Source organism: Orcinus orca, chromosome 8, assembly GCF_937001465.1.
Source record: "Orcinus orca chromosome 8, mOrcOrc1.1, whole genome shotgun sequence".
NCBI classification, from domain to species: Eukaryota; Metazoa; Chordata; class Mammalia; order Artiodactyla; family Delphinidae; genus Orcinus; species Orcinus orca.
Window position 1 is genome coordinate 63579757 of NC_064566.1, and position 576716 is coordinate 64156472.

Consider the following 576716-nt stretch of genomic DNA (forward strand, 5'->3'; position numbering starts at 1 on the left):
GCCTAGGGCGTTTCATCCTCAGAGAGCCAAGAACCCCCTCCCTGGTCCACCCACCCACGGGTGAAGACCTGTGCTTCTGTGGTGAAGTGTGAAACTTGATGTGAATGTGAGGGTTTCACCCCCAGGTGTCTTGTGGGGCTGGCAGTGCAGCTCTAGAGGGGGACCTGGGAACATCTACCAGGGCAGGAGCTGAGATTTAATGGTTTCCAGGGCTCCTCCTAATTTCTGAAATAAGCCTTAAGGCAGACAGAACATACACAGCGTGGCCTCGGGACCTAGGACAGACATCTAACTGGCCCCGGAATGAATGTTTGACAGAGGATGGGACACTTAAATCTGGATCTTACAGAATGAGTAGAGTTCTGCCTGCAGAGGAACTCCAGAACAAAGAACAGGGTGACTATGGACAGGCTCTATCTGCAAATCAAAACCAGTACCTTCTGGATCCAACCACTTCCCCTTCCACATATCACTCAATTTCTCAGCTTCATATTTTCAATGTTCCAAAAGAGCAAATTTCATGCTCTGTCCTCGCATCTGCATTTCCTAGTCACCCTTCACCCCACCCGGTCTCAGCGACTAACCAATGTCGCCATGACACCTCAACCAAATGACCCTTTTTACTGCTGCTGTTGTGGTCATCTTATTTCCCTCCGAGCTGCACGTGGCACAGTAGTGCACCCTCTCCTTCCTGAAGCACTCTCTTGGCTTCTGTGAGACCCACACTCCTAGTTATGCTCCAAGTTCACAGTCTGCTCCTTTCCCAGCCTCCCTTCTCAGCTCCTATTCCATCCAACGTGAAATGTCACTATTTCTTTGTGCTCAGTCCTGGACCTTCTATTCTTTTTTCTATCTAGGGGATCTCATTTATGCCCATGGGTTTTATTTATTTATTTATTTTTGGCTGTGTTGGGTCTTCGATTCTGTGTGTGGGCTTTCTCTAGTTGTGGCGAACGGGGGCCACTCTTCAGCACAGTGCACGGGCCTCTCACTGTCGCGGCCTCTCTTGTTGCGGAGCACAGGCTCCAGACGCGCAGGCTCAGTAGTTGTGGCTTACGGGCCTAGTTGCTCCGCGGCATGTGGGATCTTCCCAGACCAGGGCTTGAACCCGTGTCCCTTGCATTGGCAGGCAGATTCTCAACTGCGCCACCAGGGAAGCCCTATTCCCATGGTTTTAAGCATCATGTATCAGCTCTTAGATTTGTAAACCCAAACCTGAGCTCTGAAATCTAGACTTCTCAGCTCAGCTTAAAGGCTACCTGAGGGTCAAGTGGCCTCCCTTGGCATTTTTCTTATGTCTGCCTCCCACCCTCCCTGCCATATATGCAGATCCAGCACCTAGTGGGTACTCAGAAAGTATTTGCTAAGTGAATAAAATATAAGTAAACAAAATCGTTTCAAATAACAGAATAAACTTGTGGTTTTGATTTTTTTTCTTCCTAATCCTGTAGTCAATCCAGTTCAAGTTCAGCCAGGTGAGTCTCACAGGGTGTCATATGTTCTGTGTTTCAGGATGTGATCTAATTTTGAATTGTTTCTTAATGCAAAGTATCACCTTTTTCTAGGAACTAATTTCCCGTCAACACATACACACTGTCTATTCTCCTCTAGGGGGAGATGTCCCCATGAAATCACACTGATGATCTTGAGCAGAACATTTCATTCTCCTTGATTATTCCAGGTTCATAAACTTATTCGTCTGTGGCCCTTATGGCAGTGGATACTCTTTCAGGAAATACGGGAGCTGCAGCAGCCCATGTTCCAGCTTGGTGGGTATTCACGTTCTGGGTACTTTTTACTAGCTCATACAATTCCTGTGTGAGCAGGAGTTGAAAACAGCCTTCAAACAGCGGGAACTTTGGTCACCAGGGATGGAAAGTTGTTATTAAAATAAACGTCCAGTCACTTTATTCAGGAAACTTTAGGAACATTTCTAAATAATCCAAAATAGTAATGGCCAAGGAACATTCATCTTGCCCTCTTCTCCGTGGGTGACACTGACCAAGTTAAACATGCCTCCTTTCTGAGAATGAGTCACAGCTCTGCCTCTGATAAGCTGTGTGACTCTTGGACAAATTACTCAGCTTCTCTGAGCCTTTACTTCCTCTTCTTTAAAATGGGCAAAATAATATCCCCACACAGTCACTCAGAGGAGTAAATCAGACAATACCTGTTGAGTACAGAGCACAATGCCTAGGACATAATAGCAACTCGGTACAAAAACGTTGCTATCCCTGATACCCAAGTAGAGGAAATTGCCCTCGAGATACAGATATGGTCCCTGGAGAATTTTCTTCTCAACTTGTTCAACCAAACATACACATGCATAATCCAGCAGCCTAGTTGGGGAAGGGCTCCCAGCCTTGGGTTATGGTTTGTGGTTTCCAAGGCTGTCCACCTGGTCCTCTCCTGCGTTTGTTTACCCTCATATCCCTGCATCAGTAGAGTGCCTGGAACATAACAGGCGCGTGAAATGTTTGCTGACATATTGGACTAGATATGTGCTGTGCTGTCCAATATGGTAGCCAGTAACCACTTGAGCACTTGAAGTGTGGCTAGTCCATTTCACAGTGCTCTAAGTGTAAAACAGACACCAGATTGTGAAGATTTAGTACAACAAATATGAAATCATTTGTTTATAACTTTTATGTTGACTACATGAAAAATATATTGGGTTAAATAAAATACGTTACTAATTTCACCTGTTTCCTTCTACTTTAAAACAATATTTTTTAAATTGAACTATAGTTGATTTACAATGTTGTGTCAATTCCTTCTACTTTTTTTTTGGCCACGCCTCACGGCATGCAGGATCTTAGTTCCCTGACCAGGGAATGAACCCGTGCCCCATGCAGTGGAAGCGCAGAGTCTTAACCACTGGACCACCAGGGAAGTCTCAATTCCTTCTACTTTTTAAATGTGATTACTAAAACTTTTAAAATTACATGTATGGCTTATACATTGTATTTCTACTAGACAGAGCTGAACTAGACTATAGACCACTGACTGACTGAGGGATGATGAATACAGTTCTGACTTCTCCCTTCCAGCTCCCTCACGTGTAAAAGATACACAAGCTCTATCAGGTGCTTTCCAGCTCCAGAAGTCTATGCCTTTACGAACTTTAGGCTACAGTTTCTTCTTAAGTAAGAATACTTATTATATTTCCACTAGGCGCCAAACCGTTTTACATTGATGTTTAATCTGTATACTAAATGTAAGAGAAAAGAATGGTTCTCCTCATTTGATAAGTGAAGAAGAGAAACCCTGCATAAGTAAAGAGATTTGGCTAAGGACATAAGTGGCAGAGCTAAGCTAGAATCTTCGCCCGTCTTCTCTGGTTCTTTGTAATAATTTTCAAGAAATTTCAAGAAAATGTGATTCAAGAGTTGATGTGGGGCTTCCCTGGTGGCACAGTGGTTGAGAGTCCGCCTGCCGGTGCAGGGGACACGGGTTCGTGCCCCGGTCCGGGAAGATTCCACATGCCGCGGAGTGGCTGGGCCCGTGAGCCATGGCCGCTGAGCCTGTGCGTCCGGAGCCTGTGCTCCGCAATGGGAGAGGCCACAACAGTGAGAGGCCCGCGTACCAAAAAAAAAAAAAAAAAAAGATTTGACGTGTGTGCTTTGTATTTACTTGTTTGGAAGAATCGTATATCATCAGAATCATTATAAAAATGTATGCAAGGGGTTCCTCGGAGACTGGAGAGTTTTGGTAGATCATTGACACCGAGTAGTAAAGTGTTCGGAGGCTTCTCAGGAGGAAGATCAAGGGCTGTTGGAGGTTAATCGTTCACCAGCTTCAGAAGACACGGCTGGGGGGGTGTGTAGCAGGGAATGAAACATTGACCAGCTCTGATTTAAATGCAGGAATGTGTTAGGGAGGCACGGAAAGGTCAGGGGGAGCATTTGGCACCTGAGACAGCTCCCACGGGCAAAATTCCTCTCTCAGAGACGGAACAGGAAAAGGGAATGTGCTCCGAAGGGGAGAAGAGGGTCTCTGGCCTCAAAGTACACTTATTTTGCCAGCTCCTACAGCCATTCCCAGGGCCTGCTGGAGGGGGAAAAAAAAAAAAGGCGAGGTCCTGTTTGACTTTTCAACCTCCCAAAGTCGACTAAATTTTGGAGAGCTGGGACCGAGCGGGGAGGGGTAGGGAAAACAAAGATGCATAATTAAGATATTGTCCTTGCCTTGGAGCCAAACTGGAAAATCCAACGCGTGGTGCTGAAGGCTCTTGGACTTCAAGTGTTGGCTCCACGTAGCCTGTGATCCTAGGCAATTTAGTTACTTTCAGAGTCTCAGTTTACTCAACTGGAAAAGAAAAGTAATAAAGTCTACCTCCAAGTATTGTTACAGTAATTACATGATAATGAGAAATCTCCTGACTCCCAGTTCAATAGTGCTGAGTTGAAGAGTGGGCAAGACAGTATCATTGTTTAAATTGGTCCAAGGGCTCCCACAGCCGCCAGGGGAAGGTTCAAACTCCCTTTTGTGAACTGGCCGCACCTCATCTCCCTGCTTCCCTCTCACCCTCACCTCCCCACTCCACCCTTAGGAGTTTCTGATCTGCGACACTTTTAGAAGCAACATCCTGAAGGTTGAGGTTCTTGCTTTTTCTCTCCTTAGAGGTTTCTGCAGCCTTTAAGTTACCCAGGGGTGTTGACCCCTCAAAGGTCCTCCCTTAGCCCAACCCACCAAGCTACCCCGCTCCTTCGCCAGGGCTACACCTTAGCCCAGTGGGGCCGTGCTTGATCACCATAGACATCATTTGACAAAGAGCACGTTGCATTTCTCTTAATACGTCTTAAAACACAAAACAAAAGTTAGCTGGCTGGCTGCCCGGTTTCTGTTATGTAGACCCAGATTAAATTTATCTTGGACTGATTTGCAGAGCCCCTGGATGCTGGACTGAAAAGTGATTTACATTTTCTCTTGGCAGGGGACTACCCAAGTGGGAATTGCCTTGAAAAATAGCTGTTCGAAGCTTGTGCATGTGTGTGTACACACATATATACATATGCCCTGGTCTGGTCAGGTTGATAAGTTCTTCTCATTGGTTGATAAACTTCAGAAGTAGAAAATCAAGAGCTAGGGAAAAGGTTATCATATCACAACCTTAATGGTAACAGGGCTGCCATAACTAAGTTGTAAATTTGTTTCTGGACTCTAGGTTAAAAGGGAAGCATAATCAGGCAGGTAGCTCTTATCAGAAAGAAGGGTCCTCCTGACTCTTCTTGGGAGTACTGAGAATATTGCAATAATACATATCTACCATTCACTGAGCACTCATTGTGTGCAGGGGCACATTTAGTGCTTATAGCAACCGCGCAAATTAGGTTTGTCTTCTAGGGTTGAGAAAATTCAGACTCAGAGAGGTGATGACTTTTGTAAGCCTCCCAGATAATAGGTGTTGGAGCTTGAATTGCTACCCAAGTATGTCTGGCTCCAGCTACTACCCTACACTGTCTCCCCAGCCTGTGACAGACATGACTTCAACAACGTTTCACAGCAAATATACAACTTTGGGGGGCTCTTTGACCTTCAAGTAGAAATTTGAAGACTTTGGGGTTCATTTGGTGTCATGTTCAAACTGGAAACGAGTTGACTGACAGGCTCAGAGCTTTGCCCCATCCCCTCCCCCATCAAAAAATATATATATATTGAGTCCACCATGTTAGATGCCCTATAGTCATTTCTTTATTTAAACCTCACAACAATTGTGTGACTTAGAGCCTTATTAAAGGGTGTTGGGCACCAGTAACAGGACCCACATGAAAGAATTTGAATAAAGGGGGACACATCATTATAAAGAACATCATGCGTCTGAGAGAACTTAAGACCAAGAAGTGTGACTGGGCTTCAGAAGAGATGAGAAGCAGAAGCTGGGCAGTCAGAGCCCAGACAGTCGAGGCTGCCTCTCCAATGAGCAACTTCTCTCAGCCCTGCACCTCCATGTTAGGGTGACCCACCGTGTGCCTAAGCACAAGGGCCCCCATTAGGGTTAGACTCCAGGCTTTGATTGATGAATTTGGGGAAAGGATCAGGAATTCATCGATCAGCCCTTTCCCCTCCCCTTTTTTTCTTTGGATGCCCTCAGAAAGCTCCCAACCTCCCTTCCTGCATCTACATGGGGTGGTCTCTGACCGCTCAGGGCTGCCTACAAGGTCTATCTCACTATGGGGTTCCGCACTGCCACACTGAGCCAAGTTCATCTACAAAAGGCAGATGTGTAACACTTCCTCTGCCATAACCTGGCCCATCCCTTACCTGGCTCTGAAGTGGGGCAAAGGAAAGGGAGGCCACTGCCTGGGCCCCCTCAAATTCCTACATACAGTCAAAGAGGGCCACCCTTTGGACTTCCCTGGTGGGGCAGTGGTTAAGAATTCACCTGCCAGTGCAGGCGACATGGGTTCGAGCCCTGGTCTGGGAAGATCCCACATGCCACAGAGCAACTAAGCCCGTGTGCCACAACTGCTGAGCCCTCATGCCGCATCTACTGAAGTCCATGCTCTGTCACAAGAGAAGCCACTGCAATGAGAAGCCTGCGCACCGCAACGAAGAGTAGCCCCTGCTCTCCGCAACTAGAGAAAGCCTGCATGCAGCAACGAAAACCCAACACAGGCCAAAAATAAATAAATAAATTTATATTAAAAAAAAAAAAAGGGCTTCCCTGGCGGCCCAGTGGTTGAGAGTCTGCCTGCCGATGCAGGGGACACGGGTTCGTGCCCCGGTCTGGGAAGATCCCACATGCCGCGGAGCGGCTGGGCCCGTGAACCATGGCCGCTGAGCCTGCGCGTCCGGAGCCTGTGCTCCGCAGCGGGAGAGGCCACAACAGTGAAAGGCCCGCATACCACACACACAAAAAAAGAGGGCCGCCCCGTCATGGCCTCACCCCCCTTCCCAGAGCAAGAATTAACAGAGCCTCTGGCCTCTATGCCCAAATTCTCTTGAGATTCTGAAGGACCTAACTTGGGCCAGTCCACCCTGGGTCCAATCAGCTCTGCCAGGGCCCTGGAGGAGTCACAGGGTACCGACAGGGAGGAAAGTTGTTGGAGGAAGAGGACTGGGGACGAGCAGAAGCCTCAAGGTTTCTGTTGTCATCGCCTCTTCACCAGCAGAAAGTTGCACCTTAGGAGAAGCTGCTCTCAGAGCTGAGATTCATGCCCAGGTCTGATAGACCCTCACCACCATGCTCTTACCCAAACACAGAGTGATGAGAGCCCAGAAGCTGGCCCTGAGCTGGGTATTCTCCAGTTGGCATTAAGTGGTACACTTGGCATCATGTAAATGATTTCAACGGTAATACTGAGAGTAAGGCAGAACTAAGATTTTACCTTCTGCCCTGTAGTGTCCTCTCCTTTTCCTTTCTCCTTCTGGACCACCCTAGAAATGTGGGGCTGCACAGGCTGATAGAAATCATAGTGTACTTGACGCCAGAAAATCTCCACTTATGAGCTGTGTGTCCTAAATCACTTTATCTTAAGCTCTTTGATTATCATTCCGTTTTTCATCCATTTAAGCATTATATATATCTGTGTATAATACATATGCTAAATATATATTAATAAATAAGGCATGTAGAGTTGGCATACAATACATCGTATATGTATTAATATATAATACATATGTTTTTTATTGTATCAATAGCCTTATTGGATATCTACCACATGCCCGTCACTGTGCTATGTCATTAAAAGCACAACAAATCCTACCAGATGCTTAGTTTTTCAAGTAAGAAATGTAAACTAAAAGGAACTATGCCAAGATAATATTTTTCTATTCTCAGATTGCCAAATCTCCAAATGTTCTGCAACACATATGAGGTCAAGGGGAAACAAGTTTTCTGATACACTGTGGGTGGGAGTATAAAGTGGTACAACCTCATGGAAGGCAATTTGCCAAAATTTGTTCAAATACAAACTCGTATGCCCTTTGTACCGGCAATCTGTTCCTAAGAAATTATCCTTTGGCTATTCTCACTTTCACAAAAAGTAACATATGTATATGATTGTTATCACTGCAGCATTGTTGGTAATAGCAAAAGATTAAATATAACTGAAATGGCCACCAGTATAGGCCTAGATCAGCCATAGAGGGAAACACTGGGCATAAGTGACAAAGACTGAGGAAGCTTTCTAAGTTCTGACGAGGAAAATTGCCAAGACATATTGCTAAGTGGAAAAAGCAAAGTGCAGGATGGTACATAGAGTGTATTAATGGAATACTAATGATAGTATAGTTGTACAAATAGTGTTAGTTACAAACTAATATAATAAAATTATATAATAATATTAGTAAGAGTAATACTAATAATTAGTATAGTGTATATGTATGTAAAATTTTGTAGAGGCATTTTTTTAAATTTCTGGAAAGGATTTTAAAACCAATGTAAGGGGTTATTATTATTTTTTTTTAAGGTAGGTGGGAAATCAGGCAAAAGGGAACACGGGTAGGAATAAAACCTTTCACCTAATATCTCTTGAGAATTTTTGAGCCACATGAATGTATAACCTATTCAGAAATTGAAATAAATACGTATAATTTAAAAATAACAACACTACAATGAACGTTAAGAAGGTGAAGGCCAGGGTGTTACAGAAGCAGGTAACGTGTGACCTGACCTAGCCTGCTGAGGAAGTCCCTGAGGAAGTAAGTCGTAAGTTGAAACTTGAAGGATAAATAGGCAGAGGGGCCCATGGATGAACAAGGGCCATCCAGGAAAAGGGACCCCACGTACAAACCCCTGGGGACAGCAAGAGCTTCACAGGCGAGGAGTGGAAACATATTCAGCAGACTGGAATGCAGATACAACAGGGCAGGGATACTGGGGAAGCAGTAGCTGATGCAAAGTTAGGGGCCAAGTTATGCAGGCTCTGTTTAAAAATTTGGACTCTATCCGAAGGGCAGTGGAAAGCCATTGAAACGGTTTCAGCAGGAAAGTGCTGGGATCAAGGTTATGTTTTGAATAGATTGCTCTGGAGTCTATGAGGACAAATGACCAGAGGAAGCCGAGTGGATGTTGACAACTCATATATCTGACAAACCGCTTTGGAGAACTATTTGGTGCTTTTTTAATAAAGTTAAACATACATCTACCCTATGACCTGGCAATTTCATTCTTAGGTATTTATCCAAGTTAAATGAAAACATATGTTCGCAAAAGTATCTGTACAAGAATTTTTATAGCAGCCGTTATTTATAAAAGCAAAAATTGTGCCCCTCAAACTCCACAAATTTCTGTCAAAAGATGATTTCGTAAGCAAAGTGTGATACATTTATACAATGGAATACTACTTGGCAATACAAAGAAAGGAACTCCTGATACACGCTACATGGATCATTTTTAAATCCATGCAAAAAAGCAGACACAGAAATGCATATACTGTATGATTCCACTGACATGAAATGAAATCCATGTTCAAAAAAAGTATAGTGATAGAAATCAGAAAGTAGTTGCTGCGGGGAGAGGGAAATTGACTGGAAAGAAAAATGAGGAAATGTTCTGGGGCGCTGGAAATGTTTTATATCTTTTAGTACTTGGCAGTTACACAGTGTAAAACTGTCAAAACTTGTCAAAGTGAACAACTGAGACTTGTGCTTTTTATAATATGTTAAGTATACCTCAATTTAAAAGTAAAAGGAGTGGACCTTGAGAAAGTGAAGAGGTGTTTACAATAATCAAGGAGAAAGGTGATGCTTGCCCAGTGGCCTAGCATAGGGATCAAATAAAATAATGTGTTTAAGAGGGCAAACCACCAAGTTCCACGCAAGCCATAAAGCTCTATATAAACTGTGAAGCCCTGTTCAAAAGTAAGGATTCAGTCTAAAACCACACCAAATTTCGGAGGTGATTGTTGACCATCTGAATTGCCCAAGGTAGTCCCGTTTATTTGCAGTGAAGGGCTGGGGGAGTGATTCATCATTATTTTCTTGTGGGTCTGTCACCTTTTGGTAGGAGATGGATCCAATGGCTACTGAGATTCATCAGAATACTTGTTCTTGGGGCAAAAAAAAAAAAGGTGGGGGGAGGAACTGCTTTTGCTGGGGGCAGTTTTCTACTGAAAACTGGGCTTTCCCAAACAAAAAATGCATTCCGCTGCTGGGCTTGAGCCTTTAATTTTTTGAATAATTAGGGTTTGAACGCTACAGAAAGAAGGAAGCAGTCAGTTCCTGAGGCAGGGACCATAACAATCAGTGACACGGCCACCCAGCACTCCGGAGAGCTTGTTGAAAGCTGAGAGTGTGTGGGAAACACACGTGCCTGCTTGAAGCATCTGCCTCTGCATGTAGACAGGTTTGGAGAAACAGCTGTGCAGAAATCAGTCAAAAGCCATCTGAATAGCTGGTCTCTCACCATGTAACTGAATTCAACTTTTTTATATGTGCTTTTTATTCGATGTTAATAAATCCCTAATTATTCATTGTCATTTAATTTTTTTTTTTTTTTCAAAACCACTTTGAATGACCAGACACAGCTGGGCCCTCCCTATTCACACCAATGGATGCTAAACAACCCAGTGCTCTACTTGGGCCCTTTGTCCCTGCACGAGGCGGGGCCTTAGATTCCATGACCTCTGGAAGATGACTGAAGATCCTTTTCCGAGCTGCAGTGGACATGTGTCGTATTTTTATTATCTAGTATCTGTCAGCCAGTCCCTCTCTCTTTCTAAGGATTAATCTTTGTTGTGGTTTCTCTTGGTGGGAGATAGGACCCATCTCCCACATCAAAAGTAGGCAGGGGGGCTTCCCTGGTGGCGCAGTGGTTGGGAGTCCGCCTGCCGATGCAGGAGACACGGGTTCGTGCCCCGGTCCAGGAAGGTCCCACATGCCGCGGAGCGGCTGGGCCCGTGAGCCATGGCCGCTGAACCTGCGCATCCGGAGCCTGTGCTCCGCAACGGGAGAGGCCACAACCGTGAGAGGCCCGCGTACCACAAAAAAAAAAAAAAAGTAGGCAGGATCTCACACACACACACACACACACACACACACACACACACTGGCCCTGGCAAAATCTAAGGATGGGCAACTGACTTGGGCTCAGCCCCACTGGTGGTCTTCCCTTGAACTGGGAGTCTCAGGGAAGCAATACAAGAACGTGGATGTGGTTGGTTGCTGTCCGTGGAGACAGCTGGAAGTCATTGTTCGGGAAGTAGCAGAACCGTCATGCTGACCAAACCACTCCTGCCAGGGCACCACTGCTGTGATACCTTTGGCCTCACCCTCTGACTCTCCACTTCTGGATGGGAAAACTGAGGCCTAGGATGTGAAATGACGTGTCCATGTTCACACAACAAATTATCAACCAAGCCAAAACTCATATTTAGACCTTTTCACTCTCCCCAACTACTTTCTTCACAGCACAAGACTCTCCCCTAATTTCCACCAGTTTCTAAGCCTAATTCTCTCCATCCTCCAATAACCCCCCAATAAATTCCCTTCCAAATAAGTTATCTAGAATCTGTTTTCATTGCTGACACCGAAGACAGATACACAATCATAAAATAGTGGTTTCATTTCCTGCCTGAAGCCTTCGCAGAGATGCTGTCTAGCAGTATCTCAGATACTCAGATCCAAGACTTTACTTTGGGGACCATGGAAATACACCTGAGTAAGTGGGAGTGGGGATGAGGTAAGAGGACTGAAAAAGAGAAAGGGAGAAGGAAAAGTACCACGTATTTCCCATCTAGTCTGTGCTAGAACTGACGGTACAGTGATGGTCGATACAGGCAGAGGCACTGACAGATGCCAGGAGCTGTGCTAAGAGTTGTCCTTGTGCTGACAACACTGGGAGGGAGGTGTTTCCGCATCAGAAGTGGAAAGAGTGAAGTTGGATGAGACTGAGAAATTTGTGGGTGGCCACACAGCGCTTGAGTGGCAGAACTTGCATCAGATCTCACTCCTCACAAGATGTGCCCATTCCACTGTAATAAATGTGTTGAAAGCTGATGGGTAAGCCATGTGTCTTTTTTCTCTTTTTATTACGATTTCAGAATTGTACCCATGATTTGGAATGAGTTCACCTGAGCATAATGATGCAACGAGCTCATTGGATCATGTATTTATTTTTTAAGAAGCACGGGGTAGAAAACTTTCTCAAGCCCATGAAGAGCAGAGCTGGGGGCGCGTCCAAGCCTGTTTTGATTTACGTGGAATGGATCCAGCTTGAGTGTAAATTCAGGACCGTGTTTGCTTGTGTCACACTCTACTTTTTCAAATTACTTTCGTATGTCTCACTTCATCTGTTTCCCCCACTTCTGGATGAGAAAACTGAGGTCCAGGACTTGAAATGACGTGTCCCTGTTCACACAACAAATTATCATCCGAGCCAGAACTCAAACCCAGATCTTTCCGCAGTATCCCACTGCTTCCTCCCCAGCCCAAAAATTATCATGACACCAAGTGAGCTTAACAGGGTGACTTGGATTGATTCATCCTGATGGCTTGATTTAACCTCCTGGGATTATTCCGGTAAATATTAGTCCCACATCTCTTTCCAAATATGTTCAGTCTCTCCCTCTGTCTTTATTTCTTCATCTTTTTCCTGGCATCCCGCGTCTCCACCCTCCCCTCCCACCTCCTTCTTTTCTCTTTTAACCTTTCCTTCTCTTCTTTCCTCCCTTCCTCTCCTCCTGTCACACACACATTTGTTTTTCTTACATAGGGGTGGTATCATGTTGACAGGGTGGGTGAAATGAGGAGTATCCTTCAAGTCCCTGGAAGGAGAATATTTTCTTATGGATTTTTTTATTGTTTAGATTGTTTTGCCAGGCTAATGAAAGATGACTCTGAGGTCCCCTTATCTCAGGCCAACCGGAGGATGCCTTCAAGTTTTTGTTTTTGTTTTTTCCAAGCTGGTTCCTTACAAATGCACCCAGAAGGTCACTCTCGGGTCCCCAAGATAGTGGTGGGTAATCAATCACATCCAGGACATCGCATCACAGAAGATAATCTCATGAATGGGAGGATCTGGGGAAGGAGAGAGGGGAACCTGAGCTGTCCCGGGATTGTGAGCACAGTAAAGGTGATCTGATGGATTGCTTTCTCCAGAAGTTCTCTGGGATAGACACAAGGATATTCCAGCTCCAGTGGTTGGTCTTCCCCTCTGATTTTTGACTCCAAATAAATAAATGTACACTTACACAAAAGCCTCAAACATTTCCCAGGTAATCCGATCATTGCAACTCAGCAAGCAATAAAGACAGTGTCTAGTAGCTCAGAAGCCTGGGTCCACATGGGGCCCCCAGGCAATCCTTTCAAAACAAACAGAAGGGATTCCAGTTCTGGCTTTGCCGAGGACAAGCTTTGTGAGCCTGAGTAGCTTACTTAACTTCTCTGGGCCTCAGCTTCTCAACCATAAAATAAAATAACGAACTAGTTTATCCTTTCGACAAATATTTATTAAACATCTACTTTGTGACAGGCCTAGTGAAAAGTTTTTTTTAAAGGGTAGACACAGTCCCTGGTCTCGGGGTGGGGGTGGGGGTCTCAAAGTTTAATGGGGAAAATATGTATAATAAAGGAAAATAATAATAACATCATATTTTTAAGTGCCCTAATGACATTATGTACAAAGTGCTATGGAGGGACAAAGGTCAAAACAACTCAACCTAGGAGCTCATCTTTAGGATTCTTCCCACCTCTAAGAGTCTGTGTGTGTGGCTTTATTTGTTTGATTTGTTTTGATCTCCTTTTCACATTAATGTATTTTATTCTTCCTTAACTAGTTAACTTCAAATCATTGTCATCATTATCAACCATTGCCAATCACTATATCACACATACTGTTTAATGGCCTCAACAATTATAAAAGTCAGATATTATGGTCACCATTTTAGATATAAGAACACTGAAGCTCAGAGAGGTTAAGTGACCTACTCATACTCACACAGCTGGGAAATTACAGAACTGGGATTTGAACCCCAACTGCCAACTCCAAAGCTCATGCCCTTTCCACTGCATGCTGCTCCTTCAAGTAGGTACAGCCATTCAGGACCAGCAACATAATTTGCAGGACCAAGTGAAAAGTAAAAGTACAGAGGTTTTTGTTCAAAAATTATTAAGAACTTCAAGACAGCAACAGTAGAGCATTCAACAAAGCATGGGGCCCTGAAAGACTGCCCAGGTCACACACCCACGAAGCCTGCCCCGCCAGCCACAGTTCACTTTACAGATGGCATCTCCCATCCAGGAGCAAAAGCATCATAGCAATTTGCAGGCCCAGACCACAGTGGCAGAATGTTTTATAATCATGCGTCACGTGCAGGTTACCTGACGTTACCCAGAGGATTCAGCGTGGACCATGTGGGCAGAATTTGTGGGCGCTGTGTGATAGCTTTCCCAGAGCAGGAAAGGTACATAATCTTGGGCTGACAAGGGTTCTGACTACACCCTCACCTACCTTTAGAACCTAAGGAGGGGGGACATTAATACAACACAAAATGAAACACGGCCAAAAGCCCCTTAGCCTCTCTTTTTAAATTGCAGACCAGGTGCCCTAATGAAGGTCAGTGGACAAAAAGCAACAGGACTGCTGGTTTATAAGCCTTTCTCCTGAAGCACGCAAGGAGGTATCAACTCCTACTGAGCCAACAGAGATTATGAACATCCTTTTGGTGAACAATTCTTAATCAGTGACGTTTAATCTTTTGTGATCATAGACCCATCTACGAAATTTGGACCATTTCCCTCCCAAAAGACATGTGTACATAAAACAGTTTGCATGCAATTATAGACTTCCTTCATTGACCCCAGATTTTTTAAAAACCCAGGCATTTTAGATCACAGATCCCTCAGTTATAGAAACCTACAATGTTGGGCCCAGACAGAAACTTAGAGATCATTTTTGTGAAACCATCATATTTCTCAGGGGGTGAAGGTTGAGGTCATTTGGGATAATAAATGATTCTGTACATTTTCAAAGACCTACTCCGCTGATTACCAGCTCTACCCTTGAACTAGCTGCACGCCCCAGCCCCCCAATTTGCTCCTATCAAAACACTGCAGCCCAGTGGGACAGTCTAACCCCACAGACGGCTGATGTGAGGACATCAGTGAACGTTTGCAGAGTGCCTGGACAAGCCAGGGACGTGGGCACCAGGACAGCTCTTGTCCTTGAGAAGATCACAGACGTCTAGGGGAGAGACACATACAGACAAAAAATGTAAGATAACACAGGCAACTATAGGTGTTTGAGAGGTGACATACCGGGTGCACTGTGTCTGCCAGGTTGGATCATTCGAGGCTCCCAGGAGAGAAAACACTTACACAGGGTCTTGAGGAGTGAGCCCAGAGCCATGGAGGGACAGAATCTCCTGGCTGAGGGGACCCACATATGCAAAGGCAGAAAAGACTCAGACAGCGTGAGATACACAGGGGGTTGGAATTGGCTAGAACATACGTTGTTGTGTCTGAAGAAGAGGCAGGAAGTGAGACTGGAGGAGAGGGGAAGGGGTCCAATTCTGGAGGCCTTGGATATCACGCTAAGGGGTTGGACCTACGGAAGAATGTCAGCCTGGGTGATGGATGAAGGAGTCTCTTCCTGGGGATGGTGCAAGAAGGCAGATATCCATCTGTCCCGGACGGCCTTCTGCCGGATGGGGTGGAGGTCAAGATGCGGGGTGAAAAGCTTTTCTCAGATCCCAGTCACCTCTGTCTCTAAAAATCAGCCGCTGCCCAACACTGGAGAACAAAGGAATGGCCCTATACAGCCTTCATAAAAGACGGGGACAGTTAGCCTGAAACACATCGCTAAGGTGTCAGTGAGATTCACTCACCAGAAAAGTACCCTTCTTCTCCACAAAAAGATGACCAAATCGGCCTTCTTACAAATGCAGAGAAATTGCTCTCATTAAAAAAAAAAAAAAAAAATTAAAGGGAACCTGACTCCAGCTTGATATATTGATGTGTTTCTCTCTGCAAAGTCTCACATTTTTCATTTATTTGTAAATTAAACCAGTTTAGTCCTAGGTGGTGGGCTGGCTCTGAAGAAATATTAATCAAGAGAAGAGGGTCCTGGCGGTCCAGTGGTTAAGACTCCGAGCTTCCACAGCAGGGGGCACGGGTTCGATCCCTGGTGGGGGAACTAGATCCCGCATGCTGCAACTAAGACCCGGCACAGCCAAATCAATAAATATTAAAAAAAAAAAAAAAGAAGTCCTTGGAACAGGTGTGTTTTCTCCCAAACTAATGCATAGACAAAAAACCCTGATCACTGAGACACTCTATGAAGTTAATCTCTGCTCTGAAGCTGTCCTTCCCTTATTTACCACTAGATGTCACGAGAACTCTGTTTTTGAAAAGACAGATCTTCAAAATTGCTGACCTAAAGAAAACCATTCCCCCTAGTGTTAAGATATTTGAGTAAAAAAGAAAAAAATATTCTTAACAACAGCAAAAATTGCAAATGTTCAGAATTTATCTCTTGAGTAGCTACATAATGGTTGTAATTCCTCAGACTACCTGCAAATAAGATAGTCCCTACAGGATCACAACAAATAGATTTTTGTTGAAATATCCACGGTAAACGTTCATCGTACAGGAAATTCCATTGCATTTACACTATTTATTTAATAAAAATAATCTCTGCGATTATTTGCATTTATTTCTGAAGGAGGATGTTTTTCCTTCCTCAGAATAAGTTCAGGAAATGGGTGAAGTGTTCAGGAAGTTAGCTAAATGCTGATGTAAATCCAAAAGGAAGGTCTGTTGTTTAAAAAAAAAAAAAAGGAACAAAAAAAAAAAAGCTAGGAAGTGGTTCTCTCTTTCACTTATGGAAAATGTTATACAGAATTTCTGATTTAAAAGGAAGAGGACTAGGGAAAATGTGTGTGCTCGTGGTATCTTTTGCCGTGGGTCTGGTTGGGCAGTCCAGACTTTTACTGATCACAGTCACCCACAGAGAAAACTGTGTCAAGAAATAAAATCTAGGGGCTTCCCTGGTGGCGCAGTGGTTGAGAGTCCGCCTGCCGAAAGAAAAGAAATAAAATCTATTAGATGGGAGACGTGAGTGGGATTAAGTTTGTACGAAATGAAGCGCTTACTATGGAATTTGTATCAGCTATTCTAGGAGGTATGTCTTGATAGGAAACTCTGGTCCAAAAGAGGTGGTGGGACCCCTTAGCACTACACAAACAACTAAGCACTATGCTCTCCTCCCCAGGACCCTGTCCCTTCCAGCCACCAACAAATGGTGTCATGCTGACATGCAGACTTCGAGGGAGACAGTCTCATCCGGGAAACCCAGCTCCCCGGGGTGCAATCTGCCACAGCCCTTCAGTGAGGAGGTCGTTATTTATCTGGAACTTGCAACGCAGGGAGTGTGCTATAGCAGGTGTGCAGAGCAAACAGAAAGCTCCAGGCCTCTGAAACACAGAGCGTTTAGAAAGCACAGATTCGGCTCATTGAACTGTGCGAAGGAGGACGCAGCTTGTTGTGGTTTCTCTGAAAATCGCCCCCTCCTTTCCAGCAGCTCTCTGCTACCCCCTTCATTCAGGCCTTCATGGTCTCTGAAACTGGTCTGCCTGCCCTCCCCAGCCACGCCTTGTCTCCAGCCCAGGCCCCTGCAGCAGCCAGGGCGAGCTTTGTAAAACACCAAAGTGCGTGTGAGCCTCCCTTGCCCTCAAACTTCTGCCACCTCCCCTGTGCCCAGCGCAGGAGACAGGACAAGCTCCAAGGCCTTTCGTAACTCGGCCTCAGCCCACCCACACTCCCACTCCAAGAATCTCAGGCTCCAGTTACACTGAACAACGCACCACCTGCACTGCCCCACAGGGATCTCTCAGCCAGGTTTTTTTTTTTTTTTTTTGGCTGTGTTGGGTCTTCGTTGCTCCAGCAGTTGTGGCACATAGGCTCAGTAGTTGTGGCGCACGGGCTCAGTTGCTCTGCGGCATGTGGGATCTTCCCGGACCAGGGCTCGAACCCGTGTCCCCTGCATTGGCAGATGGATTCTTAACCACTGCGCCACCAGGGAAGTCCCTCTCAGCCAAGTTTATTCACACATTTCTTCCTTCCACTCTGGGCAAATGAGGAGATGAGGGTGGACTGTGCACTTCTCTTGATTTCTATAGAGTAGTCTATTTGGATTTATAGAATTATGACATGAGAGAAGCAAGAGAGCAGGTCTCAGAGGACACAGGGCAGACACGCCTACACACACCACCTACTGGATGCAAGTATCATAAACCACGTGCGCCAGCAAAGGTAGTCAGATGGAGGCAGCCGATCTTATGACTAAATGCCTCCAATGGCACCCCACGAGTAAGTTGTAATTTTTATTATTTTATTTTGGCCATGGGGCACAGCATGCATGATCTTAGCTCCCCCACCAGGGATCGAACCAGCACCCCCTGCAGTGGAAGCACAGAGTCCTAACCACTGGACCACCAGGGAAGTCCCTAATTTTTATTTTTGACATTTTGAACAGAGGGTGGTTTTGAGTAGCAGACAAAGTTTTAGAAAAGTCATGCTTGCTGGGATCTGCCCCTTCCTTTTTCCTATTCTTGTGCCCTCCCTACACATTTACTTGTTGAGGCAGACGTGTCCTTCCGGGGATCAAATGGGATGAGAATGGTTTAGAAAATGTTTTCCCATTGCACTCAGTACTCAGAAGCTGTTCTACCCAAATTAAACCAACAAGGCCCTGGGACTCAGACTAGGAAGAAATTACCTAATAAGTGTGATAGGAACAGTAGCACTGATCTCTTAGTAGGTACAGATCCTTTACCAGGTACTGAGGCATGTAGTTTGTTGCCATGAACTTCTGGAGGGAAAAGGTTGTGCCTTATTTATCTTGGTGTACCCTCCCAGGCTGACACATGCTGGACCCTCATTCAGCTATTCCACAAATATTTACTAAGCAATAGAGGATTTGTTTTTCCAGGTTTGGAGATTTAAGCTTGTTAATAACAGATGAATTCTTTCTCTGTTTCATCATCTGCACTTTCCGACTCTGAGTTGGACCTTGTCTTTGTGCTTTTCTACAATCACTCCCTCTCTCCCTTCCACAGCCCACTCCAGTATTCTACATATAGTAGGTGGTCAGCAAATATTTGTTGGGGAGAGAGGAGAAAAAAGGGGGAAGAGAGACAGCTTAACAATAAGCAACACGGTGGGTAGGTAGGTGAGCAGTCTCAAAACCATCTTGAGACTACAGTATTTTCTGCGGCTACTGCCCAAGCATCTTTCCAGAAAGTCCTGCCCAGGCGAGGCCTCTTGTTGGACCTTTGGTTTCTTTCCTATGCTGGCCACATTTGTCACCAAAGCTCCACAGTTTCCCCGCCTAACAAGCTAAAACCCTCCTGTCCTTCTAACCTCCCTTACTTATTCTCTCCATAGATATTTCAGAAACTCATGCCAGGCCTTGAGGACCCACAGATGGGCACCTTTGGGTGCTCAGAGTCATTGTCAGGGTGCTCGGTCTAGTAGGGATACAGACACGTGAATAGTCTATTACCAACAGCTCAATGAAGGCTCCCAGAATTGATAGCACAGAGGCTAAAGTTTACCTATGGTAAGAAGAAAAGAGAGGCAGGAAGTGGCAAGTAGGAGGGTCAGGGGCATCTTCCCAGGAGACATGACCTAAGATTTCAACGTTAAAGAACAGAAACAGCCTAGTTGAAGAAAGACGGAAGGAGCATTGCAGGCAAAGGGAAACACATGCGGAAAGGCAAGGGAGAGTAAGGAAAATGATGGAACTAGGACAGATTTCTCTCTGTGACTTATCAATCCCATCTCAGTGCTTTATACTCTACATTCACCTCATATCAAGTGAAATGATGCAATCCTTCAGCATCTTGGAAAATTTAGACAGCCAATCATTCAATCTCTTAAAGAGAAAGGCACTGATAATGTGGGCTATCTATGAGATTAAGCACGTTCTTGGGTGAACACCGGATCAGGTACTTATAGGAAATCATGTGGGAGGCTGATGAAAATCAGGCGGTTGATGTGAAATGTAATAAATCTTACTTTTTATTCTCTCTCCCTGGGGGTTTGAGAAGTTGGAATCCTTTGCTGTGAGAACAGATGAATCCGTGGTTTCTCTGCCTAAGGAAAAGGACAGGGTGATTCTGGGAATTTCAGGTGGGACCAAGGTCCATTCTGAAAACTTTCTGGACTAAACCTTTGCAGGTCCAACATTTTCAAAACATTTAGCGAGATGTTCCCAGTCCTACACCCCAGCTGCATGGTGAAGGAAAACTGAGCAGAGGACAACGCCCTTCTCCGAGTGTGGTTTATTTCTGTTCACAGAAACTCTGAAGACAGGAGGCCAAGGCTGACCTCTTTAGTCAAGAGTCTGCTCAACTTTAAAATTATGATTGCATGTGAAAGCTAAAATGGGAAAGAGAAAAAATCAGTTCTCAGGACAGAAATGCTAAAAAACCCTTAGGCCACATTCCAGTCAAGGTCCCAGCCCTGTGTATGGAGCTCCTGGATGGGAGAGCAGCTAAGACCATTGCAGATCAGCTGAGTGTCCAGGGTCCTGGGGTTTATTCTAGAGGTGTCCAGCTTACAGATAAAGAAACTTACAAGAGTGATTATGCTACATAATCCTTAAACAACAGAAGCTCATGGCCAGGTCTCGTTATTGAGTCGCCTGCCAAAACATTTACCCACTCTCAGTGAACTATTTGCAGTAAAAAAAAAAATCACAGGGATAGAGCGTGTTAGTTTCCTAGGGCTACTGAAACAAACTGGGTGGCTTAAGGCACAGGAATTTATTCTCACACAGTTCTGGAGGATAGAAGTCCAAACCCAGGTTTTGGCAAGGTTGGCTCCTACGGAGGCTCTGAGGAAGAATCTTCCATGCCTCTCCTGGCTTCAGGTGCTGGTTGGCAATCCTTGGTATTTCTTGCCCTGTAGCTCTATCACTCTAATCTCTGTCTCTGCCTTCCCATGGCGTTCTCCTGTGTCTGTGTTCAAATTCCCCTCTTGTTATAAGGACACCAGTTATTGGATTAGCCCTACACTCGTCTAGTAGGAGCTCATCTTATGTCCGCAAAGACCCTACTTCCAAATAAATTCACATTCACAGGTAAAGGGGGTTAGGACTTCAGCGTGTCTTTGGGGCAGACATGATTCAACCCACAACTGAGTGTAGAACGAAAACAAAACCCTGGGCTAGGCATGAGAGAACAAGGCTAGCCCACAGGCTACTCACCCACGGAGGTACTCCTGGCAGAAGTTTCAGTTCTCGTCTCGAAAGAAAAGTAGTGCCTGCGCTGCTTACCTGAGAGGTGCTATGAGCAAAAAAATGAAATCGTGTAAATAAAAATATTTTCTATATGGAAAGTGTTTCTACAAGTGCAATGGATTATGAATTCATTCCAGCTTGTGTTGAATTTTCCTTAACGTCATAACTACATAATGAGTAGGTAATGAAATGAGAAACACAGCCGGTCTTACAGGGAAGAGAATTTAAATTACATGCCTCCTTTCAGGTATGGTTTGAGATAAAATACAATAGTGATCTGCAGCGAAGGAGAAGAGCATTGCAGATTCTTGCTCCCTGGGCTTTTCACTCACACTAAAACAGGGTGGTATTCAGGTGAGACCAAGGGGTGGAAAGCAACTGAAAGGCAAACCAAGAGGGCTGATGTTCTCCTCTGGGACACCAGCAGCCGTCTCCAATGGCAGTGACTTCCCTACCCTCTGTCTGTGTGGTCCATACTACTTGCTCCCATGACAGTGTCCTGCTAATGGCCTTGAATTCGCTTTGTCTGATGACTTTTCTGGATACTTATAAATTTAGCTAAAGTCATTTTCCTGGCTGATTGATACAACATACTCCCATGTCTATTACACGAAACAGAATCATTTTGTAACCAGAAAAATAAAAAAACTTTTAATGAAAATCTGAAGTTTAAAAAAAAGCTCTCTTTCCCCTTTTCAAGAGGCCTGAAGCTCTGGCAGCGACAGGGAAACGTGTTTCAGGCTGCCAGATTAAGTCAAAGGGACTGGGAAGGTGTGTAAAAATGGTTACATGTATTGGGAATGCCAAAAAGGGGCGTCATGGGGTGACAGCTTGAGAACTATAGTCACATCCGAAGTATCAAGTGACCACTTGAGTGTTACCGATGACCACAGTAGTGATAAAGTCTGTTGACTTTGCATCTCGGGGGTTTGCTGACCCAAGAGAAATCCCAGGGTGGGGGGAAATAGCACCAGCAAAAAAAAAAAGATGAGGCTCTCCCTCTGCCCTGCAAACCCAATTCTCTATTTCTCACTGCTGGGTAAGCATGATTCCCAGGGGCTTTCAGACACCTGCAGGAATAGGCCAAATCACACACCAGCTACTAAACAAAACTTTATTTTCCTTTGATACAAAAATTAAATAGCAAAGTTTATTTATTTATTTTTGTACAGTGATAAATTAGAAATTTACAGTACAGACATCAATGCAGACATACGTTTGTACATCCTCAAAAGCAGGGTCCATTTCCTCTGACGTTCAGCAACTCGTTCAGGGCATGTAGGAGGGTTTGCCTGGTACCTCTGTGTCGAACATCTAAAAGTCCCTCAGGTAGGCCTCGAGGTGGCCGGCGCTCGGGTGGCACGGGGGCCCGAGAACAGCCACAGAGCACGAGCGTGGCTGCCTCACCAGCAGGCCGAAATTCATCTCTGCATAGATCACACCTGATATTTATTCTGCCTTTCCTACAAAGAGCTCGAGGGGCCTTTGTCCTCCTTCCTTCTAAAGTCTCACAACATCCCTGTGAGGTAGGAAAAAATTCAGGACCACCTAGATGCCCCACGGGGAGACACCTGGAAAGCAGCCTCCCCTCCCCAAACCCTCAGCCATACCAGCCCGAGCCCTCAGCAGGATGGGGGAAGGTGCACACCTGGGAGAGCAGATGGACCCAGCCTCCAGGGGGCAGGGGCTCTCGCCCCCTCCCCGGAAGCCTTCTGGGATGACAGTGGTCATGTACTGAATATTGTAGGCGATCAGGGAGCTACAAAAGCTTGGAGGACATGGCTCATAGGACCCCAAGCAGGCCCTCTACAAGTTGCCTGGGTGAATACTGGAAATTTGCTGATGCAAAGAAGAAGGGAAATAAGGCAAACCAGGAACAGGCAACTGGGTGTACCAAGGAGAAGAGGCCTATTGGGGAGATCCGGCGTTCACTTCCCTCCAGGTAACACCCAGTGGGCCATCACTGCATATGTGCGTGGCAAGAGGCAGCGGCAGACAGCTCAAACCAGGCCGCAGCGAAACAAAATCCATTATTTAAGGCTCTGGTATCTGATCCTTGGTAGGAGCAAAATGCTCTCCTAGGAGTTTCCAAGATCTACAGCCTAGGCCCAGAAGAAAAATGAGAACCCGGGTCCTTTGCCAGACATAATACAAACCCAGACGGGGACTCTGAACCCAAGTATAATAAAGGAACAAAAAGAACCATCAGAGTCCAATGACTCGACATCTCTGGCTGGAATAGCAACTCTCTCCAATCTCCTCCATCATAGAATGAAATGCAGGATGTATAACAGATCGATTCCGGGGGCTCCTTCCAGAGTCTGGGCTCCACAGCCCTCTCCCCTAACTGCCATTGTGGCCACCTCGCCAGAAGCCGAGGCTTGCACCATCCTGGTGAAATCTTAAGTTGACTCTGCCTTCCAGGGCTGAGGCTGTCGAGTTTCTCTTTACACCCTCGGGCCTCGGCTTGGTTCCCAACACTGAATTCCGTGACCAGGGGGCTGAGGGGGGCCAGAGAGGACAGGGCTGGGGGTGCTGGTAACATCACAATTCAGAACCTAGATACAGAAGTTTCCCAGGTTCCAGGTTTGGAGGATGCAGGGGAGGGAGGGCCAGGGGAAAGCAAAGTCAGAGAGCATCTCAGGGAAATAAAAAGTGTCACCGCTTCTCCTGCTGCAGGTCCCTGGGTGAGCTGCCAGACCAGAAGCAGTCTCAGAGATCAGGAGACAGGTCTCCATAGAGGAAAAAGGATATGAATCAACCAAGCAGCGCCATCAGGCGGTCCTGGCCAGTTCCACCCTTCCCATGTTCCTCTGCCCTGAGGTGCGGCCTTTATGAAGGAGGAGAAAGGAGTTTGCCAGAGAGGAGGCTGGACAGAGGTGCCCTTGGCCCCTGTTGAGGCCAAGGGATTTTGTAGGAAGCTATAATTATACCTACTTATCCTAGATTTCCGAGAAAGAAAAAGAACGCTAACCTTTTCCCTAGCAAGATGCTGTCCTCAAATTCACCTGTACGAGTCACCAGAACACCCCAAGCCCTAAACTGCCTGCTCCCGAAGCCATATTAGATGTGGGAGTTCATGTCCTTGTAGCCAATGTTTGTGATCTTCCTAGGAGATTTCCACGGAGACTGTCATGAAACAGAGCTGATGCTTTCTGGCAAAACCCCTGTGAATCGATTTGCAAGGAATCCTGGGAAGGGATAAGTGATGGGTTAAAGGGAGAAAGACCCAGGAGGAGGTTTATGGGATGGTGACCGTGGAACAGATGGCAATTCAGTAGCCCCTGCGACTTCCTGAAACCAATGGCCAAGTTCAGCAGACCCAGGGGCATCCCAGTCCAGGTCGGTTAGAAGAACAGAGCTGATCCTCCCTGACATCCCCTAAGGTGCCTAACACAGGGCTTTACACACAGTTAGCACTCAATAAATGTGCTGATAATTAACCTTTTTTAAAACCAATACCAACTTAACAGGTGATGGATTCGTTTCAAGGTAACTGATATCTAACTCTTGGCCACAAAGCTCCTTTCTTAAAACCGTAAACACTCTCGGTGGTCTGGAATGTGAAAGGAACGGCCTATAAGCCTGTGACACTGCCAAGGCTACTCATCTATTCTGCACCGATGATGACTTCTGATCAAATATATATTTCTCCTGTGAAGGCAAGAGATTTATGGAAGAGACACGTTACAACCCAGAAAGCTCCAAAACTTGGGGGTCCAGGTTCACCCAAGTACTCTTATTGTTACTTATTTGTTACTATTCGTAAATATTGAGCACCCTTTCCATGCCGGGCCCTCTGCTAGGTGCTGCGTCGGTCACACGATCACTGAAACATTACAAAGAGAACTGCATTACAATCCCCTGCCTGGTCCTTCTTTCCTTTCCTGGGCCAGAGTCTCCGCACAACTCCCAAGACACTGGAGCGGAGCGTGAGTAAGGGCAGGCTCTGCCCCTGGGTGCATGCTCCAGGGCCCCGGCCAGCTATGGGAACCATCTGCAAGCAGCACAGGGCGTTCACATTTTACATTTCATAGGCGATGCAGTCTCAGATGGAGTTCAACTGGTCCTTCTGGGGATCATTTCTCATGCTCCTGGAGCCGTGACCCAGAGTCCAGCCAAGGTACTCAGGCTCAGCACACACAGCAGGGGACACCGGTGCCCACTCAGCAACTGTGTCCAAAGCCCCAAGCCTTTGCCTTCCAAAACATGCAACAGACCTTACGTGTATCTTCATCTCAGACAGGTCAAGAACCGCACCACAACAGAGAAAGAAGAAAGGAAAATGTCAAACCAGGGGGCATAAAGCTCAAACCAAAAAAGACATGCTTATTTCCAGAATTTGAACTCCTGTTTGGAAATCTGAGTCCCTGGAAATATTTTTCCACAAAGAAATGTGACAGAAGAGCTTTCCTACCTGTTTTAAAGGGGGGAGGAGCATGAATAAATAAATAGATGAGTCATCGCAAGGTAGTTGCTGAAGCAAAGACAGGTATGAACTTCAAGGACAGCAACCTGTGACATCGTCAATAATTTGTCCCAGAGATCTGGTGATTAGAAGGCCTGAGGCGGGTCAGGGGAAAGGCCAGTTACAATTGTAAAAGAATCGCAGCTTTTGAGAGTCTGCTAGGGGGTACCCCCTTGCAAGGAACATAAAGCATAAATTTTAAAAGCTCTGGATACCTCTGCAAAAGGCAATTAAGACCTGTGCCGTTAGAGTTTGCAGTTCACTTCATACGGTCTACACTTTATTCCCTACGAACCAATCAAGCTCCTGGCATTCTGGAGATTCATTAAGCACCATATAAATACTCCAGGCCACACTGCCTCCAAGGAAATCTTACCCGGAGCCCTTGCCAATTACTAGGAAATAATTATGCACCAAGTAGTTGGATTAGCTGTCCTTAGCTCCCTTTACAAAATTGAAAAAGTCTCCATTGTGGTAAGCAGACCAGACTCTGATAACATTCTTATGCTAAAGGAAAAAAAAAAAAAAAAAGGCACTATCATTCTGAGAATGCAAGCTGACCATAGCTTTAAAGTCAGCTGAGTAACTGTTATGTCATGGTCCAAGAATGTGCTTTTAATTGTAATTGACACACACAAGTTACATAGCTAATCTGTGTGAATGCAAAGTTGCCAAGAAACGTAACATTTTAGCTCTTCCAGACTGGCGTCTGCATAGATGCAATCACACAAGTAAAATATATTAAGTCCCCATTGCTCAATGCAGTCGGTCTCTGGGGTGGGTAAGGTAAGTCGACTTGGTAAATATCATTTTCCTCTGAATTAAGTGATTGTCGAGAAAGTGAATCACCCTTCCTTTCCCCCTCATTAGGCATGCTGCAGTGCAAACATTCCTATAAAAAATACCTGTTTTTGAGTCATTAACGTAAAATGGAGAAAACAGCAGCAGTCTGGGACAGAGCTGTTGAAATTTAAGAGGAAGAGAGAGAAGAAAAACCCACTGGATACCTCATGTGTGTTTGTACAGTACTTTTGTTTGTTCAAACAATTCTGTTTTATGACAAAGGCACTGAAAGATTCTGACACCACCTCTTGGGAGAGCAGTCCACAAAGTTCTAAACAGCAGACAGTACACCACAGAAAATGTTTATGTTAGACCAGCCAAACTCTAACTCTTGTAACACTTCTCTGAACCCAGCGTTTCCAGTGTTTATAGATTGCTTTGCTATCTGAAAGACCCAGTTAGTATTTAAAATTTTTAAAGGGTTAAAAAAGTTAATCTTTCTCCCTGCAAGTTGCCTACTCACAGCTCAAATCCCACCCTGCAGGGAAAAGCAGCATCACCCTGGACCTCCTGGAATCTAGGCAGGACCTCCACGCTCCAAGCTGCGACCTGCTAAAGTGATCAATGTTTTGATTTTTCACAGCTTTGAAAGCCTCTAACTGGCTTTTCCATTTTGGATCATTCCAAAGTCCGCAGCAAAAATCATTAGTTTTTTGATGCTGGGGGGAGACGGGGGAGAGTGGTGGAGGGTTATGGGGGTCACTTAAGTGTTGCTAGCTTGTTCAAACTGAGATTCACTGCATGAAGCTTTTAGTAGCATTTGCACCGCAATGCTGGCATGCCCCCTTCAAAATCTGGAAAGCATGGAGGCTGGCTAGCCTTATACCACAGTTTCATTGCCTCTCCCAGGCTTCACCCAACCATTCCCTCTTTTTTCTCTCTTTACCTTCCCAGAATTCACCAATCTGTTGGAACACTTCTGCCACGTGTGAAGAGTTTTGGCAGACCAAATCCACATGCCTGAAGTGATGCCTACCAACAAAGACATAAAAATTTTCAACATCTCAACCGCCATATTGGAGTCATCTGCGGAATACCGGAACAGCGCCCAGTTGGAGATTTCATAGAAATAACAGGCAATCACACAGGTTGCAGGCACCGTGTACAGGACTGAGAAGACCCCAATCTTGACCATCAGCCTCTCCAACTTGTCTGTCTTTGTCCCATCCTTTTGAAGATTCGACCGAATTTTGAACAAGGCCACCAAGCCTGCAGCAATGAACAAAGTTCCAATCACCAAGTAAGTGAAGAGAGGAGCCACCACAAAGCCCGTGAGGGCATCAAGGTTTTGGTTCCCCACGTAGCACAGGCCAGTCAGTTCATCTGCATCCACCAGTCTCATAATCAAGATGACAATGGTTTTCACTGCAGGGATAGCCCAGGCTGCAATGTGGAAATAAGAGCTGTGCATTTCAATGGCTTCATGACCCCATTTGAGTCCCGCTGCCAAAAACCAAGTGAGTGTCAGAATAACCCACCAGATGGAACTGGCCATTCCAAAAAAGTACATCAGCAAGAAAATGATTGCACATCCTGTGTTCTTAAGTCCTTCTTGGATGAGAACAGGTTCTGCTGCCTCTTCAAAATCGCAGGATATCCTTTCCCGGCCTACAGTCAGCCTGACAATATAAGCAATGCTATAAATATTATAGCACATACTGAGAAATATGATGGGGCGCTCCGGGTAGGAAAACCTGGCAGAATCGATCAGGAAGGTCAGCACAGTGAAGGCGGTAGAGATGAAGCACAGGCTGGCCCACACGGCCATCCAGATATCGGTGAACTCCTTGGCCGAGCGGCTGTATAAGCCAGCATCATAGCCACACTTGAGAACGCAGTTCAGGCTCCTCTTCACCCAGATGTACTGATCAGAGTTGGTTCCCACGGAATGGCACTCTTCCCCAGGCTGGATGGGGGTTTTGTGAGGTAAGGGCACCTCCTCATCACCTGGCCCTTCCATGCACATGTGGTTGTGGTCATTCTGTGGTGGGAATTTGCTGCAGTTCAGGCTATCTGGCCAGGCAAATCCAAATTCCTTCAGGACAGGCTCGCAACGTCTCTTGACCGAAAGACACATCCCGCCGCAGGGGCCGATGGGGATATTGACCTTCTCTGTGCACATGGGCACATACACGGAACAAAGGAAGAACTGGAAAAGTCATGAAATGAGCAAAGAAAACAATGACTTGGAAGTTTGACCAAAGGCTTGCACAAAACTGACTTGAATGCTTCTGGGCAAAGTACGCATCTACTTTTAAATCAGTCTACAGGGTGTCTGTTGACTCTGACCTCAAACAAATGTACCTAATAATCCATCACTTGCACACTTTTTTTCTTTTGGGTCTAGCAATCCTTTCCAGGAGAACACAGATAAATAAATATATAAAAGGGACACGAAGAATTACATAATCCCTTTTTGCACAACACTTGGGGAAATAAACCTTAAAAAGCTGACTTTGAGTCTCCCTCCCCTTTCAGCTACTATTTGAAAGAGCTGGACAGACTAACCAAATGACTCAGTCCTTTGGGTGATGGGGTGATTTATTTTTACCCCCATTTCTTTATCACCGTACAAATAAATGTAAAAAAAAAAAGTAGATACGGCTTTTCTCACGTTAATATTCTCTCCTTTCTCTCTTTTATCCCCTAAAATTATTTTTTAACCAGTCTCATATTGAAAGAGAAAATGTCCTCACTGAGATACTGTTAAATCCAAGGATGGGATGCAGGTTGAAGCCTCTGGATACCAGGGGTTTGTTTGGCCAGGTTTCCTCAAAGAATAATAATGAAGCACAATAGGAAAATATAAATGTTCAGTCCCTGAAACTGCAACACCAGCAGGGGAGAGTCCAGTTGCTGTCCTCAATTCCTCCAGCATTGATAAACAGTCTGCTTGGCTCCTTACAGATGTTGTCTATGAAGTCTAGAGTTACAAGTAACTATTTTCCAGCATGTAAAGGGATCCAGTCCTGTCCTTCAAAACAGCTTGGCTGCCTCCCCAGGATACATGTAATTAAAAATATATATCCCTGCAAAAGCTGTTTCGCCAGCAAAATTGTCACTGATGTCAGGATATGTGCTGTTTCCAAACTGAGAGCTAGAGAATCATTTTCTTAAGTTTTTATAACCTAGTTCTAAAGTCCTGAAACTTCCAAAGAGACATTTTACCAGCAACAGGTCTAATCCCAACCATCTTTCTGAAACCACAATCCAACTTTTCAAATGACCTATGTAAAAACATGCACCTAGTAAGTCAGCTACCTGCCTGTTTCTTATCTCTCAAAAGTTACAACCAGAACCACAGATTTCTAAAGCTTTTAGCCTGGATAACTATCCTCTATTTCCCCCAACTTCTCTCTTTTCTAAATTTCTAAAAATCACTCGTAGCCTCACCAGTCAAAACACAACCAGTGTTAACATTTTTTAAAATTTCCTTTAGGTTCTTTTTTTTTTTTTTTTTTTTTTTTATAATGAACTGGTTGGGGCTTCCCTGGTGGCGCAGTGGTTGAGAGTCCGCCTGCCAATGCAGGGGATGCAGGTTCGTGCCCTGGTCCGGGAGGATCCCACATGCCGCGGTGCGGCTGGGCCCGTGAGCCATGGCCGCTGAGCCTGCGCCTCCGGAGCCTGTGCTCCGCAACGGGAGAGGCCACAACAGTGAGAGACCCGCCTACCGCAAAAAAAAAATAAATAAAAAATAAATAAATGAACTGGTTGTTGTTATAAGATTATAATCACCCTGTATATGCAAATTCTTCACTTTTTATGGTAGGATGAACATTTTCTATATTATTACATAAGCTTTAATATTCTTAATGACTGCAAAAACAAACAAAAAAACCCCACAAAACTTCCAATACACAAACTACCTTCTGGAGCTTGACCATACTAACGCCTTTTTCCCAAGTGATAGCTTCTCCCCCGCCTAGTACTAAACCTGCCCTTAACCCTGAGGCTAAGAAGGAACTCAAGCCATCGCAGCCATTCCTTACTTCGTGACCTCTAAAATCATGCAGGACGACGCGAGGGGCCATTCTGCAGAAACGGGGCAGGGGTGTTTCATTTAATAACACACCCAAAAAATACGGGGGGAGGAAGGAGGTCGGTGAGGGAGGAGAAGTTCCCGTCTCCTTATCTCTCCTTCCAAGTCTTAGCTGCAGCTGGCTGCCCTGCCTGGGACTCGCCCACCGAGCAGCGGCGGCCAGAATCCTTGGCAAAGATAACTCTCAGCTCCACTGGGGTTAGGGGCTTGGCCAGACACGGGTGGGCAGGGGAGAAAAACGGAAGGGCGGGGTGTAAGAGTGGGTCCTTTCGCAGGCCAGATGACTTACACAATGTTTTGGCTTCCAGTCCCTGAGAAGGGACAGAAAAGTGGGGGTGGGAATGGAAATCACTTCTCCAGGATAGTTAATACCCTTCAGACTTAGGAAGGGGGCAGGGGGCTCGACTTGGCAAGGGCTCCACAGAGTTAGTTTGGGGCGTCCCTGCCCAAGGGGTCCCGCCCGGGGTAGGTGCGCCCACCTGCAGCTGGCTGGAGCAGCCGTACTGGATGAGCGGCGTGAAAGTTGTCAGCTGCAGCTCGGCGTCCGTCTGCAGCTCGTGCCCCACCAGGTTGGGCATCTTGGTCACGTTGTAGCCCAGGTTCTGGCACATAGAGATGCGGATGGGGTCGCAGCGCCGCTCCTCCTCGTCCCCGAAGCCCCGCGCCGGCCTCAGGAGCAGGAGCAAGAGCAGCAGCAGCCGCAGGCTGAGACCGACGCCCCCGGGGGCCCCCAGGACGCGCGGCCCTGCGCCCCGCCAGGCCATGGCCAGAGCCGGGGGGCAGAGGCGGCGGTGGCGAGGGCTGCTCCAGCAGACACCCCCAGTTTGCACGGGGGAGCCGGCTGCCCGCGCTGCTCCCAGCTCCGGGAAAGGAAGTGTGATAAGGCGCCAAGGGCGACGAGGGGGCAGCGGCCGGGCTCTCCCGCAGCTGCGCGCGACTGTGTGGGGTATTAGACGCCCCCGGCCGGGGCCGAAGGACAGACTGCGAGGGTCATGGCTACAGGCGGCGAGCCTCCAACCCGGCGCCGGCCGCGGCCGCTCAGCGTCTCCGCGAAGCCCGCCAGCACGCAGCGCCGCACCGCTCTCACCACCCGAACCCTCCGAGGCGCTGGAGTTTTGCTGGGCGGTGGCGGGACGGGACGGACAGCGCGCCTCTCCAATGGCCGGGCGCCGTGGCCAGCGAGGGGCGGGGCCGCTCTGCCCTGGGCAGGGTCAGGCTCCCGCCCGCCCGCCCCCCTCCTCCGCCCCTCCCTCCCGTCCCGCAGCGCTCCGCCCCGCTTCCCGGCTCTCACTTTCCTCCCACCCGGTTCGCGGCGCTCGGGGGCCAGGCGGGGATGGAGCCGAGACGCTCCAGCCGGGCCAGCCTCCCCCTTCTCTCCCAGGTGAGAAGCGCTCCCAGAGGAGTCGGCTCCCTTTTCCTTTTTTACTTCCAGCTGTCACCTCAGCCCGTGGCCACTTCCCCATCAAGCAGAGAAACGTATACAAAGAACATGGGATTTGGCTTTACAAAGATTGTGCCTTTAAATCCGGCTGTGTGACCTTGAGCAAATTGCTCAGCCTCTAGGCGTCAGTTTCCTCATCCGTAAAGAGACTTGGGAGGATTAGAGATAACGCGTAAAATGCTTAGCACCGTGCCTGGTACAGCGTGAGCTCGCAGCTATTTTCACTCCGAGCTTGCTTGGGTTGGAGCCCGCCCCCCCTCTCCCCGCCCCCAGCCTCGGCCTGACCTGCACCCGGGAGCTGTCTGTCTCCAGCCGCGAATGGGGGAGGCGCCCCGGAGCAGCAGACCAGCCAACGGTCTCGCGCTCCGATTTCCTCACCGTATGAAATGAAATTCCACAGGGGGATTCGAAAGGAAATGAGACCGGGACGCTCCGTGCTTCTCGGCCCGCCGCCCTTCCTGTCTCGGGGACACGGTTTCTAAATAAGGTTGGGAGGGTGAGAGGGCAGGAGGGGAGAAGCTTGACCTGTGCATGGGGGGGCTGAGAAGGCGCACAACCGCCGGGGCTCCCCTTCCCCAGCCTCCCGGGCATCCCTCCCCTGCAGCCTGCATCTCTTTCTGACTTATTCTGCTTCTGCGGGAGTCCTGGGGCTCATGCCAGCCGTGTTTCGATCCAACTTTTCCCTCTCGCTACCAGCCCTTCTCCCCACCCGCCCCTCCTTGGACGGAGCTTTGTGCTAGCCCACACTCTCCACTTTCCAGTCGGGCCAGGGAAACCCTCAGCAGGTGGATTCCTAAGCCATTTACTCGTTGCAGGACTGTGGTCAAGCCAGTGTGCCTCTCGGAGCCTCAGACTGGCCATCTGTAAAATAAGGAAGTTCGTATCTCCCCCACACGGTTGTTCTGAGTTAAATGAGATAATGCGTGTAAATCGTTGAGCGCACTGACACATCCTAAGCGCCGAATAACTTGGTTATTGTTCTTGTTGTGGGACATCTTCTGCAGCCCAGGTCTGAGGATCTGGGTTAAGAGCTTTCTACCCTCTTCCTGAGGTATTTTGGCCCAAAACTTACACCACTGTTTTCCAGGGACTTGATGGCAGGGACCAAGTTTGAATGTGTGTTTATAACCTCACATTTCAGCTAAGTCTGGCATATGGCAGAGGCTGGACGCAAGTTGGAAGGGCCTCTGTACCACTCATGTGGTGCTCATTCATCTTTGCAGAGTAATGCATGAGACCATTGGCCTACAGAGATGAATAAATGATTAGATGAATGAATCAAATGAATAGATGATTCTCACCCTGTAGGAACTCACAGGAGGAGACAAAGAATAAAAAGACAACTGTAACTCGATGTGTAAGTGCACACAGAGAGAGTTGTGGGTAAATTGAAGGTAGAGGTAGCTGAGTTTGGAGGGCTGCCCAAAGGGGGATGGTCAGCACAATTCTGAGCTACTGGACAAAGCAGAGCTATGTGCGATTGGCACTTCTCCTACGGCACTTGCGGGGAGGGGAGGGGAGCTTGCTTTGTGCTAAAGATATGTGTACATGGTTTATTAAACAATGGAGTCCATGAGGTAAAGAAGCAGGAGTTGTCCCTCGCACAGGGCCTGGCACACAGAGGGAACCCACTGGTGTTAGGTGAAGGAATACTATTAAGTCAATAGCAAATAACTCATATAGAACATTTACTTTGTGCCAGATACTGTTTTAAACACTGTACATGCATTATGTCATTTATTTCACACAACAGCCTGAGAAGACTGATGTTCCGAGAGGTTAAGCACTTTGCCTAAGAACACAGAGTAAGTGACAGAGAAGGACTCAGATGCATATCTGCCTGGCCCAGAGGTCTGTGTGCATGGCACTGCTCTTACAGAGGAAGCTGCTTGACACTTGGCCTAATCCGTAGTTAAAGATGACACTTTTGTGATCTGGACCTCTCATTCCTAGAGCCCGGGCATCCCTGCCTCAGCCTGCTTGAAGCGACTGTCTCCTTTGAGAACACTTGAGAAAGCCCCTTGCCCGTCAGAAGCTTTTCCTGTCAACAGCTTTTCTTTCCCGGCATGGAACTCATCGCAGGTATTTTCCAAAAAAGAAAGCCAGGGGAATCACATTTCAGTCTGAATGTGGGAAGAAAACAAAGACCACGACTTAGAACTAAGTCTGAATGGCCTGGAGCGCCTCAGCCTCCCTCTCACAGAGTGGTTTACACAGTCGACAATCTGCGCCTGGTGACAGGCATGGCATGTTTGTCTTTGTTGCAGAAAACACTTCCCCAAGGGAGTTCCAGGCAGAAGGCTATCCACCCTGTGACACGCAGAGCGTTTAGGAGAGGAGTAGAAGGTAGGGACTTGGGAATAGATCTTCTGTTAACCTAAAGGACAGGCCGTGGGTCCCTAGTGGCTCTGGCCTGAGTGCCTGGGCAGCTTCTTAGTCCACTCCCTGAGTAATAAGGATGCAACCACTTTGGAGCGGCAACAAACATGACTTCAGCGGGCTATTGGGCAGTTGGAGGGCTCTCCATTTGCATCTAATGAGAGGCTGGGTTCTAATTAACTCCTGTGATGTGTTAATTTTTCAACCTGACATTTTCTGCTCTCATAGATTCTTGTAATGGTTCCTAAATTAAAGGCTGCATTTGAAGACTAACGTTTAGGTTAAAATCCACCACCTAGGGGGGTTGGGGGGGCCTATAAACATCCTTTCCCTCCTAAGGGAAACCTCTCATTTGCAGTTCTTTGCTAACCCAATTAAGTGCTGAAGTAGTCACCCTAGAGCCTGCTTTTTATTTCCTGCGAAACAACCCAACTAATCCATATTCAGTAGCTTCCAAGAAAAGTCTTATTCCAACCACTCATGAAGAAACCAGCTTCTTTGAATCTGAACAGAACATTTAAAACTCACAAAGAGCTGTCTTGATAGAAAATGCAAGAAAGTGGTTCATTATTATCCTGTTTGGTTTTTGAGGGGATAATTCACTGCGACTAAAACCTCGTAAGGATTGGGAATTTACTGTGGGACAACAGAAGCATAGGGAGAAGCCATGCCCCATCCCATGGGTTTATGGACAGTCTAGGTGCTGCATCTTACCCTGCACCCGAACTAGTTATAAAACAAGAACATGTGTACTGAATAAAGCAGAAGGGAACACTAATCTTGCTCAAAGTTGAGGAATCAGAGGCCCCAAGTGGTTAAGTAATGGCAGAGGCAAATCCCCTTCTTATAATGGTTGCACCATTAGCTAGCAGAGAAGAATCAAGTCACCGTAGAACTCTTGGGTATCAAGGAATCAAAGCCCTGTTGTTCCTCTTTCCAAGCGTAAAATGGTACAGAGGACAGTCTTACTTGTTGGTGGTGATGGTTTAATGCACAGATGGTCAACCAATAACCTTTGCAGGAGACAAAAAGTAATGCAAACATTTTATACCTCCACAACCTCATTTCATTTCAGTATTTATCAGTCAAGCCATTAGCAAATGTTCAATGATGTTTAGTCCAAATAACCATTGTGGACATGTCACTGAGCTGAGTACTGAGTGGTATGCAGATATAAAAGGACGTCCCTGCCTTCAAGAAGCTTATAGTCACATTGGAGGAGATTAAGACATGAGACCAAGAGTGAAACAAGCTTGTTTATAGTTAAGAGCTTTTTCTTGAGCTCTCTTACTGTATTATACATTTGGTTTCTTTGTTTCTGTTTTTTTGTTTTGTTTCTTTCAGTCTCCTTCACAATCCTCTGAGGTTACAGGCTGTGCTGAACAGCAAAGAAAAACACTACCTGACCCAATGAAGGCTCTCAATAGATATTTGTTGAATAAATAAATGAATGGGGGACTTCCCTGGTGGCACAGTGGTTAAGAATCCGCCTGCCAGTGCAGGGGACACGGGTTCAAGCCCTGGTCCGTGAAGATCCCACATGCTGCAGAGCACCTAAGCCCATGCATGACAACTACGGAGCCAGCGTTCTAGAGCCCCGTGAGCCACAACTACTGAGCCTGCGTGCCACAACTCTTGAAGCCCACGCATCTAGAGCCTATGCTCTGCAACAGGAGAAGCCACCGCAGTGAGAAGCCCGTGCACTGCAAGGAAGAGTATTCCCCGCTCGCCGTAACTAGAGAAGGCCCACGCGCAGCAACAAAGACCCGATGCAGCCCAAACTAACTAACTAACTAAATTTATTTAAAAAAATAAAATAAATGAATGGTTCAGGTTCTAAGTGCTCTAGTTCTTCAGAAAAAGAGAGCCTTTTTATGTGCTGGGTATAGGTGACAACCAAAATACAACCTAACTGGTCCCAGAATGATGGTCAAGTCTATTCTATAAGCTGGTCCTGCAAAACAGCTTTCAGCTTTCTTCTGAACTTGGTTGTTTTGCCAATCATTTATCTTCATTTTTTATTTTATTGTGCCAATTCCTAAGTCTTTTAAGGTAGAAAAGTGTCTTGACCAAATTGTTGTTTGATTCAGAAGCCTGTTTCTCTACTTCATAAATCAGCTCAAGACATTTACTTATCATTGTTCATTGGCTAGTTGACCACTCATTTCATCATTGTCAGCTAAAGCCATTAGGAATCATACATGCTACAACACAGGCTGTAAGCAGGGATCTCAAGCCAAGGAATTATAAGTCACGGGATCTCCTGTAAATGATACATTTGTAGAAAAAATAGAATGTGAGCTTAGCTATGAGGCATGTGTAAATTTCCAAGAGACCTTGGGAAGCATAGAAAAGAAGGCACCTGTAATGATATTCTCACAGACGTCACTCTCATCATTTGATACAGGTGAGATATCAACAGGAATAAAAATGGTGTTAAATAATTACCAAAGGGTGAACCAGCCACCTGCTATGGATAAGCAAGAACTAGACTAGACAGCGTTGCAGGTGGTGGTTTTAAAACAGCCTCAATTTCTTCGACATTCTTCCCATTAAAGGGCAAAGTATACGTCCCCTTTCCTTGAATCTGGAAGGGGCTGTGATTCCTTCAACCAACAGAGTACAGAGTAAGTGACACTAGGTGACTTCCAAAGCTACGTCATAAAAGGCCTTGCCGTTTCTACCTTATTTACTGGGAAATTCATTTTAGAGCTCTGAGCAGCCTTGTAATGTCCAACTACCTTGATACCACCATGCAGGAGAGGCCACATATAGGCTTTCCAGTTGATAGTCCCAGATAAGCCTCTCATTCAGCCGTCCCAGGCCAAGTGCCAGAAATGTGAATGAAGAAACCATTTTGGAAGTGGATTCTCTGGTCCCAGCTGTTCTCACCCTCAGCTGTTTGAGTCATCCCGGCCCAGACATTGTGGGGCATAGAAAAACCATCCTTGCTGTGCCTTTCCAAATTCCTGACACACTAAATCCATGGTTGTTGTTTTATGCCTATCTTAGTTCATTTGAGCCGCTGTAACAAAATACCACAGACTGGGTGTCTTATAAACAGATATTTATTTCTCCCAGCTCTGGATACTGAGTCTAAGATCAATGCGCCAGTAGATTCAGTGGTAAGGGTCCACCTCCTGGTTCATAGATGGATGCCTTTTCGCTGTGTCCTCACATAGCAAAAGGGACAAGGGAGCTCTCTGGGGTCTCTTTTATAAGGGCATTAATCCCATTCGTGCCTGTCCTCATGACCTAATCACCTCCCCAAATCCCCATTTCCAATACGAACACATTGGGGATTGGGATTTCAACATATGAATTTTGGGGGGACACAAACATTCAGTCTGTTGCAATGCCTATAGGTTTAGGTTGGTTTGTTATTCAGCAACATATAACCACAACAGAAGTAAGTAAGAAAATAATCAAAAGAGAGTGTGACTCTGCTAGAGAAAGAATGACTACCCAAAGATGAATAAAGGGACTTTAGATGGGGTTATGTTTTCAGTTGCTTGGGGGACAGTTGGGTCATGTTAAGTGGAAGCATGATTTTGCTGTTTTTATTTAGAAGTTAAAGGGCTTCCCTGGTGGAGCAGTGGTTAAGAATCCACCCACCAATGCAGGGGACACGGGTTTGAGCCCTGGTCAGGGAACTAGATCCCACATGCCTTGGAGCAACTAAGCCTGTGCACCACAGCTACTGAGCCTGTGCTCTAGAGCCCACAAGCCACAACTACTGAAGCCGGTGCACCTAGAGCCCATGCTCTGCAACAAGAGAAGCCACTGCAATGAGAAGCCTGCACATCGCAATGAAGAGTAGCCCCCGCTTGCCGCAACTAGAGAAAGCCTGCACGCAGCAACAAAGACCCAACACAACCAAAAATAAATAAATATTTTTAAAAAGAAGAAGTTAACTATGGGGCCTTCCCTGGGGGCGCAGTGGATAAGACTCTGTGCTCCCAATGCAGGGGCCCCAGGTTCAATCCCTGGTCAGGGAACTAGATCCCACATGCATGCCGCAACTAAGAGTTCACATGCTGCAACTAAGGAGCCCACGTGTGGCAACTAAGACCCGGTGCAACCAAATAAATAAATAAATAAGAAGTTAAGCATGGTTAAAAGAAGGGTGTGTGGGCTTCCCTGGTGGCGCAGTGGTTGAGGGTCCACCTGCCGATGCAGGGGACGTGGGCTCGTGCCCCTGTCCGGGAGGATACCACATGCTGCAGAACAGCTGGGCCCGTGGGCCATGGCTGCTGAACCTGCGCGTCCGGAGCCTGTGCTCTGCAACGGGAGAGGCTGCAACAGTGAGAGGCCCACCAAAAAAAAAAAAATCATCTTAAAAGAAGGGTGTGTGACTGCCAAGTTGACAGAGAGTGACTCTGGTAGCTTTGTACTGTGTCCATTTAGCTACAGTAGAACTACATTTTACAGAATTCCCTTTCTTGCATGATTCTAGATTGGGATTGGCCACAAGAGAAATTAGCCCGAGACTGGGGAGGTGGAAGTGAAGCAGCACTTTATGCTCTGAAAGTCAGCGTTGGGTGCCAGCCACGGTGGCGGTTCATGGATGTTGTCCCTAACTGCTGGCTCACTTGCTGGCAGGATCTGGACCTGCACTATGTCCTTCAGCTTCTCTGAGTCCTGGGCCAGGTGCCTGAGAAATTCTGTGGCCAAGGGTTCGAGCTTTTGCAGGTCACCTGCATCCTCAAGATTAGAGGTGGTTAGAGACAGACACAGGATCCAGTTTGTCCCTGTGGTTCCAGTGTGCCCTCAACTTCCCAAACTTTTTGCCCAGCTTTCCTTCTTGACTGCAGGCCTGGTTGACCTGTACTGACCTCAGGCCCAGTACCCTTGCAGAGTACTGCACTGGCTTCCACAGTTTTGTAAGGTCTGATGCTTTTTATAAACTCTTGATTCCACCTTACTCAGAGTGACTCTGCTTCTTCGATCAAACCCTGACTGATACATCCTATAAAAAAAAGACTCATAGGATGTAAGCGCTGGCAGCTGCCTTAGAGTTCACCTGGTCCACTCCTCATTTCTGAATGGGGAAACTGAGGTCCCAAATGTGACTTGCCCAAGTGGCACATAATAAATGAGTGGTTGAAACAGCTTGCTAACCTGCTCTGTGACCTAAGTATTTGCCAAATTCCTGTTTGACTTACGGAATTGCGACAGGCCTGCTCCACCAGATCCTATTACCCATCTAAGCACTTGATTGAGCCCCTTCATATCAGGCACTGTGCTTGGTGTTCTACATAGATGACCTCATTTAATCCACTTGCCCTCCAGCGTATATCCTCAAGTACTGAATTATCAATGCTTCTCTCCATCTCCACCACCACCAACTGCCCAGCCCTTATCATTCACAGCTGAGTCCTAACAGGCCTGCTCATCGGCAGTCTCTTCTCTCTACAGCAAACAGGGCCATCTTTACACATCAGCTTCCACCATCAGCTTCCTCTCCTGCTGAAAGCCTGTCTGTGGTTTCCCATTGCTCTTGGGTTAAAATGTATCAGGCCTACAAAGTCCGGTAAGATCTGGCCCCATCTCCCCTCCGCTTCGGTCACACCCTCTACCTTGCTCACCGCACTCCAGCTACAGTGACCTTCCTTCTATTCCTAAAACATACCCGGCTAGTTCCTGCCATAGAGGCTTTGCTGTCTCCTCAGCCTATAAGGCCACTCTCCCCCAGCTTCCCATGGCTGCTGCTTCCTGAAAAATGTCATTTCCTCTGCAAGGTCTGCCCTGAACACTCATGTCTCACCCTTCCCTTCAGTCACTCACTCCTTCCTCTGTTTTATTTCCTTCACAGCACTTATTGATGCCTATCACTGTCTTGGTTATTTACTTGCTTATTTATCAACTTTGTCTCTCTGCTAACTAGAAAGAATCTCCCTGAGGACAGTGTTATTCACTAATATATCCCTGGTGCCTAGTAGGTGCTCAGTAAATATTTGTTAAGTGAACAAACCTGTATGGTACCTACTGTTATTCTCTCCATTTTACAGATGAGGAAACACAGTGCCTGCGAGATTAAAAACTTGCCTGGGGTCCCGCAGTAAATAGCTTAGTTGATATTATTCCAACACAGGTTTACCTGACCATTATGCATCCTACTTTCGAGGCTTTGTTGCCTCCACAGGTGTCCTCTGGGTGCAAAATATATCCAGATATTAGAACTGCAAGGAAACGTTTATAATCACCTACCTCCTTGCCTAGTCATTATATTGATCCTAAAGTTAATCAGTTAACCATTTATGAGTCCTTCCTGTGGGCACTGATAAGGTAATTGGAATTGCTCCCCCAAATTGGACAGACATTAAGGATCCCTCGTTTATCACATCCTGGGAATTTACAGATGCCTACATTTTTATCTGATTTTCCTTCAGTAGCCCTCACTTTTTCAGTTTCAAGAATGTGACTGAATTTTCGACCTCCCTGCCCCAGTTTTTCTTCATTATCTCTTTTGCCTTCAAGAAACTATACCATTTCTGTTCTAAAACAAGAAGAGACAGGGGATTTCCCTGGTGGTTCAGTGGTTCAGACTCTGCACTTCCACTGCAGCAGGCACTGGTTCGACCCCTAGTCAGTGAACTAAGATCCCGCATGCCGCAGGGTGCAGCCAAAAATAATAATAATAAATAATAAAAATAAAGATAAAATAAGAAGAGACACATTTTAAGAAAACAATTTTCAGATATGTGCAAAGAAACAGTAGCAGTTGATAACATCTGTTAGATCGCCAGAGACCTGGAAGGAACCTTCCAGATCATCTGCTGCAGGACTCAACAGATAAAGCATCTGAGACCCAATGGGTGCAGACGGCTTATCCAAGATGGGGCTAAAAGTAGATATCCTTTACCCTGCTTCCAGGACTCCTCCCATCACATCGCACCGTCTTCCTTCCACCTCCTTACTGGAGAAACCAGGATCGCTGTGGAAACCAGGTTATGGGTAAACAGCAGCAGACCCATTACTCAGACCCGAGGCTTCAGACCGCATATACGGGGAGCTATGTCATAGATTGTTCTGTTAACCAGGCCCTTTCTCGTTCTCAGTAGCACTGCCACACATGACCACTCATGCACTAAGGATGACTAGACTTGCCTCACCTGCCTGCCCTTCAGAGCAGCCAATCACTCTTCTACCTCAGCCAACCCATCTCTCCTTCCTCCTTGTCCATACATTGTGTTTCAGAAGAGCTGTGTTGAATGGCTTCCTCATTTCTGCTTCTGTGACTGTTTAAGTCTCTCTTGAGGGGCTAGCTGAGATATCCCTGCTAATGAAGTCTGAATTGCAGCATCCCCATGAGGCCAGAGCGGAGGGAGTGGCTCAGAGAATGTCAGAACTGGAAGATACCTTAGAGACCAATGAGTCTACCTTGTCACCCGATTTACGGGTAAATGTGGATACAGAGAGAAAAGTACATGATCATTGACTGTTCACTTTGATATTGCTAGCTGGACATAGAGCAAAGCTAGAACCCAGACCTTCTGACTTTGCAGCTCAGTACCTCCTACATCATGCTGAAGCCCTGGCACTTAGAATACGAGGGACACAATGAGCCCCCTGGAAAGGGTGTTGACTGACTGACGATATCTTCCAGCAAGGAAATCAGGAAATTCTGTTTCCTTTTTAGAATTAAGGCCTACCATAGTAACTCTCTACAGGAAAAACAAAAGCAATAACAAAATTTCTTTATCATCCTAGGGCTTTTGTGAGAATATAAGGCATACATATATAAAGGTTCTTACCATTAGGCTCGGAAAATTCTGTTGGCTTTCCTTCACCTGTTTGTTGTGGCACTGAGTTAAAACTTGCCTGTGTTGTCGTACTTAAATCCAAGAATTCTCCACTCCTCATTCTAGAGGTAAGTTTTCTATGCCTTTTAGTAAGGGTGATGCTATGGTGAAATTCCAGGGGCATAATTTGTCTTATATCTAGGTGAATAGTGCCTCCTGGAGTTGTACAGTGTGTGTTCTTTTTACGATGCAGTGGCAATAGATAATAGCTAAAGTGCTTTACATACATGATCTAAGTTAATAGGATACTCTAAAAGGTCAGGACTACTGTTGTGTCTATCAGTGACAGAAGATTTGGAGGGATTAAGGCACTCGCTCAAGTTTACAGTATGGGGCAGTGTTAGGTCTCTCTACAGATAGACCTATAAATAGAGCAAGAAAATTAGAGCCAGAGAAATCTGATTGGAAATTTTAACTTTATAGTTCTAGCTGGGTGGTGCTGATCAATTCAACCTTTCTGAGCCTCAGTGTTCATATCTTTAAAAAGGCATAATAGAAATTATGGCAGACACTGTTAGTTGTTTAGCCAGTAGCTTCCCCCAACCCCTACTTGCCCCATCCAAACCTTTTTTTCCTTTCTAACAACAGTGTATTAGACTGTCAAGTGCTTCAGAGGAAGATGAGCTCTTTCCTGGTCCTAGGGCATGGGGGTAAATCTCTCCCCTTGCAAGTGATTGGCTTAGGAATGGGCATATGACATAATTCTAGCCAATGAGATGGAAGTACAAATGAGGGGTAGGTACGGAGGGCTCATCTTTGGGGATGTTTTTCCTAACTTTTAGAAAGGGTATAGCAAAAACATCTGCCTCTTCTTACTCCAGCTTTTGGATGTTGAGTGAGGATGTGATGGCTGGAACTGTTGCTGCCATTTTGCTACCCAAAAGAGTGCAGACCAAATGCTGACGATGAATATGTGGTTAATTTTATGTGTCAACTTGACTGGACCACAGGGTGCCCAGATATTTGGTTAAACATTATTCTGGGTGTTTCTGTGAGGATATTTTTGAATGAGTTTAACATTTAAATCAATAGACTGAGTAAAGCAGATTGCCCTCCTTAATGTGGGTGGACCTCATCCAATCAGTTGTAGGTCTAAATAGAATAAGAAGGCTGACCCTCCCATGAAATGAGAAAATTCCTCCTGCCTTACTGCCTTTGATCTGGGAGATCAGTTTTCTTCCTCCTTTCAGACTAGAACGGAACTATTGGCTCTTCCTGGGTCTTGAGCCTGCTAGACTTCAGATTGTAATTACACCAACAGCTCTCCTGGGTCTCTAGCTTGCCAACTCACCCTGCAGATCTTGGGACTAGTCAGGTTCCATACCCAATTTGATATATGTATATATATTCTGTTGGTTCTATTTTTCTGAATAGCCCTAATACAGTGACAGTGCAGAAAGATGAAAAGAACTTGGGTTCTTACAGATATGATTGAGCTACTGAATTAATCAACCCCAGTAGTCCTTATGGCTGAACTTATAGTTAAGTGAGATAATACATTTTTCTTCTTGTGGAAGCCACTTTTAGTTGGGTTTCTTTCTTATTTCTTGCACATGAAGGCACTATAACTGATCCAGCAATCAAACCAGTAGGATTGTTGTGAAAATTAAATGGTGGTTAGTAAATATTAATTTTCCTCTCAGCATCTAAATTATAGTGCAAGACTTTCTTCTTAATAATGATAATCCCTTAATTGGTATAGTCTTTTTGTCACAGTGTTGTGCTTCCATAGTCATTATTCTACTAGATTGTGAATTTCTATTATTATTATAATTATAATTATTAATTATTTTTGGCTGCACCATGTGGCTTGTGGGATCTTAGTTCCCTGAACGGGGATTGAACCCAGGGCCACAGCAGTGAAAGCACCAAGTCGTAACCACTGGACCGCCAGGGAACTCCCTAGATTGTGAATTTCTTGAATATTGAGACCATGTTTACTTTATCTTTCTCCCTAGCTCCTAGGACAGGTGTTGAATCTTTCTTAGATTATATCTTTTCATGGATTTGTTCTTCAGTGACACTGATGCCCACTTGGAAGTAATTACCTAGGAACTGGGTAAAGTGAATTGACACAACTCTAGATGTATACCCCATGGTATAATTGTTGGTTATAGGACACTTCAATTTGGTTCTTTGATTGGCAAACCTTATGTTAAGGTATTTAAGTATTAACTGCTATTATCTAAGGCCTTATATTGAAGACATCATTAACTTTATAACCCATCATGTGAACATTCCCTGACTGTCAGGATTTCCACCAAGGGCAGACTTAAGTTGCTTGGAAGGACTTGGGTAACCCAGGGCTCTAGGAAGAGCATTATAAAATGATAAATGCGATTCTAAAGGAAAAACAAGAATTTTAAGGACAGATAACCATCACCTGGCTGCCTCTGCCTGCTGGAAGATGTGTTTTTCTACACATCATAGACCATAAATGAGAAAGGGAGAGAGAAAGAGGATTCTCACGAGAGATAATTTTGTGTACATGCTGGGGGAATGGAATGTGGAGCGGAAGAGGGTTATCAAGGGAAAGGAAGTCTATGGCTGTCAGTATCTCTGGGCTTCTTCCAAGAGGAAGAGCCTCTCCAAGGAACGTTCAACTCTTTACCATGACTCCTATGTAGACTTTGTGAATGAAGGGAATCCTTGACGAAGAAAGCCTTCTTTATGGTCAGTTAGCCTGTGAAGAAATTATTAATATTATTTCAACAGCTGTTCCCTAATTTAACCTCTAGCGAGTCTAGAATCTAGAAGGTCAGGTGTATGGCTCAGGAAATAATATCTTCTGTCAAGAACCCCAAGTGATGGTTTCAGTAATTTTTCAGACCTTACCTTGAGGATTACTGATAGAGAAACGTCTGAACTAGGCACCCTGTTTTGAGGTAACCCCTGCCAGCTAATCACTGTGGCCCAGATATCACTGTTAGTCTTTATCTTTGAGCGCAGGGCATGTAGGTGGTAAGAGGTTGAGTCTAGAGAGTATGATGCTTCGGTACTGTCTTCAGGAAGTTCTCATGGTCCCTTCCACTCACAAGAGGGACCTTAACCCTGACAAAGGGCATGAACAACGTCAGGGCTGCTTCCAGCCCGTTTTCTGTGAGAATTAGTAAATTATCCCCTCTAGGTGGACACTGCCCAAGGGGTTCATGGCTTGGTGAGAGAAGGACAGCTAGATTGTAGCCCCACTTGCCCACAGTGGGGTGCCTTTGTCCACTGTATACAGTCTTCTCAACCATACAGGATGGCCTTTCGTTATATGAGACCCTTCCCTTGGCTTTCTCCAAGTGATGATCTCAGTCACCTGAGGGTTAATTTTTAAAAATTAAAATAGCTTTTTAGGGGATCCCTAATAAGGCCCTAAATAAACAGCATCTTTTTTCCCACTGGGTTGGAAACACGTTGAATAAATAAACTAAAAATATTGTGTTTATTAGTGACAGAGGTTGCACTGCTCAGTAGGTGCTACAGCTTCAGTACAAGAAAACACTTACCCTTTATTCACTGACCATTATATACCAGGTGCTGAATTGACACTATATCTAACCTCTCCACAATTTGGGGAGATAAATATTATGATCCCCATTTTGTAGATGAGGAAACTGAGTTAATAAGTTGAGGAGAATTCAAACCCAGGCCTGACTAGCCCCAAAGCTCCCCACTTCTTACTTGGCATTGCCACTTCTGGAGAACCAGCTGGAACTTCTACAACTAAAACCCAATTAAATCAGCCAACAATTCTTCTGAGATTTCCAAAATTGTCCTCTGGCAGAGTTTTTTCCTTTCCCCAAAGTCCTCCTTTGGCACAAGCCAAAAAGGCCTGGTTCCTCCAGCAGATATAGAAATGTGCAAAGCCTCAAGTCCTCCGATTCCGGGTTATTTTTCATTGCCCCTGGGAGCACTAGGTCTAATGCCAGCATGGACGTACTATTTTGAAACTAAACGCATTTCTGAGAAAACTCAGGCATAGTGCCATTGCAAGGATGTATTTTATATCATCACCCAGGTCTTTTGTCCCATAGTGCAGTATCACTGCTGCTGTCCTTCCATCTGGGCTTTGCTGCCTATGGAGAAGGGCTGTTTTGTTCGGTGTTTCTTCCCAAACATGTTGGGAAAACCACATTCACAGACCCAAAGGGCTATTTTGCTCTCATGAATTTTATCATTACACACATACATTTTTCCATGGGATAGTTCTTGCTTTAGGTCAGGTTCCTTAGAAGCAGAGCCTGAGATGTGTTGGTTTCAAGTGATTTATTGCGTGTTTTCAAGGAGGAGAGAAACAGTTATGACAGGGGAAAAGGGCTAAACAAGAATTTGGCTTCAGCTGGAGTCTAGCTTTGGCTTGATCCCATGGGGAGCTCTGGAACACAAGTTGCACCCGAGGGTTCATCTCGCCTTAAAGTTAGGAGGGCTGGCCCTTTGCACCCCCATGACAGTCATTTGTTGGCCACTGGCCGTGGAGGCCACATGTCTGTGTGCCTGTGTACGTAGCTTCCTGGTCAAGGTGGCTCCCTCTTAGCCAAGGGCACTTCTCCAGAGAAGGGAGTAGCTGTGAATTGTATTAGCCAAGTCTCCCAGTAGCTCAGGGAAACTGCCTGGGTGCGCTGGCTGGTAAAAGGGATCTGGGCAGGGCACCAACACCAGCTCTGAACCACAAGACACAAAAATCACTTGAATCTGAGTATTGGTTTGTTAATCTCAGAGTTCCCAGAGATTATGCTTCATTATATATTCCTCTCTACACATTTAATTGGTGAATAAACCAACAGCAAAACAGTCCTGTACTTCCAAGTAGCTGTGAGTAAAGATAATGTTCAAGCAACAGTCACCCTATTTCAACATTCAGCCAGCCTGCTGAAATACATAACTGTGACAGCTACAGCATGAATTCCATTTTATATTCATTTTCATGACCAACAATACTGTGTATCATTCCATCTCACAGTGTGACCAACAGGTGGCACCAGAAACACCCACACTTGTTCCAACTAATTTATGCATTATGTATATATTTGCTAAAACGTCAATTCCTCTCTACTTCGATTTTTCACGTTGAAAAGGCACACATAGCATTAAGCCCAAACCAGAAATTCGTAACTTACAGTTTTCCATTTGCTATTTGACCTCTGTCTTGTAAGGTTACTTAAATGAATAAAAAAAAAAAAAAAAAAAGGGTGATAGGGCAAGTGAATTCAGAAAGAAAACAGCTATTCATTAGCAAAAGGAAGGAAAAAAGATTGGAGTCCTGCATCCTTTTCCTTCAAGGTCTCTTGAGTGTGTAAATGCTGAAGATTATTAGGAAATATTTGAATAACAGGATAAAAAAGTCAAGGATACTGCCTCCAAAACATGAACTTTATTCCCCACTGAAAACAGACTTGGATGGCAACCAAGTTGCTCAAGGATTGCCCTGGCCAATATCTGACCACAGGGTTCCACTCCAGGAAAGGTCTCTGAGTCCAGCATTCACCATTTTCAAGTTTGTTTCTTTTGAAGTTTGTACTTTATTGTTGGTAAGGGGAAGTAAAGAGGGGGTGGTGCGGCATCTTCCAATTTTTTTTTTCCAACAATCCAGCATTGCACTTTTTTCCTATGTTGGGCGATCCAAGGAGCAGAATGACTTAGGGAAAAAAGCACTAAACTGAGAATTAAACCACAATACCTAATACACTGAACCGAGAATTAGGCCACTTGTATTATTTGATTCTTCAACTATGTGAAAAATGGTTAAAAATGGGGATACTGAGTCTCAGAAAGGTCATTTAGGTCTAGCCAGGATCTCAATCCAGTTCCTCTGACCTCAAGGCCAAGTTAAATCTAGATGTGCCATGAGCTCACCGTGCAAGTTTGGACAAACTATTTCACCTAACTGGGCTGCAGCTTTCTCTATAACATGGCCCCAACACACCTTCCAGCTAGAAACCTCCAGATTCGGAATAGTACGTGTAGAGTGCAGTGTCTTGTGTACTGATTGGGACTGGAGGTGTGGTTTGGCTCCACAGTCCGTAGGAAGGGAGGGTAAAGCTCGCTTTGATAGTGTTCCAAAGTGGAAGGTGACACGGCTATTATACAATGCGTGAAACAGTCTGGTTCTTGTATTTGGGGGGAAAAGTAAATAACAGGTCCTGATTAGTCTTTCCTATACCTGTCGTCAGCTTATTATACTGTAAACATTGTGCCTCTGGGAGCTTTCCTTTTCAAATGAAATGATCCCAGGGTTTGGAATTCCTCTTCTTATGCCATGCTCTTCTGCCATGCATGCCGCAAATGATTTTCACTGCCCTTCTCTGAACTTTTACTATTTTTACTCTGCCTTTTTGACAGTAAGACTGATTAAAGGGGTTTTTTTTGTTGGGGAGGGGCTTGGTTTTTTTTTTTTTTAACTTAAAAGATAGAGGCAACAGGACGCTTGAATGGTACATAAGGATTCCTTGCTCATTTATATCTCCGTAATGTGAATGGGAAAAGTCAGGGAAGAGGGAGAAAAGAAATTAATCTCAACTGAGTGTCCACAGTATATCAGGCTCTCTGCTCAGCCTATATGATATCTCATCTCCCTTCATCCTCTTGAATAGGAGGCAGTGCGGTATAGTGGTTATGTGCCTGGGCCCTCTAGGTGGACAGACATGGCTTCTCATCAAAGCCCTGGCCCTGCTTCACCACGTAATTCTGGGCAATCTATGTAACCTCTCTAAGCTTTGGTTTCCTCCATGAGACAACATACATAAAGTACTTAGTATTAGCCCAGAGTAAATGCTCAATGAATATTTGTCAACATCATTACTACACTCCCAAAGGGCAAAGCTTATCTACTTCACTCTAGATTAAAAAAACTAAAGTCCTAAGAAGTTAAGTAAAAGATTTCCAAACTTATATTAATCTGACACTTTTATGGATACCTGTTGTTTCTTTTCCCGAGTACCCTTCCTTCCCAGGCAAACCATCCTACCCACCATTGTTTTGGTAGAGCAGACCCATACCCTACCTGTCTCCAAGCTGCTGGGGTGGACACATGACTCAGATCTGGTCAATCAGAGTGTCTTATGTTCATGTTTACCATGATTGGTCTAGGGCAGGGTCAGCAAAATTTTTCTATAAAGAACAGATGGAAATATTTTAGGCTTTGTGAGATATAAGGTCTCTGTCACTACTACTCAATTCTACTGTGATAGCAGAAAACACAATTCATAAATGAATGGATGTGGTGTGTCCAATAAAACTGAAATTTGGAGGGCTTCCCTGGTGGCGCAGTGGTTGGGGGTCCGCCTGCCGATGCAGGGGACGCGGGTTCGTGCCCCGGTCCGGGGGGATCCCACATGCCGCGGAGCGGCTGGGCCCGTGAGCCATGGCCGCTGAGCCTGCGCGTCCGGAGCCTGTGCTCTGCGACGGGAGAGGCCGCGGCAGTGGGAGGCCCGCGTACCGCAAAAAAAAAACAAAAAAACAAAAAAAACTGAAATTTATGGAGACTGAAATTTGAATTTCATATAATTTTAAGGTGTAAAAATACTATCCTCTTTTTTTCCCAACCATTTAAAAATGACAAAACTGGGACTTCCCTGGTGGTCCAGTGGTAAAGAATCCACCTTCCAATGCAGGAGGTGTGGGTTCGATCCCTGGTCGGGGAAATAAGATCCCACGTGCCACGGGGCAACTAAGCCCATGCACCACACCACAGCTACAGAGCCCACACACTCTGGAGCCCATGCGTCTCAACTAGAGAGAGAAAACCCGCAGGCCACAACTAGAGAGAAGCCCGCGTGCCCCAACGACGATCTTGCATGCCGCAATGAAAACCCAAAGCAGCCAAAAATAAAAATAAATTAATTAATTAAATAAATATTTCTTTTAAATGACAAAACTATTCTTAGCTTGCCTACTGTCCAAAAGCAGGAGACAGCCTGGATTTGGCTCATGGCCCATAGTTTGTTGACTCCTGGTCTAAGACATGGGCATGTGACCCACAAACGGCCAAAGTCCTGTCATGAGATTTAATATGGGGACACCGGGAGAGAGTGTGTGCCTTGTCCTTTTGTATCCTGATTCCCATGGCTGTCTTGCTTTCCACACGGAGAGATCCTGTGAGAGTATGAGACCAACAGCGCAAAGAAGCAGGCCAAGCAGAGCCAGCTAAGTATGGAGAAAGACAGAGCCCTGAAAACTTCATTTGAGCCTCTAACTTAGCCACGCCTATTAGTTCCATGAGCCAATGGATTCCTTTTTTTTTTTTTTTCCTAATCTCGTTTGCGTCAGGTTTTGATCACCTACAATGAGAGGGTTCTGATAGAGACTTATGGGGTTTTTTCCTCACACTATGCAATACCTCCTTACAAAATTATTAAGAAAAGGGAAAACAAGCATGGATTATGTACTTACCATGTGCCAGGTAGTTGGGTAAATTGCTTTCGCGTGTGATCTCTCATTTAGTACTTATACCAACCCGCTAAGGTTGGCATTATTTTCCTCATTTTATCAAGAACACAGACACATTTGATGCCAGTAGATTGCTTGCTCAGATCCAGTGTTTGATGGCAGAATGGAGCACCTTGCAGGGATCTTTAGGGGACTGGGGCAACGGACTTCTCAGGTCCCTTTTCTCTCCCACTTCACTCCCCAAGAAAGACTAATGGAAGAGTAAACTTTGTCAGGGCACGCTTAATCCCTTTTCTGGGAAAGAGAGCATGTACTGATCAGGAATCCCCACTGTTCTCTCTGGCCATCCTGGGCGGTGGGGAGTGGCCGTTCTGGAGTTCTTGCCCAGCTGCCCGGCAGAGAGTGGACGAGCAGCTGAGGCACTGGTGAACAGCCTGGATTAACCCGGGCAGTTTGCAACTCCCTTGCAGGACCGATCCAGGATTTCCTTCAGAAGTATCACTTCACAGCAGCTGGCTGGCCTGCCTTTGCCAACTGCTTGACCCCTGGCTGCACAGGAAGCTTCAGCAGGTAGAACTTGGCCAGCATGAGGCATAGACACACCCTGAGCTCCTTAGGACAGAACAGAAAGGTTTCCACAAACAAGGTTTGCATGATACAGGATGAGACAGGTGCCAGGGAAAATAATCCTCCACATCCATTAACCCTCACCTTGATATATCAGCTCTTTGAGTTTTGGCTTAAAGACAAAGAACTACCATAGTGATAGCTACAGTTACTTATTGGGCAACTACTGTACCACCTTCCATTTCTTATTAAAATAGCTACCATTGTTTATCAAACAATGGCTGTCTGCCAGGTACTTTACTTATATTATTCTTAATAATTTCAACAACCCTGCAAAGGAGACATTAAATATTACCGACTATTTTATGAACAAGGTAGCTGAGATGACCAGAGGTTAAGATAGGACGAACTCTAGGAGGGAAGGGGAATTTGCACCTGATCTGTCTCTATTTCCACCTCACTGTGGTAGGGGTGAGAGATTAAATGAGAAGAGAGGGGCAATACTTTCACAGCCTCCAGGAGTTCTCAGGATGGGTCAAGCCACCAGAAATAGAAATGCAACTTGAGGCTTGAGTCCCTCCTCAGGCTCTGGGACTCTTCGAAGGCAGGGATTTTTGTTATTTTGTGTTTACCTGGTGTACCCTCCACACCTAACTCATACTTGGCTCTGAGCAGGGACACAAAGACTATCTGTTGAATGAATGAGAAAATGAGTCCAGGTGTCTGCTTTCTGTAAAACAAGAAATGGCTGAGGGGACACTGACTTGATGAGGTCCTCTCTTTGTATACGTCACTTTCAGGAACTCTTAAAAATCATGAGAACGCTCAGGGGCATCCACACTACAATTTAATGCAATGGACTGGAAGTTTACATAATTTCACAGGTCATTTTATAGGCAGTGATTTACCTAATGACACCCTAGTGGCCTAAAAGAGTTAATGCATCTTTCAAAAATACTTTCCACTGGGAAAAGAATTTGAAAAAGAATAGATACATGTGTATGGATAACTGAATTACTTTGCTGTACACCTGAAACTAACACACTGTTAATCAACTGTACTCCAGTATAACAAAGGTATGGACACCAAGGGGGGAAAGTGGTGGGGGGGGAGGGGCAGTGGCGGGATGAATTGAGAGATTGGGATTGACATGTATACACTGGTGTGTATAAAATTGATGACTAATAAGAACTTGCTGTATAAAAAATAAATAAAATTAAATTTAAAAAAAGACTTCCCACTGGACTGCTGGGGAGTAGCTTGAAGCAGGGAAAGAATCTGATTGAAAAACTTTCATTAGGCTTTTTTTTTTTTTTTTTTTTTTTTGCTGAACCTTAACCAGGCAGTGATCAAGTGCTGGGTGCTTAAAAAGTTAAGCAGAGACCTCTAGAAGGCAAGTCTTTCAAAAGGGAAAGGAGGAAAAAATGGGCAAAAAGTTCAAAAACTGGAGCTTTGACTACTTCCTGCCTAGCAGGCAAACCCTGAACCCAGTCCCCTTTTGCTTGCTCTTTGAGACAAGGCTGAGTTAGCAAGCTATAAATTCCACTCTTCTAAGTATGAGGAATGTGGAGATGAATGTGGGGAAGTCTTCGTTCCAGAGGAAAGGGCCTGATAGTGGGCCAGCTGGAGATGGAAGACAGGACATACCCCAAGTGAGAGCCAACGGAGATTTGAAATTAGAATCTGGGCTCAACCTGCATCTAGGTTTTAAGAACTCTGATTGTAAGTGGATAGGGCTGTCAAGCAGTTGGAGGGCATTTTGTAGAGACCTGAAGTGACACAGCATTGATTTGCCCGGAAAAATGACCAGCATATTTATCGGATCATTTGAGCCAACGTATCTTCTTGGTAAGGAGGAGCGTTTGTGCGGGGAGATCTGACCTGGAGGGTTAGGGTAAAAGAAGAGGAGAGCCCTGCAGAGATGAGTAGAGAAGGTCAGCTGGTGCAAAGAAGCTCATCTCGCTTTGCCATTGAAGGCAGCTTGATGGAGACGGGTTGTCTAAACAACCTGCCAAATTTCCGGTGGGCTGTAGATGACGCCCTCCCACAGAACTCATGGCCTGGGATTCAGGGCTGCCGCTTACTTTGGAACTTGTGGAAGATCCTTTTTATTGGGAAGTGTGGTTTGGAGAGTAAAACTGTAGAGGACTCTACCTTTGAAAAATCAATGTTTGTTGGCACAAACTAAGGCTCTCTGGATTCTTAGATATTTAACAGGTTTAGGCTAGGTATAAACAATGACTAGGTGGGAACTAAGAATTCAAGGATGATGACCCTCTAAGGTTTGCTTTGAGTGGAAGGACTTAAACATATATTTTCTTAACGTAACCTCACCCAGTCATAGGGTAGGTGGATAGTAGAAAAGGCATTGCCTTAAATGGCCAGAAAGTGGGCACTCTAGGCTAACTCTACCATTAATATGGGAAGTGGGGCAAGCTATTTAACTTCTTATATCTCATTTTCCTTTAACATCATGGAGATAATAGTATTTTCTTTTCTTTCCACAGGAGTTCTGGTCAAAGTTAAATAAGATAAGTGACCATACTCTTAAGAATAAAAATTAGGGACTTGCCTGGTGGCACAGTGGTTAAGAATCCGCCTGCCAATGCAGGGGACATGGGTTCGAGCCCTGGTCCGTGAAGATCCCACATGCCGCAGAGCAACTAAGCCCATGCGCCACAACTACTGAGCCTGTGCCCTAGAGCCCGTGAGCCACAACTACTGAAGCCCACACACCTAGAGCCTGTGCTCCACAACAAGAAAAGCCACCGCCATGAGAAGTCTGCACACTGCAATGAAGAATAGCCCCCGCTCACTGCAACTAGAGAAAGCCTGTGTGCAGCGACAAAGACCCAACGCAGGCAAAAATAAATAAATAAATTTTTTTTTCAAAAGAATAAAAATTGATTCAACTGCATTACATGAAGAAGGCTTGAAGGTCTGGGTTTAAATCCCAATTCTATGATTTACCACCTGTCTAATCTTGGACGTGCTTCTTAACTTGTTAGTGCCTCAACTTCCTTGTTTCTGAATACCTCTCTCAAAAAGTTGTGAAGGGGCTTCCCTGGTGGCGCAGTGGTTGAGAGTCCGCCTGCCGATGCAGGGGACATGGGTTCGTGCCCCGGTCCGGGAAGATCCCACATGCCGCGGAGCGGCTGGGCCCGTGAGCCATGGACACTGAGCCTGCGTGTCCAGAGCCTGTGCTCCGCAGCGGGAGATGCCACAACAGTGAGAGGCCCGCATACCGCAAAAAAAAAAAAAAAAAAAAAAAAGTTGTGAAGATTGAATAATGTAGGTAAATCACCCACCTTACAGACAAGGTTTGCTAAATTATACTGTTTATGATTGACTCTTATCAATCAAGAAACACATATTAAGTTCGTAGACTAGTACTTAAGCTGATATATGGTAAATGTTGATTATTATTATTATTATTATCATTAATGTTTCTACAGATATGAAAAAAAAATTTAGAAGTAGAATTTTTCTTGCCTCTCTAGAGAATGGCTGAACTAAACAGAAGTAAATCCAATCTGTGCAGAGCAACCTGGGCATTATTGGACCTGGGTCTTTTCCTACCACCAGAAATCCTGTTTCACAGGAGTTTTCATTTGATTCAAATAGGAACAATGGAGGGACTGAAACCACTAACAGTGTTCAATGCATAGGCAAAACCGAAACTGGGGATAGGCCTCGGACAGGATTCCTCAGCAATAACTTAGTAGCAACCACAGCCCTACAAGAATGATGTTCTGCCAGAAGCCTCAAGCCAGGGTGGTGTCCTGCCACCAACTCACCACAAGAGATTGTACCAAAACAGTGGGGTAAAAGGAGCCACATTTAAAAAATTATAGGACAAAGAAATGCAAGTCCAAAATATTCATATGCAGAATGTATAATAATCTCATGACATCCACAACTGCTAAGACAGAACTAACTACGCTAGGACTCTAGTAAAAACTTACCGTTGGGTAACAAAATTGGTTAAGCTTGCCCGAAAGCTAATAGGACACCTAGATATTTATTTTTCTAGCCGAAGGGTCTCATGGTTACACCTAAAACTTTTTTCTGCCCATTATGTCTTTTTGGAGTCAGTTCCATTTTTGTGTTTAACGAGTTTCTGAAAACTTATATGAAAAGTTTAATATATAAAAATCAAGCAATAGACTTACATGCTATGTGAGGAATTTTATCCCTAAGAACGAAAAAAATTATAGTGTTCCGGGCTTCCCTGGTGGCGCAGTGGTTGAGAGTCCGCCTGCCGATGCAGGGGACACGGGTTTGTGCCCCGGTCCGCGAAGATCCCACATGCCGCGGAGCAGCTGGGCCCGTGAGCCATGGCCGCTGAGCCTGCGTGTCCGGAGCCTGTGCTCCGCAATGGGAGAGGCCACAACAGTGAGAGGCCCGCGTACCGCAAAAAAAAAAAAAAAAAAAAATTATAGAGTTCCTAGTATATATTATAAGTGTTTTTTTGTTTTGTTTTGTTTTGTTTTTTCAGTATGCGGGCCTCTCACTGTTGTGGCCTCTCCCGTTGCTCCGGACGCGCAGGCTCGGCGGCCATGGCTCACGGGCCCAGCCACTCCGCGGCATGTGGGACCTTCCCGGACCGGGGCGCGAACCCGTGTCCCCTGCATCGCCAGGCGGACTCTCAACCACTGCGCTACCAGGGAAGCCCTGTAAGTGTTTCAATCTTGGTTTAAAAATAGAAATCTGAGTGTTAGACTATAAATATATATATATATAAACATATATATGTATATATATGTATGATTATCTAAAATGGTCAAAACACAAATTAAACATTAAATACAGAAAATATAATTCCTTATTTAAAGTAATTGCTTATCTCAAATTCTGCTCTGAGCCTATTTGAAATGATATTTTGTAGACATAAGATATTGGTTTAGGGTTAGGAAGGAAGACTGTCTGATGGTAATTTTTCACTGGCTTTTGGGAAGTTTATTTTGCAAAGGAATGAGGCAACTGGTAAGTGGATTAGGAGGCTATTTAGTTTCTGCCGAATTTTTGTCTTGGATTAAGATGGTGGAATAATTGTACAAGTTAATCTTGTTTCTCCCACCCTCGGAAGCCCTTAAAATAACATAAATGATAATAAAAAGGAATTAGGGTTGGCACATTTAGCAAAAACACAGAACACCCAGTTAAATTTATATTTCAGATAAACAGTGAATAATTTTTTAGTATAAATATGTCCCAAATGTAATATTTTGGACTTACTGTATTTTATCTGGCAACCATAAAAAGAATAAATCCATAACACTGTACTGTTAGTAGATCATAGTTAGGAAGAATTTTGGGATTACATCAGACTGGATTTGTCTTACAATTCTACTTCTAGGTGTTTGCCCAATAGAAATGAAAAGATATGTCCACAGAAACACCTGTACAAGAATTTCACAGCAGCTTTATTTATAATAATCAAAAATCTAGAAACAACCAAATTCTCATCAGCAGTATTATAGATAAACAATTCGCCTTTCTGACAAGTTCTCAGGTTCAGGTACTATACTCGGAGAACTACTATTGTAGAGAAATCTGTAAAAAATAGATTGGCTCAGAAAGAAAGATAAGATTGAAAGAAACTCCCAGCTCAGTGTAAGGGTGACTATAAGTCAAGAGCAGTAGGGGGCTCTGTGATAATTATCTGAATAATTAATTACAAGATAATTTGCATAATTAATTATCCAGATAACTAATTACAGACCTGCATCCAAAGCAGCAAGGTCATGTCCCTGACCCCCCCACCACCCATCCCCGCCACCACTGAGTAGCCAGCAACAGCAGCAGCCTTAGACCCTGAGTTAAAGTCCCAGTAGAATATTCCTGCAAATAATGTTAACTTCCTATCTGGGGAGGGATAGGATGTGTCGGGGGAGAGGGCTGAGAGCGGTAAATTGAAAATTCCAAAATGGACTCAGAAGGAATTAAAAAGCTTAAGTCATCTTTGCTTAGGAGAAAAATTCATTGACATCCTCCAATGCCAAAGTAAAGCCCTTCTCGTCTGGCAATGAGGGGGGAGGTGGGAGTGGGGAGGGCAAGGGGTTTTAGCCTGTCTGTCTGCCTGACAGCTAAGTCCGTAAAGCGGAATCTCTTGGTCAAAGCCCTGCCCACTTATACGAGGATCACAGCCACTCTCCCTCTTAGGGGAGAAGTCTGTTGGGGAAAATGAACATGAGTAGCTGCAGAGGCAGCCCATACCAGGCACCTAAAAGTCATATAAATATGAACAGACAACTAGGAATGACCAGGTATCTGGGGATCACCAGCATCAAGACAAAGAAGGAGCAAAGAGAACAAACTGACCAGAGGAAGCAAAGCTAATTCAGTGAGCAGAGGAGGACTTGAAAAAATATGAACTTGGGAAGCTAGGAACATTTGAGAGGCTATCACATGCATAAAACAAAAATACGTACAATCACAGCCTAAGACTGCCAAAGAAATGTAATAGAAACTAAACATGGCTGAGAACTGTGTCTCTTACTGTTTCTCCCTTGTTTTCTTTGTAAATGATAATGGCTAGATGCAATAAAATAGGCACAAAAACTGCAAAATATAAAAAGATGTGAGCTTGCCAAAACAGAGCTTTGGGTTGGCAGGTGGTGCAGCCGTGGGATACGTCAAATTGCTCATTAAACTGCAAGTGTAGGAAATTCCAGATTTGGTGTGGGAAAGGCATTTTAAGGGTGGCATGTGTCATGTGTGAAAATTGGGTTGTATAAAAGTTGAATATGTGGGACTTTCCTTGTGGCACAGTGGTTAAGAATCTGCCTGCCAATGCAGGGGACACGGGTTCGATCCCTGGTCCAGGAAGATCCCACATGCCGCGGAGCAACTAAGCCCGTGCACCACAACTACTGAGCCTGTGCTCTAGAGGCCGCGAGCCACAACTACTGAGCCTGTGTGCCACAACTACTGAAGCCCACACGCCTAGAGCCCGTGCTCTGCAATAAGAGAAGCCACCATAATGAGAAGCCCAGGCACCACAACAAAGAGTAGCCCCCGCTCGCTGCAACTAGAGAAAGCCCAAACGCAGCAACAAAGACCCAACGCAGCCAAAAATAAATAAATAAAATAAATAACTTTACTAAAAAGAAAAGTTGAATATGTGAAAGTTAAGAACCATCTGTGTCCACATTCCATTTGGGTTTCCCCAGAGCTAAGTAATATAAATCTTTCAGCTTAAACTCAAGGTCACCATAAGAATAATATCTATGTATCACTTCACCACTTAATAGTTTACAAAACACTTTTACTAATTATTATATTTAATCTTAACCTGGGAGGCAGCTAATATCCCTGTTTTGCCCTTGAGGGAACAGAGGCAGCCAGCAATTTGCGTCTTCCTTTCAGGAAATATAGAAACTCATCAGAAAGGCAATTTTGCAAATTGTTTCCCAAAGGATGTTCTGCAGATTGTTGATCCCATAGGACAGTGGTTCTCAAACTTTAGTGAGCATCAGAATTGCCTGGATGGCTTGTACAAAATACATATCTAGAGAGAGGGAGAAAGAACTGGTTATCTTTGCTTATGCATAATTTTTAGTTCCTTCTTTGTACTTTCTACAGTGTGCACATATTATTTGCACAGCCAAGAAAACAAATCTGTAATTTTGTAAAAGGTGCTTAGAGTTTGTAGGAATCTCAGAAAAAAAACAAAACAAAAAACCCATGGTGTTTTCTTAACACCACCTTTAAAATTCTACCTCTTTTGTTTAACCAATTTCTCTTATAGAATTACACATTTCTTGTAACATAATTCATACAAAAGGCAATTTGGGGCTATTTACTAGTACAAAAAAGGGATTATCCCATTAATCAACTAGGATCAAATTACCACATTTCAGTGCATATAGGCTGTAATTATGGCAAGTCTAAACTAGACTGATCTTTTCTCTTTTTTCTTTGCTTCCCATAATAACCTAGTTTCAACTCCTTACTAATGTATTTTACCCAACTGTATTTGAAAACTGCCCCAAAGTTACAGGCCAACCTCCGATATTTGTACATAACAATAAATGTCTTGTGAATTTCAGAAAAAGAATGGTAAACCTATGCATAATGGGATATGTTAATTGTAACAACCGCATGCTGGACAAGTGGGCTCCCGTGGTACAAGTTCATACCATACAAGTTTCACTGTAGGGGAAATATTCCCCTTCGAGAAAGAATGAATAAATAGTTCAAAATTAACTGACTTTAAAAAACATTTCCATCACTCAGCTGTAAGAATATAAAATAATGCCATTTGCAGCGACATGGTTGGACCTAGACATTATCATACTTAGTAAAGTAAGTCAGACAAAGACAAATATCATATGCTATCACTTTTATTTGGAATCTAAAAAATGATACAAAGGGACTTATTTACAAAACAGAAACAGACTCACAGACATAGAAAACAAACTTATGGTTACTGAAGGAGAAAGGGGAGGAGGGATAAACTAGTTTGGGATTAGCAGATACAAACTACTATATATAAAATAGATAAACAATAAGTTCCTACTGGATAGCACAGGGAACTATATTAAATATCTTGTAACAAACTATAATGGAAAAGAACCTGATAAAGAATATATATGTATATATGTGTAACTGAATCACTTTGCTGTATACCAGAAACTAACACAACATTGTAAATCAACTATACTTCAATTAAAAAAAAAAATTCCCAGATAGACTCATTACAATTTTCGGTTTTTGCAATAGGTAGTTTAAATCAGACTAGAGCCATTTAAAATAACTCCAAATTGTTCTTACTCTGTAATATGTTCATGAAAATACCCTTTAAAAATTGAGTTAATAATGCATATACTGTATACCTGTTAAGTGCCCAAATCTGTGAGGTTTATAAAACGTTTCCTGCCATAAAAGAAATTCTCTATAAATTGATAGAAATAAAATTTACACATATGAAACAGTAAGAGACAAATGAAGGACAGTAAAAATGAGTGGTTCAGTGAAGTCAGTCCACTAAACAAGAGCAGGAACTATATTCCAATCATCTTTACATCTCTCTAAACAAGGGTCTAACAGATCAGTGACAGTTCAGGGTATTTAGCAGTATAGTAATTCCTAAAGGATTATAAAATCGACTAAATTGAAGTGAATTCTTGCTCTGGGAAATCTTCAGTAAGGAGACATTTCTTCTTCTCCTCCTCCTCCTTCTTCTTCTTCTCTTCCTCCTCCTCCTCCTCCTCCTCCTCCTCCTTCTCCTCCTTCTTCTTCCTTTTTCCCTTCTTTCTCCTACCACTACCAGCCTTGAGTACATTTACTATTTCCCTACAACCTACTGAGGGAAATAGACAAGGGGGAGTTTTCCTCTTAGGGAAATAGGGCAGTTAGGATGCTCTTGGCTACAAGTAAGAGAAAAGTCCACTCAAATGAACATAATAAAAACAAAAACCACCTGCCTCACAAGATAAGCACAGAGTGAGGATGGGTTTCAGGTGCATCAGGATAGAGGCTTTGCCAAATAACCAAGGTTCTTTATCTGCACTTGTCCATCTCCACCCTCAGGCAGGTAGCAGAATGGCTGCTGCAGGTCTAGGAGGCATTCCCAGATGTGGACATAGTCCAGAGCAAGGATGGGCAAACTATGATCCGTGGGTCAAATCTGAATCACCACCTGATTCTATAAGTAAGGTTTTACTGGGAAACATCCTTCTGAGGTCCTTTACATATTTTCTGTGGCTGCTTTCACCTTATAATGGAATTTAGTTGCAACAGGGAATTTGAAAAGTTCTCACAGAGCTTGCCAAACCAAGAGACATCCAGACCACTGCAGCTCAATGTTCACAATATCCGTTCCTTTCTCTAATGATTCATCTATCTATCCATCCACCCTACTTTCAAAAACATTTATTGGATACTGTCTGTCTCTGCATGGGTACCTTAAGCTCACACACACACACACACACACACACACACACACACACACACACACACACACACACACACACACACACACACGGCACTATTTTAAGAGAGAGAGAGAGAGATTCCCAGAAACCTGCTTCTCAGAAATTTGCTTCTGAACTGCCTGACTCTTAACATTTCTAAACCTTTGTTCCTTGTTGCTCCCAATCCCTGGACTAATCATTCTCTGTCTTCTCCTCCTTCAGGCTTAGAATGCCTTCTTCTTGGGGCTCCCTTGCCCCAAGGGATCCGATTCTTTAATAAGCCCAGACCGTGAGAGTGCAAGGCAGGGAAAAGAGAGGAAGGGAAAATAGAATAGCATCTACTGAGGTTCTCATTGTGCAGAGCACCCTACGTGCTTCTTATCTTCACATCTGAAGTCAGAGGCAGGCAGGTATGAGGAACCTTGGCAAGCAACAGAGGAAGGGAATGAAAAAGGATACTTTCATTAATTGTTACCAGCGAGAGTTTGTTGCTCCAGTTTCTTTGACAATTCCCTGGGATATTTTCATACTCAGGCTCCTGCTAAACTAGATATTCTTTTCAGTCCTTCCCTTTCCTACTCTTTGTGAGGCCTTGGAAACTTAACATTAGAGTGAAACTAAAGATGGTGCTGAAAAATATTCCATTCTAGATGATATATTCTTGAAAGGAGCTTGTGCAAAATGTTAGCATTTTGTTTGCAAATGTTTGCTGATCACAAAAGGAATGGTATCAATTTTCTGTGAAATGAAATGTGAAGAGAAGCATCATTTATTGAGCATCTATTAAATGATTTGCATATTAATCTCATATTCACAATAAGCCTGTGAAATTACTTAAGGATAGATTTAGCTGCAAAACGCAGAAAATCTAACCTGAGTGGTTTAAAAAATTAGGGGTTTAGTAGTCCAGTAGCTGGTGCTGGCATCGATTCAGCATCTAAGTGATTGACATCAAGGAATAGTCTCTTTTTCTGCATCACTCTCCTTAGGAAGTTGGCCGTTAGCCTTATGCTTATCATCTCATGATTGCAAGATGGCTGCATCAACTCCAGATATCATATCCACATTCAAGGTAGAACTCAGAGGGAAATGTAGGGCCTGCCCTATTAGTCCCCATTTTATCAGGAACGCAAAAACTTTTCCCAAACCCCCTTCATAAGACTTCTAGTTAGATATCATTGGCCAGAACTAGACCAGATGGATACCTTTAGTTTCAAAAGGAGTGGACAAAGTGGGAAATAGGATTTTCAGGGTGGTCTTAGACTAGGGATAGGCAAACAACAACCAAATCTGGGCCACTGTCCGCTTTTGGTTTTTCTTTAGTTTTTTGGTTTTTTGGGTTTTTTTTGGCCACACCGCATGGCTTGCAGGATCTTAGTTCCTTGACCAGGGTCCCCTCAATGAAAGCACTGAGTCCTAACCACTGGACCACCAGGGAATTTGTAAATAAATTTTGCAAATGTTTTTGTAAATAGTTTTGTTGCAACATATCCACATTCGTTCATTTATGTATTGTCTATGGTTGTTTTCATGCTACCATGGCAGAGTTGTGACAAAGACTCAAAGGTCTGCAAAGTCTAAAATTTTGCTATCTCACGTTTACAGAAAAGTTTGCCATCCTTTGCCTTAGACCACTCACGAGCCATCAACTAGTTTAGCTACTTTCCTCCCCCAAACAAAACTGTGAGAGCTTCTGATAGCAAAATGAAGGGACACTGTCACTGGGTAGACTACCAGCATTATCTATCACTCACTACCTGTTTTTGATGATGAGACTGAGGCTCCGAAAGTTTAAGTAACCTGGCAAGGACATAGGTTGAATGAGTGCAGCCTCAAGGTCAAGCTCAGGGCTCTCTGACTTCAAGTCCTTTTTTAAAAAAATATTTATTTATCTATTTGGCTGCATTGGGTCTTAGTTGTGACATGTGGGAGCCTTTGTTGCAACATACAGTCTCTCTAGTTGTGGCGCACAGGCTCCAGAGCTCGCAGGTTCACTAGTTGCGGTGCGTGGGCTTAGTTGCTCCACGGCATGTGGGATCTTAGTTTCCTGACCAGGGATCGAACCCATGTCCCCTGCGTTGGAATGCGTATTCTTAACCACTGGACCACCAGGGAAGTCCCACTTCATGTCCTTTTGACCCTATCATATTTTTGTGAGTTTTCCCATCTGTGAAGGAGCTGTGAGATATTCACCTGTTATTCAACTCAGCCCTTAAATGAGTTGTACAAAAGGACAGAGAGCCAGTGGATCTATCTCAACAGGCTCACAAGGTAATGAAACATTTACTTTTAAAGTGCATTTCAAGGCTCATTTCCCACCTTGTTCTCTTTCCACTACGTATATTCATGGGCTAGTAGACCCTGATCTACTTTAGGAGAGGTTTTTTGTTTTGTTTTGTTTTTTCATGTTTACTCCCTAGCACTTCATATAGTGCCTAACACATAATAAAGACTCAATAAAAGTTTGTTGTTCTCCCCACTCCACTATTGTCTCATACAAGTAAATATACAAATCGTTCATGTTTGCATGTATTACCTCTCCAATGAGTCTGTGAATTACATCAGTGGATACCCACTGTGCACTCAACATATGCAGAATGACTGAATGACATCTCCACCCCACCACTGGCCTCTTGGAACTGAAAATGACTGCAGTTGTCGTGTTTAAGGGCAACGTGGAGCACCTTTGTCCTGGCTGCTCAGTCTCATTTCTGTGTGATGGCAGCAGCTTCTGTATGGATCTCAGACTTCAACCTTGGGCTGCCTCCATCCCTTCATTTCCTCTGCAACCTTGAAACAACAGCACAAGGGTTAAGAGAGCTAATAGCAGCATAATCTGGGACTAATAAAAAGGGCAAAGTTTTGAGAGGAAGGCTTTCGCAAATCTATTTTTCTTTTTCCTCTCACCTTTCTCCATAACTCAGTCTAAGGGGAACAGGAAGAAACCACTTCCCCTCTTCCCATCTTCCATTCCAGATGTCTTAAGCTTCTTCAAATGCTCTCTCTCTTGCCTGCAAGTCTTAGCCATTTCCCTAGCCCGCAAGATCCTTCTTCCTCATCCCCATTCACCTTCATCAGGCTAACTCCTAAGATTTTACTTTAGAGTCAACTTTCCTCCAAAAAGCCTTCCTCAGTATTTGAAGATGCCCCTGATATCACAGCCATAGCATCCTATACACCAGGCCTAATTGCCTGTCTCCCAGTTTATCTCTTGTCTGGGTCTGTAAGTAAAACCTATGAGGAGGCACATCCAGCTTATCCTATGTGCTCAATTAATTACTGGTCAGTGTAAGAATGAGAACAGGAGTAAGAATTCCAAAGGCCCCTAACCCTTCTCATGGGTCAGGCCAGGGAATTCCTAGCCACATTTGATTTCCGCTTCCCTAGAGGTTTCTGTTTGTTCCTCAGACTTTGGAAACTGTTAACCAGAACGAGCTTCTTTGTTTGGAGATCTTATCTTCGTCCTTCACCACCGGGTGTCGTTTTCCTCTGTCACTCCAGCCAGGCATTCCTCTACAGCCCACCTCAGCTCTGTAAGTGGCGAAGCCTGGCGCCCTGGACAGAGTGCAAAAGCTACAGTGTAATCTCGCTTTCTCTCAGGGCCACTGACCAGAGGAAACAAAAGCTGTACTGATTGGGCTCTCCTGATGAGAACCAGCCAGTGGCTCTGAAGTTTCCTTCGGTGTTTAAAATTCCTTATCTGGCATTGCTAGCAAATCAGCAGGCCCACAAGTCAATGGAGGCTTATCTCCAGAGCTGACTCTTCAAAGAGATATATGCACACCATTCCCCTGGGTCAGATAGCTGTGCCAGTGTGAGACGGGAGTAATTGGGATCAGTCAACTTAACACATGTAACACAAGCCATTAACTGTTTTTTAAAAGCAAAGGTGTTTTTTTTGGTTGTTGTTGTTTTTACCATCGTAAAAGTAATCAGTGCTCAAAGAAAATTTGGCAAATAACAAAATGTGCAAAGAAAAAAATTCTTTAACAGTTTAGTATATTTGATATGTTTCTCTTTAGCCTTTCAGTAGGTTATTTCTTTAATAGTTGTCATATACTTTTTTTTTAAACTTCACAGTTCTATTTTTAATTTTTTTTGTTTTTTGAATTTATTTATTTATTTTTTATACAGCAGGTTCTTATTAGTTATCCATTTCATACACATCAGTGTATACCTGTCAATCCTAACCTCCCAATTCATCCCACCACCACCTCCCCCCCACCGCTTTCCCCCCTTGGTGTCCATACGTTTGTTCTCTGCATCTGTGTCTCTATTTCTGCCCTGCAAACTGGTTCATCTTTACCATTTTTCCAGATTCCGCATATATATGTTAATATACGATGTTTGTTTTTCTCTTTCTGACTTACTTCACTCTGCATGACAATCTCTAGGTCCATCCATGTCTCTACAAATGACCCAATTTCATTCCTTTTTATGGCTGAGTAATATTCCATTGTATATATGTACCACATCTTCTTTATTCATTTGTCTGTCGATGGGCATTTAGGTTGCTTCCACGACCTGGCTATTGTAAATAGTGATGCAATGAACATTGGGGTGCATGTGTCTTTTTGAATTATGGTTTTCTCTGAGTATATGCCCAGTAGTGGGATTGCTGAGTCATATGGTAAGTCTCTTTTTAGTTTTTTAAGGAACCTCCATACTGTTCTCCATGGTGGCTGCATCAATTTACATTCCCACCAACAGTGCAAGAGGGTTCCCTTTTCTCTACACCCTCTCCAGCATTTGTTGTTTGTAGATTTTCTGATGATGCCCATTCTAACTGGTGTGAGAGGATACCTCATTGTAGTTTTGATTTGCATTTCTCTAATAATTAGTGATGTTGAGCAGCTTTTCATGTGCCTCTTGGCAATCTGTATGTCTTCTTTGGAGAAATGTCTATTTAGGTCTTCTGCCCATTTTTTGATGGGGTTGTTAGTTTTTTTAATATTGAGCTGCATGGGCTGCTTATATATTTTGGAGATTAATCCTTTCTCCGTTGATTCGTTTGCAAATATTTTCTCCCATTCTTAGTGTTGTCTTTTCATCTTATTTATAGTTTCCTTTACTGTGCAAAAGCTTTTAAGTTTCATTAGGTCCCATTTGTTTATTTTTATTTTTATTTCCATTACTCTACAAGGTGGGTCAAAAAGACCTTGCTGTGATTTATGTCGAAGAGTGTTCTTCCTATGTTTTCCTCTAAGAGTATGTCCGGTCTTACATAGGTCTTTAATCAATTTTGAGTTTATTTATTTTGTGTATGGTGTTAGGGAGTGTTCTAATTTCATTCTTTTACATGTAGCTGTCCAGTTTTCCCAGCACCATTTATTGAAGAGACTGTCTTTTCTCCATTGTATATCCTTGCCACCTTTGTCATAGATTAGTTGACCATAGGCCCGTGGGTTTATTGCTGGGCTTTCTGTCCTGTTCCATTGATCTATATTTCTGTTTTTGTGCCAGTACCATACTCTCTTGATTACTGTACCTTTGTAGTATAGTCTGAAGTCATCTCTGTTTTTTTCCCTCAAGATTGCTTTGGCTATTCGGGGTCTTTTTTGTATCCTTGCAGATTTTAAGATTTTTAGTTCTAGTTCTATAAAAATTGCCATTGGTAATTTGATAGGAATTTCATGTGAATCTGTAGATTGCTTTGGGTACTATAGTCATTTTCACAATATTGATTCTGCTCATCCAAGAACATGGTATATCTCTCCATCTGTTGGTATCATCTTTAATTTCTTTCATCAGTGTCTTAGAGTTTTCTGCTTACAGGTCTTTTGTCTCCCTAGGTAGGTTTATTCCTGGGTATTTTACTCTTTTTGTGGCAATGGTGAATGGGATTGTTTCCTTAATTTCTCTTTCTGATCTTTTGTTGTTAGTGTATAGGAATGCCAGAGATTTCTGTGCATTAATTTTGTATCCTGTAACTTTACCAAATTCATTGATTAGCTCTAATTTTCTGGTGGCATCTTTAGGATTCTCTATGTATAGTATCATGTCATCTGCAAACAGTGACAATTTTACTTTTCTTTTCCAATCTGTATTCTTTTTATTTCTTTTTCTTCTCTGATTACTGTGGCTAGGACTTCCAAAACTATGTTGAATAATAGTGGCGAGAGTAGACATCCTTGTCTTGTTCCTGGTCTTAGAGGACACGCTTTCAGTTTTTCACCATTGAGAATGATGTTTGCTATGGGTTTGTTGTATATGGCCTTTATTATATTGAGGTAGGTTACCACTACGCCCACTTTCTGGAGAGTTTTTATTAAAATTGGATGTTGAATTTTGTCAAAAGCTTTTTCTGTATCTATTGAGATGATCATACTGTTTTTCTTCTTCAATTTGTTAATATGGTGTATCACATTGATTGATTTGTCTATATTGAAGAATCTTTGCATCCCCGGGATAAATCCCACTTGATCATGGTGTATGATCCTTTTAATGTGTTGTTGGATTCTGTTTGCTAGTATTTTGTTGAGGGTTTTTGCATCTATATTCATCAGTGATATTGGGCTGTAATTTTCTTTTTTTGTAGTATCTTTGTCTGGTTTTTTAGTATCAGGGTGATGGTGGCCTCATAGAATGAGTTTGGGAGTGTTTCTTCTTCTGCAATTTTTTGAAAGAGTTTGAGAAGGATGGGTGTTAGCGCTTATCGAATTGTTTGATAGAATTCACATGTGAAGCCATCTGGTCCTGGACTTTTGTTTGTTGGAAGATTTTTAGTCACAGTTTCAATTTCATTACTTGTGACTGGTCTGTTCATATTTTCTATTTCTTCCTGGTTCAGTCTTGGAAGGTTATACCTTTCTAAGAATTTGTCCATTTCTTCCAGGTTGTCCATCTTATTGACGTAGAGTTACTTGTAGTAGTCTCTTAGGATGCTTTGTATTTCTGTGGTGTCCATTGTAACTTCTCCTTTTTCATTTCTAATTTTATTGATTTGAGTCCTCTCCCTCTTTTTTTTGATAAGTCTGGCTAAAGATTTATCAATTTTGCTTATCTTCTCAAAGAACCAGCTTTCAGTTTTATTGATCTTTGCTATTGTTTTCTTTGTTTCTATTTCATTTATTTCTGCTCTGATATTTATGATTTCTTTCCTTCTACTAACTTTGGGTTTTGTTTGTTCTTCTTTCTCTAGTTCCTTTAGATGTAAGGTTAAATTGTTTATTTGAGATTTTTCTTGCTTCTTGAGGTAGGATTTTATTTCTATGAACTTCCCTCTTAGAACTGCTTTTGTTGCATCCTGTAGGTTTTGGATCATCATGTTTTCATTGTCATTGTCTCTAGGTATTTTTTGATTTCCTCTTTGATTTCTTCAGTGATCTCTTGGTTATTTAGTAACATATTGTGTAGACTCCGTCTGTTTGTTTTTTTTTACATTTTTTCCCCCTGTAAGTTATTTCTAATATCATAGCATTGTGGTCGGAAAATATGCTTGATATGATTTCAATTTTCTTAAATTTACTGAGGCTTGATTTGTGACCCAAGATGTGATCTCTCCTGGCGAATATTCCATGTGCACTTGAGAGAAAAGTGTAATCTGCTGTTTTTGGATGGAATGTCCTATAAATATCAGTTAAATCTATCTGGTCTATTGTGTCATTTAAAGCTTGTGTTTCCTTATTAATTTTCTGTCTGGATGATCTGTCCATTGGTGTAAGTGAGGTGTTAAAGTCCCCCACTATTAGTGTGTTACTGTCTATTTTGTCTTTTATAGCTGTTAGCATTTGCCTTATGTATTGAGGTGTGCCTATGTTGGGTGCATATATGTTTATAATTGTTATGTCTTCTTCTTGGATTGATCCCTTGATCATTATAGTAGTGTCCTTCCTTGTCTCTTGTAACATTCTTTATTTTAAAATCTATTTTATCTGATATGAGTATTGCTACTCCTGCTTTCTTTTTATTTCCATTTGTAAGGAATATCTTCTTCCGTCCCCTCACTTTCAGTCTGTATGTGTCCCTAGGTCTGATGTGGGTCTCTTGTAGACAGCATATGTATGGGTCTTCTTTTCGTTTCCATTCAGCGAGCCTGTGCCTTTTGGTTGGAGCATTTAATCCATTCACATTTAAGGTAGTTATCAATATGTATGTTCCTGTTACCATTTTCTTAGTTGTTTTGGGTTTGTTTTTGTGGGTCCTTTTCTTCTCTTGTGTTTCCCACTTAGAGAAGTTCCTTTAGCATTTGTTGTAGAGCTGGTTTGGTGGTGCTGAATTCTCTTAGCTTTTGCTTGTCTGTAAAGTTTTGACTTCTCCGTCAAATCTGAATGAGATCCTTGCCAGGTAACCTTGGTTGTAGGTTCTTCCCTTTCATCACTTTAAATATATCATGTCACTCCCTTCTGTCCTTAGTGTTTCTGCTGAGAAATCAGCTGTTAAACTTATGGGAGTTCCCTTATATGTTATTTGTCATTTTTCTCTTGTTGCTTTTAATAATTTTTCTTTGTTTTTAGTTTTTGTCAATTTGATTACTATGTGTCTCAGCGTGTTTCTCCTTGGGTTTATCCTGCCTGGTACTCTCTGTGCTTCCTGGACTTGGGTGGCTCTTTCCCATGTTAGGGAAGTTTTTGACTATAATCTCCTCAAATATTTTCTCGGGTCTTTCTCTCTCTTTTCTCCTTCTGGGACCCCTATAATGGGAACGTTGTTGCATTTAATGTTGTCCCAGAGGTCTCTTAGGCTGTCTTCACTTCCTTTCATTCTTTTGTCTTTATTCGGTTCCATGGCAGTGAATTCCACCATTCTGTCTTCCAGGTCACTTATCCATTCTTCTGACTCAGTTATTCTGCTACTGATTCCTTCTAGTGTATTTTTCATTTCAGTTATTGTATTGTTCATCTCTGTTTGTTTGTTGTTTAGTTCTCCTAAGTGTTTTTTCTTTAATTCTTCTAGGTCTTTGTTAAACATTTCTTGCATCTTCTCAATCTTTGCCTCCATTCTTTTTCCGAGGTTCTGGATTATCTTCACTATCATTATTCTGATTTTTTTTCTGGAAGGTTGCCTATCTCCACTTCATTTAGTTGTTTTTCCCTGGTTTTATATTGTTCCTTCATTTGGTACATAGTTCTCTGCCTTTTCATTTTGTCTATCTTTCTGTGAATGTGTTTTTTGTGCTACAGGGTGCAGGATTGTAGTTCTTGCTTCTGCTGTCTGCCCTCTTGTGGATGAGGCTAAGAGGCTTGTGCAAGCTTCCTGATGGGAGGGACTTGTGTTGGGTAGAGCTGGGTGTTATTCTGGTGGGCAGAGCTCTGTAAAACTTTAATCAGCTTGTCTGCTGATGGGTGGGGCTGAGTTCTTTCCTTGTTGGTTGTTTGGCCTGAGGCAACCGAACACTGGAGGCTACAGGCTCTTTGGTGGGGCTAATGTCGGACTCTGGAAGGTCTCATGCCAAGGAGTACTTCCCAGAACTTCTGCTGCCAGTGTCCTTGTCCCTGTGGTGAGCCACAGCCACCCCCACCCCCCACCCCCACAGGAGACCCTCCAACACTAGTAGTAGGTGTGGTTCGGTCTCCTTCCCCCTGGATCCCAATGTGCACACTACTTTGTGAGTGCCCTCCAAGAGTAGAGTCTCTGTTTCCCCCAGTCCTGTTGAAGTCCTGCAATCAAATCCCGCTGGCCTTCAGAGTCTGATTCCGTGGGAATTCTTCCTCTTGTTGCCGGATCCCCAGGTTTGGAAGCCTGATGTGGGGCTCAGAACCTTCACTCCAGTGAGTGGGCTTCTGTGGTATGAGGGTTGTCCAGTTTGTGAGTCACCCATCTGGTGATTATGGGATTTGATTGTATTGTGATTGCGCCCCTCCTACCATCTCACTGCAGCTTCTCCTTTGTCTTTGGTTGTGCGGTATATTTTTTGGTGAGTTCCAGTGTCTTCCTGTCAATGATTGTTCAGCAGTTAGTTGTGATTCTGGTGCTCGCGCAAGAGGGAGTGAGCCCATGTCCTTCTACTCTGCCGTCTTCCATCATATACATTTTGTAATCAATATAAATTTGTATTCTGCCTTTTTTTTTTGGCATGTAAAAGTATAACAGGAATATTCCCCCAATGTTTTACATAATTAGGTCAATAAAGTTTTAATGGCCACTTAACGTGTATACATTGAATAATTTATTTAACTCATTTCCTCATAGTTAGGTATTTAGATGGTTTCCAATATTTTTTATCTGAATTGTTATGATTGTCAATGAACATAAAGCCTTTTCTAAATTTACATTTACTTCCTTAGCCTGGATTCCCAGGAGAAGAATCAAATAATATGAATTTTTAAGGTTCTTGGTTTATCTTGCAAGATGATTTGACAGAAGGGCTCTACTAATATACACTTCTACCACCAATGTATGAGAACACCAGTTTATTGCACCATTGCCAAGACTAAATGTTCTCCTTCAATATTGTTTATTTTTCTTATTTTATAGGAAAAAAATAATCAACATGGGTTTAACTTGCATTTCTTTCATTTAATGAGGTTAAACATGTTTCTCAAGTTTTTTCTTTTTTTTTTTTGGACATAATATATTTATGTCCTTTTTCTACCTCTCTATTTGGTTCTGTACTATTTTTCTTGTTAATTTTCATGTGAATTAATTCTTATCTTCCATATACACTGGGAATACTTTCTTCCTATTTGTTGTTTTCCACTTGGTTTTGGTTTGTCTGGGGTACAGAGAAATTATTTTTTGTACTTCGATGTGTTGCTTTTTAACATTGTGTTATCTTCTGTTACTTTTAAACTTAAATAGTTTACCCCATACATACTTGATAATCACTTTTCTTTGTTTTCTTTGATTATATTAGTTAGTTTGTTATGTTTGTTTGTCTGGCTTATGAGTGTAGTGATTAAGAACCACAAATCCAGAGTCAGACTGCCTGAATTCAAATACCATCTCTACCACCCACCAGCTCTATAATGTGGGGCAAGTTACTTAAATTCCCAGCATCTTTATTTTCTCATCTGCAAAGTGTAGATACTAATACACACAAATAGTTGCTGTGACGATTAATTCAGTTAATATATGTAAAGCAGTTAGAACTGTTCTTAGACGTTTAACAGTAAGTGCTATGTAAGTGTTGGTTATTAATATTTAATTATCATAGATTTATATTGATTTAAAATCTGATAAAGTTAAGTTATATTTTGCTATTTTAAAAACTTTCTTGGGAATTCCTTGGTGATCCAGTAGTTAGGACTCCGCATTTCCACTGCAGGTGGCATGGGTTTGATCCCTAGTCAGGGAACTAAGGTCCCAAAAGCCACGCATCACGGCAAAAAAAAAAAAAATCTTATTTCTCAAAAATTTCTTGGATAATTTCACGTACTTGATTTTCAGGATGAAATTTCAGTCATGCTCTGAAAAAGATTTACAATGGGAATTTTTATTGGTCTTGTCCCATCCTCTTGTGTGTAAGCTCACAAGGCTGTATAGCATGGTAAGAGACAATGGTGTAGTGGTTAAGACAAGAATGAAAGCATCAGATACACCAGGGTTTGTGTTCATCTCAGTTATGTCACTTTCTAGCTGTCTCACCTTGGTCAAGTTACTTCCCCGAGATTCAGATTCTTCATCTCTAAAATAAAGTAGAATTTGTAATAATAGAAGCTGCCACAACCCAAATGTCCATCAACTGATGAATGAATAAATAAAACATGATGTATCCATACAATGGAATATTATTTGATCATAAAAAGGAATGAAGTATGATATATGCTACAACATGGATGAACCTTGAAAACATTATGCTAAGTATAAGAAGCCCGTTGCCAAAGATCACATATTTTATGATTCCATTCATATGAAATGTACAGAATAGGTAAATCTATAGAGATAGAAAGTAGATTAGTTGTTGCTTAGAGTTTGAGAAGATGGGGAACCTGGAGGGTGATAACTAAAGGACACTGGGTTTCTAGTTAAGTCTCATGTGGTATGAGCTGATTGATGGTACCAAAATTGTGTGCCTGCATCCTTGTTGCAAGGAGACTGATTATTACATTGTAAAATTTACTATATAAATATGGGAATTCCCCTACTATAGAAAGCCTATTCAAAAGATAACGAACAGGGGGCTTCCCTGGTGGCGCAGTGGTTGAGAGTCCGCCTGCCAATGCAGGGGACACGGGTTCGTGCCCCAGTCCGGGAAGATCCCACATGCCGCAGAGCGGCTGGGCCCGTGAGCCATGGCCGCTGAGCCTGCGCATCCGGAGCCTGTGCTCCGCAATGGGAGGGGCCACAACAGTGAGAGGCCCGTGTACCGCAAAACCAAAAAACCAAAAACAAAAAACCAAACAAACAAAAAAAGATAATGAACAGTCATGATTATAATCAGATACAAGGACAAAGACTCTCAGAAAACCACAAATCTAAGGGGTGGACAAAGGAAGAGGATCCAGAGAAGAATACAGAAAGGAAGAATCGTATAGATGGAAAGACAATATAAAAAGAAAAATAATGGAAGAAATGGATTAAAGAATCTCAAGGAGAGAGCAGTGATCAAGAATGTTAGTTCTGGGACTTCCCTGGTGGTGCAGTGGTTAAGAATCCGCCCACCAATGCAGGGGACACGAGTTCGATCCCTGGTCCGGGAAGATCCCACATGCCATGGAGCAACTAAGCCTGTGTGCCACAACTACTGAGCCCGCAGTCTAGAGCCCGAGAGCCACAACTACTGAAGCCTGCATGCCTAGAGCCCGTGCTCTGCAACAAGAGAAGCCACCACAATGAGAAGCCTGCGTACCACAACAAAGAGTAGCCCCTGCTTGCCGCAACTGGAGAAAGCCCACAAGCAGCAACGAAGACCCAACACAGCCAAAAATAAATTAAATAAAATAAAAAATTGTTTAAAAAAATGAGGTCAAGTTTACCTTGTAATGGCCAAATTACTGTGGCTCAAACTTTCATCATATCTGATGACAGGCAGTCTCATCTTTTATGCGGCTCCTCTCCACACAGAGGTCTTTGCACTTGCCAGTGGCTCATGTGTTCCACAAATCCATACTGCCCTGGCCACCCATGTGGTTCCAGATTGTTCATCACAGCTCCCCCACTGTCACCTCTCACCTCCTGCAACCCCACGATTGAAGCCACCACAGCCATGCTGGCCTCAAGGGAAGGCTTTTCCTCCCTTTACTAAATGTTCCCAGAGGTGGACATAGACCCTTCCTTTAATGTCCCATAGCCTGACCAGGACTAGGCTGCAACATTTAGTAAAATTTGATTAAAAGTTTAAGGATAAGAGAAAGGAATGATAAAACTGACAAATTGTTAAACGGCTGTGAGTTCTGAACGCTCTCAGAGTCCACAAGCAGAGCACAGGCTGTCTTAAGGCCGTGGAGGTGCCCTGTTGCCTAGTTCCCAGGCTTGGGCTCTCTGGCAGGGGCTGCTTATCTTCTCCCTTTGGGAGTGACCTCAAGTGAGTTCACCCTACTGAAAGTTCAGGCCCCAATCTCCAGAGGCCCCAGAAGAAGACCACATTTCTCCCTGCAGCCTTTCTAGCCTCAAGTTTGCCCCTCCTACCCCCATTTCCTGTCCACTTCCTCTGAGGAAACTTCAGCCCTCCCCAACTCACGGGGTCAGGTCTGCTCCTATGGCCTCTGTGAGATCATCACATAAAAGCAAAATGTCCGATAGACGACATTCCCCACGTCTGTGTTTGAGTATTACCACCTGTGAGGTAATCGCAGGCCTGTCTTTTTGTACTAAGCCTGGACCAGTCCAGTTTCTTTTTGTGGCATTTTATCCACATGAAGTAAAAACCCAGAACTGTAGCTTCCCTGTGGTCCTAAAGTGCTCACTCCCCATCTCCTGTGAGAAGCTGTTTAAACAGGAAGCAAAAGCGTCTCTACGAAAATAAACAATCCCATACCGGCTAAGGGTGTCTATACCCACACCGTAAAGGAAATATTTCTCCAAAGGCATCTTAAACTCCAGAGATGTCGCTCCACCCATAATAAAGGCAACTTTTGACATGATGATGCAGAAAAGTTTAGGTCTCTGGAGTTGGAGCTGTCAAACTTCCATTCCAGAAAATGGTCTGGTTTAGTATTAGTGTATCTAATCCTGTCCAGTTAGATCATTTCCCCTAAACCAAAACTACCCTTGAAAAACTGCTTGAAGACGGGACTTCCCTGGTGGCGCAGTGGTTAAGAATCTGTCTGCCAATGCAGGGGACACAGGTTTGAGCCCTGGTCCAGGAAGCTCCCACATGCCGCAGAGCAACTAAGCCCGTGTGCCACAACTACTGAGCCTGCGCTCTAGAAGCCCGCGAGCCACAACTACTGAAGCCTGCGCACCTAGAGCCTGTGCTCTGCAACAAGAGAAGCCACCGCAGTGAGAAGCCTGCACACTGCGACGAAGAGTAGCCCCCGCTCACCGCAACTAGAGAGAGCCCGCATGCAGCAATGAAGACCCAACACAGCCAATAATAAATAAATATAAATAAATAAATTTTAAAAAGAAAAAAAAGACTGCTTGAAGATCTGAAATTACAATGTTCAAGCCACTCTCCCCACCCCAGCCTTCAAAACTCTCAGGCCATTTTTGACAGGGCTCTGGTTACAAGCATCATGTGCCTGTCTACCCCTAGAGATTGTGGCTTTTCCCAAGTGTCTCACTCTAAGGTAGTCAAGCTTAGAGTCAATCTCTAAGGTAAGGGTAGAAGAGAAATTGCTTCCTCCTTCCATGGGCCACAGCCCTTTCCTTGCCACATGAGTATGGAACTAATTTTGATTTCTTTTTCTTGAACCTTAGATACCAGGCTTGTCAACAGTCATTCAAAAAGAATTTTATAAAGGTTAAAGAATTAGAGTTAGCCAAATTGTGAAATTGAGACTCTAGGGATTCAATTTCTATAGTCATAGGGCATGCAGAATTAAATGAATTTGGAGGTGTGGATTTTAGTGGATTTAGGTTGTGGAGATTGTCAACTCAGATAAATTGAAGCAAAAGGTGGATTTTCTCAATATTTCTGAATAGGCTTAAAGTATAATTAACAACAGCTGGCAAGAGCTTACGTCTATTTCCATTTGTATTGACCACTAGCCCAAACAAGAAAAATGGATTTTTGCCAATCATAAAGCTAAAAATCATCAATAGGAATGCCATTTTTAATTTCAAAACCACAAGTGGACATACCGTATATAGAAAGGAGTCATTACAGAACTTCCCGTTCTTTCCTCTTCGTGTCAGTTCCATTCATTCAAGTATTTATCGCCTGTGTGGCAGGCACTGTGCTAGGTCCTGAAGTTGCTATCAAGATAAATGAGGAAGCTTGCCCTTGAGTTCTTTACCACCCAGCTGGGGGATAGAGATGGGTGAAGTGGCAGGAAACATTGTTAACTAAAGTGTTACAATAAAAAGCCTGTTCTCAGTTGATAACACAGGGGTGAATTATGCATTGTAGAAGCACAGAGAATGACAACTAACTGCCCAGAAAGCTTCACAGAGAAGATGCATTTGAATCTGTTCCTGAAAGATGAGTAGAAGGTCACCAAAGAAGGGGAGAAGAATTCAATGTCTGTTTGATGTCTAGCCTTCTTAATACACTGACTATAAATTCTGTGTGGTTGGGATTAATCTTGTTCATTGTATGCCTGGCGCCCAGCTCAGCACCTGGCACACATCAAATGTTCTAAAATATTAGTTGACCTGATTGACTAAAAATATCTTTGGCAGAGAGAACCACATGTACAATAACAAATAAACAACACAGTGATTTTTCTAGATTGTGGTTTATAATATCAGCACCATTAGCTCCTGCAAAGGAAGCACTCTCCCAAGAAAGCTCAAAAGAGTAAGCGCTGGAGAGGAAACCACAACCTGAGTTTTAGACTCAGCCCTGTTATTAATGGGTTACCTGACTTTGAATCAATGATTATCCTGTATCAGCTTCAGTTTTCTCACATGTAAAATAGCCTTGTAAGGGTTTATTATTACAATATTATATATTGTAAAAAACAAAATTAATAGAAGGGGAAAGAATGTAGCACTGCATCTTTTCCTTCTCTTTCTAAATGCAAAATTAATACATGCATCCCAGCTTTAAGATGCAGATGGAGCACATATTGGTCATCTCACCCTCCATCACCATAATTGCAGGACTGATAAAAAATAGGTTAATAAACATTCAAAAACAAAGAAGGAACTTTCTTAGGATTAGAAGCCGTAATCACGTGGGAAACCAGAGCGGTGAGCTGAGGCTCCTGCCACCTCAAAGCTCTTACTCTTTGTCACATACTGCCCTGACTGGGGACCTCCTGGTTCTCTCTAATCTAACTGAAGAGATGAAGAGATAGAAAAAAATTGAAACTGAGAGGAAAGATAAGAGGTACTGAGGTTACAGAGATTTTATCATCAATCTAATGTAGGTGTTTTTAAAATGTTCTGTGCCATGGATCTCTCTTCAGCAAGCTTAGTGAAGACTATGGAATCACTTCTGACTTAAGTCCAATTGGGCTGCTATAGCAAAATACCACAGACTGGGTAGCTTATAACAACAGAAATTTATTTCTCACAGTTCTGGAGGCTGAGCAGTCCACGATCAAGGTGCTGCCATGGTCAGGTTCTGGTGAGGGTCATCTTCCTGGTCCACAGCCAGTATTCTTGTTATGCCCTCACATGGTGGAAGGGCTGAGAGAGCTCTCTAGGGTCTCTATTATAAGGGCACTAATTCCATTTATGAAGACTCCACCCTCATGACCTAAGCATCTCTTAAAGTCCCCACCTCCTAATACCATCATATTGGGCATTAGAATTTCAACATATGAATTTTGGGGGGACACAAACATTCAGACCATAGTACCTTCTCAGATTAATAACCTTCAAATACATAAAATAAAATATATAAAATTATATAAGAAATCAATTATATTGAAATGCGGTTATCAAAATGTTAAAATTTTGTCATGTGTTAACATATTAACAAATTGAATAACGAGATATTACAGCCAGCTTATTATCATTTTTGACATATCTGCCATAATTGTAATATAACATGAAAATATCTGTGATTTCTGTTGGTGATAATGTCACAGATACTGCCAATACTACTGTGGTGTTTTGCCAATATGCCAATTGTGGAAAGTAATATATTTCAGTTAGAGGCTAGTGAGAATTAAAATGTAATAATTTTTTCATCCAGTTTCATGGACTCCCCTGAATTCTATCCACAGACCTTAGGTTAAAAAACTCTGGTCTCGGGCTTCCCTGGTGGCGCAGTGGTTGAGAGTCCGCCTGCCAATGCAGGGGACGTGGGTTCGTGCCCCGGTCCGGGAAGATCCCACGTACCGCGGAGCGGCTGGGCCCGTGAGCCATGGCTGCTGAGCCTGTGCGTCCGGAGCCTGTGCTCCGCAACGGGAGAGGCCACAACAGTGAGAGGCCCGCTTACCACAAAAAAAAAAAAAAAAAAAAAAAAAAAAAGACTCTGGTCTCATAGAATTTCCAGGAGATTTCCCAAGAACAGAGGAAATGTGATTCTTTAGTTTTCTGGACCTGGAAAAGAAAGACATGATACTTCAGATTAATAGAGTTCACTAAATTCTAGCAGAATAATACAATAAATGAAAGAAACATGACTGAAACATACGGTAAAATGTCAGCAATAAGGAGAAAACCCTATAAACTACCAGAGTAGAAAGCTGAACTACAAAGGAAGAAGATTCAAATAACCCTGGATATCTGATTAGCAAAATTCTATGCAAGCAAACAATGGAGAAATATTTTTTAAATACTGAGGGGAAATTTACTGTGAATCTATAGTTTTATTTAGAACCAGCTTATCAGTAGTTTGAATAGAGTGAAAATAAAATAAAGCCTTGTTTGGACATGTAAAGATTTAGAACAATTAGCACTCATGACCTAAAATAAACTGTATCAAGAAAAAAAAATAATCCAGAAGGAAGTGTTGGAATGCAAGTATAATATACACTAAGTGGGAAGAAATTAAATAATATAGTAGTATAAAACATAAAAAGTGAAAGAGCTCTGTCCTGATCCCTTTATTTGTTATGTATTCTCCTATACCTTTTTCAATGCCAATAGAAACATGTACACAAATATAAATGTACAAGATACTTTTTATTCTTTAAACAATGAGCTCACGCTATATAAAATAGTTGGTGGGGGGCTTCCCTGGTGGCGCAGTGGTTGAGAGTCCGCCTGCTGATGCAGGGGACACGGGTTCGTGCCCCGGTCCGGGGAGATCCCACATGCCGCGGAGTGGCTGGGCCCGTGAGCCATGGCCGCTGAGCCTGTGCGTCCGGAGCCTGTGCCCCGCAACGGGAGAGGCCACAGCAGTGAGAGGCCCGTGTACCGCAAAAAAAAAAAAAAAAAGTTGGTGGGTTTTTTTCCCCCATTCAATGGAATATCATGCACATCCATGAATATTGGTACAGGCAGATCTACCTTACTCATTATACTATCCACATTCCACAGTATAGATGTATCAATGTTCATTTAACATGTCCTGGATATGGACATTTAGATAGTTTTAAGATTTTTGCTCTTATAAATAATGCTTGGAGAATTTTTTGTCAGTATTTCTATAAAATAGAGCCCTAGAGTTAGAATCTTGGGCCAAAGAATATGTGTATTTAAAATGTTTCATAGATCCTGCTGAAATTACTTCTGAAAATATTGCTAATTTATAGTCAGACTACAAGTACATGAGATGCAGTATTTTAAGGGAGGGAATATTGAAACATGAGAATAGACACCAAATGGAGAGAATTTGTTGTGAATTTTTAAACAAAAAGACAGAAAATAAGGATGACTTTGAGTGCCTGTGACAGATGGCTTTGTCCTTTGGACCACTTGGAAAATACTTTTCAAAAATTGATCAGTCCCGTTGTCAGAGGTGGGAGGTGGGGTGGGGAGGAGGGCAAAATGGGTGAAGGTGGTCAAAAACTACAGACTTCCAGTTATAAGACAAATAAGTTCTGGGATGTAATGTACAGCATGGTGACTATAGTTAACAATGCTGTATTGTATATTTGACAGTTGCTAAGAGTAGATCGTGTAAGTTCTCATCACAAGAAAACAAACTTGTAACTCTATGTGGTGACGGATGTGAGCTAGACTTACTGTGGTGATCATTTCACAGTATGTGCATATATCAAATTATTCTGTTGTACACCTAAAACTAATAAAATACCATATGTCAGTTATATCTTAATAAAAAATAAAAATCAATAAATCAAGAAAAAATTGATCACAAACTAATCCAAAGAGATTTAGTGAGAAAGGAACTCAACTATTCAGTTAGGTCTTATTCTATCAAGAGCAGACTATTAAATAAATTCTTGCAGAAAATTTTATCTTTCTTAAGGTAATTTTAATGAGGAAAACCTCTGCCTTTGGACTTAATTCTAACCATCATGGAGCACTGATTTGTGCAGTGGCAGTGATAAGATGCTTGATAAGAAGTATCTGCAGGTCATCTTAGAATTTGTAATATTTGTAATATGTAAGAATATAATTATTGGGTAGGTTTAGACATGCACTTAAGTCTTTTAGTAAAACAGACATTGAAAAGTTTAGAAATCAAATGAGAGTATAACTACAGAGTGCTAACTATAGAAGTTTAGCTATAAAGGTATATTTTAAATTGTGTTTTACAGCAAATACTTGAGTGTGCCTATGTGCTAAATATTGGGTTAGACACTAAAGACACTATATCTGTTTTGGAGGATATTGCCGTTTTGAAGAACTTAATGCATTTGATATGTATTAATTCTCTAAATTACCTTAAGCAAAAACATAGCTCCATTTTGTAAATGGGTAATAGCAATTGTGGCGAGACAAACAATAATATCAATTGCAGAGAGGTAAGCATTTATTTTCAAAGATTATACTGACAACCTGCTATGAGCACATCTGACACGCAAAGAAATAACAAGAAATGATTCCTGCCTTCAAAGCACGTGCATGTTTTTAAGTACCAGAGATTCAAAAAATATTGTTTAAAGAACAGCAGTAGAATCTTCACAAAGAGAAATAAAATGCTGGTGTCATGCATAGATTTTCAGAGAACTTGTGAAAAGTTAGAAAAAGGGGCACTTTATTAAGGAAGGACACACACAAGTAGCAGTAAGAGCTCTGAGGATGTAGCTAAATCCCAGAATGAACAATTGTTTGAGCCTCATTGTGGTCAACAAATAGGACATTGTAGCTCTGTTTGGCCTCATAGGGGAAGGAGTAGGCTCTGTGCTTGGGGGCAAATACTGTAATCTAAGTGGATGATAAGCAGAATACAAAGTGATTAACTCCTCTTTTGCTTTACATTTTCTATCAATAATAATTATCATTGGGGACTTCCCTGGTGGCTCAGTGGTTAAGAATCCGCCTTCCAATGCAGGGGACACGGGTTCGAGCCCTGGTCCAGGAAGATCTCACATGCCATGGAGCAACTAAGCCCGTGCGCCACAACTACTGAGCCTGCGCGCTAGAGCCCGCAAGCCACAACTACTGAAGCTGCACACTGCAACTACTGAAGCCCGCACGCCTAGAGCCCGTGCTCCACAACAAAGAGAAGCCACCGCAATGAGTAGCCCCCGCTCGGCACAACTAGAGAAAGCCCACATGCAGCAACAAAGACCTAAAGCAGCCAAAAAAAAAATTATCATTTATTAGAAAGAATAAAATTAAGGATCATTGAAGCCCAAGGTGCGTGAGAGGACAATATGAATTTAGCTATTTTCCATGAATTCAAGTGTACAGGTTTAAGTAAATTTCATATCATGGAACTATATTAACTTGTAAATATTGCAAAATTATGAAGCTTATGGATAGTTTGAGAGGACCAGAAGCTTAAGGTCAGGCTAATATTGTCCCAATATTTTAAAAAGTGTAAAATGCCCCTTCTAGAAACTATACAGACTGGGGTGATAAACCAACCAAAAATTCTATAGGGGAATCAGTTACTTGTTCCCTCATAATATACAGTTTCAGACTAGTATGCTAGGTTCTGAGGGTGTCATAAAGATGACAATTAGGGCATAGATTCTGCCTCCAAGGAATGGAGAGTTTAACAAGGGAGTTAAGGAGGTAAACCAAAAACAAACAAACAAATTAATAAAAAATAAATTGTAAATATTTTTGTCTTGCTTTCTTCTTTAAGGAGAACATACAGTGCTTTACAATTTCTCTCCCACCACATCTTTGTTTATTCATTCAATATTTTATTAAATATGTTCTATGTGCAAGGCACTGTGCTAAATGGTACAGAAAACAACAAAGAAGAATCAGAAGATCTTACCTTCAAGGAGTTTACAATGAGGGGGAGTTTTATTAAAAATTTAAATGTAAGTGTCCTAGTCTGTTTGGGCTGCTATAACTAAATACCATAGACTGGGTGGCTTAAATAACAAACATTTATTTCTCCCAGTTCTGGAGGCTGGGAAGTCCGCGATGAGGACACCAGGTGATTCCGTGTCTGTTGAAGACCCGCTTCCTGGTTCATAGCTGGCACCTTCTGGCTATGTTCTCACAAGGCCAAAGGAGAGAGAGCTCTCTGGAGGCTCTTTTATAAGGGACTAATCCCTTATAGTGAGGGCTCCACATCATGGTCTAATCACCTCCAGAGGCCTCCACCTCCAAATACCGTCACATTGGGAGTTAGGATTTCAACATATAAGTTTGGGGGAACACAAACATTCAGTCCCTTGCAGTCAGTGAGGATGACCAGCTTGCTTTGGTTTATTTAAAACAAGCTGTAGAGTTGCACACATATCCATTTGAGAAGGAGGGTCGTGCAGACTACAAGGGTGAAGGAGAATCAACTGAGAAGTTTAGCCTGTTGTCTCACAGGTGTTTGTGTGTTTTGGCAGAGACAGGGGTAGATACTTAACAAATCTTGTTTCAATCTTCCTTTTCTGGTCCCACAGGAAGACTACATTTCCCATTCTCCCTTGAAGTTAGGTTGGGGGCAGGTAACTAGGTTCTGGAAATGGGTTGCAAGCAGAAGTGGCATAAACCACTTTGAGCCCTGGCCCTTAAAAATAAAAACGAGTATCTACTAAAGCTAAACATACAACTTCCCCATGACCTAGCAATTCCACACCTAGGTATAGTCCCAAGAGAAACAAAAGCATATGCTACAGAAAGACAAGTGAAAGAATGTTCATAGCAGGTTTAGTCATAATAGCCCCAGACTTACAACAACCCAAATGTCCTGGGATGGAAAAATTGTGCTGTGTTCATATCAGAGAATATTATACAGTGATAAAAAAAATAATGAAATATAGCTACACACAGCAACACGCAGAAAATCTTGAATGAAAGAAGCCAGATGTCAAAAAATATTAATGTATGCTTCCATTAATGTAAATTTCAGGAAAAGGCAGAAAAAAAACTATGGTGATAGAAGTCAGAATTGTGATTACCTCTCTTTGCAGGTGTATTAACTGCGAAGGGGCACAAAAGAGGCTTCTGGCATGATGGAAATACTCTTTTTTAGGATAGTTGTCTTAGGAGTGAAGGCAAATGTAAAAATTCATCAAGCTGTACACTTAAATATTTTTGCACATTACTATATACAACAACTAAAAATTATGCACAAAAAAATCAAACAAGCAAAAACAAACAGACAAAAAGTGACCACTGAAAGCCCAGTAAAGATAGAGGAACTTTTTTTTTTTTTTTAAAGATAGAGGAAACTTTAACCTTGAATCACTACTTGGAGGGAAGTTGCCCTGAAGTGCTGGCCAACCTGCTTTGGACTTTGTGTGAGCATAAAATAAACCTTTCTTAGTCTAAGCCCCTAAGATTTAGGGGTGTATTTGGTATCACAGCATAGCCTAACCTTTTTTGGCTACTACAGTATTCATCACCCATAAACTACCAAGGTCAGAAATCTGGTTTTGTCAGCTCACCAGTGGAGGCTCTGTGTTTCATAGGCTAAGTGACCCAAAACAAGCTTATAAAAGTTAAAATGCCCATTCATTTAGTGAAAGGGAGGGGGGAAAAAGCCCTCTCATTCAAACTAGGATATCCGTGTTACCATGATCAAGCCCATTCTTTCAAGACAGACCTGCATGGAAAGTCAAACCATAATAAAAATTTGTCTGGTGCACGTGTTCTCAGAAAAATAGCATTAATTAGATGGATCAAATGTTTAATGCTATCCTTCCAACAGAGCTTGTGAATCCATTTCACAGGAAAGATATTTTGTCAGTGGGTCCCTGGGGAATACCTGAGGTCCCTGGACTGTAGTTTCCACTCCCCTTGGCATATACCTGAGTTGCCTCAGTGGCTCTCCTTTTTTTCCTTCTTATAATCCTATTAACTTTACTTTTTAGGCATATTACTGCATTCTAATTTTTTAGATAGATTGGTCTGGCCTCTGAAGCCTTCCTTTTTATATATCTACTCCTATCTATTATATGTAGTTTATGTATTTTTCCTCTCAAAGAACAATCGTAAATCTTTTACTTTCAAATTCTGGGATGGGAGTGGTAGAAGTTTGAGGTGGGGAGAATGGTGTCCTAACCCTTGTCTCCAAGTACTGATAACATCATCAAATTGATATAGACACTGGGAATTCTATGCAGTGTATCTGAATATTTCATAAGGTGATTTGACAGCCATTTTGTGGAATTCCTTAAGGCCTGAAGGACAGTGAGGAAATAGGTATCAGAGCCTAGAGAAAAAGGGATCCCTGTTATGTAGCTGTTATGTAGTGGAGGAAAGTTTGGCAACACTGTTGCCTGCTGAACTGTGGAATATAGAACATATCTCCAACAAATGGATACATTTGGTTAAGGAAATTTCCAGGCAGAATGTTGAAAGTACCAACTAATTTTTTTTTTTAAACTAGGTGTGATAACACACACAGAGAGAGATCAGATGAAAGAACTATTCACTTTTCAGGCAGAATTTAGAGGAAATATAAAGAACCTAGGCTCTTCGGGTTAAAAAGTCAAGCTGTTGTTTATTCCTAGCCTGTCCAGATGGTAAAAGGTTAGGAATTGCTTTAAGGCAAAGGTTAAAGCAAGGGTGCAGCTGTAAGACTTTTTTTAAGACTGTAGAAAGATTTAAGAATGTTCTTTCTAGATCTTCTCGGCTTGATAAGAAGGCTTCTAAATATTTTAAGGGCATTTTCCAATAGCTTCCTGACTCTCAGCTCAAGATGGAAAGTGTCTGTCTCAAAAAGATTGACACTCTCAAAGAAAGTGAGCGTGGCTTTTAAAAAATGGAGTGGTTAGAGTTTGATATATGAGAATTCCCCAAATTTTTTAAAAAAACTGTATTGGCAGAAGCAATACCTGCTTGGACTGAAAGAGCCTAAGTATCTCTCAATAGAGCAGCTTTCAACATTTATATGGGCAAAAATTTATATTTGCATCTTAAAAACTGAATATAATATTTTAAATAAAACGATGTGAAGAAAAATGTGAGGTTTTGCAACCAAAATTGGTAGAAAGTCAGAATCATATGTAGCTATTTTGAAAAGCTGGCCTAGTATCAACAAAGAGAAAGTGTATCTGAATGTTGCTGGAATTAGGAGGTACCACGGTTATCATACTTAGTTTGAGCCATGCTTTGTCATTACACTATCCTTGATGTGCATTTCTACAATGACTCCATGTAAAGCTGAACAATTTAGTGTGGTTAAATCCTCTGCCTGAGCTCTAAAGAGCTCTTCCATTCTTTTTCAAAGACATCTTGAAAGCCAGAATCTTGCAAGAGCAACAATTTTCAGCTTGGCATGTATTCAAAGCCCTTGAATTCAGCCACAGATTGCCATATTAGCTTCCTTCATTCACTGTGTATCTTCTTTGAAGAAAGTCTGGTTCACCTTGTTGATGAACAAGCCTAAAGCCTTTTTTTTTTTTTTTTTTAATGGAAAAGCAGCAACAATGAAGGCCCAAGAGAGTATCCAGTCAAGCTACTGGTCATATACAACCTAAAAGAATAAATGGCCCACGGCTTCCCTGGTGGCGCAGTGGTTGGGAATCTGCCTGCCAGTGCAGGGGACATGGGTTCGAGCCCTGGTCTGGGAAGATCCCACATGCCACGGAGCAAATAAGTCTGTGCGCCACAACTACTAAGCCTGTGCTCTAGAGCCCGTGAGCCACAACTACTGAGACCTCGTGCCGCAGCTACTGAAGCCCGCATACCTAGAGCCCATGCTCCGCAACAAGAGAAGCCACCACGATGAGAAGCCTGTGCACTGCAACGAAGAGTAGCCCCCGCTCGCTGCAACTAGAGAAAGCATGCGTGCAGCAACAAAGATCCAACACAGCCAAAAATAAACAAAAATAAATAAATTTATTTTTTAAAAAAAGGAATAAATGGCCCATGTAGGTACAATGTGTAACTTTACCCTTAAAATTATTGGCAACATTATGAGAAAACTTTCTTCTGAATAACAGCCTTATATATCTTATAATACCATATAAAGGAATTTACAAATGTAAACTACTGATTTATTGCAAACTGCTCCTTTTGCATTTTTTTTGTTTTAATCCTAAAGCACACATCATCATTCCTGAGAATTTATTAATGCCTCCCTGTTCTGGAGTCTCTATAGCAGCACCAGTCAAGATAGAGAGTACCCTTTCCATTTGTTTGAATCCGAGAGTTTGCCTGAAATTGCCCCTTCACCATCCAACTCTTTAGCACTGTCATTTTTGGCACCTGTGACAACAATAACTGTGTTCTTCTCAAATATCTTCAAGCTTCAAGTCTCCATTTAACAGTTAATTAAAAGAAATTGCATGCTTTTAATTTTAATTTAAAATTTTCTTTATTTCTTGGTATGTATTTGCTGTGCCACATGGTAAACATTATGCTTATCATTATGCACGCATTACTATTCCTGTAATTTCTGTGGACAAGTTTATGCTGTGTTTCTGATCCTCTCATATTTTGAATTGGAGATTTTTTTTAAAATTGTGATTATCTTGTTCCTATTCTACCATTGTATATTGGGTATGTTAAAGAGGGAGATAACTTGAACATGAGAGCTGTATTTGATCCTACAGAAGATCCTGGATGTTGAACAAGATGGAGTAAATGGATGGAAATTTAGGTTCTTCCCCTTGAGAAGGAGAGGGTATGTTTATCTGGGGAAAAAGGATGTGTCCAGATGTTTGGGCAGCCAGAGGCATAGGACTACGGCAGACACTTCTGGGTGCCCCCAGTATGTGTTCTTTTCATTTCGCTTGGTCATAAAACCTGAAATATTATCTGGGCATTTGTTCAACCAATAAAAAAAGATTACATTTCCCAGCCTCTCTTGCAACTAAGTGTGGCCATGTGACTAAGATTTGGGCAGTGAGTTGTAAGGAAAAGTGGCTTGCATAGGTTTCCTGGGAGGTTTTCTTAAAGAGAGGAAGTTATGTCCTCTCTTCCTCTTTGGCTGGTCTTCCTGGCTAGCACATGGATGTCACGGTTCAAGGTGAAGCAGCCAACTTATAAGTTAGGATGGAAATCACAGGTAATAGTCTGCAGAGCAACCTGTCAGAAGTCAGGGATCCTTGATGGGTATGAAGCCACCATCTTAGACTAAGACTGTCTATATTTTTTTTATTTTTTATTTATTTTTCTAACATCTTTATTGGGGTATAATTGTTTTACAGTGGTGTGTTAGTTTCTGCTTTATAACAAAGTGAATCAGTTATACATATACATATGTTCCCATATCTCTTCCCTCTTAAGACAGTCTATATTTATCAGAGACAGAGAGAGAGAGACAAACTATTTTTTTAATACATTTATTTATTTATTATTTATTTATTTATGGCTGTGTTGGGTCTTTGTTGTTGCGCGTGGGCTTCTCCCTAGTTTTGGCGAGCAGGGGCTGCTCTTCATTGCGATGCACGGGCTTCTCATTGCAGTGGCTTCTCTTGTTGCAGAGCACGGGCTCTAGGTGCATGGGCTTCAGTAGTTGTGGCACGTGGTCTCAGTAGTTGTGGCTTGTGGGCTCTAGAGCTCAGGCTCAGTAGTTGTGGCACACAGGCTTAGTTGCTCTGCGGCATGTGGTATCTTCCCAGACCAGGGGTTGAACCCGTGTCCCCTGAATTGACAGGCAGATTCTCAACCACTGTGCCACCAGGGAAGTCCCCAGACAGTTAAACTTTTATCTTTTTACCACTGTTATTCTGGACTTTCAATCTGAGTACTCCTCTTTTATTATCTTATTTAGTTTATCCTGTTATATTATTATTACATCTATCTCATATTCTCTTGTTTAGTTTTCTTATAACTTATAACTAAGTTTTCATATAACTAGTTGTTTTGTCTAAAATATGATGGGAAAGCATTCCTTGGGTTGTACATAAAATAGTATTAAACAGTCTAATGGCAATCACTGATAGGCTGCTTAAATGAATGATATTTCCTTCATTCATTGTTTAGAAAGGGCCCATTGGGGAAGGGGAAAAACCAAAACAAAATCCAACACTATTCCAATTGACTGAGCTGCAGAAGTGGAAGCGCCTTAACACCCAGATGGCATTTGACTGTCATTTTATAAGCACGGGTTTTCCATCAAGTGAGACTACTACATTGTCTCCCAATTTCTCTTCAAGTGATGAATGCTCCTTAATCTCATCCATGCCATTTACACACCACTTGTGTTTAATATATGTAAATTTCTTTTTAACGGCATCTTTGGAGCTAGCATAAATCATCTTGCTTTTTAAAGGTGCACTCTTAGAAGCCCAGAATATAAATATCAATACTAGGTCTTCTTTCTTAGACTCTTGTTTTGTATGTGGCATCATACAGAGCAAACTGGCAATCATTCAGAGGTAGCAACTTCACAAAAGATGTGTAGGGATCCTCTGTGGTATCACCAGTGTCATTTGCCAAGATCTGCTTTGCTTTCTCTACAATTATTTATCCTTTCTCATCATTTAAACAGAAGAGACCTTCTTTCTTCCCTCCTTCCTTTCTTTCTTTCCTTTTAATCTTCTTTTGTATAGACGATTTCCTTATTTTCCTATTATTAAAAACTTTGATGACGTCATCATTCACTGTAACTCCAGAAGCCATAGTGCCTGGGGCTGCATTGGCAGCTCTGGCTCCAGCTCTGTGGCACTAGGAGGAGGAGAAGGAGAGGAGAGGTGGGTGGAAACCTTGTCTCTCTTGTTCACATCTGAATCTACAGAGCTTAGAACAGTGCCTGAAAATAGTATGTGCTCAGTAAATATTTGTAGAATGAATGAATGGGATTCCTCTAAAGGTTGTACATAAAAGTAATATTAAACAGTCTAATGGCAAGTTCCTGCTTTAAGAAACTTGAGAATTTGTAATTCCAAGGAAACTAGAAAGATATTTATAGGCGAGGAAACTGATATTTAGTGGGGTTATAAGACTCATAGGCTGCACAGGTTCCTTGTCATGCCAATTGTTGGCCAATCTCTCTAGCCAGGTATGAGTTCTAAGACCACTGCTGCCTCTACTATGTGTACTATTTGAAGCCAAGTCCCCCTAAAACTGAGTTCCCCCACTGAGTTTATGATTAATCTCTCTATCTAAAATTTAATTTCCTTTCTCTTCCCCCCGACCTCAATCCTGTGGTAACTGAACACTAATCAACTAGTCAGATGACTAAAACTGCTGTTGTGATAACATCATTAATGTTCTAAAACTGCTATTATAGATATCATTATTAGTGTACAAACTCAGGTTGTTTCTCCAGGGCAAGATGAGCTTACAGACCCCGAAGCCATGGACCACCTGGCCTGAGAATTCGAGACATCCTGACTCCTGAAACTACAATTAAGAAATGTCATGAGGGCTTCCCTGGTGGCGCAGTGGTTGAGAGTCCGCCTGCAGATGCAGGGGACGCGTGTTTGTGCCCCGGTCCGGGAAGATCCCACATGCCGCGGAGCGGCTGCGCCCGTCAGCCACGGCCGCTGAGCCTGCGCGTCTGGAGCCTGTGCTCCGCAACAGGCGAGACCACAACAGTGAGAGGCCCGCGTACCGCAAAAAAAAAAAGAAAAAAAAGAAAAAAAAGAAATGTCACGAGATGATGATTAATCCTAGCCTCTTTGTTTTTCCTTTTTACGAAACCCCTAACTCAAAGGCCAAGTGGGAGTGTATCTGAGGCTTGTCTCCCACCCCCTTGCTTGGCGCCCTGCAATAAACCTTTACTTTGCTGCAAACACCTCCTGTCAGAGTCTGGCTTTCTGAGCCTGGGGCATGTGAGTCCTTGCTGGGTTACATATTTGGCTGACGAGCACCTGTGATGTATGTTGTAGACAGGACTGCTCAGTGGCCCAGGGTTTGGAGAGGACGACCTACTACTGTCCTTTCCCCATACAGGAAGTGCAAGAACACAGCTAACAGATTTTTCAAGCATTCTCAGGCACTGCAGAGCTTAGAAAGCCCAGTAATTGGGAGCAGTTTCGTCCCAACCAGCAGGCAGCCTTAGCTATTTATTACCTGGCACTCTAGGGTAGCAGAGCTGGCAGTTCTGAGGAGGATGGTTGTCCAGGCTCTCCTCTGGCAATCGTCTTCCTCCACCAGCTCCCAACAAAGACATTTAATCCCTTTCTTCCACTGCTCTCAGTTCTACTTGGTTGGGCTTTTAGAGGACAGAGACTGGAGTCCAATATTACGCAAGTCTCCTATCTTTGTACATCTTTCTCGGCGCGCTCGCGCCGGCGCGGAGCTAAAGGAGGGGGTGGCGGGCGCGTCCCCGAGATTCGCTCTCTCACCTTCTGGCCCCCGTGCTGAGCCGGGCTCCGAGAGGCGGGCGCGCGCCCCGGGCCAAGGCCGCTTGAGGGAGCGCGCACGCTCCGCCTCTCCCCGCCTCCCTGATGCGCGCCCCGCCCCCTCGAGCTGCAGTGCTCTGAGCGCTCAACCTCGGAGGACTTTGGCCCAGAGTAACCTCGCTCGCTTGAGCTTTCCCCTCTATTCCGCACCTATCCCCGGCACGCCCTGAGAGCCCGCGGCGGTTGGGCGCTCGCTGCCCGCCCCTCTTCCTCCCTGCCGAGCTTCGGCTCACCCCCTCCCGGCCCCTGCGCGCGGCACCTCGTCATGGCGGCCCTCAGCAAGTCCATCCCTCATAACTGCTACGAGATCGGCCACACTTGGCACCCTTCCTGCGGGGTCTCCTTCGTGCAGATCACCAGGGGCGCCCTGGAGGAGTCCCTGAAGATCTATGCTCCCCTGTACTTGGTGAGACCCATCAGCTCCTCCCCCAGGGCGAGTTTAGTGTGGAGAATGGGCCAGGGCGTGCAGTCGTGCTCCGGAGGGGCCCGGGGCACTCGCCCTGTGTCGATTTCTCATTGGGAGGGGTCAGGGTATTTTTGGCGGCGGTGGGTGGGATGGGGGGAGATCGCGAGGGGCGGATATCCCAGATCCTACGGGGGGCGGGAGAAGGGGGAGGGGAATTAGAAGTTGAGCTGTCATCTGAATGCCTGTTGGGGAGAAGATGGGTTCCCAACTTCAGGATTAAGTTTGGGGCCCTTAAAATTGTGAGTTCAGAGGCCTGCGTTATTTTCCCTCCCTCCTGCCCTGTGGAGAGGTGGTGTAGGTCAGCGAGGCGATGAGAAATGGCCTGCAATCATTCCTCATCTAATTCCCCCTGTTTGGGAGGCCTCCTCCCCAATTTTTTTTTTTTTTTGAGGGCATATTGGGCATCAAGTCCCTGTGGCCTCAGATCTTGTCTCAGTTTGGGATGAGAGGATCGTAGCTTGAGGGTTTTGCAAGTGTTTTTGCAAGTTCACAAAGTGGTCTCCTGGTTGAGATTTTGCTTGGTGTTTTAAAGGGTGGTTCCAGTCTTTGAGTCAGTGAAAAATGTTTAGGAGATCTGACTTAATGTCAGGTAGGTCCTTCATTACACAGCTTTACCTGTAGGGCAATCTAAGTTTGGAGTTTTAAATAGAGTATATTTGGAAATACGTGTTTGTATCATGGAGAATTGTTAAAGAAGTTTGTTCTTAAATGTTCTCACCAGCATCTCTTTTTTTTTCAATAATCTCATCCTTGGTATTAAAGATTTATTGCTTTGGCTATTGAAGTTCATTCTCTTATTTTCTTGCCCAATAGAGCCTGTGTCCTAAGAAGGCAAAGGTATATTTATTTTTGGTATGTTTTCTAAAAGTTCCATCCAATGTTCAGTGGATGGTCAATTCTTACTTTTCATTGAGTAATGATTTAGATTTATACCCTAATATTCCTGAAGGTGTGTCATGACCATATCTGTAGTACTTCTTGAAAAGTCTGATTATTTATTACAGAGATAACAGAGGAGAAGATGGTAACTTTCTCTGAGCTTGCGGAAGCCAGTTCATTTGTGTCATATATACTTATGCTTTTCAAACTTTAATGTGTGTTAGGAATCCACTGGGGGAGAATGTTAAAATGGGGGTTCTGATTCAGTCGATCTGGGTGGGGCCTGAGATTCTGCATTTCTAACAAACTCCCAGGTAATATTAATACTTCTGGACCAAGAGCCACAGTTTGAATAGTAAGGCTCTAGAGTAAAGGCTGATAATAAACTTATCATTGGAGCTGTAAATGTCTTCCTTGATTTTCTTTGGCCAAGATCCATGTTTATCTGCTTTTCCACATGAATTGTGGCCAGTCCGTAGCTCAATTTTTTTTTTTTTAATAGAATATCTACAAACATGATTGCGCTCTTGATGTATTCAGTAATACAGAGATTGTTCCTTCCCTTAGAGGATTATGAGGTTTGTGGGGAGAGAGTTTATGGTATGTAATTTCTCCCTCTGAAAATCCATAGCACTTTTATTGTACCTCACATATTCATTCATCCATTCATTCAACAATTGTTTGTTGAGGGCCTGATGTTTTTCATATTTACAGCCTAGATAATTTATTGGTTATGTTTCCTGATAGGGTATTTCGGGGGACAACAGGAACATGAGCAATGGAAGCCCACCTTCTATTCCAGTAGGTGGGCTGGGGTCAAGGGGGGTCAAGAAAAGTTTGTGTTTTACCATTATGTCTCCAGCTAGATTAAATACTTCTTGAGGACAGATTCTCGATCTTAGTTGGCCTTGTAATATCTGTATTCAAGATAGCTGGGTCGCTATTCAAGGGTGCTTGTGAAGTAAAATTAGTGGGAACTGACCAGTATTTTAGTTTAAGTGACATAGAAGAGAATAGAAAAAAATTAGAGTCCACTGCAGGTGGTATGGATAAGCATTATTTCATGACAGTTTTGTTTGTTGTATTTGTATGGGCTGCTGGGGCTCTTAGAGCATATACCAACACTTTGCTCATTGTCAGTGTTAGGTAGTTGTTGATTAAATGTGTAATCCAGGGTAAGATACAAGGTGGTGTGGGAAGAAGTGGGCTTTTAAAAGGGATCAGCCACTTCTGATTTTGAATCTCAGCTTCATCAGTTACTAGCTCTTTGACTTTGTGCAAGTTACTTTGTCTTTCTCTGTGAGAATTAAGTGAAATAATGCACTGAAGATGTATCATGTTTTCTAGTTCATAATAGGTCTTGAATAATTCGGCATTTTTTCTTCCTCATTCTCTCAGTGGCACTTAAGTTAGGTGTGAAGTTCATTGAGGGTGGCTAGGGAGGGCTACTTGGAAGAAGTAGCATTTGACTTGGGCCTTGAAGATAAGGAGGTACAGACATTGATTCATGTATTGATTCATGTATTAGATATTTATAGGATACATATTCTTAATGGAGCGGAGGGAGAATAGTGTGAATTGAGGCAGAAATCTAAGTGGTTTCGTAAAAGAAGTAGTACATGTATTGATTGGCTGAAACAGAAGTTTTGTGTATAGCTGTATGAGTAATAACAACTCTTATTTATTGAACACTCATGTGCTTAAACTTTCACGTATTTTCTCTTATTTAATCCTTACACAACTCTGTCTTATCTCCATTTCATAGGTAGGAAAACTGAAGATTAGAGACATTAAGCAGTTTCCAAGATTCAGAGCTAGTAAGGGAAAGGAAAGGTGTTTTTTTTTTTTTTTTTTTTTGACTCAAAGACTGAAGGCCAGGCTAAAGGTGCCATTGAGATTTTTTTTTGAACAAAGGTTACAAGTACAGAATGGTGCTTTCAGATGATGAATCTGGTCGAAATGGGTAGACTGGATTGGAAAGACTGTTTAGGAGTTGATGCGTAGATTCACTCAAGCGGTAGAAAGAATCAGTTCTCATGGGATCTTACTTTGCAGCTTATTAGCAGTGTGATCTTAGGAAAATTATCTCACTTCTTTGAGCCTTAGTCTCCTTGCTTTGCAGAAGATAACTATACCCATCTCTTAGGGTTGTCATGAGGATTTAAATGGATAATAGTGTGTTGGAATAGCAGCTATCATGTAGTGGGGCCAAGCGTTGCTGTTATTAAAATAGTGCATTCGTTATGATCTGTATCTCCACCTCTAGTTAGAATGGTGGTTTGTATTCAGAACTAGCACGGTACTTCAGTAGGTGCTTCAGGAAGTGTCTGAATGAGGGCAGGTATGAATGAATGAATTCATGAATAATTCAGGAGTGAGGAGATAGTATTTGGCAGGTCTAAGGTAGTGCCAGAGAGAATGGAAGGGCAGTTTTAGAGGCATTTCACAGGAGAGGCATTTCATAGGAAGAACGAACAGACTTAGAGACTGAGAATATTAGGGCAGTGTGAGGGCTTGTTTATGCTTCCAGGATTTCAAGTCTGATGCTGTTGCCATCATTGATAGAAAACGATAAGTTTAAGGGAAGCTGGGTTGGGGGAAAATTTTAGTCAAGAGTGTTTTCTGGAGCCTATATATATATCTGCTTGTATATCTGCTTTTCATTTGAAATATTACCATGTGTGTTGTACTAAACTGATTCGTTTTGTTCCTTTCAGGTTTACTCTTTTTAAAAAAAAAATTTCTTTTTTAAATTTATTTATTTAGTTATTTGGCTGCGCCTGGTCTTAGTTGTGGCATGTGGGATCTTCATTGTGGTGTGTGGGATCTTTTTTTTTTTATGTGGACCATTTTTAAAGTCTTTATTGAATTTGTTACAATATTGCTTCTTTTTTTTTAATGTTTTGTTTTGGCTGCTAGGCACTTGGGATCTTAGCTCCCTGACCAGAGATTGAACCCGCACCCTCTGCATTGGAAGGCAAAGTCTTAACCACTGGGCCACCAGGGAAGTCCCACGCGGGATCTTTTAGTTGCGGCATGCGGGATCTTTAGTTGCGGCATGCAAACTCTTAGTTGCAGCACGTGGGATCTGGTTTCCTGACCAGGGATTGAACCTGGGCCCCCTGCATTGGGAGCATGGGGTCTTAGCTACTGGACCACCAGGGAAGTCCCCAGATTTACTCTCTTGTTCTATACATCTGCTCTCATGCTTTTCTCATCTTGGTATCTACAGTTATTCTTGGTATTCACCTTCTAATGCTTAAACCATGTTGAAATGCAGATGGACTATTCCTTTTCACAGTGAATCTTTGTGTTTTCACGATTTGTAAAAAACATCATCATCAATTTACTTGATGTAGTTTTTTTTTTAAAAAAAGAATCCTACATATGTTGTAATATATGCTAATTAAGTATGTACCAAAAATGTATTTCAGGAAGCTATATACATATTTTTTTTGTCTTTTTTTTTTTTACATCTTTATTGGAGTATAATTGCTTTACAATGGTGTGTTGGTTTCAGCTTTATAACAAAGTGAATCAGTTATACATATACATATGTTCCCATATCTCTTCCCTCTTGCATCTCCCTCCCTTCCACCCTCCCTATCCCACCCCTCCAGGTGGTCACAAAGCACCGAGCTGATCTCCCTGTGCTGTGCGGCTGAGGAAGCTATATTTTGAATATAGTTATTGCCACGCATTCACAATAAGTGGTTCCCATCACTACACACATTCACATGAAACAGTTGTTAAACTGTTTAAACCCTTGACTACCACTAAAATTAATGAAAGCATAGTGCCCTTGGTACTTTGTGGCAAATTTAGAATACACAGTTGCCCATTTAGGAGGATGGATTCTGTGCTGTTCAAATTCTTAGGTGCCTTTTCTAAAAGGAAAGCTTGTTCAGTTGTCTCAGGTGGTTCTAAGATCTTGTTTTTCCTGGTGTCTTTCCACAGGACCTCCAGATTAGGGTACTGGCATTTATCGTTAGCTGATTTCAGAGTAGAGCCTTTCACACTTTTGGGAAGGAATGATTTAAAAACCTGCTTCTTCAGCGACCTTCAGATGTTTACACCCTTCTTCAGAGTATAAAAATGTTTACTTAATATTTACTCCCCTTGAATTTTATAATCTTAACAGACTTGTTAGAGTGTAAGTTCATAAACACTTAAGCAGGAGTTGGATTTCTTAGGAATTAAAAAAACCAACAACAACTTATGGACAGTCTTTAGTTGCAAAAGGCTTGAAAACCACTGACTAAAATTTCAGTGATGGAGTTTTTTTTTTTTTTTTTTTTAATGTTCTCACACAGTTTTATTTTACGGAAAAAATGGTCATTCTACAAAACTTCTCAAGCTTAACTCCACTTACAAGATGGTGTTCAGATTTCTGTATTTCAGTATGACTTAGGAGGCAGGATCCTAGATTCTGGGATCAAATTGCCTATGTTAGAATTCTAGCTCACTACTTACTAGCTGGGTGACCTCAGACAAATTACCTAACTACTCTAAGCCTCAGTTTCGGTAAATTTTAACTCTGGAGGCCCTGGTGAGGATTAAATGTGGCATAATATATGAAGTGCTTCTGGCATGTAGTGTGCCCTGAGTTTTTAAAGGCAGTGTTTTAGCAGGTAGAGAAAATGAGTCCAGCAATGAGACTTTTTGAAATTTTTGGTAATAGGCCATTTGTTTTTGTTTTTTACTTAAAAAAAGAGAGAGACCAAAGTCATTAAGGAATACAAACTGCTGAGAATATTTGAATTGTTTGACATTTGGAGATCATGGAATTTGTAAATATGATGGATTAATTCCGCTTTGATTTTTCCCTGAGCCCTACTTTAGGGGTGGAGGTGAGGGGGCTCATTTTATTTTTCTAGTCAATAAGTAAATGATGATTCTTTTACAAGATTTGTTGTTATCCCTTTGGACGTGTAAGTTTTGTCTTTCAACTGAGCAATTAAATGATGAGTTTTCCTATTCGTCAACAAGAGATTGTGAGTGTGTTGAACTTGTTTTTCTATGTGACTTCTTGGTATTCTTTGGCTGATCTCTGTTGATTAAAACGCACACTTCCAGCACGTTACTTCTAGTTGAAAGTTGAAGACATATTGTACTAAACACTTTCATAACTCACCCTTTTCTGTGGCCAAATCTTCTTTACTATTGTTTGCCCCTTTAGTTATCCTAAATCGGGGATAAAAATTATTGCTATTCATGTTTCTGAGTCAGTAGATTCTTATTAAAATGGATATTTGGTTGATTTAAAAAAATTTTAAAGCCTTCAACAGATCCTTAATAGGTATTTTTCAATGTCGGCATTAGTTCCTTTTGCCTCGTCACTAGAAAATTCTTTTCAAATCAAATGGAGTGATCCTCTATCTGGGAAAGTTTATCCTCTTCAATAGAATCATTCATTTTGGTAGAGAGAGAAGCACACCTGGAGAAGTTAGGGATCCAAATCCACTCTGGTCATCCCCGTGGTGACAGATTTTTCCATTGGATCGCCTTCATAACCAACTCTCTAGTTGATTTACTGTGGTACAGATTATTTTGAATAACCAGACCTCTTATTTACTATTTAGAAAATTATATTTTTCGTGAACTTTTGACTCATTAAAATATTTTTATTATTTGCTGATAAACATTGATGAAAAAATATACACAAATTGAGGGGAGACGACTTGATGATTAGGTTTAGTAATATTATATATCTGAACCTTGATGGTTAGTATTGGAATATTTGTCCCCTATTCATTTACCAGTTATTTATTGAGTCTGCTATGTGCAGGCTGCTGTGTATAGCAGCTGTGTGCTATGTGGCATGGTGGAAAATAAAAAAAATGAATGGGACATACTTCTTATATTGTAAGAAGGAGGGGAGACTAGGCATATATTATTCTGTAATAAAATTCATTGAGATAAATACCATAAGGTACATATTAAAGTGGTTTGAGAGATGGAGGTGGAAGGTCATATTTGGCTGGGGAGATAAGGGGAAACTTAATGAGAGAGATGGCATTTTAGTGGCCTTGAAGGGAAAACAGGATTTGGAAAGGTAGAAATAGGTGGGGGATAAGGGAGAGGAATGGCTTGAACAAAGACATTCAGGTAGAATAGGATATGGTGTGCTTTGGGGAATGGCAGGTGGAATTTGGACGTTATTTGTTGTAGTAGGCGATCGCTAAAGGTGGCCAGCAGGGGTAGTATGCCTGAAGTTATTTCATAAAGCTTAATCTGGCAGTGGTATATAGAAATCTTGGATTCAGTGACTCAGATGTAAAGCAGGGGGAGGAAAGCAATGAAGCTATAAGATTTTAAGCCTCGTTTATTGGAATATGTGCAAGGTAGTGCTTTGGAAAAAATATCTTCAGTGAAATATGCTGGATTGCATTGGGGCATATTGAGTTTTAGCTACTAGTACGATATCTGGGTGGAAAATGACCAAGAGGCATTGAGAAATGGAGAGTTGCTGTTCTAGAGAAAAGGTGGGGTTAGAGATTTAGGTTTCATCTCTATTCTTATGACATATTCTTTATGTCGTAAGATAGAGATGAAAGTTGAAGCCCTGGTAAGTCAACAAGGAAGAGAGGTCTTTAGGTCAGCAAGGGTTTAGAAAGAGAAGACAACTTAAATGCTCATTTTTGGAGTGGAGGAAAAAGAAAAAGAAGCAGTCAGAGAGGTATGAAGAAATGGAGAAGAAAGAGTGTTGCAGAGAAGTGTCGAGCAGGGAGTTTTGGGAAGTATTGTTAAGAGGTGGGAAGAGCATGGGCTTGAATCTCAGTCCTGCCACTTACTAGCTTTGTGACCTTGAGCAAGTCTCTTAACATATGTGAACCACGGTGTTCTCATCTGTAAAATGGGGGTCAAATACCTATCTCATGTCTTTTAAAAATATGAATCAGAACACTCCAGTGGCTTTCCATCTCAGAAAATGTGAAATCTTTGCCATGGCTGTTGCTTGATTGCATTTCATACCATTTTTCTCTTTGCTTATTCACCTCTGTCCAGATATAATTTACATGATTTATTTTATAATTTTGAATCTAAGTTTTGTTATTTAGGATGGAGAGCTCTTGATTTCTGAGGAATAAATTGGACAACAGATTGTCAAAAAATGAACATGTCTGTGGAGTAAATGAATGTAGTATGGCTTCCTCTTTTCATGAGTTATGACTTGAGAAAAAAAACCTTGCCTCAAATTTGTGCGTAAGCAATATACATGTAAGTAGTTACTTTTATTGATTATGACAAGACAACCTGGATCGAAAGGCTGGAACACAAACTTATGTTCCATAGATCTACCTGTATAAGGTTTGATAGTGATAAAAAATGTATAAGACTTTAATAATAGATTTATAATTTATTCATTAAGTATTTATTGAATATGTACCAGGCCTGTGTGCTAGGTGATAATTTGAGAAGGGGAGTTAATTGAAGTGACTGCTTAATAAAGAGCTAAATAAAGTTTTGGAAAGTCTTTTTTTTTTTTTTTTTGCGGTACGCGGGCCTCTCACTGTTGTGGCCTCTCCCGTTGTGGAGCACAGGCTACGGATGAGCAGGCTCAGCAGCCATGGCTCATGGGCCTAGCTGCTCCGGGGCACGAACCCGTGTCCCCTGCATCGGCAGTTGGACTCTCAACCACTGCGCCACCAGGGAAGCCCCTGGAAAGTCTTTTCAAAATGTATTGGTAGGGACTTCCCTGGTGGCGCAGTGGTTAAGAATCCACCTGCCAATGCAGGGGGCAAAGGTTCAAGCCCTGCTGCAGGAAGATCCCACATGCCGTGGAGCAGCTAAGCCCGTGTGCCACAAGTACTGAGCCTGCGCTCTAGAGCCCACGAGCCACAACTACTGAGCCTGTGTGTCACAACTACTGAAGCCCACGTGCCCAGAGCCCATGCTCCACAACAAGAGAAGCCACCATAATGAGAAGCCTGCGCACTGCAACGAAGAGTAGCCCCTGCTTGCCACAACTAGAGAAGCCTGTGCACAGGAATGAAGACCCAATGCAGCCAAAAATAAATAAATTTATACAAAGTGTATTGGTACAAGCAATCCCACTCCTGGGCATATATCTGGAGAAAACCATAATTCAAAACGATACATGCACCCCAGTGTTCACTGTAGCACTATTTACAATAGCCAGAACATGGAAGCAACCTAAATGTCCACTGACAGAGGAATGGATAAAGAAGATGTGATACATATATACCGTGGAATATTACTCAGCCATAAAAAAGAACAAATAATGCCATTTGCAGCAACATGGATGGACCTAGAGATTATCATACTGAGTGACATAAGTCAGACAAAGAAAGACAAATATATGATATCGCTTGTATGTAGAATCTAAAATAAATGGTACAAATGAACCTATTTACAAAACAGAAACTGAGTCACAGATGTAGAAAACAAACTTATGGTTACCAAAGAGGAAAGGGGGGGTTTATATTGGGAGATTGGGATTGACATATACACACTACTGTATATAAAAGATAACTAATAAGAACATACTGTATAGCACAGGGAACTATATTCATTGCTCTGTAATGACCTTTATGGGAATGGAGTCTAGAAGGGAGTGGATATATGTTTATGTGTGGCTGATTCACTTTGCTGTACAGCAGAAATTAACACAACATTGTAAATCAACTATACTCCAATAAAAAAATTTAATTAAAAATGTATTGGTACAGTTTTTCATTACTTATATAATATAGTGAATGTGATATATATTTATATCCCCAAGGACTATACTGGGCACATAGTAACGCATATTAGTTGATGCTTTGATGATTAAGGGTGTTAAACTATTTTATCATAACAGTGGTATTTTATTAAAGATTTATTTTAATCTCTGTTGATCTGAGGTCAAACTTTTAAATTGTCCTTTGATTTATCACTATCTTAGCTTTCTTTCTACTAATTGATCTCCTCTAAAAGAGTGTGGTGATTTTTTGGGTGTATTTTTTCCTTCGTGTTTAGTGTGAGATGTATCTGCTTCATCTGGGGAAACTAGGAGTGTAGTTAATAAGTATTTGTTAATGAGCCTGATTTATTAGTGAATCAAATTGGTCCTGTAAATTGATGTTACAAATTGTATATGAGGCTCTCTCCTTCTTCAGATATGCTTGAGGAGAATCAACTGAAGTGAATGAATGCAGATTTTAAGCAATTTTGCTTTCAGCAGCATTGAAAAATATTAATTGAAATGAATGTATGTGTGAAAAAAGAGTATGAAAAGAGGGACGAATGCTGGCTCAAGTATCATCAGGTTTGAGCAGGTTCCTTTTATAAGAATGCTGAATTTACAGTGTTTTCAACTTATTATCATTTACTTTGTATAGTCTTTTGACTCACTACATGTGTCAGGTTGCTTTGATTTCTTGATTCTAACTAGATCCTTGGAGTTTGGATTGTCACTAGTCCAGTTTGGGAGTTGTCCTGAAGGATTCAGTATCTCCTGGCAATGATGGAAGGAGACTTATTCAGATCATTTTTGATTTCTAAACCCTGAAAAAAGTAGACACGGGGCCATCTTTTTCAGACCTATTTCTTAGAAACTCTCAAGCCCAGGAGACACTGAATTAATCAGGATCAGACTGAATTTCAGAGTGTGCTCATAGTTCCATTTGGAGCCCAGGGAGTGTTACTGTAACTGTATTTACTATGAATCTTCATTTTCTCTGTCTTTCCTATCCTCATTTTACTCTTCAAATATTACAGATTGCCTATAATGTGTCAGAAATACAGGGGTAGGGGGAACAAGATGTATGTGGACATTACAGTTAAGGGGGAAGATAAGAAGATAAAAGAAATATACAAAAAATTATTTCAACTGTGGTAAGTGCTAATAAGAAGTACAGGACGTTGCTAGAGAGTGTTACATGAGGTGGGTTTGGGAAGGCTTTCCCAATGAAGTAACCTAGTGGGTATATGAATATATACATATATTAAGTGAATATGTATTAGGCTTAACATTTATGGCACATAACCCAAATTTTAGTGTGAGATAATTCAGAGAAATAAGAAGCAGTTACTTTACAGAGAGATTATTTAAGGATTTCTTAAAACCAGTATCCTGGGCAAGAATTTGGTTTCTTTCCTTTTGACATTGGTCTTTACTTAAACTTGAAGCCAAAGGCAGTAATGAAACAGCTTAGATCATACAAATACCTTGATTAACAGATTCTCTGAAATTGAACCTCCTTCTAATAAAAATCTGTATTTTAAGTTAAGGTAGTCAGAAATTTTCAGTTACAAATGTTAGAAAAACTATTTTAATCTCTATTTGTCTTCACTGATGTAAAGGTAAATCAAGGTTGTTTTAGACAAAATTGTCTAAAGGTCTGGGAAGTTAAGCATCTTTTTAAAGCATTCCTTTTCTGTGCTCTTTTCTCTTTTTCACGTGGTTAAATTTATGGTTAAATTTATTTTCTGGTTTAAATAGGTGGTCAGGGTTATCCCCATCAGAAAATAGTAAGGGATTTTATGTTTGTTAAATAGTTGACGGGCTAATTGTTAGACTTCATTGTGGGTGAGTTTTAGCAAATGTGTGAGTACAAGTACAGTTTAAACCTTTTGAGAATCGCTTTGTCTTCTGTTAAAAAAATTTCATATAACAACAGATGGTGAGGCAGTTTTGTTTTTTTTAGCAGCATAGTCCCCTGATATCTGTGCTTTCTTCTCTTGCTCAAATTGTCCCTACTTCTTTGACTTGAACTCTTAGTTTGCTAGAGTTCTATTTTAAGGATTCAATTCAATACACGCGATATTCTCATTGGAGAGACTGGAATGTTTGTACATACCTTCTGTTTTTCATCTGAATATAGTTCTTCAGTAGGAAGTGTATTATTTGAATTTTTCTTCACTAATTAAGGTATTTCACATTAGAGCCCAGGATATTTGTACTTAAGTATGCAGAAGATGGCAGGTTATGAAAAATGTTTTGGTTTAAGATTATAGTATTGCATGGGGAGTTATAGCAATAAGTTGAAGTAACAGGTGTGTGTTTTCAAGACTATCCCCTACATTACCAAAAATATTAATATTACTCAGTTTAGAACATGGCTGTAATATACACAGGAGTCAATCTGAATTTTGTTCTTGATCATATTTGTCTCAATATTATATCTAAAGTATATTTTCAGGTTTATCTTTAGAGCCTATGTCAACTTTCTTATAAATTTGAAAGTGGCTCTTTTATTGAGAGTAGATGATTATAAACTTAATGGTCATCACTGAAACTTGATGGTATGATTTTCATTACAGGGAGGTTTAAGAGTAAGTAGATAAGGAAACTTTTGAAGATTTGTATTCTCTGGCATATATTAGTAACAAAGTTGCCCTCGTTTTAAAAAAAATCTATTATTATTTAAAAAATTAAAAAATTAATATTTTTTTGAAGTATAGTTGATTTACATTAGTTTCAGGTGTACAACACAGTGAATCAAACTTTTTATAGGTTATACTCCATTTAAAGTTATTTTAAAATATTGGTTATATTCCCTGTGATGTATAATATATCCCTGTAACTTATTTATTTTATTTTATTTAAAAAAACATTTATTTGGCTGAGCTGAGTCTTAGTTGTGGCACGCGGGATCTTCATTGCAGCATGTGGGATCTTTAGTTGCGGCATACGGGATCCAGTTCCCCGACCAGGGATTGAACCCGGGTCCCCTGCATTGGGAGCGCGCAGTCTTAACTGCTGGACCACCAGGGAAGTCCCAGCTTATTTATGTTATATGTAGTAGTTTGTACCTCTTAATCCCTTACTCATGTCTTGCCTCTACCCCTTTCCTTCTTCTCAGTGGTAACCACTATTTTGTTCTCTATATCTGTGAGTCTATTTCTGCTATATTCATTCCTTTGTTTTTTTTAGATTCCATATATAAGTGATAACATACAGTACTTGTCTTTCTCTGTCTGACTTATTTCACTAAGCATAATGCCCTCCAGGTCCACCCATGTTATTGCAAATGGCATAATTTCATTCTTTTTTATGACTGAGTTCTTTACTCATTCATCTGTTGATGGACACTTAGGTTGCTTCCATATCTTTGCTATTGTAAATAATGTTGCAGTGAACATTGGGCTGCATTTATCTTTTTGAATTAGTGTTTTTCTTTTCTTCAGCTGTATACCCAGGAGTGGAATTGCTGGGTCGTATGGTAGTTCTATTTTTAGGGTTTTTTTTTTTTTTTTTTTTTTTGAGGTATGCGGGCCTCTCACTGTTGTGGCCTCTCCTGTTATGGAGCACAGGCTCCGGATGCGCAGGCTCAGCAGCCATGGCTCATGGGCCCAGCCGCTCTGTGGCATGTGGGATCCTTCCGGACTGGGGCACGAACCCGTGTCCCCTTCATCGGCAGGCGGACTCTCAACACTGCGCCACCAGGGAAGCCCTATTTTTAGTTTTTTGAGGGACCTTCATACTGTTTTCCGTAGTGGCTGCACCAGTTTACATACCCACCAACAGCGTACTAGGGTTACCTTTTCTCTACATCCTCACCCACATTTGTTATTTTTGTCTTTTTGTTGATAGCCATTCTGACAGATGTGAGGTGATACCATTGTGGTTTTGATTTGCATTTCTCTGATGGATTAGCGATGTTGAGCATCTTTTTATGTGCCTGTTGGCCACCTATATGTCTTCTCTGGAAAAATTTATATATAGGTCTTCTGCCCATTTTTTTAAAAAATTAAAAAATATATTTTTATTTTTTGGTTGCTCTGCGTGGCATTTGGGATCTTAGTTCCCCGACCATGGATCAAACCTGTGCCTCCTGCAGTGGAAGTGCGGAGTCTTAACCACTGGATCACTGGGGAAGTCCCTTCTGCCCATTTTTTAAATTGAATTGTTTGTTTTTTGATATTGAGTTGTATGTGCCGTTTATGTATTTGGATATTAACCCCTTTGTGGTCATATTATTTGCAAGTATTTTCTCCCATTCAGTAGACTGTCTTCGTTTTGTCAATGGTTTCCTTTGCTGTGCAAAAACTTTTAAGTTTATTAGGTCCTATTTTATTTTTGCCTTTGTTTCTTTTGCCTTAGGAGACAGATCAAAAAAAAAATTGCTATGATTTATGTCAAAGAGTGTTCTGCCTGTGTTTTCTCCTAGGAGTTTTAAGGTTTCTGGTCTTACATTTAGGTCTTTAATCCACTTTGAGGTTATTTTTGTATGTGGTATGAGAAAACATCTTAATTTCATTCATTTACACGCAGCTATCCAGTTTTCCCAGAACCACTAATTGAAGAGACTGTCATTTCCCCATTGTATAATCTTGCCTCCTTTGTCATAGATTAATTGACCATAAATGTGTGGATTTATTTCTGGGCTATTTATTCTGTTCCATTGATGTATTTGTCTGTTTTTTGCCAGTACCATACTGTTTTGATTACTGTAGCTCTGTACTGTAGTTTGAAGTTAGGGAGGTGATCCCTTCAGCTTTGTTCTTTCCCAAGATTGCTTGGCTATTCAGGGTCTTATGTGGTTCCATATACATTTTAGGATTATTCTAGTTCTGTGAAAAATGTCATGGATATTTTGATAAATCTGTAGATTGCTTTGGGTAGTATGGTCATTTTAATAATATTAATTCTTCCAATCCTTGAACATGGGATTGCTTTCCATTTCTGTATCATCTTCAGTTTCCTTTGTCAGTGTTTTACAGTTTTCAGAGTATAGGTCTTTCACCTCCATGGTTAAGTTTATTTCTAGATATTTTGTTCTTTTTGATGCAGTTTTTAAATTTAATTTTTATTTTATATTGGAGTATAGTTGATTTACAATATTGTCTTAGTTTCAGGTATATGGCAAAGTGATTCAGTTATATATATATACATATATTCATTCTTTTTCAGATTCTTTTCCCATATAGGTTATTACATAATACTGAGTAGAGGACTTCCCTGGTGGCACAGTGGTTAAGAATCCACCTGCGAATGCAGGGGACACGGGTTTGAGCCCTGGTCTGGGAAGATCCCACATGCTGTGGAGCAACTAAGTCTGTGTGCCACAAATACTGAGCCTGTGTTCTAGAACCTGCAAGCCACAACTAGTGAGCCTGCGTGCCCTGACTACTGAAGTCCATGCGCCTAAAGCCCATGCTCTGCAACAAGAGAAGCCACTGCAATGAGAAGCCCGTGCACTGCAACAAAGAGTAGCCCCTGCTCGCCACAACTAGGGAAAGCCTGTGCACAGCAACAAATACCCAACGCAGCCAATAAAAATAAATAAATAAGTAAATTTATTTAAAAGATACATATATATATAGAGTTCCCTGTGCTATACAGTAGGTACTTGTTGATTCTCTGTTTTATTTATAGTAGTGTGTATATATTAATAGTAGTATGTATATATTAATCCCAAACTCCTAATTTATCCCTTCCGCCAACCTTTCACTTTGGTAACCATAAGTTTGTTTTCGCAGTCTGTGAATCTATTTCTGTTTTGTAAATAAGTTCATTTGCATCATTTTTTTTAGATTCCACATATAAGTGACATCATATGATATTTGTCTTTCTCTGTCTGACTTGCTTCACTTAGTATGATAATCTCTGGTTCCATCCATGTCACTGCAAATGGCATTATTTCATCCTTTTTTATTGCTGAGTAATATTCCATTGTATATATGTACCACATCTTCTTTATCCATTCGTCTGTCAGTGGGCATTTAGGTTGCTTCCATGACCTGGCTATTGTAAATAGTGCTGCAATGACCGTTGGGGTGCATGTGTCTTTTTGAATTATGGTTTTCTCTGGGTATATGCCCAGTAGTGGGATTGCTGAGTCATATGGTAGTTCTATTTTTAGTTTTTTAAGGAACCTCCATACTGATCTCCATAGTGGTTGTACCAATTTACATTCCCACCAACAGTGTAGGAGGATTCCTTTTTCTCCACACCCTCTCCAGCATTTACTGTTTGTAGACTTTTTGATGATGGCCATTCTGACCAGGGTGAGGATACCTCACTGTAGTTTTGATTTGCATTTCTCTAATAATTAGTGATGTTGAGCAGCTTTTTATGTACTTCTTGGCCATCTATATGCTTCTTTGGAGAAATGTCTGTTTAGATCTTCTACCCATTTTTTGACTGGGTTGTTTGTTTTTATGATATTGAGCTGTATGAGTTGTTTATATATTTTGGAAATTAATCTGTTGGTAGCATTGTTTGCAAATACTTCCTTCCAGTTCATAGGTTGTCTTTTCATTTTGTTTATGATTTCCTTTCCTTTTAAATTTAATTAGGTCCTATTTGTTTATTTTTGTTTTTGTTTCCATTACTCTAGGAGAAGGATCCAAAAAAATATTGCTGCAGTTTACGTCAAAGTGTTCTGCCTATGTTTTCCTCTAGGAATTTTATAGTATCTCGTCTTACATTTAGGTCTTTAATCCATTTTTAGTTTATTTTTGTGCATGGTGTTAGAGAATGTTCTATTTTCATTCTTTTACATGTAGCTTTCCAGTTTTCCCAGCGCTACTTATTGAAGAGTGTCTTTTCTCTATTGTGTATTCTTGCCTCCTTTGTTGTAGATCAGTTGACCATAGGTACGTGGGTTTATTTCTCGACTTTCTATCCTGTTCCATTGATCTATATTTCTGTTTTTGTGCCAGTACCATACTGTTTTGATGACTGTAGCTTTGTAGTATAGTCTGAAGTCAAGGAGACTACTTCCTTCAGTACCTTTTTTCTTTCTCAGGATTGCTTTGGCTATTTGGGGTCTTTTGTGTTTCCATACAAATGAAAAATTTTTTTTTGTTCTAGTTCTGTGAAAAATGCCATTGGTAATTTGATAGGGATTGCATGAATTTATAGATTGCCTTGGGTAGTGTAGTCATTTTGACAATACTGATTCTTTTAATCCAAGAACGTGGTATATCTTTCCATTTTAAATGGAATTGTTTTCTTGATTTCTCTTTCTGATAGTTCATTATTAGTGTATAGGAAAGCAACAGATTTCTGTATATTAATCTTTTATCCTGCAGGTTTACTGAATTCATTTATTAGTTCTAATAGTTTTTTGTTGGAGACTTTAGGGTTTTCTATATACAGTCTCATGTCATCTGCAAATAGTGACCATTTACATTTTCCTTTCCAGTTTGGATGCCTTTTATTTCTTTTTCTTGTCTTATGGCTGTGGCTAGAACTTCCAATACTGTGTGAGATAGAAGTGGTAAGAGTTAGATAGAATGTCCCTGATTTTAGAGGAAAAGCTTTCAGCTTTTCATCACTGAGTATGATGTTAGCTGTGCATTTGTTATAGATGGCCTTTATTATGTTGAGATATATTTCCTCTATACCAACTTTGATGAGAGTTGTTTTATCATGAATGGATGTTCAGTTTTGCCAGATGCTTTTTCTATATCTATTGAGATGATCATGTGATTTTTATCCTTTTGTTAATGTGGTGTATCACATGGCATGATTTGTGGATATTGAACCATCCTCGCATCCCTGGAATAAGTCCCAGTGATCATGGAGTAAGATCCTTTTTATATATTGTTGAATTAAGTTTGCTCATATTTTGTTGAGGAGTTTTGCATCTGTGTTCATCAGTGATATTTGCCTGTAATTTTTTTTATAGTGGTTTTGGTATCAGGGTAGTGGTGGCCTCATAGAATAAATTTTGGCAGTGTTCCCTTTTCTTTAATTTTTTGGAATAGTTTGAGAAGGATAGATATTAGCTCCTCTTTATATGTTTGGTGGGAGTCCTCTGTGAAGCCATCTGGTCCTGGACTTTTGTTTGCTAGGAAGTTTTTTTGTTTTGTTTTTTTATTACTATTTCAATTTCATTACTAGTGATCGTTCTGTTCAGATTGTCTATTTCTTCCTGATTCAGTCTTGGAAGATTGTATGTTTCTAGAAATACATTCATTTCTTCTAGGTTGTCCAATTTGTTGGCATATAACTGTTAGTAGTATTTTCTCATGTGTTTTTTGTATCTCTGTGATATTGGTTGTTATTTCTCCTCTTTTGCTTCTTATTTTGTTTATTTGAATCCTCTCTATTTTTCTTTTGAGTCTGGCTAAAAACTTATGAATTTTGTTTATCTTTAAAAAAAACCCAGTTCTTAGTTTCATTGATCCTTTCTATTGGTTTAAAAAAATTTTTCTCTCCACTTTATTTATTTCCTCTCTGATCTTTTATCATTTCCTTCCTTCTGCTGACTTTGGGCTTTGTTCTTCTTTTTCTAATGCCTTTAGGTGGTGGATTAGGTTGTTCATTTGAAAATTTTCTTATTTCTTGAGGTAGGCCTGTATTGCTATAAATTTCCCACTTATAACTGCTTTTGCTGTGTCCTATAAATTTTGGAAAGTTCTGTCTTGAGGTATTTTCTGATTTCCTTTTTGATTTCTTCATTGACCCTTTGTATTTTTAATAGCCTGTTTATTTTCCACGTGTTTTTCCATTTCATAGTCATTTTTTAAAAATTTTTTTAAAAAAAATTTCATTTATTTATTTATTTATGGCTGTGTTGGGTCTTCGTTTGTGTGCGAGGGCTTTCTCTAGTTGCGGCAAGTGGGGGCCACTCTTCATTGTGGTGCGCGGGCCTCTCACTATCGCGACCTCTCTTGTTGCAGAGCACAGGCTCCAGACGCGCAGGCTCAGTAATTGTGGCTCACGGGCCTAGTTGCTCCGCGGCATGTGGGATCTTCCCAGACCAGGGCTTGAACCCGTGTCCCCTGCATTGGCAGGCAGATTCTCAACCACTGCGCCACCAGGGAAGCCCCATTTCATAGTCATTTAAGTTTAAACATATTCTTTTAAAAAAAATTAATCTATTTATTTTTGGCTGCGCTGAGTCTTCGTCGCTATGCGCGGGCTTTCTCAAGTTGTGGTGAGTGGGGGCTACTCTTTGTTGCAGTGTGTGGGCTTCTCATTGCAGTGGCTTCTCTTGTTTCAGAGTACGGGCTATAGGCACGCGGGCTTAAGTAGTTGCAGCATGTGGGCTCAGTAGTTGCAGCACGTGGGCACCAGAGTGTGTGGGCTTCAGTAGTTGCAGCTCGCGGGCTCAGTAGTTGTGGTGCACAGGCTTAGTTGCCCCGCGGCATGTGGGATCTTCCCGGACCAGGGATTGAACCTGTGTCCCCTGCGTTGGCAGGTGGATTCTTAACTACTGGACCACCAGGGAAGTCCAGTGTCCCCTTTATTAACGTTTGTTTTTCTTTTTGCTCTTCTGATTGGATGGTATTCATTATTCTATCTTCCAGATCACTTTTGTGTTTTTCTGTATCACCTAGTCTGCTGTTAATACTGTCCAGTGTGTTTTTCATTTCACATATTGTATTCTTCAGCTCTGACTTGTTCTTTTGCTTGTTTTCTAGTTCCTTGTTAAAATTCTCACTGTGTTTATCTATTCTTTTGCCATGTTCTGTAAAAATTCTTATTACTATTGCTTTGAACTCTTTATCTGGTAAATTATTTATTTCTGTTTCATCAGTTTTTTCAGTTTTTTTTCTTTTTCTTTCATTTGAAACAAATTCCTCTTTCTGCTCATTTTAACTTTCTCTGTCTCTATGAAATCAGGTGGAATAGTTACCTGTCCCAATCTTGAAGGCATGTCCTTATGTGGGAACATCTGTATGCAGTCTGCATGTGCCCAGGCTTTGGTGGGAGAGGTTGATCTGAAGTGAGCGGAGGTCCTGTCTTCACCCAGGGTATGCTGGCAGCTATCACCTTGGTGGGAGGTGGGGCTGGAGATTGATGGACTAGATCCAGGGCCAAGTGTGAGCCAGATTTTTTTCTCTGGTGGTCATTACTGCCCTCTTTGGGATGTGGTTGGGTGCCATGGTGCTGGAGTAGAAGCCCTAAGGGCTGGGTCTGAGCTGGTTCTGTTCTCTCTAAGTATGCATTCTCCCCCTCCTGGCAAAGGCAGCTTCATCCCAGAGGGGAGCAGTGCTAGAGGAAGAGAGGTTGGAGCAGGCACTAGGTGTGGCCCCAGGCATGCTGGGGCCCTTGTGAGAAACTGGCCAGAGCTCCAGGCAGTCTCAGTTTGCTTCCTCCGCCTTGTTCCCCGGAGTCAATAAGTATGTGCCGTGTTCTTCATGAGCGGAGTCTCAATTTCTTAGCGCTGTCTTGTAAATATTACTGGTTTTCAAACCAGCTAAGGGGACTTGTCTTCCTGACGTTGGACCTCAGGGCTAGGGTGTCCCATATGTGGTTTGAATCCCTCATGACTCATGGAGGATCTCCCAGCCCATGATATCTCTGTCCTCTTCTGTGTCCCATCCTAAGTGTGTGGGTACCGACCTGATCACCTTGCCTCTCTTCTTCCCTGACTCTGTGTGACTCTTTATAGCCTTGGTTGTAGGAGAGTGTTTCTGCCAGTCTTGTTTGTTTCCCGTGAAAACTTCTCGTTTTTAGTAAGCTTGTTGTCTGTATGTGATGAGTCAGCATGGTGTAGAGCACTGGATCTGAGTTTTTGTTTTGTTCTGCAACTTACAGTTTGACTCCCAGTTTCCTCATGTATAAGTAGATGATAGTCCTGTCTTAACTACTTCATGATAGGCTGTGGTAGTCATATGAGATAGTACATACGTGAAAGCTTTGAAAACTGCAGAAAGATATGTAAATATTGGTCTGTGATACTTGGTTCCTTGTCTTTTTGTTTTAGAATTTAAATTTGGCTTTTGTAGCTTAAAAATAATTTTAACCTTAAAAATAAAAGTGTTGGCAGCAATTTAAATGCAGTATATTTGTAAGGGTTCTCCAGAGACACAGAACCTGAAGGGTGTGTGCGTGTGTGTGTATGTGTGTGTGAGAATGTGTGTGTGTGTTGTATGTGAGAGAGTGTGTGGTGTGTGTTGTATGTGAGAGAGTGTGTGGTGTGTGTCACACACACACATACAATATATATTGAGAGAGAGAGAGACAGACAGACAGACTGACCTCTTTTAAGGAATTGGCTCACACAGTTACAGAGGCTGAGAGATTCCAAGATCTACAGTTGGCAAGCTGTAGTTCCTTATAGTCCATATCCTAAGGCCCTGAGAACAAGGAAAGCCAGTAACCTAAGCTCCAGTCCAAAAGCCAGTAGGCTTTCACACAAGCCTAGTGGATGTTTTCCTCAGAGTCTGAGGTGGGAAAAGACTACAGTGTCCCAGCTTGAGGGCATGCAGGCAGGAGGAGTTCTCTCTTACTCAGCTGTTTTGTTCTATTTAGATCTTCAGTTCATTGGATGAAGCCCACCCACATTAGGGAGGGTAGTCTACTTTACCCAGTATACTGAAAATGTTAATTTCTTCCAGAAATACCTTCACAGTCACACCCAGAATGTTTGGCAAGTTGACACAAAATGTCAGTCAAGTTGACACAAAATTAACCAGCACATGCAATATAAATTTGTATGTGACAACAAAGTAATTCAACCTCCCTTATTATGCTAAATATTTTTTAAAAATGAGGTCTTATTCTTTTAAAAGGGTTTTGAAATTTGTTAGAGAGAAAATAGAGGAAGTCTTCTGACCAGAGATGAATATTCTACTTTAGTACTGTTTATTGAAGTTCTGTTTTTATTTTGAATCAGTCGGTGCTATAAAAACGTGGTTTAGTTTTGAGTCTCACGAGGACCACTTAACTTCTTCTATACTTATTTTAATTTCAATTAATTTTTTCGAACATCTTGATTTACTAGAGACAGAAATGTCTTCAAAACACTCTAATAGAACAAACCTGCACAGCACAAAAAGGAACTGGAATTAGAGCAGGGAGCCATTGTGCAGAGAGAAGGAAACATATATTTTAAGGGCCTTCTATGTGCTGATTCTGCTGAGTACTTATATCTTTTATCTCATTTATTTAAAAAGTACTGAGATCTTGGAAGGAGAAGGAAATCAGAGTAAAGTTAGATGCACAGCTGGTTGGTTCCACTTTCTTCTGTTGAGATTAGTTCTTTTTATTTGCTGACTTAGTGTTGTGAACATTGTGTTTCCGTCTTCTTTCATTTTTAACTCTTGTAGACTGGGAATGTAATTTCCAGCCCTGGAGTCATCATGGTGCCTTAGTTATTAGTCTTCCCCCAGGCTACATAACTGGTATATGTATATACCAAATTTATGAATATTTTATTAGGTTTTAAAATATATATATCTCTCTCAGTTCTGTTTTCCCTATATTTTAGTATTTTTTCTTTCAGGATGGGCAGCCTGAATTCCTATAGGGGCTAGTAAGTCCCAAGTTTTTTTTCTGTAACATGCACAATAGATAAATGATATATCCCTTCATTTAGAATGTCAGACTTCAGCGTCAGGTATCATGGTTAAGAGCATGGACTCTGGATCCACTTACCTGTGTTCAGTCCCTGCTTTCCTACTTATTCATTGTGTGACTTTGGGCAACATCTCTCTTTGTGCCCATGTTTTCTAATCTCTCAAGTGGGAATATCGATCATGTCCATCTCATAGATTGTTAATGAGGATTGAGTTAACATTTGTATAGTGTTTAGAACAGTGCCTGGCACATAGTAAGTGTTACAAGTGTTTGTTAAATAAATATTCTGTTAATATTTTAAAAATGTAAATTCATTATGCTGTTTTCTTTAAAGCAGTTGTTCTCAATAAGGTAGTTTTGCCTTCTAGGAGACACTTGGTACTCCCTGGAGACATTTTTGGTTGTCACAGCTCAGGGTATGGTACTGGCATTATGGAATAGAAGCCAGGGATGCTGCTAAACATCCTGTAATGCATAGGATAGGCCTCCACAGCAGCAAATTATCTGGCTCAAAATGTAGGTAGTGTCGAGGTTGAGAGAACCTGCTTTAAAGAAATCATTATTTGCTGGTGATTAAATAAATAAAACATAAAATCAACTCTTTCTTATTGGAAACTTTTATTTTCCAAAAATCTAGATTTGTTAGACCCTCTAGAAATAGTCTTCTAGGAGAGTTAACGATCGAGCTCTGGGGCTAACAAAGACTGCTAGATTAAAGTTTGGTACTAAGGCTAAGATCATGGGGTCAGCCCCTTTGAGGGCCAATTAGCTGTGTTCTGTTCCATAGCCATGCAGTCCTCATACCAGTCAACCATTTGTGTGGCAAATGTGCAGCATTAATCACATGGGGAAAGAGATAAGGGAGAATAAAGGAATTAGATGAAATGTACATAGGCCTGATAGATGTTTAATAGTGATATTTTTGTAAAGGGAAACTCCTAAATTGGGGGCCTGTCATTATAATTTTGCATCAGTCTTCAGTCTGTAGCCTTTGTATTAGTCAGGTCAGTCTCCATACTTGCCCTCATGAACTATGCTTAATGCCGTCTCTGACTTTTGACTTATGCCTGGAATGTTCATAAAGATATTTGTCTATGTTTTCTTCTAGATACTTTATTGTTTATATTTTGCAAATTTAAGTCTGTGATCCACCTCAAATTAACTTTTGTCTATAGTGTGAGGAGGGGTCAAAGTTAATTTTTTTGTTCTACACAGGTATCCAGTTCATTTAGTACCATTTATTAAAAAAAAAAAAGGGATACAATTTTAGAAGTAGGGAAAAAAGAACTCTATGTCATATTTTTAGTGTTGACCTTTTATTTTTAAACATGATGATTTGATATACATGCATACCTCAGAGATACTGCAGGTTCAGTTTCACAATAAAACAGCCACACAATAAAACTGCCACAATAAAATGAATGTGGCAACAAAGTGAATGTTTCAGTTGTACCTGAAATCTACCTTCTTAGTGTATTTTCAGTATTCAGTACAATGTTACTAACTATAGTCATTGTGCTGTATATTAGATCTGTTAGATTTATTCATCCTATATAACTACATAACTATAACTACACCTTTGTATCCTTTGTATCCTTTGACCAACATTTCTTTATTTTCCCCCACCGCCTCAGCCACTGGCAACCATCATTCTGCTCTGCTTCTGTGGGTTTTTAGATTCCACATATAAGTGAGTTCATGAACTATTTGTCTTTCTGTGCCTGGTTTATTTTACTTAGCATTATTTCCTCCAGTTTTATCCAAGTTGTCCCAAATGACAGTATTTCCTTCTTTTTTAAGGCTGAGTAATCCATTGTGTGTGTGTGTGTGTGTGTGTATCACAAGGATTTCCTTTTCTCCATACCCTCACCAACACTGACCACCTTTTGTATTTTGATCATAGCCATTATAACAGGTGTGTGGTGATAGCTCGTTGTTTTGATTTGCATTTCTCTGATGATTAGTGACATTGAACATCTTTTCGTGTACCTGTTGGCCATTTGTATGTCTTATTTTGAGAAATGTGTGTTCAGGTCCTTTACTCATTTTTTAAATGGTTATTGTTTTTTGTTATTGAGTTGTTTGAGTTTCTTCTGTATTTTGGATATTATTCTCATCAAATTTTGCAAGTGGTTTGCAAATATTTTCTTCCATTTTGTAGGTTGTTTCTTCACTCTGTTGATAGCTTTTTTTTTTTTTTTTTTTTTTTTTGCTGTGCAGGAGCTTTTTAGTTTGATGTAATCTCATCTGTCTGTTTTTGCATTTGTTGCTGTGCTTGTGGAATTATATCCAAAAAAGTATTGTTCAAACCAATGTCAAGAAGCCTTTTCTCTATGTTTTCTTCTAGTAGTTTTATAGTTTCAGGTCTTACATTGAAGTCTTTAATGATTCTGAATTGTTCTGTGTATATGGAGTAAGATAAGGGTCCAGTTTCATTCTTCAGCATGTGGATAACCAATTTTCCCAGCACCATTTATCGAAGAGACCGTCCTTTCCCTGTTGTGTGTTCTTGGCACCTTTGTTGAATATCCTTTGACCATAAAATGCATGAATTTATTTCTAGGCTCTCTATTCTGTTCCTTTGGTCTGCATGTCTGTTTTTATGCTGGTACTCTGCTGTTTTTATTACAATAGCTTTGTAGTATATTTTGAAGTCAGGTATAGTGTGTTGCCTCCAGCATTGTTCTTCTTTCTCAAGATTGCTTTGGCTAGTCACATTTTTTTGTGATTCCATATGAGTTTTAGGATTGTTTTTTTCCATTTCTGTGAAAAATGCATTTGGAATTTTGATAGGGATTGCATTGAATCTGTAGATGGCATTGAGTAGTATGGACATTTTAACAGTATTAATTCTTCCAATCCATGAACATGGACTGTCTTTCTACTTATTTACACCTTATTCAATTTCTTTCATTAATGTTTTAAAGTTTTCAGTGTACAGATCTTTCACCTCCTTGGTTTAATTTATTCCTAAGTATTTTATTGCTAATATAATTGTAAATAGGATTGTTTTCTTAGTATCGTTTTTAGATTGTTTGGTGTGACTGTGTAGAAATGCAGCTGATTTTTGTATATTGATTTTGTATCTCACAACTTTACTGAATTCATTTATTAGTTTTAATTTTTTTTGGTAGAGGTTTTAGAGTATTCTGCAAACAGAGACAATTTTACTTCTGCCTTTCTGATATGGATACCTTTTATTTCTTTTTCTTCCCTGGTTACTCTGGTTAAGACTTCCTATACTAAGTTCAGTAAAAGTGGTGAGAGTGGGCACCTTTGTCTTGTTTCTGGTCTTAAAGGAAAAGCTTTCATTTTTTTACTGTTGAGTTTGATGTTAGCTGTGGGCTTTTCATATATATGACCTTTTATTATGATGAGGTTTATTGATCTTTTTATCTTGAAAGGGTATTGAATTTTGTCAAATGCTTTATCTCTATCTACTCAGATGATCATGATTTTTATCCTTCACTTGGTAATGTATTGTATCACCTTCGTTTTTTTTGGTTTTTTTTGCGGTATGCGGGCCTCTCACTGTGTGGCCTCTCCCATTGTGGAGCACAGGCTCCGGACGCGCAGGCTCAGCGGTCATGGCTCACGGGCCTAGCCGCTCCGCGACATGTGGGATCTTCCCGGACCAGGGTACGAACCCGTGTCCCCTGCATCGGCAGGCGGACTCTCAACCACTGTGCCACCAGGGAAGCCCACCTTTGTTTTTTTAAAAATAAATTTGTTTACTTATTTATATTTATTTTTGGCTGCGTTGGGTCTTTGTTGCTGCTCACGGGCTATCTCTAGTTGCAGTGAGCGGGGGCTATTCTTCGTTGCAGTGTGCAGGCTTCTCACTGTGGTGGCTTCTCTTGTTGTGGACCATGGGCTCTAGGCACACGGGCTTCAGTAGTTGTGGCATGTGGGCTCAGTAGTTGTGGCTCGCAGGATCTAGAGTGCAGGCTCAGTAGTTGTGGCGCACGGGCTTAGTTGCTCCGTGGCATGTGGGATCTTCCCCTACCAGGGCTTGAACCCGTGTCCCCTGCATTGGCAGGTGGATTCTTAACCACTGCGCCACCTGGGAAGCCCCGATTATTTTTTTTTACTGTTGAATTTTGAGAGTTCTTTATAGAGTCTAGTTCCTAGTCCTTTTGTGCATATGTGGTTTGAAAATATTTTCTCCAGTCTGTAGCTTGTTTTTTCATCCTCTTTATATGGATACTGCTTCTTTTCTTCCTTTGTAAAGGAAGTTTTAAATTTTGATAAAGTCTGATTTTTCAGTTTTTCCTATTATGGGTCTTGATTACTGTAGCTATATAATAAATCTTGAAATTGGGCAGACTGATTCTGCCTACGTTATTCTTCCTATTGTAAATTGTTGTAGATCTTCTAGTTCCTCTGCCTTTTCATTTAAACTTTAGAATAATCTTCTCTATATCTACAAAGAACCTTGCTGATATTTTGATAAGAGTTAGGAAGAGAGCATTCAGTCTTTTCATCATTAAGTAGAAATTAGCTGTAGTTATCAACTTGAATTTGCCTTCTGTTCCTATTTTTGTGAAAGTTTTTGTCATAAATGGGTGTTGAATTTGGTCAGATGCTTTTATATTGATTTATATAACCATGTGATTTTTCTTTTTAGCCTGGTAATATAGTGAATTACATTGATTGATTTTTATAAATTGAACCAGCCTTGCATCCCTGGAATAAAGCCCACTTGGCCATGGTATATAATTCTCCTTATGTGTTGCTAAATTCTATTTACTAATATTTTCTTTTTTTAAAAAAATTTTTATTGGAGTATAGTTGCTTTACAATGTTGTGTTCGTTTCTACTGTACAGCAAAGTGAATCAGCTATATGTATACATATATCCCCTCTTTGTTGGATTTCATTCCCATTTAGGTCACTACAGAGCACTGAGTAGAGTTCCCTGTGCTATAAAGTAGGTTCTCATTAGTTATATATTTTATACATAGTATCAATAGTGTATATATGTCAATCCCAATCTCCCAATTTATCACTCCCACCATGAGGGTTCTTTTGTATGTGACAAGTTTTCTTTCCTCTTACTGCTTTCAAAATGCTCTTTTTGTCTTTGATTTTTGAGAATTTGATTATAATATGTCTAGGTGAAGATCTCTCTTTTTTCTTTCTGTTTTATTGAGATAATAATTGACATCCAGCACTGTGTAAATTTAATATGTATAGCATAATGGATTGACTTACATACATCATGAAATGATTATCACAATGGGATTAGTGAACATTCATCCTCTCAAAATTAATGAAATAGAAAAAGAAGAAATAGAAAAAGAAGAAATAGATCTCTTTGTAATTAATTTGTTTGGGATTCTTTGGGCTTCATGGATCTGGATGTCCATTTTCCTCTCCAGATACAAGAAGTTTTCAGTCATTATTTCTTTAAATAATCTTTCTGCTCCTTTTTCTTTACTTGTTCTGGGACTCCCTCAATGTGTATGTTATTTCTTTTGATGGTATCCCATAATTTCAACATAGGCTTTCTTCATTTTCTTTCAATATTTTTTCTTTTTGTTCTTTTGCCTGGGTAATTTCAAATGACCTGTCTTGAGCTCACTGATTTTTTTTCTTTGGCTTGATCAAGTCTAGTCATTGTGCTCTTTAGCTCCAGAATTCATGCATCCCTCCCTCCCTTCCTTCCTTCCTCCCTTCCTCCCTTCCTTTCTTCCTTCCTTCTATCTCTTTGTTTAACTTCTCATATTGGTCATGTATTGTTTTCCTGATTTTTTTTTTTTTTTTTTTTTTTTTGTGGTACGCGGGCCTCTCACTGTTGTGGCCTCTCCCGTTGCGGAGCACAGGCTCTGGACGCGCAGGCTCAGCGGCCATGGCTCACGGGCCCAGCCACTCCACGGCACGTGGGATCTTCCCGGACCGGGGCACGAACCCGTGTCCCCTGCATCGGCAGGCGGACTCTCAACCACTGCACCACCAGGGAAGCCCCTGTTTTCCTGATTTTGTTTTAGTTGTCTATGTGTGTTCTCTTACAGCTCACTGCAGTTCTTGAAGACAACTATTTTGAATTCTTTGTCTGGCAGTTCATTGATCTCCATTTCTTTAGGGTTGGTTACTCGTGTTTTATTTTGTTCCTTTGTTGGTGTCATGTTTTCCTGAACATTTGTATTTCTGTGGCCTTGTTTTGGTGCCTGTTCATTTGAAGAAGTAGGCACCTCTTCCAGTCTTTACACTTGGGCTTCTGCAGTGAAAGCCAATGAAAGCCATTTGGTGGAGTCTGTGGATGGGTTTGCTGCTGGAGTTTTCAGGTGGGCTACTCTGGTCCCTGGGGGTGGACCTGAAGCCTGAGTTCACTGGTGTGCACCTTATACTTGGGTCTACCTGGGCAGGCCTGGTGTTTGCGGCTTCAGTTTGGGGCTTGAAACGGATCCATGGGGTAAGCCTGGAACCTGGTTTCTTGGGGTTTGGCATGGCACTGGGATAGGCCTGGAGTCTGAGTCCATGGGGCTACTTCTGAATCCTGGATCTGTGTGGCCTGGCCTGATGCCTGATTTTACTTGGCAGGCCTGGAGCTGGGGTTTGTGGTGAAGTTGGGCGCTCACTTCACTCTTCTTCCTTCTTTGGGTGGGTGTCTCTCTGCATGCTGAGTTGCCTGGGGTTGGAGGTTGGGTGATGTGGGTAATATGTGATTATTTTTCATACCCTCTTCAATGCATCTTTTCTTATTTCTCCACTCCACCTGGATGCTTTAATGTCTCACCTGGAATCCTTAGCTCTTGTGAAGGTATTTTTGCACATGAGTATTTGTTCAAATTGATGTTTCTGCAAGGGGATGAGTGCTGGAAACTGCTATTCTGCCATCTTACTGATGTCACCTGTGTCATTTAAGTCAACCTCTTTATCTGATAAATGAGGAAGATGAAATCTAAACAGCATTGAAATAAGTAGCATTCATATAAAATGTTGTAGAACTAAGAGTAAAAATCATATCTCCTGATTATTTTATACTTTATCATGCTGATTATTTCTATTCTCTATTCAGATCTTTTTCTATAATAATTAATCCACACTTTCTCATACTTATTCCCCTTCTACCAGTTTTATAAATGTAACATGTTTGTTGCAGAATGTCTAGAAAATACCCAAAAGCAAAAAGAAGATTAAAATAATCTATTACCAAGATAACCAGTTCATAATGTTCTAGTGTTTGTTCCATATGTTCATTAGAAAATATTGTTTTGTAGTCTGTCTTATCACTTTACCTATTTTGATTCATTTTTTTCCTGGTCATTATATTGTCTTCAAAAGCTATATGAATATAAATAAATAAATACAAATATATATTTTTATCATAGTATTATTATATACTTTGTTGTTGAGCTAAATGTATGCATATTTGGAAAATTCATACGGAATTTATTGACATGGAAAAAGCATATGAACACTGCAACATTTTTTGCTATACAATATGATGTTTGTGAAGTTGTTGGATGATGTCTGGTAATGATTTTATACATGTGTTCATGTGCCCTTACAATTCCTACATGACTAGTACAGTTACTTTTATGTTATTTGGTTAGATCAGTGCTTCTAATCTTTTTTCACACTATAGCATGCTGTGATGTACATAGAAAATGATAATAATTGTGTGGCACTCTAGGGAAAACAGAGATGATTATCACCTTGCTCTGTTACCCTAGTCCTGGCCTGGCTACCCAGACTGTTGAGAGGATCAATCTTTTGGCCACTTGTAAACCCTGGTTGGAAGCTCTGGGTTACAGCACAGTGTTAATAAGGTCTTAGGTTACTTCCCATGTGTTGTGTCAGATTTTCCCTGTTTCTTACAGTAGACTGTACAGTATGATTTACCAATATTGCAAATATGTACAATTTATCTACCTTACTGTTAATGGACATTTAGGTGTTTTGCAGTATTTGTAATTACAGATAGTGTTATGAATCTGACTTTTGGTGGAAATAAGCAGTTATTTCTCTTGGATATATACCTAGGAGTGAAACTGCTGGATCGTAGGATAAGTGTACAATTAGTTTCATTAGATAATAACAGTTTTCTGAAGTAAGTATGCAGTTTTACATTCCCACCAGCAATGTGTGAAGTTCTAGTTACTTCATTCCTGACAGTGCTTTGCATTGTCATTTCTCCTTGTTTTAGACATTCTGGTGTGTGTGTGAGTGATATTTTATTGTGCAGTTTTCTGAATACTAGTGATGCTAAGCATATTTCATATGCCCATTGGCTATGTTGATGACTGCTTTTTTTTTTAAATTGAACTTCTAATTTTGAGATAATTGTAGATTCTTAGGCAGTTGTAAGAAATAATAGATACCCTGTGCTCTTTATCTGGTTTCTCCCAGTGGTATCATCCTGCTAAATGATAGTAAAATATCACAACCAAAATAATTGCCATTGATATAGTCAATATACAGGACATTTCCATCAACACAAGGATCCCTTGTGCCCTTTTATAGCAATACCACCCCTCCCACCTACCCACCTCCTCTTAACCCCTGGTCACCATTAATTTATTCTTTATTTCTATAAATTTGTCATTTTTTGTGTTATGTAAATGGAATAGTATAGTATGTAGTCTTTTGGGATTGGCTTTTTCCATTCAGCATAATTCTCTGGAAATTCATCAGTATTGTATCATGTATCACTAGCTTGTTCCTGTTTATTGCTAAATGATGTTCCATGGTATGGATACACCTCGGTTTTTTAAACCATTCATCTCTTAAAGGACATAGGAGTTGTTTCCATTTATTGACTATTACAAACAAAGCTGCTATAAACATTTGTGCACAAATTTTGGGTGAACGTACGTTTTCATTTTTCTAGGGTAAACATTCGGGACGGCAATTTCTGGGTCATATGATAGTTGCTTGTTTAGTTTTTATAGAAACTGTCAAACTTTTTCAGAATGCTTTTGCCATTTCACATTTCCCCCAACAAATGCATGAGAGATCCAGTTTCTCCGTATCCTTATCAGCATTTGGTGTTTCCAGTATTTTTAAATTTAATCATTCTGACAGTTCTATGGTGATAGCTCATTGTGGTTTTAATTTGCTTTTTCTTAATGGCTAATATGCTTATCTTCCATTTGCACATTCTCTTCGGTGAAATATCTGTTCATATCATTTGTTTTTTCTAATTGGATTGTTCATTTTTTTACTGTTGAGTTTTGAGATTTTCTTCATTCTAGATACTAGTCGTTTGCTGGCTGTGTAGTTTACAAGTATTTTCTCCCATTCTGTAGCTAGGATTTTTATTCCTAACAGGTCTTTCACAGAGAAAAAGTTTTAATTCTGAAGTGTAATTTATAATTTTTCCTTTTATGAATTGCGCTTTTGCCTACCTAGCCTTAGATCCCTAAGATTTTCCCTGATTTTTTTTCCCCTAAAAGTTTTGTAGTTTTAGATTTATGTCTCTGATACATTTTGAATTAATTTTTGTATAAAGTGTGTATAAACTGTGAGACTTTGGCTGAGGTTAATTTTTTTTTTTTTTTTTTTTTTTGCCTGTGGATATGTATTTGCTCCAGCACCATTTGTTGAAATAGCTATTTTTCCTCTATGGAATTTCCATTGTACCTTGTCAAAAATCAGTTGGATATATTTGTGTGGATCTATATCTAGGTTCTCTATTCTATTTCATTAATCTATTTGTCTATCCTTTTGCCAATATCACAAAACCTGATTGCTGTAGCTATATAATAAGTCTTGAAATTGGGTAGACTCATTCCTCCCATTTTTTTCACTTTTTCAAAGTTGTTTTAGCTCTTATAGTTCCTTTGCTTTTCTATATAAATTTCAGTATAATCTTGTCTACATCTACAAAACCTTTTCTGGAATCGTAATAGAAATTGTGTTAAACCTGTATTTTGCTTTGGGGGAAAATTGACATCTTTACCATATTGAGTCTTCCTATCTATGAACATTTATTAATCTGTTCTTTGATTTCTTCCATCAGCATTGTGTGTCTTTCAGTATACAAGTCATATACAAGTGTTGTAGATTTTTCCCTAAATATTTCGTTTTTTGAGGAGTTATAAATTCTATTGTATTTTTAATTTTGGTGTCCATGTATTCATTTTTTTAATATAGAAATACAAATAACTTTTGTATGTTTATCTTATATCCTTTGCCTTTGCTAAACTGCATTATGAGTTCTAGGAGGTGTGTGTGTGTCTGTATGTAACTTGCTTGGGAATTTCCGTGTAGACAATCAGGTTATCTGCAAATAGGGACAGTTTTGTTTTTTCCTTTCCAGGAACAGAGGAGATTTTTTTTCTGTAACTACTTGAATATATAACAGAGTACCATATTCTGCCCATTGTTGAGTCTAAAATGAAAGAGACATTACATTCTAAAACCTGAAGATACTAGGAGACCATTAGAACTGAGGAGATGATTGAGGATCCAGGGAGTAACTGAAAATGACACCAACATTTTGTTTCTAAGTAATTGGGTGCATGTGGTACTATTACTTGAGGTTAGAAAATCAGAAATAAAAGCATTTTGGGGAAGTATAATAAGTTCTACTTTGGACATTCTTTTTTTTTTGATGTCTGTGCTATGTCTTTATTGACATGTCCAATAGACATTTGAAGTATGCATTAAGAATTTAGGGGAGGGACTTCCCTGGTGGTGCAGTGGTTAAGAATCTGCCTGCCAATCCAGGGGACATGGGTTTGATCCCTGGCCTGGGAAGATGCCACATGCCTGGAGCAGCTAAGCCTGTGTGCCACAGCTACTGAGCCTGTGCTCTAGAGCCCGTGAGCAACAACTACTGAGCCCACAACTACTGAAGCCTGTGTATTCTAGGGCCCACGTGCCACAACTGCTGAGCCCACGTGCTGCAACTACTGAAGGCTGTGCACGTAGAGCCTGTGCTCCGCAACGAGAAGTCACCGCAATGAGAAGCCTGCGTACCACACAAAGAGTAGCCCCCGCTTGCTGCAACTCGAAAGCCTGTGTGCAACAACGAAGACCCAATGCAGCCAAATATGAAAAAAAAAAAATAGAAGGGGTTATATTGGAATTCCTACTTTGACATGATAGATGATGCTGTGGGAGAGGTTGTAGATAGAATGAGTAGAGATCTGAGGAAGAAATGCTAACAAAGGAATAGCACTTAAAGATATCATGGGAGAATGAAAACAATGAAGTCACAGAAACCATAGAAACTTCTCTTTTGTCAAAGTTTTACCTATTTGTCAAGATCTATCTTCTGGGCATTATTACCTGTCCAGTCCCATCTCCTTTTTGGTTATTCCCTAATATGTATTTCTGTAGCAGTTTCTCCTTCTTCTAGTATAGCTTTTACCACACTGCCTTATTGTAGTTTATTGTTTATGTATCTATTTCCCTATCAAGTTTTTATGTTCCTTGAAGGCAAGGATTAGATCTTATTCATTGTTGTTTTTCCTGTGTATGGCATAGTTCTTAATAACAGCTTGTTTAATTGAATGAAGTAGGAAATTATCAGAGGCTTCTAAGTGGTAGAGTAAGAAAAGAACTGAGAAGAGGCCATTAGATTTGTTGATCCCTGACCATAGGGAAGCTGTTATGTCTAGAATGGTGAAAAGTGAATGCAGAGTTCTCTGGTCTTCCTTTTCTCAAGTCAGTCTTGCCATTTCTTACATTCCCTCCCTCATTCCCTAATTCTGCCCTCTTAACTTTTGTTCCTTTGATATATTGTTTCATCATGATAGAAAAGCATTTCTTCCTGGTCACCTGTGAGAATTATACTGTTCTTCCTAATCTAGCTCATATCCCCTTCTCAGTGAAAGTGAATGAATGAATTTCTCTGGTTTTTATCATTGAAATTTTCTAATATCCAGGCTGATAGTATCTGTAATGTAGTTTTGTTTTAGCATTCAATTTCTATTTGACTGGACTTTAGTTTTTCCATTTAAACATATATTTTATTTTTCAGTATAAAACTTTTTAAAAAAATTTTATTTATTTATTTTTGGCTGCGTTGTGTCTTTGTTGCTGCGCGTGGGCTTTGTCTAGTTGCTGCGAGTGGGGGCTACTCTTCCTTGCCATGTGCAGGCTTCGCACTGTGGTGGCTTCTCTTGTTGCGGAGCATGGGCTCCAGGCACGTGGGCCTCAGTGGTTGTGGCACATGGGCTTCAGTGGTTGTGGCACATGGGCTCAGTAGTTGTGGCTCACGGGCTCTAGAGTGCAGGCTCAGTAGTTATGGTGCACGGGCTTAGTTGCTCCGCGGCATGTGGGATCTTCCCGGACCAGGGCTCGAACCCGTGTACCCTGCATTGGCAGGCAGATTCTTAACCACTGTGCCACCAGGGAAGCCCCAGTTTAAAACTTTTTAAGGCGTTATAAATATTTATCTCAATGTTTGGAGGTTATTTATCATATGATCCATGTTGTAATTTCTAGGTGTTTATTTTACCCATTACACTTTCAATAAATTAAAGTGTCTTCTGTCCCAGAAATTGAATTTTCATAGAGGAGCCAGTAAAATACTAGAGTTTTTACTTTAATTTTTAAATACATGCTGTTATTTCAATATCTTCCACATAAGAACTAACTTAAGTGGGAAAAGTTGGTTATATTAAACAAAAGAGCCTTTTTTAATTCTTTTTTTCCAGATTGCAGCAATTCTCCGGAAACGAAAATTAGATTATTATTTACACAAACTGCTCCCTGAGATCCTACAATCTGCTTCATTTCTGACTGCTAATGGGGCCTTGTTTATGGCTTTCTTTTGCATTTTAAGGTTGGTACACATAATCAGAACTGGTGGTTAATACAAATTCCTTTGTTGAAACTGAAACAAACAGATGTTTATATAAATGTTGTGCAGGTCACTGCTTGTGTATTTTTTTCTCTGTGTGAAATGACATTTATTTATCTCAAAGAATGCTTGTAAAACCAGGAGTTGTGGGCCTCTTGGCCTAAAAATGTAATATAAACTTCAAATTATTGCTGTGATTATATAGCAAAAGTGCTTTAATGTATCATACATTTTCTGAGGCCCACTATATTTACTGACTTGTTAATGAGAATTTCTTAACTTTTCAGTTTCATAGATTAGGAATTCAAAGCAACTGTCCATGATATTGCTTAGGTCTGTATGCAGTGAATGGACTTCAAAAGGACTATAAAATGCTCGTGTTTATCTGTAAAATTTCTGGCATATCCTACTGATGAAACTTTTGGTCCTGGTGCAGTGCATTATCTGTGTCACATGCTTCATACAATATACATGCAGTTAGAATTCAGTTTTTAGTGTTATGATATACTTAGCATGTTTATTAGATATTTACTTTTTATCTTCTCCCCCACACATTGTTGAAACCCAAACTAGTTTATTTAATTTGTCAAGTTAAAATACTAACTTCACATTATATTACTATTAATGTTACCCAGTTAGTATTACCCCAAATAATTCTGCAGGTATATTTTAACTGCAATTAGAAATATAATTTCTGCTTGCGAGAACATCAGAATCACAACTAGCTGCAGGACAATCATTGACAGGAAGACACTGGAACTCACCAAAAAAGATACCCCACATCCAAAGACAAAGGAGAAGCCACACTGAGACGGTAGGAGGGGCGCAGTCACAGTAAAATCAAATCCCATAACTGCTGGGTGGGTGACTCACAGACTGGAGAACGCTTATACCACAGAAGTCCACCCACTGGCGTGAAGGTTCTGAGCCCCATGTCAGCCTTCCCAACCTCGGAGTCTGGCAACAGGAGGAGGAATTCCTAGAGAATCAAACTTTGAAGGCTAGTGGGATTTGATTGCAGGACTTCGACAGGACTGGGGGAAACAGACTCCACTCTTGGAGGGCACACACAAAGTAGTGTGCTCATTGGGACCCAGGGGAAGGAGCAGTGACCCCATAGGAGACTGAATCAGACCTACCTGCTAGTGTTGGAGGGTCTCTGGCAGAGGCAGGCAGTGGCTGTGTCTCACTGTGAGGACAAGGACACTGGCAGCGGAAGTTCTGGGAAGTACTCCTTGGTGTGAGCCCTCCCAGAGTCTGCCATTAGCCCCACCAAAGAGCCCAGGTAGGCTCCAGTGTTGGGTCGCCTCAGGCCAAACAACCAAAAGGGAAGGAACCCAGCCCCACCCATCAGCAGTCAAATGGATTAAAGTTTTACTGAGCTCTGCCCACCAGAGCAAAGGTCAGCTCTACCCACCACCAGTCCCTCCCATCAGGAAACTTGCACAAGCCTCTTAAATAGCCTCATCCACCAGAGGGCAGACAGCAGAAGCAAGAAGAACTACAATCCTGCAGTCTGTGGAACAAAAACCACATTCACAGAAAGATAGACAAAATGAAAAGGCAGAGGACTATGAACCAGATGAAGAAACAAGATAAAACCCCAGAAAAACAACTAGATGGAGTGGAGATAGGCAACCTTCCAGAAAAAGAATTCAGAATAATGATAGTGAAGATGATCCAGGACCTTGGAAAAAGAATGGAGGTAAAGATTGAGGAGATGCAAGAAATGTTTAACAAAGACCTAGAAGAATTAAAGAACAAATAAACAGAGATGAACAATACAATAACTGAAATGAAAACTACACTAGAAGGAATCAGTAGCAGAATAACTGAGGCAGAAGAACGGATAAGTGACCTGGAACACAGAAAGGTGGAATTCACTGCTGTGGAACAGAATAAAGAAAAAAGAATGAAAAGAAATGAAGACAGCCTAAGAGACCTCTGGGACAACATTAAATGCAACAACATTCGCATTATAGGGGTCCCAGAAGGAGAAGAGAGAGAGAAAGGACCAGAGAAAATATTTGAAGAGATTATAATCGAAAACTTCCATAACATGGGAAAGGAAATAGCCACCCAAGTCCACGAAGTGCAGAGAGTCCCATACATGCCAAGACACATAGTAATCAAACTGACAAAAATTAAAGACAAAGAAAAATTATTGAAAGTGGCAAGGGAAAAACGACAAATAACATACAAGGGAACTCCCATAAGGTTAACAGCTGTTTTTTTAGCAGAAACTCTACAAGCCAGAAGGGAGTGCCATGATTAAGTGATGAAAGGGAAGAACCTACAACCAATATTACTCTACCCAGCAAGGATCTCATTCAGATTCGATGGAGAAATCAAAAGCTTTACAGAAAAGCAATAGCTAAGAGAACTCAGCACCACCAAAACAGCTCTACAACACATGCTAAAGGAACTTCTCTAAGTGGGAAACACAAGAGAAGAAAAGGACCTACAAAAACAAACGCAAAACAATTAAGAAAATGGTAATAGGAACATACATACCGATAATTACCTTAAACATGAATGGATTAAATGCTCCAGCCAAAATACACAGGCTCACTGAATAGATACAAAAAGAAGACCCATATATATGCTGTCTACAAGAGACCCACATCAGACCTAGGGACACATACAGACTGAAAGTGAGGGGATGGAAAAGGATATTCCATGCAAATAGAAATCAAAAGAAAGCTAGAATAGCAATACTCATATCAGATAAAATAGACTTTAAAATAAAGAATGTTACAAGAGACAAGGAAGGACACTACACAATGGTCAAGGGATCAATCCAAGAAGAAGATACAACAATTATAAATAAATATGCACCCAACATAAGAGCACCTCAATACATAAGGCAACTACTAACAGCTCTAAAAGAGGAAATCGACAGTAACACAATAATAGTGGAGGACTTTAACACCTCACTTACACCAATGGACAGATCATCCAAAATGAAAATAAATAAGGAAATAGAAGCTTTAAATGGCACAATAGACCAGAAAGGTTTAATTGATATTTATAGGACATTCCATCCAGAAACAGCAGATTATACTTTCTTCTCAAGTGCACACGGAACATTCTCCAGGATAGATCACACCTTGGGTCACAAATCCAGCCTCAGTAAATTTATGAAAATTGAAATCATAGCAAGCATCTTTTCTGACCACAACACTACAAGATTAGAAATGAATTACAAGGAAAAAAATGCAAAAACACAAACATGTGGAGGCTAAACAATACGTTACTAAATAACCAAGAGATCACTGAAGAAATCAAAGAGGAAATCAGAAAATACCTAGAGACAAATGACAATGAAAACACGATGATCCAAAACCTATGAGATGCAACAAAAGCAGTTCTAAGAGGGAAGTTTATAGCTACACAAGCCTACCTGAAGAAACAAGAAAAATCTCAAATAAAGAATCTAACTTTACACCTAAAGGAACTAGAGAAAGAAGAATAAACAAAACGCAACGTTAGCAGAAGGAAAGAAATCATAAAGATCAGAGCAGAAATAAATGAAATAGAAACAAAGAAAACAATAGCAAAGATCAATAAAACTAAAAGCTGGTTCTTTGAGAAGATAAACCATTAGCCAGACTCATCAAGAAAAAGAGGGAGAGGACTCAAATCAATAAAATTGGAAATGGAAAAGGAGAAGTTACAGCAGACGCTGCAGAAATACAAAGCATCCTAAGAGACTACTACAAGCAACTGTATGTCGATATAATGGACAACCTGGAAGAAATGGACAAATTCTTAGAAAGGTGTAACCTTCCAAGACTGAACCAGGAAGAAATAGAAAATATGAACAGACCAATCACAAGTAATGAAATGGAAACTGTGATTAAAAATCTTCCAAAAAACAAAAGTCCAGGACCAGATTGCTTCACAGGTGAATTCTATCAAACATTTCGAGAAGAGCTAACACCCATCCTTCTCAAACTCTTCCAAAAAATTGCAGAGGAAGGAACACTCCCAAACTCATTCTATGAGGTCACCATCACCCTGATACCAAAACCAGACAAAGATATTACCAAAAAGAAAATTACAGCCCAATATCACTGATGAATGTAGATGCAAATATCCTCAACAAAATACTAGCAAACAGAATCCAACAACACATTAAAAGGATCATACACCATGATCAAGTGGGATTTATCCCAGGGATGCAAGGATTCTTCAATATACGCAAATCAATCAATGTGACACACCATATTAACAAATTGAAGAATAAAAACCATATGATCATCTCAATAGATGCAGAAAAAGCTTTTGACAAAATTCAATACCCATTTATGATAAAAACTCTCCAGAAAGTGGGCATAGAGGGAACGTACCTCAACATAATAAAGGCCATATATGACAAACCCACGGCAAACACCATTCTCAATGGTGAAAAACTGAAAGCATGTCCTCTAAGATCAGGAATAAGACAAGGGTGTCCACTCTCACCACTATTATTCAACATAGTTTTGGAAGTCCTAGCCACGGCAATCAGAGAAGAAAAAGAAATACAAGGAATACAAATTGGAAAAGAAGAAGTAAAACTGTCACTGCTTGCAGATGACATGATACTATACACAGAGAATCCTAAAGATGCCACCAGAAAACTACGAGAGCTAATCAATGAATTTTGTTTCTTTTTTTTTTTTTTAACATCTTTATTGGGGTATAATTGCTTTACAATGGTGTGTTAGTTTCTGCTTTATAACAAAGTGAATCAGTTATACATATACATATGTTCCCATATCTCTTCCCTCTTGCGTCTCCCTCCCTCCCACCCTCCCTATCCCACCCCTCCAGGCTGTCACAAAGCACCGAGCCAATATCCCTGTGCCATGCGGCTGCTTCCCACTAGCTATCTACCTTACTACGTTTGTTAGTGTGTATATGTCCATGACTCTCTCTCGCCCCGTCACAGCTCACCCTTCCCCCTCCCCATAACCTCAAGTCCGTTCTCTAGGAGGTCTGCGTCTTTATTCCTGCCTTACCCCTAGGTTCTTCATGACATTTTTTTTTTTCTTAATCAATGAATTTTGTAAAATTGCAGGATACAAAATTAATGCACAGAAATCTCTTGCATTCCTATACACTAATGATGAAAAATCTGAAAGAGAAATTAAGGGAACACTCCCATTTACCATTGCAACAAAAAGAGTAAAATACCTAGGAAGAAACCTACCTAGGGAGACAAAATAGACAAAGTCTTGTTTGCAGAAAACTATAAGACACTGATGAAAGAAATTAAAGATGATACCAACAGATGGAGAGATATACCATGTTCTTGGATTTAAAGAATCAATATTGTGAAAATGACTATACTACCCAAAGCAATCTACAGATTCAGTGCAATCCGTATCAAATTACCAATGGCATTTTTTTACAGAATTAGAACAAAAAATCTTAAAATTTGTATGGGGAAAAAAAAATTTTGTATGCAGACATCAAAGACCCTGAATAGCCAAAGCAGTTTTGAGGGAAAAAAATGGAGCTGGAGGAATCAGACTCCCTGACTTCAGACTATACTACAAAGCTACAGTAATCAAGACAATATGGTACTGGCAGAAAAACAGAAATGTAGATCAATGGAACAAGATAGAAAGCCCAGAGATAAACACATGCACCTATGGTCAACTAATCTATGACAAAGGAGGCAAGGATATACAATGGAGAAAAGACAGTCTCTTCAAAAAGTGGTGTTGGGAAAACTGGACAGCTACATGTAAAAGAATGAAATTAGAGCACTCCCTAACACCATACACCTAAATAAACTCAAAATGGATTCGAGACCTAAATGTAAGACCGGACACTGTAAAAGTCTTAGAGGAAAACATAGGAAGAACACTCTTTGATGTAAATCACAGCAAGATCTTTTTTGATCAGCCTCCTAGAGTCATGGAAATAAAAACAAAAATAAATGGGACCTAATGAAACTTCAAAGCTGTTGCCCAGCAAAGGAAACCATAAACAAGACAAAAAGAAAACCCTCAGAATGGGAGAAAATACTTGCAAACGAATCAACGGAGAAAGGATTAATCTCCAAAACATATAAACAGCTCATGCAGCTCAATATTAAAAAAAATCAACCCAATCCAAAAATAGGCAGAAGATCTAAGTAGACATTTCTCCAAAATAGACATACAGATGGCCAAGAAGCACATGAAAAGCTGCTCAACATCACTAATTATTGGAGAAATGCAAATCAAAACTACAATGAGGTATCACCTCACCCCAGTTTGAATGGGCATCATCAGAAAATCTACAAACAACCAATGCTGGACAGGGTGTGGAGAAAAGGGAGCCCTCTTGCACTGTTGGTGGGAATGTAAATTGATACAGCCACCATGGAGAACAGTATGGAGGTTCCTTAAAAAACTAAAAACAGAATGACCATATGACCCAGCAATCCCACTACTGGGCATATACTCAGAACAAACCGTAATTCCAAAAGACACATGCACACCAATGTTCATTGCAGCACTATTTACAATAGCCAGGTCATGGAAGCAACCTAAATGCCCATCGATAGACGAATGGATAAGGAAATGTGGTACATATATACAATGGAATATTACTCAGCCATAAAAAGGAACGAAATTGGGTCATTTGTTGAGACATGGATGTATCTAGAGACTGTCATACAGAGTGAAGTAAGTCAGAAAGAGAAAAACAAATATCGTATATTAACGCATATGTGTGGAACCTAGAAAAATGGTACAGATGAACCGGTTTGCAGGGCAGAAATTGAGACACAGATGTAGAGAACAAACGTATGGACAGCAAAGGGGGAAAGCATCAGGGGTAGTGGGGGTGGTGGTGTGATGAATTGGGAGATTGGGATTGACATGTATTCACCGATGTGTATTAAACTGATTACTAATAATGAAAAAAAATTGCTCATAATAAGAACAATATTTCTTCCTTTCTGAATTCTTATACCTTGTATTTATTTTTCTTGCATTATTGTACTTGCTAAGATCTCCAGTACAGTGTTAACTAGAAGTGGGAATTATGGGGAGCTATGAATCATTCTCAGTCTAAAAGTGAAAGCTTTTAATGTTTTACCAAACTAGTTTTTTGTATATAGGGAATAATAAATTGAATAATAATTTTATCCTTTTTAAAAAAAAGAAATATAATTTCCAAATGTCTTCTATAGATTTTTGCCTTAAGAACATTAATATTTATAAACTTTTAATAATTTATAAAGTTTATACTCTTGAATAAGTCATGCCTTTAAATTGACCTGAAAAATCTGTGTAAGAAACTCTTTACCACGTAGTCTCTGGAAAGTTTCTAATACTTGTTAAAATTCTAAAAATAGAGTTATACGATGATTAGATTTTAAAAATTGCAATAATAATAAATTGGTCTTGCAGCATATTTATGTTCTATGAAGTTTTTGGTTAAGTTTTGGAGACATAAAATACTTATAATAAGGTAACATCTGTGTTCCTCCTATAACTGACTCACTCATTTATTTTCCTTTTTTGTTTATATTCAGTAACTTGTTAAGTCCTTTGTGTATTTTATGTTGGAGGGAGAAGCATCTCCAGTTTTCTTAGGCAGAAAGTTTCTGATGTCCATTGCAGAAATACCCATGTTATATATAGGTTTTCTAATTTTTTTAAAGCTAAGCTCCAGCTAGAAAGAAAATTTCATCTGATATTTTATCCTTATCTGTACGTACATAGCATATGTTTTTTCCTGTAATACATCATTTAGCAGTTGACCAACTTTGTTCAGATAATTTCTTATAATTTTTTGTTTCTCCCTTTCTTAGGAACAAATTGTCTTTGAAAGGAAAAAGAGTCTTCCTAATATCTCCAGATTTTTTTTTTTTCTCTTTAAAAACCCAACCCAATGGCGTTTATAATTTGTGAGATACTATGCAGATTCTTTCTCCCAAGGGATATATTCTAGTAAATGAAAAATTTTATATACACATGTAAGTAAAAAATGTAAAATACTTTAGTAAGCGATGTAAGAAAAAACTTACCCAGGGTTGTAGAAGGAAAGAAGGAGAGACAGTTTTTGAATATCTATCATGTGTTAAAAAATAGTAATAGTTGGAAAAAAATGATACAAATGAACCTATATACAAAACAGAAATAGACCCACAGACATAGAAAACAAATTTATGGTTACCAAAGGGGAAGGGCGGGGGGTAAATTAGGAGTTTGGATTAACATACACACACTACTATATATAAAATGGATAACAAACAAGGACCTACTGTACAGCACAGCGAACTATACTCAATATTTTGTAATAGCCTATAAGGGAAAAGAATCTGAAAAGAAAAAAAAAGAAAAAAAAATATATAACTGAATCTCTTTGCTATATACCTGAAACTAACACATTGTAAATCAGCTATACTTCCATAAAAAAAGAGCCATAATGAAAGAATAGTAGTAGTGATAACAATAGTAATAATAGCTAACATTTTCTGAGTACTTCCTATGTGTCATAGATGGTGCTGGGAAATATCTCATGTAGCCATCATGACAACTCTATGAGATAGGTAATACATTTATTCCCGTTTGGTAGATAGGAAATTGAGAACATAGAAGGTTTGCAGAGTGAACAATGTTGGATCCAGGGACTGTCTGAATGAATATAACAGGTTAAATTATTGGAAGGAGAGATACCTATTAGTTTGCTATTGTAGTAGCCTGAAGAAGAGATGGTGAGGGACATAAATGAGGCAAGGGCAGTAGGTTGGAGAGGAATTTGAGAGATAAATTGTACATGGAAGTATTTAAGGGGATGATTTCATGTATGGGACACGGAAGAAGGTGAAGCCAAGGATGTCTCAAAGTGTCACACGTAGGTGGATAAGTGGTTGTTGATATCATTAACCTAGGAAAAGAGAGGAGAAAGAACAGGTTCATGGAGATAGGGACTAAGATAATGAGTTTGGTTTTGGACATGCTGAATTTGAGGTGCTGTGGGACATTTAGATAGAGGGTGAACTGAGAAGGGGAACTTCTATGTGTAATAACTGAAATGACCAACTAGAAATTTCATATAATCATTCCAAATTTCAATTTCAGGAAAATACTTGGAAAATTCTACTCATGGAGTCCTGGCTTTGGTGCCGCTTTGCCAGCTTCTTATGTGGCCATTCTAATTGAGAGAAAAAGCAGGTAAACTTTTACATACCTACATATTTAATACAACTGATTTACTGTCCACCATCACAACTAGAGTGTTTTTTGGTTTTTTTTTTTGCTTACTGTTTATCATGGTCCAGGGAGGAGAAATATTTCTACATATATTTTTCAGTCTTGCAAATATTGGGCTGGCCAAAAAGTTTGTTTGGTTAGGGAATATGTTGTTCAATACAGTTCTTGGTGAAAATGAAAACTGTGTCTTTTATTTTTACTTAAAACTGAACGAACTTTTTGGCCAACCCAATATTTGATGGACAATTTAACTTTATACTTATATTATTTAGGTTTTTAAGCCTATAAAAAATAAAGATTGACATTATATAGTAAAAATGCCCATTAGTCTTTGTTTACTAAAAAATTGAAGGGTTCTCTGATGTGTCATGGCTTGCATAAATTCTAATTAAAGATCTTTTCCTTGCTTGCATAAATTCTAATTAAAGATCTTTTCCATAACTGCAATACCATTATCACACCTAAGAAAATAAACAGTTTTCTTTTATCATTTAAATCTGTAATTTGCTTTGGGCTCATTAACCTCTATTAAATCAATTATTTTTTTTTGGATATCTTCTCATTTAAAAAAATTTTCATTTTTATCAACTTGAAAATGTTCCACGTGGAATAATAAGATTTCTACAAAATGCTACAAACTGTTATGTAAGTTTTTCAGTCAGGTAAACTGTTGAAGTTAAACATTTTGCATAAAAAAATATTTGCCATTTCAGGAATAATTATTTTTATTGTTGAGAACTGCTTTGATTCCATCTTTATCCCAGAGAATAAAGATACGGTCAGGTATATTAATCAAGATGGGATCATCTTTCAGTTTATGAAGATGTTTGTTATAATCATCGATCTCCTAGTAAGACTATAGATAGATGTTGTTAGGTGACTAAATATTTACTTAAACCACCTGAAGCCATTTTAATGCATTTTTGTAAATGTAATAGTATCTAAATTTTTGTGATTCTCTGTTTGATGATACTTTTAGATTATTAAAATTACTAAAATCAAAGGATGTTATAACCCCAGGAAAATCAAGTCAGTATTGCTAGAAACATAGGCTCCCCACCTGAGAGGACAGTACAGAATAGTTGTTAAAAGTGTGGATTCTGGAGCTATAAAATCTGGCTTGGGAGACTGGCTCCGCCACTTATTGTGTGACGTCTATGGCTTATTCCTTACCTGAAAAATGGAGGTAGTGATAATCTACTCACATGGTTATTCAGAGAATTAAGTGAATTACATAATTAAGAATTATGTAAGTGTGCTTAGAAGAGTGCCTGACACATGGTAAGTGTGTTAAGTATTTTTATTGGTTTTTTGCCCGTAAGTAATGAGAGCCTTGTTCTGGTGATTGTAACTTTCTGATCAATTAAAAAATCTAAATATTGGTTTTGGAAATGTGATTTCAAAGTATGTACTCATATATGAAACTTTAAAGATGCTTTAAATGAAGTTTGCTTCAATTTATTTTTTAGCACTTTAATAAGGTGGCATTTTTGAAGTAATTTGCCTACTTTTCAGCAGAAAATGTTGAAATGAACACCTGTGTAACGATCACCTAGAGTCAACAGTTGTTAACATTTTACCATTTTTACTTTATTTGTATGTGATTATATGTCTATGTATGTGTGGTATTGTGTGTGTGTACGAACCATATAGAAGTACATTGTAGACGTCATGACATTTTACTCCTAAATACTTTAGAATGCATATTCTAAAATAAGGGTACTTTCCTACATAATTACAACACTATTATCACACATAAGAAAATTAGCAGTCATTCCTGATTACCATCTTGTCCATATTGTCCTAAAATGCTTTTTTTTTTTTTTTTTTTTTGCGGTACGCGGGCCTCTCACTGTTGTGGCCTCTCCCATTGCGGAGCATAGGCTCCGGACGCGCAGGCTCAGCGGCCATGGCTCACGGGCCTAGCTGCTCCGCGGCATGTGGGATCTTCCTGGACCGGGGCACGAACCCGTGTCCCCTGCATCGGCAGGTGGACTCTCAACCACTGCGCCACCAGGGAAGCCCTCCATAGTTTTATCTTTTCTAGAATGTCATATAGTTGGAGTCATACAGTATGTTGGCTTTTCAGATTGGCCTCTTTTACTTAGTAATATGCATTTAAGCTTCTTCCATGTCTTTTCATGGCTTGATAGGTTGTTTCTTTTTAGAACTGAATAATATTCCATGGTCTGGATGTACCACAGTTTATTTATCCATTGACCTACTGACAGACATCTTGGTTGCTTCCAAGTTTTGGTAATTATGGATAAAGCTGCTATAAACCTCCGTTTGTGGGTTTTTGTGTAGGCATAAATTTTCAACTCCTTTAGATAATTACTAAGGGGTATGATTGGGTATGATCATCTGGTAAGAGTATATTTAATTTTGTAAGAAACTGCCAACTGTCTTCCAAAGTGTCTGGGTCATTTTGTAACCCCACTAGCAATGAATGAGAATTCCTGTTGCTCTACATCTTCACCAGCATTTAGTGTTATCAGTGTTCTGAATTTTGGCCATTTTAATACATGTGTGGTGGTATCTCATTGTTTTAGTTTGTATTTCCTCGATGATATATATATTTTGTGGAGCATTTTTTCATATGCTTACTTATTTTAATCTCTATGTGTCTATATGTTTAAAGTGGGTTTCTTGTAGATGACATATAGTTGGGTTATGTTTTGAGATCAACTCTGACAGTCTTTTTAATTGTTGTATTTAGACCATTGACATTCAAAGTGATTATTGATATAGTTGGATTAATTTCTACCATATTCATTGCTGTTTTCTCTTTGTTGCCTTTGTTCTTACTTTTGTCTTCCACTCTTATTCTGCCTTTTGTGGTTTTAACTGAATGTTATATTTGGTTCCATCTTCTCTTCTTTCTTAACATATCAGTTATACTTTTTTTTTTTACTTTTTTTAGTGGTTGCCTTAGTTTTTACAGTGCATCTTTACAACTAATCCAAGTCCACTTTCAAATAATACTGTACCCCTTCATAGGTAATGAGAGTATCTTATAATAATAAAATAGCCCAAATTCCTTCCTCCTGTCCTTTGTATCATTGTTGTCATTCACTTCACTTATAAGCATAATTACCACACACACACACACCACACACTCGATATATACATACATAATCAAATACATTGTTGCTATTATTTTGAATAATTGTTATCTGTTTGAACAATTAAAAATAAGAAAAATAAAATTAAAAAATTTACCTTCACTCATATCTTATTTGATGCTCTACCTTCCTTTATGTACATGAGTTTCTGACTCATACTTTTCTTTTCTCTAGAGAACATTTAACGTTTCTTGCAGAGCAGGTCTACTGGCAACAGATTCAATTTTGTTTGTCTAGTAAAATCTTTATTTGTCCTTCACTTTTGAAGGATAATTTTACAGGGTGCAGAATTCTAGGTTGGTGTTTTTTGTCTCTCAATGCTTTCAGTATTTCACTCCACTCTCCTGTTTGCATGGTTTCTGAGGAGAAGTCGGATGTAATTCTTTTTTTTTTTTTTTTTTTTTTGCGGTACGCAGGCCTCTCACTGTTGTGGCCTCTCCCATTGCGGAGCACAGGCTCCGGACACGGAGGCTCAGTGGCCATGGCTCATGGGCCTAGCTGCGCTGCGGCATGTGGGGTCTTCCCGGACCGGGGCACGAACCTGTGTCCCCTGCATTGGCAGGTGGACTCTCAACCACTGCGCCACCAGGGAAGCCCCAATTTGTGTCTTTTGCCTCTTGGTATGTCTTGTAATTTTTTCTTGTTAGCCGGACATGATGTACCAGGTAAATGGAATTGCTGTAAATAGGCCTTTTGTAATGTAGTGGTGAGTTGTGTGGGGAAGGGAAGTGTTCTATAGTCCTTTGACTCGGTTTCCTTCCAATGAGCCTATGCCTGTGGACTGTGAACTTAACAAGTGTTTCTCAATTTTCCCCCTCCCCCTTGGTGGGGCAGGATGGTTAGAGTGTGCTGGAGTTGGGTTTTTCCCCTTCCTCCATGTGGAATTCTAGAGCCACGTGGAGTTGGGTGTTTTCCTTCCCCAGGTGAGTAAGGCTCTCATAATGCCCCCCAGGTTAGGCTCTGCTTAACTAGTTTCCCCTGAGGGCAACCAGTGCTCTGGCTTATTTCAAAATGGTTCCTTTTCCCCTCCCTCTACTTGGAAGTACAAGGGGATTTTTCTCTGCTATTTACTGTGAGAACCTAGTCAAGCTCCTGGAGGTAAAACTCAAAAAAGTGTGGGGCCCCCTTAAGACTGATACCTCTGTAATTTTTAACTTCCACACTGAGCCTCCTGCTCTTTGTCAATTACAGTGCAGGCTTTCCTCTCCTGGCTCTCATTCCCTCCGAGGTTTCAGCTTGTGAGTCTGTGCTCTGTTAAGTTGTAATTCTCTGTGTCTGCCTGCAGTCTCTCCAATTTTGCAGGCAGCATTTTGCAGTGTGACCTTACTTTTCTTGTGGATGTTAACTTTTCAGTTTGTTGAGCTTTTTCCTTGGTGTTAGGACTAAGTGATCACTTCCAAGCTCCCTACATGGAAACTGGAAACTGGAAGAATGATTTTGTTATTTTAGAATAACATTTCTATGTATTTCTTTATGAAATATTTTTCTTTCGTGTGTGTGCTTGCTCTACAGTCTACATTATATATTTTTAACTTTATAGCTTCTTAGTGTTAATATTATCACCTCCCAAAATGTAGAAATATGTTTAGGTCCATCTTAGAGGTTATTTATTATAGGACTTTTTTTCCCCTTTCCTTTCTTTTTTCTTTTTCTCTCTTCTCCCCCCCACCCCCCTGCCCCCCTTCTTTCTTTCTTTTTTTGCTAGCCAATAGTCAGTTACTCTGGCACCAGGAGTTCAATAGTCCATTCTTTCTCCACTGATTTGGAATGCTCCTTGTCATATACCAATTTTTCATATATATGTGTTTTGTTGATTTCTGAATTTTTTTCTGTTGATGTATTAGTCTAGGTCTTATCTTTACAATTTTAGTTTCAAAAAAGTCAAATTTTTCTTTGAAGACCAACATTTGTTTAAATACCATAATAATTCTAAAATAAAATTGTGTTATTGACATTAAAAGCTATAACTTCTTAAGGCATAAAGAGGTTTCCTAGAAGTGAGGTGATAACTTGGATTTTGGTTACTAGTTTATTTCCTATTCTCCGTTTACATTTGGTAGTACACTATTTTTTTTTTTTAAGTTTTCTGATTTTATTTTTTTAAGTGAGCTATTGCACTGGTGTTTTATTCATAGATGGTAGGTATTCATAGAAAATTGGTTCTAGATTATGGCCTGTTCTAAATATTAACTGGAGTGGATTTACTGTTTTGAAGACCTGATCAGAATTTTAAGTTTGGCTTCTTTATAAGTATTATCCCATGGTTGCTGAAGAAAAATTGATCCTTATCTTGATGTGATTGTTTAGTAGTCGAACTTTTTGTGATATGTATTGATTCTGTTGTTTATTAGGTGATGCAGTTAATACCTGGAAATAGCTTTTGAGTTCTTGGGTGTTTTTAAATTTAATTTAATTTAATTTAATTTATTTATTTTTGCGGTATGCGAGCCTCTCACCATTGTGGCCTCTCCCGCTGTGGAGCAGAGGCTCCGGACGCGCAGGCTCAGCGGCCATGGCTCACGGGCCCAGCCGCTCTGCGGCATGTGGGATCCTCCCGGACCGGGGCACGAACCCGTGTCCCCTGCATCAGCAGGCGGACTCTCAACCACTGCACCATCAGGGAAGCCCTTGGGTTTTTTTTAGAATTGTGTATGTATATGTACATCAGCCACAAATACTGGTTTGGGGGTCTAATTAAAAACTTTAAAATTTAATTTTATAGTATTGTTCAGAAGCTGGTGACTTACTGTTTAAAAAGCAGGTTTAAAAGTGTTTTTTTGGCCTTAACCTTAAAAGATAGAAAAGCAAATCTTTTTGTTTTATTTCTTTACAAGTTGCTTTATAGCGTGTCTTATTTTAAGAAAGTATGGTCTATGTTTATCTGGAATTGCGCAAAAGTTAACTCAGTGGTCTTACTTGCTTTGAAAAAGTATTTTTTACTTAAAACAAATTTTTATTGATTTCATTAAACATCAAGATCCCTGAATAGACTGTAAGTAATTTACAAAGGTTGAAGTTATGTGTATTTCAAAATTATTACATCTAGCCCCAAATGAAGCATATTAATATTATAGTTTTTACTTTAAGGAAAAGGAATTTGTAATCATGCCTTTAATTCACAAAGAAAGTCAGTGATGGAGATAGCCAGTAGGCAGCTTGAGGTATGAGTCTAGATTCAGGAGAAGCACAGTAGTTATGTAAATAAAATTGGAAGTTTCCTTCTTGTAGGTTATCATTGAAGCTATGGGAGAAGATCAGAGTCTCAAAGCTCAGAATAAGAAGAGGTCTGAGGTTATAAGTTGGGAAACAGCAACATTTAAGGAATCAGATTTCAATTGATCTTTTATCAATTGATCAGTTGTCAGTTCATCCTTTTAAAAATAAATATCAGTAATATATTAGAAAGAGTAGAAGAAACAGAATGTGGAAGCAGTTTTTTCCAAATTAGCAAATAGTGGTAATCCTAATTTTTAAATCTCTAAAGCTGTATTTAATAAAATATTTACTGAAGTTATACATTTTGTATAATCAGTTTTCCAAAAAGCATTTAATGAAGTACAAGCATACAACATGGTTATATATACACACATATGTATGATGGATATATATATAGATGTATAAGTGAAGATCTATCTATATTCATGTCTTCATCTACATTGGTTTAAACTTATTTCCTTCCAACTTTCCAACTCATCCATCCATTTATTCATCCATTCCTCCATCCATCCATCCATCTTTCCCAGTCTCCTTCCCTCTACAGAATTAAGCATGCTTAGCCAGCTAGTTCCTAACACCTTGTAAGAGGGCAGCTTACTTAAATCTTAATCGCGTCACTGTGGGGTTCTGTGAAAGCTTTGAAGTTGTTTCCAGGGTTGCTTAAAAAATTTGTGCCACAAAGAACTGTGATGGTAGTAACTCAGCAGGAAGCATTGGTAACATCTAGTTTATCCCTAGGTGGGCTGTTAAGAACTAGTCTTCTCTTTCTTTTTCTAGGAAGTGCTTTGTTTGTGGTTCAGAAAGAAGTTGTTCTGATGGATTTTGTTTCTGATGGATTTGCTTTGATATTTAGTATTAGTTTAGGTAAGTTGAAACTGCAGGGTACTCAAACATGGACATGGATTAAAGTATCAAAAATTGCATATTTATTCTAAGCTTATTCATGGCTTGAGTTGTTAAATTACACTGTTGTAGTTATGAAACTCCCAAGCAGATATGACCAAAATGAATCAACTATATAATATGTGAATAAAAGAATACTTATAAACTGGCCTATAAATTCTTGGGATCTTCAAGTTTCAGTGTCATGTTCACAGGAAGAAAATTAAATTACCTTGCAGTCTTCTGAAAAGCTTACTCTGTATTATCCACTATATGTAATAGAATGTGATTATAGACTCTTGCTCTAGACTGCAAGTTTACCTTATCCATTCTTATACCTTAAAGAAGTATTTTATACTCTTCTAAAACATTCTGACAGATGAAATCTATTATATTTTGAAAGACTTTCTGAAATGATTAAATAGCATCTCTTGGTAACCATTACAATGTTTAAGAACAACCACTTTGTTTTTCTTTAATCTCTAATTTCTCCTTATCCATAGAACACAGAACACACATATTTTATATATATACATAGAAGATATAAATATTTAGAATTTAGAGGTTACACCATTCTTTCTGTATTCTGTAGTGACCTTAGTTATGAAATGTGTTATATAACAGTATCATTCAGAAGTTTGAGAAAGTTAGCTAAAGAATATTTACACTAAAGTTTCCAGAAAAAAAGCATTATTGTTCATCTGATGAGACAGAATAATGTCATTAGAAGATAATCCTTGGAATTTCAGTAGAATGTGAGGATACCTTTTAATCTACTGAGATGTTAAGAAAATTTAATTATTTTAATATTTTCCCGCAGGAGTAGTGATACTCTGATTACAAAGAGTTAGTTCTTACAGCAGTGGTTCTTAATACTTTTTTAGATAGTACCCTTTGATGTGCACACCCACGTACATTTTTCATGCAAGTTTAAAAGATTCACCCCCTTTCCCCATCAAAAAAAAAGAAAAGAAAAAAAAAGAAGCTTATCTGTAGTTTAAAGAAATACTCGACTAACTTTAGACTGCTTATTCACTGAGCTTCACCAGTCTTCTAATCTAGTGATTCTCAGCAGAATGGGAGTATTTGTGTATCAGAGTCTCCTGTGAAGTTTAAAAAGTTGTTGTCCTCCTTGCCGCAGCCCTTCCTCTAGGCCACCTTTTGTTCTAATTGGCACCTCCCCCTTCCCCATCACTGTTGTAGGCAGTGTTTTATAATATATAACTTGGTTTCCAGAGAGAATTTATGCACTAGGAAGGGAGTGACTTGTTTGTCTTCAGACCTAGGCTAGATACAGTCAAGTGTTAAATAAAATTGGTATTTAATTAGCTTATCTATTTCCTATGATACTGAACATCTCCGGAGAAGTGTTAAAATAAATCACTGTTCTCATATTCTAACCTACCAAGTTGACATTGGAATGGAGGTTAAAGACGTACCAGGTAAAGGCACCAAAAAGAGTCTGGCTATGTAATCCAACATATCATGCCCATCACAGGCATTGCCCTCTCATTCTTGAGGCTATTAGCTATGGGTTGGAATTCAGATAAAGCTGGGAAGGAGGTGATCTTCCTCATTGTTTGGGAAGGATAAATTGAAACTTGAGACCAGAATAGGACATAATCTAATAATGATGCATCCTCAGTTTTTCCCAGTAGTAAGAATGTGTCAAGGCTTTGTTCATCCTCATCACACAGAAGCCTGCTAGGACAGCATATTAAACAAGTCAGTGAATTTTAGAATTGAAAGGTAACTTAGGACTTCCCTGGTGGCGCAGTGGTTAAGAATCCGCCTGCCAATGCAGGGCACACGGGTTCGAGCCCTGGTCGGGGAAGATCCCACATGCCGCGGAGCAACTAAGCCCGTGCACCACAACTACTGAGCCTGTGCTCTAGAGCCCGCAAGCCACAACTACTGAGCCCATGTGCCACAACTACGGAAGCCCGCGCGCCTAGAGCCCGTGCTTCGCAGCAAGAGAAGCCACTGCAATGAGAAGCCCGTGCACCAAAACGAAGAGTAGCCCCCGCTCGCCTCAACTAGAGAAAAGCCCGCGTGCAGCAACAAAGACCCAGTGTAGCTAAAAATAAATAAATTAAAAAAAAAAGAAAGGTAACTTAGTAATGTAAAGATTTTTTGCTGTAGAAGCAGTGCATTGGAAAGAACGTGAAACTGGAGTCAGACGAACTTGCTTTTTGCTGCTTTTGTATTTTTAAGGAAACCACTTCTTTGATTCTTGGTTTTCAATAGAGTGAGGGCAGTAGTATCTGTGTTACACTTCATAGAACTAGTGAGAGGATAAAATCTGATTTCAAAATATTAATTATACCTTGTAAATTATTAAATTTTATACAAATGTATGACAAACAGATCACGTCTTTGCTTGCTAATAAATTAGTATCATTAATTGGCCCTCGCTCTGTCTGGTGGCTATCTTTTGTGATTATATTTCTATAATACATGTTTATAATGTGTTCCTTTTTATAAAACTGGGTTCCTAGAAACACCTTGCTTAGTAATTCTACCATTTGCTTAGTGTCTATAGATGCCAGGTACTATTATTGCAGGTCTGTGAAAATGTAAAGGTTAACAAGATAATCTTTGCTCAGTAAAGGTAAACAGTTATAGATGGAAGCTAGTGATGATTCTGGAGCTAGATTACTGTTAATATTAGAGGCAGAATGAGATTAGTGGAACAAATGTTTTTAAAGATAGCATCATACATTAGTTCACTTCATAATGAAAAGTATTTTCAGGGACTACCACTGAAATTACAGAAATATTTTTATTTTGGTTTTTGTAATGAAGAATATTATTTTTTTCTTCGTACGTAACCAGCTGTTGGTAAGAATAGGTATCACTTGAGAAGGATTGAACTTTTCTGTGTATGTGTGACTCTTGGATGATGATGTTACCCTAACTTTTCTTGATATCATTTATTTAAAATAAGTACTATTAGAACATCTTTGATTTAGAATTTGGTAGGAACTAATAAGCTCGGTAAGGTTTAGTGAGAGCAATTTCAATTCGTATGTACAATCATAGAAAAGAAGAGCTGAAAGGGACCTTACAGATCATCTTATCACTGATTCTGAAACACTTTTTTAGAAGGTCAGTAGACTTGTCTTGTTCTGCTGAGGTGCATTAGGACCTGCTGAAGAGGGACATTGCTGGGGGGGTGTGGCCCAGTGGGTATGCCTAGACCGCCTCCTCCTTTCAACCAGGGTGGCCCAATGATATGTTTTATATATTGCTGATAAATGTAAGTTTTTTTCTTTAAGTAGTTTTTATGTTTGAAAACGTAAGTTAGATAACTAGTTTTGTTCCCTTATTTTTATGACAAAATTACAGGGTACCAGAGAATTAAAGTTAACTGGAACCCTGATTTCAGAACTTCACTTCAGCATTGTTCACTTATATCGTACTGCCTCCATGTGGCTTTAGTTAATTAAAAATCCTATTAAGCCAAGTTAAATGGTGAGCAATCAAGACTTTGTATGACTGGATCTGACATCAAGAAGATTTGATTGATGATGTTAATATCAAGACCTGGCATGATATTTAAGTGAAAGTGATTTGATATTTTTGCTTCTTTTATATATAAAGTAGTAGTTTCTTTGAGTTCTAAAAAAATGTTCATAATTGAAACTCAAATAAGTTTTTATAATTTTCAGAGTTTATTATTTGAACTCTGCCCTTGAACTCTTAAAACATTAAAGACCTCTTTCTTAGAGGATAGGATATGGTTCATTTATGGTCTCATGTGCAGATTAAGTTAAATAAAGTGATTAAGGGCATAAAATTGTCCTTATCTTTGAGTTTCTAGATGAATTCTCATTAAGTAAGAGTAAATATGTATTTAGTAAATATGCAGTTTTTCTGTAAAGTGAGTGTTTATAGAGCTTTTGTTTGTCCTTTGGCATTAGAGAATTAACTTACTGCCTGACTTTTCACTTAACAATGAAATTAAAACAAGGTGATTTGTATGATTTGTAATGGCATCTAATGAACAGTTGCATTGTGTGTGAAACAAATAGAAGATCTGTTTTTTAAAAATAAATATGCATTTAGTTAAAATTGATATGGCCTTGACATTTTTGGCAAGATGAATTTGTTAGGATTCTTCCTTAAATTTAGAATTCTCTAGCATAAACATAGAATAATAGCAAATTGTACCTGTCTTCCTATTAAAAAATAATAAGGTATTAGTAGTTTTAAAAATTGAGATGTAATTGACATATAACATTATATTAGTTTCAGGTGAACAATATAATAATTAGATATTGGTGTATATTGCAAAATGATTATCACAGTAAGTCAACAATTACTACGCAATAGTAATTTTAAAGGATTTTAATTAACGAGCATTAAACAGAATGTTTAATGACTGCAGATTAGAATGACTTGTAGAATCTATTTACAGCCAACTATTAGGGTACTGAAAACTTAGATCAGCATAATCTATCCCTTTTCCACAACTTCTGGTAATTGTTTTGGTAGATTTCTAAAAAAATGATAAAGTGGTTATTAAGTCAAATTGATGGTTAGTCTCACACTGTCTCTTCTTAAAATTATTTGCAGGAGAGGGCTGCTCACAATTTATATGGCCAACTTGGTGAGTAATTCTTTTATTTTGCTTTCAAGGTTTTTCCATGTACTTTTTAACCTTTTTTTGTTTGTTTTTTTGAATCAAGTTCCCTTAAAAAAAAAAAGAAAGAAAACCTACTTAAATTTGAGAATATTTTCTGTCTCTGTTTTAAAGGATAGACTTAAATGTTTAAAATAGCTTTGATGCTCTCTGGTTTATTCCTGTCATATATGACTGAATTGCACTTACTTCAGGAGGAAGATGATTCACGGCCCTGTGTCCTTCATGACTCTTTTTTCCTTAAAGATTAGATCTTCATCTTTGATAGGATATATATCTATATCTGTATATGTCTCGCTATATATCTTTAACTTCATTTCATACTCTGCTTCTATTGCTAACTTCTTGTGGCAAAAAAGATTTAAGGATGAGCTTTTATGATGCACAGTTTTCTTGGAATCAGAATAGCATCCATTCTATCTAAATACTGAATATATTTAATACTATAATTAGCTAGGCTTCTAAATTTCTAAGTTTTCAGAATTGAAATTAATGTTGTCTAGTCTGATATTTACTGTAAATATATAATCAAGGTTATATGCTTTTCATTGTCAAGTTCATATTTTAAAAACATATTTGTATTAAAACCTTTTAAAGTTGTTTAATGGAATTGATAGGCGACATTGAAAAATTCAACTACGGAAAGATGAATTAATTATGTGTTTACCTAAGGATAGGTTGTTGAATTTTGTAACAAGGGAATGTAGTTCAGGGTTGTATTCAGCAACTTATTTCAGTTTCAAAATGTTTAATTTTTGCTCTGTTCTTATCATGTGTCAGTTACTGTGCTATATGCTGGAAGGCAAGATGAAGACAGTCCTTGTACTTACGGAGTTTGCTGTCTAGTGGAAAAGTCACAATAGAAATAACGTTTGAAAAGGACTGGAAGATGAATTATAGGGTGCTGTGGAAACCATAATAGTAGCACCAAACTATGCTAGGTGCTGCTTTCCTTTCTGATTTTGTAAAAAACTTAAAAATATTACATCTGCATGCTAGAATAGATCTGAGTTTTTAATGCATTTTTTTTTCTTTTAGTCATACACATGCTTTTCTATACTACCACATGGTGATACTTTAATACTGAAATACTATATGTATTTACACATTTATCTTAAATTCTAAGTAAATTTCGACAAACTTTTTTTGTGTTGCCTTGTTTAGATTGGAAATTCCTGGAGAGAAGATATTTGATTTTGATTAATATAATCAATGTTGTAAAATGCCCTAAAAATACTGTATTTTTTTTAAGATTAAACTTTTTATTTTGCAATAATCATGGGTTCATATGCAGTTGTAAGAAATAATAGGTCTCATGTTACTCTCTACCCAGTTTCCCTTAATAGTATTATTTTACAAAACTGTAGTAGTATCAAAATTAGGATATTTACATTGATATTTACTGTAGTCAAGATAGAGAACATTTCCTTCACAGGGATCCTTCATGCTGCCCTTTTGTAGCTACATTTACTTCCCTCTGACCCTTACCTCCCATTCCTCAACCTCTGGCAACCATTAATTTATTCTTTATTTCTGTAATTTTTTAAATTCTATAATCATTTCAAGAATGATGTATAAATAGAATTATATAGTACATACTATTTGTCATTAGCTGTTTTCACTCAACCTAATTCTCTGGAGATTCAAGTTGTTCGGTATATCAGTAGTTCATTCCTTTTTATTGCTGAGTAGTATATCATGGTATGGCTGTACTAGTTTATTTAACTGTTCACCCATTGAAGAACATCTGGCTTGTTTCCAGTTTTTGGCTGTTACAAATAAAGCTGCTATAGATGTTCATGTGCGGGTTTTTGTGTGAACATGAGTTTTTATTTCTCTGGGATAAATGCCCAGAAGTGTAGGTGCCAGGTTGTATGGTAGTTGAATGTTTAGTTTTTTTTTTTTTTTGCGGTACGCGGGCCTCTCACTGTTGTGGCCTCTCCCGTTGTGGAGCACAGGCTCCGGACGCACAGGCTCAGCGGCCATGGCTCACGGGCCCAGCCGCTCCGCGGCATGTGGGATCTTCCCAGACCGGAGCACGAACCCGTGTCCCCTGCATCGGCAGGCGGACTCTCAACCACTGCGCCACCAGGGAAGCCCTGAATGTTTAGTTTTTAAAGAAACTGATAAACTGTTTTCCAGAGTGGCTGTACTATGTTGTTTTGATAGTGTTCCCAATTTAGAATAAACCTTTGAATCTCTCGATCTTTCTAAATGGGAAACTTTTTGTGTTAACTTAACATTAACATTTGTCTGTTAAGTAGATTTGTACTTTTTATGTCCAGATTAATAAATGTCAGTATTAGGCAAGTTTTTCAGAAAGTGCAAAATATGAATTGGTCTTTTATCTTTTGTCAGCCAGGGTCTGTAATTTAAAAATTTAATGAGATCAAAGGCTTTTACACATGGATTTTTGACTATGTCCAAAGGAAATGAATTTGTACATGATACATTCTGGATACTAATGATAGTCTTAGTATCTTCATCGTCCCTTCCTCTGAATAGAGCCTTTTATTTATACTATTGCTGTATAACTGTTACTTAACTAAGAGGGTGGTTAGTGCAGAATAGGTAAGAAATACTTAGACTGAGTTTAACCTTAAGAAATAACTTTGTTCTGTAACTCTATTATGTTGCTCACTAGACTAAGTTGAGATTGTTGGCTTATTTTAACATCAACGACAAAATTTCTAAATGTTGGGAGGTTTTATTTTAAGAAAATTGTACATTGTATTTAGGTATGTGTTTCTGATTTGGAAAGTAGAGAAAAACATGAAGAAGAAAGTAAAAATCATCTGTAGTTTTACTGTGTAGTAATTACTAACATTTTAGTGTTTATTTCTTTATTCCCTTCCCTTTCCTCCAGTGTACCTATATAAATACACAAACATAGATGCACGTTCACATTACACATTATATACCCGTTAAAAAAAAAATTGGGGGCATATTGTTTTGTGACTTTTGTTACTATGCCATATAGTTTTGATTGCTTATGATATTAAATAATCATTTTTTGAGGGTGTAATCCTTCCTTTTCACATACTTCTTGGTTATATTTTCATTATATTGGGTTGATTTTATACATATACACATATATACAGTCCTACTCAAAATGTTGGGTGACAGTAAAATACTCTTTAGTTAGTAATAATATCATTTTGTTAGTTTTGGCTGTGACAGTTACCCACTCCTTATTTTGGTCAGGAAATTTCAAAGGCATTGCTATGCCTTTGAGTGAATACCTGATAGAAAAATATGCAAAACTGGTTTCGTATTACCTTTATCATCTTTGTCTTTATTTTTATCAGTGAACACTTATTGAATGCAGAGCACTTTGTTATGTATTTGGACACAAATATCGCCATTATTCTGTCCTTGAAATTAATTTAGTTGAGGGAATAAGGTATATCTAGATTTGGATTTAAAATGAATAGGTAATAAATAGTCCAAGATAGTATATTCATGTCAAATATATGATTAGACAGTACAGTCTTTAGAACTGTAGAAAAGGGAGTTATCTTTGGGCTGGGGAAATCAGAGAAGATTTTATGAATTACGTGGGACCTGAACCTTGAAGAAAGGAGAGGAATTGGAGGTAGCTCCATCTTAGAGATGTGTCACTGGTGATCACAGGACAAAATTGTTGCCTTTCCAAGGATTGCCAAGTTGAGGCCAAGGTTTAGGAACAAAAAAAAAGAATAAGCAACATTTGCTGAGTATCTACTCTGTTAGGCACTCTTGGTGAAATTGGGGTTACCAAAATAAACAAGGTATAGTCCCTGCTTCCGAGGACCCTATATTTTACTGAGGGAGAGAGAGATGTAAGCCTAATCTCTGTTTTTTAGCATTGATAGTTGTCTCAAAACAGAAAACAGGACAGTGTTTATACTATGTAGTTGTGAATATATGCTCTGTTAATGTTAGTGTTGTAGGGGGCAGGTAGAGAGCTACATACTCTAAGTAAGGGACATCTCTATTAATGCTTTTGTTATTATAAGATCTTCCCTTGGGCTACTCTTATTACTCATGATATATATCAGGAAGCCTGGTAAGTCTCAGTTATTAGACTTAAGTAATTTATAGCCTTAGCTATAAATGTCATAAATTATAATTAAACTAGCAGTTTTAAAGACTACAAAGTCTTACAATTTAATATAATTTAATTAATATCCATGTGAAAATGTCATTGATTTCTTGTTCTATGTTAGCAAATTTTAGAAAGAAAAGTGTACAATTTTAAAAATTGTATAATTTTTTAAGATTTTTAGCATTGTTAGATAATTAGTTATTAAAGGGCAAAATGTATAAAAGGTACACAGAAAAGGTATGAAATAAAGAATTAAATATTTTCTCTAGCATTTGCCCAAGATATGGCTAGAAGATGATGGAAGTGTTTTCCTGGGGCTAATATGCCAGAGCCAATTACCCACAAGAACATAAGCTGCTAGCATTCAACTTTGCCACAGTATGATTTAAAGGAGAATAAATAAAAGTTTGCATTTACATGATTTCCCTTTATTTCGTTGGTTGTAACAATGACTGAGGATTCCAGTTTTTCAAAATTTATCATTTGCTGCTAATAGTTATTTAGGATGTGCTGTCAAGTTCTAGTTCATTTCTGTTTCATTTAATTATAACTTATGACATTAAAAAATCTTTCTATGTTAACTCCCTTTGAAAACTTCTCTCTGCAGTTTGCTTTATGCCACCAAGCATTCAACAATGCATGCATTTTCAAATTGTAAACATATACCTACAGGCTTGTCTCTAGCACTTGTTTTTTAATTTTGGACATGCAGTGTCTTTGATTAAAACATCTGTATTTGATTTTTCAAACATAAGGTTTGAAAATGTTGATTCATAAGTTTTCTTGTAAGACCACTTCAATTTAATTAGATCCAGCAGGTATTGATTATACATCAGCTATGCTAGGCACATGAAGATACAAAAGAAATACAATACGGATTGTAAGCTAGTTGGAGAAATTTGACAGATGAACTCGAAAAATAATAAACTGAAAGTATTAAATTCAAAAAACGATTATAAATACTGTCTCTTAAATTGCTCCCCTAAGCCTTCCTTTTGCAGCAAATGACATCAACCATCCATCCAGTTGCTCAGGCCAGAAACTTAGGAGTTTTAACTCTTTTCTTCACCTTATACTCGGTCCAATCCATTGTAAAATCTTATTCTACTTCAAAAGTATACTCTGGATCTTACAGTGACTCATTTACCTACACAGTTATAACCAGAATCTGAGCCCTAACACCTCTTGCCTGAGCTGTCTGAATAGCCTGAATGGTTTACATCCTCCCACTCCTGTCGTCTTATGTAGTCTGTTTTCCACATAGCAGTCAGAGTCATTGGGAATACAAATTAGAGCTTATTGATCTTCTGCTTAAAGTTCAGAAAAACCGTCCCATCCCACTTCTCACTGCACCCTGGATACAATTAAATGCCTCACAAGGCTGCTACCTCTCTGACTTCATCTACTTTCTTCTCATTCTTTACACTGGATTTCTTTTTGTCTGTGGACTACTTGAAGCTTATTAGTCCTTTACAGCCTTACCACTTGCTTTTTGTTTGTTTGTTTTTTTGCTTGGAAATCTTTTTCCCTAGGTTTTTCTTGGCTAGCATCTTCTCCTTATACGGTTCTTAACCCATTGTTACATCCTGAGAGAGGCCTTCCTTTCCTATCGTAGTTAAAGCAGCTTCACCTCACCTCTCTAACTCGTAATCTTTTTCATGGCACATATAAGTAAATTAAATTTTAAATTTTAAAATTAAATTTTCTTATTTGTTGTCATTCTTCCCTCACTGTATATAAGCTGCTTAAGGGCAAGAATTCTTGCTTATTCACTGACATCCCTAGTACCTACAAACAGTGTTTAGAATCATATGCTCAATGAATAATTTTTGAATGAATGGAGATTGAAAGCAAGTACTCTAGAAAATGGGAAAGATGAGAGAGAATGACTCTTCTCTTTTAAGTTGGTGAACATAATACCTGTGCTTCTTCTTTCCCCACCCCCTTCCATTAGCCTTGAGACCCAAGTTCTTTAAGCCAACCAAATGACCTTGTTTTCCCAAAGGAAGGTAAACAAAAGTGGATCTTTCCTCAGCTGAGTTCCTGAGCTAGTAGATTCGTTTGTTGGATGCTTTTTTTTTTTAAAACAAGTACCAGAATTAGGGATGCTATTCCTCTCTCTGTTCTTACTCTGTTTCTTTGAGTCACATTGAGGAATGTGCTTCTCGTACCCAATATAACATTGGGCAATGTTGAGCTCTTATCTTCATTTGGTAGAAGCTGAGATACTTTGTTATCCAAGGTGAATAGATTCTTGAAAGTTGTCATGGCCCACTTGATCACAAAGGTAGACACAGAGCATGAAAAGGGGAATTATTAGAGACTCCCTCTTATTTTCTTTTACTGGAAAATTTAATACTGCGTTTTGAAGATCTGTCCATATTGTATTTACTTTGAACTTGACAGCATGTTTTCGAGACCTATGTGTGTTGCTTTATATCCTTCCACTGCATTGCTCTGACTGCTGCATAGTGTGCCAGAATATCCGTCCCCTATATATACCTTATAATAGCTTTACTGAGATATAAATCACATACAATAAAGTTTACCCCTTTGGAATTTACATTCCAGTGGTTTTTAGTACATTCACAGAGTTGTGCAACCATTACCACCATCTAGTTCATCTACTACATTTTACTTGTTCATTCTTCCAGTGATGGATTTCCAGATTGCTTCCAGCTCCTCAATATCACAGTCAATATGGTGATAGTCATCTTTATACATGACTATTTTGTGAATTTCTCTGGATGTGCATGAATAAAGGCTAAGAAGATGGAGTTTTAGATCCGATACTTTCTGGCAAAAGGACAGAATGGCTCAGAACTTGAGAAAATACCATTATTCTAGTAGTTCATTTAGAGGTAGATTTACTGGTACTTTAGGAAATAATTTTGTCTTGTGCTTCTTTGTCCTGTGTTTCTCTTTCAGTGATTTGATTACTCATCCTAAGGATTTTAGGGTTGGAGGCTGACTTTGAAGCTAGTAGGTACTAAGTGGCTTGAAGGACCACTACAGGGTCAATTAGGCCAAAGGAAAAAAGGGTGCAAATTTTCTTTAGGCATGAGTTTTTATCATAACTACTCTTTATACAGCTTTATTTTCTATTTACCTTGTGAAGATAATATAAAAATATGTCAAAAAATTGAAAGAGGCAAATGTAAATCATTAAAAAAAAAGCAGATGTGAGGAAGCAGAATTTTACAAAGGAATATAAATGAAAGAGACAAAGGAAGGCAGTGTGTAAGAGAAGAGAATGCAAAATAAAAAACAAATCATATAATAAACATTTGGCTTTTGTTGACACCTGAAGGGTGATGGGGCTCCTCTACTGCTGGGTGCACGTGGTCTGTACTAACACCCCTGGTGGGGGGTAGGGGAGCCCAGGCCTAGTTTCAGCTGGTGGGGATGAAGGTCCCAGCTCTCTCCTTGGTCTTCCCTCACTCCTCCCCATTGGGGGTGTTCGGGTGCCTTGTTACAGCCTTGTGAGGGTGGAAGTCTAGGCTGTCCACTTGGCCATTGTGACGGGGGTTGGGCCACAGTTTTTTCTGAGGTGTTTGGCTGGAGTCGAATGATTATTGTCTGTTTTCATAGGCTGCCCTTTGCCTGGTCCTTTAGGAAGACAGAGAAGGTTTTTATTTGTGCCTAGTAGCAGTTCTGGCTTGCAGGTTTTGTTAACTCTAAGATTGGGATATTCAAGGCAGAGAGAAAATCTAGGTACTTACCACCATGTCATTCTTTGGATCACAAGGTCTCTAGATGGTCTGCTGCCTTCTTTCCACCTTTCAATCTTTAAATATTTGTTTTATATATATAGTGTCCAGGGTTTTTGTAATTAATGGGAGGAATAGGGAAAATATGTATACCTGATCTTCACAGAAGTGGAAGTCCTTCACATACAATTTTTGTATATTAGTCAGAAATAATCAAGTACACAAGGGAACAAGGCACCAAGATCAAGATCTGACAGAAACAACAAACAACAGAAGCAGACCTACAGAGACTTCGTGTGTTGGAATTATCTGGAAGTGTAAAAACAAGTGTGTTTAAATGTTTAATGTAATTGACAACTTCTGATTCAGGCCAAATTAGAATAACAGGGAACAGATTTACTCTTCTGCCCGAAACAACAAAAATCCAGACAAAATAAATGAAACAACAGTTTTCAAGACATTGTATGTTAATCAATGAAGGACTGTGATCTGTGAAAGATTAGAAGCTAGTGAGATGAGCCCTGTGATTGCTTGGCTTACTACCTGGAGAGCATTTCTGGGCCATGGAGCAGGGTTGTTGAACTGAAGCAGAGCCTGGCTATATCCCAGAGTTGACAAGGCATAGCTAGGAGTCCAAGGAGACCAGAGTTTGCATGTAGTGGAGGAGAAAGGTTGAGAACTCCAGAGGGATACAGAGGGTCCCAATGAGTACTCAACTCAGTTTTGATAAGTGAATACATGAGAAGAAGCTACCTGAGGCTGGGGAAAGAACCAGAAGAACCCATTAGAGGGAAAAATCCTCTGAGCTCATGCAGGGCTAGGAATAGTTGCTGTTCCTACCACTTAGAGTAGAAAATTTCATAATTCACAGGGCATTGGGAAGACTGCTTAGAAGGATTTTACCTCAATGTGGGGCACAAGTTAGTCCTACACTAAACACTGCTCTGGCCCCAAATTGGAAAAAGAAAAAAAAAAGCAAGGCCTGAAAGGATCTGAGTCCCAAAACAAACCTAATCTAAATAAAATTTATGGGAGCACAAAAATATACAGCACCCAACAAGGTAAAATTTATAATGTCTGTCATACAATAAAATATTACTAGACATGAAAAGGGTCAGGAAATATGACCCATAATGATGAGAAAAACCAATCATTTGAAATCAACGCAGAAGTGATACCTGTGATAGAATTAGTAGACAGGGACATCAAAACAATAATATTTATGGTATTTCATATATTCAGGAAGCTAGGGGAAATATTGAACATGTTTAATAGAGATATGGAAGATATTTTAAAACACCCTAAGTTAACTTTTAGAGATGAAAGCTATAAAATATGAGTGAAAAATACACAGGATAGGATTGATGGCATGTCAGGCCTTGCAGAAGAAAAGATTAGTGAACCCAAAGGCATAGTAATAGAAACTATCAATGAAACATCAAGGGAAAATAAAAAATATGAAGAGAATATTGGTGATCTAATAGGACAACTTGAATTGGCCCAATATGCGTACAATTGGAGTCTAAAAGTGAGAGAGAGCTAGAGGGAGGGTCAGGAAAAGCATCTGGAGAAATAATGACTCAAAATGTCCCAAACTTGATGAAAGCTCTAAACACTGTCATCCAAGAACATAAACCTCAAGCACAAGGAACATGATGGAAATTAATTATATAATAGTCAATTAAACCAATGAGAAAAAGAAAATCTTAAAAGCAGCGAGAGGAAAGAGAAACATTTCATACATATGATTAGAGATTAATGACGACAGCAAATTTATCATTGGGAACAATACATATCAGAAGACAGTTAAGCAGCATCTTTAAAGTACTGAAAAAAAAAGAACTGTCAATGTAGAATTGTATACCCGGCAAAATATCTTTAGAAAACAAAAGCAAAGTAAAGACTTTTTCAGATATACAAAAACTAAAAGAATTCATCACCAGCAGACCTGTACTAGAGGAAATGTGAAAGTTTGTCAAGAAGTTTTCAGGGAAATAATAGTAGTTGGAAATCTAGGTCTACGCAAAGAAATGAAGAGCACTGGAAATGGTAACTATCTGCATAGATATAAAAGATACTTTTCTTATATATCCCCCTGTAAAAGTGTAATTGACTGGGCTTCCCTGGTGGCGCAGTGGTTGAGAGTCCGCCTGCCGATACAGGGGACACGGGTTCGTGCCCCGGTCCGGGAGGATCCCACATGCCGCGGAGCGGCTGGGCCCGTGAGCCATGGCCGCTGGGCCTGCGCGTCCGGAGCCTGTGCTCCGCGATGGAAGAGGCCACAACAGTGAGAGGCCCATGTACCGCAAAAAACAAAACAAAACAAAAAGCAAACAAATGAAAAAAGTGTAATTGACTGTAAAAATAGTAGCGATGTAGTTTGTGAGGGTTATAACATATGTAAAAGTAAAGTGTTTAACAATAATACAGGGTTCAAGAGGGAAGAAATGGAAGTGTAATGTCAGATTTTTATACTATATGGGACATTGTGTAAATCACTTGAAGGTAGACTGATAATTTTAAGATGTGTATTGCAAACCTCAGATCAACTCAACTATGTGTAATCTACAAGAAGCCCCTTTAAAAGTAAAGGGACAAATAAATTTAAAGTAAAACAGGTTAAAAGTAAAAGGTTTGACAAAAGGTATATTACGCTCACTCTAATTAGAAGTAAGCTGGAGTGGTTATATTAACATTGGACATAGTAGATTTCAGAGCAGAGCATATTACCAGAGAAAAAGAGGGTAATTTCATAACAGTAAAGGGGTAAATGAATTAAGAGGACATAATATTTCTAAATGTTTATGCATCTAATAACAGAGCTTCAAAATAAATAAAGCAAAAACTGACAGAACTGCAATGAGGAATACGCAAATTCACAATTACACTTGGAGATTACAGCATCCTTCTCTCAATACTTGATATAGAATGTAAAAAGAAGATCATTAAGGATACAGAAGCCTTGAATAACACTATTAACTAACTTGACATCATTGACCTTTACAGAGTATTCTACACAACAGTATGGAGTGAAAATTATTTTCAAGTGTCATCAAAATTTACCATATTCTGGGCTACAAAACAAGTCTCAAAGGATTCAGGTCATATCATACAATTTATTGTTTGGCTTCAGTGGAATTAAATTAGAACCAAAAGATATCTGGAAAATCCCCCAATATTTGAAAACTCATGTACTTCAGAAGATATCAAAAGTGAAGCTAGAAAGTGTTTTGAACTGAATGAAAAAGGAAACATAACATATCAAAATTTGTGAGATATATTTACTGCCTACTTAGAAGGACATTTATAGCATGAAATACCTGTTTAGAAAAATAAAGAAAGGTCTTAAGTCAATGACTTCAGCTTCCAATTAAGAAACTAGAAAAAGAAAAGCAGTTAAACCCAAAGTAAGAGGAAGTAAAGAAATAATAAATATTGGAGTGGAAATAGATGAAAAAAATATTAAAACCAAAGAAAAAAATCAACATACCCTAAGCTAGTTCTTTGAGAAAATGAATAAAATTAATAAACCTCTAAGCCAGACAGATGAGGAAGAAAAAAGATACAAATTACCAATATCAGGAATGAGAGAGGTGATATCATTATAGATTATACAGGTAGTAAAAGTACGGTAATGTGGTATTTCGAACAAGTTTATGTCCATATATTTGCCAACTTAGGTGAAATGGTTATATTTTTTAAAAGATACAAACCACCAAAACTCACTCAAAGAGAAATATGTAACCTGATCAGCCCTGTATTTACTAAAGAAATTGGATTCATAATTAAAAACCTTTTCCTAAAGAAAATTCCATGCCTTGGTAGCTTCACTGGTGAGTTTTAGTAAATATTTAAAGAAGAAGTAATTCTAGTTCTACTTATTCCACTCAAACTGTATCAGAAAGTTAAAGAGAAGTGATCACTTCCATATTCATTCTCTGAGGCCAGCAGAATTTTGATACCAAAACAAGACAAAGACATTACAAGAAAAGGAAACTACAAACTCAGAATCCTTCATGAATTTAGATATAATATTCTTAACAAAATTTTAGCAGATCAGTCCAACATTATATTAAAAGAATAATATCATGACCTAGTGAGGTTTAGCCGAGGAATTCAAGTTTAGCTTAACATTCAGAAGTCAATTAATGTAATTGACTTATTAACAGATTAAAAACAAAATCATCTCAATAGAGTCAGAATAAACTTTTGATAAAATTCAATATTCATTTCTCATTAAAATTCTCATAAAACTAGATCAGTGGTTTTCAGTCAGGAGGAGTGATTTTGTACCCCAGGAGTGATTGATATCGGCAATGTATGGAGATATTCTTGATTCTCATGACTGGGTGAGTACTACTGGCACTCATCAGTTTGAATCCTGGTTTACTACTTACTACCTTCTGTCTCAGTTTCCTCATCTGTCAAATGAAATAATTAGTATATTATTTTTTTGGTGATTATTATGAAGATTAATTAATGTGGTCCAAGAGGAATAAGAAGCCCTTAAACCTAATATTTCTTTACTGTGATAATCATTCTAATAAATAAGTAACTTAAAGAAATATTTGATTGCACATAGAGCTCTATTTTTGACTGCTTTTTAAGATATGTGTGTGTGTGTGTGTGTGTGTGTGTGTGTGTGTGTATGTTATGATAAAATGGGTAACTAGTTACAGATACATTTTAAAATTACAGACATTGTTCCAAAAAGGAAATAATATCTGGGTTATTAGCATTGCATAGTCTTTTTTTGTTTGTTTGATTTTTATTTTATTTATTCATTTATTTTTTATTATATTTTATATTTGGCTGTGTTGGGTTTTCATTGCTGTGTGCGGGCTTTCTCTAGTTGTGGCAGGTGGGGGCTACTCTTCATTGGGGTGCGTGGGCTTCTCATTGTGGTGGCTTCTCTTGTTACAGAGCACAGGCTCTAGGTGTGCAGGCTTCAGGAGTTGTGGCACATGGGCTCAGTAGTTGTGGCACATGGGCTTAGTTGCTCCGCGGCATGTGAGATCTTCCTGGACCAGGGCTCGAACCCGTGTGCCCTGCACTGGCAGCGGATTCTTAACCATTGCGCCACCAGGGAAGTCATTTTCCCTGCATAGTCATTTTCGTAATGTGTGATTAGTTTCCCAAAATGCTTGCCTGAAAGCTGATGTAAAGATAGGTTCTGGGACCTGGACCTGCCATAGATGCCTTATTTACTTGAATCTAAGTATTCACTTTGCTATTTCTGTATTCTTTTACTAAATCTATACTATGCAAATCATTGTTAATGAAGTCTGGAACCATAGCTGTCCTTAACATGGCTATTGAGTGTATGCAGATCAGCGCTGGGAAGTGGCACTCCCAGCAAGGAAGAAGAAAGAAGAAATGCTGAATTTATTTTTTCCCTTCTCTCTGTTCTCCTTAGATAAGCCAAGAAATATTTGTTGAGGGTATATATATTTTTTGGTCATGAATTTAAAAGGGAATAATGAATGCAGTGTAATTTTTTTAAACCTTTCAGATATTTCATATATGGGTTTACAGTATTTTTTTTTCTTAAAGAAGCTCTTCAGAGTCTGGGATTTTGTCTTCTATGTCTGTCTTTATAATTTCCTGCAGGAATAACCAGAATGCTTTGTATTTAATGAATAATACCTGCATAGTGTCATGTTTATTGCTTTAATAAATGCTTTTCCCATACTTTTTGCATTTAACATACTGAAACCACCCTGTTAAATAGGCATGATAGCTTTTATTATACCATTTATATATTATGAAAACAGAGTTTGGAAGGATACGTGACTTCTGATCTCATATTGATGATATATGATAAGGTAATATTGAAAACTCAGGTTTTAGCTGGGTTTAGTGCTTTTTCTAAGCTACTGTATCCTACCTAAATGTTGTTGGTTGGTGACATTTAAGAACCTAGACTTTTAAAATGGGTATTAAAAACAATCCTTAAATGTGGCAACAGTTGCAGTACAGAGCGTGATTGTTTTCATTTATGGTCTTTTAATTAAGGTTAAATCTGGAGGTCTGGAGTGTAATGGCAGTATTTAAAAAAATTTAGCACTGCTGTGACAGCTTTAGACAGTAGCATGGGACATTAACTCAATACACTTCTGTGTTAAATCATTTTATGTCACTTTGTCAAGAGGTGAGCATTAATTGTATTTCTAGGAATTAAATTATTCAAGTGTGTTGCATTTTAAAATCAAAGGAAAAATAAATTACTTAGTTCAGTGGTCTCCAACCATTTTGGCCCCACGGACTGGTTTCATGGAAGACAATTTTTCCACAGAAGGGGGTGCTGGTTCAGGCGGTAATGCAAGTGATGGGGAGCGATGGGGAGCGGTAGATGAAGCTTTGCTCTCTCACCCGCCGCTCACATCCTGCGTCCGTGACCCGGGGATTGGGGACCCCTGATTTAGTTTATATTCATTTAGCCAACAATTTAAGTCCTGAAAAAAAATTCTTTTACTGCTTTACTAAATTTTGTAGCTCCTTGGTCATCTAACAGTATTCCACTGGGTTTTTATGATTTTCATATGTTTTTTGCATTTTCATATCCAAAAGTATGATCTAATGTAATATTTGGTAGTTTTTAAAAACAGAAGCAAAGAACTATGACTTTTTTTTTTTTTTTTGCGGTACACGGGCCTCTCACTGTTGTGGCCTCTCCCGTTGCGGAGCACAGGCTCCGGACTCGCAGGCTCAGCGGCCATGGCTCACGGGCCCAGCTGCTCCGCGGCCTGTGGGATCTTCCCGGACCGGGGCACGAACCCGTGTCCCCTTCATCGGCAGGTGGACTCTCAACCACTGTGCCACCAGGGAAGCCCAGAACTATGACTTTTATAGTGTGGCATTTATCATGCATGTACCTATTGTGAGATACAAATTTAATTAGAAGGCTAAATATCATCTTTTAATCATCTATATAAAATTATTAAAATGCTTAAGTCATTCTTAAAGAAAATGTAAATGTAAAGGTTAAAAACGCATTTACTAATTAAGGGTTTAAATACCTTAATTTTAAAATAATGGATTATATGTTAAATTTTTTGGAAGAAAAGATGTAGATTTTGCATCATTTGTGAAAATATATGACTGAATGGCATGTGATAAAAGGGGTCTATGATTGTTTTTTCTACCAGTAAATCTTGTACCATTTAGTGGTACTTCTTAGCAACTTTCGTAAACATAACATGAGCTTATTAAACTAACAGTTAATTGTATTGCTTGTCAGAAATGATACATTGTTTGAGAAATTACATTTAGATATATCCTACAATGTATGTACTCTGGAATTTTTTGCACTCTGGCATAAGATACAGTGTAATTGGTTCAATAAATTGAGCAGTACAATGAAGAAATTTAAGATATATAGATGGGTTTAATGTGTAGGAGAAAAGTGCCTCATTTGGAATATGTCTCTAAGGCATGCCCTTCACACCTCTAATAACAATTAGCAAAGCAGAGGATGAAAAGTCTTGGCCCAACTTGTAAATGCCATTTGGTGAAAGTGAACTTTGTTATTTTCATTTTGCTGAAAAAGTTACAGGAGGCAGGTAAGGGCTACTTTTACTAAAACTTGATCTTGTATTTGTGAAGTATTTAAGGAAAAATAGAAATGAAAGAGGAAAAAAGTGAAAAGGAAAGAAAAAGGCATTTATTCTAAAATGTACTTTGACCACACGGACCTGAATCTTTCAGGTCTGGCATTTATTATTTTACCTCTGCAGTTATTTTGTTGTTGTTGTTAGGTGGTTAATATGAATAGAAGTTTAATAAAGATATTTAAAAGATTTAGCTCTATTCCATAAAATCGGCACTTGTGACAGGATCTGGTTTATTGTAGCTGTTAGTGTTAAGTTGACTTTCTGTTCCTGGAACTATGGCAGCAACCTGGTACAGGTTAAGAGACAGAAAACATGGAAGAGTAGAAAGCAAACTGGTATGGAATCTGGAGACTTAAACCCTGGGATCAGTGGTTTCACCAGTTAGTGTTCATGCCATTTGAATCTGTGGCCCCTGATTATTAATCTGGGAACCCTGAGATCTTTTCAGGATTACTTCAATACTTTGCTTTTGTCATTAAGAAAGACTTTCCAGCCACTGCTCCTTACTTACTGGTTGTATGATGATCTTGGTCAAACCATTTTACTTCTACCTCCATTTTCTCAGCTGTGAAATTGGGATCATAATAGCTACTACCTCACAGAGTAATAATGTGAAAATTAAATAAGATAATACATATAAAAGACTTACTAGTGAGTAGGAAGATCTCAATAATGTTTGCTTTTATTATTGTTTTTGTCATTGTTGTTGTGACTGTGACTTTGATCATGTTTGTGAAGTCTTCACAGTATGGAAAAATGTTATCTGTGTTTCCAGGAAAAATGTTATCTGTGTTTCCATGGAAAAATGTTATCTATGTTTGTATATCTGAAAGTATACAAGTTGGAAAACTTGTATACTATGAAGGCAGCAAGTTTCCTTAAGTTTAGAACAAAATATTTATAGTTTGATCTGGTCTTGTAGCATCCTGGTAGAGAATTCAACTAAATTTAGGTATCTAAAAAGAATTCATTTAACTCTTGTTTCCCCCAGGGTCTATAAAGTAATGATTAGATAAAGAAGAGTTGATGTTCTGTTTTTATGTTGTTTTAGTAGTTTTGAATTCGAAATGAAAATATAGTCATTGATAATACTGTATGATAAATTATACTTACTGTCTTTCCTCCAGGGTGCTCAAAACATTTTAGAAATGTAACTAAACATTTTATAGGCACTTTTAATTATCTCTCTTTTACTGAGGTGAAACATGGAAGGTATAAGAGTTGAGAATATTTGTCTTATCTGAGGGATTTGGAAGTGCTAAAATATTTCTGCTCCCTGGGGAAATGTTTCTTTTATGCTATGGATATTACAAAAAAAATCTTAATTTGTCCTGAAATTATCAGGTAAATAAGATAGAGGTTATCTGCTTGTGTGCAAGAAAACAAAGAAAATGTGAACTTGTTTGCCTTGTCACTGAATTTGTTTTCGATGTCACTGTGCAACACTGAAGTCAGATTATAGACTGATCAGAGACATTGATTATTCGGTTAGTCTGCATCTGAAATATAGGTTGCAATACAGAGACAGTGTCACCTGATAACAAGTTATCTATTAGAAAGAGAAAGAAAACACTCAATTGTGTCCTAGGTGGTGGACTGGGCACAGTCATTTACTACTTATGCCCTTCCCTCCTTTCTCTCAAATTTTAATGAATGGTAGTAAACATTTGCAAAAAGGAAGAAGTCTTAAAAAATGTTGCAATAGACTTAGAGATTTTAATGAATTTCTGGAAACTGGAATTCTAATCCTAATAACTAAAATCCTAATAACTAAAAGTCCAAGGAGGAATAAACTACAGTCTAGCACTCACAGGTGAATGCTACAGGAGAGGTTGGAAACATTCTTCACTGTAAAAGTCTGGAGAGACTGCAAACTGGGAGCTTGAAAATGTGCAGGAATCAGCAGGAGTGTATCTGGAACAGTGGAGTCATTTCCCCAAAATAGAGGGCTTGATTCACGGTAACTTTATCCAGGAGTAAAATTTATTAAAGGATTTTGAGCATTTGGGAAGCTCTCATTCTTGGCTAGTTTATTTGCTCAATATTCACTCTTCAAATGAAGTCTGCCAGTCAGTATTCCTAGTTTATGTATATAATGTGACAGTTGGCTTCCCATTCAGAGAAGGACAGTGTTGGGCAAACAACCCCAGAACTGCTGCTGCAGTGGACATTTCTGGTGTGTGTGCATCCTCCTAGTTTTTCATTCATAAACATGAGTATACAACAAGTTTCACCAGGCATTTCGAGAAAATGAACAGCACAAAATAGATCATACCGAACAAGCATTCAATTTGGGAGAAAACAGAATTTAGCAGGGGGAACAAACCTGAAAAAAAAATGTCTTCAGAGAATTTTGAGAAAATATAGCAGTCACAAAATAAGAATTGATTTCTTTGTAAAAGAAGCAGTTAGAGAAATAAGTTATTCTCAGAAGTAAAACATGTGATTGATTTAAAAACTCATAAAAATGAAAGGCTGAAAGATGAAATAGGTTCTTGTGTAGAAAATAGAGCAAAAGCTATAGATGGAAAACGCTCAAAGATAAATTGAGAGATGTGGTGGGCTGTTCTAGAAAGAGAAAATAAGATGGGAGAGTGGCAGGTAGGTCTCTCCAAGGGCATTAAAGGAACATAGATCTTACTGACCATGTGTCGGACTCTACCAGGAAGCCTGCTTAGAAGCTGCTGGAACGCCTTGCCTGCGGATTTCCCAGTTGACCCATGGGCATCCTTAGCGTTCTGTGCCCCTCACCCACACATGCCCCCACACTGTAGTTGGCTCCTTATGCCTGTTCCTGATGGTGATGAGAATGAACCTTTGCAGATGGCTGCTAAGCGTGCAGAGAAGGCCAGCCTGACTCTGTGGGTCCGGGAGAAACCACAGACTTAAACTTCAGCACAACCTTAGGGAAAACGTAAGGAGGTTGGCTTTGCAGGAATGAGAGAAGGCATTCAAGCTTAAGAATTCTTTCATAAGAAGGAACGAGAAGAGTAGAGCAGTCACATCCATAGAAGAGGTTTGTGAAAGCCTCCGAATCCCTAGTAGGGCTGACAGAAGGTATTTCTCTCCTGAAGCAAGTCAGTAACGAATGGAGGAGGTGACTGCTTTTTCAAATGTGAGGACAGTAAAGCAAACTTCAAGGAACATGAAAAATCAAGGAAACGTGACACCACCAAAGGAACCATTTTCCACTAACGAACCCCCCAAAGTGAAGACCTGCAATTTGCCAGACAAAAAATTCAAAATAAGTGTTTTAAGGAAGTTCAGTGAGCTCTAAGGAAGCACAGAAAGACAGTTCCGTGAAATCAGGAAAACCATATATGGCCAAAATGAGAAGCTTAACAGAGAGATAGAAATTATAAAAAAGATCCAAACAAATTCTGGAGTTGAAGAGTCAGGGAATGCAATGAAAATTGCAGTAGAGCTCATCAGCAGTGGATTGGATTAAGCAGAAGGAAGAATCTGTGAAATGGAAGAAAGGACCTTTGAAATCAAGTCAGAGGAGGACAAAGAAAAACAAATGAAAAAGAGTAAAGAAAGTCTATGTGAAAAATGGGATACCATTAAAAGAGACAACCTATGCATTATTGGAGTGCCAGAAGGAGAAAAGAAAGAGAAAGCAGCAGAAAGCTTATTTGGAGAAATAATGGATGAGAACTTCCCAAATATGGGGAGAGATTTAGAAATCCAACTTCATGAAGGTAATAGGTCCCCAAACAAATTTAACTTAAGGAGATCTTCTCTGAGACACATTATGATACAGTTGTTGAAAATCAAAGATACAAAGAAAATGTTAAAAGCAACAAGAGAAAAAAAAAATTCCTACATGCAAAGGAAACCCCATAAGGCTGTCAACAAATTTCTTAGCAAAAACCTTGCAAGCCAGGAGAGAGTGGGATGATATATTCCAAGTGCTGAAAGAAAAAAAGAAAAAAACAAAAAAACCCTGCCAACCAAGAATACTTTCCCTGGCACTTGTCCTTCAGAAATGAAAGTGAGATGAAGAATTTCCAAAACACACAAAACTTGGGACTTCCCTTGTTGTCCAGTGGTTAAGAATCTGCCTTCCAGTGCCAGGGTCATGGGTTCTATCCCTGGTCGGGGAACTAAGATCCCACGTGCCACAGGACAACTAAGCCTGCGTGCCACAACTACTGAGCCCGTGTGCCTCAACTAGACAACCCACATGCCACAAAATACAGAGCACACGCGCTCTGGAGCCCACACGCCAGAACTACAGAGCCCACCCACTCTGGAGCCCACGTGCCACAACTAGAGAGCCCATGCGCCACAACTAGAGAGAAGCCCACACACTGCAATGAAAAATCCTGCATGCAGCAACAAAGATCCTGCATGCCGCAACTAAGACCCAACACAGCCAAAAATAAAATTAAAAAAAAAAAAGAAACGAAACCCCCCCCCCCCAAAATACAAAACTTGAGAGTTAATCACCACTAGACCTGTCTTACAAGAATTGAGGGCAGAACTTCTTCAAGCTAAGAAGAAAGGACACTAATTAGTAACATAAGAACATATGAAAATATATAACCAAACGGTAAAGGTAAGTATACAGTCAAATACTAGTACTGTAATGTGGTGTTGTGTTAACAATCTAACTTTGTTATAAAGGTTAAAGGACAAAAGTATTAAAAATAGCTATAGCTACAAAAATTTGTTAATGTATGCACAATATAAAAAGATGTAAATTTTGTTATCAAAACCCATAAAATACATGGGGACTAAAATGGTAGTTTTTTTGGTATGTGATTGAAGTTAAGTTGTTAACAAGTGTACAGTGTACAATAGACTGTTATATCTATAAAATATTTTATGTAAGCCTCATGGTAACCACAAAGCAAAAACCTACAGTTGACACACAGAAGATAAAGAGAAGGGAATCAAGGCAAAACAGTACAAAAAATCATTAATTCAGAAAGGAATACAGCAAGAGAAGAACAGAGGAACAGGGAACTATAAAACAGCCAGAAAATAATAAGATGGCATTAGTAAGTCCTTACTTATCAATAATTAGTTTAAGTGTAACTGTAATAAATTCTCTAATCAAAAGACATGGGTAAAAAATCAAGACTCAACTATATGCTGCTTACAAGAGACTCTAGCTTTAAGGACACATATAGGCTCAAAGTGAAGGGATGGAAAAGATGTCCTGTGTAAATGGTAGCCAAAAAAGAGTATGAGTAGCTATACTTAAATCAGACAAAATGGATGTTAGTCAAAAGCTGTAAGAGGAGACAAAGAAGGTTCTTCTGTAATGATAAAGGAGTCAGTTCATCAAGAGAGTAAATACATATGCACCCATCATTGGAGCACATAATATGTTAAGAAGAAACCAGCAGACTGAAGGGAGAAACAGACAACAGTACAACAATGACAGGGGACTTAAGTATGCCACTTCAACAATGGATAGACCAGGCAGCAAATCAGTAAGGAAACGTTGGACTATAGATGAAATGGACACAACACTATAGACAAAATGTGTTTGACAGATATTTTCAGAACATTCCATCCAACAGCAGCAGAAAGGATATTCTTCTCAAGAGCACATGGAACATTCCCTGGGATAGACCATATGTTAGGTCACAAAACAAACCTTGGACACTTTTCCAAGGAAGATATACAGATGACCAACAGGTACATGAAATGATGCTCAGTCTGTCTAATCATCAGGGAACTGCAAGTCAAAACCACAGTTAGATATCACCTCACACCTTTTAGAATTGCCATTATCAAAAAGACCAGAGATAACAAATGTTGACAATGATGTGGAGAAAAGGGAGCCCTTGTCACTGCTGGTGAGAATGAAAATTGGTAGCAACTATGAAAAACAGTATGGATGTTCCTCAAAAATTAAAAATAGAACTGCCATGTGATCTAGCAATTGTAATTCTGGGTATAGAGCTGAAGGAAATGAAATCACTATCTTAAAGAGATAACCTGCATTTCCATGTTCATGGTAGCATTATTGGCAATAGCATAGCAAGATATTTAAAGAACCTATGTATCTCTTGATGAATGAATGGATAAAGAAAATGTGGTGTGTGTGTGTATGTATTTATGTATGTATGTATTATTCAGCCATAAAAGAGAAGGAAATATGCTATTTGGAACAACTAGGTTGGATATTGAAGGCATTATGCTAAGTGAAATAGGTGAGAGAAAGGTAAATACTGTTTGAACTCACTTATATGTGAAAAAGCTAAAGTTTATAGAAACAGAGTAGAATGGTGGTTGCCATGGGCTGGGAGGGTGGGGGAAATGGGGAGATGCTGGTCAGTGGATACAAACTTCCAGATGAATAAGTTGAATATAAGATGAATAAGTTCTGAGGATTTAATTTATAGCATTGTGACTATAGTTAACAATATTGTATTATATACTTTAAAGTTGCTAAGATAGTAGATATTAAATGTTCTCACCACAAAAATAAAGGTAATATTCCATTGTATATAAAAAAATAAAAAATAAATAAATAAAGATAAAGGTAATTATGTTAGGTGATGGAGGTGTTAACTAACCTTATTGTGGTAATCATTTTGCATTATATATGTATATGAAATCATCACATTGTATGCCTTAAACTTACACAAGTTTCAAGTGTATTTCAATTAGACAGCAATAAAGCTGGACAAAAAATATACAAGCATATTATATAGATTTCTGGTGATAACTCAGCTGAATAACTAAAATCATAAATAGTTAAAGTTATGGGTGGCCAGTTGAACTTGGACTTGAAATATTCACTTTTATTTTATATCGTCTGAATTTGTTTTTCTCTTCCTTTTCTTTACTACTATTACTATTTTTTTTTGAATTTTATTTATTATTATTATTTTACCCAGATGTGTTACGGGTTGGAGTTCTAATTATCAAGATCACTGCTGTTCAGGGAGATCAGCTCAGTGCTTTGTGACCACCTAGAGGGGTGGGATAGGGAGGGTGGGAGGGAGGGAGATGCAAGAGGGAAGAGATATGGGCACATATGTATATGTATAACTGATTTACTTTGTTATAAAGCAGAAACTAACACACCATTGTAAAGCAATTATACTCCAATAAAGATGTTAGGGAAAAAAAAAAAGATCACTGCTGTTGGGATATATAGAATAGCCAGAATTAGTATAACACAAAATATTCACTAGTCCTTACTCAAACCAGTTTTTAGGTTACCATTGTCATCGTCCTTGGCAGTCTGTTGTTGACATTTGACAATTCAGTGCAAGTTCAATACAGATCATTGGGGAATGAAATTGCAGGTCTTGTAGAAGATACAGCATTTCATGAAGCCCCTAAAAGTTAGTATTTATGAAAAAATTAAATCACTGGGAAGTGTGGACCTGGCAGTTAACAGCTGAAGAAACATTTTGAAATTTAGCTTTATTTTCAAGTTAAACCATTTCCTCACTATTTACTCTGAAAGTTTAGTCCTTGTTTTAAGTCAACCAGAATTCTCTTTGTGGGTTTTTTTTTTTTTGGTTTTAATTATTCTTAGATAATGTGGACCTTCTGAAGTCCTTTTAAAAATTCTTATTTAATTAAGGGAAAAAAAAAACTACTTAGAATGTGGCTTACGAGCCCAAGTATAGAAAATAAAATCAACATTCTTCTGCCAGTCAGTATGTTAGTCCACAGGGCTGAGATTGCTTTTTAAAGTTTCCTCCAAGTGTCAGTGAGTTGTAGTTTGTACTGACAAGGTAAAATTTTATTGGTGGGAATGTAGGGCTTTCTCTAAGCTATTCACTGAGCTGTTTATGTTTGAATCATGGACTACAATGTAACACTTAAGCTGTTTTAAAATGTGTTACAGACAACTGTGAATAAGAAGAGCAAAAGAAACAATACTGATGCTGATTGCAAACTGAGGGACATATCTATACAGTATATGGAAGTAATTGTACAGATTAGTCAACCAAGGATGCAGTACTTGTAATGGCACATTACTTTTACAACAGAGGCTTTGGCAGATGAGTTAGTCATACAAATAGCTAGAAAAATGGAAGTCTAGAATAGACCACTGACCATAGTCCAGTATATTCATGCATAGTCACTTTTATTCGTTATCCTTGAACTCAAACAGAAGAAGAAGTTTGGAGAAACACTGAAGGGTGAGCTTGATAAGAGAAGCCCTGGAAATTAATTTATAAAAAATGGTGACTGATTAGGCACTTAATGATACAAATTGTATCGTAGCTTTAAAAATGTATTAAAGAAACTTATTTGCTTTTTAAAAGAGATTTTTATAAGCCAGATCTTTCTATACTGCCCATTATTTTGTTTAAAAAATTCATTAATAATGCTCAAGGTCTGTGACATTTTAGTACCATCTTATTTATTAATAAGTTACTTATTAACCTATATTCGAGATTATTTTAGTTTATAGATGTTTTTCTCTACATTGGAAATGTCTTTAATGACTTTAAAGATTTCTGTCTCCATATTTCAAGTTGAATATTTTTTAAGGTAAAATAAAGTGATTTTATTCATCTTGAGAGCTATGGTTTATCCCTACCTTACCTCTTGTCAGTCTTTCTTTTTTTTGGTAAACACTTTTATAGTCACCTTCACTTTTTTCCTTATGCAATGGAACTATATTTACATTGAGTTTACTACCTTTGATGTCTGTAAATTGTGTAAGCTTAGCTGGCATTGACTTTTCTATTAATTTTTTATATCCAGCTGATATTAGGTAGAAATACTTTAAATTTAGAAATATTCACTCTTTTTGCCACGCTGCGTGGCTTGCAGGATCTTAGTTCCCCGACGAGGGATTGAAACCTGGCCACGGCAGTGAAAGCAGTAAAGTTCTAACCACTGGACTGCCAGCAAACTCCCAGAAATACTCACTCTTAAATAGATGATGCAGCTTTTTTGGGAGTACTGTTTATAAGAGAAGTTTTCTTATAACTTCAAAATTTTCCTTTCAAAACAAAAGAAAGTTTTATGCACACAGCAATTTTAGTGTAGTGTCACAAATGAAAATGAAAAAGAGCAAAGCCTGTAATATTTAAATTAATTATTGGGCTAGTTATTTTTGAATCTCAGTCTAAGAAGATCTTTGGGAAACTTGTAGCATAGTCTTAGAAATCCATTAAACATTAAATTGATTTATGTAGAATTTGGTTTATTTAATGCATTGGCAAAATAAAACAAAAATATCAGTCTATTGTTTACATTTCATTTTTCTAAGAATATAGGTTAACTTTAGTTACTTTAGCAAATCTGAAGATTAAAAACAGGTTTATAAAATCACTTTTCAGTTTTCACTTTTGAAGAAAATCAGACCAATTAAGATTCATTCTGTTTTAAGATTAGTCAAGTTTCATATTGTTTTATAATTTTCACCCTTCCACCAATTACATATACATACATATATACGTATATATGTGTGTATATATATGACCATAGCTGTTAATTGGTGTGCTACAGCTTCGTGTATTGACATAGTTTGCAATGTAAAATTCCATATTTTCTACATCTAGAATCAACAGAATTCATCTGGGTAATTGTTAGCCTTTATAAACATACTTTTATTGTGCTTAAAGTCAGAAAACAGTGACATTGAAAGCCTATGCTTTTCTAACATATGGCTTCAATTTGCATTTTAATCAGAGTATGGAAGTCATTACTCTGACATCTGAAACTGAGTTAGCAATAAAAAATTATCACTCACAGGACAGCAGACACAATTTATTTTGTGTTTATTACTGGGTGGCCTTCTACAAACTTTCCTGAACTTAACTGATTCTAGATATTAGAAAATTGCAATTAAGTTGTGACGTTTATTTTGGATGCGTTTAAGTTGAACTATCTCAATAGGATTGGTATAATTGGTATCTGTTAACATTTATATCATGTGTTCAAACATAGCATATATATTCATATGTACATACATAAATGTGTAGAGAAAGGATTATTTGAAAATGCTTGATGGCTTAATTATCGTTAATATCTCTAAACGGAAATGTTGGTGAAAAAAGAATTTTAGGTTTTATTCTAAATATTTTGAGTCTTATAGTCGGTTGTATTATTGCTATAATAATTTATAACAGGAGATGAAATTTCATTAATTTACAAATTTTATTTGAACTAAAATATGCAATCACAATTGTTTAAAGCACTGTTCAATAAATTATTAAAACAAATTAACTTGTAATGAAGAAAATACTTAAATGTACACTGTTCTATGATTTAGAACTTTATTTGTTGTCTTAAATTTATGAAATGATTTTAATTTATGTAGTCAGCAAATACATTTTTCTTCTTCACATCCTCCATACATTGAGCTAAGTGCTGGAGAAAACAATACTGAATAAAACGTTTCTTGTCCTTGAGAAACTCAAGGTTTAATGAAGCCTAAGTACCAGTAAATAGATATATTACAATATGATATGGTACATATTATTTTAGCGATGTGGAGGAAAGAACAGTTTGCAGGGAAATGTAAGGGAAGGTTTTACTGAGGAGGCTGCATGTGAAGGATAAGTACAGACTTTTCCAGATAGGTAAACAAGGCAGAGAGGGAGCATTATGTGCAAAAATATGGAGTCCTGAGTCCTGGCATAGTCAGTCATCCTTGTTGATTTATTCATTCTTTATTCAACTTACACTTATTGTGCACCTATGTGCTTGTGTTGAGTGCTGTGTATATCATATCATATCACATCATATCATATCATACTGAACCTGACAGACATGCTTCTATCATAAAATTCAGTTTAGTGTGGCAGAATAAGGAAGTAATTAAAATCATAATGGGTGTTACAAAGAGGGAAACCTAGGGTGTTATAGGTGTATATAACAAAGTTAAATATAGGAGAAGCTTCTGGAATATTGAGGAGTGGTATGAGATGGGACTGGCTGGGGGTTTGGGTCTTATTGTGAAGGATGTTATATACTGAGTGTAGGAATTTAAATAATATCTTATTAAAAAATTAACTACAGTTGTTCCATAGCATGATCAAAATTTGCATTTTAGGACAATGATAATGAAAGTACTCTTAAGGATGGATTATAGTAGGGATAGATTTATAATGTGGCCAGTTGGGAGATTTTTATAATGTTTAGTCAACAGACAGTTTTAATTGCTTAGAATTGGCATTTAGACTGGGAAGAGAAGACTAGGATGTGTCCATCTGCCTGATTCTTTTTAAATCATTTGTTCACTTCCATTTGATACCGTTTTCAGGAGACCTCTACTAGATGTTTTGTGCCTGTCTTAAATGATACACAGTAATGCAAATTAGTAGTCATTCCACGTCCTTCTACTGTGCCCAGCTTCTCCATAACAATCACTAACGTCATCTAACTTATTTCACAGAATAAGACATGTCAGACTATTCTTGACTAGCGTGTTTTTGATTTGCTAGTTCTTTTTTTTTTTTTTCCAAATCCTGATTTATTTTAATACTGTAAACCATTTTCCCATGATAAAAACTCCTAGGTCTTGTGTTTGTTTGTTCCTTTAGATTTCTAACCTCTCCAGCTAGTACTTGGTCATCTCTTACTGGCACAGGTCCATTTTAGAACTCTCCTATTCATGTCTTCGGCACTAATGCTTCAGGCCAGGGATAGTCAAACTTTTTCTATATAGAGCCAGATAGTAACTATTTCCAGTTTTGAGGGCGATATGGTCTCTGTGGTAACTATTCAACTTTGCCATTGTAGGACAGACATAGAAAAGATTAAACAAATGAGCATGGCTGTGCACAGTAAATGAGTGTGGCTGTGTATGAAATTCAAATTTTATACAATTTTCACATGTTGGGAAATGCTATTCTTTTGATTAAAAAGAAAACCTATTTGTATTCGTTTCCTAGGGCTGCCGTAACAAATTACCACAAACTGGGTGGCTTAAGACAACAGAAATATATTTTCACACAGTTCTGGAGACTAGAAACCTGAAATTAAGGTGTCGGCAGAGCCATGCTCCCTCTGAAGTCTCTAGGGAAGAATCCTTCCTTACCTCTTCCAGTTTCAGGTGGCTCCTGGTAATCCTTGACGTTCCTTGGCTTTTAGCTGCATTATTCCAATCTCTGCCTCCATCGCCACATGGCCTCCTTAGGCCAGTCATGCCAGTCATTGGGTTTAGGGCTCACCCTAATCCGATATGACTTCAACTTCATTGCATCTGCAAAGGCCCTATCTCAAAATAAGGTCATATTCACAGGTACCAGCGGTTGTGATTTCAACATATTGTTTTGTGGGGGCTTTGGGGCCACACACAGTGTTCAATGTACAACTCTATTTAAAAATGTAAAATCCATTCTTAGCTTGTGGGCCATCCAAAACAGGTGGTAGGGTGGATTTGACCCATGGCTGTATTTGCTAACCCCTGTCCTAGCCAGAGTTGGCTTTTCATTTACTCTCTGATTAAACATCTTATCCTTATTGGGAAACAAGGTGAGAATTAACATTTATTGAGCCCCTACTGTCTTCCAGACATTTTGCTGAGTGTCTTGACGTGTGTTATTTTGCTTAATCTTCAAACAGCCCTATGAGGGTTGCCATCAGTAATTTAGGAGACAGAGAACATTAAATTACGCATTCAAGCTCACATCCCGTAGGTAGCAAACAGTGAATCTAGACTTGAATCTGCAGCTGAAAGTGAGTGACACTAATGTTTTTCTCTTCCTACTATATCACTGTAGTTCTTTAGATATGTAGTAACTACACACTACTTGGAATAGAGGCATAACCTTTAATCTGTTTTAGCTTTTCACTAGGATGATTGCATATTCCAAATGTTTCACAGTTGCTTGGGTTTTATATAAAATAAACCAATTTGGTGAGCTTAAGACAAAAATTGGGATTAAGGGAAGGACATTGAGATGGCTCACAGAATTGAAGAACATACTAAACCATCAAGTCTCAGGAAAGACTGGAACCAGGGCAGCTGTGGGGAACCCAGCAGTAGCACCTTTTTAAAAATATGATGCTGTCATTAAAGTGACTCGGCTCTAATATCTCCACCCCACTCTCTTCTCCTTTGCCTTTACCCTAATCTGATTGACCTACTTCGGGTGTAGTGTATCTGATCCCAGATCAAACAACCATAGAAGGGTTGGGGGACAGTGAAGGAGGGGGGCATAACCCAAATGTAACCTCTGGAGTATTTTTCATGAATTAAGTAGCATCCTGAATTTTGTCAATGACATCTGTTGTATCATACACATTCATGGGGCTTCTGTGTGGTGCAGAGGGTCAAATGGAATAGTCCCCACTTAATACTTGGTGTGTGTCATTGTTATTTCCTGGTCATATACCTAAGACAGTGACAAATCTGAATTTAGAAATATTTCCTCCAGAGTAGGTTATATTCTCCTCTGTTGTCCCATGGCACTTAGTTTGTGACTCTGTAGTATGGTGTCCCTCCCTTCCACCACTTGCTTCTTTTCTCCTTTCTCCCTTCTCTTGCATTTTTCTGGCATTACACTGATAAGCTCTTTCAGAGCAGAGATTTTATTTTAGTCTTAGCTGTATTCTAATGAGCCAGAGCTTGAGAAGATCTTGGGGAAGAGTGTTCAGGGAGAGTGGACAGTGAGTAAATTAGACCCCTAGTTGGGAGCAAGCTTGGTCATTTGGTTTGGCAACAGCCAAGAAGACTGTTATAGGTGGACAGAATGGTATAAAATGAGGTTGGAAAAATAGGCAGAAGACAGTTCATATTTAGGACATTGTCGCCATAGTAAGGAGTTTAGATTTTATTTTACATTTAATAGAAAATCATTGGAGACTTTTAAAAAATTCTTTTTTATGCATTTTTTATTGAAGTGTAGTTAATTTACAATGTTGTGTTAGTTTCAAGTATATAGCAAAGTGATTCAGTTATACATACATATGTATGTATATTCTTTTTCAGATTCTTTTCCGTTATAGGTTATTACAAGGTACTGAGTATAATTCCCTGTGCTATATAGTAGGCCCTTGTTTTCTTATTTTATATATTATAGTGTGTATATGTTAAGAAAACCATTGGAGAGTTTTAAACAAAAGAGTGATAGGATATGATCTCCCTTTTCAAATAGTTACTCTAGCTGATTTGGGAAGAAATAATTGTAGGGGAGATGGGCAGCAGTATTGGAAGCCTTGGGGCCAGTTCTCAGGCTATTGTAGAGGATTATAAGAGCTCTAGAAAATTAAAATGTCGTGTAGATAGACAAATTTTGGTTAGCCGCTAAAATTTATACTAATTTGTTTTATTCTTTTACCAAAGCAAAATTTGTAATCAATATACCTTCTCTCTCATTGCCACCCCCCCTTCTCTTATATCAGTTGCTTTCAGCAATTGTATGAAGAAAAATATTGTAGTAAAATCTGCTATGAGGCATGCTCCAGTAAATTTTTACTTGTGCTAGTGAAAATATTATAATTCTCTTTTTAGTAGCATAACTTTCCCTGAATTGCATTCTGATACAGTTTTTTGAGTGAAACAAAGGGATGAATTAAGCTAGCATAACATTAATTACCCATAATCTTGGGAACACCCATGAGAACGTTAAGTTAAACATCTTAGGGGTCATGATACAAAACAGGTTAAAATCCCTTGTCCGGATGAAAGGTAACCATTTAATTAATTAATTTATTTATCATTTTTAAAATTAGAGTTAGAAATTATCTTAGATTAGAACATATTTATGCAAGTGATTTGTTAAAGTGGTATGCACATATAGAGCATTTTAATTCCCAGGATCAATATAAATCTTTATTAATTATTTTGAAAAATAATTATAGCTCACATCTTTATTAGTAGGTTCTTTTCATTGAAAATGATAGTTTAAATGACCATAATTAAAGCAATTACATTGTTTAACTTTCTAGCAAAAAATTTAGTATACTGTATTCGTCTGCTTTTTTTTAAAAAAATTTTTTTGAGAAGGAAATTTAGTCCTTGCTAACAGTATATAGATTTACAAGTACTATTTTTTTATTCATATAGCACGCTATTTGTATATATAAACACTTGTGGGAGAAAGGGACTTACTGATTGTACCATTATGAATCTGATGTTTTTAAAAAGACACGGTTTCCATTTTTGGTGTTAAAAATTGCTAATAAAATAAAGACCTTATGAAGTATATGCATATTTGGAAGTACTAGAAAGGAAACATTACATTTAAAGAAGGCTGGTTTTGATTATTAAGTAGGCTTATATACTGTATGTGTTTATAAAATTTATGTTTGGAACCTGAATTCCTATTAGAGTAATCTGTGATGGAAACAAAAGTCAACAGCAGAGGCAAACTAGTACAGGAAATAATAAGAAATTGTGGATTTAGGGGGAATGATTAAGAATTGGGATCTATTACATTCTTTTTAAAAACACATATACAAGTGTAGATAAAAAGGGCTAAGTTTATTTATGATATATTTTTTAACAGCGCAACTCCTGTTTACTTTGTTAAAACCATAACAATGTAATCTGGTTCCTTTCGACTCAAATAAGACAAAGAATTCAATATTGAGGTACTGTTTATAGGTCATTAAATATTTGGTGTCTAAGGATAATGTTTAGCATTGTGTTCAGTTGGTGTGAACTGACCAATTGAAGTACCAGATTCTTAAATGTCTTACTTCAATTAATACAAAATACTAAGGGTTCCTTTCATGCCAAGTTACTTGCTCCATGGGTGCCAGCCACACAGTCTCCATAAGCAGGCTTTTCTGGGGACTAATCAAGACTCACGGCCTTCAGGTTCTGCAGTGCTAGCATTTCAGAATCTGAAACGTCACTTTTTCTTTTTATGAGCTTCTCCGTTTTTATCCCTAATTCTTTCTCTCATTTTAAGTTAGGTGTGGAATCAAGCTTGTATGATTGTACTCTTTTTTTTAATGTAAACGCCGACATTTATTTATTTATTTATTTATTTTTATTTATTTTTGGCTTCGTTGGGTCTTCGTTGCTGCTCACGGGCTATCTCTAGTTGCAGTGAGCAGGGGCTACTCTTCGTTGTGGTGAGCGGGCTTCTCATTGCGGTGGCTTCTCTTGTTTGGAGCATGGGCTCTAGGTGCGTGGGCTTCAGTAGTTGTGGTGCGCGGGCTCAGTAGTTGTGGCTCACGGGCTCTAGAGCACAGGCTCAGTAGTTGTGGTGCACGGGCTTAGTTTCTCCGCAGCATGTGGGATCTCCCAGACCAGGGCTCGAACCCGTGTCCCCTGCATTGTCAGGTGGATTCTTAACCACTGCGCCACCAGGGAAGCCCCTGATTGTACTCTTAATGTAGTTAGAAATAAGTGTAATTTGGTAGAACATACTGGAAAGTTATAACAGTAAATAAACCCAAACAAAAGTTTATGCCAATTTAGGATATTGGTCTTCAGTAGATGAAATTTCCAGTCAATTAAAGACAGCTGTAATTTGGGGGCCAGATATCAGTAAAACGGCAAAAGTAGGCAAAATTTTTGTTTGGTACTCTCCCACCTTCTTTTTCAGCATCTCTGTTCCTATTTCTGTTTTTCTTCAGGTGCCTATCCTTGTCAGCTAATTTTTCATAAGTTTCCTGTGTCCAGAGATATTTGCAGCTCAATGCAAATATTTGTTAATTAATGAAAAACCCTGAATATCCAACAAAATTCAATAATGCAAATGTGGTTTCAGGCACTGTGAGAGGAAATGATCTGTTTTGGGGGTGAGAGGGACTTTCAACATCTCTTAAATCCAAATAGGCAGATAAGTAAGTTCTCTGACTATCTGATCATACTGGTTCTAGAGTCTTACTTTGGCTTTATTGTGTCTAGTCCCAGTTATTCTCTGAGTCGGTTACATAGTTAAGGGAGAAATTACTGGAGATACAGTTGTAGAGTATAGTAAAACTCCTGTCTTCTAACCTGTTATAATTTCCTGTTAAGAACATTAGAGCTGGAAACAAAACTATAGCCCCTATACACTTTGACAGCACCTTTATTCCGTAGTCTTATTTGTGCATGTGTGTGTGTGTATATGTGTGTACACATATTTCCTTCAAACCTTCTACTCCTCTGACGCTAGATCTTTGCTCCAGCTGTTTCAACTTAATACGTACTTTTTTTTTTTGTAGGTTTCTATTACTTGTAATAAGAGAATCTTTAGCAGAGCAAATGTCTATGATTTTGCTACTAGGAGAAGGCTAAGGAAATGCTTTTGATTACTGAGTTCCTACGACATGTATGGTACCATTATATAGGTAGTCAGTACATGAAGAAATGCATAATTTCATTCCAAAGTTTCGATAGATTCTTACAGGATACTTGATGAACTTTCTTTTGTTAACCTTGAGAAAAATATTGCTAGAAATAATAACTGTTGTATGTTGCTGGTAGGAGTGCGAATTAGTACAGTCAGTTTAGAAAGCAATTTGGTACTTTTTAATAAATTTGAATATACACACATCCTACACCTCGTCAATCCATTCTTTAAGTATGTACTAGAGAAATTTTTTTCTCATGTGCAACAGGAGAAACCAACAAGAATAATTTGAGCAGCATGTTCATAATGATAAAAACTCAGTTCAACTCAAGGATCCACCGGCAGTTAAATTGTATAGTATTCATATACTGGGATACTGTGTGGCATGGGAGCTTCAGGTTGGTTCTAAGAAACTTCAGTGAATTATTTCTTCCAAATGCCCATGCAGTTTCCTGTTTGGAAATTAAGTAGCTTTAGGTTTATTCTTCTTAGAGTTCTGGCTTAACACTGAGTATTTGGGGTTTTCGTATCTTCTCACTTTCTGATTTTATGATTTGTAACCTCTACTTTCCTTTTAGAAAAACTTATTAGTGGTATAGCTATAGATGAAAGGAACAGCAAGGTTTGTATTATCAGCACAGTTTATTTTTTGTTATACATGTTCCTTATTCTTTCTGTCACAAGTAATATAAAACTGTTTACATTTTTTCTTTGATAAAAATAAGCCCCAAATTTATAAAATATAAGTATTTAGGAACTTATTTTATAATTTTCCAGACATCTAGAAGGATTGATAGATAAATCCAGAGTTTCACTCCGAGATAAAGATTTCATTTTAACAAATTCTGAGGCAGGTTCTTCACTAGGCTTATAGATTTATTTGGATGCAATTAGCTGGATACCCAACTGCAAGTGACTTAAAGTATAAGTACATTTATTTTTAAAATAAATTACATGGAGTCTCGAGAGTAGCAGTTCCAGGATTCAGTGATGTCATCAAGAACTCAGGCTATTTAAATCCTACTACTCTACGATTTTTGGTTCATTGACCTTTTGCTTTTATGTTTGTCAATAAATTTCATGATAATGATGGTAGTGATAGTGGTAAAGGACATACAGTTTCTATTTCTAATTTTTTCTGGGAAGACTTAGATGAACAGATTGGATGTTAGGACATAACTCTTTAATGTTCTACTGATATTTTGGAAATCATCTGACTGAAATCCTGACATCGTGGAAAGGGAATGGGCTTCCATATTTGCAGTTCCTCCTTCTGTTTTTGCCCCTTCTTTCCTTACTGTCCTTTTCATGGCCTGTAAAGATTGGACTGCATATGTGGCTAATATAGTCGTTGTTAATGACTCTTAATACTCCAGTATGGAATGAGTAACTGTTAGATGTTTTAAATGAGTTTAAATTCACATTGTCATTTAACTTCACTCATATTTTGGTTTTTTATTAAATTAACTTGGTTGTAAAAAAGGTGCTATTTCTAATTTGGTTTTGTTAAAGAGTTTTTTCTTTTATTTTTTACCTTGATATATGATCTTTCATTTTCTTTTTAGTTTGTACCTGTATACTTTTTAAAACTAGACTTAATTTTCAGAGCAGTTTTAGGTTTATAGAAAAATTGAACAGAGAGTACAGATAGTTCCCACATTCTCCCCTTCCCTTTCCCCCTATTATTAATATCTCATTAGTGTGGCACATTTGTTACAGTTGATGAGCCTATATTGATACATTATTTTTAACTAGAACCCATAGTTTACCCTAGGGTACACTCTTTCTGTTGTACAGTTCTATGGGTTTTGACAAATGCATAATGTCATATATCTATGATTACAGTATCATGTAGAATAGTTTCACTGCCCTGAAAATCCCCTGTGAATTACCTATTCATTAGTCCCTTGCAACCACTGATCTTTTCACTATCTTTATAGTTTTGCCTTTTCTAAAATGGAAAAGTTGTTTATTGGGTTTTTAGCTATTATTAGAATGTCATGTGGAAAAATAAAGAAAATTTTACTTCTTCCTTTGTAATCTGGATCCCTTTTATTTCTTTTCCTTGTGTTATTGCACTGGCTAGGACTTCCACTATAATACTGAATAGAAATCGAGCTGACATCTTGCTTATTCCTGATCTTAGGGGGAATGTATTCAATCTTTTCACCCTTAAATATGTTAGCTATAGATTTTTTGTAGATGCCCTTTTTCATTTGAGCTCGTCCCTTTCTATTTCTAGTTTTTATTCTCAGGAATAGATGTTTATATCAGATGTTTTTTCCATATCTCTAGAGATGATCGTGTAGTTTTCTTTTTTAGTTTAGTATGGTGAATTCCATTGCTTGATTTAAAAAAAAAATTAACTAACTTACTTTTTGACTGCGTTGGGTCTTCGTTGCTGCACTCAGGCTTTCTCTAATTGCAGCAAGCAGGGCCTACTCTTCGTTGTGGTGTGCAGGCTTCTCATTGTGGTGGCTTCTCTTGTTATGGAGCATGGGCTCTAGGTGCGTGGGCTTCAGTAGTTGTGGTGCGCGGGCTCAGTAGTTGCGGCTCGCGGGCTGTAGAGCACAGGCTTAGTAGTTGTGGTGCACGGGCTTAGTTGCTCCGTGGCATGTGGGGTCTTCCCGGACCAGGGGTCGAACCCATGTCCCCTGCATTAGCAGGCGGATGTGTAACCACTACGCCACCAGGGAAGTCCCGGATGTATCAATTTTTGACTCATATGCTTTGAATATCTGCTTTTAGATCCGTAAACATTTAAGTTTATTATGTCCTCTTGGTGAATTAACCTCTTTATTATTATGAAATTGCCTTCTTTATCTCTGATACCATATGCCTGTATCTAAAAAAAATCACTGGCAAGAGGAATGGGATTGACATTACTGATTTAGTTAATAGCCTTGTAAAAGAAGGTAGATTACCTAAACAAAATCAGCGTCTTGTTAGAATAGAGGAGGGAATTGAAGGAAGGGGGAGGGATGTTGTATAATCATCTAATGATTATTACATATGCTAATCTTGCCTACTTAAAATATTTTATATGCTAATGAAATGAAAAAATCAAATTTAGATATAATTCTTTATTCCCCACTCTCAAATTTCAAGTTAAACGCTCTCAATTATTATATTTAATATTATCACCATTTAATGATTGAGAAAACTCTTGAGTGACTCAACTCTTATTTTGTTTTGAAACAGAATTGATATCTACCTCTAAATCTCAGCAATTGTGGGTTTATTTTTGTTTGTTGTTATCCTTTCTTAGTTTGTTTTGACTCTAAGTCTAAGAAGATAACATTGTGGGGGGAAAATATCCATGCTTTTCTTAAGTTTTATTATGTTCAAAGAGGAAAAGCAGAACATAACATAGTACATTATTTCATCATGTCACATTGGATAGAACATGACAGAACATGTATTTACAAAAGTACACTCTTCTTTAGAGCCGGATGACTGCTATCAATTTAGAAACAAACCATCTGCTTATTGTTTAAATTTCTGGATAACTTAAACCAACCCACATCTATAAACAGAAGTAACATTCTTTGTAACCTTAAAACCATTGCTAACGTCCATTGTCTCCATATGTAATTCATATTTCCTGTGTAGTGAATGAAAACAGATTATGACATTTGTGTTGTCTAAAAAGATCAAGTTGATTTCATTAACATGAAAGGTTAATGAGTTATACATTCAGCATCTGAAATTGTTATAATATAGTTTGGGACATATTTGTTCACACCTTGGTAAAGCACATACCCCCAAACTATCAATAAATAAGTGCTTACTTGACATAGTCCAAATAACTACTTATTCATTAGCTCTTAATTCTTGCATTCATTCAACAATTAAGTGTTTCTGAGGCATTAGGTGCTAGGGGTATAATGATGAGTGAAATATAGCCTATAGTCTAGTGAGGATTTTAGATGAATAGGTAGTTACTCTAATAAGTATTATACTCTAATAAGTATTATAAGTAAAATGCTATAATAAATATTACTTATAACAAGTATTATAGGTTGTTGAGAGAAAAGAAAGATTCATGGGTGACTCAAGTTTCTGCTTGGGCAAATAGTGGATGGAAAACACAGGTACAAGAACATTCATCTGTAAGTGAAGGTGAGATTGGTGATTTTTGTGTGTCAGTTGCTCAGTTTTATATATAGCACTTATTTTCTGTAATTATCAAGTTAAGTGTATAATAAGGCAGTGGTTCCTAAATGGTGATAATGTAGAATTTTGTATGGAATGTGGAGTTTTCATAACAATTTACTCTTCTTGGATCCCTAGGTGTTCCTCTGAGTGTGACATACAGACTGTATCTTTCCTAGATTATTCATCTCTTGCATTTATTGTTGGCTTTAGTGTTATTGCTAATTTTCTTCTGCTTTGGTCAACCTCTACCTGTGCCCTCAGTTTATATGAATTTAAGATGAAATCTGTATCTAAAGCATGTATGTATTCTTCCTATAAAATTTGTCATTAGAGTAGTACCCAGGTTTTTCCTAATGGTTGGTGATGATTAAGTTACCAGTTAGTTGGGAACTGCTCTGGGGAGAGGGACAGGTGTGCATTTTTTTTTTTAAACAGCTTTATATTTAATGATTATCACCTGTTTTAAGTGTACAGTTTGATGAGTTTTGACAGATGTTTATAGTTTTGTGACTATGACCATAATCAAACAGAATTTCTTCCCTAAAAAAGTCTCACTTTTTCCTTTGCAGTCAGTTCCCTCCCCCCATATCTCTCGGGTCCCAAGCAGTCACTGATATGCTCTCTGTCACTGTAATTTTGGGTTTTCTACAATTCATACAAATGGACATATGTTTTCATTTCTCTTTGGTAGATACCTAGGGATAGAATTGCTGGATCTTATGGTAAGTTTATGTTTAACTTCCTAGAAAACTGACCAGCTGTTTTCCAAAGCGACTGTACCATTTTCTGTTCCCACCAGCAACGTATGAGAGTTCTAGTAGCTCCATATTCCCACTATCACTTGCTGTTGTTATTCTTTCTAGTATTTTTAGCCATTCTTGTGCATGTATAGTAGTATCTAATTGTGGTTTTAATTTGCATTTCCGTAAAAGTTAATGATGTTGAACATCTTTCTGTTGACTTTTTGCCCATTCGTGTATATGTATGTAGTGTGTTTATGAGTGTATATGTACATACACAATATACACACATGTGCATGCATACATATTACATATGAATATACTATATGTATGTGTGTACATATCTTTTTTCTTTGGATGAAGGGTCTGTTGACATATTGCTCATTTTAATTTGTTTGGTTATATGTCTTATTTTTGAGTTGTAAGAATTATTTATATATTCTGGATGCAAGTGCTTTGTCAGATATGTTTTTGCAGATAGTTTCTGTGAGTCTGTGGTTTGCTTTTTCATTTTCTCAGCTGAGTCAAGAGCAAAAGGCCTTTAATTTTTATTAAAGACACATTTTTATCATTGTATAGTTATCTGATGCTGTGTAACAAACTACTCAAAGTTTAGTGGCTAAAAATAACAATAGCATTTACTTTGCATGAATCTGCAGTTTGGGAAGGGTTTGCCTGGAATAGCCTATGACTGTTCTGCTTGACATTGGCTGGTACATCTTGAAAGCTAAAGACTGGAATCATCTGAAGACTCACTCACATGAATGGCACCTTGGCTCGGAGTAGTTGAATAGCTGTGTGTTGGAATAGCTGGGGCATCTCTCTCTCTTTTTACATAGTTTTTCTAGCATGGTGAAAAACTATGTAAAAATTACCTTTTAAAGGTAGTTGGACTTCTTACTTGGTAGCTCAGGGCTCCAAAGGCGCATGCATGTTCAGACAAAGTGAGAACACCAGGCAGAATGCATTTTGCCCATTATGATTGAGCCTTAAAAATCAGCATCATTTCTGCCTCATTACGTTTAAGTTACAGTTACCAAGGTAGTTTCAAAGGTCCCAGGTTCAAGGGCAGGGAATATATGACATATGGAGGAGAGTCAGTGTCACATTTTAAGAAGTACATGTGGGATAGGATATAAATTAGTGTGGCCATCTTTGGATAGTAACTGTCATAATGAATTTCTTCTTCAATGTTTTATTCTTTTTTCCCCCCGGTGTATCATATATTTGCCTAAATCAAATTATAAAGTGTTTCTTTCCAGTGTTTTTTTGCATAAGTTTTATGGTTTGAGCACCAGCATTTAAGTCTGTGTTCCATTTTAAGTTAGTTTTTGTGTACAGAGTAAGGTGTAGGTCGAAGTTCATATATTTCGGTGGAGAAATTGAATTGTTAAAGCTCCATTGGTTGAAAAGACTAGTCTTCTCCCATGTACCTTGATACTTCTGTAGAAAATCAATTGAACATACAGTGTGGATCTGTTTCTAGGATTATTTCTCTTCAGCCTCTGGAAACTTCTTCAGCATTTCCTTAAAGCATTTCTGCTGGTGACAGATTCTTAGTCTCTTTTACATGAGAATGTCTTTATTTTGCCTTCATTCCTGAAGGATATTTTTGCTGGATATAGAATTCTGGGTTTATAGTTCAAAACCTTAAAAGATATTTTCTCTTCTTGCTTCCATGGTTTCTGATGGTTTCTAATGGCAAATCCATAATCATTTTAATAGTTGTTCCAGTATATAATATATACATATATATATTTTTTGGCTACTTTCAAAAACCTTTCTTTATATTTGGATTTCAGCATTTTTGTTTATGATATGTCTAGGTATGGTTTTCTTTGTGCATATCTTACTTGAGGTTCACTGAGCTTAAATCTGTAAATGTTTGTCTCACCAAATTTCAGAAGTTTTTAGCTATTCTTCATATATTTTCTCTATATCAATATATAGAGAAACATATATCAATCTGTTTTTCCTCTCTTTCTAGGTTTCTGATAATACAAATGCTAGGTCTTTTGCTATTCTCCTTCAAGTCTGTGGGGTTCTGCTCAGTTTCTGTTTTCAATCTTTTTTCCTCTCTCTTCTGTAGACTGGATAATCTTTATTTATTTATCAAGTTCACTGATTCTTTTCTCTTCATTCTGCTGTTGAGCCCCCGTCTACTGAATTTTTTATTTCTCTTACTGTATTTTTCAGTTCCAGAAGTTCCACTTTTTAAAGTTTCTGTTTCTCTGCTGAGAACTTCTCTTTCCATCCATTGCAAGTGTGTTTAACCTTACCTCATGGAATTATAATAGCTCCTTTACAGGCTCTGTCTGGTAATTCCAACATCTGATTGTCTTTTCTTTGAGCTGTGGTAACGATTTTTTGTTCTTTTCAGGTTGAGTAATTTTGGATCTGTCCTTGACATTTTGAATGTCAGGTTGTGAGACTCTGGATCCTGTTAAACTCCTCTGGAGAGTGTTGATCTTTTAAACATTTATTATTATTTATTTATTTATCATTATTTTTTTTCTTTAGTAGTAAGCAGTCCCCTATTAGATTCAGACTGCAAGTTCTGTCTCGTCTTCAGTGGATAGTAGCTCCAATGTCAGTTGCCTTTCCTATGCTGCTTTGCATCTGTCCTGACTGTGTGCCACTCATGGGCCATGCTGGGACTTGGGTGGTAGTTTTAATTGTAGTTTTGCTCTGAAAGCCTTCGCTTTGCTACTTGGGTCTGTTCCATGCGTATGCTGGTGAGGGGTGAGCTCTGTATTTGTGCTAGTTCAAACACCGATTTAGTCAAGAGATTTCCTTTTCCAGCTCTTCCTTTCAGGGATTGCCTCTTTATTCTCTGCTTCATTGGGTCTCCTCTTTCTGGTCCTCTGTCCAGAAAGACAGGATTTCTCTCAGAGTTGTAGCTGCCTTCTCTGCTATCCCAGCTGCACACACTCTTCAGGGTCTGCCGTTGGGACAAAGTGAATAGAGAAAAGAGTGAAAAAAATAATGGGCATTCTTCCTTTCTTCTTTGGACTCCAGAGGTCCCCTTTTCCATATGCTTTTGCCCAGAAAAACAGACTTTATTTTCCAGTTTTAACTACCTGCACTGGTGCTGCTTCATCTTATAATTGGGGCCTGTCCTTGGGGCAGAGTCAAGAGAAAAAAACAGACAGAACCCCTCCCCTGAACCAGGGATTAATTCCCTACACATTCTCTGGTTCACTTGGGCCCCTCTTCCCTGTTTTCTGACTAGAAAGAGTTTCTCTCAGGTTTTGCTCCCTGTGCTGTAGCTGCTGCAGTGCATGGGCCCTGAAGTTATGAATTGTAATTAATGAGCTGGAACGGGTGGCCTGTAGGCAGCTGCCTGGAGGAAAGAGACTGAAAGTGGTTTGCGGACCTCACAAAGGTCTTGGTTGCTATGCTAATGCGTTTGTGTATTTTGAAAGTATATGACTAGATTTGTAACATGCAGTGCTTCTTTAGTGAGAAGCAGATAGCTAATGCTCAGTTTTTCTATTTTTTACTTTGTATTTTTATCATCATAGAGAGGGAAGCAGCTGGTGCTGAAAAGCCTTAGTATTTAAATCTCTTTTCTTCTATGGCCAGGATAAACAGCTGGGGAATGACAATTGCATATGATTTCTGAAGACTTTTGCTAAATTAATCTTCTTGAAATAATGTAAGTTTTCTTCTTCTCTGGTTGTCTTGTCAAGAATTTCAGCATAAATAAATAGCCATATGGCATAATGTGCTAATTGTGGTTGACTGTTTTATATAGTACCTTTTTCATTGCCATCTGATGTAATTTTTAATTGCAATCTGATGACCACTTTTTAAGGTAGAAATGGAATTCTGCATTTCCTTTGAGATATTAATAGTAATAAAATTATCATTTATTGAGCACTTACACTTTTCCTTGAGTTCCATACCATTGTTATCCTTATTCTGTTAATGAGCTCAAAGAAGTAAGTTGCTTGTTTGGATCACACATCTTACAAATGGCAAAGCTAGAATTTGAACTAAACAGTCTGTCTCTAAAACCTGCATTCTTAATCTTTATGCTATGTTGTTATATTTTTTGCAAGGCGCTGGGAATACATAAAAATTAGTATTTCTGAAACATCTTTTCATCTCAGGAAGTCCTAAACTAGACCTTGGATTCAGTATTTTACATTTATCTAGCTCTTTACAGAGCTTTTCACATACGTTAACACCTGCATTGACCACCACAGGAAAACAGGTTGATATTAGCTTTCACCTTTTTACAGAGGAGGTCAGAGCTTAGAGAGTTTAAATGACCTGCCTAAGGTTGCCCAGATAGTAAATAGTGGAAATAAGATAAGTAGAATTCTAGTTGCTTGACTAATAGGAAATAAACATATGCTAAATACAACTTTTGTATTTATATCTGTAAACTGCATGTTAAATTAACCCAATGAAGTCTTTCTTTAATATGATGCTTTAAAGTTTTTATAATCATACTGCTTTTCAAGGTAAAGTCTATTAAATATATATTTCTTGTTAATTTTACTTATTTTGTGTTGATTTAATGCATTAAAAAGCATTAAACTGTAATAACATGAGTCTCTATTGACTTTTGATTATTTTCACTTTGGGAGCTACTCAATGTTGTATTGCTTGTATTATAACATTTTATGTTGTTCCAAAATTCTGTTTTATCTTTTAGTGTACAAAAATTGTTACTTTTCTTTTTATTGTTACCAAACAGTATATATGCATGATGGAACATTAGAAAATAAATAAAACCACTCAGAGATTACTACTGTTATCAATTCATTGTATATCCTTCTGGCTCTTTTTTGATTTGCACACACAAACACAAGGATCCAGTCCAGAACTTTGCATTTCTTACATCTAGATTTCATGTCTCCTAAGTCACTTTTATCTAATACTCTACTTAAAAGCAGTCTCTCTTGATAACCTGTTTTTAACTGAGGACCTACATATGGTTTTTTCCCTGCCAGTGACAGATGTTTAATGAATGTTTTTAGTATTAATCATTTTAGTTGTTATCAAAACTCAAGGAGAGGCAAATTTCAATGAAGAGTTTGCTGGTGGTAAATTTACAAATGCTGAGCATTAGCCCTGTATCTCATTGTTTTGGATACTTGTTAGTCGTTGTTTGGGTAACAAGTAAATTAAAAGCAATCTCTTTAGTAGAGGTCAAAAGAATGTTGTTCACTCCAGTGCTTTCCTATAGAATCAAAGGAAGCTGAGCTGAACTGACAGAGTGCTGTTAGAATGAGACAGTCCTTAAACATGTTGCTGGGAAGAGCTCATGAAATAAATCAATTTAGTTGGAAACAAAAGATTGAATTTGGTATTCTTTTCCTACTGGAGAAAGTGCAGAAGAAGATTTAGATCTTCAAACTGCCTCAGGTTTTTGAGACACAAAAGAGTAAGTAGTTTGATGTGGTTTAGAGGAGAAGTTGTGTATTTCATCCCAAGTGCTTGTTGCCTCTGCCTTTCCCCTTTTGGTCCTCAAATATATACAGTAACTAACCTGACCTAGCTGAGGACTCTTAATCACATCACTAGATTAAATAAGGTTTAAAAAGAAACAGGAAGATGGAAGATGTAATTTAATGTACCTATCATTAAGAATAGAAAAAAATGCGGTGTATCAGTGGTGAGAAATTCATTTCCTTTAATAAAGATTTCTGTAAATAATTGTTTCAACATCTAGCTGTATATGCTTTAGTAAAATTCTGTCATAGCAAAGTCATTCATTTATCGCTTGTTTTTTGTTTGCATATGTGAATAACCTTTCTTCCTCCCCATTAGTGGCCTATTTTAGCTCTCTGTGAATTATGCATTGGAATCATATTCATGTTGCGCTGCAATCACAAATTTAGCAGTGTTTGTCCTAAAAGTTTTTTTATTTTCTAACAGCATGTAGATATCAAACACCAACCCCACGCCCCTCCTTCTTCTAATCCTGTCTCCTAATTCAGAGAGGGAAAGGGAGAGGGAAGGAAAGCATTTGCCTGTATCTGGACCATCTCCCATGTAACATAGCTAACAGATTGCTCTGTGTGCTCTTAACCGTCTTCTGCAGGAATGCTCTTCAGTCAGGATCCATTATCCTTCCTGTGTCTGTAACTTCTTCCATCTTACTGACTACTTCTACTAAGCCATTAAAAACTTGTCTAAGTCTTTTATCCTCAAAATATCTTGTTGTCAATTTTCTCTCAACTCTGCTCTTCCTGGCAACAACTCAGTCTCATTCCTCACTTTTATTGTGAAACTTTTTGAAAGCGTTGACTCTTAACACTGACTTTATATCCTCTTATTCAGTCCTCAACTATGTTCTTACATATACCACTCTATTAAAATTGTAAAGTATTTGACCTCTTTGCAGAACTGGATACTAGGGATTACTTGTTCCTTTAAAAGTTAAAAAAAAAGTTTTGATCAAGGATTTACAAGTAGTTTAAACCGTCAAATAGTATGCTGCAAACTAGTAGAAAAAGAGTAGTACTCTTATTTACTTGTTCCACTGCCTGAGTCCCACAACCCAGAGGCAGCTACTTGTAACTTTTTCCTTACTTCTTCTGTTATTTGCTTCCTTATAACTAAATTAATATGTTTACACTGCTATTTATGTTACACTGATCACACTGATTTTGTACACATACATCAGCTTCCTTACAGCTTCCTCTAGTTTCTTATCCCTTCTTCACTCTGCATTTCTTTAGATATGCATTCACTTTTTACATTTAAATTCTCTCTTTTTTTGTTGTTCATATACTAATTCTTAAAAATTTGTTTAGTAGTGCATGCTTTGAATTATATTTTCGATTAATAAAGGTTGGAAATGCATTCCTCTTATACCAGATTGAAAAATAAAAGACATATTGAACAGAGGAACTTGCATCTTCTCTTTTCTCAATCAGACTCTCATGTAATCTTTTTCTTTCAGCCTCATGTGCCATCTTACTTGTCCTTGAACATACCAAACACGATCCTACCTACTGGTCTTTGTACTTACTGCCCATTCTGACTGGAATACTCCTGTTATGGACTGAATATTTGTGTTCCCCAAAATTCATGTCAAGACCCTCTCCCCCCAGTGTTATGGTATTACGAGGTGGGGCCTTTGGGAGGTAATTAGGATTAGACGAGGAGCCCTTATGAATGGGATTAGTTCCCTTGTAAGAGTGCAGAGAGAGCTTGCTTCTCTTTGTTCTCTGCCATGTCAGGATACAAACAAGATAGTCATGTAAAATCATCTATAGTAACCAGGAAGCAGGTCCTCATCAGACACCGAATCATGAATGGAAAACAATGTGTTTTCTTCTAAGAGTTTTATAGTTTTAACTCTTACATTTAGTCTTTGATCTCTTTTGAGTTAATTTTTGTGTACGGTATAAGGTAAGGGTTCAGCTTCATACTTTTGCAGGTATTTTCCCAGCATCATTTGTTAAGAAGACTGTCCTTTCTCCACAGAATGGTCTCGGTACCTTTATAGAATATCATTAGACCATATACAAGGGTTTGTTTCAGGCTCTCTCCTATTTCATTGGCCTATATGTCTGTCTTTATGAGTTATCTTTATGATTACTGTAGCTTTAAAGTAAGTTTTGAAATCAGAAGGTGTGAGTCCTCCAACTTTGTTCCTCTTTTTCAAAGTTATTTTGGCTATTTGGGGTCTTTTGGGTTCCATATGAATTTTAGGATGGATTTTTGTATTTCTATAAAGAAGTCATTGAGATTTTGGTAGGAATAGCATTGACTCTATAGATCATTTTGAATAGTATTGACACCTTAACAATATTACATCTTCCACTTCATGAACACAGGATGTCTTTCCATTTATTTATATGTTTTTAGATCTCTTTCAGCAGTGTTTTATAGTTTTCAATGAACAAGCCTTTGGCTTCTTTGGTTAAATTTATTCCTGTCTTTTATTTATATATATATATATATATTTTTTTTTTGGTGCTATTATAAACAAAATTCTTAAGTTCCTTTTAGAATTGTTCGTTGTTAGTGTATAGAAAGCATTAAGTCTTTTCAGGTGTTATTTAATATGTGACATCATTGAATTACTTCATCTTCTGTCAGTATTTCAGTATCAGTCAAGTGATTTGGACTGAAATCAGATGGAAACTAAAAATCAGAATAAATGATAATTTCTGGATTGAATTCCAGTACTAAAGTTTTATTTAATCTTTGTTAACCAAATTAAGTTTTAAACTGATTTAAGTGTGCTAATTTGAAACTATAGGCATTGAGTGATAATAGCAGATCTAAATAACTTTTGAAATATTTCAGTTTGGGCTCTTTATAGCATTAAAATGTTCTGAAAATGATATTTCTGGAGTATAATATAGAGCTTATTGTGCCTTATTGATGCTTCTCTAGAAGTTCCTAAAAAATGTAATAGTGTTGAATGTTTTGTATTTTGGGGTTGGGATGTACAGTTGAATACAGATTATAGATGATATATTTTTGCTTTTTTTACATTCACAGGCCACAGAAACACTATTTAGAATGGGTGTAGCAAGAGGAACCATCACAACGTTAAGAAATGGAGAAGTAAGATGAGAATTTTGATACAATTATTAATTCTTAATTCATAGTATACTTTTTTAATAAATTGAGAATACCTGATGTACAAAGTATTGAGTAAATCTCATCTACAAATCTGTTTCAGTTAAGTCATGTTAGAACCAGATCTTGTGTTGAATATAAATTTCTGAGCCTTTTAATCTTTGGTTACCAATTGTTTTCACTCTTAAAAGAAAATGACATTTAATAATAACTTCTGCAAATATATATATATTTATTGAACATAATCCCATACTTCTTTCTTTCTTCCTATTTTATGTTCTACAGATGTGATACTTCTTTCCTAGCATAAAATAATTTGAAATGTTGATATTTATCACAGAAGGAAGGACGAAGGGAGGGAGAGAAATGGAATTTAATCTGTTCTTTCTTATAGTTGAGGCTCAATTATGATAGAGTCTAAGTTTAGACTTTTCTAAATATTCCTACCAATTCTTAAAAAAAAATCTACCTGAAATAAATTTTCATTACCAAATTATTACTGGCCTAATTACCACTCTGTCTGCTTTTTCTTTATTCACGCTCTTACTAAGATATCCTTAGGTTGAGGTTGAATATAATGTCACATTGCCATGTTCCCTTTTCTATCCTACTAGCAAATATTTATGGGTAAAATACAGTGCTTTTTATTCTGGAATCAAGTTCTGTGTTATTTAATGTAATATATATATAACTCAATACCCTAAACACTTGAAACTGTATTATTGTGTGATTATAAAATTTATCAGTCAATATATCTGCTTGTTAGGTGAAAATGCACAGTCATTTGGAAATTATATGCCTTTAAATGTTTAATTGTACATATATTGGCAAATTTCTTTGGTATTAATTTGTAATATATATTTTGTCTATGAAAAGTACTTAACTCATCTCTTTGTATTCTCAACAAACTACAGTATGTGGTGCCATTTTGAGAGAAGAAAACATTCCCATTAATAAAGTCAGACATATTTATTTGCCTAAAATGTGTCTAAATGAATTTTAGATTTTAGTTATTACTATGAAATTTTTCATGGAGGTGGTCAGTGAACTTTTGAACTTTATCTTCTTTTATAAAAAGTTTGGGGAAGTAAATGTATGCAAGACAGTTTTGCAGGTAATCTTCTGAGCATATCAACACATATTGCATATGTACATATTTTACTTAATGGAGAGGAAGTAGTTAAAGCAGCTGGCTTTGGATCCATTTCTCCCCCAATTACTGGGGATTGCAACAGGTAACTAACCTGTTTAACAGGTATTAATGTAGGACAGAGTTTATAAGCACTCTCTTGTACACTTTTTCCTTGTGTTTTAAGATCTCTGAAAATGGAATATGTCTTCTAATCAGTGGCGCTTCATAGTCACCATTTACTATTATTCACATTTTAACACCTCTAAAATTAAGTCTATGATATTTTAGAGTTGATAAAATATGATGATATTTTGTAGATTAAAAAAATACAGAGGGATACATAGTGAAGTATTCAGTAAATGGTAGCTAGGTAGACCACAAATTAGTTTTAGTTATTTGACTTTTAGGAAATAGAGAATTAAGACAAAACAAAACAAAGAAATTATTGAATATGTGTAAATGCAAGTGGCATAGATTTTTTGGAGATGCTAGGCTAAGTGCTATGGGAATAGATGATGTAATATGGTTTCCACCTTTAGAGGAGCTTACTCTCTGGTGGAGGAAACAGTGGCATCAATACGTGGGAGAAAAACCTGAAAGAGAGTTAAGGTTGAGTCTGGAAGTAAGTAACTAGAGTCCAGCTTACACTTGGAACGTGCTAAATTTTAGTGTCCGGCCAATAATAAAGAATTACTTTAGAAGTAGGAGATAAACGCAAAGGTTAACAATTTAATGGACTACTTAAAACAGAAGCTGAAATCACCATATTTGTAATGTTAGAAAACTTGTGATATGCTAAGGGAGGAGAGTGGTAAGGAGTTTGCTTGTCCTAGGGTTATTTGAAAAATTATTTTAGCTCATTACTGCAAAAATATCCGTTAAGCAGGGATTAATAAGTAACCCCATGACAGTGATATTAGGTAGGAGGAATAAAGACTGGTATATCCAAATTACAAAGATAGCAGTCTGAGTAAATTTGTGATCTGGATCCTTGATGATGCTGAACTTTGCTTGTCTGTTGTCTTCCCTTCTTTGTGTTCCTGCTTTAAGCCTATATTTTGTCTACCTATTGGACACTTCTGCTTGCATATTTTAAGAAATGTTGAGATCAGAAAACATGGTTCCTTTCTCTGAAAGGAAGAACGTAGTTTTTGAAGGAGTTTGAAATTTATTTTATAAGTTATAATGAATCATTGGAGGATTTAAGCAAAGGAATGATACACTGTCTTTTTAAATCTTCATCATAACTCTGCAAGGGAGAAATTATTATGCCCATTTTGTAGATAAACTGAGTCTCAGAGAAGTTAAACATTTTGCCTGTGATCAAAGAGGTAGGAGATGAAAGACTTGGGATATGAACCCCAATCTGACTCCAAAGCCCATTCATTCCACTATACAATATAATCTCCCTCAATGTAATTCACTTACTTAGACTAGAGTTTTCTAATCATTCAATTGTCCTATAGTTGGACAGTTGAAAAATAGCAACAGCATAGTAGCTAAGACCTCTGAGATTATGTAATCAGCCATGTTTTTTAATGCATTCTGATTATCACTGTTATCTTCTCATATGTGTAGAGGTGTATGGCTTAAAATGAATAGAAAAAAATATTGACCCTTCACAATTCTGTTTTGTCACTGAATGCCTAACCATGTTGATGTATTCTTTGTACAGTCCTATATATAGGGTAGCTGGATTTTTAAAATTTTGATTAAATTACATAAGCTAAAAAGCAGGTAATTTTGGGGTGGCAGAATTTTTAAAATTTAAATTAAATTTTTTTTATTTTTTAACTTTTTATTTTACATTGGAGTATATTTGATTAACGATGTGTTAGTTTCAGGTGTACAGCAAGGTGATTCAGTTATACATATACAGGTATCTGTTCTTTTTCAAATTCTTTTCCCATTTAGGTTGTTAATATAATATTGGGCAGAGTTAATGTGTTTCCTTATTTGGGAAGGCTAACTTGTAAAATTATCACTATCAAAAATAGTTATTGAACGTGCTTGGCTCAAAAATTGTACTTTTAAAATATTTTCAAGAAAGGTACAATCCTGTTTTCAGCCTTCCAGGTACTTATGTATAGGGTGAAACAAGTTGTTTGTTAAAAAGATAAAGTTGCTCTCTTAAATTTATGTATTAGAAAAATTATGTACTGTTATTTTATATAACTTGAAACCTGAATAATCCAGAAATTAGTGTTTTTTTGTTAGAGTCTTCTTAATTCAGAGTTTTAAAAGAGAACAAAGTTAAGCAGTTCTTTACCATAGGCAGGGGATTTCAAACTCTAGGTCTTAATTAAAGCCTTTACCTTCTGTGTATCAGCTGCTACTGTATATCCATTGAATCACTGAGAGTATGTAATGAAGAAGCTAAATGATTTCTTGTAGCCAGTGAGTTGATTCATCTATTATAGCTTTATTAATTTTAAAAAATTCTGTGAATTTTCTCAAGTACAAGCATATCTATCTTCATTTTTTTCAGAATGTTTAATGTTTCATATCTGTGTCTTTATGTTGGAGAGATTCATGAATAGAAGAAAAAATAATCTTTGCCTGTTTGTTCAGTCACCACAAGTATTTATTGAGCACCTTCTATGTTCCTGATGTTGTTTTAGGTGCCTGCGATCTATCAGTAAACAAAACAGACCAATATCCTTGTCTTTGGGGAGCTTATATTCTAGTCCACTGATAGCTTATATTCTAATTATGGAAGAAAATAAAAACGTATAAAGCAGCTAGGAAGTAATTACAATTACAAAGCTTCAAAAGAAGGTATAAGCAAGTATATGATTTAAAAGTATAAGCAATTTAGATAATGAAGGACGAAACAATAATTAGAATAGGGTAAGTTAGTTCAGAAGATTTCTTAGAAGGTACATCTTAAACTGGGCCTTGGAGAAATTTATGAGCATCATTGAAGAAGAGGTCAAAGGGCATTGCCAATTAGGAGAAACAATATAAAAAGGGACATAGTTGAGAGCTGGAAGAGATGTCTTGTTGTAGAATCAAAAAGGAAGGGGGAGGAGGTTGTGGTGTTGAAAGGGAGTAACATTTGTTGAGTGCCTTTTCCACGCACCTTATAATTATTCAGCTCTTTTATACATCAAAACAGCTTTCCAGTTTAGATCCTTTTATCACCATTTTTTCCAAAGGAGATAGTATTTTTTTTTTTAAATCACATTTCCCTGAGAATTTGCTATATGAATGCTATGATGCTGTTTAATCTTGTGGTATAATCAAGAATGAATACTATTTCTTCTTCGCAAGTGGAGAAGGCAGCCTTGTGTGATGTAAAGAGCGCTAGGCTGCCTGCCAGTAGACCTGGTTCTCTTCCTGGCATTAATAGCTAACTATGTGATCTTGGACAATTTACTTACCATCTCACGATTTCAAATTCATACTTTGGAAAATGAGTTGATTAAATGATCTTTAAGGTCCTATTCAGCTTTTTTTTTCTTTTTTTAAAATTTTATTTATTTATTTTATTTATTTATTTTTGGCTGTGTTGGGTCTTCGTTTCTGTGCGAGGGCTTTCTCCAGTTGCGGAGAGTGGGGGCCACTCCTCATCGCGGTGCGCGGGCCTCTCACTGTCATGGCCTCTCACTGTCATGGCCTCTCTTGTTGCGGAGCACAAGCTCCAGACGCGCAGGCTCAGTAGTTGTGGCTCACGGGCCTAGTTGCTCCGTGGCATGTGGGATCTTCCCAGACCAGGGCTCGAACCCGTGTGCCCTGCATTGACAGGCAGATTCTCAACCACTGCGCCACCAAGGAAGCCCTATTCAGCTTTAACATTTTCTGCTTCTAGGCAGCTTTGTATAGCCTTTCTTTTTTGTGGTTCTCAGCCTTGACTGTGCATGAGAATTGCCCATGGAGCTCTGTAAACTATAGGTGCGTGGGCTCCATCCCCAAAGACTTTGTCCATTAGGTTTAGCCTAGGGCTCCAGTATCTGTATTTATTAAAGCATCTACTGATTTTAATGCTTACCCACTATTGTAAATTACTGTTTTAGAGAAGTATTTTTCAATCTTATGTCTTCTGTGAACTCAGGGAATGTACAATTTGAGTTAGACAAAACAGATAAAGAAATAACAAAGAAATCTGAGGTGTATTTAAAGATTTTTATATATAAAGTAGAACACGGTAGCATGGTTTGTTGATGTTTTGGAAAGACGGATGTGGGATTAGACACAGTATTTACTTTTGTTTTATGTTACTGCATGGTATTAGGTATTCTGTATGTTTTATTAGAATGGAAACCTTTTTTTGCCTTTCTGGAGCATGCTTTTTAAATAAGTCATAAAGAATATTTCATTTTTGTGATTGCTGCAGTGAGGCCCTCAGTTTAAGATAAGTATAATCATAAATATCTTTGTATATATAAATACTAGGGCTATATTATCCCCAAATCATGAAGTTCATAATACAATGATATAATTTTTAACAACTTTTTTCATGAATTAAGGAATACTTGAAGAGTCTATGAAATTTAAATATATAATATTTACCCTTAGTCACAAAGTTAATTCACTATTAAGATATTAAGATATATCTCTAACACTGTTGAAATTATGTTAAAAATTATATTCAGGGCTTCCCTGGTGACGCAGTGGTTGAGAGTCCGCCTGCAGATGCAGGGGATATGGGTTCGTGCCCCGGTCTGGGAAGATCCCACATGCCGCGGAGCGGCTGGGCCCGTGAGCCATGGCCGCTGAGCCTGCGCGTCTGGAGCCTGTGCTCCGCAATGGGAGAGGCCACAACAGTGAGAGGCCCGCGTACCGCAAAAAAAAAAAAAAAAAAAAAAAAAATTATATTCAGTTTAATACGATACTTAAACCAAGTATTTTCTTTTTTTGAATGCAAACTCTTTATATAAGGAAACCTAGAAGTAAACTTTTATTTATATTTTTAAAATTGTATCTTTTTTTTCTCAATTAAATTTTTTACACTATTTATCTTTTAATACCACCTGAGGAAATATATGTCTTTAATAAGCAAAGTATTAGTACTTCTTATAGTGAAGTCTCTGAGGCCTAGTGCCTAGTACTATGCCAGTAACTAGTGGCTTGTAAAATCTAATCAAATGAGCAAATACTTATTAAGAGCATCTTAAAGGCAGATGTGACACGTGGCACTGTTATCAGATCTAGAGTCCCTTCCCCGCTCTTTCTTCCCTAAATATTAATTGAGTGCCAGGGACTATGCTAAGTGCTGGGTTTTAACTATAAATAAGGCTAATATGGTTTAAGCTCTCAGCAGTGGCTGAGTCCATAAACCTGCCACTTAGGACCTTGCCATACAGCATCGGCTTCTTTAATTAGGAATAAAAGCATCTACTTCATATATTACTCTGTGAGAAATAAATTTATAAAGTAGCTAGCATAATAACACAAAATAAGCCTGTTAGGATTTAGCCTGTATTAAATGATAGCTATTTGTTATTTAATTAAATATGATGAAGTATTTTCTATATTGGAGTGAGTATATGGGCATCTCTGGAATGTGGTTATTTATAACAGAGTGTGAACTAACAGTTGGTAATGAAAGACAGATATTTTGGGTCCATAGCTATGCTAATAGCAATGTTACTGGTACTTTTAAATGGTCATATGGGACTCAAGATATTTGGGTCAGCATATATTACCAGTGCCCTCTGCTGTCTAGTGCCAGTAGCTCAGTAATACACAGTATATGTTTAGTTACAGACTTTAAGTGCACTACTCAATCCAATTCTGTTGATCATGATTTTGTTTCTATATGTAGAATAAATATAGCAAGGGGAAGTGCAATGGTAGAAAAACTGACATATACAAGTAGACATAAGAATCCTATTTAAAAAACAGAGTAAAGTCATTATGTAGTGAAAACTTAGATAATTCCAAGATAATTCTAAGTCTTAGTTGGGCAAAATTCCCATTGAGAATGACTAGACACTGACCTCCCAGAAATGCAGACCAAGGCTCAGTTGACCCTGTTAAGGAAAATTGGATTATCTCTTCTGTGATAAGACCTCTGATTTATGTATTGTATTTTATAAGGAAGAAAATATTAAGATACTTTACACATGTCTATTGCCATTGAAATATACTCTTTGTTAACTTGACTAGTTTCCTCTCATATCCCCATATCACTAAGGGAAAAAAAAAAAAAGAATTCTGACCACTTTAGAGTGTTCACAAATAATGTCTGCGAGTTTATTGTTTTGTTCTTCTAGGAGTGATTTCGTCATTCTAAACATGTTGATAAACCATACCAATACAGTTGGACCTCAGTATCCATGGTTTCTGCATCCACATATATGTAGGGCTGACTGTACTAGGCCCATTTTATTTAAGGAACTTGAGCATCTGTGGATTTTGGTATCCGTGGTGGTTCTGGAACCAATCTCCCAAGGATATTGACAGATGACTGCAATCTATTAGAATTTAGCCTAGAAAAGTTATTATGATGTTTTTCCTTTCAAGAAGCAAGTAGAATATAGCTTTAAAAAAAACCCAAAAAAACACATATGGGGAAAATGGATAACATCCTGAGAAGGAGAAACGAAATAATTATGGAAAAGGATCTAGAGAAAGGTAGGCCTAGCGAGTATTTATAATAAGCAAGGTATATACAAAGAAGTCCCAAACCTATCTCTGATGAGGTGGGAAGAAATGAGTTTTGATTGCAGGACAGAAAGTTTGAGATAACTGGAGCCACTGGTCATGATTTCAAGGTGGTGCAACATTAAGAGACTTCAAAGAGGTTGTAGGTCTGCCATCTTGCTCATTTTATAAAAGTTGTATTTCTTATTAGCCATCAATCTGGATGGTATAGGTAGTGCCAGAGGCAGAAGACTGGTCTAAGTAACATCTTCATATTTTTTTTTTCAGTTTTCCAATTCCATGAAACAAAACAACATGTTATATTTTGGCAGGTGCTTAGAAAATTTAGAATCCATGCCAGTGGCATTGTAAAACATTGGGCTTCAGAATTTATATTTTATTCTTCCTGGAATATTTTGTCTTTGTTACTAAATCTACTTTAAATGGCTCATCATGTTATGTGCTGTGGCATTATTTCATATTCTTGGTGAACAGTTTATTTGGAAAATTCTGGTGCAAAGAAGGCCAAGGGCCAAAGTAAGGTTTTAAAAACATCAGATCACAGTGTTTAAGCTTGGTGGCCTTGTCTATACCAATTCTGTATGTGCCTTTCTATACTGAGATAATTATCTTTCAAAATGCCCTGACTTTCTTCATAATAATAACTCTGCTTTTGATTTAAATACAAAAATAAATGTGCCATAATTTTGTCCTTAAACAAAACAAACAATATCTGGATAATATCTGGAGCTATGGAACACTTAGGTTTTATTTTTCAAAAATTGGAAGGGTTCTTAAGATAACATCAGTTTGTTTTGATCCTAATAGGAAGAGCTTTAGGCCAGGAAAGCAATTATTTCCACATGGGTAAGGCCAGTTCCAACTACCTCCCCACTGAACTGAAACTTGCCTACTTTGGTTATATAGCTAAATGTGGTTGAGAGCATTAAAAATGCAGGCCCTCTTTTAAAAATAAAGTCTTTAGACATACAGAAAATGTTTCTTTGTACAAAGCATACCACAGGAATTTTGTGTGTAGTATTGGGGTGAGTTCAGCAGCAAGTAATTTAAACATTTTGAATTTCCAAAGAAATTCAATTTTTTACACATACGTGTGTCCAAATATAATTTTTACCATTTTGTTTGTACATCGTTTTTTTCCTTTCTTTGTTGACTCTTGGCTGTGTTCTCCATAGATGAGTTTGCTATGTAGAGACAAGTATTGTTTGTGGTGGTTCAGTAGGGATGTGGCAGATCAGAAAAGAGAGGATTTGTGTTAAATGATGTGGTTGGTCTTTCTGGTGGTCAGCCCTGATCCTAACACTATGAATCACTTCATTAGCATAACAGACACTCCTGTCACTCAGGAAATTCCAAAGGTGTTTCAAGCTGTGTATCAGGAACTGGGAACAAAGTGCAGATATATTCTTTATTATAGCACAGTCTATAGATTGGCTTTTCCTGAAATTTTCATATGTATGGAATTATACAGTATATACTCTTTCATTTCTGACTTCTTTCACTTAGCATGTTTTTGAGTTTCCTCCATATCAGTTTTTTTCCCCTTTTCATGACTGAATAGTATTCTCTTGTATGGATAATATTTTGTTGACGAACATTTGGATAGTTTCCAGTTTGGGGCTATTATGAATAATACTTCTGTGAGCATTTGCATAGAAGCCTTTGTGTTGACATATGTTTTAATGTCTCTTGGGTTGATACCTAAGAGTGGAATTGCTAGGTCATATGAGTAACTTTTAAAGAAAAAGTGGCTGTATCATTTTACATTCCCAGTGGCAATGGACAGGAGGCCAGTTTGTCAGCATCTTTGCCAACATTGGGTATTGTCAGTCTTTTTGATTATAGTCATTCTAGAATTATGTTGCAGTATCTCATTGTGGTTCCCTATTGACTAATGATGTTGGGTATCTTTTCATGTGCTTATTAGTCATTTGTATATCGTTGATGAAATGTCTGTTAAAATCTTTTGCCCAGTTTTATATTGTTTCTCACTGTTGAGTTGTAGGAGGTGATTTAAAAAAAAAAAAATCTGGATACAAATCTCTCATTAAATATATGATCTGAAAATACTTTTTCTCAGTCTGTGGCCTGTCTTTCTGAGTAGTGCTCTTTGAAAAGTTCTAAATTTTGATGAAGTTCAGTTCATTCTTTTTTTTTTTTTTGTATCATATCCAAGAAATCTTTTCTAACCTAACCCAGGGTCACAAAGATTTTCTCCTGTGTTTTCTTCTAAAAGTTTTATAATCTTTGGTTTTACATTTAGATCTGTGATCCGTTTTGAGTTGGCTTTTGCATACAGTGTGAGGCAGAGTTTCATCTATTTATTTTGCATATGGATATCCAATTGTCCCAGCAGTATTTGTTGAAAGAACTCTTTTTTGCCTGTTGAATTGCTTTGACACCTTTGTCACAAATCAGTTGACTATAAATGTTAGGGTTTTATTTCTGGAAATTTTGTGGTTCTGGTTCTGCTAAGATGGAGGAAACACAGCCTATCTCTCCTACTGATTACAACTAAAAACTTTGAAAAGAATACATAAAGCAACATCTGAGATCTCTATATAGAGTAAATAATCACAGGAGGTTTGGGGAAGGAGGTCAAAACTGGACATGTGACTGATAGCAGTGAGTTTCCTTTTCCCTTCCACCTACCATCTTTTATCTCCTGGCTTGGACTCTAGGGACTTCCCTATTCTTGATCCCCACAATGGATCCAGGCAGAAAAAGCTCTAAGAGAAAACCCCTCTTCCTCTGTGTATGGTCAGAGAACTGGAAAGGAGGACCCCTGCATAAAGGAGACTGTGCAGAAAATCACCATTTTCTTTCTGTTTTATATTTTGGTTTTATTTTCCTGGTGGGACAGCAGCGCAGGCCCCAATCATGAGGCTGTCCTCCAGTGGTGGTGGCAGTAGTGGCAGTGCCGCTATGCAGCCATTTATAACTGAAAGGTAATCTTCCTCTTTGACCAGAGAAACTGGAAAAAGGGACTCTTATAGTCCAACGAGTGTGGAGACAATATTTGTTATTTTTCACTTCCTTTTTTTCCTTGCCACTTTACCCCTGAGGTAGTTGTAATTGCAGGAGACATGTGACGGAATGGGGAACGAAAAAACCCAATGTAGACAGAGGATTGAGAAAAGGGACATGGGAGACAGACTGCGGGGAAAACCATGGAGAGGCAGGAGGTAGAGAAAAAGATGACCTAAATCTGTGTATGAAGCCTGAAATTCACTCCTGAGCTAAGCGTGTGTGGAACTTATTTGAGGAAGCATTAAGGCTTTGAGAACTAAACTATAGCATAGACCACTGCCCTTTGGTGGCACGTATGGGGAGAGACTGAATAGCACTGAAAAGACTTGGGAAACTGAAAATGGTATTGAAACCACAGCCCACAGACGGTGGGTTGGGACTTGTGGTTGGAACATAACAGGGTTGATTGCCTACAACAATGACAAAACAGCAATAAAAACAACAACAAATCAGTTCTACAGAGGACCAAGTGTCTTTAACATGATTAAGAGTATCAAAATACAAGTCTCAACTCTCCAGAAGTATTTGACATACCAAGAACTAGGGAGATCATAACAATTGTCGGGAAAACAGCGATCAACAGGTACCAATTCTGCAATTACTTCGATGTTGGAATTACAATAAAAAGTTCCCAGAGCAGCTATTATAACCCTGTGTAAACACTGTAAAACACTCTGTAACCCTGTGTAAAAGTGTGTAAGCACTTCTGAAATGAATGGAAAGATTGAAGTTCCCAGACAAGAAAAAGAAACTGTAAAAAGAACCAAATTGAAATTTGGGGACAGAAAATTAAAATAACTCAAATATTAATATTAAATGTTAAAATAACTAAATATTCGCGAGATGATTTCAATAGCAGAGTGAAGATAGAGGAAAGAAAAGTTGAAGAAAGCTCGATAGTAATGGTACAATCTGAACAATAAGGAAAGACTGAAGAAAATGAACAGAGCTTAAGGACCTGAAGGACAATAGCAAAGGTCTAACATTTGTGTCATAAGTGTCCTAGAGGAGAAGACAAAGGGATTGGTGAAGAAAAAATATTTGAAGAAATAATGGCTGCCAACTTCCAAATTTAGTGGACATACATTTACACATTCGTAAAGCTTAGTGAACCTGTACGAGTCTAAACATTGTATGATTCCATTTATATGACATTCTGCAAAAGCCCAAACTGTAGGGGCTGGGAGAACAGATCACTGGTTGCCTGAGATTGAAGGTGGAAGAGTTGATTACAGAAGGACAAAACAAAATAATATTTTTGGTGATGGAACTATTCTGTATCATGATACTGGGTGGTAGTACACGACTCTGTGCAGTTTTCAGAACCCTTTAAACTAAATTTCACTGTATGTGAAGTAAAAGATTGAAAAAGTAATGCTTAAAACAACAAAAAAATGTGTATTGGAAGACAGTACCATTACTGTTGAAGATTAAGGAGCATAAATAATTAAGGAGGCTAGTTCGACAAATTATTTTTCTCCTTTGGCTTCTTTCAGGATTTTTTCCTTATCTTTGATTTTCTCTAGTTTGAAAATGATATGCCTAGGTGTAGTTTTTTTGGCATTTATCCTGCCTAATTTTCTCTGAGCTTGCTGAATTTATTATTTGGTGTCTGACATTAATTTGGGGAAGTTCTCAGTCATTGTTGCAGGTATTTCCTCTGTTCCTTTTTTCTTCTTCTTCTGGTATCCCCATTTTGTGTATGTTATGCCTTCTGTGGTTGTCCACAGTCCTTGGATATTCTGTTCTGGTTGTTTGTTTTTTTTTTTTTTCCAGTCTTCTGTTTGCTTTTCAGTTTTTGGAGTTTTCTACTGATACATCCTCAAGCTCAGAGATTCTTTCCTCAGCCATGTCCTATCTACTAATAAGCCTATCAAAGGCATTCATTTCTGTTACAGTGTGTGTTTGTTTGTTTTTTAAATCTCTAGCATTTCTTGTTGGTTCTTTCTTAGGATTTCCATCTCTCTGCTTACATTGCCCATCTGTTTTTACCTGCTGTCTACTTTGTCCATTAGAGCCCTTAGCATATTAATCATAGTTGTTTTGAATTCCTGGTTTGATAATTCCAACATGTGTTTGGTTCTGATGCTTGCTTTGTTTCTTCAAACTGTGCTTTTTGCCTTTTAGTACGTTTTGTAATTTTTTTTTTTTTTTTTTTTTTGCGGTACGCGGGCCTCTCACTGTTGTGGCCTCTCCCCTTGCGGAGCACAGGCTCCGGACGCGCAGGCTCAGCGGCCATGGCTCACGGGCCTAGCCGCTCCACGGCATGTGGGATCTTCCCGGACTGGGGCACGAACCCGTGTCCCCTGCATCAGCATGCGGACTCTCAACCACTGCGCCACCAGGGAAGCCCTGTAATTTTTTTAAAATTAATTTTTATTGGAGTATAGTTGATTTACAATGTTGTGTTATGTTTTGTAATTTTTTTTTGATAGTTGGACATGGTGTACTGGATAAAAGGGAACTGCTGTAAATAGGACTTTAGTGACGTGATGATGAGGTATTGCAGGAAGGGAAGCAGTTTATAGTCCTATGGTTTGGTCTCAGTCTTCTAGTGAGCCTATGTCTCTGCACTGTGAACTTTGCAGGTGTTTCTCAGTTGTTTTCAACTCACGTAGGTGGGGCAGGATGGCTAAACTAGGCTGGAGTTGGGTTATTCCAGACCAATTAGGCTCTCATAATACCCCAGCAGGTTAGGCTCTAGTTAACTAGTTTCCCCTGAGGGCAGGTCTTATTAAGAACAGAGTGCTCTGGCTTATTTGAAAATGGTTCCTTTTCCCTTCTCCCTGCTTGGAAGCACAGGAGATTTTTCTCTGATATTTACTGGGAGAACCTACTTAAGCTCCTGGAGGTAAAACTCACAAAAGTGTGAGGGTCCCCTTATGACCGGTGTTTTTAACTCAAATTTGGCCACACTGAGCCTCCTGCAGTTCAGTCAGTTACAGTTCAGGTTTTCCTACTCTGGCAATGGTCGCCATGGTTTCTACTCTGAGTCTCTACTGAGGTAAGCTGTGACTCTCTTGTATTTGTTAGTCTGTTTCTCCAGTCTTGGGGGAAGTGGTTTGCCCTGTCTCCAAGAAGAGTTGTTGGATTTTCGGTTTGTTCAGCTTTTTAATTGTTAGGTTGGGGGTGGTAACTTCCAAGTTCCTCACACGTGGAACTGTAAGTCCCCCAGATTCATTTCTACATGATATTGAAGTATTCAATTCCTTTTCAACTAAGTTTCTAATTTTTATTTTAAAGAGAAGATTGGTAACATGGAGTGTCTTTGAAATGGCAGTAATAAGCTTTAATATCCTTTATAAAGCCCAAGAAAGAAGTTGAAAAGCATTTGTCAAAAATAAAAATTCAGAACAGAATTTTGATGATACTTAATAGTATTAAAATAAAGTCTTCTTTTGATGCACACTTTGCAAATTTACATGTTAAAATGAAATATATGTGTATGTTTTGTATTTCCTATTAATAGTAGGTATATACAATGTGTATTTTGTGACCCACAAGGTATTTTTTTTTAATTCTATATTCAAACTAGGTGGAGGAAAATAAAAGTGCTTTCTTGTATGTGTGTTTAAGTTACGGTTTCTTGTTCATTGTTCAGATTTGTGATACTGGGTAGTGGTTGTACATGTGAAGTTGAAAACCAGGTGGATTATGTGGAAGACTACAGACTCAAGAATTCCCAGTTAGTGAGCTTTTAGCTCCAGATCTTTTAGCTCTGACAGCTGTATTAAAGCATTGTTGATCTTGCATTTCAAAAATATTGATTCTGCTGCCTTAAGAGCTGTGTTTAGCTTTAGTTTGCGTGGGTTTTGTCGAGACTATTTTGGCAGTTATAGTTAGTATTTTTTAAAAAACATTGCGTTATATTTTCACCTAAATGTTAAGTAGAAGAAAACCCTTGAAAAGAAAATCAAGTTATATACTAGGTATAGTCTTTTCTGTAGTTTTCTTAAACGTGGTTTATTACTAAGGCACAAATACAGACTAACAAACGTGGTAAGACCAGTTGTTCTCAAAGAATTACGGTAAAAGCATATGAAGGTGTTTTCCTTTTCTGGTGCTACCTGGGGCGTGCAACGCTATGGGAAAGGAAACACCCAGACTTTGCAGAAAATATGACAACCCCTTCTTATCACCACCATTGCCAAAGAAAAAAAGATGTTAGCTTACCTCACAGAATGCTAAAAAGCAGATGGTAATAGCTATTTGTACCATGCCAAAAGGTAATGAAAGATTCAGTAGCAAGTAAATATTTGTTGCAAACAAACTCTGTGCCCCTTCCCGTTTCTTCCACTTTTCATGTTCGGATCCTACTCATTCCTCAAGTGAGACCTATCTCGATTGCTACCTCCTCTGTGAAGCATGCTTTGCTTTCCCCAGCTGGAAGTCATTTTTCCTTTTGCTGCAATATCACAGCACAGTATTTATACTCTCTAAAAGCCTTCAGTATTTCCTGCATGTACGTTTGTTGTTTAGTTACTTGCCTTATGTTTCTGGCTAGATTTTAAGTTCCTTAAGGACGGTTTTTGTGTCTAATTTTCCTTTGTATTCTGGATGACACTAGGTACATAATTCCAGTTTATGTTCAATGAGTTAATAAAGACAAATTGACAATAAATTAAGAGGAGAAAACTAAAAATGAAAGTCCTCTCTTGTAGGTACGTTTGGTTAGGTTTCAGTTTCTTGTTCACTGCATGGATTTGTGATATTAGGTGGAAGGCTGTTCAATATAGTCTTAATAATCACATCTACCCGTTATGATATGATTAAAATGGTAGCACCATAATCAGGGTTCTGTGAATTGTAGGTGATGAGAGATATTGTCTGTGGGCAGGAGTTTGAGTCTCCTTAAATCTTCAACACCTAGGCCCGTGGCACATATAATTTCTATTTGCTTTTGTATTTTTACTATGTTTGATTATTAAAACAATTGATTTTAATGTTAATGTGATGGGAGTGCCTGAAGGTACTTTGCATCACTTGCTGCTTATTGATTATTTTACTTAATGAAAATTAGATTTGCTTTAGGAAATATTTTTTCTTTAGAAAATTATGTTTTTAGACTGTGTTCTAGACACAGGGAATGTAATGATAAATGACATAACCCATGCTTTCACGGATCTCACTTTTTAAAGTATAGGTTCATTTGGGTTTCTTTTAATTTTTCTCTTGAATACTTAGTGTTAAATGTTATAAATGTGTTTTTTTGTTAAATAGTTTACTTTCATATGGAATGTAAGTAAAATTAATACTTGGTTTTACTGTGGTATTTGATGGAAATTTTCTCTATCATATGCACATGATCTACTAAGGTTTAATTACTTCTAATCCTAATAGAACATAGTTGTATAGAGTTTTAGGGAAGGGCAAGGGAAAACTGCTATTGCTTGAAGCTAAAAGCTCTATTGTGTCTGAATTGTAGCTGTCTAAATGACTGATGTTTCTTTTCAGTTGGCATGGTTCAGTCATCATTAAAATTTGTCACCTCTATAGTCCATAGTAAAGTTAAAGGCAAGTAAAATTTAGTTCTTAATGTTTTTAATTTCAGAGTACTTTTTTAAAAAAGGGCATTATAGTTAAATCATCTCATAAAAAGTAAACTTTTCTATAGGTGGATTTCTTAGGATAACTGAAGTGTATGCAGTGACACTGAAACTTGCAAATCACATTATTTTCTGTATGCTATTTCTGTATTAACACTATTGTTTAAAAATCCCAAAAGAGCTTGATTAATCTTAATCTGTTTTGTTCTAAAAGCAAATTTAGTGAACATTCTCTAAATAGAAAAAAATTTACAATGTATCTTTCAAATATTTTAGAATCTTTTAAACTCAAAAAGTACTTTGTGTCACAGTTATTTCATCTGTTCTTTTGGAAAATTACTTAAGAGAATTCTATCTCAATCAACTATACCTCAACAAAACTGGAAGGAAAAAATACACTGGAAGTAGTTCTGTTAAAAAGGATGAAGATAGGGGCTTCCCTGGTGGCGCAGTGGTTGAGAGTCTGCCTGCCGATGCAGGGGACACGGGTTCGTGCCCCGGTCCGGGAAGATCCCTCATGCCGCGGAGCGGCTGGGCACGTGAGCCATGGCCGCTGAGCCTGCGCGTCCGGAGCCTGTGCTCCGCAAGGGGAGAGGCCACAACAGTGAGAGGCCCGTGTACCGCAAAAAAAAAAAAAAGAATGAAGATAAAAAAAAAAAAAAAATAGCACAAGGAATGCATTTTGCATGCACTTTTAGGCATCATTAAGAGAGAATGAGGAAGGAAGTGTGGGGAGGAGCCTTCCAGAAGCCTATAGATTATGCCAGGAGGGAAGGTCTCTGCTCCTGCATAAAAGCCCTCAGCCCCAGTTGATCTGAGAACCTTAACAACTCCCTTCCTTCCAGGGTCACAGGCAACCTGTAAAAGGTACCATCCCCATGATGCCTCTACGAACTCTGGACTCTCCTTGGATTCTGTCTTCTAGACCCAGTTGAGTTCTGACTGTCTTTCTTTGCAGACGCTTCACTCCAGAACAGTGGTATTTCAAACAGTCCCTTGCTTCTCGGCTGCTTTCACCCAAGACTCGGACTCTTTGACCCCACTGCCCCATGCTCAACTCAGCCGTACCTGCCTGGGAGGGGAGGCCAGTTGCTTTATATCACTCAAATCACAAGTCATTAGTAACTATCAATTTATTATTAAGTATAATAACATTAATTACCTTCATCGACATAGCTCTACATAGCATAGGAGGCGCTTTCCTATCTCTTTTGGTCATCACAAGCACGCTTGGCATGGACAGAACAGGTTTTATTCATATTCCCATTTGGTGGAAGAAGAAACTGAGGTTCTGACGAGTTAAGTGTCGTGCTCAAAATATGGATGTGGGATTAAGATCCAGGTACCTGGCATACAAAGTCAGTGCTTATTATTACTTTCCTCCCTACTGTGTGCTTAGCACTAGGCTAAGTCACCAGGACACGGTACAAACTCAAATGCGTGTGCCCTTCACTGAGGTTGATAATGACTGACAGCCATTAATGTTTTCACCCCAGGAGTACTGAGAACACCAGAAGATGCCAATTTCTTAAGCCATTACTGTGAAGCTGGGAAAAAAAGAACAGTTACATGAATATCATATATGTTCTATAAAAACAATTTAATTTCAGATAAACTTTCTGTTTGGTATTACCTCCATAATTGGGTTAACTATTTATTTTTTAATTCAACAAAGTTTTTAACCTTAAGTAGTAGAGGATGCCTTTAATGGTTGCTTTTTGAAAACTGCACAGTGAGGAATTAATCTGTAGTTTTGCCTGACAGATGGCTTTTAGGTAAGAATTTCATAGAAGTATCTGATTACTTTAGGTCTTTAAAAACAGCAGTGATACAGAATGATTTTTAGGAAATTACTGTTTAGTCCACTTAGTAAATGAAGGAGTTTCTAATGCTAAAAGTATGTTTCAACATACAGATGGCAAAAAAACACATGAAAAGTTGTTCAACATCACTGATTATCAGAGAAATGCAAATCAAAACTACAATGAGGTATCACCTCACACCAATCAGAATGGCCATCATCAAAAAGTCTACAAACAGTAAATGCTGGAGAGGGTGTGGAGAAAAGGGGACCCTCCCACACTGTTGGTGGGAATGTAAATTTGTACAACCGCTATGGAGAACAGTATGGAGGTTCCTTAAAAAACTAAAAATAGAAGTACCATATGATCCAGCAATCCCACTACTGGGCATATACCCTGAGAAAACCATAATTCAAAAAGACACATGCACCCCAATGTTCACTGCAGCACTATTTACAATCGCCAGGTCATGGAAGCCACCTAAATGTCCATCGATGGGGGAATGGATAAAGAAGATGTGGTACATATATACAATGGAATATTACTCAGCCATAAAAAATGAAATAATGCCATTTGCAGTAACATAGATGGACCTAGAGATTATCATACTAAGTGAAGCGAGTCAGAGAAAGATAAATAATCATATGATAATCACTCTTATGTGGAGTCTAATTTAAAAATGATACAAATGAACATATTTACAAAACAGAAACAGACTTTACAGACATCAAAAACAAACTTAAGGGAAAGGGGAAAGGTTGCAGGGGGGAGGGATAAATCAGGAGCTTGGGATAAACATACACTCACTACTATATATAAGATAACCAACAAGGACCTACTGTATAGCACAGGGAACTCTACTCAGTATTCTGTGATAACCTATATGAGAAAAGAATCTGAAAAAGAAAGACTATATGTGTATATATAACTGAATCACTTTGCTATATACCTGAAACTTACACATTATAAATCAACCATACTCCAATAAAATTAAAAAAAGTATGTTTCAGAAACTGTACACATGATAAATTGTATTGTGCTTAAGTATATTTTTAGCATTAGATTCTCTCTCTCTTTTTTTTCCCCTTAAATATTCTTGTGTTACATCAGGAGCTTTACCTATAATGAAATTATTTTTATTCTGTATGTATTGCTTCCTGTGTTGAATAACTGTTGCTTCTGCCCCAATGGCTGGAATGTGGTATATGCTTTTAATAAAAGGTGGTTGTTAAACACTCTCATGAGGGAACATTAATTTATAAGATTTTAAAATACCCAGGAGAAAAGTATTAATACACATTGGTTTACCACTCTTTATGAAAACTCAGTAGGCAGACATCCTCTTTGCTAAATAAAAAGTTTAGAGTGCCATTTATTACATTATGAAAGGATTTTTCTGATAAGAATTTGAATGGTTAGCCTCAGAATGCTCATTTAACTTTATACATATATTTATAAACAAGTATTTCTACTTTGTAAGTAGGAAAACAAAGATTTATAAAATTACGATTTTCTTTGTGAAACATTGTGAAACTCAGTAATTTGAGTCACTCAATTTATGGACCAATATTTTTCACTCAGTGATATGTTACTTTTAGGTTTAAAATTGGTGTAGGAGTGAATAGAAAATTATTTTATAAAACAAGAGAGGGAAAAAAATTAAGGATAAAAACCCAGTGTTTAAAGATGATGTACTGGAAAATGTGGTTATTATCGTATGGTTAGTATTATGGATACTTTGTTTTCCTGGTGTATAATTAAATGAGTCTTAGCCAAAATAATAGTTTGACCAAATGCTTATACGATTAGTTAAGAATATTTTATCCTGTTGGGTTCTCAAACTTTTTCGGACTTTGAGATTTTAAATGTTTAGAAATGTTAATGCTTGGTTTGTGTCTCAAAGGGAGATATGTCAAACCAACTAAGAGTTCATTAATAAAACTCTTATAATTTATTTCCCACAGAGATTTGGCTTGAATTTATATGTTAGAGGTTACATAGAAATACTTCATAGAAAGTCTCTGAGGTAAAGACACTACATTAGAGGGGCCAGGTAGGGAAAGCGTGTATATACCAAATTGACTGAGTGGAGTACCTGTGGCCAGATTCTGATTGATGTGTTCATGTGAAATGAAAACAGGGAATGGGGAAACAGTTACTGTCTGACATAAAGTATTGTGGTTGGGTTGGAACTGCCAAATCTAAGAGAGCCTGTTGAACTCAATGTAACCCTCCCATGGGCTTTGCAGATTTTTCATATCTTGACCTTAACTGCCATGGAGCCTCAAACCACCCTTTCTTTGAGCCCAATCAGAATGTGGTCTGTTGTAATGACTGCAGTAAGATGACCTGAAACATGCTGTGTATATGTGTGTTTCTGTGTGCACGCGTGTGTGCATGTAATTCCATTTGATTTGCTTTATGCTTATAGTACTTTGACTATTGAGAATCTTTTGGTGGTATTTTACAATGTTAGATTTCAAAGATTGGAGCATTTTTCAGCCAAACTGTAAAACTAAAGGAAATGTCTAGTCACCATGCTGTTTCAACAACTTCTTATTGTTTGCGGTAAAATAAACAAAGTCAGATTCCTTTACCATTCATTCATCTAGCACAAAATATTACTTATGCCTGGCTAGAGGCTGTTTATTTGCCATTCTTTAGAAGTTAAACCTTCTTAGGCTGTGTTATACTTTGAGACTCAGTTAATGTCTATATCTGACTTTGTTTAGAAAGAATGCTTTGTATTTATGTTATAGGATATTTTGCTAAATAAGGTTGTTTATTCAGAATTCCCTGCTACAAGTTCAGAGTTAAACAATGAGGGGGAGTATCATCACAGACTCCTCTTTGTTGTGATGATGAAATTTAGCGGATAACTAAGTGGTGTTGGGATGCCTGTTTCTTTAGAGTGTTGTAGAAAGGGAGCCCGTGCAGTTTACAGTCATCTTTTTGTTCATCCCCCACCCCTAATCTCATACAGGGGCTTTTATAAAAGGAAAAAAAAAGATCATGGAATTTTTCTAGGTTAATTGAATTGAGCTGATTTGAAGTCAAAACTGAAAAAATAAGTTATAGTCTAGCATTCTGTGTTTTTTTAATCACTCTTTAATGTTTCCATTGGATTTTGAAAGTAATATATGCTATTTGACCTTTTCAAGGCATGTAGAAATGTATAAAGGGAAAAATGTCCCCTTTTTTCACTCTTTTTCATTCTCACCCTCTGGAGTAACCACTATTAACTGTCTGATGTTGTAGTCTTCTTGACTGTTTTGTATTCATCATCATGTGTAAGCATATATCTATATGAACACGGAAAAAGACTGTACGTTACGTATCTGTTTGAACAATAAAATAGGATCATACACATTCTGCATATTACCTTTTTCACATGTAAGTAGATCATGAATATCCTTCCAATTGATACATATGCCAATCCAACTTACTCACGATAACTGTTGTATAATTATTGTGTAGTACAGATTCACCATCATTTATTTACTCATTCTCTTATAGTTGAACATTTGGTTTGTTTTCAATATTTTATTTTTGTTAAAATATTTTAATGGTAAAATGAGCATCCTTGAGCACATACTCTTAGGCACTTTTGCTTATTCTTATGTTGGATAGATTTCTGGAGGAAGAATTGCTGGGTCAAGGGTTAGGACTAGTCTATACACCAGCACACATTATGGGAATGTGCCTTGTCTCACACCTTTGCCAACAATGGCACTTAATCTTTGGCCTTTTTAAACAAGTTTTAAAAAAGGTCACTGTTTTCACCCTTCTCTTTAACTTTAAACTGCTTGTTAGGTTTCTTGAATTGTTCCTCTGATTTGTAACTTTTATTGACGGTTTACAAAGAATACAGGCTATAGTCAGAGATTTCACTGAAGAAATGAGAAATGGTAACAATGGTAGTTTCTTGGCATCTTAGAAAACTTCTCTCTGTAACCTTAATATTTATTTTTACTGTTCAAATGTGAATCAAGCTTGTTATGTTCATGCTGGAGGATCAAATCACTTTTGTTAATATTTATATTTCTATAATTTATACTAAGCTTGAAGCTTTAGAAGATGAATGGTGAAAAATGAGATAGTATGATAGCACACTTCCAAAACTACTAAGTTAATGAAACTTAATAGATTCTTTTTATCTTTTCTTTTTAAAATTTCTAGTCTTATTTGGTTTTTTAAACTAGGGGACAGTAAACTCTCCAGGGCAAGATTGTATCTTCTACTTCCGTGTTTTGCCTCCACAGAATCTTGATGTCCTGTAGTAAGGATTTACTGTTTTTTAGATTGACTTACAATCCATTATTTGACATCGGACACTGATTTACCCTGTAAATTCATGACGGGAATATCTTTATTGAAAAAGTTTCAAACATTCATATTCAAAGAAGTCAAGTCTTACTTAATGGTATTTTTTTCCCAACCATGGTCAGCTGCCTGAGAAGGCAAATTATTAATTGTGCAAAATATTTTTATGGCCAGTTTTGAGTCTCGGTTAACTGCAACCCTCTGCTATTCCCCCATCTTTAAAATATTTTTCTTCAGTACTGTTTTCTGATGGCTCCTGTAGTTTGCCCAGGGGATTCAAACTAATCTTATGAACATCCTATGAAGACTATATTATGAATATAAATTTGCTGCAGAAGCTACTACAACCTAAAATAAATTCTAATGCAAATGCAAACTCTACAGTTAAAATTATACACACATGTATTTTATATGCCTTCTTGCTTGAGTTTAACTTTTTTGTATACATTTTCCCCTACGTATTCTATTCCATGCTAGTCTCTTTTCCTTAATTTGGTATTGCTTTTAAATTTTTTCTGTATATTATCTCATTAGCTTCCTAAGTTCTCAGAGGTCACAAACTATCTTTGTCATTCTTTGAATTATATAAAAATGTATATTTTTCCAGTGCAATATATTCTTTCCATGATTGCATAAAGTAGAAAAATGTTATTTTTAAAAAAGTCTTATTAGATGGTGCCCTACTTTTTTAAGGCTTAACCAGTCCCATGCACAGGATTATTACCTATCATATACCAGCTGTACTCATGACCTTTCTCATGCTTCCCTTCTAGGAATCCCAAGCATTCCCAGCCACATAGTAATCATTATAAACACATTAAGAGTTTGGGTAGTGATGGGGATGGTAGATAGAATATCTCAGTGGGCAGCATCCCTCTGATAACGTTTGTTTGATAAAAATATTTATAGGACTGGGAAGTATGCATTCTGAAACTGCTATTAAAATAAGATTTAAAAAGTCATTTTGAAAGGCCAAAGACAGAGCAGCAGATCCAGATTTTCTTTTTAATTCAATCATGTCGAACAAGGAACTGCTATTTTAATACTTTTGAATCTACTGATTCCCAAGAGAGCTGTGTTACAAAAATCTCATTTACTTTATTTTGTAAACTTGTCAGATAGGGCCCAAATTGATTTACCCCTCAAATTCTTTCTTGTTTGTTTACAGATATTCTCTAAACTTCAAAGCTCTTCCAACTTCTGATAAACATAATCACCGTCTTTGAGAAGTACTGTCACTGCCTAATTCCGGTTTATCTTTGACTGCTGTCTTTGAGGATTGTTATAGATAATGCCATGGAAAATAGAAAAACATCTGGTTAAAAGAGAACTAGTGGCAGTGGTGGTATTAGGTGAGAGAGAGAGTGGGGTGGGGTGGGGGAAATGTGTATTTTGAACAAGAATCAAGCAAACTTTTTCTTAGTTTTTTTTCTTTTTTGATGGTATTTTAGTAATTGGAAAACTTGAAACTGACACTTAGACCATCACATCCCAATACTTAGAAATCTTTTGGAATTTCAAAGATTTACAAAAAAGGGTACCTTAACCCTTGAATGTTCTGAGAGAAAGCAACGAGGAAGCCACAGTGTCTTTTATGTCCTAATTTTATAAGCCACATAGCATCACTGCTGCCATATTCTACTTGTTAGAAGTGGGTCACTAGGTACTGCCAACACTCAGGAGGGGAATTAGGCTCTACCTTCGGAAGGGAGGAGTGCACAGACTTTGTGTAATCTATTTAAAATCCACTACAGTCATGATATATGATTTTTAAAATTGCTGTGAGAGTCTATTATTTGTGATTTTTGCAGCAACGTTAATAAATGAGATGTTCTGTAATTTGTTTTTGAAGTTGTTTATAGGTCTTCCAATCAGTGTTATACTCACTTTACAGAAATAACTTGGAAATTTTCCGTATGTTTTTGGAGTAGTTTCAAGTATCATTGGGTGTTTACAGTTTTTAAAGTACACTAGATTAATCCTTTGTCTGTTGTTTCATTTGCAAATATTTTCTCCCATTCTGAGGGTTGTCTTTTTGTCTTGTTTATGGTTTTCTTTGCTGTGCAAAAGCTTTTAAGTTTAATTAAGTCCCATTTGTTTATTTTTGTTTTTATTTCTGTTACTCTAGAGTCTGTCATACAGAGTGAAGTTAGTCAGAAAGAGGAAAACAAATACTGTAGGCTAATGCATATATATGGAATCTAAAAAAAAAAGATGGTACTGATGAACCTAGTTGCGGGAATAAAGAGGTAGACGTAGAGAATGGACTTGATGACATGGGGTGGGAGGGTGAAACTGGGGCGAAGTGAGAGTAGCATCGACATATATATACTACTGAATGTAAAATAGTTGGCTGGTAGAAAGCAGCAGCATAGCACAGGGAGATCAGCTTGGTGCTTTGCGATGACCTAGAGGGGTGGGAAAGGGAGGATGGAAGGGAGGCTCAAGAGGGAGGGGATATGGGGACATGTGTATGCATATGGCTGATTCGCTATGTTGTACAACAGAAACTAACACGGTATTGTGAAACAATTATACTCTAATAAAGATCTATTAAAAAAAAAAAGCACCCTAGAATTCTCCTGAGAAACCATCTGGGCCTGGAGCTTTTTCTTGGGTGCTGCATAACCACTTTTTTCTATTCCTTTCATAATATTTGATTTATGTATACTTTCCGTCTCTATTAAAGCCATCTCTGGTACCAGTTCCAGTATTTTTTAAGATAAATTTTGAAAGCAAATTTATACTCAGAAGACCATATCTTTTGTCTTTGTACTATAAGCCAATGGGAATATAACTGAAATTATATACTTACATATTTTATGTATAGGCAAACATCAGAAATATATCATTTCTTTAAAGAGAAGTATACCTTTCTTACACATATTAGTTTTTTAACCTGTAGATGAAGGCATTGCTAATTAGGTAAATATGAGTGAATATAAGAGTTTTCAAGAAACCATGTATTTTTTTTTTTTTGTAGTGTGTGTGCTATTTTAAGGCATTAGTCATCATATTACTAATGACAGAGATAAGTTTTATCCCATGTAATTTGATACAGTGATGTGAATTTATTTTATGATCTATTCTCATTTAAACTGTCTTGTTTCAGTTTATTGCTTTATAAAAATCAGTTGACATATTGGTAAGAATGTAATTATAGGTGTGAATAAGCCATGTGATATTGCTTTTAATAATTATCTTGGTTGTCAGGTTTTCATACTTTGTTTACTGATACAAAGGAATGAAAGAGGTACCAAATATTATAGTCTATTATTAAGTTAGGATTGGGTGATATATAACCATGGAGATAATAACATGGTACCTGCTCCTGAGGAGCTTATGTCTAGGTGATCCTAAACCAGGACAGTAGTAGTGAGATCTGATTTGAGAAGCACTTAGGTATCTGAAAATTGTAAGAGAAATTTATAAGATCACTTTGCCTGTAGTTTTTCTGAGATTAAGCTATGTATCATTAAATATCAATAGGTTAGACTCTATTAATTTTTATCCATTTGCCTTGTAATTTATCTGTTTTTTTAAGTTATTTTCATTTTATTTTCCCATTTATTTTTCCATAGAGCTAAATGTTAATGAGATTCCAGATACCAAAATTATTTTAGTTTGGTACTAAGAATTGGAAGTGAACCCTTTTTGGGGGGAAGGTGTGGAAATAACTGTTAGTTAATTGTCATACTAAGTACCCAGGGAATAAATGTTAAGCTTTTAATTTTGTGGTTATAACATTAAGAGTGAATTTTCTTTTCATGTATAATCAAAAAAAGAATTAAGAACTTAGTTTTCTCTTATTTTTCTTTAGCTGGTTCACATACATGTCTTAGTGTTCACTGATGAGGAGATTATATATTACATGTGTTTTGAATTTTTACTGGGCCTAGGATCATGCTAGGGTATAGTAGATACCCAATAAATTTCTGTTCAGTTTACATGTATTGAAGCATTGCTGTGGAAAATAAAATATCTTTGTGGTAAGACGTAGTCTTGTTAATTTTGCTTTTTTCTCTTATGGGCAGGGAAGGTTAATGTAGTAATGTTCAAATTATGATATTCATGCTTATTCTTTAAAATCTTTATAAAATGTCTGTTTTGAATCATCTAAACTCATTTAAAAGAATTGTGAATTTTAAGCCTTTTAATGATTTTTACTTCCATTGGATTTAATGAAAAAGGAAGCTTTTTTGGCTTCACACAAAAGGCAACATTTTCTCTGCTCAAGTTAAAAAAAAAACATGTAGCTCTTCATTGAGTGACATGTTGGGAAAGCTACTGTTTCTTGCACATATTCTTAAAATCAACAAAATACTGCCGTAGGACAACTAGCAGCTGTGGTTGGACTTATAAAGCACTATCTACTATGCTGAAGTCTGCAACACTGTAGTCCAGCTACCTATCATTCTGCAAATTTAAAAAAAGAATCTCTCAAATCTTTTAGTAGACAAAGACTTTAAAATTTTTCTCCTATTACAGTATACCAAGTCATCTTTGGAACTATTTACTTTCTACTTTAGTTTCCTTTACATTTTATAGTTCTTTTTTTTTTTTTAAATTGAAGTATAGTTGGCTTACCGTTTTGTGTTAGTTTCTGGTGTACAACAAAGGGATTCAGTTATTTTTCAGATTCTTTTTTTTTTCTTTTTTCAGATTCTTTTCCATTATGTTATTATTGTCAATATCTCGTAGTTCTACTTTCTGAAAGAATAGTAATACCAATACCAATAATAAATAATAATACCAATACCAATATCAGTATATTTATATATAATAGAAAATTTGATTATCATAAAATATACAAATTAAAGCAACCATAAAACTCTACTGAAAATGATTGCCTTGTATTTGTAATCTACTACATTCAGCAAGGTTCCTGTTGTCCTTCACATCCTCTGTCAATCTTCCAGAATTCTCTTTGAAGTCACTGGTTGCTGTAAGTATGGAAGTAAAGAAAGGAAAACCTAACCTGCTGTACGTAGAGCTCTCCTTGAAGTCGATGACAGTTAGCTGTGAACAAATGTATCCCTCTTTCAGCCTTGAAGGATCTACAATATATAACAAGTCACACGTGATCTTGCTTATTTCCTGATGCTCTGTGATACTTTTAGCTTTTGTATAACATAAATAGATGAATTACATCATCTTACTAAAGTGGTGCATGCATATGCCATTTAACGAATGTTGGATTCTATTTTTCTACCTTTTAAAACCATATAAGCAGTATACATTTTATTTTTTAGAAACAAAGTATGCCTTTTAATTAAGTCTTAGTTGTGTGTTATTTGAAGGCAGTGTATTAAAGTCTGTATTTTTTTTTAACTTAGAATGTTTTACCTCAGAAACATGAGTTTTCTTTGCAAGATATCAAATGCAAATCCCACTAGCCACATTAAGGCAATTTATTTACTGTGAAATGTCTTTCTTTCTCTCCTTCTCCCCTGTCTTCCTTCTCTTGTTTTGTGGAATATGATGCTGCAAAGAATGGTAAATATCAATCAGTTTCAATCAGTTTGATTGAAAAAGTCATTTCCTCACTGCATACCTGTGAAAATTATTTTGTGTGGCTGTTATTTTCAGCCTGCAGCTTTTTGGGCTCTGCCTCCTATTGTTGATGTTCCATGTTAATAACAATGAGTAAAATTTGAGACATTTAAAAAATATGCATTTGCTTGATTTTATTATGGTAGCATTTTAAAACAATTTTAAGTATCCGGGGAAGACTGTTTTACAGCTGTTATAATGTATGGAATGATACCACTCTGTTGGCTAACATATTAAAGAGAACAAACCGGTTTTTAAAGTCTTCCTTCATAATTTTAGTTGGGAAAATAAAAATCATGTAAAAATAATATTTGTGAGTTTTGTTGGGAAATATTTTGGGATTTTGCACTCAAAAGTGATGTATAACTTTTATCAACCTTTGCAATGGTGAAATATTAAAAAATTAAGTTAAATATTTGATAAAATATTACAGATAAATACGTTCATATTCTAACTTTTGGTATACTTAAAAATGAAGGTTGTATTAGCTGTCATTTAATAGACTTTTTTTCACTATAGTTAACTTGGTTAATTAGGCACAAATGCTGAGGAAATAAAATTTATAAGAATGATAAAGTCACTAAAATCCACTATACGTTTGATTATTTTAGGATATGCTAGTCTTTCTATCCAAAAAGTTGTTGTGATTTGACTATATCAGATTTAAATGCCCGGCTATTAGAATGTTTTCTTTTTCTTTTGTGCATAGTTGGGACCATTATTTTTATGGAGTTTGGTGTGGGGAACCTGAAATTGAGGCTTAGTTTTACAGGAAGATCTTTTCAGAGTTGTCAGGAAGTAGATTCCAAATATAATTGTGCACAATCTGGCCACTTACTCAGTATTTCCTGACTTTCTGATAAGACAAAGCCCAGATTGAGTGAAATTTTCAGTGAAACCTGAACTTTTAGACTTTAATGCATAATCCCACAAGTGGGATAATATAGTATATACTTTTAGTGGGCTTTATAAAACACTTAGAAGTTTTAAAAAATTGCTTCCCAAAAAGGAATTAAAACTACTTTATGAATAGATACATATATTTGGAACACAGATTATCTAATATTAAATATTGGTGTTTATAAATTAAAGATTTGGAGCATTGAGGAGATATTGATAGAGCATGGTTATATTTCTCTAAGTTAAAAACATGAGCCTTATATATGGCAGCAAAAAAAAAGGAAATAAAGCATTTTTCAGGTTTAGGCTCTTTTTATCTTCAGGCAAGCAAAATTAGATGGTTTTCCTCTTTTTAGAAATTCCTGATATAAAAAGAAAGTGCAATAGCTGCATGGTTATGTATTCTTTCAATTTAATGCAAGAAATTCCAATTCAGCATAAACGATAAAACATACCCAACTCTTATACAGAGTTGTTAAGTAGTATAAAAGGAAAAATACACTAAATTCCTTTGTGTTGTCACATAAAATAATAAACACTTTATTCTTACATCAGAATCAAGAAAGGAGATGGTAACCTGTAATTTGACATTAGTTACAGATCTTTTTCTGAATTAGCAAGTGAAATTTGCTAAATTTCTGCTATTGATGAGAAATATTCCTTTATCATGGTACTTAACAGTTCTGTTCAAATTAGTAGTTTTTCATTATTTTCATGGTTTATTTGTGGCCAGTGTGGTTTTATGTGTGGCTTAGTAAAAAAACTGTCACTTAGGCTGGCATGAGTCTAAGCTTAAATTTTATTTTCATATTTAGTTATTTGAAGCATTTCTTGCAAATCCTTTTATCAAGGGTGTCATATGAATACAATGCTTATTAGAATGAAAAAGTTATTCTTTTAAAAAGTGGTTCTTAAAATTTGTATGTTATAAGAGAAGAAAGTTGACAAAGCATAAATTGATTCCATCTCAGAATCCATTTTTATTTTGTCCTAATACATTTTTATTAGGATACATCTTTTCAATCTAAATTTATTTAGAAGAAGGCATACTACAGCAGAAACCCTGGAAACCCTTGAAATGCATTAGAGTGTTCTAGAGAAAAACAGAACAGAACAAAACAAAAACAACAAAGCAAGTTACTTTCCTAGTTTAAAACAGCTAACGCCTGAGTTTGGTTAGTTTGCTCTTTCCTTTTATTCTCTCCCTTCCTTCATTCCTTCTTTTCCTTCTTTGCTCCATCCCTCCCTGCCTCCCTCCCTCCCTTCCTTCCTTTCTTCCTTTTTTCTAGTTTTTCTGCCCTCCCCCTCTCTTTCTCTTCCTTTCTTTTTGTTCTTCAGTGAATGACTAAATGATGATTGAACACCTACCATGTTCAGGCACTTTACCACGTGATGGGGACAAGTAAAAGTAATGGAAACAACTTTAAACAGATGCTTAAAAATTAAGAACATCTGACTGATGTTTTATAAATTCATTCCAAAAAATTTGAATGTTTCTTTTTACTTTGCTAGGCACTGGAGATATTCTTTCTTTACAAGAGGTTCATAATTTAAATATATTTGGTACTATAATGGGGGTACATACAAAGTGCCATGGGTAAAGAGAAGGGAGCATCTAAGCCTTCGAAAAAGATTTTTTATGCTCTGATTTAGAAGCCTAGCTCAGACACTTCATATGTTATTAACATTTATTTAGTTAAAATCAGAATTTATGAATTTCAAGTCTACATTTTTCCAGAACCAGCCTTAATGCTATCCCAGAATCTTTAGAGTTACGGATGGTTGGCAGTGGGAAAAACATTCTCTACTGTTACTGAGTTTTCTTCTACAAATATTCTGGGGAGTAAGTAGTCACCACAGTTGTGGGCTAGGGATAGGGAAAGATGTGTTTCATTCAGAAAATGAATGAAGTGCATGTTCATTTTTGGTATATATCAAAGGATGGCTTATAGCTGTGCTCAGAGCATAAGCTTTCTAGGAGCTGCTCTCACATTCATTTCTTACCAGGTCCCTTTGTTATTTTATGTGTGGCCCTCAGTTCATCATCTTCTTGCCACAATACTTTTATCCTATAAAAAATATTTTTAAGGTCTTTAGATTCTAAGGCTTGTTCTCAAAAGTTTATATTTGATTATGACATATAGTGGTATTGATATTTCCCCCCAAATCAACTTAAAAACAAACTTTTAAAGGTTGAGATTAGAATTTGGAAAGGTCTCAAATTGCCCTAGAATATACAAGCTTAAATCTTTATTAGTAATTTCTTGTAGATTTACAAATACACATCTGGAGATTCTGCTTTTCATTGCCATGTCCAAGCATTGTCATTTCAAAGACCTTGGGTAGATGCAGGTGTTGAATGTAAAGGAAGTTAACATCAGCATTAAAATCTTTGCTGCTACTCATTTTTAAACACAGTTCCCTCTAGGATCAATTGTAAGAGAATCAAATGAATAGCCAATACTGAGAAAACAGGGAAGCTCTTCAACTAAAGATAAATTATTGGGAAGGGAAATAGAAATAAATCCTAGATAAGCACTAAGATTTGCATTCAATTTAAGTCACGATGATTATTTAACCACAGAGTGACATCTTTGAGATATTTTACTTTCCCAACTTTTATCTTTCTTTAGCTGTTATTCCCATTTTCCTTAATCAAAGATTCACAATTTGGGAAGAAAATTCAAATGAAGAATTTTAACTTCCATTTTGGGGGAGATAGTGAAGATGTGTTCTTTTTCAGAAATTCCATCTTTTATTAAGTGTATCTAATCTGTCTTAAGCCATCTTTATAAATGGAATTTACAGTACTTGAGGATAGGAAATATAAAAGATTTAAGTGGAGACATAATATGTTAGAAGAAAGGTTTTGATAAGCTAAGCTTTTTGGTCATTTTGTAATAAATTAGAAGTGGCTTCATATACAGGATAGAAGAAAAATAATTAACTCTTAGGATGGCCCAGTGAATTATAATTTCTAGTTTTAACTTATATGAATGTTTTGCTTGATGCTATAGTAACTATAGAATTAAAATAGTCATGAAAGGCACTAGAATTCAACCTGAGTTAAACTTGATGTTTTCTATATGACTTTAGATCAGTATGTCTCTTGTGAGCTTAAATTAGATTCTTCTTATTGATTGCAAACTAAAATTGTCCAAGAAGTTTTCAAGTAAATGTTTTTCTTGAGATTCCCAGTAATTGTTTTGGCATTTTCAAAGCATTTTATTTTATTGGCTGGATTTTGAATAGTACCTATATGTATCTTCTGAATAAATTCTTTTACGGGAGTAATTATTCTTACCTACAGCCCCGTGTCCCAAAAGTCAATTACAAGTTAATAACAGTGTTAGAAGTCCTTATAACTACATCATCTTGTTAATTAAGAGTGTTAATTATCAGTTGTTATAATTTGTCAAGTCTATGGTAGTGTTCCTCTCATAGTTGGTTAGGTTTCCACTAAAAGCTAACACCAATGAAATGGAAGGCATATGGCAATTTTTATAGATACTGAACTAACGGCACTAAGCAAGGACATTATAAATTGATGAGGATCACATAAAGTTATGCCATATTTGACAACAAAGATGGTGACTTGGGCATGAAATTGTTTTTATTTACTTTGTAAAAATGAAGTTATAATTTTTATTAACTTATTTTTTAACCATAGAAGTATTTTCAAGCTATCAATCCTTAATCATAGAAATAAGCTTTTCTCTACAATTAGGTATATCTTACATACCAGTGTGCAGTTATACCTCTTTACAAACAGGCTAATTTTTTGAGAGGAATATACTTGCAAGATGTATGTTTTCCCTCTATAATTGCCTCTGTGTGTGTATGTGTGTGTGTATATATATACACACATATATATATATATATAATTTAAAAAAACATTTCCCCCCATTTTAACTGTTACCCTGTAGTGTGACACTTTTCTGCCACCATTTTTGTCTTGATAAGAACATCAAGTTATACAAGCTACAGTGTATTTTATATACACACACACACACACACACACACACATATACACACACATACATGCACATTGCTTGAACTGTATGTTTTTTTTCCTATATTTGGAAAAAAATGAAATACTATAGGAGCCACCTTTCAGGAAAATTAAATTATAATTCAGTACTTTGAATGACTTCATATTCATGTATCACATTTCTTACATTCATCCATGTCTTTGGTATATTAACATAATTGTTGGTATGCTTGATCCTTTATCATGATTTCTGTTTTAATGAAGACAAATTACTAATTTATATTTTGGGGAGAAGAATTTAACCTCAAATCTTAGCTCTGTTTTTGCTGAAATGGCATGACATCATCATTGGATATTTGGGCTGTTGCTTGATAGTGAACTTTTGTTTTTTCAAAAAGCTATTCATGAAGAAAGGGACACGTTCAGATACCTTTTGCAGTCTAAAGCATGCAACACTCCCAATAGAGAACTTTCTTAGAGCCCAGACACTGGGAACTCCTTGGGCAATGCTATTACAAGTGGTTTAATGTTTCTGAATAGCGGATTTTAGAGGGAATGTCAAGAGGATGGAAACCTCCTTGTATTGACCTTTCTGAGACAGTGCATTCATGTCAAAAACTAATCAAGTGCAGCTGCAAGATTAATTGTGTGGAGAAGCTATAAACATAGAAAGCTGTGACCTCTACTCAGGACTCTGTTTGATGTACAAGCATTCACTTTGGAACTACTGACTATGAACTTGAATGAACAATAATTTACTCAATTGAGCATACAGTAGTAGTAGTATTTAATAATCACTGAGCTTGTAGGGCACAAGATGGACCCTTACAGATTTCTAGTTGAGATATTTGAGGAACTAGAGTAGGCCTGAGTAAATGAGAAGAGGGGAAAAAGAACTGGGTTTTGTGACGCCATGAAAAAAACTTGCCATTATTAATCTTTGCATCTTTTTCTTGAGTTTGTTTATTTATAATGGAATTTCACTTTAATCCATACTATAACTTGTTTCCTTCCCCAAGTCTTCTTAATAGTTGTTAAAAATCCCTCATTAAAATATGTAATTAGTAATAATTCTTGACTTAATAATTATCTTACAGGAGTGAAATGATGGTTTTAAATTATGAGATAACAGGTTGTTTTTATTTTCAATAGGAAATAGCTTATCCACCTAAACATTTATAATATATATGGGTGTTTACAGGGCTTTAGGCTTTGTCTACATATATACAAAAATCTTATTATTTGGAAAGTAAACTAATTGTACATTTGAATTATCTTGTTATTTTTTTGCTAATCTTAGGAATTCAGGATTTCCAAAGTTATATAATATGTATCTTTACAGTGTATAAATTATTATTTATTTTAGTGTTTTTTGTTTGTTTGTTGTTTACATTAATAGACTTTGGCTTTTAGACCAGTTTTAGGTTCACAGCAAAGTTGACCAGAAGGTGTGGAGAGGTCCAGTATTACCCTCCCTACTCCTTCCCCCCACTGCCCCGCCAAGTCTTCCCCATTACCAACATCCTCCACTGGAGTGGTGAATTTGTTACAATTGAAGAACCTACATTCACACATCATTGTCAGCCAAAGTCCATAGTTTACTTAGGGTTTACTGTTGGTGTTGTTCTTTCTATGGCTTTTGACAAATCTGTAATGATATGTGTCCATCATCATAGTATCATACAAAGTAGTTTCATTGCCCTAAAAATCCCCTGTGTTCTACCTGTCTGTCCCTTCCTCCCCACAAATCTTTGGCAACCACTGATGTTTTTACAGTCTCTTTGCATTTCTAGAATGTCATATAGTTGGAATTATACAGTGTGTAGCCTTTTCAGATTGGTTTCTTTCACTTAGTAATATGCATTTAAGGTTCCACCCTATCTTATTGTGTCTAGCTTGATAGCTCATTTCTTTTTAGTGCTGAATAATATTCCACTGTATTCTTTTAGCTTTTAGGAAGGGAAAGAAACTTACATGTTAGTCCTGTTATTTAAAAATTTTTTTCCTTTTCATTTTTATTCTTGTTAGGTAGAGTATAATTATTCATATTTGCACATGAGAAAACTAAAGTACAGAGAAATTCCTTAGTTGAAAGGAATAATTCAAATCTGAGAATTGCATCCTGGAAGACCTTGTTCCTGCTACAACTTCTTATCTTGGAGAAGGAATATGTAATATATGTAAAATCTTACATGTTGTCATTTTAAGTGCAACTTAATTTTTATTAAAAATACTGTCTTTTTACATCTTTCATGTTCCATTGACATTTTTTGTATGGAAGATAAACTGCTTTTTGAAAAGAAAACGTAATGAGTCTGTATAGTGTATATTGCCATTTTGCTGAGGTTTTAACTAGTCTTAGTAGGTGCAGTTTATATTTCACCAACTTTAAGATTTCATGCATCACAAAGTATTCCTTGGCTTTATCCTTCTGTAGTCTTGTGAATTATGTCTTTCCTAATGCAGTCAATGAATATAACATGGTAATTAATATCATTGTTAAGACGTCTGCTACTTGGATGAGTTAGCTGTATCTTATGAAAGCTCTCACTTTGGAAATGTAAGAAGTGATTTAGATTCATGTTTAATGTCCCCTTTTTCTTTCATATTTTCAGAAAACTAATACTTGAAAAAATTACATATACTATTAGTACACTGAAAATTTTAACTTAGTTTAATAATATATGTTAATACTAGATTTATATATTAAGCCATCCAGGAACTTTATTTTAATGACCATTAAAGAGGTATTACACGTGCATAGTACTGTAATGGAATCTGTCATATGATTACATTTTCTTAGACATAGGAGATTTTAAAACACAGTTACACATATGCATGCACACACACTTCTAGTTTTTATTTTAAAGAAAATTCTGTAAAAGTATTTCTACCATTGCCACTTTAGTAGTTTGCATTTTTTATTAATCTGTATAACTGTTGAGCAAGTGGCAAACCATATGTGTATGTATATAAGCTATACTTTTATATTATGCAGATGTGTGTTTATAACATATTGCATGAATATGATAATGATTGATATTTGTTGTCAAGCATTATGCAAATTTATTTGTATGGATTTTCTTACATAACATGATAACCTGTGAAGCATATAACATGATAACCTATGAAGTAGATGCTATTGTTATTTTCATTTTATAGTAAACTGTGGCTTGAAATTAATTAAATGCCACATGAGCATACTCCTGATAAATGGAATATTGTCAAGAATTATAAACTGTCTGAGTGTCTACTTGCAGACCAACTTGTTTATGAAACTATCCATGGTGCCATGGATGCTGGCAGAAGACATGAGATTTCTGGTCAGAGACAAAAGACTATTACTCAACAGCGACAGCAGTAGACAGAACGTCATCATTGTTTTGTGATAGTTCCTTGAGCCCCAGTTCTCCTAGGGTGAAATGTAGAGGGCCAGGTGACATGTGCAAACATAGTATATTGCATGATAGGAGAAGAACTCTGAGCCTGGGGAACCAAAATCTTTTATAATGGGCGGTAAGCATGCCTTTTTGCTCGAGCAAAAAACTGTATCTTCCAAAGTTGTTTATCGTATACAGACATACTTGAAAGATAGTCTAGAACACAGGGTGAGTGCTTCTCTTATAAAATATGTAGAAATATGAAAGACCTCTGCAGAATTTTTCCCCCTAATCATATGTTGGTAGAATGAATCCAGAGTGACTATCTTAAGTACTCTTTGTTATACTGTCTCCCCAAGTAAAGTATTTTTGCCTTTATTCTTTCTTTCTTTTCCTTTTCCGCTGTATGTAGTCTTCTCTAGGTTCTTCTCAGTCATTCAGATAAGTTTTAGAATTATCTCTTTCTTTGCAGCTTCACTGCCATTACCCATTTCTGGACTCTTGTTTTTTTGTGACTCAGTTACTACAGATAATCTGGGAGGTCTTTTCCCTTGCTCTTTTTGTTCTCTCTCTCTCTTTCATCTTGTTTTTGGTTAAAATGCCTCTTTTTGAAAATTCTTTATGAACCTATAATAGGTTTACTTGCCCAACCTTTCTCCAATGAATGAATGGATTGAATATTCATACAAATTATCTGTCAAATCCAGGTTCTTTGGCCCACTATTTAAGGCCATCTATAATTTGTTCCTTTCTTGTCTGTTCAACTTTTCTTCTTACTGCTTCTGTACAGAATACAATATAATACTTGTTTCTATAGCTATTCTTTTTTCATATTGTTTCTTCTTTCTGAGATGCCCTTTGTAGCTCTTTTCTGAATTCTACCTTTTTTGGTCTACTTTTTCCATGAAACCCTCTCGGACAATGCTGAATGTGCATTCTGTGAGCTCTTACTGTGTTTTTCATCAGTATTTATTGTTTAATGCTAATTATTCTTGAATTAAAGTCATTTTTGCTAGTTTCATCTCTGGCAAAAGTCAGAGACTATGCCATCTTTGAATATCTACTGCTGTGGCTGTGAACTTCAGAAGAAGAAATGAGAAGTTACATGGATGGAAAAAAACAGAGGTGTGGAGATAGTTGTGCAAAGCTAGGGGAACATGGTGGAAACATAGGGTTGTTTTAAGCAGTAATGTGGGATGAGATGGAATAAATATAGAATTGTTTGATGGAGTTGCAGCTGTGGATTTTCAATAGGCAATAAGGACCTACTGTAGATATTTAAGTAAGAGTGGTATGATGAAAGTGATGCATTAGGAAGTCATGTCTGTTACCTTACTATGAATTAGGAGGATTAAATACTAAGACACCAGCTAGGAGATGTTTATTGTTGACGATTAGTTATTATTGATGGATATATTGTGGATAGCATAGATACTCTAGTGTCAAAACTAATATTTGGGAGGGATCTGAGGCTGGAATAGGATGAGGGGCATTGCTGTTTCTATAGAGAGACATAATTAAACACCACAGTTTATATAAAACTTTGAGATTCTTTCAAAGTTTGATACAGCAAGCTATGTTATAGCCAGATTTTTAAAATATATCAATTACTTAACATCTGTGATGCTAGTATCATAGGCTGTAGAGATATACAGATGAATAAGACAATCTCCTATTTTTCAAACCTAAGATAAAAGTTGGCTAAACATAGTAAATTCAGTTAGATTGTGTTCTTGCTCTGTATCCTTTTCCTTGTCCTGAGTCCATATCATACTCTCTGTCCCACACTGCATGCTGCTGGTCAAAGGGTAGGGAATTGGGCAGTTAGGAGAAATTGAGTGCTTTCGTGATTCTTTGTCCTCCCCAAGGTCACAGAGATAACCTCTTTGGCAGATAGGCTTGGTGGGTTGGACATGGGATTCTCTTTCTTACTGATTGTAATAAATCTTCATTTTCCTTTTATCACTAGGTCTAGCTGGTCACTTATGTTTGCACAGGTGGTTGTGAACTATTGTTCTAGTCATTGAAAATGTGATTCATTTTGTAATACATTTATTGAAACACAACTTTGTAGTAACATTTCATAAAGTGAGGAAATAATGCGCATCTGGTTTGAAAAGACCATGTTCTGTTCCAGATTGTTGGCAAAACTTCAGAAATTGCATCTGAGAGTAATATGTAGTAATTTGTGAAACGCTCTGATTTAGTGTTCCGTAATGTTAGTAATACATGTCTGTATATAGTGGATAAAAATTGAGAATTGTGAAAATGTGTTATAATTAATTTCAAATTACTCAAAGATTATAGAAAGGCAAATGATTGTACATTTAACCCATTCAGGAATTTTTAAATGTTATGCTCTTTTCTTCCCATTTCTTGGTACAGATTACTTCTGTAATTATTCAGAGATGAAGATTTATTAAATGAAACAGTGTAAAAACACATCTCACAGTGAAGGCAAATTTCTCTGAAGTTTCCATAATATAACCTGTGGTAGTGTTGCTCAGAAGCTAATCAGAAACATCTGTTAGGAATATTCACCTTTAATGTTTGAGATACATTTAGTATAGTTCACCAGAATAGAAAATTTAGTCTACTCAAGTTTAATATTTAAAGGTATTTTGGCAGGATACCCATAGTTTAAAAACTATTATAGCAGGAACAATTATTTGGGACACTTTATTTTCATTTTTACTAAAAGTCTAGGGTATACATTGTAATTGCAATAGATTACTGTTTAAACTTAAAATTATCTCATGCCTGGATTCTTTCTTTTAATATGTATTTTTATTTTAGTGTGTATGGTAGAAACTGTGTTGGTCAGAATAGCCCACCTCCAAAGGTAAGGTAAATAAAAATTCTCCCTAGCCTGCTGTGATGCCAAAAAAATCATGAAGACATGCCTTTTATCTAGGCAAGGCATGGGGAGACAGAATACTTACCAAACTAGTAGCTAGCTCCCACCCTTAGCAGTGATTTTTCTAATTAAATTTATCGATGATTAGTTTGGAACAGAGTGCTAGGGTAATGGAACAAAGGATGAGAGAAGGGAGGTAGGAAACATTTTAGAACTTCTAGCTCAGATATATTTTAGTTTGGAGCCTTGGGTTATTTGCTTTGGGACATTGGGTTCTTGGGATGGACTCCGAAAGCAGCACCAAGGGTAAACTTTGCTTATAGCCTTTTACCTAGGGTTGGTGAAATGAATAATTCTGCTTTTGTATTGTCCTTAGAAGTTCTGTTGTGATCCTCTTACCCTATGGCTCTTGTTCTCTGATCCCTGTGATCTTTGCTGTACCTAAAATAGTTTTAGTAGACTTTTCAGGTGTCCCTTAGATCTCTCTTTGGGATTCAAGGACCACATGTTTCTGGTTTAATGGTTTGTCATCAGGTAACCTAGTGTATTTGAGAGCATAAATTTCCCAAGCTATATAGTAGTAACAACCACCACCGTTTATTGAACCTCATCATGGTGCCAAGGAATGTGCTAAATGCTTTACATGTATTTATTCTTTCATTAAGTCCTCAAAACAGCTCTAAAGATACGCTTTCTTAGCCCCATTTTATAAATATAAAACTGAGGCTCAGAGAGGCTTTCTCATTTGCCCAAGGTCACACACAGTAAGGACTTCAAAGCATTAGTCCTTCCCAGAATAAAACACTGCCTCTTAGAATACGAAATTTTTAATGAAGTTGAATTTTGGTATTTCATATAAACGTATTGTTTATTACCATTATGTAACTACATACTTTTCATATATGCATAGTTCATTGACTGTTTTCAAAGCAGAGCTGTTATAGCTGTTGCTAAGTTCTGTATCCTTGATCTTATATTTCTAGGCATCCTATTGTCATGGGCTTAGTGAGATCCACAGAGTGAAAAGTATAATGAAGAGAATTAGGAAAAGAACGTAGAAAGTAAGGAGATCCTATAGAATTGAGGAGGCCACAAGAACCATTATAGAATTTGGTAACTTTGACCCATTCACTTTCTTGAGTTGCTGTGCCTTGCCTTCCTTTTTGTGTATTCCTTTTAAAGATCAGTTAGTTGATTGGGAGATGAAGGTTGAGAAGAGAGGGAACAATTAAAAAGATATGGTTTTTAACCACTCTTTCCTATTGAACCCTTGTTCGTAAAGATTGCGAGGTGTAAAGCATTGAAATTCTCTTGAGATAGTAGAGCAGGATAGTCGTGGTAAAGAAAGGGCTCTTTGACTTCATAGCTGTGAGATCTTGGGCATGTTTATTAAGGTAAAATGGGCATAGTGATATCTACTCATGTGATTATTAAGGGGATGAAATCAGATATTGTACATCTGTCTCTCCATGTATAGGCTTGATACAGAGCCAACATCCAATAGCTGGTGGTGAATATTAATCACTAGTTCAATTAACCTGCATAAAAACCATTGGTTTTGAATAAAATTGTAGACTTTTTTTGGTTTTGAACTGTTAAAAGATAAACTGAAACATATTAAATTTTACAAGGGTTCACATGAGCAGACATCCATTCTAATTGGGCAGTGCCAAACTTTCCTCTGCAGAAATTATTTGATTGGCTGTAGCTTAAGTTATTGCCTTATTTGGGAAAGCCTAGTTGACTTGTGATTGACTGTTCTTAGGTTGGTTTGGATTTGTGAACCTTGAGACATCTACAAGAATTTTATCCTGACTTAGGTTTTGGTTTGCTTATGTAGGCCGCCAAGGCATTAGAGCCACCTCAGTCTAAAGGCTTGCTTGTTTAATACTTTAACACTACCCAAATGAACTCTTCTACATGTTTTTCTTGCCAGTAAATGGTGGTAACTATGAATACCTCTTGCCCCAATTGTGAGAGTCATAGAATGGATTAAAGCAGAGCTATGTAATTACTCTAAAGGTTCAGAATTGTTCCTAGATAAGAACAAAATTTGACTGAAATACAGTTGAATATATCAATAATTCCAAAGGAGAACTTTGTATATTACAGAGGGTGTTGGTCATTCAAGAAAGGGAGAACCAGGAGTGGTAAATTTAAGGTTAGCAGGGCCAGTACAGTCCAGAGAGTGCCATGGCCCAAGAATATAAACGTCCTGTCTGCAATAGGTGTATAGCTACTGATTTAATAGAAATAGTGAGTTCTGTTTTGTTTTGGTTTTTAGCTTGACATCAGTATACATACAAACCTTAATTAACTAATCTTGCTCTGATCCTATGTTCACCAATAAGTCTTCTGATTATAATCTGGCTTCTTATGGAGCTTACATTCAGGGAGAGTATTCATTGATAAGAGTCTCAGAGTGTATAGTCCCTTTGGCAGTTAAATTTTGTAAATTACATTTTGGCTAGAGCTGTCTCTGATAGCTTTATTGATGTCAGTAACTCTTTGTAAGATGGGTCTCTTTCCATGCTAAGAGGTCAGATTTCTTTGCCTGCCAAGGGCCAAACTGGTTCTTCTCTGATAGTCTCCTATGGAATGTTTGCTATCAAATTTTAATAAATACAGACTTTTGTTGCTACAACTATACAATTCTGTTACGGCAGCAGATGGCAGAACATTGAGCTGAATGAGTCATGCAAAGTGACATAACCTGGGATACCTAAGGATGTAATGAGAAGCCAGCACCAAAGAAAGATTTCTGGACCATTTGAGAAACTTGCCTTGAGAGTAAATGACAGTACACAGTTAGACGAGTATCCAGTTATTCTCAGAGACTACAAAAGAGCAAATTTCAAGCTTCCAAACTTGTACGTACTGTATCTGTTGTTCTGTACTACACTCCAGCATGGTAGTTATTGAGACATGTTCGGTAAGTTTTCGCAGAATGAGTGAGGAGGATGAATATGCAATCAGTGTTGAATAGGAGGTCAGTTGTGGACATATAAAACATAAAACACACTTCATTTAAAAAAAACACTTTATTGGGGTGTGATTGACATAAAACTAGCTGTGCATATTTAAGGCATACAGTTTGATGAGTTTGGAGATAAGTATACACCTGTGAAACCATCACTACAATCGATGCCATAAACATACCTATCACCTCCAAAAGTTTTTTCCCACCCTCTTCTTTCTCTGTATTTTTGGTAGAACACAGTCTTTAATGACCTAACAAATATACATACTTTGGCTGATAACACATCTATTGTCTTATTCTAAATGACGACTGAAAAAGATCTTATAGCTGTTCAGTTGCAGCAGAAAGTCTGCATAAGTGAACTATGACTTCAGTCTTTCCTTCCCATAACATTCCATAGTGATGGGAAGGAAATAGTTTTAAGTACCTAAAATGAGACTAAGAATGAATCCTTTTACGGGAGCTGTGAGACGTCGCTCTGTTGTAGTAGGAATTGTAACCCTTGCTGACTTTAGTGTTGTTCTGAGTCTTAATTTCCAAAGTGCTCTGAGAGCACTGAAAGGTAGAGACCCTCTGTCCTAGACTGTGGTGAATCCTCAATGTAATGCAGTCCTGCTAGGGACATGTGGAGCTACCGGGTGATCTTCTCCAGGTACCTTGCCAGTGAAAACCAACCTTTTCTCAAACTTCTGTGTACTTATAGTAGGATTGGTGGTAGGTACGCTAAAGTCTTATTCTCAGAAGACCTGTATTGGGAAGTCATTTCTTTGTAGACTATGCTATAGATTATCAAGTGAAGGAGTTTTCTTTAAGGAAAACACATTACTATGTAGATCAGACTCTGAAACACTTGTGTTTTCTTTTGACTACAATGCCAGGTTATGAGGCAAAAAATATATATGCTAGTAATTATGGTGTTTGCTTAGTTAAGTTGTCTTATTTTAAGTATTTAAAACATTTCCCCTTAAATTACATCACTATGGAATGTTGTGGGAAGGAAAGACTGAAGCTATGGTTCACTTATGCAGAATTTCTGCTGTTATAACAACTGATTAGTGATAAGATATTTTTCAGACAACGTTTTGAATAAAGTATTGGATAAAAAGGTGTTAGCAGCCAAAATATGCATCTTTATAAGGTCATTAAGAAGTATGTTCTAGGTTTCATATATCCATAATTGACTTTCTATTCAATGCTGTTGGGATATATACAGAAATATAGATGCTAAAGCATTTTGTTCTATTACCTATTATAATTTCTATTGTATGTCTAAAACCAATAGAATCCATTGTTATTTGGTCATACAAAACCCCAAGTTTTCTCCAAGTTTTGGATTCATTAAAATATTTTACATTATTTTAGATTCAATTGTTTCTAAAAGGTGTCCCTTATATCTCTTTCTTAGACTATATTAAACAATGTAATTCGTTATTAATATGAACTATTTTATAATATCATATTTATTCATTTAGGACCTATCAAATAGTGTAGAGCTCTTAGTCTACACTAGATGATCTCCAGTTGACTATTAATTTTGATTTTGGTTACCTATTGTTACCTATTGCAGTGTAATGAGCCACTCCCAAACACAGTGGCTTTAAAATGTCAGCAACTTCATTTGCTTATGAATCTGTGCAGCGGCAGTTTAGTTTGGGCTTAGCTGGACAGTTCTTCTACAGGTCTCTCTTGGGATCACTTACACCACTACCATCTTCTGGTGCCTTGATTGGGGCTTCATAGTCTTAGATGATGTTGAGCTAGTCGTTTGCGTCTCTCTCTTCCTGGTCTCTCATCTTCAAGTTGACAAGCTTGGGCTTCTTTATGTCAAGGTCTCAAGGTTCCAAGAGTTGAGAGTGGAGTCACACAGTGTCACTTTTGCCACATTCTGTTGGTCAAAGCAAATCATAGGGCTAACCCAGGAATGGAGGAGGAACTAGTTTCCATCTCTGTCGAACTCTAATGAGCAGAGCAGCAAAGTCGATTGCATGGGGCTATGCATACAGGGGTGGGAGAAATCATTGTGGCCAACTTTGTAAACATTGTATCTTTCTCACCAATTTTTTTCTTTTGCTTTCAGTTATTACTTCATTGTTATTTTTATTCCTCCCTCTAGTATCCCCTCTCTTCCCTTTCTTTCCTATGTTGAATTTGCTACTATGTTTTTGAAAACCGCTAAACTTATATTGTTAGAATGGTATGTAACTAAGAAACACGCTTACTTTGAGAGAGGACCTGAGATGTTCTTCTTCAAATCGAGTGCATGGTAGTTGTGGCATCTCTCTTTCCAGTCTCTGAACTTTTTTTTTCCTCTCTACTATGTGCCAAGATAGTGTTTTCTAATATATTCTTCACATATTTCCAGAGTTTTGCAGAGCTTCCCAGGAACTACTATGTAGCGTGGTATGGAAGACAAAGCAGTACCTCAGGCAGAGCATTTCGACGTTCGTTTATTTTACTTACAGTTTTTGTAGGTTTGATTTTGTTTGAACAAAGAGTTTCTTGGCTTAAAAAACAAAACCACCATTTTAGGTAATTAGACTTGTTGGCTGGCTGAGTATGGGATATGTGAGGTTAATTAATTATGCAGTTAAAACACAAATGACTTAAGGTCTTATAAAAATATTTTTGCCTTAAGCCATTTCTAGAATATATTTTCTAAATGGAGAGTTTGTATGCTTCGATTTTTTCAGATACTTTAAAAACATGTTCTAGAACTTAGAAACCTCAAATTCAGAGCATCAATTACACACAAAAATAAAATTACATAAAAGTAAGGGCTAACATATTTAAGAAAGCAATGAATATAGTAAAACAGCAAAATGAAAAGTCTTTGAGTGTATTGAAGGAGGCATATCAGTTACTCCACACCAGTGAAGGAGTAGATTTTTTTTTTTAATTAAAAACCATATTTATCAGAAATTGACTATTTAAATGAAGAGGAAGTAATTAGAAAAGTAAAAAGTTATTCTATAAGTTATAGGTGAAATTTTTGAGGATATGAAAGTTTAAATGAAAAAACAAACGGGTTTATAAATGTTGCTATAAATGCTTATATGATCCAGGGCTAGACCTGTCGAGCTGGGAGTTTCTACCTCCGTGGGATGGCTTGGGTGACTCCTTGACCTTTGGGTACCTAAAATGTTGATTGAGATTATTTGTGTGTCCCTTTTAGTTCTGACCTACAAAGCGATCAAGGAATAGAGGTTATCATCTTATATTTGAAGGGACTGGTTTTGTAGAAGAAGGATTCATTTTCTATGAAACTAGGAATTACAAGTATAATTTAGAGAAAGGCAGATTGCATTGCAATAGTGAGGAAGAACTTTCAAGTAGAACTGTCCGAAAAATGGATTTGGTTGCCTGGTAAAGTTGAGAGTTTCTCATTCTTGGAGATTCTTAAGCAAAAGTTGTACAGTGATCTATTATGGTCACTACAGAAAGGAATTCTTGTCACAGAGAAGGGGTAGATTACATAGTTCTTAGGGTTTTATAAGTGCTTAGGATTGAATGAGTGGTCCAAATAAAGCATCTCTAGGTTTCCTCTAGGTCAGTCGTATCACCTGAGGGCAATTTTATACACCCTCCAAGAGATACTTGGCAATGTTTGGAGACATCTTTGATTTTCCTCCCTGGTGATGGGGGGTTGCTCATGTCATCTATTGAGTAAAGGCCAGAGATGTTGCAAAATATCCACAGTGCACAGGACAGTCTTCCACCTCCCCACCTCCAACAACAAAGAATTATCCATCCTCAAATATTACTAGTGCAAAGGGTGAGAAACTCTGGGATTTGGTTTGAGTGAGTGACTTAAATGGTGTCCATTTGATCTTTGAGACTTGTCTGGGCCTGAAGTGATTAGGCCAGCTAATACTAGCTGTAGGCAAATGTGTGAAGTAGGATACGGTTATTTTCAGCAACTTTTTGCCATGCCCATCACACTGTCAACTCCATTGCTCTCAGGTTCTGTAAGGTCTGCTTCAGTACCACCTTTCTGGGCCTGTCTTCTCTAATAATTCTTCATCTCATCAGACTTAGCTCACGTGGGCCCTATTTCTTCAACATCTGCTCTCTGTTACCTAGATAATCTGAAAAATGAATACACTTATTGATATTGATTTAGTACTCTTTCCTTAATTGGTGATAATGCCTGGATCTTTTATCCTCCACCAGTGACTCATGGTGATTCTGTGGAGCCTTCCAAGATGGCCTGTTGTCTACTCACAGGGCTATAAAATTTGCAAGTTGTCATTCACATAGATTACGTGTGAATACTTTATTAAAGCAAAACAGTGGGATTCTTGTCTAATATATATTCAAAATTATTTAAATAACAGTTCAAATAAGACATTAGAAATATTTAAATGCATTGATACGAGTCTCATTAGAGCTACAACTTGGAGGTAGATTAAAATGTCAATGGCACCAGCTTGAGTACTGGAAATTATTAATAACTAAGAATGGTCTACAGTTACTTGGGTAGAGATCACTTAACTTTTGAAGATTAACCATCCGTTTTATTTGCTTATGTATGCGGAAATGAAATAGGCAATAGTTTTGTATTAAATTTAGTTGAAAAAAATAAACTGCTCTGATTTCTAGTTTGGTGGCATAACAATCCAAAATAAATTCACACGTCACCCTATTATTATAGATAAAGGGGAAGTTTTCTTCTAGTCATTCATACTATACTATAAAGTACTATTATATAATATTATATATTATATAATATAGTATATATAATATACTATAAAGTATATTTAATTGCAAAATTTATTGTTCAGGTGAGTCTCACTGTATGTAAAAGTCTAGTTCTAATGAAATTTTTGAAGCAGAGTAATTACCAATATTTTAATATTTACTTTTCACTAAAAACTGGTCATTTTACCCTCTTTCCTTTACAAAGATGAAATCATACTTCCACAAATGCCAGTCTGTACTTTGGCTCCTCGCTTGATTAAGATGAAGGAATGTGTACTTAGATAATTCAGACACTGAGACTGTGTATACCAGGAGCCACCTGCTTTCCTTAGGGGGCTTTCCTATTAAAGTATTAATCAGACTGTTTGTTGTTATAGACAGGATTTCCATGTGAGAAATTTGGCTAACATACACACATGCCTCATTTTTGCCATGCCCTGTATTTAATACACTAAGAAAATTACGTTTGGAAATGCTCTTCATAGCTTTTCAGCTTCTACTCCCAACTGGTGCGGTTTATTGTTACTAATTAAATTTTGAAGACTGAGATGGCCAAGTCATATCAGTTTCAAAGTGCTTTGGGTGTTGTGAGGACTTATTTTTGAGGATACTACTCTGTTTCCCTCCTAATCATCTTCCCAGCATGACAATATTGAGTTGCTTTACTCTGCTGATACACTGCTTATTCATCTCATTCTAACTTTGTGGGCGGAGACAACAGTGCTATTTAGACATGGTGTTTTAGAAATATGCCAGGGAGATTTTTGTATATGCTGTGATTGATAGAATTTTGTTCAGAGAAGTCTCTAACTTTCTAAACTGTAGGATACCTTTAAAAATAGCCACTTGACGCAGTGGTTGAGGGTCCGCCTGCTGATGCAGGGGACGCGGGTTCGTGCCCCGGTTCGGGAAGATCCCACGTGCCGCGAAGCGGCAGGGCCCGTGAGCCATGGCCGCTGGGCCTGCGCGTCCGGAGCCTGTGCTCTGCAACGGGAGAGGCCACAACGGTGAGAGGCCCGCATACCGCAAAACAAACAAACAAACAAAAAAAGCCACTTGAAAAACCTGAGAGTCAGATGAAAGAAAAACTTAAGGCTATGATTTAAATGAATGAATAAAATGAATGTTTCTTTTTTTCTTAACCATGAGATCTATGTCCCATATGTCTGTATGTCCAATAACCTGCATTTTCAAGATACCGCTTTGGAATATAACCTAGAGTAAGTATACATTTATGTTGTTGGTATTCGTAAATAAAAATGAATATATATGATATATTCATAAAGTAATACTGGAGAAGTAAGCTAAAACTCTGCAGCTGGGCTAATTGCTACTAGCAAAGACTGTGGGAACATTAAGAATGCTATTATGAGAAAGCTTAAGAAAACCTTTGTTCATTTCTTCCCATGCCTTTTAATGACATCTTTTGGAGAAAAAAAAAATTGAGAAGAAAAAACAAAACTTATATTTTCTTTCATGACAATTTCTATAAGAGTAGATGATTATCAGCTTGTGAACATAATTGAGAAACTAAAGTACATGTGAGGATCACATTCTTCATTCTGAAGCTTCCTAGTTCTCTTAGATGCAGGCGTTACGAAAAAGTAAATAAGTTGGAGAGAAATAAAAAACAAGGTGGAGGTTTCTACAAGTACAAACTGTACTCAGATTTGCAGGTACATTATTTTGAGTTTATTTAGGAGGTTCATGGAATACTATCCTTTGGTAGGAGGATTCCGAAGAGGAGTTGTACGTATAAACCAAAATCTCTTTCTCTCTCCATCCATCCATCCAAACAAACTTTTCACATTAGCAATGTAAGAATAATGTGCTTTTAAGGGATGAAGAGTTTGTACAAACATTTCTAGATATCAGTGCCTAAAATTCTGGTTTTGACTTTTAGATAGACTGCCTGCCTGCCTGCATTTTAGGTCATATGGTCCAGATGCATCCTTAAAACTGGCTGTACACAGATTTCCTACAAGCTCTTGACCACATGCAACTAGAATACAAAGCAGAAGAGAGTTTTCCATGATAGATATAACCTCCAGTCTATAAATCTCTTCTCTTTAATCATTTTGGAATCTGTAACTAATAGCTAATACTGGATATAAACTTGATTTTACAGTTGCAGTAGATTTTTTAATTTTATTTTTATTTTTTTTGGCTGCGTTGGGTCCTTGTTGCTGCGCGTGGGCTTTCTCTAGTTGCGGCAAGCGGGGGCTACTCTTCGTTGCGGTGCACAGGCTTCTCATTGCGGTGGCTTCTCTTGTTGCAGGGCATGGGCTCTAGGCACGCAGGCTTCAGCAGTTGTGGCACACGGGCTTAGTAGTTGTGGCTCACGGGCTCTAGAGCGAAGGCTCAGTAGTTGTGGCGCATGGGCTTAGTTGTTTCGCAGCATGTGGGATCTTCCCGGACCAGCGATCGAACTCATGTCCCCTGCATTGGCAGGTGGATTCTTAAGCACTGTGCCACCAGGGAAGTCCCCTAGGTTTTTTATCTGTGTTTATTTTTAATTCATTTTTATTGTTGGAACAAGATTTGATAAGCGCTTAAGTTTCTTCTCATTGCCCTAGACCCATTAGCTGTTGAACAAAGATGACTTTGGATTTAAAAAAAATCAGTAGTGATTTTTAATTCTTTTATCATTCTCTTATCTATGTACCGTTAAAATAACTTTTGAAGGTATTTTGAAAAACTGTGTATCTCAATATCATTATGTTTATTAGTGATAAACTGGATACTGAATCTGTCTTGCTGACTGGGGAGGAAAAAAGAGCACAGAAGATTTCTTAAGGTTACCCAGCACAGCTGAGAGACCTTGATCTGTTGTGTTGCTTTGATGTAATAAGCTGGGGAAGCACAAAAGGAAAAAATCTTTTGTGTGGAATAAGTTTGGAGCAGGTGATTGAAACGTCTTCCACAGTTCATCTGACTTAGAATTCATGCACTCCTCCCGCCCTCCTTTTTTTTTTTTGTAATGCCCACTTTCATTGTGCTTTAAGCCTTTTTAAAATGCTCGTTAGAAAAAAAGTTTAGTTCTGAACCTTTCCTGCCTGAAGAAATGGTAGTCAGTGGGAACTGAGTATGCAGAGAGGAATCTGCAGCTGGATAGAAATAGTGAGAACCAAGGCAGATATGAGCAAAGCCATGCCTAATCACAGAGGTATTTTCTCAAATGAATTCCAGAATGAGCATGTGCCCAAAGAACCGGCAGATGACTTGAGTGTGGGCACACGGCACACCATTTGGGAAAACTATCATTCTGTTTTACAGTACATGAGTGAATAGATATCGATACATATGCTGTGTTTAAAACAACCGTAAAGAGAATATATATATCCGACTACTTACTGTTGATGACTGTTTTGTTGTGGATTATGTATTGGGATTGAGTTAGTTCTCAGTGGACACCTCAAACATGTGGAACTCAGCTGGAGGGCAGCTGTTTGCCTTTTGCCTACGGCAGTGTGGTTTGGTGAAGCAGTGAGTGCTCTCTTACTGGCCACCTTAGTTAGAATTACAATAACCCTCACGCTAATGGTCTTTCTTACCTTCATCAAATGACAAAAATCTGAATTGCAGCGCTGCCATGTGCTGTTTGTATGTGGCCCTGCTGTGACCTCTCTGAAGTAATCTGGAAGCTCTTATTTATTTTTGTAGTGTCTCTGAGGGAAAAACATAATGTCACCCTAAGCCTGGTTCTTATTTGAGGTTAATGGGAATACCACCCTTTGTATGAAAATAACTAACGTACTACAAGTTGTCTACTTATAATAATGAGGTTTCACTTAGGCGACCCGTCTACTTTGCCCTGCTGAAAGCACAATGTTTTTTCAGCTTTAACTTTGCTCTGAGTCCATATAAAACCTTTCTCTGTCCTCCGTGTGCTGAATGACATGGGAGGTATTTTTGTTTTGTTTTCTGAATTGCGCAAGTAAGATGTTTGGCAGCATTAGGGTAAAGAATGGTCCCTTACATAGTTAATGTAAACATATTAGAAAACTGGCTCGTGTAACTTTTTTCTCTCCTCACTTAATATGTAAACATGTAAGGTTTTTTAAGTTTTTGATTGCAATATTTAGGTGGCTTATTTTCAAAATTTAAAAAATGTGTTTCTTAGATCTGTTTTTCTTAATTAGAATAAATATTTTATAGAAGTTTTGAGGATTATGGAATTTTTTCATCTCTGCTTTTCTTAAATCTGATTCATTATGTACATAGTGAGCTCTTTAACACAGAGACTATATCTTTTTTTATTTTTTAATTTTTTATTGATGTATAGCTGATTTACAATATTGTGTTAGTTTCTGGCATACAGCAAAGTGATTCAGTTATACATATACATGTTTATATATATATATTATATATATATTATATTCTTTTCCATTATGATTTATTACAGGATATTGAATATAGTTCCCTGTCCTATACAGTAAGACTTTGTTGTTTATCTATTTTATATATAGTAGTTTTAATCTACTAATCCCAAACTTCTAATTTATCCCTCCCCTACCTCCTTTCCCCTTTGGTAAGTTTTGTTTTCTATGTCTGTGAGTCTCTTTTTGTTTTGTAAATAAGTTCATTTGTATCATATTTTAGATTCCACATATAGGTGATATCATATGATATTTGTCTTTCTCCTTCTGACTTACTTCACTTAGTATGATAATCTCTAGGTCCATCCATGTTGCTGCAGTGGCATTATTTCATTCTTTTTTTATGGCTGAGTAGTATTCCTTTGTGTGTGTGTGTGTGTGTGTGTGTGTGTGTGTGTGTGTGTGTGTATCTCACATCTTTTTTTTTCCATTCATCTGTCAATGGACATTTAGGTTGCTTCCATGTCTTGGCTATTGTAAATAGTGCTGCAGTGAACATTGGGGTGCATGTATCTTTTCAAATTATAGTGTTCTCTGGATATATGCCCAGGAGTGGGATTGCTGGATCATATGGCAACGCTATTTTTAGTTCTTTAAGGAACCCCCATACTGTTTTCCATAGTGGCCGTACCAATTTACATTCCCACTAATAGTGTAGGAGGGTTCCTTCTTCTCCACACCTTCTCCAGCATTTATTATTTGTAGACTTTTAAATGATGGACATTCTGACCAATGTGAGGTGATACCTCATTGTAGTTTTGATTTGCATTTCAGAGACTGTATCTTAACCCACTATTTTATCTACTATTTTATCATGATTAAGTTGAATGAAATTTGTTAAAGCTGTAATTCTTTAATGGGAGTTTTTAAAGAAATCTTTGAGAGAAATCCATGACAGCTCATGGACTTTGGAATCACAGCTGGTTGCCAACCTGGCTCAATCCCATTATTGTCTGTGTCTCTCTAAACCTCTTCTCTGAAGTGGGGATAATAACCCCTACATTACAAGACTATTTTGAGGATCATGTAAAGTGATGTATGTCAAGCACTGAATACAGCATGTGACATATAGGGAGCATTCAGTAACAGCAGCAGTTTATATTATTGTTACACTATTATTTTAATTATTTTACTGAACTCTGAAAGATTTTGCCTCACTCCTTTCTTTTTTTAAAATGACACTTACTAAAAATATACATATATATGTATAGGAAGCATTGTGGGGATTATCCCTACCTTGGAAACACAGTAGCTACTAAATCAACTCAGTAAAGATTTTCTAGAGGCAGAGGGATATAATTGAAAGCCTTGAATTTGAAATCAGGTAGTCCTAGCTCTGAGTCTTAGTTCAGCCACTTAAATATTTTGTGATTTTAAGCGAGTAACTTACCTTCTGAGTCCAATTGCCTCATCTTTAAAATGGAAGTGATTAAAAACCTACGTTGAAGAGCTATTATATGATTAGTGGTAATATTTTTAAAAATATACAGTGCCTGGCAGTGTTAGTCAATAGTAGTTCATTATCTAGTTTAATCCTCTACTTTCCTCTTTCTCTATGTTCTCTGGCCCTTTTTATTTTTTTGATTTACCTTTGACTTTAAACTCTCCTATGGTTTCTTTTTGGCTCCTTGCTCTTCCTTTACATATTTATTTCCTTTCTTGTTTGTTTTGATTTGCATTTTTAATGACTTTTAATGACCAACTAATTGACCATAAAATAGAGAGATGGCTATGGGAAAGAAAAGAAGCAGCTGAATATCTTGATAACTTTTAAATATAAGTCATTGGACAACCTTTACTTCCAATAACTGCATTTCCTTTACATGATAATAAGAGAGATGTAAATAAAGTGCTGTGTGTGTTTGGTGATAATGTCTAGTTGGTTTTTATAGTTCCAGTTCAGAGAACATACTTCAGTGAGTATTTTGTTCCATGAATGAATTCACATGGTGATTTTCACTTGACCATTAAATTTTCTTTTAAATTTTTAATAAAGACTGATTTCTTTTCATGTGTAAACCCTTATCTGTAGTCCTTTAAATAGTGAGTTGTAATTTAAAGCTGTGATTTTTTTTTAATTTGCCAGCGGAATTAGAATTGTGTTGTAATAAGGAATGTAATTTACAGGTTATATTACTACATACTGAAATTTTCTATAGTTATATACTTTAAATCCTTTCACTTTTATGGAAGACAAAATACAGCTTACCTACTAACCATAAAAGGACAGGCCATCATATAAGCTGTACTTCCCAGCCACTATCTAACATAGCTGTTTCTACAACTGGAAAATTTCAAGGTTAATATATTGCCAGACTTTGTTTGCTGACCTTGAAGGTATAAATCAAGAACAATGAGCAGTGCAAGGAAGAGACTAGGACCAAGTTGTTGATGTATTTAATATAATTCCCCACATTCAGTTCAGTCAGAGAAAATGCTCTCATTTGCTTATACATATGAGAGTATATACATATACTCTTGAGATTTGTCTCATTATATATTAGTGACAGTTTGCTTTGAAATAATTTTGTTGTACACTGAAAAAGTTTGACTCATGGAATCGCAGAATTTTAGAGTTCTGAAGGATCCTAGAGATTGATCTAACTTCTCTTAAAGATAAAAAGCTTAAGGCTCAAAGAATGGAAGTGACTTGATCAAGTTTATAGTCTTACTCTGGAGACCTCAGACTTCTTCCTTACTAATAGCCTGGTGTTTGTGGCCCTAAATTCCCCATAAGGTGTTTTGTACTTTTCCCGTATTTGTTTTGTCAAGGAAGGGAAACTTAAAAAAAAAAACACTCAGTAAGCAAAACTGCTAATCCAAAACAAAGGGACAGATTATAAAGATGTACTGTATATTATGTGAGATTAGAATTGTATAAGGATTTTTAAAAATTATAAAACAATGCATAGTTATTTAACTTAAGAATCCCACTGCTCAAAAACGATGCATTCTTAAAAGCAAATTAATATTATGATAATGATCTGTTGTGTGTTCAAAGCAAAATATATACATTGCAAATTGTGTAACGCTTATTGGTCCAGTGAGAATGACTTCCCCAAGAGGCTACGTAATGGTCCGTGTTTTCAGAAAAGTTGAAAATGCTTATAGAGTCTAAAGTTCAGCCTTTACAAAGTATACGAATGGGAGTACAATTTAGTTTTTTGAAAGATGGTTGCTATAAATAGAAATTAACATTATTATCAAAAACCTTATATAGTATATCAAGAATCTGTCCACATACGGAATTAGATGAAATAGAGATTGCTCTTGGGAACTTTGTGTTCTAAGTAACTTCTGGTGGAGACATAAAGGTATACAGACAACCAAAAAAGCTTTGTCTAAATATATACTGAGTAATTAAAATAATAATATAATTAGATGTTTTGGTGACTACCTCTTGTAGGGTGAGGTGTAAATATTCTGTCCTAGCATGTTGTGTTGGGATGATTTGTTAATATGCCTGCATTTCTGCTAGACCTCATAAGGGCAACAAGAATCAATATTATCTAGTTTTGTTACCCTAGCACACTGGCAATATAACAAGTACTGAAATAAATTTATAAACAAAGGTAAGAACTTGTGGTTCCTTGTTTGTTCTGTTTTGCTTGAAGATCACGTGGTCTCTTGATAGTCTGGAGCTTATTTACCTCTGTATCTTTTTCCTTTTGACTTTGCTCAGGCACAAAGTGTTAGTAACACATAGATACCAGATAACTTTTTATGAACGGGTGGATGGACAGAAGGCTAAAATATGAATGAAGTACACATGGAGCAAGGAGAAATCTATTGCTTCTTTTCCAGAAAACAGAGACAAGATTTCAGTATTTATTTGCATAATGGAAGGAAGGGGGCTCAGTGAATATGGGAGGAAACAGACTTGATGAGTAATGAAGGCCAGGCAGCAAAGAGCATCATTGTCTTTGGACACATTCAAGCAGGAGTGGTCAAAGGCACTGGGCAGGGTTAAAGAACATTTAATTGAGTATGTTAAAGAAAAGCAGAAGACTTCTGTTGTAGGAAGTAGTTAAATGCACCATCTGTTTAGGTCTCTAGTAGACTTTAAAATGACTTCAGGATATGTGTTTTAACCATTTTGAGGCTTAGATGGTAAAAACAGCCTTCTTTACCAGGTGGTAGTCACATTTTTTATATTTCTGGTTATTTTTAGGTTTTTAAAGTATTCATATATGGTGATATTGTTTCTTTGTTAGAGCGTTGACAGGGATAGTTTTCATATAATTCTGCATGACATAGTGCTGACAACCATAGTACAGTTTTTCCCTGAAAGTTTTGTAAGCTCTCTAACAGGAATCCATGTATTGTAAATCTATCACTTCCTGAAAAGTCATTCCAGAGAAAACAGTATTTTTCAGCTGAATGAACTTTACTTTCTCATTATTTGTTATACTTTCTGTACACTTGGCTTAAAATGTTCTTTTGGTTTAGTGCATTATGAGATTTCCATTACATGATTACTTTTATTTAACCACCCATATTCTTGGTGCAAATAGATAATAATGAAATTAATTCTATGTTTTCACATAAGTATACTCAGTTTCAAAAAATAAAAATGGTTTCTAAAAGATTCACAAACCAAAAATAGACAAAGGATATGAAAAAGTGGTTAAACCAACTGACCAAAAAACAAACAAAAAGGTTTATAAACCTGTGGGGCTCAATTTCACTCATAAGAAGAATGCAGCTATAATATATCATTTCTTTCATCCACCACATTGGCAAGGATAAAATAGTTTGATAAAATACAGTTTTTGTGGACATAGGGAAACAGTTCATGTAAGGATATGGCTACTTTGATATACTATTGATGGGAGTGTATCAAAATTAAAAATGTACCTATCCCTTGATACAGAGAATTCAGTTTTAAGAATTTACCTCCAGAGATATAGGTATGGAAGTTTACAAAGTATACTTTGGTATTCAATATATGTAGCATCCACTCTATTCATAGACTGTTTGAAATAAACGTGTGTGTGTGTGTAAAGTTTAAAGGAAAAGTATAAAACAATGTCTTTATTTGGCATGTATCTTTGTACAAATGTACGCACACACGTACAGAATTCTATACAGAATACCAGAGATCTGGATAGAAGGGAACTTTCCTTTCATTGTATTTTTATCATTCACTTTGAATTTTTGTTTCTATCATGTACATGTATTAATTTGTAAAAAGCCAGTTTTAAGTGTTTTTGAGAAGTAATTTACATGCTCTAAAATTTACCAGTTCAAAATGTCAGTTCCATGGGTTTTTAGTATATTTACAGAATTGTGCACATATCCATACAGTCTAATTTTGGAACATTTTCATTGCCCCCTGAAGAAACCTTATACCATGAGCAAACTCCCTATTACCCCTCACTCCTCTAGCTCTAGACATCCACCATTCTACTTTCTGTAAGGAGATTTGTCTATTCTAGAATTTCAGATAAATGGTATCATACAACATTTGGTCTTTTGTAACTAGCTTCCTTCACTTAGTGCTTCTGAAGTTCATTCATGTTGTAGCATGCCCTTCATTACTTTTTGAATTAAAAATAAAAATCAAAGTGAAAATAGCAATTTCAAAATTACTTATCCTGTTTAAGTGTATTGTGCAATGGTTGTGAAATGGGAGGGAATTACAGAGAAATTATTTTTTGTCAATAGTTACCATCTCTTGAGCATCTGTGATGTACTACTCACTCTATTAGACTTTATGTATGTTATCTCATTTAATGCTTTCAATATATGTAGTAGATAACATTGTATTGTTTCCACAAATGAGTAAACTGTGGTATGATTATTTTATGTGTTGCTTTAGACATAAAAATGTAAAGTATAAAAATAGATGTGTTCAGATGTATAATTTACAGCTAAAGTTAGAATATAAGTGTAATAACATTACCACAATGCACAGTGAAAATGTCATTTACTGGCCAGACAGGTCTAATAGAACCTTTTGCAATTATGGAGATGTTCTATATCTGCTTGTCCATTATTGTATCCACTACCACATATGGCTGTTGATTACATGAAATATGCCTAGTGTGGATGAGGAACTGAATTTAATATTAGTTTTTAAAATTAATTTAAATTTAAATAATCACATTCTGCTTCTGGCTATGACATAATAAAGGTAATCCTTACCTTTCCAACTGAAACAGCCAAAATGTGGGCAAAACTTATAAAACAATGGTTTTACAGTCCTGGAATTAGGCACTGAAGGGCAGAGATCCCTGAGAATGGGAAACAAATGAAATGAGTCTATGATTATGCTAGCTTACTGCCTTGAGAAAATTTCCAGGCTTGGATCAAAGAGGAGACATTCATGCAAAGTCTAGAGGACTTTCTGAGTTGAAGAAACAAGAGTGGAGAGTGAGAGGGGAGCCATGCTGGATGGAGTCCACCGAAGACTAGAGAGGAAAGCATTCAGCTGTTTACTGTTTAGGGCATGCACATGAGGAAGATACCCCAGGTCAAAGAAAGAATGACCTGAAAGGATTAGAGGTGCTTAATTGAGTGCTGGCACTCAAGCAGCAGCAGGAATAGTGTCTGTTCCTATCAGCCAGACTGGAAAATCTCAAGATTCATGTGGCACTGGGGAGAGTACACATAAGGGTCTTATCTCAGCAGTGGGGAATAATTAGCCCTAAGTTGAGCACTACTTCACTCCCTCCTAAAATATCTTAAAAGCAAGTCCTTAAAGGATCAGACTGTTTCTAAATAACTGTGACCCAGAACAAAACTCAAGATTTATGGGCATACAAAAATATCCAGCATCCACCAAGGTAAAATTCAGAATGTCTGATATCCAATAAAAATTACCAGGCTTGCAATAAGAAACAAGAAAATTTGACCCATAATGAGGAGATAATCAGTCAGTTAAAACCAAATCAAAACTGACAAAGCTGTTAGAATTAGCAGGCAAAGACATTAAAAAAGCGTTGTTACAAGTGAATTCCATAGTTTCAGAAGAGTTAGAGACTTGGAAAACGGGGAAAAAATCCAAATCAAACTTCTAATGATGATAATTAGAGTGTGTAAGATGGAAAATGTACTGGGTGGCATTAATGACATATATATTACAGAAGAAAATATTAGTGAACTTGAAGACCTAATAATAGAAGTGATACAAAATGAAGCACAGAATAAAGAGAATATTTTTTTTTACAAAATAAAGAGAGCGTTAGTGAGTTGTGGGACAACTTCAGGTGACCTACTATATATTAATTGGAGTTCCCAAAGGGGAAGGGGAAAGAGAAGAAAATATATTTGATGTAATTATGGTTGAAAAAATTTCAAATTTGATGGAAATTATAAACGCACAGATCCAAGAAACTTAATGAAACCCTTTTAAAAGAAACATGAAGAAGAGTACTCCAAGGCACCTCATAATCAAATTGTAAGAAGACATTTGAAGTGGTACTCATTGAGCCAAATACTGAAATAAAATGATCCATCAACCTAGAAATTGATACCCAGCAAAAATAGCTTTCAAAACAAAGGTCAAAACTATTTTAGACATACATTTTTAAGAAAAAATGTTTAAAATATAGTGGTTTCATAATATAGATAAAAGTATACTAGGTGACAACAATAGCACAGAAGTTGGGGTGGGGGAGAAATGGAAGTATACTATTGTAACAGTCCATATTGTATGTTTAGTGGTATAATATCACTTGAGTGGAGACTGTATCAATTTAAAGATGTTTACTATAAACCCTTTAAACAAAGAAGCCAACAGTGGAGAGAAGATGGAATCATTAAAAAGCTGAGTTGATTCAAAAAAGGCAGAAAGGAAAAAAAAAAAAAACCAAGAAACTATAGAAAAATAAATAGCAAGATGATAGATTTAATTCTGAACTTACCAATAATCGCATTAAATGTAAACAATCTAAATATGCCAAATGAAGAGGTGGAGATTTTCAGATATGATACAAAAGCAAGAAACAGCAATATGATGCCTAGAGGCAGTGAACTTCAAATATAAATACCAAATCAGTTAAAAGTAAAAGAATGGAAAACAAACAGTAATCAGAAGTTACTGTCAGATGAAATAGATTTCAGATTAAAGACTATCATCAGAGATAAAGAAGGTAATTTCATCATGGTAAGGAAGATGTAATTCTAAATGTTTATGCCCCTAGTAGCAGAGCTTCAAAATACGCCAAGGAAAAACTGATAGAACTGTGAGGAGAGATTGTGGAGATACCTCCATAAATACAGCAGGATATTTTGATAGCTTCTCTCAATAATTGATTGAACAAGTAGACAAATCAATAAAGATTTAGAAGATTGGAACAACATTGTCAAGCAGCTTGACCCTCTGCCCAGCAACAGTTGAATTCACATTTAAAAAAAAATGTACATGGGCTATTTACCAAACATATGGAACATATTCTGGGACATAAAGTAAGTTTTGATAAATCTGGAAATAATCAAGTCATACATATAAAGTATTTTCTGACCATAATAGAATAAATAAGTCAGTAACAACAGAAAGATAGCTGAAAATCCCCAAGTATTTGGAAGCCAAATAACATACTTCTAATTAAGTCATGGATCATAGAAGGGAGCAAAATCAGAAATTAGAAAGTATTTTGAATGGAACAAAAATGAATTCCCAACTTATTAAAATTAGGACACACAGCAGATCTAGGGGGAAATTTATAACATTGTACATCTATATCGAAAAAGAAAAAAATCTTAAACCAATGGCCTAAATTCCGACCTTTAAGAAACTAGGGAAAAAAAACCCAAAGCAAACAGAAAAAAGGAATTAGTAAAGATTAAATTGAAATCAATGAGGTAGAAAACAGAAAAATAGAGAAAATCAATTAAACAAAAGCTCATTCTTTGATAAAATCAATACAGTTAATAAGTCTATACTCAGACTAATCAAGAGAATAGGATACAAACGGCCAGTAGTGGGAATGAGAGAGGTGACATCACTACAGATTCTACAAGTATTAAAATAATAATATGGAAATGCTATATGTTATTGATAATGATATGTTCATTATCTTGATTATGTTGATGATTTTAAAGATATATACCTATGTCAAAACTAACAAAATTGTATACATTAAATATGTTAATTATACCTCAATAAAGCTATAAAAAATTTTAAGTAGCCACACATGTAAAGAGTAGCTACAGAATTAGACTGTGGAGCAGTATTCTGTAAGTTCCTTAAGGGTTAGAATTGTATTTAAATATCTTCTTTATGGAGCGGGTACAGAGTAAACATTTGACCAATATTTGTTTAATAGAGGAAATGCAAGATACAACTAACAGGGTAGAACATGGATATATCACTTACCTTCTAAGGATCTAAGTTTCCTAATATGAAAAAAATATATTACCTGAAGGTCCTTTTAGCTCTAAAATTCTATAATTTGAAACACAGAGAAAATCTTCTTCATTATTTAATTACAGATTTACATTTATTTGGAAAAACACTCTGTTGAAGTTACAATGTTTAAGAAATTAGCATAATTAATTTAAAAAACTTTGAAAACTGTATGCTACTAAAAATGAAATCCTTTCTTTAGCATCTTTGACATAAAACTGACCATCTTTCTGAATAAAATTCAAAAATTTTCCATTGGTTCTGTTGATATGGTCCTCTCATTTATCCCTTATCTCCTCAGTGTCTCTACTAACAAGTCTGTGCTTCCTTGATCACTTTGTATAAAACAACCACGCCTACTCGCCTGCATTTTATTTCCTTATCCTGCTTTGTTTTGCTCCAAAACTCATCACTGTCTGACATACTATTTCAATATCTTCTCTTACCTCACTAGAAGATAAGTTCCAGCAGGGCAAGGACTTTGTCCATTTTGTATACTGTTGTAAGTTTTAGAATAGTGTCTGGCACATAGTATGTGTTCAGTAAATATTTCTTGAATGAGTTGATCAATTGTACTTTAATATTCCTTACATGTTTCTCCCTGCTTGCACAGATTTTCATATCTTAAATCTCCGCTCTATGAAAGAGGTGAGCTCCAAATATTGGTAATTTGAGAGATTTCAAAAGCTCTACCTGTTTAAAAACAAACTTTTTTCCAAGCTTCTATCTCTGGATGAGGTTTTTATATCTAGCTCACTTCCATGAATAACAAAACAAAATAAAAACAATCTGCCGAATGCCTGACACTTTGCAGCATCGTCTCATTTAATCTTCCCAACAATTCAAAGTGAGGTAATATACTCACTTTAGTGATAAGGGATCTAAGGCTTAGGGAAATTATATAAAGCATCAGAAGTCACATAAAATTAGATTCAAACCTGTATTTGCCTTATTCTAGAGCTTGAGTTTTTAAACATTATGCTCTTTCCCAGTTTCAAAGGTATTATTTGTAAAGATAATCTTTAGTTTAATATGAGCACAGATAGGTTTAGCATATGAGGATAGAGCATAGTAACATTTTGAGGGAAAGGGACTTTGGAGTTTTCTTTCGAGAAAGTAGAGAGTGTGGGAAAGATTTTTGGGACACTTCTAGAGAGGTTTGTGAGTGGAGTCTGCGAGGGGAATAATGACTAGTGCAGAGAAAGAGTGAAACATTGAAAAATTGGGAAGGTTGGCATTGCCCAAAGGGGATACAAGGAGAGGAAAATAAAAACTGAGTTTTGTGATCTGGAGCATTGGCTGGCAAATTATAGCCAGTAAACAAACTCACTTGGACTTTATAATTGATTAGTCAATAAATGAAACTTATTCCTCATGCTTTAAGTTACATTTTCAAAATAGTGATATGAACCTTATGCATCATGGATAGGGTATTTTTGAAGGCGCGAGAGAATGGGAGAGGAAAAGAAGGAGAGAGGAGAGGAGGAGAGTGTGTGCATGTTTATTAGATTTTTAAAAATAAATTTATTTATTTATGGTTGTGTTGGGTCTTTGTTGCTGCACGCGGGCTTTCTCTAGTTGTGGCGAGCAGGGGCTACTCTTCATTGCAGTGCGTGGGCTTCTCATTGCGGTGGCTTCTCTTGTTGGGAGCATGGGCTCTAGGCATGTGGGCTTCAATAGTTGTGGCACTCGGGTTTCCGTAGTTGTGGCTCACGGGCTCTAGAGCACAGGCTCAGTAGTTGTGGCTCATGGGCTTAGCTGCTCTTCAGCACTTGGGGTCTTCCTGGACCAGGGATTGAACCCATGTCCCCTGCATTGGCTGGTGGATTCTTAACCACTGCTCCACGAGGGAAGTCCCTATTAGATTTTATATACTTTGTATATTAAGAAAGATTTTATATAAGAAATTAATAAAAGTAATATTTGTTTTATAGTAATTGATACCCATCCTTTTTTTAAAAATTCAGTTTATTTAAACTAAAAAAACATGCAGCTCTCCCATTTCTCCTATCCATCACTCCCCTGCTGCCTGCAATCACTACTCTGTTCTCTGTATCTGTGAGTTTGGTTTCTTTTTCTCCTTCTTCCTTCTTTCTTCCTTATCCCTTCTCTCTTCTTCCTCCTTCTTCACCTTCCACATATCAGAGATATTGTATGGTATTTGTCTTTCTCTGACTGAATAAAATAAGTCAGTTTAGTACCCTCGAGGTTCATCCATGTTGTTGCAAATGGCAAGATTTCACTCCTTTTTATGGCTGAATAATATTCCCCACCCCCCTCTGTGTGTGTGTGTGTGTGTGTGTGTGTGCGCAACACAATTTATTTATTCATTCATCCATTGATGGACACTTAGGTTGTGTCCATATCTTGGCTACTGTAAATAATGCTTCACGTATCTTTTTGAGTTAGTGTTTTCATTGAATTCTTTGGATAAATACCCAGGAGTGGAATTGCTGGATCATATGGTAGTTCTATTTTTACTTTTTTAAGGAGCCTCCATACTGTTTTCCATAGTGGCTGCACCAAGTTACATTCCCACCAACAGTGCACAAGGGTTCCCTTTTCTCCATATCCTCACCAACACTTGTTATTTCTAGTCTCTTTGGTAATAGCCATTCTAACAAGTGTGAGGTGATATTTCATTGCGGTTTTAATTTGCATTTCCCTGATTCTGAGCATCTTCTCATGAACCTGTTGGCCATCATATGTCTTCTTCGGAAAAATTTAGATCTTCTGCCCATTTTAAAATCAGAATGTTTGTTCTTTTGTTGTTGAGTTGTATGAGTTCTTTATATATTTTGGATATTAGCCCCTTATCCGATATGTCATTTGTAATTATTTTCTCCCATTCAGTAGGTTGCCTTTTCATCTTGTTGATGGTTTCCTTTGCTGTGTAGAGCTTTTTAATTTGATATCACACTTTATTTTTGCTTTTGTTCCTTTTGCTTTTGGTGTAAGATTTTAAAAAATCACCATGACCTATGCTTACCAACTGTGTTTTCTTCTAGGAGTTTTATGGTTTCAGACCTTACATTCAAGTCTTTAATCCATTTTGAGTTAATTTTTGTGTGTGCTGTAAGATAGTCCAATTTCATTCTTCTGCATGTGGCCATCCTATTTTCCCAGTACCATTTTTTGAAGAGACTGTTCTATCCCCATTGTATATTCATGGCTCCTTTACCATAAATCAATTGACCGTGTATGCATGGGTTTATTTCTGGGCTCTTTTATTCTGTATCATTCTCTATTCTGTTTATATGCCAATACCATACTGTTTTGATTACTACAACTTTGAAATGTAGTTTGAAGCCAGGGAGTGTGATGCCCATCCTCTTTTGGGTTGGTAGGTTTATATATTTATAAGTCATTCAGATTGTATTTATAATGCTTATCTTAAGCCAAGGTGGCAAACCTATCAAGCTCAATTTGTAATAGCAAAACTATTATACTTTCCTTAAGTCAACTAGAAATTGTGTTGGAAATAGCTAAACACTATTTTATACCATTTTTGTTTTCATGGTTCCTTGTGGTCAGTTTTTAATAGTTGAAGATTGTTCATTTGTCTATGATGTGAGGCCATTGACAATCCTTGTGTTTAATTTACACTCTTATTGTTAACATAAGAACACAGTTTACAACTTCCATTTTACTGATTTAAAACAATTTTATGGAGATCCACTTTGTTGGCATAACTAAGCTTTTGGTAAGGACTTGGGTTTGGATTCTTTCCATATACATCTTAGTAATATACTTTGTGTTTCATATGACGTGTTCTAGGGAAGCTTCTTTAATCCAGATTTATTGTGTGTTCTGATGCTTGCTTTTAGAGGAATTTTTTTTTTTATAGGGAGTCTATATCCCATACAGGATGATTATATTTTTAGGAGATTTTCTTATTGATTACAATTGGTTGACAACTGGACTGTGTTTTATATTTTAAAAGTCTGGTCATCTTGATATAATAGTTAATAAGCTTTATGATTTTTCTGCTGACTTCACTATTTAAAAGCCATTGTCTCTGTTCTTAGGTTACTTGCTTCTTGAGGAATTCTTAGATATAATTTTTTAAATAGGCTATTCCTTTTTGAACCCTGTTACCCTCTACCCAGCCTATACACACACACACACACACACACACACACACACACACACATATATATATATAGTGTTTTATATATATATATGTACACACATACATATTGTATAATGTTTATAATTTTATTTATATGTGTGTATAAATATACAGACTTATTATTGCCTTGATATGACTTATTTGAAAGGTAGAGAATGTGATATGTGTATGACTAGCTTCGTACATCTTTTAATTGTTTCGGGTACAAGATTTAATAGTGGGTATTTTGCTTTCTAAGACACACAAATGATGATGTCAGTGTTCTTTTGTAAGTAACGTATTTTCTCCTTGTTATAGGTCCTTTTATTCTGCATCACAGCTGCCATGTACATGTTCTTTTTCAGGTATGTTCTGTTATACCTATTTATTTTAATAGAAAAAAATACTCTTCCTTTGTAATTTTTAAATCAACCGTGTAACTAAAGTGTTTTCTAAATTATTATGCCCCACAAGTGACATGAATTTTTGTTTGCTTTGTTTTATTTTCTAGAGTGGTTAGAGATAAGTCACTGCTGCTTAGTGAATAGAGAAAGAGAGGGAAGGAAGATGTGATTTTTCACATTATGCTTATAAGTTCATCTTGGAAAACTGAATATGTAAATTAATAGTCCTCAGATCTTGAAAGGTGAATTTCTGTTTATTGTGGACCTGATTTTAGATATTCTTCGCTCACCTTATAAAACAATCAACATTTTAAATTTAAATGAGAAAAAAGTGATGGTAGGGCTTAATCTAAGTCTTTTACGAACGTAACCTAGCATACTAATCACTGTCTGTAAAATATCAAGTTAGTCCATTATGTCAGAGTTGCATTTTTCATTGATACTGAGACTCTGAGGAATGTGGGGGAGTGTTAGGATGGCTCAGAATTTTAATGCCAGTAAAAATGGTGCCTGTCATTGTCATAAAAACACAACAGTATGGGAGTTGGATTTCTGATTAGGAAGAGCCCACTCCTTCATTATCGTCATTTTCTGTAATACCAGTAATTCCTATTTGTTTCACGCTTATTAAACTCATTTGAATAGACTCTTTCTTGATTTTTCTGGATATAGGCAGAATTCAATCACAGCAGGAAGTTCTAGGCTTTTAAAATTAAAATTTGCACTTGAGGGCTTCCCTGGTGGCGCAGTGGTTGAGAGTCCGCCTGCTGATGCAGGGGACGTGGGTTCGTGTCCCGGTCCGGGAAGATCCCACATGCCACGGAGCGGCTGGGCCCGTGAGCCATGGCCGCTGAGCCTGCGCGTCCGGAGCCTGTGCCTCCGCAACGAGAAAAGCCACAACAGTGAGAGGCCCGCGTACCGGAAAAAAAAAAAAAAAAATTGCACTTGATTGACAAAAACAGTTATGGATTTTAGTAAGATATATTTAGTAGATATCTTTATCTTTTTTTGTTTAACCTAAATAAGGCAATTCAACCATCGCAGAATGTTTAAACAACTAATTTCCTGTCAGAACATTCTAATAAATACTTGATAAGCACAATGATATAATTTGAACTTCCTTTAACTATAAAAAATGTTATATGCAAGTATAAAATGATGATGGTGCTATAATTTTTCTTGTAAAGGACAGACAAGCTGTTAGAAGGAAAAAAATGGATGAAGTTTTTAAGGTGGGAAGGACGTATTCATGATGGAGTGCATAGTATTCTATGTCAGTTATTAGCGACTGAAAAATCATTGCAGCTATCTGGGGGTCTTTGTGAAATTGTATGACCTACCATTTTTAATATACTTTCATATACACCTTACAACTCCTGTAGTCTCTTTCGTATATTCTAGCAATTTAGGGGTTTGGTAGGGGAGTTAAGAACAATGACTCTTTCATTTCATCAATTGCCAAAGATTTCTTAATGGTATTCAGACACATTATTAGGACAGTAATGCAGAAAGTTCAAGGATTTATCTTTATGCTGTCTAATCTGAAGCTAAAGCATACCTAGTGGGAGAAATGTAAAAAAAAAAGATAAAGACTTAGAAACATATCTTTTGTTGGCATGCACAGGAGGAAATTACAGTATCAAACAAAATTTATTTTGTGTGTGAAAATTCCTAACAGACCAGGTAGTTAAGTGAAACAGTCCTTCCCAATATAGCACTTATAGCATATTTGATCAACATTTAGCATTTCTTAGACATCAGAAGTTTTTGAGGTTTAAAAAACAAATTGTCTTGAATATAGTGATAATGCCCAATGTTAGGCATGGTCCTAGGATATTATACTTTGAAAACTGCTGCCATCAAACTAGTATTTTTGGTGTAGAAAGAAAATCAACCCTATAAATATGTATTTTGGTGCAGAGCTACGGAACCTTTTCCTGTTTCAGTCACAGAGTCTAGGTTAAAAACAACAATTTAAAATACTTTCCAGAAGGCTCAATACAAGGTTTTAGTGCCAAGATAAACATTTTCAATTTTCTGAGGAAAGGGGTTGTTTTTCTCCAAAAAGAAGCACTATCACCAAATTCCTAGTGTTCTTGGCAGAAGTTAGTTTGAATAACTCAACAAAAGAGGTTTGGTAAATGGTAAAATAAAACCATTTATAAAGTACTGCAACCGAAGAAAACAATGTTATATGTTTGTCTGAACTCTAGCAAGTGTTTAGAATGAACAATAGCAGTTAGCAAGTCTAATTCCATTAGAATATTTTATTTTTAAAATTCAAACTTTATTTTAAATATATTGTAGATATTTGAGGACACATTTATTCCATTTATTAACAATTATTTTAATTCTAGTTGCATGAAATTAGATCAGTAAATATCAAATGATATTGTCCCTATGACTCCATTTATAGTAAACTTTTTTTAAGAAGAGGATAAGGGAAACATTTTATGTTAGAAATGTCAACTTGTGTTTTTTTGGGTTTTTTTTTTTTGCGGTACGTGGGCCTCTTACTGTTGTGGCCTCTCCCGTTGCGGAGCACAGGCTCTGGACGCGCAGGCTCAGTGGCCATGGCTCACGGGCCTAGCCACTCCGCGGCATGTGGGATCTTCCTGGACTGGGACACGAACCCGTGTCCCCTCATCAGCAGGCGGACTCTCAACCACTGTGCCACCAGGGAAACCCCAACTTGTGTTTTTATCCTAACCCACAAATGGGAAAAAGGGAAATGAGAACCCCCTTTCAATAGAGAGAAAAATGTGCCAATTTTATTTTTTTTAAAGAAAGAACTTGAGGAAGTAGTTCCATAAGTATTTTCTAAAAGTGACATAGGATGTGATGGTTATAGTATGAATTTACTTAAAAAGCAACACAATGTTCAGAGTATTGAAACCATGGTTATTAAAATGTGTGATGAAAATGTCTTACTTTTGCATAGCTCTTAATAGCTCTTAATAGTTATTTTATAGGTATAGTTCTTTTCACATACATTATCTCATACATGGTGATCTTGATTTTTAATCTGTATGCCAAAAATATGACTTATATTCAAATGGAATCCTGGGAACACTTCAGAGGCTTGGGTGGAGGAAAGGTAATATGTGAAGAGAAAGTGTTTTTCAGTTTTTTGTTCCAGTTCTTAGCCAGCTGGCCATCTGGCTACCCAGCCATCCAGCTGTCTATTGATATAAATTGGGGTACAGTATTTTGAAGAGTGTTTTGAAAGAAAAAGGCTCTCCGTTCAACCCCAGGGGGCACTCTTCATAATAGTTCTGCCTCCTGTGTTTAAGCATTTTATTATTTTGTATGTTATTGTCACAGCTTCGCCTCAGGGCATGTCTGTCACTATCAGTTCAGGCCAAGCAGGAGTCATAGTTGAAAAGTTGATAGAATAGTTTGCCTAATGCATCTCTTTAAAACATTTCTTTATTTCCAAGTGTGTATTTATGGGTAAAGCAACCTAATTTTTTTTTTTTAAGTAAAAGGATTCATCATAATTATTGATTCAGGCTTGCTTAGGATCTTCCCAACAGTCATGTGGAGAAAAGAAATGAGTTTCTTTTGAACCACCAGCTCTTTTTTGTTTTAATTGAGAAGCAAAGGAAAGAATCAGCAATAACACAGACACTACAACAAAACTGTTACACTTAATCCTGCTCACAAAAAAACAATGAAACATGCAACCCTTTTAAACATTGTTTTATTGGTTTTGTTTTCAGCATTAGTGATCTGTGTATGAAGAACACTAATATTTTAGAAAAATGAAATAATTGAGCTTCATTTTTCTTTAATTTAAAATAGTATCATAAAGTGTATTACGACAACTTTGATCCCATCTTAGTGGGTGCCTAGCTAGAAATTCTTTCCACCTGCCTGTGCAAAGGCAGCAAACAGTTTGTTTAAACATGTAGATTGAAAGGCTCAGACTTGTCATAGTAGATAATCTACAGACTATATATGACTGATTCACAATAGACCTACCTTAATCTGCCATAAACATTGGAAAGCATTGGATTTTTAGTTAGAAACCAGTGCAAATTAAAGTTTATTGTAGTTGTGTTTTATACATATATATATTTTTAATACATATTTAGAAACAGTATTGATGACTGCTATTCCATGAATTTGTGCTATTCTGTGAAGGCAAAAATAGTAAACTATTTCATTAGTCTCAACATATGGATGTAGTATTGTTGTTGTTTTTTAATTTACGAAAACGACACTATTTATTGGCTGGACAACCTGTAGTTCTTGAGTGAAAGACATTTATGATTGTCCTTGAATCTGTTTACATGAACTGTATCTTTGAACTAACAAAAAGTAAAGAACTTTTGATCTGGGTCTTTCAACCATTTACTCATTTAAAAAAATCCTTTATAAATATCAGTTAGGTTCTATTTTTTAAAGTATTGCCTAAAACTACACAAAAGTCCAGTCTAGAAAATCATATATGGCATTTAGAGTTTAAAAGTTTTCTTCAGGTTTGGGAGAGTGTGCCCTAAATAATTAGATTTTTAGTTCAAAGAGATTACTTCCAGCAATGCAGAGAATGAATTAGGCATTTGGAGGGGGCATAATAACAGGTAATGGGAGGACACTGCTGCAGTTGTTCAGGAGAGAAATGGTGAGGGTTATGACTGAGGGTTATGGTAATGACATGATGAAGAGTTGATTTATCTAAGACAGGAGGATTGCTGCTTGGATGAGGAAGAGCAAAACACTAGAAGGTGAGCAAATTAGAAAATGTGTGGAAATTACATACAGGTTTAGCAAAGACTGAGATTGAGTTGCTTTTAGGACTTTCACATAGAGAAATACAGATATCATATGTATATTTGGAGTTCAGGAGATAAATAGAGGCTATTCTTTTTTTTTTTTTTTTTTTTTTTGCGGTACGCGGGCCTCTCACTATTGTGGCCTCTCCCGTTGCGGAGCACAGGCTCCGGATGCGCAGGCTCAGGGGCCATGGCTCACGGGCCCAGCCGCTCCGTGGCATGAGGGATCTTCCCGGACTGGGGCACGAACCCGGGTCCCCTGCATCGGCAGGCGGACTCTCAACCACTGCGCCACCAGGGAAGCCCAATAGAGGCTATTCTTGATTGTCACACTAGCAGTTTGATGTTGGACAAATTATACAACTTCTCTATACCTCAGCTTCTTCATTATTAAAAAGTGTAAATTGCTATATGGACCTCATAGGTAGGATTGTGAGAATTACATAAGAAGCAACATCTTTCCAACTTTTTTGGATGTCACCCAAAATAAGAACTACCTTTATTTTTTGTGACCACGCCGTGCGGCGTGCAGGATCTTAGTTCTCTGACCAGGGATCGAACCCGCGCCACCTGCATTGGAAGTGTGGAGTCTTAACCACTGGACCGCCAGGGAAGTCCCAGAACTACCTTTTATATTGTGACTATTCATGCAGACCCATAAATTTCCCAGAATAGTATGTAACCTTGCTACGTGTAATACATTTGGATATTTTCTATTCTAATTTATTTCATTTATTTAAAAAGCTGTTTCGGGCTTCCCTGGTGGTGCAGTGGTTAAGAGTCCGCCTGCCAGTGCAGGGGACACGGGTTCGAGCCCTGGTCCGGGAAGATCCCACATGCCGCGGAGCAACTAAGCCTGTGTGCCACAACTGCTGAGCCCGCGCTCTAGAACCCGCGAGCCACAACTACTGATCCCATGTGCCATAGCTACTGAAGCCCGCCCGCCTAGAGCCCGTGCTCCACAACAGGAGAAGCCACCGCAATGAGAAGCCTGCACACCGCAACGAAGAGTAGCCCGCTCACCGCAACTAGAGAAAGCCCGCGCACAGCAGCGAAGACCCACCGCAGCCAAATTAAAAAAAAAAAAAAATTGTATTAAAAAGCTGTTTCGATCCACTAATGGGTAACAACCAGCCATGTGAAGAACTACTGGACTAATACATGTGAGCACCTAGCACAGTGATTCTTATCTTAGCAAAAAAAATAGAGCTGCGAGTAGTGATTGTTGTTTTTAAACTAGGAAAGAACGTTAATTAAAATAGAGAACTTGAGGAATGAAATTATATTTAGTGTTAATGATGTAGACATATGCAGTAAGGTAAGGGTTAAGAGCTGTTTCTTTGCTCTAGCAACCTGGTGATCAGTGGTAACCTGCTAGAGAAACTTCTGTAGTTGAGTTGGGATAGTAGATTGAGAAATAAATGTGACATGTTGTATACTTTAAAATACAATTATATTTGTCAATTATTTCTTAATAAACTTGGGAAAATTTTTTTAAATAAATAAAAGAAAATGTAAAAAAGTGTGAGATATGGAAGTAGAATGAGTATAATAAACTCAAAAAGTTTGAGAGGAGAAAGATAGGGCAAGTTGTAATAGGATTAAGGGTTTTCCTTTTGTATTCCTTCTTTTCTTTGTCTATTTACTTATTGAGACAAGAGAGACTAAGTGGTTAAGAGAAGGTTGCACAAGCAAGAGAGACTGACAAATTGGGGAATGGGAAAGAAAAGAGAAATGGTCTAAGATTCAGTCCAAAATGTCTACATGCATGGCTAGATTGTTAAACCTACTTATCTGGAAGAGATCATGATAAATGATTAAGAGGAAATTGAAGCTTTGTTTGAAAGCCTTGGACACACAGTTTAAGTGAAAGAGGACTGATATATAGAAAAGGTAGGAAGTAGAAAAATCTAATGCCTTTGGCTTCCTAAGTTCATTGTCATTCTTAAAAGGTGAGTTTTTAATGAGTTGACATGGGCTTGTGAAAGCAGTATTCCTCAGAAAATATATGCAGGTGGAACAAGGTACTAATGTCGTTGGCACCCAAAACCAGTCAGCTTACTAAAAAATGCAAAATCTGTCCTATGAAAAGAGAAAGTAAAGAGAATGTTAGGACTGTTGCTTTCTTCAAAGCAAATAGAAAAGGTGAGAAAACATAGGTTGATAAATGTTGTGAATCACTTCCTCCAAGAATGCAAGGCTTATTACCAGGTCACATGACTGTAATGTGAGTTTCTTTTTGAGGGGAGAACATTATTCTGCCCGTTGGGTGAATGTTCTCCATCTATGGATGAAAGTTGTGGCAAGTCTGTTTTCACTTTTTGCCTGCTAGCCTTTGAGGTACTTGGGCTATGATAAAGAAATGGCTCTGAAATTTTTAACATATATAAATGTTTATTGCTTTTAGTAGAAGGCAAAGGGAAATATTGTATGGAGAAATGGTATGCACTTAAAAAGCAACTACTAAAGTAAGAACTTAATGGGACACAATCATGTCAGAAGTGGTCAGCTGCCTTTCAAAAACTTGTTGCAGTTTTATTTTCATGAATAACAATGACATTTATTACTGATCATAGAAAGCTCTTAGACTGGACTTTTGCTAATAAAAACGCTCAGATTGGAAGCAGTTAAGTTTACTTCCTTGTTTTACCAGTTATGAGGAATGCTATAATTCACTGTTTTCTTCACGCCTGACTCTTTGTTTCCATTATTTTCTACTGTTGGAGTTTTCCCAGAGCTAATCAAGGGGCAGTCTAAGGTAGCAGAGTTGGTTAAAAGCATGCACTCCTGAGCCAGACTGTGTCGGTTCAAACCCTCTCCATCTAACTTCTTTGTGATATTGGGTCAGGTGTTCAGCCTCTCTGTGCCTCAGGTTTCTCATCTTAAAGTGGGGATAATAACAGTACTCACCTCATGGGATTACTGTGAGTATTAAATGACTGCCACATTGTAAACTCTCAATAAAATTAGTTGTTTTTATTATTTAACTCTGAGCTGTAAAGGTCACATATTGTTTGATTCCATTGATATGAAATGTCCAGAATAGGCAAATCCGCAGAGATAGAAAGTAGATTTGTGTTGCCTGTGGCTAGGAGACTTTTGGGGAATGGGGAATGACTACTAATTGGTATTTTTTTTATAAACGGTGATGAAAATGTTCAAAAAGTAATTATGACGATGGCTACACAGGCCTGTGAATATATAAAAAGTCATTGACTGATACACTTTAAATAGTGAGTTGTATGTGAATTATATCTATTAAGCTGTTATAAAACTCTGATCTGGAAATAGATCTTTATCGCACAGCGGCATGGTGTTTCTGTGTTATCACCATTTAACATTCCTCTGGTTGTCACATCTCAGGGATGCTACTGTGTTTTTGTGGGTACATAGGCATTTCTTGAGAGAGAACCCCAGGAAACTTAACTTCTTCTCAAGTGTATTTGAAGGAGGAGTGTTCCCATGGAGAATGACGGACAAGTGCACCACAAAGCTTGCCAGCCTTCTTTCCAGAATTGTCAGAACTGCAGTTTAAAATATGCATACTCTTAGTTCTGAGACACTACACTTTAGAATTAGAAGGGAAGTAATGAGGAAGCTTACAGTAGATGCCACAAGTTTATATGAGATTGTTATTACAACATTGTCCTAATAAGACGGAAATTTGTCTTTGATACGTATGAGTTAGGGTGTTTTTTACTTGGTAATAATATTTGAAAAGTACAGTTTAAAAAAAGTTTATAGCCCGGAGATGGAAACAACCTAAGTGCCCATCATCGGATGAATGGATAAAGAAGATGTGGCACATATATACAATGGAATATTACTCAGCCATAAAAAGAAACGAAATTGAGCTATTTGTAATGAGGTGGATAGACCTAGAGTCTGTCATACAGAGTGAAGTAAGTCAGAAAGAGAAAGACAAATACCGTATGCTAACACATATCTATGGAATTTAAGAAAAAAAAATGTCATGAAGAACCTAGGGGTAAGACAGGAATAAAGACACAGACCTACTGGAGAACGGACTTGAGGATATGGGGAGGGGGAAGGGTGAGCTGTGACAAAGCAAGAGAGAGGCATGGACATATATACACTACCAAACGTAAGGTAGATAGCTAGTGGGAAGCAGCCGCATAGCACAAGGAGACCAGCTCCGTGCTTTGTGACCACCTGGGGGGGTGGGCAGGGAGGGAGATGCAAGAGGGAAGAGATATGAGAACGTATGTATATGTATAACTGATTCAGTTTGTTATAAAGCAGAAACTAACACACCATTGTAAAGCAATTATACCCCAATAAAGATGTTAAAAAAAAAAAGTTTTATAGGACTGCCAATGAAGACTAATTTCAGAAATATCTGCAGACATGATATAATATCAAATGTCCTTATTAGGTGGAGAAAGACAAGATTGAAAAATGGAGATACATTTATTTATCTGAAATGTTTAGGCTTTTAGTGAATATATTCTCACGTCTCAGTCTAATGCATTACTGCTGATCATCAGAATGCCCTTTAAATACCTATGAAGTCCACTGCTAATACATTCCAATTGGGTTTGAATGGAAATTAAATTGACAGTCTTTGGAAATATACATTATCAGTTCACAACCTGATTACTATATTTTGAGTACGTATTTCGTAGATTGTATTTGATTATATAGTGATATTGATTATATTTTGAAGAAGAATTTTGCTGTATTTTCTGTTTATTTGGGGGGAGGTGTTTCAAAATCACTGTCCTTCTCATGGAAATTTATTGAAATGAATCGAAGGACATAGAAGGAAATATTAATATTCAATTAATACATCATATTTTTCCTTTTTCATGATCAAATCTAGATTTTTTTCAAGAAATCACAGATAGCAAAAATGGGAAATATTTGGATTGATTCCAATCTGTATCCTTAAAACGTCAAATAAAATATCCATGTATGAAGCCTACTTTTCATGCTGTACTGGTTCAGTGACAGCTTGCTAGAAGAGGAAGTATATCACAGCTGCCTTGAGCTGAAATTCACAGTAAAACAATATTTTTCCACCATTATCAATTTTCAGCGCAGATTCTGTTTCTTGTGTGTGACTGAGTCACTGAACCAGGAAGTGTTTACCTGCAAGGTGAACTAGTCTAAATGGGAGATGCTTTTAAGTTCTATAATTTCAGCTGGAGTCTTCCCTAGAGGAAGGAAAAAGTGGGTCTCCTCCCTTTTTTATATTCTCTTGTCAATCACAAAGCCTCTTTGTACTGGTGGGGCCTTGATGGTGACTGAGTGCTGGCTGTTTGTCATGTTCCTGTCATCCTAAAATAAAAGAAGAACATAGCTTTGGGTTCTCAGGCCTTAGAGAATAAGTTGCTTGCGGCAGCCCAGGACCTCTGAATCCAAGCTGCCCTGGAATGCTTCTGAAGAGATTTGTTCACTGAAATGGAGTATGTAATTCTTACGGTTTTGAACTCGTTGGGCATGTTCAGAAGAATAATGATATTCAGAATTAGATGATGGAGAGCAGTTGAGCTCATCACGTTGATTTCTTCTATCCCAAAAACATCAAGCTCTAATATTAGCACAGTTGCTATCCTGACTTCTTTTTCTTGCTTGAGTGTTAAAAAATGCTTTTGGAATTGGATAATTCCCAATCCTGATATTTTGGACAAACCTTCCTCGCAGGGTGTCATTATAGGATATTTTCAGGGATTCTTAGGAAAGATGAGACTCTCCTCACCTCATCTTGTAAAATCACCAGCAACTTCTACTGGTAGGAAACATGTAGGGAGATTTATTACAGCAGGCCAACCGAATTGAAATTACTTGAGTTCTGAGAATTTAAAGATCATTAAAGTTTTTGATCACTTTATTGAAGTTATTATCTATTTCTTTTGGATTTTAGCTTACATCTCTCAGTCTTTTATTATATTTTAATGATTAGAAGAACTGTGTGAATGAAGGTGATGTGGCTTTCACCTTGAAAGAATATAGGCCTTAAAAAATTGTATTACTTTTTTCGTTATTTGGAAAAGCAGAAATAGTATCTATAATGATGAAAAAGAAAGGTTTTGTTATCAAATGAAATATTTCTTTTTACTAATTCCGAAGTATGCACTTGTTAATGTTCAAGACATATGGACTGTTACAAATGTAAATGTCTGATGTAAGGGCTCTAAAGGAGTTCTCAAACTTTAGTGTGCATGCAGATCATTTGGGGAATCTTATTAAAAATGCAGATTATGGTTCAGTAGGTCTGGGCAGGGTGTTAGCTTCTGCATTTCTCGGTTCCCCGGTGATGCCAGGGCTGCTGGACCTGGGGTCACACTCTGAGTAGCAAAGCTGTGAGTCACATCAAGAAATAAATGATAAAATTTTCCTTAAAACCTGCAACTAAAAAAAAAAAAATCCAGAGAATTTAATCCCTCTGCCTCTCTTGCTAACCAGTTCTAGCAGTTCACAGCATGAAGAGTCAGGACATATTTCCCGAATATCCCAAATCTCTAATAAAAGGGAATGGGCTCACCCTAAGGGCCTTTTCTCAGTTGAAATAGAAAACAGCTATTCATATAATCACTTTAGATGCTTAAAGATTATTAGGTCTCCTCTTCTCCCTCTTAACTTTCTTCTCAGCATCAACTTCTTTCAGAATTTTAAGATGTAGTTTACTTTTTTTACCCCAGTTTTAACTGCGCGTTATCTACGTAGGGTAAAAATGATGAGTCTGTTATTCAATAGGTGAATGGATGAGAGACTTTTCTGATCTAAAAGTTAGCAAGTCTCCTCTTTTTTTAAATGATTTGTTAATTGTACAAGTAATACACTGCTAAGTTCTTTCAAAAAATTCAAATAACATCAGTGTATATAGTAAAAAGTGAAAGTTCTTTCCCCCTTTATCCAACTCCCTCTTCCTGCTTCTTTTTTCATTCAAAACTATCTTGACATTTTGGCATATATCCCTCCAGAATTCTTTCTGTACATATCTATGTACCTATGTCTATATTTATTTTTTACAATAGGATCACGTATTATGTATTTTCTGCAGTACTTCTCTATTTAATAATGTATCTTAGGGTTCTGTCTATATGTCACTATATATGAATCTACCTCATTGTTTTTAGGTGCTGCAAAAAATTATAAATCTATAAGTAATACTTGAAGCCCTATTAACATTTATACTGTTTGCAGTTTTTCACTATTACAAACTGTACAACTGTGAACATTCTTTTAAAAATATCTTTGTGTGCATGTTCCATTGTTTCCGTAGGCTGGATAGTTACCTACAAATGGATTCTCTGGGTCAAATATACTGGACGTATTTAATTTTGATAAATACTGCCAGATAGTCCTCCATAAAAGGCACTACCAATCTACTTTCCTTCCGAGAGTGCTTGTTGACTCCCAATCTTAGTTCATGTCAGTGATTTTTACCTTGTCAATCAAATAATCTAGAAGGTAATGCCTCATTTTTGCCTTACTTTGTATTTCCCTGATGACTAGTGATGTGGAATGTCTTTTCATTGGTTTATTAGTCGTTTTTTGATTTCATGCCCTCTACCCATTATTTATTTTTTAATTTTTTGCACTGATTTATAGGAGCTATATGTTCCTATAAATTTATATGCTATTAATATTTATTTTTTCCTGTTTAGTGTTGTATCAGTCAGCAGTTATGTAAGCAACAACCGTAAAATTGTAGTGGCATATAACAAGCAAGTTGGCTGGGTCAGCTCTGTGCCCCATTGCAGGTCTGTGAGTCAGTTAGGGCAGTTCTGCTTTGCATGTATTCATACTGATGTCCAAGCTGAGGAGACAAAAGCTATTTAAGGTAAGCTGTCCTCATGGCAATGGCATGAGATTTGTTTTTTACTAACAGCATCTCCAAGATACTCATACATGTGTACTTTAAGTACTTCATTTCACCCTAGCACAGACAAATATCTGCTCATTTACCAAGGCATTTTGTTTGAGTTGGAGTTCCCCAGCTGGGGTTCTGAGTTGTTTTTGTTGTATAAATCATACTTATAAGGTATTGTCTTTCCAAAACAGTAAACTCAGTTTCCATGGAAAAAAACTTTTTTTCCTTTTTGGTTTATGTAATATGTAGGTCATTTACATAATTACATTAACAAATACAAACGACATAAACACATTTGGGGATAAGCACAGCTGATTCTTGGCAAGCATGTAACTCAACTAGTGTGAACTGACGTATGTGGTCATATTTAGTAGTGGTGTTTTATCTTCCAGCAGTCAATGTGAATGTTAGAACATTTTACAGAGAAAATAGAGAATCTAAGATAATTTATCTTATTAAATGTAATCTCTTAAATGGAGATTGCGTAAGAGAATTTTTACTGTAAAGAGCACATTTAAAAAATATTTACTGGGCTTCCCTGGTGGCGCAGTGGTTGAGAGTCCGCCTGCCGATGCAGGGGACGCGGGTTCGTGCCCTGGTCTGGGAGGATCCCCCATGCCGCAGAGCGGTTGGGCCCGTGAGCCGTGGCCGCTGAGCCTGCGCGTCCAGAGCCTGTGCTCCGCAACGGGAGAGGCCACAACTGTGAGAGGCCCGCGTACCGCAAAAAAAAATATATGTATATATTTACTAACATCTTTTGTCTCTGCAGTACCATCATCAACTGTCCTCTTTTCCATTCTTTGAGGATTTTTTTTCAATGCCTTAAAGTCCTCAAGATTTCGTTTCTACTTTTAAAAAAATTGGGTTTTTTTGCATTTTATTTATCCTAGTAGAGCCAAACTTCAGAGTCATACTTTTATGATAGGAACCAGTTTATATATTTTACATATATCTTGATGCTTATTTATTCTAGCCTAAAAATAACTGAGGCTCAAGAATTCATGGCATATATGCTGATTCAGTGTTATTTTCAGTGAGTTTGATATGTTGCAAAGTTTCATAAAAGTATTTTCCTTTCAAGTGAATAATACCAAGACTTAATGTTTCAGAGGATCATAGATTTTTAGAGTGGGGAGCAAATTAGAGATTATGTATAACAACATTGTCACTTTTCTGGTGAGGAAATGAAATCTCTGAGGATTTTTGTGATTTGTCTTAGCTCATTCAGTGGTTAGAAACTGAGGTAGAAGTAGAATTTTGAATAATTTACTTTAAATACCGTAAATTATTTCAAAACAGTCGAATATTTTGAAATTTATGTGAAGAACATAGCAAAAGATTCAGTTATTTTTGTACTCTTAAATACAAAGATTCAGGGTTTTCTTTTGTTTGTTTGTTTGCTTTGTACTCTTAAATACTACAGTGTGATGGAAAGCCTTTCTGAGAGAGAAATTAAATTAAACAGAAAGACCTAGAAACTGAGGAAGATAGAAGTTTGTTTAAAATTTTGTTAATGGATATTTTGGGTTTTATGTATGAAATAGGTTTAACTATATGAGAAATACCATCTCATGGGATTATTCATCTTTCTATTTAAAATTATAAATATTTCTGATTGCTGTTATTAGGGATCTTTGGAATTCCCTTCTTGTGACTAGATTTTAAACCAGAAAGGAGGATAAAAGCTACTTTGTAGTCACATGGCTATGCTTTCTGTCTCTGTGTTTCAAACTCTTTCTCTCTCCCTCTCTTCCTCTCCTCCCTCCCTCTTCTCCACCCTGTTTCTTTTCTTATCTTTTTGGTTTTGTTTTGTTTTCTGCTTTTTTTGTTTTAATACAGAATGTCAAGGAAATAACTAGCGTTGCACTAGGCACTTAACGTTAAGTATTCATAATATTAAGTGTGACAAATGTGTGTATGACTAGTATTTTAGAACAGAATTAAATTTATGTTACTACTTCCTAATACATTATTAATAATTTCTTAAGAGGAAGAAACTCTACATTAGCATATATTTATAATCATCTCTGATCTTTTATCGTGAATTGAACACTGCTTCCTTTATGAAACGTAAACAGATATGTATTAAAGCTTTATTTGAACAGCTGTTTGTACATTTTAAGGATTTCAGTTATTTTAATTTCTGTAGTGTATTTCCAGGCTTAGGCTCACTGGATATAGTCAACTGTCATTTAAATTCAATCTTCTAAATTTAAGGTATATTAATTTCATATAGGAAATCAGAAACATCTTAAATTTTATTCTGTGTTTATTACCTTTGGGAATGTTGTTTTATTTCTAGTATTGAAGTTCATTTTTTTGGAAAAAATAGGCTAGGTTTCCAAAGAGATTTATAAAAGGGGGTTGTTATTTTTTAAAGCTGTGAAGTACTTGAGATTTCATGAGTCTGAAACTATGTTATAGAATATAGGTTTGACATTCTTATTTTTCAAATCAAATTGGCCACAGTAATAAGAAGCTACAATTGAAATATGAAACTGTGACATAAAGCAGAAATTGGAATGTTACGAACAGCTGTTGTCATAAAAGAGATCGACTAGAATTTTACTGTGTGTCTAAAACATTATCTTCCCACAAGTCTCCTTTTTTAGCTTGCTGAATATGAGTTCTAATTCTGCTCTGCTTAATCTCATTCCAGCAGTCAAATATTATTTCTTCTTGTTCCGTACATGAATTAGATAGATATTAGGGTGATCATATGTACTTTGTATAGGTTCTGTTTTGTCTAAAAGTGTTCTTTCCAAATCGTAATTCCTTTGGACTTAACTGTTTTTAGTGGTTAATAATATCCAGATCTGCTCCAGATCTTGACCCCTTGCCCTATTTCTAACCCTATAAAGCTGTGTTCCCTATTCTTGGCTGTTGAACCTTTTGTTTAGATTCAGCATATCTCTTCTTTCCAGCATCTTCTTCCCACTTTGTTCACCTGTCAGTTATGTCTTCTCTGTAAGGGGTCAGCTACAAAGTGAGAGTGATTAGACAGACCACATTTTGGGCACATCACACTTGCTTTCAGCACCCAATTTTATTTGGAGCATAAAGTAATGAAAAAAAATGCTAATGTACCCCAAGTTGAACCTGTCTATATTCTCACATATTTGTAATACTTTTCTGTAGGAAATATAGTGCAGAAAGTCAGATTTCTGGGTACGTAGCATAATTAGGAAAAGTTTAAAATTCTTATGGGAAGAGCTAACAACACAGTAGTGAGAGAGATGAATATGATGAATCTGAGGAAGAGATATTTATCTAGATTTTATCAGCTTTGAAGGAGTCATTTATTAAGAATTTTACATGTAAGTCGCATAAGCTCGTATGACTTAAAAAATCCACCACACTGGGGAGTTAGCTGAGAGTCCAGTGGTTAGGACTCTCACTGTCAGGGACCCAGGTTCCATCCCTGGTTGGGGAACTAAGATCCTGCAAGCCCCATGATGTGGCCCCCCCCCAAAAAAAATTGCACCATACTAGTCTGTGTCTCTCATAGCTTCAGAGCCAGTTTGCCCCTATCTTGTAGTTGAAAAGATCTGTGGATAGTGGGGCTTTGATGAAAAATTAAATAATTATGGCTAGCTAATATTTACCGAGTGCTTACTGTGTACCAGGCACTGCACTAAGTGCTTTATAAACAGTTTTGGGTTAATCCTCACCACTACCCGCTACCCACTAGGGTAGGTACTGATATTTTCTCCCTTTTACATGTGAGGAAACTGAGACTTTGAGAGGTTAAGTAACTTGCCAATGATTGTATAACTAGAAGTAAACAGCTTGGATTTGAATTGGGGTCTTTCTAACCTCAGAGTCTATTCTCTTCATTTCTCAGTCCACCTGACTTGACCAGTAGTTCCCAATCTTTTTGACGTCATGCCATACATAGAAAATGTTAGTGCGTGTCTTTACAGCATAACAGGGAAAACGGCTGAGGCTGCCTACAGCCGCAGGTCCTGGGCGCCCCAGAGGTCTCCCCTGCACCCCCATGATGTAAAGTCAAAGTAAGGAGGGGATTAGGACTTAGTCGTGTCGTTCAGCCGTTTGCTGCAGGTACACCTCCTGGGAAGCTCTGTTCTGCACTCCGGCGCCTCACTGGGAAGCGAGGGTGAGAGGTAAGTGACCTTTTCCCCGAGATCACAGTGCCTCCAGCTCCCTGTCATCACAGGCCCGGTAGTGGGAGCTTGCATTGGTGATGTGTTTGAACAGTTCTGTGAAGTTCCTCTTTCTCTTTTATTTTTCTATCTGCTATAGTAATAACATAGTTGATGGTTGGATTTTTTTCACTCAGGAAATATTTATTATTGAGTATTTACTGTATGCAGTGCTGTGTGTTTTGGTAATTAAAAAGATTCACAGTCTGCCAGAGGAAATATTTCTTGCTATAGTCTGGATGTTTGTATCCCCCGCCCCCTGCCAACCAAATTCATATGTTAGAATCCTAACCTCCTAGGTGATGGTATTAGGCGCTGGGGGCTTTGGGAACTGATTAGGCTATAAGGGCAGAGCCCTCATGAATGGGATTAGTGTCCTTATAAAAGAGGCCCAAGAGTGATCCTTTGTTCCTTCTGCCTTGTGAAGACCCAGCAAGAGGGCACCATCTATGAACAGGAAGCAAGCCCTCACCAGACACCCAATCTGCTGGCGCCTTGATCTTGGACTTTTCAGCCTTCAGAACTTTTGAGAAATAAATTTCTGTTGTTTATAAGTTACCTAATCTATGACATTTTGTTAAAGTACCTTGAACGGACTAAGACATTATACATAAATTACTTTAATATGGCATGTGAAGTGTCATAACATAATGGCATGAACAAAGTGCAACAAACAGGAAGGGTACTGTGATTAGTTTTGTTTGTTTGTTTGTTTGTATTTTGCGGTACGCGGGCCTCTCACTGCTGTGGCCTCTCCCGCTGTCCAGACGCGCAGGCTCAGCGGCCATGGCTCACAGGCCCAGCCGCTCCGCGGCATGTGGGATCTTCCTGGACCGGGGCACGAACTCGTGTCCCCTGCATCGGCAGGCGGACTCTCAACCACTGCGCCACCAGGGAAGCCCCTGTGATTAGTTTTAACTAGGAAGTGTAGCGAATGTTTCTCTAACAAGTAACATCTTATCAAAGCGTTGAAAGATTAATAAAATGTAAACACAGGAGGTCAAGAGGTTGGTGATGAGGACAATAATGCAAATATAGTTGATAGCATCAGCAAAATCTTAGAAGTTGGAATGCTTATAACTAGTTTCTCATGTTAGAAAGAAAGGAAGGGAGAGGGGGAGAAAGGGAAGGAGAGGGAAAAAGAACCCTTCCCTTTGGTACCTTATTTCTTTGTTCCTCTTTCCAGGCAAATTTCTCAAATAAATTATCCACATTTGCTGTTTGGCCTTGTTATGTGCCACTGTAATCTTATTTTCCTCTGAAATTGATCTCCCTGAGATCATCAAAGACACCCTGTAACTAAACCTAATGGACACTTTATATTCTTATCTTACAAGGTCTCTCACCTACTTATGAAATTGTTGCCCACTTTTTATCTCTTAAAACGCTCTTTTCCTTAGTTTCCATGAAGTCATGTTCCCTTGATACTTTTTCTACTGTCTAGTCACTCCTTCGTCTCCTTTTCACTCTTCTCTTTTAAAACTGTATATTCCCTTAAGTATTTATATATTCAATATTCTTCTCTAGGACTTCAGCTTTTCTTACTTTTTATATTCTCTGTGAGTAATCTTACGTATTTGTATGGCTTCAATGAGCATTTGTATACGGATGACCCCCAATCTAGATCTATATCTCACATTCCTCATGAACTTCAGGTCCAAATATTAAACTGCTTCCTTAATTGTTTCACTGTCCCTCAAAATAAATTTTTCAAAATTGAACTTACTGCCTCTGCTTCAACCCTTTTCCTAAACCCCTTCTCCACCGAACTCTATTTTTCTTCAAGTGTGAACGGAAATGCCACGTACTCATTTGCCTCTAGGTGGAAATTTGGCCAGCATTTCAAACTTCTCCTTGAGTATTCAATCACAGAGAATTATCTGTTTTACCTCCTTAATATATCTTGAATCCCTGAGACTCTCTCGGTGCCCACTACTGGTGCTGTGCTCCATAATCGAGGCCTCTGTTGCCCTGGTTACCACAACTGCCTTCTCATAGGTCTCCACACATCTACTATCTCTCCTGTACAGTTTGTTCCCCAACTATAACCAGAGAGCATCCCAATCCTATGCTTCCAGTTCAAAGCCATTCAATGAATGTCTTGCCCTCAGAGTAAAGTTCTAAACTCTTTCAGATAATTTATAAGATCTTTATAAAAGTCCATTTAGGGGACTAGGAATGAAGGAATTGGAGTCTATTTCTTAGATTTGAATACCACTTACTAACTGTGTGATCTTGGACAAGTATCTTCCCTTTGCCTCAGTTCTTTGCTTGTGTTAAAATGGATTGATAATAAGACCTAGGATTATTGCTAGGTTTGAACAACTTGGTAGATAGTAATTAGAGAATAAATGTTAACTCTTATTATTGTAATTGTTACCTTACCCAAATATATGATTTTTTAAAATTCAATCTTATGACATCACTTATCATCATTCTCTGGTTAGAGCACAAGAATTTCTGTGACTTCAGCATATGTGGGGAGCATGTGGTAATCAGTGTTCCTTATAGACACATACTAGCAAAAACTAAATGGTTTATATATGCTTGGTACCAAATGAGAGAGTAGACGATTGAACACCATAGTAGTTCAAAAAAGGAAAAAGATATTTTATGAAAATTTGATCTGTCCTTTAAAAGGATAATCAAGGTAGTAGCAGCTGCAGCAGCTAATATTTATTGAGACCTTACTATGTGCCCAGCACTGTGTTAAGCACTTTACGTGCATTATTTTCCTCAAAAGAGCTTTAAGAGATATTATTTGTAGCCCTATCTTACCGATGAGGAAACTGGGGCTTAAAAGATTAGACAGCCCTATCAAATGTAGAGCTAAAATTCAAATCCAGATAGATGACAAAGAAGTTCTCCAATTATTCATGCTTTAAAATGTTTTTCTGTATTTGTCACAAGTCTTCTGAGGCAATACACACACACACACACACACACACACACACACACACACACAGAGTCTGTTTTTCTGTCTAATGGTATTTGGAAACAATTTAGTGTTATTTTAAATGTATATAAAATATGGTATATTTATCCAGATTTTCTCATGCAGAAAGTGTATTCTGCAAGTAAATTATAATATCAGTGTACAGAAAGAAAAATAATACCAAGCATCAGCCTTTTGTAACATGAACGATTTGGGGAATATATAATAGGCAATGTTCAATTGCAAAAAAAAATTTTTACAGTTGTATTACCACAGACTTTTTAAGTGAGACATTCTGAATTATGTTTATAGGAGCTTGTGTTAATTATATCTACCTCTTTGTTGGCTCTTTGTAAAATTGCAAATGTAGTAAAAGAACTAGTATCCTATTGACAATTTATAAGTTCTGTTCAGGCTTGATTTAATCTGACTCTGTAGGCTTAGTACATTTCATTGACAGTAGAGTATTTGGAATAGAACTTTTGTTTGAGGATTTAGGATGTTCATATTGGGTTTTTATTTTATTTGTGACAGACTTGTAATGGTGTTACATCAAATACTATATTTTCGAACATCGAACAGGCTAGATTCTCTTGTGAGGACAGATTGGCTTTGTTTACCATCTATGTGATAATACCTTTTTTCTTTCATTTCATTGGAAAAGATTATCTAACAATTAATTGCCATTCATCTCAAATTTAATTTTGTATCATGCATACCTATTGTGCGGTTTACTTTTTGTTCTTTCTTTTAAAAATTTTTTAAAAGGTAACCTTGATGCTTTTTTTTTAAAATAACTTGCTCTAGCAGGCCAAAACTGTGAAAAATTTTCAGGTTTTGGAATGTATAATCTTTTGTCCTTCTTATTTCTTTGATAAAGAGGATATAAACTATGTTTGAAACTGTCAAGATGTAGACAATACAATTCACAAGTTAATTGAACTCTTATAAAGGGAATATGACTCACTGCTTTTCACTAATACCAGATAAAAGGAGGCTTTTTACTTTGATTTTTCTTGGAAATATTAATTTGTATTAGTTAATGTAGTTGTATTCAGGGGACTGCTTCCCCATGTGCCCCACCCCACCCCCTTACCTCCAGTAATAGCTTGGAAATGAAGAAGTCTCTTTTCCATTATTTATATCTGCATCAGCAATTTCTGAACATCCATGCTGCCACTTTAGTTTGAATTACAAGTGGGGAAAAATGTAACCTTAAAGTCTTTTCTTTTTTTTTTTTTTAATTGCACCATAAAGTTAGCAATTTTGTAGTGGAATGAGCACAAACTTTAGAATTACATTAATCTGGATTCACATTACACTTTCACCACTTACTAGTTGTGCAACCTTGAGCAATTTATTTAATCTCTTGGAGCCCATTACTTCATTCAATACCAATAGTTTCTCTTCTGCTGATTGCGTTGAGGATTGGAGACAATGCTGGTAAGGCCCCTGTGTGTGCCTGACGCATGGTAAATACGAAGTAAATTGTGGAGATTGTGCCAATTCTGTGAAGGAAGATATTTTATCTCAGTTGCAAAAAATTATCTGTTAGATTTTGGTAGTCATTGTGCTAATTGCCCAATATTTTCAGATTGCTATCAAACCCACCCTCCCCCTGCCCCCCACCTTGGGTCACATGCTAGGGGTATGCTTCACTGACCCTTGAAGCTACCTTTAACTATCTTTGGTCAAAGGAATGTGAATGAGTGTGGTATATGTGACTTCCAGACAGAAGCTTTAAGAGGCCGTGTGTCAGTTGCCATAGCCCTTATTTCTGTCTCACTGATTGAGGAAATATGTCAAGATGGAGCATCTGCCAGCCTGGTTTCCTGAGTGACTAGAATGAGCGTAGTCTTCTTGCTGATCTTGCAGTGTGGAGTACAAATAAATTTTTATTGCATCGTGCCACTGAGATTTGGGGACTGTTCCTTAACTGTTGCAAAACCATATTCTGAATGACACAGAACTACTCAAAAATTGTTTGCAATTTTTATGTGAATAAAGCCAAATCTTTACCTATTGTAAATGAAGATTTGACCTTTAGAAAACACAAATTACTTATAATAGTTTTTTTTAACTCAAAATTAATCTTGAGCACTTGGCCTTTGAAAATAGGATATATTTTATAAGAACATGGTACTAAAAAGGCATGTTGGAATCTAGTAATTAAATTCTTAATGAGTGTGCTTATGGAGTAACGTTGGGGAGGGGGAGAGGCATTGTTAGGCAGTAAAGCTTCTGGGTTTCATTGAGTGTAGAGCACCCCAGGCCTGGTAATAGCTATAAAAGCTGTTTAACACCATGAGCACCCACAGATCCTGAGAGAAAGGTAAAAGAAGGTTAGAAACTGTAGATTAATGGTATCTCATAATACGTGTCTAGTTGTTGCCACTTACGTTGCTACTGTGGCTTATGGTTGCTTGTCTGAGCATTTCCTTTGCATGCCATGGGGGTTGGGAGAGAAAGCAGATCAGCTGATGGGCACAGTTTGCCTACAGTTGTGAAAGTATGCACTGAGCAAGTTCTTTAATCCTTTTGGTTTTGTTTTCTTACCCATAAAGTGGGCAGGGTAATACCTACTGATGATGTAAGGATATGAGATAATGTGTGTAGAATAATATATTAAATGCTTAGCTCGATGACTACAACCTAGAAGGTGCAAAAAATTTTGGACTTCCTATCCCGTCTTGCTAACTGCATTTTTAAAAATTGATATATAGTTGACTTACAATGTTGTGTTAGTTTCAGGTGTACAGCAAAGTGATTCAGTTATACATACATATATATCTTTTTTTTTCAGATTCTTTTCCCTTATAGGTTATTACAAAATACTGACTAGAGTTCCCTGTGCTATACAATAAATATGTCCTTGTTGGTTATCTATTTTATATATAGTAGGCTGTATATGTTGCATTTGTTGAGAAAGGTGATGCTCATGCATTATCAAGACCTTCCTTTTTCTAAATAATTTTAGAAAGTAATAACTATTCCTTTTCTTGTGAATAGTATCCTTGTATAAAATCCCTTTATTTTCCTTAATATCACATAAAACTCACTTACACTATGAGTTTCTTGAACGGCATGAGCTCTTTATTCCAAAGACCTACTGAAGTACCCTATCAAAATGGGTCCTCATTTCCTTCTATAGTGTAGGCCCTCAATATATAGTAGATTAGATTAGATTGAATTTCTTCTTTAATTATCCAGTAGTATAATTATCATGTTCATATTTTATATATAAACGCTGCATCTTTAATATTATATTTCTTGCACATAGTGACTTACCTGTATGAATAGGTATTAGACTAGAAATCTTCTAATAAATTAAATTGTAAAAATGCTGTTTGTCTCATGCTCATCTGATAATAGAAAGTTGTTGATGAAGCAAATTTATCAAATCCTATATTGTTCATTGTCTTAGATTTGAAAAATTCTTGGTTCCTTGTTTAGGGCTCCCTGAATATTTTTGCCACGTGAGAGAATATTCAGCTGAAATTGGAGCAGAGGTGAAAAAATCCCACAATTGCATATTTATCCTAATCTGTGTAAGGAGACTTTGTATATACATTATTGATTTTGTAGAAGGGACAAAATTTATAGATTTAGTAATACATAGTTGAAATATCTTTGGTGACAAATATCAATGTAAAAAAGTTTTAAAAACAAACTCTGGTTTAGTCTTAGAAATAGTCTTTATGTTGGAATAGCCTTATAATATTTTTCATGAATTGCATACCATATAAGAATTGGATTTCATACTGTGAATGAGGGAGACTGTGTCATAATCAGAGCATTGAGTTAATGCTATCCTGATTAGCATATAAAATAAGAGTACATTATCCAGAATTTTGATCCATTTGAAATAACATTATAATCAAATACTAATTATCAAGTCATTGCTTTAATGACATGATAAACCTAGGATTTTGTATAATAGCAGAGTAAGGAGTATGAGTAACATAAGTATTGAAGAGTGCCGTTTTTTAAGACATTTGTAATGGAAAACGTATATTCTTCCCAAATGGACAAATCTAAGGGTTGATGAGATAGATACTTGTTTTATGAAGCAGTCACTAACATTTAAACAATAACTTTAAAGTTTACTGCAAGGACATGAAAGATTTCTTGTATCACACGCTCATGGCTTTTCTGTTAATGTCTTACAATAAGGGGAGAAAAGAAAATGCTCTGTTTTTATATTTTTAACTAGAATAATTTAAAGATAGCATGTGTTCTTTATTTTCCATTATTCTCTCATTTTTAAAGTATATAGTTTTTTTTAAATGTGTATTTTTTTCCCTCTAACGTATTAGATTTCTATTTATTTAAACTTAATGTATTCAGTAATAGTAGCATAATGTTTGGATTCAAACTCAAGCTGAATCTTACCTTCCCTAATATTAATGATGTGTAGCTTTTTTCTCCATTTTATCCCAAAACAGTAAAGATTTTTGCAGTTACAAGATGGCTATGGTGTTTGTCACAAATTCTCAGTTATTAGAAAAACTATAGTATTACTTAAGTATTACTAACGTAAAATTTTCTATCACTTAGATAATACTATAAAAAAGTAGCATATTAATTGTATAGGGAAAAAAGTATTTTGGTATTCAACAACTGCAGTTCTTGAGAATCCAGTTATATGGGAGGTGACTGGACATCTGAGTCCATATGTACTATCTGGAGAACAGCCAGTTGCAGCTAAAACATTTCTTCATAGTGTTCATTAACTTTCCATAGAGAAAGTGTTTCACACTTAGATCAGCTCTTTTAGAAGGAGGACATTTAGAGCTAGAACAAATAATATTTAATGCTCATTTTATAGACCGATAGTGAGAAACCCAGCCAGAAGCCAAGGTTTTTACTTCTACACATCTGGTCATGGTGATATTGGAATCTTGATACTCTGATGATATGTCTTTGTTATGACTTGTGAATATTTTCTGACCAACTCATTAAGCAGGTATGGAAACAAATCGAGAGTCAGACCAAGTTCCTATCATGCATGAAGAATACTGTACCCTTTTCATCCTAAAAGAGAAAAACAATTCTTTGGATGGTTTCATGGAGCCATTTTGCCATATTATACATAAATGGAGTATATTACCCTTCAGTATTTTCTCTTCTCCTCCTCTTCTTCCAAAAAAAGAAAATGCTTCCTTTCATTTGAATGCTACTTTTTCTCATACTTATACCAAATTTTGATAAGGATCTGGGGACTTCTTGAAAATTATTGGTATGTATCATTTATAAAATATTCATGTATTCTTTGAGACACATTTCACCTAATCAGCTAGCATTTTGATATAATATATAAAGAAAATGTAAGACATGTTGAGCTTTAAACCAGTTTTTAGGTGGCTTGTACAGTATGCCAAATAGTCAGTAATACATTATCTCTGAGATAAAACAGGAGCATAGGGTAATACATAGTTCATTTCATCCCCTGGGTCATAGCTCTTTATGAAACACCATACAAAAAGTATCAGTAATCACTGTATGCATAAAGAGGATTTATTTCTCATTAAGCATCTTCCCAGTTTACTCAGAGTGTTCCTTGAGATACAGAGAAAATCATTTAAGATCTTTTTATATGCATTTAATGAGGAGTAGTATCCTGAACTATCTATTGAATATATAGACTTAAAGCTAAAAAATTTTTATTGAAAACCTTTCTGTTTTTGAAGAAAGATTGAATCTTTTACATGACTCAGAGTAATGAAAAAGGAAATATTTATTTTGAGGATAGGCCAATTTATATATTATTGGACATAACACAGACCACCCAGGCCTGAAGCCTACTGTTTATAGTTAAAGATCTTAAATCTACATATGTTCTTGATGAGCAAGAGCTATCTTTGTTCCAAGTAGAAAGTTTTATGTCTACAAAAGGTAATAATTTCATGTTTCTCCCCCACTCTTGGATAGTTAAATTCCGTTAAGTAGATTACTTCATTTCCACAGGGGAGAGGATTTCTTTGGACCTCAGTAATAATAACATTGCTGAACTTCATCTATAAAAGGACTAACGTTTAATATTGTTGGAAAACCCTAGAGTTCTATTTGCCCTCAAAACCAATTTCTTGTGTAAATATATGTATATATGTGTGTGTATATTTGTGAATGTATATATGCACACAAAATATAGCTTAAATGTGTGAAATGTGTGAATATATATACACAGACACAAAATGTAGCTGACTTGTTTTTAGTGCAGAATTTGTGGTTTGATTTGAAGCTTCATTCTCCTCTACTCAGCCATCAGATTTTAGAATTCTTCAAAGATTGGTTTTAAGCTCTCTTCTTATCTCTGTATTCTCATTGTAAACAACTTACCCCACGTTCATAGCTTTAACTACCATCTAATGTAATAGGAGGGAAGAAGAAGAAAATGGTGCAAAGCAGAAGCTGTCAGACATGAATCTCCTATTGGAAAATCATGTCTGTTAGCTATTACGTTTCTCAGTAAAGTAGAAGGTAGGATCTTTGGTGAAACTAAGGATAAAGAGCCAAAGGCCTGGATAGAATTCAGAATCTTTGCAATATTTGTTTTGTGTAGATCAGAGTAAAAGGGTAGGATTGCTGGGCTGTGTTCAGGATCCATCTGGGCATGCTGATCATATTTTGTAGTGTAGCTTTCTCTAGCAGTGCACACTTGCTTCTTTATAGTTATGGAGAAAGTAGGTAGTTTTATGTGTGGTTGCAGTTTTGCCAGTGGAGGTGATGCAAGGACTGAATGGCAAAGGAGTTTAGGGTAGTAGAGTGTTTCCTGATGTCATGGAATTTCAGCTGGATAAGGAAGATGGTGAAGAAAGTAAGTTTTGATAGGTGGAAAGAAATATGAAGCTATTGAATTGGAATTCTCTTAAGAGGCCAAAGACCTGTCATGGTGGGAGTGGTTCCTCAAGAGAATTAGAAGTAAAGGAGAAGGTGGTTGCAAGGTGAACTGCTTGAGTAAATGATTCCAGAGCAGTTAGGATGACAAGATGATGGTAGTAACTATGGAAGTAGATGGCTGAAGTGAGGCGGAGTTACTCGACTGGAATTGAGAAGGCCAGAGTACTGCATGGATCACACATGTGATTGTTGAAGTCACCCAGAATGATGGAAGGATTTGAAGTTGAGAGAAAGACTTCGGGTTAAGTTCTAAGGCCTTTGATAAATAAGAGAGAATGACAGAGAGGTTGGCAGATACAACAGTGATGAGGCACAAGGGCTGGTGTGACTGAAAGGAATGAGTCTTAAATGATCAAGATCTATGCTAATGAATTGGGGATAATGCTAGAAATTGGGGATAAAAGCTAGAAATAGTGAGCAGGGAAGAAAGTGGTAAGTAAAGAAGCAGCCTTCTTTTAAGATGGCTGCAGGGCATATGTGTCTGTAAGACACCTTGTTTTTACTGGAGGCAGAGAGGCAAAAGAGAAAAAAAAATTGTTTTCCAGGTGGGGTTAAGATTATAGGACAAGGTAAAACAGGTAAAGGTGTACTCAGTACTCAGTAAAGGTGATTTATTTATTGAACAATTGAAACATTAATTGATTGAAGCATTAAGATTGAAACATTAAGATTGAAACATATTAATATTATGTCCACATCCCTTTTGGTTTGTATGTGTATTGGTATTTAGAACAGAGTATACATATTACAGATGGAATTTAATAATCTCAGCATCAATGGGATGAGGTCAGGAGTACCAGGATGGGTAAGAGAAACAATCAGAACTATGAGTGAAATCAGTGCAAAATATATAAGTCAAATGAGGCATTTACTGTCTAAGGACTATAGAATTCTATTTGTAAATGTGGTAGATTGATTATGTACATGTTGAAATTAAGTTTCCCTAAATGTCTGATGCTGCTTAAAGAAAATGTCTCAAAGCTTTATATTGAGTTAATGATCATATGATCACATTAATAAATTACTAAGATAGTATGAAAATTGCTTTCTCTTTAATGATTTATTTAACCTGTTAAGTGGTAAAACTAAATAAAAATTGTTTTCTTATTGAATGATGTCATTATACTTTCTTGGAAATATTTTTCCAGAATTTCCTAGTACAGTAAATTACCTTTATTAAACAGATATATTTAGCTGTGCCCATATTCCAGTGTTGGACCCTGTATATGTTGGAGAAAATCTTGTGTTGAGCAATTTCCTCAAGTCCACTTAGTATTGAAATATAAATATATAATGAAGGCTATTTATTAGATCAGTAGTAATCATGAGAGCTAGCATATCTATAACACTTATATTGTGCCAGGCACTGCTTAAGTACTTTACAAATGTTAATTAATTCTCAAAACAACCCTCTGAGGGTAGGTGCCATTATTATCACCCTATCTTTATAAGTGGGCAAACTTATAGAGAGGGTTAATTAAGTTGCTATTATAAGTGGCAGAGCCAGGATCTGGACCCAGATGCTTTTAACCATTATGCTAAACTGGTTTAATGTGATGCCAGGAAGAATATGACCTGTAAAAAGAAAAACTTTTTCTTTCCTGCATTCTGTTTCTTATTTTCTCAGTCGTATGGACTACTTAGAATTGGGTTCAGTGCTTAAGATGGAAAAACCTAAAATACAGTGGCTTAAACATGAGGTAAATTTACTTCTTACATAAAAGAGGACCCCAGGCGGGGGGTCCAGAGCTGATACGGTAACTCCAGAGTCATTGTATCCTAACTCACTGTTGCACCACACTTCTGAATAAACTTCATTCTTAAGATCACTTCCTATACTAAGATGGCTGCGAGGACTCCAGCCTTTGTATCTGTCTTATAGGCTAGGAGGAAGGTGAATGGCAAAAAAAGAAAAAGAGACGCTCCTATTGAAATCAACTTTCTTTAGACAAAGCCGGCTCCACACAACACTTCTGCTCTCCTCTCATTGCTCAGAATTCAGTCGCATGGGCATACAAGCTGGGAATTGTGGTCTTTTATTCTGGAGAGTAGCATGCCTAACTAGATAATGGGATTCTGTTACTAAAGTAGAAAGGGGGAATGGTATTAGGTAAGTATCTAGCAGTCACCATCCTTGGATCCACATCTTTTCAGACTGATTTTTTTTTTTTTTTTTTTTTGGCGGTACGCGGGCCTCTCACTGTTGTGGCCTCTCGCGTTGCGGAGCACAGGCTCCGGACGCGCAGGCTCAGCGGACATGGCTCACGGGCCCAGCCGCTCCGCGGCTTGCGGGATCTTCCCGGACCGGGGCACGAACCCGTGTCCCCTGCATCGGCAGGCGGACTCTCAACCACTGCGCCATCAGGGAAGCCCCAGACTGATTTTTTAATACTGATTTTGTAAGTACATTTTGAACTGAAGTTTAAATAACTGACACAGACCGGTGAAGACAAGGATTGAGAAGCAGTAGAATGGGATTTGGGGACACTCATGGCATATAGTGAGGTTAGTGCAAAAAACAAATTGGAGAGGGCATAAGTCATAATTGCTGTAGTTTTCAATTACTACAGGGAAATTCTTCCATAAAATGATAAGTGAAGTCTAATTATACATTCACCTAAAATATATGTTATATTATTAACAGGTTAATGAAAAGCAGCATTTTTAAATTGGATTTCCAGTTCCTTTATGGGGAGGGGGTGGATGAAAAAATTCTCACCTGTTTGTTTCATTTATTTAGGTATGTGAGAAAAGATGATTATTGAACTGAGAAAGTCCTAAATGATCAGGAAGAAATTCCTTCCTAATTCTCCCTCACTCACAGGAGATATGTACTCTTGTCCATCATCCTCTTTTAAAGAATGGTAGACATGCTATATTTTATTTCACATGGTTGTGGGAGTTTTATTATATCAAAAAAAAACAGAAAAAGAAAAGAAAAAATATTATTTTAGAGGAAAAATCTTTCATTGGAAAGGTATTTTCTTCCCACTGAAGATAATAGTAAGCTGCAAACGGTTACCTAAGCTTATTTACTTTATTCATAGCTTAGATTTCATGATTTTTTAAAAAAAACTATTTATTTATTTTTTGGCTGCGTTGGGTCCTCGTTGCTGCACGCCGGCTTTCTTCTACTTGCGGCAAGTGGGGGCTTCTCATTGCAGTGGCTTCTCTTGTTGCGGAGCACAGGCTCTAGGGGCACGGACTTCAGTAGTTGTGGCCCGTGGGCTCAGTAGTTGTGGCTCGCAGGCTCTAGAGCGCAGGCTCTGTAGTTATGGCGTACGGGCTTAGTTGCTCTGTGGCATGTGGGATCTTCACGCACCAGGGCTCAAACCCGTGTCCTCTGCACGGCAGGTGGATTCTTAACCACTGTGCCACCAGGGAAGTCCCTTCATGATTGTTTTTGGTGGTGATACATAAAAACTTTTCATGAAAGTAGAAAATTTTGTGCATGTTATACATTTCAAAGAATAATGCATGAAACTAAGTGTCAGGATCAATACTCTTATTTTCCTGTGAGTGTGCTCTGGAATACAGGATAGCTAAGTAAAGTCTTGTTTACTTTCAGGGGAGAGTAACTACTCTTTTTTAAAGATGGTCTGAATATGAATATTTACATGTTCATTACACACTATCAACTATAACCTTTTTAAATAACTTAAGTTTCCAATAAATGATTTAAGAATTTGAACTAGAACAAGAAAACCTTCTATATCTTTATTTCACAAGTATATTAGGAACAAAATTCTGACCTTAACGGTCAAAGATATTGAATGGATGGTCATGGATTTAACAGTGTTCTAGTCTATCTCATTGTTGCTTTTGTATTTTTTCTCTTGCTGAACAATTAGTAAACCCAGTTTACTAGTGTTAATGTTTTTGTTTTGTTTGATTTGTTGCTTGTGGAAACCTGATTAGAGCTTTTCAGAGTGGATTGCAGTCAGAAGTGATTTATTTTGTATATCTAAGCTGGATTCCAGCTGCTTGAGGTTTTTCTCTTGGATGTCTAGATTTCAGATAGCATCTAGATTGAAAAGACAGTTCTGGTTAAGATGCCTATCCTAGTCTTTCTTAAGCAGTTTAAATTCTTTGTTTTTCTAAGTTTCTAAGAATTTTACTTAGATTTTTATGTTAAAAATCACTATTTATGCTTAAATTTTTATATTGATAGGATTATAGATTCCATAATTTGCTTTTAAAAATGGCTAGTTTTAAGGAAGAATTATATTGTTTAAAAAAATTACTCATACTTTTCTCATTTTGACTAGCCAAATCAGTAGATTTCAGTAAGCTGTCTGTAAGTAAAGTCCTACAGCATATAACAAAAGAACTTTCCCTTTAGTGCTTCTAATTCAGAAGTTACAGCCTCTGAATGTGAAGAGACAGACTCCTGTTCATACTCACCATACGATTTGTCGTATCCTAAATCTTTCCATTAATTTTTGCATTTTTATTTTATTCACCAAAACGTAAGCAGTTTCACATCTAGTTCTTACTTACATGACTTGTCAAACTCTTCTGTTTATTATTAAAATTAAGTTTCATAGCCTTCTTCACAGTGCCACAAATTTAAAATGTTCTATGAAATAGCATTTTCTGGGAAAGTATCAGCCATCATTACTCTTAGACTACAGATTTCTGTAGATGTTCTCACTGGTTTTGTTTTTTTTTTTTTTAAGAGAAATTAAGTTTTTTTCAGATTCAAGTCATATGTACCAGAAGGAACATCTGTAAAAATCTCAATACGCTTTCTCTTATGTGAATTCTCAGTTATAAAATACTTTTCTTGTATCAGGTTACCTATCAGTTTACTTTTAGAAAGGTCATTTATGATTGCTTCCTTCTTGACTATAATCCTTAGAAGAAAAGCCACCTTGAAAATTATACATCAGCATTAAAAAAAATATGTCTGTAATCACAGTCTTATTGGGTTCAGTTAATCAATATCAACTCCCTGGAGCTCCGGTATGGTCACATTAACTTACTGTGGATTTCTGTCAGGTTTTCATGGTTCTAATATCAATGAAGAGAAGAAAGTTGTACCACACATCTATTACCACCCTATTAATTTTAATCTTTAGAAAGTCACTTATATGCAGGCTGCAGTTGCTTTTGTGATTATGTTGAACTGCGTTGTTCAGTATAATAGCCCTCAGCCAAACACAGCTATTGAGCACATGAAATGTGGCTACTGCAAATTTAAGGTGCTGTAAGTATAAAGCACACCCAGATTTTGAAGACTTAGTATAGGAAAAGATGTAAATATCTTATTAATAATTCTTTTATGTTGATTATTTGTTGACATGATAATACCTTGGATATATTGGGTTAAGTGAAATACATTATTAAAATTAATCACGTTTTTACCTTTTAAAATATGGCTACTAGCAAATTTAACATTTTATATACACAGCTTGGATTATATTTCTGTTGGACAGTGTTGCTGTACCAGATACAAGACTGGAGATGATCTCTATAGATCTGGTCCGAGCACTGTGATGATTCTGACTGATCTGATTGGTTCTGGAACCATCATTTTATTTCCGATTGTTATGATGTTGAGGTCTCTTTTTAGGATTTTACAGTGTGCTATTTTGGAATGTAGAACTCTTGGAAAGTCCTTTTTATTTCTCAGGGCATGAACCAAAAACTACCTTTGCTTTCAAAGAATTTAAGCCCTTAAACTTTTCATTAGCCCTAGATCGTCTCATTTCTGAAGTTGGACCTTTCTAGCTGGTATGGCTATTACCCTGCTTTTCTTCATCCTTTTATTATTAAAAACCTCAAATTTATTAATTTTATCTCCATGATTCCATTTATTCCATCCAAAGCTTTTGGCTTCTTACAGTCTGAGTTCTTCTTCACTAAGTCTATAGTAGAAAGAATATAGGATTTAGAGTCAGAAGTCTTAGATTCTAATTCTGGTTCCTTCTCTAATAATTTATTAGCTGAACAATCCTGGACAAGACACTTTTCTTCCTAAACCTCAGTCTTTTTATCTGTAAAATGGATGTTGTGGGGACCAAATAAAACACGATACAAATGTTGTTATTACCTACCCACGTTCTTAGAGGTCTTTAATCTTTTTGACAGTAGTTGACTTCAGGGCTACTATCCTCTCCTAGTACCCTTTATTCCTTGCTGTTTATTTTTATTGTCATTTTAAATCTTCTCATTTGCTCGTCCATTGATATTTGTGGTTCTACCAGTCTTCAGTTCTTCTAACGGACTATGGTTATAAAGAAAAATAGAACAAATATATGATATTGTTCACAAAGTGGAAATCATCACTTGGAATCTGCACAAAGATTTTTAAAGGCTGAGACTGTAGATTCAGAAAAAAGTTCCAACACCAAGGGGGGAGGAAGGAGAAAACCATAAATTGTAGAAAACAAGACCCAAGGGAAGGGGAGAAAGGAACTTAGCATGTACTGAATACCTGTCTTGTTCCAGGCATTGCTCTTGATAGATGATTGTATGTTACCTCATTTTAATTATTTTCCCCCCTGTCTTACAGAGGAAGAAACTGAGGATCAGGCATATTAGCTAACTTGCTTTTAGTTTATTCAGGTCCCTCCTTATTATTTATCTGTGTTTTCCCCCCAGACTTTGTTTGGTAAGTGTTGTTTTACTTTGGGCATTCAAGTTCTGTGCTAATGATGTAGATAGAGTTGGTCTCAAGTGTACTAGCCAAAGTAAATGAAACTTGAGTATTTTTAAACAAGGATACCAGATATGAGATTTATGAAATGTATTTTGTACTGTTTGGGGGAATATAGGTCTCTAGACCAGTCTTTAGAGTGGGTGGAATGGGTGTGGCAGTAATTCAGGAAGCCTTCCCCTCCCAAGCTAGAAATGTCAACAGAACTTTCAAGTCTGAAAGCTGCTGAACACTAAAAATGAAACCCTTCTCAATGTCTGTTTCTTTCCCACATTCCCTCAGGGCTCAACTCCCACTATTCTGCCAGCTACTTCCTTTCCTGGTAGGCAAAGCGAAAATGGTAATTGTGAATTTGTGAGTCAATGCTGCAGCCTTCAGGGCTAAATCCAGCCTTATTTGAAATTTCTTCACAAATGTGACTTTTAACAATCTCTGCTCACTTCCCTCAAAGCTTTCCTCCCTGTCTACACTTCTCCACTTATTAGCTCCCTAATGCTCTACCCCGTACATGTCTTTCTCAGGTTCCACCAGTACCTTCCTACCTTCTGACTTTCTGACTTACTTTTTCAGAAAGGCCCAAGTATCTTGTCTTGTGGCAGATATTCTGTACTGACTCAAGCGTAGAATTAGTAGCAGGAGTGAATGAACTCTTGAGAAAGAAATACCATATTTTCAACTCTGTGTCCTCATATTAGAGAAGGCTAGACAAGACTTCCATAAAATATGATTTGTAAGTGCACTGGTTTCTAAAGAAATCTTTTTTTCCCTTAAGGAATTCTAAGAAGCATCTGTTGTATTTCTAGAGAAAATCATCTTTAACCTCTCCTTCATTTTTTGTTTTATTTAAATGAATGGATATTTGAGAAGGCCTTGTCTCCATGTTCAGGCCCCTACAATTTTTCTGCTATAAAAAAAGTATGTGAAGTGTTACTATTACATTGGGTAATTTTATTTCAAACTAAATACAAGACTGTTATTTTCTTCTGTCCTGCTGTATGATTGTCTTTTGTGTTTTCACTTGACTCTCCCTCCTCTTTAGCCTTTTGGAATTTTGCCTCTGAAGCTTGAATCCCCTTCCTTTTTTCTGAAAAATGAGATGCAGAACAAGGCATGGCTTGAAGTCAAAAGTAAATTCCTGTATTTAAGTGCTAGCAACCGTTATAGGCTGTCAACCTGATGCTTATAGTGAGTGGTGCCTATCAACCACTTGGCTGTTAGGTGACCATATGTTCTAGGAAAGGGCACTGGACTAACTCTAAGAATGTTGAGTTTTGATACATTGTTGCCAGGACAATCACTCTGTATATTAAGAGTTTGTCTGGCAGGATACTGAAAACCTAAAATATAACCCACACGTACAAACTTGTTGGAAGACAGAATGCATTTTTCATCAAGTTAGAGTCTCAGTGAGAAAAACCTAGTTTGGATTTTAAAGTTTTCCTCCCACTTTTCTCTACTGCCAGCCTCCACAGGGCCCCTAATTATGTAGCACTGAAATGAAGATTATTTTCTTCATTTTTAAATAGTATTATTGCTTTTGACTCAGCAGCATTTCAGTTTACATATGCAAAGGAAAATATAAAATTACAAGAGATGGACATTAGCTAGGCTGGTATTTAAGGAGAGAATTGATGTGTAATTAGAACTACTTAGATGTGACCGTACACCAGTTTTGCTCATCTTTGAAAAATAACATATACAATCCTAAATATGTGTGTATGTGGGTGTGTGTGTGATCTTGCTACTATCTTTTTTTTTTTCTTTTTTTTTTTTGTGGTACGTGGGCCTCTCACTGTTGTGGCCTCTCCTGTTGTGGAGCACAGGCTCCGGACGCGCAGGCTCAGCGGCTATGGCTCACGGGCCCAGCCGCTCCGCGGCATGTGGGATCTTCCCAGACCAGGGCACGAACCCGCGTCCCCTGCATCGGCAGGCGGACTCTCAACCACTGTGCCACCAGGGAAGCCCTTGCTACTATCCTTAATATATTTTTAAACATTTCTAATGTAGGCTCATTAAATGTTCTAAGATATTTTCTTGTTAAATATTAGGTCATATATACATTAAATATTCTAAGATATTTTCCTATGAAGTATTACACGAGTATGTTCCACCTTTCAAAACAGGTAAAGCAAGAGCATGTTGCAGAAAGTCAGCTTGTAACAAATATAGATGTATATAAACAATATACTCTATTCTTAATTCAACAGAACTGTTATTTGCTGTACTTAATTCAACAGAACTCAGATAATTTTCACATATAGATGTTACAGGCAAATTTAGAAGTAGATAAACCACCTGGAGGTAAAAATATAATTTTGAACATTTGAGTATTTAGTTTGTTCACTTGTATTAGAAGTTATTTTACTTTGGGTAGAACGTTAATTATATAATTTTTTTTCTACTCAGAACATACAAAGCTATATCTTCAGTGATCCCTAGAATTCAAAGTTTCAACCCATCTCATTATAAATTTAGTATTGATTCAATTTATTTAAATTTGACTCCTAGAAGCAGATTGTGACTGTCTCAAGTTTGAGTAAATCATAAAAATTTATAGATTATTTTGTATCAGAATTTTTAAGTTGTGAGGAATCCTAAGGATCATTCAGTTCCATCTTTTCACTTTATATTTGAAGAAACTAAGGATCAGAAACGTAAGTTTCTTTTTAAGGTCTTGTAACTATTTAGTGAAAGCCAGAATTAAAAATTAGATTCTCAGACTGTCTTACCGTGATCAATTGTGGAGTCTAAAATGGGAGAACACTAACTAGAAGGAAAAGAATTAACCTCTCAGTATATCAGGCCATATATATCTACTGACCTATTTGTGGATGATAGATCATCTCTGTTGAAATTCATGATAACCTTAAGACTGTTCTAAGTCATTAACATTGTTGGCTCTGATACAGTAAATGAAACATTGCTCAAGTAGGAATAGCTGTGTTTTCTTTCTCTTGCATTTTGAAATTATCAATGCCACATGATCGATATCGAAGAAATACCTTCCAGATGGCTTTGTTTTTGTTTACTGATTCTATTTTGCAATGGATGTCCTTGAAAGAATATGGGCCTTATAGTTTTGGATGACCTTTCATTCCTCCCTATTCCTCATTTAGGCTGGTCAGATAGGATTTTGTTTTTGTCTTTAAGATAAGCATGACTGTTTGCATGTAAATCCGTTGTCACATTTTATGTGTATATTCAAAAGACTGCATTTTTCCAAATAGTTTGATGAGTTAAAACCTTTTTATTCTCATTTTCTACCCTGGTAGAATTTCACTTCTAATAAAGCTTGAGGGAAAGTAGAATACCTTTCTAAAGTTTCTCAAAAAATATCAGGTTATTCCTGTAACCAGTCCCCTAATCTTCCCTCCCCTGCCCAACTCTTCCAAAAAAAGATCCTCAAAAGTGAAGTGACAAGGCTGATAAGGGTCATCAAACTTAAGATTTCCCATGAGATCCTCATAGAAGGGACCTCTATGAAGGGACCTCGCCATAAAAACTGAGAGCACTTTGAAAACAACACAGTTTTCCTGGAACCTGGGAGAGAAGTTTGAAGAGACTACAGATGACGGCAGAAAAACTCAGACTGTCTGCAGCTTTCCATTGGTTCAACGTCAGCAATGGGATGGGAAGGAATTAGCACAATAACGAGAGAATTGGATATGGTGTTAATTACACAAAGGTATATAACTATTCCATCCAAAGTGCCTTGTTGGCAGTCTTGGTTTCTACCATCCTTCTCTGTTCCCACAGTAAATAAATTATGTGACTTTATTAATTGTACACACACAGAGCAACATCTAGAACTACATTATGGTTGCTGAAAATGAGGTTATTCTCTGTGGCAGAGATAGTCTAGATGAATTCCTGATTGCAAAGTGAGAAATAGAGGGTTTTTGGGGGGCTTTTTTTATTACAACAGCTAGTATTAATTACCTGAATTTTATAGCGTCTTAAAGTTTAATACTTTATGTCTTCATTTAGTCATAGTTTTGAAAAATTATTTTTAAACCAATTTTTTGATCTATCAGAATATATTAAAATGTCTTAAAGTTGATGTATAGTTTAATCTATTAAAACAAAATAAAGAGCGATGTAAGTTTTTAGATGGCTTTAATATTGGTTGCTTTCAACAGAATTCAGTTTGTAAGTTGATGTTTAAAAGGTTTAAACAAATACTGCTAAGTGAGATGATAGTTTAAAAATAAACAATGAGGTGGAATTCAGTACTAGGTCATGAAAGCTACACTTGGAATATCTTTGTTAAACACAGATCTGGTCATGTCATTCTTCTGGGGCGTGGGGCCTTTTGCCTTATAGCTAAAGTTCAAACTCATTTTTGACATGGTTTGGCCTATGCCAGTCTTTCTCTACACTGTTTCCTCCTTTCCATGTGCCACTCACATTAAACCTCTTCAGTTCCCAGAATACCCAATGTGCTCTCTTTTTTAAGTCTTATATATATTGTCCTTCTCTGCGTTCTTCCTCCACTTCTTCCTTTATGTACCACCTTAAATACCTCTTTTTTTTTTCCTGGGTAGCCTTCCATGACCAAGCCAGGGTTAGACACCTCTTCCTTTGTGCTCCTTTAGCACTGTGTGCTTTATATTAAGGTATTTCCTGTAATGTAGATGCACTTTTCGCTTACACGTATACGCCGCTGGATTGTGAACTCTTGGAGAACACGGACGCTGGCTATCCCCGGTCCTTGGCAAACTGCCTGGTACATAGTAGACTCATAGCATATATTTGTGAAATATTTAACTGCGTGAATGAATGTGAATAATGCCCCAACCCACAAACTTTATGGTCTCACCTCTTTTATTCAGTTGCAACTCCTAGTTCAGTGTAAACATGCCTATAGCTGCATTCCCATTCCTGCCTTTTGGACTTGATAGTTTTATATTACAGTCACTGTTACATTTCATTTGGGGTGTTAAAAAATAGCTCCTCATTCAGCAAGATTAGACTCCTTTTTAGACTCATATTTATGCACATTTATGTCTACGTGTAAATTCATACCAAATTATCAGGGAAAAAACTAATACAAGTTTATATTAAGGATGAGCACTGGGAGTTAATAAGTAATGGGTAGCTGAGTTTAAAATAAACACATTTTTTAGAAACTAAATATTTTTAAAAAGCTTATTAGAATTGCTGTTAAAAAAAATGAATCCAAGAAACATGGTACCCAATTGGAAATATAATTACTCAGAAATACAGTGTTTTCAGTTACTACACAGATAAAAATTTCTTTCTTTCAAGATATTTATTGAGTGACCTATATGCTATGCACTGATATAGGCACTTGGAATACATAGCTGAACAATGTGAAATTCCTGAATGCTTTAGTAATGAGAAAAAAAAAATGGAGCTCAGAGTACACACACACACGCACACACACACACACACACGTTTATGCATGTATATAAAATACTAATTAATATGTTGTAGACAAGCTTATTTCTAAAATCAGTAACAGATTTTAAGAATTATCATACTTAAAGTCAGATATTGAAGTTATTGTGTAAAAGACTAAATGATTGTAGGATTTGGGAGGAAAAGGGGAATTATGCCTTGAATTTCCTTAAATATTATAAACACATACAATTGATCTTCAACAAAAATATGCTTGGCGTGTCATAGTAGGCTATGTTATTGTTCAAAAGCCTTTGCTGCCTCTCCCTGGGGAAGCGTTATATTCCCTGCCCTATTAACATCATGCCTGGCCTTCGATTTGCTTTGGCTAATGAAATATGAGTGGAAATGGCTTATGCTTACTTTTGAGCAGAAGCTTTGGAGCCAGAACACAGTGTCCTGTATTCTCTTTTTTTCCCTGCTTTGACAATCAGCAGATCTGAATAGACACTTCTCCATCACGCTAAGGTCCGAAATAAAGAAGACATGTAGTTGAGCCATAGCCAACCCTTGTTTGACAGTTAGCATGAGCAAGAAATAAACTTTTATTGTTGAAACCATTGAAATTTTATTGGAATCACATGGAGATTTTGTTAAAACGCAGATTGTACAGGTTGGGCCCCACTCTTGGAGTTTCTGAATTCAGTAGACCTGGGATGGCAACCAATATTTTTATTTCTAACAAGTTATTATCATCTGATGCTGATGGTGTTCCAAGTGGTCCACACTTTGAGAAACACTGACCTATCCTTTCCTGACTAATACGGTCTGTTAGTTTATATTTCTAGATACCTTAATTACACAGTAAATGCTCTGATAACAAGATGCAGAATATTTCCCAGCCTCATTGTTAGAAGAAGTAAACTCTATAAAACTGCCTTTGATTTCTGGGACACGGACACACGAAATGCCGTAAGAAACCCTGTATTTGGAAGAGTGGATTAGATAACTATGGATATTACTATCACATTAGCCAGAGCCAATTAAAAACTGCCAAAACTATACAAAGAGCAAAGGAAGTTTGAGAAAGAAACAGACCCCTCTAATTGTGGGAGAAATTGCCATCCCTGATGGACTTGGTAGGAATTCTCTTGAAAAGAGAGGGTGGTTAAAGAAGGGATTGCATATGGAAGGACCAGGGTGACCAAAATGAGGGAGATGAGAAAGTGTGAAATGTGTCTGAAAGTAACTACTAATACAGTTTGCTACTGAGAGACAGATAAGGAAGAAGTGACCTCATGAGTTTCTTTCAGAAGTCCAATTTCTTATGTAGTGTATAATAGAAAACACAATAAAGCTTCGTTTCAGTCCTGTTTTTTGTACTCATGTCTGGGATTGAGGTGCTTTTGGAATTTAAATTGCTAAAAGTGGCACATTAATACCAAGCGTTGGCCTTATGATTGTCCAGGAAATTTTGGAGAGACTGATGTAAAAAATAACTGTCGTGAAGAGGGAGGTGCGTGAGAGAAGCCAGCATGGAGTCCTGACCAAAGTCAGGCCACATGTTTCGATGGGAGGACATGCGGAAAAGAGGAACAGGAAATTGGTTCCTTTAAAACTATCCATGCTCTTCCGTCCTTTGTAAAGTCTTTGCATAATGTCAGTTGGAAGGATTTTGCTTCTCCCTTCATTCAGGTGATTTGTGATTTCTCTCCTACACCCCAAGACCCCTCTTCTTCCCTGTAGTATTTCTTCTCCACAGTGAGACCCCAGGAGGCACAGAGACTTAGTTGATTGGGGTGTAAAATGATTTTATTGTTCTGTGAGGATGTCTTGGACCAAACTCTGTTTGGGGGCAAATCACTTAATCTCCCTGGGCCTTGGTTTCTTAATCTGTAAAATATAATTCTCTCAGGTTACTTTAGTTCCAATATTTCATTTCTCTAGTACCATTGATAGTACAGGAAGATTCCAATATGTTAAGTTGCCCAATTTCAGTCATATGTAACACAAATTAAGTTCATAATCTTTGAGATGAATGAAGTAAACTGTAGTTTTTAAATGAAAATTTTTATTTATTTATTTATTTTTGCGGTACGCGGGCCTCTCAATGTTGCAGCCTCTCCCGTTGTGGAGCACAGGCTCCGGACACGCAGGCTCCGGACGCGCAGGCTCAGCGGCCATGGCTCACGGGCCTAGCTGCTCCGTGGCATGTGGGATCTTCCCGGACCAGGGCACGAACCCGTGTCCTTTGCATCGGCAGGCAGACTCTCAACCACTGCGCCACCAGGGAAGCCCGAAGATTCTTATTTTAAAGTTAGGATACTCTATAGTCCTCAGTTAATCAAAAAATTGTAGCTTTCCAAAAGCATCCAAAATACTGTTTTTGCTCCATTATCTGGAGATGCATGTTTTATTTATTTTAGATCTGAACTTTGATATTAAATAAGCATAACTTTATGAAAAAGTATAGCCTAAATAGCTGCTCATTTTGTTCAATATGAAAACCAATTGCCATATTATTTTAATGACAGATACCAATGTGCATTTGAAAATAAATTAATGTTGATTCAAAGATTCTATATAATTGAAAACATTTGTTTTCATCCTTTTCCCAACCATTATAGGAGGGGAAAAAATGAAAATACTTGCCAATCTTGAGGTCTTTAAAAAATAGATTGGTTCAGTATTGTGGTTATAATTTTGTTTAATGTAAATAATTTTCGTCCATAGCAATGCCATGATTTTAAGAAAATTGCTAAGTTTTTCCTTGAATTTATATAAAACACCATTTTGATCTTAAATTTGGTTTTTGCCTATTGTTAATTTGTCAAGTGTAAACATGTGCCAGTTCCTTTGGAACTACAAACAGTTGAGATCCAGTGGAGATAAAATCTGCTCTTTTTACAAGTATTTTAAAGTTCGACTAGCATTGCTATTACCAGTTCATTTTGAGAGGGAAATTCATCCTAATTAACATTTCTTTTAGAAACAGTCTGAAGGTGATTCTTGGTTTCTTAGCAATTGAAGACAGCTTGGAGCATGACCTTCCTTAGTTTGGATTTTAAAGCAAAAGCAGTTCCAGCCTCTCCAAGTTTAAGGAGAAATCTGATTCTATTGGAGTTGTTACTGTAAGTTTGAATCCAAATGTTTCCAATTTGTATTTAGAACACACTGGAAAAAAGTACACAATAATCATCTGGGGACTTACAATCACACTTGATTACCCATAACTGCTGCCTTGCTTCAGCAGCTTTCCTTAGGTTATTGAGAACAAAGCTAAGCACCAGTGTTCATTCTGTATGAAATAAATGTACTGTAAAATATTTACCAGAATCAAAAATAATATTTTTAACATACTGGGAAAATTCACTATTTAAAGGAATCCAATTGAAAATTATTTGGAAGATATATGATGTGTTCACGAAGCAAACAAAATAATCTTCCACAAATTTCTTCATCTGTTGCTGTTCCAATTTCAGATTTTTGTATATGAGATGAGCTTTCTTAAAGTAGGAACATAATATTAGTTATTTTGTTTTCTCATATTAAGTGCCATATGTGGCTTGAAACTGAATTCTCTGAGTCTGTTTTATTCTTCAAACAATAGTAGACTTAAGAGGAAAAACCTGTTGTGTGTATGTAAGCAATGTAGTGTATTTTAATTGCACATCACAGCTTCTGAGTAGTAAATTGAAATGATTGATTTAACTTGTTGGAGTGTACATATGTGAGTAGGACACTGAAGATTTAAATTAAAAAAAGCTAAAATAAAATCTTTAAATTAATTCCATGTCAATTTTTCTGATATTCTTATGATAAATAGGTGTCAATCAAAATCTATAGTTGTTAACTGATTCACTTTGTTATAAAGCAGAAACTAACACACCATTGTAAAGCAATTATACCCCAATAAAGATGTTAAAAAAAAAAAAGAGATCACCATACTATCAATGTTTATAATCTGAGAAATAAACAGAAAATTCCAAAAAAAAAAAAATCTGTAGTTGTTGATCAAGTTTCAGTTACTAAATTATAGCTGAGTACTAAGGTAAGCTTCTACACCTGAAAACAGGTTAGGTAAATTGATTAGAAAAAGTGGTTTATTCTTTCATGTGGGATTTTAAAAACAAGATGAGAAAAATTTAACTTAAAAAAACTATATAGGGTCTTCCCTGGTGGCGCAGTGGTTGAGAGTCCGCCTGCTGATGCAGGGGACGTGGGTTCATGCCCCTGTCCGGGAAAGATCCCACATGCCGCAGAGCGGCCGGGCCCGTGAGCCATGGCCGCTGAGCCTGTGCGTCTGGAGCCTGTGCTCCGCAAGGGGAGAGGCCACAACAGTGAGAGGCCCGCGTACCACACAAAAAAAAAACAAACAAAAAAACTATATAAAATGGTATGTGTTTTCTTTATAATGAAGACAACTGTGAAACACAAATTCAAGGCATTTAGATAGGCATTCTTTTTTTTTAAATTAAACTTTTCAGTTGTATGCACTCCAAATGTATTTGTTTTTAGTACCAATGATAATTACATAATTAGACAAATCAAAATATTGAAGATCCAGCTATTATCTGTAACTGTTATTTATAATTAAGTTCTTATATCATTCTTTTCATACCTTCAATATGCTTGAAGTTTAAGCATTTTCTTTTTTAAAAAAATTTATTTATTTCGTTGTGCTGGGTCTTAGTTGCAGCATGTGGCCTCCTTAGATGTGGCTCACAGGCTCCTTAGTTGTGGCACATGGGCTCCTTAGTTGCGTCAGGCAGCCTCCTTAGTTGTGACATGTGAACTCTTAGTTGCAGCATGCATGTGGGATCTAGTTCCTGACCAGGGATCGAACCTGGGCCCCCTGCATTGGGAGTGCAGAGTCTTAACCACTGCACCACCAGGGAAGTCCCTAAGCATTTTCTGTTTTAAATAATTTTGTTCACATATTATAATAATGTAACTTTTATTTTTGATACTGAATGACTTAGGTGATTGTGATATAATCAATAGAATAGAATATTTTAAGAATCATCAGTATGCACGACTGTTTTAAATCCAATTTGTCTTTGATTTTGCCAATTTTTTTTTTAGCATCTTCAGTTGTGCTTTTGCATATGCAGGTGGTCACTGAGTTACAACAGTTCAACTTAGGATACTTCAACTTTACGATGGTGTCAAAGCATTGCGTATTTGGTAGAAACCATACTTTGAATTTTGATCTTTTCCTAAGCTAGCAGTGTTCGTTATGATCCTCCCTAGTGATGTTGGACAGCAGCTCCCAGTCAGCCACACAAATCAAAAGGGTAAATGACCAACACTTACTACCATTCTGTACCCATACAACCATTTGGATTTCACTTTCCATATGATATTCAATAAATTATGTGAGATATTCAAAACTTTGTTATAAAATGGGCTTTGTGTTAGACGATTTTCCCCAACTGTAGGCTATATAAGTGTTCTGAGTACGTTTAAGGTAGGCTAGGCTAAGCTCAGCTATGATGTTTGGTTTGTTAAGTGTATTAAATACATTTTCTTTTTTTTAAATTTATTTATCTATCTATCTATCTATCTATTTATTTATGGCTGCATTGGGTCTTCATTGCTGCACGCGGGCTTTCTTTAGTTGCGGCGAGCGGGGGCTACTCTTCATTGTGGTGTGTGGGCTTCTCACTGCAGTGGATTCTCTTTGTTTTGGAGCATGGGCTCTAGGCATACGGGCTTCAGTAGCTGCAGCATGCGGCTTAGTCGTTGTGGCTTGCGGGCTCTAGAGCTCAGGCTCAGTAGTTGTGGCGCATGGGCTTAGTTGCGGCGCCTGGGCTTAGTTGCTCAGGGCATGTGGGATCTTCCTGGACCAGGGCTCGAACCCGTGTCCCCTGCATTGGCAGGCGGATTCTTAACCACTGAGCCACCAGGGAAGCCCTGCATTTTCGACTTAATGATATTTTCAACTTGGGATGGATTTATTGGGACATAATCTCCATCATAAGTGGAAGAAGATCCATACTACTTTTCTCAAATCAAATACTTTAAGGAGATAGATGATGTAAAATGCAGGACTAAAGAAATTTGAAGCTGAACCCATAAAGTACAAATAAAGTAATTAAGCTCTTAGAAAGCACTACTGATACAGGAAATTGTGTGCCAGAACTTTTAGCCAAGATTATTTTCATTTATTTGACAAACATATATATAACTATGCAGATATCTTTTTTAATGATCAGAGATGGTATATAATTTATCTTTGCATTACTTAAATGATCTGCAGCACAGTGTCTTCTGTATGTTAGGTGCCTGATAAATGATTGTAGAGTGAATAAAGATAGATGCTGTAATATTTAACCAATATGTGAGTTTCCTTCTAACCAATTCAATGAGTAAAAAAAGGACAAAAGAACTCTGACACTGATACTTAACGAGTGTTTCTTTTTTTGTCACTGTAGTCACATAGTTATCCATGTTCATTGGGATCATAGTTTCAGAAAATTCTATCTATATCATTTGTTTCAGTTAGTAACTTTATGCCTTCTAGCAAAACTTTTACAGTAGTATTTTTAGTAAAGTTGACCGAGTCTTATGTTCTCTGACATAGTATTGGTGAAATAGAGATGAATAACTTTTACACTGTTTAATCTGTTCCTAAATGTTTAGATATTGATGTTTTTAATTAAACAAACTACACAAATAATATTTAAATGTATACTTGTAAAAATTTTTAAATGATATATGATATAGAGAGTAAAAAGTTCTATTCTTCCTTCATGTCTTTTAACCCATCCTACTTCAATAGGTAGCCTGCTAAAATTGTTGGGGGTATATCCTTTTGACCACTTTCTCTAACTTTCTATACTATATAATAAACAGCATTTTATATTTTATCATTAATAATAATATTTTAGCATTGATGCTTCGTATAGCAATAATGTAATCTTTTATCATTATTGAGATTATATCTATAGAATTGCTTGTTGTATCAATACTTAACAGCATTTCTGTAGTGTATGTATCATCTCAGTAGTTCGTTTTGTAATCTTAAAGTTAAAAAAGAAAAGGTTTTTTTTTCTAAAGGGTTATAAAGGCTATTTTCCCCAATTCTACAGTTTTTTTTAGATTTAATTACAAAGAAAAATATATGCAAAATATTTTATTTCTAAAATGGAGATACGTGCCTAATTAGATGAATAAGTCCTATCCCCCTGCCCAGCAAAAGGTATTTCAAAGACTTGTATTGTCAGTGAATTGATTGATATTATTTATCAATGCCAATAAAAGTGGAAAGGCTTTAATTTCAAAAAAAAAAAAGAAAAAGGTTGTCTTTGAACCTTTGCCAGGAATAAGTTCCATGTCTAAGTTTTATAAAGCAATAAGCAAATGAAATAATATTAGTAGCAGCCAGTAATCTCAAAACAAATTCAGGGTTTTGTTTGTATGTTACTATTTTTTAAAAAAATTCTTGACATCAGTGAGATCATTATCTATGAGTGATTTTAGAATAATTCATTTATTTTCCATTATTATTTCAAATAATAATAGTATCACTAAATACAATTATAGTAAGTGATGCAATTTCAGAATTAGAAATCATTTAATGAGCCAGTTATGGAGGTCATTTACTTCCAGGCTCTTTTTTAGGAGGCTGTGAGATTAAGCCCTTAAATTAAGTGATTTGCTCTAGGTTGATAGGGAGGTCATGACTAGTATCTGTTTCATTGTTCATATCAAGAGTCTTTCCATAGCATCATGCACTGCCTTAGAAATATGTAAAAGGAGATTTATAAAAGTACATTTTTTATATCTATTATATTTACCAAATAAATGAAAACTGACTAAACAAAAACATTTTAGGAGTCAAAATAGTTCTCAGAGTTTTCAGGTTACTAGAAAGCATATAATAAAGCAGCACATTTACATCATCAAATTCTATGTTGGTGCCAAATGGTAGGGTGTTCTTAGAGATTTTATAACTATATGCAATAATAGGAACAGGAATGTCACCTATCGTTAAAAGTCTCATATTTATGATATTTACTTCGGGGAATTTAATGCAGTTTAACTAAAATTTATTCAAAATTCATATTTTGAATGCCTATGAATTTGTTTTTAAACGAAAATGTGCAACAAAATGTTTGATATAGAAACCACATCAAAGAGCCAGAAATTTTTCCAAAAATGGCTTACTAGTGACATCTGCTGGTACAATGTTGTGATAAAGGTGGAAGTATCTCATGGAAATTAAGAATGAGATAAAGAATCTTCTGGGGCAAAATTGTTCATTTTACTATCATTTATATTTCTAATTGAAACAAAATTATCTTATTGGGTTCTCTCCCACTGGCATTGACCAAGCGTATTATTCTAATAATAATGTTAAACTTCTTTATACTTTCTTGTATATAATATGTAATTCCAACCTGACTCTCTGTGATTAGTTTCTTATCAGCTAAGTTGTTTGATATAATGCTGCAAATTCTTTTTCCTCTTTGTCTCTCCTGGCTTTGTTTTATATCATACATAGCACAGAACATTGCAAATGTAGAGATTCAGTAACTGTGGATTGAGTCATACTAGTTATTTATGTCATTTGCATAGACTGACTTTAATAGGAAAGTTTATGTCTACATGAGTTAAATGCATTATTTTTATGTACACTCAAAAATTAAAATGAGACTTTATATTAGAGAATGGATTTATTAGGAGAAATTATTTTTTTTCTTTTATAGAAAAGATTTTCTGCATTACAGGTTATGATGGAATAAAAAATACTCAGTCCTTGACTATTTTCTTTATTAACACTTAATTCCTAGATGATTGTATCTAGTCCCATGGATTTAAGCACTACTTATAAACGAATTAGACCTCTCCCTTGAACCCACATCTATATAGCCAGCTGCTTCCTTCCTTAATATTTCCATTTATAGCTCACATGCATCTCAAGCTTAACATATCTAAAACAAAACTTTGATTTTTCTCCTCAAACCTGTTTCTTTTGTAGTCTTTCTCACTTCAATAAATGGATATTGTATCCCTCCATTTGCTCAAACCAAAAATATTTTAATAATTTGTAAATTCTCTCTTGTACCCCACATTCAAACTATCAAGAAATTCCACCAGTTCTGCTTTTGAAATACATTCAGAGTCTTACCACTCCCCTCCACCTCTGCCACTGTGATCTAGTCCAGGCACAGTCATTTCTCCTCCTAATAAGCCTCTTTGCTTCTAACCTTGCCCTCCTGTAGTCTGTTTTCAAACCAGCAAAGTGATTATCTTAAAATTTAAGACAGATCTTGTCACTTCTCTGCTGAGAACCTTCCCAAGTCCTTATCATGCCTACAGGGCCTACAGGAATTGTAGACCACTGGCTCCCTCCACAGCTCTTACTGTGACCTCATTTCCTACCACTGCTTCCCTCCAGCTGCAGTAATGCACTTGCTGTTCTCCTTACATGCCATGCAGATTCCTTATCAAGGGCTTTGTGCTTGCTCTTCCTTCAGACTGAAATGCCCTTCCCTCAATTCAGTAAGGTTTCTGTTCAAATTACCAAATTCCACCTTCTCAGAGAGGCCCTTCCTGACTACACTATGTTAAAAACAAACAAACAAAAGGCCCAACCTGATCACTGTTTCTCCCCTCGTCCTGCTTTGCTTTTTTCCATAGCAGTTATCACCACATGACATACTTACTTTTTTTTTTATCCTATCTCTCCCCCTTCTAGAATGTCAGTGGTATGCAAGCAGAGATTCTATATTGTCCATTGTTACATCCTTAGAACCTAAACCAGTGCTTGCACATAGTAGGCACTCTGTCAATATTTGTTGAATAAATCAGCGAGCCTTAATACATGAATGGAGAATGTGATTTGATTTACATTATAATAACGGAATCCATCAAATAGTGAGGCACCTTTTAATGGGCTCTGTTTTGTATAAATCTTTATGTTTATATCATACTTTTTACATTTAACACAGATTACAATAGTGTTTCATAGTTAGATTAGGGCTCAGACAATACTTTCGGTGTCAAAATGCAGGGCAGTATTACTATTTTAAAGTTTCTTTTTCTGGGAATAATTACTTTTTTGTCCTTTTGACATAGACATCTGACCCTCAATTACATTAACAGACCTTATACACATGAATGGAAAGAAGAATAGCCCCTTTTGAATCCATGCTAAGACTTTATCAATATGAAGTGCTTCCCACAGGGTTCTGCTGAAAGAACCAAACTTCCATCATAATGAAATTGCAGATTCATTTGTAGATGCCCTTTTATATTTGAAAGCTACTTTTTGATGTTTGGTCTGCAGTTAGATTTATTGTTTAAGGTCACAAATATGCAATCATGACCAGACCAAGTTGTCAGAATCCTTTATCTATTCAGCATTGCACAAAGACAAATGGCTATCTTTTAACAATAACATACCAGAGCCAAAATTTGTTCCCAGTTGTACATAATCTTTTAATCAATCTGCTTTCTGTTTTCTAGTCAATAGACTCCCAGCCTAACCCCTCACCACCCCACCTATCTAGAAATTACTCAGTTATGGGTTTTAAATTACTGAGAAACACTTTCTTCAGATGGAAACAGATAACTTTAAGAATTTTAATGCTATAATTTTCCCATGCACGCTTTAAGTTTAACATTTGAATTATTTTGCCTTTGTCCTCATTCTATACAGAGTAGATAATTATATAGTATGTTAGCTAAATTCTCTGGTTACATTCTCACTGTTAACATGACCACAAAGTAGATTATGTTGCTTAATTGAATTCTTAAGTGCTTTAAAACATCTCAGTGCACATGGATTAAGTTTTTCCCTGAGATTCTATATGACCTCCAATAAAAATATATATTTAAAAATTTTTAGATAGATTTCTTATATTTTTGTTCATTTCCTTTGTGACCTTTCATATAAAAGGCATACAGAAAGAATTGTCCAGTTAGATTTAAGGCTATACTTTTTGTGCGAGAATATCCAGTGTCTAATATTAACATATGTTAGAGCATCATTATATCACCAATCTTTATAGTTTCTCCAAGGAATTTTGACACTAGATACCCAAAGATTCTCTAGTAACTTGATCATACCTATAGAGCAGACCATTAAGACCAGGATAGTAACGCCCCCATTTTAAAATCTTGTTTAAATACTTTTTGCAGATGTGAGAATCCCCCCTCCCCGCTACCCCAGTTGCCATGTAGTTTGAGTCTTCCCCAGTTAAAAGGAATACACTGTTTTAGGAGGAGTATAAGAGAAAACCATAACTTTTAAGTCAGATGAAGTCATTTTTTTGTTTTTCCTGAATTCTGACTACTATTTATTTTGTGACCTCAGGGAATTTACCACATCTGGGGGGCCTCTGCACAGCTGTGGAGTAGAGAAACACCTATTCATAAGAGTTGTGGTATAATTGAATGAGACAACACATATAAAGGGCCCAAAACAATGCCCAGCAATAGTAAGCACTCAATAATATTTGGAATCTTCTCTCTCTGCTCTCCTCCTCCACCCCCTATTCCTCTTGCTACATTATCTGTTCTGATTGGGTTTACTCAGAAGTTAAAATTGTTAACTAAACTTGAAGCCTTTTTGTGCCTGCCAACTCTACATTGCTCTGCATCCACTGAATTAATAAATAGGGAGAAGTCAGGACCTTGAATTGACCTGTACATAATACCCAGCAGGTGTATGTGGTCTTTCTCTTCGCAACAAATTGCTCCCCCAGGGATTGGCTAGAATGAAGAATACTCCGCTCCCAGCCTTCATTTTAAGTCCACATGGATCCCTTAGAAGATTTACTTTAAATCTCTCTTCAACCTGCAAATCTGAGAATTGAGCCTTAAATTATGTTAATACGACATGGGAAGGCATTATCATTTTAATCATTTTGTGTAAGATGGCTTGTTCATTGTTTGTTGTTTGTTTGACCATTTGTACTGCTCAGATCATCGTCCTAAAAGAGTTTCACCTTTAAAAGAAAATCATTTTCAGGAAAAAATTTAATAGCTATTTAATACTACTGCTTTATATCTCAAAACAAGTTATTTTATCATTGTAAATTTCTATTGTTTTAGGTGCAAAGATGGTTTGAAAGGATTTACATTCTCTGCACTTAGGTAAGTTGCATATTTTATTTATCTTTATGTTAAGAGAATTTACAAGTTTTTTTTAAAAAGTAATATCATCGTACATAATTGTAATAAATATTTATTGACTCCACTATTTAAGTTGCAAGCAATTTTAAAAGTCACAAAAGTGGCTTTGTGGACGTTTCATTAACAGAGTAATTTGTTAATTTTCCCCCTAAAAATCAGTCAGTCAGCCACTATTTGGGGGGCCTGTTATGTGCCTTACAGTATGGGGTATTAAAGAAGATTACAAGAACTCTCTGTTTATGGAGCTTGGAAAGACAAAGCTACACATGAACAATTACTGGAAAATGAAGCCCTTAATTGTGTGGTACCAGATTACGGGCTTTGTTAGGGCAGGACTCATGCATTGTCAAACACATTTTGTATTATAGGCTTCACTAGAGTCACTGGAGTCTTCTTTTCACCTCGTAGCCCATCTCTTATCACAGTAATTGGCACGTGGTCGATACTGTAGAGATGTTGGTTAGCATTAGTGTTGAATTTTATATTTCACCAAACATTTTCACATACATTAGGAAATTAAACTTTCTCTATTATTGAATAGAGTATTTTTGGTTGTGGAAATTCTTTGGTAACGATAACTAAATCATAACACACAGCAGTAATTTCTTCATGTCATATTTTTCATTAAAAGATCATGAAACTTATTAGAAAATAGCTTTTTGTTGTTGCATTCACAGATTAAGTGAATTAAGTTTCACTTAAATCAAGTTTAATTAATTAAACTTAATTAAATTAATTAAAGTTTAATTAATTAAATCAAATGAATTAAGTTTCACTGAAATTAAGTTTCAACTTAAACTGAAAGTTGGTGACAAAATCAAAAGTTGGTTTTCCTAAAGAGAAAAACTCTGCCATTGTTCCTGCATCTTTCCTTAGACTCCCAGAATCCTTGCCAAAACTCAGAATGTGTCAGATATTTGCATATGTTTTCTTCAAATCCACTTATAATGAAGAGCTGACTTGGACTCTTTGCACTTAACATTTTCTCTGTGTTACAGGAAAATATTCTGGAAAAATAGTTATTCACTCTTGCTAGTTCTGTAAGATAATAGTGGAAGTTAGGGGAATAGAAAGAGTCAAGGAGAGAACCACGGGAGAAGAGCCAGTGCAGGAATCTGAAGGTAGACTAAGGCTGATTCATCGTAGTTTAAAACATAGTTAATAATGTACAAAGTTTGGTGACTAAGACCCCAGGCCTTAGAGTTAAACAGTTCTGGGTTCAAATAATTGCTGATATTTTTGACTGTGGACAAGATGCCTTTTCATGTTAACTGTCATGGAAAGTATGGTACCTACTTCATAGTGTTTTCCTATGAGGGTTAAATGATTTAATCTTTGTCCAAGGCTCAGTGCTGTGCCTGTCATGTAGTAAATGCTCAGAAAATGCTCACTATTACGATATTCCTTTGCTAGGTATTAATTAAATATTTATTATGTGCCCGACATAATAAATAACTAAATATTTATTATGTGCCAGGCACTGGGATGTAATAGCAAAGAAGGTATCTATAGTCTCACAGATCCCACAGTTTAGTGGGGCAGGGAAACTACTAAAAAGGTGCTTCCAGTACTGGGGGATCCCTGGGCTGTGAGAGCACAAAGGAAGGATGGCTCACTCACTCCAGCTTGGGGCAGGGGCAGCTTCTCCAAGGAAGTGAGCTCTAATCCGAATGGTAGGTCCTGGCCAAAATAGGAACACTTTCCTTTCAGTGTTAGGAAAGGTATGAGAGATATTGTATCTGTTCTAGCATAGTTTTACCTTGTTTATAAAGAGCACCATTCACACCCACGATTAGGAACCAAATTCTTTTGGACCAGCAGTTACCAAGGAGGCACAGCTGCCATCTGGTGACAAACAATCTCATTGCACGCCCCTTACAATTTGGTAAACTAGATGTTTTATCAAGTTTGTCCTAACGAGATGGGTTGCACTTGTTGATAGTAACAATTTTTCTCTCTTTTATGAGTATTTAAATTTGCCAGAGTTCCCATGTTCTAGAATTTTAGTGTAGTGTTATTGGTCTCCTGTTTTATCTGTGTTTTGTGATATTTTCTGAAGGTTCAGCAGGCAGAATTGGCTAAGGAAAGCTTAGTTATTCTTTATAAGAGCAGTGACTTTTATAGTGAAGGTGAAAACAGCAAAAATGAAAACTCTGATAAAGGATACTGATTGAGTGATATCTAATGGTTGGTAATGTTTTCTTTGTATTGTCTTTGGAAAAATATAGTCCAGTTTTGACGATAGAGGAATGGTGTCTTCTCCTGGATATTAGATTTTTCCAAAGAGAAGTAAGTAGATTAGAATAACATCAAATTTAAGATTTTCTAATAATGTGGGGAAGACACACAGACTCTTAACCACTTTCTGATTCTCATTCTTTAGTTCCCTCTATTTCTCATGTGCATATAGATGACCACCTACTGCACTGCAGCTGTTTTATGACTCAAAGTGACGTTAGGTATAAATTTAGAGTAAAAAAATGAGAAATGCATTCAATTGTAACTGTTAGTACATTTTAGAGAAAATAATAGCAATTTTGTCATTAACTAGTAGATCCAAGTTAATAGTTCATCTGCCTTTTTGTTTGAAAAAACTTTTAAGTTGTGTAATACCTTAAAAAAGCGGTGACCTAAGTTAAAAGGGTGTTTCATCAAAGAGCTATGCTGTATTTGATTTTAAGATGCCTGCACTGTTAAATAAACAGCTATTAACATTTTCTGAGTATTCAGATTTCAAAAGCCTATTTTTTAAAGGATGACTAGTTTTATATAAATTGTGGAAAATATTATTTCAAATGATAAGGTACTGTCCACAGTGTATTTGTATATAAACAAAATCAGTTTATTTTCTCACTGATTTTCTTTTTTTAAGGGGAAAAATGCCTCTCATTGTGCTCTTTTCTTTAGGTTCATTGTTGGGAAGGAAGAAATTCCCACACATTCTTATTCACCAGAGGCGGCATATGCAAAAGTGGAACAAAAGACTGAGAAACATGAGGAAAAACCAAGAGGAACGAATGTAATTGCTCTAGTCAGGAAGCTTGTGGATTCAGTGTGAGTTCTTTATCTTGATATTTTAGCACATTTTGTCACCATTTTATATAACATTTGTACCATGCCAAGGTATTTTTGTTTTCTTTTCAGGTAATAATTTTTTTTTTTTTTTTACCAGAAACTGCATAGAGTTTTATAAAAAGGCACACGATGGCAAGTGAATGTTGTTTATTATTTCTAGCAGGACTATAGACCATTATCTGCCTTTAAAATAGTTTTACATGAAATCGAAATACTTTTCTATTTCAAACTAAGCAGAGTTGCAGGGGGCTAGAATAGGGAACTTCAGGAAACAGATTAATATGTGCTAATCGAATGTTTCAAGTGTGGAAAGGAGAAAGAAAAATTCCAAGAGAGATTTAAGAAGATATAGATACAATAAGGAGCAAAGTTTAAGTGAAGGATATTTTGCAAGAGTGGAAATTTTTAGGGCTTTGGAAATAAAATAAGAAATCTTTATTTGTATGTTATACAAAGAAGTCTATTTCATACAGATAAGTCTTCATTTGCATTTCAAATATTTAAGAAAATAAATTTAAAGTTTTAAAATTAGAATACCAGCCAATAAAAATAATCTTGTTGTGCTATTTTAGAGAGTGTAGAATGAGGAGGCAGTATAGAAAGTTAGGGGATCAACTACAGGAAGCTGACGCCCTTTAAGAAATCTGAACACCTGTGTTTGACTCATTTTGCCCTTCCTGGCTTTGGGACTTTGAACAAGTGATTTAACCACTCTACATCCCAAAGTCCTCATCAGTTAACTTTATTAAGGAGTGTTGCGTGCATTAAATGAAATAACATAGGAGTTTGCTTCACTTACACGAGCACAGAGTAGGTACTCAAAACTTTTACTGAATTTAAAGACTTTGTCTCTTCTTCTGTACACCACAGAAGAAGGTAAAAGGAAAGAAAGGGGTGGTAGACGGCAGTAATAATTGTGGTAGGGGATCCCGTTAATGGGAATCATGTCAACAAGAATCATAGGGGAATGCAGAGAATGTGTGATGTAGGGGATCCTGTTAATGGGAATCATGTCAACAAGAATCATAGGGGAATGCAGAGAATGTGTGACGGGGGTGAATGAAGCCTTGGTTATCAGAGCTGATCGGGCCATGGCAGAACTTGTCAGAGTAGCCTCAGTGGGTCCATTGGTGTGAAAGCAGGTGCAGGATAATATAGAAGCAGAGCAGATGACATAGGAGACTGGCAGTCCAGCACTTGGGAAGCCACTTTAATGAAAGACTAGGAAAGATTAAATGACAGTGTAGTTGATAACAGAATTTAACTTCACTAGCAAAGAGAGTTTAATAATTTCTGTGTTAGTTCTGGTAGCTATGGCTGAGAGATGTCTTTGAAGAGGACACTTAGAAGTATGAAGAGTGATGGTTTACATAAGGCAGTCCTTCTCTGATTCACCCCTTTTCAGGCCCCTAGCTTTAATCACTCAACAACTTCGCATGACCAGATATGTCATATCATTCTAACGACATAAGGAATGAACTATTGCTGTCACCCTTGACTAGGAGAGGCTGCCTGTGTACTCCAGCTGCAGTGCAGCATTGAATTTCGGAGGTCTTCAGAATCAATTTGCAAATGGAATTAGAGAGCTAGGATATCACTCTGCAAGTTATTATCATAAACAAGAAAGAGTTAATGTGTTCCAACCATGAAGATAATTAATTAATTGTATTCTGAAAGAGTTATAAAGACTGCTTATTTTGGAACTGAACTCTTCAAAGAGAAAGGGGGAGAGTTAAACCCATATTAGATATTCTACTTACTTTTTTACGCCTGGAGTGAATAAATAGTCCTGGAGTAGACATACCAAATAACTAAAATAAGTGTGTCTTGAATAGTAGTCCTCCCAGCAGAAATGTTTATTAAACACTGGAAGACTAAGTTGTTTACAGTTAAATCACAACCTACTTTTGAATTCCTGCATGTTCTATTTCTATATTTATTTTAAAAACTGAATTTTAAATTCTAATACTATATCATGTTTCTTTCCCAGATGTTTTCTCTCAAATATAATTAAGTATAAATTCCTGTAACCTGAGCACATTCTCATTATGATTTTTGCTCAAGTACTGACGTCATGGATGATTTATGACCATTATACGCTACAATAAACAATTTAAAGCTTCCAAAAGATTTGGCAGAGTATGGAGATAACATATACATATTTTTCATATTTAGTCACAAATATTTACCAATATGGCTTTTCTGTTCCACATTCAAGTATTTTGACTGCAGTCACGTATTTTATACAGTGTGTCAAATGGTGAGCAGCAAAGGGAAAATAATCTGTTAGCTTTGCTTCTGTATGTCCTAAGAAATCAAAAGATGCACACATTTAGAAATGAGTTGATAATGTTTTCTCCTTTTTTGGTTAGAGAGTTTTAAGCAGATTAACACACACACACACGCACACGCACGCATACACACACATTTTAATTATATTAGTTTTTTTGGTTTAATTTCAGATGTAAGCATGGACCAAGGCATAGATGTTGCAAACACTATGAGGATAATTGCATCTCTTATTGCGTTAAAGTAAGTATATAAAATCTACTTTAATAACCACAGGGAATATGTATAGAAAAAACTTATTTATTAAAACATAATTTCAAAGTAAGTGGAAAAGTTGACAATCATTGCTATCATTCTTTGCATTTGACTTGAAGAATAAGACACTTGTGAGAAATAGATAACAATTTAGCTTTTAGTATTCACTTACCAGATCCTTTGTTAAATAATTTTTACATTAGCTTACTTAATAAATGTAAAACTTGCAAAGTAGAAGGTGAAGCAACAACAACAAAAAAGAGAAAAAGTCACATTAAAATTAAAATTTGTACTTTGCAATGTATCCTCATTAGAATACATCTTAGAACAAGGCCCCTGGACTGTGCTGTGTGCTAGGGGATCAGCAGTCACTCACATACACTGCACAATCTGGGACAGTGGCATTTGGTTTTGGACTTGTAAAGCTGTTACATTTTTTAAGGCATGACGGTAACTGGAGCATGTCCACAGTTGTTCTACATTAAGAAAGTTAGTTATGCCCACTGACATAAATTCCCCACTCCCTAATATATTAGTGTACCAGGGCCGTGCTCTCTCCCCATCCCCCATCCCATGCCTGCCACCGCCCCCCATCCCCCATCCCACCAACTCTGAGAAGGAAGTTAATTTTCATTGCAGTTAGTCTGTCACAGGTGGCACCATCTGCTACAAGTTCTTTAGTTTTGGATGGTGCTCTAACAATCCTGATGCTTTAGAAATTTATGTTCTTTCTTACAACATCTGATCCCCACTTTACTGATGATGAGAAGAACAGAGTTGTACAGCACCCCAAAAAACAGCCTCCTGACCGTCCCTCTAGAAAGGGAGGGACTGTATCACATTAGTGCCTATGAATGTGAATGCCTGTGGCCAAGTGTTGTTGGTGGCGCACCCAGGCCAACACTTACCTTTAAAGTACTCAAAGACAGAACCAGGGGTAAAAGCAGTAGAGTATTTTTTCAGTTGTGAAGTAGTTTCTGACACACTCTTTCCAAATCTGATTTCCTGCCCCATTTTTAAAGTGGCAAAAAAAAAAAAAAAAAAAAGAATGTTGCTGGCTGCCTCAAAGTCTACAAGCTCCCAGAGAGGGTTATTATTCCCTCCAACTGGACATAATTCTAGTTCAGGGGGACACTGCAGGAGGGGAACTAAGAAAAGCATTTTGACTAAATTAGAGGTATTTGAGAAATTTGGGGAGAGGAGAGGTGATATTTTAAAAAAAGTATATGAGAAAGTTAGTGAGAATTACTGAGCTATGAAAAAATGTAGTCATTCTTTCAAGCGTGTACCAGTACTATAAACTTGCTAATTTATGTATACATTGTAATATTATGTCCATGAATGTAGAATTATTTGGAGATTTGTGGGTGAGGAATTTATATCACAAGTATAGCAAAATATTTTGACAGTGCACCTCATTATTCCATGGACTCAGTTACACCTCATGTTAAGTCATACCCCTGAGTGAATATTCAGATGAATTAACATTCCCCCCAACTCACTATACTCCATTCACATGAACTTTTTGTTGATACCTGCCAATCTCTTTTTTGGCTTTGTGCTTTTTGTCCAAGCTACCCGAAATGTTTTTCTCATGCCAGCTCCTTCTCTTTTGTGTCTATTTAAACGTCACATCCTCAGTAGCCTTGCCTTACCACTCAGTCTAATATAGGATGCCCTGTTAATTTCTTTCCCAGTGCCCTGATTACTTCCTTCTCAACACTTATTGTAATCTGTAATTACTTTATGTTTATTTGTTTACTGATTTTCTCTTCCTCTGATGAGCATGGAAGCTCCATGAAGGCAAGAGCTTTGTGTCCTCAGTACTCTATCCCCAGCATCTAGTGTGATGATCAGCACATGAGAGGCATTCACTGAATCTTTCCTGAATACGTGAAAGGGTGAATTGATGGAAGGATGAATAGATCTCTTGAAAATAGTGTGAAATGATTGAACATGAGTGTGATCTTTGAACCCTTAGGTTAATATTATGATATTATCAGTGACAAGATACAGGTGTGACCACCTCATGCATTAAACAAACACTAGGCAGTTTCAGTTAAGCAAATGCATGATAATTCATGCTAATTGTTTGGACAATTTAATTTTCATGTTTTAACCAGGTATTAGGTAGTTTCAGGTAAATTAATGAATGTTTCTTCATAGTAACTCAATTTTTTTTTAAAAAAATAGAAGGCAGCCATACCGAAGATACAAACCTGACCTTTGAAACTTAGCAGCAAACACTGCTAAGAATGTAGACGTTTTTCCATTCCAGTGGGGGTGAAAGAGGAGGACGATGGGAGATCAGTATTACAGTGTATTGGCTGAATCATGTATAAAATACTATTCTTTTTGATAACATTTTGTTTCGAGATGACTGGAATTTTTCAGTCTCTCACCATTAAGTGACATCAAACTTCATTTTCCTAAAGAGTGAAGTGAAATTGACCAACATTAGTCATCCTTTCCTCCCTTTTACACTGTAGATAGTTGCAGGTAATACGGAGAAATGTTGACAGCAAATGTGGATTTGTGGCAAATTTGCTTTCTCGGGTTTTCTTTAGTTTACCTTAAAGCTGCCATTCCCTAGAGATGTTTCAGCTTGACACATTGAGCACAGAAGTAAAAACCTAGATAGAATTATTTCTTTTCCTGGAAAATTCTTTAAACTTGATTGTTTAAATAGTTGACACCAAAGGTCTAAACAGATAATACAATTATTTTCTGTCAAAAGAATCTCTGTTCAAACTAATGATTAAGAGACATTTTCTGTTAAAATTTCCCAAAGCATTTGGTTTTGTTAACTATTTTTTTTGGAATTGCAGTGCTTTTGTTTCTAAAACTATTTGTGGTTTAGGGATTATAAATCCCAGTTATGTCAACAAAATGTCAAGAAGTAGAAGTTTGGTACATAGATAGACTTGGCCAGTGCTTGGGAGACTTTTTAAGACTTTGTAAATCATAGAAAGTATGTTTGCTGCAAGATTTCACGCTTATTTTTAAGGCAATTGTTTTAAAATTGAGGTTTAGGACTTAATTTTGAAAATGGCTGCGATATAAACTTGTCTTAATATTTTTAGTTCCGTTTTGATTCTGCAACAATAAAATTTATATCTGTCGTTCTTCAAAATTTGGTTGTAAATCAGAATTTCCTCCCAATTTTCTCTAGGGTTTTATCAGAATGTTTAGCGTGGGATACTTGATCCAGTGCTGCCTCCGGATTCCCTCTGCATTTAGGCATCTGTTTACACAGCCATCCCGGCTATTTTCTCTCTTCTACAATAAAGAAAACTTCCAGCTCGGAGCTTTTCTGGGTTCTTTTGTTAGTATATACAAGGTAAGGCTTTCAGAAGAGGAAAGAAAAGTGGGAAATAAATAACATGGCTATTGTTAAAATGAGATACGGCCTTAGCTCATCTGTTTTTTTTTTTTTTCCGTACGCGGGCCTCTCACTGTTGCGGCCTCTCCCGTTGCGGAGCACAGGCTTCAGACGCGCAGGCTCAGTGGTCATGGCTCACGGGCCCAGCCGCGCCGCGGCATGTGGGATCTTTCCCGGACCGGGGCACGAACCCGTGTCCCCTGCATCGGCAGGCGGACTCTCAACCACTGCGCCACCAGGGAAGCCCTGTCATTTTTTTTAATACTTCTTTCTGTAGTATTCGTAAATATCTCATCACCAAATATGCACATTATGTTGGGAATAGAGGCTGGAGATATTTCTTCTCTTAAAGCTTGAAAGTGTAGATATATTTGTATTTATACATAATATTAAAGATTTTCAGAAACTCATTTTCTTTTCTTCAACAATGTAGTCACTGAGAAAATATGAACTTCCTGATACTTCTAACATCAAAAGTGATGTATCTATTTGTTTTTTCTGAATAATTTTACTACCTGATTATTAATTTAAACATTTTCAGACCCTCCTAGCTGATATCAACCTTTGATAGAAAGAGTAAGGATTTTCTCTTGTAACTGATATAAGCAATGACTTATTTTCCATCTCCCACTCACTCACTCTTTCTACTGTACTCTCTCAAATAAACAAAGTTAACATTCTTCCACCTCTTTCTGCATGTTCCTATAAATGTACCCACACATATATAATAAGCACCTACCTGAACACATATATAGGGATCATCTGTGACATAACACTCTGCAATTTGAAGTAATGGCCTTTTGTTTAATGGGAATCACTAATATGTAAATCATATTACTGACATATTTTATTAAACATCTAAAATTGATATTCAAAATTTAAAGATAAAATGTGTTAACTAAGGTCGACCTGTATGCATGTGCATGCATGTGTGCATGTGCACACACACAGTTGTTAAAAGAAAATGCTGGGAAAAACTGAATTCTGGAATTATTTTGATAAGATGGTTGTGTTTCATTTTATGATAAAGTTTACCTATAAAAGGTAGATGTGGAGAAAGTATTTTGAAATGGAAAGGAAAGAGTGGCAAACTATAAACTATAGTTAATCACTTGTTATGAAATATTACTAACACTGAAAACATTTTCAATATGGTTTGACTAGGAAGCATTACTTATATCTTTGAATATATACAAGAGTTAATAGGGCAGAATATTGGTGATAATATGTTTATATTCACATTCTTTTTCATTTCTTGTGTCATAGAGTTTGTATTTACTCTTAAGATAAACTCTTAAATATTTATATGTGAATTATCTCCAACATTTTTAGCCCAGGTTGGTTATTCTCCACCATCCAGCATATCTGAGAGCCTAGGCTTTTTTGTTTATTTACATTTTTGCTACTTATTTGCTTAGGTAATATAAACTAATGGTAATTAAACTAAGGAAAATGCAACTGGGTCAGAAAATCTATTATAAAAAATATTCATACAGCATGTTCCAAAGCCATATGTGATTTCTGAAAAATTTATCAATTTTTTGCATCTTCCTAAGAATGTAATTAAGAGAAGGTCAGGCAAACAAACCTTATTTCTTCTGTGTCTTCTTGGTGAACTGACCCTTTTTCCATTTTGTAATGTTCCTCTTTATCCTGGTAATATTCCTTGTTCTGAAGTCTACTATGTCTACTATTAATATAGCTACTTTTGATTATATTTGATGGTATATTTTCCTTCTTTAATCTTTCTGTGACCTCAGTTTAAAGGTTGGTTTCTTTTAGACCACATATAGTTGGTTCTTACTTTTGTATCCAGTTTGGTAATCACTGTCTTTTAATTGGTGTATTTAGACTCTTTACATTTAATATAGTTATTGATATGGTTGAGTTTATATCTGTTTGTATCTACTTTCTTATTAGTTGTTTCATATTTGTTCCATTTTTTCTTTGCTCCTCTTTTTTTTTTTGTCTCCTTGATTTTGGGGGTATTTTTTATGTATTTTAAATTTATATTAATTTTTTTGTATTTTTTATAATCTGTCATCACTATTGACTTATTATTTATATGTCTTTTTAAAATTTAGTGACTGTCTTAATATTTATAATAAACATTTTTAATTTATTGGTCAATATTTTCAAATAATATTATACCACTTCAGTATAGTGTAAGAATCTTACCACATCATACTTGTAATTCCTCCTTCCCATCCTTTGTGCAATTCATTTATCTTTTCATATGTTATAAACCCCACAATATGCTGTTGCTATTTTTGTTTTGGACCAGGAGTCAGAAAACTTTTTCTGTAAAGGGCCAAAGAGTAGGTATTTTAAGCTTTGTGGAACATATGGTCTCACTCACAACTATTCAGCTCTGATGTTATAGTGTGAAAGCAGCCATAGACAATATATAAATGAATGAGCATGGCTGTATTCCAATAAAAATTTAGCACACTGTATTAGAATTTCATATAATTTTCACATGTCACAAAATATTATTGTTTTTTATTTTTATCCATTGAGAGGTGTAAAAATATTCTAGCTTATGAGCCATGTAAAAACAGGTGGCAGGCTAGATTTGCCTAGTGGGCCATAGTTTTCTGACCACTGCTTTAGACAGTTGATTCATTTTTATAACAATTAAAGGTAAGAAAAACATGTCTTCTAAATTTACCTTCATTTTACCATTTCCAGAGCTCTTCATCTCTTTTTTTATACCTAAATTCTTATCTGGTATCTTGTTCCTTCTGCCTGCAGAACGACCTTTAACATTTCTGGTAATGCAGGTCTGCAGGTGGTGCATTTTCTCAGCTTCTGTCTGTCTGAGAGAGTCTTTTTTTTTGTTTTGTCCCCCCCCCACATTAACATTTATTAAACATTTTGAGTATTATACACAATTTGCTTCTTTTGCTTAGCAATTTTTGGCGTTTTTCTGTCAGTACTTCGTCCTTTTAAACTGCTGCAGATGTTACATTTTATAGACATATTGGTTAGTTATTTCTTATTTATCAACATTTGGGCTCTTTCCAACTTTGAAAAAAAATGTTGCAACAAATATTCTTGGGTCCATTTCTTTGTTCAGGATTAATTTCTAGAAGTGCAAGTTCTGGGTCCAAACCCAGAATATTTTGAATATTAATTGATATTGCTAACTTACACTCTAAAAAGGTTGTCCCAATTTATAAGACAGAAAATGCTCTTTTTTTTTTTGGATACTTAATCTAAATCTTTGCTTAACATGATGGGTAAAACATGTTTTAATTTTCATTTTTTAATTCTGTGAAGTTTAGTTTCTAACTTACTAATTTTGGTTTCTAGCAATATTCATTCTCAATTTATTACCTCCTTGAATTTTTAATTTTAGCCATTATGCTTGATATTAGATTATTCTTTTTTGTAAAGAGCAGCCACTTCTTGTTTTATCATTGTAACATCTCATGGAATCTCACTGAAGATCAGAAACAAAGTCTTTTAAGGTCTCAGACCTTCTCTTTTAACCACCGAAAAGGTAGTGTCATACCTGCCTCTTTACTATCCGTGTGGAATATCCTGGCGTTCTCAACTTATTGACTCCCGGTCTGAGTGAACAGAATATTTTTCACAAGTGTGATATAGAGTAATTCACAGTCCCTCTTTTGATCTAATTTTAATAACTGAGTGCTAGCTCTTCTATTTATAATCTATTTCTGACCTTTGGACCCATCTGCCTAACTCCTAGCTCTATACGCTCTGGTTTCAACTTATGCTACCAGGGGACTCTCCCACTTTGGGCTGTCTTGGTAGATATTCTACCCTAGGCCGGTGCTGGTAACCTATTCTTGACCCTTGATGGTCATTCAGGCAGTTTCAGCAAGAAATGTTTCACGAATGGTATCTGATACAGTCTAGTTAAGATTAATGGGGAATAAAGGTACTTTGCTTAGAAATAATTTCCATAGATCTAAAGTCAACAAAAGTCTTTACAACAAAAACTACATAATTTTTTGGGGGCGGGCGGGGAGGAGGAGTCTTGAAATAGATCAGAAATAGATCAGAAAACACTTTCATATTAACTGTTCTTTTCATATTCTTCAAATATGCCTTTCTCCTCCTGGACATCAGAAGGAACACCTGGATATTCTGGGAGAAGTTTACATTTTTCCAAATCAGTTTCTGGAAAAAATGTGTCACTTTCAAATTCCTGCATGATCCTTGTCACAAATAGTCGAAGATGGCCTGGCCTGTTCATGGCTTCCTTGTAAACTGAACTGTGTCCCACTATCCAAACCATGTCCACTTTATTTGTTAATTCTGGTTGCTCAATAAGTTTTAAGGCATCATCCAGACTTTTGGCAAGAAAATGAGCTCCCTGTGGAGGTTCCTTGAGTTCTCTACTGAGAACTATATTAATTCTGTCCTTTAAAGGTCGATTCGTCTCTGGAATGGAGAACCAGGTCTTCCTACCCATAATCACCAAATTCTGTTTACCTTCTACTGAAGAAGTTGTGGTCATTCTTTGGAAATACCTGTATTCATTCCTGAGCAGGGGCCAGGGCAGGTCCCCGTTCTTGACGATGGCTCGTCCCCGATCTTGCCGATGTTCTATGTTCTGGGACCCAGCAACGATGCAGTTTAGCGGACGAACCATGACAGCAGCAGAAAACACTTGCGAGCTAGCACGTCACACCGATATGGGGATTACCCGCCAGCTTGGTGCGAAATTTCTGAGAGAGTCTTTATTTCACCTTCATATTGAAAAATGTTTTCTCTAACTATAGGATTCCGACTTGATAGAGTTGTAGCTTATCCAGCTTTTTCTCCTTGTTAGAATGGGAGTGATACTTTTCCCGGCATTCTACATCTAAGCAAAAGTAGAATTTTTGAATTCATTTTGAAAAATCATTACAATGAAAATTTTATGTATAATTTCTTAATAGGGTCTATCCAAACAGTAACGTTATAACAGGTTACTGTTCATAATTTTCCCAATCATATATTCAGTTTGATTTAAATAAGATCACCAATTTGCCTCCAAGGTCAGCTAATGACTCACCCATTACAGATGTTACATGCATTTTTTTCCTAGAACTGAAACAACTGAAGTCATTGTATTTTCTTCTTGATACAGGGTACTAGTTGCTTCCTGCGCTGGGTCAGAAATCTGGATGATGAACTGCATGCCATTATAGCTGGTAAAGCAATGATAAAATACATATATTACTATTGCATCAGTCAGTAGTAGGAATGAAGCAGACATGGTTTTCAGATTCATCTGATTTCTTTGTATCTTCCCTTCTCTGTAACAGAATCCCCATTAAGGCACTAGTACAAACATTTTGTATTTGTGAAGTTTAACGTATCAAGGCTCTCTTGCCATCTGATGTTTTGGGTTGGCAATATAATGACTCGGGTATCTGTCCTGCTACAGGCCAGAAATTCTAGGGAAAATGTGTCACAAAAGAACATAAAGACTTAAAATATTATATAAGTGACTAGTGGAAGTGCAGTTAGATTTCTTAAAATATTCTGATTTTACCACTGGCAAGTGATGTATTTTTTTAATAATAATTTTTTTTAGGAACTCAAGTAATTTTATAAAAATAAAAACTAAACATTTTCTGTGAGTTCAGTATATGTATTACTTAAGTTAAATAGACAATTTTTCAGATATGTATTAGTAATAGCCCTACTATTAGTATTCCAGGCCTCCTACCACCTTGGTTTTCCATTTATAGAACGAAAGCAATGGAGGGAAGTGTGATGACAGCACTAAACATAATTTGAGCTGTTAGGAGAATAGATGAATGACTATTTCCACTTGAGATCAGAAATGGTACCAGTAACCTTTAAAAAATTATTTTAAAAGATCATTGTATTTGGCAAGACCACTGCTGTTTTTAAAAGTTAAATTTAGAATGTAGTTTCTTGTGATATGTGTATCAGAACTGTGGTTCCTAACTCTAAAGGTCAATGTTTAAGTTTAAAAATATGTGATAATAAATAAGAATTCACCCCATTTTAATGTCATCACTTATATTACTGTCCTTGATTTTGTTGTGACAAAAGGCAGTGCCACAAATCAGTTCTTTCCTATTTAAGTGAATCAACATTTCTGAGTGACTTAATAACAAAGAAATACTTTGAGTTCTGATCAGTTTTGCCTTATTTGTTGTTTCAGGATTTTTGGCGGGAATATCAATGATGTTTTATAAAAGCACAACAATTTCCATGTATTTAGCTTCCAAATTGGTAGAGGTAAGCAAACATTTTTAAGCACATACAACCAAAGGATACAGAGCTTTTTAGCTGCTTTAGTAGTAAAAGTTTCAAAAGCAAATTCTAATCCTATAAAAGTACTTACAAAGTCAGTTCTCCTATTTCTTCTTTTTTCTTTGTGTTATTTTCAAATATACACAAGCATAGGAGGAATAATGTGATAACCCTCATGTACCCCATCATACAGCTTCAACAGTTAACAGCATTTGGCCAATCTCCTTTCACCTATACTGCTCCAAACCCCCAAGTACCAAGTTATTTTAAAACAAATCCCAGAGATCAAATCACTTCATCCGTAAACAACTGAGGAGAAAGAGTCCTTAAAAAATAAAACTAAACAATAAGGACTCCTTAAAAACAAACAAAGCATGAATGCCATCAGGGTATAATCAAAATACATGTCATTAATTTTAAAAACCTGGTAATTCTTTATTATTATCGTTATCCAATTAGAGCTTGCATTTTCAATATTACCTCACAAATGTCTTTTGCAATCCCTTTGTTTTAGTTGAGATCCAAAGTCTCTTTTTAGTTTATAATAGTTATCCCTCACCCTTTCTTCTTTTCTTCCCCCTTTCTTTTTTTCCTTGCCATTTATTTGTTGATAATCTAGGTTATTAATTCTTTGGAATTTCCCACATTCTGGATTTTGCTGATTGCATCCTCACTGGTGGTGTTATAACATGTTCCTTTAACTCATGTATTGTCTGTAAACTGTAAATTAGATCTAGAGCCTTAAGCAAGTTCAGGTTCAGTTTCTTTTAGGCGGATGGTAGTGGCAGAAAAACTTCACATTTACTGTGTGTGTGAATTCCTATTACATCACATTAGGAAACACAAAAATGTCGGGTTGTCTCTTTTTTTTTTTTTTTTTTGTGGTACACGGGCCTCTCACTGTTGTGGCCTCTCCCGTTGCGGAGCACAGGCTCCGGATGCGCAGGCTCAGTGGCCATGGCTCACGGGCCCAGCCACTCCACGGCATGTGGGATCTTCCCGGACCGAGGCAAGAACCCGTGTCCCCTGCATCGGCAGGCAGACTCTCAACCACTGCGCCACCAGGAAAGCCCCTGTCTCTCTCTCAACCACTGCGCCACCAGGGATGCTAAGATGGATCAGTGGGCTCAGTGTTGATAGAGCCAACATAAGGTTCCCCATCTTTTACCCTATTTTTCTAGCAGCCATTAATGACCAGGGTTTATTATTTCACTGAGGGTTGCAAAATCATCATAATCTAATATTATTGTTTCTTCTGCATTTATTAGTGGGAATTCTTCATAAAGAACTTTCCCTTTCAGCTGTTTGGTTACTGTGAGATCGTCTGTTCACAAAGTCATAATAAAGTGCTTGATTACTTCCCTTTATTTGCTAATGTTTGGAATGAGTTAGTCCCTAGCATCCTGCAAAGTTGACCTGTAAGTCTTTGTTGTCAGGTGTCTTTATGGAGTTTAAGGTATTTGATTTGTTTCAACCTATTGCAGTCATTATGCTCAAATTGCCCCATCTTTGGCCATGAGAGCCTCTTCAAGTTGACTCCTGTTTCTTTTTTCACGCAATGCCGGTATCTTTGATAGTTTTCTTGCTTTGTGATAAAACAAGATATTCCAGGCTCACCTGGGTGGTTTCCTGCTCCGGACATAGAATCAGCCTTCTCCAATGGCACCTAGTTTCTTTTGGTGAGAAATGGTATTTAGAAAACTTTAGTTTGGGTGCTAAAGGTTTTTTGCTCCTAGGCTAGTCATTGTTTCTTGGCCTTTCCAATGAACAGAGTTAGAGCATGCTATTTTTTTTCCCTTTCTTTTCAGAGAAAGAGAAAATAATTAGGAGCACATTGATGTTTTCAATTCAAAGTTCAGGTTATAGATTTTATTTAACTTGTTTGAATTTTAAGAAGTTTTATCTCACTAAAAATCTGTGTCCCTAATGACATTAAGAAAATTACATATTTGTTTTATCCAAATGAGAGACAGAAAGAGAGAGAGAGAAGGAGGCAGGGGAGGAGGCATTTATTTTTTCTCAGTGCCTTTGGAAGCCATTGGAGAGCTTTAAGCATGGAAATGACGTGATTTAATTCACATTTTAAGAAGAATATTCTGGCTATTATATAGAGAATGGATTAGAGGCAAGACTGGAATCTGGGAGAAAACCGTTAGTCTCAGGCAGAAAATGGTGGCTTGTGTCAGGATGGTAGCAGTAGAGATGGAGAAAAGTACACAGATTTGGTGTATGGTTAGGAGATAGAGTTGGCAGGACTTGCTAATAGAGAAGAAAAGGGGAGTGAGAGAATATATTTTTTTGCCCTAGCTGGCAAAAAATATATTCTTTGACATAGGGGCCATCCAACATTGAGATCTAGTTTGTAAAATGTTTCTCTAAATGGCTAGAGGTTTTAAAGCCAAGCAGTGGTATCGCTGTTTCTTATATCAACAGATCGTATCTGATAAGTGTGCTGATGAGAACTTTTTTTTAAATGCAGGAAATTAGAAGTATAAGCTTACTATGTCCTTTGTGGAATTAATGACTATGGTATAATAGGCAATCATTTTCCTATGATTGAAGTTAATTTTATATTAAAATGATATATTACTATATAATGCGTCTTAAGTAAACATCACCTGTATAGGCAACTTTTTTCTTGGAAAAAATTATTTCCAAGACATATTTATTGAGTATCGATTACGTTCCCATTACTGTGGTGGTGCTGGTAAGCATATAGAAGTATAGGATACAGTCCCAACTCTTCATTAACTTAGACTCTAGGTCAACAGATAAGTTTTATTGTAGGAAATAATTAGGAACATAATGATCCCATATATCAAGAGATACCTGTTTCACATAACATTTCTATGATGCCATTCTACCACATCTGAATTTCATTTTTGTTAACAGGAATACACTACAGTATATCTGTACCTTGTAATATATTATCATATAACTTTCAAAATAATGGCCCACGTTTATCTTGTTACTGAAGTAGATTATAAGTCTCTTTGTACATATCTTACGGATTGAAGTTAATTTTATATTAAAATGCTATATTAATACATAATATTAATTAAAAATCAGCTGTATAAACAACTTTTTTCTTGGAAAAAAATTATTTTATGTTCTTTATTTCATGGTCCACTCATGTCTTCTTAAAGCTCCCTCCAAGCTGTTGAGACACCATTCTGTCCTGGTCATCCTCCCACCTTTCTTACTTGCTTCACTTTAGCATCCCTACGTTCCAGAAAACCCATTTCCATGAATTATCCTTTGTTCCATCCATATAAATTTGCTGGAAATTCCCCATACATGTCATGTAGTTTCACCCTGTTTGTTACCCCTGCTTTTCCTTTCTTATCTAGTGGTTGATGTTAGGCCTCTTAGAAAGCAGCAGTATTAAAAGTGGGGTCAGCAGACTAGCGCTGGTCTATGAACTGTTCATTACCATACCAGTTCATGACAAGGAAAGGACAGAAATTGAGAGGAAGCATTTGGAAACCTTATAGCAACTCGATGGAGTAATTTGTTTTTGAATGTAATAGTGAAAATTTGGTTCAATTCTAGTAATTCATTTTTACTGTATTATAAAAGCATCAGGCCATGATAGTTGGAAATTTTGTTTTTTAAAAAGTGGTTCTTCACTGCAGATGGTTTGAGATGCCCACTACTCAATGTAGTCATTTCTGAAATTCTCCTTGGTCCTTTGTCATAGACAGAGTAGTTGCTCCCTCCCCTGGGGAGCCTCTCTCTCTATATATATATGAGATAAACATAGATATACATACATACACATGTGATGATCTACACATCTAATCAATATAGATATCTTGTAACCTTATTAGAGTGTGTTAGTTATTTCTTATGCGCTAATTGGGTTTACACCAGTACATGTTTAATGAATGAATGAATAGATCTAACAGAGAAGGGAAGACTTGGGCATTGTACAAACAGCAGTGAAGAATAAATAGCATGAAAGAGGTAGAAATAAAGTGCTGTTGAATTTCACAGAAAAGTATTATTACTGGCATCTGGGGTTTGGGGTGAGTGAATGAGGGAAAGGGAAGGGCTGACACTTAACATGTCAGGGAAGTACCTATGATTTGAGCTCTGAAAGGATTGTTAGGATTTTGAAAGGTAGAAAAAACAGTTGTAGATAGGGAACGTATCACTCCACCTTATTGGTAATGCTATTTAAAGTTGTTTTCTTTATAAATCTTGCGCTATGTGCTTGTTTTGCAGACAATGTATTTCAAAGGTATTGAAGCAGGAAAGGTTCCCTATTTTCCCCATGCAGACACTATCATCTATTCCATCTCTACAGCAATTTGCTTCCAGGCAGTAAGTATAACTTTTTCAAATGAGAAGTAGAATTATTTCTGTTTCTAGTGTATATATTAAACCAATGGGGGAAAAATAAAGGCCTGGGAACATTTCCAGTTTTTACATTCTATGCTTTTTTTGTTTTGTTAGCAAGATAGCTTGCAAGTTTCAAATCATTAAACATGTTAACTTAGTGGGCTAGGTCATGTTTTATGAACACAACAATTTTTAGGTTTAAGTAGAGTGCAATTTTTGTAGGAGAATTATCACTCTAGTACCTTGGCTAGAATGCCCTAACTTAATTTTACTTCAAAAAAAAGATAGCATGGGCATAAATATGAATAATTGCTTTTCCCCAGTATTACTCAGGCAGTGAGGATAGGGGTAGAATCTAGTTTAATAGAAGCATCGTTCAATCTCTTTAAATTCTGCAATCACCGTTATTGATGTTAATGGTCTTAGGGCTTTTGCAGAGTTTGGGGGACAGCTTTTATTTGCAGCTTCTCACAGTAACGCTGCCAAGTTGGTAAACTTACTATAACTAGCGAAGTGCCAGCTACTAATGGGCACCTAGTAAACGCTTCCCAATGATAATAACTATTAACTCTATTATTCCATGAGCAATATTCCTATTTGAAGGCATATTTACAAAGATTCTTGAGAGTTATCCACTTAAACATTAATACATGTTTTTGTTACTACTGTCATCACTGTCGTTAAATAGAGTGAGCAATAAAAATAGAGACAAATATGTTCTGTTGCCTAAGACTGCTGATAATATTTGCTGTTTACTAAAAGAAGTCTCAAATTGAATATTCTAATCTTAGGCTGTCATGGAAGTTCAGACCTTACGACCATCTTACTGGAAGTTCCTTTTAAGGCTCACCAAGGGCAGGTAAGTGACTGAGATGTTTTAACTGGTCATACAAAAAAAGCAATTTCCATAAAAAAGATTTTGAATCTTTTCGTTTACTTGAGGGAATATTCTTTCAGTGGTAAAGTAGGTATCTAGCTATAAATCAAATATGACCTAAAATTTAATAAGAGTAACATGGGGCATTCTTTTAGTGCACATTATTTTGACTATTTTTTTCCCTATATTATTTTAGATATTTTAAGTGTTCTAGATTAATATGTTGACTTGCAAACTGCTGATAGGTTACTATATAACATTCTTAAGTCTCACTTTTAAAATCTTTAATCTCTTCTTTTTGATTAAAAACATTACACAGATTCATTAGAAATCATGCCTGAACAATTGACTGATTTCCACTTTGGAAAAATAATCATATTCTTTTGCCTGACTTTGTAAGCACACTTTTCTTTGCCTTTACGATCATATTCTTTATTGTTGTTGTTGTTGTTAGCATTTCCTGATTATAATCTAATTCTTTGGGAGGCAGGTTGACCTGATAGAAAGACCATGAGCTTGGGAATTGAACAGACCTAGGTTTGACTGCAGTTCTGATACCCTTAGCTGTGTCACCGGTTGGGAACATTCTTTACCATCATGAGCCTCAAGTTTCTTTCTCTCTTCAATGAAACAATAATACATTGTGGGAAAATCGAGATGTTTGTGGCAGCCTTTAGGCACCTAGTAGGCATTCAGTAAATAGCAGCTCTCATTAATATTAGTAATAGTGAACAGTTGTATCGTGCTTACTGTGTCCGAGAACTGGTTTTAAGATACACACATACACACATACAACATACATATACATACATATGTGTTTAATCCTTAAAGTAGCTCTGTGAGATAGGTACTATTAACATCTTGCTTTTGCAATGTGAGGAAACTGAGGTGCACGCAGAGGTTAAGCGCCTGCCAGAATCACAGAGCTAGGAAAGGACGGAGCTAGGATATGAGCCAGGCGGTCCGACTGCGGAGTTCTTCCTATTAGCCATGACACCGTGTATCCTCTATATTATTAGTATTTAATCATTTCTTTCTTTGTCATTCAGGTTTCTTTGCACATCAATGAGTTTAACCAGTTGATTATTTCGGAAGGGAACATACCTTGGGAAGGATCTGAAAATCACATTTATTGGCTCTTGGAATAATGATACTGGCCAATAACTCAAAACTAATTTCACCTGGGTATCTTCCCCAGAAAAGAAAGGCTTATGACCAGGCACAGAGACACAGAAGGTCCATCCTGCACATTAGCTAAAATATATGTCTTTTAAAAATTTTATATCTCTTAGGTTAGGTGATGGATAAAATGAGGGCTGTGTTTTTACTATGTTGTGTCTGTTAGAAATTTGAAAACCTATATGCTGTTTGCCCTTCAGTCACATTTGGATGTATTTTCTGTTGACTGTGAGACGTTAAAATGTCAATTATGAGAGGAATTACGTTTAATACCTTTGCTTGTCAGTAAATGTTAGCGCATTCATTATACATTTAGCTTCTTGTGATTTTATTCATCAGAAAAATCACAATGAACCTATTTTTCTATTTGACACAATCTAGTGGAAAGGATTCTAGAAGGGTTTGAAATAATGATGGTAATCTCTGGGGTTTCAGTTTGGGGGATTATCATCTTTTTAAAGAAAATACGAGACAGTGAATCTCGAGGAAGAGTATCAAAGTGACTTTTGAATCTGCCATTGAGTCTTTTGCCATGTCAGCCTTTTCGGTCTTCCCATCCCATGAAAGATAAGTCAAATGGAGTGAATCATCTTCTTTTATAAACTTCATTAAGTACTTGTTCCCTGTGTCCTCTGTTTTACAGATTTGCCGTTATGAACCGAAAAGTCCTTGATGTTTTTGGTACTGGTGCATCTAAACACTTTCAGGATTTCATCCCTAAGTTGGATCCAAGATACACAGTTGTAACACCAGAGTTGCCCGTTGAGTTTTCTTGAAGATGACCGTAACTTATTAATGTGACTTAATGTTTCATTATTTTGTCCTAGAGAGTTAATTATGTTGAACACAAAGAAGGGGGCCTGAGCTTGAACGTCAGTGTTACTTCAATGAGAGACGCTCTTTTTTTTTGTTTTTCTTACCAATCAGAAATACAGAAGCTTTTCAGGAAAGTGTTGCTTAATAATTAAGCTCCCTCTATAGCCAGAATCTCATTCTGGATCACTGTAATGGTTGACATTATGATATATTATTATCGATTAAATTATATCCACAAGCAATATTAAATAATTATGTAGAAATGTAGTAACAAATAAGAGTATACTTAAAATTACTTTAAAAGATGTTTTACTTCATTCCAATCTAATTCTTGGTTAAAACTAAGAATATTTCTACATTTTAGGATACAAAGGATCACGGGTACATGGATTTGGTCTGTATTTTTTTTTTTTTTTTTAACTTCTGAATTGGTAACTATAGTAGTGAAATGTTATGGGTATGGAGTAACTCTTCACAGACAGTGCTGCTTTATTTAGTAGAGAGCAAATTAATTGGAGAAAGTGGCCATTCTTAACTTCAGGGATGCAAAGACGGGTATCATACTGTTGGGATAAATGCCGTGGTATCCGTGCTCTTTTTCCACTGATACCTTCATCTCTCTCCATGATTAGTTGGGTTCTTCGGCAGCCAGTGAACCTATGTATTAGTGACAGGTTAGGAGCAAATGGAAATTGACGTATCTGATAAAGTTGAAACATATGTTTTAATCTTTTACAGAAGCATTACACTTGAATATTCAAAAACAAATGAAGTTACTTTTAAACCTCCTGTAGGTTTATTATGTTTGTCTTCATTTATAAGGGCTGAATTCTTCATAGCTAAGTTTGTACGCTGTTGTCGATTTAGAAGGGATCAAATTCTATGGAACAAAAGTAGTTTGGGCAAGTTTGGCAGTTTGTTCCCTCAGCTGGTTCACCTATACGGATGTTTGACAACTAAAAACATTCTAAAAATCCAGTGGAGGTTTAAAAGTCCACTTCATAATTGGATGCAGGTTCTCTAGCCTCTTTCCAAAAAATCATTATCGTCACTTTTACTCATGTTAGAGCAAAGAAGTGACAAAATGTAGTCACTGCTGATTATGAGTTAGTTCAGGACAGCTTTGATTGAAATATGATCACTCTTTAGAGTTTTTCAGGGACAAGTTATTCTTTTCTAAGTTAATGCAAGGCTTAAGTGGTTGTGATATGTTACATTACAATTAATGTAACATATAGGGATAATGGTATATTTTTTTAATATAATTTTGTTGCTGAAAAGTTTTAGGCTGCTGTAAATTAATTATGCAGTAGAACTTGTGTAGCAATAAGAATTATAACCCAGACTTTTTAAATGCTTAATCCTCCATATTCAATTTCATCAAGCCTTGTATACTTCTGTTTACATGGAATTCTAACCTTGGTTGTTATGGCAGATTGAAACCAAACAAAAAAAGAGTATCAGCGAGAGCCAGTTTAATTAGGCCAAAATTTTGCAGTGTGATTAGCTTTTTAGGGTCGACTTGTCTATTAGGCAATACTGTTAAAGGATCCTTTTGGCTTCAGACTTCCAAACTGATTAATAAATTCAGTTTTAAGTTTTTATTCACTGGAATCAAAATGATGATTAGTACGGTGTTTACTTTTAAAAATGAAGTATTATAGCAGTGAAGAAAGCACTGCTACTTGCATCTCATTTTCTCTATTCAGAAATCATGTTTATCATATTTTTCCATCAGTTAAACAGAAAACTTTTTAATCCGTAAGTTATTGTTTTCATTCAGATTAAAAGACTATGAAATTGAAAGACAAATTCTACTGAGGTACGATGAGATTGTTTAGTGAAATTTTCCTGGTCAAAAGGTGCATTCCTATGATTTATTTTTTTTAACACAAGGTATAGCCATCTTTTATTTTATAGAAAGTATGAAATGAAATAACCATCATGAAGCAGAGTCATACAATGAATGTATAGCTGGAATGAACAGTTAACTAGTTTGCAGTGGTGAGTAGAAAAGGACAATTTGATTTCATTGGGACGGATTGCAAAGTATCGAGCAAACACAAAGAAACTGTGTTTGTATTCCTGAATTCAATCAAAATGAATGTGTTTCTACCTCTAACTAACCAGGTATGGATTGGCAACTTGGCATCATAAATAAAGTCAAATAGATGTGTCCATTGCAAAACATGTTTTTTAGTCCATTTATACTCCGAAGAAATCCTGTCTATGTTAAGTTTCCTTCCACTAGACCTGATTATATTAAACACTTATTATGCCCTCTTAGTATTTCCTACATCTTTATATAGACTGAAAAACAGTGCATTGAGGTGCTTAATAGGATTATGGTTGTTTCCTGTATTGATTAACTATTTCCTGTATTAGTAAAATCCTACAGTTAGTACCAACCAAGTGAAGAAACAAGTTGCATGATAACAAATTGTCTCAATTCTGTTAGATTCTTACCCATTTTTCATCAGATAGTTTAGTCCATTTTATTACCCGTTTCTGAAATAAAACCTTTTGATTCGGTTGTCTTTTTTTTTTTTTTAATAAATTCTATGATTTCTTCTGTAACTTTTCTTGATCTGTAAACATTGTAGTTTCTCAGTTGATGCCTAGTATATTTTTTGCTTTCATTTCTTCTTTAGTCAGTGGTTATTTAGTTTAGAATTTTATCTTCTTACTCGTTGCTCTTATTAGATTTTAGAATTTACTTTTGTCTCAAACAAACATGTCTTTCATGACGAAACCCAAATCGGTCAGTTGTCACACAGTGTGTTCTTGTTGAGCTTGCGTATTCATCTTCTTGTAGATTTTGTCTAGGCTAACAATTGATTTAGTTGTTAATGCTGACAAAATTGTTTCTGCTTGTACGTTATCACATTCCTGAGTTTCTAAGTCCTCTGATAATGTCTAGTTAAGGAGAATCAGCTTTCTTTACCTTCAAGGAGCTTCGTCCACTTGCTCTGGCACATCCTCCTAGCAGTGGGGGTCAAGTGGCCTCGCTGCAGGGCCAGAGGGGCGTGCCCACTGGGAGCAGTGGCCTGGTGTTTTTGCTGCCTTTGAATCAGAAGTCACCGAGCCCTTAGAGCCCTTGAGTTCTCCCTGTGATTTATTTTTACTAGTATAAGTAGAAAGTAATTTGTCAGAGCGACAGAATCTTCTTGCACGGATGCTTTTTGGCTCCACAAAGAGAAAAGTATTCATGTCTGAACTGTGATCTTGCTAACATATCTGATACACTTTATCTCCCCTAACACCTTGACCTGTCGCTGCTTATCTCTTCAGTATTCATTTTCAGATAGACGATTTAGGTAGCTGAAAACGAGTGACCAAGAAGAAGACCTAAGAAAAACAGTAAGAAATAACTGTTTTCTGTGGGGCTGGGCTAAGGCTAGCTCAGGAGACTGTTACAGTCGCCGTAACTCTGCGCCTCCTCTTCATAGCCCTTTCCTGCTGGTGCGTTAGCTGGCTCTGCAATTCCTTCCTGTGGAGTTGGCAAGGAAACGAGTGTAGGCACCGAGGTGGCTGTGAGGTCAGCTGTGCCCCGGGGCCCGGGGGCTGTGTGGACTTCCCTCTAGCCAGGGACTTCCCTCTTCCCTTAACTTCAAGATTAAGGCTGTGTTTTCTGTTTCAAGCTGTAGCCTCAGGTGACTTTGTAAAACTTCCATAGTTAGTTAGGGAAAGGGTAACTACAAAGAAATGAGACTGACATTGATGTGTGATTTCTGGGTCAGGAGCTTGACCGTGATGTAGCACGTGTCCTAGGACTGCAGCAGGACAGTGCGTAGCCTGAAGCTTACAGCTGTGGTGAATAAGAATATGTGCTATTTTATATTGAGAAAAGTGAGTGACTTTTAATTGGAGGAAAGAATTAATATCTGGTAACTGATTTCTTGCTCTTTGATGTGGCCTCTCCCTCCCTTTTCATGCTTCAGTCCCAGCTGTCACCTTTCTCCTCTTTCCCAGCCTTGGAATCTTCATGTCTGGCCTCATGTTACCTCTCTGCACTCCTCGTCCCCGTGCCTCTTGGCTTTCTTCTGCTGGTTGGTGTTATGTTCCAACTATGCTCCTTGAATGTGGGTGCTCCATCGCTCCCTCGGGTGACAGCTGGTCAGGTGGGGCCCCTAGAAGGATCGTGAAAATGGAGTAGAACTTTCTGAGGATGGTGACTTGTGATATGGCTCTGCACTTGTTAGGCAGGAAGGAATGAAGGTTAACTGCAGAGATGCGGGAGGAGATGGACCTCTGTAATGTGGGACCTTTAAATCCAGGACAGTCAGTCTTTTCTCAACAACAGCATAACATCACCTGACTTTTGCCGTGGCTACACAGGAGGAAGAACTCATTTCCTGTTGCTTTCTCTATTTTCTTTCCACCTTTACCTCATCCAAATGTGCCCTAAGTGAAATAATACATTGGGCTTTAACCTTAGCTTCTGCAGGCCTGAAAATCCCAGTAATCACATACACACACACACACGCGCACACACACACACACACACACACACACACACGCACGCACCATCTGGTCCACAGCAGACGTCTCAGGCGAGGCGTAATTTGTACTTCTTCTCCAGCTCACAAGCCACTGCAGCTTGCCTGTTCGGTCTTGTGTTCAGTTTGAGGTACTCCCACCGCCCCCGCCCATCCTCTGCCTCCACCCCTGCCAAAGCATTCTGACCCTGTCAGTAAACCCCAGACTGCAGGTAATAGGATGTTCCCTGGTCCTAGCACACGGCATAGCGGTCTCAGCATCCCTTCAGGCTTCTACAGGTGGACCTGTGGACCTATATTGACTGCAGTCCCCCAGGAATGTTACTTTCCTCTGTCGTTTAATTTGGACCAGGCAATTTCTGAGGGCTGTTTCCTCAGTATCTACTAAACTATTTTAGTTATCAAGTAACCCCTTAAATGAGTTTTCTTTTTTGGGTGATTTTGGTCCCACAAGAGGACCCTGTGGCTGTGGAGAGAGATTGGTACCCAAGGTCTAAAAAGGTTTAAAGCATGAAGTAATCCTGTTGTTGGTCATTATAGGATGGGGTGCCACAAGGGGTGCGTGAGAAGAGTGTAAGTACACATTTCACGTCTTACCTCTTCCCTCCTATTTGTTTCTTTACCACCAGGAAAGCCTGGGCTTTCCTACCACATCTTTGCCATTTATTTCTTCAGTTCGAGTTCTCCAGGGAGAAAATGAAGTCCTTATTTTCCTGTTTGTTTTAGGGAAGGTTGAGACTGGTAAGAGTCTAAAGGAATGTTGTGGAGTCTGTAAGGAAACGAGGTAGCTTCTCCACTCCTCTCCCCTCAGAAGGGAGCCAGAGGGATTCATTCAAAGTGGGAGTGTTTAGAGTCGTGTCCCAGTGTCCTGTGTGACCGTTGTACCCTACAAGACTTGGCGTGGTGAAGAGGCAGTGTGTGAAGGGGGAGGAAAGAGTTTTTTTCTCAGAATTATTAAAGTAGGTGTCAGGTCTGCAGCGTTATTATGAATATAAACCTGACTGGAGGCCAGTGGTCCGACTAGCTGTTAACTAGCGAGGTACTTTGCTTCATCAAAGTGTTCGGTGTTTGTGGCATGAATGAATGAATGGCCTTGTGATGCTTAAGAAAGGCAGCAGTTAAGTGGGAAATGTGTTAAAAGTATTAAGGGAGGTTTTATATGAATAAAAATTGTAACTTCCTCCTTTTGAAATTTAATTTGTAATATAGTCGAATCTGCAAAACCACAGGAAGGAATTCAGTTGCATCTAAATCTGAGTCTGCAGTTTGGGGAAGGCTGTCATTCTCAGGAAAAGCAGTAAGGTTCTCCTAAGACCAAAGAGGGCAGAATAAATCTATAAAACTAGAGGTATACTTGAATCATCTGGGCTTTTTTTTTTTTTTCCTCCATTAGAACTCTTGTTTCACTAGAACTTGGATTCAAGTTCAAAAATGGGATTGCAGTTATTGTTAATTGCTCATCTAATGATTGTTTAATCCTTCTTCCTTGCCGAGAACACTTACTTTGTTTAAGGCGGCAATATGCCCAGCCCCAGGGGATGGATCATGATTTTTCTAGGCCTTTCATGTTACTCCTTCTTATCTAGATACTTTTCCGACCTTTCCTCTGAAGATGGTCATATGACCCAGTCTGGGCCAATAAGATGTAGTGGAAAATCTGGGAAACTCTCAGGAAATTTTTTTCTTGCCTGATTAAAGGAAAGCTCTTTTCAACTCCTTTTGTTTTCTCGTTCATAACACTAGTTAATGGCATCTGGATCTGTGGCAGCGGTCTTGCAAACATGAGGTAAAAAGTAACAAGATGAAAACCCACCACGTTAAAGGTGTCACCGCTGAAAAATGGAAAGAACCTGCCTCCCAGATGCCATTCGAGCCACCGAATCGATGCCAGTAACCACATACCTCTGAGCATTTTGAGCAAACAGACCTCCATCTCTTAAGGCTGTACTAGGCAAGGATTCTGTTACTTTGCAGTTGAAAACATTTCTAATTGACACATTCCAATCCTATATAGATCAGGCCTCAGATTCATTTCCCAGGGTATGCCTCCCTCCCTTGACTTAGAATGTTCCCTTTTCCTCCTCTACTCCACTTCTGCCTGTGTTCTGAAATATTCAGTCTCCTCCTCTTTGAAAGTTCGGCTGATCTTTTATCCCTGTCTCTCTGAAGCACTTTGCTAACACTGCACATAGAGCGCCTTCCGTTTTCGATTAGCTGTGTACTCACCTGTTGCTCCTTTATATGCTGGCGTATATTTGAAGGGCAGAACCCACGGCTTATCCCCATCTCGGTGCCTAAATCAGGCCCCTATACGGGGGTTATAGGGAGGAGTTAGAGTGGGAGGTGGCGGTCCCAGCAGCTGCCTGTTGAATATATGCTACCTCTGTGGAGTCTGCAGACTAAAAAGCTACCCTTAGTCCTCCTGTAAAAGTCTGGAAAATATTACCCTTACGAATGATTTTGTAAATACTCCAGGAAATTGTCTTCTATTACCATTCCAGCAGCTATTGGAGCCAGTTTGGCTTCAGGTCTTAGAGAAATGATTTGTCATCTGTTTCATTTGTCTGCTTTTTCCTGACAGAGCTGGAATTCTGGATTGTTCCACACTTGAAAACGCCAAATCCGAACCAGAGTTAGACAGGGCAGGACTCAAGGCTCTTCCTTCCCACTAATTTTACAGGGTAAAAATTCACAGGCAGTTTCCTAGAATTACACTTTGCGTCTGGCTTTTCAATAGCCTATTACGATTACTTTTTCCCTATCACAGAGAGGATATTTGAGAGGGAAAAGCTTGAAATCACTCTTATCAGTACAAGCAGGGCCCTAACAGATAGCTTCTCTGATACTCATGTTTTTAGGGGGAAAACAAGGCAACTAAAATGCATGAGGTGCCTCTGATATATAGCAGATTGTTTACATCTCATGCAAACCTCACCACCTAATAATAGATATTATTAGTTCTGTTTTACCAGTGAAAGAACTGGTAATTTGCCCAAAGTGGCAGTACTGGAATTTGAGCTCAGATCTTCCAGAGTTGAAAGTTTAAGTTTTGTTTTGTTTTTCTCAGAACATAACCGTACCTCCCAAGAGGTGGTATCTTCACTCCCCTCTGTTAAAAGTAATCATATAACATCGTAATAAAGATCTTGCCTCCAAAAATGGTTTTGACATTTACTTTCAGAACAGAAACTGGAAATATTATCTCACTCAAAAAACCTAAAAGACCTGATAATGTATATAAAACAGCAGTTTTCAGACACTGGCCATCAAGCAGTGCAGGGCAGTGATCCCCGAGAGAAGGAAAACAAATGAATTGAGTCCTGTGATGGCCCTAGCTGATGCGTGGAGAGAGATTCCAGATTGCAGCTCAGGAAGGGAGCACCACAGCAGAGCCCAGGGGTCTCCCTGAGCTGAGGAAACAGACCTGGGAGTCCAAAGAGGCCAAAGTGATTGAAGCTCCTAGGGTAGAGTACAAGAGAGGAGCGAGCTGCACAGAAAGAAGGCATAAAGATATAGAGAGGGTCCCCTTGAGACTTCAGCTGAGTACTTCTGTTTGCGTGGGACGAAGCTACTGAGGCTGGAGGAAGAACCACCTGAAAGGAGCAGAGGGAATAATCACTGACGTTCACACAAGGCGGTTAATAGTTTGTGTTCTTGCTTGCCAGAGTGGAAAACTTTGTAATTCTCAAAGGGCACTAGATAGGAAAGTCAGAAAAGTATTACTTCAGTAGGAGAGCAACATTAACCCTGGACTAAAAGCTCCAAAGTTTCTGGTTTCTAAAACAGTTTCTGTGTAACTGTCTCCTAGAACAAAGTACAAGAATATAGGGATACAAATATTTTGCATATGCAACAAGGTAAAGACTCAAAATGTTTGGCATCCAATAAAAAAGAATTGTCAGGCATGCAAAAAGCCAGAACTTACAAAACCCATAAGTGAAGGAGAAAAAAGAGATCCAGAAATGACACAAATTATAGAAATATTATTTGTACAAAAGGACATTGTAACTATATGCCATGTATCAAGAAGGTAGTGGTCCGGAAGTAGAGGCAAGATTGAGCATGTTAATTAGAGCTATAGAAGATATAAAAAGGACCAGAAAATATAAGAGATGAAAATATGCAATGTCTGAGATTTTAAAAAACAAAACCCCACACTGGGTGAGATTAACAGTAGATTAGACAGCAAAAGAAAAGATTTTAAAACTTGAAAACATAGCAGGAGAAACTATCTCAAATTATTTAGAGTGAAATATGACTGGAAAAAAAGTGGACAGAGCTTTAGTGAGCTATGAATCAACTTCAAGCAGTCTGATGTATGTACAGTTGGAGTCCTCAAGGGAGAAGAGATGGGTGTGAGGGTGGAAGGGGAAAAGAAAAAAATATTTTGTATTTTCATATTTCTTCAGGTCATTTAGAGACAGGGGCCAACAGTTCTTCAAATTTGATGAAAATTACAAACCCACAGGTCCAAGAAGTTCAATGAACTCCAAGGACAAGAAACATGAAAAGGATCACACCAAGGCACATCTTAAATCAAATTGCTTTAAGCCAGTGATTTAAAAAAAATATATTAGCACATCCAGATAGGGGAAAAGGACATGTCACATACAAAGGAGCTCAAGTAAAAATGACAGGAAACTTCTCATTGAAAACCATGGGAACCAGAAGACAGTGGAGCAACATCTTTAATATAGTAAAAGGAACAAGATAGACTAAAACCTGTCAACCTAGAATTCTATATGCAGTGAAAATATCTTTTCAAACAACAAAGGCAAAATAAAGGCTTTTTCAAACATCCAAAAGCTGAATAAATACATCACCAGTAGACCTGCATTACAAGAAATGTTTTTAAAAGTCTTTCAAACATATAAAATAATACTGTGTGAAAATATGGTAAATATGTGGCTAAATACTAAAGCTCTCGTTTTTTGTTATTAAATCTATTGAAAAGATAATTTCTGAAGACAGTAATAGTACCCATTTATCGTGGAGTTTATAACACATTTAAAAATAAAACATACAATAATTACACAAAGTTTAGGAAGGGGAAAATGGAAGTATAGTATGGTAATATTTTCATGCTATACATGAAGTGGTATAATATTACTTGAAGGAAAACTGTGATAAGTTAAAGATGTATAAGCCCTAAGGTAATTCTCCTCACCCCCCAAAAGCGTTCTAGCTAATAATGCAACAACAAAATACAGTGGAATCATCAGTAAGTATTCAGTTTATCCAAAAGGAGGAAGAAAAAGGAAGGACAAGGGAACAAAGAAGAAGACAAATAGCAAGATAATAGATGTAAGCTCAACCATATCAATAATCACATTGATTGTAAATGGTCTAAACACCCAATAAAAAGGCAGAGATTGTCACATTGAATAAAAGAAGGCAAGGCCCAACTGTATGCTATTTTCTCAAAACCCACTTTAGGTATAAAGACACTAGGCTTAAAGTATAGAGAAAGATACAATAACAATAAGTTAAAGAAAGCAGGTGTACTACAGTAGTAGTAAATAAAGTAGATTTTGCTTGAGAGCTTGAGAATATTACCAAGATTAAGGATTAAGATGGTTGTCTATAATGATAAAGAGGTCAGTTCAACAAGAGGAAATTACAATCCTAAATATATGCATAACAACTTCTAAATATGTGAGGAAAAGGCTGATAGAACTACAGTGGGAAATAACCAACTCACAAATACAGTTGGATTTTCAACACCTTCAATAATTGTTAAAACATGTAGACAGAAAATCAGTAAGTATTTAGAAGACTTGAAAAACACTATCAACCATCTTGACTTAATTGACCTTGATAGAGCACTCCACCCAATAAGAGCACTACACACATTGTTTTCATGTGCATTCAGAGCATTTCCAATGGAGACCATATTCTGGGATGTAAAGCAAGTCATAATAAAGGGTTCAAACCATACAAAAGTATGTTCTCTGGCAAAAGAAGAAGAAAATTAGAAATCAATAACATATCTGGAAAATCCCCAAATATCTGGAAACTAAACAACATTCTTCTAATTAAAAAAAGTAATAATAAATTAGAAATATATTGGCCTGAATGAAAATGAAAACACAATACGTTAAAATTTATTAGATACAGATTAGACAATCAATCCTAGAGGAAAATTTATAACAATAGTTGCCTATATTAAAATAGAAGAAAATTCTCAAATCAATGATTTTACCTTCCACCTTAAGAAACCAGAAAAAAGCAAATTAAACCCAAAGTAAGCAGGAAAAAAGGAAGTAATAAGGATAATGTCAGAAATCAATGAAATAAAAATTTAAAACGAGAAAATAAAACCAAAAGCTGGTTCTTTGAGAAGAATCAATAAAATTGATAAACCTCTAGCCAAACAGAATGGAAAAAAAAAAAAAAAAGCAACACAGGACTGTCAGGAATAAGAGAGAGATCATCGCCATAGATACTTCAGAAATGAAAAGTGTAATCACTGACTATTATAAACAACTTTATTCCAATAACTTTGACAATTTAGATGAAATGGACAAATTCTTCAAAAGATACAAATTAACAAAGCTCGTGCAAGAAGGACTAGATAATCTGAATAGCACTGTATTTATTAAAGAAATGGAATTTTTAGTTAAAAGCCTTCCCACAAACAAAACTCTAGGACCAGCTGGGTTCACTGGTGAGATCCACCAAACATCTAAAGAAACATAACACCAATTCTGTACACACTTTCAGAAAGTTAAAGAGGAGGGGAAACTTCCCATCTAATTGTATCAGGTCAGTATTTTCCTGATACCAGAATCAGGCAAAGAAATTACAAGAAAAGAAAACTGAAGTCCAACATGCCTCCTGAACATAGAGACAAAAAATTTTAAACAAAATATTAGCAAAGTGAACATAATACATAAAAAAGGATGATACATCATGACCAAGTGGGGTTTATCCCAGGAATTCAAGGTTGGTTTAACAATGGAAAATCAATCAATGTAATTCATCATATTAACTCACTAAAAAAGAAAAAAGATATGATCACCTCAATTGAACCAGGAAAAGCATTTGACAATAGCTAACCATCCATTTTTCATTACTCTCAGCAAACTGGGAATAGGAGGGAATTTCTCCAAACTAGGAGTAGAAGGGAATTTTCTAATAAAGAGCATCTATAACACAGCTAGCATCATACTTAATTGTGAATGACTCAACATTTCCCCTCTAATATTAACAAGGCATGAATGTCTGCTCTTACCACTTCTATTCAGCATTGTACAGGAGCTTCTAGCCGTTGCAACAAGACATGAAAAAGAAAGAAAACCATCCAAATTGGAAAACAATAAGTAATGCTGCCTTTTATGGCAGATAGCATGCTTATCTGCCTAGAAAATCCAATGAAGTCTCAAAAAAAAATAATAAAGCATTAGAATTTTGCGAGCCAATTCTAAAATGTATGTTAAAATGCAAAAGATACAAAATGGCCAAAACTATTTTGAATCAACAAAATTAGGGGGCTTACACTATCTAATTTTAAAACATTATAAAGCTACCATAAGCAAGATATTCTAGTATTGTTATGAAGATAGGCCATTAGATCAATCAAACATAATACAGAGTTCAGAAATCAGTCTAGACATATTTGGTTAACTGATTTTTGGCGAAGATGCCATGGGAATTCAGTAGAGAAAGGATAATCTTTTCAACAAATGTGCTGGAACAATTGAGTAGTCATATGCAAAAAACAAAAAACCCCATAAAACTCCAAAACTATCTTTGACCCTTATTACAAAAATTAAGTCAGACCATACACAGTTGACCCTTGAACAATGCAGGGGTTAGGTGTGCTGACCCTCTATGCTGTTGAAAATCTGTGTGTAATTTTATAGTCAGCCCTCCATAGTCACGGTTCTGCATTTACAGAGTCAACCAGCCACCGATCATGTAGTACTATCGAATGTATTTACCGAAAAAAATCCACGTCTAAGTGGACCTGTGCAGTTCAAACCAGTGTTGTTCAAGGGTCAACTATATAAAATTTTAAGTCAAAATGTATCCTAGACCTAAATATGAAACCTAAAGCTATAAAACTTCTAGAAGAAAAAGTAGAAAATCTTTGTGACCTTAGGTTAGGCAAATATTTCTTAGACAAGACACCGAAGGTACAGTCCATAAAAAACAAATTTGATAAATTGGAGTTCATCAAAATATGAAACTGGGACTTCTCTGGTGATCCAGTGGTTAAGGATCTGCCTTCCAATGCAGGGGACACGGGTTTGATCCCTGGTCGGGGAATTAAGATTCCACATGCCGCAGGGCAACAGAGCCTGCGCACGCTGAAGCCCGCACACTGCAACGAAGAGCCCATAAGCCGCAACGAAAGATCCTGTGCGTGCCTCAACTAAGACCCAAAGCAGCCAAATAAAATAAATATTTTTAAAAATATGAAACTTTGGCCTTTCAAAAGACACGTTTAAGAGAATGAAAAGGTAACCCACATACTGGTAGAAAAATATTTGCAAAATACATATCCGATAAAGGGCTTTATCTACAATATATAAAGAACTCTTGAAACTAGGGAGATTGATTTCTGGCATGAGAGTATTAGCACCTTTGCTGACCTGCTTTCCCATGAAATATGAAAATGATTTTTAAAAGCTCAAGCATTTAAAATCCCTGGAAACCATCCTAAGGAAAAACAGCAAATTAAGAAATATTTCTTAAAGAAAAGCTATGAAATGTCAACAAAAAAGGTGAGTTTTACTTGGAGTAAAGAAGGTGAATCTTTCAGTAAGGAAGTCTACGGTATTTGAACCAAGACTGCTCCTACCCTTTCCCCTCCCAGCCCAGCAAGGTTGGAGACTCCACTCTGGATTGCTGAAGCCAGGAACACAGAGCTCTCTTTCTCCCCAGCTCCCAGCCAGAAGGCTTTCTTCCAGGATTATCAGGACTTCATCAGTTCTCATCCTGCCCCTGCTACCTGTTGCCGAGGCGAAATCCCAGGCAAATGCAATTTAGAGGTGGGAGTTCCCTTTTATCCAGCCCCCACTCATGGAAGGAGGGTCTACCTTGGGCGCAGCATGCTGAGAACACTGGGGCCCTGACTGCCTTTTCCCCGTGCTATGAAAGGCAAGCCAAGAGGACCTCAGGTTACTGCTACTCCCCACCCCCACTGAGCACTTACCTCCTAGAGTGAAAGTGGTGTTCCAAGAGAAGCTTGCCATTGCCCCCACTCCAGCGCCAGAGTCAGGGAAAGATGGAAGGGAGATCTATCAGTACCACTGTCATCCCAGGGTCAGGGGGCGTACTCAAAGCTACACCTCCCTGAGAAACGACATCAGAGGCTTAATACTGTGGGGGAGGAATAGATTTCACTAAAATAATTCAGCCAGTCGCTAAGCAAATAAGAACAACAAGCCCTGGAGAAGGGGAGGGGTCAGTGACCCAGAATGGCTATGGTATATTATCTAAAATGTCCAGTTTGGAATCAAAATTAATTAGGTGAAAAAAAACACAAAAAAACCCCACAGTTAAGTGTGACCCATATACTGAAGGACAAAAGCAAAAACAGGCAACAGAAACTGTGATAGTGATCAGATGTCAGATTTAGGAGGAAAATACTTCAAAGTAGCCATTATAAATATTTTCACAGTAAAGGAAAGCTTGCTTAAAAGAAATAAAGGGGACTTCCCTGGTGGCACAGTGGTTTTATTTGGCCAATGCAGGGGACACGGGTTCGATCCCTGGTCTGGAAAGATCCCACATGCCGTGGAGCAGCTAAGCCTGTACACCACAACTACTGAGCCTGTGCGCCTAGAGCCCTTGAGCCACAACAAGAGAAGCCACCGCAATGAGAAGCCTGTGCGCAGCAGCGAAGACCCAACGCAGCCAAAAAAATTTTTTTAAAAAGGAAGGTATGATGACAATGTTGCATCAAATAGAGAATATCATAAAGAGATAGACTTTTTACAAAGAACCAAATGGGAATTGTAGAGTTGAAAAGAACAATAACCTATATATTAAAAATTCACTGGAGAAAACAATAGGCAGCAGAAAGAATTACTGAACTTCAAGATAGATCAATAGAGATTATGCAAGCCAAAGAACAGGAAGAAAGAATTATCTGTTCCGCCATTACTGGAAGCAGAACATGTATTATTTATGGAAACATTTATTGTGTGCCTACTGTCTATACACAATACTGGGTGCTAAGGGATTTTTCTCAATCTTGAGAGAGTAATTTTTATAGTTACTGGGGACTGTAGGCCTATGGTCATCTCAGTGGTCCTAAATGTAGGCTTTTCTTGGGGCCATATGAGATTTCTTAAAGCCATGTGCCTGAACCCAAAGGGGTGGTTGTGTAAGATACAGGAAAATAAGGAGTAACGTTCGTTAAAACTTGCTAAGCCTTTTCTGGGTGCCGTGTGTCCTCCTGGGAACTTCACATAGATAAATCTAATAAACACTAAGGTCACGTCTCCAAGTGATCTGAGACCCACAGATGTACCACCAGCCTTGGTATTCTATGAAGCTGTACTCGGACTATAACCCTAGCTGTATAAGTTCTGGGAGCTGAATTTAACATTTATAGTAACATTTATACTGCTCCTTTTTGGTGTAAGTACTCAGCAGGTCATTTTGGAGTAAAAATTTGTTCTAAGAAGCACCACTGGAGAAGACCATCTAAGTGGTGTAAATGTAAGGTACTGGACCCCTGTTGTCCTGGAAGATGTTCTAGGACTTCTGTGGCTTTGTGAAGGCCAGAGTCACCTTCTTCAAGGCTTTGCTTAAATGTCATGTTCTCCATGAGGCCTATCCCACCTTAGCATCTCAGACCCATATAACCACCTCTACTTTTTATTTTTTGCGGTACGTGGGCCTCTCACTATTGTGGCCTCTTCCATTGCGGAGCACAGGCTCCAGACGCGCAGGCTCAGCGGCCATGGCTCACGGGCCCAGCCGCTCGGCGGCATGTGGGATCTTCCCGGACCGGGGCACGAACCCGTGTCTCCTGCATCAGCAGGCGGACTCTCAACCACTGCACCACCAGGGAAGTCCCACCTCTACTTTAAAAAAAATATCCTTAACACTAACATCATTCAACATGTTAAATTACTTACTTATTTAGTAAATCTATTGCTTCACTATCTTCCCCTGTCAGAGAGTAAGCCCCACAGGATGGAAATCTTTGTTTCATCCACTGATGTATCTCTAGTGCATAAGAGTTTCTGAAACATAGCAGGAGAGAAATCAATTGAAAAAACATAGGCAGTCCTAATCTGCCGATTTATCCCTCCTCCCCTTACCCCTGTGATAACCATAAGATTGTTTTCTACATCTGTGACTCTATTTCTGTTTTGTAAGTAAATTCATTTGTACCATTTTTTTAGATTCCACATGTAAATGATAGCATATGATATTTGTCTTTCTCCTTCTGACTTACTTCACTCAGTATGACAATTTCTAGGTCCATCCATGTTGCTGCAGATGGCATTATTTCATTCTTTTTTATGGCTGAGTAATAATATTCCATTGTATATCTGTACCACATCTTCTTTACCCATTCAAAAAATAAAATAAAAATTAAAGAAAAAGAAAAAACATAGGTAATATGACCATATTTATTCCCCATACTGGTGAAGTAATCCCTATCAATTGCAGATGGTTTTAACTTTTCTGGGGACTATTTTAGGGATATATTAGTATTACTATTATCATAAAGGTTTCACTCAGATTTTTTTTTCAGTATTGTTTTGAATGCTTTTATAGTGATTAAACAATCTTTTCAACATGACAGCAGGAATAAGAATAGTGGGAAGTTAGAACTGCCAAAAACAAGAAATTGAATTCCCCATGTCTAAAATAGGATTGCAGAATCATTTATCCTGGACAATGGTACAAGCCCAGAACCAGAACCTTGCATGCACGGGCTTCTTTACTGGCTGCCTTCCAGTTGGAGAACTGTGCAGGTAATTCCCCACGACTCGGTGCTGCCAGTGCCGCTGGCGGGCACACGTGAGAGTCTGATCCTCTAGAAGTCAGAGCTTCATGCCTTCACACCACCACTGAAATCCACATTTTTTTCATCATCCCCAAAGAGGAAGAACAATAGTACCCCTCTTTTCCCTGGAATGCTACCGGAGGGCTGTCTCTTTATTTCTCCTACATCTGCTTTTCCTAGCTTTTTGATATCTTACCTCCCTAGACTGCCACCAAACAGGAAGGGCCCGAAGCCTCTTCTAATTAAGCTTCAAACAGACGGACCACATGGGAAAGTGGCCAGACGTGACTCCAGGCCAACTTGTGTCCATTGCGTGCAGCCCTCACCTGGGGAGAAGGTAGAAGACTCCCCTCAAGGGCTTTGTGACCTTCCTGCAGATACTGGCTGGCCCTGCCCTTGCTAACTGTGTGACCTGAGCCCAGTGCAGAGCCCACAGAGAGTTGCGAGGGTTAAAGAAGGTAACTGGAGGAAAAGCACTGGGAATGATGCTTCTTTCACATGAAACACTTAAAAAGCATTAGCAAGGACTTTCCATAGGCTGGTTCAGCAAACAATTAATGAATCTGTTTGTGGAGATTTGTATCTTGACAATCAATATTGAATACAATTTTATTTTATTTATTTATTTTACTTATTTTTCTTTTTTTTCTTTCGGCCGTGCTACACGGCATGTGGGATCTGTCCGACCAGGGATGGAACAAGTGCCCCCTGCATCGGAAGCACAGAGTTTTAACCACTGGACTGCCAGGGAAGTCCCAATATTCAATACAATTTTAACCTCTGATGGCAGGAGAATTTCCTAGGAAACCTAGTCTGACTTTTCATGGGACTGGGGAGGTGGGTCATTGCAATGTAATGTAATGTAATGTAAAGTAATGTTGGTTCTGTGGAGTTTTTGCTTCATAGCTACTTGTTCTGTTTACTGATCACATCCAAAAGCAGACTCATTTCCTTCCCCCTCAGACCTGCCCTTGACTCCTCTGTCGCAGCCTTGAGGGGCCTCACTCTTCCCCGTCACCTAGGCTCAACCTCTAAGTTCTCCCTCTTCCTAACCCACTGATCGTCAAGTCCTGGAGATTCAAATTCTGCAATAACTTGCGTCTGTCTCCTTCTCTGCATCCCTCCTACCCCTCCCTCATTGTGCGCCAGAACCTAAGCTCCAAGATGGAAGGGCACATCCAGGCCTGTCAATGTCTATTGGCTGTTGAATGAATTGTCTTGTCACTCGTGCTGCAACCATTTTCCCTAATCAGCCTCCCTGCATACTTGTCTCTTAAATAGATCTTTAAAAAATCAACCTAGTTATTTCCTTGCTTCAAACCCTTCAGTGGTTTGTTTTAGCCCCCAGGAGAAAAGTTCAAACCCAGCACCTAGCTTACAAGGCACACCTTGACTCATCCTCATGTTGTCTTTTAAGTTTTATCTTTTCCTGCATTGCCCCCTCTCACAAAATTCTACAGTTGCTGTTTCCTGGACCTACTGTGTGTTTTCACTGGTCTTTGCCTTTGCCTGGCCAGTCCCTCTGCTTGGAATGTCCTTCCCTTTGTCACCTGCTGAATTCTTATCCATATTTCACAGCCTCAATAATGCCTCCATTTTAAGCTCTATTTTGAGTTCAGCAAGTTGTCACCTCATCTCCGCTCCCACAGCTGAATATTTTTGTCACCCTCTGTCTTGTATTTTGGTTAATTGTAAATATCTGAGCATCTAAGTCCCTTGAAGGAAAGGACCACAGCTTGGTAATTTTTAACCCCTTGTGTCTAGCTCAGTGCATGGCAGAAAGTGTGCGCCTATGGTGCAGGTTCTTGTTATTTTGATGTAGAGGTTACCCCTTTTGTAATTAATACAGTTGTGACGACGGAAGGACCGATCTCCCCAAAACCCAGAGGGGACGGAGTACAGGACGGCAGAAAAGATGTGGGGTGTGGATAAGGTGTTGCCATTATTATAGTCACTGTAGTGGTGACCTTGGTGATTCCTGTCTCAAGAGTGGTTCCCGGGTTTTCTGGTCGCTGGTCACACCGGTCACGCCAGATCTGGCCACCAGGTGGCACCCGCGCTCCACGAGTGATGGTCTCAGTGCTGAGCAAGGGCTCCGGCTCCCCTCGGTGACCCGCGGCCGGCCTCGGGAAGCCCGCGGGCGGAATCCATGGGGCACAAACCCAGACCCCGGGTCTCCGAGCCACAAGTCGACATCCGTTCCCACGGGGCCTCCGCGAGTCTCCACCGAGTTGGGCTCCACACTCCTCTCCGCAAAAGCCTTTCTTTGTGTTTACTTTGGGTGAGGTCCCTCTCCCAGCAGCCTGTCTGGCTGTCAGGAGGGCTGGCAGGAAGCGCTTGGCGAGGTCGAGTCTCAGCCCGGTGGACACGATGAACTGTCCGCTCCCTGCCATGGAGTCGGCCCTTCGGCGGTAAAGACGGAGAGGCCCAGGCTTGGGAAAATGCGTCGTCCAGCAGCCTCCCACTGTCCTGCCCCCCTGCCCCCAACCCCACCCTCAGAAACGCTGCACATCTGCCTGGCTCCGGTATCTGTGACCAGCCACTGACTGGATTTTCCCCCGAGTAACAGATGACTTGCAAGAAATGGGTGTCATAGTACGTTGGGGGGAGAGTTGGGGGAAGCCCCTTGCACAGAAGACTCCCTGATGTGCTCAGGCAGGTGACCTGGGCGCCTCTGGGGCCAGCAAGGCCACGTGTGTCCTCTGGCTTCTGCAGCGTCTCTCAGGGTCATCTCCCCGCAGGGGCTCCACCCGTCCTGGGCTCTGTGGGCACCCAGGTCTTGCCCCTCAACTGTCAGCGGGGACCACGCTTCAGGCACACACTGTCTGGACTGTGCAATCCCAGTCAGAGGCTGCTGGGTGCTATTAGCTCTCATTTCTTACCCTAAGCGCACATGAGCTCATGGAGATAGCGGGGTTCAGTTTGCCTGTTTGATCTTGAAGCACAAAGAGGCGACGGTTAGAAGCCTCACATCCGTGTATTTATTAGACGTATTATATCAACCTCATCCGTGCAAGTTTCTAGAAGAGAGGATGCTTTTGAGGTGTTTATGTGGCCGGTAAGACACAGGACGTAGGCGCTTCAGCCCTCCCTCCCCCCTCCTCCAGCTCTGGGGGGATGTGTCTCACAGAGGGAACCGAGCCAGGAAGGCTCCTGCCCTTGGTTTCGGGTGTGGAGGTAGCAAGGCCCTGGAGAGAAGTCGGGTATAGGGAGCCGTTTGGTGCCTGGATCACAGCTAGGAAGTTACTCCTCCCCCAAGAGCTTAAGATACCTTCTCCCCCACTAGAGAGAACTCACAGGTCAGAGAAAATCTGAGAGAGGAACCCAAGGCTTAGAGCATGAAAATAGCCGCGTCAGCTCACAGGTTCTGGCCCTTGAACAAGGCGGGCAGGGAAGCCTGGCGAGAGGAGAGCCGGAGCAGAACCTGGGGCCTCCTGAGACGTGGAAGAGGCGGAGCCCCCGAGTTTTGTCTTGCACCAGGAGCGCGGGGGCTCTCAGCAGCCCAGGGGAGAGCTGGGAGGCGACATCAGCGCCCACTGTTCATTGGAGATGTTTGAGCCCGTGAACTCTCTGCCAAAATGCATGCTGGGAAACCACAAAAGTGCCAGACACGTGGTTTCTTTCCAAACTTCAAGCAGAGCAAAGCAGTTTTTAGAACTTCAAACAAATCGTCCCTCCCCCATGCCCTCTCATAATGCTCATGTTCCAGGTTTCTTAAGTTCCAGAGCCCAGCAAGCTGTCTGGTTCCTAATCCCGGTGAGTCTTGCAGGAGGATCATTGTCTCCTGCCAGGCTGAGGGTTGCAGCCTGAAAGGGCCTGGCAAGGGGGCAGCTCTTCTGCACCCATAAAAGGAGCACCAGCCTCTCTGCCTAAAGTGCCTTCCCGAGGTGGTGTGACAAGAGTGAGACAAGCTTGAGAAAAGGCACCTTGGGAAGCACAGAGAATTGATGCTTCTCACATGCGTGGTTATATCAAGTTAGATTCTTGGTCCAACACCCTCAGTCGTTTGTTGAATTAATTGCTCACTGTTTATTTGAATTCACACATCAACTTGGGCCTCTTCAAACTACAATTCTTTTGCAGAAGTCCAAAGTTGTCCCGAAGAATGTTGCAAGTTCCCAGGGCGTGAGGGCAGCTCACCTTCTCACGAATACTTCTGTCTCCATGACACTGATCCGGAAAAGCAACTACGCCCCTTCTTCAGGGTCTTAAAATCCATGTGGAGAAAGGGAACCCTTGTGCACCACTGGTAGGATTGTAAATTGGTGCCGCCACTATGGAAAACAGTATGGAGGTTCCTCAAAAAATTAGAATTACCGTGTGATCCAGCAATCCCACCTCTGGGTATTTACCTTAAGAAAAACCCCCACAAATTCAAAAAGACATATGCACCCCTATTTTCATAGCAGCATTATTTATAACAGCCTAGACATTGAAATAACCTAAGTGTCCATCTATAGATGAATGGATAAAAAAGATATGAACATACACACATACACACACACACACACACACACACACACACACACACACACACACACAGAATGGAATATTACTCAGCCATAAAAAATAATGAAATCTTGCCATTTGCAACAACATGGATGGACCTGGATGGTAGAAGGATATTACGCTAAATGAAATAAGTCAGACATAGAAAGACAAATACCATATGATTCCACTTGTAAGTGGAATCTAAAAAACAAAACAAAGTGAAAACAGACTCACAGATACAGAGAACAAACGAGTGGTTGCCAGAGGGGAGGGGGTTTGGGGGGTGAAATAGGAGAAGTGAACTAAGAGGTACAAACCTCCAGTTATAAAATAATTCACAGGGATGTAAAATACAGCATAAGGACTTTGGTCAATAATATTGTAATAACTCTGTACGGAGACAGATGGTTACCAGACTTATCATGGTGATCATTTCATAATGTATGCAAATGTCAAATCACTAGGTAGTACACCTGACACTAACATAATATTGTATGTCCAGTATATTTCAAGTTTTAAAACTCTCATTTAAAGTGTTCATGAATGTGATACAATTTGTATGGAAACACAAAAGACCCCGAATAGCCAAAGCAATCTTGAGAACAAAAAAAGGAGCTGGAGGAATCAGGCTCCCTGACTTCAGACTATACTACAAAGCTACAGTAATCAAGACAGTATGGTACTGGCACAAAAACAGAAATATAGATCAATGGAACAGGATAGAAAGCCCAGAGATAAACCCACGCACATATGGTCACCTTATCTTTGATAAAGGAGGCAGGAATGTACAGTGGAGAAAGGACAACCTCTTCAATAAGTGGTGCTGGGAAAACTGTACAGGTACATGTAAAAGTATGAGATTAGATCACCCCCTAACACCATACACAAAAATAAGCTCAAAATGGATTAAAGACCTAACTGTAAGGCCAGAAACTATCAAACTCTTAGAGGAAAACATAGGAAGAACACTCTATGACATAAATCACAGCAAGATCCTTTTTGACCCACCTCCTAGAGAAATGGAAATAAAAACAAAAATAAACAAATGGCACCTAATGAATCTTCAAAGCTTTTGCACAGCGAAGGAAACCATAAACAAGACCAAAAGACAACCCTCAGAATGGGAGAAAATATTTGCAAATGAAGCAACTGACAAAGGATTAATCTCCAAAATTTACAAGCAGCTCATGCAGCTCAATAACAAAAAAACAAACAACCCAATCCAAAAGTGGGCAGAAGACCTAAACAGACATTTCTCCAAAGAAGATATACAGACTGCCAACAAACACATGAAAGAATGCTCAACATCATTAATCATTAGAGAAATGCAAATCAAAACTACAATGAGATATCATCCCACACCACTCAGAATGGTCATCATCAAAAAATCTAGAAACAATAAATGCTGGAGAGGGTGTGGAGAAAAGGGAACACTCTTGCACTGTTGGTGGGAATGTAAATTGGTTCAGCCACTATGAAGAACAGTATGGAGGGTCCTTAAAAAACTACAAATAGAACTACCGTATGACCCAGCAATCCCACTACTGGGCATATACCCTGAGAAAACCAAAATTCAAAGAGTCATGTACCAAAATGTTCATTGCAGCTCTATTTACAATAGCCCGGAGATGGAAACAAGCTAAGTGCCCATCATCAGATGAATGGATAAAGAAGATGTGACACATATATACAATGGAATATTACTCAGCCATAAAAAGAAACGAAATTGAGCTATTTGTAATGAGGTGGATAGACCTAGAGTCTGTCATACAGAGTGAAGTAAGTCAGAAAGAGAAAGACAAATACCGTATGCTAACACATATACATGGAATTTAAGAAAAAAAATGTCGTGAAGAACCTAGGGGTAAGACAGGAATAAAGACACAGACCTACTGGAGAACGGACTTGAGGATATGGGGAGGGGGAAGGGTGAACTGTGACAGGGCGAGAGAGAGGCATGGACATATATACACTACCAAACGTAAGGTAGATAGTGGGAAGCAGCCGCATGGCACAGGGATATCGGCTTAGTGCTTTGTGACCACCTGGAGGGGTGGGATAGGGAGGGTGGGAGGGAGGGAAACGCAAGAGGGAAGAGATATGGGAACATATGTATATGTATAACTGATTCATTTTGTTATAAGGCAGAAACTAACACACCATTGTAAAGCAATTATACCCCAATAAAGATGTTAAAAAAAAAAAAAAGTGTTCACGAATGTGATAGAATTTGCTGAAGTTTTGGGAGGAGACGGACGGGTTTACACCACAGCAATGAACGCTTTCAAGTTCCGCATTGGGCAACCCTGTTCTTAACAATTTCCTGGCAGGAAACGATCTCTGGGGTCAGGGTCTGGACTCCACCCTGTTCTGTGGGAACTTTACGGTCTATACACCTGGGTTCACTCTTTTTAAAATATTTTAAATTAAATTTTTTTTCAGCTTTATTGAGGTATAGTTGACAAATAAAATGGTAAGATATTTCAAGAGTACAACCGGATGATTTACTACATGTCGACACTGTGAAAGGATTTCTCCCCCGTCGAGTTAATGAACACATACATCACCTCACATATTCACCTCCTTTAGGTTCTACTTTCCTAGCAAATTTCACTTATACAATAGTGTTACCAGTTTTAGTCACCATGTTATACATTAAATACTCACACCTTATTCATCTTATAACTGAAAGTTTTTTTTATCAACCTCTGCTGACTGCTTCCATGTCCACCCTGGGCTTTACTCTTACTTCTCTCCCCTGCTTCCCTCCTTCCGGTCTCTTTCCCTCTGTGTCATCTCCCTCCCTGTCCAGAGCAGAGCAAGGCTCTTTTCTCAGAGGCCACTTCACCCAGTGGCTTTGTGGCTGAGTTCCTTTCAGTCTCACCCTCTACCCCGAGGTGCTTAAAGTATTTTCTCAAAACAAAAGTAGTTCCCTCTCAAAGAGGAACTCTGGGGCCAGCTGTCGAGGGGACGTTTTCACCACAACAGAATCCATAGAATGTGTTGAGAGCTTTGACGTTGGGAGCAGATTTGAGTAACCTATAAATTTTGTTAAAAATGAAATGATAAAGAAAACTCATGAATGACATGGAGGGAAGGGGATAAAATTCTCCCAGAAATCCAAGTGGCCCTTTCCAGTAGCTGAGACTAAAAGGGAAGCAAGTGTGCACCTTCTCAACCTAACACCTGACCCTCATCCCCGCAGGGCCTAGGGGTGTGGCGAGGCCTGCTGGGCCTGCAAGCAAAGGTTCCTGGAGGGAATGGAGGTTGGGGCTTCCCTGGACGTCTGGGGGCGATGGGGAAGCTGGAGCTGGGGAGGCCAGAGTGAGGCCGGCTGGGATGGACCCCCTGGGGCCAGCATCTTGGCGGGGCTGAGTGCCAAGCCTCGCTCCTCCCACTGCGATGCACACTCAGGCAAGCACAGAGTGACTCCCAGCGTCCCGGCAGGCCAAGGTGGAGGGACCCTCTTCTGCATCCCTGCAGCTGGCTGGTTGGCCCACCTTATCACTGTCACTGACACTGCGTGGACTTGCCTCTCTTCCCCACTGCACTGCACCTCCCTGCCGGCAGGCACCGGCTCCAGTTTATTGCTGTGCACCTGGTACCCAGAAGGTACACAATACATATGGAAAAAGGAAGGAAGAAATGCTTGGGTCCCTGGCTGGGGATCCTGGGTCTGATTTCTAGTTTCTACACTGACTTATTCTGAGGCCTCTGGCAAACCTAAAAACCTCTCCAAAACTTCACTTTGCTCAGAACAGGATGGTCTTGAAGAGAAGACCTAAGGATCTAACAAACTAGATGAGAAAGCACTTGGAAAGTCAAAAGGACGAGGAACAGTGGTTATGGGGTCAGAAGCTCACAGGCCCTGCCCTGTCACCAACAATGTCCTCTGTACGGAACTTGACACTGTGTCACATGAGTACTTGCACTTTCCCACCAAAGCCCAGCTTCACTTTCCTGCTAGCTTCACTTGGGATAAATGGAGACCCAGAGAGCGAGTCACTTGTCCAGAGCCACCCAGCTCTCTCTCAACAGAGCTGAGGTCAGAACCCAGCTTGGTAACTCCCGCTTCCTCCCGGCTGGGAGAACCTCAGGAAGCAGGCAGCTGAGAAGGGCAGGGGTGGGGCCCTCGGTAACTTCAGAGGATGCTGCATAGGTGCAGGGCTGTGAGTGCTAATTTTAGAAGACATTTTGAACATAAACTCCAGGGTCCTGGAATTCAATCAGGTAGAGTCTGAATGTAAAGAAAAGAAAGCTTAAAAGGTATTCAGAATTTAATTCAGTTCTGCCCACTCTCTCTTCCTCAATCCCCTTTCCTCCACTCACTTCCCACTAGTGCCATTTTGTCCTTTTCATGCCACTTCTGGGCTCCCAGCCCTCTCACCTTGTCTCTCTGACACGCGGCCAGGTGAGTGGGCCTGATGTGCAGGAGGGCCTGAATTTGAGTTTGAGACTGAGCAAACAGAGAACAAACGAATAAATGAATGGAGAAGTGCGTAACTGGGATGCAAGAGCCTCTGATGGAGAAGTGGACGCTAACACTTTAATAACAGGTATCGTCTCCTCTCCCTCTGAGCTTCTGCGTCCACACAGGTCTCACGTGGAAAGCCTGGTTTATTGACAGCTTCGAGAAAGAATTCTTTTTTGTAGTATTCTGCCTCTCTGCGCCTAAGTCTCCTCACTTGAAAAACAGGAGCGATGTTAACCCTTACCTCATAAGCTTCTGTAGGGCCCACAGGGTGTGTAGACAGGAGGGTGCGAGATAGCTGGTAGACTCTCACAGTCCTAGATGTTCCCTTAAGGGGAAGGCACACCAGCCTCCCTCACTCTTCTGCTCACCACCACCCTCCAAACCCTAACCCTTCACACATAGCGGGTACCTGCGTGTACACGTTTACACTGAGCACACTGCACAAACCTCACACATCCAGAGCACAGACAGCATACCATACATTCACACACACGCTACACACATGCCCTCACTCTCACTCAGGCCCAACAAACCTGAGAACATGCCGTTTCCTGGCTGCCACCTATGTGACATGATTAAGAGGTTCTTCCAATGTTTCCTCCAGGGTCAATTCCTGATAAAATATTGCTAGACATTTCCAACAGTAATACCTGGCCTGTACTTTATCCACTCTCATAAAAATCACCTGGGGCCTCCTGAGAGGCCGTTCCTGTCTCCTCTGCCCACAACGGGTATTTACTTCCCTTAGATCCTTGGTCTGGAGCAAGTTGACCTGCAGTGACTCCCCAGTGGGGTTTTAGCCCAGGAAGGGTCCCAGTGTGTGGCTGCGAGCCATCCTCTCTGAACTCTCAGGCAGCGGTCCTGGCACCTGGCCCTCTTCCTGAGGCCCAGTGCTCATTGCTTGTCAGCTCTTCAGTTACTCATCCCCACACACCCCAAGTTGGAGAATGGACTCAAAGGGGATGGGCTTAGACATAGTGATAATGAATTCGAACACGGGCCCTCTGCATTGGGAACGTGGAGCCTTACCCACTGGACCACCAGGGAAGTCCCTGATTTTGAAAATGATGAGTTCAAGACAGCTGGTACATCCGGCTAGAGGCCAGCTTTGGAGTTAATGGGAGAGATCTCAACTATAGAGAAATAACTTTGGGAATTTCTGCATATTTATAGAGTATTTGTTAGGAATTACATTTAGTTACTAGAATCAAAAACCAGAAAAAAAACAGCGGCTTAAACAAGATAATAGTTGATTGTACTTAACATTAAGAACTGGTGTGTTGGTTCCATGGTATCTTTTAGGGGCCAAGGAACCCTTCTGTCTTTCTGCTTCACCATTTTAGTGTATAGTTTCCATCTTGGAATTGCCTCATAGTCAGATATGGCTGCTAGAGCACCAGCCATCATCTTTGCATTCCAGGCAGGAAGAAGGAGAAAGAATGGAAGGTTAAAAAAAAAAACAAAACAGTGCCTACACCAGCAACTGTCTATCTTCTTTTTAAGCTCGTCATACCCAGCAACTTCTATTTACACATTATTGGCTAAAATTTAATCAAATGGCCTCATGTAAGTACGGGAGGCTGAGAAATGTAACCTTTTAGCTAGCAACTTGCACCTGGCCTCAGCACACCATTTGACAACCATAAATACCCTTGCCCTTTTACAAAGAATACACCCCCTTCTCGAGGGAGACAACCCCAAAGTCTTGACCAACTTGAAAGCTGGGCTCTCTAAATGATGGGCAGTGCGTGCCTTCACATTTGGATGTCCTTACTGTCCAGTGGTCTAAACGCTCCAGGGCCAAGTCATCTCTGCCCCTCCTGACATGCTCAGTATGCAGTGGCAGAGTAGGGGCAGGAGAACCACTATACACACTGTTGGAAAAGGAGAGAATGGAAACATGGCACAGTCCCTGGCCTGAGACAATGACCAGTCCTCCAGACAGGACTTCTGAAGACTCCCTACCATCTCAAAGGAGTAAATTCCTTGGTTATCTCGTCTGCCAGCCTCCTGTTCTGCTCTCTGGAACGATTCCCCCTTACTCATTGTTTCCTGGGTCCCCTGAGCCTCAGTTGGTCCAAAATCCATCTTTGTATTAACTAGAAAAGGCACCTGTCTGGGCGGTAGGAGCTTTGCTGGGGTGTGGCTTTGGCAAGTAGACAGTACCATTGTGCTAATGAGGAAATGACAGCCCTTCTGCCAGGAGACACAGCTCTGCCCCAGACAGTGGCTTGGAGAGTGGAGCACAGGCTGGATTTCAGCCCAGCTGGGTTTCAACTGGGCATCTCTGTGCACTGCTCAACATGCTTATCTGCAGGTGGTGGCCCTGGTGGTGCCTGGCTCCCCTCTCAGGGGAGATCTCTAGTCATAATCCTTCATGGACATATCTGAGGTCTCTTCAGGGACGAAGTCCCCCTGGGCAGCACAGCTTTAGCAGCTCCCGGGCTGTAGATGTGGGTTTGGGGTTGCTGGGATTGTACCAGGGGGTTAATAGTCACGGGCTGTCACAGGGCTGGTAAATGAACGGCGTGCCTGAGAAGAGAGCGTAGCAGGAAGAGAAGCGAGTGCCAGATCCTTGAGAAACACTAAGATTTAAGAGGCTGCCTAGAGAATGAAGAATCACCACGGAACTTGGAGAAGGTAGGACAAGAAGCCAGGGGAGAGGAAGGAGAGAAGTCAGCTCGGAAACCAAGAGAAGCGGGGAGGGACTGGCAATGTGTGAGATAAGATGAAAATGGAAATGGTTGTAGAATCTGCCCTTTGACCTTCAATTACACTTTGACCCCTCTTATGGCAATTACCTTACTCTCCCTCACAGCCTGGGGCAGGGTGTGTGTTTCCAGTTTTCCTACGAGGGGGTATCCTTCTCGCTTTTCTGTGACATTTGGCCCTATGAGCAGTCCCTCTCCTTTATGCTGTCCTCCTTCAGCTTCTGGTGTCAACTTCCCTCTCTCTCTCCGATGGTTCCTTCTCAGTCTTATTGGCTGGGTTCCTCTCTCTGTTCTCTCCAGGTCACGGACATAAGTCAGCTGCCTTTTCACTCGTGTACCCCCAGCGACAATGACGTTCCCTCCCGAGGTTTCAACTCCCATGGTGATATTTCCAAATTCACTGATGCTTCCTGACTTGTCTCCTGAGCTGTAGACACATTTTGGACATCCCCACCTGGATGGCCCAGAAGTATCTCAGATCCACTGTATTAGAACCAAAAAAACAGAAAGAAAAAAAAAACAGAATCTAAGCAAGAAAACAAAATTATTGCTTCGTATAACTGAAAAGGCCAAGATATATAAATCCTGAATTCCGGCGTGGCTGGAGCCAGTTTCAGACGGGGTCCTCTGTGTGCTCCCCTCTGTCTCTGGTTCTCTTTGTCTCTCCCTGCTGCATCTTGGCTCTCGCCCCGGAAAAGTCTTCTCCACGTAGTGGCGAGATGGCCCTGGCAGCCTCCACTCTCACAAACCTCAGATGAATGAAGATTAAAAAAAAAAAATAGATGTGGGGGAATTCCCTTGCAGTCCAGTGGTTAGGACTCTACACTTTCACTGCTGTGGCCCAGGTTCAATCCCTGGTTGGCAACTAAAATCCCGCAAGCTGGGCAGCAGGGCCAAAAATAAATAAATAAATGACATAAAAATAAATTAAAAAATAGATGTGGAAGAAAAGTCTCCAGGAGATTATTGTTGGTCCTCCTTGGGTCACGTGCCTGCTACTGACCATTTCCTTTGGTTGGGATACAAAGGCTGGCACAGGTGAGTGCCAGGTGGCATCCTCTGGTCAGGACGAGGCCCTCTTCCCTCCAGCCAAACAGAATCATTTGTTGTTTCTCTGTGTCCTTAAAGGTTCTTTCGCATCCCTGTTCCTGTGCATGTGGTATTCCCTAGGCTTTAGTCCTGGTTCTTTTTCTAGCCAATTCTTACCCATCCGTTATACTCTCGGTTGACACCTCCTCTGGGAAGCCTTCTGGCATGTCTCTGTTGGATGAGATAGATGAGATGCTTGTGGTGATTCTATGAGACCTTGAAACTCTGTCATACAGTTATCCCGGCACTTATACGTATTCCATCCTGGCGGCACTTAGACAGTTCAGTACTTATTGGTTTTCTTGTCTGTCTTCCCCAGGTTCTGTGAGATCCTTCAGGGCCAGAATAACCTCTTCAGCTGTGTATCCACAGTGCCAAGTCCAGGTCAAATTTGTGTTCAACCGAACTGAATTGAATCAGTGGTTGAATTTGTGTACAAAGTAATGGCACACAGCAGTAAGGGACCCACATCACAATTGTTAATGAAAACCTGTATCATTGGCCCAAAGACTGAGGGCCTTCTAGGGCAAATGCCACCATTTTTGAAGCTTGTATAATGGCTGTGATGAGAATGGATATTAGAGTCAGACAGACCTGGGTTCAGATTATGCCTCCACCTCTTACTAACCCTTCAACTTAGGCAAGTTCCTTAATTATCTGAGCCTTGGGTCTTTTTTTTTTTGCGGTACGCAGGCCTCTCACTGTTGTGGCCTCTCCCGTTGCGGAGCACAGGCTCCGGACGCGCAGGCTCAGTGGCCATGGCTCACGGGCCCAGCCGCTCCGCGGCATGTGGGATCCTCCCAGACCGGGGCACGAACCCGTGTCCCCTGCATCGGCAGGCGGACTCTCAACCACTGCGCCACCAGGGAAGCCCACGAGCCTTGGGTCTTTATTTATAAAATGAGGATTAGTAACATCTACTTCATAAGTCATTGTGAGGATTGAAATGAATGAAAGAGAGCGCTTAGGAACAGCTGGTAGGGTGTTACACAGGCTCAATACACCGTCTTTCCCCTGTACTTCTGCTTTAGGTACTGACCACCCTCCTTGGGGCCATCCCAGTTATGGCTGTTGTATTGTCCTCTTGTAATTGTTAGCAGTCACTCTTTCACTCCAAACAGCGTCCTGTTAAGATGACAAATTATATGCTCATCTTATTAATGAGCCCTGACACACCATCCAATCTGCTGCCGGTGGTGCAGGCCTGACTTCTGCTAAAATGACAGCTGGGAGCCAAAATCCCAAAGTAGACAATCCAAGGTAAGGGGCAGAGGCAACTGGAAGCCATACTCCCAGGGCAGGCGCATCCTGTCCACAGCAGAGACCTCTGTAGCCATCGTGGCATTTATGTGCACCTGAGGCTAAGCCTAGATGTCACCAGCCAGTCTGGCATCCAGAGGCTTTATTTCCCTGAATGAAAAAGAGAGAGTTGCCACTTTTTGGACTTAAAAGACAAACTCTGTTTCCTCCTCTCCAAACCTCATCCTCCAGAACCTGAACTGTCTGCCGGATGGATGTTCCCTGACTGGGAATAAAATTACTTCCACTCAGCGCTCAATCTTTAGTCTCTTGGTTTTCATTTTTATTTTAGTGACAGCACTTAGTTTGAAAACACTATTTGATTCTAAATGATGCACCCTTCTATGATTGCAATTTTAGCATTGGTTGCTGTCCTAGATTATCTGAGTTCCTCAAGGATGGGGACCATGTCTTGCTGCCATTGTGTCTCCATCATCCACCACCAGTGTCTGCACATGTGTACTGAGTAGATGGATAATGAACATGAATGAGATGGCCAAACCTGTCCTTGGTATTGAGTGCATCTGCCAGACTGGAGTGAGCTTTGTGTCACTCTTCCATGGCCCCTGAGGATGTAGGGGCTGAATTCACCCAGAAGCAGTCCCAGAAAATGAGTGGCCTGGGCTTGCGATGTCTCAGTGACTTGGTGAAGACTACCTTTGGCTTATTTGTGGGGGTTGGCCACCACTGCCACGAAACCAAACTGTTAATTACCCAAATGAGATCCTCCTGGGAAAAAACTCAATATTTATTAGCAGCTGTTAGCAAAAAGCTGATGACATGCTTTTCTCATCTCTCCTGATGGTAAAAGAAGCTTTAGAGAAAGAAACTGAATGAGTGAGGGAAGGATTGAAGGGATGCCAGAATGAAGTAAGAAGGAAGGAGAGTCATTCATCCACACACATGTAATTCACACGTCTGGTCGTTTCTTCTAGCTTAGCCTGGATCCCATGACTCAGCTGTGCCGGCATTCGTGTAACTCGTAAAACACCAGGACCCACTCAGTCCTGCACTATTTCATTACATCGCCCATATTAGTCATGGTTTGGGCGGAACAGAAGCCACTCTAGGTATTTCAAGTAGAAAGAGGTTGAATACAGAGAATTAGAGATTTCCACGGCCATTGGAATGTGGAGATTTCCATTTTCAGGAAATCCTGAAGTGCAGAGGTCTCAGCTGCTACCCCAAGGGGAGGAATTCCCAGGGCACTGCCCAGAAGGGCTGGGAGCTGTGGTTGGTGATTCAATAGCTTGTTGTACCAAAAAGGGTGGTTCTCAGGGTGATACCCGCAAACATCTGCCAAATACCCACGTGCCTGCAAACAGCTGCCCCCGGGACATGATGACTTCCCGTCCTCACTCTTCCAAAGCCCCTCAAGAGCCTCTCTTTGGCCGAACAGACCCAGAGCCAAGAACTGAAAGGGACTCTGGGAAAAGCAGTTCCAGGATTTTCCCCTGAGTGGATGGGGTGAGGATGCAGCTGAGCTGATCACAGACTCTCTCTCTACATATAGTCCTCATGGACTTATACTCACTCACTCATTCATTCAATGAATAGTTAATGAGGACCTGCTATACACCACAGTCTGCACTTGTACTAGTCAAATTCCTCTAAGACTTAGAGCACAAGTCTGTATCTTCTAATTTTTTCTATCTTCCACAATGTAGCACAATTCTGGGCACATAAGCAGATGTACATGAATTGCCTGTTAACTGACCTTAAACATGGCTAGCCTGGACTTCCGGGAAGATGGCGGAAGAGTAAGACGCGGAGATCACCTTCCTCCCCACAGATACCCCAGAAATACATCTACACGTGGAACAACTCCTACAGAACACCTACTGAACGCTGGCAGAAGACCTCAGACCTCCCAAAAGGCAAGAAACTCCCCACGTACCTGGGTAGGGCAAAAGAGAAAAGAATAAACAGAGACAAAAGGATAGGCACGGGACCTGCACCTGTGGGAGAGAGCTGTGAAGGAAGAAGCGTTTCCACACACTAGAAGCCCCTTCGCGGGCGGAGACTGCGGGTGGCAGACGGGGAAAGCTTCGGATCCGCGGCAGAGAGCACAGCAACAGGGGTGCGGAGAGCAAAGCGGGGAGGTTCCCGCACAGAGGATCAGGGCCGACCGGCACTCACCCGTCCGAGAGGCTTGTCTGCTCACCCACCGGGGCGGGCGGGGCTGGGAGCTGAGGCTTGGGCTTCGGTCGGAGTGCCGGGGGAGGACTGGGGTTGGCGGCGTGAACACAGCCTGCAGGGGGTTAGTGCGCCACGGCTGGCCGGGAGGGAGTCCGGGGAAAAGTCTGCACCTGCCGAAGAGGCAAGAGACTTTGTCTTCCCTCTTTGTTTCCTGGTGCGCGAGGAGAGGGGATTAAGAGCACTGCTTAAAGGAGCTCCAGAGACGGGCGCGAGCCGCGGCTAAAAGCGTGGACCACAGAGCCGGGGCTGCTGCTGCCGCCACCAAGAAGCCTGTGTGCGAGCACAGGTCACTCTCCACACCCCGCTTCCGGGGAGCCTGTGCAGCCCGCCACTGCCAGGGTCCCGGGATCCAGGGACAACTTCCCTGGAAGAACGCACGGCACGTCTCAGGCTGGGGCAACGTCACGCTGGCCTCTGCCGCCGCAGGCTCGCCCGCACTCCGTGCCCCTCCCTCCCCGCAGCCTGAGTGAGCCAGAGCCCCCGAATCAGCGGCTCCTTTAACCCCGTCCTGTCTGAGCGAAGAACAGACGCCCTCCGGTGACCTACAGGCAGAGGCGGGGCCAAATCCAAAGCTGAGCCCTGGGAGCTGTGAGAACAAAGAAGAGAAAGGGAAATATCTCCCAGCAGCCTCAGGAGCAGCGGATTAAAGCTCCACAATCAACTTGATGTACCCTGCATCTGTGGAATACATGAATAGACAACTAATCATCCCAAATTAAGGAGCCGTGTGGATGAAAGGCTCTTGGTGCTCCACCCAGGAGTCAGTGCTGTGCCTCTGAGGTGGGAGAGCCAACTTCAGGACACTGGTCCACAAGAGACCTCCCAGCTCCACATAATATCAAACGGCGAAAATCTCCCAGAGATCTCCATCTCAACACCAGCACCCAGCTTCACTCAACGACCAGCAAGCTACAGTGCTGGACATCCTATGCCAAACAACTAGCAAGACAGGAACACAACCCCACCCATTAGCGGAGAGGCTTCCCAAAATCATAAGTCCACAGACACCCCAAAACACACCACCAGACGTGGACCTGCCCACTAGAAAGACAAGATCCAGCCTCATCCACCAGAACACAGGCACTAGTACCCTCCACCACGAAGCCTACACAACCCACTGAACCAACCACTGGAGACAGACACCAAAAAAACAGGAACTACGAACCTGCAGCCTGCAAAAAGGAGACCCCAAACACAGTAAGATGAGCAAAATGAGAGGACAGAAAAACACACAGCAGATGAAGGAGCAAGATAAAAACCCACCAGACCTAACAAATGAAGAGGAAATAGGCAGTCTACCTGAAAAAGAATTCAGAATAATGATAGTAAAGATGATCCAAAATCTTGGAAATAGAATAGACAAAATGCAAGAAACATTTAACAAGGACCTAGAAGAATTAAAGATAAAACAAACAACGATGAACAACACAATAAATGAAATGAAAAATACTCTAGATGGGATCAATAGCAGAATAACTGAGGCAGAAGAACGGATAAGTGACCTGGAAGATAAAATAGTGGAAATAACTACTGCAGAGCAGAATAAAGAAAAAAGAATGAAAAGAACTGAGGACAGTCTCAGAGAACTCTGCGACAACATCAAACGCAACAACATTCGAATTATAGGGGTTCCAGAAGAAAAAGAGAAAAAGAAAGGGACTGAGAAAATATTTGAAGAGATTATAGTTGAAAACTTCCCTAATATGGGAAAGGAAATAGTTAATCAAGTCCAGGAAGCACAGAGAGTCCCATACAGGATAAATCCAAGGAAAAATAGGCCATTACACATATTAATCAAACTGTCAAAAATTAAATACAAAGAAAACATATTAAAAGCAGCAAGGGAAAAACAACAAATAACACACAAGGGAATCCCCATAAGGTTAATAGCTGATCTTTCAGCAGAAACTCTGCAAGCCAGAAGGGACTGGCAGGACATATTTAAAGTGATGAAGGAGAAAAACCTGCAACCAAGATTACTCTACCTAGCAAGGATCTCATTCAGACTTGATGGAGAAATGAAAACCTTTACAGACAAGCAAAAGCTGAGAGAGTTCAGCACCACCAAACCAGCTTTACAACAACTGCTAAAGGAACTTCTCTAGGCAAGAACACAAGAGAAGGAAAAGACCTACAATAACGAACCCAAAACAATTAAGAAAATGGGAATGGGAACATACATATTGATAATTACCTTAAATGTAAATGGACTAAATGCTCCCACCAAAAGACACAGATTGGCTGAATGGATACAAAAGCAAGACCCATATATTTGCTGTCTACAAGAGACCTGCTTCAGACCTAGAGACACATACAGACTGAAAGTAAGGGGATGGAAAAAGATATTTCATGCAAATGGAAACCAAAAGAAAGCTGGAGTAGCAATTCTCATATCAGACAAAGTAGACTTTAAAATAAAGACTATTAGAAGAGACAAAGAAGGACACTACATAATGATCAAGGGATCAATCCAAGAAGAAGATATAACTATTGTAAATATTTATGCACCCAACATAGGTGCACCTCAATACATAAGGCAAATACTAACAGCCATAAAAGGGGAAAGCGACAGTAACACATTCATAGTAGGGGAATTTAACACCCCACATTCACCAATGGACAGATCATCCATAATGAAAATAAATAAGGAAACACACGCTTTAAATGATACATTAAACAAGATGGACTTAATTGATATTTTTAGGACATTCCATCCAAAAACAACAGAATACACATTTTTCTCAAGTGCTCATGGAATATTCTCCAGAATAGATCATATCTTGGGTCACAAATCAAGCTTTGGTAAATTTACGAAAATTGAAATTGTATCAAGCATCTTTTCCGACCACAACGCTATGAGACTAGATATCAATTACAGGAAAAGATCTGTAAAAAATACACACACATGAGGCTAAACAATACGGTACTTAATAATGAAGTGATCACTGAAGAAATCAAAGAGGAAATTAAAAAATACCTAGAAACAAATGACAGTGGAGACACGATGACCCAAAATCGATGGGATGCAGCAAAAGCAGTTCTAAGAGCGAAGTTTATAGCTATACAATCCTACCTTAAGAAACAGGAAACATCCTGAATAAACAACCTAACCTTGCACCTAAAGCAATTAGAGAAAGAAGAACAAAAAAACCCCAAAGTTAGCAGAAGGAAAGAAATAATAAAAATCAGATCAGAAATAAATGAAAAAGAATGAAGGAAACGATAGCAAAGATCAATAAAACTAAAAGCTGGTTCTTTGAGAAGATAAACAAAATTGATAAACCATTAGCCAGACTCATCAAGAAAAAAAGGAAGAAGACTCAAATCAATAGAATTAGAAATGAAAAAGGAGAAGTAACAACTGACACTGCAGAAATACAAAAGATCATGAGAGATTACTACAAGCAACTCTATGCCAATAAAATGGACAACCTGGAAGAAATGGACAAATTCTTAGAAAGGCACAACCTGCCAAGACTGAATCAGGAAGAAATAGAAAATATGAACAGACCAATCACAAGCACTGAAATTGAAACTGTGATTAAAAATCTTCCAACAAAAAAAGCCCAGGACCAGATGGCTTCACAGACGAATTCTATCAAACATTTAGAGAAGAGCTAACACCTATCCTTCTCAAACTCTTCCAAAATATAGCAGAGGGAGGAACACTCCCAAACTCATTCTACGAGGCCACCATCACCCTGATACCAAAACCAGACAAGTATGTCACAAAGAAAGAAAACTACAGGCCAATATCACTGATGAACATAGATGCAAAAATCCTCAACAAAATACTAGCAAACAGAATCCAACAGCACATTAAATGGATCATACACCATGATCAAGTGGGGTTTATTCCAGGAATGCAAGGATTCTTCAATATACGCAAATCAATCAACGTGATACACCATATTAACAAATTGAAGGAGAAAAACCATATGATCATCTCAATAGATACAGAGAAAGCTTTTGACAAAATTAAACACCAGTTTATGTTAAAAACCCTGCAGAAAGTAGGCATAGAGGGAAACTTTCCTCAACATAATAAAGGCCATATATGACAAACCCACAGCCAACATCGTCCTCAATGGTGAAAAACTGAAAGCATTTCCTCTAAGATCAGGAACAAGACAAGGTTGCCCACTCTCACCACTGTTATTCAACATAGTTTTGGAAGTTTTAGCCACAGCAATCAGAGAAGAAAAGGAAATAAAAGGAATCCAAATCGGAAAAGAAGAAGTAAAGCTGTCACTATTTGCAGATGACATGATACTATACATAGCGAATCCTAAAGATGCTACCAGAAAACTACTAGAGCTACTAGAGCTAATCAATGAATTTGGTAAAGTAGCAGGATACAAAACTAATGCACAGAAATCTCTCACATTCCTATACACTAATGATGAAAAATCTGAAAGTGAAATCAAGAAAACACTCCCATTTACCATTGCAACAAAAAGAATAAAATATCTAGGAATAAACCTACCTAAGGAGACAAAAGACCTGTAGGCAGAAAATTATAAGACACTGATGAAAGAAATTAAAGATGCTACAAATAGGTGGAGAAATATACCATGTTCTTGGATTGGAAGAATCAACATTGTGAAAATGACTCTACTACCCAAAGCAATCTACAGATTCAATGCAATCCCTATCAAACTACCACTGGCATTTTTCACAGAACTAGAACAAAAAATTTCACAATTTGCATGGAAACACAAAAGACCCCGAATAGCCAAAGCAATCTTGAGAACGAAAAACGGAGCTGGAGGAATCAGGCTCCCTGACTTCAGACTATCCTACAAAGCTACAGTAATCAAGACAGTACGGTACTGGCACAAAAACAGAAATATAGATCAATGGAACAGGATAGAAAGCCCAGAGATAAACCCACGCACATATGGTCACCTTATCTTTGATAAAGGAGGCAGGAATGTACAGTGGAGAAAGGACAACCTCTTTAATAAGTGGTGCTGGTAAAACTGTACACGTACATGTAAAAGTATGAGATTAGATCACTCCCTAACACCATACACAAAAATAAGCTCAAAATGGATTAAAGACCTAAATGTAAGGCCAGAAACTATCAAACTCTTAGAGGAAAACCTAGGCAGGATACTCTATGACATAAATCCCAGCAAGATCCTTTTTGACCCACCTCCTAGAGAAATGGAAATAAAAACAAAAATAAACAAATGGGACCCTAATGAATCTTCAAAGCTTTTGCACATAAAGGAAACCATAAACAAGACAAAAAGACAACCCTCAGAATGGGAGAAAATATTTGCAAATGAAGCAACTGACAAAGGAGTAATCTCCAAAATTCATAAGCAGCTCATGCAGCTTAATAACAAAAAAACAAACAACCCAATCCAAAAATGGGCAGAAGACCTAAATAGACATTTCTCCAAAGAAGATATACAGACTGCCAACAAACACATGAAAGAATGCTCAACATCACTAATCATTAGAGAAATGCAAATCAAAACTACAATGAGATATCATCTCACACCAGTCAGAATGGCCATCATCAAAAAATCTAGAAACAGTAAATGCTGGAGAGGGTGTGGAGAAAAGGGAACACTCTTGCACTGCTGGTGGGAATGTAAATTGATACAGCCACTGTGGAGAACAGTATGGAGGGTCCTTAAAAAACTACAAATAGAACTACCATATGACCCAGCAATCCCACTACTGGGCATATACCCTGAGAAAACCATAATTCAAAAAGAGTCATGTACCAAAATGTTCATTGCAGCTCTATTTACAATAGCCCGGAGATGGAATCAACCTAAGTGTCTATCATCGGATGAATGGATAAAGAAGATGTGGCACATATATACAATGGAATATTACTCAGCCATAAAAAGAAACGAAATTGAGCTATTTGTAATGAGGTGGATAGACCTAGAGTCTGTCATACAGAGTGAAGTAAGTCAGAAAGAGAGAGACAAATACCGTATGCTAACACATATATATGAAATTTAAGAAAAAAAAATGTCATGAAGAACCTAGGGGTAAAACAGGAATAAAGACACAGACCTACTAGAGAACGGACTTGAGGATATGGGGAGGGAGAAGGGTAAGCTTTGACAAAGCGAGAGAGAGGCATGGACATATATACACTACCAAACATAAGGTAGATAGCTAGTGGGAAGCAGCCGCATAGCAGAGGGAAATCAGCTCGGTGCTTTGTGACCGCCTGGAGGGGTGGGATAGGGAGGGTGGGAGGGAGGGAGACGCAAGAGGGAAGAGATATGGGAACATATGTATATATATAACTGGTTCATTTTGTTATAAAGCAGAAACTAACACACCATTGTAAAGCAATTATACTCCAATAAAGATGTTAAAAAAATAAACATGGCTAGTCTGGAATTTCCAACAGAAGTGAGAAATGTCATTTACATATGTCTATATAGATAGATAGATATTTACGGATATATGTTATGTATACCTTAGTATTATAAAGGCATAACATGCTGATTAAAGACAATTTGAAAAAACAACATAATTAAAACTTTTTAAATACTTTGAGCTCATTTTAATTTAGCAAAATCCTTACTTACCCAAATAATCATTTGCCAACATTTTTAGTTTGCCTTCTCAGTTATTGTTTTCTGCTTTTTTCTTTTAGATAGTATTACTATATTATTACTTTATATCTTTTTTCTTAGTATTAAGGTATTTTAATATTACTATATTTGTAAAATTTTATAGCTGAGGAACAGTCAATTGAGTAAATTCATTATTGTTTAATCATTCTCCTAATGTCAGAAGTTTAGATCGTTTCCAATACCAGGTATTGTGTAAGCCTTAGTTTTCCTTTGATTGGTAGGTTGGGTCCTGGTGAGTCTGGGTTTGCATCCTCTCCTTCCTCCCTCTCCCAGCCCTTAATATATGACCAAGAAGCCGGGAGGGAGTTCTTGGCCCAGGGCTCTTAGTACACTGTGTTAGTAGAACTCCCAGTTTGTTGTCCAGAATGAACATCGTTGGCCCCCAGGGACCCTTGCTTTAGTGCAGAGAAAGGAATCCACGCCTGGGTGGCAAAGAGGAAACTGGCTTCCAGTCCTGGCTGTGAGTTCACTGCTGTGTGACACTGGGCTTGTGTCCTCACCTCTCTGATCCCCCAGTTTCCTCTCATTTGAGAGCATGACCAGTTAGTCTATGGACTTCACTAGCTCTGCTGCTCTTTAGATTTATCTCATCTCTGAACTGCCTTGGTATGAAGAATTCTCTGGCAACTCTCCTTCCATTCTGATTGGTCAGGCCTTTTCTTGGGGGTATTTGGTGGCTCAGTTCAGGGGTTGAGATCCCCTCCCCCACCTCCCTGCCTTTGCCCACACGGTTTCTTTCCTCCACCTGTATTGCCTTTCTTCCCAACTCAGAGATGATGCTTGAGCAGTGCCCAGCTCAGGGTGCCCGCTTTGTTTTCGTTTATTCTACTCAGTACAAAACACAGCTCACATACCCCCTTCCTTGATGAAGTCTCTCTAACTGGGCCGCCGCAGCTCCGTGTCCTGGCCCCCATGGTAGCCCTTATCGTGGCGTTTGATGCTACTGCCCTTGCCCGCACGGACTGTGAGGTCCTCGTGGCACACATCAAGGCTCACTGCTCTGTGGCAAGGTGCCTGGCACCAAGTGGCTGTTCGTGACTGTGTGGAATAAGGGAATAAAAGCGCACCACCCCTGGGGCTTCCCTGGTGGCACAGTGGTTAAGAATCCACCTGCCAATGCAGGGGACACGGGTTCGAGCCCTGGTCTGGGACGATCCCACATGCCGTGGAGCAACTAAGCCCGAGAGCCACGACTACTGAGCCTGTGTGCTGCAACTACCGAAGCTTGCATGCCTAGAGCCTGTGTTCTGCAACAAGAGAAGCCACCGCAATGAGAAGCCCGCACACCGCAACAAAGAGTAGCCCCCGCTCACCCCAACTAGAGAAACCCTGCGCGCAGCAATGAAGACCCAGTGCAGCCAAAAATAAATACAAATAAATAAGTAAATTTATTAAAAAAATAGCGCACTGCTCCGAGCAAGCTGACTTGCTAGCAGAATAAACAGAAACCAGCCTCCTCAACTGCAAAACAGGAAAGCAACTTGGGGAGGTTTCCTCTGTTTCCCTTGTTGGAGCAGAGGATGCACATTTTTAGGACTGAGCAGGTCCAAGGTGAAGGGTTTTACCTCACCAGCATATCCGTTTCCAGCATCCCTTTAAATGCGAGTTAGAGTCTCTCCCCAGGGATATCTGGCAGATTCCCCTTCACCCTGAATAATTTTCATCCTCTTTAGGCAGAGAGGTGGGTATGGCATTACCTGGCTGCGTCTGAAGTCCTGGGTCTGCGCTCAAAGTTGTCTCATTTCTATTCCCTCCACCTCCCGCCTTCCCAGCTCTGAGAGGGGCCCACTCTTGGTGCCTCTCCCTGTGCGGACACAGAGGCAGAAATAAAACTGAGTAGCCCTCACTCATTTGATCTCCACCACCACCTTTCCAGGTAGGTTTTACATCCCCATTTTCACAGCTGAGGAAGCTGAGACCCAGAGAACTTTGTTAACCTGTCCGAGTCACAGAGGCTACGTGGCCGAGGTGCGATTCAAACTTGGGTCTAAATTGAGAGCTTCTCAGGGGCAGCTTCTGTGCTAAAGAATCTTTACAAGGATGAACCCATTTACTTCCTAGGAACCCTCAGGAAACCCCAGGAGACAGATGGATTAGCCCCATTTTGCAGTAAGATACTGAAACTGGGGCACAAGAGGGAAAGCAAAGCAGCTGTGCAAGGTCACAGGGCTACTAACCGGCTTGCCCTCATCGTGTCTGACTCAGGACTAGGTCTCTGTCTGTGCCTCTTCTTCCTCTGCCTGGTGTCTTCACTCAGGCAAAGGCAAAAGCTGCGTTCAGGTGGCTGGGCAGTGCAGCTTAATGAATATTTGGCCCAGTAGGAATGATGTGGGACAGCATGAAGCTGGTCACCAGGCCCTGCCAGGGGGGCTCTGTGGACTCAGAATCTTGCAAGCTGTAAATCTCTGTGGATAAGCCCTGTGGTTCTGCTCTGAGGGACAGGACACTCCTCCTTGAGTAGCTCTAGGAGCTCTAGTGGAACAGACGTTTCCTCCGTGGCTGTATCTCCAACATCCTGGTGCTTGGGAGGAAGGCCATTTAGGTTACTCTCCTGGATCCCAGCAGTGACTCCTAACCAGGCTCCCAGAACTTCTCTCGCCTCCCTCCAGTCCACTCAGTGCACAATAGCCAGAATAATCATTAAAAAAAAATACAGGGCTTCCTGTTGGTGCAGTGGTTAAGAATCCACCTGCCAATGCAGGGGACATGGGTTTGAGCCCTGGTCCAGGAAGATCCCACATGCCGCGGAGCAACTAAGCCCGTGCGCCACAACTACTGAGCCTGCGCTCTAGAGCCCGCGAGTCACAACTACTGAGCCCGTGTGCTGCAACTACTGAAGCCCGCCCGCCTAGAGCCTGTGCTCCACAACAAGAGAAGCCACTGCAATGAGAAGCCCTCCTCACCGCAACGAAGAGTAGCCCCCGTTCGCCGCAACTAGAGAAAGCCCGTGCGCAGCAACGAAGACCCAACGCAGCCAAAAATAAATAAATAAAATAAATAAATTTATAAAAAAAAAATACAGAGCTGAGGATGCCACTCACTCCCTGGAAATGGTTTCCCTTTGCTCTTAAGAAAATAGCCAAAATCCTTGCCTTGACCATCCCACGGGAGGGCCTGTCTCCCTCACTACAGTTCAGCCACCTTGATGTTTCGGTTTCTTGGTTTGCTCTTTTCCACCTTGGGATGTTTTGCTCTTCCTAGTCTTTTAGTTTAAAATATTCTCTATGCTATGCCAGGCCCACCTCTTATCTTTTAAATCTTGTCTTTAGTGTCTGTTCCTCAGAGAACCACCCCTAACACCGGCAGAGCTCTACCATCTCCTCTCGTAGTTCTTCCCTTTTGTGATATTTATCATCACGTATCATCAATTCTTTATTTAATGTAGGCAGCATTTCAGTGTTGATCCCTCACTGGTATGTAAGCTCCCTCGTGGGACAGGGGCTTCCTGTCCCGGACTCTAGTACCTGATGCCGTGCAATTTGTATGTAGTAGACCTGTGACAGATATTTCCTGAATAAAGGATGTTAAGGAGTGAGTTATTCTTACCTTGGAAGCTATTTCCTGCAGACACCTGAATTTTCCAAGCCCGACTTTTGCAGACGCTCTTCTTGGAAACCTCTTTCAAATGAAGTTCTCCTTACACTCCGAACATCAACCGCTACGAGGAACACACAACTGCAACGAATTTCTGCTTGTAATTAAGTTACAGCGAATGAAATAAGCGACACGTTGATCTTTCTCCCTGCTCACGTATCTGGGTCTGTGTGTTGCATACTAATTTCTGATCTAAATCAATTAAAGTCCTTTGGAAAAAAAGGACTGTCCTTTAGAACAGAAGTAAGAGAAATGTTTGGAGAATTGCGGAAGACAGCTGGGCTCTTGAAGAGAGATTGGAAGGGGCAGAAGGGAGGGAACTTTCAGGTCCCGTAGCTTTGCTTTCACCGGACGAGTGAGATCTGGGTTTTGAGACCTTAATCAACCTGGATTGTGGAAATGTACCTCACTGTGAATCATCTCAGTCCTCAGGAGAGGCAAATAACAAGAAAACAACAGGATCTTAGGGATTTAGTCTAAACCATCAGCATCTCTGAGCTGCCCCGTGGCTAATATGGCTTTAGGGCAGCTTTCTTCTCCAGCTACAGTACCAGGTGGGGAGAACTGATGTTGGTAATGAGGGTCTGGAGGCCTCATAGCATCTCAGACACCTGGGGATGGCTTGACTGCTTTCAGACTGCTCTTACTTACTCAGGCAGGAAAGTAAAATCTACATTAAGATTCATAAAAATTTTACATGTTCTCTTGCGAATTGCTGTCTCAGTCATTCAAGAAATCTGTGTTCAGTTTATATAACAGGGGACCCAGACACAGTGTCTGTCCTTGAGGTCTGCGCGTGGGGAAGAAAGTAGCAAGTGCTCTAGACAAGGCGTAATTATTGGTTTGGAGGTGCTGTAATAAAACATACGCCACCTGCTACTGTATAGGTGCATCTCTTGTGGTAGCGGGGCTTTATTGGGTTGTATCCTGATAAAAGTAGTCAATTTAATCTGTAGAAAAAAATCCTGCATGTCAAGTGAGAGCTCTCTGAAAATATTCTCACTGTCGATCACCAGTGGAAGAGGCAGGTTCTCAGACAGGAAAGTGAACCTTGGAAAGCATTAGGTAGGAAGGATGGAGAACGCCTGGTTTTCTCAGGGCCTCCCTTGGTTCTACTTTTAAGGCCTTAAGATGTCTAGACTCACCTGTGGTAACTTACCCTGTGTCAGGTATTGGGCTAAATTTCTTTATATAGGAATCCCAGCCCTACAATGGAAGGAGTGATTATCTCCAGTTTTACAGAAAGGGAGACTGAGACTCTGAGAGAGTAAGAGTTTTATAACTAGTAAAGGAGATGGTCTTGGGATTCAATACAAGGTCTGTGTGAACATACAGCTTACACTTTTACCCATGGAGCTATGATGTGTTCTGGATGGTGAGTTTGAAGCAGTGATGTGTTGATAACTGTTTAACAACTAGCTCTGAAAAATAGATAAATAAACAATGCCCTGCTTTTTGCTGATTTCTGTGGTGTAAATACTCCCACCATGGCTGATTGCAAGCTACCAACATGAAGGCGCTCACTGAACAAGGAGGTGGGAAGAGATACGCACAGCTGAGCCGACTAAGGCACACCTCTGAAGTCACCCACACGATCGAAACAAGCTAGAACCTTCTACAGGGTGAAGCCCACAAGCTCCGGAGAAGAAAGCCTAGTACTGAGCTGAGTGAAGGCTTGAGAGCACGTATTGCTCTCTTTCTTCTTTTGTTTTCCAGAAGATTTACTGAAGGCCTGAATGAACGCCTCTCCTTGCTCAGCTGTACCACAAAAAATTTAGGAAAGGGGGGAAGCCCCTCTCACCCACCCCCACCAGTCTCCAGTGGTGGCGGCAGAAGATGCTTAGTGAGACATCTCCAAGGGCACAGGGAACCTTGGGTAGTAGGGCTATAGCTCTTCCTCCTCTCAGGAACATCTTCCATTGCTTATTTCAGGGAGATGGCATTTTTCCCCTAGAGAAGCTTTGAAATGTTCTAGCTCAGTTTTCCCTCATTGTCTGTGGCCACCTCTTGACCTTCAACCCCAAGGTCATCATCACCCTAGTTTTTCCTTTACTGTCAGCGTTCCCTTCAATGTGTGATTCTTGGACCACCCGTAGCCGAATCAACCTAGAGGGCTTGATGAAAATGCAGATTCCAGGCCCAGGGAGCTGCACGAAGCATGCTCCCCAGTGGATCATTATGTTCAATATTCGAGAGTCATTTCTCTAAACTGTATTTTCTCAAATGTCTCCAGCAGAACTAGGGGTCATAAGATATTAACAAGCATTATGTAAAAAAAAAGCACGAAAGAGGCCTCAATGTCAGGCGTCTGCAAAGAGTTAAAAATCGAGTGGTGGCATCTTTCTGTACGGCCCTTGAGCTAAGAATGGCTTTTGAATTTTTAAAGTATCGTACAAAAAAAAAATAAACTTGACTGTAGGAACACTTGGCACCTTTAATAACCTAATGTGTACCAGGGCTCTTCAAGAGGGTGAATAGCATCTCTCAATCATGAGAACACGGAATTTCTCCTCTATGATTACTATGGTTTTTGTTTGTTTGTTTGTTTTTGCGGTACGCGGGCCTCTCACTGTTGTGGCCTCTCCCGTTGCAGAGCACAGGCTCTGGACGCGCAGGCTCAGCGGCCATGGCTCATGGGCCCAGCCGCTCCGCGGCATGTGGGATCTTCCCGGACCGGGGCACGAACCTGTGTCCCCTGCATCGGCAGGTGGACTCTCAACCACTGCGCCACCAGGGAAGCCCCTATTACTATGTTTTTATAGAGCATATTATGGAACGAGTGTTCTGTAGAATACGCTCTGAGAAACACTGTTCTAAACAAATTAATTCCAATCCAAACTTGGCAATCAGTTTCCCTTGAATCTTTCATTGTGATATTTTCTTTTATCTTGGTCAGGGATGCGATTCTTTCTCATGACTCCGTGGATTCAGTTCATTCTTCCAGGCTTTCTGGTCAAGTCTTCTCTTTCCCATCCTCTACCTACCATTGCCTACATCAGTCACAATCTTTTCTTTTCCAAACTTTTAGAGCATGTAGTGTTCGTCCAGTAAAACCAAGACTTTCTGAAGCTCCAAGCAAACGAAGCGTTCCAGAAAACAATAGTATTTTCTGGCTATCTGAGGGGTTACCCATTTTTGGCATGAAAACATTATTTAAGCTAATTCTTTTGGACAGCAAACCATACTGAATAATTCTTTAATTGAACATAATTTAACTTTATTTTCATGACATGGTGCAGAGGGAAGACCATTTGATGGAAAGATGAGAAAAGTTGTGTTTCCAGCTGAGTTCCACGACTAATGAGATGAGGGGCCTGAAAAGTCACTTTTCCTCCCTGGCCTCTGATAAAATGGGGTTATTGGCTTAGACGTTCTTCAAGGTTCCTCCGAGGTCTAACATTCCATGATGTTCTGGTATTGCAGAGTTCCAGTAACGGGAAAGGGATGAGGCAAGTGCACTCAAGTTTCTATTAGATTTATATCTGATGATTTCTTACGAGCCACACAAATCAGTTACTACTGCTAAATCATGTTTACCATACAGATTTTACAAAACATTCTAATTGATACTTAATTCTACTTGGTGAGCAAAATTCAAATTTTTGCACAGCAACAGATTAGAAGTCAAAGATGTTCTTAATACTATTAAGTGGATTTTCTTCTTCATGAGTTGAGTCTGGAAAGGCTTTGATCATGGGCCTTGACAGAATGTTGGTATTTTTATGCCTTTTAGAAAGCCCCAGCTGTCTGAGAGACTCTGTCCCTGTGGTCTCACAAATCTGACTTGATCACTCTTAATTTATTTCTCAGATAAAGCTATTGGGTGTGGGAGAGTTGCTTTTTCCTTTACAGGAAGGTCACCAACTTCAATTTTGTGGATTTCTATTTATTAGTTGATGCCACTGGCATGCAAAATTTGGCTAGGCTATCACTCTGCTTCCAAATCCTTCCATCATCTCTGACTTTCCAGTGAATTCCCATCAGAGACTGTCCCAACAGTTCTGTTTTCTCCCCAAGCTTCACCCCGTCCCATCCTTCTCAGCCGAGCAAGAGGCTGTACTTTTCTTCTCCATCTCAAAGCTCTTAAAGCACACAGTGATTTTCCTTTCCTCATTCATTCATTCATTCATTCAAAATCTCTTGAATGTTCAATCGATATGAATTGGGCATAGGCGTTCCCCCTCGAGGTACTTCCACTCTGGTGGGGGGTGTAGTGTATCTTACAAGTCTTTGAACACCAAAGGGGAAGCATTTACTTTGCTTGTATGGAAGAATCAGGAAAGTTCCCCAGAGAAAGTGATCTGTGAGTCATGTCTGAGAGGGCGAGTCAGAGTTCAATAGGAGACAATTGGGTGACCAGCACTCCAGGTGGAGGGAACAATGTGTACAAGACCATGAAGGCATGAGATAGTGTGACATGATCATAGACAGAGTGAGAGAGGGCCTAGAAAACAGGACATGTTGGAGCCGTGTTGGGAGAGCAGCTGGAAAAGCTGGTAGGAGCTCCATCATCTGGGGGGAAGAAGTGTCTTCCCTCATCTGTGCTCCTGGCACCACTCCCTTCTCCAGCATCTTGCTTCTGAGTTCTCCTTTTCTTTGGTATCTTATCTTTCAGCTCACAGAGAGGTGCAATTCTTATCTTTCTTACAAACACACACAAACACACACACACACCAACTTCACCCCACTCTGCTTTAGGCTTGCATCTCATAGTCCTTATACCTAGTTTCAAGTTCTTGAGAGAGCAGGTTGTCTCACTTTCTCTACTTCTTCACCTCTCATTCTCTCTACCTCATCGCAGTCTGGTTTGAGACAAAATAAGAAGTGTGCTTGGGCACAACATCCAATCCTAAAGTTGTAAATCTAAAGCCTATGAGTTAAATATTTTTCTTCACCCCACTGTGAATTTTAAGGAATCCCATTTTATTTTCTTCCTTATTTATTTGCAGCTCATGTAGGCTCAGTTCCTCTCTGAACATGTTTTAATTTACTTAAAACAAGTCTATCCTCTTTCCCCTGCACAATTATGTAAAGCCAATGGCTCCTTTAATTCCAAGGCCATGGTGTTCCCCTGTTGATGCAAAGGCTGAAACAGGGATCCAGCTTCTGGGGAGGGTGGCTGGGCCGTGGCGGGGCAGCCAGAGCATGGCATCCCGAGCATCCCCTCAGAGCTTCTTGGAAGGAGCTTGGAAATTCGCAGTGAGTCACATGACTAGCTTCAGAGTGGCCAAGTTTCCAGAAAACAGAAGTCAACACATATACAGAGACATAAGCCCATATGATGACAGTCGTGTTAAACTGCAAAATGCTGAAAATGATTTATTAATGCCAGCTTAGTTGACATAGAAGAGGAGCAGAGGAGTTACATCTTAAGAGAGTGTCCACTTCCTAATTCAGGTTGTCATTTCTGGCTCATGGTTTGGCAGCAAAAGACCAAAGCGGTTGTCACACTAAACCGAATTGTGGAGAAATAATAGGTTAAGTGTGCACAGTACTGGCCAACAAAACGCGAAGGAGAGATGCTACTTAAGGAAACGGGATTCAGTGTGAAGTTCCTGTCAGAAGACGTGAAGTCCTATTACACAGTCCATCTGTTGTAGTTAGGAACTACCAATAATGGTGAAGCCAGAACAGTATCTCAGAAGCAAGAAGAACTGCAATCCTGCAGGCTGTGGAACAAAAACCATATTCACAAAAAGATAGACAAGATGAAAAGGCAGAGGGCTATGTACCAGAGGAAGGAACAAGTTAAAACCCCAGAAAAACAACTAAATGAAGTGGAGGTAGGCAACCTTCCAGAAAAAGAATTCAGAATAATGATAGTGAAGATGATCCAGGACCTCGGAAAAAGAATGGAGGAAAAGATCGAGAAGATGCAAGAAATGATTAACAAAGACCTAGAAGAATTAAAGAACAAACAAACAGAGATGAACAATACAATAACTGAAATGAAAACTACACTAGAAGGAATCAATAGCAGAATAACTGAGGCAGAAGAACGGATAAGTGACCTGGAAGACAGATGGTGGAATTCACTGCTGTGGAACAGAATAAAGAGAAAAGAATGAAAATAAATGAAGACAGCCTAAGAGACTTCTGGGACAACATTAAATGCAACAACATTCGCATCATAGGGGTCTCAGAAGGAGAAGAGAGAGAGAAAGGACCCGAGAAAATATTTGAAGAGATTATAGTTGAAAATTTCCCTAACATGGGAAAGGAAAAGAGATTATAGTTGAAAATTTCCCTAACATGGGAAAGCCACCCAAGTCCAGGAAGTGCAGAGAGCCCCATAGAAGATAAACCCAAGGAGAAACACGACGAGACACATAGTAATCAAATTGGCAAAAATTAAAGACAAAGAAAAATTATTGAAAGCAACAAGGGAAAAATGACAACATACAAGGGAACTCCCTAATGTTAACAGCTGATTTCTCAGCAGAAACACTACAAGCCAGAAAGGAGTGGCATGATATACTTAAAGTGATGAAAAGGAAGGACCTACAGCCAAGATTACTCTACCCGGCAAGGATCTCATTCAGATTCAATGGAGAAATCAAAAACTTTACAGACAAGGAAAAACTAAGAGAATTCAGCAAAACCAAACCAGCTCTACAACAAATGCTAAAGGAACTTCTCTAAGTGGGAAACACAAGAGAAGAAAAGGACCCACAGAAACAAACCCAAAACAATTAAGAAAATGGTCATAGGAACATACATATCGATAATTACCTTAAATGTAAATGGATTAAATGCTCCAAACAAAAGACACAGGCTTGCTGAATGGATACAAAAACAAGACCCATATATATGCTGTCTACAAGAGACCCACTTCAGACCTAGGGACACATTCAGACTGAAAGTGAAGGGATGGAAAAAGATATTCCATGCAAATGGAAATCAAAAGAAAGCTGGAGTAGCAATACTCATATCAGATAAAATAGACTTTTCTTTTTTTTTTTTTACATCTTTATTGGAGTATAATTGCTTTACAATGGTGTGTTAGTTTCTGCTTTGTAACAAACTGAATCAGTTATACATATACATATGTTCCCATATCTCTTCCCTCTTGCATCTCCCTCCCTCCCACCCTCCCTATCCCACCCCTCCAGGCGGTCACAAAGCACCAAGCTGATCTCTCTGTGCTATGCGGCTGCTTCCAACTAGTTATCTACCTTACGTTTGGTAGTGTATATATGTCCATGCCTCTCTCTCGCTTTGTCACAGCTTACCTTTCCCCCTCCCCAAAATAGACTTTAAAATAAAGAATATTACAAGAGACAAGGAAGGACACTACATAATGATCAAGGGATCAATCCAAGAAGAAGATATAACAATTATAAATATATATGAACCCAACATAGCAGCACCTCAATACATAAGGCAACTGCTAACAGCTCTAAAAGAGGAAATCGACAGTAACACAAAAATAGTTGGGGACTTTAACACCTCACTTACACCAATGGACAGATCATCCAAAATGAAAATAAATAAGGAAACAGAAGCTTTAAATGACACAATAGACCAGAAAGGTTTAACTAATATTTATAGGACATTCCATCCCAAAACAGCAGATTACACTTTCTTCTCAAGTGCGCATGGAACATTCTCCAGGATAGATCACATCTTGGGTCACAAATCAAGCCTCAGTAAATTTAAGAAAATTGAAATCATATCAAGCATCTTTTCTGACCACAACTCTATAAGATTAGAATTGAATTACAGGGAAAAAAATGTGAAAAACACAAACACATGGAGGCTAAAAAATACATTACTAAATAACCAAGAGATCACTGAAGAAATCAAAGAGGAAATAAAAAAATACCTAGAGACAATTGACAATAAAAACATGATGATCCAAAACCTATGGGACGCAGCAAAAGCAGTTCTAAGAGGAAAGTTTATAGCTATACAAGCCTACCTCAGGAAACAAGAAAAATCTCTAACAATCTAACCTTACACCTAAAGGTACTAGGAAAGAAGAACAAACAAAACCCAAAATTAGCATAAGGAAAGAAATCATAAAGATCAGAGCAGAAATAAATGAAATAGAAACAAAGAAAACAATAGCAAAGATCAATAAAACTAAAAGCTGGTTCTTTGAGAAGATAAAAAAAATTGATAAACCGTTAGCCAGACTCATCAAGAAAAAGAGGGAGATGACTCAAATCAATAAAATTAGAAATGAAAAAGGAAAAGTTACAACAGACACCACAGAAATACAAAGCATCCTAAGAGACTACTACAAGCAACTCTATGCCAATAAAATGGACAACTTGGAAGAAATGGACACATTCTTAGAAAGGTAAAACCTTCCAAGACTGAACCAGGAAGAAATAGAAAATATGAACAGACCAATCACAAGTAATGAAATGGAAACTGTGATTAAAAATCTTCCAACAAACAAAAGTCCAGGACCAGATGGCTTCACAGGTGAATTCTATCAAACATTTAGAGAAGAGCTAACACCCATCCTTCTCAAACTCTTCCAAAAAATTGCAGAGGAAGGAACACTCCCAAACTCATTATATGAGGCCACCATCACCCTGATACCAAAACCAGACAAAGATACTACAAGAAAAGAAAGTTACAGACCAATATCACTGATGAATATAGATGCAAAAATCCTCAACAAAATACTAGCAAACAGAATTCAACAACATATTAAAAGGATCATACACCACGATCAAGTGGGATTTATCACAGGGATGCAACGATTCTTCAATATATGCACATCAATCAATGTGATACACCATATTAACAAATTGAAGAATAAAAACCATATGATCAGCTAAATAGATGCAGAAAAAGCTTTTGACAAAATTCAACACCGATTTATGATAAAAACTCTCCAGAAAGTGGGTATAGAGGGAACCTATGTCAACATAATAAAGGCCATATACGACAACCCACAGCAAACATCATTCTCAGTGGTGAAAGACTGAAAACATTTCCTCTGAGATCAGGAGCAAGACACAGATGTCCACTCTCACCACTATTATTCAACATAGTTTTGGAAGTCTTAGCCACGATAATCAGAGAAGAAAAAGAAATAAAAGGAATACAAATTGGAAAAGAAGATGTAAAACTGTCACTGTTTGCAGATGACATGAGACTATACATAGAGAATCCTAAAGATGCCACCAGAAAACTACTAGAGCTAATCAATGAATTTCGTAAAAGTGCAGGATACAAAATTAGTGCACAGAAATCTCTTGAATTCCTATACACTAATGATGAAAACTCTGAAAGAGAAATTAAGGAAACACTCTCATTTAGCACTGCAACAAAAAGAATAAAATACCTAGGAATAAACCTACCTAGGGAGACAAAAGACCTTTATGCAGAAAACTATAAGACACTGATGAAAGAAATTAAAGATGATACCAACAGATGGAGAGATATACCATGTTCTTGGATTTAAAGAATCAATATTGTGAAAATGACTATACTACCCAATGCAATCTACAGATTCAATGTAATCCCTATCAAATTACCAATGGCATTTTTTACGGAACTAGAGCAAAACATCTTAAAATTTGTATGGAGACACAAAAGACCCCAAATAGCAAAAGCAGTCTTGAGGGAAAAAAACGGAGCTGGAGGAATCAGACTCTGTGACTTCAGAGTATACTACAAAGCTACAGTAATCAGGACAATATGGTACTGGCACAAAAACAGAAACATAGATCAATGGAACAACATAGAAAGCCCAGAGATAAACCCATGCATCTACGGTCAACTAATCTATGACAAAGGAGGCAAGGATATACAATGGAGAAAAGACAATCTCTTCAATAAGTGGTGCTGGGAAAACTGGACAGCTACATGTAGAAGAATGAAATTAGAACACTCCCTAACACCATACACAAAAATAAACTCAAAATGGATTAGAGACTTAAATGTAAGACCGGACACTGTAAAACTCTTAGAGGAAAACATAGGAAGAACACCCTTTGACATAAATCACAGCAAGATCTTTTTTGATCCACCTTCTAGAGTAATGGAAATAAAAACAAAAATAAACAAATGGGACCTAGTGAAACGTCAAAGTTTTTGCACAGCAAAGGAAACCTTAAACAAGGCAAAAAGACAACCCTCAGAATGGGAGTAAATATTTGCAAACAAATCAACGGACAAAGGATTAATCTCCAAAATATATAAACAGCTCATTCAGTTCAATATTAAAAAAACAAACAACGCAATCCAAAAATGGGCAGAAGACCTGAATAGACATATCTCCAAAGAAAACATACAGATGGCCAAGAAGCACATGAAAAGCTGCTCAGCATCATTAATTATTAGAGAAATGCAAATCAAAACTACAATGAGATATCACCTCACCCCAGTTCGAATGGGCATCATCAGAAAATCTACAAGCAACAAATGCTGGAGAGGGCATGGAGAAAAGGGAACCCTCTTACACTGTTCGTGGAAATGTAAATTGATATAGCCACTATGGAGAACAGTATGGAGGTTCCTTAAAAAACTAAAAATTAAAAACTAAACTTAAAAACTAAGAATTAACATACGACCCCGTAATCCCTCTACTGGGCATATACCCAGAGAAAACCATAATTCAAAAAGACACATGCACCCCAATGTTCATTGCAGCACTATTTACAATATCCATGTCATGGAAGCAACCTAAATGTCCATCGACAGACGAATGGATAAAGAAGATGTGGTACGTATATACAATGGAATATTACTCAGCCATAAAAAGGAATGAAATTGGGTCATTTGTTGAGACATGGATGGATCTAGAGACAGTCATACAGAGTTAGGTAAGTCAGAAAGAGAAAAACAAATATCGTATATTAGCGCATATATGTGGAACCTAGAAAAATGGTACAGATGAACTGGTTTGCAGGACAGAAATTGAGACACAGATGTAGAGAACAAACGTATGGACACCAAGGGGGAAAAGTGGCAGTGGGGTGGGGATGGTGGTGTGATGAATTGGGCAATTGGGATTGACATGTATACACTGATGTGTATAAAATTGATGACTAATAAGAACTTGCTGTATAAAAAAAAAGATTAAAAAAATAAATTACAGAACAGTATCTCACTTTCATTATACTACCTGGTCAGATTTCGGAGTGCCTGAATCACCAGTTTCATTTCTCAATTTCTTATTTAAAGTGCGAGAATCTGGCTCCTTGAATTCTGAACACGGGCCTGCGGTGATCCGCCGTAGTGCCGGCATCGGGTGGTCAGGCACCTTTTCTCTGGTGGACACTTGTCTTGTTCTGATGGACAAAGGAGACAATATTAACATTAAACAACTGTTACTGAGTATGAGAAAATGCTGAATGGGGCTGACTCGGACACCAGATCAACTCAGATTTTCATACATGACTCTAATAGAAGGAGCAAAGTTTCTAAAGGGAGATTCAAGTGTACAGAAATGGTGGAAAGGACTTTCTAACGAAGACGTTATGTCCTGTTTTTGATCAGTCACCATCCAAAATAATGAGTGAAAAATACAATGGCAACAGGATAGGCCTAGAAGAAAAACTGACAGGTGACAGATATACAGGACTGTCCTAAAAATGCAAGATACTCCGGAGGAAAACAGTGAGAGTGCTCTGCGCAAGCGCCTTCTGGGGGACAGGAAAGAGCACAGCTCAGAAGGTGTAGCAGATGAAGCAGAGGCTGAACGAGACCGAACGAAAAAAGGCAAAGACGGTTTTATTGGCAACCTATTCTCACTAAGACGGGGTTTGTGTCAGTCATTTTGGTTGGTGCTTTTGTTGGCTGGACACTGTTTTCTCAGCAAAACACCCTACAAATAACTAATTTTGCCCTGCAAGTTTCGGCACTGGTAGCTGACAGTGTTGGGTGAATCACGGGGTTTTTAGCAAATTCCTCAGACCCCAGAAGGTGTGGTTGACTAGACACCCACAGAGAAGTGGGGTGTCCAGTACCCCCAGCACCCCAGGGCGCTGCTCACACTGTACCCACTCCCTAAAATCAAGACTTGAAAACTTCTTAAGATCTGGTACATTTTCAGCTGTATTCATACATGTTAAGTGTAAGATTTCACCTGACCAGACTGAGAAGTCCTTTATCACAAGGATTTGTTTTTGGAGGCTATCTGGATTTTAACCTGCACTTGATATAAGCAATAAATATTGTGGTTTTATCGACATTATTACTGAAAAGAAAATGACCTTTAAGTAATGCGTGTAATGTATAATGTACTGTTGATGTGGGCATCAACATTGTATTTTCTTAACCATTTCAGGGCAAATATATTTTATTAGTACCTATTTAATCTTACTTTTGTAGTTAAATGTGCTTTTTAAAAGCTCAATTTGAAAGAAAATCTGTTACCATAAAAAAATAATAAACTATATGTTGATTCAAAAAAAAAAAAAAGGTAATCCATCTTCCTTTATCCTCACTCAGAGAAGAAGTGTGTGGTGATGGGCACACAGCAGAAAACAGAATCTGGGCAGCCACGTTTAGCCTGTTTTTGAGTGGAAGAGGAAAATTGCTCTGTAGAGAGATGTGCAGAGGGAAGAGGGAATGGCCCCAAAGAGAGGGGTCTCAATGATGGGTGGGTCTGTGGCCTGGTTTGGAGGGTGTGGGTCCAGTTCCTGGAACCAAGTCTTCCCGGGACCTGTCAGCACTTCCTGCCTGTGAATTCATGTTGATATATCTCTTCCTCCAAAAAACTCACCTTTTGCTTAGCGTTGTTCAGGGAAGTTCTGTTTCTTAAAACCAAAACCTTTTAAAGGGACTGATGGAATCCAATTCACATTCAGGTCTCTCTGATCTTCAGATTTGTGGTTTCTTCATGTCCAGTGGTTTGCCCAAGAGAGCACAGATTCAAGTGCTGCATTGAATTAAAGCAGAGTCTGACATACTTTCCATTTTGTCCCTCTAGGATCCTGGCCTAGAACTGAATTTCATAACTTGGGACAGGCTTTTAATGTGCCTGGGGCTCTTTTTCATCATAAATCGTTGGCTGTTACTGCCCTACAGAACTGTTAATGATGTCAGGGGTTTTGGATATTTCCGTGGAAGTTACAATTTCATAGATCACGGATATTCATTCTTTCAAGATTAATCTAATGTTTTTATTTGACAGAACTGTGTTTTGCATTGGGGATGCAGAGAAAAATGAAATACAATCCCTAACCCAAAGGACTCTCAGACTTTTAGAGGATAGATAAAAGTTAAAAAAAATGCTCTTCTTACTGGTGATGAAACTGAACTGAGGCCTAGAATAGAAGATGTGATTTAATCAAAGACTTAATGATAATCTCTTTGTTCTTTCCATGCTGAATATATATCCTGTTTGGATGCTAAATTATTCTAAATCTTTTGGCCCAATTGGAATGGTAGTGGTGGAAAATTGGAGGCTTGCATTATTGACTTCAAAGAGAATGTGGATCCAGCATTCTTGCAAATTATGTAAGTATTAAGATTGCCAGGCATTAAGCCTACTTTTGGAAATAAACAATTGAGTTTTATTTGTTTATTTTATTTATTTATTTGACACAGGGTCATTCTACTTAGTGAAAATGAAATAAATAGATGCAAAATACTTTCAAAATTGCCTAATCAGTTGACTTCTGGTAACAGTGAAATACAATAACTAGGTCAACAAACACATGGTATCAATCTTTGGGAGGCCACCTGAGGCTATTGTACTTGTTATCCTGAACTCATTGATTTTTGTAAAGTCTAGGCAAATATATTGCAAAATGGAAGCAAACTGTCAGCTGAAATGGGGTGAGACACCAGAGGGATGACTTAAAAGCCCTGATACTAGCTAGGCTGGATAGTAGATGGCCAGGGGTAAAAGACAGACAGGAAGAAGGCATTTTGAAAGTACATGAGCTTTGTTGTTGGATGACATGATGAAACTGGTGGCAGGGCTACCTATGCCTTAGGTATTGGAAGGGCTGTCTTGAGGAGCTCAACCTAGGTAGAGAAATGAACTTGGCCTTGAGAGGAGGCAAGGTCAAGGTGGCAAGAGTAGCTGATTGTGTCAAACTTAAGGAGGCAATGAGCAGGTGTGCATTGTGTAGGAAAATGAGCAATAAAGTTAGTGATGTCAAGAGCTACTCATGGAATTATTCAGGGCTGAGTCTGGGGATAGAGTATGCATCAGGTAGGTTGGCCTTAAAAAGTCTCCCTGGGCGACTTCCCTGGTGGTCCAGTGGATAAGACTCTGCACTCCCAGTGCAGGGGGCCTGAGTTCGATCTCTGGTCGGGGAACTAGATCCTGCATGTATGCCGCAACCAAGAGTCTACATGCTGCAACGAGGATCCCTCGTGCCACAACTAAGACCCGGTGCAGCCAAAATAAATAACTAACTAAATAAATAAAAGTTAAAAAAAAAAAAAGAAGTCTCCCTGGGCTGACACCAGGCAAGAAGCCAAAAATGCAGTACTTGAGAAGGTTTTTTTTTTTTTTTTTTGCGGTATACGGCCTCTCACTGTTGTGGCTTCTCCCGTTGCGGAGCACAGGCTCCGGACGCGCAGGCTCAGTGGCCATGGCTCACGGGCCCAGCCGCTCCGTGGCATGTGGGATCTTCCCAGACCGGGGCACGAACCCGTGTCCCCTGCATTGGCAGGCGGACTCTCAACCACTGCACCACCAGGGAAGCCCCCGGTTTTACTTTTATTTTATTGATGTTGATCTGGATTAATTCTTCCTGTGTATATTTTATAATAAACTTTGAAGTAGCTGTTAGTTTTTGTTATTGTCATTTGTTTTGCTCTTGAAAAAATGTATTCATTATTGTTGCTTCCACTTTTTTCCCTCTTTGGCCCTTATAGTTATTAAATTCAATTTTCCCAGATAAAATTTTTTAGATGTGAAATTAGCAAGAAGATTGGATCCTTTTGCTAGTTTTACTGAGTGCAGTTTTACCTTTTGACAGTTTTACTTTTTGTTGTTGTTGATTATTTCTTCAAAACAGATTTTTTCCCCCCTCAGGTCATTTGTTTTCTTTTTGCATTTTATAGCATGCCCAATAATACATGATTCTTCAGTTAGTTTTTGCCTATAACAGATTGTAGCCTGTAGAGTTTCCATGGTTGTCAGTTTCATTGCTGTTTTGTGGTAATTCTATCAGTAATACTTATCATGAATTGGAAAAAACAGGTACCGAAAATTTGTCTTGTTTTCTTGATGTAAAGCGAGGAATATGCAAAAGGCAAAGGCATAAGATTTGAGTGTGCAGTGGGTTAAATTATTGTGTTATTGTACATAGCCAGGAGTTTGGATTCTATAGGCAGTGCTCTTTCTTTTCAACCTCAGATACCTCCAGGATACCTGGTAGTTTTTTCTTTCCTCCAGGAGGGTTTGGGGCTATCAGGCCAAGGATCAGGACTTTTGCCCAACAAGGCTGCTGATGGTGAGAAGCAGAGTTCACTCTGAATTTGTGCGTAAAGGTTGGAAAACACCATGTAAATGAAACAGCCCCCCAGGCCCTACTTATCTTTGTCAGGGGGACAAGCCGTTCCTTTCCTGGCCTTGGCTTCCAAGGTCCCCAGGCTGCCTTGGGGCTGGGCCTTTCATGCTCCTCTGGATCCAGCCAAGTTCCTCCAGGCTTGGAAAGGCTCCAGGCCTCTCTCCAGTTCCCCTGTAGCCTCCCTGTAGGCCTGCTTGTCTGAATTCCAGAGGCCACATGTCAATGAAAGCACTTGGAAGTCACAGTCAGTTGTCTCCCTACCACCTCTAACTCTTGCATTAGGTTCAATCCAGGCCATGGTTGTTATGACCACAAGGTCCATTGGGATTTTCATTATTCATAAGACCATAGAAACGTGGCTAAGAACTAGACAAAACAAAATAAAAACAACCATGAACTTTCAGTCAATTTTTATTACGAACTGAGCATAAAATTCCATGATTCTTGCCTTGGCATTCTCTAGAGATAAGGGATTCCATGACCTTGTCTGGAGTTGACCCTCCCTGTGTATATGTTTACTGGATCCTACTCAGCTAAAGCCCACGTAGAACACTCTCACTGATGCCCCACGTGATCAGCCTGAGGACGCTGGATAGCCAATATTTATTGTAAAGCAAAGCATTTTCTTCCCTTCCCATTATTTACGGAAGCATGATATTTAATATGTTGATTACAAAAAAAAATCAACAGAAATCTATTGGCTGTGACTGTTTCACAATCTGTTTTCTGAAACTTTTGATATTTCTTTCCAACCTGCTTTCAACCTATTTCTCATGTTAGCACAAGCTCTCTTGCTCTGTGTGTGGATTTAATCCTTAGTACTCCCTTTCAAATACTGATGCTTGTCTTAACCTTAGCTACAACTCAGATTATCCCACTGGGTTCTGGGTGTGGGATGGTTCCTGGTTAAGACCTCTCATAGTCTGTTTTGCTCCTGGTACCCTTTGAATGCCATGGCTGCTGTCAGGTTTGCCCCAGACTTTAAATGAGAACCAGAGAGAATGGGAAGGATGTTTACTACTTACCCATCTCTCTGCTTTTCACTAATAATTCTCTGGTTTGGCCTTCAGACATAAGTAGGTGATTATTTTTCTGAATTCCACAACCCCCTGGAGAACTGGAGATGGGCTTTGGGGCAGATCTGGCTTTGCAGCTTGTGTCTGGTTTTTACTAGATCTGTGATATTGGGCATGTTACTCTGAGTTTCTATTCTCTCATCCTTAAAAAAATTGTTCATGTAGATTAAGACAAATGCAGGTGTGAGTGCCTGGCAAACAGTAGGGGCTCAGGAAGAATTAGTTAGCCTGAAGTCCCTGAATGCATTTGATGTGACCTGTCTTTGCTTCCCATGGGCGTACTTGATTCTGGGCTTGCTTTGAGCCTAGAATAGTGATACTGGTGCTGACTGTAAATTGAATTCTTCTGTCCAGACACCGGTCCTGAAGGGAGAAGCGATGTGCACTATAGGCCACACTGAACCTCTCTTTAGAAACTTGAGTCGTCTGGGTTTCTTAAATGTTGTACCTTACTTTCTTTCTGCCTCTGCAAAGGAAATGTGTGGGGATTTATATAATGCATTCAGGCTCTTTGAGGGCAGAGACAACATCGTGAAGGAAAAGAGCTGGCTCTATGTCTGGCTCTGTCACTTTCTAACAGCGTGACCCTGGGTAAGGGTAAGACTTTGCCTGAGTTTGTTTTCTCACCTGCAAAATGGACATAAATCAGGGGAAGGTCCAGGTTTTGTGGAGGCTAAAACTTATACAGTTTGGGGGCCATGTTTAAGAAAAAGAACACAAAACTGTGAATACAAAATTAGTTATAAAACTTATATTCACTATGAGGAAAGAAATCACCGTAAACCATAAAAAGTACAGGGCTTCTGTGGAGCAGCTAAGCCCGTGCACCACAACCACTGAGCCTGCTCTCTAGAGCTTGCAAGCCACAACTACAGAGCCCGCATGCCACAACTACTGAAGCCCGTGTGCCTAGAGCCCGTGCTCCGCAACAAGAGAAGCCACCACAATGAGAAGCCCGCGCACCGCAGTGAAGCGTAGCCCCGCTCTAAAGCCTGTGCTCAGCAACGAAGACCCAACGCAGCCAAAAATAAATTAATTAAAATAAATAAATTTATTTTAAAAAAAGTAAAAAATACCGTAAACATTATATAATTTAGAAAACTAATATTTATTATTATTTAACTACATGGCATACTTCAATAATACTCTTTTTGCTTACCTTTTTGGCTAATTACTGTCTGATTACCTTTCTATAGAACAATGATTTTCTAATATCTTTGTCTATAGAGAGGATAGAAAGATACTGTATTCTTTCCTTTGGCATGTTGATCAAAATTTTTATTTCATTGCTAAGAGTACTAAGAGTTTTCTTTAGTTCCACCTATATTGTATAAATTTTTAGAGTTGTCAATTTGGGAGAAATCCTATCAAGTTTAAAAAGATATTGTATGTAAGTTGTATTTAAGTGTTCTTGTATAGTACTTATATTAAACTCTGTGAAATGAGACTGTTCTTTAATCAGTTTGTCCTTGTCAATGTGTCAACCAGCAAAAATGTTTCAATGCATTTATATGATTCCCTCCTCTTCATTAACTGGATTATCAAATAATGCAAGAACCTATTTATTGCTTCTATTTGGAATTTATCTCTTCTCTTTCAAGATTAACTACATTTGTTTGTTATCTGAATTTTCTTTTTTATTACAAGAGCATTTCAACGTCACAACAATTTCTGTTGATTTCATAGCTCAGCTTTGAATTTATTTGAATCTCCTCTCAGTTCTTTAGTACGTTGGTGATCTGCTCTGATCCTACAACCTCAGCGAGTTATTGGAGAGATTTACATCAGGTGATATAAGTGAAGAGGCTTTGTGAATGGCAAAATGTTATGTTCTTATACATTAATATATTTCTCTCCTCTTCCCCAACTCCTGCCACCACTTGCCCCTCACACCCCCTGGCCCTGTGGAGTTTCAGGGCCTCACACAGTGACTGCCCAGTGAAGACCTATAAGCTGACTTACTGGTTCCCTTTCTAAAAACTGGGAGGAGGGAAGAGGATGGAAGTGGAGTATTAATTCTTATTTGTCACTGTCAACTTGCATCACGGTTTCTCTCTAGGACAAACAGGATGAAGTGTGATACAAATGTTCCTTGAAAGTTAGCTTTTAGAAAAAATAATCCCAGAATTTTCTTCTTTCTAACAAGGAGTCTTTGATCAGGGCTTCGGAAGTTTATCCTGTTTCTGCAGCCTGGGCCACAGGCATCAAATGGAGGTTACTAGTGCCTCCCCATCACCCACCCCCACCCCCATTCATTCATCCTGGAAGTGTATCCCCGGTAGAAGACCAGGGCTGGGCACGTGTGGCTCACCCCACATTTTATCTGTTATCTCCCCCCAGCAAAGGTCCAGTTCCCAGAAGTCTTGTCAAGTACACCTGAAGGACAATGGGTTTCCTGTACAGCATAGATACTTCTGGCGCTTGGATTTAAATGCCAAGTGTAAAAGCAATCTACTTTTAAAGGAGAATTTTTCCATTTGAAAACTCACCTTTCAGAGTAATTTTATAGGGGAAAAAAAAATCCATGAGGGAAATTAATTTCACTTGGTTGTTCTTTTCAAATGAACAATGGATGAGGTATAGCCTTAAAAATGTGTGGTGGTGTTTCTGTTTGTTTTTCTAAGTTCAGTTAATTAAACCCTGGTGGTTCCAGTGGGCCGTCTGGAACCACCAGAGAATTATCACCTCCTCCTGAAAGTCTCCCTTGATTCCCCTGGCAGAGTTAGGAGCTTCTTCCTTTCTCTCCTCCCACCCCCATAATGCTATGTGTTCACCTCCATCTAAGACTCATCCTGTTAGTATTATTAACCTATTTGTGTGCTTCCTGAACCGAGTGCTAGCTCCCTGAGGGCAGGAACTATGGTTTTTATCATGTTTCAGGTCTTACTACCGGTAGGGGCTCAGTAAATCCTCCCACCTGGACTTCCCCTATAGTGGGCTCCTGGCACTTACCTGAAAACAGCTGTGTTGTTGGTGTCCTCTGCACTCTGCCCTAGGGGCTCAGCTATTCCCAAGCAGGTCATCCCTGCTGTAGGCACAATCTCTCCAGTCTCCCAAATCAAGGCCCAGGCCTGCTGACTCCTTCCGGTCTGGATGGCAGTGGTCCTGACACGTTGGACAGAGTCCTCTGCAGAGATGATGGTCACTGCCCATGGCAATGAAGGCAGAGGAGCTGAGTTCGGGCACTTTGGTGCCAGCTACCCTCTTAGAGTGGGCCTGCCTGCCAGGATCTCCCTGGAAGGAGTGATCTCGTCTGTTGCCCAGCTAGTTGTCACGCTGGGGTTTGACTTGAGGTTAAAGAAGTCTGACTCTCAGGAAGCCTTGCCCAGGCCAACAGTAAGGTTTTCCCGGGAGAAGTTCCCAAGCCCCTGGCTATGGGCTGCTCTTGGTCAGCCTGACTCCAGAAAGAAATGGCCTCAAGCCGAGAGGATGATGAATGGCTCTTGAAAGCGTAGGAAATTAGGTTTTACGACAAGCCATTTATTATCACCCTTGCTCCATCCCCACAGCCACAAATAAATAAATAAAAACCACTCAATATTTCAACCAATTGAAGAAACAGCAAAAAAGCCAAGTGCAACGTAGGAAAAGATACCAGCCCCTGATGTGTGTGGCTCCTTCCCAGTAGAAGTGCTGAGCAGGACAGGGGAGGGCTGATTTCCGATGAGTCGCCACTCTCTGAAGCTGTTCACGCAGTGATAGCTGGTCTCCCGTGTGCCCAGACACTGCCCACCCCTGGATGTAGACTCCCACGGCCTCAGACGTCTGGCTCTGTCCTCACTGTCATCCTGTGGCTCAGGCCACCCCCATCCACCTCCCAGACCACGGCATTTGCCTTCCCGTGGGTCTCTCACTTCCACTGGTGACCCTCAACCCATCACCCACATGGCAGCTGGAGCAACCTTGAAAAGGTACAGATTAGATCACAGCACACTCGGCCACATATTCTTTGTTCTGTTCCTTGAGGGCTCAATCTCTCCCCCGCTCAAGAGCCCTCTGTGCTTATTCTTTCCACCACCACCCCGCCCCCGCTGTTCACTGGACTCGCTTCTTTGCCTCCCTCAGGTCTCCATCCAAACATTACTTCTTTAGGGAGATGTTCTCCCCCTCGCCGACATAAGAGCTGTCCTTCCCATCCTATGCCCTTATAGTACCCTCCGCTTTTCCTCGTGGTATGTGTTAAAATTTGTAATTCAGCCATGCCGTATTCTCCATGAAGGCAGGGGCGATGTCTGGTTGATTAATTGTTGCATATCTAGTGTCTGATACCATGCCTAGTACATAGTAGGTGGTCATCAAATATTTATTGAATGGAAGGATCTGCAACTTACTTTCAATATAATAATATAAGTGGGCAGGGGTTAGAGCTTATATGCCACGAATAGTTCTGAATAGTTCTGAGAAAGCCTAGATACACAATTATGTTTCACTGCTAATTTACAGGAGTACCAGGGACCTGGACTAAGATTTAAGTCCTATCCACCTTAGACTTTAGACATAAAGAAACATGCCTGAGAAACAATAGATTCCATGGAGGCCACATCAGAAGGGAGAGTAACAGGATTCCTGAGAAAAAAATCACCCAAAGACAGAGTTTCTCAACATCAGTACTACTGACATTTTGGGTGGATAATTCTTTGATGTGGAGGGCTTTGTCTATGCATCATAGGACGCTTTGCAGCACCCCTTGCCTCTACCCACTTAACTCCATTAGCAGCCCTCATTCCTAGTTTGAGAACCAAAAATATCTCTAGACATGGCCAGTACCCTGGGGAGGGGGCGTAAAATTGCCCCCATTTGAGAACAACTACCCTAAGAGAAGAAATGACGTAGTGAACAGATCCCAAGAAATGCCAGAAAGAAGAATGCATGGAGGTAGCTAATGTCAGCACTTATTCCATCCACTCTGTTGACTTGTATAAATCCCCAAAGGCAAGCATGGGGTCCCTAGTGATTATAACGTTTTGGTCTCAAGCATTCTTGCTGTGGGAACCCTCCCTGCCATCTGCACAAAACACAAAAAGAGCTATTTCCTCCTGGCTTCCAGGGGCAGTGGCTTGTCCCATATCAGCAGTGGCATTTGGGACACAGATTCAGAGCTGGCACAGATCCTCTGTGGCACTGTTAGGACCTGGGACAGTGCTGGCTGCTACAGGGAGTGACCAGACTCATTGGTTCTGAGATAAGAGTATCATTTCTTGGAATTCCCCACAAATATTTGGGAAGTAGGATTTTGGAAAACGTTGACTTCCTGTAATCCAACTGGCAGCAGAACTTACCCACTGTCAGGAATTTGTAATAAAGTTACCAACTTTATGATTAACTGACAGGCTGGTGAAGCTGACGATGCTAATATGTGCTGCTTACTTTTCAACTTGCAAAGCCTTGGTTTCTTTTGCTTTCCACGAAAACTCTACAGAGAGGCACCAGTACCATTATGAGCCCCTCTTTTATAGATAAACCAACTGCTCAGGGCACCACTGTTTGGACTAGGACCAGGTCCCTGGCCTCCAACACAAACCATGATTGGTCCTTTCAATGACATCCTTTATCATCTTATGCCAAGTTAGAGGGATAGTTTTATTCATTCAGCTAAGGCTGACCAATTGAAGCACAGACTCTGGTTTTTGTTAGCTTTGCCTCTCCAAGTAATGAACTGAGCAAAGCAAGAACATGTATCCAAATGTTTGCAAATTACTACTTTTTCAGGATCTAGTTATCTGTGTATATATACAGGAAATATTGGTTGATTGGACAAATAAATGAATATGATTAAATATGAGCTTCTACTGGTCCCTCCTGGCAGTGGGTTGTGGCTATAGTGTAGGGTAACCAGCTATCTTGGTCTTCGCCCAGGACTGAAGAATTTCCTGGGATTTGGGACTTTCAGTATTTGCCTTGGGATGAGTTGGTCACCCAACCATAATAACTCTTTTAATGTGGATGTCCAACCGTCCCAGCTTGCAGCTGCATTAGTTCAACAAACACGTGTTGGAGTCTTTCTCCATGCCCAGCAATGGTCTAGAGATTAGAGATACAACGGTGAATAGCATCTAGTCTCTGCCTTTGAGTACTTTATGGTTAAATGTTCATTAAATACCTGTTATGTGTTAAGCTTTATGCTGGAGCTGGTGCTGTAGCAATGAGAGACATGACACCTGTCATTAAGATGCTCAAGAATTCAGAGACACACAAACTAATAATTTCTTAGCAGGGTAAAAAGAGCTATGATAACAGCAGGTACCAGGTGTGCAAGACGAGCGTCCTAAAGTTCAACCAGGGGGTGATCAGGGAAGACTTTCCAAGAGGAGTGACGTTGAAGGTTAACTAGGTTAAACAAAAACTTGCCAAAGGGGGAAAATAATATGGTAAGAGAGAGCATGGTCTATCCAGAGGGGTAGATGTGGGATGAAGTGTATCTATGGGGAGACCCCAGGAGCTGAGCTTGAGGGACAGCTGGCTACCAGTGGGCCCTTCTGGCGAGGGTGGGTGGCCCATTCTGCTGGTGTGTGGGTGAGGAATGGAAAGGAGCAAAGCTTGGAAATGGAGGTCAGGGCCAGGCCGTGGTGGCCATGAATACTGGGCCAAGGAGTGTGGAAATAGGGCTCTCTGTGGAAGGATTTTGGCAGAAACAGACTCAGAGTTTATTTCTGCTTACTCTGGCCCTCTTCCCTCCCAAACCCTCAACCATGCTCTGCACCGCCTACCTTCACAGCGGCCCGGTCAGAGCCAGGATCATTCCTGTGCCCCTTTCTCCTTCCATATCTTGTTCATTCCATTCCCCACCTTCCATCTAGTGTGAACTCTTCCAGGTGTCAAAGCTCCTAATGAGTTTTGGCAGAAACAAACACTTGGGAGTTCTGGGAGTGAAAAACCACCACAGAGAGTGAGTTGTTGAGCTGTTTCACTTCTTTTGCTAAAGGCCAAGGGGTCTAGATTGTGAGATTAGCACAGAGAGGACCTCACTCTCTTTTTCGAAAAAAATTTAACTATAGCTGATTTACAATATTGTGTTCGTTTCAGATTTTTTTCCATTATAGGTTATTACAAGATATTGAACATAGTTCCCTGTGCTCTACGGAGGTCCTTGTTGTTTGTCTATTTTATAGATAGTGGTGTTTATGTGTTAGTTCATATGGGATTAACAGATACACGTCACTCTCTGCTTTTTGACCCAACTTGGGTGAGCACACATGCTTCCAAGATTTCATTGTATTATTAGTTCCTTATGCCACCTGCCCCAGGGAACGTTCCTGAAGGAGTAGAGAGACTCTTGATGTAAAAAAGTACAGCCAGTGGTCTGAGCCTGGTCAGCCTGCAGAATCACTCACCCAGAGAAAGAGGACGAGCTAATGCAGGAAAAAGGACTCTTCAAGATCTAACGGCCTTTGTAGTAGCTTAACTTAGCTGGTAAAGCGAATTGTTCATTCATTCATCCATTAAGGTTTACTGTTCACCTCCACTGTGGTCAGAAAAATGAAAGGCCACATCCCTGCTCTCAAGGGTAATTCAGACTGTTGTGACTGTACGTAAACAAAGAATGGGGCAGAAGCCTGGTCTTCCTCCCATGCAAGGTAATTGGGTCCAAATTGATTTCAATATGGTTTAGTCCTTATAGGAAAAGCTTTCTTTCATCTTAATGGAACTGGCCTGTTTGCCGATGCCATTCCATCAGCCTGGCATAGTCTATCCCAACGGTTTGCACAAGACCTGTGCCGATTTCAAGTGTCAGCCTAAATGCTGTGACAAACCTTACGAAGCTTCCCTACCTAAGCAAGGCGGGCCTGAGGGCTCCTTCTGCCCTGTGCTCATGGCATGGGGTCCTTCGTGTCAACATTGTCTCATCAGGTTATAGTAACACTGCCATGTCTACCGTGAGCTCTGGAGGAGGAGGTGCCTTTCTTCTCTGAGTCTTCAGCTCCCATCACAGGACCTGGCACATAGCATGTGCTCATTAAATTCATGATTAAATGAATAAAGGGGCTGGACCCATTCGCTTGGGCAGATGTGCCCCTCATATTCCATGTCACTGGTCAAGTCCAAAAACCTGGCAGGCAGGGAGGTAAGGTGTGCAGATACCTGTAAATAGTTGTGTTGAGTCTTTGGGGGGAAGTGTCCAGAAAGATAGATGCAAACTGGATCCAAATGCCAAGAACCAAAAAACAGTGGGAGAGTTTCCAATAAATCAGGCTGAGACTTTAAGGAGGGGTGTTTAAGGTAGGACAGTGACACCTAGTGGTGCAAGAAGGACCACCCAGATTCAGGCACCACGTGCAGCTCATCACTGACCTGTTTCCAGGCGGGTTGGGATTCTGTGAGGACTCCAGCCGGGCACCAGTGGGCACCTGCAGCAGCATGTGTGTTAGCCCCGGCTCTGACAGGACCACTGGTCTCTAAGGTAGAATGGATGGGCTGACTGTCAAAACCACAAATATTGTGCCTATAGTATTGTACACTTAAACATTTGTTAAATGTTCTTACTACAATAGCACACACACACACAAACACACACACACACACACACACACACACACACACACACACACACACACACACGTCTAATTCTGTGGCAGGGCCAGACTAGATGACCATAGAATCCCCCTATTCAACCCTCCTTGAGCCCAGAGAGTGAATAGGACCAGCTGAAAGACACACAGCAAATTAGCCCCAGAGCCAGACCTTGAATCCAGGTTTTCTGATGCTCAGAAAGAAGTCTTTCCTCTCCATAATTCTTCATCTCCTGATGGCAGGACAAACCGACTTCAATAGGTGGGATTATGTTACCATGAAACCAAGGCAACCTTGGAGAACAAAACAACAAGGAGGGATACTTGAGGATGTGTCCAAGGGGAGTCACACTTTCTCTGCCTTAAGAATGGAAGTAGGGATGGGATCAAGCCCACTGGAGAAGACTCTTCTCCTCTGTACACACCCAGCAGCTGCATCCTTCCCCCTGACTGCTCAGAGCCAAGATCTGTTGTCTGTTCCCTCCGTGAAGGACAATTTGACAGTTCATACCAAGGAGATGTTACAAATGATTCTTTGTAAAGGGCAGTGGTGGGAAGCCTGGAAAGCATTAGAATCACCTGAGGGGCTTAGCCACTTACAGGAAGTTGTCATGCCCCTGGCTGCAAAGATTGCTACAATGGAAGGAAGGGGACCTGTGTAACGTGAGAGGAGCCTGGGCTAGGGGCTGGGAGAAAATTCACACAGGGACTCCTGACCAAGGGCTCTGGCCAGGAGAGCCTGTTCTGCTCTGCTGCCAGTGGAGCTGTCCCAGCAGCGTTGTCTTCAGTGGCCTCCTGACTTCCTGGCATGGTGTCCAGGCTCCTGGAAAGTCCCTATGGCTCCTCTAACTTCAACTTCCCACAATTTCTGCTTTTCGGCTACACATGCGTATTTCCATCTCAGCCGAGGTGTCTGTCTGCTTGGCTTTTGCATTGGCTTCTCCCTGAAACACAAATTCTCTCATCATCCCCTAGCAATTCCTCCCCCACAGCCTGTCCCAGGATCCACGGTGGGAACAAGTAGGGAGCAGCTATCTCTTGCTTCCAGCAAAACTTGTCACTGCAAACACAGAGTGGAAAACAGAGCTTGCGCTAAACTTGCTGAAAGTGGTGGAAAGACATACTATTAAGATGTTCCAGGGATATGTTCTTGCTGTTTCTCTAGAGTCCTCCTTTTGGGTCGATGTCTGGTTATTCTTTCTTTCAGTAGATAGAATTCTTACTTTATTTAGTGATGTTTTCTAATATACATGAAAATATAAGCATTTCAAAGACATGAAGACATGTGTATAGACAATGACTTGTTAGTCATTCTAATTAGCAAACAGGTGTATATTTGGCTAATTCATATAAGACTAAGTACAAAATAGTTAAGGGACACTTACTCTGTGCCTTGCACTGTGCTAAATATTTAATGTGCATTTTATCATTAAATCTGCAGAAATACTCAGAGGTAGGCAATTTTATTATCCCAATTTGTAGTCAAGAAAAGAGTCTCAGCTACTTGCCTAAAATCACATACAGGTTGTAAGGTTCTCGAGGGCAGGAACCTTGCATTATTTCCTGCTGTCCCATTTGTCTGGTACATAATAGGGCCAATGATGATTAATGATGATGGTGAAGGTGGTGACGACCAACAATGACTTCTGACTAAGATGGGAGGTCTCCCTTACACCATTTACTCCTTTACTCTGTCCCCAGGTGTAAACTGGACAAGAGTCCTCCTGTTGTGACTCTTTGGAATATACCTCACCTTCCCTCCATGTCTGGGAAAGATGATTCTGTTCTTGCCTCAGTTTCCTTATCTGTAAAATAAGAATAAAAATATGACTTTAGGGAAAGTGAGACATAAATGTGCATCAGATGTGAAATTCCTTTATGAGTTGTTAATCATTAAACATATGAAAGGTGTTATTAACTTTTTAATGAGTTATTACTCCGATTTTAAATATTAATAATAATGTCCATACCTACCTGAGAGGTGGACTACCTTCTCCTCACTCCGGGCATAAAGCAAAACGGATTTCATATTCCATGCCTGTATCTTGATATTTTAAAGGTGGAAAGAGACAATTTCAAGCTACTCTATTCTTCGCTTGACGAAGTTTGACTTTCAAGTCTATTTTCTTGCTCTGGATGAGAAAGCATTTTTTTTTTTTTTTTTTTTTGCGGTACGCGGGCCTCTCACTGCTGCGGCCTCTCCTGCTGCGGAGCACAGGCTCCGGACTTGCAGGCTCAGCGGCCATGGCTCACGGGCCCAGCCGCTCCGCGGCACGCGGGATCCTCCCGGACCGGGCCCCGAACCTGCGCCCCCCGCATCGGCAGGCGGACCCCCAACCACTGCGCCACCAGGGAAGCCCACTTATTGTGAATGTCTGAAGCTATGTATTGCATTCGTAATATTATAACCCTAATCACCCCCTGCCCCCCATGGATGGTTGCCTTGGGTTGTCCATCATGAAGGCTGAAGACTCCCCTTTTATACCTTAAACTGGTATTAGTCAAAGTATGGTCTTTTGCTAGGGACCTGTCCATGACTTTTTGTTACTGGCTGAAAAACATAGGTTTAGAAATTGACAGTAAGCATCTAGAAACATTGTATAGCAACTTTACAGAGTTAGTTTTATGTCTGTCGAATCTAATACTAAAAAATGGTGGCTTGCATTTTGTCTTTTTTATTTAATATTTTAAAATACATTTTGATTGTGTTTTGCAAAACCACACACCTGTGGTGGATTGGAAACTAAAAAGAAAAAGTTGTTTACTGCTGGTAGTTTGAGAAGTCCTGCTTTATACTTGAAAAGGAGGGATGGAGTTTCTAGTCTTTTATGCCGAGGATCCTTCCTGGAGCTATGAAAATATGCTCACTTTTTCTCAGAGACCACACCCTGAGGTAAGGTGAAGGACCTGATTTTGGCCACAAAAGGTCCCATACACTCTTCCCAGGGAAGTAGATGTTAACTACTTTTCATTCGCAAACCCACGAAGGCTGTTTTAATAATTGTTTCCTCAAGAACAAAATGTGCTCCATAGTGACTCCTGGTTTTCACTTCCAGATGCAGAAATAACTGGTAATGTTTAAAGATGTGGCTCACCAGGTACCTCTTTACCATAAAATGAGGAAACTGGGGCTCAGAGAGGTTAAGTAACTTGTCCTAGGCATACAGCTCTTACAGCTTAGAACCAAGATTTAAACCCAGGTCTGTTTTCTCCAAGAGCACATGATCTTCCTAAATTTACCACAATAAGTTATTCTGGTGAAATAAGGCAGATTCCCCAGCTTCCTCAAGGCACCACACAGATAGAGTTGAGGGGTCTGGAGGGGAGAAAAAGAGAAGGGCAATCAGGAACACTCAGGAGGTGAGAAGTGAGGATAAGTCGATAGAGGGAGACATAATTGTTACGGGTTGACTATACGTCCCCCTTCCTGAAATTCTTATGTTGCAGTTCTAATTCCCAGTGCCTCACAGTGTGACTTTATTTTGATATAGGGTCTTTTCAGAGGTAATCAAATTAAAATAAGATGCCTCACTTATAAAAAAGGAGAAATTTGGAGACAGACCCAGACAGAGGAAAACGATGTAAAGAGCCGTAGGGAGAAGGTGGCCCATCTACAACCAAGAAGAAAATAGCCGTCAGAAGGAACAAACCCTGCGGACACATTGATCTCAGACTTCCAGCCTCCAGAACTGTGAGACAATGCATTTCTGTTGTTGAAAACATCCAGTCTGTGGTACTTTGTAACGGCAGCCCCAGCTAACTAATACAGACATCCTGGACTAAAAAGCGTTCTGACGGAGCCCTAGCTTTCAGAATGTAACAACACCATTAAAGGCGCCAGAGATGGCTGGTTCCCGCTGTGGCAGAGATGGGGGGGACCTCATGCCTGCTCAGGTTGCTGACAGCGCCCCACTCCGTTAACATTTGCTCATGGCCTGTCAGGGCAGAGTGAACGACGATGTTCTCTTCAAGCCTGTCAACCTCCTAATCTAGTTCCACCCCCACTGCCCTGCCTCCTGATGAATTTCTGGCCATCAGTCATTCTTTCAGGCCCGACCTCCGTCGCCCTCTTACAAAGAGATTTTTCATCAGCCACAACTCTATTCGTCTTAAATGTATTTTAAGCATTGCTTTGTATGGTGCATACCTTTCTAAACAACCGGCACCATTTTAACCCCCAGCCCTCATCTACTTCTGCAGGAGGGAGCTGATGCTCTATCCTCCACCACAAAATTCTTCTGAGCTCTTCTGGAAGGAAAGGCTACTGAGAAGGAGCCACCTGTGGCCCATGGAGTTTGAGGGGCAGGGCTCCACTGGTCACAGGTAGGCCGTGGGAATAGGAAACCAAGGCTGACTAAATGTTCTGCCGCGGAAGGGAATATTTTTATAAATTCTACATGCCATTCTGGCTGAAGGGTCCCCCGACTACATGTAGAGTCCTTCCAAGCCTTTTCTGGAAGCTTCCTGGAAACAAAAAAAAATTTTTTTCTTCCAGTTTTATCAAGATATAATTGACATCCAGCACTGTATAAGTTTAAGGTGTACAACATTATGATTTGACTTATATACATCATGAAATGATTACCACAAGTTTAGTGAACATCCCTCATCTCATATAGATATAAATTAAAGAATTTTTAAAAATTCTTTTTCTTGTGATGAGATCTCTTAGGATTTACTTTCCTAACATTTTTTATGTATAACATACAGCAGTTATTATCTTTATCATGTTGTACATTACTTCCCTAGTACTTATTTATCTTATAACTGGAAGTTTGTACGTTTTGACCACCTTCATCCAACTCCCCCTCTCCCCACCCACACCTCTGGGAACCACAAGTCTGATCTCTTTTTCTGTGAGTTTGTTTGTTTTTGAAGTATGATTGACTTACAACAACACTATGGTAGTTCCTGTTATACAACATAGTGATTAGATATTTTTATACATTTCAAAATGATCACCACCCAGTAAGTCTAGGAACAATATGTCACCATGCAAAGATATTACATAGTTATTGACTATATTCCCCACACTGTATATTTCATACCCATAATTCATTTATTTTGCAACTGGAAGTTTGTACCTCTTAATCTCACCTATTTCTTTCCTCCCGCCCCCACATCCCTCTCCTCTGGCAACCAGCTGTTTGTTCTCTGTATCTATAATTCTGTTTCTGTTTTGTTATGTTTGTTCTTTTTTTCAGATTCCACATGTAAGTGAGATCACACAGTGTTTGTCTTTCTCTGTCTGACTTATTTCACTTAGCACAATACCCTCTAAGTCCATCTTGTTGCCAAAAACGACAAGATTTCATTCTTTTTTTTATGGCTGAGTAATATTCCATATATATAGCTCACGTCTTCTTTATCCATTCATCTATTGATGGACACTTAGGTTGCTTCCATATCTTGGCTATTGTAAAGAATGCTGCAGTGAACATAGGGTGAATAAATCCTTTCTAATTGGTGTTTTGTTTACTTTGGATAAATACCCAGGAGTGGAATTGCAGGATCGTATGGTAGTTCTATTTTTAACTTTTCGAGGAATCTCCATACTGTTTTCTGTAGTGGCTGGACCAATTTACATTCCTACCAACAGTGCACAAAAGTTCCCCTTTCTCCACATTCTTGCCAACACTTGTTATTTGTTGTCTTTTTGATAATAGCCATTCTGACAGGTGTGAGGTGGATATCTTATTGTGGTTTTCATTTGCATTTCCTTGATGATTAATGATTTTGAGCATCGTCTCCTGTACCTGTTGGCTATCTCTATGTCATCCTTGGGAAAATGTCTATTCAGATCTTCTGCCCATTTTTTAAACCAGGTTGTTTTTTTGATGTTGAGTTGTATGAGTTCTTTGTATATTTTGCATATTAACCCCTTATCACGTGATATTATTTGCAAATATCTTCTCCCATTCAGTAGGTAGCTTTTTGGTTTTTTTGATTCCTTCACTGTGCAAAAGCTTTTTAGTTTGATGTAGCCCCATTTGTTTATTTTTGCTTTTGCTTCCCTTGCCTGAGGAGATATATCTCCCCCAAAATATTACTAAGGCCATTGTCAAAGAGCACACTGCCTATGTTTTCTTCTAGAAGTTTTATGGTTTCAGGTCTTATGTTTAAGTCTTTAATTAATTTTGAATTTATTTTTGTGCATGGTGTGAGAGACTAGTCCAGTTTGATTTTTTTGCATGTAGCTGTCCAGTTTTCCCAACACCAATTATTGAAGAGGCTGTCTTTTCCCCACTGTATAATCTTGCCTCCTTTGTTGTAAATTAATTGCCCATATAAGTGTGGGTTCGTTTCTGGGCTCTCTACTCTGTTCCATGGATCTATGTGTCTGTTTTTGTGCCAGTACCATACTGTTTTGATGACTGTAGGTTTGTAGTATAGTTTGAAATCAGGGAGCATTATACCTCCAGCTCTGTTCTTCTTTGACAACTTCTTTACTCATAAAACAACCATTTACCATTTCAGGAAGAAGGATTTCTACAGAGGAATACTCTACCTTTTTTCAGTGATGGAGGTGAGCATTGTCAGGTGGTCTGGAGAGATATTAAAGTTTGGTCACTGCCATTTGTCTTCTAGATCATCTCTTCCTGTAGACCACCTGCATTAGAATCACCTTAGAGTTTAAACAGTAAATATTCCTGGGTTTTTATTCCCTGAGATACTGATTCAGGAGTCTGGGCTTATATCTAGGAATTTGTATTTTTAAAATATCCTCAGGTGACTGTAATGTGCAACCAGGTTTGGGAAACTCAATTCTTCATTTCTACATTGCTATTCTATCTTATATCTTTTTAAAAAAAAATAAATTTATTTATTTTATTTATTTTTACTTTTGGCTGTGTTGGGTCTTCGTTGCTGCGCATGGGCTTTCTCTAGTTGCGATCGAGCAGGGGCTACTCTTCGTTGTGGTGCGCAGGCTCCTCATTGTGGTGGCTTCTCTTGTTGCCGGAGCACGGGCTCTAGGCACGCAGGCTTCAATAGATGTGGCACGCCAGCTCAGTAGTCGTGGCTTGTGGGCTCTAGAGCGCAGGCTCAGTAGTTGTGGTGCACGGGCTTAGTTGCTCCATGGCATGTGGGATCTTCCTGGACCAGGGCTCGAACCCCTGTCCCCTGCATTGGCAGGCGGATTCTTAACCACTGCACTACCAGGGAAGCCCTCTATCTTATATCTTTAACAGATGTTCACTGAGCACTTTCCCTGTTCCAGAAACTGATCAAAGACTTAGGGATAAAGGGATCAAAGATGCAGTTTTTGTTCTCAGGTATTCCACAGTTTAATGGGAAAGACAGACTGGTGACAAACATTTACCACATAGTGATATAATTGCTTGAGTAGAATTAGGTCCAGGAAGGCTGAGAGCATTAAATCTTCTTTGGGGGGTGGGTGTAAGAGTGGAGTTAGAAGACTGGTTTTCACCTAGGGGCGATTTTGTCCCCAAGAGATATTTGGTAATGTCTGGAGACATTTTTGTTGTTAGAAGTTGGGAGGGGGTGATGCTGGAATTTAGTGGATGGGTGCCAGAGAAGGATGCTCCTAAACATCCTGAGATGCAGGAAAGCACCCCATAGCAAAGACTTATCTGGCCCTAAGTGTCAACAGTGCTGAGCTTCAGAAATTCTGGGTCAGGGAAAGCTTCAAGAGGTTGAAATTGATAAGGCACCCAAGCGGGGGAGTTGGTGATGGACGGGGTAATGCAGAGCACAGGAAACAGTGTGTCTGAAGTCCAGAGAGGCATGTCTTGGGAGCTGTGTGACAACATGCAAGCTGGCACAGGCAGTGAGGGAAGAGGCCAGACAGGATAAGTGGGACTTGGATTCCTCACACTGCAGAGTGGATGTCTTCCTTAAGGCTAGGGCAGGCCTCTGAGGGCTAAGTGGTCAATTGCAAAAGTAGGCCTGCAGTTTAGAATTATTACTCTGATATAAGTTTGAGGGATAAAAGGAGAAGGTGGGTTGGGGGAGCAGGGAGAACTTAGGTCTCTGAACAAAGAGATAAAGACAAACCTTTTCAAACCCATAATATGGCCAAGAGCTGAGACAGTGTGCCAGGTAGGAAAGCTGTGGGGAGCTGGAGGAGACTGTGGGAAACCCAGACAGGTTAAGCCACCTGCTTAAGGATTTTTTTTTTTTTTTTGCAGCACGCGGGCCTCTCACTGTTGTGACCTCTCCCGTTGTGGAGCACCGGCTCCAGACTCGCAGGCTCAGCGGCCATGGCTCACGGGCCTAGCTGCTCCGCGGCATGTGGGATCTTCCCAGACCGGGGCACGAACCCGTGTCCCCTGCATCGGCAGGTGGACTCTCAACCACAGTGCCACCAGGGAAGCCCAAGGATGTATTTTTAAGCAACTTTGGTAGACATGGAAATTTTAGCAGATCTTAAAGGTAAATGTGTAAGTAACAATTGCTTTATAACATAGGGCTGCACAAACAACTGCTGAAAGGCCCTTGCAGCTCTTCCCCAAACACTACCTGTGGTTGAGTTTCTTCCCCACTAGTAAGAACTGGGCTGTCATTATTATTAGAATAAATGAGATTTTATTTCCCACAATATCCCTATGAAGTTGATAAGGATCCCCAATTTATAAATTTGAAGACTGAGATTCAAAGTTTAATTACACAGTATATCAGTTAGCTCTTGCTGCATAACAAAATTCCACCCCCCCCCCCCCGCCCCATCAGTGGCTTACTACTGCTCATGAGTTTATGGGTAGCTGAATGACTCTGCTGATCTTGGCTGGGCTCTCTCACACGTCTGAAGACTTGGGTGAGAATAACTCAGCTCTATTCCACATGTCTTTCTTCTTAGAGTAAACTGAGCATGATCTCACAGCAATAGCAGAGAAGCCATAGAGGAAGCAAAAAATGTGCGGGCACTTTTTCAAGTCTTTGCTTCATTTGCTACTGCTGCATTGACAGTGCAAGTCACGCTGCCAAGGCCAGAGTCAGAGTGGGAGGGGACTGAAGGTCATAAGGCTATTAGGGCCATTGATCACTCAGTCTACCTCAGCAAAGCTAGGGTTTGAGCTGGATTCTTCAGAGTGTGTGCCTTTTCTATTAGACTCTCCTGCTTTGATAATACGAACAAAATCAAGAAAACCAATATACTTTAGTTAAGACCTTGCATTGTGGAAAACACTTTCATATATATCATCTTAACTGAGGCTTAGAACAACTCCCTGAGGCTGGAAGAACTGATATTTTTGTTCAAAGAAAAGAAGGCAAATAAGTATTTGGAAGCATAAAGGGTTAATTTTCTCAGAAAGCAAAGGGTCTTAGGTATCAATAAGAAAAAGATAATTAAATAGAAAAGTGAGGAAAAGGCCACAAACAGACAATCTATATACAGGGAAATGTCAATGGACAATAAACATTTGAAAAGATGAATAATATCATTCAAAATAAAGGAAATGCCAAATATAAAAAGTGAGATATCATTTTCTCCTGTTGGATTGACATTGATCTTCAGGTTGCATAATACCCAGTGCTGCTTAGGGACAGGAGTGGGGCCAGAAACAAGAATCCTTTTGTGCTGTTGGTGGGAGAATAAATTAGTATAATATATTTGGAGGGTAATTTTGGCAATAGTATTAAAAATATGCATATGAAATTTGACTTAACTATTTTATTTTAGGAATTTACCCTAAAGCTAAATGTTCCTGAGTCTGCAAATATGTTTATTGCAACATTGTTTGTGACAGCCAAACAATAAAACACTGTAACTCAATATTAAAGAATGGGTTAAGTACATTTTCTTTCAGTGTTGTCCAGACTGGAGCACAGGTGTCAAGGAGATGGAAGCAGATCTCTGTGTCCTGACATGAAAAGATCTCTGAGACATCTTATGAGAGAAAAAAAATCACAAGTCTGTGAATGAGATATACAATTTTCATTTGTATGAAATAAAGACATAGATATCCATGCTGGTGCCTACATAGAAAATATCTCAAAGGACACCTTAGAAGCTAGTGGCTAATTCTGAGGAAGAGCCCCAGGGCAAAAGGGGAAAAAGCCTCAGAGTAGAGGGGGGGAAAGGACAGCTCTACTTTTCACATCATTCTCTTCCTTATCGTTAGAATTATTTTTCCGTGAACGTGTATTACTTTTATCTAAGGAAAAAAACAACAACAACAGAATAAAACAGAACAGAGAACATATTAAGGTTATTGTATTTGCATATCATTTTTTACAGGCACATATTACCTTTATAGTTGGCCAATTTGCTCAATTAGCAGTTCTTTTTTACTGCCCTCATCTTCATCTATTATGATGACTTTATTTTTGCTCAGTGTTAATACTTAAGAATTTCTAGGAATTGTTTCCAAGGAAACCCATCTATAACCAGAAGTTATTGGCACAATCTCCTATGGCCACAGATAGGGTCTTGTTTCTTAGCAACTCACCCAAATTTTCTCATTTTAATTGAAATCATGCATTTCCTTAAAAGCCTTTTCAAAGCAGCGATATGGAAGGTTATTTATCCTTGTTGATGAAATTCACCTCTTGAAAAAAGGCTTTGGTGAATGTGAAGTTCAAAAACATTCCCCCACACAAGGGTACCCTCTTTGTTAAGGGCATAAATCTGTCATTGCTTTCTGATCACCTACAGTCAACCCAGTATGGGTCTCTGCCTTTTGCTTCCTCAGGTAAAGTGTGTGAAGAGTAGATACAGATTCCTGACCTGCCTACACCTCGGTTTTAAAAAGAATGACATAATGCCATTTGCAGCAACATGGGTGGACCTGGAGATTATCATGTTAAATGAAGTAAGTCAGAATAAGACAAATATAATATGATATGGCTTATATGCAGAATCTAAAAAAAAAAATGATAGAGGCTTCCCTGGTGGTGCAGTGGTTAAGAATCCGCCTGCCAATGCAGGGGACACGGGTTCGAGGCCTGGTCTGGGAAGATCCCACATGTTGCGGAGCAACTAAGCCTGTGTGCCACAACTACTGAGCCTGTGCTCTACAGCCTGCAAGCCACAGCTACTGAGCCTGTGTGCCACAACTACTGAAGTCTGCGTGCCTAGAGCCCGTGCTCCGCAACAAGTCACTGCAATGAAAAGCCCTCGCACTGCCACGAAGAGTAGCCCCTGCTCACCACAACTAGAGAAAGCCTGCGCATAGCAATGAAGACCCTATGCAGCCAAAGATAAATAAATGAATAAATAAATATTTTAAAAAATTATACAAGTGAACTTATTTACAAAACAGAAACAGACTCACAGACTTAGAGAATGAACTTATGGTTACCAGGGGGAATGGGGAGGGGGAAGGATAGATTGGGAGTTTGGGATTGACATGTACACACTGCTATATTTATAATAGATAACCAACAAAGACCTACTGCATAGCACAGGGAACTCTGCTCAATATTCTGTAATAAGCTAAATGGGAAAAGAATTTGAAAAAGAATAGATATGTGTATACGTATAACTGAATCACTTTGCTGTATACCTGAAACTAAGACAAAATTATTATCAACTGTACTCCCATATAAAATAAAAATAATAATAAAAAAAGACCAACTGAACTCAAGCAGGGAAAGTGTATTCATGATGCTGGTACATCTTTCTAGTGATTTGCACTCAAGCCAGACAGTACTGGCCATCATGACCTCTTTCCCCACCCAGTACCGACAAAGCCCACAGTCCTTCTCATTGATCTGCTCTGAGCAGTCACCACGCTGTGCTGGAGCTGCCCCACAGGGTGACACCTATCATCCTACCCTGGTGAAAACACGTCCACCAAGATAAGTACAAAGAGTTACAAAATTGCCAACATTGCATGTCTCTTGCAATGATCCGCTGAGAAGGAGAAACATCACTTCTGTGGTATTTCTGGCAATAAAGGGACGTTCTAAACACAGTCATGAGGAAACAAGAGGCAAACCTGAAATGAAGGACATTCTGCAAAATAACTTTCAAACTGTCAAGGTCATGAAAGACAGTAGACTGGAGAACGGAGCATAGAGATTGATGAAAGCATCATATATTTCCACAACTTTTCCGTTTCCATTGGAAACACTCCTGGAGGGCAGCATTTTTCTTGTCATCAGTTATTTGAACCCTCTGAGGATTCCTCTTTTGGACTACTCTCCATGATGATGTGAGATATGGACTGAGGGCATTCTGGGAGGACGTGGGTAGGGAGAGGGACCTGGGGAAGTGACTGTCACCCCAGGAAAGGCCTGCCAGTGTAGGACACCTTGGGTCTCTGGGAAGACAGAGGGTCCAGAAAGGACTTTGGCTGTGCTGGGAGAAGAGTCAGGAGCCTTGAGGTTGGATGGAAGATGGAAGCTGTGACTCAATTTCACCAACCGAGTCCCAAGTCCCAGGTCCCCTGGGCGAACTGAGCAGGTTGCTTCCTGATTATTTGACAAGTATTTATTGGCACTGTCCTAGATGCTAGGCTGCAGCTCGTGAGCAGGTCTAATTTCAAGTCTAAGGAGAGGTCAGCATGTAGACAAAAAGATAAAAAGCAGTGTTAGGGAGAGTGTAGGGACTATGGGCATGCAAATCAGGAGAGCCTATGCTAATGTGCAGAGTCAGGGAAGGCTTCTTGAAGGAAGTTGACAACATCTAATCTGAGATCTAAACACTGGATATGGGTCCAGCAGGTAACAGCAAGTGAGAGCTAGCCCATCTGCAGACAATGGGCTTGGACTTGATAATGATCAAGTTCCCTCCCATATCCCGTAGCCTCTGACTTTATTTCATGATTTCCACCTCTGGTCTTAAACTCTGTCATCCCAGTAACAGGTTTGGGTCCCGGGGAGAACATAATGGAGGTCATGATTTTGCTGCTCTGCATCTCCCTGGCATGATCATCCTGGCTGAGGAAGCATCTCTGCCAGGAGTTTTTTGGTGACTCTCAGCCTGGATGGATACTGGGCTCTCCACACCCTCAACACTGGATGGTTTGCCCTCACTTGGTGAGCTGGAGTCTTGAAGATCATGTTTCATTGTCTTCTTCGAGGTAAATGAAGCTTCCAGAGGCTGGCAGGTAGATGCCAAGGGGCCGGGGGTTGTTGAGGCCAATGATGTGGCCTGAATCTTCTCTGAGCAGGGTTTCTTTGTGGCAGGCTCCTGTAGGCTCACGCCTCGAGCAAGAGTGATCTCAGGCTCCCTGGCAGTGTGGCAGACGGTGAAGCCCTTGATGCTGGAGGTCGGTGGGGGAGGATGAAAGTCACTTTTGGCCCAGTTGGCAAGCTGCAGGGCCTAATTATAACCCACCAGGACACTCCAGTATGGAGTGAGTTTTGGAGACGCAAGAAACAAAGAACAGAGAATGATCACCACGTAAATTAAGAGAGGCATCCTCGGGCAGACATTGGGAGGAGTCAGGGAAGGAGCAGTATTACCTGCGGCTGGGGAGCCTGGGTTTGGACACAGATCCACTTGGGTTATTAACCTCTCTAAGCCTCAGCTTTCTGATCTATAAATTGGGGGTTATAACACATTCCTCAGAGGATTATTGTGAGATTCAGTAAAGTAATGCAGATTTTAGCACTCACTTTGGCACCCAACAAGCGCTCAAGAAATGTTAGCAAATTTTATAATAATAATGATTATTTATTAATCCCATTTTGTGCCTAGCGTTGTAATAGGCTGACAGTTTTGAAAGTTCTTTAAGGATGAGCAATGCACCTTGAACACACTGCTCATTTACAGAGAACAATTACAGCTGGAAAGATGTGTCAAAGTCATCTGGTCTGAGCTTCAGTTTCCTCACCTGCAAAGTGGGGATGATGAACTCTGCCCTACAAGACTGAAGTTACATGTTATCTTTCTGGCAGAAGCCACAGCTATACAGCATTGTCTACAATTTCCCGTACTGATTCCTTTAAAGTAGAGTAAGATCCTAAGGACACTTGAAAATCAATCAAAGCTTATCATCCTTCTGGATTTTTACGATTTCTTGCTGCATCTTTTACAGCTGTCTCTCCCACACCTTTTTCAAGTTTTCCCTAAGTCTTTAACTTAGTTTCCATAGAAACAACAACTCTCTTCCTTTTCATACTGGAAGTTCATAATTTTAAACAGGATTTAATGAAGTGATTTAATTACAATAATAAATACAACCGGGATGAACAGGTGTAGGTATGGACAAACTGATTCTTGGTATTACACAACTCAACTGAAGGATGAAGAGTGAGCAGATATACTGAGAGCAGCCTACTAGCTGTGGGCTTCTGCATACTATGGGCATCAGTCATATTTTACAGGAAATGGAGAGCACCAGCTAAACCAACTATTTGGTTAAACAAAGGTCTGTAAAAGAGCTTCTACGGTAGTTGCAGGTTCCATCATGCACCACCCTCTCTCATAGTCTGGGTCTTTATGTTTTGTTCTGTCAGGAAGGTCCTTCTCATCTCTTTCTACCAGAGAGAAGCTCATCAGGAAGATTATCTGAGATGAGATTAAAGGAGGGCAGGCCCTACACACACCCTAATCTTATCAGCAACCCCAACCTTGAACCGTTGCCATAAAACTCCTCACCAGACTCCCCTGGGTTGGGACACATAACATTTTGTGGCAGGAGCCCACTGTGCCCCTGTTTGCCTGGCAAAGCAATAAAGCTATTCTTTTCTTCTTCACCCAAAACTCTGTCTGTGAAATTCGATTCAGCACCAGTAGACAGAGGCTGAGATTTCAGCATCAAAATGAAGAGGACTTTGATAGGTGGGGCTGGAGTGGAGGGAATGAAAAGGCAGAACTGGCAAAAAGAGCACCAGGAATAAAGATCTGGGGCGTGGACAAGGGCGATGTGGACAGGAGGGATGGTGAATGGACAACAGGGCCTGGGGGGCCCTGGGCGTGTTTGGAGGAGAGGGTGCAGGAGGGCAGGGGGAGGGGAAGGTTACCCAGGCAGGCTGGGCTCAGATTATGAAGGATGGGAAAGGCAGGCAAGCAATTTGGGATTCTCTCTCTCTCTCTATCTTCATAACAGAGGGCTTGAAACCTAGCTGGATCCTGTGGGGCTCCTGGGTACACAAGCCTTTCTGCGGCCCTCATCTCTTGATTACAGGCAATAGTCTTCATTCAGCCTCCATGACCTTCCCTGAGTTCCAACGGGAAGATTCAAACAGTTGCTAATCAGGGAAGGGAGGGGATGCGAGGCAAGCGAGGAGCAGTCAGGAAACAACAGTGCAGCCTTGGGGCAGGGTCCTGGTTCCCCATCAAGGGACACACACACAATAATATCTTTGAGCTGTTTTGAGGATACTGAAACCCCACCAGGTGGGAGAAGTTAACTGTATGCTGCCCACAGGCACATAGACCCCAGACCGGTTGGAACCAGAAGGTTGATGATGCTGACGCCCACTTACCCCACCACCAAGCAACCAGAAGAATGTCATGCCTTCTTTGAACCATTTCTATAAAACTCCTTACTACCCGCTCCAGGTCAGGACATACATTTTTGAGGGCATTACCCCACTGTGGCCCCCTTTGCCTGGCAAAGCATTATACAGCTATTCTTTTCTACCTCACCCAAAACTCTGTGTCTGAGATTTAATTCAGTGTTGGGGTACAAAGGCCAGATTCAGCTTCAGGCTCCAGGCTTTTGATGGATTTGAGGCAGAGAAGCAACTTGGTCGCCTCTGCTTTAGAAGGATGACTCAGTACAGCAACTATACTTCAGTAAAAAAATAAATTAGGAAAAACCCCTCAAAACAAACAATGAACAGACAAACAAAAAGAAGGATGACTCAGGTAAGAGGGAGGAGAAACAGAAAGAGAAAAACCTAAAAGGAGGAAAACTATTCAGGAGGTTGGTAACCCTCCCCCCACCAAAAAAGCCTGAAGTAAAAACCTGGGCTATAGCCTTGAGAATGAAGAGAAGGGAACCAATATACTGATGCAATATACTGTTAGATCGATGCTGAGTGAGGAGGAGGGAAGAGCTGAGGAAGGTCTCAGGGACCAGCCTGCAAGTCTTGGTGAACTTCTACTGTGAAGGTAGAAGGTGCACAGCATCTCTAACGTAAGTTTGCTGACACTTTGCAAGAGGCAGGGCCCCCAATGCTTAAAGGCTCCTTGTTGCTAACCTGATGGGAGTTTTGAGTCTCCCATACTTTCTGATAGACTCACAGTTCCCAAGCAGTGTTACATTTCTTTTGTTCGAAAATGAGCAAAGTTGTGATGACACCTGAAAGTATCCCTTTCCCAGCAGAAGAAAACATTGTTCCCACCTAACTCAAAACCCCAGATTGGAGCCATTCAGTCCATGGTTGCATCATCTTCCAGGGTGAGAATATTGCACAGGGCGTTTAAACTGGCCCATCCTTCCTGAGAGAAAGCCCTTCCAGAATCAGTGGTTGGGTAAGCTGAGGTGTGGTTGTCCAAATACCTTGTTTTGCTGTCCAAATTTCTCCCATCGGCACATTCTCTGTGAACCAGGATCTGTGACCTGAGATCTCATTTTTGATGAGAAATTTTGTCCACAGTTTGAATGTTTAAATTTAACTCCCCAAACTCAGAGATTAAGTATCACTGTACAAAAAGTTTCCATTAATCTTTGCAGATATTGTTTCACAGAAGGCAATGACAAAATCTTCATTTTGTCATAAAGGCTCTTGGGCCTTTATCTGCCATCATCATCCTTTTTTTCCTGCCAAGTGCAGGATTGGTATCTTCCCATGGCCAGACTGGAGTGATTCCCTGGTACCCACAAATTCATCACTGACTAGCTCATGGATGAATATATTCCTTACATGAGATTTATTTCCACCCCCAATATTTTTCTCCTCTATCTAAACAAGGAAAAGAACACATTCCTTTAAACAAAAAGATCCTTTGAAAATGTGATGGGGCGGGGAAGAAATGTGGAGAGAGCTTTTTAAATTTTTAAGATTTGGTTTTGATCTTCTCTTGAATCTGGGCAAGTCTCAACATTTCAGAGCTTCAGTTTGCTAATTTATAAATTATGTGGATCCTATGTCCTGGATCTTTTTCTTTCTTTTTTTTTTTAAGTTTTTGATTTATTTCCTCACTCTGATGGAGACCATCAACTAGTAGCTCCCAGAAAAGAGATTAAGGAAAGTTTCTTTTTTTTGAAAAGTTGTATATAGGAAAATGCATCTTTTTTCCATACTCACACTTTAATGAGAGTATGTTTGGTTATGACACTGGGTTAGAAACCTCAGAATTGGGAAGGCTTTGCTGCATTGATTTGTGGCTTCCAGTGTTGCTGTAAATAATAAAATACCAATTCCTAGTCTTTAGAAGATCACTTCTGTTGTTTTTTTTTTTTCTCTGTAGGTCTTAGGGTCTTTGTCTCCCAAGTTCTGAAATTTGACAACAATATATGCCTTTTTCTATCAACTTTTCCAAGCAGTGAGTGGGAACACTCAATTCAGAAACTCATATCCTTCATGTTTGGGAAAAATTCCTAGTATTGTTTCTTATATAATCTCCTTCTATCCCTTTCTTTCCTGATTCTGAAATACTACATGTTGGACCTCCTACACTGATCCTCTAATTGCCTTACCTTTTGCCAAAAGAAAATTTAGAAAGCTTCACTTGATGTGAAAATTTTGTTGATCGAGAAACAAAGTGTGAACTGGGAGACTTCAAACATGGGACTGGTATGAAGCTCAGTGGCATAACGTTATAGCATGACTTCTAAAGCCAGAATGAGGATGCTGTTTGACCTTTACGTTGATTGGCTATTACAGTGGGGACAGAGGGGATGGGTAAAAAATGATGATCTTACATCATTTTAGGAGGATATGTTTTGATTATGATTATTAGAAGTATTTACAAGAAATAAGTTTCACTTACATAAATGAAATAAACTAGATTATGTTTGCATGTGTGGCTTAAGTGGGTTTGTCTGATCAGAGGATCATCAAACCTGGTCTCCATTTTATTTTATTTTAATACTTTTTTCCATATAATCCACCACTTGGGCTACTTTCCCAGAGCTATCCTCTATTTTCTCTTTCAGTCATTCTATTGAATTTGTATTTCTCCTATTATGCTTTTAATTTGCAAGTTTCATTTTCTATAACGTTTCTGTTACAATTTCTTGTAAATTTCTTCCCTGTATTTTTCTCTGTTTCCACTGAGTCGAGTTACTTTAAAAATGTTTATTGTGGTTTCCGTCTTTCATATCAAAGACTTTACACAAATGCCTGGGACCCTTAGTTCATTCACAGTTAAAAGTGACACTGTAACAGGTGATCTGAAATCCTAACTATCTCTGGAGGGGTTTGACAGCTGGTGTATCAATTTCACTGTGGGCTGATTTGGTGGGGACCAGGTCTTTCTGTTGGGAGATTCCCAAACACCTATAGGTCTACAGACCTTTCCAGTGAGCCATTTGATCTTTCTGGGAAACTAGTCTCTTGCCTGGGAAGAACACACATGACTACCATCACTCCAGGAGTCAGGTTGTACTAGCAGAAAGGGAAATCCCATATTTCAACATGTAGCCTTCCACTTCATTCCCCTGTTTTCAGTATAGCCCTCTTCTGCTATGCCTGCTTACCCCAAATTAGGAATTGCTTCATGTCAGTTTCTCACATAATAATCCCCCAGTTTCCTGCCTGAGTGGGAGAGAGAGTTTTCTGGCTTCAAAACCTGAGGGTGGGGACCTGGGATTCTGCTGGTTAAGGAGACTTTCCCTAACCCCCTTGCTTTACACTCCCCTATGGTGGGAGCTGGCACCCCCACGCACGCAGCCTCTCCGGAGCTGTGCAGCATGAACGGGCCATGTCTTACCGACGTCCTTTCCTACAGTACCGGGCATTCAGCTTTCTCAGGTCCACTAACGCCTTCTTCCCCTTTTCATTTTCCAAAAATTTGTTGACACCTGTCTCTCTCCCATTCATTGCCCTTGTAGTTTATACTTTTTCAATTCCCATAATATCATTTTAGAAGGGTACAGAGGGAGAGAACAATGATCAACATATGGCTTCAATCCATCATTTTAAACCAGAAACCCAGATGGACTTTTTATTAAAGTGATTTTATTCTGTCATGCCTGAGTTATTTTCTACGATGTGTCACTTCACTACAATCTAAAATCATGATGCTAAAATAGAACTATTTCCTCGATATTTCTCTCTCTCTCTCTCTGCAGATTTCCCAATAAAAGGCAAATCTTGAATTGGAAATAGAGTTCCAGCTGGTTCAATTCGAGGTGCTAAAATCTGGCTGAGCCAAGCATATTTTTTTGATTCTAGGAGTCTGTTGCTACTCTAGTCCACTGTGAACTGAAATTTTCTTTGACCCGCAAACATCTTTTGAGATGGGCCAGCTCCGCATTGGCCTGCATACTGTTGCCTCCTTTGTTCCTGCTGTTTGTTTTAATCCTGTGGCCCATCACAGATGACTTAGGAAGTCCCATTACAGTAAGTGACTGCACACCAAATATGAGTTTGGAAACAAAATGAAGAGACAGCCCTCTCATAATAAAAGAGGCAATATAAGGAAAAATAAAAGAAACGACTACTCTATGCAACAGGCAGTGACCCAGGCAGTCGTTTACCTTCACGCTTTTAACTGAAAAAAGATGCCTGGTTTAGGGACCCTTACGCATGCTCCGTTCCCAAGGGAAACTGGGATGTTAGTGTGCTTCCCAAACCACTGAGATGAAGTTCGAAGAGGCTGTGTCCTCTGTGCTTGGTGCCATTACCTGAGGCAGCATATGAGATGGATGTATCTTGGGGCTGAACTAGAGTGGTCCTGAGACCACTCATCCCTCTGCACAGAGCAGTGGCTCCTTGTGACGCCAGAGCATCTGGCACATCTTTTATTGCAGTATTTGACACTTTCCACCTTTGAAAATTACCTTTTACTTTCCCCAAACAGCATTCATTGCTCTACTCCAATTATAAAATTCATAGACATTCATTGTAACATATTTGAAAAAACTGCAAAAAAATCACACGCAAAACCCAAAAACACTTAACGTACGACTCTGAGATAACCAATTTTTTCTCATGTATGTCTATAAATAGAGTTTTTTAAAAAAAAAAAAACAAAATTCATCTCTTTCCGGACATACTCTTTTGTAATATTGCTTTTTTTAAATTTGACATTATATGAAACATTTTCCTGTCATTATTCTTTTAGACCAGATTTTTTGTATGACTTTGAAGCATTTATTCCTTAAAAAATATGACTTCTGGCTTCAGTTCTGACATGTGAAAGCACTTGGAAGTCATGCCCATCCTCATAAAAAGAAAAAGCAAACAAACAGGAAAACAATGAGTCTAGACACAGCCCATACAACTTTAAAGAAATTTACTCATAATGGATGATAGACCGAAAACAATGAAACTATAGAACTCCTAAAAGGTAGTAAAGGAGAAAATCTAGGTGGCCTTGGGTTTGATAATGAGGTTTAAGATAGAACACCAAAGCACAATCATTAAAGAAAAATTGACAAGTTGGACTTTATTAAGATTTAAAAATTTCTGCTTTGCAAATGACTTTAACATAATGAAATATAAGGCATATACTGGGAAAAATACTTGCAAAACACGTATCTGATAATGGACTTGTATCCAAAATATACAACCAACTTTTTAACACTCAACAATAAGGAAACAAACAACCTAATTAAAAAATCGGCAGGATATCTGAATAGACAGACACCTGACCAAAGAAAATATACAGATGGCAAATAAGAGTATTAAAAGATGTTCAACATCATATGATAGGGGAATTGCAAATTAAAACAACAATGAGATACTATTACACACCTTTTAGAAAGGCTAAAATCCAAAACACTGACACCACCAATGCTAGCAAGGATGTGGAGCAATGGGACTTCTTCTTATTCATTGGTGGTGGAAATGAAAAACGGTGTAGTTACTTTGGAAGATAGTTTGCCAGTTTCTAACAAAACTAAACATAGTTCTACCGTACAAGCCAGAAATCATACTCCTTGGTACTTCCAGATGAGTTGAAAACTCACGTCCATACAAAAATCGCTGCACATAGATGTTTATAGCAGCTTTATTCATAATTGCCAAAACATGGAAGCAACCAAGATGTCCTTCAGTAGGTGAATGGATAAATACACTGTGATACGTCCAAACAATGGCATATTTTCAGTGAAGAAAAGAAATGACCTAACAGGCCATGAAAAGACATAGATCTTAGATGCATATTACAAAGTGAAAGAAGCCAATCTGAAAAAGGTTACACATATTCCAACTATATGACATTCTGGGAAAGTCAAAACTATGGAGACAGTAAAAAAAAATCAGTGGTTGCCAGGAGTTGGGGGAAGGGAGGGATTACTAGGCAGAGCACAGAGGATTTTTAAGGCAGAGAAACTCTTCTGTACGAAACTATAATGATGGATACATGTCATTATTCATTTGTCAAAACCCATAGAATGTACAACACTAAGTGTGAATCCTACTGTAAACTATGGACTTTGGGTGATAGTAGCATGTCAGTGTAGGTTCATCTATTGTAACAAATGTAACACTGGTTCAGAATGTTGATAGTGGGAGAGGCCATGCATGTGTAGAGGGAGGGCGTATATGGGAACTCTGTACCTTCGTTTTGATTTTGCTGTGAACTTGTTTGTTCTAAGAAATAAAGTCTATTAACTTAAAAAAAATCCTTCTTTTTACTTCATACCTATTTACCAGAGAAGTCAATTATAAAAAATGTAGCATTCTTTTGAATGTATGTAATATTAAAACAGTCCACAATTGCTGGATACTTATGCTTTTTCTCTTATTTTTTATTGCAATCAAATGTACTACAATCAACCTCATTCCACACAGAGTTTTTGTACACATTTTCTCATATATTGTGCTATCATTGCCTATATTCCTCCTACACTGTATGTTCCTTTTAAGTGGGGCTTGACCTATCTAATCGTTATATGATCAGAGCCTGGTACAGTGTGAGGTACCCAGTAGATACTTAATACCTGTTTCTTGACTAAGTGAATGCACTTTTATTTTCTCATTTAGATTTCATATTGGTCTCTATACCAGACATGCTGCATAATTCCTCAAGATCTTATATTTAAGTTAAACACAAACACACACACACACACACACACACACACACAAGCTGCTTTGAAAGTCAAATGTGTGTCTGAGAGGAAGGCTAGCACTAATTTACTTACAAATTCATCTAATGAAATTTAGACGTTGGAATATAGTCAAAGGGACTAAGCATCCAATATGGTCTACCATTGTGAACACCAGGCTTCTCTTTTTCTTTAAGAAGGCAGCACAGATTATCCATAAACACGGGAGTTGGTGGTGGGCTTTAAGTATGAATCTATGCCAGACCCCAGGGAAGACTTAACTGAATTGCAGAAGGGTGGAAGCAGCGTTGGAACAAATATTAAAGGGTCTTCTCTTCTAGCCCTTACGTTACTGGATTAATTTCCCCAAAAGTGGGCATTTGTTCCCTGCTGGGGGATTCTGATTGTTAGAACATTCCTTCTGATTAAATTCCATCCTATAAATATGGAATGGGGCCTGAACATTAGAATATAGATAGCTAATGTACTTTCTTTTCCCTGAAGAATCTCACAATTTTCAGACATCTTTATATAGACAAATTCAGTGTGATCATTGTCTCAACAAAGGTCAAGCTTATCTATGGGTCTAAGGGAGTTGCTGACAGACATTTCTGTGAAGGTCAGAGGAGACATCCCTGCAGCTGCTTCTTCTTTCTTAACAGCTTTCCCCTGTTATTCCCTGTTTCGGGCCTTGATACAAAACAGAATACGACTTTCTCACTCCATACAGCTCTCCAGATTTTCAAAGAAAGAGATCATGTGTCTCCTAATAAGACTCCTCTGGGTTACACATCTCAGATCCTTTAACAACTCCTTATCTGGCATAGTTTCAAGTCCCTTCAGCATCTTAGTCATTCTCCATTGGCTACACTTTTTATTCATCGAAGCCTGGTGCATTTGATGTGTTCTCTTTGGCATATAGGACTATTAATTTCCTTGCTCTCTAGACACTATATATATTTTTTTTTTTTTTGGGGGTATGCGGGCCTCTCACTGTTGTGGGGTCTCCCATTGCAGTGCACAGGCTCCGGACGCGCAGGCCCAGCGGCCATGGCCCACGGGCCCAGCCGCTCCGCGGCACGTGGGATCCTCCCGGACCGGGGCACGAACCCGCGCCTCCTGCATTGGCAGGCGGACTCCCAACCACTGCGCCACCAGGGAAGCCCTAGACACTATATTTTTTATAAATAGAAACAACCAATGAGTTTGGCAGCCAAGTATAATATTGGTTCCTAATGAGCTTATAGGTTACAAACCTTTCCTTTTATGAAGCTCTATTGATTTCTAAAACTTAAGTGCAGGAAATTACATTAGTACTCTTAAAATTTATCTTGTTAGATACATTTAGCCCTTAATCCCAACCTACTGCAATGCTTTTCCACCCTGAATTAGCCAATTGTTATATCGGCTATCTCTCTCAGATTTGTTTTATATTAATAGACTTTGCTAATATGAGAGTCAATCAGAATATGCTCAGTTATATTGAAGGATAAACAAGTCCTAAATCCCCAGTAGCCAATAAAATCCCGAATCTTGTATTTTGCTTATGTTATAGTCCATGATGAATTGGCTGAGACTCTGCTGCATGTCTCCTCAATCCAGGAGCGAGGCTGAGAGAAACCTCCACCTCAAATGCTGCTGGTTAACGTGGCGAAGGAAAAAGACTGAAGATTTCACATCAGAAATTAGATGCCCCAGCCTGGAAGTAATACTCATTACTTTTTCTCATTAGCTGGAATGAGTTTCATGACCTCATCAACCACACGGAGGTCAGAAATTGCAATTCTATCAAGTGCTTAGAGATAGTTAATGAACAGTGCCAATGACTATCACAGCGTGATCTCTATGTTCTTGACACAGTAATTAATAAAAATGTTGGCTAGGATAAGACCTAGAGAATATCCCTATAGTATACTCCTAGAGATCTCCTTTTAGATGGTATGGATGCATTAATCAGAACTCTTTTGAGTACTCTCTTTCAACATAGTACAATTTCACTTGAATGTACAGACTTCTGAATCACGTTTTTAATCTTCCTCACAGTGTATTATGAAAGAGGAAAGCAAAGCCCTTGCTGAAGTTTGTCTGTAGCAGGTTACATGTCTTTGGGTGGTGGAAAGAGCCTTGATTAAAAACGAAATCTGTGGGCTTCCCTGGTGGCGCAGTGGTTGAGAGTCTGCCTGCCGATGCAGGGGACACGGGTTCATGCCCTGGTCCAGGAGGATCCCACATGCCACGGAGCGGCTGAGCCTGCGCGTCCAGAGCCTGTGCTCCGCAACGGGAGAGGCCACAGCAGTGAGAGGCCCGCTTACCAGAAAAAAACAAAACAAAACCGAAATCTGTTATGGTCTTTGCTTTATCATTCTCTAGCCTTATGAGCACTGGCAAATAAATATACCTCTCTGGGCCTTAGGGTTTGCTTTTTTTAAGTTTACAAAATTAAGTCAAGACTATTTTTTAAAAATCCCTCAATTTATAAAATTAAAAAAAAATGTATCCTGCTCTTCCAACCCAATAACTCTTCATAAAATAAGTAAGGTACTTTCTGCCATGATTAGCTTTGCAGGTGCTGGTGATCATTAATTCCATTTTTAGATCATCACTCCCAGATTCTACAGTGGAAGGAAGAGACCAAGACACAGCACTGGGTGGGCTTCCGAGTTGGGGCACCTATGGAGAAGGACACAGTTTAGAGCGTTGAGAACTCATATAGGAAGGAAAATGGGACATTGTCTCTGGAGAGCACCATGGACTCCTCAGCAGTGAATATCAGCAAGGCATTCCAAGTATAGTAGGTTATAATACTGTTTACGCTTACTTGCTGCCTTTCCTATAAGAAGATTATACTTCTGTGTACCATGGATATTAGGCTGAGCTTTGTGAGTTACTTTGGCCAATAAAATGTGAGTAGAAGTCACTTGTAATGAGCAGATGCATTAAGAAACATCACTGTCACTGCTCCTTTCCCCACTGCACAAAAATGGCATGTCCAAAATAGGTTTTCTCCTTCAGGCTAGGTCCAAGAAAGAAGAGGACATATGGAGTAGAGCTACAGCCAACCTGCAGCTGACATGTGACTGACAAATTAACTTTTGTTATCAGTCACTGAGATAGAAGGATTGTTACCACAGTATTACCTTGTGAAACCTGACTGATACACTAGGCTGGCCAATAGGTGGGTAGGACATAGACTTGGGACCCAAGATCAGGAATTAGAAAACATTTCAAGAGAGGAGAGATTTTCAAGGTTACTAGGATGGTCAAATGTAGTAAAAAAATAAAATCAAGAAATATAATAACTGAGAGGCCATTTGGTTTGGGTACCAGGTAATGCAAGTGAAAAGGGTTTTGTAAATAGTAAGGAGGTACATAATGATAAGACATTATGATTGAAATACTACTCAATTCCAGCAAATGAATTCAGTGTTAGCTGCAGAAATAACAAAGTCTGTGAACTAGGAAGACAAATACCAAGTCGAGGAGGTAAAGAAGAAAGCAGGTGTTAAAAAATGATGATATCCAGATGAGGGACTTTTGGGAGAATTCCTCTTCTCTTAGATCAATAGCTTTGTTGATATAAGTCATTGGGCTGAGCTTTGAAGAGGTAGGATATCTTGATCCCAGAAGAGGCCCAAAGCTGACTCGGGCTGCTTTATCACAGAAAGGAGTACTGAAACCTTCCTCTTAATAAATGGCCCTGTCATGCAAAGAGTCTTTCTTACTCGTGTTGCGAGGAGACAGACGGAGACATGCCATCTAGAATTCAAGCACCATCTCCTTGATTGATTGCAAACTACTCACTGAGACAGTGGTAGAAAAGGCCTAGAGGGCAGGGAGCCAGGCTGTCTCTCTCTGATTATAACACAGGATGATAAAATGCGTTCTGCCCAGTGTCTTGGTATTTCTCTTCGCCCCCCTCCCCCCGAAAAAAGTTCACAGCTTTTGTCACCACTTTATCACATTTCTTCATGTAATGGAAGACGGGGGTTGGACTACATTAATCTCTGCTCTGTAAGGCAAGGCTGAGTCCTCATCGACATCTGAGAGGCTGAAAGTAACAGAAACCTCAAAGCGGATGTTGAGAGGAATGTTGTCTTAAGGACCGTGTGGGAAGATATAGAATGATCCCCGATGGAAGGAGGGATTTGGCACTTATCTAGAAAGTAAATTTCACCCGTTACCCTTCTGCTTCTATTCCTTCGGGAACACTCACATCTTTTAGGATAAAGGTGCTTGGTTTTCCATACCCACACTTTGTGGGAGCCACCCCGATTGATCTGCACTTTCAGCTGCCCCTCCTGCCTTCCTTTTCAGGGCAAACTCTTGCTGGTCTTCCAAAGTGCAGTCCGAGAGTTCTGCCTCAGACTTCTCTGATCCACACAGTGATTTCACCCTTATCAGCCTGAACGTTAATGGGCGAGTTCCTTTGTCTTTTTCCTCCATGTTAGCATTTAATTGCACCAAGATAGAGACCACACAGAATTCAACACTCTTTTCTCAGCACCTGGAACCATGCCTGGCACATGGCAGAAACTCAATAACTATTGAATTTGTTCTACAATCTCCTGGCCTGGCCCCAGAGCCATGGCCCCTGTCTCTGATTGAGCCTTGCTGCTACTTCCAGATACCTTCATGGCTTCAAGGAAGGAATGAGAACCTCCAAGGAAAGAGAGCTGGAGAGAGGGCCAGGAAAGAGTTCCCAGAGGGCTTGGGCTAGAGCTGGTGTCTTAGATGAGTAGGAATGTGTCAGGCACATGAAGTAATAGGAAAAAGTATATAGAGACAGAAGCATGAAACAAAATATTAAAAATAACGAATTTACCATTTATTGAGCACATACTTTGTGATGCTCTTGTGGGTGCTTACGTACAACATCTCTAAGTCTGGCAACAGACTTACAGTGATGGACCCCTTTCCCAGGATTCCAAAGGGAACATCCACTGAGACAACAAATTGTTGCTCAGAGAGGCCCAGTGATAAGCTCAAAGCCACACAGCTCTCAAGTGACAGTTGGAATTCCAACCCATTATGGTCTGACGATAAAAGCCCAAGCTTGTTCCACCACTCAGAGTTGTAGATATAGTTTGGAATTGCCTTATGTTTCATATTCACCATCAGTAAAATATGTGTGTTTGATTCTATAAATGTTGACATTTTCTTCCAAATCTGAAATTTGTTTGCTGAGCTTTTTCGTCAGAGAACAGCAAGGCATGGTGATGAAGGCGGTGGGCTCCAGAGCTGGAGCATCTTGATTCCAGTCTCAACTCTGCCTGGGGTAATCTCTTAACCTCTATTTGTTTTCATTTCCTCATCTGGAGAATGAAGCTGGTAATAATGACACTCACACCAAGGGGCCTCCGTGACCTGCATAATATCCTTAGCACAGTTGCTAGCGAACAGTGAAGTCCTCAGTAAACGAGAGCTTTCGGCAATTCTTAGGGACTGCATTTGAGCCCTTATTCTCCTAGGCCTTTATTTACCTCAATAGATTCTATTGTTTCTGATTTATTCATTGAATAAACGTTTATTTAAAACCTACCAGGCGGTTGCTGTGGTGCATTCATTGGTGATGCAGAGAAGCACAAGACACAGGGTACCCATGCATGACGTGACCAACGTTTGTTCAGCTGTTCACAGTTTACAAACACACACACAGGACTTACAGTGCTAACTCACTTCAGGGTGTTGCTTGCTGTTTTAGACACAGAAGTGGGCTTGAAACGGTTAAATAGCAAAACCAAAGTTGGGGATACTGGAAAATCGTGTGACGTGAAGTAAACCAAATGGACTGTTTGCCTTCTTGAAGGACTAGCTGGGCAAAGCAAGAAGAACAAAAGGAGAAGGGAAGCAGGGAGGCCCAGGGTAGCTGCCCAGGCATTTAGCAGAAGGCACCCTGGGCAAGGGTGCCTTCTGTTCTCCAGGGCACTCCATGATTGAGGACCCTGGAAGGTGTGCGGGCTGCAGTATGAGCAGATGCCTGGAATTGCGTTTCAGTTGGGAGACTGTGTTTTTTGTTTTTGTTTTTAATGTGTGTATCATCACATCACAACAGTATCTGCCTTTTCAACCTTAAATACTGATTCCTCTCTAATTTGGGGGTCTTTTCCACTTAGGAACACATTTTAAATCACTTTCCAAGAGTAACTAAAAATGACAAAGAAGAGTACAATAAAGTGTGTTGTCAGTAAGTAACCAATCTTAACCAGGCCATCATCTTACAGAGTTAAATCTGGCTTCCAAATCTCCTTTGCAAATGTCTAGCACCTACTCCTCAGGCCACATTCCCTCACGTGGTAGATCTCAGAGGGATCCTTTAGCAACACTGAACAGCAACACTGGCTGCCACTTCCTGATAGCCGTGTGTCCTTCCTAATCCCTTACCTCACTCTTCACAATAGTAAAATTTCCATTACCTGAGGTGAAGAAAGGGAGGCTCATAGAATTGAAATAACGACTTACAATCCCCAAACTCTTAAGGACAGAGTTTGGAGTCCAGCCTTGCTGCATACTAGCAAAGTCATATAACCTTTCTGTGCCTCAGTTTCCTCCTCTGTAAAATGGGGACAACAATGCTTATGTGACAGGGCTGTTGAGAAGATTCAGAGAGATGGTAGTTTAAGAGAATTGGCAAGTATTAGGACTCTACACTGGAAGCAAGCAAGGACCTGCCAGCCTTACTGCCATACCTCAGATGCCCCCTTTCCAACCAGATGCTGTGAGCTTGGACTAGAGCCCGCTCTTGGGTGTGTGCACCAAACACACCTGTCTTTTTGATCATGCCCCAGCTGAAGTAATTGCTTTCGGTCAGAAAGGCAAGAGCGTTCCTTCTTTTTTCCACCGCACCTGGATGAGCTGATTCACCAGCTGCCTGCCGTTTGGGGAGTTTCCTCCTCTTGAACCAATTACTTCTCTAATTGCTCACTTCTCCATGACTGTGGGCTGGGAACTTGTGGTTATGAAGCCTCCTCCTGTCTGGTCATCTGTCCAGCGGAAGAGGTGCTTCTGTTTTGGGTTGTTTGGAAGTTCTCAATACTGGCTTCTTATCAGTATCAATGGAACAAATGAGCCATTAATATTTGTCTGCGTTTGACAGCTCAGACCGTGAGATTCTGATTCAGCAGCGCCCACAGTTTGTATTCTGCAAAACCGTTTGCTCATTGATTTGCATGCAGAGCCTGGTTGAGAACCACTGGGTGAGGAATCTGGTTGAAGGAGAATCAAATGTGATTATCAGACAGCTGTTTTAATCCCACACATCATGGCTGTAAGGAGTGGTCTGAACAGTGGTTTGAACCCCATGCCAGTCATGAGGTGATGAACTTTCACATATGTTAGACCATTGAATCCTCTCTACCACCTGTATTGTTTCCATTTTACAGGTGCACAAACGAAGGCCCAGAGAGATGCTGTAACTTACACAAGTATTCAGCAGACCTAGGGTTCTCACACAGGTTTCTCAGGCTTCAAGTCCAGAGCTCTTAGCTCAGGGAGGTGAATCACAAAGATCTATTCATTTCACAGAGGTCATGAGCTGGGTTAAATTACCCCGAAAGTCATGCTTTAGGACACCAGAGTGAGGATGTTTTGATAGGTAAAGACCAACATGAGGTAAATCTGGGCAGGCTTCATGGAAGAGGTGGTTTCTGGAATGAGCTCTGAAAGGTTACCATTTCAACGGGAGGAGAGGCGGTGGGTATATGCTGCACGGGAAGTGAGGGGAAGCAGCATGAAAAAGGCCCTCAGCCTCCATGACTATTGCTTTGGGGTACTATTGTGGTACATGACTCTTTTTTTTTTAAACATCTTTATTGGAATATAACTGCTTTACAATGGTGTGTTAATTTCTGTTTTATAACAAAGTGAATCAGTTATACATATACATGTGTCCCCATATCTCTTCCCTCTTGCATCTCCCTCCCTCCCATACTCCTATCCCACCCCTCTAGGTGGTCACGAACCACGGAGCTGATCTCCCTGTGCTATGCGGCTGCTTCCCACTAGCTATCTATTTTATGTTTGGTAGTGTATATATGTCCATGCCACTCTCTCACTTTGTCCCAGGTTACCCTTCCCCCTCCCCATATCCTCAAGTCCATTCTCTGGTAGGTCTGTGTCTTTATTCCCATCTTGCCCCTAGGTTCTTCATGACATTTTTTTTTTTTTTTTTTTTTTTTTTAGATTCCATATATATGTGTTAGCATACGGTATTTGTTTTTCTCTTTCTGACTTACTTCACTCTGTATGGCAGACTCTAGTCCATCCACCTCACTACAAATAACTCAATTTCGTTTCTTTTTATGGCTGAGTAATATTCCATTGTATATATGTGCCACATCTTCTTTATCCATTCATCTGTCAATGGACACTTAGGCTGCTTCCATGTCCTGGCTATTGTAAATAGACCTGCAGTGAACATTGTTGTACATGACTCTTTTTGAATTATGGTTTTCTCAGGGTATATGCCCAGTACTGGGATTGCTGAGTCGTAGGGTAGCTCTGTTTTTAGTTTTTAAGGAACCTCCATACTGTTCTCCATAGTGGTTGTATCAATTCACATTCCCACCAACAGTGCAAGGGGGTTCCCTTTTCTCCACACCCTCTCCAGCATTTATTGTTTGTAGATTCTTTGATGATGGCCGTTCTGATTGGTGCGAGGTGATACCTCATCGCAGTTTTGATTTGCATTTCTCTAATGATGAGTGATGTTGAGCATCCTTTCGTGTATTTGTTGGCCATCTGTATACAGGCTGGAGATTTCTTGCCGGACAATGCTCCATGCACGGTCGGGTAGGCCAGTTGAAGTTGACAGCCATCAAATGGAGACATTAACTGAGAACAATACCACGTGGGAGATAGCAGACATACTCAAAATATCCGAATCAAGTGTTGAAAGCCATTTGCATCAGCTTGGTTATATTCATCACGTTGATGTGTGAGTTCCACAGAAGTGAAAAAAACTTTCTTGACCATATTTCCTCATGCAATTCTCTGCTGACATAACGAAAAAGTTCTGTTTTTAAAACAAATTGTGACGGGCAATGAAAAGTGGATACTGTAAAGTAATGTGGAATGGAAGAGATCGTGGGGCAAGTGAAATGAACCACCACCAACTACACCAAATGCCAGTCTTCATCCAGAGAAGGTGATGTTGTGTATATGATGGGATTGGAAGGGAGTCCTCTTATGAGCTCCTTCCAGAAAACAAAACGATTGATTCCAACAAGTACTGCTCCCAATTAGACCAACTTGACTGCTCCCAATTAGACCAACTTAAGCAGCACTTGACAAAAAGCGTCCAGAATTAGTCAACAGAAAACACATAATCTTCCATCAGGATAACGCAAGACCGTATGTTTCTTTGATGACTAGGCAAAAACTGTTTCAGCTTGGCTGGGAAGTTCTGATTCATCCACCGTATTCACCAGACATTGCGACTTCAGATTTCCGTTTATTCTGGTCTTTACAAAATTCTCTTAATGGAAAAAATTTCAATTCCCTGGAAGACTGTAAAAGGCACCTGGAACAGTTCTTTGCTCAAAAAAATTAAGTTCTGGGAAGATGGAATTATGAAGTTGCCTGAAAAATGGCAGAGGTAGTGGAACAAAAGGGTGAATATGTTGTACAATAAAGTTCTCGGTAAAAATGAAACATGTGTCTTTTATCTTTACTTAAAAGCCGAAGGAACTTTTTGGCTGACCCAATATATATACGTATACATGTATACATACACACATAATATATATACACACATATATATATTTTAAAGCAGCAGATTAAATTCCTAAAAAGTAGAACGACCTTGGCTAGGTGGACTAAAGTACTGTCCCAGGCTCTAACACATTTAAATGATCGACCAGTAGGGCCAGTTGCCCCATATGTCAGATTGGGGACCCTTGCCGAAACACTCAGCACCATAAAGGTATGGCAGTCCCTGGAAACAGACACTGCCCCCACTCTCACCGTGGAGCCATGTGCTAGGCTGCTGAGAACACCAAGCCCCATCATTGCTGGAATTTGCCCCTAATGCTACAACCAGAAAGCCACCAAAAGAGCCAGCTCCATGCTAGTAGAGCCCCCCTGCTGACTGCTCAGGGCACACTGAGTAAGATGGGGGCATACAACATGGAAGAGCCAGTCGCTAGGAGTGGAATGTTGGAGGAGGTAATCGAGAGGATGTGACCACTGACTGACTTGAGAGCTAGACCTGAACAATCAGAGGCTCATCACCCCTCCCCTGTCTTGGAATATACTTTCTGCCTAACGTTCCCACAGTGGGAGCTGCTTTCAAGGCTGCAGACTTGAGAGAGCAATGTGTGGTTGAGACCATCTGGAGGGTGTAAATGACTGAACCTCGTTAAGGACTCTGTATAAGTGTTTAAGATTCTGGTGGGCAGGTGCAGAGATCTACTCATCTTGCAGCCCCCAAGACAAGGCTCATATGTTAAGTTCCCCTGCTTATTAACCTGCCACCTACCCATCTGGAGTGGTCTGCCTCTTTCTCTTGTCTCTCCTTGCCCTCTGCATATGGGGGCCAGTTTATGAACCAACACCATGTTAGTTACGGAGAAGAAGGCTACAGTCCTTCTCTGCTTTCATTGAACGGGAGAAGGTAAACAGAGAAGAGAAAAGTAAACAGATCTACAAAATGGTGTGTTTATTTTGCTGTGATAGAGCTGAGTTTAGAGGCTAAGGACACATAGGGAAGAGGTTTTGGTCAGGAAGGCGCCTTTGGAAGGCTTAGCTCAGCAGATAAAAGTATGGTTATGTGGAGTACAAAGGTCTAGCACCAGAAGAGAGTCTGGTGAAGCCAGTGCGTCAACAACAGAAACAATAATTACGACACCAATAACAACAATAAAACACAGCTCAGTAGGGAGGCAGCTTTAAACTTTGGTTGCGGTAAGGTGAGCATGGTGAGATCAGACTGAGATGGGAGAAAGAAGACATGCCAAAAAGGGCTTAGCTTGCCAGTCTTACAAGCTTGAACTTCATCCTCAAAATAATGGGGACTTAGTGAGGATCCAGGCATGGACACAATCATCATTATTTTTTGTTCATTTGTCTTTAAGCAAAAGAGTAATTTACCGGCTTCTGCAGTTGACAAAGATATAGTGGTAACTGTAAGAAATCAGATTAGGGATGAGAACCAAGGCTTTGACGTAGCCAGGATGCTCCATTTCTCATCTGCTTTTTGAGTGTTGACCTTAGCCTCACCTTTTGCATACAGCCTTCCCCAACTGGCAGAAGAAGTGAGAGGGTATTTAATTTTTCAGCCTGTGTCACAGTTCTAGCGAAGGTTCTAGCGAAGTTCTGCTTAGCCTTGCCTGGACCAATTACTCTCGCTAGTGATGTGAGATACTTGACAGCATTGCGTATTAAAGAGCTCACTCCAGAGGATGGAGAGGACAGTAGCAAGACCAGGAGCAGGGAGGAGAAGGATGCTGAATCCTGAACTGATGCGGTGACAGAGGGAAGGGTATGGAGCGGCAGGGTACAAACTATGAAGAGGCAGAATTCACAGAGCATGGGGACTGCATGAAGGGGCAGGGACAGAGAATGAAGGTATGGAGGGTGTAGGATGTTGCCTCAGCTTCCTACTTGATCCACTGGGTAGATGGGAGCACTATGTACTGAGGTATAGGGGAGAAGCAGCTTATCACGGGAAAGAAGAAATTCAATTTTTCTCTTTTACTTCCCATCATTATTTAAATTTTTCTCTGTTTTTTTCGAAGGCAGTAATTGTCATCTCTGATTTAAAAACTCATTTAATGAAAATTAAACTTCATTTATATTACTGAAACGGGTGCTATCGGACTTATGTAGGCCTTCATAAGCAGGTTAACAGATGTAGGCTGGGAAAGGTAGCTGTAAGAATTCAAAGAGAGAAAGGGTGTATAATGCCTAGTAAGACAATTCAGGAAAGGTTGGGGGTCCATCCACTGATGTCAGTAGGACCCAAAATAGTTTGCACTAAAATTAAACAGGTAGATCACTTGACAATTTTTTCTTTTTTCGAGAATTTTGCTTGTGAACATACTACATGTAATAAAACTGCATGTAGTTTTGTTTACAAATGAACATAGTTCAGATCTTTCACTAACTCAGACTGCCCCCTCTCATAGTTTGAGTTACTGGGACTCTGAACTTGGATGCGAAACATTGAACAACAGCATTAGTTGCACATATGGTCTTTTCACACCGTCTTTCCTCTGCCTCGAGTGCCCTTTGCCATATTCCCTGCTGGGCAAATCCTAACTTATTCTTGAAGACTTGCCCTGGACAAAATTAATCACTATTTTCCTATGCTCTTCTGTTTTATTCATACCTCTACCAAGTGGTAGCCTAGTGGGTAAGAGCATGGCCTTTGACTTGACCCGTATTCAAGACCACTTCTGTGAAGTATTCGGCAAGTTACTTAACCACCCTGAGCCTCAGTTTTCTTACCACGCAGTGGGATTAATAATAGTGCCTCATAAGGTTATTGTGAAGACTAAACAATATAATGCCCATGAAGTGCATAACCCAGGTCTGGCACATAGTAAATGCTCAATAAATGAATGAAATAATAAAACATATGCATAAAAGAATGGCCCAAGACAAAAGGCATCTACCTTTTAATCTGTTTTGTTACTGGATGGTGATTATTTCACAGTGGAAATCACGACAGATTAATGTCTCCACATTTATCGAGCAGTTTGAAGTGCCAAGGGGGATATCGTATTTCAGTAACACATTCTTCCCATCTCTGTATGATGATAGTCGCACTTTTCAAATGCGGAAAGACCAAGAGGTTAAAGTGCTTCATGGAATGTGCTGATTGGAACCCAGGAATCGCACCCACCAGCTTCAGGGTGTGCTTGAGACTTGGCCTGGCTTATTCTCATACCCCGCATCCCTGGCCACAGTGGCTGTTACAGGGTTGAGCATGGACCCAAGTTGGACCCATCAAAGCCCTCTTCTCAAAGCCCTCTGTCATATACAGAGCCTGGGCAAGAGAGGCTCTATCTCCCTCCTGGCAGATTATCAGCCATTTCTCCTCCTTTCCCCTCCCTGCTGCATGGAGCAAAGCCGTCTGCAGTAGATGTGAATGGGGTCAACACACAGAAGAAAACAGTCTTGACAATGTTGTTGAGTCCCTGGAGTCCCCAGGCCTCTTCTTCCCTTGACTTCCTAGTAGGATGTTGCATTCATTTCCTTTAAGCTTAAAATAGTTTGAGTTGAGTTTTCTGATTCAAGATCCATTGGCTTCAATAAATTGCTTATAATCCTCACTACCACCTCCCTACAAATTAAATATTATTCCTCTCTTCTTTTTAGATATAAAATCAGAGAGTTTAAAAATAAATAAATAAATAAATAAATAATCTATTTTTTGGCTGCATTGGGTCTTTGCTGCTGCGCACGGGCTTTCTCTAGTTGTGGCGAGCGGGGGCTACTCTTTGTTGCAGTGCGCGGGCTTCTCATTGCGGTGGCTTCTCTTGTTGCAGAGCACGGGCCCTAAGCGCGTGGGCTTCAGTAGTTGTGGCACGTGGGCTCAGTAGTTGTGGCTCGTGGGCTCTAGAGCGCAGGCTCAGTAGTTGTGGCGCACATGCTTAGTTGCTCCGTGGCAAGTGGGATCTTCCCAGACCAGGGTTCGAACCTGTGTTCCCTGCACTGGCAAGTGGATTCTTAACCACTGAGCCACCAGGGAAACCCCCCAGAGAGGTTACCTGTACAAAAATACACAGCTATTGAGTGGTAAAGCAGGGTTTCAAATTCAGGTCTGCCTGATTCTAAAACCCTTACTGCCTTGATTACTTCCATTACTTCTGTTGACATGTGGCCCTGATACCTGCTCAAGGCCTTGACCTTCCCAAATGCCAGTCTATGGGGATGGGGAGGTGCTGTCCTTTTCTTGGGCACCTTGTCACTCTGTCTTCACAGTATCAAGATTGTTCCTTTGTATAGTCAGCTTCCTCTTTTATCTAATACAAATATATTTGTAGACTTTTCTATTTGAACTCTTCCTCACTCCCTTTCTAAGTAACTCAGGGCCCATGAAGAGCCTCCTCCCAGGTTGCCTCTGACCCAGGCTATGATGGGTCCATTAATCTCCCAGATGTGAGGGAGGATGTGACTTCCCCAGATGACATTTCTTAGGAGACAGTAGAGACAGCCAGAAGGACATGACTAGAATTGAAATGGCAGTGGCCTGTTCAGGGCAGGAAGGTTTGGTAGGTCTAGGAGGAAAATCAAGGGGGCAGCTTTATTTAATTAGCTTATTGGCTCATTATGTCAAGAGTGAATATACAATGGTCTTTGATTTAATAATTCATGAGATAAGAGTGGTCAGTGCCAACCCTAAGAGAAATTCTAGGGGCAGAGAGGAAGAAATCCAAGATATATTGTGTATATATGCTTACATGTATTTTTATATTCATATCGATGACTCACATTACACCAAACTGTGTTGATAGCTGTACTATTATATATTATAACTATTTACTATTTCCTTTTCCATATTAAGGCTACAAATTATAATAGTATCCCTTAGGATTTTAGTGTCAGTTTCATTCATGAGATAGTTTTTCAAACTCTTATGGATGAGCTAGAATTCTATCCCCGACCTGCATCTTAAAGGATTCTGCACCTGTTTATACATCAGCAATTTAAGGATAGTACGGGTTATAATTTGGGGTGAGGTTTCTTTTATTTTGATAAACATGCTTTTAAGGTTTCTCGGTCCCTTTCTGAACTAACTCCTACTCAAACCTTGGTCTCATGTCCTTCAGGAAGTTTTAAACTTCTTGGCACCAACGTCTCTACTTTCTGACGTTCAGCGCACTTGCAAGTTTTTGTTCAATGTTGTCTTTCTGGCTAGCTTGCAAACACTCTGCAGTGCCTAAAACAGGATCTTGTACATTTGTGTTCATCAAACTTTTGTTGAAAGAGGAAGTGGGCTATACTCTATATCATGTCATCAGAGTTGCACAGGTAGTTTGGGCTGATTGGAAAGTGGGAAATGGGACGTAGGATGACCTCCCATTTCCTTTATCCTTAAGCATCACCCATGCCTGTCCTGTAATGAGCCACTGCTCCTCATGGGAGTTCATCTTATACCTCAGGAGTTTGGGGGCAGAAAGAAGGTTTTGAACCATCATAAATCTGGACTTCTTTTCTAGTACTCACCCTATTGTATTATAGTTACAGGTTTTAGTATCTGCTTCCTCCTTTGAACTGTGAGCTACTGAAAGTTGGGGATAATGTCTTATTCATTGCCTAGCATATTTATTAACACCTAATTGTAAGAGACATTGCTAATATGTATTGAGAGCAGAGTATGTGGCACATATTACACGAAGTATTTTACATCTGTTATTCCTCACAGCAGCCTATGTGAGGCACTATTATTATAATGTCTATTTTAAAGTTGAGAAAACTGAGGGTAACAGGGATTTTAAGTAGCTGCGAAAGACCACACATGAGAGACCATAAATGGTAAGGCAGGAATTCAAACTCAGGCGCTACTGCAACAAAGACCACACTCTTAACCAATACTCTCTCTTGATAGATGTTTCAATTCAATTAAATTGGAGATTAACAAGTAATCCCTGCCTGAGGTCTCAAGAGAAAGAGACGGGCTTCCCTGGTGGCACAGTGGTTGAGAGTCCGCCTGCCGATGCAGGGGACACGGGTTCGTGCCCCGGTCTGGGAAGATCCCACATGCCGCGGAAAGGCTGGGCCCGTGAGCCATGGCCGCTGAGCCTGCGCGTCCGGAGCCTGTGCTCCGCAACGGGAGAGGCCACAACAGTGAGAGGCCTGCGTACCGCAAAAAAAAAAAAAAAAAAAAAAAGAGAGAGAGAAAGAGACACTTTTCGACAAGGTAACATGGGTGAGACAGGCACAGCCCTGTGACAGGTTGAGTATTCATGTATCATCATGTCTTAGAATGTGAGCATCTGGAGGGGAGGAGGGGGAGGTACCAACTTCCTCCTTAAAGCAGGAGGTCAAGCTCAAGTGGGGTGCCCTCTATGTTGGGAAAGCAGTGAGCACCTAGCAGGTGGTAGTGGTGGTGGGGTGACAGTCCCAGGTTACATGAGGTCAGTTTATCATAGTGGTTAAGAACAAGCGTTGTGAAGACAGAAGATAGACTGACTTAGGATAGCTCTTGATGCATGGTAAATGCTCAGTCCATGACAGTTATCTGTTGCCACCATGTAAGAGCATTTTGAGCATTCAGAGCAAGTGTCATATATCCATAAAGATCAGGACACTAATGCTTGTGCAATCGCATGGAGCAGAAGTCCTGCAGAGGCAGAAACCCAACTGGAAGGGTGTATTTCTGTCTCATAGTGAACTGGTCCCCTTTCCCCAACACCTGGGACCTGAAGCTGCCACACCTGTGGGAATATCTGGCCCCCAGAGAAGGATGATCTTTGTCTGGAGGAGAGCTGAACCTTACCCCCAATGCTCGTGGCTATTTCTGTGAAGAAGTTATGTCTCTTTCCATCTCTCATATCCATTAACCCCCGCAAGGCTCTCCCTGTCTAACTGAATTTGCTAGAAGGCTGCCTTCTGTGATTAGGCATCTTGCAGCCTGAGCTAAGATGAAGAGGGAACAGACAGGGAGGCAAACGTCTTGGTGAGTGCAATTCAATCTGCTGCTAAATTTAATCTGTGTGTTTCTGGTTTCTTTCTCATTCAGCCACCTGCAGTGATATGTTTAAAACGCTCCAGACACATCAGCAAGGTGGGCATTGTGCCAAGTCCAAGGTTGCACGTTTCTGCTTCATTTTATATAAAACCCGAGTGAATATCAGGTAGTGTTTTTGCTTGTCTCGCCGCATCTGCAACTTCAGATTGCTGAAGAAGACAGGACCGCAGTGTCTGCCCCAAATGTGATCTCCAAAATAGGTTTTCCAATATCAGCCCTCCACCCTGCCCCACAAATTTTCCTCTGTCCAGAGGAAACTGGTAGGCCCTAGGCACTCTTAGTTTTGGTACTCTCATCTCAGATTTTATCACATAATCCACATTAATCCACCTAAATCTTACATGATATAAAATTTATTCAAAATTTCAAGTGGTAAGTTGTAGATGAGTCGAAGATGTGCTGACATATAATTAAGTGCATTTAGTTTGTATTTAAGTTTTCTTTTTATATTTTGCAGCCAATATATTTTCTTTGTCAGGTCTTACGCCTCTCATTTAGGCCTCTGAAGAGCTCATAGGTCCCGAGTCCTTTGCCTACCTATGGGCCAAACTGGGAGCTTAAGAGATGGAAGTGTTTTGTTGTCTGCCCAGCATTTTGAACTTTCCTGAAGTGGAAGCAAAGAATGCCTGTGTGATGGCTCAACATATAGGCTTTGGCATCAAGCAGGTCCAAGTCTGTATGCTCAGAGCATCAGTTTCTGAGAACAGAGCCTCAGTTTCTGCCTTTGTTAAAACCTGGATGATGGCAGTGTCTACTCACTACTACAGCGCTGTTGTTTGAATAGTATCTGTCGTGGCTTATAATGGTACAACTTGGTGGGGTTGAACTACATTTCCCAGAATTCCCCTTCCTGTATGTTTCCGGTTAGAGTGGGCCCCCGGCAGAGATTCCACTGGGAGATTTGCCAAGTGCAAGTGAAGCAGCAGGCATTTTGTAGTTCACACACGTTGTCACTTACCTGCTGGCTCACCTGATTGGTGGGAAGTAGTAACCAGGCCGGCACTGACTCTCCCCTCTGCTAGATCCTCCTTCACTTCTCTGACCCCTAGGCCAGGTGTGTCTGGTTTAGCTTCCGGACAAGTCCCTGGCATCTGCAGGACAAGATCAGAAGCAAAAAACCTGATATGATTTCGGTCCATTCTTGTGGGTTTCAGTTCATTCTTTCTCTCCCCCAGTCTATATTCATCTTCCCTTCCTACCTCCCCTAAGGACTTCATGCTCCAGCATCAGATGTGAATGCAACCAGCTCTCATGATTTCATAAGGCTGAATGCATATAACAAATCCTTTTCTATATTTATAGTGTTCTGTTTCTCTGATTGAGCCCCGCCTGAAATAGAACTTACTCGTTGTCGCTGTTTGATTGGGATAAGGTTTGTAAAGTGCATAGTAGACGACCTGGCATATAGTCAGTGCTTGATAAACACCTCCATTACAGTCCCCAAAGATGGACATTATTCCATGAACACAAATCTAAGTCCGATACCTAACAACAGAGTCTGTCACATAGCAGATGCTCCACACAAACTTGTTGAATATTTTTCATCACAAAGGAAACAGGACTATATGTGGCAATACATGGGAGTTGAGGGGGTGGTGGTGGAATCAGTTGAGTAATAGAACATCTGTATTTAAGAACACCATTTTAAAGAAATGCAATTTATCATTTCACATTTATAGAATGATCACCTAGGGCAACATCATACACTCTAAATTTAAATACTTGCCAAGTATGTTCCTTGGGACCAGTTTTCATGAACAGTTAGATTGATACCTATTAAGTGTGTGCAAATAAAAATAGATGTTTCTATGGTACTTGAGAAAGAAACTATTCTCTTATTGGGTTTGTATATCTGACAAGTCTCTTGTCATCCCCCCTCTGTGATCTGGTGTTCTCTGTGTCCTGAGTGAGGGTTTCTTTTTCCTGTGTGGCTTTCTTGACCCTGGCAAGTTTCACTTTTATTTTCTTCTCCCACCCATGTCATCATGGCTATTCCCTGGCTCTTGTCTTCAGCCTAGACTGAACCACCTCCAAAAGCTTAACTCCAATTTTTCTGGTTATTTAGTGCTGCTTAATAACACCCCAAACAGCAACAATCATTTGTTTTTCTCCTGCATCTGCAAGGTGGTCAAACCTCAGTAAGGACAACTGAGTCTTTGCTCCATGACATCTGAGGCCTCAGCAGCGTAATTCAAACAGCTGGGCCTGGAATGGCAGAGGGCTGGCTAGACACCTCTCTCTTCTTGTAGCCCCAGAACCTCTTCTTGTGGCCTCCCCATGTGGTGTCCCAGCATGGTGGCCTCAGAATAACTGGACTTATAAGGTTGCTCAGGACTCAAAGAGCAAGTGTTCCAAGAGGTCCAGGTGGAAGCTACAAGGCTTCTCGTGACCCAGGCTGTGACAGCCAGCTCACCACTTATACCACATTCTACTGGTTAAACTAATCACTATGCCCAAGAGGAGGGAAATTAGACTCCACTTCTCAGTGGGGGAAACAGCAAAGAATTTGTGGTCTTCTTTAATTGATGACACCCATTTTCAACTCCTCTGGTCACCAGCTCCTTTCCGCCCATCTGTCATTATCTCACTTCAGTGTGCCTACTGGTCGAGACTTCAGTTCCTTTGATGTCCCATTTTCTTCCTCTCCTATATTTATATCCTCCGCTTTTGCCTTCCAGCCTGGACTTTCTGGTCTACCACTTCACCACTCTAAATGTCCTTGTCCCTTTAATTTTCTGTCGCAGCCTCTTAGCAAAGTCTCAACCATGGAGCAATCCAACCAATAGTCATTTCCACTTCTCCACAGGCTGTTGACAGCACCAAGAAAATTCACAGGTTGGTGCTCTGGGAGAATCTCAGACGTTTCCCCAGATCCACACCTCAGCCCTACACTTTCCACAGCTCTTTCTCCACTCTTCGTAGCAGGAAGATCAGACCTTCCTAACTCACTCTTCTGTTGCCAACCATCTCCCCATCTCATCACTTCCTTCTTCATTCTCAGCAGATGAACTTGTTTTGTACCTGACAGATTGAAATAGAGGCTCTCTCAACCTTCCGTACCCTGGTTCCCTAAGACAAACACATCTGAATCTGAGCCCCACTGGTGCTTTCCTCTGATTCTCCCAGTGGAAGCGAGGAGGGTGGTCCCTCCTCCTGTTTAAGGCTGCCCCCACTCTCCATGCTCTGCTCCATCTCCTTCTGCCTCCACAGGAACTTTGCTCCATCACTAATTCATTATCTTTCCTGTATCTTCAGTGTCTACTTTTTTTTTTTTCTTTTTTGCAGTACGCGGGCCTCTCACTGTTGTGGCCTCTCCCGTTGCGGAGCACAGGCTCCGGACGCGCAGGCTCAGCGACCACGGCTCACGGGCCCAGCCGCTCCGCGGCATGTGGGATCTTCCCGGACCGGGGCACGAACCCGTGTCCCCTGCATCGGCAGGCGGACTCTCAACCACTGCGCCACCAGGGAAGCCCATTCAGTGTCTACTTTTAATGCTCTTTCTTATTATCAAGTAGGAATATCAACAACGAAACCAGCTAATATTTATTGTTTACAAGGGGTCAGGCATTATCTATGCACTTGCCATCTTGTAACTTATTTAATACTCACAACCTTGCATAGTTAGTATTGTTATCATCTCCACCTTACAGATGCGTAAAATGGGATCCCGAGTAGTTAAGGAATATACCCAAGGTCACACAGCTTTTGTGTGGAGCTGGGACTGGTTCTAGAACTTGAACTACAATATGTGCACTTCACTACATGCTGCTTCAGTACATGCACAAATGTTCAAGAAGAAAAACCCAAGATACTTTCATTCTACCTTTAGCTACTGCCCCATCTCTCTTTCTCTCTTTCACGATTTTTGGAAACAGTTGTCTTCACAAAACTTCATTTCCACTTCCTCACTTCATCTTCTACCGCTCCCACCACAGTCCACAGAAACCCACCAGACACCCACAACCCCTCACCCTCCAACTCAGATTTCAGTCCTGATTTCTCTGTGGTGCCTGACGACTCTGAGCACAGCTTGTTCAATTCCCTCCTCCCTCGAGTTTCTCATGATTTTCCTCCCATATCTCTGGGTCCTGCTCAGACCTTCACCAGCTCTTCTCCCTCTGCCTTTTGCTCTTCTCTTAATAGCTCTTGTTCCTCAGAGTTTCGTCTCTGCCGTAGTCTTCTTACCCCGGGTGAGTTCAACTCTTCTCAGTGCTGCCCTTATACAAAATCTGTGCTGATTATTCTCAAATGTAGACTTCTGGCAGAGATTCTGCTCTGAGCTCCAGCTCCATTCGTGAAGCTGCTGATTGCAGACTTGTTTGCTCGATGGTCTGAGTCACCCTGTTGGAGAGGTTGGTGGGCCAGGGAAAAGCTAGGGAAGGGAGGCAGCTTGACCATGTGACGAAATCCTTGGGAAGCTGGAGGGAACCAATGGCAATGCCAGATCAATATGCGAGTTGTTCGGAAATGAAAAACAAAGGTTTGGGATGACTGTATAAACCTTCAGGTGGCCTGTGCATGAGGAAATGACGTGTTCCATAATATCAAGAAACAGGGTCAACGTGGCTGCGTAGAAACCACGGATGAAATATGTACAGAACCTTGCTGGGTCTTTTCTTGTTGGAAACTTGTTCTTTGAATCAGTGCATGGCTCAATAATCTACCCGATCACCCAAATCAAATTCTGGATCATTTGCTCTTTCTTGCTCCCCTCATTACATTGGTCCATAAGTCTTGTTGATTGTGCGTCCTAATTATATTTTTAATTCACTCAGGCCTCTCATCTCTTCTATTTCTTTAAGTCAGGTCTTTACCATTACCTGTCTGGACTCTTCCAAAAGTCTCTTCACTGATCTCCCAGCTGCTCTCTAACTGTCCTTCTAGAATGACCTAACTAAAAGGCAACTGCGATCTTATTATCCCTTTTGAAATATTTCAGCTACTCCCACTGTGTACTGAATAAAATCCAGATTCCTTAGCGTGGCCTGTAAGGCTCTTCATTATCTGGTTCCGAACTCCCCTCTCCAGCTCCACTCTGCCCACTCCTGCCCATATACCCAAAGACTGAAAGCAATGCAACGCTTTGCAGCTCCCCGGCGTTCACACTCTCACCTGGTATTCCTTCTGAACGAATTGTCCTTTTGGATGTGTACGTATATGTGTATATGTACTTTGGTAGTTAGCATGGGCTAGATGCTCAAATAACACTTGAAAAACAAAAACACATTTGTGGCTTTGCTAAGCACATTTCTTTTGATTTCTTACACATAAAACTGTAAGGTAGGTAGAATAAAGATAATGAATACCTATAAAAAGATAAATAAAAACAACAAAACAAAAGAAGCGATTTGCTTAATATTCCCAGGCCGCGAAGAGGCAAAAGTCATGGTAGAATCTAAAATCAAGTCTCTCTGTGCTCAGTCCACCTCTGTGACAACTTCCTGTCAGAGTGGCTCACCCACTCACTTCTATTGTTCTTCCAGAACTTTGGAAACAACTCTGGCCCTAGAAAGCTGAATCTGCCTGTGGCCATAGTAGCTCTAGGACACACACTATCTCATTAGCAAAGAACCTAGTCCATTTGGGAGTCATTTGCACTAGGTCAGCACCAGGCAACTTTGTACTGAACCCTGAAGTCTGCGTTTTCTCCCTTGTAAACCAGTAGGTGTCACAATTTACTCAAGATGAGCACAACTGGTCTGCAGGCAGCTGCTGACCTGCCCCAGGAATTCTACCTGAAGGGCCAATATGGGCTATCCTGTTATCTTTCACTGTTTATCTGGCTAACCACCCAGTAATTCACCACCCTTCCTGTACTGAGGGATTGTGGCAGGCGGGGATGAAGTCTTCACAAGCTTTGGCAACTCAATCCCCCTTTTCTTTGGCCAAGGACCTCGTGGAGCCCCAGGGCTTCTGCCTGCTTTGTGCTTCCTGTCTTTCTCTCCTGCACTCCCTGGATGCCTCTTCTTGCCACCTTGAGGGCAGCCTCTGGTTGACCTTGGCTCTCCAGCTCTTTTATTTTCATGACTACAGGAGCAGAAGTCAAGCCTTGACAGAGGCTTTGCAACTACCCTGTAGAACTTTGTCTTTTGTAATTGACATAAAGACTCTGGATCCCTCTTTTCCAAGGGCTCCCTTGACCAGCCACGTTTTCCTGTCTGCCCATTGCTGTTGCCAAATGGCAACCATGTTTTACCACACGACTCTTCTTGTTCCGGGCTGTGGCCATATCAGAAAAGGTATCTCAGGGAGATGGTGGGCTGCAGCTGGAAATTGAAGGATGGAGAAGATTCAAGCAGGCTGAAGGAGAGGACAGGGAAGAGAATGAGGGAAGGCGGGAATGGAGAGTGGAACACTGGGGGCAGAACAAGCATGACTCATGTAGCGGATAACTAACTGGCTTGATTGGCGTTGACTGGGATTCTGACAGCAGTGTGCAGGTGGCCTTGGAAGGAAGAAACAGATTACAGAGGTCTTGAAAGGCAATCTGGATTCAGATTCTGGGCCCAAATCCCACCCTAAATGTGAATAACCCAATGATATAGATGAGGATTTTACATTTTGGGGAGAAGACATATGGGGAGTGAGGAGAGAATAGAACTAATATTTATCAAACACTGGTGACTACTGTAGCTGCTTTACATATATCACTTACTCCTATCAAGAATGCATTTGGAATCTAAAAAAAAAATGGTACTGATGAACCTAGTTGCAGGGCAGGAATAAAGAGGTAGACACAGAGAATGGACTTGATGACAGGGGGTGGGAGGGCAAAGCAGGGGCGAAGTGAGAGTAGCACTGATATATATACACTACCGAATGTAAAATGGTTGGTTGGTGGGAAGCAGCAGCGTAGCACAGGGAGATCCGCTCGGTGCTTTGCGATGACCGGAGGGGTGGGATAGGGAGGGTGGGAGGGAGGCTCAAGAGGGAGGGGATATGGGGACATGTGTATGCTTATGGCTGATTCGCTTTGTTGTGCAACAGAAACTAACATGGTATTGTGAAGCAATTATACTCCAATAAATATCTATTAAAAAATGCATTTGGTGATAAGAAACAGAAAACTCAACTTGTGGTGGCTTAAATAAAGAGGCTCAATTTTACACATCATGAGAAATCTGGAATTGATGACTTCAGCATGGGTTCAATGTCTTGATGATGTCAGGGATGATGACTCAGATTCTCTTGGTCACAAGATGGCTCCTGCAGCTCCAGACATCACATCTTTGTTCAAAGCAGGAAGTAGAGGAAAGGGGGAAAGAGTCAGCTTCATCTATCCCTTTTATTAGGAAAGCAGAAACCTTCCCTCAGACTTCTGCTTATATCCCACTGCCTAGAACTCTGTTACCTGGTCATCTCTCACTGAAAGGAAGAAAGGTAAAATGAGTATTAAGTTCTTCCAGCCTCGAAAATAAAAGTGCCAGGGGATAATAAAATTGAGAATTTAACAGGCAACCAACAGTGTCTGTTACAATTATTTTATTTACTTCTCACTCTAAAACTGGACAGATGTTAATATCATTTCCATATTCTATGTGAGGAAATTGGGGTTTCATTAGGAAAATAATACTGGTCAAGGTGACACAGCTAGTATCTGGGAGAGTTAGAATTTAAAACCTGGTCATTCTGATTCCAGCGTCCTTGCCTTTCATGTGAGCCCTGGCAGGCCGGATTTTGCTCTTGATCATGTACATATCCAGACTGTCTGTATGAAAATCTCTCCTGGCCCTAAAAGCAGGCTCCTGAAACTCTTATATGCTGGAAGGGTGAGAGAGGAAATGTTGGAACTTCAGAAAGTTATTTGATTCCCTTAGGAAGCCTAGGGTTCCTGGGGTGTTGCTGGGTGGAGGTGGTGGATAGAGTTGGTGAAGAGAAGGAAAGGCAAAAAATTACGCCCTTGCTCTTTGTTCTAACTGGTACCGAAATAGGCTTGGACATGCGGCTCTGGGAGGGGTATATTTTTATGAAGAGAGAACAAAGAGACCTGGAAATTTGATCTGTTAGGCTGGACGAATTGCTCTATGAAAAATACCGCGGGATACTCAAGCTCTCTGCTGTTTCTGGAACGAGCGGCTGACAGGCCCCAGTTCATGGGGGTGCAAGTACAGGAAATAAAAGGCTTAGTTAAGTTTGACTGAATGACATTTCCCACAGAGCCGGAAATGACAAGTAGTAATTTCCTATCAATCATACCTTAGGTGACTATTTTAAAAGCAAATTGTCCCTATTGACATTAAAAGAAAAAAAGAAAGAACATTTCTGGGTGTGGGGTTTTGCCCTTAATCTAACTGTATGTGGCCATTTGGAAGACTTTGAAATGAAAATGCCAGGTCCTTGGAGGGCAGCAGGCAGTAGGGAAGTTTGGCTCAAGGTCATTGATATTCCTGCTTGGGGAGGAAGCTGTTGGAGAATACCAGCCTCTCCAGTTTGGCAGGGAAACAAAGCAGCTCTTGGAATGATTACTCCGATTACTCCAGCCAAAGCAATCCCAGTCTGCTAAGGCTTTCCAGAGAAGGTTGAGGAATGGATTCCTTTTTCCCTGAGCTGCCAGATCTTGGGATGCATTTCTTTCTTTCTTTTTTTTAAAAAATAAATTTATTTAGTTATTTTTGTGTGCCTTGGGTCTTCGTTGCTGCACGCGGGCTCTCTCTAGCGGCGGCGAGCGGCGGCTACTCTTTGTTGCGGTGCGCGGGCTTCTTGCGGAGCACGGGCTCTAGGTGCACAGGCTTCAGTAGTTGTGGCTTGCGGGCTCTAGAGCGCAGGCTCAGTAGTTGTGGTGCACAGGCTTAGTTGCTTCGCGGCATGTGTGATCTTCCTGGACCAGGGCTCGAACCTGTGTTCCCTGCATTGGCAGGCGGATTCTTAACCACTGCACCACCAGGGAAGTCCCTCGGGATGCATTTCAATTCTCCTTCCAGTCAGTGACATTATCTGTAACCAGCTCCAGGCCCTCTGTCTCTGTATTGTTTTAACAGTAGTGTTGGATGAGCAGTTGCTTTGAGATTCTGGCGGCCTTTCGTGGGCCAGGGCAATGGCAGGAAAAGTAAATTTCAGAGAAGTGAGATGAAAGGGGAACAGAGTTTTCCACCCCAAAATGTACCTCTTTGACATAAGAATTATTTTAACTTGATTATTTTAAGAAATTGCAGACACAGGAGAAGCTCTGAAAAAAGAAGTTACCCTTTTATAAGAGACATTTACATTTATAAGGGAAATTTCCATTTGTAAGGGTGTCTTCCTCTTTGCACCCGGAAAATAAGAATGACTGAATCTCTAGAAATTTATCAGTGGAGAAGGAATGGACTTAAATCTGCATAAAAAAGCCTTACCTTTGTTTACTGTGTTTTGCCTGACAACCCCCCAAACGTGCCTCCCACTCAATCTTCTTTTGTCTTTAGCTGGAGATGGTACTTAAGGTGGTGGTTTGGACCATTTCGGGAGTTAATCAGTTTTCCTGTATCTCTCCCATGCGTACAGGAGATGTACTTGCTATTAAACTTCCCTTTTTCTCTTGTTAATCTGTCTTTAATTATAAGGCGTTCTCCCCCAAGAACCTAGAAGGGTAGAGGAGAAATTATTGTTCCTTCCCTACAATATTAAAGGAAAATACAGAGAAACTGTTTTAAAGGACCCCTTGAACCTTTTTTTTTTTTTTTTGCGGTACACGGGCCCCTCACTGCTGTGGCCTCTGCCGTTGCGGAGCACAGGCTTCGGACGCGCAGGCTCAGCGGCCATGGCCCACAGGCCCAGCCGCTCCATGGCATGTGGGACCCTCCCGGACTGGGGCACGAACCCGTGTCCCCTGTATTGGCAGGCGGACTCCCAACCAGTGCGCCACCAGGGAAGACCCCCCCCCCCCCCCGCCCCATTGAACCTTTTATTTTTAAGCCTTGCATACTTGGCCTTTCCCAGTCTGGCTCTGGTCTCATATCCTGCCTCTCTTTCTACAAAAGTTTAATGTTCCAATTAGATGGAACATCTATTCTCTGCCACCTCAAAACCTGTCAACATTTTCATGCTTCTGGGCTTTTGCTTTCCCTCTGCCTGGGGTTCTCTTACTCCCATTCTCTTCCTGGCAAACACATTTGGGACTCAACTCAAATGTCACCTTTGGAGAAGCCTTCTCTAGATACTTTATGCAGAGAGCCTCCCATCCCTACGGCCACAGCATGGCCTCAACTGTGACTCTTCAGAGATAGAGCAGCGGTTCTCAAACATTGCACTCTGGAATTTCCTGGGGGCTTGCTTAAAATACACGTTCTTGGGTTCCAACACCAGAACTTCTGGCTGAGTATATCTAGGGTGAGGCCTGGGAATATGCATTTAAGGCAAAACCCCAGGAGATTCTTGTGTATCCTAATATTGGAGTCCCATTGCTCCACCATAAATGGGGAGTCATCTGACCACACCTTGAAGACTCTGCGGTAGAATAATTATTTGTTTGAACTGATCTATTTCCCCTGCAATTATACTGGCTTCTTGGGCACAGATCATGTCTCCTGGGTTGAGCACAATGCCTGGCACATAGCAGGTTCTCACTATTCTAGGAAGTCAGGGAAAAAGACGTTCATTTTACTGATAAAAATATAGAGCTTATGGGACACACCACTGGCATTCAAACCCAGTCTGAGTGTTGTACGTGAGATGTATATTTCACATACGAAAATGGTTTGTACAAGAGAGGAAAAAAAATCATAGAATATAAATACTTGAGGGGGTACTAGAACCTTATTTGTTCTGTTCTGTTTATGATTCTTTGAGGTTTTAGGCTAGATTCTACCTAAGCTATTTCTACCTTCATCCTCTCAGGTATGTAGTAAATATATTTGGGGAGTCTGCTAAGGTCATTCTCCTTTCTTTGGAAGTGCCTCCCCAAACCCTCCTGCCACCCTAGAGTCCAGAAAGGATAGAATAATGTTTGTATGAGGTGACTTCCACTCTCAGTCAGAACTGACCCTGAATGAATATCAGATTCTGTCTTCAGAACTTGAACGAAGAGACCCAGATGTTGTCAGATGGCCATGGGCAAGGGAGATGTCAGGTCAAGGTGCAAATAGAGTCAGTATTATGGCAACGAAGAGCTCCATGCAGACGGATATTATGAGGTTTCAGGAAGGAAGAGCCTTGTAGAGAAAATGGTCCAGAGAGAGAAAGAAAAAAAAAAGAATGTCAATTTCTAGCAGATACAAGAGGCCATGTGGGGTTTCCCTGGTGGCGCAGTGGTTGAGAGTCCACCTGCCGATGCAGGGGTCGCGGGTTCGTGCCCCGGTCCGGGAAGATCCCACATACCGCGGAGCGGCTGGGCCCGTGAGCCATGGCCACTGAGCCTGCATGTCTGGAGCCTGTGCTCCGCAACGGGAGAGGCCACAACAGTGAGAGGCCCGTGTACAGCAAAAAAAAAAAAAAAAAAAAAAGAGGCCATGTGTCTCCAGAGAGCAACAGTTGGATGGACAAAGCGACTAGCAGCACATAGATTTTCCAGTTCTTATGTGGCTCAGCTGTCTTTCCAGTCATTGCCTTCTGTGAAGTACTCCCGATTCCTTACAACCAACACTCCTTGTCTTAGGCTAGCTTGGATCTGTCCCTTGAAACCTAAGACAGTGAGCAAATGAAAGACCCACATACAAATCTTGGGATAAATAAGGCCATCTCTTACGCCATTTCTCCTTGCCATTGAGAGGTCCCACAGCAAGCTGCCATCTTGCATCCAACTTTGATAAATCCTGACTTGTTTTCTATTTAATTCTGGGCTAAAGTTGTTCTCTCTCCCTTTTGCTAGATTGAGAATCTTAGCCTCGGTCAGAATATACCAAGACTCAAATTTGAGGAAAGTGCAGAATAAAAGACTCAAATCAATTTGCATTGTAAGGCTTACAATGCCCACAAACTTGCTGCCTTTACTGAGAATCCCTGAATTTAGGAGCCAAACCCAACAAGTGAGACCATCTCACCAGAGCTCTGAGCCCCATCAATTATAAGCAGACTTGAACCCATGGAAGTCAGCTATGGGGCTGACTTGGTCAAAAGATACATTGACCCCCCCCACTACCAGCCATATCAATTAATCTGTCAATAAATCAACCATTCCATCAAATCTGCACAAATTCATTGACTGACATAGCACTTCTTCAATAAAACATTATGCCTAGAAACAAGAGATGCTAACAGGACAACTTTACAATCAGACACTCCTGCCTTGAAGCCTGTTCCATCACTTCTTCCTTCATGAGTTTGAGCAAATTCACTTAATGCTTTTGAGACTGCATTTCCTCATCTGCAAAACAAGGTTAATAGCATCTAGCCTGGAATGTCTTCGGAGTATTACAATGTATAATGCAGGAAAAGCACATAGCAGAACCCTCAGTACGTAGTAAATGCTCAATATATGTTTCTTTTCTTTCCCCATATCACTAACTAAGGTTACATAAGAGAGCAGAGATGAACCCCTCATACTTTCTCACTTAAGTATGTCTTCCCAAGTAGCTGCCAGCCAATAGCCCTGTTAACACTTGGGTGAGTTGTGGTGTGTTAGACATGTTCTCCCCCATGGTAAGCTGACGTCACTACCCTGGTGTGCCACAGCTGAGGGGGAAACCACTGCACCTGAGGTTAGAGGAACTGGATTACAGTGATGCAACATAGCCTCTCCTTCACCCTCTCCCAACTGTGAAAGGGCGGAATCATCCCTGATCACTGGCTTCTTGTAAACGTTGCATGAGAAATTGACTGGGGAGGAAAGGTTAGGGCATTGCAGGACCCTCACAAAGGATGGCTGAAGACGTCCATGACTAGTTAGGCTGAAGCCAGGGGAGCGGCCCTTGCGAGGAGGCAGGTTCCGGATTTGGCAACCACAAGTCATGCTAATTGGAGTGGAGTTGAAAATGAATTATTGCAGAGTGGGGGGCAGAGTTAGTTATGGAATCATCAATACTATCCTTTCATACGGTCTTTTAGGACCTTGCCGATCAAAGTGTTGTTGGTAGAACGTAAACTGGGAGATCATTAGAAATACAGATCACAGGCTTCACCTAGGAGCCACTGAATCGAAGTCTGCATTTTAACAAGACCCCAGTTGATTCCTATGTTCACTGAACTTTGAGAAGCACTGAAATCTAGCAGAGCCCACAGGAAACTGGCTTTTAGCTGGCTTCTAATTAGAATAATGATAAAAATCTCAGCACTGACTGAAGTCCCTCCTGTCAGTCAGCCAGGAAGAGGAAAACCCTTTTTCTTTTTAGCTCTTTTTTGAGCAAGCATACCCTTCAGCTGCTTTTTATTTATATAAATGAATTAGATTTTAGATGAAAGATAATACGTTAGTTTCACTAGCACCATCGACAGCAACGGTTGACGAACCAATTGGCACGTCAGATCTGAGGAGGAAGGAAGAGTAGCAGGGGAAAATGGGAACACACCCGTGGGTGGAGTACAATTTCCATATACTTCCATTGATTCCTCACAAAAACTCCCTTAGGAGTTTTATCATCACTACTTTACAGACTGGAAACAGGCTCAGGGAGGTTTGAGTCGCTTGCTAACTGTATATAGCAGGTAGAGCTGGAACTTACATGCAAGCCTGTTTGACTTTAAACCCTACGCACATTGTTTGTCCCAGTTACTCCTTTTTTTAAAATAAAATTATTGGAGTATAGATGACTTACAACGTTGTGTTAGATTCAGGTGTAAAGTGATTCAGTTATACATATACACATATTCATTCTTTTTCAGATTCTTACCTATATAGGTTATTACAGAATATTAAGTAGAGTTCCCTGCACAATACAGTAGGTCCTTACTGGTTATCTATTTTATATAAAGTGGTGTGTATATGTTAATCCCAAGCTCCTAATTTATCCCTCCCCCGCAGGTTTCCCCTTTGGTCATCATAGGTTTGTTTTCCAAATCTGTGAGTCTGTTTCTGTTTCGTAAATAAGTTCATTTGTATGTCCCAGTTACTCTTGCTGCTAACAAATGAATGCAAAACTCCATAGCTGAAAACAACCATTTTATCATGCCCATGGATTGATTCTGTGGGTCGGAAATTCCAGGTAAGGTACAGTGGGAATGGCTTGTCTCACCCCTATATGACAGGGAGAGTGTATGGCCGGGACTGGACTCATATGAAGGCATCTTCACTTCCACATCTGGTAGTTGACGTTGGCCATCATCTGGGACCTCAGCTGTGCTGTTGACCAGAACACACATGTGTGGCTTCTCCAAGTGGCCTGGACTTTCTAACGGTATGGCAACCTCAGCAAAGTTGCACATCTTACATGAAATCCCAGGGATCCAAAAGTGAGTGTCCCAGGGAACAAGGCAGAAGCTGTATTACATCTTCTGACTGAGCCTCAGAGGTCTCAGAGTCTCCATTCTATCACATTCTATTGGTTACAGGTAAGTCACAAACCTGCCTAGATTCAAGGGGAGGGGAAAAGATCTCATCTCTGATGGCAGGATTGTCAAAAGACCTGTAGCCATTTTTCTTTAATTTCCCTAAAGTTTGATAGGATATCTGTGGGGTCTACTTTGATAGAAGATGGTAGATCACTTGCATCAATATTTTGCTTCCCACTATTGCTCAGGACCAGCTGTATTGAGTAGCAAAGCAGCAGGTGGGACCACAGGCTGGGCCTCATCTGAGGGCTGAATTATTGACCAGCTGACTTGTTGTCTTTGTAGGCGTTGGCAAGGTGGATAGGACTTCTGAGCTCTGGCGTGCCTCAGCAGGAGCTAGAAATCTCCATTAAAGGTCCCAACAGAAACTGAAGAAAGCTAGGTGGAGTCTTTGTGTTATCTGGAAGAAAAGTCTGATGTGTGGGAGGGGGACATTGGGCTGGTGAAAACTGGCAGAGGCGATGAAAGGCACTCATACTCCCCATTACTTTCAGGATTCTTTTGCTTTTGCACTTTCTTGACCTGATTTACTTTGATAAGAAAGACTCTGTTTTCTAAGATGCTGTTGCTTCTCAGTCTATTAGAGTCAAAAGTCAGGGAAGCAATAGAAGAGATAATTTGCAAATCTTAGGGGAGCTGGCAAATCCAAGGGGAGGAAGCCCTACAGAGGTGTTAAGAAAGTCTCCTTAGCTTGATTCTGATGGATTGCAGTCATGCTCCAAATGGTTTCTCTGTGACTCTCTGGAAGACCTGAAAACCATCCTCTAAATGATTCACTGAATCTAGAAGGAAGTATCCCACCTAACATAATGTTCAATGTTATAAAGGCCACTGTTGTCAGCCTCAGAGAATAATCCCTGGCCTAAGAATAGGGAAGGCCATGAGCAGACCTGACAATAACAGTAGTGAATGTAATAGTCATAAAAGACTCTGTGAAGTGAGGAATAGCACCTATGTGCCACTCTGTGTGCCGGATGTCCACATCACCTCACTCCCCAGTGACTAGGACAGTTCCTGTTCCATGAAGGTGTCATTCAGCAGCTTTGTCCAATGACTGAATGACAATGTAGAATTTGACAGGTTACAGAGAATGGCCTCGATGGCCTCTAAGTTGTCAATGTGCAGATGTGAATAAAAGCCCAATCCCCCGATTTGCTGCCCTGCTTCATTCCCACAGGAAATCACCAACCTAAAGTCAAACCATTAACAGAATCATCCTCTTCCGTGGTAGAGTTTTCCATCATGGGATGCTACAACAAGCCAGGGACTGATTTTCTTTTGCTATCTGAACAAGAAGGATAAGGACATTAACATTTATTCTCCATATATTATGTACTAGGGCATAGTGGTTAGGCAAATTAGGGAGAACAGGGTAGGCACAAGATTTATTGAGAGTGTACTGAGTCCCAAAAAAAGAAGGTAGACCGGGATGGGGAATGAGCTGGCCCATGAACATAGAGGTTGAAAGGAGAGTGGGTGAGTGTGGTGCTCATTGAGATAATGATGAACCACAGCCTTAGATTTCAGGTTTATGAAGGTCCTGGCAGAGATATGAGCAGCGGTGCTGTCCTCAGTCTTAGCTCAAGATGGGAGTGGACCAGGTCCCAGACTCCATCCTGAGCCCATTTTTCCACACCTTCTCTCTTCAATGTGAAGTATTGATCGGTCTGTTTTCTTCAAGTAAGGAGTATTGTATTCATCCACATAATCGTTGCCTTCAGAAAGTGGTCAGAAACTTTTTTTTTGGCATGGGGAAAGCAGGCTGAAAATCTGATGCCTTTCTGATTCTATTTTGTGTTTCTGTGGGTGAGACATTATAATAGTCTCAGCGTTTCTCTTTCCCTAATCTCAGGTGCCCCCTTTCATCTTAGTCTGGGCATACTAGAGGTCTTGGACTTTCTGGTTGGGACTAGTGGACCCTGTGGGTTATTACTTCAGGCTGAGAGGCCAAGATGGTGTATGATGCCATCTTTTGCCACAGAATTTCTTGCCACAAGGGGAAAAGTGAGAGTGTGGATGCATGACCATATAGATTCCTGCCTACTCCCCACAGATGGGATTGTATTTGATTTCATTCAATTCAAGGTAATCAGATCCCTTCCTGGGCTCCCCCATTCCATCCTATCCCATCCCAACTCAGCCCATCCCCTTCCATTCCATCTGTATATTTTGCAAGTTTCATTCCATTTATGTGGATATAAAATTCTATTTTGTTTACTGAGCCGTGGGAGGACAGACATGCTGCTAGCCGTCCCACGGCACGCAGGGATTAGTACATCACAGGCAGCTCCTTATAAAACTGACTTAGGGAACTTATCAAGCTATCTTCAATTCTACCCACTCCAAGTTCTTCCTGGTCTTCCTCTCAGAGGCACCCTTTCTACTTCTCTTCCTTTGAGGCACTGTGAGAATGAGGAAGGCTGGCATCTTGGACTCTGACCAATTCTTATTTTCATGAACCTTCAGAGCGTGTCCTTTACAAGGCATATATAGTTGTCACACTACACATCCGTTCAATTGACGTCTGTGTTGGTTGAATGAACAATAACCTGTGTGGCCTTGGACAAGACTCTTCCTCCCTCTGGGTTTCAGTTTTTTATTCCTGCAGACTAGGTGGCTTGACGAGGTCAGTGATTTTTAGACTTTGGTAGAGATTCTGATTCAGGGGGTTGGTTCCAATGGAATCAGGCTCTGAGAGGCAGGGTAGCACAATGATTAGAGGGCTTATGATGAGCAACTTATACACATGCGGGATTTTCTTGGAAAATATTTTTTATGATCAACTCTATTACCTAAGAAGAAGTAGAGGCCATATTAAATTTGTGATTTATAGTATATTGTTTGGAATAAGTGAATAAAAAATATTTTTTTCATGGTCAATGAGAATTGTACACAAAAATGTTTAATTCCCAAGTATTATTAAATGTTGTTGGGTAAGCAAGAAAAGGTGTTGAGATTAAAATGATTAGTTCCTCTATATTCTGCATGGGTCTTAGGATGAATTAGCTCTACTTCTGTAGCTGCACAGAAGGCCACCTTCTGGCGGGTGTGCTATTAGGGATGTTGTTGAGGAGCTTTCATCTGTAGGGAAAATGCAAGAACTGGAAACAGATCATTTTCTAGCCCAGGGGCTGCAGAAGAGACATGGGTAGTTGTTGGATCTCCCTTCTTTGTTTTCTAGATCCAACAACCAGACTTCTTTTCTTTTTATTGCCAACCAATAAATATCAGTTAAGAATCTGTTACATATCAGGAAGTGATGATGAATAAGACAGAGACTCTGTCCTTAGTATTAATTAATATTTATTATATGATGAGCATTAAATGTTTTGCATGTATTAACTCATGTAATCCTCACAAGCTTAGAATGGAAGTACTATCATCATCTCCAGTTTAGAGATATGAAAATAGAGACATTGAGAAATCAAATATTTGCCCAGACTTTCACAACTACTTAACAAGAGGGGAGATGTTACTGGGATTTGAATCCAGGCTTCATGGTTCCAGAGCCCAACCCCTAAACTCTTATGCTATACCACACCATATATACATATGGTGAACCTGCTGAGAGCCTTTTGCTGAGTGTGTAATTCAGTTAACACACACAGGTAGGTTAGAGAGATTTAAAATTGGCCATTACACATCCAATAGGTAATTGATAAACCACTTTGCAGCACTTTTTTTTCCTTCTGAGCCTTTGCAAAAGCTGTCTTCCTGCCTAAAAAGCCCTTCTCTCTACTCATTGATTGGCACCCTTAAAAAAATACTTTTGAGGTGTGATTTACATGAGGTGACATGCCCAGATCGTAAGTATTCAGTTAAATGAGTTTTCACAAATGAATACATTGGTATAGCCACCACCCCAAGCAAGAATATTTTTATCACCTAGGAAGGTCCTCCATTTACTCAATCACCCCACCCTCTACTCTTTTTCTGCTCAAATGATTTTTCTGGTTTCTATTAACATAGCTTAGTTTTGCCCGTTCTAGAATTTCATATAATTGAAATCATGTAGCCACTCTTTTGTGTCTGGCTTCGTTCACTCACCATAATGTTTGTAAGATTCATTCATGATGTGGTGGGGGTTATTTTGCTTTCGTTTTATTACTGAGTCCATTGCATGAATTTACCATACTTTTAAGATTCATTTACGTGTTGGTGGCTTTTTGGATTGTTTCTAATTTGGGGCTATTATGAAAAACTTCTGTGAACATTTTTATACTTTGTGTGAACACGTTTTCATTTCTTTTGAGTAAATACCTAGGAGTCAAAATGCTGAGTCATACAGCAAGTGTATGATTAACCAAGTTGTTTTCTAAAGTGGTTGCATCTTTTTTGCATTCCCACCAGCAAGCAGTCTAGTAGAGTTACGGTGTCTCTATATGCCTGACAGCATTTTGCGTGTTTTTTTTTTTTTAATTTATTTATTTTACTTTTGGCTGAATTGGGCCTTCGTTACCGTGCGCGGGCTTCTCATTGTGGTGGCTTCTCTTGTTGCGGAGCACAGGCTCTAGGTGCACAGGCTTCAGTAGTTGTGGCACATGGGCTCAGTAACTGTGGCTCGCAGGCTCTAGAGCACAGGCTTAGTTGCTCTGCTGCATGTGGGATCTTCCTGGACCAGGGCTCGAACCCGTGTCCCCTGCACTGGCAGGCGGATTCTTAACCACTGCACCATCAGGGAAGCCCTGCATTGCGGATCTTTTTAATTGTAACTGTTCTAGTGACTGTACAGCGGTACCTCATTGTGGTTTTGATTTGCATTTCTCTGATGACTAATGATGTTAAATATCTTTTCATGTGTTTCTTGGAGAGCTGTATACCTTCTTTTGAAAAATGCCTGCTTGAATCTTTTGCCCACTATTTAATTTGTCTGACTTTCAAAATACAAATTACAGGAGTTCTTTACATATCCTGCATTCTACTTTTTGTTAAGTATACGTATTATGATTTTTTTCCAATCTGTGGCTTATCTTTCATTTTCTTAATAGTGTAGTGTATTTTGAAGAACAGATGTTTTAAATTGGATGAAATCCAATTTATCAATTTTTTTCTTTCATAGCTGATGTGTTTTATGTCTTAGGTAACTTGCCTTACACTAAGGATATGGAGGTGTTTTCTATCATTTTCCTCTAGCAGTTTTATAGTCTTAGCTTTTCTGCTTAGGTCTGTGATCCACCTTGAATGAATTTTTGCATATTGTGTGGGCTAAAAGTCAAGGATCAATTTGTATTACGTTGGTATCAAGGTTTTCCAGTAATATTGATATTTGCTAAAAGAATGTAATTTTTCTATGGAAATACCTTGGAAGCTTTGTTGAAAATAAATTGTGTATATGGGAGTCTATCTTTGGTCTGTCTTCTTTCCTTTGATCTACCTGTGTGCTCTTCACGTATACCACACTGACTTGATTACTCTAGCTTTTTAATAATTCTTGAAATCAGGTTGTATAATTCTTCTATCTTTGTTCATTTTCAAAATTGTTTTGGCTATTCAAAGTCCTTTGTATTTTCAATAAAGTTTAGAATCAGCTTGCCATACCTGCTGAGACTGACTAGATGAATTTGGGCAGACTTGGCAAATTTATAATATTGAATCTTCCAATTCATGCATAAAATTTATTTTTCCTAAATTTATCTGTCTTCTTTAGTTTCTTTCTGTAATGTTTTATACTTTATAGTTTAGAGATCTTGCACATTTCTGTTAAATATATTCCAAAGTATTTTATATTTTTAGATGCTATTGTAAGTGGTATTACTTTTCAAATTTTCATTTTTTCAATTATTTTTCTTACTATGTATAAGTGCAATTGATTTTTGGATACTGAACTTGTATCCTGTGTCTTTGCTAAATTTTCTTATTGATAGCAGTAGGTTTTTGGGTAGGGTAGTTGTAGGAGTTCCTATGTAAGCAATCATATTGTCTTATAACAGACAATGATTATCTTATATATGTCTTATAAGACATATTGTCTGTTATAAGGACAGACAGTTTTACTTATGCTAATCTAATCTTCATACCTTTCACCTTTTTACCTTGACTTACTGTACTGGCTAGACTCTCTGGTACAATATTGAGTAGTAATGCTGAAAATGAATCAACATGTCCTATTCCTAACTGTAGAGGAATGACATTTAACATTTCATCATTAATTGTGATGGTGGATTTCTGTAGATACTCTTTATCAAATTGAAAAAAAGTTCCTCTATGGGACTTCCTTGGTGGTGCAGTGGTTAAGAATCCACCTTCCAATGCAGGGGACATGGGTTCGATCCCTCATCCGGGAAGATCCCACATGCCGTGGAGCAGCTAAGCCCGTGCGCCACAACTACTGAACCTGCATGCTGCAACTACTGAAGCCTGTGTGCCTAGAGCCCATGCTCCACAACAAGAGAAGCCACTGCAATGCGAAGCACGTGCAATGCAACGAAGAGTAGCCCCCGCTCACCGCAACTAGAGAAAGCCCACGCGCAGCAGCGAAGACCAAACGCAGCCCAAAAAATGAATCAATCTTTAAAAAAAATTCCTCTATTTTTTCTTTGCTGAATGATATTTTTTAATATGAATGAGTGTTGATTTCTGTCAAATGTTTTTCTGCATTTATTACTGCTATCATATTTTTTCCTTTATTCTGTTTTAGTGTAATTCAATTGATTTATGAATGTTGTACCAAACTTGCAGGGTAAGTCTCACTTGGTCATGAAATGTTACCCTTCTTGTATATTGCTAGATTTCATTTGCCATTATTTTGTTTAGAATTTTTGTGCCTATATTACTGAGAGATTTTAAAAACTATCCTCAAGGATTTGTTATCGGGATTATACTAGCCTTATAAAATGAGTTGGGAAGAGGATTTTTTCTGAAAATGTATAAGTATTTGTATATTAATATAGTTATTAAGATTTTCTATTTCTTCTTGTTTTAGTTTGGCAAGTTGTGTTTTTAAGAAATTTATCCATTTTATCTAAGCAGTCAAATTAGTTTGCATAAAATTTTTCATAATATATCCTCATTATTCTATGACTATAGGATCTATAATGATGCAGATAATTTCTCTCTTGTCTCTCTCTTCCAGTTAAACTAGCCTTGCTTTTTGCAAGCTACAGTTAAGAGGATGAAAAGACTAGCCACAGACTGAAAAAATATATTTGCAAATCATATATCTAATAAATAATTTATATCCATAATATGTAAAGTATATTCAACACTCAATAATGATAAAACAAATGATACAATAAAAAATGGGTAAAAGCTTTGAACAGACACTTTACCAAAGAAGATAAACAGATGATAAACAAGCAGGTGAAAAGATCATCAGTGCTGTTGGTACTTAGGGAAAGCCAAATTAAACCTATAGTGAGTTAACACTACATACCTCTTAGAATGGTTAAAATAAAAAAGACTGGCCATATCAAGTGTTGGCAGGGGTATGGAGTAACTGGGACTCTCATACATTGCTGGTGGTGATGTAAAATGTTTAACAAAAAGTTCTACATAGAATTACCATAATTCAGCCATTCCACTCAAGAGAAATAAAAGCATGCATCCATACACAGATTTATACACAAATACTCAGAGAAGCTTTATTTGTATTATTTGTATTATTTATATGCCACAACATGGATGAATCCCAAAATAATTAAGCTGAGTGAAAAAAAGAGTACATAATGTGTGATTCGATTTATATAAATTCTAAATAATGCAATCTAATCTAACATTAGTGACAGAAGGCAGATCAGTGATTGCCAGAAATGGAGAATGGTAGGTGGTAAGATTACAAAGATGTATTGAGTTCACTGAGGGTAATGAATATGCTTATTATTTTGACTGTGGTGATGGTTTCACAGGTATATATGTATATGACAAAATGTATTAAATTTTACTCTGCAAATATGTATTGTTTATTGTATGTTAATTATATCTTAATAAAACTGTTAAAGAAACTATAGATATTATGCAACTTTCATGAGAAATTCATTATTTATATCTCTCCTTAGGATAAGCAATATATATGCTAGGCAAAACATAAACTTAACCATGTAGAAATATTTTTATCATTTAAGTATCTTCATGGAAATAAAGCTAAGTTATATATACAGCATGATTCTAGCCCCAAAGATGTAAAACAGAAAAATGTAGGTTCAAGAGGCTGAAACCTTGACTCCCACTGGCTCTCTGTTAGTATGTATAGTTGGAGCCATGCATTTTCATAATGTTAATGATGAACATAATTGTTGAGTTGAATTTTAAGTCTTGAAACTAAAATAACTATCACTGGGAACTATGTGGAGCCCAATTATAAATGAATTGTAAGTGTAAGTTGTGGAATATAGTAAGACGGTGGCAGATGTGCAGTAATTAGTTTGTAGCATTACGCTTTTTACTCTGTGATTTTTGCAATACTTTCTAAAAGAGGAGAAGTAGCTATGGACAGGCAGAATTGGATTTGGAATCTGAAGTGTTTTTAGGATTTATTTTTCTGCAGCAAACCAGGGCTTGAATGTTGGCAAGCAATGCTGTGAAAGAAGATTTTGGCTCAGGAATCGCAGACGAAACAGTGTGTGGTAGTGAAAGAGCTAGATGATACAGTTGGGCAATGAAATGTATGATTTTTGAGTGGGATGTCATAACATAAAGGAACAATACTACTGATTTGCTGGTAATAGCTAACTGACAAGTTATCATAACAATTAGCAAAACATTATTTTTTTCATGAAAGAATATGTTTATATAAAGTTGAACAACGTGCAAAATTATACAATATGTGGATGCAGTAATATGTTGTAAAACCATACAAAAAAGCAAGGCATGAAAAATGACACTGGTTACCTCAGGGAGGGGAAGGAGATGTGACTGAGGAGGGCTACATGGTGGGTTTTGTCATTCAGAAATGATTTGTTTTAGAAGCTGGGTGATGGGTACAGGTACATACGTTATTTGTTTTATAATTTATTCAAACTGTACAGGTATGTGTACTATAAAATTTATAATGTATTATCATGAAAAATAAATAAAATTAAAAAAACAGGAATAATTGGATAGAGTGCTGGTGGGAGGGTAGCTTGTTACTGACCCTCCAAGGTCAGAGGGAATAAAACACTGCCCCCAATCCTGCTGAAGTGGAGCTAGGTGTGTAGGCGATTTCCTTGTGAAACATGGCTGTGAAAGGGAACAGAGCCCAGAGAGCTAAGGTGATGGTAGGAGGAGGGGCAAAGAATGATTTTTCTAAGATGGGAAATAGAAGACTATGCTTGTTTGCTGCTGGGAATGACCCAGAGACCATAGAGAGGGATTGGATGGGAATACAGAAGAGAAAGGGAATAATGGAAGGGAAAGGAGGGGCTGGAGTCTAGGGCACTGGGCCTCAGAGAGAAGGAGAGGTCCTCAGGCCCTTCACTGTAACAGGAAGGAATGAGACAAAAGATGAATACGGATTTAGAGATTCAGTGGTGGGAAGATGAAGGTCCTGGAACAATTCTCCCATGTCTGATGGCTTTTATTTTGTCACTGAAGCATAAGATAAGATCATTTTTCTTGGTTCAGCAGTCTTCCACCAGTCTGCGAGTGAGCCTTCACTGGAGCAGTGTGGCATGGTGGTCAAACATGTAGGCCTTAGAGGCAGGCAGACTGGAATTTGATTTTTTGCACTCTCACCAACTACTGTTTAACACAGAACTAGAAGTCTTGTTTAATACCATTAAACAAACATTTGCTGAAGCGTGCCTTGTACCAGTCTTGTGCTGGTCCCGCTGAGGGCGCAAAGATATATGGCCCCTAGTCGCAGGGAGTTCACTGTCCTTACGGAGCGGCTGGGAGGCGGGGCCAGCCAAAACTTTAAATCAAGTTCTCTTCTCATATTCATAGTGTTAAGGAGCAGAATAGAAGTAGTATCAATAAAAGGAATCTAGGAGTTGGGTAAACGGGTTGGAATCCCAGATTCATCTGGTACCACCTGTATAATCATTACCAAGATGCCTGGTTTCCTTATCTATAAAACGGAAATAATGCTTACATTTTTTTTTTTAAGAGGTGAATTTTATTTATTTATTTATTTATTTATTTTTGGCTGTGTTGGGTCTTCTTTTCTGTGCGAGGGCTTTCTCTAGTTGCGGCAAGTGGGGGCCACTCTTCATTGTGGTGTGTGGGCCTCTCACTGTCGCGGCCTCCCTTGTTGCGGAGCACAGGCTCCAGACTCGCAGGCTCAGTAGTTGTGGCTCACGGGCCTAGTTGCTCCGCGGCATGTGGGATCTTCCCAGACCAGGGCTCGAACCCATGTCCCCTGCATTGGCAGGCAGACTCTCAACCACTGCGCCACCAGGGAAGCCCGATAATGCCTACTTTTATAAGGTGAAAGAGAAAGCTCAGATGATGTGTATGAAGTACCTACTACTCCAGGCCACCTACTCTAACATGGGAATTTGCTCAATGCTGTAAAAGGTTCTGAATAGTGAATGACACTTATGACACTTTCAAACTCTACTTTGCAGGGTTCTTATAAGAACTAAATCTGTACCATTTTACATTCCCACCAACAGCGTAGGAGGGTTCCCTTTTCTCTACACCCTCTCCAGCATTTGTTATTTGAAGACTTTTTATTGATGGCCATTCTGACCGGTGTGAGGTGGTACCTCGTTGCAGTTTTGATTTGCATTTCTCAAATTAGCAATGTTGAGAATTTTTCCAACAAGGCCATTTGCATGTCTTCTTTGAAGAAATGTCTATTTAGGTTTTTGGCCCATTTTTTGATTGAGTTGTATGAAAGTTCCTTAAAAAACTAAAAATAGAGTTGCCCTATAATCCAGCAATCCCACTCCTGGGCATATATCCGGGCAAAACTATAATTCGAAAAGATACATGCACCCCTATGTTCATAGCAGCACCACTTACAATTGCCAAGACATGGAAACAACTTAAATGTTCACTGACAGATGAATGGATAAAGAAGATCTGGTACCTATATTCAATGGAATACTATTACTCAGCCACAAAAAGAATGAAATAATGCCACTTGCAGTAACATGGATGGACCTAGAGATTATCATACTAAGTGAAGTAAGTCAGAAAGAGAAAGACAAAATACCATATGATATCACTTGTATGTGGAATCTAAAATATGACACAAATGAATACAGAAACAGACTCAGAGAACAGACTTGTGGTTGCCAAGGGGGAGGGGCAGTGGGGGAGGGATGGATTGGGAGTTTGTGATTAGCAGATGCAAACTATTATATATATGTATAACTGAATCACTTTGCTGTACACCAGAAATTAACACAACATGGTAAATCTACTATACTTTAATAAAATAAATTTTTAAGAAAAGAATTAAAGCTACTCTTTATAAAGTGCCTAGTATAATGCCTTGCACACAGCATAAAGTAGGTTCTCAATAAATAGTAGCCAGTATGCATACTGTTAGAGAAACTTGGGTGGGGATCTGAAGTAGGAGTCCAAGGACCGGCTCCTAGTCGAAGTTCTACCACCAAATAGCTGTGTGCTCTTGAGCGACTTACTTGTCACTTCTCCTTTCTGAGCTAATGACTGCTAATGCCCCTTCTACCTTTGCAATTCTATAACTTTCTTTTCCTGTTTGTAAGTATTTAATTATGATAAAGAAGACAATACAAAGAATAAAAATTCAAACAGTGAGTGGAAAATGAAATGTTGGTCTCTGTCATCCAGATCCTTCACTACTATCAACTGTTTTTTGTGTATTCTTTCAGGAAGTGTCTGGGCTCTGTGTGTGTGTTTACTTACACTATAAAATACACATATTATACTAAACCTACTGTTCTATATCTTTTTTTTTTTTTTTGCGGTACGCGGGCCTCTCACTGTTGTGGCCTCTCCCGTTGCAGAGCACAGGCTCCGGACATGCAGGCTCAGCGGCCATGGCTCACGGGCCCAGCCACTCCGCGGCATGTGGGATCCTCCCAGACCGGGGCACGAACCCGTGTCCCCTGCATCGGCAGGCAGACTCTCAACCACTGCGCCACCAGGGAAGCCCCTGTTCTATATCTTAATCAATTTTTCCCCAAGTACCAGTTTATCTTGAAGATCTTTCCATGTCAGCATATACAAATCTGCTACATTTGGTCCATGTCAACGACATGGTAATGGCTGCATTATATTCCAAGTAAATGGAAGTAATATTGTTTATTTAATTAGTTTCCTATTAATAGACATATAGGTTATTTTTTCTTTGTTTTTAAAAATAATGCAGCAAACATCTGTGCACATTATTTTTTTGCACATGCATACATTCATTTGTAGGATGGATTTTCAGAGGTCGAATTACTGGGGTTAAAGGGTGGGTATAGTAAAATTTTGATAAATATTCTCAAATTGTTCTCCAAAGAGGATGAACCAATTTATATGGCCACTAACTATGTGTTTGTAATTATTTCCCCACAGACTTACCAACTAACACTGTGATAACTTTCTTTTGTGCGAAGAGTAATTTTTTATTGACATAATTCATAATTCATCCTTTATTAGTCTCATTTTTTTTCCAGTAGAAATGACTCAATCCAACAAATATTTAATCTTGTAAAACTTCATTCTGTGTGAAGTATAGTATCAGATGCTCAGAGAAGTCAAAATTCATTAGAGAAAGTCTCTGCCCCTGACCAGATGCTAACACTACTGAGGAAGGAAGACACACTCGGGCCTCAGATTACCTTTCCCACCTTGTCTATTTGTAATAACTTTTGTGACCACTGTGGAACTGAAATGAGCAAGTTTCATGAATATTTTAAGTAGGTGTGAGAATTTCCATGAATATATTAAGTAGGAGAACGATGAGCATGGATTAGGCAGCCACAGCTCACTAAGCTGCATCTCCTACATGCTCATGTACTACAAAGTGTATTTTTTTTTCACTGCTATGAGATAGTACAAGAAGATGTGATTGGGAATTTATGACTTCATGCCTCTTTCACAGCTCTTCCAGGTTAGCTCACTCCCTATCCCAACTCTCTATAACTACACTATAAAGGTTTTGCATCATCATGGGAAAGAGATACCTTCTGGAAAATAATGATGACTTAATAAGCAGCAATACGCCATGATCGGGACAACAAACAAAAGAGTAAACACGAATGAGGCTTCTAGAAGGGAGAAATGGATGACCAGAGTGAGGAGAGGATTGTTGTGGGAGATGAATCTATTGAGAGCTGGCATCTATGAGGGAGAGATAATGACAAGAGCACAAGACACAAATGAAGACAAGTAATGGCTACATTTAAATTCTTGTAGGTTTTGTGTTAGGTTTTTAATATTCATTAACATTAATATTAATAAACATTTCATTAATATTCATTTAACATTAATTAACATTAATATAATATTAATGTTTATTAATTTTAGGCTGAATGTGCACAAGAGGTGTTCTGTATCAGAGACACATTTTGCTTATTAAATACCTCATAGTGAATAAGTGCTCTAGCATCCTCTATGCCCTAGTCTTGGCCCTTGGGATGATGTGATGAGAACCATGTCAACTCTCTAATGCAAGCAGCTGGATACCCTATAGGTGAGGGATGAGGAAAATAATTTTTCCTCCATACGGAGGAGAGGAAGGCAGCTATCTCCCATCTCTCCTGAAAGAAGGGACTACAGCCCTTTGGTACGCAAATAAAGTCTCTCCAGGAGTTTGACAGTCCCTTGCCTCTAGCCTTTTGTGACAAAGAGGTACCCAAGGTCAGGGGTTCATTCCTCCTTGAGATGGAAAAACCTAGGGAGATAATGCTCCCTTTTCCATGTACCTTCTCAATGAATCTAGGTACCTATCCTGGGACATACCCACTTGACTTTTGGTCAACAGGAGAAATTTTAAGCTATAGATCTAATCTTATGTCATGTAGAAATGTTTCTAGGAGAAGTGAAAGTAAGTTTTCCTTTACTTTAGGGTATATATATATCTTCGTATCTCAGAGGCTAAGGCTTTTTACAGGTTCACTGACAAATTCTGGGAAATGTCATTTTCCTATACCTTGGTAAGGCTGTATCCTGGCATTGAGTGGGCACTGAGCCATCTTGTCCCTGGCTTTTACTGAGATGTATTGGTTTGTGGACAGGTAGAAACTGGGAGTTAACAAACCCACCTAAGACTAGCACCAGTTTATAATAGTCATTATATGCCTTGAGAGTATAAGAAGGGAGTTTTTTGTTTTATTTTAACTTGGAGGGATTTTAGGATGTTTTGTAGAAGAGCTGCTGGCTCTCTATTAAGAGCTGGCTCTTAGTGATGGGCAAGAATTGTCAAACAGAAAGAAGGGTTGAAAAACTTTCCACCTAGAGCAGTGCTTCTCAAAAATTTCCAGTGGCGGACTCCTAAGGGCAAAAAGGAGTGACCACAGACTTGTGGCGTGGCTGCTGCTGCTAGTAGTGGGGTGGAGAGAATAGCTAGAAACAGGTTTATCATTTCCTTGAAGTTTCATTTGAATTTTGCATTCAAATTCAAATAATAAAGTTTCCCTCCCATATCTTTGTGATCAAATTTAAGTTGTACCCTGGTTTCTCCTCTGTTCCCACATTCTCAGGGAAGAATAGTTCCTCAGTTTAAGAAACTAGGAGGGCTTCCCTGGTGGCGCAGTGGTTGAGAATCTGCCTGCTAATGCAGGGGACACAGGTTCGAGCCCTGGTCTGGGAAGATCCCACATGCCGCGGAGCAGCTAGACCCGTGAGCCACAACTACTGAGCCTGCGCGTCTGGAGCCTGTGCTCTGCAACAAGAGAGGCTGTGATAGGGAGAGGCCCGCGCACTGCGATGAAGAGTGGCCCCCGCTTGCCACAACTAGAGAAAGCCCTCGCACAGAAACGAAGACCCAACACAGCAAAAATAAATAAATTCATAAACTCCTACCCCCAACATCTTCTTTAAAAAAAAAAAGAAAAAACACCTCTGAAAAAGAAAAGAAACTAGGATGTAGATGGATCATTCCAAGCTGAGTCATGGTGGAAGGACTTTGAGGGGAAGCTAAGAGAGATGTGAATTACTTGCTGAGTCAGGATGGTGGGCCAGGGAGGTACATCTAGTCGGCAGTGATGTTGGAAAGACAGCGGTTTGGGGGAAGGGGACATTTCCCCCCCTATACCTCTTGAGTTCTTGTAGGTAGACTAATAATAAAATTGATACAGATTAACAGGAGAAGAAAAATTAATTCGTGCACACGGAGGTCTCTAGAAATGGGACCTAAGAAATGGCCAAAGCAGGCAGTTTTTATACTTTTTAGACAGTGAAACAATACATTTGAGAGGAATTGACAGGACAAAGAAACTCAGGTTTGGGTGCTTAATTAATAAGAAATTTAAGCAGAGTTTGGGCTTGGGTGGTAAAGAGGTAACAAGGTTTGTTTATATAGGTGTCTCAGCTCTGAATTCTCTATCTCTGGAGACAAGCATGTCCTTCTACCTTCTGGTACAGGGAAGAGACCTTTCACATGGGAGATTTATTTCCTGCTTTCAGGGAGACAGGAAAGTCCAAGTGTCCCTCTTGTATTGGCCATTTCTTTTCTTTCTTTCTTTTTTTTTTTTTAACATCTTTATTGGAGTATAATTGCTTTACAATCATGTGTTCGTTTCTGCTTTATGGCCATTTCTTAAGTTAGTTTAATTCAAAATAATCAATATGCCATTGAGGCATATTTGGGGGGTGGCCTGCGCTGGGCCCCAACAGTGGACAAGGCACCACATTGTGTAGGCCCTTGATTATTATGCTGAGGAATCAGAATTTTACTCTACAATCCATGAGAATCTACTCATATTCTTGACAAAGGAAATGCTGAATCACTTTAACTGTAGGAGGCAGAGGGTGACTTAGAGGCAAAAGATTCCCTAGAAAGCATCTTGCAAGAAATATGGGCCTATATTAGGACCTTGACTGTGGGGAGAGAGAAAGCAGGTGCATATCTGAGTGGGGCTGAGAGATATAACCCATGTTGGATATGGGAGATCAGGGTGAAATATGTAGTAGGTAATGCCAAAGCTTGTATCCAAAGCAATTGAGAGGATGGTGAGTCTTCATCAGAAATGGGCAGCAGAGTAAGTTTAGAGAGATAAGGAGTTCTCCTTGGGACTTGTTAGGACTGAGAGGTAATAGAATACACAGGTGTCTACATGCACCTGTGCTTGGAAAAGGGCACTTGAACTCCGAGGATAGGTTGGTAGTACCCCACCAAAGGGACAGTCAAAGTCGGTAGAGTTAATGTGCATGCATTCAGTGGATGGTTTCTGTTCTTGGAATGGGGAAATGATCACCACTAACATTTATTTCTTGTGATGATGTAAATCACTATAGTGGATAAGAAATGGCTGGTGGAGTTGGCTTGTAGCCAAAAGAAAATGTGCTAATTTGTCCCAGCCATTGTTGCTCATAGAAAATTAACAAGTGAAAGAAAGGAGGAGACTGCTAATATTGTCTGCATTTCTGAGGGCGTTTCCCATTCACTAAGGATCCAAAGTGGGGCATTAGCTCCTGCCTGTTCACATGTACGCTTCGTTCCCAAGATGTACCACATCCTCAGCTTGCACTGGTTTTTTTTTTTTTTTTTTTTTTTTTTAGCGGTACGCGGGCCTCTCACTGTTGTGGCCTCTCCCGTTGCAGAGCACAGGCTCCGGACGTGCAGGCTCAGCGGTCATGGCTCACGGGCCCAGCCGCTCCGTGGCATAGTGGGATCTTCCCGGACCGGGGCACGAACCCATGTCCCCTGCATCGGCAGGCGGACTCTCAACCACTGCGCCACCAGGGAAGCCCACTTGCACTGTTATTAAAGATTTGGAATCAGTGGGGAGAAAGGGAAAGTTGGAGAGCAATGAACCTAATTTCTTGAAGACTCTTGACTTCCTTCCCTTGATAGGGTATACTCCTAGGCAAGAATATTTTTCTCTTGACATTTTTTGCTTCTCCCCGTGTTGACGTACCAAGTAGTATTACTTTAAGATCAAACCAAACTATACATATGACACATTTTTATTTCCAAATTTACCAGGCGTATCTTACAATATCTTAAAGGTAGATGTAAAAAATTAGTACCCTCTTCCATCTCCCCCTAGACATTTTTTTCATGGATTCTAAATCTGTAAAATAAAATTTCCTTAGTAAGTTGTAAAAAAACTTATTAATTCTAAAGAAGTGTTGTATCTATTCTCAATGGGGCATAATTGCAAAAGTAATATGTGTTCATTGTAATAAAATCCAAGTTGACGTTTTCATCTCAAGAATGCCCCTACTCTCCATCATCAAATCCACTTTTTTATGTTCAGTTTACAGTAGTTTAGTGTTTATCTCTTCAGATCTTTTATATTTTTATGAACATTTAATCATATATATATATATATACACACACACTATATATGCAAACATACAGTAATATATATATATATGGTAATATATCTAGTTTACAGAAAAAGAAACACGGATATCCCTCAATCTTTTTTATTGTTTATGTATTATCCCATAATATAGATGTACCATAATTTATTTAACCGTCCCTTTTATAACAAACATTTAGGTTGTCGATAAGAATGTCTTCATTTAAAAGAAGCATCAGCTACTGGGAAGCTAGTCACGGTACAAATTAAGTCAGCTGCTAGTTCCTGGAAGATGGCGGAAGAGTAAGACGCGGAGATCACCTTCCTCCCCACCGATACCCCAGAAATACATCTACACGTGGAACAACTCCTACAGAACACCTACTGAACGCTGGCAGAAGACCCCAGACCTCCAAAAAGGCAAGTAACTCCCCACGTAGCTGGGTAGGGCAAAAGAAAAAAGAATAAACAGAGACAAAAGAACAGGGACGGGACCTGCACCAGGGGGAGGGAGCTGTGAAGGAAGAAAGGTTTCCACACACTGGGAAGCCCCTTCGCGGGCGGAGACTGCGGGTGGCGGAGGAAAGCTTCGGAACCGCGGAGGAGAGCGCAGCCACCAGGGTGCGGAGAGCAAATCGGAAGGATTCCCGCACAGAGGATCAGGGCCGACCGGCACTCACTAGCCTGAGAGGCTTGTCTGCTCACCTGCCAGGGCGGGGCGGGGCTGGGAGCTGTGGCTCGGAGCGCAGGGAGAGGACTGGGGTTGGCGGCGTGAACACAGCCTGCAGGGGGTTAGTGCGCCACGGCTGGCCGGGAGGGAGTCCGGGGAAAAGTCTGGACCTGCCGAAGAGGCAAGAGACTTTTTCTTCCCTCTTTGTTTCCTGGTGCGGGAGGAGAGGGGATTAAGAGCACTGATTAAAGGAGCTCCAGAGGAGGGCGCGAGCCGCGGCTAAAAGAACGGACCCCAGAGATGGGCATGAGACGCTAAGGCTGCTGCTGCCGCCACCAGGAAGAAGCCTGTGCGCGAGCACAGGTCACTATCCACACCCCCCTTCTGGGGAGGATGTGCAGCCCGCCACTGCCAGGGTCCCGGGATCCAGGGACAACTCACCCGGGAGAACGCACGGCGCGCCTCAGGCTGGTGCAACGTCACGCCGGCCTCTGCCGCCGCAGGCTCGCCCGCACTCCATTCCCCTCCCCCCCCGGCCTGAGTGAGCCAGAGCCCCCGAATCAGCGGCTCCTTTAATCCTGTCCTGTCTGAGCGAAGAACAGACGCCCTCCAGCGACCTACACGTAGAGGCGGGGCCAAATCCAAAGCTGAGCCCCTGGGAGCTGTGAGAACAAAGAAGAGAAAGGGAAATATCTCCCAGCAGCCTCAGAAGCAGCGGATTAAAGCTCCACAATCAACTTGATGTACCCTGCATCTGTGGAATACATGAATAGATAACTAATCATCCCAAATTAAGGAGTCGTGTGGATGAAAGGCTCTTGGTGCTCCACCCAGGAGTCAGTGCTGTGCCTCTGAGGTGGGAGAGCCAACTTCAGGACACTGGTCCACAAGAGACCTCCCAGCTCCACTTAATATCAAACAGCGAAAATCTCCCAGAGATCTCCATCTCAACACCAGCACCCAGCTTCACTCAACGACCAGCAAGCTACAGTGCTGGACATCCTATGCCAAACAACTAGCAAGACAGGAACACAACCCCACCCATTAGCTGAGAGGCTGCCTAAAATCATAGTAAGTCCACAGACACCCCAAAACACACCACCAGACGTGGACCTGCCCACTAGAAAGACAAGATCCAGCCTCATCCACCAGAACACAGGCACTAGTCCCCTCCACCAGGAAGCCTACAGAAGCCACTGAACCAACCTTAGCCACTGGAGACAGACACCAAAAACAACGGGAACTACGAACCTGCAGCCTGCAAAAAGGAGACCCCAAACACAGTAAGATAAGCAAAATGAGAGGACAGAAAAACACACAGCAGATGAAGGAGCAAGATAAAAACCAACTAGACCTAACAAATGAAGAGGAAATAGGCAGTCTACCTGAAAAAGAATTCAGAATAATGATAGTAAAGATGATCCAAAATCTGGGAAATAAAATAGACAAAATGCAAGAAACATTTAACAAGGACCTAGAAGAACTAAAGATGAAACAAACAACGATGAACAACACAATAAATGAAATTAAAAATACTCTAGATGGGATCAATAGCAGAATAAATGAGGCAGAAGAACAGATAAGTGACCTGGAAGATAAAATAGTGGAAATAACTACTGCAGAGCAGAATAAAGAAAAAAGAATGAAAAGAACTGAGAACAGTCTCAGAGACCTCTGGCACAACATAAAACACACCAACATTTGAATTATAGGGATCGCAAAAGAAGAAGAGAAAAATAAAGGGACTGAGAAAATATTTGAAGAGATTATAGTTGAAAACTTCCCTAATATGGGAAAGGAAATAGTTAATCAAGTCCAGGAAGCACAGAGAGTCCCATACAGGATAAATCCAAGGAGAAATACGCCAAGACACATATTAATCAAACTGTCAAAAATTAAATACAAAGAAAACATATTAAAAGCAGCAAGGGAAAAACAACAAATAACACACAAGGGAATCCCCATAAGGTTAACAGCTGATCTTTCAGCAGAAACTCTGCAAGCCAGAAGGGACTGGCAGGACATATTTAAAGTGATGAAGGAGAAAAACCTGTAACCAAGATTACTCTACCCAGCAAGGATCTCATTCAGATTTGATGGAGAAATAAAAACCTTTACAGACAAGCAAAAGCTGAGAGAGTTCAGCACTACCAAACCAGCTTTACAACAAATGCTAAAGGAACTTCTCTAGGCAAGAAACACAAGAGAAGGAAAAGACCTACAATAACGAACCCAAAACAATTAAGAAAATGGGAATAGGAACATACATATCTATAATTACCTTAAATGTAAACGGACTAAATGCTCCCACCAAAAGACACAGATTGGCTGAATGGATAGAAAAACAAGACCCATATATTTGCTGTCTACCAGAGACCCGCTTCAGACCTAGAGACACATACAGACTGAAAATAAGGGGATGGAAAAAGATATTTCATGCAAATGTAAACTAAAAGAAAGCTGGAGTAGCAATTCTCATATCAGACAAAATACACTTTAAAATAAAGACTATTAGAAGAGACAAAGAAGGACACTACATAATGATCAAGGGATCAATCCAAGAAGAAGATATAAGAATTGTAAATATTTATGCACCCAACATAGGAACACCTCAATACATAAGGCAAATACTAACAGCCATAAAAGGGGAAATCGACAGTAACACATTCATAGTAGGGGACTTTTACACCCCACTTTCAGCAATGGACAGATCATCCAAAATGAAAATAAATAAGGAAACACAAGCTTTAAATGATACATTAAACAAGATGGACTTAATTGTTATTTATACGACATTCCATCCAAAAACAACAGAATACACATTTTTCTCAAGTGCTCATGGGACATTCTCCAGGATAGATCATATCTTGGGTCACAAATCAAGCCTTGGTAAATTTACGAAAATTGAAATTGTATCAAGCATCTTTTCTGACCACAATGCTATGAGACTAGATATCAATTACAGGAAAAGATCTGTAAAAAATACAAACACATGGAGGCTAAACAATACACTACTTAATAATGAAGTGATCACTGAAGAAATCAAAGAGGAAATTAAAAAATACCTAGAAACAAATGACAATGGAGACACGGACCCAAAAATGATGGGATGCAGCAAAAGCAGTTCTAAGAGCGAAGTTTATAGCAATACAATCCTACCTTAAGAAACAGGAAATATCTCAAATAAACAACCTAACCTTGCACCTAAAGCAATTAGAGAAAGAAGAACAAAAAACCCCCAAAGTTAGCAGAAGAAAAGAAATCATAAAAATCAGATCAGAAATAAATGAAAAAGAAATGAAATGATAGCAAAGATCAATAAATCTAAAAGCTGGTTCTTTGAGAAGATAAACAAAATTGATAAACCATTACCCAGACTCATCAAGAAAAAAAGGGAGAAGACTCAAATCAATAGAATTAGAAATGAAAAAGGAGAAGTAACAACTGATACTGCAGAAATACAAAAGATCATGAGAGATTACTACAAGCAACTCTGCCAATAAAATGGACAACCTGGAAGAAATGGACAAATTCTTAGAAAGGCACAACCTGCCAAGACTGAATCAGGAAGAAATGGAAAATATGAACAGACCAATGACAAGCACTGAAATTGAAACTGTGATTAAAAATCTTCCAACAAACAAAAGCCCAGGACCAGATGGCTTCACAGGCGAATTCTATCAAACATTTAGAGAAGAGCTAACACCTATCCTTCTCAAACTCTTCCAAAATATATCAGATGGAGGAACACTCCCAAACTCATTCTACGAGGCCACCATCACCCTGATACCAAAACCAGACAAGTATGTCACAAAGAAAGAAAACTACAGGCCAATATCACTGATGAACATAGATGCAAAAATCCTCAACAAAATACTAGCAAACAGAATCCAACAGCACATTAAAAGGATCATACGCCATGATCAAGTGGGGTTTATTCCAGGAATGCAAGGATTCTTCAATATATGCAAATCAATCAACGTGATACACCATATTAACAAATTGAAGGAGAAAAACCATATGATCATCTCAATAGATGCAGAGAAAGCTTTTGACAAAATTCAACACCCATTTATGATAAAAACCCTGCAGAAAGTAGGCATAGAGGGAACTTTCCTCAACATAATAAATGCTACATATGAGAAACCAACAGCCAACATCGTCCTCAATGGTGAAAAACTGAAAGCATTTCCTCTAAGATCAGGAACAAGACAAGGTTGCCCACTCTCACCACTGTTATTCAACATAGTTTTGGAAGTTTTAGCCACAGCAATCAGAGAAGAAAAGGATATAAAAGGAATCCAAATTGGAAAAGAAGAAGTAAAGCTGTCAGTCTTTGCAGATGACATGATCCTATACATAGAGAATCCTAAAGATGCTACTAGAAAACTACTAGAGCTAATCAATGAATTTGGTAAAGTAGCAGGATACAAAATTATGCACAGAAATCTCTGGCATTCCTATACACTAATGATGAAAAATCTGAAAGTGAAATCAAGAAAACACTCCCATTTACCATAGCAACAAAAAGAATAAAATATCTAGGAATAAACCTACCTAAGGAGACAAAAGACCTGTAGGCAGAAAATTATAAGACACTGATGAAAGAAAGTGAAGATGCTACAAATAGGTGGAGAGATATACCATGTTCTTGGATTGGAAGAATCAACATTGTGAAAATGACTCTACTACCCAAAGCAATCTAAAGGTTCAATGCAATCCCTATCAAACTACCACTGGCATTTTTCACAGAACTAGAACAAAAAATTTCACAATTTGTATGGAAACACAAAAGACCCCGAATAGCCAAAGCAATCTTGAGAACGAAAAACGGAGCTGGAGGAATCAGGCTCCCTGCCTTCAGACTATACTACAAAGCTACAGTTATCAAGACAGTATGGTACTGGCACAAAAACAGAAAGATAGCTCAATGGAACAGGATAGAAAGCCCAGAGATAAACCCACGCACATATGGTCACCTTATCTTTGATAAAGGAGGCAGGAATGTACAGTGGAGAAAGGACAGCCTCTTTAATAAGTGGTGCTGGGACAACTGGACAGGTACATGTAAAAGCATGAGATTAGATCACTCCCTGACACCATACACCAAAATAAGCTCAATATGGATTAAAGACGTAAATATAAGGTTAGAAACTGTCAAACTCTTAGAGGAAGACCTAGGCAGGACACTCTATGACATAAATCATAGCAAGATCCTTTTTGACCCACCTCCTAGAGAAATGGAAATAAAAACAAAAATAAACAAATGGGACCTAATGAAACTTAAAAGCTTTTGCACAGCAAAGGAAACCATAAGCAAGACCAAAAGACAACCCTCAGAATGGGAGAAAATATTTGCAAATGAAGCAACTGACAGAGGATTAATCTCCAAAATTTACAAGCAGCTCATGCAGCTTAATAACAAAAAAACAAACAACCCAATCCAAAAATGGGCAGAAGACCTAAATAGACATTTCTCCAAAGAAGATATACAGACTGCCAACAAACACATGAAAGAATGCTCAACATCACTAGTCATTAGAGAAATGTAAATCAAAACTAGAATGAGATATCATCTCACACCAGTCAGAATGGCCATCATCAAAAAATCTAGAAACAGTAAATGCTGGAGAGGGTGTGGAGAAAAGGGAAGCCTCTTGCACTGTTGGTGGGAATGTAAATTGATACAGCCACTGTGGAGAACAGTATGGAGGGTCCTCAAAAAACTACAAATAGAACTACCATATGACCCAGCAATCCCACTACTGGGCATATACCCTGAGAAAACCATAATTCAAAAAGAGTCATGTACCAAAATGTTCATTGCAGCTCTATTTACAATAGCCCAGAGATGGAAACAACCTAAGTGTCCATCATCAGATGAATGGATAAAGAAGATGTGGCACATATATACAATGGAATATTAGTCAGCCATAAAAAGAAATGAAATTGAACTATTTGTAATGAGATGGATAGACCTAGAGTCTGTCATACAGAGTGAAGTAAGTCAGAAAGAGAGAGACAAATACCGTATGCTAACACATATATATGGAATTTAAGGAAAAAAATGTCATGAAGAACCTAGGGGTAAGACAGGAATAAAGACACAGACCTACTAGAGAATGGACTTGAGGATATGGGGAGGGGGAAGGGTAAGCTGTGAGAAAGCGAGAGAGAGGTATGGACATAAATACACTACCAAACGTAAGGTAGATAGCTAGTGGGAAGCAGCCGCATAGCACAGGGAGATCAGCTCGGTGCTTTGTGTCCGCCTGGAGGGGTGGGATAGGGAGGGTGGGAGGGAGGGAGACGCAAGAGGGAAGAGATATGGGAACATATGTATATATATAACTGATTCATTTTGTTGTAAAGCAGAAACTAACACACCATTGTAAAGCAATTATACTCTAATAAAGATGTTAAAAACAAAAAACAAACAAAAAAACAAATTAAGTCAGCTGGTGAGTGAACAATGAATCCATTTAAAATTTCGATTTTAGAAATCTTGCTTAAATTTGTTTAAAATATTTGTCCACATGATGATACTACTGATGAAAAAGATGAGAGGAAATGATCACTCTTAGATTCTGCTAGGAAGGCTGGATATTAATGCATTTTTGCTGAGAAGGAATTTGGCAATATGTATCAAGAGTTTTAAAATATTTTTCTCCTTTGATCCAGAAATTCCGTATCTGGGGATTAATTTCAAAGTTATAATAAATGCTGTAGAAAAAGATTTATGGATATAGATATTTAATAGTCTTATTTATAATAGGAAAAACATGGAAACATATACTAGTGATTAAGTAAATTATGGCCCAATAATATGACTGAATTGTCAATATATCCAATACAACCTTGTTTTCAAAAATTTAGTTGTGTGAAATAACACTTACAATATAATGTCAAATGATAAAAGCTGGAGTTGTCTCTTGAAATGCCTTCTTTACGTTTTAAATTTCAGTTTTCCATTAAGAAACACATTTTTACTAAAGAATAAAAATTACTATGATAATTTGTGCTGGAAGGGATAACAGGTATTTATGAAGGAAATGTCTTTAGCTCCTTCCTGTTGACACCGCTTATGGAAATTACTAAGGTTTCTAGGGGTGTCTTCAAATAAGGGAGCATCATTTTGTTTCAGTTTTTGTAGTGAGCTGGGACAGCATCTACTGGATATACTCCCCGGGGAAGGGAGGTCTCACTGTGGATAAGAGGATGAAGGACTCATTAGAACATTGTAGCATCTAATATGTTTGCTGAGTTGGAGTTTCTTGTGCGTTTTTCAGATATACAGCACATTTTCCTCTCATCCCTTGACAGCATTCCTCCCATGACTGAGACAGGGGACAAAGCCCAAATCCACTACTCTGAAAACATTTTATAGATTTGTATTCTAGGTGAAAGCACATATTGGAAAATTGCTGTTCAAACCTCAAAGTTTTGAGACTTAAAGGCAAATATGAGAGAAGCTATTTTCCTCTTTGAAGTTAAAACGTGAAAGGAAGCAGAAGTCTCAGAATTCTAACAGTTGAGGAGTAGTGAGGGAGCACAGAGCTTTATGTAGGGGTTATTTTATTTGGAACATAAATCTACCTATTATCTCTATCATCATTTTAACTTAAAAAATGTTAGAAAATTCTGATCTGTAGTTCAAATAAAACTGCTAGTAGTTTAACTCCATTCCTTTGGACCTACCATTACCTGATGGCAGGATGTCAGTGTTACCTTCCATGACAGGTAAAAAAGGTCTGTAAGCTGAATAAGCAACTCTAAGGTGTAAGATGGAGGACTGTAGTAGACTGGTTCCCCGATTTCTAACTATTGATTGGGTAGTTTTATGTGTCCTAACCTTTTCCCCACTCCCCTCTTTATCTTCCCCTTCTTCTTTTCCTCCTCCTCATTCTTCTTCCTCTTCCTTATTTTAAATAGCTCCTTCCTCACCCAAACTCTGTGATTTTAGTCAAGTGTTTTTTTTCATCTGTCCTACCACCACGAGAATGTCATTATCCACACAGATTATCATCATCTTGGTATCACTTAGATTTCTATATTTTAAAAACATATTGAACATATTTGAGATTAATATGTCCCACATCAAAATCTAAGCGCTATCAGTCATGAAGGTCAGTCTTGGGATACAGGAATCAGAGTTCTTTCTGAGCATCTCTTGAATTGGAGGTGGGCAGGAAGCTTTCTTGCTTTCTGGCCATTAGCTGGAAGGAAGGGAGTCTGGGATTGCTTATGGCTATATTCACAGGCTTGCAGAAAAAAAAAAACAAAAACCCTATATATAATAGGGAAGAATAAGCCAAAACACAGAGAGAAGCAGAGATAAGTAACACACACACACACACACACACACACACACACACACACAGAGAGAGAGAGAGAGAGAGAGAGAGAGAGAAAGAGAGAAGCTTGCCACCCTTTTCCTTTTTGCAGTTGTAATACTTTTCCCTTTTATCATAAACTAATTTGGGCTGGATTTCTATTACTTGCAATCAAAGAGTTCCGACTATTTCAATGACCATATGGGATCAGCAGTCAGAATCAGATACAGCAGTAGGTATACGGAGTTATCCTTGGATATAATAACTTTACTTGTTTGTTTTTAAACTCCAAAGGAAAGATGAGTATTTAAGGAAGTAAAGCAGTAGGCACTTTGCAAAAGAAATGCCAAACTTCGGTTTCTTTGAAACTGTTTAGCTTTGGGAAAGAGATGGAGATGATTAGGACAAGGAGTTTGACTTATAAATAAGAAATGAGAAGGGAGCAGCGAGACTCTTCTACAGCACAGAAGCTGTGTCTTGAAAAGGAATAAAAGGAATTAATTTAGAATCCCAGGCATCCCACTTTTCATCTGCTCTCAGAAACAGAAATGTGATTGAATACATTATATAGTGATAATACAGAATTTGTCCTTTTCATATTTAAGAAGGATGAGTCTGTGGATAGATTTTTTTGCCTATCAGTTCAGATAAAGAAAATCCTCTTTCTGTCTTACATTCCTCATATCAGGAATGGTCCATGGATGCTGTGGGATACACTTTCCTTCCTTCTACAAACACCAGTCAAGATTTCTTCATCCTTCCTACCACCATGAGAAAGTTGCTATCCAAATAGACTATGATAATCTTGGTATTACTTAGATATACATATTTTAAAAATACGTTCAACATATTTGAGATTAATGTATCCCACATCAAAATCTAAGTGGTATCAGTTCTAAAATCCAGAAGTTTGTGGACAGTCAAGGCAAAGTGGTGGTCCGAAGGGTACTCAATGGAATTCTGAATTCCTAGAATGATTGGCTTCTCAGTTTCTAGTATGAGAGCTCGCTCTAGTCTTCCTTTGACTAATGTAGAAGTGATATTTAAACAACTGACTCATCACCTGGAGATGCATCAAGTATTGCCTACTATTTGTATCTGGTATAGATTATGAGTGGTGCAATATTTATTGGCTGAATGAATTTTCCAGCTTTTACATAGAAGGAAGCACAGATAAGGTATTATTTTAGAGCAAAGACATCTACAATTTTATCTTAATTCCTTAATTTATGCACTGTTCCTCTTCTTCCTGGGGAGTAGGTTGGTAAAAAATTAAAATGATGATGGGTTATATTGTTGGTACGAATTAACCTGTTTATCATTATAAAATGTCCTTCTTTAACCTTGGTAATAGTCTTTATTCTGAAATCTCCTTTGTCTGGTGTAATATAGCCACTCCAGCTTTCCTTTGATTAGTTGTTAGCATGGTGTATCATTTTTAATTCCTTTATTTTAGTCTATTAGTGTCTTCATATTTAAAGTGTGTTTCTCTTGGCAGTATGTGGTTGAACCTTGCTTTTTATCTAATATGATCATATCTGCTTTTTAATTGGGGTATTTAGACCATTTACATTTAATGTAAGTATTGATATGGTTGGTATAAATATACCTTCTTGTTCTTTGTTGTCTCATCTATTCTTTGCTTCCCTTTTTCCTCTTTGCATGTCTTCTTTTGGATTAATTGAATATGATTCCGCTTCATATCTTTTGTTGGCTTGTTAGCTATAACACTTTGTTTTATTAATTTAGTGGTTGCTTTAGGATTTATAACATACATCTTTAATTTATTACACCTTCAAGTAATATACCATTTTGCCTATAGTGAAGAATCTTAACAACAGTATACTCCCATTTTTTCCCTCCTGAACTTTGTGCTATTTTAGCACACATTTCACTTTTATATATGTTATAAAAGTTACATGTTATAAATATCATACTACATTTTTTCTTCTTTGTTTAAACCAGGGATTGGAAGACTTTTTCTATAAAGAGACAGTCAATATTTTAGGCTTTGTGTGCCGTATGGTCTCTATTACAATTTGCCACTACCACTGTAGCTCAAAACAGCCATAAATAATACATGAATGAATAAGCATGACTGTGTTCCAATAGTACTTTATTTTAGAACTAGCAAGAAGGATTTGGTCTGTCTTGGTCCATTTGGGCTGCTATAACAAAATACCAAAGACTCAGCTTATAAACAACAAATTTATTTCTCACAGTTTTGGAGTCTGAAAGTCTGAGATCAGGGTGCCAGCATTGTCAGGTGGAGGCCCTTTCCAGGTCATAGACTTCTGGTTTTATCTTCACATGACAGAAGGGGTTACGGATCTTTCTGGAGCCCCTTTTATAATGTACTGATTCCATTCATGAGGGTTCCACCCTCATGACCTAAGCACCTCCCAAAGACCCCACCTGCTAATACCATCACCTTTGGGCATTAGGATCTCAACATGTGAATTTTGGGGGAGACACAGATATTCAGACCATAGCGTGGTCTGTGGGCTGCCGTTTGCTAATCCGTGGTTTAAATAATCAATTATCTTTTTAAAGATCTTACTGGTGTTCTTCATTCCTTTATGTAGCTTCACATATCCCTGTGGTATAATTTTCCTTCTGCCTGAAGGACTTACTTTAACATTTCTTGACATGTAGATCTGTTGATGTTAAATTCTTGCAACTTTTGTATGTCTGAAATATTCTTAATTTCACCTTCATTTGTAAAAGATATTTTTCTGGGTTTAGAAGTCTAAGTTAACAGTATTTTCCCTTTGTCTTTTAAAAATGTTGCTGCACTCTTTTCACACAAGTGTTGTTTCCAACAAGAAATCTACTGACATTCTTGTCTTTATTCCTGTTTACATGAAACTTGTATACTATACTTGGTGTAGTTTCCTTCATGTTTCTTGTACTTGGGATTCATTAAACTTCTTGGCTCTATAGCTGTATAGTTTTCATCAAATAAAGAAAAACTTTGACCATTATTCTTCAAATATCTGCACCCTCCAACATTTGAGGGATCCACTCATTTGTGATTTAGGACTCCTGATGCTTTCCTCTCCTCTCCTTCTCCTCCTTCTCCTTTCCCTTCTCTACCTCTTCCTTCTCTTTCCCCTCCTACACATTCTCTTTCTGTGATTCATTTTGGAGAGTTTCTATCACTATGTCATCAAGTTACTAGTCTTCTCTTCTGCATTGTTTAATTGGCCATTTATCTCAGCCAGTGTATTTCTCATTTTATACATTTTAGTTTTTAATTCTACAAGTACAATTTGGGACTTTAAAAAATATCTTCCATGTCTCTAGTTAACGTTTTAACATATGGAATACCATTATAATATCTGTTTTAATTTCCTTTTCTGCTAACTTTAACATTTATGTCAGCTCTGGGTGGATTTTTGTTGAGTGATTTTTCTCCTCATTATGGGTTATATTTCCCTGTTTCTTTGCATGTGTGACTAGAGGCCAGACATGGATTTTTACCTTGCTGGGTTCTAGAGATCTTTATATCCCTATAAATTTTCATGAGTTTTGTTCTGGATGCAGTTATGTTACTTGGAAATAGTTTGATACTTTTGGGTCCTGCTTTTGTGATCTATTAGGTGGGTCTAAAGTAGTTCTCAGTTTAGAGATCACTATGCCCCACTAGCAGACTCTTTCTGGGTATTCTACTCAAGCCCCCATGATTTACAAAGTTTTCCAAACTGCCCATGTAAGGTCAGGCACTGTTCCTTCTAATCCTTTTGGGTGGATTTTTCCACAGTCTCAGGTAGTTTCCTCACATGCATATGTTGATCTGTACTTAGCTAAATAATCTAAGTATTTTCAGATTCCAAAGTTCTCTCTCTGAACTATTCTTTCCTTACCAGTAGTCTGTTCTCCAATTGCTGTGGTCTTTCTGGACTTTCAGCTTCATTTCTTCAACTTAGGATGTTGGGAGGAGTCCAGGGGGCTCTGTCTGTTTTCCTTCTCCCTGCATTGAACTCTGTCAAGAGAGTGGGGTAATTGTAGCCCTTACCTTATTTATTTCCCATCTCTCACGGAGCACTGTTATTATTTGCCTGATGATTTCCAGTATCTTGAAAACCATCTTTTCATTTTTTGGTTGTTTCAGGGGGAGGGTAAATTGGTCCCACTCTAGACTTTCAGTGACACTTATTCCAGAGTGCTAACCAGCCAAGGCAGTAGGTATCACACTGTAGTGGTTAAAATTTTAAGTGTCTTAAGGGCACCTAGTAGATAAATTTCTTTTCTTTGCTCATATTTAAAATAAATAAGAGACAGCTGTGGAGTCACAGAGATGGCGACTATGAGATCTGCTCCTTTCTTATAAAAGTTGGAGAGAGTAGCTAAGGTTTGCAGTCAGCTCACTAACATTTTACCTTGATTTAGATAGACTTACGTAGTCACAGGTAGCATGATCAAACACAAGCCAACCCCAGAGGCCAGCCCAGATAAATCTGCAGCCTGAAGGGGCAATGAAAGTTTCCCCAAATCAGGTAGGGAAATGCCAAAAGGAAAGAGAAGAAGGAGCTGGGTGAAGCTCTATCTCCCACATTCTACAGATAAGTAACTCCTCCTCCCCTGGGGACATCTAGTGTGGACTTTGAAAGAGGCTTGGGATGTCACTATAAGAAAGGTCCCTACCTGTGGGGACCTCCTCCTCCCTGGAGGAATAATCTTGTCCTAACTTAACACTGACGTTCTCAAAGCTATTCAATTCAAAGACACATACAAGGATGTCCCCAGTGTGAAGTTTGAGCCCAGACCCTACTCCAACAATGCTACTTGCTGGAGCATCCCCCACGCATCAGTGCAGTAGTTAGTAAAGTATTTGGGAAACATCCTGCCAGCCTGGAGACCTACAGTCCTGTGATACTTCGCTTGCTGTCTGCCATCCTTCCATTGTTGATTTCAGATCATAGGAGGATTAAAACACATTCCTCCTCGCAAGTGCTTGGTAATCCAATCTAAGCAGAGGCTTTAAAAGCTCAATAACAATAAACCCCCATTCATTTCACCTCAGTTAACTGGGAATCAACCAGCAGGCTGATAAGGGCTAGGCTGAAATTTACCTTTGCTTTGAAAAGGCTTTCTCCTTACAGAAATCATACAGATTCATATATCACTCATGAATATAGATGCAAAAATTCTCAACAAAATACTAGCAAACAGAAACCAACAACACATTACAGGATCATACACCATGATCAAGTGGGATTTATCCCAGGGATGTAAGGACTCTTCAATATATGCAAATCAATCAATGTGATACATGATATTAACAAATACTATACATAGATAGTCCTAAAGATACCACCAGAAAACTACTAGAGCTAATCAATGAATTTGGTAAAGTTGCAGAATACAAAATTAATGCACAGAAATCTCTTGCATTCCTATACACTAATGATGAAAGATCAGAAAGAGAAATTAAGGAAAGAATCCCATTCACCATTGCAACAAAAAGAATAAAATACCTAGGAATAAACCTACCTAAGGAGGTAAAAACCTGTACTCAGAAAACTGTAAGACACTGATTAAAGAAATCAACAATGACACAGATGGAGAGATATACCATGTTCTTGGATTGGAAGAATCAATATTGTGAAAATGACTATACTACCCAAAGCAATCTACAGATTCAACGCAATCCCTATCAAATTACCAATGGCATGCTTTTTACATAACTAGAACAAAAAATCTTAAAATTTGTATGGAGACACAAAAGACTCTGAATAGCCAAAGCAAACTTGAGAAAAAAAAAAAATGGAGCTGGAGGAATCAGACTCCTTGACTTCAGACTATATTACAAAGCTACAGTAATCAAGACATATGGTACTGGCACAAAAACAGAAATACAGATCAATGGAACAAGATAGAAAGCCCAGAGATAAACCCACACACCTATGGTCAACTAATCTATGACAAAGGAGGCAAGGATACACAATGGAGAAAAGACAGTCTCTTCAATAAGTGGTGCTGGGAAAACTGGACAGCTACATGTAAAAGAATGAAATTAGAACACTCCCTAACACCATACACAAAAGTAAACTCAAAATGTATTAAAGACCTAAATGTAAGACCAGACACTATAAAACTCTTAGAGGAAAACATAGGACAAGCACTCTTTCACATAAATCACAGCAAGATCTTTTTTGACCCACCTCCTAGAGTAATGGAAATAAAAACAAAAATAAACAAATGGGACGTAATGAAACTTAAGAGCTTTTGCACAGCAAAGGAAACTATAAATAAGATGAAAAGACAACCCTCATAATGGGAGAAAATATTTGCAAATGAAGCAAGGGGTTAATCTCCAAAATATACAAGCAGCTCATGCAGCTCAATATCAAAAAAACAAACAACCCAATCAAAAATGGGCAGAAGACCTAAATAGACACCTCTCCAAAGAAGACATACGGATGGCCAAGAGGCCCATGAAAAGCTGCTCAACATCACTAATTGTTAGAGAAAATGCAAATCAAAACTACAATGAAGTATCACCTCGTACCGGTTAGAATGGGCATCATCAGAAAACCTACAAACAATAAATGCTGGAGAAGGTGTGGAGAAAAGGGAACCCTCCTGCACTGTTGGTGGGAATGTAAATTGATATAGCCACTATGGAGAACAGTATGGAGTTTCCTTAAAAAGCTAAAAATAGAATTACCATATGACCCAGCAATCCCGTTGCTGGGCATATACCCAGAGAAAACCATAATTCAAAAAACACATGTGCCCCAATGTTCATTGCAGCACTTTTTGTAATAGCCAGGTCATGGAAGCAACCTAAATGTCCATCAACAGACAAAGGGATAAAGAAGATGTGCTACATATATACAATAGAATATTTCTCAGCCAGAAAAAGGAATGAAATTGGGTCATTTGTAGAGATGTGGATGGACCTAGAGACTGTCATACAGAGTGAAGTAACTCAGAAAGAGAAAAACAAATATCGTGTATTAACGCATATATGTGGAATTTAGAAAAATGGTACAGATGAACCTATTTGCAGGCCAGGAATAGAGACACAGATGTAGAGAACAAATGTATGGACACCAAGGGGGGAAGCGGGCAGGGTGTCGGATGAATTGTGAGATTGGGATTGACATATATACACTAATATGTATAAAATATATAACTAATAAGAACCTGCTGTATAGCACAGGGAATTCCACTTCGCTGTACAATAGAAACTAACACAACATTGTAAAACAACTATACCTCAATAATTAAAAAAAAAGAAGAAAAGGCTTTCTTCACACACACTGAAAATTGATTGGGTAAATAGAACATCAGGTGAATGATGGGGGGGAAAAAAGCACAAGGAGAAAGAGACATTAAATTGCTCTCATGATAAAAACAGCCTTTTACCAATAAGTAAGAACAGTCTCATAGCAGTGGAAAGGGTGGAAAGGGCTAGACTTTTAGAGTCCTGAGTACTTGTTCTAGCTCTTCCTTAACAACTGTGCCACCCAAGCATGCTGCTTCCCCTCCCTGGGACTCAGTTGGTTCCACTATAAAATCAGAAGTTATTTTCCATGGACTTTTATAACTTAATACAATGATAGCAATTGATATGCTCAATTTAAAATAAACCCTAAGTTTTAATTAAGCCAGGCAACCCCACTGAAACATTGTAGTAGGAAGGACTACTCTGTGCTAAGACATCTAGATAAATCACCATAACCCCAGGATGCCAGTCTCTCCCAGTTCTAATCTGTTCCTCTCACTTTTGCCAGCGATCTTTCCAAGAGTCAGTTATGACCTTGTCTATTCCCATTTGGTGGCTCTCAGGCCCTCATGATAAAGTCCATACTCTCTAGCAAGGCACATAAGAGTGCCCACAAAATCTCCTGCTTTGGGATTTGCTCATCACCCAGGCCTTAGGTGCCAGCATGCTGGATTCTGTACATACAGTTCCCAGGATGCTCTCCACTCCTTCAGACTCAGTGTGTTTGCCTATGCTGTTCCCCTGTTTTGCCCAGGAACTGTTACAAGTCCTACAAATCTCAGCTCAAGCAACAGCTCTTTGTAAATTCTCCCCCAACCCCACCATGCAGAGTTGGTGATTTCCTCCTCAGTGTTTTCCTCGTGTACAATCAAAAGGTGGCATGTTTGCCTCTTCTGATAGACTATGGATTCCTTAAGCATAGAGGTTTTGTCCTACCCCATCTTTGTATGTTTGAAGTCCAGCATGGGAATACAAAAGGGCTTATTGCATGGATGAATTAAAATAGCATTTAAAAGTAATAAAGAGGCAATTTTATAACTATGCTATAATTTAGAAATTTCCTTATTTGAGACTGGCTTTCCCCCAATAATCTGAGTTACTGAAGGCTACTGACATTTCTGAGGATTCTCTAAAAACTGTTAGTCAGGAATAGTTTGCATTGAAAATTGCATTTAAGATGAAAAAAGGGTTTAGTTAGTAAACTGAGACTGGATGTTAAAGAAAAGTCATTTGGAAAAAGTCATGAGCAATTTGTTTTTAACAGTATTATCAGCCCACAGTAGTAGAGTCTGGTTTATTTGATTTTATGCTAAGCAGAGTCATAGCCATGTTTCTACAATTAGAAATTGTAATTGATGGTTCTAGAAATGAGTGGGTTTCCCCAGAGTCTATACATTTTTGGCCCATGGAGATGAGGTGTTTGGGGAGAGGCTTAGGGCCATCTGTTGGGGTTGCTGAAAAGGGAATTCAAGCATTGGGTGATAGTGCTTTCAACTCAAAGTTTTTTTTTTTTTTTGATACTATGAATTTCCAGATTTATATATGAGAAAACTGAAGTTCAGAAATGTGCTTCATATTGATTGAGTGAATTCAGAGTTCCTAGATCTTGGCACTATTGACATTTTAGACTGGATAATTCTGTTTTTAGAGGCCAGGCTACATGTTATAGATGTTTAACCACATCCCTGGGTTTTCCCCACTAAATGCCCATCCCTAGTTGTGAAAAAGATCTCACTCCATATGTTAACAACAGGGAAAGAAAATTGCCCCATTAAGAACCACTGGATTAAATGAATCAATTAATAAACCTTACCTGAGGAAAGCTGAAAGGCTGCATTAAGTCCATGGTTAAGTTTTTCTTTTTGAGTTGGTGTTAAAATTAATTAGATTCAATAAATATACATTGCACATTTGTCTGTGAGGCTGGGAGGCAATGAACAAGACACTGTCCTAGGTACTGTGAAATTGTAGAGCTGAAGAAGAACTCCTCTGTCCCTTTAAAAACCTACACCACCTTACAGGGTGGTGGGGAGGGTTCAGTGAATTAAAGTGAGATCATTGCAGACAAGTCAGTATCTCTCCTCTTTGTATAACCAGTGCCCGAGCAGTAGTTGTCAATCCATTCTTGCACCTTAGTGATCAAGCACATGATATTCTACATCCGTAGTAAACTTTGACTAGGTGTATAAGGGGCATACACATAATCGTTACTACTTTTAGTTATTCTTTGAGAAAATATTACATCAACAAACAACAGAGAAGCCTGACAGAAGTATTGTTTTCATTGATGCATAAAAAAAGGGAAAATATATAGATCTCATTTCCAATCTTTGAAAAGTTTGATAAATCCTGTTTTGATAAGCCAAAGGGAAGACACAGAGTGGAAAAATGGGGAATGAACAGTATTGGGGAGCAGATTCTGTCACTTCATCTTTAGCTGGTAGAACCAAGGCAATCAGAAGGGTCCATCAAGTGTAATGTGATTCAGGGGTTCATGCCCTAGCTCTGATGCTCATTGGCCATGAGGCCCAAGCTCGATCTCTACAGGGTGGTTGTAAAAATTAAGCATATATGCATATATATATATATACACAATGGAATTTTACTCAGCCATAAAAAGAAATGAAATCAGGTCATTTGTAGAGATGTGGATGGACCCAGAGTCTGTCATACAGAGTGAAGTCAGAAAGAGAAAAACAAATATCGTATATTAACGCATATATGTGGAACGTAGAAAAATGGTACAGATGAACCTATTTGAAGGGCAGGAATAGAAACGAAGACATAGAGAACAGACGTGTGGACACAGCGGGGGAAGGGGAAGGTGGGTTGAATTGGGAGGTTAGGTTTGACATAAATACACTACCATGTGTAAAACAGGTAGGTTGTAGGAACTTGCTATATAGCACAGGGAGCTCAGTTCAGTGCTCTGTGATGACCTAGGTGGGTGGGATGGTGGGGGGAGGGAGGTCCAAGAGGGAGGGGATATACGTATACATACAGCTGATTCACTTCACTGTACAGCAGAAACTAACACAACATTGTAAAGCAATTATACTACAATAATAAAAAGCTAAGCAACTAATACATAGTATCTGGCACATGATAGGCAATTCTAAATTGGAGTTTTATTTTCTTCTTAAACCTCTTAAGCATTTAGTAACTCACTCATTCACTCAACATTGAGACCCTACAGACACTTGTCAATAGAGAGCCATCGTGCTGTATTAGAAAGTGGGCTAGAAATGCAGGCAGAGACCAGATTGTGGGCATCCTCGAAGAGCATGCTTTTTGGTGGACAATGGGGGCAACTGAAGGTTTTTTAGGAAGGAAGTGATAGGAAGTGATCCATTTTCAACTCATTTACATAAAATAACTACCACTATTCCTCTCTCTCTCCCCCGCTTCCCTCTCTTCTTCTGGCTTTTCTATAACATTCTATAATTTTTGTTAAGCTTTTGTTCCCATTAGTTAATTTGATCCCCAAAGCAATATACCAGTGTATGCATTATTACTATCTACATTTTACCACTGAGAAAACGGGCATTCATGCAATTGGACCAAGATTACACAGCTGGTAAGAGGCTGAATTTATACTTGAACCCCAATCTTATACTTGAACCCCAATCTTAGTATTCCAAGTCTTCTCTGTTTCTTCTATACTCCACCATCACAGGAAAATAAAAACCAATATGGGGCTTGTGTGTTATCTACCCACCAGGGAAAAATTCAGAACATCCCTAAATACCTTGCTTCCAGGCCATAAGAATAACAATTAGACTCAGAATAACTTTATCTTTGGGTTTTGTCTCAGTACTATTTATTTAGTGATTGTTCTCTAAGTGTCTTTCTGATGGCTATCATTTGACTTACAGACCCACTGGGAAAAGAAGTAATTTCAAACTGTTATTATTTCACAAAATAGCACTGTGTTTTAACTGCCAATTTTGTCCCTGCCCCAATGCCTTGAAGAATGGGCTTTCTGGACACATATCTATCACAGATAGTGTTCTGAACACTTTGTAGCATTACTAAATCTTAGTTTAGTTTAGCATTGCTACTAAATCCTGCTTAATTTTTCATAGGGTTCACTGCACAGAAATGGGGTACATCTTGTTAGCTAAAGTTATTAGGTTTCAGCTCTCCACCCATGCTATTAGCACTGGATAAAAACCTCAGGATTTGTGGGGTCTAGTTGTCTCTACAGGTAAAGAGACTGGGACCCAAACAGGGAAATGGACTAACTCAGGGTCTGAAGGGAGGTAGTGACAGAGGCACTACTCTAACTTAGTTTACCTACTTCCTGGTTATCCTTGTGACTCTTAAGAACGGCCCAGGAGCCAGCAGCATCATTGAAACCTGTGAGATGTTAGAAATGCAGAATTTGGGGCTCTACCCCAGGTTTACTAAATCAGAATCTGAATTGTAGCAAGATATCCAGATGACTTCTATGTATATTAACGTTTAAGAAGCACTGTTTTATATTAAATCGAGCTTTTGCTTGTGTAGGTATTTGTAGCTTTGTGTAAGTGTATGTGTGTGAGGGTCAACAGGGAGAGGAAAGGAAAAGGTCAGGGCAAGGGGGAGAGGAAGAGGGAGGGAGAGAGAAAATGACTGATGATTGATTCTGGGGAAGTGTGTGCTGGAGATAATGAAATGTCCACACGCTGTCCTTTAAACACTTGACACATGGGGCTGGCATTCAGGCCTGAAATCTAGGGAGGGAGACTAATCTGTATGCAGGGCATTTCTAAATAGGTGGTGGATAAAACATGGAGGGAACGAGATTATCCAGAGGTAGGTGGAAGGAAACACTAATATTTGGGAGCTGGCAGACCAACTAAAAGAGTTGTCAAGGGAAGGCCAGGACTTAGCAATGGGGGCCTCAGTGTCCTAGAAGTCATGAAGAAGTGCTTTTAATTCTTTGGTTAACGTTGTCAAATAACAACAACAACAAAAAAGATCAGAGAGATGAAAACTGAAAATTCTCCTTTATATTTCATACCTAGGAGGCCTTTGTTTAGTTGGTCAGGGGCCCCATCTAAAACCCGTGTCCTCTGATTGCAGAACTTTTCTTTGGGCAGATGTTTCAAATACTAACCTCAGGCCATTCTTGTCCTTGGTGGTGGGACCTTCAGTGCTTCATTTGCCACTTCTGCTGCTGCTGCTTCTGGCCTCCCTCCTGCCTCTCTGCCTCTGAATTCTTGGCCCTTGACTTGCGTCTTAGTCACTGGACTAAACTTCCCATCTGACCCTTTTTCTGCTCTTTTGTGTGCCACCTTTTTCAGACCACCAGTGCCTCCGAACTTAGGTTTGCTGGGACTGATTTCCACTATCTAATTGCTTCTGTTTCCACCAACTCCCAACATATATTCCTTAAACTGAAATGATCTGAGCTGTTAAGTCCCCACACAAAATAACTGGGGCATCAAACTCTGTTTAGAACAGAGTTGTTCTAAACACTTAATGTGAGAGGAACATCTCCTCTCTTAGAGTAAGTATAGTTTAAAATAAGCCACAGGGGGCAGATGGGCTCCTAGAAAGAAGCCCAGATTTGCCCTTGGTGCCAATGGCTTAGCTGATGCATCAGGAAAGAAGTATGAAAAGTTTAAACCATTTACTCCAACACAATTACCTGTACATAATTTTTAATGGGTTTTCTGGGCATTAGCATGATTCTGGAGGAAAATAGAAGGCATTTTTGCCTTCTATTTTCAATTTTTGAAAATAGAAGGCAAAAATTTTTGAAAATAGCTGGTAGAATTTAGATTCCTAGTTAACTGCTTTAAAAACAGGATTATTGAAAGTTGCTGTACAAAGTCTCCAGTTGCTGGCTGCCTTCTCTCTTTTAGGCTGGACTGGTGACATTAGTTCTTGATGTCAAAGACATTAGCATGGTTATGAAAAGTCAGGAGGAGGAAGGATGTCAAGAATGGGTAAGACCAGCCAATTTCATTGACGTCAGCCCCAAACTACACTTTTTTTGTGTGGGACGCTAACTAGGTGCCTTCACACATCACCTTGTTTAGTTCTCACAACAACCATCTGGAGTAGGTGTTATTATCTCCACTTTGTAGACACGTCTCAGCAAAGGTACATAGCGTGTTAGTGGCAAGAAGCAAGATACTAACACACTGTGTATTGAGTCTATGTATAATGGGGTGATTTTTAAACTTGGGTCAGAGTCAATGGAAAAGAAGTATTATAGAATAAAAGAGTCAGCAGAAAAAAATATTAAAAAGGAGTATTTTCTGTATTTCCTTTATAAAATTTTACAAGCCTACTATAATTCACCCGAGGTTAAGTTCGTCCTTCTAAACATATCATTCAAGGAAAGGGCTCTAGGATGATGGCAAAGGAGAATTTTCCCCAAATTGAAGATCCTGGGCCATCCGGGTCCTCTCTCGGCTCTGCACTTCCATTTAGGCTTCAATGGCTGTTGCCAACACCTGGACTGCTTATCTGCTCTGCTCAGCATCTTTCTACATCCACTTATCATCTTCAATAAGTGCCCTTCTTGAAGTCATCTACAAAGCCATTTAGGTGCCATGAGCCTCAGCTTCTCCATCTATGACTTGGAAATGATAGAACTAGCCCATGAGATCATTTGGTGTTTGAATCACATAAGGTGAAACTTATGTGGCAATTTTGATAAAGAGTGATGGAAAAATATGTAACATTGAGGACAGCAACTGGCCCACTTGAAAACTAGTGCAAAACTTTTTAGAGGGCTTCCCTGGTGGCACAGTGGTTGAGAGTCCGCCTGCCAATGCAGGGGACACGGGTTCGTGCCCTGGTCCAGGGAAGATTCCACATGCCGCGGAGCGGCTGGGCCCGTGAGCCATGGCCGCTGAGCCTGCGCGTCCGGAGCCTGTGCTCCGCAAGGGGAGAGGCCACAACAGTGAGAGCCCCGCACACAGCAAAAAATTAAAAATAAATACCTTAAAAAAAAAGTTTTTAGAAAGAAATTTTGGTTCATTGAATGAAAAAACTTATAAATGTCCAGTGGATTCAACGACTAAAAACTAAAAGAAAGTGGCTGAAACAAACCGAATTTCTGAAAGAAACATAGAAAAACTTGTTTAAAGCTGTTTCAAAAATGGCTCACTAGGGCTGTCAGGATGGCCGAGCAGTCTAAGGCACCAGACTCAAGATAAAAAAACAAAAAAGGCTCACTAGCCCAATGCGTTTAGTGACTATTTGTCTCATGTGTAGAAACTGCTCTTTAAGTATAAATGAGGCAACTCAATGAGAGACATTTGAGACATTTCCGGTACTTGGCTGTCCTTTAGATATTGTCATCAGTTCTCATGCTCATATACCAGTTATCTTATATTTCTCTTGATGCAGTGATTAAAATAGGCATTTTATCAGAATGTGCATGCCTCTTTTCATAATTATACTTTAATTTAATAAATGCTAATTTAGTGCCTTATAAATGTAGTCCATAGTATTAGGCATTGTGTAGACTCAGAACAGTCACACAAAACTTGTCTTCATCATGAGTTCTATTTTAAGTGTAAGTCTCATGAGGGTGGACACTGTTTTATTCAGATTTTGCATATGTAGCCAAGGCAGGGTGTGGTAGTTTAAGAGGCCAGGGATACTATAAGTAATTTTAGGTTGCTTAGAGACTCTGTGTTAAGTAAGACATAAATCAGGAATTAGACAAGGGCTGGGGTGTTTATGTATTCTTTGAATATATTATGTTGCAAAGGGAGAAAGCTGCTAGCACAGGATGGATGGTGGATGGAGATTTAAGTCTTTCTCTGGAGTTGTGGTAGACTCTGGCTTTAATTACTTCTAAAGCAGGTGAAAGGTTTTGTGGCTTTCTCATTGTATGGAGTGAGAATAGACTTCTTCTCTTGACTTTGCTAAAGTTCCATCACTAGACCATAGCAAGCAGGAAATGAAAATCTTTGTAAAATAAAGGCAACTAAAACAGCATTTGATGGAAAGGTGGAGGAGGAAGAGCTGGTGTAAGGGAAAGACTTGGGGCAGTGATAAGCAGGGTGTTTCTTTTGTAAATTGTGCAGCTTGGTTGGAAAAGTATTCTTGCTGAGCACCCTCCATAGGCAAGGTGGCCAAAAAGGTAATAAATGTGAAAATATGTGCTTTTTTGATCTATTTCATATTTGGAGTGTGATGGGACAGGTGACATCATTCTCCTCAAACTTGGAGGGGCCAACAGAGGGGAACCTGGTGAGGCCCTGGACTATTCTTGAATGACTGGCACAGTCAGGTGCTTAATTTTTTTTTTTTTTTTAGCAGTACGCGGGCCTCTCACTGTTGTGGCCTCTCCCATTGTGGAGCACAGGCTCCAGACGCGCAGGCTCAGCGGCCATGGCTCACGGGCCCAGCCGCTCCGCGGCATGTGGGATCCTCCCGGACCGGGGCACGAACCTGTGTCCCCTGCATCAGCAGGCGGACTCTCAACCACTGTGCCACCAGGGAAGCCCAGGTGCTTAATTTTTATAAAACAAATAATAATAAACATCAGTCTGAGGGGCACTGGAAAGAAATCAAAAGTGAGAAGACAAGGTTAAAGGTCTGACTCCCTCATTAATTACCTATGTGATCTTAGGGAAATAATGCTGAGCTCAGCTTCCTAGTCAAGGAAATGGACCTAAGAATACCTTACCTAATAGATATAAGGATCATGTGATGATGCTGTGAAGCCCCTTATAAGCTACAAATTGTCCTATAAAATTTGCTATCTCTAATTGTGAACAAGTGGGTATCATTGCAGGGCAGGGTAGGTTGAGGTGGTTTCATTGCAAATCATATTTCCTTCTTTTCAAATATAAAATTATGTCTACTGGTGAATATACAACAAATCTTTTCTTAACATTTTCTTTTAAATGACCCTCCACTTTGCCCTAAAGTCTGACCAAATGTGGTCTCAACAGAATTCTTTGTAAAAAGTTTGGAGACTGACTTGTCAGAGCTGTATCATAGTTTAGTTTTGTTGGAGTATAATTTGACTTTCTATAATCCCACTTCTTTCTTGGTTTTATTCAAGTCGTTCAACTACTAAAACTTAATCTCCCTGAGACCGCTCCTTACAGACCTATCAGGAAACAGCAGCAGAACGTCATAGAGCCAACATTAGACACTGAGGTAAGAGGACAATGAACTTTCTTCCCTAGATTTCTAGTTGTCTCTGGTGGACCAATTGAAAGTTGATCACTATGATGATAAGAAAGAAAAATGGAGGTAGAAGAGAGATAGCTAACAGAGGGCATGCTCAGGTAGCTCTTAATCATAAACTGAACCAGTTTGTTTACTTTTGGGAGTTTTTTAAACAAGGCACTTAAAATGGAAAGCTTGAAAAATTCTCAGAAAGAAATTCATCTGCAGTAATACAGGATGGAAATGCCTGGGCCAGTAAAATAAGACATTTCTGTTGCACTGGGTAACTGGATAGGAAATCTTCAAGAAATTATAAAGAGTGATTTAGTTGTGCCTCTAGTGTTATGGGAAATAACTTATTGACGTAGCAGGTTTTGTAACTTGAGCTGATTCTACAAGATGGCTCTAAAATGTTAGAAACCAGACAAGAGCGTGAAGATTAATTAATAAGTTATACTGATCCCTAAGGTGTTGCCTGTGTCTATTCAGGGTTGTTATGAAAGTTTGAAAAGGTATGAAGTTTTTGACTTACTGGTCATTAAAGTACTAAAAGAATTCTGTCCAAGTTAGCTTTGCAGTTTCAGTGAGAAAGCCAAGCCAACTGGAACAGATTTTCTCCCCTCATTTTGCCTCCTCTGTTCATTTCCTGATTGGCGATGGACAGATGTGTGAATGTAAATGCAAACCACTCTGACAGGTACTGGAAAGAAAGAGTTGCTTATGATGATAAAGTGTCTGCACTCAGCATGCTTCTACTGTGCCTGTGTTATATACAGGTGGATGTATAATGCACATTATTGGCTTCTGTCTTAGCTAACAAAAACCTGTGCTCACACAGCAGGGAATTATATGCAATTAATTTTTTCCTTTTTCTCAGGTTTATTGAGGTGTAATTGCAAATTAAATATATATATATATATATTTAAGGTATGCAATGTGATATTTTGATAATCAAGCTAATTAACATGTTCATCACCTCATATAGTTACCAAATTTTTTGTGCATGGTGAGAACACTTATGGTCTTCTCTCTTAGCAAATTTCAAGGATACAATACAGTATTATTAACTATAGGCAAAAGCTTGTACAGCAGATCTCTAGAAGTTATTCATCTCGTGTAACTGACACTTTATACTCATTGAATAGCAACTCTCCATCTCCTCCTCCCCTAGTGCCTAGCAACTACCGTTGTACTTGCTGTTCCTATGAGCTTGACTTTCTTAGATTCCACATATAAGTGAGACCATATGTGTCTTTCTGTGTCTGGCTTATTTCAATTAGCATAATGACCTCCAGGTTTATTCATTTTGTTGTAAGTGGTAAGATTTCTTTATTTTTAATGGATGAATAATATTCCATTGTATGTGTATGTATATATATACACAAATGTGTGTGTGTGTATATATATATATATATATATATATATATATACACACACACATACACAAATGAATGGATTAAGAAGACATGAGATATATATATATATAGGTTGGCCAAAAAGTTCATTTGGGTTTTTCCATACCATCTTAGGGAAAACCCCAAAACTCTCTCTGTGTATATCTTTATCCGCTCATTTGTCAATGGACACTTAGGCTGTTTCCTTGTATCTTGGCTACCGTGAATCATGCTGCAATGAACACGGGAGTACAGATATCTCTTTGAGATACTGATTTCATTCCCTTTGGATATGTATCCAGAAGTGGAATTGCTGGATGATATGGTAAATCTATTTTTAATTTTTCAAGGAACCTCCATACTGGCTATACCAATTTATATTCCCACCAACAGTGAACAAGGGTTCCTTTTTCTCCACATCCTTGTCAACACTTGCTATTTGTTGTCTTTTTGATAACAGCCATTCTGACAGGTGTGAGATGATGTCTCATTGTGGTTTTGATTTGCATTTCCCTGATGATTAGTGATGTTGAGCATTTTTTCATGTGCCTGTTGGCCATCTGTATGTCTTCTTTAGAAAAATGTCTGTTCAGTCTTCTGCCCATTTTTAAATAGGATTTAAAAAAAATTAAGTTTTATGAGTTCTTTGGATATTCTGGATATTAACCACTCACTGAATATATAATTTGCATATATTTTCTCCTATTCAGTAGGTTGCCTTTTTGGTTTTTGTTGTTGATAGTTTCCTTTGCTGTGCAAAAGCTTTTTAGTCTGATGTAGTCTCATTTGTTTATTTTTGCTTTTTTTGCCCTTGCCTGAGGAGATATATTCAAAAATATATTACTTAGACTGATGTCAAAGAGCTGACTGTCTAGTTTTCCTTCTATGAGTTTCAGGTCTTACATTCAAGTCTTTCAATCCATTTGAGGTTATTTTTTGTATGTGGTGTAAGATAATGTTTCAGAGTCATTCTTTTGTGTGTAGTTGTCAGTTTTCCTACCACCATTTATTGAAGAGAATGTCTTTTCCCCGTTGTATATTCTGGCCTCCTTTGTCATGGTTTAATTGACCATATGTGTATGGATTAATTTCCAGGTTCTCTGTTCTCTTCCATTGATCTACAATCTGTTTTTGTGACATCACCATATTGTTTTGATTACTGTAGTTTTGTAGTATAGTTTGAAGTCAAGTAGTGTGATACCTCCAGTTTTGTTCTTCTTTCTCCAGATTATTTTGGCTCTTCAGGGTCTTTTGTGGTTCCATACAAATTTTAGGATTATTTTTCCCACTTCTGTGAAAAGTGCTATTGGTATTTTAACAGGGATTATATTGAATCTGTAGACTGCTTTGAGTAGTATGGTCATTTTAAAAACATTAATTTTTCCAATCCATGAGCACAGTGTGTCTTTCCATTTATTTGTGTCATCTTTAATTTCTTTCATCAATGGCTTATAATTTTCAGAGTACAGGTCTTTCACTTCCTTGGTTAAATTTATTCCTAACCATTTAACTCTTTTTGACACAGTTGTAAATGGGACTGTTTTCTTCAATTCTCTTTTTGAGAGTTTGTTATGAGTGTATAGAAATGCAACAGATTTAGGTACATGAATTTTGTATCCTGCAACTTTACTGAATTCTTTTATTAGCTCTAAAAGTTTTTGGTGGAGTCTTTAGGGTTTCCTACGTATAGTACTATGTCATCTACAAATAGTGACAGTTTTATGTCTTCCTTTCCAATTTGTATGCCTTTTATTTCTTTTTTTAAATTGAAGTATAGTTGATTTACAATATTGTGTTAGTTTCAGGTGTATAGCAAAGTGATTCAGTTATTTGTTTTTCAGATTATATTCCATTATAGTTTTTTACAAGATACTGAATATAATTCCCTGTGCTATACAGTACATTCTCATTGCTTATCTATTTTATGTATAGTAGTTTTTATCTGTTAATTCCATACTCCTAATTTGTCCCTCTCTACCTCCTGCTCCTCTTTTGTAACCATAAGTTTGTTTTCTATGTCTGTAAATCTGTTTCTGTTTTGTATATAAATTCATTTGTATTATTTTTAGATTCCACATATAAGTGATATCATATAGTATTTTTCTTTGTCTGACTTACTTCACTAAGTGTAATATTCTCTAGGTCCATCCATGTTGCTGCAAATGGCAATATTTCATTCTTTTTTATGGCTGAGTAATATTCCTTTGTGCATATATGTGTGTGTGTGTGTGTGTGTGTGTGTGTGTGTGTATAGTATATATATATACTATATATATATATCACATCTTCTTAAGTCAATTTCTTTTGCTGTCATTAGGATTTCCAATACTATGTTAAATAAAAGTGGTGAGAATGGCCATTCTCATCTTTTTCTTGATCTTAGAGGGAATGCTTTCAGCTTTTTACTGTTGAGTATGATGTTAACTGTGGGTTTGTCATATATGGTCTTTATTATGTTGAGGTACATCCCGCCTTACACACTTTGTTGAGATGTTTTATCATAAATAGGTGTTGAATTTTGTCAAAATATTTTTCTGCATCTATTAGAATGATTATATGATTTTAATCATTTTGTTAATGTGATGTATCACGTTGACTGATTTGTGGATATTGAACCACACTTGAATTCCTGGAATAAATCCCACTTGATCATGGTGTATGATCCTTTTAATGTACTGTTCAATTCAGTTTGTTAATTTTTTTTGAGAATTTTGACATCTATATTCATCAGAGATATTGGCCTGTAATTTTCGTTTTATGTAGTGTCTTTGTCTGGTTTTGGTATCAGTGTAATGTTGACGTCATAGAATGAGTTTGGAATTTTTCTTCCTCTTTAATTTTTTGAAATAGTTTGAGAATAATAGGTATTAAGTCTTCTTTAAATGTTTGGTAGAATTCACCAGTGAAGCTGTCTGGTCCTGGATTTTTGTTTATTGGGAGTTATTGATAGGTGAACACTAATTGCCATTTGATAATTTTTTTCTGGTTGTTCCTCTCTGTTTCTTTCCTTTTCTCTTGCTCTCTTCCTTTGTGATATGATAATTTTCTTTAGTGTTATGTTTGGATTCCTCTCTCTTCATTATTTGGATATCTATTGTAGGCTTTTGTTTTTGATTCCTATGAGTTTCATGTGTAACAAGCTATCTATATAGCAGTCTATTTTAAATTGATGGTCACTTAAGTTTGAATGCATTCTAAAAACACTAAATTTTTACTCCCCAGTCACATTTTACATTTTTGATATCATAATTTACATCTTTTTATTTTATGTATACTTTAACAAACTACTGTATTTTAGTTTATTAATTCTACTATGGCCTTTCCTTTACTGCTTAAAGATGTCCCTTTATCATTTCTTGTATGGCCAGTTTACTGGTGATAAACTCCTTTGCCTGTGAAACTCTTTATCTCTCCTTCAATTCTGAATGATACACTTACAAACTTGGTTGTAAGTTTTTTCCTTTCAGCACTTTGAATCTATCATACCACTCCCTTCTGGCCTGTGAAATTTCTGTTGAAAAATCAGCTGATAGTCTTATGGGGGTTCTCTTGTAGGTAACTAATTGTTTTTCTCTTTCTGTCTTTAAGATTCTTTATTTTTAACTTTTGATGTTTTAATTATAATGTGTCTTGGTGTGGGCCTCTTTGGGTTCATTTTGTTTGGGACTCTCTATGCTTCCTAGACTTGGATGTCTGTTTCCTTCAACTGGTTAGGGATGTTTTCAGCCATTATTTCTTCAAATACATTTTCTGTTCCTTTTTCTCTGTCTTCCCCTTCTGAGACCCCCATAATGTGAATGTTGGTATGCTTGATGTTGTCACAGAGATCCCTTAAACTATCTTCATTAAAAAAAATTTTTTTTTTTCTGTTCAGGTTGGATGATTTCCACTATCCTTTCTTCCAGATCATTGATCTGTTCTTCTGTATCATCTCATCTGTTCTTGATTCCATCTAGTGTATTTGAAATTTCAGTTATTGTATTCTTCAGTTCTAATTAGTTCTCTTTACTATTTTCTCTTTGCTGAAGTTCTCACTATGCTCATCCATTCTTCTCCTGAGGTTGGTGAGAATTTTTATGACCAATACTTTATTGAACTCTTCATCAGGTAGATTATTTATCTCTGTTTTATTTAGTTCTTTTCCTGAGGTTTTGTCTTGCTCTTTCATTTGGAAGATATTCCTCCATCTCCTCATTTTGGCTAACTCTCTGTGCTTGTTTCTAGTATCGGGTAGACCAGTTATGTCTCCCAGTCTTGCAGAACTGGTAGTAAGTAGATTTCTTGTGGAGCCCAGAAGAGTAGTCCCCCTGGGACAAGAGCCAGACATTCCGGTGGTGTTCGCTGTGTAAGCTGCATGTGCCCTCCTGTTATGGTGATGCCACAGTTCCTGCAGGCACACTCCTGGTGGGGCCGGCCCCCAGCACAGCTGGACTCAAAATCTAGCTGTGGCAGCTGTGAGTGTGCTGGTCCTAGCTGAGGCTGCTGGGCTGGTGTGGAGCAGCAGGAGCTGCTTTGGAGGGGTGCCAGTACCTGCTGAGGCATCCTGCTGGTGTGGCAAAGCAGGAACTGCTTTGGAGAGGCTCCAGCCAGGGCCAGTGGGTTGGGTGGGTGGGTCCCCAGGGGAATGTGGGGGTGGGGTGAGTGGTGTTAGCAAGGTAGATGGCGAATGTCAGAAATGGTGTCTGTCAGTGGGACCAGATAGGTAGAAGGAGACTAAAAAAAAAATAGTGGCACCCGCCAGCACTTCTGTCCCCAGAGTAAGCTCCAACTGATTCCTGCCCCTTTGGCACTTCCCATAAAATTAGTCAACGAATCTCCTTTATATATGGCCCAGGCACTTTTCACATTGATCCCTCTGCACTGGGACTTGGGGCATGTGAGTTTATGTGCATGCCCTTTAAGAGCAAAGTCTCATTTTCCCACAGACCTCCAGCTCACCTGGACATAAACCCTGCTGGTTCTCAAAGCCAGACATTATAGGGGCTCATCATCCCAGGGCAGGTCCTCAGGGCTTAGACACTCAACGTGGGGCTCAAACCCCTCTCTCGTTAGGGAGGGCTTCTGCAGTTGTGATATCCTCTCCCACTTGTGGGTCTCTACCCCAAGGGTGTGGATCCTGACTAGACCACACCTCTGCCCCTCCAACCTATCTTGATGTGTTTTTTTTTTTTTTTTTATCTTTAGTTGCAGAAGAGCTGTTATGCTAGTCTTCAGCTTGTTCTCAGAAAGAGTTGTTGTATATGTACACAGTTGTAGTTTCGGTATATCCATGGAAAAGACGAGCTCAGGATTCTTTTACTCTGTCATCTTCATCCCTCATCATGCAATTAATTTTTAAATATTCTAATAGGAAATACATCCAGACAAGCTTCAGTTGAACAACTCAATATCCTTAATATGGAAACATCCTTAATAATTTAAAAAGTCTCAGCTTTAATAGATGCAAATATGTCAGGCCCTCAGATGAGGCAGAGGGCTCAGTGGCTGTTCCAGTAATCTCGGGTGCCAATGCTGGAGCACCAGGCTTTGACTAGTGGCATCTGCTGTATTGTCAAAACATCTACGATGTGATGAGTTTGTCATTTGGGAAACAGAGTACTATTATAGTAGTAACTAAAGTAATAACAAAGCCTCTTCTCTTGATAATATGTTAACTGAGCTGCTCCTTTTTGAATTCCTCTCCTAAAATGAGATTGAAAATCTGGAATGACCTCTCAGTTTTGCTCTAAGCCATGCTCTTTCATTCCCAGTGCCTCTGCACATGCCATTCCTCCTTGCTTCATCTTCTGAGTGTCTTTTTGAACTTCTGAAGAGAAACTTTGTCATTCTTTCTAGGTGCCTAGAAACTCAATTACTCTTCCTATTCTTGAGGCATTCTCTCTTCCTATGTCTCAAATTTAAAAAATGAGCTTTTCCAATCTCTCTTACATGCAACCCAGGATCCACCAGTCAAATGCACTTACACCAGACTTGGAATCAGACACTGAGCTTCTAAGGAGATGGCAAGTCATCCAAGTCCAGAGGTGGTGGTCAACCAACTCCTGTGGCCAGGTGATTGGGTCTATGACCTGTGGTGGCAGCAGTGGTCTCTCTGCTGGAACATTACCATGATGAGATTTGGAGTGTTATTCCTGGCTACATAGTCTCTCAGAAAATCTGTGAGCTCTCCTCTGATAAAGTATTTGCTGCTAAAAATAATCAAATGCACTTCTGTTGTGTGCAGCTAAGAACCTTGTGTGATATGCTCAAAATCCAGCACAAAGACATCACCTCTATGAAGCTGTCCCTGGCTCTTCTAGAATGAGTTTATTCTCCTCACCTCTGGGCTCCGGTAGCTTCATTCAACACAGGTTGTGGTCATTACTTGTCTAAGAGTCTGTGCTTTTCTTCTCTTATGTGTGGCACAGTGCCTGATGCATGGCGGTCCCTCAGTAAATGTGTGCAGTGAAGTTATGTTTTGACCCACGTCTTATTGTCTTGTTGGGAGAGTACCCATAGTGCTCTGCAAATTGGCTTGCACACCCTTGCTTGGAGGGTCTGAAACAGGCATGGTGTGTGTGTGAAGGGCTAAAAAGGAAACTTTCAGGAAACACGGTCGGTTTAGAAGTCACACCTGGTCACAACTTCCTGTTTAGAAGTCACACCTGGTCTGATTGTTGCTAGATTCTCTCTTGGTTTTCAATGGTGCATACTCATACATCATTTACATTTGTTAGTTTCTTTACTTACACTGTTTCCAGTCTTACCAGCTGCAATACTCCCCCCTAGTGACAGGCCTGAATGAACTTGTTGGACTCTATTGCACCTATTATATATTTTTTAATATCAGCTTTTAACTGATAATAGAAACTTGGTGTCGAAGCTGAGGTCCATGATACTGGAGCAAAGAGATGAGTATCTTTAACCTCATCTCGCTGTTCACCCCGTGTGCTCTCACCTGCAAGTGTATCCAATTGCTGCCCTTCTCCTCTGTGGGCAGCCATGGAAGCACCTTCTTAGTTTCCTAATCTCTCTGCAGGCACAGGGATTGTATTCACTATGGTCCTTGTACTGTAATGATATCAAGCTTTTTTGTGGGATACAGGATCTGCTGTCCAAAACTTCTCTTCTATTATCCACCCAGAGTCAACCATACTTCCTCATCTCATGAACATTTTAAAAAATCTATTTCCCCCTTTGGCAATTTTACACCATAACAATAGTTTCATACACTCATGAGCAAAAAAATTAAGGAGGGGGATACATCTATGGATGACCAAGGGACTCTGTAACAAGCTATGATCCTTCAATTACTGTTTAAATATGTCTGAAATCTTGACATTTCAGGAGTCAACAGAAAAGGGAAGCAGGGTACCACCCAGATGAAATGGTGCAATTTCACCTTACTGTCCTCTCTTAATCAATTTCAAGGTGAAACTCAAGGGACCATGAAAAGGTGGAATGAAAATGAGACACTTCAAGCCTGTTCTATTTTTGTTTCCTGAGTTCAATATCCTTAAAATTGGAAGGCAGAATCCAGGTGTTAGCATGGTATTAGCCTGGGGAGATGTGAGAGTGGAGGTCATGCAGTAAAAGGGCACTAAACTATGCATATGGCATGAGGGATTAATTGCCAGGAGCATGTGAGAAGAGTTATGGCAGTTAATATCCAGAGCCTGAGCAAACACCAACATGAGAAAATCCTCACGTATCTGCAAACACAGGAGGGTTCCAAGCCAATGGATATAAACGGGATTAGCTTCTTTCTTTATAAATGATAGAAGATGCTTCGGGGAAAGAAAACACCAAAGATGAATTGCATTGTGTAGCCTAAGTATTTTCAAGTTTCAATTCGGAACCATGATCATGGTAATTGAGACTTTAAAAAAAAGGGGGGCGAGGGGCACCTTGCAGTGTTTTCTGGCTTTGTGTTACACCTCCCAGTCAAGCTTGCCTATCTTGTAAATCTGTAGCTATAGTGCTACAGAGTGAAGATTCAAGTTTATCATCCAGATCCTGAGGCACTATTAGATCCTAAGCGCTAAGTGGTAATTCAATAATGTTCTCTCCATCCTATTTACTAAAGCAGAAAATTGGAATTATTAGTCTTAGAAAAGCGTTTGTCACTTGTGGGTAGTGAAGGGGCAGAGACACTTCTTCCCCCAGGAGAACATTTCATACTTAGAGGGTGTATGAAAATACATGTTTAATATTACACAGGTATTAAAATTGAGATACCACAAAAAGCCATTATTTTTGTAATGTAAACTACATTAGGAAAGCTGAAGGAAAAGTCTTTTATATAAAAAATAAACTTTCCCCTGTCTCCCAGTGATTTCCTTAGGAAGACAAGAGCGAGGCCTCTGGACACAAGCAGGAAAGTGGGGAGAGATTTTTATGTTCAGCAAGAAAGAGTATAGTTTAAAAAACATTGAGAAACATGGGCCCATAGCAGGGTCTCATACAACAGGTCCCATAACAAGAGTGCCACTTAACTGGAAAATCCAATCTAATGGAGACTTCCTGACTGTTTTGATTAATAGAACATCAATTGTTACTCATTTGATGTTTTTTTCTTTTATTTGCATTAATTTTCAATATTTTTGGTAGTGTATAGACCTGACCTTCATGTAATGGTCTGTTTGAACCCAGAGGGTTTCTTTATGGCACTGCAGAATTCTTCCACTGCTGGGGGCAGTTTGCCAGTATGGAAGAAAGAGGAATTATTGAGCACAGATGTCCTTTTTGATTTGATTCTTAGCAAAATGGGGTGATGGAGTGCTCAGTAATGCATGGAATATGTTATAACTCTTCGCTTGCTTTGCTTGGAGGAAGCACACGAGTAAGAAATGTCTATTCTTTCTTCTTTTCATTTCTCACTAAGCTTGTTAGGAGAAGAAATGACATTAAGGAATTCTGTGTGTTAAATTTGTCCCTTCTTTCAAATCTGGCACTGTTCACAGTTATAAAACCATCAAAAAATTTGATAAAAGGGGGCTTCCCTGGTGGCGCAGTGGTTAAGAATCCACCTGCCAATGCAGGGGACGGGGGTTCGAGCCCTGGTCCAGGAAGATCCCACATGTTGCGGAGCAACTATGCCTGTGCGCCACAGCTACTGAGCCTGCGCTCTAGAGCCCGTGAGCCACAACTACTGAGCCCGTATGCCACTACTGAAGCCCACGTGCCTAAAGCCTGTGCTCCACAACAAGAGAAGCCACTGCAATGAGAAGCCTGCGTACTGCAACAAAGAGTAGCCCCTGCTCGCCGCAACCAGAGAAGCCTGCATGCAGCAACGAAGACCCAGCGCAGCCAAAAATAAAATAGATAAAATAAAATAAATAAATTTTAAAAATTTGATAAAAGGAAGAAGAGTATGTCATGTAATTATCAGATAGTTTGAAGAATAGTGGTTTCAACTATGTTTTCCTTAAAACTCTGAGATCTCATACCAAAATTAAAATGCAGGGCTTCCCTGGTAGCACAGTGGTTGAGAGTCCGCCTGCCAATGCGGGGGACACGGGTTCGTGCCCCGGTCTGGGAAGATCCCACATGCCGCGGAGCGGCTAGGTCCGTGAGCCATGGCCGCTGAGCCTGCGCGTCCGGAGCCTGTGCTCCGCAACGGGAGAGGCCACAACAGTGAGAGGCCCGCGTACTGCAAAAAACAAAACAAAACAAAACAAAAAAAATTAAAATGCAGAATTCCTAATTTATGGTTAATCATTCAAGAATTTTCATCAGCCAAGTTTGTAGGCAAACTGTACATTAGCTTTAAGAATCATATTTTTATTTTTCTTTTACCTTTTTAAATTTTGAGTGTGCTTTTTTAATAAAAACACTTTCTAAATGTCCTTTTGATGATGATATCTGCTGTATTTGGCAGAAACGTGCCCTCTGATATGCATGCAGAAGCAGAGGGTAATCCTTCCATTAAAAGCAGCAGAAACGCAATGCTTAAGAGGGATCTGTGTTCACTCCTGGGTTTCCCGACTTAGAAAGGATTTGGAGAAATACAGAGGAGGCCAAAAATATCAATAAAGAATTTATTCTGAGGGATGCTACTAGCTGTTTCATGAAAAATGGCCACTTCCACGAATAGTTCCATTATTGATAACCATCCTGGCATGGTAATGGCTTCTAGGAATAGTCCTAACACTTACTCTTCCAGGCATTGTGACATCAAAATGCAGGGCTAGACATCACATCACACTGTGAGTGTGTCCTACTATGCCTGGTCCTGGAATCATGTGGGCTAGGCTTACTGAAAGGAGCTGGAACCTTAGCTGTGGAATGTTCTTCCCAGCATCAGACACATAACATTGTAAACAGAGGATTCAGTTCTCACTGATGCCTACTCAAAACCATTAATAATATAAAACAATATTTGGTTAACCATGCTAGGAAAAGTGCTCTTTCTATGTCCTTCTACAAAGAATACTACTACAACATTGTCATATAACGAGTAAGCAGCAAAAACACGTATAAAGAAAGTATAATAGAAGTGGATCAGTCAGTCATAGTAAACGTTATTTTTCTGGATTTGGTGATGTTTGTGATATTTGTCAGCTTTTTAAGATTTGCAATTTATTGGAATTTCTTTTTTCAGATTGAATTTTGTACCCCATTTCTTAATTATATTTTTAAAATTCTTTTTCTTCAGAATGGCCCTCCAAATTGTGTAAGATCCAGGACTCCCCAAACCTGGCTTGGTAACTGAATATGCTATCCCAGTTTATAATGACAAAGCCCAGACTTTTTGTTTGTCTTGATGTGTGTGCAAAGGTTTGAAACACACCCCTAGGAGGGCATTTCTCAAGTGTCTGGACAGCTCATCTGTCTGTCAGCATCCTCACTGTTTGCACAATTTTCCATTAGTAAGTCTTGGGCTCTGACAGGGCTCATGATTAAGTAGCTCATCCAATATTTGGTCCTCAGTGCTGTCCAAAAGGATTAATTTAACACAATTTATAAGGAGGAAATAAATCTTGTTAATTCAAATGAGCCTAAATAAGAGTAAATCTTTCTTGTTCTTAGAGACAATAACTGTGAATAAAATAAAATGAAAAAAAAAGTAAGGACTATCCATCCATTAATAAAAGGAGGAGTCTTGTTTGTATGGGTTACTGATGTGTTTCTGCTGAGTCTCATCTTTTTTTTTTTTTTAAGATTTATTTACTTATTATTTATATTTGGCTGCATCGGGTCTCAGTTGCAGCACACGGGATCTTCGTTGTGGCATGCAGGCTCTTCACTGCAGTGCACGGGCTTCTTTCTAGTTGTGGCGTGCGGGTTTTTCCTTTCTAGTTGTGGCGCGCAGGCTCCAGGGCCCATGGGCTCTGTAGTTTGTGGCACGCAGACTCTCTAGTTGAGGCGCGTGAGCTCAGTAGTTGTAGCAAGTGGGCTTAGTTGTCCCGCAGCATGTGGGATCTTAGTTCCCCGACCAGAGATGGAACTGGCATCCCCTGCGTTGCAAGGAGGATTCTTCACCACTGGACCACCAGGGAAGTCCCTCATCTTAACTATCATTTGAAATACATTTAACTACAACAACAACAAAAGAGGGTACGCAATTCAGCATTCAGCTGCTGTTTGCCCTCAGAACATAATGGAGCCACAGTACTTTGGTTCTCAGTGAGCGATTTCTCTTTGGGGCTTGGTGAGAAGTCAGATTCTCTTGGTACAGATATTAATCTTAATTGAATAGACATGATGACAAAATACAGACAATAGAACAGAGAGGAAAGGCAGCTAAATAGCTCTGCTTGAGTGAGTTTCAACTCAACACTTGCTGAAGAAGAGAAGCCAGTGAAGCAACAATGGTGTCATTGTCATGAATCCCAGGAGTGATGGAAATGCTGCTCTTTCACAAATGCCAGGCTCTGGAAATCATGACCTCAGATTAGAATTGTGAGTTCTCCCGTACTGTGTACCCAAGGCCTTGGAGCGCCCACGAGCCCACCTGTGCTGTGAACACGTTATTAGGACTGCTGCTTCCTCTTTACCTTTATGTCCAAAGCCTATTCAGAGTCCATCTAGCCCTCTCCACTTCTCTCTCTCACCAACCTAACTTCATTTCTTTTTACCACTGTTGTTTTCTTGCTTGTGTTGTATTAGTTATCACAGTGCCTGTCACTGGGTAAGTACTCAAACATTTGTTGAATTAATGATCATGGTCACCTTACATTAATGGTAGCAAATGAAATTTATTATTAATGATAATGACGAAAATTGTATAACAAAGAGCAATAGTAGGAGGTACCACATATTAAATGTCAAACACTTTTCACATATTGTCTTTCTGAATCTTCACAGAAAGTTTTCAAGGTAGTTATAACTTTCCATTTAACATTTCCATTTCAGAACACTGAGACTCAGAGAAATTAAGTCATATATCCAAAAATTATACAGATAAGATCTTTTTTGGGGGAGGGGGGGAATCTAAGAACCACATTATTTCTATATTCATTTTCTATAGAATTATGTTTTGTATATCACGTAAGTATACTGAATTTAATATATCATACATGTATATGAATCTATCATCTGTTTCCTTTACCATAATATAAGCCCAGTGAAGGCAGAGATGGCTCCATTTCATGTTTTCAAATACTTATGGCATCCATTAGCCTAGTAAATTCATCAATAGACCTTTGTCTTCTCTTGAAAAACCTTTCTGGGTATTTTACCTGGTGGATACTTGAGACTAGCAGAATGTACAGGTTCCTTGATTTAAGGCATTCAATTATATTTAAAGAATTTAATGTCAAGCATATAATGTCCAATACTGTGCAGAAAGACATAAGCAGAGAAATGTTGAGACTCTTATTTCCAGTGGGAAAGTGGACATAAATTAATTTTGTAATTGGAAAGAATGGACTCATTAAATAGGTGATAGCTTTGCAATGGACTGTCTATCCGTGTACTCAATGGTTAGGTTCTTCAAAAGTATCTTTATTTTAGCGTAAGTTTCCATGAAAACAGAGCCTGAGTAAAAAGCTTGAATACAGGGGGTTTATATGGGAATAGGATCCTAGAAGCAAAAGTGAGGGAGAAAAGGAATGAACAGAGAAGGAAAGCCAGTACAAGGAAGCTAATACAATGGCCACTGTGATGGGTGATTGGTTGCTTAACCCTGTGGGAGAAAATATGTCTAAGAACCATCCACCTGAGGGGAGAAAGGAGAAACATTTATCCATGAGCTACTCTCTCCACTGGTCAAGGATGGCCCACATAATGTTAAATCCCCTGCTTCTGGATTGTGATGTGATGAAGAAGGGAGTAGGGTGGGGTGAGTTTGGGGGGCATGGGAGAGGGAAGAGTTCTCCAGTGATAAAAAACCAGGTGTTTGAAGAAGTGGCTGGAATGTGAGCTGAAGCTGAGAGGATTTTTAGTGGTATTCAAGAAGTGTCCGATATACTTGAATAATTAAAAGTGCTTTTATCAAGACTGATTTACATTTAAGAGATAAAGAAAAAATAGGATATATTGAGCAGGTTAAACGTATTCATTTTTATCATTACATTAACATGAACAAATCACCAGCTTATGAGGAAGAAGTAAATATTAAAAAAATTATTATCCCAAAATTTTCTAATAATGTCCAATTGATCCAGATGACAATAGCATAAATCTATTAGCTATATTCATCTCCAACCTCTATATTAAAATAATTTTTGCATATGAAGTTTTTGTCATAACCAATGACAGTTTCAGAACAATGATGCCCTAAACTTAATGCTTTTGTTAATATTGGTGATATTGTCTGCTCTTGCTTCACCAGGATGAGCCATTCATCTGGGGTGGATTTCATCTTTACTTTTATTGAAGTGAAAGATGAGAGGCTGTTGCTGCTTCTTTATCCCTGGAATGTTAACTAATGTTTTCCAGTCTTATATGTTTAACTTAAAACCTAATATTTTAAATTTATACATTAAAATAAAACACTGGAGATCCATGTGCATGTATGGAATATAATCCCTGTTCCTCTGAACAATGCAGAGTAACATGAAAACTGGGGATGCTTTTGAAGGTGAGAAAATCACCTTGAATCATGCTATGAATGTGTTATGCTGTTTTTATTTCATGACCTAGCCAACTTCTTTACCAGCACTGCTTTAAAATATAGTCTAGTGACTGAAATAAGCAGCCTAGAGATCTCTACAATATCATTTTGGGTAGGAATCCTGATCTACCATTATAGGATCTTGTTTAAGCCTAGGACCCTGGTGTACTGGATAGAACCTACCATAAAACTATTAGACCTGGAGAGGTTATCATGAGGGAAAGGGACTATAAAAACAAAGTGAAAATACTAAAAAGTAACTCACAGCAACCTTACATGTGAGTGGTGGAGAATATCTGAAGAAGGAAAATATTTATTCTCAGATTATAAAACACACTGAATATCGAGCAGAATTAGTAAAAATACATCTATTTCTAGTCACAGTAGTGAAAATTAAAAATGTCAAGGATAAAGATTATATTAAAAACTATCAGAGGGAAAAGAAAGATTGCCTTCAAAGAAATAGCAATTAGATAAAAGGTAGACTTCAGATAAGGAAGAATAGATGTGGGAAGAAAATAAAGTAATATTGTCCAACTCCTGAGGGAAATTTATTCTTAGCCTGGAATTTTATACCCAGTTAAATTATCATTACAGAGGGAGTGAAAATGAAGACATTTTTAAGCACACAAAAATCAAACCCACAAACCCTCATGTAAAGAACTATTAAAGGATAAATGTCACCAAAGAGAAGGAATAGGATAATATCATGACACAGATACTGATAAAATTTAACTAATGACCATAAAAGTGTTAACTACTTAAACTTTTTTTTTTACATTAAAAGAAATTATAAAATTCTAAGCAAATAGACTAGGAATGTGAAAGTATACTGATGTTCTTGTAATTTGGGAGGAGGATAGAAATACTGAAGAACTTTACATTTTCTAAGAAAAATTTGGGGACTCCAGACCAGGATGGCAGCATAGGAGGCTCCTGAATTTCACTCCTCCCATGAATGCACCAAATATACAGCTACACATGAAGCGATTCCCTCTGAGACATCCAGAAACTAGTTGAGTTGTTTCAACACTCTGGGTGACTGAGAAAACACCCACATTTAAACAGGTGGGCACACTCTCACCATAAAACCCACTCCCAGCATAGTATCGTACCATCAGGAGGGAACCCCCAGCTCCCAGCTTCTCCGAGGAGCAAACCGTACATCTAGTGCCCCAACTTCTAAGGCTGCCACCTGAGGGATGGTCCCCAAATCACCTAGCTGAAAGCCAATGGGGCTCACATTCATGAGCCCCCCCAGGACTCTAGCAAACAAAGATAGCTCTCACTGTGGCTATCTCCTAGGGCTCAGTGCAGAGGGAGCAGGCAAAAACAGCCATGTCCTAGTCTTTCCCTGGAAGAGGTTTGACTGCATACTTTACAAGCTGCTGACTGAGGATCGGTCATCTGATTAACATGCATCTAGGTGCTGGCTGTGATCCTACCTGGGTCCAGCTGGAAAGAGCTGGTGGGCACTTCCTTTGCCTTCTCCCTCTGGCTTGCTGCAATAGACCTGGCACCAGCATCTCCCTGGAAGGAGCTTCTCCACACACCTAGCACCCTACCTTTTACAGCTGCCATCCAAGGGATGAGCCCCCAGATCACCTAGATCTGACAGCCAATGGGGTGTTAAATAACAAAAATTCAACTGAGTAAATTTGAAAATCTAATTTGTTTTATTAAATGATTAATGAATCGGGAAGCATCCCATCTAGCACTAGAAAGGAGCTCCATCGAGCTGCAGAAAAGGAAAGGCTTTCAAAAACAGAGAGGGAGAGAGGGAGCCAAAAAAATAAAAAAATTAAAAAAGGAGATTATTAGTAAAGAATGCATTGTTTTAGGCAATTTCACCTTCTTAATGGGAATGGAAGGGGACTATAAGCAGATTTCCCAGTGCTGACCAGGAAATTCCAGGTTGGCTAGTTAAAGTTTACATTTTTGGGGAAGTAATTAGATTAGGTATTAAGTCTCAAATAAGTCAAAGAAAGACCCTGTGGAAGGGTCACCTTTTTTAAGCCAAGTGCCTACCTCAGGGATCTAATGTAACTTGAGTTTCAGCTTCTCCAGAAGTGTTAATCCTGGTGCAGCAGGTGGTGTTGGCCACAGAACAGACAGCTCCTTGCTCAGCAAAAAAATAATCAAGGGCTACCCTACTATCAAGGACAACTTTGACCAGAGAGTCTAAGGCTCTTTTTTGGGCAGATATTATCTTAGCAATGAAATCTGCAATATCTTCAACAGTTAAGGAGATGTTTTTGATCATATTCTCATTTACTCCTGACCAGGGAAGTATGGCCCTGCCAAAGGAAGTGAATCTTGAGTCATGAATGCCTCCTTTCTAACAGGTTCTAGGTCCTTTCTAACAGGTTCTTTGCCACAGTACAGGTATCAGCCTTGCGGTAGGTGAAGCCTTCAACTCACCCAGAAAACGTGCATACTATAACAAGAACATATTGATAACCCACACTATTTGGCAACTGAATGAAGTCCAGCTGCAGGTGTACAAAGGATCCAGAGGGAGGAGTATTGGGCCCTCAAGGAACAAAAATAATTTTCCAGGATTATGGACCTAACAAGTCAGATGTTGACGGTAAACTATTTTTGCAGTTTTTTTTTTTTTTTTTGCGGTATGCGGGCCTCTCACTGCTGTGGCCTCTCCCGTCGCGGAGCACAGGCTCCAGACGCGCAGGCTCAGCGGCCATGGCCCACGGGCCCAGCCTCTCCGCGGCACGTGGGATCCTCCCGGACCTGGGCACGAACTCGCGTCCCCTGCATCCGCAGGCGGACTCTCAACCACTGCGCCACCAGGGAAGCCCCTATTTTTGCAGTTTTATAGAAGTCTTCCCACCAGTGTTTATTTATAATTTGAATCATCTTACATGCACCATGATGGATGAAGGAATGTAAAAACAAAAAAAATGGTGTTTACCAGGGAGCAGGGAAGAATCAAGCAGCTGTCTTGGGCTTCCCATAGTCCCAACTGTTCACTGAATTTACAACCATTGTTTGCCCATTTTAATTTCTCTGATTCAAGAGCAGACGGTTGCCATGTTACAATGACATCAAGATACAAAAGGCTGGCAATGAGGGGTCATTTTTTGTAGAAGCAGAATGGACTTTATCCACATGTGCCATAACCTTTACAGAGTCTGTTGCTGCTCCCTTTGCCTGAAAATCAGCTAGGGCATGTCCCTGCTATTTGGGTTCAGTCTTTTAGTGTGAGACTCAATTTTATGACCACCATTTCAGAAGGTAAGAGAGTATCAATAAGACGATCATTTACTTGTTGCCCACTTTTGATTGGGGTCTCTGTGGATATAAGAAAACCCTTTTGTTTCCACAACATCCTAAAATCATGGACGACTCCAAAGGTGTATCAGCTCTCAGTATAAATATTAACATTAACTGTTTGCCCTTTTGATGACTGGCATGCTCTGATAAGGGTGTAGAGCTCTGTTTGTTGGGTTGATTTAGCTTGTGGGAGATTCTCCCCTTCAAGTAGTAATGGTATAACCAGCTTGGAAATTTCTTTTCTCATTTTTATAATATGACCCATCAACAAACAAAACTAGATCAGCATTAGTTAAAAGGATGTCTCATAATCAGGACAGGTGTCATGAAATGGGACATTATGGCTCACAGTCAGAGGGCTCACCTTTGTCAGGTAGAGGTAGTGATGTGGCAGGATTAAGAACGTTGCCATGTTTAGGATGTAGATTAGGTGGTGAAAGCAGAAAGTACTCAGAGCAGGTTACTCTGATCCCAAAGAAATCTTGCGTTAATTCAGAGTAAAGAAGACTTTGGACAGCATGTGGAGTTTATAGATAAATGTCATAGCCTAAGGTGAAATTTCAGAGGCTTCTACTACTTTTGCAGCTGTGGCTTTAGTCTTAAGGCAGTTGGGATGGGCATAAGCGACTGAATCAAGCTGTATGCTCTAATAGGTGCTAGGCCCATGTTTATTGCCATGTTCTTGTGTGAGTACTCTCAGGGCTTGGTTATCTTTTTCATGTATAAATAAGGTGAAAGGTTTTGAATAGTTAGGTAGCCCTAGGGCAGGTGGCTCTTGGGGTTCTTGATTTAGTCTTATTAAGGCCTATTCATGTTTATCTTCCCATGGAAGAGGTTCAGGGACTGAAAGTTTTTTAAGGTCATAGACTGGGGAAGCCAATAGAGGAAAAATTAGAAACCCATAGTCTGCAATAACCAGTCTAGCTTAGCCTAGAAATCCACGAAACTGAAGCTGTCATTTAGTTTGGGCCTAGAAAATTCTTAGATTAGCTTAATGCTTTTTGGAGATAGCTGGATTCCTTCAGCCCTTAGATTAGGCCCTAGGTAATGAACAGTGTCCAAAGATTATTGTAATTCCTCTTTAGATACTTTATGTCCCTTTTCAGCTGTTGCAGCAAATAAATGAAATCTTTTATGGACACTTCTCTGGTAACTGAGCACAGCAAGAGATCATCTACATGTTGTAAAAGGGTTGGTTTCCTACGGAACTGGCAGGTGCTTAGATCTTGATAGAGCACTTGGAAGAAATAAGAAGGGGCCTCAGTAAACCCTTGAGGCATGACTGTCCAGCTACATTGTTAACTGTCCCAAGTAAAGGCAAATAGATACTGGCTGATGGGGTTTACAGGAATGCTGAAAAAAGAATGAAAAAAGGTTTATATAGTAAACGATTTTGAGTCAAGTGGAACTTGTAACAAAAGAGTGATCAGGTTTGGAATAACTGGGAAATGGGGAATAACTATCTTGTTAACGGCTCGTAAGACCTGGAAAAATCGCCATCCCCTCCCATAAGGCCTCCAGACTGGCAAAATCAGTGTGTTAGGGAAACTGGTACAGGGAATGATTAGCCCCTGGGCGAATAGGTCTTTTACTATTGATGTGAGGCCTTATAGGCCTCAGATTTTAATGGCTATTGAGGCAATTTAGGAAGAGGTTTAGTCATATCTATCAGAATTTTTATACGCTCTGTCCTTTTTATTCTCCCAATGTCATTCTCCCAATGTATTAGAAGTAGCCCGTGGATTTTCAAACACCTCAGTTAAATTAGGGGATATTTGTTGAAATTCTTTCTCTTCTACAGCAAGTAAAGATTGTAGAGAACATAAAAGATCAGGTTCAGGTTATTCAGCAAATTCTAAGGTGAGGTCTCCATTAGAAGCAAAAGGTATTAGCCTTTTTAAGTTACAAAGAAGATCTCTACCTAATAGATTGACTGGGGCTGCATCACATAGTAAAAAAGAATGCTTTTCAGGAAAAGGGCCTGGAGTCCTTTGTATTGGCTGAGATTGAAATAGTCTCTGAACTTTATTAGATACCTCCACTGTGGAAAACTTTTTTTCACTCTGAGGGATCTGTTGATTTATGAAAGTGGGGTTTAAAGTAGAAAGGATAGCCCGGGTATCTACCAGAATTTGGCAGGATTTTTCCATTAATTTTAATTTTAGTTTCTCCTTGGCTGTTTAAGGGTATTAGTGGTAGTAGTTTACTGGAGGGTCCCTTGGAGCCCCATCAGTCCTGGGAGGGTCCCATAAGGGGGCTTTTCTTTGGGAGCAATTGAGTGGATGTTGAGGAATTTGTATAGCATTTATGAGGACAATTTTTTTCTCCAGTGCCATAATTGACTACAATTGAGATGTTGAACTCTGGGTCAGTTTTTGATGATGGACCCCCTAAGGGTGTACAATGTGGGAGGCCCAGATATTATTTGAGGTCTCTAGCCTTGGAGCTGTTGCAGCTATAAGGTCATGAGTTTGATGAACCTTCGTTTATGATCTTGATCCAAAGTCATTTTTTAAGGAACCTCCATAGTGGCTGTATCAAACGGCTCAGCTACAGTCATGAGTTCAGTCAGGCCGGTGGCCTCCCATCCTATTTTCTGCCTTCTTAACAACCCATTAATATCAAGGGATAATTCATTTACAAATAGGACAGCTAGAGCAGGTTGAGTGACCTCATTTATTGTACAGAACCCAGAATACCGTAGGAAGAGCACTTCCAAATGGGCTCTAAAATCTGCCATGGTATCAAGTAGCTTTTACAAACACAACGCTATGAGACTAGATATCAATTACAGGAAAAAAATCTGTAAAAAATACAAACACATGGAGGCTAAACAATTCACTACTTAATAACGAAGTGATCACTGAAGAAATCAAAGAGGAAATCAAAAAGTACCTAGAAACAAATGACAATGAAAACACGATGACCCAAAACCTATGGGATGCAGCAAAAGCAGGTCTAAGAGGGAAGTTTATAGCAATACAATCCTACCGCAAGCAACAAGAAACATCTCAAATAAACAACCCAACCTTACACCTAAATCAATTAGAGAAAGAAGAACAAAAAAACCCCAAAGTTAGCAGAAGGAAAGAAATCATAAAGGTCAGACCAGAAATAAATGAAATAGAAACAAAGAAAACAATAGCAAAGATCAATAACACGAAAAGCTAGTTCTTTGAGGAGATAAACAAAATTGATAAACCATTAGCCAGACACATCAAGAAAAAGAGGGAGAAGACTCAAATAAATAGAATTAGAAATGAAAAAGGAGAAGTAACAACTGATACTCCAGAAACACAAAGGATCATGAGAGATTACTACAAGCAACTATATGCCAATAAAATGGACAACCTGGAAGAAATGGACAAATTCTTAGAAGAGCACAACCTTCCAAGACTGAACCAGGAAGAAATAGAAAATATAAACAGACCAAAGACAAGCAGTGAAATTGAAACTGTGATTAAAAATCTTCCAACAAACAAAAGGCCAGGACCAGATGGCTTCACAAGTAGATTCTATCAAACATTTAGAGAAGAGCTAACACCTATCCTTCTCAAACTCTTCCAAAATATAGCAGAGGGAGGAACACTCCCAAACTCATTCTATGAGGCCACCATCACCCTGATACCAAAAGCAGACAAAGAGGTCACAAAGAAAGAAAACTATAGACCAATATCATTGATGAACATAGATGCAAAAATCCTCAACAAAATACTAGCAAACAGAATCCAACAGCACATTAAAAGGATCATACACCATGATCAAGTGGGGTTTATGCCAGGAATGCAAGGATTCTTCAATATACGCAAATCAATCGACGTGATACACCATATTAATAAATTGAAGAATAAAAACCATATGATCATCTCAATAGATGCAGAAAAGGCTTTCAACAAAATTCAACACCAATTTATGATACAAACCCTCCAGAAAGTAGGCATAGAGGGAACTTACCTCAACATAATAAAGGCCATATATGACAAAACCACAGCCAACATTGTTCTCAGTGGTGAAAAACTGAAACCGTTTCCACTAAGATCAGGAACAAGACAAGGTTGTCCACTCTCACCACTATTATTCAACATAGATTTGGAAGTTTTAGCCACAGCAATCAGAGAAGAAAAAGAAATAAAAAGGATTCCAAATCAGAAAGGAAGAAGTAAAGCTATCACTGTTTGCAGATGACATGATACTATACATAGAGAATCCTAAAGATGCTACCAGGAAACTACTAGAGTTAATCAATTAATTTGGTAAAGTAGCAGGATACAAAATTAATGCACAGAAGTCTCTTGCATTCCTATATACTAATGATGAAAAATATGAAAGTGAAATTAAGGAAACACTCCCATTTACCATTGCAACAAAAAGAATAAAATACCTAGGAATAAACCTATCTAAGGAGACAAACGACCTGTATGCAGAAAACTATAGGACACGGATGAAAGAAATTAAAGATGCTACAAATAGGTGGAGAGATATACCATGTTCTTGGATTGGAAGAAACAACATTGTGAAAATGACTATACTACCCAATCTACAGATTCAATGCAATCCCTATCAAACTACCACTGGCATTTTTCACAGAACTAGAACAAAAAATTTCACCATTTGTATGGAAATATAAAAGACGCTGAATAGCCAAAGAAATCTTGAGAAAGAAAAACAGAGCTGGAGGAATCAGGCTCCCAGACTTCAGACTATACTACAAAGCTGCAGTAATCAAGGGAGTATGGTACTGGTACAAAAACAGAAATATACATCAATGGAACAGGATAGAAAGTCCAGAGTTAAACCCACACACATATGGTCCCCTTATTTTTGATAAATGAGGCAAGAATACACAGTGGAGAAAAGACAGCCTCTTCAATAAGTGGTGCTGGGAAAACTGGACAGCTACATGTAAAAGAATGAAATTAGAACACTCTCTAACACCATACACAAAAATAAACTCAAAATGGATTAAAGACCTAAATGTAAGGCCAGACACTATAAAACTCTTAGAGGAAAACATAGGCAGAACACTCTATGACATAAATCTCAGCAAGATCCTTTTTGACCCACCTCCTAGAGAAATGGAAATAAAAACAAAAATAAACAAATGGGACCTAATGAAACTTAAAAGCTTTTGCACAGCAAAGGAGACCATAAACAAGATGAAAAGACAACCCTAAGAATGGGAGAAAATATTTGCAAATGAAGCAACCGAAAAAGCATTAATCTCCAAAATTTTCAAGCAGTTCATGCAGCTCAATATCAAGAAAACAAATCACCCAATCCAAAAATGGGCAGAAGACCTAAACAGACATTTCTCCAAAGAAGATATACAGATTGCCAACAAACACAAGAACGAATGATCAACATCATTAATCATTAGAGAAATGTAAATCAAAACTATGAGATATCATCTCACACTGGTCAGAATGGCCATCATCAAAAAATCTACAAACAACAAATGCTGGATAGGGTGTGAAGAAAAGGGAACCCTCTTGAACTGTTGGTGGGAATGTAAATTGATACAGCCACTATGGAGAACAGTATGGAGGTTCCTTAAAATATTAAAAATAGAACTACCATACGACCCAGCAATCCCACTACTGGGCATATACCCTGAGAAAACCATAATACAAAAAGAGTCATGTACCACAATGTTCATTGCAGCTCTATTTACAATAGCCAGGACATGGAAGCAACCAAAGTGTCCATCAACAGATGAATGGATAAAGAAGATGTGGCACATATATACAATGGAATATTACTCAGCCATAAAAAGAAACGAAATTGAATTATCTGTAGTGAGGTGGATGCACCTAGAGTCTGTCATACAGAGTGAAGTAAGTCAGAAAGAGAAAAGCAAATACTGTATGCTAACACATATATCTGGAATCTAAATAATAAAAAAAAAAAGGTCATGAGGAACTTAGGGGCTGGACGTGAATAAAGATGCAGACCTACTAGAGAATGGACTTGAGGACACGGGGAGGGGGAAGGGTAAGCTGGGACAAAGTGAGAGAATGGCACTACCAAATGTAAAATCGATAGCTGGTGGGAAGCAGCCCCATAGCACAGAGAGATCAGCTCAGTGCTTTGTGACCACCTAGAGGGGTGGGATAGGGAGGGTGGGAGGGAAGGAGACACAAGAGGGAAGAGATATGGGGGTATATGTATACGTATAGCTGATTCACTTTGTTATAAAGCAGAAACTAACACACCATTGTAAAGCAATTATACTCCAGTAAACATGTTAAAAAAAAAAAAAAGAATTATAGGATGACAATAGTGCAGCTTAGAAAGAAAAAAAAAATCTGCCATGGATTCTTCTTTGTTTGTATGTTTGAATAATAGACCAAACAGTGTGAACAGGGAAGACTCTAAGAATGGTTTTTATTTTTTAAAATTTATTTATTTATTTTTATTTATTATTTTTGGCTATGTTGGGTCTTCGTTGCTGCGCACAGGCTTTCTCTAGTTGTGGCGAGCGGGGGCTACTCTTCGTTGTGGTGCATGGGCTTCTCATTGCGGTGGCTTCTCTTGTTGCAGAGCACGGGCTCTAGAGCACTTGGGCTTCAGTAGATGTGGTGCATGGGCTCAGTAGTTGTGGCTCGTGGGCTCTGGAGCGTGGGCTCAGTAGTTGTGGTGCATGGGCTTAGTTTCTCTGCGGCATGTGGGATCTTTCTGGACCAGGGCTTGAACCCGTGTCCCCTGCACTGGCAGGTGGATTCTTAACCACTGCACCACCAGGGAAGCCCTACAAATTGTTTTTAAAAGATCAGTTGCTATTTTTTTTTAATTTATTTTTTATACAGCAGGTTCTTATTAGTTATCTATTTTATACATATTAGTGTATATATGTCAATCCCAATCTCACAATTCATCCCATCCCCACCCCCACTGTCCCCCCTTGGTGTCCATACGTTTGTTCTCTACATCTGTGTCTCTATATTTGCCTTGCAAACTGGTTCATCTGTACCATTTTTCTAGATCCCACATATATGTGTTAATATACGATATTTGTTTTTCTCTTTCTGACTTACTTCACTCTGTATGACAGTCTGTAGGTCCATCCACATCTCTACAAATGACCCAATTTCATTCCTTTTTATGGCTGAGTAATATTCCATTGTATATATGTACCACATCTTCTTTATCCATTCATCTGTCAATGGGCAGTTAGGTTGTTCCATGACCTGGTTATTGTAAATAGTGCTGCAATGAATATTGGGGTGCATGTGTCTTTTTGAATTATGGTTTTCTCTGGCTATATACCCAGTAGTGGGATTGCCAGGTCATATGGTAATTCTATTTTTAGTTTTTTAAGGAACCTCCATACTGTTCTCCATAGTGGCTGTATCAATTTACATTCCCATCAACAGTGCACAAGGTTTCCCTTTTCTCCACATCCTCTCCATCATTTGTTGTTTGTAGATTTTCTGATGATGCTCATTGTAACCAGTGTGAGGTGATACCTCATTGTAGTTTTGATTTGCATTTCTCTAATAATTAGTGATGTTGAGCAGTTTTTCATGTGCTTCTTGGCCATCTGTATGTCTTCTTTGGAAAAATGTTAATTTAGGTCTTCTGCCCATTTTTGGATTGGGTTGTTTGTTTTTTTTAATATTGAGCTGCATGAACTGTTTATATATTTTGGAGATTAATCCTTTGTCCATTGATTTGTTTGCAAATATTTTCTCCCATTCTGAGGGCTGTCGTTTTGTTTTGTTTATAGTTTCCTTTGCTGTGCAAAAGGTTTTAAGTTTCATTAGGTCCCATTTGCTTATTTTTGTTTTTATTTCCATTACTCTAGGAGGTGCATCAAAAAAGAATCTTGCTGATCAGCTGCTATTTTGCAAGCGTTTTCTGGTTATTAGAGAACCATGTTGGAGATGGAAGATCTCGAATATCAACCTTTGGATGATGCTATTCTGCTTCCTGCATCCATTTTTGGGCTTCACCAGGTCCTACCATCATATACACAAGCAAAGATCTGGCAGCCCTGGGTCATAGGCCCCAATAAGGGTTCTAAACTTTTGGAAAAACTTTTGGGGATCCTCCCTGGGTTTAGGAAATTCTTTAACTATGGCTCTTAGTTCTGTCTTTGACCAAGGAGTGAAAGATATCTAAGCAGAACTGCCTGTAACCTTGGGCAGTTTTATTTTTAAAGGTAACTGTTTAATAGTCTCTTTAGAGTGGAAAGGCAGTTCAGAGAATTGGTAAAATGTCCTTAGTACTCAGAGACGGAAGCAGCTGGAGTCTTGTCATTCCTATCGTCTTTTGTTTTAGGTACCTCTTGTGTTTTTAAATTTTCATTAGCTTTCCATTATGAATCTTTTAATGAAGCTATTTTGGAATCTTGAAGCCTTCTGGAGGCTTCTGCATACCAATTAAAATAGGTATCCTGTTCGATTTGTTTAATTTGGGAACCTTCTTAAATGAACGATCTTGTCTAATTGGAACGTTTTCCATAATGGCTATTGTAATTCTATGTTGCTCTTAGGATGATTTTGCCATTTTTGAAGATATTTACAGCTTCTGAGACCATAGTTTATAGACATAAAATAAGCAGTTACGCTGGAAGGTGTCACACTTGACCCTTTAGAATTTAAGGATCCCATTGGCTCAGCCTTTGAGTTTCCTGGAGCTGAATACCTAAAAGGGATGTACCGCTGGGTTAGGAATTTTGGATGTTTTACAGTTTACATCACTGCATGGAAATTTTCTTGAGGTTGGCAGGTGACCTAGTGTCAATCTAACCCATTCTGTGACCAATTTATCCTAACACAAGAGTCTCGGATTTAGGTGGTAGACGATCTAACTGCCTCTCAATGCTCGGTTTTGCCTACCAATTTTTGCAGCTTTTTGGCTTGTGAGATCTCTGTTGACAATAGCCTCTATTTATACAAAACAAAACAAACAAATGTGCACGTTAGCGAACTGGCAGTAAGCAAAAGATGTTAGTGCAGACTGGTCAAGACAAGGCCATGCACACCACCAGCAATTCACAGGGTAGACTAAACCAACAGATTCCAGTAAATGGGGACTGTGGACTGGAACTGGGGAAAGGGATTCCAAGCAACTGGGGGACTGTGGACAGAACCGAGGGCTAGGGACTCGATTTCAGGTGGAACAGTGTCTGCCACTCAAGCTGACCCGTTAAGCCCTGGACTGGAAAGCTAGTTTAGATCAGGGGCTTGATGCAAAGACAGTGGAGCTCAGGACCAAGAGAGAACTTAGCCATGGCCCTTGGAAATGGTGAGAAAGACAGTGAATTCAAAGAGGGCTTTGCAGGTACCAGTGTGTCTCTCTGTCCCTGAAGCCATAAGAAGTCTTCTTCGGCCCTACCACTGCCAACAAATCTCTTAAATAACAAAAATTCAACTGAGTCAATATGAAGATCTAATTGGTTCTATTAAATGATTCACAGATTGGGAAGCATCCCATCTACGGATAGAAAGAAGCTCCACTGAGCTGCAGAAAAGGAAAGATTTGTAAAGGCAGGGAGGAAGCATAAAAAGGGAAATTATTAGCATAGAATGCATTGTTTTAGACAAGTTCACCCTCCTAAGGGGAATGGAGGCGGTCTATCAGCAGATTTCTTAGTGCTGACCAGGAAATTCCAGGTTGTCTGGTTAAAAGTCACATTCCTGGGGAAGTAATTAGGTTAGTGTCAAGCCTTGGTCTGCCGCCATGAGGCCTAACACAAGGGACTCCATTTGGGGCCTCTCATTTCCTTTTTAACCGGGGCTTGTACTCACAGCCCCACAGGACTTCAGCAAACAAAATAGCAGTTTTTAAACGGGTACAGGAGCCTCCCCTCCACACCCCCACGGTTGAGAACGCTAAGGTTTTACTGTCTTAACAATTTTCATGTATAACATACAGCAGCGTTAATTATATTTCTCACGTTGTACATTACATCCCTAGTATTCGTTACCTTATAACTGGACGTTTGCACCTTTTGACTGCCTCCATCGAATTCCCCCTTCCTCCCGTGGCCCCCTTCTGCCTCTGGTAACCATAATTCTGATCTCTTTTTCCGTGAGTTCATTTGTTTGTTTTTGAAGTATAATTGACCTACAACACTATGTTAGTTCATGTGACACAACATAGTGAGTAGATATTTCTATGCATTTCAAACTGATCACTGCAAGTCTAGTTACTCCATGTAACCATACAAAGATTTCACATAGCTATTGACTATATTCCCCACATTGTACATTTCATACCAGTGACATTTATTTGCAACGAGAAGTTGGTAGCTCTTACTCTCCCTCACCTATTTCTATCCTCCCCCTCCTCCCCTCCCCCTGGCTGAGGGGTCCAAAGTGCCTCTGAGTTGGTACTGATCTGCTTGTGGAAGGGGCTGGGCCTGGGGGTTCCCAGGGCTGGTTTCACATTGCTAGTGGGTGCAGGCAGGGCCCAGGGGTCCCAGGGAAAGTGCTGGCCTGTTGGTGGGTGGGCTGGGTCCCGACACAGCAGGCTGCAGGGCTGCAGTGGTCCTGGGGCTGGTGTCGTCCCACTGGAGGGCAGGGCTGGGGCCCAGGGGGTCTTGGGGCTGGTGCCTGCTTGCTCACTGGTGGGTGGATCCAGGTGCTGGGGTCTCTGGCTGCAGGGCCCTCGGTGTCCCAGGGTTACTGCCTGTACACTTGTGTTTGGGGCTGGGTCCTGGGCCCGCTAGTGGGCCATGTGCCGGGGTGGCTATGGGCTCGGGGTCTTCAAGTAGCCTGCCTGCTGGTGGCTGCAGCTGTGTCCCCAACCTGGCTAGTTGCTTGGCCTGAGGCATTCCAGTACTGGCGTTGACAGGCTGGTGGGCGGGTCTGAGTCCTGGTGCTAATAAGCTGAAGGGAGAATTCTGACATGTGGCTTGCCAGCCCCATGGTCCTCATGGTAGGTGTGCTCCCCCAAACTGCTGCCGCCAAGGTCTATGTCCCCAGGGTGAGTTCCAGTTGCCTCCTGCCTCTCTGGGAGGCTCACCAAGATCAGCAGCTGGGTCTGACCCAGGCTCCTTGCAAATAACTCCTGCCCTGGGTCCCCGAGCGCGTGAGATTTTATGCGCGCCCTTTAAAACTGGAGTCTCTTTTCCCACAGACCTCTGGATCTCCAGAAAGGAAGCCCCACTGGCCTTCAAAGCCAAGCATTCTTGGTGCTTGTCTTCCCCATGCAGGACCCCACGGCTAGGGAGCCTGATGTGGAGCTCAGATCCCTCATTCCTTAGGAAGGACCTCTGCAATTATAATTACCTCCTAGTTTGTGGGTCCCCCATCTGGGGGTATGGGTCACAACCCATCATGTCTCTGCCCCTCCTGTCTCGTTTTGGTTCCTTCTTTATATCTGTAGTTGTAGAAGATCCTTTCTGCTAGATTCTGGTCCTTCTCCTCAATAGTTGCTCTGTAAATAGTCGTAATTTTGGTGTGTCTATGGGAGGAGGTGAGTTCAGGGTCTTCATACTCCACCATTTTGGCCATACCACCAGGAAATAAATTTTATTTAACCAAACTCAAGCATTTATCCACTATACCTTAAATCTGTGAGCCTTTACCTTGTGACCATAGTTAATGTGATCATATAACTTAGCATCCAGATTGGAACATTTTTGAGAATGAAAGCTGGCAGCGAATAACAAAGCTAGGAAACGAGGCATAAACGGGGCATGTCCTAGGCAAATCTGGACATAGAGTCACACGAACTCTGATGAATACAGGAATTTTTCCTCCATTTTAACTTGAGCCTTCATGGAAATTGATGCCTCATTCCCTAATCATTCTCCAGACCCTCTTCTACTTCATATATGGCATATCTGAATTCACAGAAGTTTCACAGCTCACTTATTTTTCTACATCCTTTACTATAATGGCAAAATACCATCTTCACACCTATGATTTTTATAGAAACCTTATTTTTTCCAGGCTTAGTAAATTAGGTCCAGATGACCTATCCAATTTCATGTAGTCAGCAAAAAAGAAAATAGTAGTCAGCAAAAAACATTTCCTGTTGACACAGTAGTTTCTAAACATTTTCTAGGCAACAGCCTTCTCCATACAGATGAAAATCAGGTGCTTTTTGATGAACATAATAATGTCTCTTACCTTTTCATAAGTTCCATCTATGTCTCTTAATTCAAATGACAACAACAAAGAGGAGTAATCTTGTTAATCACAAGCCAATGAATTTACTGCCTTGAGTCAGTTCCCCACTCTTGGTCCAATCAACTTTGGTCAGGTTGAGGGTAGGGACAATTTATTATATAGTCCACTGTCCACTCAGCTGTTGATTTATACATTTATGACTGCCTTCTTGTATAAGACCTACTTACTTTCTTTCTTCCTGAACCTTGGGTATGGTTTATAATGTACAAATTCAACTTGGAGTGAAATCTTAAAGTGTTGTGACACAGGGAGTTTGGAGTTATTTCATTCCTGGCTGGCAGTGATTCCTCATTTTGACCTGTCAGATAAAAGTCTAAACACTTTAGCTGACAACAGGGCTTGCAGTTGCATACTAGCTACCTAAATTAAGTTTCCTTCCTTTCAGTGTGAATCAAATAACAATCGCAGTCATAATCATAATCGTAATAAAAAAATCCATCTCTCTGGGTAAGGCTTCTGAACCCTGTAGTTTTCATCCACTGTCTTCCTACTGCTACACAAACTGGGTTAACATTTCATATTTTCCTACCTTTCTTAAGTTTCCCAAGTTCCTATGATTTAGAAAGAGGAGGGACATTTCTCTGTGTGAATGGAATAAAGGCAAAATTCACTTTTAACTTGTGTTATCTTTCCAGAATTTATTTTGGCAAAACCCTCAAAGTTCCTAGGACCTGCTGAGCCCAATCGAGCTGATATCTCTAGCGGAAAGTGACTATTCCTCAGCGCAGTTAAAGGTGTCCTTTCACATCTCTACTAAAGAGCTACCAAGAAATGAAGGAAGCTTCTTGACTTTCTCTTTTTCTTTAAGCTCCAGTAAATAGTTGCTCCCTGGCAGGTGAAGCAAACCCCACAAAGGAGAAATGAGAAACTAATAAATGGTTATTCATCACGAAGAAGGCAGAAGTAAGGGGAAGTTATAAGGCAAAATCAGTGTGGTTTCATAATGCCTTATATTTACTGTGGAGAAATTTTTGCTTTTTATCATCACATCGGTGGTAAAGTGCTCACTCACTGGTGAAAACTCATTTTTTTTACATCTTTACTGGAGTATAATTGCTTTACAATGGTGTGTTGGTTTCTGCTTTATAACAAAGTGAATCAGTTATACATATGCATATGTTCCCATATCTCTTCCCTCTTGTGTCTCCCTCCCTCCCACCCTCCCTATCCCACCCCTCCAGGCGGTCACAAAGCACCGAGCTGATCTCCCTGTGCTATGCGGCTGCTTCCCACTAGCTATCTACCTCACGTTTGGTAGTGTATATATGTCCATGCCACTCTCTCGCTTTGTCACAGCTCACCCTTCCCCCTCCCCATATCCTCAAGTCCATTCTCTAGTAGGTCTGTGTCTTTATTCCTGTCTTACCCCTAGGTTCTTCATGACATTTTTTTTCTTAGATTCCATATATATGTGTTAGCATACGGTATTTGTCTTTCTCTTTCTAATTTGCTTCACTCTGTATGACAGACTCTAGGTCCATCCACCTCACTACAAATAACTCAATTTCGTTCCTTTTTATGGCTGAGTAATATTCCATTGTATATATGTGCCACATCTGCTTTATCCATTCATCCTGTTGATGGACACTTCGGTTGCTTCCATGTCCTGGCTATTGTAAATAGAGCTGCAATGAACATTGTGGTACGTGACTCTTTTTGAATTATGGTTTTCTCAGGGCATATGCCCAGTAGTGGGATTGCTGGGTCGTATGGTAGTTCTATTTGTAGTGCTTTAAGGAACCTCCATACTGTTCTCCATAGTGGCTGTACCAGTTCACATGGTGAAAACTCATTTACTCTTCTGAATATTTTTCTCACCAGTGTTCTCACTCAAGGACTTTGAGGCAAGAAGGTATCTTCCTTTGCCTGTTACGAAAGGAAGTTATCAACCTTCAGTTTCTTAGGTTTCATGGTGTTCATAAAGAAGTAGTGACATATTCAGCATATTTTTAATTGGTTCCACTGATATCTCCTTGTTAGAGGTCTTGATCTCTCACTTCTGCTTCCATTACTGGAAGGTCTCTGACAAAGAGACATTTGGTTGATGGGGGGAACCTAGAAGCCAATATATTTGGGCTTCCTGTTATTCCCTGAAACTGCCCTCAGGGCACTGTTGGGAAGACTGAGTCAGAAAGCCTTAAGAATAAAGCCCAAACACGCAAGCCTTAATGACATTAACCCAACTTGCAGGAGTAAGCAGAGGGAAATTTATACCACGGAATTCCAGAGAAACCAGAGGAAGACAGACTGGCCTGGCAGGCTCCCCACTAAGAGAGAGGCAGTGGAAAATGAAGGACTGAAATTCACATTCCAGTGGCTGTGTGGGCTAGAAAGTATCAGAGCACGAGGTTAGGAAAGCAGAAGAGAGAGCTATTGAGATTATAGAAGGCTGTGCAACTGTGATATAATTCCTTTCTTCTGACAACCCCGAACCTTCCATAATGTTACTAGATTCCTATAGAGCCAAGATGGTAGACAAGGAAACAAAAGCTTAGGCAGACACTTTTTGAAGGATGCAGGTAGGCCTTTCCCACAGATTGGCCACATCGCTGAGGAAGAGAGAGCTCAAATTGACATGCAAGTGACATGTTGGGTCCACCCAGGATCTTTGAACCATAGTGTAAGTACTCAGCAGCATCTTGGAATAGATGGTTCCTCTAGGACTGAGGCAGAAGTGTGCTCTCTCACCACGTCTGCTGCATGCTGGACGACAGGTCTGAGGAGTGGAGCCTGACTCAGGGCTGGCCTGAGAATATCACTCCAACGTCAGAGAAAAGCTGTGGAAACCATTCCATGCTCAGCAGAGAAAGTCATCATTTAAGACAATGTTTCAGCAGGAGGGCTGAATTTATACCCTATTAGGTGAGCTGACTCCATTATGTTTAGAAACTTTCTCTTAAAACATCAATCTGGAAGGTGGTGGGTGGGCCTCTCAGCCTCTGTAAACACAGGCTGGGGGGTGACACAGATGTAACTCAGTTGAAGTTACATGTTTGGATAAAAGTCTCCTTAGATCAACTCTTGGGCTCTGTTAAGAGGCTACGATCACTGATTTGAGAAGAAATAGTTCACCTGTTTTACTTGAGACCAACTTTCCTCCGGTTATTCTGATAGATCTGGCCAAGATAATTAAGGACTTGGAAATTTGGACTTTATCCCTTTGACTTTCTAACTCAAATAATACAGGTGTGATCATCCAGACACCGAATCTTGCGTAAGGCAGATTACAGAAAAAAAAAGTGCTGCCCGGGACTCCATGAAGCGGAAATACACACCATCTTGTTTTAGTTGCTGTAAGAACAGGCATCATATAACAGACTGATTTTCCAGAATTAAGATCTGGAAAGAAGAAGAGGATAGAGTAATGAGCTATTCTCCACACTGAGCAAGAAAAAAAAGATGGCTGAAAGTACCATTTCCCTTTCTTTACAAATGGCAGGGCTGCTAGAGGGTGGGACTGGGGAAAACAGGGTCCCCACCAGGTGCTGCTTCCCCCAGGGCATGAAAGTCAGAGCCACAGTGGTGGGCCTTCCACCTCGTGGGTAGAGCATGTAAGATCCCTTCTGGGAATCCAGCCCATCTTCTAGTGACCTTTCAGCTCCAGTGCTGCTGTGTTGGATCCAATAACACCTGAAAATTCCCCAGCCTCACAGAGCCTTCTGGGGGTTCCTCCAGGTGCAAAAGTCCTGCCTGCCTGGGCTAGACCCAAAGATGAGGGCAAGAGATTCTCCTTGCCTCTAAGCCAGGAAGCAGCACCCCAAAAGACGAATTCTCATTTATTAAGTGCTTTCTATTTCCCATGCCTGTACTCATTGCTTTGGGTATGTTGTTTTATTCAATCCCAATGATAACCCTCTGAGTTAATAACATCATACCCACTGTAGAGAGAAGGAAATTCAGGAGGTGCAGAGATATTCTATATACTTTGCTTATCATCTACTAGTAGAAATGGACCAAGGTGGAATTTGCACCTGGGTCTATCTGGCTCTAACCCTGCTATTAATAACCACTATTCTTTATCTGTTCAACCATAGTCACTAACAGAGGGTAGGGAGCTAGCATATTTAGGCCTCAGGGCTTGATCCTTTGCCTTTGTCTCTTCTCTGCCTCTACATTCCTTAAACTATCTGGTTCTGTTTCATGGTTTGTACCTCTGGCCTGGCCTCTCCTTGAGGTCTAGATTCAAAGTCCCCTCTACATAAAGTGACACTAACTTGGCCGAGTTGTTACAGCTGTTTAGGGATGGAGCTAGCACTCAAGTCCAGGTTGATCTGACATCCAGATCTATGTTTGTTTTTCATTGCTCAGGCTGCCTCCAGGGGTCGCACGTTCTTTATTGTACACAGGATCCAGCATTATGCCAAGCACCCAACTGGTAATTAATTAATTACAGGCAAATAAATGAAAGAAGGAACGTATGAAGAAATAGGTTGAAGTCTGAGGATGTTCATCAGCCAGAAAAAGAGGGACATGGAAAAGAGAAAACTCTTACCTAAGTTCCTTCTATCAGTGTATTTTCTATATGAGGGTCCTACACTCCAACATGTTGTCCATATAGCAGTTGCGTTTTATGGATGGATCCTTGTACATACCACGAATAGTAGCCTCTGTGCTCTTTGAGCTGACTTCACCACTGGAAGCTCTGACCACAGATACTAAGGTCCAGTGTCATGCATCCGGTTCTCGGTTGGCCACCTTTACTTCTGTGCCCAACCTATGTAGTGTGTCCTAAACTGAACTCTTCATATTTCCTCTCAGGCCTCTGCCCATCACTGTCCTTCTCTAATAACTTCAGTCACTCAGCTCGAAATCCTACCTGATTTTGTAGGCTCCCCTTTCTTTGCCCTTCACACCAATCACTTGCTAAGTCCTGCTGAGTCTTTTCTGAATGGTGTAGTCTTTCCATCATTCCATTCCTATTGTCTTCCCTCACTCAGGTTTCATTACCTCCTATTGAACAAATTTCAGTGACTCCTTATTCCTTACAGAATAAAGGTCAAACAGGTAAGCTGGAATTCCAGACCCTTCTCCATCTGACGTGAACCCCTTAGTCCCTGAAACTCTATTTATTGTACACCCTTTGCTTCAGAGCAGTGCTTTCTGTAGACCATATTCCAGAGAGCAATAGAACATCATCCATCCTTGGCCCCTGCTGGGGGCCTGCCTTCAAGGAGAGAAAGCTAAGTAGTGGGCCCCTGGACCCCCATCTCTCTTTCAAACAGAGCAGCTCTATTGTGCTTACTGGGATCCCATAGAAGATTTTGTTTAAGCTAAAACTTCCATGGATTTATAGTTTGAAAACCATTGCTCTTCCAGCAAAACTGAGTCCCCTGCTCTTTCAAGTCCATGCTCCACACCTTCCCATATCCGGGTGCTTGTGCTCTTGTTCATCAGTGCAGTCTCCACACATGGAAGTGTTGTAGTGATTATCACCAAGGAGACGGTCCTGCCAAGGAGCAAGCCATCAAAGCAAGGCAGGTGTGTGCTGTGCACAGAGGACCTTCACCTAACGAGCTTAGAGAGCTTCTTTCTCTTCCACCTATGTGTTGTTTCAGGTCTTCCATGTGTGCTAATGCTGTTCCCCATTCCTGGAATGCTCAGCCTTTCATGTCCACATAGCCAAAGTCTACTCATCCTTCATGGCCCAGCTCAAACTCCCACAGAAAGTCTTTTAAAACCACCGTGGATTGTAATCTCTCTTTCTTTGGCCATATTTTATTTTATTTTTAATTTTTATTTTTTCGGTACATGGGCCTCTCACTGTTGTAGCCTCTCCCGTTGCGGAGCACAGGCTCCGGACACGCAGGCTCAGTGGCCATGGCTCACGGGCCCAGCCACTCCGCGGCATGTGAGATCTTCCCGGACCGGGGCACGAACCTGCGTCCCCTGCATCTGCAGGTGGACTCTCAACCACTGCACCACCAGGGAAGCCCCTCTTTAGCCATATTTTAAATTTCTTCCTCTCTTATTTTACTTAGCGCTTCCCACATGGGATTACCTATCTAGTTATTTACGTTCAAGGCTCATTCCCCTCACAAGACTATGACCTCTGAAAGCCATGATCTGATGTTGAGTTTGTGTATCCTGTGCCAGTTGCTGTGGACGTCTTCAAATTGGCTAATTTAAATAACCAATTCGACCATTTTTTCACCTATTGCTGAAAATACCAGACTGACTACATCAATCGTCACACATAATATGGGCACAATAGCACATTTCAACCTTTTGAGAACTCTTGGAGTAGCTAATTTAATTCCCTCTGGTTTCAGGAACAACCTTTGCAGTGATCCACACTGTCTTTCAGAGACCAAAACTCCCTCTCCCACCAGCTATATTTATAGCACGGTCAGTGAAGAACATTCTTCTGCACGGGTGTTGAGAAGGTTTCAGGGCAGATGTGGGCATTATTAATAAGTCTCTTCAAGGTTTATGCCAGCTCCCTTTTGGAGACAATGATTTGTACTTCATTCTAAGCATGTAGTTTCTTCCGTTCTATTTTTTTGGATAAGATTTATACCTAATTCTATCGACTAAATTATCCTTGCACATAGGTGTTTCTCACTCTGCAAAGAGCTTAGAAAATTTGTAGCATAACTCTTATTTCCCATTTTAAGAAAGAAACCTGATGGTCATGTTGGTGTCCTTGTTGGTAATGTGACAGAGATTGTGTTGGCACTTGTTTGATAAAAATGAACACGAGGTTTGTAGCTGATGATAATGGAATAAATGTTACCAAAGGAACATGGATGACATCAACTCCTGAAAATAATGATAGAAATTTAACTCTCTAGACTAAGAAAAAAGTTAACTCAAATAACAAGAAAAATGAGTTTTTTTGCTTTGGAAAGCTAATCAAGAAATGATATTAAAGATTAATGATTGCTTTACTTACAGGGAGGTGATTTAGTTGAGGAGAATCTAATACTTAGGTTGAGTTTTTACATTTGCCATGTCTTAGAAGTCAGTCAGTAGACATTGATTGCATGTCTACTAAGTGTGGGCATTGGGCAAGCCTAGATGGCGGACCTTCATATGACCAGAAAACTCAGAAGGCTGTGAGTCTCTTGAAAGCAGACTATACGCTCATTCATTCAACATTTATCAAATGTCTTCAACATGCCTAGCACTGTCTAGGTTCTAGAAGTTGGAAGGCCTTTACAAGAGCAGAAATGACTAGACTGTGCGTCTTTGGGGAAAGACACTTAAAATTCATTCAGTACATATATATCAAGTGTTTATTGTGTGCTGGGTGAAGTGGTGGGGGGAGCAGGTTCCTGAATTTACAATAATGCTGCAGTGTGCTAAGTGCTCTGATGAGCTCTTTAACTCCTTTAGGCTTAACTCTCTGACCAGAGCTGACCACAGAATAGCTACCCAGCAAATGTTTGTGGGATAAATGATGAATGAATAAACTGTTTAAACATAATTTCCAAAAAAATAGTAAATTTATTATTCTCATGCAGACATTAAAATGAACACATGTTAAAGATTTTGCGTAACCCCCGAGGTAACCAGGCATATATGATAACTGATTCAAAAGAAAATTTGAAAAAAGACATATCTATAGATCAGGAATATTGACATGAGTATTTGAATGGTGGCAAACTAATGTTTTATCAGGGTGGGAGGGAAGACAATTGAATCCCTACTGAGCAGAACAGAATTTGCCTGTCTATAGATAAGAATTATCTTGCATTGCTATCAGTTACTCATAATTTACAAGTTGTAAAACAGCTCAAAGACAAGGCAAGTGTAGAAATAGGTAATCTGGAGGGGCGTCCTCTAGACAATGCATAGTTTTCCATGGAAGTACAATTTTTTTTTTTAATAAAATAGGTTGAACAGGGTGTGGCTTGCATAGCTTCATAAATGGAAGGAAATCCTGGGTTACCATCATAAATGGCTAAATATCAGACCACTATTCTCATGTAGTGCCCACCATATTAGAACGTATTTTCTGTTTTCTTTCTAAAGTTTAACTTTACTTCCCTGGGAGATAATAATGTGGTAAGGTAGTATTTTGACATTATGTTACAAAGCACCTCCACATACATTATTAATTCTTGTAACAACCCCGTGAAGTAGTCAGAGAGAAGATAATTATTTCTCTTTTGTGATGAGGATGATGAAGTCTCAGAGAAGCTCTTACTAAAACTGAGGAGGAAATGGTGGTCCTGGGACTCAAAACTCCCATTTTCCAAACCTCTTGCTCTTTCTATCACAAAGAGCTAAGACTACCTCAGCAATAAAGTGTGAACAAATTCTTTATGTTTATTTATGTTACAGACTTTGGCCAGGATTTTCGTTGGGGAAAGAAAGCTCTCTATCTTACACAAATATAAGAAAGGTGCATTTCATAATCTCTTCTCTTCACATCTTTCTTAAAACGACCCTGGATAAAAAAATGCCTGAATGTTATCACTCTTCCATAATTACCCTTTATTATCATATGCTTAAATGACATACGTCAACAGTCATTGAGCACTTTCTAACACCTAGAACTAAGAGGTAAAATGCATGCTTTGTATTTTCTATCAGGCCTCTCTGTAACCCTTGATATCTGGGGCTATACCTTTCATTTTCATAATTATCATTATTATCAATAACATTTACAAAGAGGCTCTGTGGCATATCTTGTCCAGGCACTGTGTTAATGTTAAAAAATTTCATCATCTGATTTATTCTCCACAATAATCTTAAGGGAGAGATATTTTTATACCCATTTTACAGATGATAAAACTAAACCTCAGCAAGGTTAACTGACTTGGTCAAGATCCAATGTAATGAGAGGTTAGAACCCAATTCCGACTCCATAGCTTGTTCCCCTGACCACTGCGGTTTACAATGCAAATCATGATAAAGTTCTTTAGGCTACGTCCAGTGATTTGTTATTACTGTGTGAATGATTATCATGGAGAAGAGTCTGAAAATACACGAATGTCGACACAGTGGGAGACATTTGTTAAATTCAAATATTCACAACAAAGCACTGAAAGACTGATGTTTGAAACATGTGGGTACCATTGGAGGGAATGAGAAGGAGACTTTGAAAGGTGTTTTAGATGCAGAGAAACATCAGTAGGGAGCTGGATTATTTTTTCTCCATAAAAGACTAAAAGACCTGTGCTGGGCTTCCCTGGTGGCGCAGTGGTTGAGAGTCCGCCTGCCGATGCAGGGGACACGGGTTCGTGCCCCAGTCCGGGAGGATCCCACATGCCGCGGAGCGGCTGGGCCCGTGAGCCTAGCCCGCTGAGCCTGCGCGTCCGCAGCCCATGCTCCGCTACGGGAGAAGCCACAACAGTGAGAGACCCACGTACCACAAAAAACAACAACAACAACAACAACAACAAAAACCTGTGCTGAGGCAGGGCTTTTTCCTTTTTCATGATTTTCCATGGGAAAGCCCAGGATCCTCAGATGGGCTTTTCTCTTCCTCCATCACCTCAGGTATGTTCCCTATAGTACAATATCTGTGTTTGATTACGCAGGCAATGGGATTCCTCTGATTTCCCTTGGAAGACAGTTTCTCAACCTAATTGTCTTCTGTGCTTTGCCATTTCCCTTGATGGTCAGCCTGCATTCTACTTAGCTTAATTTTGTTTCCTTAGTCTGGCTCCCTTCCTCTCGGTTATAATTATCCCCACTTGGGCAATAGCATTTTCTGCTACATATATTTTTTTCTCCTCTAAAAACCATGGGGAAAGGTAATCAGCTCACACTCTGGTCTGTCATTTGGCTGAGCAAGCACTGTCCCCTTTGGACCAATCTCACCCTTTGTGTCAATTCTTCCTTAGTCTTTTACCCACACAGGAAAGCAAAGAGAGGAAACCTCTGGCTAATTATGTTCAAGCTCATTAGAAAGAACTGAGCACAGAGTCAACAAAATCACCAAATCGCCATATTTTTTAGACTTTAAATTACCAAGTTGTGGACTAAAACTCTTATCTTCTTTCTGCCTCCCTTTTTCTGTCAGTCCCCATTCAGAAGGCTGAATGATTTGATTTTAAAGTCATCTATAAGCTTTGCTTTTTTGTTTTGTTCACTTTTAGGCTGTTGGGATGAAGACTCAAAAGGATTGAGTCCTATTTCCTGTTTGACCAGAGTTAGATCACTAAATCCCAATGTACCTCAGTTTCCTCATCTAATGGGTGGCAACAGGTCCTTTAACTTAATATGGGAAACCTTGTTAGCCTTGGGCTAGCTCTCCTGGACTGTGGGTAGCTTCCTGTCTTCACTCAAGACATATCTTTAGCCACCTATCTACCTTTAGATGGGACCTTTGGTTTTCTTATTGCCGTGCACATCAGCCTCTGCTCCCCTATTGATTTGAGAACAGATTCCTGGACACATGCCCCTGCTCACACTGTTCTTCATGCAGGTGGTCCTAACTTATTCCTCTGGCATCTACTGATATTACATTTGACCTGCCTCGTCTGCTCTGGATCAATAACAACTGCACACAAATCTTCTTGATGGGTAAGGACAGAATAAAATCTTTTATTAGTGTGGACTGCTTCTGAGGACACTATGAATTCTCTCCACTTGGAGTTGGCAGATGGGGGCTCAAACTCCAGCACTGCCATGAATGTCCTGATTTATAAAAGCAACTCTCTAGTTTCTGGGAAACTCAGTTTTTGCATAAGCGAAGTGGCAGTTATAACAACGTCTGCCTTGTATATTTAATCCAGGCCAAAATGCTTTCTGTTAAAGTGTTATACAATTATTTGCAAGTATATTTCCTGGGGAAAAACACCATTAGCCCATTGAAGATGGCATATAAATAATTCCTTATTGTCTGGAACAAATCTGTGATTCAGAGATGCTAGGGTTTCCACAGAGGTTTAGGGCCAACATCTCACCCTAAAGACATATAACATCTACACTCAACCTATATCCCATGCCCTTGAGGACAAATGGGATTGATCATGATCTTGGTACTTGCTAGTTCAGGACTCTAGTTGTTTCTTTCTGTGATACTCTCCCAACAAAAATGTATTAACAATTTCATTTCTTCTTCCTAGGTATTTTGACTTTTCTTTTACATTGCTGCACATTCTGAGATGAGACAGATCTTCAATATGAAAATTCTTGTACCATTCCTCTTGCCTCCGTGAAGATATGTGATGATAACTAGATGTTTTTATTTGTCCATTAACGTGTATGTAGCCACACCACAGCAAGTTTACTTCTTTTCTATCAAAGAATTGGCAGTCGATAATATGTTTTAGAGTAATTTATTTTACTCAACAAATTTGCTCTAAAGTGTGCAAACAGTTGGCATGCAATGCTGCAATATTATTTATTATTGTAGCTGATTTTCCATTGTTTTGCTATCATAATTCATTTGGTGTTTATTTCAGATGTATGTCTTCTTGTCTTTACATGTGATGGCTATTTTCTCCAATACAATCAATCTTTCAATGGATATTCTTCCTCAGATCTATTTCAGTTAGAAGTATAATAGTCTACTCCAGAAGAGTTGATATGTTTGATTTTAATTGCTTATGTTATGTTTTGTTGCAATCACAGATGGAAGGAACTTTTGAAAGTCATTTAATCCGTCGCTCTGCCTTTAGGCAAAAAGGAGCAAAACAGAATCATCTATAGGATCTATGCAGAGATATCTGCAAAAGAGAAAATTCCACTCTCCTTTTGGGCAATTGCTTTTTTAATACAAAATTTGCAACCCTCTGCAATTTTCCTTCTTTTGGGAAAAAAGTATGTCTTTCCTTTAATAAATTAGATATGCTCATTGAATTGCATTTATTGTCATAACTGGGGTTTGGTTGTCACCTGGTTTTAGGCTTTAAATGCTTCCTTAAAGTTTCCTTTGATTTTTATGTTTTGTTCGTTTTTACTCTTGGGTGATTTACAAAGTATCAGTCCAATTTTTAATTATACCTGTGATTAGTTTGCAGGCTTGAAATCAGGGACAAAATAGTAGTTTGTGACTCTCCCCTATGGATTATGTGGAATTTATCACATTTTTGCCTGTCTTGTCTTTCCCCAGAATGTATTCTCCTTGGCCCTCATTAATTTGATCTAGGATTATAAACCAGTTTATTGTCACACTTTTTTTTTTCTAAATTTATTGATTTGAGTCCTCTCCTCCTTTTTCTTCATGAGTCTGGCTAATGGGTTATCATTTTGTTTATCTTTTCAAAGAACCAGCTTTTGTTTTCTTTGTTTCTATTTCATTTATTTCTGCTCTGATCTTTATGATTTCTTTCCTTCTGCTAACTTTAGGTTTTGTTTGTTCTTCTTTCTCTAGTTCCTTTAGGTATAAGGTTAGATTGTTTATTTGACATTTTTCTTGTTTCTTGAGGTAGGCTTGTATAGCTATAAATTTCCCTCTTAGAACTGCTTTTGCTGCATCCCATAGGTTTTGGGTTGTCGTGTTTTTATTATCACAATCTTACAATTGCTTCCTTACTGTCCTATGAATGCTCCATATTTCCTCCCCACTGACCATTCTTCTCTCTGCCTATCCAATGCCTACTAAGTTTACTCTCCCTGAAGACAATAGTTATGTCTTAACAGCCAGAACCATGGCATTCTCTTAAACTGAAGCCTTCTTGGTTTTACTGCAACAGTGTCATTGCTGAACACTTGACATTCTCTCTCCCTGAGAGAACCTGGACAGCACTAGAGACATGTTTTCTCTCTCATTCCCTTAATTTAGCAATTTTTCCCTTTACTGAGGAAATAATCTTCTGAGGGCTCTGCTTGATGTGTCATATGATAATTTTTTTTCTCCTGGCTGATAGGAACAGGAAGTATGCCCAGCCATGTGTGACCTCCTTAGATTGTTCTGCCTGATACTGTTGGTGGCTTTTTTTCTCCTGGCCTCGAGTATTTTCCTCAAATGCAAGTGATGATTACTACTCAGCTGAAGTTTGAGGGGTACATTTGCAGATCTCCAGAGGTCTCTCTGTAGCCCTCTCCACTCCCTGCATTGCAAATTCTTTCCACTGTGGCCTCTCTGAATTCTGAACTCTGTCTTCTCAACTCAGGGAGACTGCTGAACTCTGTTGAGTATACCTTCCCTGCATTACAGCTAGAAACTCTCTCCAGGCAGTAAGTGTATCATCAGTAAGATGATAAGTAAGTTTATCATCTCGAGGTAGTAAGTTATTATAGGGTTCACCTACTTGGTTTCCCCTCTGTCAGGGATTAATGTCCTGCTCAATCTGCTGTTCAATGTCTAAAACTGTTCATTCATAAATTTTGTCTGGTTTTGTTTTTTTAAGTTAGAGAGTGATGCCAAGCAGAGCCCTATGGGGTTCCTGGGCACGGAGGCCTTTTGTCCGCCATTTCTTGTAGGAAAGACTCCAGACTCCATGACCTTCCCTGAGTTCTGAAGGGCAGATTTGAAGAGTTGCTAATCAAGGGAGGAGTAGCCACAAAACCACCTGAGGCCAGATTAAAGGGACCAGAGAAGCTCATCAAAATTAGGAGACCCTGCACACACCCTAATCTTGTCAGCAACCCCACCCTTTTGAAACTTTGCAGAAGAAAAAAGAATGTAAGACTGTTATTGCCTCGATCCTTATCACATACCTCTGACCACTACCCCTGACTATATAATCTCTTCCTATTCCCCAGTGAGGGGGGTACAGTTCTTGAGGCACTAGCCTACTGTGTTCCCCTTTCCCTGGCAAAGAAATAAAGCCACTCTTTCTTTCTCCTTCATAACTCTGTCTCCGTATTTCTGTTCAGCATCGGGGCATAGAGAGCCAAGATTGTGGCAACAAGAGTAAACAGTCCTTGTTACTCCATTCACGGATAGTGAACACATCTGAACTGTGACTGTCAATACTGCACAATACTTTAATTGTACTACATTAGGCACTGTGGGCAGAGTGGTAGCAGAAGACAGCTATAGTGTTTCTCTTTCTCTGCTCCTCTCTAAGCGTTCTATAACCAGGTTTCTTCCTTCTTATTCTGACTGTGGATACTTGCATTTTTCTACATCATTGGGATGTCTGTGTCTCTCCAGCCCCTTTCCTTGCTCCTACTTCTTACTACCAACCTAGACGTCTTTATTTAGCTAGTTTAAAGAAACCTCAAATAAAAAATGCTCCAAGCTTATCAACTTCCAGACTTAAGTGGATTTCACTGCCTCTACTCAATAAAAGTAGCACTATTATATTAGATTCATCAGTAAAAGTAGCACTATTATATTAGATTCATCTTTATCTCCAGTCTTTACTCTTCCCATTCAGTGAATTACCAATTCAGCTATTCATTCAGAAACTATTGTATTGAGTGTCTATTACGTATCAAATAATCTAGGTACTGGAGATGTCCACTGAACAAAACAGACAAAATTCCTGATGTCTTGTAGTTTACCTTCTTACAGGGAAAGGCAAACAGTTTCAAAAACAAATTATATAAAATGTTTGAAGGTGATATGGGTTATGGAGAAAAATTAGGCAGGGAAGGGGTAATAAGTGGAAGAGGTGGGAATTTTAATTTTAAATAGGTTAAGAAAAGTTCTTATTAGAAACATGACATTTGAGCAAAGATTTACAGTTGAGGGAAGAAGCCATGGGGATATTTAAGGGAAGATTCAGGTAGAGAGAAGAGCTGGAACAGAGCCCTCAGGTGGAAATGTGACTGCAGTATTCTAAGAACAGCAAGGAGACCAGCAAGGCTGAGGTGGAGGGACTTAGAAGATGTGAACAAGGAGATGATGGAGACTGTATTGCTTAGGGGCTTTTTAGCTATTGTAAGTTCTTTTTGACTTGGACTCTGAAAGAGCTAGGAGCCTTGTGAATCTTGTGAGCCCAGGAGTGTCATTATCTAACTCACGTCTTGAAAGCATCAAGACTGACTACTGTGTGGACACTGCACTGCACGTGGTCAAGAGTGGAAACAGGGATACCATTTAGGAGGTTGCTACAGTTATTAAGATGAGAGAGGATGGTGGCTTGGACTGGTAGAACAGCTATGGAATTTGAGGGAAGTAGTTTTCTGGGATAGTTTGAAGGTAGAACCAACAGAACTGAGAGAAAGGAATGATTCAAGATCACGCCCATCACTCTGAAGTTTATGTTTGAGCAACTCAAGGAATAGAGTTGTGATGAACTGAGATGGGGAAAACCATGGTTAGAGCAGGCATAGGGTAGAAGGTTAGGAGCCTGTTTTGGGGCATGTTAGGTTAGAGATGTCTGTTAGATAGCCAAGTGGATATGCAGAGAAGACAATTGTATATACAAATCTGGAGTTGAAGGCAGAGATCTAATCTAGAGATAAGAATTTAAAGTGTCAACATATAGGTGAAATGTGCTGTCATGGGAATTCATGGTAGGAATACCAAGATTCAGCAAGGGGATGAGTGTAGCTAGAAAAGAGATGAAGTCCTAATGCTAAGTCCTGGGAAACCCAGGTTAAGGTTAAGCGGAGAGGAAGAAGAAAACAACCAAGCTAAGGCTACTGAGAAGGAGCTACCAGGGAAGTGGGAAGAAAAACATGAGAGTGTGATGTCTTGGAATCCAAGAGAAGAAAGTGTTTTAAAGAGAAGAAGGTGTCAACTCCATGTAAAATGATACTGATAGATTAAATATGTCCAGTAGTAGCAACCTGTTAAATAGTTCTTGCTTTTGTCCTCTTCTACTGTCAGTATCCTTTCTTCAAACTCTCATAGCATCTCACCTGGAAATATATTTAAAAATTCCAGACAGGTCTTCTTGTGTTGACTCACCTGCACAACATATGTTATACATCACACTGTCATCAGAGTGACCTTTCTCAGTACTGCTCCCATCACATATTTCACAATACATTGTGTTTGTTGTCCCATCTCCTCCACCAGATTTAGAACTCCTCAAAGTGAAGCAGTAGGATTAAGAACCCTGCTTGAGAGAGCTCCAGGGACGGGCGCGAGCCGCGGCTAAGAGTGCGGAGCCCAGAGACGGACATGGTACACTAAGGCCGCTGCTGCCGCCGCCAGGAGGCCTGTGTGCGAACACAGGTCACTAGCCACACGCCCTTCCGGGGAGCCTGTGCAGCCCGCCACTGCCAGGGTCCCGGGATCCAGGGACAACTCCCCCGGGAGAACGCACGGCGCGCCTCAGGCTGCAGCGTCACTCCGGCCTCTGCCGCTGCAGGCCCGCCGCGCACTCCGTGACCCTCCCTACCCCCCGGCCTGGGTGAGCCAGAGCCTCCGAATCAGCGGCTCCTTTAACCGCGTCCTGTCTGAGCAAAGAACAGACGCCCTCCGGCGACCTACACGCACAGGCGGGGCCAAATCCAAAGCTGAGCCCCTGGGAGCTGTGAGAACAAAGAAGAGAAAGGGAAATCTCTCCCAGCAGCCTCAGAAGCAGCGGATTTAAGCTCCACAATCAACTTGATACACCCTGCATCTGTGGAATACCTGAATAGACAACGAATCATCCCAAATTAAGGAGCCCTGTGGATGAAAGGCTCTTGGTGCTGCAGCCAGGAGTCAGTGCTGTGCCTCTGAGGTGGGAGAGCCAACTTCAGGACACTGGTCCACAAGAGGCCTCCCAGCTGCACATAATATCAAACAGCAAAAATCTCCGAGAGATCTCCATCTCAACGCCAGCACCCAGCTTCACTCAACGACCAGCAAGCTACAGTGCTGGACATCCTATGCCAAACAACTAGCAAGACAGGAACACAACCCCACCCATTAGCAGAGAGGCTGCCCAAAATCATAATAAGTCTACAGACACCCCAAAACACACCACCAGACGTGGACCTGCCCATCAGAAAGACAAGATCCAGCCTCATCCACCAGAACACAGGCACTAGTACCCTCCACCAGGAAGCCTACACAACCCACTGAACCAACCTTAGCCACTGGGGACAGACACAAAAAACAACAGGAACTACGAACCTTCAGCCTGCAAAAAAGGAGACCCCAAACACAGTAAGATAAGCAAAATGAGAAGACAGAAAAACACACAGCAGATGAAGGAGCAAGATAAAAACCCACCAGACCTAACAAATGAAGAGGAAACAGGCAGTCTACCTGAAAAAGAATTCAGAATAATGATAGTAAGGTTGATCCGAAATCTTGGAGATAGAATGGACAATAGAATGGACAAATTGCAAGAATCAGTTAACAAGGACCTAGAAGAACTAAAGATGAAACAAGCAATGATGAACAACACAATAAATGAAATTAAAAGTACTCTAGATGGGATCAATAGCAGAATAACTGAGGCAGAAGAACGGATAAGTGACCTGGAAGATAAAATAGTGGAAATAACTATGGCAGAGCAGAATAAAGAAAAAAGAATGAAAAGAACTGAGGACAGTCTCAGAGACCTCTGGGACAACATTAAATGCACCAACATTCGAATTATAGGGGTTCCAGAAGAAGAAGACAAAAAGAAAGGGACTGAGAAAATATTTGAAGAGATTATAGTTGAAAACTTCCCTAATATGGGAAAGGAAATAGTTAATCAAGTCCAGGAAGCACAGAGAGTCCCACACAGGATAAATCCAAGGAGAAATACGCCAAGACACATATTAATCAAACTGTCAAAAATTAAATACAAAGAAAACATATTAAAAGCAGCAAGGGAAAAACAACAAATAACACACAAGGGAATCCCCATAAGGTTAACAGCTGATCTTTCAGCAGAAACTCTGCAAGCCAGAAGGGAGTGGCAGGACATATTGAAAGTGTTGAAGGAGAAAAACCTGCAACCAAGATTACTCTACCCAGCAAGGATCTCATTCAGATTTGATGGAGAAATTAAAACCTTTACAGACAAGCAAAAGCTGAGAGAGTTCAGCACCACCAAACCAGCTCTACAACAACTGCTAAAGGAACTTCTCTAGGCAAGAAACACAAAAGAAGGAAAGGACCTACAATAACGAACCCAAAACAATTAAGAAAATGGGAATAGGAACACACATATCGATAATTACCTTAAATGTAAATGGACTAAATGCTCCCACCAAAAGACACAGATTGGCTGAATGGATACAAAAACAAGACCCATATATTTGCTGTCTACAAGAGACCCACTTCAGACCTAGAGACACATACAGACTGAAAGTAAGGGGATGGAAAAAGGTATTTCATGCAAATGGAAACCAAAAGAAAGCTGGAGTAGCAATTCTCATATCAGACAAAATAGACTTTAAAACAAAGACTATTACAAGAGACAAAGAAGGACACTACATAATGATCAAGGGATCGATCCAAGAGGAAGATATAACAATTGTAAATATTTATGCTCCCAATATAGGTGCACCTCAATACATAAGGCAAATACTGACAACCATAAAAGGGGAAATCGACAATAACACATTCATAGTAGGGGACTTTAACACCCCACTTTCACCAATGGACAGATCATCCAAAATGAAAATAAATAAGGAAACACAAGCTTTAAATGGTACATTAAACGAGATGGAGTTAATTGATATTTATAGGACATTCCATCCAAAAACAACAGAATACACATTTTTCTCAAGTGCTCATGGAACATTCTCCAGGATAGATCATATCTTGGGTCACAAATCAAGCCTCGGTAAATTTAAGAAAATTGAAATTGTATCAAGTATCTTTTCTGACCACAACGCCACGAGACTAGATATCAATTACAGGAAAAGATCTGTAAAAAATACAAACACGTGGAGGCTAAACAATACACTACTTAATAATGAAGTGATCACTGAAGAAATCAAAGAGGAAATCAAAAAATACCTAGAAACAAATGACAATGGAGACACAACGACCCAAAACCTGTGGGATGCAGCAAAAGCAGTTCTAAGGGGGAAGTTTATAGCAATACAAGCCCACCTTAAGAAGCAGGAAACATCTCGAATAAACAATCTAACCTTGCACCTCAAGCAATTAGAGAAAGAAGAACAAAAAAACCCCAAAGCTAGCAGAAGGAAAGAAATCATAAAAATCAGATCAGAAATAAATGAAAAAGAAATGAAGGAAACAATAGCAAAGATCAATAAAACTAAAAGCTGGTTCTTTGAGAAGATAAACAAAATAGATAAACCACTAGCCAGACTCATCAAGAAAAAAAGGGAGAAGACTCAAATCAATAGAATTAGAAATGAAAAAGGAGAGGTAACAACTGACACTGCAGAAATAAAAGAGATCATGAGAGATTACTACAAGCAACTCTATGCCAATAAAATGGACAATCTGGAAGAAATGGACAAATTCTTAGAAATGCACAACCTGCCAAGACTGAATCAGGAAGAAATAGAAAATATGAACAGACCAATCACAAGCACTGAAATTGAAACTGTGATTAAAAATCTTCCAACAAAGAAAAGCCCAGGACCAGATGGCTTCACAGGCGAATTCTATCAAACATTTAGAGAAGAGCTAACACCTATCCTTCTCAAACTCTTCCAAAATATAGCAGAGGGAGAAACACTCCCAAACTCCTTCTACGAGGCCACCATCACCTTGATACCAAAACCAGACAAGGATGTCACAAAGAAAGAAAACTACAGGCCAATATCACTGATGAACATAGATGCAAAAATCCTCAACAAAATACTAGCAAACAGAATCCAACAGCACATTAAAAGGATCATACACCATGATCAAGTGGGGTTTATTCCAGGAATGCAAGGATTCTTCAATATACGCAAATCTATCAATGTGATAAACCATATTAACAAACTGAAGGAGAAAAACCATATGATCATCTCAATAGATGCAGAGAAAGCTTTTGACAAAATTCAACACCCATTTATGTTAAAAACCCTGCAGAAATTAGGCATAGAGGGAACTTTCCTCAACATAATAAAGGCCATATATGACAAGCCCACAGCAAACATCGTCCTCAATGGTGAAAAATTGAAAGCATTTCCACTAAGATCAGGAACAAGACAAGGTTGCCCACTCTCACCACTGTTATTCAACATAGTTTTGGAAGTTTTAGCCACAGCAATCAGAGAAGAAAAGGATATAAAAGGAATCCAAATTGGAAAAGAAGAAGTAAAGCTGTCACTGTTTGCAGATGACATGATCCTATACATAGAGAACCCTAAAGATGCTACCAGAAAACTACTAGAGCTAATCAATGAATTTGGTAAAGTGGCAGGATACAAAATTAATGCACAGAAATCTCTGGCATTCCTATATACTAATGATGAAAAATCTGAAAGTGAAATCAAGAAAACACTCCCATTTACCATTGCAACAAAAAGAATAAAATACCTAGGAATAAACCTACCTAAGGAGACAAAAGATCTGTATGCAGAAAATTATAAGACACTGATGAAAGAAATTAAAGATGGTACAAATAGATGGAGAGATATACCATGTTCTTGGATTGGAAGAATCAACATTGTGAAAATGACTCTACTACCCAAAGCAATCTATAGATTCAATGCAATCCCTATCAAACTACCACTGGCATTTTTCACAGAACTAGAACAAAAAATTTTGCAATTTGTATGGAAACACAAAAGACCCCGAATAGCCAAAGCAATCTTGAGAACGAAAGAAGGAACTGGAGGAATCAGGCTTCCTGACTTCAGACTATACTACAAAGCTACAGTTATCAAGACGGTATGGTACTGGCACAAAAACAGAAAGATAGATCAATGGAACAGGATAGAAAGCCCAGAGATAAACCCACGCACATATGGTCACCTTATCTTTGACAAAGGAGGCAGAAATGTACAGTGGAGAAAGGACAGCCTATTCAGTAAGTGGTGCTGGGAAAACTGGACAGCTACATGTAAAAGTATGAGATTAGATCACTCCCTAACACCATACACAAAAATAAGCTCAAAATGGATTAAAGACCTAAATGTAAGGCCAGAAACTATCAAACTCTTAGAGGAAAACATAGGCAGAACACTCTATAACATAAATCACAGCAAGGTCCTTTTTGACCCACCTCCTAGAGAAATGGAAATAAAAACAAAAGTAAACAAATGGGACCTAATGAAACTTAAAAGCTTTTGCGCAGCAAAGGAAACCATAAAGAAGACCAAAAGACAACCCTCAGAATGGGAGAAAATATTTGCAAATGAAGCAACTGACAAAGGATTAATCTCCAAAATTTATAAGCAGCTCATGCAGCTTAATAACAGAAAAACAAACAACCCAATCCAAAAATGGGCAGAAGACCTAAACAGACATTTCTCCAAAGAAGATATAAAGAGTGCCAATAAACACATGGAAGAATGCTCAACATCACTAATCATTAGAGAAATGCAAATCAAAACTACAATGAGATATCATCTCACACCAGTCAGAATGGCCATCATCAAAAAATCTACAAACAATAAATGCTGGAGAGGGTGTGGAGAAGAGGGAACCCTCTTACACTGTTGGTGGGAATGTAAATTGATACAGCCACTGTGGAGAACAGTATGGAGGTTCCTTAAAAAGCTACAAATAGAACTACCATATGACCCAGCAATCCCACTACTGGGCATATACCCTGAGAAAAGAGTCATGTACCAAAATGTTCATTGCAGCTCTATTTACAATAACCCAGAGATGGAAACAATCTAAGTGTCCATCATCGGATGAATGGATAAAGAAGATGTGGCACATATATACAATGGAATATTACTCAGTCATAAAAAGAGACGAAATTGAACTATTTGTAATGAGGTGGATAGACCTAGAGTCTGTCATACAGAGTGAAGTAAGTCAGAAAGAGAGAGACAAATACCATATGCTAACACATATATATGGAATTTAAAAAAAAAATGTCATGAAAAACCTAGGGGTGAAACAGGAATAAAGACACAGACTTACTAGAGAATGGACTTGAGGCTATGGGGAGGGGGAAGGGTAAACGGTGACAAAGCGATAAAGAGGCATGGACATATATACACTACCAAACGTAAGGTAGACAGCTAGTGGGAAGCAGCCGCATAGCACAGGGAGATCAGCTCGGTGCTTTGTGACCGCCTGGAGGGGTGGGATAGGGAGGGTGGGAGGGAGGGAGACGCAAGCGGGAAGAGATATGGGAATATATGTATATGTATAACTGATTCATTTTGTTGTGAAGCTGAAACTAACATACCATTGTAAAGCAATTATACTCCAATAAAGATGTTAAAAAAAAAAAAAAGTGAAGCAGTAGATTCTCTCACCATATGTTTAGCAAATGAATAAAGGAATGAAGAAAAGCTCTCTTGGATTACTGCAGCCACCATGAATCCTCTGACTCCAATGCCACTCATGCTCATTTAACCCTTGATGGTTATTTACTCTTATTTCATATGCCTTTGTTTTGTCAGGTGGTGCTTAATATAAAAGTGAAGGTTTATAAAGCAGGATCTACAATGTACCAAGCACAACTCTGAGCATTTTTATCTCTTATTTTCCTAAGCATCATTTCGACCTCTCAGCAATCCTATGAAGTAGTATTATTATCACCTTTTTTTTTTTTTTCAGGCAAGGAATTCAGGACTGAAAGAAGTTAAGTCATTTGTGCAAGGTCACACATGACTAGTGAATGGTAGAGCCATGATTTGAACACAAGCATTCTGTTCTATTAAACTATATTTGAAAGTGTCATGTATTGGGCACTCCTTGAAGCTACTGGCCACGTCCTACATTTTTTCTTACCCCTCTGATCCTTTTTCAATCCCCAGAATCCTGAGAACAGAGCAAGGCACATGGTAGGATTCCAAGAAATATAACTGTCTAATGATCACTTTGTGGGATGGTCAAGGATATTCTCAGGAGAACCAGATCGCAGAGTGGCTAGCTTCTCCTACCTAGTCACTGCCCAGCATATGGAAGAACTGGCAAAAAGCCCAGCATGAGCAGAATCAATCTCCAGAAAATCTGTCATGCAGGAAAGGTACATGCTGTGTGCGAGAAAAATGTAAATGGCAGTCAAACTGAAAAGAGCTTTGTTAGGGAGAGAAAACTTTGCAACCAAAAAAAAAAAAAAACGTTTTTTTGGAAATGTCTTCAGATTGAGTATTTTTAATCATACTGTGCTCTTCCTGGAGAAAAAGGACACATTATAACAGTTTTTTTGAACTATATATACCAAGCACTGTGCAAACTCATACACATTCATTCACTTAATCTCTATTTATTGAGTACCTATAGTGAACTAGGACCTTTTCCAGGTACTTGGGATACGTCAGTGAATAAAGTAGGCAAAAGTTTCTGTCCCTATGCAAAGGAAAAGAATAGATACGGAATAGATGGGCTATAAACATAATAAATCATTAAATTACATGACATGTTAAAAGGTGATAAATGTTACAGAGAAAAAAAGTAGATTTATGGCAAGTGGGATCAGGGATGTCAGAGTGAGGGAAAGGGCAGGTGGAATTTTCTGATAATCATTGACTTCCTTCAAAGGTGATATTTGAACAAAACTTGAAAGAGCTGAGAGAGTTCTCTGGGTATATGTGGGGGGAAGAGGAATCTGTGAGCACCATCGTAGCCAAAGAGCATGAAGAAGAGAGTGGTTGAGGTGAGATCACCTAGGGCCATATCAGCCATTGTAACAATTTGGTGTCATGATTTCAATTTGATCCTTAGACCAACCTATAAAGTAGTATTATCATCCTTGACTAAAAGATGAAGAAACTGCAGCCCAGACAGAGGCTAAGTGATTGGTTCACAGTTACATAGTATGCAAGTTGGGAAGCTTAAATTCAAATTTGAAGATCAGGTCTGAGTCATCTCAAAAAGGAACTTTTGTTTTTTCAGTCTCCATCATCTAAAATAGTATCTAACATATAGTAGTTGTGCAATACATGTTGATGAACGGATAAGTAAACCTATAATCATTATTTTCAGGTGGCAATTTTCCATGTCCATATCCTTTTCTCAGATTCACTCTATAAGAATCTCATATTTGAAAGCTAACACTGATACAGGGAAGATTAAAAGTAAGAACTGCCAGTTTAGATGTGGAAGGTAAGGAAGGCAGATTTGTATTCATTTTGTTTGGTTTCTATTCTGTTTGTAATATTTATGGGACACTGGGTAGTTTTCTTATCTGAAAAATAAAGATAAAAATAATATATGCATATAAGATAATGTATACGTATATACATGTATACAAGTATGTGTATACTAGGGCTGTTAATTAACAACAAAGGACTTAGAACAGTATGTGGTATGTACTAAACACTTAATAAATGATGGTAATGATGATGATGATGATGATGATGGATGCATGGTTGGAAGACAGGAAGGTTGTTTGCTATCAAGTCTCAAATAATTTATATTAAAAAAATCTTTCTTATTTAGGTTTGACTTTTTTTGGCAAAAGATTCAGCAAAGGAAGGGCTACCTTGAAGGTGGTTGTTTCAGCTCCAAGTTTATGTTTTAATGAATGAGAGTGGGTCTAGGCCTGCTGCGGGGTCCCAGTAAGGGATGACTCTAGGATTGCTGCTCCTTGCCTGTCTTAATCCAATCTCTGGGGTTGTCAGTCTTGCCATTTGGTGATGCTATGGACTCAATAAAGAACAAAAAATGAAAGAAGAGAAAGAATAAGGGCAGGTGAGATGGTGAGATACAGAGCTGGTCTCAAAAACACAAAAGTGACAAGAGTTTTATCAGAAATTTCACTAAATGAAGCACGAATGAAGACAAATGGATTCAGTAACAGCCAGCAGATATTGATGCAGCACTGAGCCAACACCCGTCCCTGTGCCGGGCTGAGGGGTTACAGACACTAATGACATGAGGTCGTTGTCCTCAAGGATCTCATGATCTCTTAGGGGAGACAAACACATAAACAGATAATTACAGACTAGAGGGCCGGGATCGAACTCTAAGCAGATACATATTGGGCAGAGAGTAAGGCTTGGTTTATTCGGTTTCATTGTGGTTATAGCTGAGGGCATTGAGAGAGCTTCACAGCTCGAACTCTCAGGCATCACCCTTTTATTTCTGGTTTTAGGGAAGGGAATTAAAATCAGATATTTAAATAGTAAAATGTACCTAATAACGTCAGGCTTTTCAGAGTTCTTGATGCTTCAAGAAACTTCTGGCATCAAAATCTAGGTTTGGGCACGTCTCTTTCAGCCTACCGCTTGAATCTACATATTTGGAAAATGGGACAACAGCAAACCCAGTTTCTGTGGTGATAAAGGAATCAGCCTCTTAGAAGTGTGATACTGCTTGAGGAAACTACCTAGCTTTCCTACGTTGTATACTCACTTCAAAGAAAGAGAAAGCAATAATCTCTCAGTGTAACAGGAAAAGGGGCAACTCAGAGACCCAACTCAGCTTTGAGTGTCTTATTTAGAAATTCAGTCATTTATTCCACAAATATCTATTGAAGTTTTGCTATAGTCCAGGCACCATGTTGAGTGGTCGGGACATAATTCTTATCTTGAAGGAAGTTACAGCCCAGGAGTAGTATGGCATGAAAGCCAGGTTGTCTTGAACTATTTATAGACAGACAGTTTGATTCTACTTTGTCTACTGCATGCTTCAACCAAAGTCAACTTTCCTTCCTCCACGCATGACGAAAATGAGGCAACAGTTCATGTCATAAAATATGAAGTCACAACAACTTCCCTGCGCCCAGACCAACATTCTTGGTCCCAGGGCTAGAAAAATTATGATCTGGTTTTTCCCCTTGGAGGTGGCAGCTGGTGGCAGACATGATCTTTTGGTTCCTGTCTAGAATATACTGGTCCCCTGGCAGAGTTGAGTCTCAGGCATATGCACAAACTGGGAGCTGTATTTCCCTTACATGACAACCAGTGAACATTTCCTGTTGAACTGGGGTTCCTGGCAACTCCAGGTTGTGAATAATGACTAAGGCCATGTCCTCTTTTTTATTTAGAGGCGTGAACAGGTTGACATTTTCTGCTGATGTCCTACCTACTGAAGTTCCTATTTTGGGAGAACATTCTTTATACATAACCATTTCTCTCAAGAAAATCTGTAGACTTTGATAAGTCCAAAATTTAGTTACTCTCTAGTCTGTGCCTACAAAAGCCACCATCATTTCAACTAAAGTCCTGAAGGGTTGAAAACTCTGCATTACGACATGATCATCATTCTGAGAAGAGTCATACTCCTAATAAGCTACTTTACTGAAGGGTCATCTTGTGTTAGCTTTATATGATGTTCAACTGTATAGATAATGATGTCAGTGATTGTCTGTGGTTTCAAGAATGAAGGCTTCTCTTTCAAATAAAAAATATCACACACTACTACATTATAATAAATGATAAAAAGCCACTATGTATGCAATACCACTTTGAAGTTAAAATTTTATTTATTATATGTAGGTCAGACATGTGTGCAAGACATTTAAGCAGGCTGTGACAACGCTTGGTGCCCAGAGGATGGAGTCTGGGCACCCTGAAATAACTCTGCAGCTCCCTAAAATTCTTGGCCTTCAGGCTGGGACCTGCAGCACCACTGCCATGCTGCTTCCCAGCTTTGATTTCTTTGTCTCCATTCTTTTTAGAGCTTTTTAAACAACCAACAGGGCATGCTGTTAGAGATACAAATTCTATGCCAAGGAAAGCATCCTTAGCCACTAGAGAAAATAAAAAAGTCCAGTAAAGCAAGAAATGCAACTCGACCACTTTGGTACAAACAAAGCAATAACTATTTAATGGCTAGTAAATTTAATTGTGGAGATGATTTTTTTTCAATATAGCAGTAAATGTGATTACACTTGGGCTCTGTGTTTCCGAGGCCAGCTGTGGAAAGCCACTTGTCACTTGCTGGCTGTCTGGGTCACCTGCTCTACTCTCGCTGTCAGAGGCACTGCTAACCAGCCTAGAACCAAGCACACTTTTTATTTTTTAATTTTATTTTTTTTATACAGCAGGTTCTTATTAGTTATCTATTTTATACATATTAGTGTATATATGTCAAACCCAATCTCCCAATTCATTCCCCTCCCTGCTTTTCCCCCTTGGTGTCCATACGTTTGTTCTCTATGTCTGTGTCTCTATTTCTGCCTTGCAAACTGGTTCATCTGTACCATTCTTCTAGATTCCACATATGCATTAATATACGATATTTGTTTCTTTCTTTCTGACTTACTTCACTCTGTATGACAGTATCTAGGTCCATCACGTCTCTACAAATGACCCAATTTTGTTCCTTTGGCTGGGTAATATTCCTTTGTATATATGTACCACATCTTCTTTATCCATTCGTCTGTTGATGGGCATTTAGGCTGCTTCCATGACCTGGCTATTGTAAATAGTGCTGCAATGAACATTGGGGTATGTGTGTCTTTCTGAATTATGGTTTTCTCTGGGTATATACTCAGTAGTGGGATTTCTGGATCATATGGTAGTTCTATTTTTAGTTTTTTAAGGGACCTCCATACTGTTCTCCATAGTGGCTGTATCAATTTACATTCCCACCAACAGTGCAGGAGGGTTCCCTTTTCTCCACACCCTCTCCAGCATTTGTTGTTTGTAGATTTTCTGATGATGCCCATTCTAACTGGTGCGAGGTGATACCTCATTGTAGTTTTGATTTGCATTTCTCTAATAATTAGTGATGTTGAGCAGCTTTTCATGTGCTTCTTGGCCATCTGTAAGTCTTCTTTGGAGAGATGTCTATTTAGGTCTTCTGCCCATTTTCTGATTGGGTTGTTTGTTTTTTTTAATACTGAGCTGCATGAGCTATTTATATATTTTGGAGATTAATCCTTTGTCCGTTGATTCGTTTGCAAATATTTTCTCCCATTCTGAGGGTTGTCTTTTCATCTTGTTTATAGTTTCCTTTGCTCTTCAAAAGCTTTTAAGTTTCATTAGGTCCCATTTGCTTATTTTTGTTTTTATTTCCATTACTCTAGGAGGTGGGTCAAAAAAAAGATCTTGCTGTGATTTATGTCAAAGAGTTAGAACCAAGCACACTTAATTGACCCCAGAGAAGTTCTAACAGGTCACCTTCTCCATAGCTTCATTTTGGGAAGAAAAGCACATGAAGCTTATTTAAGGTTTGCATACTTAGGTTTTACTGGTTTAGAAGGTAGATACCTGGCTTAATTTAGTCTCAAATAATATGAAGTCTTGACTGACTATAAAGTTTTTTATCAGGCTGGGATATGGGTGGCCTCAACGTAGCTGAATTAGCTAGACATTAGTCCAAACTCCCACACTTAAATCTCAGTGTAAGAATTTTCTTTTAGACAGGCTGGAGATTAAGTTTTGTCAAACTGTGAATATTCTCATTCCGGATTATGGATTGAGGGTAACCATTTGCTTCTATTTTAGTCTGAAGGAGTTTTCTGGGTTCTTTGCTGAGAGCTGAGTTTAACTGGGGAAGGAAGCTTGAGCACAGTGAGTGTGGAGAAAGAAGGGATGACAAAGATAAGGGAGCAGGATTAACAAGGGGTAGACACAGCCAGTGACTACTGGACTTGGGAGATTTCTATGGATATTGCTTTATTACTTCCAGGGCTAGTTAGGTATATCTCTGGACATTATGTAGGAATACAAAACAATGTATAGACCATCTTCTGGAGTCTGTATGATCACAACTGGGCCTCTGTTTGGAGATAACTTGGGTAAATGTCTGTGTTTCTCATTTAGTGCTTGTGGGGTAAGAGGCTATCTTACATTACTGTGCTTGGATGATGCCTTCCTTTGGCTCTTTGAACACAAAATAACTCCTTCTGGCATCTGCACTGTTTATTCTCTCTCCCAAGTACATCTTTCCATCAACTCTTCAAAATAATTGTTTTTCTCTCATCATTCACATCTTGTCTCAAATGTCAGTGCCTCTCAGAGGCCCTCCTCTGAATTACTGTGTTAGGGCATAAACACAGTATTTCATAGTTAATGAAATAATGAGATTTCAAAATACAATATTCTCTTCTTTTCCAATTTGGATTCCTTTTATTTCTTTTTCTTCGCTGATTGCTGTGGCTAGGACTTCCAAAACTATGTTGAATAATAGTGGCGAGAGTGGACATCCTTGTCTTGTTCCTGATCTTAGAGGAAATGCTGTCAGTTTTTCACCATTGAGAATGATGTTTGCCGTGGGTTTGTTGTATATGGCCTGTACACCTGAAACTAACACACCATTATAAATCAACTATACTCTAATAAAAATTTTTAAAAATTTGATCCAAATATATATATATATATGTGTGTGTGTGTGTGTGTGTGTGTGTGTGTGTGTGTATATATATATATATATATATATATAAATTATTCTCTCACAGGTAGAAGTCCAGGCCTGTGGGTCATTTTGGCTCCTGAGGACACACAGGGACCTGACTGTCCTCCCTTTTGTTTCTCTGCCATCTCTTGAACACTGTCCTGGACCACTTTACAGGCAACTTTAAGTAACTGAGACAGAATTTGCACACATCACTTGCACTCACATCTCACTGGCAAGAACTTAATCACATAACCACACCTAGCTGCAAGGGATGCTAGGAAATAAAATCTCCAGCTGGGCAACAATGTACTTTTATTCAGATGTTGCCATTTGAACCTCGGGTGGCCATACTCCATACCAAAGGACATTCCCATGCTTTCAGCAGCATGAGTTTATCTGGAGGCTTATTTCTGCATTTCCCCAGGGATTATGCCTTCTTGGGCTTTTATAGTATCTAATTTTAATTAATGCTGACAGAAACTTTTCTGGTTTAGTTTTTCAAGAATATCCCCTGACACACTAGAGCTCCAACACAAATTACCTGCATATTTTTAAACTGAAAACCTGGTCAGACCTTGTAAAATTCAAGGAGCCATTCACTTGCCTTTGTCTTCCAGATTCTTGGCTCTTTGGTTAATATCTATAACTCAAGATTTCAGTTCTACTGCCCGTGTGTTACTGTTCTGCCTTCCGTCTTGTACAAGGGCACAGAAGAGGCTGCTCAGTCCTTCCTAAATTGCTGCTTACAGCAGCATTTACAAATGAATCTGAGTTGGCTGTTTGCCATCTTCCCGTAACAACTTTAGGTTTTGGGTGACTTTCCATGAAGAATAGGTCTTTTTGGACAGGAAGATGCTTTGTTCATTCAGAAGGATTCTAATATAAGGAGTTACATGTCTATCTTTCTGCAAAGTTTTTGCAGAGTTTGAGGTCAGCTTTAGTTATTTTAACAACTCAAACACATGACAAGGAATTACATAAATACTGGTTCAGCACCTCATATATTACCTGACATAAAATAGGAGCTCAATAAATGTTTATTAAATGAATTAATACATGGAAAAACTCCATAGACATATGTTTCCAACCATCTTTTTGATAATATCAAAAGATATTTTTTTGATAAATATTATCTATATTTTACAATTGCCTTGCCTACAATGATAAGAGCAGTCACCTGTATAAACAGTTGGCCTGGGGAAAATCACCAAGTAACATTCAGGGCTATTTGGAACCATTAAGTGTTGGCCTTGCCTTCTGAGCTGCAAGGCAAACAGTTTTCCTCACAAGAGGATACTATAATTTCTCTCCTTCTCTGCTCCTCTAATTCATTAAAATTTAAAAGCTGGAATATCTCCCAGGGGCATCCTAACAGTTCTTGGTGTTTTGTGTTATTTCATTGTTCAGCACACAGGTAATTTCATGCCACAAATGGCTTGACTGCTCTTTCAAACATATTGGCAATTTGTTAGGTTTTGAATGGGCTTTAACATTTTGTCTGTTTTTGGATGAGAACAACCAGCTCACTTGGTTTCAAAAAAACTGGAACCAATGTATATAGCATAGAGGTCATCTGAATTTAAGATTCAGGAAAGAATTACTGAGCACTTATAAGGGGTCACACACAAGTTACACAGTGCCAGATACTTATACATACACTACCTTGTCTAATTAGGTTGAAGACAATTTCACCATCTTTCCTCTTCTTTAAATTACCCAATTTTTGGACAACTTTTGCAGAATTGACCTTTTATTTTGGTGTCGTGTGAATATGTTTAAGGACACACTTATAATTTCAGCATTTGCCTAATTGCTTATTATATTCCATGAAGAGCTTGCTGAAACCAGGAGCTGTCTCATCCATATCAGAGCCTGACACAGGGCATTGACTCAAAATATGTCTGTTGAAAGAAAGAATGAGTGAATGATGCAAGAAACTGGTCATATCCTGTACTTTTTGGTTTCTCTTTATTCTACTAAATTTAGGGAGCACCATATGCTCCCTTATGATGCCATCTGTTAGGATTTTACCCTACTCAATAAGTTTGACAAGTGCAGAGGAAAGCTAGAAGCAGGACAATTGCATAAGCTAATAAACTAGCCTCGCATATTTGCTTAGGTGTAGATAGAAAACACAGAACTCCTGGGTCAGAGACAAAGGGCTTTATCATCCCCTATAAGTGGTGAAGCGTTTCACAAAGCATACTCTGTTGAACACTGGTGCAGCAAGGAGGCGCTATGGAAAATCATTTAATCCTCAAATATGTTTAGAAAAGAGTGCACACACTGCCCCACAGCTAGAGATTCATAGTATAGGGAGCATACCGCATAAAGTTTAAGAGCATGGACTCTGAAGTCAGGGAGGTTTGGGTTCAAGATCTGTTCATTGAGTTTATGACACTAAACACGGTATTTCGATTTTATGAGCCATAGTTTCATCCTCAAAAAATGTAGATGACGATATCTTTTTCACAAATTTGATGAAAAGATTAAATGAGGTAATGTATTTAAAGTGCTTGGCACATTGTCTGACATATAGCTTAATATGGCTCAATAAGGTAGCCATAATTAATGTAGAATAAAGGCTCTGAGAAATCCTGCACTAAAGAAACCCACCAAATATGAAATCAGAGTTTCTCAAATATTTGAATCATACAGAAGTAAATCTATTTATTTTTTGCATTACTCATCTAACTTTGCTGAAAAGTTATTACTTTTACTCTGAAAAGACACATTTAACGAAAATTACTAGAGAAACAAAAGGGATCTGCCTCATTTAGAGATGGCTAGACCAAGGAATTAAAGTATAGAGAGCAGTTAAATTTCATGAATAACTTCCCTAGTATCCTTGAATCGCTATACAAAGCAGGAAAAGTTTCGCTTTTGTGATGTTCTGAAACTCAGGTCAGGGTTCTGGGCAGTTTCTGAGATGTGTTTAAACATCACAGCTTATTGATTTAACTGTATTCCACCAAAAAGGTTGATTTCACTCTGCCACCGCAGGGGAAATTCTTCTGACAGCAGGTTCAGTGAATCTTTATTCCAAGGGCATGTGGCTGGTAATCTGAGCTAACATAGCACTCCAGAATGCCAAATACTCTTCCCAGACACAAGTAAACATAGGTGGAACCCAGCAGTCAGGCAGCTCTGCCTCAATGACAAAAGAACTCTCTGAGCTTAGGTTGATCCAGACTCCCTGCTTGGAATTTAATAAATATTGTGGGTCCTGAGCTCCCCAGCTTTTGGGGAAAATCTTTCTGTTTAGAAAACTTTTTTTTTTTTTTTTTAAATATCACTACTTTATTTTATTTTTATTTATTTATTTTCTTTTGGCTGCGTTGGGTCTTTGCTGCACGCAGGCTTTCTCTTGTTGTGGCGAGCAGGGGCTACTCTTTGTTGTGGTGCGCACTCTCATTGCAGTGGCTTTTCTTGTTGTGGAGCACGGGCTCTAAGCATGTGGACTTCAGTCGTTATGGCGCGTGGGCTCAGTAGTTGTGGCTTGTGGGCTCTAGAGCGCAGGCTCAGCAGTTGTGGCGCATGGGCTTAGTTGCTCCACAGCATGTGGGATCTTCCCGGGCCAGGGATCGAACTCGTGTCCCCTGCATTGCCAGGTGGATTCTTAACCACTGCACCATCGGGAAGTCCCAAGAAAACTCTTAGTTGAAAGTTCAAACACACCAGAAAGCCTTTGTCGGTGCTTCTGAGAACCTGCCCTATACTGTCAGGCTGTACTGGCATATAAGAGCTAATTATGCATCCCTCTTACCAATTCTGTGTTCAGTGATGTCTTGTTGGTAGCTTGAAATCAGCCTTGGTGAGAATTTTTACACCACAGAAATCAGAAAATGCTATAAATCATAGCTTCTCCCACCCCCAGAGCTACTTATCAGCACACTGCCTCCTTACACCCTCATCACATGTGTTTGGGAGCTTTCATAGTACTGTCATGGCCTTATCACACAGGCATCACACTGTTTTCCCCACTAGACTCGAGGCAAAAACTACATTTTCATTTTTCCATATGTTTAACATCTAGCATATTGGTAGGTGTTCAGTAAAGGTGCTTGAATCCATAAATGAATTAATGATTCTGTGAATCAGTCACTTACATGTGACTATGTTTTCATGAGAGATGAAAAGAATGGTGTGGGTATACACTTTACATTATTAAGCAGTGTGGTCAGTTCCACTGGAGGATTTGTTGGAGTATTTGTATTGAATTACATTACAATGTCTGGAGCTGCTCCAACTATAATTAGTATGTATCTTTATCCCCAGAGCTGGATTCACCTGACTGCCATGGCATCACCCTGTGTGGTCATTTGGTGGGAGGGAATCAGAGCTAAGTCTAATTGCTTTCCTGGGTTACAAACTCCTCCCATTCCCTCAGGATCTACATGGAAATGCTTCCTCCTCAGGAGGAGATGGAAGTTACAGCTTTTGATAGAATCGCCAACTGTTCATTAGAGTAGAATGTCCTGTGTCAGTACGGTTTCAATCAGGACGACCTGGTAAGGACTTTGTGATGAAGAACCACTGTTCTTAGGTTTAAAGAGGGTACTGTTGGGCTTCCCTGGTGGTGCAGTGGTTGCGAGTCCGCCTGCCGATGCAGGGGACACGGGTTCGTGCCCCGGTCTGGAAAGATCCCACATGCCGCGGAGCGGCTGGGCCCGTGAGCCATGGCCGCTGAGCCTGCGCGTCCGGAGCCTGTGCTCCGCAGCGGGAGAGGCTGCAACAGTGAGAGGCCCGGGTACCGCAAAAAAAAAAAAAAAAAAAAAAAAAAGAGGGTACTGTTGACGTATAACTAGGAACTGGCATTTTAGTCAGAACTGAACACGGAGACCACTGTTTAACCGATGATAATATTCTATCGTAGATTAAAAATTAAGGTCCAAAGGAGGAAATGACTTATCTAATTGTACCATTAAGATGGATGAATGACCTTATGGCCACATGATTCATGGTCCTTTACATGCTGAGGCCAGTGATTGTGGCCATTGCTTTCTATGATTGGCAGTGAAAGAAGTTAAATTGATTCTGATGAGAATGAAAGAGTTTTATCAGAAGTAATAAAAGCAATCTTATTATATGCTCATTATGGTGCCAGGCCTGTGCTAAGTGGTTTCCACACATTATTTAATCAGCAAAATCCTATGAGGGAGGAATAATTATCCTCAGTTTTACAGATGAGGAAATTGGGACCCAGAGTGATTGAACTAAGTGCCCATGATCACATAGCTACTAAGAGGCAGACTGGTGTTTACATCCAAGTGTGTCTCCCACCAAAATCAAAGCTATTAGCCAACATAGTACATGGTCTTCCATTTCACCACAAGGTCAAGGTCAAAGAACAGCAAATTACATGTATGTGTATATATACATACATTTTACCATATAATTGTACCTTCAATTTTGAGGATGGTGAGGGTCAAATTCAAGTACCAGTAACATTCTAGAGGAGTTCTTTTGGAAATTATCATTTTCTTCCAGTCCAGAATTTCCCTTCTTTCTGTTGATATGTGTTAAATGTCCTCAGAGTGTATATAGAATGCATTTTGGAGGAAATGTAGACAGTAAAGGAAGCCATAGGATTGCTAGAATTAAAGTTGAGAGGCTGATGTTCTAGATCATTCTATGTGTGACTTTGGTCTTGTCACAGGAGATACCAAACAACTTGTATAGATTTAGTGTGTACAGTGAGAGCACGGCTTTTTAGAGTCAGACCTAAGTTCAGATGTTAGCTCTGGTGTTTGCTTTCTGTGTGGTCTTAAGCAAATTACTTAACTTCTCTGATCTATACTTTCTTCAACTACAATATGGAAATAGTAGTATCTACCTTATAGTTCCATTGTATGGATAAATTGGGATATTTTATATGAAACTCAAAGGTAACAAATTAGTGTCAGTTCAAATGAACAGACATCCTCTAAAAATATACTTTAAATAAGTCCAAAACTTTCCTATACCTTTCAAAAATCACCTTTAAGTATTGGGGGGGTGGTGAAGTATATTCTTAGAACACAGGGAAATACCTTTAAAGTCCTCTCTTTTCATTGCTGATACTCTCAAAACCCTTCATCTAAGAAACAGCTGTTCTCCCAAATTTTCTTGGTCTCTCACTCTCTTTGTATCAAGGAATACTCTCCCTAAAACCAGCCCACATGGTTGGTAACTGCCATCTTCCCACATTATTTTTCTTTTCTGAGCGCTTCCTGTTTCCTTTTAGTGTAACTCTTCTTCCTCTCCCTCCCTCACGCTTTTCTCTGGATCCTCCTCTTAACAAAGCTCATCCCCCCATTATCTAGATCAGCATAGTAAAGTAGCACAGCAGAGGCGCGAAGGGCATGGATTCTGGAACGATTAAATTCATAATTTCTCAGGTTAATCCCTAGTCCTGTAGGTTACTAGCTATGCCTTATTTTCTCCTCTGTAAAATGGATAATAATAGTACCCACCTCATAGGTAATGATAAAGATTCATATATGTAAAGTGGCTGAGACCCATACCTGGCATATTGCGAGCACCATGAAAGAATTAGGCATTATTTTATTTTCCAAAGTGACCTGCTGATAATACATGAGAAGAAAAAATTGGCAGAACATTCTCTGCTGTTGCAGGGCAATATGGAATATAGAGGGACCAGACGTGATCTTTTTCCTTCACATAATTTGCCAAGCAGAGGGAGGTCAATTTTTGCCCTGATTCTCTTCTAGCAGGCACAGTATTTCAATTGTCTGTTCAACAATGTAGTGCTATCTCAGATCCTTGCCTTATTCACTTCCGTAAGTGGCTTTACCTCTTGAAAGAATCCTGGAGCAATCAGTAGTCACTAATCTGTCCTATGAAAGAAAGTCTCAGAAAATCCTCAGACAGTGTAACCCCAGATATTGCCAAGTTCTGCAATCACAACATAAAAACAGTAGAAAATTATACTTCAGCCCTTTGACGAGTTATTCAACTCATTCATTCAACATGCGTTTACTGAGTACCCACCATGAGACTGGCACAAAAGTTACATGAAAGCAAAGTCAACATTGTTCTTATTTCATATTCTCACTTTCAGCATTTGTATTATGACAGAGAAGATAAGGGATTTATCAAATCATCTCCCAGACAAAGGTAAGATTACAAACTGGAATGAGAGTGAGGAAGGAAAAGTATATGGTGAAGGACAAGTATACGGTGAATGCGTGCCAACATTAGGAGGACTTGATGCCACAGACATAAAAGTAGAGTTTGACTCTTAGCTTGAGCTCTGAAGAATGCGTGGTACTGGGGTCTAAGATGGGGTTTTGGGGCTCCATCCTCTGCTACCTTGGGGTTTCCTGCTGAAGGAGCTGTGCTTACCAGGAACAGTAGCCAAATGGGGAACAAAGTACCAATTCTGTTGGTCACTGGGCATGTGTCCAGTCCTCCCCTGTGCAGGGCTTCTTGGTGTACTGTGCTATAGCACAAAGCCTATGATGGGAAATGTGGGCAGGACTTCCTTCTCTTTCCCCCAGTATAATAGGTAAGTTTATGACAAAGATGGTCTCTACTACCCAAGCTAGACCTATGTATGAGCTGCTAGAACTGGGAGCACAAACGAAGCAGGAGTAGCCTCTGGAAGGCAGCTCTGCCCTGTAGTGCTTATGCCATGTGGCTTGGTAACACAAACAGAAGTAGGAATGGGTCTGCTACACTTGGGTGCAGTAAGTAAAAAAAAAAAAAAAAAGTCAGTCTCTGCTTTAATCAAACGCAGGAAGTGCACCCCAACTGTGTCCATGTTGAAAGTATAAAGATTTTAGTGTATAAAGTGCAAGACTGAATAGATGCAATTTTTTTTTTTTTTTTTTTTTTGCGGTACACAGGCCTCTCACTGTTGTGGCCTCTCCCGTTGCGGAGCACAGCCTCCGGACGCGCAGGCTCAGCGGCCATGGCTCACGGGCCCAGCCGCTCCGCGGCATGTGGGATCTTCCCAGACCGGGGCACGAACCTGTGTCCCTGGCATTGGCAGGCGGACTCTCAACCACTGTGCCACCAGGGAAGCCCTGAATAGATGCAATTTATGTTCTCTACTTGAAAGGTTATCTACTTGAGTGGATCAAAAGGTTACACCTTATGTACTCAACTTGAGAATCTCAAAGCCACATTTCTTTTGCAATGGCTCTTTAATTGTTTCTAATGAATGAGGTGCTATTTTCCTTGGAGTCAAGCAAATTTAAGGTGAAATCTTGGTTCCATCATTTACCTACTGGCTGTCCTCGGCAAGTCACTCAGCTCCCTGAGCCCTGATTTTCCCATCCGGACACCCACACAAGGGCTAGGGCTGCCTTGTACCTGTGAAGCATAGTTTAAAGCCACTTCATAGCCATTCTCTGAGTGGTACCTCTCCATAGCCCAGAGCCACTGCACAGCTTGGTAGCAGAGCTGGGAAGCTGACTCAAAGCTTCCATTTCCATGGCTAGAAGCTGTTGGCACAAAGAATATGGGTTTTCCCACAAGACCGTCCTGTATTCAGAACCCACCTCTAGCATGTTTAGCTTTTTGTAATGCCTCCGAGTCTCAGTTCCTTACAGTAAAATCCCCCTACAAACATTTCGCTGTTGGGAAATACTGGTCCCTCAACTATGTCTACATCCTAATCCCAGACTCTGTAACTATGTTACCTTACGTGGCAAAAAGCACTTGGCAGATGTGACTGAGTTAAGGATCTTGAGATGGGAAAATCATCCTGGATTTCTCTCTTGGGCCCAACAGAGAGTCCTCATAAGAGAGTGGTAGGATGGTCAGAGTCAGAGAAGGAGATGTGCCAATGGAACCAGAGGTTGGAGGAATGCAAGGAAAGAGCCATGAGTCAAGGAATGCAGCTAGACTCTAGAAGCTGGAAAAGCCAAGGAAACAGATTCTCCCCTGGAGTCTCCTGGAGGAACACAGCTCTGCTGACACCTTGACTTTAGGACTTCTGACCTCCAGAACTGTGGGATAATAGGTCTGTGCTGATTTAAGCCACTAACTTTGTGGTAATTCATTACAGCAGCAATAGGAAACGAACCCAGAAGATTTAGAATAATAATGTTAATGATAAAAATAATGATGATTAATGACAATCATGATTAATAATAATACTGAAAATGGTATCTATGTCCCAGGCATTTGTCTGAGTTTTATAAATGTATATAGTTCTATATACTATTTAGCATATAGTTTACACATTTATATTTTATGTATTTATATTTTACATTTGTATACATTTTATGTTATAAAATTATTATTAATGATTATTTATATAATCTTCCAAACAACCTTCAATAAAACATTTTGCAGAGGAGGAAATTGAGGCACAGAGAGGCTAAGTAACCTTCTCAAGGCCACACAGTTAAGGATGGGCAAAGCTGGCATTTGAATCTAGGCAGCTTATGAAGCACCTACAGAGAGCCTGGCACATACTTCTCCCCCAACAAATGGAGGCCATTCTTGTTGTTATTCCCACTGCATCACATTGCTTCTAAACCTCGACAGCTGTAGGGGTCCTCACATGGAAGCAAGGACTGGCTCTGCTGAAGTTTTCTTCTCTTGAATACAGATACAGACTCCAGAGCTTCGGGCCCTCCTGATTCCAGGATCAGACAGAACTAGTCTTTCCCCTCCTCTGTGGCGACCCAGCCAGGATGGAGGAGGTGTGGGAAGGAGGATGCCTGCGGGCTGTGCCAGCTATTACTGCCCTGCCCTTCCTATCCCAGCATCTTCCTCATCTGGAAACCACTAATTATCCAGGCAAGTCCTGGTGACAGAATGATAGAGTTGGGCTGGTGTCTGCAGCTGGGCTAAGTCAATAAAGGTGATAATGAACACTAAAGAGAATTTGAAGAATGACTGGAAAACTTGCTGCTGTTGATATTTCTGGCAGCCATCTGCTGCAAAAGCAGGCTGAAGCGGGTCATTTCATGGGGCAAATCCTTTGGAGACAAACGATGGCAGCAATGATGAGAGTTTTTATTTGTGTAGTTTCGCTAAGCATTTTAATATATGTTATCTAATTTTATTTCTAGAAAAACCCCGTGAAGTCGGTCTCATTTCACAGAAGAGAAAGAAACAAAACAAAACTCAGAGGATTGATTTCATTACTTGACCTCTTTGCCAGGTAGTGGCTTCAGAAACAGACAGTGATTCTGGAATGTAATTAAGGACAGACTTTGGGTCCTGGGCTGAGGTTCGGGGGTTTCCCCCAGTCCCTAACCAGGATAGAGGCTGACGTGGCTTTGGCTCCGCTGCGGACAAACCCAGCCCAGCGGAGCTGTGCTCATTTGGATTGTTCCACCTCATTATATTAGAGACCAATATCCAACTCTACATCTTTATCCTCCTCTCAGCGCTTGGCTGGCTCTCCCCCAGTCCATTCCCAAGTCCTGTGCTCCATGTAGTAGTGGGTGCTCTAAACTCTACAGTCCTGCCATACATGTGCTCCTCAAAGCTGGCTTTGCCCCCGGGGGGGCATCCCCAGCTTCTAGAACTGTGCTCTGCACATAGTAGTACGTGATAAACGTTTTTTTAAATTCTGGTTTAATTGAATTCTATATTCATTTTTTGGGATTTGTTACTTGCTTTATGGCTCAGAACGTGGTTAATGTTTGTAAATTTTGTGTGCGCACTTGAAAAGAATGTATTCTACAGCTGTTGAACGCAGCGTTTTATATTTATTTATTTATTTATTGACTGTGTTGGGTCTTCGTTGCGGTGCGCGGGCTTCTCATTTGCAGTGGCTTCTCTTGTTGCGGAGCATGGGCTCTAGGTGCACGGGCTTCAGTAGTTGCAGCACGTGGGCTCAGTAGTTGTGGCTCACGGGCTTAATTGCTCCTCGACATGTGGGATCTTCCTGGACCAGGGATTGAACCCGTGTCCCCTGCATTGGCAGGCAGATTCTTAACCACTGCACCACCAAGGAAGTCCGATAGACATTTTTTGAATGGCCAATTCAAGGAAATAGATTCATGAGACACAGTTTTCCATTTATGATCCTGTAGAACATTTTTACCAAGAGCCATTTTCAAATCAACTCATTATTTTCGTTTATTTGTTTGTGTAGTCCTGATCTGTAAGTCTTATTTCACAGTTACATTAGAAGCCTGAAGTTTTGATCAGCCTTGTGATACAGCCACATGGTCATTATTTTAAAATCATAGTGTGTTAGAAGAGAAGGAAGTCCCAGCAGAACAAGAAAGTCCATAGCATCCAGACGAAAAAATGTGGGCTTAGAAAGGGTGAGTTCAAGGTCACACAATGAACTACTGGTAGAGCCAGGGCAAGAAATATTAATGCACGTTTCCTATACAAAAAGCATGATAGTAGTTCTTATATACATACATTATTTCATTTAACCTTCAACTCACAGAACTTAGAAAGATTAAATAACCTGCCTACAATACAGTTTGTAAGGAAAAGATGAAAACAGAATTCTGACTCAGGACTTTGAGTCTAGAGTCCTATGCTTTAGGGAACCAGCTTTCCTGACTTTTCACCATACATTGAATTATATATAATTTATATATATAGTTTACTCCTACATCTTTAATTTACACATCCTGTTGGCACAGAACCTCTTACTGTTTTTGTTAAAATAAATACAATTTCGGGGCTTCCCTGGTGGCGCAGTGGTTGAGCGTCCGCCTGCAGATGCTAGGGACACGGGTTCGTGCCCCGGTCCGGGAAGATCCCACATGCCGCGGAGCGGCTGGGCCCGTGAGCCATGGCCGCTGAGCCTGCGCGTCCGGAGCCTGTGCTCCGCAACCGGAGAGGCCGCAATGGTGAAAGGCCCGCGTACCGCAAAAAAAAAAAAAAATAAATAAATAAATAAATACAATTTCTAGCCAGTAGAAGAGCTGATTCCACACCTCACCCTGGGCCAATAGTCACCAGTGTAAAATATAAATTGCTGAATTATTTTTCTAAGGTAATAGATAGAGTAACTTTTATACCCTCTACTATCAGAGCCTTGCCACGCTCATTATCAGTTGATAGTTTATCTGTGTTTTGTATTTTACATCATACAAAATACTTTCACATATTTTATTCTATTGGATCATTGTAACAAGAAGTATGGAATAAGCGGTATTATTCTCCCTATTCTCCAGATAATAACACTGAAGTCTATAGAGCTACACTGCCCAGGGTCACAGTGCCCAAGGTCATGGTGCTCGGAAATGGCAGGGCCAGGGCCAGCCGTCCCAGAGAGATGGAGACTGCGTGCTCCATCCCTCCCTGCAAGGCCCGAGTATCTGCATTGACTCCTGATGCAGGTGAGCACAGAGGGAGAGGGAGGTGCAAAGTCTAGCTTTCGGCAACAGGATGTGCATGCCTGGAATATGCATCTTGGTGCCTTGATTCACCTTGATGCTGAGAGAAGAGATGCAGCTCTTTTCCAAGCCCATTAGCAAACACCATAGCACAGGGCGTACTCCTCAAAGGGGACTGGGTAGGTAGGTACATTAGTCAGCCTGGGCTGCCATAACAAAATACCCCAGACTGGGTGGCTTAAACAATAGAAAGTAATTTTCTCACAGTTCTGGAGGCTAGGAGTCTAAGATCAAGGTGTTGGCAGGTTTGGTTTCTCTCTCCTTGGCTTGCAGATGACCGTCTTCTCACTGTGTCCTCACATGGCCTTTCCTCTATGTATGTGCATGCCTGGTGTCTCTTCCTCTTCTTACAAGGACACAAGCCCTGATGGATTAGAACTCACCCTTACGACCTCATTTAATCTTATTTACCTTTCCAAAGGCCCTATCTCTCAATATGGTCACACTGGGGGTTAAGCTTCAACATGTGAATTTTGGGGGACACACAGCTGAAATGCATTGTGTTTCAAGAGTGTGCCCTGCTTTCTCACTGCCTGTTTAAACATCTTCTACAGCTGCCAGGTGTACGGCCTTGGATGAGTTGTTTTTGAAACTACTAAGTGCCATTGCCTTTCCTCTCTAAACACTGTGTTTCAAAGCACGCTATTTACACATTGAAATGAGAAAGCAAGAAGAAAGAAATGCTGGCATAAACCTGCAAGCAAAAGGGGAAAAAAAAGACTGCGGGGAAATGGAAATAAGTAAACTGATAATTCTCTCGGAGCTGGAAAAAAAATCAATCATTACCACTGTCATCCCTGACAGTGATCTAGTTGGGATCAATTCGGGTAAAGTTAATAACACCTGCCTGAGCTCCGCTGGAGCAGACTGTCAATTTTCTAACCAGTCCTGTAAGCTCTGGGTGCCAGCTTCCAAAATGAATACGAATGAATGCTGGGATCTCAAACATTACAAGAGGATTTGTTAAGAAATAACAAATCGCATTCTTTAAACTGCCTGAGACAGCAGGCAGCTTTGCGACTGAAATCACTCCAAGTAGGCAGCTTATTAAGGGCCACACAGATGCTCTGCTGGCCCCAGAGGTTCAACACGAAGCTCAGAGAGGAGGCTGTGCCAGGACTATCTGACTCTGATGGAAGATGCCCGAGTTATGTCACTGTCTCTTGTTACTTTATTTTTGTAGTCTACTGAGGACTTGTACCAAATGGCAGAACTTCTGCTGAGCCTGTTTTGGGCAGGTGTTTGAATTGTGTTCTGAGCCCAAAGTTCGAGGCCAGCGTTCCAGGTCAGCCTCCTGCACACACTGGTTGAAAACTATACCCTTCTCCACTGCGATGCAAAATCTAAAGCTGGTGCCCTCCCACAGATGGCTTCATTTCAAACCGTTTGATGATTCTTTAATTTTTTTCACGTACGTACATCTTAGTTCCCAAGAACTCAAAGTGTGAGCTCTGCCACTGTCTGCAGTAGAGCCACCTGGGGCGCTGGTTAGAAAGGAAGATTCTGAGCCCCAAGATTCGAAAGGATTTGGAATGGCTGAGGCAGGGGCAAGAGATGTGAATCTTTTAACTAGCATTCCAGAAGATCCTAATGCCTGCGAAGGCTCAAGAACCACTATTTTCTGTTACTTCTGTAGGTCCCGTAACACCTGTACTGCAGAGAAAGGGAAGAGACCTAAGTTAATTGCTTCACAGGGCATAGATTGCTGGCTACTTAACAAAATCCATATTCTCTTCTTGGGAAACAGCTAAACCACATTTCCCAGCCTCCTCTGTAGTCATACGTGGGCCTGTTAGACTGAGTTCTACCAATGGAATGTGGCCCTAGGGTTGCTAGATAAAATACAGGATGCCCAGTTAAATTTGAATTTTAGACAAATGACATAAATTTTTAGTATAAATATGTCCCCAATACTGCATGGAACATATGACTTATACTAAAAAAAAAAATTGTTATTTATCTGGAATTCAAATTTAACTGGATAAAATACAAAACGCTTGTCCTGCATTTTTATTTGCTAAATCTGGTATTCCTAAACAGAAATAGAGTGACAGGCCTCACTCCCAGCCACGGCCCACAGGAGCCTCCCATGTGTGCTCCTCTGTTTCCTCCCCCACTTGAGCCAGAACGATAGAGGCGATTCCCCAGGGAGATTTTGCAAGCCACGTGTTGAAGATGGCAGGACCACTGTTGGTCTGGGTTCCTGAATGACTGCATGAAGGAGAGCCATCGCTGACTCATTCATCCTCTCTGTCCTATTCTGTGAGCAGGAAAGAAACATCTACTGTATCTGAGCTATGATGAATGTTCGGTTCTACTTTCCTCAGCAATTAGCCTGCCCAGCTGATGCACTTAATATATGACAGGAACTGCACATATGAAGTAACAATTAATCCTCCCACAATTCTCTCAAGCTTGTATTGTCCCCAATTTACTCATGGGGTGAATGGGGCTCAGAGCTGTTAAGCAACTCACCAAATACTTTATCACTGATTTATCCTAAATATAATAATATTTTTATGGTGGTAAAATATACATAACATAAAATTTACCGTTTTAACCATTTTTAAGTATACAGTTCAATGGCATTAAGTACAGTCACACTGTTATGCAACCAACACCACCACTTATCTCCAAAATTTTTTCATCTTCCCAAACTGAAACCTTGTACTCATTAAGCAATAGCTCCCCATTTCAAGTTGGTTACCTTCAGAGACTATTTGTGATCATTTGTGGTAAATTTGAATAATAAAAAGAACTCCTTTGAATCAGGAAGTGTTCATATTTTAGTGAGTTTCACGTTTTAAATTAATTCACTGATTGATGGGGAGGGGGTGTATCTAAAAGGTTCAAAAGGGAACACCCTGAAAATTCAGTCTTACTAGTAGCTCTGTACCCCAGCCAGCCAATTCCCTAGCTGGGAAGCAACATCTATTGCTTCTGTTTGTGTGTATGTATGCGTGTGTGTGTGTCGTATGTATGTATACTTTTAGTTGTATCCTATGCATATACAAACATACACACACACACATACACACACATACACACTTACTTCGATTTTAACCCAAACAATAGCATACTATTGTGGAAAGGAAGGAAGCCAACCGATATAAGAAAAGAAACCACCCTGTTTATCAGAGCTTGCTACAGCAAGAGAGTCAGACACCATCATTATGTTTGACAGAGACTCAAAGCCTGGCAGGAGACTAGGAAAACTTTATAGGGAAGAAAAAAGAAGCCTTCAAGTGTGCCCTGCTTGAAGGTCATTGGCCTGGGGAAGCTAGAAGTGGGCTAACTAGAAGCAGGGCCTCCTATATGATTGGTTGGCTGGCTCTGATTTGTCCAGAGATGGAAGTAGGGACAAAAGGTAGGTGGGCTGGTAGTCACTAACCAAGTTGTGACCAGAAGTTGTGGTTCGGCTTCCCCGGGCTGGTTGTTGCAGGGGTATAGGTCAGACTGTTACTGTCATATATGATCTGACCACTGTCTGACTGTATATTCAGTCTTTCACCATGTACACTTTCCACTTGTTGATTTTCTTCTATTTCTGTTAGACTACGGTAATATTGACCTTTTTGGTATAAAATTCTATGAATTTTGACATAAGTGTACATTCATGTAATCATTACCTCAGTCAGGATACAGAACAGTTCTATCACCTTCAGAACACTCCCTCTTGCTAACATACACAGGCCATCCTTGACTTTTCTACAGCAACTACCTACTGAATCTGTTACACCACATGATGCCAGCATCAATTTATTTCTATTCAACAAACATTGAACTTATTTTTCTGCTTGACTACTACACAGTTGTAATAAATAGAAGAAGGATGTTACAAAATAGTACCAGATAGATAAATAATGAGGGTTGTGATTCCAGAAGTTGGGGGGTGGGCACTGCTCTCATGGTTACCATGGAGGTGTAAGAAGGGATGGTTAAGTGTAATTCGAAGAGGATTAAGTGCCTCCAAATACACATTGCATTGCATGAGCATAAACAGAGCTGTGTGATTCTGTTATTTTGCAATTATATCAAATATTCTGTGTCATGCTTTGCACTCAGTGATGGAGTATGGAAATTAAGGTCCCATTTTTACCCTCTAGGATTTAAATTAGTGAGGAAGCCTGCCAACCAAAATAAAATACAGTGTGCTCAGTGCTATGACAGACACATGAAAACAGTGCAGCTAACCTAGAATGTGGGGCAGAGAGTGTCAGGGAAGGATTCCCATCTAAACGGAATCTTGAAGTATGGGTAGGATTTAGTCAAAGAGGAGGGTGGTATGCATAGAAAAACACACAAAGGTCAGCAGATAAGAAAGTGTGAAGCGCTCGGTGCCACGTATGGGGTGAACGAGGGCTACCAGGCAGTGCCGTGTGCCATGCTGGTATTCTGGATTTTTTTTCACCTGAAGGCAATGGTAATTTTAAACGGAGGGTTAGCATGACCTTTGCAAAGCTGTGTCTGACTCACCGAGGCAGAGTTAGGGATGCCTCTTCCTGTGCCCTCACTGAATGTTCTACAAACCTCTTCTTCAACAATTATCTCACTGAATTCCCACTGTAATTGAAAGGCAGAAGAGCACATAGGAATCGAGCCAGACAGAAAAGGGTTCAAATGCCCATTCCAGTTTTATCCTCCTTTCCAGCATTTATTTCCTTTGTTTCCTTGGGCAAGCCATTTAACTTCTCTGAGTGCCAAGTTCTAATCTGTAGGATGGGCTCATTCCCACATCATAAAGTCAGAGTTGAGATTAAATGCCATAATCAGTGCAAAGTGCTTGCCACTTAGTAGGTCTTCAATAAATAGTAGCTATAATGGTTTGCAATCTCATCTCCCCGGTTGATAAATTCCAGAGTGCAGCATCTTTGCATCCTTTGCATGTTTGCAGCCCACATCTATCAAGTGTCTGTCACAAAGGACGTGCTCAGTAAACATTTGTGGGATGACTGCATAAATCAGATTCAGAGTTTAGAAAGATCAATTTGGGCTTTGGAGAACAGATTGGTGAGATATAAGTTTGTAGGTTAGTTTACCCAGCAAAAAAATCACCCTCCATTTTAAACAAACAGGCTAGTTTGTGAGACTGAAAGAAGAAGTTTTGGTTATTATAAAAAGCAATTAGCAGGAAATAGTAAAATTAGGTTTCTCTTGGCATTTTAACTTAAAATAGTCATTGATTATAAATAGCTTTTAAAATTATTACTAATAGCATAATAATAATAATAATAAAAAGAAACATTATTTGTGAATTTTCTTTGTGTCAGGCCCTGTGTTAGTTTTTTATTTGGACTGCCTCATTAATTCCCACCACAACGCTAAGAGGCAGGTAGTCTTACCTGCATTTTACAGATGAAGAAACTGAGGTTTAGAGACACAGGGTAACCTGCCCAAGTTTCCCAATTCATGTACATGAACTAATATGATCCAAATAATATCCTTGGTGTTAGTAAAGGGATAGTGTGATGGCTAATTTTATATGTCAACTGGACTAGGCTATGTTGCCCAGATGTTTGTCAAACACCCATCTAGATGTTGCTGTGAAGGTGTTTTTTAGATGTGATTAACATTTAACTGAGTAGATTTTGAATAAATTAGATTGCCTTCCATAATGTGGGTGGACATTATCTAATCGGTTGAAGGCCTTAAGGAAAAAAGACTGAGCTACCCAAGGAAGAAGGAATTCTGCTTCCAGATTGCCTTCAGACTTGAACTTCAACATCAACTTTCTGCATGTCTCCAGGCTGCCTGCCTGCCCTGCAAATTTCAGACTTGCCAGCCCCCAATCATATGAGCCAATTCCTCAAAATAAATCTCTCTCTCTCTAAATAGGATACATATATATATATATATATATATATATACACACACACACATACTTATATTTATATCCTACATAGGATATATATTTATATGGTAATATATAATAGAATATGTATATTTGATACATGTGTATATCTATGGGTATATACATATCTTACACATATAGTAGATACACATTATATACATATTGTATAATATATAATAGGATATGTATATATGATGTGTGTATACATATTCTATACATATATTACACACATATCATACACACACACACCACATATACATATCCTATTGGTTCTTTTTCTCTGGAGATCTCTGATCAATATAGATATTATTACTCCATTTTACAGATGAAGAAAATGAACCTTCCAAGTCCCACAGGTAATAAAGGTTATACCTCCAGATGATTTCTTTCTGATTTTATGTCTGGGACATACCACTGACATTTATATGATGTTCCCTTCCCTCTCCAATTTATTTTTGGAAGAGAAAGAAAGAAGGAAGATGTTAATAAAGGAAAATCAGTAGAAAATGGGAAAGAATCCTGAGGAGAGAGAAAGACGGCAGGCAGTATAGACAGCCATAAAGTGAGCAGCCTTAGTTTCCTAAAGATGTCATAGTTGTTTGCCTGGCTTCCTAGGGTGGCTATAACTTGGCATGTCCATTCCCATAGAGCCATATTACATGGTGATCCATAGGCCCTCTTTAATCCTATCAGACACGTCTCCTTTCTGCCCACAAACATTCTCATCATTCCCAATCATGTCATCTTGTTTAATTCCTTTGTGGCTATTAACAATGATCTCTCATTACCTTACTTAGTTACTTGGTTTACTTGCTTATTGTCTGCCCTTCCAACTAGAATGTACATCCCATGAAGGAAGGGATATTTCCATTTTCAGTCACTGTTTATCTTTAATATGGAGCACACTGTAGAAGCTGAATGAATGAATGAGTGCCATGTTCATCCTCACCTTCCTGTCTTCACTCCCTCTGTTTTCTTCATCACCTTCCTAATGGTACCCATCACTCCAAACCCAACCTAAGCTCCCATATGTCCCAAATCCCTCCCTGACTATGATATCCCCCAGCCACACCTGCCTTCTTGCAGTGACTAAAACATGCAGTGCTCTTCCATGATTCCGAGGGCTCTTCTCTTTGCTTAGAATGCTCTTCAACCTCTCTCCTCCCTTTGCTCAGTCAAATCAGCTTGAGCATTCCTTCTTCTTTAGGAAGGCTTCCCTGACATTCAACATCATTGAAATCAATATCACTGACTGATCCTGTTATATATACATGATTGTAGTTAATTTCCTACCCTCTTTCTATGTCTTCATGATCCTTTCTCTTTGTAATAGTCAATACACTTAAAATAACTTTCTATTATTCATCAATTTTGAAAGAACTTGTTCAGTGTACAGTTTGGCTACTGTATTTTAAATAATATTAGAGAAGTCCTGTGGTTTTTCTGTTTGTTTTGTCTTTTTGAATTTTATTTTATTTTTTTATACAGCAGGTTCTTATTAGTTATCTATTTTATACATATTAGTGTATACATGTCAATCCCAATCTCCCAATTCATCCCACCACCCGCGCCCCACCAGACAAGTCCTGTTTTTCTCCTTTTGCTGGTACATCTACAGTAACAAATCCTTTGTGCCTGCAACAGAAATGGTGTTTAAGAAATATCTGATGGTTGAATAAGTGTGTTCAATGATCCATGCATTTGCAGAACTCTAAAACCCACTGTGTTCAGTGATGAAATATAAAAATAGCTATCAACTATTAAGGGGTCACTATGTGCCAGGCACTTTTCTACGTGCTTTCCAAGACTAACTCATTTAATTCTGGCAAAACTCTAAGAAGAGGTAGGTAACATTGTTGTCATCCCTATTCCACAGAGGAGGAAACTGAGGGATAGACGTTGCCTAAGGTCACGTGGGTGCTGAGGGTTTCAATCCAGGCAATCTGCTCTGGTGCTTAACCTGAACCTAAAGCCCTAGTACTTATGGTCTTGTTGGACAACATGCAAGAGTTTAGGGAGATAACTGGCAGCCTGAATTTTTACTATTTTAGCTCATTTATTATTCTTTTATTATTAGTCATTTTTGTGTTCAACAAATATTTGTTGAATGCCAGGTTGTGTGTTAGGCACTGAAGATATAGTGCTAAACCAAGTCAACGTGGTCCCCTGCCCTCACTGGTGTATTTAAGTACCATGTTGTGGTTCTCAAACTTGGCTCACATTAGAACTATTGACACTTAATGTACTCTAGTTGACTTCACTTAATTAGCTGGCCTACGGCCCAAGCCTCTATACTTTTTAAATTCTACAATTGATTCTAATATGTGGCCAGGGCTGAGAACCACCTCTTGAGGGCTTAGGGCCAAACCAATCCAATACCATTGCCTTTACAGTCACCTAGTAAACTTATTTAAATCCAGAGTCCTGCCTCTGCCCTTATCTCCTCCTACCTCCCTGACCTAATGACCCAGAGTCTCAGAGAGTAGAACCCAGGCATCTGTGTTTTTAAAAGCTCCTTTTATGATTCCCGTGCAGTTGGCCAGCAGACTTACATTTTAGGATTATCAGAGCAGTGCTGACAAGTAGACTTAACAGATGTTAAGAAGAAAGAGTTTTCAGAGGGCTGCAGTAGTCTGAGCTGCATTTATGAACCATAGTGCTTGAACTGATCTTAAAGGGAGGATAGGATTTACATATGTGGAAAGGAATAGAGGCTTTCAATCATGGCATGTATAATTGTACATACTTTATCATATAATGTCTTCTTTTAAATATGTTTAATTCTATAGCCTTCCTACTCAAAATCTGGTCTGGGAGTGTGTTAGAGGTGGAGCATCTTGGGTTCCACCCCAGAATCTGTATTTTTAACAAGCTCTCCAGGCGACTCATATGTAATTAAAGTTTGAAAACCATGATTCTAATGTCAACATTGGCCCCTCTCACCCACCCAATATACTGTAAGGTCCTTTAAGGAATAGGGCATGACTTATTAGAAGAAGATTCATAGAAACAGTTTAGATACACTTTTATTTATTTAATCCACTCAACAACCATGTAAAGTACACTATTATTATACCCATTTTTCAGAAATGCAAATTGAGGCTTAGGGAAGTCAATTGTTGCTTGTTATTTCAAGCCTAATGCTCTTTCTACTATAAGACCAGGATTTCTTTCATTCTTCACTCTCCTTCCCAACATCCAACATGATGATAAACAGAAGTTTCAGGTTCAGAAAATTCCTAAAAATCATAGGTTTTTGTAATAAGCTGGAAGGAACTTTAGAAGTAACATTGCCAAACTCTGTCACTTAAATTTGAAGAAACTCTGCACAAGGTCACAGAGCTAGTTCGTGAAATGACATAATGAAACTAGCATTCAGACCTCTTG

At 39.2% G+C, this 576716-nt stretch overlaps 3 protein-coding genes, 1 long non-coding RNA gene and 1 pseudogene across 4 annotated transcripts; 2 read left to right on the top strand and 3 right to left on the bottom strand.

Annotated features, from left to right (window-relative positions):
- Positions 1-22287: 22287 nt before the first annotated feature.
- Positions 22288-31653, bottom strand: FZD4 (frizzled class receptor 4). The gene is made up of 2 exons (XM_004271872.3): positions 31017-31653; positions 22288-28647 (listed from the first exon to the last, which is right to left on the bottom strand). The coding sequence occupies exons 1-2, from the start codon at positions 31299-31301 to the stop codon at positions 27319-27321; spliced, it is 1614 nt and encodes a 537-aa protein (XP_004271920.1). The 5' UTR covers positions 31302-31653; the 3' UTR covers positions 22288-27318.
- Positions 31654-87502: 55849 nt separating this feature from the next.
- Positions 87503-90764, bottom strand: LOC101286027 (cofilin-2-like; annotated as a pseudogene).
- Positions 90765-90785: 21 nt separating this feature from the next.
- TMEM135 (transmembrane protein 135) lies at positions 90786-336161 on the top strand. The gene is made up of 15 exons (XM_033431910.2): positions 90786-91142; positions 125906-126033; positions 135123-135215; positions 147056-147089; positions 193083-193148; positions 258125-258171; positions 308915-308956; positions 311903-312049; positions 314533-314602; positions 317787-317954; positions 323101-323164; positions 324151-324227; positions 328470-328568; positions 329378-329445; positions 331286-336161. The coding sequence occupies exons 1-15, from the start codon at positions 91002-91004 to the stop codon at positions 331416-331418; spliced, it is 1377 nt and encodes a 458-aa protein (XP_033287801.1). The 5' UTR covers positions 90786-91001; the 3' UTR covers positions 331419-336161.
- On the top strand, positions 149012-171850 carry LOC125965187 (uncharacterized). Its single transcript, XR_007478779.1, has 2 exons — positions 149012-163876; positions 163912-171850. It is a non-coding gene; the product is annotated as an uncharacterized LOC125965187 (long non-coding RNA).
- Positions 322042-322726, bottom strand: LOC101279308 (dihydrofolate reductase-like). Its single transcript, XM_033431911.2, has one exon. The coding sequence runs from the start codon at positions 322618-322620 to the stop codon at positions 322042-322044; it is 579 nt and encodes a 192-aa protein (XP_033287802.1). The 5' UTR covers positions 322621-322726.
- Positions 336162-576716: the final 240555 nt, after the last annotated feature.

Bases quoted from the DNA above. Each gene is read 5' to 3' on its own strand.
- LOC101279308 (XM_033431911.2), bottom strand. From the start codon at position 322,620: ATGGTTCGTCCGCTAAACTGCATCGTTGCTGGGTCCCAGAACATAGAA.
- FZD4 (XM_004271872.3), bottom strand. From the start codon at position 31,301: ATGGCCTGGCGGGGCGCAGGGCCGCGCGTCCTGGGGGCCCCCGGGGGC. The intron at 28,648-31,016 runs GTGGGCGCACCT...TGACTTTTCCAG, and splicing joins GCTGCTCCAGCCAGCTGCAG to TTCTTCCTTTGTTCCGTGTA.
- TMEM135 (XM_033431910.2), top strand. From the start codon at position 91,002: ATGGCGGCCCTCAGCAAGTCCATCCCTCATAACTGCTACGAGATCGGC. The intron at 193,149-258,124 runs GTAAGATGAGAA...TCCTTGTTATAG, and splicing joins CAACGTTAAGAAATGGAGAA to GTCCTTTTATTCTGCATCAC. The intron at 317,955-323,100 runs GTAAGGCTTTCA...TTCTTGATACAG, and splicing joins CTTTTGTTAGTATATACAAG to GGTACTAGTTGCTTCCTGCG.